The sequence below is a fragment of the Lagenorhynchus albirostris genome, chromosome 5 (assembly GCF_949774975.1).
Source record: "Lagenorhynchus albirostris chromosome 5, mLagAlb1.1, whole genome shotgun sequence".
Classification (NCBI taxonomy): Eukaryota; Metazoa; Chordata; class Mammalia; order Artiodactyla; family Delphinidae; genus Lagenorhynchus; species Lagenorhynchus albirostris.
This window is the reverse complement of record NC_083099.1, coordinates 44,498,406-45,075,121: the sequence shown is the minus strand read 5'-3', so window position 1 is coordinate 45,075,121 and position 576,716 is coordinate 44,498,406. Positions and strand designations below refer to the sequence as shown.

General features: G+C 34.9%; 1 pseudogene; it reads right to left on the bottom strand.

The window, feature by feature from the left end:
• Positions 1–573,715: 573,715 nt before the first annotated feature.
• On the bottom strand, positions 573,716–574,523 carry LOC132520464 (mitochondrial import inner membrane translocase subunit Tim17-B-like; annotated as a pseudogene).
• Between the last annotated feature and the right edge of the window lie 2,193 nt (positions 574,524–576,716).

Sequence of the window (576,716 nt, the reverse complement as noted above, 5' to 3'; positions counted from 1 at the left end):
TTGACCTTTTCAGTAGAGATAAACAGAACTGCAACTAGATGAAGTTTCAAACTTTATAAAATCTCTTACCATGCTGCAGATAAACTTGGTCAAAAGATATGTAAGAACAGCTTGGACATTTGAGTAGGTGGAGGAGAACATGGAGACTGCTTAGAACCAGAGAAAGTGAAATAACAGGGTTACATTATAGATTATAATTCATGGTTTCCTCAAAATGTTTTCACTGCAGTTAATATTGGTAAGGTTTTATACACACATACGGATTTTCAAAAACTTTTAAAAATCCTCTTTTGGCTAAACTAAACCTTAAATATTTCTAAAAATTCTATTCTTGGCTACATCTGTGATGATTGCAAATGAAATAAAATATTTACTATTACATTGAAAACACTATCAGTTTAAACCCTCAATTATTTGGAATGTTTTCCTTGGTTATAGTGTGTAATAAGTGTTTATCATGTTGATAAGTGTTTAAATATTTAAAGTATCTTCTAAGTTAAACAGACAATGTCTACAGAAATGGTTTGGAAATTTGGGGGTAAGGAGTTGACTTAAAAAATTTTTTCAACCATAATTCTACAGCAGTGGCAACAAACTAGTGATGGATATTATTTGCATATTTTCGCTTTTTGATCATTCTAATCTAAAAGTAGAAATGTTTCTTATAATATTGATGTTAGGAAGTCCAGGTTTTCATTAGAAAATGTTAGCATTTCAATTAAAAGGGCAAGACTCTGATATACAAGCATTAGGATGTACTCAAAGCATATTGGAGGCTTAATGTTTATTGGTTGAAAGTTGAAAGTCTATGCAAGCATTTCTGCATAGTAGTTAAAAGCATAAGTTCTGTAGATAAAATGCCAGTTCTTAAAAGCAGTTTTCACCAATTGTTAGCTCTATGAATTTAGTTCATTTAACCTCTGAGCTACACAGTTTTTTGTCCTAAAATCTGGGAAATAATAATCTCACAAGATTGATGTAAGAATTAAGTGGAATATTTCTAAAAGATGTAATAGTTAGCATATAGTATTTTCTTAAAAACTGTTGCTATTTTTGTAACTATTACATCTTCTATTCTCTGGCTGTTCTGCTCCATGTAAAAATGTCAATGTTTCTAACTCCAGTTACAAAAGCACTAATAAATATTCATTGGCTTAATTAAAATGAGAAAAAATAATTTCAGAATAAAAATATCTTAAAATAATAAAATCAATAAGAACGGAGAGTAAGAACTAGATAAATCAAGTGATTTTAATATTTTCTTGTACTGGATACATGACAAAGTAGAGAACACGAGGAATTGGTTACACAGGTTTTGAAAGGCTAAAAAAATTTTTTAAGTGGGGAAAAGAGTAACCCAAATGTAACTGAGCATGCAACTATAGACACTATGACTGGGGAGAGAAGGAAAGAGATGATGTGATCTGAATATAGTTGCTTAAATGAGGGCCCCCCACACTTCCCCAGGTGCTGGGAGTGCTGCTCTTTTGATGCCAAGCAGACATAGCACTGTGGTTCTGGAAGTGCCCATGGAAGCTAAGAGTTGAGCCTGTCTGTCCTCAGATGCTTTGGAACATCTATGCAGCTGGGGAAAAGAAACATGTACCTACTTGCCTCTTTTGTTTCAATCTCTCCCTAGTGCCTCACATTGGGAGAGCCTAATAAGAAACTAGGCAGTAATAGAGTTGGGAAAATGTAATTTCCCCATTCTCATCTCAAGCACAGAGCAGATTGGGAGAGTGATTTGGAGCAGAAATAAAGAACTGACACATAGTTTCCTAACTCCATTATTTAAGAAGAAGGCAAAAATAATATATAGCCTTCAGTTTAACTAAGAGGAGAAAGTGAGAAAAAAAGAAACTTTAAAAAGTTTTATGTTAACGATAATAAAAGCAATAGGAATAGAGAGTAAGAGCTACAGGAGTTGGAGTAAACATCATGTTCCTTAAGAAAACACTTTCACAGGCACATGAGGAAATTAGCTAATTATGTGGGAAATTTAAAAGGAAATCAAGGCATCAAATTGGCTTAGTTCAGAACTAAGGAACTTGAAAGACAAACAAGAATGATCCTTAGTCAGGAAATCAGGGCAAGTCACAAAGGTGGAACATAAAGAAATAAATAGTACACGTGTACAGAGAAAGCTGTTGGAGAGCACCGCATATAAAAACTGCAATGCAGCTTGAGAGGCCCATTATCAGCAACGAAAAGCATGGATCAGGCATGGTGTCAGGCACAGTGGTTGTCCAGGAAGTATGTTTCATCTCATGAAACAAATAGTAGTACAGACACATACATTTACTTAAAAATCATTGTCTTTTTTATGAAATGGTAGCTATGTTCTTTTAACTTTTGGTGGATTTCAATGAGGAGTGGAATTTCTATCTTGAAGAATGAGTTTGTAGAGTCAAGAAAACATATTAAAAAGCACAAGCCAAAACTTTTAGCAATGTTTATAATCAGTACTTCTTGGTGCCTTGCATCGCAGGAGTCATGTGTAATCAGCAGGTGTTATTGCAAAGTAATTAGCTATTAACTAGTTCCTTGGAGGGCAACAGAAGTTGCTTAAGATTATTCAAAATTAAAATGATAATTTTGGAAAATATAAAGTTTTCATTTTAATTTTGGGGAAGTATCCAGAAAAATGCAAGAAACCAAAGAATAGAGATATTACTGGTTAAATGAATAAACATTTGAGAGTAGAATTTTAATTTGATATATTTGTTTCTTAAATAAAGTGGTAAACCCAACAAATAAAAAATAGCTATAGTGTGGTAGTTATGAGCTCACACATTTAAGCCAGACTGCTAGGGTTCAAATTTTAGTACCTGCCCTAACTACTTCTGTGAACTTGATTACTTAACACCTCTGTCTCTCAGTTTATCCAATCTAATATGCCCACTTTTCTGAGCCTTGTAATCCATTCTGGAATCATTTACCTTTGTAATTCTGACATTTTATCCCTCTTAGAGTTGGCAATTGCTTTTTTTACACGCTTCTAGAAGACTTCTTAGAAGCATATTCACAATTTCTGAGTTTCGGCCAGGGCCTTAAATCTTGTATCCTGGAAGAGTTCTATAATAATAATATTATTATTAAGAGTTATAATAATAATATTATATAATAATATAATAATAATTATTATTATTATAAGTAATAATATTATTAATATATAGAAGAGTTCTATAATAATTATTATATTATTTCATAATTTATGTTCTGGCTTCCTTATTCCAGCACCCTCAGAACCAGGAATATGTGTACTCTCCATGGCCCAATAGTACATGATGGTGAGGTCTTGCAGTCTCTTTTCTCTCATCAGGCTCGGTTTGGGACTTCACCAGAGTTTATGCCATAATGTTCTTGAAGGAAGATAAAGGCAGATTATGAAGAGGAGCCTGTTGCATTCAAGGGAGAGTTCTCTTCGTTGTCCATTAACAGAGAGCAGGCTTAGATGATTAAGGGAATCCAAGGTTTCAAGTTTTGGAGGTATCTATCCAGATGTTCCCGTGCCATGATTCAAGATTCTTTTCTTCCCGACTAGGGCCCTGAATTTGGCAAAACAGACCTGCCTTGATTGGACATTTAACCATCTTTGGAACTTGGCTACTCTTAAAGTAAATTCCTAGCCCTGATCCTCTCTTTCCTCTGCTTGCTAGCTGAAGAAGAAAACTTCTTTATATGAGACTAAGGAGGCCCTCTGTCTTTCACAGTTCACTTTCAAAAAACATTTTACTGTTCACTCTCCATTTTTTGTTATCCTTTCCCCAAACCTCAGTTGAGCTTATCTATAGCCATACAACTCTATGGTCCTTACTAGGTTAGCTACATATCCTCCCTGCCCTGTAATTCCCCAAATCCTGACACACTGCATGAGCTAGTACAATCCTTTCCTCCAGGTGTGCCATCTCAGTTTACCAACAGTGAAAACTTTAACAACTGTCTTTTTTTGTGACAGAGGGCTATCTGTGCTCTAGTTATGTCATCCTCATGCCAGAGATATTCGGTGATCGGTGTCCAAATTTTGTCTGACCACTTCTAATACCAGGCTGAGTTTTATGGGAAGCAGATAGAGAGCTCTGAACTTTGTCCTGTAGAGTAATCCGAGATGGGGATGAAAGGATCCGGCCTTATAATACAATTTTTCATTTAGTCATTGGTCTAAGACGCCCTCAGAAGAGCAAGGCAGTGTTTTTCTGTTGAGGTACTTCCAAAAGAAATCTGACCACTGAGGGCAATCTTCCAGCTACAGTACAAGCAGCTGAAAAGTGACGTCAGGGCAGTGACTCATCGTGTACACTACAAATAGTAATTAAAAAGTTCTTTGGATTTAACCTTATATGATCAATCAACTGAGTCTTTATTAAGATTATAAAGCACTATACAAATATTTTAAACTTGTAAATGAAAAGATAAAAGTATCATCAAGAGGGATTGGGATATAGAAGAGGTGGCAAGCGTGGGAAAACCTGTGAGATCTCGTACTCCTAAGTTCCATGATGCAGAGTCATGATATGACCTTGTGAAGAGGTAGAATATGAAAGTTTGAAAATGAACATAATAAAATAGCAATAAAATTATAAAAATTAAAGAAAGGGAGAAAGTTGAATGGAAGTTGTGCAAGCAAGTGAAATTGTCACTTTTTGGAATGGGGTTTCAGTGTATATATTGTCTTAAATGATAAGGCAAAATAGAGTCATCAGCATATTATTTAGGGTTATGGAAACAACCAACACACATACTTAAAACAGAATTAGTTTTTGAGGGATGACTGAAAGTGGAGATTTGTAGGACAGGACATAAATTATGTTCATACTTTCCATTTTCATCTATCTTGTGTTTTTAAAACAGTGTCCATCAATGGATGAATGGATAAAGAAGATGTGGTATATATACACCATAACTTCATAATATTTACACACACACACACACACACACACACACACACACACACACACACACACAGGAATATTATTCACCCATGAGAAAGAAGGAAATTTTGACCTTTGAGACAACAGGGATGCACCTTGAGAGCATTATGCTAAGTGAAATATGGAAGATAGAGAAAGACAAATACTCTATATTATCACTTGTATGTGCAATATAAAAAAGCCAAACTCATAGCAACAGAGACTAGGATGGTAGTTACTAGGGGCTGGAGGAAATGGGTAGATATTGATCAAAAAGCACAATCTTCCAGTTATAAGATGAATAAGTTCTAGGGATCTAATGTACAGCATGGTAATTATAGCTAATAATAATATAGTGTTATGTACTTGAATGTTGCTAAAAGAGAAAATCTTAAATGCTCTCACCGCAAAAAAGAAATGATAATTATGTGATATGACAGAGGTTTTAGCTAACTCTATATTGGTAATTATTTTGCAATATAGAGGAGTATTTAATCAACACATTGCAAATCTTAAACTTACACGAAGTTATATGTCAATTATATCTCACACTGAAAAAATAAAACAAGGTATTAATATATATATATTAAAAATGAAGAAAAGCTATAAAAACATTGATGAAGGAAATTGAAGATGATACAAGGAAAAGGAAAGATATTTCACGTTTATGGATTGGAAGAATTAATATTGTTAGAATATCCGTACCACTCAAAGAAATCTACAGATTTAATGCAATCCATTTCAAAATGCCTATGACATCTTTCACAGAACTAGAACAAATAATCCAAAGTTTATATGGAACCACAAAAGATCCCAAACAGCCAAAGCAATCCTGAGAAAAAAGAATAAAGCTGGAAATATACTCCTTGACTTCAGACTATACTGCAAAGCTACAGTAATCAAAATAATATGATACTGGCACAAAAACAGACACATAGATCAATGGAACAAAAAGGAGAGCCCAGAAATAAACCCATGCACTTATGGTCAATTAAACTATGACAAAGGAGGCAAGACTATACAATGTTTTGCATCATTTACAATGTTGTCACAATCGTATTTTTAAACCAGTTTTACTCCATAAAATGTAAAGCTTCTCATAGTTATGCTTAAAATATTAACAAATTTTATTTATTTAATTGACATTATAGAAAACAATTAGCAACTATGCTTTTAGTGCAATATGTACTAAGCACTGTGACTGAACTCTTTTGTTTAAGAATAACATGGATCCCAAGAGATGTAAAGATTGGCCAAATGTCTGTGACAGAAATAACAGAGGCAAAAATACCTAAATTTAAAAAAATATATTAGTTTGGATGCTAATAATTTCATATTAGGCTATCTGAGGTTAATAACCAGATGTATGAAAACTAAAATAAATAGTCAATACGTACCTCTTACTTTCTCTGTTAATACTGATAAATTAACAGGAACGATTGTCACATGGTCTTTGGATCACCTTTTAGTTTACAATGACTTCCTGATCACTGCCCAGTCCTTAAAGATGCTGATCCCATCTATACTAGCTGATTAGAATACTTTCACATTTCAAATGTCTAACTAGGTTAATAACAAAGAGTGAATTAAAAAGAAAACTTTTTAAAACTTACATTTAGATTAGGAAAATGAACTATGTCTTTTTGCATGGAAACATTGTTCCCTGTATAATATTGAGTAAGTTACTAAACCCCAATGTACCTCAATATGCCCAAAAAACTATAGGAATTTTTAGAGGATAAATGAATTAATATTAAAAAAATCCTTCACTCATAATAATAAATGCTCATTAATTATTTATAATCGTCTAAAACATCACTGTTGTATGTGGCTATTTATTCATTTTATGTGTCATAAAGTCAAGTTATATAGATTTTACTCCTTATGAAAATATTTCCTCCATTTATATAATTCAAAATTATTTTTTCTTCTTGGCTGTACATTATTTCATTTTATAAGTGTATGATAACTCATTGGAATATTGATGGATTTAGGGGTATTCATGTTGTTTCCTATTTACTTCTTCTCTGAGCACTGATGCTATGCATAATTTTACACATATATTACCTTTATAGAATTTGCCCTATGAGACTGATTTTCAGAAATGGGAACGATGGCTCAGAGTCTATATATATTTTTATTTTTTAGTAGAAGTCACCACTTTGCTCTTAAAATTGCTATAACTATTTATATTACCATAAGTTATGTATGAGATAAATTATATCTGATTCTTCATCTATAATAGGTATCATCTCAATTTTTAAAATGAGCTGTCTTATGGGTATAAAAGGTTTGTTCAATGTTACTTTAATTTGCATTTTTGACTACTAATTAGTTTGAGTGTCTTTTCATATGCTTATTCACCATTTGGGTTTATTCCTCTGTGAATTGCCTCTTCATATTATTTCCACATTTTCATATTGAGTTTTTTGTTCCTAACTTACCAAATTATTTTTCTCCTCTGCTTTGGATTTAACCTTATATGATCAATCAACTGCTTTGAGATTTTCTTTCCATTTGATATTTTAAGCCAAAAATTCTGGTCTCAACAGTGATTACGTCTTCTTCAATTCATCTAGTAAATTGTTCATTTGGGAAATCGTATTTTTTATATTTTCTTCTTTTAAGTAAGTGTTTCCTATGTGCATATGTTGCATTCAAATCTAGTAATCTTCTTTTTGTCATTATTCAAGTTGCTGCCTGTCGACACCAAGAGCTCTGTTTTTCTTGCCTTGTACTAATTTTGCTTTAACTGCTACTCCTATCTTGTTATAAAGAATCCTTAACTTTGTTGTTATTATTATACTTTTTAATTGTTTTTTGGGGGGTTTCAGGTCTGGTTGATGCAACATCACCTAACTGTGGACAAATGGCATGAAATGTATTGTCCACCCATATAGGGGCAGGGGTGCAGAGTTAGGTAAGCTGCCTCTTACCTACTAAGGCACTAGGAGAAGTGTGCATCTGGCTGGGGAGGGTCCAGCATATTTATTCATGTTCCACTGTCCTCATTGTGTTGACATTTCATATACAAGTCAAAGGATCCCAGAGGCCCAAGATTTTTCTATACCCTAATATTCATCCAGAGCTTTAACTTATCCCATAATGTCATGGGACAGCCACAGAGCACTGGATGAGTAGAGAAATTGTGAAGTTCAGAGTGAAAGGGAGGAAGTCAAATTCAGCTCTCAATCTTTCTAGAATTTTTCATGCCTGTATTTCCTTTCCATGATTAAATATTGAATTATTTAGATTAGCTCATAGTTACTTGAATATATTGACACTTTTTAAATATTTCATTCAAAATTGCTTTCAGCACAGAAATGCAAAGTGAGAATAATCAACTTTAAAATAGATTACTAGTGTAGTCAAAAATTGGTAAGCGCTATTTTGTCTCAATGAAATGCAAATGAATTTTTAACCCTCTTCCTCTCTGTGTATCCCTGTTATTATATTCTAACTTGTCAATCATAAAGGCAAAATTTAAAGAGAAGAAAGAAGTGAGATGAAAATAAACCTTGATATTCATCTTTTTGTATAACTTTTAACAAGTGAAACCTAACAGCATTGAAGTTTTCCTTAAAATATAGCTTGTCTTGGGAATTCACACAGTAGAGAAAATTATGTGAGTGATGTATTATACAGAGTTTTATTCTGACAATAGACTGATGAATGGTATAAGTGATCCATTCTCTCCAAATCTCAACAAATACTTATCTTTACAATACATATTTTTCTTTTTTCAAGTTGGTATTCTACAAGTTTCTCAAAATTCAGAGCTGTCTAACATCTTATAAGCAAATCTAGACATCATCTAATTTTACTCTTCCAGAACTCTTTTCAAAAAGAATGATGAAATGTTTACTTTCCCCTTTAAAAGTTTTGGGGTAGAAGTGATAAATGTATAATTATAATTCACATTTCATCTATACCTACTTTTAGACTAGCAGTTTTCAAAGTATTAATCTATGTTTTAATATTGCATATTAATGGTATACTAGTAGATTGATGGGCAGTTTTCTTATTACAAATAATGCACTATATAATAGTTTCTTTTTATGCCTATGGATTGGTTGTCTTATGCTTTGTATAAATCATATATTATGGGTTCATTTTTTCTGAACACCAAAGGCTACTTATCTAAAACTTTAATGTAACTACATTAGTTTCAGGATAATTTCTACTATTAATAACACCATAAGAAAAATGTAGTGGCCACTTTAGAAAATCGGATGCCATATTAAAAACTATATTGAATTATGATATTGCACATTATAGCAGGACATAAAACTTGATACATCGTTCTTTCTGCCTAAAATAAATAAATGAGGTGACTGTGAAAAAGCCAGTTAAAGAATTCATAAAGATATGCAAGTAGGAAAATTAAATAATACCAACAACATTCAATAATGCAATAATAGCACTAATATTTCATCTTTGCAATATTCCTGACAAGTAGTGGATTTGTAATCCAAAGACTTGAGTTTAGCTTTGCCACTAGTCTATGAAAAATTGATTTAAAAACCTTTATAAAATTATTTTACAGATCTTGGAATCTCATTCTTCTCGTGTGTTACATAGGAAAATAGGATTATCATAAAATAAATGATATATACGAAAGGGATTTTAAAATTGTAAGAAGTGTAATGCAGATGTACTTTACAAATGTAAGGTACTGCTATAACCAAGTTTTATGCATTTTAGCACATAAACAACAAAACACATAGTAAGTGTAAAGTCTGTGTTTCTCATAAGTTCCACATTTTAGAGACAGTTAGTAAGCAGATTGTAAGACTGGGCCTATATTTCTTTTAAAAGTGAGAATAAGAAGAAGAAAAAAAGGAGAGGAAGATGAGATGGAAGAAGAGGAAGAAAAGGCAGAAGAAGAGGAGAAGGAAGAAGAAGGAAGGGAAGAAGGAAGACATGAAAAATAAAACAAATCAAAATTACAAAACCAAAAAACCTACCAGACTGGTACTTTACAGAACAGATTTATATACTGTTACATGAAAAATAAGTAATAAGAAAATGCTAAGTCATCACAGTGGAGACAAAATTCAAACAGTATTTTAGTTTAACGGTTTTTAGTACAAATATCCATTGTTTTAAGAGTTTCACATTTTAGCATTCATGTTATATCAAAATGGAATCTGAATCTGTCACTGTTTTGGCATCATGACCTGATTTGTGAGGAGAGTAGGGGGCTCATTCTCTAGCAAAACACTCAGGTGTTTTGTGTATTATCTCACTTAACACTTGTAATCCTTCTCTCAATTACATATGACTTCTATTTCACATAAGAAGAAACTGATGGGAATTCCCTAGCGGTCAGTGGTTAGGACTCTGCGCTTTCACTGCAGAAGGCGTGGGTTCAGTCCCTCGAAAGCGTGGGTTCAGTCCCTCGTCGGGGAACTAAGATCCCACAAGCTGTGAGGTGCGGTCCCCTACCCAAAAAAGAAACTGATAAGACACATTCAAAATTATACATTCAGGAAGAGGTGAACTGTGGGAAACAGTCAGCCTTGAGAGCAAGCTGCAGACATGCCAGGCATGCCGCCACTGCTCCAAGGGACTGTGCCTACTTGCTTCCCTCCTTGTTTCATTCCATGGGAGATAAATCACCAGGGCCCAGAGATCAGAAAGAATGTAAAATGAGACAAGCAAAGCTGTCTCCCCCGCTGCACGTACAGGTTATTTTGGATGATTCTGGGTTTATGGGTTTTCTCTCAGGGAAGTTAACCTTGAAGCCGAGACAGTCTGTAGATGATATAAACCACCATCTGGCAACCAACCTCCCTTTTTCTAGTCTATATAATCTGCAACTGTAGCACAATAAAATTTGCCTTGCAACAATCAGTTGTCTTGGTCCTTCTGACTCCATTCATCTGTGCTATTTCAGTTCCTTACCCCTTCCCTTCTGACCCTGGGCGGTGAGATCCTCTTTTTCTGGCTGGTCCACGGCAGTGAACTTGTATTTGAAACCCATCATTACTAAAGCCAAAGACATTTTAATTTCATTACACCATCTCCTTTCTGCATACACTTATATTTTCTTAATAAATAGGTGAGAAATTAAAGGGGAGTTAGGTTAATTTGAATAATATTAGACACATAATTTAACACGTATAAAATTAACATTGTTTAGGTAATGCTTACAAAACTAGTAAACTTAGAGAAAACAAAATCAGCAAGATCAGTAGTCTAATTTCAAAATAACCCTTCAGATAATTTTCTACGTTTGATCAAATGAAGCATGTTTACTCTTAATTTGAATGTGGATATCTTTTTACAAAAAAATAAAGATTTCTTTACTGATCATTTAATTCATAAGAGAATCACAGTGTAAAATGTTCTGCCATAGCAATTTTTTCCTTTGGAAATTGCAAATAATCTCATTGAGGTCATTACCTATAAAAAGTAAATTCGAAGTTTTAAATTGATTGATTGGGAGGATAACAGTTGCACAGAGCTCAATTTTTCAAACTTCTCAGTTTACAGCAAATTATCATCTGTGTAAGATCATATTCTTGTTTGGATTGATCTTATTTTAGTTTCCACCTTAATCCACATTCCCTAATCCACATTCCCCAGTCACATCTGATGCTCCATAAAGTCCACAATAGGCACCTAGTCTAATATGTTTGATGTGTGTCCTTAGATAATGATATGATTTGGTAAAATATGTAATGTTTTGAGGTTTGTCTCAAATTTAAAATTATAACAATAATAGTGTGCTATGTAGCTTGTCCTGTTTCCTACTTTTTATTAATAAAACTATATTTTAATATTTATTTATTATTTTAGGTACATCTTATTTGTGGTTTCTAAATACATGGCATTTAAGAGAAGTCTATCCACAATATTTAATTTATTAATTACCCTAGAGATGAAGGAATAGACTGTCTCCAACTCTCGACTACCACAAATATATTCAATAAATAAATGTTCCATGGTCCCTCATGGATCTATTAGACAGTTCAGAGAAATTTTCTGGTATATATAAACAAGGCATGGAATTGCTGGATTAAAGGGACTACACACATTCAATTTGCTAAATACCATCAGATTGTTTTTTAGCATGGTTAACATTTCACTTTCATCTCCAAGTAGTAGTTTTGCTGTATATAATATTTGCAGAGATAAGCAGTCTTAGTTACCTGGTATCTTGGAGGTTGCCTGGCCAGAAACTGGCTTGTGTCTAGGTTCTGCCCTCACCTCAGGGGCAGAGGATGTACCTAATCACAATTTCTCTAGAGACTCATAGCTCCCTCTCCACAGCAAGACAATCTGCCACTTTCCCTATGCCCTTGTGATCTCCAGAGGTTGAGCAGCTATTTTCCCAGTGATTGGTTTAAATTGCTGTTATCTAATGTCAAGCTGTGATCCCATAAAAAGAGGTAACAATAGGAGATGATATCCAGTCCATTCAGATCAGCTCTAGACCAAGTTATCTACAATTTATCAGGAAGTCAGAGAAATATTTACCTGCTACCCTTATACATCTGAGATTTAGCAAGCACCAAAAAATGTATCTGGTGTTTACCCTCAAGCCAGAACATACAAAATATTACTCCACTGCCTGCTTGAAAATTAGTGTCCTTAGAGATAATATGATTATAATCTGATTCTTGTACTTTTTTAGATGACCAGCGTTTTCTCTCTTTTTTATAATATTCTCTTTATTTTGTTTTTCTAAAATTTCATGACAACATAGAGATATTTAAAATATTCTTTTCACTCATAATTTTGTTAAATTTCACCACAAGATGTCAAGGTGTGACTTTTTCTTTATCCATCCTATTTGGTACTTTATGATACACTTCCAACAGATGTTTTTCATCTTTATTTTAGTAAATTGTTAGTTATTACATTTTCAAATATTTCCTCATTTCCAATTGTTTTTCCTTTCCTTTTGGTAATATTATAAAATGGCTTACCTTATCATATATTAATATAGCGTCCCCTGCATTTCATTGATTGTTTGTACAGTGTATCTTTTCCCATCCTTTTACTTTCAATTTACCTACGTCTTTAAGTTTGAAAAGAGGTTCTTTCTTCAAAGAAGACATACAGATGGCCAGGAAACACATGAAAAGCTGCTCAACATCACTAATTATTAGAGAAATGCAAATCAAAACTACAATGAGGTATCATCTCACACCAGTTAGAATGGACATCATCAGAAAATCTACAAACAACAAATGCTGGAGAGGGTGTGGAGAAAGGGAACCCTCTTGCACTGTTGGTGGGAATGTAAATTGGTACAGCCACTATGGAGAACAGTATGGAGGTTCCTTAAAGAACTAAAAATAGAATTACCACATGACCCAGCAATCCCACTCCTGGGCATATACCCAGGGAAAACTGTAATTCAAAAAGATACATGCGGGCTTCCCAGGTGGCGCAGTGGTTGAGAGTCTGCCTGCCAATGCAGGGGACACGGGTTCGTGCCCGAGTCTGGAAAGATCCCACATGCCGCGAAGCGGCTAGGCCCATGAGCCATGGCCGCTGAGCCTGAGCATCCAGAGCCTGTGCTCCACAATGGGAGAGGCCACAACAGTGAGAGGCCCGCGTACCGCAAAAAAAAAAAAAAAGATACATGCACCCCAATGCTCACTGCAGCACGATTTACAATAGCCAGGACATGGAAGCAACCTAAGTGTCCACTGACAGATGAATGGATAAAGAAGATGTGGCACATATATACGATGGAATATTACTCAGCCATAAAAAGAAACGAAATTGAGTTTTTGTAGTGAGGTGTATTGACCTAGAGTTTGTCACAGAGAATGAACTAAGTTAGAAAGAGAAAAACAAATACTGTATGCTAACATATGTATACAGAATGTAAAAAAATATGGTTCTGATGAACATGGGGCAGGACATAAATAAAGACGCAGACATAGAGAATGGACTTGAGAACACGGGAGGGGCAGAAGGGAAGTTGGGACGAAGTGAGAGAGTAGCACTGACATATACACGCTACCAAATGTAAAATAGATAGCTAGTGGGAAGCAGCTGCATAGCACAGGTAGATCAACTCCTGCTTTGTGACCACATAGAGGGGTAGGATAGGGAGGGTGGGAGGGATGCTCAAGAGGGAGGGGATATGGTGATATATGTATACAAATAGCTGATTCACTTTGTTATACAGCAGAAACTAACACAACATTGTAAAGCAATTATACTCCAATAAAAAATTATAATGGGTAAAAAATAACTGTAAATTAAACAAAAAGGGCTATGGGAAACCCAACATGACTGCTTGGCTCTTCCTTGATCTCTGGCAAGCCCCAATTTTCATCTGATGTGTTAATACTTTCTCTTGCTGAAAGGCTTATGCCCTCATGATGGCAAACTATTAGAAAATATGTTTCCCACTTGGAGTATACCTTCTGCAATCTCCAGTGATCAAGGCACCCACTTCATTGGGCAAACCATACAAGCCTTAGCAAAAGCCTTCCAAACTTCTTGGATTTATCACTGTCTCTATTACCCTCAATCATTAGACAAAGTTGACAGAAATAATGGAAAAACTAGACTCAAGCAGAACAAGAATTAATTACACTGGAGTGAATGAAGTGATAAATAAGATTATAATTTTTATGACTTTGTCCAAAATATTACTACTTTTTAATCTTTTGTTTTCCAGTTACAAGGAAATCTTTTTTAAGACTTACATCAACTTGGTAAATTATACCTTTGTAAACAGAATTGAAACTTTTATCATTTTCTTCCAACCTGATAACTGCAAATTTCAGAAATTCTTAAATTAAAACTGCCCTCTTCTTGAAGCCCTTCAGACTGAAACTAGACAACATGATATAAGCTTCTGAGAAATTGCCATAACAATGCTGGTGTCTGTTGCAGTATGAGCCATTCAGAAAATTTACCTGAACACCCGATGACATCATCAGAGATACTTCAAACTATAAAAGATCCTTCAACTCTGACATCTAAAAATCTTTTTAATCAATGGCCCCTGGACTCAGAAACTCAATTACAGTTTGCACCAATCATTAACCTTTGGGGATTATTTTGTTTCCATATAAAAGACTCTTACTAGATACCTGATTGCTTGCACCTTTGGGAGCCCACCTATATCACCACCTCCTAAAATGAGATACAACGGTTTAACTGAACTGACCTGTTCTCAGAACTGAAAACTGATTCAAAGAAATGGAAGACTCTAATAACCCATTCTCTATCCCCACAGCCACCAGCTCAGGTTTTTATATGTAAAAACTTCCAGAAACATATCAGAGGAGGGAACTGTTGGGGTCAGGGTTGGCCGCCCCAAAAATGTGCCTCAATGGTATATTGATTATTTAAATTTAAGTTACTTAAGAAACAGCTGATGCAGGAGGGACACTCTGACCCTCCTTTTTGTCTCCCTAAAAGCAGGAAATAAATCTCCCATATAAAAGGTATACTCCCTGCATCTGAAATGTCACCCTTATCACCAGAGATAGGAAATCCTGGCCAGAAACCTATATAAACAAACCTTATTATTTCTTTAACTTAGTACCCCAAGTCCAAATTCTGTTTAGGTTCTTCACTGATTGAGCAGCCAAAACCAAAGTTTCTTTGTCCTGCCAATTCCTCACAAATGTATTGTTTCTTTGTCTATAACTGCCCAACAAAGGGGAACTTGACCTCTCCTTGGAAAAGAATGTTGTTTTTATATAAGAAAATCAGGAAAAGTGGTCCAACAATCAGAAATATTAAAGGCTAATATTGCTATTTTTAAAAAACAGGCTGAGCAGTCTCTTGGGACCAAACTGACCTATTTAGTTGGTTACCTTCTGGAGTAACCTCCCTTTTAGGATCAGGACTACAGTTCTTATCAGTAATTGTCATTTTAGCCCTATTTGTTTGTTATTCAAACTAATCAATTGTGTTATTTCAAAAATGTTTAATGCAGGATCTATTAGGGTAATGGTGAATGAGAGGTTAAGTCTTTACCTCATCACCTGCCCATGCATTCTCAGAGAGGTCAACCAGCTTTGGGATCTTGATTGAGATATGATCTGCCCATTGTATAGTCAGGGGGAACACAATACAAGTGCTTCTTGTCTCCTGGGCTGCGGTCATAAGAAACCCCAAATAAGCCCCTTTTAATTTTAATCAGGTCTCCATTTCTGAAATTTTAGTTAACAAATGAATCCAATGTATAGGGTTGATGCTGTAGGCCATTTTCCTTGAAACTTTGACTACTGGCCTAGGGCTTTCTTATAATTATCTTAGAAGAATATTTTTCTGGTAGCAAGGGTACAAAGCTTAGGTGCATGGCATGGAGTTTTTGCCTCACACGTAAACAAAGCAGAGGAGACAGCGCTATCTGAAGACTCAGAGAAGTTTATCTTAAGGAGATGATTTCTGAGGTGGGTCTTGAAGTGTGATAATAAGTTTCTCTGGAAGGAAAAAAGGGGTAGTAAGAAGGCAGTGAGGAAATATCACCAGGAAAAGTAATAATGCATAAAAAATCATCACTGTGTTTGAAAGAAGTGCAGTTAGTATAGTTTTCACTGCATATTAAGTGAAAGGTGGAGAAAGTGTGGCCTGAAGTTGTAATATTTTGCATACCCTGTATGTGAGTTTAATTTTTGTTCTCTTCAGTTGTGGCCTATAGGCAAGTTACAGGAGAATTCCCTGGGGGAGATTTACTGTACTAGAGGGTACCGAGGCACACCTTTAGAGCATCTCATTCAGCGGCTCCAACTTCGGAACCTGGAAACAAGACAAAACAAACAAACAAAAAATTAAAGCAGAAACTCCTAAGATGACTTTTTTATGTAACTAGATTTGAAAACCATCTCCATGTGAAGCAGACTTATTTGAGGGATTTTAAGGACATGAGTGATTTAGTCAGGTTGCTATTTTAGATCAGACACTGATAGAAATATAATGAATTTAAGGTAAAGAAGGGACAGGTTTTCACCTTTGAAATTTTTGTATACCTTATTTATTTTGCTTATTTTATCTAATTCTATCGGAATATATGCTACACAAATTTAAGGACTCTTGCCTATTTTGTTCATTGATTTCTTTGTCCTTAGTATTTAGAACACTAAGTGACACATCAGAGATGTGCAGCAAATATTTGTGGAATTAAATGTGGCTAGTTCACACCAGACAGGTTTAAGAAAACACTATTTTTTAATCATAATTAGGAAAAGTTCAAATAACAACAAGTAAAATACTGAAAAATAGTTATTTTGTAGTTTAGTTTAAATCTGTCCATTACTCAAGAAGTTGCTCAATAAAATTTATCAAATGAAAATCTGAGCAAAGATATTCTCTTAGAAACAGAGAAACAAAGCTACCAACAAACAGTTGATCATAGAATATATATTTTTTCTTAAAATGAAAGGGGAATTTCTGACAGTTGACATACAGAAATAGATTAATTCTTTTCTAGGATATTCTCTGTAAGATTAATATTAAGAAAAACATCCCAAATGATTCAGTTGATGGTGTTTGTGTCTTTGAATCCAGCTCTCTCTGGTCATGAATATAACTGCATAAAGAATATTTGTAAGTGTATTTAAATTAACAGTGAATATAATTGTGTTTATATATAAATGGATCTTTTGAATGATGTGTCCACAAGGGACAGCCTTAAAGTTCACATTCTCTAACACATGTGATGTTTACAAAATACACCACAAAATACAAAATTGATTCTTTCTTAGATTTTTCAATGCCTTTTGTAAGAGTCATTGTTAAGCTTCAGTTATATTTCTACAATCTGGTGATGGTTATCTGCAATAAATTTCATACTGAAGAATTTGGTTAAAAATAAAGAGAAACTTTAAATCAAAAATATAATTGAATACATCTCTAAAATAAAGTGTCTGTTATATTTTATCAAAATTTTATCTTTTATGTGCTTCATGTACTTAAATAGAAATTTTTACTTTTTAAATTACTTTGCTCAGGTGTGATCTTCATGCAATAAAATGATGATTTTTGTGTACAGATTGAGGTGCTTTGACAAGTGCAAATGTCTGTATAACCACAGCTACAATCAAGATCAATACATTTTCATCATCCTTAAGTGTTCTGGTGTGTTTCTTTGCGGTCAAACTCACCTATTTCTAGTCCAACACAACCCAAATGTGTTTCACTGTAGATTAGTTTTGCCTGTTCTAGACTTTCCTCTAGGTGGAGTCATGCTCTCTTTTGCATCTGGCTTCTTTTGCTCATCATAAAGCTTTTGAGATCCACCTGTATTGTTGCATGCATCATAGTCTCTTATTTTTCTTGCCTAGAAGGTTTACATCTTATGAATATAGCACAGTATGTTTATCCATTCACCTACTGATAGGCATTTGGGTTGTTTCTAGTTTCAGGCCATTATGAATACAAATGTTATGGATACTTGTATACAAATTTTTCTGTAGAGTTGTAGATGTGTTATTACTTCTTTTAGGTAAGTGCTTAGGGGTTGAAAACCTGAGTGTGTGTTTAACTTTATAAGAAACCATCAAACCATTTTCCAAAGTGATTTTACAAATTTATCTCTACACCAACCATGTATGAGTTTTATTTGCTTAAAATTCTTGCCATTATTTTATATTATCGGTATTTAAAGCTTAGCCATTCCAGTGTATGTTTAGTGGCATCTCATTGTGCTTTTAACTTATATTTCTTGATGGCTAAGGATGTTGACCATCTTTTCATTGGCCTATTTGTTATTCCATGTCTTCTTTTGTGAATTATCTGTTCAAAACTTGCCCATTTTTTTCTGAAATTGTTTTAATATTTTACTCTTTTACCTTTCCAAAAAAATGTTTACAATTTCTCAAGTTCCATAAAACAACTTGAGATCCTGATTTGCATGTCATTCATGGAAAAGTTATTTGAAACTATTTACATGCTTTCTATAATCCAGGCACTGTTCAAGGACTGTGGATATGCCACTGAATAAAACTGATGCACTCCTTTATTTCGTGGATGTTATATTCTAGCAAGGGAAGAAATACATTAAGTAAAGATAGATAGATAGATACATACATACATATATAAATACATACATATACCAATAGTGATAATAATTCAGGGCAAGTAGTGTTGTCGTGGATTTTATTTAAATAGTGTCATATGGTTTTCATCTTTTAGAAGGTGAAATTTAAACATATACCAGAATGAAGTTGGGGGTTAAGATCTGTTGATAACTGGGGGAAAAAAGTACAGGCAAAGGAGACAGCAAGTGCCAAAGACTCTGAGATGGGTGCATTCTTGATGTGTTCAAGAAATACTAAAGAGACAAATGTAGATGAATAGAAATAAGCAAGTGGAAGAGGGTAAGGAATGACAGAGAAACCAATATGGATGGGTTAAAAGATTTTTAAAGAACCACACTGGGTCTCTGTGGAGCACAGCTTGATGGGGTCAAGGAAGACTAGATAAGAAGCTATTTCAATGATCCAGAGATCCATGATGAAGGTGATAAGAATCTTCAGGCTCTGATTATTTTGGAATATAGAAGCAGGAGAGATTTCTGATGGCCAGATGTAAGATAACAAGAAAAAGAAGCATTTGTCATGACCTATAGAATATGCAACACCAAGAGTGAACCCTAATGTAAACTACGGAATTTGAGTGATAATGACATGTCAATGTAGGTTCATCAGTTATAACAAATGTGCCACTCTGGTGCAGATTGTTGATAGGGGAGGAGGTTGTGCATGTGGGGGGGGAAAGGGTATATACGGAAAACTCTGTTCTTTCTACTCAATTTTGCTGTGAACCTAAAACTGCTCTAAACAATAGTCTATTAATTAAAAAGTAAATAATAGGTTAACATTTTTCTAAAGCAAAGGAGAATGGAGTTGTCATTTATGAAGATGGAGAAACTGGGAGGAAAATTTGTTACTATGTTGAGAATCATGAGTTTAATCCTGGATAAACTACATGTGATATGCCTGTTAGATTTACAAGTGAAAGTATTGAATAGGTACTTAGAAGTATGATTCAAAAGTTCAGGAGGGAGATCTAGGCTGGAAATAAAAATTTAGAAAATGTAACTCTATTGATTGTTTTAAAATTTATAGGGATGTGGATGTGATCACTTAAGGAGTGAGTGGAAATAGAAACTGCAATATTTCCAGTTCAGGAAGGTAAGGAGAAACCACTGAAAGGAGGTGGAAAAGGAGATCCCAGTGAGGAAGGAGGAGAACCAAAAATGGTAAGATACAACAACTGATCTTTGGATTTGGCCACTAGAAAGTCACTGATATCATAGACAGGTGAATTTTTTTTTTTTTTTTTTTTTTTTAAGTAGTGGGAATGAAAGTCTAATGGTTTGGATTTAAGGAAGAACAAGAGAAAGGCTCTCTGGATTTCTACAGGACAAACTGGCTAAATCAGTTTATTTTAGCATATCCTCCAAATGCATATATGTCAACAAGGAAAACTAATATAATCTACAATCAATATTACCATTCAGCATAAATTAAAGACATAGACTGCAACAAACTTTAACTTAATGTGAAAAATGGAGAAATAAACTACTGAAACTGATGCCGGAAGCTCGGCCTCTCTGCACTGGTGCCAAATCAAATCACAGAGACAGAGTTTTGGGTGAAGTAGAAAAGAATAGCTTTATTGCTTTGCCAGGCAAAGGGGGACACAGAGAACTCCTACCTTGGAAAACTATGTGTCCCAACCCGAGAGGATTTGATGAGGAGTTTTATGGCAATAGTTCAAGGGTGGGGTTGCTGACAAGATTAGGGTGTGTGCAGGGTCTCAGGTGGTCTGGTCTCTTAATCTTTTTTTTTTTTTTTTTTTTTTTTTTTTTTTGCTGTACGCAGGCCTCTCACTGTTGTGGCCTCTCCCGTTGCGGAGCACAGGCTCCGGACGCGCAGGCTCAGCGGCCATGGCTCACGGGCCCAGCCGCTCCGCGGCATGTGGGATCCTCCTGGACAGGGGCACGAACCCGCTCCCCCTGAATCGGCAGGCGGACTCTCAACCACTGCGCCACCAGGGAAGCCCTCAGTCTCTTAATCTTGATAAGCTTCTCTGGTCTCTTTAATCTCCTTGGCTGCTCCTCCCTTGATTAGCAACTGTTTGAATTTGCCCTTTGGAACTCAGGGGAGGTAATGGAGGCTGGAGTCTTGAAGGCTTCCGTGCCCAGGAAATCCACAGGGTCCTTTTCGGTTTCAAAACCGGGAGAACCAGCTGCCACACAGAGCATAGAATTGGGAGAAAACCAGGCAGGAAACAGAAGACTCCTTTTCTAAGTAGAAAACATGTGAATATGATTTGTTTTTTCCTGTGGCTCCTTGGAGACCCTTTTCAGTACATAATAGCTGGATGTGCACTACCTAGTCAAGGTTGTTACATAAATGTATGTATGCTCTTGCTGAGACTTGCTGATGAAATGTTAGTCATTTCATATGGATGATATTAAATATTAGCCATTGAAAACTGATTTCTTTTCATATTGCCCCAAATTAATGGTTTATTTCTGCAAACACATTTTTAAAAAATGCATTTATTGAGTCTATCTTCTGGGAAACCAAATGGATGGTTTAGCCTACATAAAACTTCATTTATGTTAGTCTCACATTTCTATGTAAAAATTATAATTTCCAATTATATAATTCATAATGAAAATTTAATCCTTTGAAAAACATTTCGTAAGTATATATGTAATTTGAGAATTTGTTTCTAAATAAAATGTATATAATGTGGCAATTACTCCAGAGGAGATTAGCTTGTTGTTTCATTAACCTGCTTAGATATGAGATTTTATTAATGCATAGCTTATAGTCAAACTTCCATGATGATATTCAATTTAAGAAATAAGGAAGATTAATAATATTGTAAAAACTAAAACTATATATATACACGCTATAGGCAAAAAATTAGAATAGCTACTTCATCATATAGAAAAGGAAACCAGAGCTTTATAGCTCTTATTTAACTTACCTAGTCAAAATCATACACTAAAAATATTCTTCTTGAATATAAAACATTGGCAAAAACAATCCACACATTGCCAAAGAAATGAAATTTCAAAACCAGCAATTAGGAACCATGTGAGTTGGAGTGGGGCGGGGGGAACTCCTGAATCTGGAATTACAAATCTCTACTGCCTTAATAGCAAATCATTCATTTCCTTAGTAAACTTGCATAGGTGTTGTAATAGGTTAAAGAATGTGTGCTAGAGTGCTTTAAAAAGTATAAAGTCCTAATTATATATATCAGATACTATTAGTTTTTGCATAATAAATAATATACATGATTTTTATGCATCAACTACATCACAAGTCAGATATACAAGAAGATGCACATGACACAAAGTTGCAGATGTAACATTTGCACATCCAGGTCTTATTAAATAAAAATTTTGAATATAACTATATTTCTTTATATTGTATTATATATTACTATAATATTTGTATAGATATTAATGCAACTAACAATCTTATTGATTGATTTTTTTTTCTCACAAATAGAATTAGCACTGAGATCATGTAAAACACAAATAGACCTCAGCCAGGGAGGGCTGGCTCCCCCCAAAGAAACAATGCATTGTGGGGACTCCATCTTCAATTAGTTTTATTAATAAAGTTTATGCTATTTCAGTATTTCAGTGATATTCCCACCCCAAAACTAGGTATGATAATAGAAGAGGCTTAGAGATGTGTTCTAAAGGTGAAATTTAGGTAGGTTGTGAATTATAGTACTACAATATTGTTAAACTGGGGAAAAAAGGCAAATGTATTCCTAAAACTCTGCCCAAATCTATTGCTTTGGGGAGGGGAAGTTGACACAAACTTTACCTGTGGGATAAAATTTATATGAAAAAGAAGCAGATGACTTCAACACCAGTAGTTATTCCTTTTTAGCACATCACCATTTATATCACATGCGCTCTAATCCTTACCTACAGCTCCCTTCCCTTGCAAAATCAAATCCCCTACAGATTCTCTCAAAAACAGGTAGATTTCATTTGCCTGAGGATTAGTATTGATTTCATTTTGTAAGAACTCCTGCACTTCTGCCCTCCACGCAAAATGAATTATTTGTCTATCAATGTGTGGGGGACTGCAGTTCCTCTTCCTTGAGACAAAGCTATTTATTTATTTTATTCTTAGAGATAAAAGGCATAAATGTATATGTTAACTCACCGATGCTCATTTCTCTTAAAGAATAATTTTTAAAATGTCAAGTGTAAAAGACTGACAAGAGGATTTTTATTTTGTTTTGTTTCTATTTTAATAGGGAAATCCTTAAAGAAGGTAAACATCATTCTGGGTCTGAAGAGAGAAAGAGCTTGCTGCCTGAGGTAAGAACATGCAATGAAAAGCTTTCAGAAAAAGTAGCTTCAAAGTAAGTGATGTTCACAGATTTCAATAGTATTTAAGAGTTGGTTTTACATTCACCTGAGAAGGAGTAAATACAAGTTACACGGATAGGTACAAATCTGAAAGTTCATGATTTATGAGGTTATTTTTTTTCCATTTAATAGAGTTGAATTCTTTATAAAAGAATTTCATTCCTAGAAGAGTCATTAGTCTAGGTATCAAGGTATATGAAACAGTATTCAGACTCTAACATACATAAAAATAGCCCAGAAGTCTCATTTTAAAAAAATGAGTTTTTTATTCTGTTCTCAGAGATTCAGTAAATTAGAGATGGAGAAAAGTAGCCCAGGTGACTCTGATACAGGTAGTCCATAGACACCTAAATGTTGAAAAACACTGAGTATTGTTTAACAATGACCATATGGGAAAGCCACTCCTCTGGGATGGGCACTGAGAACATTCACTTGATAATTTTTTCTGCCACAAGCCTCATTAATAATAATATTTCCTAGATGTAAATAATATCTTGTTGAAGCCTCACAACAAACATGATAGAGACATTATCTTTATCACCATTTTCAAGTTGAGAGAATTGAAACATGGACAGTTTAAGTAATATATTCTTAATCCATTCAATAAATAATAATAAAGTGCCTATTATGTGCCAGGCATTTTTCTTAATGGTTAGCAAACTGTGGTGAACAAAACAAATCAAATCCTTGTTCCTATGATGGAACAGAGTTGTAGAGAGAGAAAATCAAATATGAACAAATAAATGCAAGAATTAGACGATTTCAGTGGTTTGCAGAAAATACCAAAGACATTATAATATAAATTAGATGTTCAGAGAAGGCCTAACGGAGAAGGTATTTTTGACTGATACCTGAATAACAAGAAGGACACCGGCTGTGAAAAGAAGCTAGCAGATAATTCCAGACAGAGGAAACAGCAAGTGTAAAAGGCTCAAGTCATTTATGTTAAAGTCTGCAGTTGTAACTCTTTGAGCTGGATTTTTTTTTTTTCTAATAGCTGACTATTTTATGTTTGTACTTTCCTCAAACAGGCATGTACACCTGGAGGTATATTACTTGAGTTTATAACAGACAAGGACTCTCATACTAATTGTCAAGTAACACAAAAATATTTTCCCCTGAGGAGCTGAACAGAGTGCACCTTAATGAGATGAGAGTGAGGCTGCATAAGTCACCACTGTGTGTGGCCTTAGCAGTTACTCACTTGTTTGTGCAATGCTGTAAGTCAAGGAAGCATGAACAAAAGGAAGAAAAGTGAATGCTCTGAACATGGAGAAGCTGAATAGTTTCAATAACTAGGAAGTTCTCAGTAAACATATTTGGCTACCAAAGATTAGGGGATAAAAGATAATAACTAGAATTTTGAACTCAGGTCCTTTGACCAAATGCTCATCTGAGTGGCCTGTGGTCAAAGAAAACCTTTATCTAAATATACATGGTTCCTGGAATCCATGGAACTCTTGATATATGAAGTATTATAATATCAAGTTATAAATTTTAGTTAAAATAAAGATGTTGGTTGCCTCATTGTGTGACAAAAAATGATTTGTTCAAAAGTTTTTCAAATGTAAACACTAGTGGTTAATAACTAGCTCCTAATTAAGAGTAAGTTGTGTCCCTTTCTAAGATCTTTTTGTCCCTTATTTTATGTACTGTCTAATACATAAAGCTAAAGCTAATTTCAAGGGAGGAAATATTTATTGTTACTTTGGAAAATTAAAAACAATGCAAAATTGATTTGGAGCATTATGGATTCTTAATGCTTCTACTTGAAGACTTAAGAAAATAAAAATGCTCTGTGACGTTAATAGCTTTTGATTTCTTCAGAAGTGGAATTCTTATAGCTGATCTAGAAGTTTTACCTGAACTAATAAATCATAGCTTAATCTTCTCATTAAAAATGAAAATATTACAAGCATCATATTTTCAAAATAAAAAGTGATCTGAGTCCTGGGAAAATCCCATGGTTTATCCTATTTAGAGATAGAAAAATAGGTGAGGTTGAGGAAAACATAGGAAGAACACTCTTTGACATAAATCACAGCAAGATCTTTTTTGATCCACCTCCTAGAGTGATGGAAATAAAAACAAAAATAAACAAATGGGACCTAATGAAACTTAAAAGCTTTTGCAAAGCAAAGGAAACTACAAACAAGCTGAAAAGACAACCCTCAGAATGGGAGAAAATATTTGCAAACGAATCAATGGACAAAGGATTAATCTCCAAAATATATAAAGAGCTCATGCAGATCAATATTTAAAAAACAAACAACCCAACCAAAAAATGGGCAGAAGACCTAAATAGACATTTCTCCAAAGAAGACATACAGATGGCCAAGAAGCACATGGAAAGCTGCTCAACATCACTAACTAGTAGAGAAATGCAAATCAAAACTACATCACCTCACACCAGTTAGAATGGACATCATCAGACAATCTACAAACAACAAATGCTGGAGAGGGTGTGGAGAAAAGGGAACCCTCTTGCACTGTTGGTGGGAGGGTAAATTGATACAGCCACTATGGAGAACAATGTGAAGGTTCCTTAAAAAACTAAAACTAGAATTACCATATGACCCAGCAATTCCACTACTGGGCACATACCCAGAGAAAACCATAATTCAAAAAGAACACATGCACCCAATGTTCATTGCAGCACTGTTTACAATAGCCAGGTCATGGAATCAACCGAAATGCCCATCGACAGACAAATGGATAAAGAAGATGTGGTACATATATACTATGGAATACTACTCAGCCATAAAAAGGAACGAAATTGAGTCATTTGTTGAGATGTGGATGGATCTAGAGGCTGTCATACAGAGTGAAAAGTAAGTCAGAAAGAGAAAAACCAATATCGTATATTAACGCATATATGTGGAACCTAGAAAAATGGTACAGATGAATCGATTTTGAGGGCAGAAATTGAGACACAGATGTAGAGAACAAATATATGGACACCAAGGGAGGAAAGTGGCTAGAGGGGGTGGGGATGGTGGTGTGCTGAATTGGGTGATTGGGATTGACATGTATACACTGATGTGTATAAAATGGATGACTAATGAGAACCTGCTGTATAAAAAAATAAATAAAATAAAATTCAAAAAAAGAGGAAAAATAGATGAGGTATAAGTCAAAATCTTCAAAGTGTTTCAGGGTTTCTTGCTCTACCCACTTTACTTCAGGACTTCCAATATCCTAAACTGATGTCATTTAATCTTCTCCTACAGGCTCAGGGTTCAATCAGATTACTAGCAAGGAATGCCAAAGATCAGAACAGTTCAAAGCTCAGCCTCAAATCTGCCCTACTGCTTTTTAGGACTTTTACTTTTCATTTTTTGCCTTATTCTTCATAACCACTTCACTGGCTTATATTTCTGTAAAGACCACTGAGAACCTTTGTTATACAATTAGCAATTTCTTTAATTTGACTTTGTTTTGTGGTCTGGGGTTCTGCCCCTGGAACCTGGTCCCCAAAGCAGCCTCTCCTACTTTTGCAACATCAATGCATCACCCTCTGCTGTCATCCAAGCTTCAGCATCCATTTGCCAATATGCTGGGATCCTGCCCACTTTCAGACTTCCTGATACAAAGGTTAGGTTTTATTCTAGGTGACTTTCGTCTGCTAAGAAAGTACTTCTTTGTATAGCACAGGGAACTCTACTTCACTTCGCTGTATAGTAGAAACTAACACAACATTGTAAAACAACTATACCCCAATTAAAAAAAAAAAGTACTTCTTAAACCTGACTAAATAGTGTGAGCTAGATAGGATTTAGAGTCCACCAATCAGATGCATTCATGTAAAACTTAAATTTAGAACTAAGTGGGGAGAGGGGCAAGGCATGTGAATTTTAGTCAAGATGAACGGGTTCTGAGGCCAACAGCTGTACTGACAATTTACCAAATTGGAAGGGAGCACTAAGTAGTTCCATTGGTGGCTTGGCCCATTTATGCAATGTGGCTTTGTGAGAATTCTTGGAGACTCAGCGTATTGCCCATTTCTCCGTCTTTCCCAATGATTTTGTGAGCTCTTTAATATCCTATAACTAAAGTTTCCAAAAATTCTTGGTTCAAAGTGCCCTTGGTGTCCCAGTAAGTTTTGTTTTTTCCCAAAGTGGTATTGGAATTTAAACTCTAAAATCCATGTTCATAAGTATAATCTTTAACATATTTATTATGTTCCATTTATTAAATAGGTCAAAACAGCTTAATAGTAGTAGTTTCCACAGTGCCCAATACATGTCAATGTGCTCAGCTCAAAAATTTAAACTATCACTTGGCATCTCTGTGAACTGGCTACCTTCACAGTAGCACCAGAGGGTGCCTTGGCCAGAGTTTGGGAACTGTGGCCCAATGGTAAATTACATTCTGTTCATACTAGCACAGAGTCTGTTTATTCAGCCTTTTCAATGTTTCTAAAAACTCTTTAGAATAAATTATTTGTTCAACCTAGTTAAAACAAATATCATATATTAATGCATATATGTGGAATCTAGAAAAATGGTACAGGTGAACTTATTTGCAGGGCAGGAATAGAGATGTAGACATAGAGAACAGACGTGTAGACATGGGGGAGAAGGGGAGGGTGGGACGAATTGGGAGATCAGGATTGACATATATATATACTACCATGTGTAAAATAGATAACTAGTGGGAACATGCTATAGAGCACAGGAAGCTCAGCTTGGTGCTCTGTGATAACCTAGATGGGTGCGATGGGGATGGGGGATAGGAGGGCGGTCTGAGAGGGGATATAGGTATACATATAGCTGATTCACTTCATTGTACAGCAGATACTAACACAACATTGTGAAGCATAAAAAAACAAACAAACAAAAAACAGATTTTATATTTGCAACTGAATCCAGACTGATACAGGGTAATCCTATCATCACATCTTTGAAATAGAAGAGAAAGGTGCATGTTGAGAAGACAGTAACTTTCCCAAACAGCTCCTAGGTGGCAGAACTGGGATTCTAAGGCAGGTAATTGTTCCTCCAGGACTAGATGCAGTAAACACAATTCTATTCTACCTCCAACTACATGGGAGGAAAATGAGGCTCAGTGAAGTTCATTTGCAAAGTTGAAATCACCTTCACAATAGTGGAGATGAGTCTTGAAGCCAGGTGTGTCTAATTATGAAATATATCTTCTTATAATATTCTATCCTTACTATTAACTATTTGGTAATATGGGGGCAATTTTTTTTCCATTCTGTAGCTATTAATGTGCAAACATCCTCCCATGCCTACTGCTTCAAGGATATTGTACTTAAATTACATGACATATAATAGTTTTCAAGCACTGTTTCTACTCCATTTAGAGAAGAAGGGGATGTTGCTGGGTTTTCCATAATTGACATCAAAGTGACCACTCAGTTTTTTATGAAAAAGGCATAGATTTCTGCCTTCACTTTACATATATAATACATGGACTAGAATAATTAGATTTCAGGTTTCTGCTAGGAATGTTCTTGGATATAAAACTCCATTTGTTTTGAACCAATAAATATATGCAGTCTAAAGCATGAAAATTTGCCCATGTTTTGGGATTCTCTAAATTTTATTTCCAGATTCACAATTCTTTATAATTTTAAATCTAATTTATATTTTACTTGCTCAAAATTACTCTTCTAGCAACTTCTTACAATGTGTTATTCCTAATGAATTCATTTGCATCTGTGCCACTAAAACTATGTTATAGGTTCCCAGTTTTCTTACTTGAGAGCACACTTTGATTCTAATAATTTTCTCTAAAATTCATGTTCAACGAAATTAAGAATTCTCTAGTTAAATATATAAATTACTAATAGAAATATTGAAGTATTAGATATACCTCAAATGTTGAATTGATCCTCTTTATTCATGGATTCTGCGTTTGTGAATTTGCTTATTTGCTAAAATTTATCCTTAACCCCAAAGTCAATACTTGCATCATTTTCACAGACATGCACAGAGTGGTGAAAAATTTGAGTCCCCTATACACATATATCTAGCTGAGGTCAAACAAGGCAATGCTCTGCCTTCTTGTTTCAGCTCTCACAGTATAAACAAGTGTCCTCTTTGAGGTCTGCTTAATGCCATGGTTTCACCTTGTTGTGCTTTCTGTTAGTGATTTTGCTATTTAAAACAGCCCCCAAGTGTAGTGCTGAAGTGCTACCTAGTGTTCCTAAGAGCAAGAAGGCAGTGACATGTCTTTACAGAGAAGCTTAGTTCAGGCAGAAGTTATAGTGGGGTTCATAATGAGTTCAATGTTAATGAATCAACAATATGTATCTAATAAGGTGGGTGACTTTAAAAAGAAACAAACATAAAACAAGGTTATGCATTGATTGATTGACAAAACGTGTAACCAGAGGCTCACAGGGACATAAACCTGTATTTCCCCTTGGAGCCGTGGTTAACTATTCACTAATCCATTGTTAACGAAGACTTTATAGAACATAATTACCACAAATAATAAGAATCAACTGTATTAGAAAATAATTTTTTCACTATAAAGCAGAAATGCTGCTGCTGAAAATTACTGCACCATTAATGAGATTTTTCTGTATCTGACCAAATTGCTCCCACTGGGCACTGAAATTGAGATGCTCTCAAATATCCATTTATTTTTTAAAATGAAAAAGATCATAGTAAAATATATACTAAAACTAAGCTGCATCACTAGTGATTTACAAAAATGAAGCGGTTACCTAATAATTATGTCTGTGACCTCTTCTATATACGATATAAAATTCAATCAGACATGGCAGAAAGGTTATATAAATTTGAATCTACTCAGATACTCTATGACAAACAGAAAATTAAGTTATTAAATTATTTGACAAGTAATTTGTCAAACAAATGTATAGATCATTCATTTTAGAGTCATTTAAATTCTAACATTGTAAGAATAATATAATGTAATTTTTAATACATACTTTGTTACCATTTATGTTCAGCTTAGCTTTGTGTTTGTTTTGTGAAGCAAAATCTTTATCATTGTAGTTGTTAGAGACACATTTAAGAGTATACTAGGGTTCTTCAGAGAGACGGTCCCAATAGGATACATAGGATTGGTTTCAGGACCCACCACAGGTACCAAAATCTGGGATACTCAAGTCCCTTAAGTAAAATGACATAGCACAGTAGGCCTTCTGATCTAGGGGTTCCATATCCACAAACGTGATATATCTACTGATCTGTGGTTGGTTGAATCTGTGGATTTGGAATCCCTGGATACAGATGGCCGACTGTAAATAAATAGGTAGATAGGTAGATAGATAGATAGATAGATAGATAAAGATAATATAAAGAATTTGCTCGTGCAGTTATGGAGACTGACAAGTCCCAAGATCTTCAGTTGGCAAGACGAAGACCCAGGAAAGCTGATGGTTTATATCTAGTCTGAAGGCTGGCAGGCTCAAAACCCAGGAAGAGCCACTGTTTCAAGTTCAAAGACAGGAAAAAAAGACATATTCCAGCACTAAAATAATCAGGCAGAAGGAGTTCCCTCTTATTCAGATGAGGGTCAGCCTTTTGTTCTATGCAGGCTTTCAACTGATTGGATGAGGCCCACCCACATTAGGGAGAGTCATTGGCTTTAGTCAGTTTTTTTTTATTTAAATGTTAAATTCATTCAAAAACACCTTCACAGAAACACCCAGAATAATGTTTGAACAAATATCTGGGCACCCTGTGGCCCAGTCAAACTGGCACATAAAATTAACCATCACAGTGATCAAGATACATTGAGTCACAAACTTAGAATAATTTATTTTATTTAATAGACATTTATATTGAAGAGGCATTATTCTAAGAAATTTATAAATGTTTTCTCAATTAAATTGCATAAACATCCCAAGTAGTAACTCTTAAAGATGAAAAAACTGAAGCACAGTGAAGTTAATTAATTTCCCTAAAGTAACACAGCTGGCAAGTTCTAGAGCCAGATATCAAACCCACGCCATAATCCAGAAGCACTAAATTATCTTGCCTTTGCATCTTTCTTTACAAATCCTCCCAAACTCCTAAACTCACTTTATCCTTACAATAAAACCCTGAGACAACTATTATTACCTCCATTTTTCAGATGGGAAAATTGAGTTTCAGAATAATTATTCAGGTTTAGAAAATTAGAAGTATAGTTAAGCCAGGACTAAATTGCATCCTTTTTCCCAATCCCTGAATGATTCTCAGTTGTAAAATGGAAGCACTGGATAAAAACATTTTTCTTTTGAGCTATTGTAGTATAGCCAACTTAAATGTTATATACAATGTACTTAAAAAAATCATGTAGAATCAGAATTTCTAAAATAATTTTCTTCTGCCTGCTACTGAGTTATTGAGTTAATATATCATCAGGACATGACTGCTCTAATTATGTAACAGTGCTATTCATCATCACAAATACGCTATCACAATGATAATGTATTACTCAGTAAAGTCACAACAGCTGGCAAGAACATCCATGGAAACAGGCGATGTGTGAGTTTATGTGTTTTATTATTTAATTTACTTAATTCAGAACAAAGCAAGACAACATATTTGTGAAACCTCCAGAGAAAGTTTAAAATTTTCTGAATTAGCTTTCCTACTGTTGTTTCCATAATGCAAACATTTATTTGCAAACATTGTATTTGCTTGCCAGCTTGATAGCAGTCATGAGAAAGTCTCCACACCATGACCTATTTGAATACCTCCGGTATATTTAAGTAGTGTCTAGTCCTCTTAGTATTCTAAATAAATTTGTTTCCATCCAGTAAATAGAAGTGTATTAAAAAAGAACTTTAGGACTTCCCTAGTGGCGCAGTGGATAAAGAATCTGCCTGCCAATGCAGGGGACACAGGTTGGATCCCTGGTCCGGGAAGATCCCACATGCTGTGGAGCAACTAAGGCAGTGCACCACAACTACTGAGCCTGCGCTCTAGAGCCCACGAGCCACAACTACTGAGCCCACGTGCCACAACTACTGAAGCCTGCGCACCTAGAGCCCATGCTCCGCAACAAGAGAAGCCACCGCAGTGAGAAGCTCGCGCACCACAACGAAGAGTAGCTCCCACTCACCGCAACTAGAGAAAGCCTGCACACAGCAATGAAGACCCAATACAGCCAAAAATAAATAAATTTTAAAAACTCATTTAGTAATGAATCTACAAACTGACCCCACTGAGGGGCATAAGCATATGAACTATTTACTCTTATTTGTGGTCTTTCTTACCCTCTCTGCCACACAGATGTGAAAACTGTCTTTGACTCTTCCCTCCCCTTTGCACCATCACCAGCTCAAATGACAATATAACCTATTGAGGATATCTTTAAAACCTTATCTTTGTCATATTTGTTGTGCATTTCTGGAGGACTGCAGCCGCTAGACAAGACTGGGCCACTGGAAACACCAACAGGCTTGGAGTTAAGGCAAGTCCCTGGTAGCCTAGACCTTCTACTCACAAACCCCTCCCCCACTCCCATCCAGGTGCTCACTGAATCTTGTTTTCTTCAAATGACATCCTGTCCACCATCAACTTCATAGGTTTTATGGCAATCAAATTGCAAAGATAAATAATATAACCACTTTTCTAAACTGTAACGTATTATACAATTCCAAGGAATTCTTTGGAAAGAATGTGAATGTACCGGACGTAGGTTTGACTTTGGCTCAAACAGAAATGGGTTAAATATTGAGTCTAAAATGAACGGGTACACTACTCTGCTGGGATTTCTATAAAAGCGAAGCCATGAATAGGCACCTTTTGCTTCTCCTAAATAACCCCTGAGTAGTCAATCTGTCCCCAGTTGAATCCATTCAACACACCCCTTCTAAGTGTGGGGCTGCCATAGGAAATGAGCCTTGCAGCCTTCCAACTACAAGGAGCATAATTAACCAAAGTCCCAACTTCTGCACTCTGAAATCCATCATAGCCAGGCTTCATGTAAGTTCTTTCCCAGTGACTGGACATGGCAGGGATACTTGTGGCAGACATGTTCCTGGAAAACAGAACTCCTCTGACTTTGACTCTGAGCCCGTGGGAGGACTTAGCTGAACATTCCTTAGACACTAACATAGTCTACCTCCTTGCCTTGGGATCATATTTGCATGATGGCTAACAACGTTTTCAGCATCCTAGATATTCTTACCATTTACTCTCCCACATGGTTCCCTTACTAAAATACTTGTATATTTAATCCTGTCTTGGAATCTGGAACACCCCCCCCCAAAATATCACCTCTGGTTACCCTAATGGAAAAATCAGCAGCAGCAGAAGCAAAATCATAGCCATTTCTATTTCCATGAGTAGCCTCATCATTATCAATAAAATAATGCAAAGTAGTCCCTGATGCATAATAAGCCCTCAAATATATGATGCTTACGTTATAGAACTATCGAATGTGATACAATTCTTATTTTGCATAAAAGGGCTCAGAGATATGAAGTAAATAGTCATAGGCAACAGAGCTAATAGACAGCAAATCAGAAATTTAACTCTGGTCTGCTTGATTCAAAAGTGAAGCTTCTGAGAACTATGAGAGGCTGCCTCCTGGATGTCACCTGCCAGTGTGTCATATAAACCAACTTAAAGCATATTTCCATCTTTATGCACTGTTTCCCCAGCCCTGTTACTCTTCTGTCTTATTCTGCTTAAGATGTTGATAACATTGCCACACAATTCACAAATGGCAAGAGTTCAATAAGGGGGTCAATAAATATGCATTAATTAATGAATCAGCATGTAGATAATAGGCTAGTTGGCTTTCTAAAACTTACACTTATAGATATTAAAATCCTATTTATAAATACTCAGCTCAAAATGTTTCTGACAAGTTTTTTTTTTCCTCAAAGTTTTTCAACATGCAGCATCATCAAAAGCTTGGTGAATACATGCACAGAATCCTTGGAAATAGTAGACAGAAAAGATGTAATTAATTTGGCCAAAGTTCACAGTTAGAAATGTCTACAACTCTTCTGTTACTGGATTTAAATATAGCTTAAATTTAAGCACAAGATTATATGCTCATACATGGCCATTCTTGTCATTTGGACTCTGCTATATTTCTAGTATATTTATTTCTGCCTGTGAGTACATTTTTAAATAGAATTTAAAAACTATTAGTTAAAGAAACATTTATGGAAACTTTCATTTACATCTTAATTAAGTAGGTCGAATTAGAATAAGGGCAAAATGTTGATAGCTTCCAACAGCATATTTATCCCTAATTATAACTAAACATTGGTGCATTTTTCTGTGTAATATTTGAAATTGAAATATTTCTCAATTTTAATGATATCAGGAGGAAATTTACTGTAAGTACCAAACCAATTCCTGGAGTGTATTTTTTACAGAGAAAACTAACTTTTGTGAATAAAAAAAATGTGTCATTTTCATCAATGTATGCCTTGTAGACTTCTGAATTCTCATTTTGTTTATTACTCTGGAAATTACTACTTGCCAAGTTATATTGCCATGGTGTGAGTGAATCAGAGAAGTACAAATGTATTCAAAGCTGTCATATTTAGCACAAGAAAACTTGGAGCTCATTCAAATGACACTCTAATCCTACTGTTTACAAAGCCAGAGATGTGCTATTGAGTTCCAGGTTCATGGAATGAGAAGAAAGGTTAATGCATTTTCTCAGTTTAAAGAAGGAATAACATGGTTCATTAAACATAATGTAGGTCTAAACTGAAACTCTAAGCTTAAATAGTTATCAATGAAATAACCTGAAATCATTGTATTACATTCATTTCATTCTTTCTACCAATTTTTATTGAACACTGATTGTGTGCAGGACACTTTTCTAGCTCTTTGGGACTCAGCTTGCAAGAGGCGTAGAATCTAGTGTGGGAGATAAGACATATATACAAATAGTCGTATATATAATTTAAAATTATAAACAGATCATTGGAAAAAGGTTCTGTTAAAATGGAAGCTTGAGTGGAAGGATCTAAATATATCTTTCCCAAAGTTAATGAGATACCATATTTGACCACAAAAAAGTTTCAAAATAAAATATGAGCTTAATTTAGCAATTGACAAGAATCTCCATCAATAGGTTACCATTAAGAAATGGAACTTACTGTTTACTTCCTAGACCAAATCTTTACTTTGTGGCACAATCATTTACCTCTGTTTTGTGCAAATGACTTTAGGATTCCAGAAAGAATGTTGAAGGATAGCTGGAGGGATGAATCACTTGAATGCTTATGTGAACACCATTGAGCCCATCTAGTTTATAATAATAAAATTATTTCAAGTATTATTTGCTAAATAACTTGTTTTTAATGAGTAGAATCTTCTTCATTTAAGCTGAGGTGTCACTTCTACAACAAATTTAAAATGCAGTTTTTCAGAAATTTTACTTTTAAAGTCCTAATCAATAAAATAAGAAATAGTAGATAAATAAACCTGAATATTGGGAGATATTTATACCTACCAGCCACAAATAAATAATTCAAAAATTATTATAATTAATAAACACTATAGTGTTGAATAAAGGCAGTTGCTTTCCTACCAGTAATAATTATTTAATACTGGAGAACATACTGAAAAAAACTGTTATTCATAAGTGCAATGGAAAGATAACATCTTACTTAAAAAATTGCAAGGAATGTGTATAGCCAATGAATAAAAAACCTCCTAATATGAACTGAAAGATAAAAAAAAACTTGCATAAATGAAAATAGATACTCACATAAGGAAAATACTATGAGGAAATAATATTATGAATTTGATAATATTTTAAAAATTAATATTTAGCTTCTTTGCTAAATATCAAGCACAAAGAAAGGATTCCAGAGTATCTCTGAAGCCTCTCATTGAAGATGGAAGACTGAGCACTCATACATACCAACCCTACATTTCAATTCTAATGAATTGTAACAAAAGCTAGTCACCCAGTTTTAGTCTTGGGGAAAAAAAGAGAAGGGTCAACATCTCTATCTACATAGTCCACTGGGAGGAGCCTCACTGCACAAGTTTGTTCTCTAAGCATATCCTTAACAAATTAACCTCATTTCTTCCAGAACCAACTTCTTCCCTCATAATTTGTTGACTCTGAATTACTGTTCACCAGGCCTCATGAAAGGATAGACTTTCTGACAGGCAGACTCTAAGATAGCCCCCAGTGATCTTCTTTTCCTGATACTCACACTATACCTTTGAGTGTGGGCTAACCTAGTGACTTGCTCCTAATGAATAGAACGCAGCAAAGGTGATGGGATGTTACTTCCATGTTTAGACAAATAAGATTGTGACTTTTATCTCACTAGTGGTCTCTCTCTCTTGCTGGATTTGGTGAGGCAAGCTACCACACTGGAGGGGCCCACATGGCAAGGAACTGAGGGTGGCCTTCAGCCAACATCTGTCAAAGAGCTGAAGCTCTCAGTCCAACAACAGACAAGGAACTGAATCCTGCCAACAACTACTTGAGATTAGAAGCAGATTCTTCCCCAGTTGAGCTTCCACGTGGGCCTGAGCCATGGCTGACACCTTGAATGAAGCCTTGTGAGATACTCTGAAGATCCAGCCCAGAAACCTAAGTCACAGAAACTTAGAGCTAATAAATGTTTTATTTTAAGCCTCTATGTCTATGATAATTTTTTTTGGAGTGCAATAGATAACTAATACATTCTCTTATGTCACTGTAACAAGACTTCTCCTGTAGTATAATTTAGTATCTCTGACAATCTGAAAATTAAAAATTTCTCTTCCACTCATGGCATTTTTTTCATCTCACCATGCAATTATAAATTATATATTATGATAAAAAGTAAATAAATAAACATATAAATAGAGGGATTGTCTCAAGAAGTCTCTTAGGGGAGTACTGTGTCCAAGGAGAGAAAGTGCATTTGACATGATTCCTGGATTCCAGAATAGGCTTGCAAGAAAAAAAAAAGGAAAAGAAAAGAAAAAGAAAGAAAAGGAGAGGAGAGAGTTATGAATGAAATGGTAATTTCCATACTAGATGTGTATATGTATGCTATGAACAAACACTGTATATATCAATATTGAAAATTGTTTTGTGCCAAATAAGTTTTTTGTTTTTGGTTATTAACTTATTTAATCTAGGTTAAATTGATTACACGGTATTTGCAGGAGATAATATATTTCTAAACTGTTTCTGTGATTTTTTTTTTCTTTCCCCGTACACGGGCCTCTCACTGTTGTGGCCTCTCCCGCTGCGGAGCACAGGCTCCGGACGCGCAGGCTCAGCGGCCATGGCTTACGGGCCCAGACGCTCCGCGGCACGTGGGATCTTCCCAGACCGGGGCACGAACCTGTGTCCCCTGCATTGGCAGGTGGACTCTCAACCACTGCACCACCAGGGAAGCCCTCTGTGATTATTTTAATGACAATTCTAGCAGTAAAACTTATTTCACTGAGATATGTTGACAGGCATGAAAAAGATTTAAAAACAATATCAGCAACTTCTAGATATTCATGTTTAACTTCTATATCAAAAGATGCAAATGATGCTATGTTCTCAAGCTCCATTTTCAATCTTTTTAAAGTGGTAAATTCTAAGAATTTACCTTCTTAATTTCTGTTTAAGTTGAAACCATCTCCTAATGAATGAGATGGATTCTAGATCCATGAATTTCATGAGTAGGTGATTCTTTGATAGGGAACCAAGCTCAGAATATTAATTCATGAGGTGATCTGCAGTAAGTTCTACAAATGTTCAATATCAATACTTACCCAGCTTATAGATAGTTGTTGAAAATCATGGAATTTGTCATAACAGTATGTAGAAAATCTGTTTTTCTAATATTATAAATTTTCTTTAGGTCTTCCCTCCATGCTTTGAAATATTAAGGTTATTAAAAAACAGTACAGATACCATGATGTTCATTTCACATCTTTAAAAATTTGAGCTCAAGCTGGTTTCCACTCTTGAAGAAACACAAAGAGTTCATTTTGTAGATCAAATATTCTTGTGAGAAACCTTTCCCGTAATAGTCATCTTACCACAACACACAATAACACTTGCAGTTTGCAATCTTTAATTACACACATTCCCATGCATCATAAAACTGAGCTTTTGGTTCAGCCAACGTTTTTTTCATAGCAAGATAGTTTCAATGGAGAAACTACTATGCTGACTTACAATCTGGCACAAGCTTCTTTATCTGGCTAGCTACTCCAGAATGTTTTTCAGTCATTACATCTGTGCCATCAGGACAAATTTGTAAAAACACTTAAAACTCCAAGCAACATTTGTTGTCTATGTAAGTTTTTATAATTGCATATGGATCAGTTAGTTCTATTTGTTGGCAATGAAACTGAAAAAAGAATACTTCCCTCATATCACTATCACATTTAATCTACTTCCACTAAGGGATTTGCCATGTTAGCAATATCTTTGCTTTGACAAGGTATGTATTTATCCTATGAGTTGGTCTTCCTTACCATTAGCCACTACCTGAATATAGTAGAGTCACCAAACATTTCCAAAACAAAATCACTGATGAAGTTTAAAGTTTTCACTGTCTTAGAAATTGTATGAGTGTGTGTATATATATATGTGTGTATATATATATATAGAGAGAGAGAGAGAGAGAGTGTGTGTCTTGGCAAAATGATGTACCACTTACTAGAAGCCAGCAAAACACTTAACATTTATATGTGAAATATTGAACATTTGCTTATTTGCTTCCATGTTCTTTTTTAAAATAAATTTATTTATTTATTTTTGGCTGTGTTGGGTCTTCGTTTCTGTGCGAGGGCTTTCTCTAGTTGCGGTGCGTGGGCCTCTCACTGTCGCGGCCTCTCTTGTTGCGGAGCACAGGTTCCAGACGCGCAGGCTCAGTAGTTGTGGTTCACGGGCCTAGTTGCTCCGCGCCATGTGGGATCTTCCCAGACCAGGGCTCGAACCCGTGTCCCCTGCATTGGCTGGCAGGCAGATTCTCAACCACTGTGCCACCAGGGAAGCCCCTTCCATGTTCTTTTTAAAAGTCAATATTCTTTCAATGAATTATTTTTGGTTTTGATTTCATTTATTTTTTTTATGTAAATGCCACTTGAGTTTTGATGAGTTTTTTGCTTCATTTGCCAGATCCCCAAAAGCACACTGTGGTTGCAACACTTCACTATCAATTATGTCTAGAAAATAGTACTTAGTAATGTGAGTTCATATTTCTGAATAAAACTAGTTAAAATATTTGGCCTTTAATTTTTTTGATGCATTTTATCCTTGACATTTGTTCTAATGATGCTACTACATTCAACAAAGATGTGTTTTTTTTCTTGACCAAAAAAAAGGTAAGTGAAACTTATTTAATAATATGTAAATTACAGTTAAAAAGAGAATGTAAAATTCACTTCCTCAGTTTAGCTAATAATGTTAAATTATAAAATAAAAATAAAATTTAAATCGATAACTTCTGCTCAAAAGACACCATTAAGGAAATGAAAAGGCAACGATTCAAATCTGACAAAGAACTTATTCACAGCTCAATAAGAATACAAATGATCATAATTTAAAAATGGATGAAAGATGCAGAGAGTAACTTTACAGAAGAAGAAATATTAATGAACATAATCACCTAAAAATATGCTTAGCATTTTTAGTGTTCAAGGAAATTCAGATTGTAACTATAATGAGATAGCAATACATATCTACTTGAAGGTTAAAATTAAAATGAGGGAATATATCAAGTGTTTAAGAGAATGTGGAGCAACAAGATCTCTCAAACGTTGCTGGTAGAAGTGTAAATGATTCAGCCATTTTAGAAAAGAGCTTTGCAATTTCCCCACATACCTTTCCATATAAGCAAGAATTTCATCTCTAGGTAATTACTCAAGAGAAGTGAAAACATGTGCACACAAGGACCTATATTAACCCAAAATGGAAATATCCCAGATGTCTATCAATGGAGTGAATAAAAATGTTATGGGATATTTATAAAATGGAATATTACTTAGCAATATAAGGGACTATTGATACACACACAAATGTGAGTAAATCTCAAAAATATGTTCAGTGAAAAAATCTAGTCACAAAAGAATATATACTGCATGGTTTGATTTACAAGACATTCTAAAACAGGCAAAAATAATACTTAATGAAATAAATCAAATAATGGCTGCCTGGGGCCAGGGATGATGGTGGAACTGATGGCAAAAGGATACAAGGGAACTTTGGGGGGTGACTGAAATTTCTCATGGCTTATTTGGATATTTGAAACTTCTCATAGTTCATTTGTTTATACACTTAACTGGATTTATTTTGTTGTAATTTATACTTATATAAAATTGATTTTAAAATAGTATGTGATTAATAAAAATTAAATTAATTAAATTACTAAAATTGATTAAAGTAATAAAAATTAATTTGATTTAAATGACTAAAAATGGAAAGTGTTAAAAGTAATTTTTTTTTAGATGTCAATACAGTTTTAAATTATAGTTAACTAACCTTATAACATAGCATGTTGTAATGTGCTCCTACTGCTTATGTGTGGTATGTATCTTGCATCATGTCCAACCCAGCACACGAATTCACTAGTGCATTAACACCCTCTCTGGTCTACAGCCTGCTCAGCAAGATGCATCCACTGATCACAAGCACAGATGTAACAACAATGCCAGATTGTTATAAAAGTTTGCGGTGCTTACCTTTAGGTGTTCTTGCACACTGATAACAGTATCCAAAATATACTTGAATATCACTAGCTGGGAAAACAACAGTTATATTAATGTACAGTTAAACTTGTGCAAAATAACTAATAATAAATTAGAGAAAATGATTTAAATTATGTATCAATTTATGGACCAAATTCTCAACTGGTTAATTTCATATATTAATTAATTGTAGAATTTTAAAATATATTTGATATTAAAATACTCAAAAACACAAAACCTCTAAACAAATATACACCTTTGAATCAAATTATTTTCCTCCAAAATTATATATTCTTTGTATAATAACCAAAGAAACCAAAACCAAAAAAAATTATGAAACAAAAACATAATGATTAAAATGTAATGAGGAATTTCACTATAGTGATTCCTCTGGCTTCAGCCAGTATGCCCAACTAGGCATGTTGGAATTCTGTTTATTAATATTAAAAATGTAGCAAGTCATTTTTCCAAGCTTCATTTTCATTTATAAATGAAGATGATATTGGCTTCAAAAGTTATTTAGCAATAAAATTGTATAATTTATGAAAAATTGTTTTTGAAATGCTCTTGAAAATATACAATAGTAAAAGTGATTAAGTTCTTAACCTGTAGTACCACACAAAGCACTTAGGGATATACATCAAACTTAGAATATAAAAGAAAAGAACATATTCCTGGTCTCTGCCCTGCTTACTCTGACCCTGGGTACCCTCTCCTCCAACCCCATCTTTTTTTTGGTTTATTCTTGCCTTGAGAACTGATTAAATATTTACAAAGAGATCCCATAGCCTCAGCCATTCTTTCTGATAGAAACTTAGATCAAGATCTTTAGATTCAGCATCCAGTGTCCTAAACATGCTTGTCTGAATTCTCCTTGACCCCAGAAATCTTGGGTAAACTCTGAGCCCCAATGTAATGCCCACATCACTTGTGCTTAACTCAGACCTTAGGACTGGAGCTGCGTCGTGTTCCTTATTTTCAGTGAATCTAATAGATATGTTAGCAGCCCCTTTAAAATTGAGACTCTGAATTCTAGCCTTTCTGGTTGTAGCAGGAATATTCGATGTAATTCTTGCTAATTTCTCTCCTAAGGCCTATGAAATACCCCACAGGTGTCTAACAAAAATACTGATATCTTTTCATTTACAGACATATATCCCTAACCAAGATATAGAACTTTTCTAACTAATCAGTCTCAGAACTCCTTATTTCCCTGTCCTTTCTACCTGATTGATTCATGACCTTGGGACTTCCTTAACAAGTTCTCTGTCATTGCATAACTGCAGTGAGTCATTGTTATTTATTGAACACTGCTCTAGGAACTGGGTAAGTCATTCCTTCCCAGCCACCCACAGTTGGCTGACTTGTACCACAGGCTTCTTGGCTTTCTCCTCCCACAGCCTGTGTTGGCAGTTGGTCTAAAGTCTAGACTGAACAGTGACCAAGGGTGAAAGAGCATATGTCTGCTTATGGGAGAATTAGACACCATGTTTCTATAACAGCTTTGCATTTCATAAATCTTTGGAGTTTGGCAGGGGTTCATTTTTTAAAATTTCTTTACTTATATGTCAAAATTATTCATGATGTGACTACTGGGTCAGTTTCAAGGGCCCCACAAAATGGGAATATTCTATAATGTTTTGATATCTTGTTTTATTTAATCTTCTATGTCTGAAAAATTGGATGAAAAATCAAAAACAGTTTAAAATATCAACCTAACATCTATTAATCTTCTTACATTTGCTAGTGAGACATTAAAATCATTTACTAGTAATGTTACACAAAATGTATATGTAATTTGTAGACGATGTCTCAGGAATAAAAACTTTTCTATATTCTACTTTTTTTATTTCAATATTTTTTATATTTATTTTTGGGGTAATTTTTAGGAAAAAATATATCCCTAGATCCTTTATCAGAAGTCAAAAGTTTAAATGCAATAGAAAATACAATATGCACACCTCATTTGAGCATTCTAAAATGTAAAGATATTTGCTGAAATTTGACTTTTAATGCCAAAATACTTTTTGTTTTAAACTGATTATAGGTAGGATTGCCCAAGCAACATTAATGGTGATCTGAATTTTCTTTTTCTATTTTCACGTAAATTCAAAATCAGTATGCCCGTTTGAAATAATAAGTTCTGTAGTATTAGCAAGAGTTTAATATACTTCCTGGCAAGGTATTGGAAGTCACTAAACCGTGTATGTTGTATGAATAATTTTTGTCTTAGTTATGTCTTTTCCAATTATTATGTCAACTCTCTTTATCAAAATTAATAATGAAAGTACTTTTTCAAGAAATTGTTAGTGAAAACCAGGAAGAGTAAGTCAGCCGCATGGTATTCATTTATTCTTCTTGCCTCATCTTAAGTCACCAGATCAATTTGAAACTACCAGAACTCAGCAGATCTAATTACACAGAGAGTCTTATCAGGCCAGCTGTAAAGAAAATGGGGGGAAGAGTGCTTAGCCAGAAAATGAAGAAGTGAAACCTGGAATGGTAACGCTATGTATTGGAATGAATTAATGAGTGGCAGTTGGGACTGAGCAATGGGACATGGAGTGAAGGTGAAAGTCTGTGTTATCAGTATTGTGGAAGGATAGTAGTCCAAATTGACAGGCAAAATTTCAATCTCTGGGTAGCGTTTCTAGGTTAGATACATGCAAGATGTCAGAAGTTCACATAGACTGCTGTGGAAATAAAGATAGAGACACTTACATAGAGTAGAAGCCATTTTTAGGTATTTTACTAGAAACTGGGAAATAAGGGGAGAGATTACAAATGGGAAATTCTAAAAGATGGTGACGGGGAGATACAGGCAAACATATACTCAAAATAGCTTACCATAATTATTGCATAAATAAATGTTCAAGGAATTTGTGTAATGGGGTAGCAGAAGAAAGAGTATAATAGATAATGTGAATCCTGGCCAAAAAAGCTAGTGAAAATGAATTAAATATAAATTAAAATTTATTTAGTTATATATACACCAAATATTTACAAAAATATTTTTTAACCTACAGATCTCATCCAGAAGCATAAAAATGGTACAAGTGTAATTTTTGCTAGAATAAATAGACTGTTTTTATAGAGTTTGGTAGAGTTTCCTTTTTTAAAATCAAATATTTAAACTAAGCCTATATAACCTATCTTTGTTATTGAAAGTTCTAAATGGACTGCTAGACAGTGTAGGTTAGTGGCCAGAAATATTAATATGGGTATTTACTAGCACTCGATGTTTTCTCCATCAATGATATCTTGATGTCCGTGTTGCTATAAGTTTCAAAGCCAAGTTCATATGCACTACAACCAAGCTGCTCACTAAGTATTCCCTTCTTTAAGTTGTCTCTCAGTGAGGGTTCATTCAGTTGCAAGTAACACAATACACGGTTATGGTGAAAGACCTGAAATTAACGTTCCATATTACGTGCTGCTTTAATGGCCTAGCCACCACAAGTTCTCCTCCATATTTTGCTCCTGCAGAGAAAGCCCCCTAGCCAATCATCCTTACCAAATGGGTAAAATGCAGGTCCTGCTCACCCCTGAGTAGCATTTAAGTACTCTGCTAATACTCAGAATATTCAAAATAGCCAATCACATATTCCTTGTAAACCAGGGGGCATCACACCCTCTTGATAATACAAAGTCTGCCTGCCTCTCTCAGCACGGTTTCCTAGTGTAACCCCCTCGTAACCCTGCATGACATGCAGTATCCATCTACTCAGGCATGTAAGTGACTAATAAATTGTTGTTGATCACGTATGGCCAGAGTGGGTTGTCAATATGTTCGGCCATCCCCATAACCCTAGGGTAGGAATCTCTCCCACACCAATGTGATTAAGAGGAGGTGATAAAACAGTGACTAATACTGGCTCAAACAATAAAAATTTAAAGATAGCCATTTCACTTAACAAGACAGAAGTAGTCTTTTCATGGCTGTTTCAATGTCTCAACACAATGATTAACTACCTAAGCTCTTTCAAGCATTTTCAAGCATTAAGTTGACTATGGACCTGCTGAAGACCCCATTTTACTTTTCTTTTTTTGGTCTTTGCTGTCTTTAATACAAGAAATTTTGTATTCAGGCTTATTTCATCATTGTTGCTCCTGGCATCACCATGTTCTCACATAACTAACTATATTCATAGTAAAATGTAAATGGGCTAGACAGGGAAGGATGATGTTCTTCTTGCATCTTTCTGTAACTCAGAAAGGAAAATTTGTCTTAGAATCCATTACAGTCTCCATCTTAAGGAGTGACAGTAAGTGTCATTTTAGGACTATTAAGTAGGCAACAAATAGGACCAACTATAATTTAATTGCCTCAAAACTCATGTCTTTGTATAAATAGTATGAATTTCGCTAACCATGCAGAAAAAGTATCTAAGTTTACTTTTCTGTTAAAAGATTTCCATGGAAAGACTTCCATGTTTCCAGAGTTAACTTGTGTTTCTTACATTAATTTTAATGAATTTATGTAGACTTGTTTTCTGAAAGTACAAAGATTATTTCAATTTTTGTTTTTATGGTTTTCAAAATAGATAAGGGTAAAAATATCCATTCATTGTGTTTAGTATCATGATATTTTTCTATTCTGTATTAAAATTCAAATTGTTTTATAATCCACATTTCTTGTTCACTAGTAAAATATTAATTTTTGTTTAATGTTACATAGTTTATATTTTTGCTTGATGTATTATGTTTTTAATTACTTGGTTATATACTAGATTGGTGACCTGGAGAATATTAACTACAGGTGAGTACACATCTCCAAGCAATAGATGCATTTTAATATGTAGATGTATACACTGATTTCATTTATTCTCAGAAATTCATTATTCTTTTAAACAGAATTATGTTAAAAACAGATTAAATCACCACAGGTGTTACCAAATCAGCAACACTAAAGGTAATGGTTGCAGGGAGTGTGATCAGTTCATGGGCTTTCCTATGATTGGTTGGTGGTGAGGTAAAAGGGTGTTGTTTAGGGAATCTTAATCATCAACCTTCTGGTCCCAACTAGCCTGGGGTCTACATGCTTGTCAGCATATAGTCACTGTCCTCCAACTGAGTAGGGGGTCTTAGTTCCTGCAGAACAACTCAAAGATATGCATCAGATTGTTGTGTATATCCCTTGAGGAGGAACTAGGACTTTTTTTTGCTGAAATTTTGTTTAAGCTATCATTACTTTTCTTGCTTGACTGCTTTTCCTTTGTTTCTGCATTCCCTCACTTCCCTAATTAGTAACTGCTTGTGCCTGCTTTTTGGAACTTTGAGGAAGGCGGAGGAGACGAAAGCCTTTTTTTCTACAAACAAGAAATGAGGGACACAGCAGGGGTCTGTCACTGGGGAGGTCCCACAGGGTCCTGCTCAGTTTCACAGCTAAATCATAATTGACTATAGCTTTCATTTATGTGAAAGATATTATATGCTAGACCAGTAACTATGTTGTATTACTTAATAGAGTAAATAGGTCCATACACGCAAAGCCAAGAGAACTGAGCACTTAGTAAATGCTAGCTAGCATGGAAATAGAGCATTTCATTTCATCAACACATAAATCCTATGAGTTAGGTTTAATTTTCCTCATTTTATAAACTAGGAAGCATAAACACAGAGAAGGTAAGTAACATTTTCTATATTCAGACACTGGCAAATTAAAGTCAACATTCAACCTCAGGCCATGGTATTCTAAATGGTTTGATCTTTCCATTCAATTTAGGGAGGACCAATAGAATTCCTGATATTATGCAGAACCTCATCTGTTGGGAGATCAAATGGGCCTTGATCCGGCTTGTAAAATATATTAATTGAAAATTCTGGAGAAAAAAATAATTTTCAGCCTTAGCAGGAATAAAAATCCTCTTTGACTTTACTTTCTTCACATGGAAACCGATGAAAGAGTCCTAACAAATATTTCTTCTCCAACCACTTTCTTCCCTCCTAATAAATATTTCTCCTCCAACCACTTTCTCCCCACTCCTATACCTCCTTCTCAAGGACCCCTAACTGACTTTTTTAAAGGAGGCTCTTTCCCAAGCCATATGGCCCTGCCCCAGAACCGTGGGTAATTGGACCATGATGAATAGCCTGATCAGCCATGCCAGTTGGAGTCACTCCCTGGAATTTGAAGCTGGATTGAATGTTTCTAGTGAATCTCTATTAAGGCTGTGAACTATGAACTAAAGTCATGTAGAAGGAAGGCTGGGCCAGGTCCATAGAAAGCCAGTCAGCTGAAACAGAACAGAGCAGATAAAGAAGAGAAACAGAAGAAAGAAACAGAGAACAATATCTTATAACCCTAGGTGAAGAAGAATGCTGAGAGGCAGAAAGAGACAGTAGGGACAGCAAGAACAAAACTAAGAGTGAGCAGAGAGCAATACCTTTGATTCCTCAGGACCTGCTAGTTCCTGGAGTCAGCCTTTCCAAAAGCCTCACTGTGATTTACAGCATTGCGTCTCATATTATTCATTCCAAGAATCTCCTTTTTGACTTTAACCTAATTTGCTTTGTCCTCTTTCTTGGAGCTGAAGAAGCCCTGCATGAGGAAACAGAAATACAAATACAAACTGAATTCAGTTCTGAAAAAGTCAAAAGATTAATGAGTTTTATATTTTTGGAAATACTAATTTCATTTGTACTTACAAAAATGTGTACTGCATTTTACCACAGATTACACTGGATATATTCTGCCCAATATGCTCATTTATATTTCCCAATTGACATGAGAAAACATCTATGTAGATTCAGCTTACTCACATGTAATCTGGTAATTATAACACCTTGATACAAAATCTGAAATAAATTACAAAAAGCAATTTCCACAATAATTGGCAAAAATGGTCATGCATATTTATTACTATGAGTTCTTCAAAGACTACTCTTTTCACATTTCCCCTCTCCTTGGAAACTATGAAATCGGAAGGATAAAAACAAAAACTGCAAGCATGCAAATGTGTAGCTGTGATATAAATACTCTCTTCTTTCATCCTAACATTTCATTTTCAATCTTTTTCCAGAGAAGCAATCAACTGACACATGTAATATTCCAATACATTTTACACACTGAAAAGTTGGCATATTTGGCACTCAACTCTGGCAGATTTTCACAAGCATCCAGATTTTTAAACCCATCACTGACGAATAATTTTCAGGAAACAGTCCACTCACATAAATTGTGTTAGTTTAATAGTATAAAGTAGGTAGGGTGAGCAGACTTGGGTTTTGGAGATATTCTGGGGTTCATTTTAAGAAATCAACAGTTATTTGATTCTTTAATTCTGGACATATGTAGTGAAAAGAGTCAAAATGCAACCAAAAAAAATGAAGACATCAGATAAGGTAATCATATTATAAATAAACTCCTTACTTTCTCTGCTGGAGATATTAGACCTCAAGAAATATAATAAAAATCAGTTATGTTTTGAGTGGAAATAAATCATGAATCAGTTTTATATGATAATATGATACTAAATAGAGCATTTATTCCAACTGGATGATGGAGAACATCTCCACTGATCAAAACTGCCTGTCTCTCTAGCATCAGTGTCTGCTGCTCTCAGTCTTAAACTTGACATTCTTGCTGCACAGAACAGCTCAGGGTTCTCTACACACACAGCATGCTGTCTGGGGACTCGACCTGTGCTCATATTGCCATCTTTCTCAGGACATTCCTTTCCTCTACTCTCCCATAATATTCCTTACCTAGTTTTGCTACATCAGGTAATATAATAAACCTTTTATTTCCCTATTTTGCCTGAATGCCTTGTAGATCTTTAAAGATACGAGTTATTTTCTGCCAAGTCTTGTAATTCCCTACAAATCCCTGGGTTTCTATCGATGCTTGTCGTGGTAGCACAGAAAGATTGCATTCCCACTTCTTTCCTGCATTGCTGGTATAGGGAACACCCTCCAGTATGCTCCCAACTGGAGGAGATGGAAGAATGGCTTCTGCCTTGCAACCATCACCTAAGAGTAATCCCACCACACTAGACATCATCTCCCTTCTTGAGCTTTCTTTCCTTGTCATAAGTTTTCTAGGCTCAGCTAACAGGTACACACTGATTCTGGACTCTGACCTCTAAAATGCTACCCAGTGGCCTTCCCCCAGGGAAGCAACCACCACAGTTGTTTCCCTCGTGGTTAAATTTACTGGTGACTCCATGAGTATCTGAGGTTTTTAGTCATAAATTTCAATGTTCCTTTCAACGTTAAGCTGTCATTTTGTCAGCAAAACTCATTCTTCGGTTTTTATACTCTCACATTGGCAGGAAAAACAAAAAGGTGAGAGGTTCTACTACATTCTTAGCCCGTACTGTAAGACAATGGAAGCCTTCCAGAATTATGGGAAAACATCTCTGGGGTCCTTCTTAAAAAAAAAAAAAAAAAAAGATGTCAGCACCATCACCATTGGCTATGTTGTCATCCATATATCACTGTGGAGTAATAGCTTCTCACTCAGAAACTTCAACCTAAGTGCCTATTCAAAAAGACTCAGGGTCCCAACTCTATAGCATTTTCCCAGTTGACAGGTACTACAATGTATATAAGAAACCAGATATATCTTGAGAACGCATTGCCAAGTAGTACCAGATAGAGAAGAAAGAATGGAGTAAGCAAAATTGTTCTTTTGGCCATTTGCCTGAAGAATGCACTGCTGGAATTACCAGTTTAACCAAATTAAGGGATCTGATGATTGTTTTGAATACTGGAGGATTGAAATGAGATGGTCTAATATGGATATTTTGCCAGATTTTGCTTCCAGAAATAGTGCCATGAAGGTTTGTGTTAGATATTTTAACATATCACTTGGGTTGGTGAGTAAGACCTCAACTGATTTGTGAAATATGTGAGTCTAATGAGCTCTGACACATTCAACTTGATAAATGGATTATGATGTTTCAATTCAGAGGAAAATTACTTGAGACAAGAACAAATAGATTGACCTTCAGAAATAGTCTACCATTTAATACTCACCAAAATACTGGTGAACCGTATAATAGAATGTCTTTCAATTTGGGTTCATAAGACATTTTCTTATTAGATTGGGATTATAAACTTTTGCGAAGAATGCCTTTTTCATATATTAGGAAGTACCTGATATCAATACAACATCACTGATGAAAATTTTGATCTTTTGGTTATGGGGCTATCAGGTTTCTCCAATGTAAAATTAAAAATTTTTCCCTGCCATACTCCATTCTTTAGAAGCAAGTCACTAAGCCAGCTTATATTCAAGGGAAGGGAAATTAAACTCTACCTCCTAGGAGGGGTATCAACAAATTTGTAGATATATATTAAAATTATTAAAACAATTAATATGTATTTGGAGGGAGGTACTTTGAAGTTCTGCAAATATCTTGTTTCTCCTTAAATTTTCATATGCTAATTTTAGCATTTAATGATGTATTTTACTGGCAGGAATTGTTACTATGTTGAATAACAGTTGTTTTTCATTTACCTTATTCCATCTACATTTGTTGATTAAAATTATTCTGTAGGGAAGATTTGTTCCTTCACTCATTTGTTTATTTAGTCAATCATTTATTTACATCATATGGACTCATTGACATTTATTTTATTCTTTGTTCTATAAGCCAATACTATCATTATTTACTTATTTATTTATTTACTCAAATTATTCCTGCTTAAGCCAATGGCAGCTCTTTCATGTTGACTCCTATGTCCTTTTGACATGACACCATTTGTTTGTTTGTTTGTTTTGCCCTTACATATTCTGGTAGTACAAAATGCTCCAGGCTCACTTTATATTTCCCTACCCCTGTCCTAGAATCAAGACTGGTTTCCTTTTTTGAAAGATAATATTAGAAACCTAGATCTGGATACTAGATGTGATCATAGCCACCAGGGTGTCTAATTTCATGTCCTTTTCAACAGTTAAAACTAGGAAGCATATATATTATATATATTTACTTATGTGAATTTATATGTTTTATATATTTTATAGTTTTACTATACACAATAAATAAACACCTGCTATATATATATGTATATATACATATAAAACCCATGTATACATATATATCTATATTTTATACATATATATCTATATTTTATACATATATATCTATATATCTAGTCTATCATCTAATATCTCAGACTTTACAAATATAAGGTTCATCTATCTTTCCTGCATTGATTATTGTAACTTTTTCTTTACAGTGAGAAATCTGGCCTTCGTTATCTACAGTATGTGCATGTATTTACTCAACCCTAGTTTACATATGAAATAGTTTCAATTGCTAACCTGTACCACTATGAGAACCACATTTTCCGACTATAGTATCATATTTACATACAGTTTTTGTCTATTTTTGCCTTACAGTATCTAGCTCAAACACTGTTTTCCTAAGTAACTTTTATCACCTTCCTTCTCCCCACTTTCTTTGATGAGCTTATGGAACACATTTTGTAAACACATTTGTAATATGGTTAGTTTCATTTGTTACAGTCTGTGTTCCATACAGTTTTCTCCCACATCCTGGTTAATTTTTCAATATTTGCTTACATATGGTTTACTCTTTGTGACATATACTTCTGCAGGTTTTGACAGACCTAAAGAGATATGTATCTACTGCAACTACCTTACAGAACAGTTTCATCAAAATAAAAATTCGCTTGTGCAGCTCCCTGATAGTCAAACCGTCCCCCTTCCCCAACCTCTTAACAACCACTGGTGTGTTTTCTTTCCCAAGAGTTTTGACTTTTCCAGAAAGTCATATAAATAGAATCACACAGTATGTAGATTTATGGGTCTGGCTGTTTATACTTATCAAAATGCATTTAAGAATCATGTATATTGTTGATGAATTAATAATTAGCTGCTATTTCTTGCTAAATTATATTCCATTAAAGTTTGTTTTTATTCCTAGTTTAGAGAGTGGATATCAAGTGTTCTTTCTGCATCTACTGAGTTTCATAAATATGATGAATTATATTAGTTGTTTTTTGATTGTTAACCAGCTTTGAATTCTTAGGGTAAACCTCACTTGGTCATGATGTATAATTATAATATATCACAAATTATATATATGTATCACTATATGCTCCTAAGCTCACTTAGGTTGTTGGTAGAATTTATTGCCTACTGGTTGCAGGACCCCAGCTTCTTGCTGGTTGTCAGCTGAGGCAGCACTCAGCTTCTAGAGACCACCCCCACTTCTCTGAGACTGTCTGCAGTTTCTTTCCACGTGGGCTTCCTCAACAAGTCTGTTTATTTCATCAAGCCAGCAAGGAGAGTTTCTGCTAGTAAGACAGAGACGTATGTAATGTAATACAATCATGGGACTGACATCCCATCACTTTCTCCATCTTCTGTTAGAAGCAAATTTAGGCCCCACACATACGCAAAGGGAGAGAACACAGGAGGCAGTAATCATGGGGACCACTCAAGAGTCTTTCTACTACAGTCAGTATGATGAGAGGCCTATCAATTTATTGATATTCTCAAGGTACCAGTTTTTGGTTTCATTATTTTTTTCTATTATTTTTGTTTTCAATTTGATGTATTTCTGTTCTAACCTTTATTATTACCTTCTTTATATTTTCTTTGTATTTTCTTTGGTCTTCTTTCTTTAGTTTCTTAAGACTGAAGCTTAGGATACTTATCTTAGGTTTTTCTTCTTTTCTATTGGAAGCATTTACTACTACACTTTCCCTCTAAGTTCTACTTTAGTTACATCTCACAAATATTTTTATGTTGCATTTTCAGTTTTTATTCAGTTCAATTAAAAAAATTTCTTTTGAAATGTATTCTTTGACTCATATGTGGAAATATGCATCTCAATGTCCAGATATCTGTTTGGTATTGATTTTTGTTTGACTCTATTATTGACTGAGAATGTACTTTGTATTATTTATACTCTTTTACATTTGTAAAGGTTTGTATTATTGCCCAGAATATGGTCTGCATTGGTGAATATTTTATATGCTATTGAGAAGAACACATATCATGCTGTTATTGGTCGGAGTGTTTTATAAATGGAAATTAAGTGAAGTTGATAATATTTCTTCTCTATTTGTTCTGTCAATTACTGGGAAAGAAATATCAAAGCCTCGAAATATAACTGTGAATTTGTTCAGTTCTTCTATTAGTCTATTAGTTACTGCCTCATGTATTTTGAAGCTCTGGATATATATGCCTTTTTGAAGTCTACCATAAAAAAAGTTTATAAATTTTCTGGATAGCAATAATTATTTGAAAATATGATATCTCCCAGAAATAAAAAACAGTGTGAACCTCATTCTATTGCTAGTAGAATTAAAATTCAGTTACTTCTTTAAGCTTCAGCCTCCTAACTTAAAACAATTAGGATACTAATTGCACACTGAGAATAAGAAAAGCGATCTGATAGCCCAGAGCTTGTGTGGCAGTAACTGCTAGGTCTTGGTGTACATCTGATGAGCTTAATCACTCTCACAGATCACTAACTATATAAGGCCACTTTGTGACATTGACAAAGGGAGTCCAGTGCTAGACCGCTCCTTACATGCCTGAAAACAGATTTAAAATAAAGTTACTATGCAAACTATAAAAATTATCAAACATACCTTCCCCCAATAACTTGAGTCACTTTTGCTTCCTAACCAATTGGAACTTTAGCCTCCTTCTATTATTCTAGCCTCCTCAACAAGGTTTTTAAGATACCCGATCATAGACTTATCTCTCCTCCTTGACAATTACCAATCTAGAGTAATCCTCAATCCATTGATCCTTTCCTAAAATTACCTTTCACAGGACCAAATCCTAAAATAAGCTCCTTTAAACACCTTCTTACTGAGACACTTCCTGGTTTCCCAAAGGAACTCAGCTCCTTGTTATTGCAAACATCAAGAAACCTAATTTTATTTATCGCTTTCTTTCTCATGTAATTCAATAGTTGGGCATCACAACACAGAGATATGGTAATTAAGGTAATACAAAAAATATGGTAATTAATTAAGGTATACAAAAAATAGCACTGGTGGTACCATATGATAAATACTCATACTTTAATAAAACTGAATTTCCAGTTGAAACAGTTTATTTGAAGGAAGCAGCTATGTTCTACTCACCTTTGTGTTTCTGCTGTAAAACAGTGTACTTGAAAAATAATAGATGTTCAATGAATGTGTTGAAAAAACAGATCAAACACTAATATTTTAAATAATAATTTAAAGATTTAGAAATTATAAAAGAACATAATGAAGACCTATATATGATATAGAAAAAAGTAAGATGGCAAAAAAAAGTAAAATCATGAAAAAAAGTAGAATCACAGAATAAGATAGAATTTAATCTTTAAAATGACTATGAAGAAAGAGTATCTAGATGCTCTCACTAATATTATTCCAATATCTAATATCACTGAACTTTTGTTTTTCATATCTTATTAGGTGATATATTGAAAGAATATTGGCTCTAGCATTAGACTGTAGGATCCCTAAAAAATTGTTTTTCAACTCATCCTCCCACATTACATTCTTATTTCATATTAGCTTACTAGTCTCTTCCAAGACCCATGACCTATAAGCAGTGATTGGTTTCCTTTGAGGCCCTGCACGGCTTTATTCACAGTGCAAGTTATAAAACAGATTTTGTGTTACTCACTTCTGAATCCAGCATCATTTCCTCAAAATGCCAGACCTATCATTAAATTTGTTAGTTTAAACAATGTTTGGCCTCTGGGGGAGCATTTAGTATACTAGAGAAGACTTTCTCTATTAAACTGATGGTGCACTAAATGGCACACTGATGACCTGAAAAAATAAATGTGTCTCCTTAAGAACAGGACTCCTAACCAGGGAGAAACTTGGACATTAGGCAAAAAGATGGTTCATTAATTCTTAACCATCAGCTACATAATCAATAATCTAAGAATCCAGAAGGTCTCTTTATGGAGTGAAGTATTAATATATTATTAATATTCTTTTTAAACATTGATAAGGCACATCTTGTCAGCTAATTAAAACACTTTCTCTATAAATACAAAAGAAAGAGTAACTTTCCAATGTACTGCTGTCAATTGATTAGCTTATATACTGATTTACTAGCATTATGTTTAATTAAATCCCTATTCGGTATAAGTGGAAAGAAGTTCTGTTTGTAAACATTAATTTGTTTTTACAGTCATCCTTTCACCTCAAAATCTCTCTGTATAAAAAGAAGTTCAGTTTTTCTGGCTTTGAAAAGTTACACACACACCACCCACATATATTTAAAATTTGTAGTTAAATTGCATGAAACTGTAAATAAATAAGTATTCTTTATTGAAGTTAGAGGGTTTTTTTTTAATTGTCAGTTAAGAAGGTAGACAGATTAACGGCGTTTTAATAATACCAATTATTGAGTATGTGAATAAGCTATTTAAATTTTCATTGTTAAATCATTGTAGATTCACAGGTATTTGCAAAATTAGTACAAAGATATTTTTGTATCTTTCACCTAGATTCCCCCAATGGAGACATATAGCTGTAGTACAATAGCAAAACCAAGAAATTGACATTGGTATATTGGTATACCTTTAACTACACTACAGACATTATTATTAATCAGTTTTATCATTTCTATTTATTTATTTATTTTTGGTTGCGTTGGGTCTTTGTTGTTTCACTTGGGCTTTCTCTAGCTGCAGCGAGCGGGGGCTGCTCTTTGTTGTGGTGTGCGGTCTTCTCATTGCAGTGGCTTCTCTTGTTTCAGAGCACAGGTTCTAGGCACGCGGGCTTCAGTAGTTGTGGCACACGGGCTCAGTAGTTGTAGCTCATGGGCTCTAGAGTGCAGGTGCAGTAGTTGTGGCGCATGGGCTTAGTTACTCCGCGTCATGGGATCTTCCCGGACCAGGGCTTGAACCCGTGTCCCTTGCATTGGCAGGCGGATTCTTAACCACTGCACCACCAGGGAAGTCCCAAGTTTTATCATTTTTTAAAGCTTGCATTATTTGTGTGTGTATGTGTGTGTGCGTGTAGGTATAAATAATCCTATTCACTCTATTTCATGTGAAGTTTTGTGTAACCACATCCACAATCAATCTCTTTTGAGAAGAGAAATGTAGAGAGATTGAATTTGGTATTAAAACTAAGAAGTGGGGCTTCCCTGGTGGTGCAGTGGTTGAGAGTCCGCCTGCCGATGCAGGGGACATGGGTTCGTGCCCCAGTCCGGGAAGATCCCACATGCCGCGGAGCGGCTGGGCCCGTGAGCCATGGCCGCTGAGCCTGCGCGTCCGGAGCCTGTACTCCGCAACGGGAGAGGCCACAACAGTGAGAGGCCCGCATTCCGCAAAAAAAACCCTAAGAAGTGTCATGCAAAAACTGTATCTGAAAGACATTAAGATAGGAAAAAAATAAAGCAATGAGTACTGTGGAAAATCAGTAAAAAGTGATCTTATTACATAGCATTTAGATAAGAACTAGGTTATATGGCAACTTTCTCTAAAAATCAGAGGAAGAATATGATTGACAAAAATGGTTAGACCTCTTCACTTATTAAAAAAAATAAAAATTAATGGCAAAATAAGGTTTGCTGTAAATATCAGAAAAGATTTTGGTAATGATATATCATGTTTGTTTAAAGTACAAAGTTGTTAGTGACAAATAATTTTATAATTTTTAATAGAATTTGTCTTTTAGAGCAGTTTTAGATTCATAGCAAAATTGAGCAGAAGGTAAGAGATTTCCCTATACCCCCTGCCCCATGCACGCATAGCCTCTTCATTAGAAACATCCTCCACCACAGTGTACATTGGTTACAATTGTACCTACACTGACACATCATTAACACCCAGAGTCCATAGCTTAAATAGGATTTTACTGTTGTTATCATACATTCTATTGGTTTGGACAAATGTAAAAGGACATTGAAATACCATATATACATGTATAACATCATTCAGAATTGTTCTATTGTATTAAAGATCCTCTGTTCTCAGCCTATTCATCCATCCCTTTCCTCTAATATTATTGTCTTCACAGTTTTGCCTTTTCCAGAAAATCTAGATAACCTAGTGTTTGGCAATCACTTTTTAGATGCAACACAAAGTCACAATCCATGAAAGAAATAATTCATAAACAAGACTTCCTTGAAATTAAAAATTTCTAATTTGCAAAAGATACTGTCAAGAGAATAAGACAAGCCACGGACTGGAAGAAAATATTTGCAAAAGACACATCTGATAAAGGGCTGTTATACAAAATATTCAAAGAACACTTAAAACTCAACAATAAGAACACAAACAACCCAATTAAAAAATAGGTCAATGACCTTAACAGACACCTCACCAAGGAATATATACAGATGGCAAATAAACATATGAAAAGATACTCCACACCATATGTCATCAGGGAAATGCAAGTTAAAACAACAATGAGATACCAGTACACACAATAGAATGGCCAAAATTAGGAGCACTGACAACACCAAATGCTGCACAGGATGTAGAGCAACACGACCTCTTATTCATTTCTGGTGAGAATGCAAAATGGTACAGCTACATTGGGAGATAGTTTGGTAATTTCTTACAAAACTGTATATACTCTTACCACACAATATAGCAATTGCATTTCTTGGCATTTACCCAAAGAAGGTGAAAACTTATATTCACACAAAAACCTGCACATGGATGTTTACAGAAGCTTTATTTGTAATTGCCAAAAGGTAGAAGAATCCAGATTCCTTGGTAAATAGATAAGTAAACTGTGAATGGATAAATAACCTATGGTATATCCAGACAGTGAAATATTATTTAGCACTAAAAAAAAAATGAGCTATCAAGCTATAAAGAGTAATAAAGGAACATTTAATGCATATTACTAAGTGAAAGAAAGCAATCTGAAAAGTCTATATACTATGTGATTTCAAATATCTAACAAAATGGAAAAGGCAAAATAATTTTACAATATAGTAATTAATATTTAACTTTTATTTAGAAGAAATTAGTGTGTTTATTTTGCATGTAAATGACCAAAAGGAACATTTAGTTTCTCTAAACACCACTTTTTGAGATAAAATCCATACAGTATACCAAAAGCAAGGTGAAAAAGAACAACCAAAGTAATAATGAAAGATACAGATTTGGTTTATTGACTGAGAATAGACAGAACATTTGAATGTTAATAAAAAAGAAGACAAGAAAATGAAATCTGGAACCCAAAGCCAAAAAGAAAATATTTTCATGAAAGAAAATAAGAATAAGATTAATGGAGATTAAAATAATTTGTAGTATCATCCACCTGAAGAATAATGGAAATGAGAACATGGGAAACATCTATCATTTATGTCTGTAGAATTTTACTTACCATGGAAGTTTTTCTGAGAAAGGGATAATCAGGTTTGAGAATAAACAACTCATATAGGAGACTACAAAGTAAATCATATTTTTCAGAATTTTTTTAGAAGTTATGAATAAAAGTGAATATTGACTTTAAAGTAATGGAAAGAAAAGTTTCTGTCTCCTCCCTCCCCAGTTGTTCATACCTGAGGCCAACAAGATGTTCTTGGCTGGAACTAATTAAAATTACATGTTTCAAATGACTAAAAATAGAAGAATATTTCTTTAGAAGGGTAATTAAAATGAGAATATCTTACAAAGGAAAGTCACAAAAGCATGCATCATAAGTCAGCTGAACAATAGGTTAGACAAATCATTGGAGTAAAAAGAGAGCAGGATTCCTAGAAAGACTTTATTTGAATGATCTTTTTATTTTTTCCTAGCTTTCTTGCCTCCACCATACATAAAATTGGATTATTTCTGTTATAGTTGGATATCCTTTTACCTTTTATGAGGAATCAAAAAATAGATTTGATATTTAGTTGGGAACTGAAGTGTGGGGATAAAGAGTATTAAACAGTAAAAGTAAAGATTTTCTCTAACTCTAGTAGGATGATGCTTATTGTCTTTAGAGAAAAAAAAAAGGTTTGTTTATATTGTGACAATATAATTAATGAAATGTACATAAGACCACACCCAATTTGGCAGGATGGTTCAGGTCAGGCTATGCTAAATGTAGCAAAAATGTGTTTTCCAGAAAAAAACTGTAATCTATCTAAACTTCCATGAAACATACTAACTATTCAAGTATATAGTTTATGAATTATGTCTTAGTAAAGCAATCAAAAATTAACTTTGCACTTGGTAAGACTGATCGATATTATAATAAAAGGTCTGCTTCTTTCCAATACCCCACTGGGCCTCTCCACATCATTTATGCATGCTCTCCTCGCCCCCGCTGTGGCTCTGGCTAACCATAAATCTTGTGTGTACACTCTCTATTCCTGTATATCAATAGATAAGACTGCTAAGTCAGTTTCTCAAGCTCTGTCTACATATAATTATTCATCTCCCCTGTCTTGATGGCTCCTCTGGGTTCTGTCATGATAAATTAAATGTAAGGACATTGGTATTTGAGCTATATAATTTCTTTATTCTGAGACTATGAGTTGGTGCCAGTATCTGCAACATAACAACCCAACAGTCATTCAAGTTTTCTCCATTTTCTTATCTATAAACCCCCTTGTCCCCTCAGCTCATTACATATTTGATTTCTTACAAGAAATTGCTGAAATATGTACATATTTTGAGGAAACTGGGAGCCAAGCTTGTTACTGCCAGAGAAGGGAGAGACAAATACGAAAACGGAAAAAACTAGAATGAATATTGAGGTGTTATATTGCTTGACACCAGTACTCACACCAGGGCTCTGCCACACCCTGTATACATGTTATTCTCATCCCATTGAGACTCTTTGCGTCACCCTGCTTTGGGTCACCGTAAATACCGCCACCCCTCATGTGTGCCTTCCTCACCCTGCCTAGGCTTCAACACCTTGTACTAAGTTGTCCCCTCACAGAACTGCCCTCCTCACCCTACAAGGGCTGTGCTGGGCTGAGCACCCCTGTTGCCTATACTCCCTTCATTCCACACGGGCTCCACCACAGAAGGCACTGCTTTTCCCCCAACCCCACTGCCATGTGTTCCAGGGTAGGTTTTGGAGGGGGGGGGATTGTTTGGTTTTTGGTTTTGTTGTTTTTTGGTTTTTTTCTGGCTACGTCTTGCAGTTTGTAGGTCCCCCACCAGGGACTGAACCCGGGCCCTCAGCAGCGAGACTGTGGAATCCTAACCACTGGACCGCCGGGGAATTCCCCAGGGTGGCTTTAAAAGTGGAGTCTTGTTTGTGGAAGTCTTTGCATAAATGAACTGAAAGAATCAGAAATTGTGGTTGGAGAGGGGGGATTTAATTCATGACTTTGGAAGACATACAACTGCCGCTGGTAATGACGAAATCCGGAATATGAGCAAGAGTGTTGTCACCATAATGGAGAGCAGATGTTATTGCCAATAAAACTGCTAGAACAACAGGTACATAAATTACCAAAGGCACTGTCAGAGGAAAGTATCAAAAGTTGTCAAAAATATCAATTCAATAAATCTGTAAAGATTTATTTCTGTTGTCTTTGACCTCTGAATTCAAGTTACTAAAGCCAGAGAAAGATATTAAAAAATTATTTGAGGTATTGTCTCAATTTCTGAAACACTTATCTGTACCAAAGAAACTACAAAACATGCCTTGTATGTTAATTTATCATATAGTCACAAAACACAATTAGACTATGCACCAAGGACTTAAAATAGACTACTATAATTAACATGCATTTTATAATGGTTGGTTGATTACTCTTTTGAATGTAGTTTAAATATAATAAAAATGAGAAACATAAAAGCTAATTGCATTAGAATATGAGTTGAAACTGTAGTTTTTAATGGTTGAGTCCACACTGATAGTAAATTATATCATGCTGTTTAATTACTTGGAGAAACTCTAGCTATTTAAAATAGATATTTCATGACACTAATAATTACAACAGAACAAATATATTTGTGGATTATTTAGTTTAGTCATTTATTTAGCAAATAAAAATAGATCATATATACACATACAGCAGATTGAGAAAGAGAGAGATAGACATATAGACAGAGATAGGTTTAGATACAGTAGACTTTAGAAGTAGATTTATTCTCGACTTGCTTAGCAAAGATCTAAATCATTCTTTGACAGGATTTATTTTATTTCACAATATTTTAATATTGTGAAAATATGTTGACAAAGTTCCTAAACGTTAGCATTTCAATGAGAGGAAACCATACACAGAGATTAATTTTGCCTGTTTTGAAAAACACATAAATGGAATAATTCAATATAGAGGTGTTACAAATATTTTCTTACCTTTAATCCTAAGTATTTAATATTTTTGTGCTTCTGTAAACAGTCTTTTTCTTTCTTTTTTTAAAATATTTTCCATTTTTTCACAGATAGTACTATACATACAATGTATTTTTGTATATTGACTTTTTAACTGTGATATTGCAAAATTCACTTGATTCATTTTTTGTAGATTACTCAAGCTATTTTTAATACACAAAAAATGTTTTCTATGAATAAATACACTTTTACTTTTTCCTTTCCAATCATTACATCTTTTATTTCTTTTCCTTTTCTTCTTTTAGTGCCTGGGAAGTCAATAAAATGCTTAATAGAATGATGAAAGCAGAAATCCTTGGCTTCTTCCAGATTCTAAAGAAAAGAATTCATATTTTAACTACTGTGTATGATGTTAGCCCAATTTTTTCCATAGGTGTCCTTTATTAAATGGCAGAATTTTTCCCTCTTCCTTTCTATGAAAGTTTTTTTTTTTTTTTTTTTTTTTTGTCTGTGTTGGGTCTTTGTTTCTGCGCACGGGCTTCCTCTAGTTGCGGTGACTGGGGACTAGTCTTGGTTGCGGTGCACAGGCTTCTCATTGTGGTGGCTTCTCTTGTTGCAGATCATGGGCTCTAGGTGCGCGGTCTTCAGTAGTTGTGGCACACAGGATCAGTAGTTGTGGCTCATGGGCTCTAGAGCACAGGTTCAGCAGTTGTGGTGCACGGGATTAGTTGCTCTGTGGCATGTGGGATCTTCCCCGACCAGGGATTGAGCCCATGTGCCCAGCATTGGCAGGAGGATTCTTAACCACTGTGCCACCAGGGAAGTCCCTCTATGAAAGTTTTATTATAATGCAGTGTTGAATTATGCCAAAAGCCTTTTTTGTAACTATTGACATGATTACAGGATTTTTCTCCTTTCAGGTGAATTATACTGTTGATTTTTAATAGTAAAAAAAAAAAAACTGTATATTTTGAAGGTATACCTACTTTGTTCTACATGTATTATTGTTTTTTAAATTATTGCTGGATTTGTTTTGTGAACTCATCTTACTGAACATATGTCTTTTAGTCTCTTTGGGCTGCTATCATAAAATACCATAGACCATGTAGCTTATGAACAACAGAAATTTATTTCTTACAGCTCTGGAGCTAGAAGACTGACATCATCATGACAGCTGTTGGGGTAAGGCCACTTTTATAAGAGCAATAATCCCATTCGTGAAGGCTACACCCTCATGACCTAATCACCCCTCAAAATCCCTACCTCTAACGCCATCACCTTGGAGGTTACATTAAAACATAAATTCTGGCAGTACACAAACATTCAGACCATAGCAACACATAAAAGCACTTTTAAAAAATAAAGAAAACATTGAAAAGAGAAGAGGGCTTCCCTGGTGGTGCAGTGGTTAAGAATCCGCCTGCCAATGCAGGAGACACAGGTTCTAGCCCTGGTTAGGGAAGATCCCACATGCTGCGGAGCAACTAAGCCCCTGTGCCACAACTACTGAGCCTGCTCTCTAGAGCCCGTGAGCCACAACTACTGAGCCCACATGCCACAAGTACTGAAGCCTGAGTGCCTAGAGCCCGTGCTCAACAAGAGAAGCCACTGCAATGAGAAGCCTGCGCACCACAAAGAAGAGTAGCCCCCACTCGCTGCAACCTCAGAAAGCCAGTGTACAGCAATGAAGACCCAACATAGCCAAAAATAAATAAATAAATAAATAAAATTTTTTAAAAAAAGAGAGAAGAATGCATGTCTTATACAAGAAGTGTCATAAATACAAAAGAGGGTGATCCATTTACCCTGAGACTCAGATAAAATGTTACAAAGCAAGCAGTATATAAAAAGGTTTTGAAACAATTTTAGCATAGTATATTTGGAGAAGCTGGTGAATAGAAGAGCATGAGCAGGTTCATAGCCAAAACACAAAGAAAAAAAAGTAATGAGGATAAACAGGTTTACCTGAAGCAGAAAATTTCTATTCTGGAATAATGGATTTGGTGGGAAAGTTAAATAATGGCTAGGTTTTAAAGGTCGTTGAATCACTTACTACAAAGTTTGAGTGCATCTTCTAGATAGCTGGTAAAAATTTTTCAGCATTATAGTTAAATGATCAGATAAAAGTTTTAAGAATATTAATTGGCAGTGGTAAAAGGAAACATTAGAGGAGAATAAGACTACAAAAGGAAGATACAGTTTGAAGACTATTACAGTAATTCTCAGGAAATCATGGAAAGAAAGCAATATTTGCAAGACATATTGTGGTATATTCAACAAGATGAGGTAACTGAATTCAACAAGATGAGGTAACTGAGGAAGGAGAGACAGGTAGTAAGATTTCTTTAAAATTTCGAAATTGGTTGATAAGGGAAATGCTGAAACCTATTTCAGACAAAAAGTAAGATGGCAGAGAAATGGCTTGTTATTTAGGGGAAATAAAGAGTTTAATTAAAGTGTTAGGTGAAACCTAAGGTGATGATGAGACATCAGAAATAATTACCCACCAACCAATGGAAAGGATGTTGGGAAAGGGGCCATGCCTAGAGATTAATTATCCTCAGAAAGTAAAATTGAAGAATTTCCAGAGATACTGGATATGGTAACAGTGATCAAATTGCGAATTTTGGGCTTCCTGGTGGTACAGTGGTTGAGAGTCCGCCTGCCGATGCAGGGGACACGGGTTCGTACCGTGGTCCGGGAAGATCCCACATGCTATGGAGCGGCTGGGCCCGTGAGCCATGGCCGCTGAGCCTGCGCATCCGGAGCCTGTGCTCCGCAATGGGAGAGGCCACAACAGTGAGAGGCCCGCGTACCACAAAAAAAAAAAAAAAAAAAAAAATTGCGAATTTTACAATCAAATTGACTACCTGAAAATTAGCTTTGTAAAATTCATTTAGAAAAATATTGTTTATGAGGGTAGACTCTGAGGCTGTTTAAAGCTCTGTTTATAAGGTCTTTTGAGTGATATAGGAAAATTCAAATAACAATTAAAAAATGTATAACAGAAACTGAAAATCCACTTTCCTACGACCACTTCCTCTACCATACCATCTAAATCATCACCAGGCCCAGAAATTTCATAAGTATAGGCCTTTAGCCATGTATTATTCATATTTATTTCTCCCTCATACCACTTAGCACTGTGTATTGCATAGAGTAGGTACTCAAATATTCTTACGTGTTTTTTTTTTTTTGCGGTACGCGGGCCTCTCACTGTTGTGACCTCTCCCGTTGCGGAGCACAGGCTCCAGACGCGCAGGCTCAGTGGCCATGGCTCACGGGCCCAGCCGCTCCGTGGCATGTGGGATCTTCCCAGACCGGGGCATGAACCTGTGTCCACTGCATTGGCAGGTGGACTCTCAACCACTGCGCCACCAGGGAAGCTCTCTTATGTGGTATTTTTTATGCAGAATAAAACAGAGAAAGAAAAAAGAAAGGTTGTAACATAATAGATAGGTTATAATGGAATTGGGACAATTACATAACAAATACGGGAAAAAAATTCTCAGCTAACATTATACATGCTAAAATACTTAAACAATATTAAAAATAAAAGATGTAATATTAGTCTACAATTATGAGAATTACAATGATATTGGTGTAATGAAAGATTTTTAAATGTGACACAAAGCAAAAACATCCAGAAAAAAATTATAAATTTTGTTACATTGAAATATAAAAACTTCTTCAGTGCAAAAGATATGTTAACTTTAAAACATGCTACAAGCTGAGAAGAGATATTTTCAGTTCAAAAACCAAAGAAATATTGTTATCTATAATATGTAATAATGCTACTGTTTTAATTCTTAAAATAACAACCAACAAAGATAAATCAAATAATTCAAAAGAGAAAAATGGGAAAGCCTATCAACATGAAATTGACAGAAAAATAAAAACAAGCGCTCATAAAGCTGTGCAAAAATGTGCCATTACATTAGTAGTAATCAGAGAACTGCAAACTAAACATCATTTTTCATTTCGGCATTTCTAAACCATCATATTGGCAAACATTAGCATCTGATAACACCAAATTTTTCTAAGGGTGTGGGGCAAACAGGACAGCTTACGTATTCCTGATAGAAGTATAAATTGTTAAAACCACATTTGAAATCAATTTCCTGTTTAAGGGCTTCCCTGGTGGCGCAGTGGTTAAGAATCCACCTGCCAGTGCAGGGGACACAGGTTTCAGCCCTGATCCAGGAAGATCTCACATGCCGCGTAGCAACTAAGCCCGTGTGCCACAACTACTGAGCCTGCGTACCTAGAGCTTGTGCTCCGCAACAAGAGAAGCCACAGCAATGAGAATCCTGCGCACTGCAGCAAAGAGTAGCCCCCGCTCGCTGCAACTAGAGGAAGCCCACGTGCAGCAACGAAGACCCAACGCAACCAAAAATTAAAAAAAAAAAAAAATTCTTGTTTAAGTTTCTATCTTAGAGATACTCCAGGACATGGGTAAAAGGTTACATGGCCAAGATAGGTCATTGTTTCATATTTATAGTAGTGAAAAAGTAGAAACAAATTCATTAAGGTAATTGATATATTTTATTAAAATAATGGAATTTTTCAGTACATAACATGTATGGTATGCAACAATTCAAATAAAATGCAAAACGATATATTATCATATGATGTATAATTATGAGCCAAATATTTTTTTTTAAAGATGGAATAATACACACAAAGATCAAACTTCAGGAACGTGATTATTTCTGGGAGGGAGGTAAAAGATATAGGGATGAAACTTTGTTAATATTTTCAATTATTTATTTCTGAAAAAGAAAAACATCATGAACAAAGCAGAGAGCAAAGTCTTTGTTTAGTTTTCTTATTCTCAACAGTGAATACTTAAGTACCTATTTTGTTCAAATAAATATAATATTTCAAAATTAAAATTAATCATTTCAAAATGAATACTAAAGGTGAATAGTATCTTCATCCTAGCAATTAAGTGAGCTGGATTTAAACATCTGTTCCCTGAAAGTGTTCTCTCCATAGGGAATCTTCTGAAAGCCCAAATTCTTTGCAGATCCAAAGCATGACTAGAGTTTTCAGTATGCAAAATGAGAGAAACTTCCCTGATTAAATCTAATAAAGTCGCTGAAGAGCGGCTACATATAAAATTTCTTTCTGATTTGTCTTTGGCCCAATTAGAATGGGCTGTATTAAAATTTAAGTATGGATCCTAAGCCATACACATACCATTAAATTTGCAGGAATAATGAAGCCAACCAATTTTATTCCTCTTTAATAATGCATTCCTATATTTGCTCTTAAGGTAAGGTTAGCATTTATTTATTGATCATGATGCATTATCTACACAGTGGAAACTACTAAGCAGTTTTCATCTCCTGTGATATTTCTAAATAATTCAGAAATTAATTTCTGTTTTCTTTTTCTCATTGAAGTTTGTCTCTTTTAAATGTAGAAAATTTAAGTGACCTATGGCTTAGTTTGTTTCTATATTGCCCAGATGGCACAAGCACATAAAGTAGCCAGATAGAATTTACAGACATACTTATCCCCTATAGCTTCATCTTCTGCATTAACGCCTTTCCTCTCCAAGTATTTAGGAACAAAACAACACAAAGTAATAAAAGAATATACTCTTTCAACCCTGTCTCTCCATCTAAATGCTACACTCTCCCGCATGCTATTCATAGCCAGATATTTTTAAATGTCTAAATTTTCTTGCTTCCCATTAACTCTTAAATATTAAAACATTCCATCCTAAATCCATTAAAATTTATCGTGCTAATAATTACAGTTGTCTTTTGGTATTTATCATATTTGACCTCTACCTGGAGAGTGATAAGATGGACCATTCTCATTTCTCCATGGAAATAATACTTGAGAATGAGTTGTGCTTTCAAAAGACAGAGGTCAAATACATCTTAAGGTGGAAAAATAATATAGATTTCATGAACAGTTGAAAGAACATTGAGTTTTCTGCCCTGTTAATTCCATACTTCACAACTCATACCTATAATTACATTCACTGTTGAGTTTTGGTTACCTTGAAGTCACTTCTTAAATACAGTTGACCTTTGAATAACACCATTTGAACTGGGTGGATCCACTTATGCATGCATTTTTTTCACTAAATACTCACTACCATACTATATGATCAGCATTTGGTTAAATCTGCAGATGCAGAATCTGGGTATGGAGGGCTGCCTATAAAGTTATAAACACATTTTTGACTGCAAGGTTGGTGCCCCTAACCCCCTCATTGTTCCAGGGTTAACTGTATACTCTCCTTCCATTTCAACCCACATCTCAGCTTGTTTATTGTTATTGTTATTTGTTTAGCAGAGCTTATATAATTGGATGTGCCATTGACTAAGCAATGTGACTTTTGTAAAGTAACAACATCTCGATGCCCCACTTTCTTCAACTATAATATGAGGTTACTAATGATACCTATTTATTGTGTTGTTGCAAGAATTAAGCTACTTAATATCTGCAAAATAGTTTTAAAAATGCTTAGAAAAACTGACCGATAGAATATAATAGAGTCCAGCATCAAATTCATACATGTATTGTCAACTGACTTATTGCAAATACAGGAGTGAAGTCATAAGCAGAAATCTTGATCTTTTCAACAAATGACCGGCTAGTTGGATTACTGTCTGGGTAGAATATAGCTTGATCCATACACATTTAACACCATAAACACAAAGCAATTTCACAAATATCAATGTAACTGTTAAAGGAAAAGCAATAAGCTTTTAAAAGAACACATAAGAGGACATCTTTATGACTTTAGAGTAGGCAACACACACACACACACACAGTGCAACCAAAAAACAAAAAGAAAAAGTTAAATCAGGTATTCTAAGATTCATAAATTAAGTTCACCAAAAGTAACCAGTAAGAGGATAAAAAGGCAGCCCACAGAGTGGGAAAAGATGCCCACAATACATATATCAAACAAACAAACAAAAAGCTTATATCCAGTATATATAAAGGATTCATACACATCCATAAATCAGATAATCCAATAGGAAAAATATGGCAAAAAATTGACATATATTTTATAAATATGGTAGCCAAGCAAAAACAAGTGAAGCCCATTTACACTGTTGAATAGCAATAGTTTATCTTTGTGAGGGTAGAGGTGGAGTTAGGTGGCAACAGAAAGGGAGGACAAGGGACACTTGTCCAGTATGTTTGCACCCTAACTACTTGAGTGTTTTCAGTTTGCAAAAAATAATCAAGCTTTAGACTAATGATAGGTTCATATACATATACATATATATGTATATACACATACAATATTTTAGATAAAGTGCCTGGCCTGACACATAGTAAATACTATGCAAATGTCAGCATTATTATTACTATGATTATTATTACTATTATTATTTAAGCAGTGGCCACATTTTCTTATATCTTACTATGAACACGACAAACCACTTTTCTGTTTGCTTTAGCAAGTAATTTTTAGAAGTAAGCTTTTCTTTCAACTCTTTTTCAGGGTAATACTCTCCTGTTCCTTATGGTGCAGAACTTTTATAGACCTCATATTGATTTTTTTCCTGTTTGCTCATCCTTGAACAAAGGAACATCTGCTGTGCTTGGCTCTAGCCAACAGCAGGGTGTACGGACTGCACTTGACCCCCACTTACTGTCCACATGAACGCTTATAGACTCTCCCACATGGATGTAAAACAAAGAACAGGTTGACACAGCTTCTAGTTTAATTTTCAGAGTCTAGTGGAGATTCATATAGTGCCTTTCTATCAAACTGAGGGCCTCCTTTCCTACCCTAGTTTCTGAAAAATAAGGGAAAAGATATATGTTCCAAATCAAAAGCTTTCTAAAGTGTGCTCCTCTGAGGAAGACTGAAGTATGAATACAAAAGAGGCCCTTAAAATTTTTATTGTATAGATGGGAAATTTTGCATATGATTTGATTTGAAATAGAACTAAAGACTACAGTAATTTCTAAAAATGGCTTCAAAAGAAATATTTTATACATAATATAAATTCCCTTTGATCAGTTCTAGTGAATGTAACCCTGCAACACCTCCCCACCGCCCCATCCCCCTTTCAAACACACACATGCATGCACTGCTCAAAGCACATTCCAGTCATTTAGAAACTACCATTTTGGTGAAAAATCATGTTTCCAAAGTTATACATCTTTATCTCCAGATATCCAGTAAGCTATGGCCGTGAAACAGTTATATCACGGGAAGTCATGATACAGTTGATGTGGAAGCAATTGCCTGGTGATCTCAAGATAATCTCATAGCATTAGGCTGGTAGCCACCCTGCTTTCTGGTTGGTGTAGACCCCAGGATTCTGAATTATGGAGAAGAGGTAGGAAAAAAGATGAAGGAGGAGGAGGAGATGAAAAAGAAGACAGAGGGGAGAGGAATTATAGTTGTATTTGTGATTTAATTATACAGTGGGACTAATATGTATTAACTAGTTGTTATGTGCCTGGAAGTAGGTTGAGCACCTTATATACATTATCTCAGTCATTTTTACACACTCCTATAAGTATGCTAATCTCCATTTTACGTAAATGGGAACTGAGAAGTAGAATTGATAAGTAATTTGTTCAAGACCACACACCAAGAAAGTAGAAAATCCAGGCAGTTTTCATTCAAATGCTTATCTTTCTTGTGTCTGGTTGTGATCCTTTTAACAGAAAGTTTTAAAAGTACATAATAGATGTGTTGGCCTCATGGTATTCTGATCAAATAAAACAATATTAGAATTAATACTGCCATAGTTTGAAGATAGTCACTGAACACTGAGTCAATGTTGTTATACATTAATTTAATGGGTGTATGCTATAAATGACATATAGTCAGTTGTATTGCTAAAAGTAAGAAAAATATTCTATTTGTATCACTCTCATTTGGAGGAATATGAAAACAAAAATTAAAAACTAAACATTCAACCTCTATTGACACTGCAAATATAATACATAGGAAAATAATTTTTTAAATGTAAGAAAAAACAAATGTGATATGTGAAGGACCTTTTCTTATTCATTTCTTTATTTTTAACACCCAACAAGACTTGACCCATAATATTATTTAATAGTTACTTGCTGAACAAATGTATTATTTTTATAATTTAAAGTTTATGAAGTACTCATACATATTGTATCAAATGATCCTCTACACAAACCCTATGAGGCATATTCTGAAATGTTCTCCCCAGTTGAGTTCCTTTTGCTTGCAAATCTTCTATACACAAATTTACTTTTCTCAATCTATTGGTAAACCATTTGAATACTGCTGTCCACAGGGGGGAGCTTCAAGATGGCAGAGGAGTAAGACGTGGAGATCAACTTCCTCCCCACAAATACATCAGAAATACATCTACATGTGGAACAACTCCTACAGAACACCTACTGAATGCTGGCAGAAGACCTCAGATTTCCCAAAAGGCAAGAAACTCCCCACGTACCTGGCTGTGTGGCTAACAGGGTCATGGTGCTCTGGCCGGGTGTCAGGCCTGTGCCTCTGGGGTGGGAGAGCCGAGTTCAGGACATTGGTAAACCAGAGACCTCCCGGCTCCACGTAACATCAAACAGTGAAAGCTCTCCCAGAGATCTCCATCTCAACACTAAGACCCAGCACCACTCAACAACCAGCAAGCTACAGTGCTGGACATCCTATGCCAAACAACTAGCAAGACAGGAACGCAACCCCACCAATTAGCAGAGAGGCTGCCTAAAATCATACTAAGTTCACAGATACCCCAAAACACACCACCGAATGCAGTCCTGCCCACCAGAAAGAAATGATCCAGCCACATCCACCAGAACACAGGCACTGGTCCCCTCCACCAGGAAGTCTAGACAACCCACTGAACCAACCTTAGCCACTAGGGGAAAACACCACAAACAACAGGAACTACAAACCTGCAGCCTGCAAAAAGGAGACCCCAAACACAGTAAGTGAAGTAAAATGAAAAGACAGAGAAAAATAGATGAAGAAGCAAGATAAAAACCCACCAGACCAAACAAATGAAGAAAAAATAGGCAGTCTACCTGAAAAAGAATTCAGAGTAAAGATGATCCAAAATCTTGGAAATAGAATGGAAATAGAAATGTTTAACAAGGACCTAGAAGAACTAAAGAGCAAACAAACAATGAGGAACAGCACAATAAATTCAATTTAAAATTCTCTAGAAGGAATCAATAGCAGAATAACTGAGGCAGAAGAACGGATAAGTGACCTGGAAAATAAAATAGTGGAAATAACTACTACAGAGCAGAATAAAGAATGAAAAGAATTGAGGACAGTCTCAGAGACCTCTGGGACAACATTAAATACACCAACATTCGAATTCTATGGGTCCCAGAAGAAGAGAAAAAGAAAGGGACTGAGAAAATGTTTGATGAGATTATAGTTGAAAACTTCCCTAATATGGGAAAGGAAATAGTCAATCAAGTCCAGGAAGCACACAGAGTCCCATAAAGGATAAACCCAAGGAGAAACACGCGAAGACATATAGTAATCAAACTATCAAAAATTAAATACAAACAAAAAATATTAAAAGCAGCAAGGGAAAAACAACAAATAACATACAAGGGAATCTCCATAAGGTTAACAGCTGATCTTTCAGCAGAAACTCTGTAAGCCAGAAGGGAGTGGCAAGACATATTTAAAGTGATGAAAGGGAAAAACCTACAACCAAGATTACTCTACTCAGAAAGGATCTCATTCAGATTCAATGGAAAAATTAAAATCTTTACAGACAAGCAAAAGCTAAGAGAATTCAGCACCACCAAACCAGCTTTACAACAAATGCTAAAGGAACTTCTCTAGGCAGAAAACACAAGAGAAGGAAAAGACCTACAAAAACAACCCCAAAACAATTAAGAAAATGATAATAGGCACTTATATATCAATAACTACCTTAAATGTAAATGGATTAAATACTCCAACCAGAAGACATAGACTGGCTGAATGGATACAAAAGCAAGACCTGTACATATGCTGTCTACAAGGGACCCACTTCAGACCTAGGGACACATACAGACTGAAAGTGAGGGGATGTAAAAAGATATTCCATGCAAATGGCAATCAAAAGAAAGCGGGAGTAGCACTTCTCATATCAGACAAAATAGACTTTAAAATAAAGACTATTACAAGAGACAAAGAAGGATACTACATAATGATCATGGGATCAATCCAAGAAGGTGATATAACAATTATAAATATTTACGCACTTAACACAGGAGTACCTCAAAACATAAGGCAAATGCTAATAGCCATAAAATGGGAAATCGAAAGTAACACAATTGTAGTAAGGGACTTTAACACCCTACTTTCACCAATGGACAGATCATCCAAAATGAAAATAAATAAGGAAACACAAGTTCTAAATGACACATTAAACAAGAAGGACTTAATTGATATTTAGAGGACATTCAATCCAAAAACAACAGAATACACTTTCTTCAAAAGTGCCCATGGAACATTCTCCAGGATAGATCATATCCTGGATCACAGATCAAGCCTTGGTAAATTTAAGAAAATTGAAATCATGTCAAGTATCTTTTCCGACTACAACACTATGAGAGTAGGTATCAATTACAGGAAAAAAACTGTAAAAAAAACAAACACATGGAGGATAAACAATACGCTGCTAAATAACCAAGAGATCACTGAAGAAATCAAACAGGAAATTAAAAAAATACCTTGAAACAAAGGACCATGAAAACATGAAGACCCAAAATCTATGGGATGCAACAAAAGCAGTTCTAAGTGGGAAGTTTACAGCAATACAATCCTACCTTAAGAAACAAGAAACATCTCAAATAAACAACCTAAACTTACACCTAGAGCAATTAAAGAAAGAACAAAAAAAAAAACAAATTTAGCAGAAGGAAAAGAATCATAAAGATCAGAGCAGAAATAATTGAAAAAGAAATGAAGGAAACGATAGGAAAGATCAATAAAACTAATAGCTGGTTCTTTGAGAAGATAAACAAAATTGATAAACCATTAGCCAGACTCATCAAGAAAAAAAGGGAGAAGACTCAAATCAATAGAATTAGAAATGAAAAAGGAGAAATAACACTGACACTGCAGAAATACAAAGGATCATGAGAGATTACTACAAGCAACAATATGCCAGTAAAATGGACAACCTGGAAGAAATGGACAAATTCTTAGAAAAGCACAACCTTCTGAGCCTGAACCAGGAAGAAGAGAAAATATAAACAGACCAATCACAAGCACTGCAATTGAGACTGTGATTAAAAATCTTCCAACAAAACAAAAGCCCAGGACCAGATGGCTTCACAGGCGAATACTATCTAACATTTAGAGAATAGCTAACACCTATCCTTCTCAAACTCTTCCAAAGTATAGCAGAGGGAGGAACACTCCTAAACTCATTCTACAAGGCCACCATCACTCTGATACCAAAACCAGACAAATATGTCAAAAGGAAAAATACTACAGATGAATATCACTGATGAACATAGATGCAAAAATCCTCAACAAAATGCTAGCAAACAGAATCCAACAGCACATTAAAAGGATCATACACCATGATCAAGTGGGGTTTATCCCAGGAATGCAAGAATTCTTCAATATAGGCAAATCAATCAATGTGATAAACCATGTCAACAAACTGAAGGAGAAAAACCATATGATCATCTCAATAGATGCAGAAAAAGCTGTTGACAAAATTCAACACGTATTTATGAAAAAAACCCTGCAGAAAGTAGGCATAGAGGGAACTTACCTCAACGTAATAAAGGCCATATATGACAAACCCACAGCCAACATCATTCTCAATGGTGAAAAACTGAAACCATTTCCTCTAAGATAAGGAAAAAGACACGGTTGTACACTCTCACCACTAGAGTGTACAACTAGATATGTTAGTCGTATCTAGTCGTATCAACATAGTTTTGGAAGTTTTAGCCACAGCAATCAGAGAAGAAAAAGAAATAAAAGGAATACAAACTGGAAAAGAAGTAAAGCTGTCACTGTTTGCAGAGGACCTGATACTATACATAGAGAATCCTAAAGTTGCTACCAGAAATCTACTAGAGCTAATCAACGAATGTGGTAAAGTAGCAGGATATAAAATTAATGCACAGAAATCTCTTGCATTCCTATACACTAATGATGAAAACTCTGAAAGAGAAATTAAGGAAACACTCTCATTTACCATTGCAACCAAAAGAATAAAATACCTAGGAGTAAACCTACCTAAGGTGACATAAGACCTGTATGCAGAAAACTATAAGACACTGATGAAAGAAATTAAAGATGATACCAACAGATGGAAAGATATACCATGTTCTTGGATTGGAAGAATCAACATTGTGAAAATGACTCTTCTACCCAAAGCAATCTACAGATTCAATGCAATCTCCAGCAAACTACCAATGGCATTTTTCACAGCACTAGAACAAAAAATTTCACAATTTGCATGGAAACCCAAAAGACCCCAAATAGCCAAAGCAGTCTTGAGAAAGAAAAATGGAGCTGGAGGAATCGGGCTCCTGGACTTCAGACTATACTACAAAGCTACAGCAATTGAGACTCTATGGTACTGGCACAAAAACAGAAATATAGATCAATGGAACAGGATAGAAAGTCCAGAGATAAACCCACTCACATACAGTCAACTTATCTTTGATAAAGGAGGCAAGAATATAAAATGGAAAAAAGACAGCCTCTTCAATAAGTGGTGCTGGGAAAACTGGACAGCTACATGTAAAAGAATGAAATTAGAACACTCCCTAACACCATAAACAAAAGTAAACTCAAAATGGATTAAAGACCTAAATGTAAAGCCAGACACTATAAAACTCTTAGAGGAAAACATAGGCAGAACACTCTGGGACACAAATCACAGCAAGATCCTTTTAGACCCACCTCCTACAGAAATGGAAATAAATATAAACAAGTTGGACCTAATGAAACTTCAAAGCTTTTGCACAGCAAAGGAAATCATAAACAAGACCAAAAGACAACCCTCAGAATGGGAGAAAATATTTGCAAATGAAGCTACTGACAAAGGATTAATCTACAAAATTTACAAGCAGCTCATGCAGCTCAGTATCAAAAAACAAACAACCCAATCAAAAAATGGACAGAAGACCTAAATAGACATTTCTCCAAAGAAGATATACAGATTGCCAACAAACACATGAAAGGATGCTCAACATCACTAATCATTAGAGAACTGCAAATCAAAACTTCAATGAGGTATCACCTCACACCAGTCAGAATTGCCATCATCAAAAAGTCTACAAACAATAAATGCTGGTGAGGGTGTGGAGAAAAGGGAACCCTCTTGCACTGTTGGTGGGAGTGTAAATTGATACAGCCACTATGGAGAACTGTATGGAGGTTCCTTCAAAAACTAAAAATAGAACTATCATATGACCCAGCATTCCCACTACTGGGCATATACCCTGAGAAAACCATAATTCAAAAAGAGTCATGTACCACAATGTTCATTGCAGCTCTATTTACAATAGCCAGGACATGGAAGCAACCTAAGTTTCCATCGACAGATGAATGGATAAAGAAGTTGTGGACCATATATACAATGGAATATTACTCAGCCATAGAAAGAAACGAAATTATTTGTAGTGAGGTGGATGGACCTAGAGACTGTCATACAGAGTGAAGTAAGTCAGAAAGAGAAAAATAAATATTGTATGCTGACACATATATATGGAATCTAAAAAAAAAAAAGCGCTGAAAAACCTTGGGGCAGGACAGGAATAAAGATGCAGGTGTAGAGAATGGACTTGAGGATACGGGGAGAGGGAAGGATAAGCTGGGATGACGTGAGAGAGTGGCATGGACTTATGTGTACTACCAAATGTCCACAGAGCAACTCATTCCCTTAATAGGTAATTAAAAATATGAGCATGTTGTCATGCACTTTGTAAAGCATTTTAGATAATTCCACCTATGAAGAACTCAACCAAGTGTAAATGTAATATGTAAATATAATATGATCCTATACTGTGGTTATCACCTTCCTTTTCAAATCTGTTCCTCCTTCCATGTTATTTAATTGTGCAGTAGGAATGGTGCTCTATGGGAAACTGCCATGTTAGTCGTATCTAGACATGTATCGTGAAGTCGTCTCTATATACTACTTTTTTCACTTATGATTTGATTGACTAGTCATGTCAGTTTTAGAGCTGAAACAGCTCTACTATCTATCAACATCAATCCATTGTCAGACTCATTCATTTAGATCAGGCTTTTGTTAGCCCATGCCTGAATTACACCTTCCTAGCTTACCACAGAAAAATTTTCCCTCTCTTCAACTCTATTGCCACACAAGAGAGTAATTGCATCACTCGTAAATCTTCAATGCCATAATGGCCAGAGAAGACAACCTAGATTTCTTTCCTTGACTCTGAAGGCCCTTCACAGTCTAATCCCACCAGCTTAAATCTCATTTCTGCTCACCATTCACTTTCTCCTCTGGTCAGATTTAACTAATTTCATTCACCATATGCCATACTATTTCCCAGCTGTGAGATTTTGGATATATCTCATCTTTCTACCTGGAGAATTTTTCCAGATATTCACATTTTCATAAGCTCATTATATTTTAGGGATTAGTCCAACTGTCATCTATTCCAATGTCATGTTTCCCTCCTCTGAATGTCCAGAGCTTTTTATTTGACCTTTTTTTAAATGTAAGTAACACTTAAACACAGCACAAATGTTGTTTAGATATGTCTTGCTACAGAATCAGCATCTAACACAACTGTGTATGGTCTCCTCCTCTTCTTAAACCACTATAGGTGCTCAGTGTCTTATAATGTTAGGTGCTTGAATAATTACAACAAAGTCTGACATGCAACTATAACCCTAAATTTAAATTCTCCATATAGATTGTAGGATGCTTAAATATAATAGATCAAAATTTGTTCCCTTCCTTTTTTTTTTACATTTTGCCTAAATAACACTCTTACTGTTTAGTAATTTACCTTTAAATTTTTTCTTACATTCTAACATTTGCCTCTATCAATCTCAGAAAAAGAATATTTAGTCTGAAATTTTCCTCTTTGGCCAATCTGATAGAAAAGCAATAATAATTCCAGCAAATTTGGGTCTGTAATATTTTTCTTCAATGTTTTCATTCCACAAAACATCAAGTACAGCTTTTAGAAAAGAAAAACCTCAAAAATTTCTAAGAGAACAAGAGCATAAATATGGCCTGCTGAAAAGTTTCATGTGTATCTACAAACCTTTGTTCATGTCTCTAGGAAGTTTACAACAAGGGTTTCTCTACTAAGAAAATTGTGTTCCAAAGTGATTATACTCATAAAATATCTGTAAATTCCCTATAAACAGCATTATAAAACATGAAATAACTTTGTTGAACTATTAGAATTACAAATCAATAGTGAGAGGGAATCATTCTGTGATGTGCAGTTTGTGAATTCACAATTCTGGGCGCCAAATGAATCTGATAATGTTAAGACTCTGTTCTTTCTCATCAGTCCTCATGTTCCCCTCCCCACCCTGTACAGGTTGAAAGCTCTGACAAGCCCGCAGTTCTCAAGAATGAACCCTGGAAATGCTATAGCTGCATCATCTCAGTTTTGGTTTGGCAACCATCAGAGTTCAGCATCTTCTGTAGTTCCAAGGCCAGCAGTTCTGGACCCTCTATAGAATGTGGATTGCTGGTTGTTCTTTCACATTTTAGTGGTCGTTGTGGCCATGTATTATATGAAGAAGCATTTCACAACCAAGCATTATGTCAAAGATATATCCATAGGAACTACAAGCCTTCAAAATATGGCTTTGTTAACCCTTCAAGGGCATCTACAGCCAGCAAATAAGCCCCCTTTCTAAGTTTGTAAACAGAGGTTAGAAAAAGATCCATAACAGTTTTAACGGAAAATGGTAATCTGACAGAAACCTGTTTAGTATGGGGGCAAAACCTGTCTTAAACAACAGGTTTTTAAGCCTTCCCTCCAGGTTTGCCCAGATGACTTACTACTTTGCTCCATACATGTGCATTTTTCCAATATGACTTTTTTACTGTTTATTTTTAAATACTGTAAGTTAATCAAACCTATAAGTATTGTGTCTTAAAGTTAATTAATTGAAAATTGTTTCTAGAATATAAGCCTTTATTATTCTCTGCATTCAGTTGGCCGGCAAGTGTGATTCAGGACCTTTTCATATATTACCTACATTAATGTAGCTACCTTCTAATTGGTCTCCCTGTCTCTAGTCTTAGATGCCCCAAACTTCTTTAGCAGTGGTATGTCTAAAAGGCAAAACTGATGAGGAATTCCTTACTTTAAATAATTTAATGGCTACTTACTCTTTTCAAGATAAATCTAAGATTTTCACCAGGTTGTGCTAGACTCCTTATGACCTGACACCTATTCATTTTCATTTCTAATTTCAACATGCTCTCCAAATGCATACCTACTCTAACAAAGCACTCTCAGTTTGTAGGAGGCTCCATCCCACCTCTTGCCCTGATTCTATGATAGGATTTCACTCTGCTTACCATATTCTTGCCCCATTTTCTTTTTTACCTGGATACCTTCTTACTCAGTTGTCATGCTTCTTCTCATGTGTTACCTCCAAGAAGTATTCCATGACCCACTGAGGCATTCAATATACAGGTAAGTCAGATTCATGCTTTTATTTACCTAATGCAACGTTGCTTAAGGATTTTAGCTGTTTTTAATCATTTCAATCTAATTTCTTTTTACTACATCTTCAAATCCATTGAAATCACTAGGAGGAAACTTTGCTTTTTGCTATTTCTTTCGAGGCTTGTCTGAATATCAGTTGTGAAAATACTTTGAAGATCTACTGATTCTATCCAAACATAGGTCAGCAGGTATCAACATCATCATTGTCATTACCAACATCATCATCATCACCACCACCACTGCCATCTCAACTATCAGCATGTAGTCTTAAAGAGATCAGCAGACCTAGATTGGCCTTTGTTGCTTGATGAATTAAATGGAGGTGGTACTAACTGGATTAGGAAGATTTTAATACACCCTGGCACTGGTCTAATCAGTAACAAACATGAACTAATTCTCACACTAATGCTATTAGGTTGGTAATATTTTCTCCACTTTATAGATGAAATATAGAAAGGTTAAGTAACTTGCCAAACGTCACAAAATGAGTAAACGTGAGCCAAGATACAGAAGCAGGCAGTCTCTTTAACAATATACCATCCTGACTTTTGAAATTACTTCTTTCTATAAGAAGCACATGTTGAGAATGTATCCTGAAATTGTAAAGCACACACAAAACAAATAATATTAGTAAGAAATATATTATTAAAAGGAACAAAACTATATTCTTTTCCAAAATTATCTTGAAAGTGGATAAGCTGAAGAGGTGTTTGTTAATTCTTACAAGTTAAAAGTGGAAATAACCTACACTATTAGCCTTTGTTACACCTAAAATATTTAGAAACATCTTATTGATTATACACCATTATTTAGATGTGAGAATTTTGTTAATAAACTATTTTTGTTTTCTTCTGTCAAAATAGAATTTTGGCCATCTAAGTTCAGTGGAGATATCCAAACAGAGTTGTAGCTATTACTATTCAATGATTTTTATAGGGGTTCATGTCTTGAGTGCAGAATTGGACTAAAATATTTCTACACTCTCTTCTGAATATAATATGATATGATTCTGCCATGCTTCACTGCTTGCTTAAAGGACCTTCCTAAAGAACAAGCCCTGGGCTTATATGAGCACGTGCTGTCAATAAATTGCCCGTGATAGCACCCCAAAACAAGCTCCCAACCTCCAACTCTACATTAACATAGATTCAGTTGCTAAGACTGTCAGCGTCCAGTTCCAAAACCCACCAACTAGACATTTATACTGATGAAAAATGTATTCGCCGAAAAGCCCTTTGAGACTGGCAGATCTCATCGGTAAATCATCTGATGTTACACAAGGCAAAGTTTGCCAGGAAAGGAGAGGACATAAAATTAATAAGAGATTACACCTACGTATGGAGCACAGTTTTCTTCCCAGCACTAATTATACACTTAAAAGAGAAAAACGGAGGGAGAAAAAGAGGGAGAGAGAGCTTAACTTTAAAGCTCTGATTAACTTTAAAACCTTAATGTAGCAAACTGGCCAATCTGGAAATTTTGCATTCTCTTTGCAATTCGATCACTTTAGAAGTGCTGAGAGCTAGACTTCTTAAAACTATTTTAGACATATCTGTCTGACTCTTAAACTTAGCGGGTATTTGACATTCATCAATCATGTACAGTAAAACTTCGTGTTACTTTTTAATTTCTGGAAGGCTTTCATACTTAGTGCCAAATCAGCAAAATTGTTCTCTCAGGCTCCTAGGCAAGCAGATTACTCAGAAATGCAGATGTAGTAATTGAACATGCCCTAATGTAACCTTGATAGTTTGGCTACTCCTGACTATCCTGTGCATAAGAGTGTCACAGGAGGCTCCTGATGCTTAGCAACAATGCAAAGGCAGTGCAATGATGGCAGTCGTGTGCAGAGGTAGCCTGGAGAAGTAGAATACCAATACCAAAGGATGCATTTTTCTGGTTTCACTAAAATATTGTGATGCCTGCTTCTTGGATTCAAAGTTTGAGCCTGTAGGCTTCTGTTCATTGACATGACTGCCTCACAGTCTCAGAAAGCTTTTTAATATTCATTTTGTTATTTGCCAGTTTATTTTGTTACTAATAGAGGTGTACATCACCTGCAATTTGTGCTTACATAATTCTCCTCCTTTTCATTCCCTCAATATTTTCAGCCTCAAGAAACAAACAGATGATAGGAAAGGTATTCTATCAGCACTTGAATCGTGGCTTATTGCCACCATGGATAGTTGCCCTTGATTAATTTTCAAAAGGAGAGCAACTTAGTTTCACGGTAATTAATGGCAATACTCATTGAATCAATTACTTGTCACTTTTCTCTTTGACAATGTCTCTATGTCAAAAAAATATTGCAGGGAGATACTATATTAAGATAGACATAACATGCATTTATGAAACAGAAAAAAGAAAGCATAATTTAGAAGTGTTAAAAAGCAATGTTCACATATGAATACTTTACTACTTTATTTTCAGATTCTAGAGTTAAAAGCCTAAACATAAAATAGAATGTCACATTTCAAGATGCTTCTTCATTTGTACTATTTGTGCCCTGTGTGTTTGTTTATTGAAAACATAGCATATTTGAAATAAAAGCATAAAAGGGCAGTGCGGTGCTAGTGAAATATCAGCCATCTCAGGGGCTACACCAGTTGGGCTAATTATTCAATCATGTTAAGAAAATTAACATAGGAAGCACTCCCCTTGAGCTCTATTGTCTGGATCAGTTAACTTCTTCCAGTATTTTCTGAAACCAGAACATACCCAAGCTCCTTAGAGCTGATCATAAGGGATGTGATACCTGCCAAACAGGTATCCACTGAGTACTTTATTGAACCAACAATATCAGTCTGGACTTTCTGTTGCTCCTGGAATAAATTTTGTGCTGCCTGGAGTCCTGATGCCTAAAATTCCCAATGTAGCTCCACATTTTGAAACACATCCTTGCTAAATATCTTTTAGAACGCCTCTGCCCCACCCCAGTGAATCTGCCCTTCCTCCCACCCTCAGCATCTGCTGAGTACCCATTTCTGTACAAACTCTCTGCTTTCTCAGCCCAGTTCCTAATACCAAAATTGGGCACCTAATCCAGGGCAGCACGTCCACAAAAGGCCAAAATTCTATGTCATGTAGGACCTGAGATAATCAATGTCTCGTCTGGAAAGGTGGAATTGGAAAACTGAGGGACCATTGCTAGAAAAGCTATAAGCCGCTGAGCTGAAACATCATGTAGAGTCCAGAGCTAAGGAAACCACCTCGAGCTGTCAGCAAAGGAAGCTGCTTGCAGGAAGGAAAATGGAACAGGTTTAACATGTTTCTGGCTACATGTCTGGCATTCACTGAATATATATAGATCAGTGTTCATTAATAATAGGTAAATAGTCAAATTCCATTGAATCCCTCCATTACCACTACTATTTTAAGCCAGAAAGAGGGGTGGGCATTGAGATACAACTTCCCTGATTACCACAAGAAATCACAGCTAGAATATGACCCCTCTTTCCAAACATCATCCCTAAGAAAGATGACTCTGGAAACAAAGCAGAAGATAGGGTATTTAAGACAGAGAGAGATGAAGTAAGTTTCTTGCATCACTATTTCGACAATAGAAAGACCAGCAAGCCTGTGGCTCAGTGACTGAGGAGTTATCCAGCCCTAGACTTGCAGGAAGGTGGATGCACAGGAAAGGCTTATATATGCTTTCTGCTTTGATCACCACATCCATATAAATAGGCTTTTTTTTTAAAAGTATGGATATCAATCATGTTTGCTTGAATTCACCCCATACAAGTTAGGAAGAAATTTAGAAACCTTAATGAGTGTGGACCTTCTAGCCTGTGTCATCAATGTCACAGGAGAAAAAAATGACAAAGGAGTAACTCCATATAACAGCTCACCAGTTACATCCTCCCTCCTCTGGGGACGTATGCTGGACATAAAAAATAAATGCTATATGTTAGTAATGAATTCAGCTGAGAGTAAGCCAATGCGATATACAATCAATCTGAAGTCAGAGGTCTAGATTACCATTCCACGTGGCCATTGAGAAGGTTGAGAAAGCGTTTATTTAGGAAAGTTGATTACCCTCAGAATCTCAGTTTTCTCTTTCTTAAAGAGATAATACATAGTTTTGGCTTGGTTGCTGCAAGAATTAAGACAGAAAATGTTTCTGGACTGTAGTAAGTATCCAAAAAGGATAGTTATTAATATTATCATCACTTCTAGTACCTATTCCTCTGCCTGACTCCAAGGTCCCTGAAGATAGGGCACATGCCTTGCTTCTCTTTGTATTTGCAGCATCTCACCAAGACCTGGAACCAAGTAGATACTGCCTAATTATTTGCTGTTCTTAATAGAACTGCCCCAGACAAAACTAGGACTTAATGTCAGTGAAGTGAGAGTGATAGGCCAGATGGGGAATGTCTGTAAAATTGGGGGTGTTAGGGGAATACCAGTCATACACAAAGCAGCAGGCAAGTACAGGAAATTCACATACACATGTAGGGCATGCTATCTAGAGGGAGCCATTTACAGAAAATGGAAGTAATAATCATATATGGATTAGTGAGGACCAGAAAGGGAACCCTAGGTAAATGCATTACAACAGGCTAGAAGAGCCTGAGCTCTGATAGCTGTCAACATGGGACACATAAGCAAGTAGCGCCAGCAGCAGGGAAAGCTTTAAGAAGTTACCAGTTAGAGTTCCCAGATAAAATACAGGATACCCAGTTAAATTTGAATTTCAGATAAATGACAAATAATTATTTTAGTATAAGAATGTTCCATGCAATACATTATCTCTGTATACCTGCAACAATCTTGCCAAGCATGCATAATTACAATCCTTTTATTTATTTATTTATTTCCTTTGGCCTAGCCTCGCAGCTTGCAGGATCTCAGTTCCCTGACCAGGGATTGAACACAGGCCACGGCAGTGAAAGCCTGGAATCCTAACCACTAGGCCACCAGGGAACGCCCCATCTACAATCTTTTTAAAGAAGAGGCAGTTGAGATTCTGAGGATACTCCTATGTGATACTGGGGACATACTTACACTAGGGAAAAAAAAAACTATTTGTTGCTTATCTGAAATTCAAATTTAACTAGTATCCTGTAATTTATTTGCTCATCTGGTAACCTCGAATTAGTGTGTAAAGGTTAGGATGCCAGGATAAGGCAGGACCCACATATAGCAGAAAACTGGATTGCTAGACAACAAAAGTAAGAAAAGCAAATGACCAAGATAGAGGCCCAGATGCTGGAGTTCAAGCCTAGTCCAAAAAACCCCAAATAAACCAAAACAAAACAAAAAAACTGGCTGACTCTCCAGGAAATAAAGGTAAGACTCTCTTCTCAGAGTTTCCAGTAACTTAATAAGTCTGCATCTGATAGCTGAGCACATCTTTCCTTCAAGAATACAGGATTTCTTTCTTTCCCTCTGAGTAGGAACCGGATTGGCACTAATGCCTAGGTTAAAGACAAACTTGCAACTGCAAAAATGGGAGGGAACAGGGCCAGGAATCCAAGCAGGTTTTCATTTTTTATATTTTCATGTTTTGCATTATATTTAATTATGTAAGCTGCCTCAAGTCCCTTTAGGACATAAGCTCAGGTAAATCCTAAAAGAATAAATAAATAAATAAGTAAAACCCTGCCCAGCACAAGGCAATTATAGGAAAACCAAGATAAGGAGCCCAGCCACAATCTAAGAAGCAGCTTGCTTTTCTTTTCTTGCTTTTCTTTGTACCTCAGTTACAGTACATCTGTTTCTTTGTACCTCAGTTACGGTACATCTCAGTTAGTAGCCTGTAGTCCCTCTGCCCCGTTAGATTAACTCCTTAGTTTTCTTGGCAAATTAAATTTTCAGTTCCTTTTTGGAGCTTTTGATTAGACTCTGGGAGATAAGCATTCCAATGATTAGCTGGAATTACTGTAAATAAATCAAATTTTGGCAAAGATAATAATTGAAGCCAGATTTTTTTGAAGCTATTTTCAAGTCTGTCCGTTTTTGTTACTTAAACTTTATTCTGCTTAGCTTTTTACTGTCATAAATGCTTGTCCATGCAAGATAATTTGATTGAATTCCTCAACATTTCCTGGGAGTGGGGTAGGGGAAACACTTTAATGGAATATTTTAAAAGAGTATCATTATTTTGTAAGGTCCAGGACGTTAAGGTGGTAGAAGAAAATGCTATTATCCAGTCCCTAGGTTTAGTGCTATACAGTGTAGGCTTGTAACAAATGCTACTATGCTTACTTAAGTGACATGTAGTGAAAAGCTTGACTGAATTGTCTGTTATTACTCCCACCAGCTACACTTTGGATCTGTTGCCTCTAAAGCAAAATCCTTTATTTATAATACATTTTTATGATTTCCATTATGAAATAAAACATTTATACATTGTTTTATGTTGTAATAGGTTGCTATATGTGTTATCTGACCCCTATGCTAGAGGTCCATATAGAGATTGGCCTTGGGAAATCTGAGGAGCATCTTCTCGACAGAGATTGGAAAGGAGTATAAAAGCAGGAATGTGTTAGCATAGCATTCTCTTTAGGTCCTTACAAGGAATGACAGCAGCCGTAGAGATAAAAAAAGTATGGCTATGAAAACTCTGGATCTTTTTACTACCCAAAGATGTAAGTATTAAGCTGATTACCACTAAAAGAATGAAAGAAATGGCTGTTACCCTCATCACTCCCTGCTCTGTCTCCTTTCTGTCCAAGATTCATTCATTCATCCCTTTTGGTTTTCTATTTGAAATACACCTGAACTTTAGATAAAGCTCAGACACTGTGATCCTTTTCAATGAGAGGAAGTCACCCAAATGGTTTGCCTGCTCTGAAAAATTATGGAATAGAAATCCCTGATTCTCCCTTCACTGTTAGAAAATAACAGATTCATTTGTAATGTGGCATAAATAAGGAAGAAGGGAAGAGGAGGTTATCTGTTTGCTTTCCCATGAACAACTTCTTATATTATTATTAATCAATTGCTCAATTAGTGATTAACTGTATATCTAGAAGGACTTGAGTACAGTGGAGGTAGAGATAATTCTTAACTACCCAAGACCACAAATCGCTAAATACCAAATTAGAGACCTCTCTCATGCATCTCTTCCTTCTGGCATCCCCCCAGTGGGGTTGACTATAAAAGAGTTCTTGTTCACGTCAGACTCAGAAGTTTCCCCTTTTCAAAAATAGAAAAATATAAAATATATAAAATAAAAAAGTGTTTTCTTATTTGATGTCTCCACTGAATTGATCAGTGTTCAACTGCAAAAAATGCAATTCACTCTGGCTAGTTCAAGCACAAGGGCTCTATTCCAGATATTAAATTGCTTATAGAGTGAATGTGGAGATTGAAGGAAGACTGCAGGCTAAACTTTTAGTGATGATCTCAAAAGCACTATAGAACTTGGTTACCAAGGGAACTACAAGTTTCTTCCACAATCATGAAGTAGTCAGATCAGCAAATATGCGAAATCAAAAAATTCATCCCAGAAATGCAAACACTTCTAAGACTGAGTTTACCGACAGAAGCTACAGAAGTATCAGAAAATATGGCTTTCACATACAATATCTCTCACAACTACATCTAGTTAATGAAAATAAAGTACATTCATCTAGGTGTAAGCATATCTAGGAAATACAGTTTTTAGCTTTTCATATTTTGCAGTATGTGCAGTTCACTAGTAGGAATCAATGCGAATGCTATACACCACTCTGCCTGTCTGACCACTACATATTCCCATCACCTTCTAACCATGTTTAAACTTCCAAACAACAACAATAGCAACAGGAATACATTACCATTCAACATAATCCAGCAATGCCCCATAAAAATTAAGAAGAACCCTCTATCCCAAAAGAGATGACCAAATATTCCAGCAGTCACTGAACCCATTTCTGGATGATGTTCATTCTCTTATAATTAAGTCAATATTCCCACCTTTACATCCTGTAACCTATGAACTAAATTAAAAAATTATTCATCACCAAAACTACATATTGTATAAAGTCTTAAAAAGAGAAGGAAATAAGAACTTGTATAGATAGATATAGGTAGATGATAGAAGATAGATAGATAGATAAAGGAAAGATAGATGATAGATGACAGATGGAAGAATATAATATGAATAGATAGTAAAATCCTTGTTTCTGCAACATGCCATGAGGTTGTAGTTGGCATTTATGATTTCTTTCTTTTATTGCACAGTTCATGTGTCCTCTGCCTTCAGTAAAACCTCAGTTGGTTGAGATTCCTCAAATGAGATAAACCAGTGATTTATTCCTGAATAATTAAAACACCTGGAAGTCCTATTATTGAATTATAATAATCTAACATTAATTTTCCCCAAGGAACTTGGTAGTTGGAACCACTTTGGAGGATCCCAGATATAATCATCCATGCCACCATTGTATAAAGGCCTCTTGAGAATCTGGATCAATCCTCTCAGCATCACAGTAAAGCCCTATTGGTTCTGGAGGAGCCCCAAATGGTCAAGTATAGTCTTAATTTTAAGTGCCACAGAATCATCATTGTGTCTTCTAATAAATACATTCTCCCCTTGCACACCAAGACCTCTAAGCTATTAGAGGTTAAAAGCTGGAAGGCAGGAAGCAAACATTTCCCTAATAAGTCATTTAATATAATTGTGAGAGTTGCCATTCCTGGCTCCACTCCTTGCTTTAGGTTCTGTGTTTTCTACAAAAGAAATGACAAACTTACAATCTCCTCCTGCACTCCCCCTCCACAGAAAATTTTCTTACCCACAGATACACACATAACTGACTCACATCTTACCACTGAATGTAGTTTCCTTCAGACAAACTTCACTGACCTCCTACATATGGGAGAGGTGATGTCCCATTGAGTCCCATAGCATCCTGTCCTTCCATATCATATTTCCACACTGTAACAACCTCAACTCAAAATATATGTCTCACTCTACTTTTTGTCATAAGGCCAATGGGACAGGCATTAGCCTGTCCCATCATGTTCATAATCAGAAAATGGAACTTAATGCAACAGTATAATACCAAATTTTTTTAATCAAAAGAACTTAAAATTAGCATTCATGTGCATGAAGTATGAACACATGACTATGATGTATGACAATGATTGTCTTCAAGTCAAAAATCTCAAAGGTAATATTTCATTAAAAATAACGCTTTCATGCTGTGATTTTAATGGGGTATTTCAGGTAAACTGATTGATTGACAGCTCAGGCAATCTGTGACTGGGATAGTTATCTGTTTGAATAATAGTGCTTTAAGGCAGAAGAGAAATACCCACATTGCAGCAGAGTACTCAGTATGAAAATAGATGTCTCTTCCCTTTTCTGACAAAGTAACTTCCAGCAAATATCAAAATAAAGCAAAACCCAAGAATCCTCGGTCTTATCAAGATTCATATCAAAACTTTGACTCATTGAGAAAATTTTTATTTTAATTTATTATTTTCCTTACATCAAGTGGTTTGGATTATGAAAAAAGTTTGGGATTAAACAATGTTAAACATATAGAAAGCTCAAGTTGTCCAAGTTACATTGAAATTATAAGGTAAATGGGAATAATTCTCATTGGGTTTTGTTCTGATAACCTTCATAAGAGTTTTAGATAGCTTGATGTCGTTTGAGGAAAAATAACAAATTGAAAATATTAGTGGGATCTGATATAATTTTCTAACCATTTCTTAGAATTAAAACAGTGCTTAAATTCTATTTTCTTTATCTGTCAACTAGAACAAGTAAATTTTATCTAAGTGCCTGCATTAAAAAAAAAGTATACTAGTGAAGCATTAAAATAAAAATCAATGTATGTAAAACATGAAAAGATTATTCAATAAAACCAAATAGATATTTCTACAAGATTTACTTTATAATTATATATGCTATTATTTTATAACTATAAATTAATTTATAAGTGTACTTTAAAATTTTGTAATAAAAGGACTTACTAATTATAGTGGTAGAGATTGAGTACTATTTTATCAAATTTTTTCCACACTAGAATTTATCTTATACCTGAAAGCAATTTTCCAAAGACTGGCCCATATTTGATATCATGGACATCTACATTAAATTAGCATCAAAACTAATATGCTTTGTGCAAGCATTCAAATATATTATCAAATAGGTATTAACTTTTGCTTTTCCATGGCTGGAGTTTTGGATGAAAAGTCAAGTCTTGTGCACAAGACTATGATAGTTAATATGCCATTTTGGGCATTAAACAGTTTATTGCTAAGAAGCTGTTCACATTAAATATAAATCATAATATTATTCTTGAACCAAAAAAAGAAAAAGAAAGCAAGGCATAGTTTTTTAGCATGTACTCGAGGTTATGGCTAAAGTATATGTTGAACTAATTTTGGAAGTGATACAAACGCTAGAGTAAAACTCCTCAATATGTGTTCTATTTAATTCAGAGATCAGATGAAAATCAGTTGAATTCAGTTGAAAACCATCACTAGTATGTTACATAAACTTCTATAATAAAATACTGAAAAGTGAATCTTAAAAGTACAAAAACCAAAACCAAACCAACTAACAAGAAACAAAATCAGAGAAACGATAACTTGGGAAAAATGAAGACAAATGCAGTAAAAGAAAAAAATGGGGACTTTAATAAAATAAATATAAATTGATAATACATTCTCCCCACCCCGCCATCAGTGCTGAATACAAAGAATAGGTAGTTCTCTAAGTAGTATGATTTACAGGGTTTTAAAAAGATCGCCTATGCCCCAAACATCTCCTTCTTATATTCAAACCACATCAATAAAGACCTTAATTTTTTGAAGAGAAGTTCTCCATATTAAGCATGCAAATAGATTCATTTGGAAGTGGCATTAAATAAGCCTTACAAGAATTTAAAATAACACCTGTGGTGGACTGCTCATACAAGTAGAGGTAGAAGATAAAAAGGTTAAATGTAAGAAGGGAACCCTAATTGAGTGGTACAGCTGGAGGGCTCAGCAGGAGGCTTTGATTGGTGCTGGCCAAAGACCAACAAATTATCACAGCTTTAGAGAATGTCTCCCCAAAAAGCGTAAAATCCAATTTTTCTCATTTCAGTGTGTACTTGGCTTGGCCTTTTCTCCCTGACCTCCAGTACATAAAAGCCCCAGATATGTTGTCTTATCACCAAGGCAATTAGAGTTGTGTCCATATACTATCTTTGTTATAGCTCTCCATTAGGTGAAAATCATGAACACTGACTCTGTTTGCATTATAATATGCTCTTTAAAATGTTGTATTTCTAAAAAATCACAATGAAAGTTTTATGAACTGACTGATAAATGAAGAGTCAGATAGATATTGGACAAATTCTGATTCTGACTGTTAGTAATTAACCTTGTAAAAGTTAAAATTTTTGAAGCTCAGTTTCCTTATTTGTTGGATGGAGAATGTGACACTTTCCTTGGAGATTTTCTTTGATGAGGATTGAATAATAGTAAGATAATTTATTTAAATTGATTTACACATAATTCCTCATTCTCAGGAATGAAAGATATTATTAATATTAGGTCATTCAAAATTAAAGATAGAAGTTTGATTAAAGCTCAATGAACACAGTTTTATCTCCTTGAGATTCACACCTCTATGTTCCAAACCAGACCCTAAGCATTCTAAGACTTACAATATTAATATTCACTTCTGGCTTTAATTTTCTCACTAAATCAGACATTTATTGAAGGTAAAGAACATCTTACTCATTTGTATATTTTACCACCAAGTCTGCTTCCTGTTGTGACAGGAAATTTGTTTATTGAATGGCAGTTAATTCTTATCATGTGTAAAACTCAAATACGAGCAAAATAGTTCTTAGTGTTTTGTGTGCAAACCTTAGTATCTGGTGCACAAAACAGAGATACAGAAACAACTACACAATAGGACAAATTGGTTTTTAATACCAGGAAAAAACAGTTGGAAGAAAAGCGAGGAAAGCAGTGTATTTCTGATAGGGAAAATTTAATAGAATGTGATTTTAGAGCATGTGGAGTACTCACCAAATTTAGGAAGATTGACAATTCTGGTGGCAAAGTGTAATTAAAGTACAGGAAAGAGCATAAGTCCAGACACATACCAGGCTATTTTGAGAACAATGATACATTTGGTCTGAAAGGTACAAAGGTAAGGGTAAAAAGTTAAGACTGTAAAGGAAGTTCAAGTGAAATCCTGGTTGTGCTGTCCGGAATTTTAGGTTAGTTAGCTTTTCAGCAAAACTCTTTTCTCTATTTCCTGAATACATTGCTGGACCGCATCATTCTGCCCACCCCCACCTTTTTTTTTTTTTTTTTTTTTTTGCAGCTGGGCATGGGCTTGTGATTGCAGCCTAGCCAATAGCATGAGGATGGGACTTGTATATTTCACATTAATGCTTTGGCTTTGTAAACATCAGGTACAGTACTGTCTACTCCTCCCCACTGGGTGAATGATGGTGCCTAGGGAGACCTTGGAAACCAAGCTTTGAAGTTAGAGAACTTCTGTCATCTTGGGTCCCTGAATTTACTTTAGCAAGCCTCGCCACTGCTAAATGAGTAAAATAGCTTCATGTATTTAAATTAGGAAGAATCTGAGTTTAGCCGGTAAGAAGTACTGTTATCTGAAATCTGTAAAACACCTTATTTATTTATTTTCAAAAAGGTTTGGGTTTTTTTGGTTTGTTTTTCTTTTTTGTTGTTGTTTGTTTGTTTTTGGCCACACCACACAGCTTGCAATATCTTAGTTCCCTGACCAGGAATTGAACCCAGGCCACTGCAGTGAAAGGGCCAAGTCCTAACCACTGGACCTCCAGGGAATTCCCTAAAATGGTTTTCAAATAAGCAAGATTTGGAAGGGAAGTTAATAGGAAAGTATAGAGTTAACACTATAAAGAAAGACAGAAAGGAAGTGAAGGAGGGAGGGACAGAAAGAAGAAAGAAAGAAAGGAAGAAAGGAAGAAAGAAAGGAAGAAAGAAAGAAAGAAAGAAAGAAAGAAAGAAAGAAAGAAAGAAAGAAAGAAAGAAAGAAAGAAAGGAAGAAAGAAAGAAAGAAAGAAAGAAAGAAAGAAAGAAAGAAAGAAAGAAAGAAAGAGAAAGAAAGAAAAAGAAAGGAAGAAGGAAGAAAGAAAAAGAAAGGAAGAAGGAAGAAAGGGGAAGAGAAAGAAAGATATACTGTTTTGAGTAAGATTCTTTACTTATTAAGTGAAAACCACCTTTAAATAGCACTTCATATCCACAATATTTATTTTTGATAACTTGATATTGGATAGACATTTTAAAGTCAGCCAACTGTCTCTTTTCCTTTCACTAGCATCCACAGTTTACCAAAACTTGCACCAGATTTTCTTAAATGCTCAGTGCCCATGATAACCAAATGATGTAACTATGGTACAGAAGGAGAAGAAAACCAAATGGAGTCTGGAGCTGAAGAGAAAGGAGGTTGGTCAAGAAGTGGAAAATGGGAATATTCAATATTCTTTCAATTTCAGTTTAAATTGAAATAGTTTTTCTAAAATGAAGTGATTCATATAGCTGCTATTGAGGCTTATCTGGGATTCAGCGCTCACACATCCATCCTGCTTGCCACACAAAAGGAAGCAAAGATGCCCTTTCACATATCAATGCCCCGACCTGATCAAATCACTACCTTATTTTCTCACTCTCAAATCCCACCCCTTGTACTTTTTAAAGTAAATTTGTTAAATTGAAACATCAATATGCATACAGAGAAGCATACATATAAAACCAGCATAACTTCCCTGGTGTCGTTTTGCTAAAAAAAAAAATAAAATATCTGAGAGTTCAAGAAATATGTGCAGTAGTAGATAGTGGAAGAGGGAAATTTTTAACAATGAAAATAATTGCAGGTAAATTAAAAATAAAAGCAGCTCACCACAGATATAACCATTATGCTTATTTTCTCTTTCCTTTTTTTTTTTTAAATGAGTTAAATATTTGTCCTTTTTCAGATAAGGTATAAAAAGAAATAAAAGTGTACCCGAGTGAAAGATTATAAATCTTTAAAATTGATAATACTACTATTTGGAGAGTTAAGATTTAGAAAATCTGAGTGTTATTTTTGCAATATTTAAGTTCCTGAAGGTGTAAATCATACCCATACTAACATGATAACATAAAAAAGCCAAACATTTGCTTTCTGTCACTAGGTAACAGTGTTGGCAAATCTTCAAAAGCAGGTACTTTTGTTAAAAATTAGTACTTGCCATTAATTGCTAATTTACTAGTATGTGAACACGATTTTTAGCAATCACGGTTAAAATTAGTTTCCCAAATTATTCAATTGCTTAGTTAATATATTTCATTAACTGGAATACTACACCCTCTAATAATATAATAGAATTTTCTATTTATATAGTATACATCTTAATTCTTAGCTTGAAAAATGTGCCACTGTTAGGCATTTCTTGGCAGTTAATACCTAACTGGACTAAGAACTCTTATTTTGAACATCAGGGGATATTTGCTGCCAGAAGTTGTCCTTGGCTTGTCCCTATCTCAACAATTATTGTTTAAATATCATCTGCTTGTGAGGATTTTTTTAAAGTATAAATCTACTAAAAGAACTATGAATAATTATCTCTGTATATAATCATTAAAGCTTTCACACTTATACATATTTCAACATGATGTATATTATGTAAATATCCAAAGAATAAATTTATTATCTGGTGTATTGTGCAAAAAAAAATTGATCTAATCTCTGATATGATCTTGGAGAGTTTTTTTCCCCTCAAACTGCTTTATAGCCCAATCAAATTCTAAATTACGTATTTATTTGGACTTTTTTAGAAATATTTTATTTATTAGCATTCTCATATAAAATTAATTGAAAAGCTAATATTATTTTGACCTTATTAATAGCTTAAAGTACATAATAAGACATTGGTCTTTGTTAAACTATTTTATTGAATATTGACTATGAATATTTTATTTCCCTTGTAATTTTATTATTAAATGCCGAGATATGGACCAAATTCTCCAAGTTGTTTATTACACACACACACACACACACACAATAATGCATTGTGTACATATAGTAGGCAAGAAAATGTAAAGCGTGTTCACAGATCTCTACAAGACAAAGTAGAAAGTGTCAGCAAGAGGACACACATTGCAATATAGTAATCCAGATGAAGAGAAAAAAAAATTTCTTTTTGGAAGAAACTAGTTATCCAAATGTTCTTGCAGCTTTCGAGAAGCAATTACACACTTTTGAGAAGGTAGAAAAATATTTTCCTCTAAGGTCCCAATTCTTCAAATATTCTCTGTACTTTATTACAGCCTCAGGTTTATACATGCCTCAAGAGCCAGTGATTGACTATTAGAGGCAAGAGCATTACCAGATCCCTTTAGAACTTTCTCCCTTACTTTTGTTAAAGAAAAAAAGAGTTTTAGTCTCTTAAGCCTTTAGCAAAAGTAATAGAACTCACAGTTTTTAACTGTGGGGAGGGAAAATAGTGAAAGCATTCCAAAACTGGACAGAAGATTTTCTTTTCATTTTTACTGAAACCATGGCATAATCTTTCCATTTTGATTTTGATAAAATAACCAAAGTTCTAATTAATTTCTAAAAGCACATTCATGTGATTTTTCTCTAAAAGTAATGGAATTAAGGTAAGAAGTAAACAATAGAGCATTTTTATAAACCTCTTCTTAATAATTCTTTCTACGAAGAAAGTTAAATTTGTCCAGTGACAGTTTTCTGTTTCAGAACTATATTCTTACAGGATAAACTTTTGTCAGCTAATTTGTACTTACAATAAAGTTCAAAAACCCTTGCAAGGGACCTTCTGATCAACCTTATGAAAATATAAGTGGGCAACTTTTTTCAGTTCTGGAATCACAATGGCCCACCTGGATCATTTTCTTCTCCATTACCATATCAATCAGGAGCATATAGATATTTTAATTTTTGCACACAGGATTTTTCCCATTAAAATAATATAAAATTGGGGTATTACTCATCTGATTCATCTAAGGCAATGCTACTGTATTCTTAAAAAGTTAGAGATATACATTTTTTTAATTTAGCAAAAAAATTAAAACACTTTAAATATTTCTGGAATTTGTCTAGTTTTACAAAGTTTATATTTCATTCAGAAACAGTGCATCAGATAGTCCTTTTTTAATTTTTATATAGCAGATTTACTGAGATAATATACATATAATAAAATGTGCCCACCTAAAGTATAATATTCAGTGACTTTTAGTATATTTACAGAGTTGTGCAACCATCATCATAATCTAATTTTAGATCATTTTCATCAATTTAAAAAGAAACCTCATACCAATGAGCAGTTTTAGGCAACGTCTAAGCTACTTTCTGTCTATAGATTTTCTTATACTGGACATTTCATGTAAATGGAGTCATATAATATGTGCTCTTTTGCCACTTGCTTTTTTCACTTAATATTGTGACTTGTTTTTGTTTTTTTTGTAACAGCTTCTTTGACATTTAAGCTATATTGCATACAATTCATTCTTTTAAAATGTACCACTCAGTGATTTTTACTATATTCATAGAGTGTGCAACCATCACCACTAATTAATTTTAGAAAATTTTCAGCACCCTGAGAAGAAATTCCACACCCGTTAACAGTCATTCTCCATTCAACCCTTCCTCAGGCCCTGACAACCACTAATCTACTTTTTTGTCTCTACAGATTTTTCTGTTCTGGATATTTCATATTATTTGAAATGACACATGGTCTTTTGTGATTGGTTTATTGAATATTTTCAAGATTCATCCACGTTGTAGCATGTATCAGCACTTCATTATTTTTATTTGCATAATACAGTTTAAGTGTGTGAATATATCATGATTTATTTATCAATTCATCAGTTAATGGACATTTGAGTTATTTGCAATTTTGGTCTGTTATGAATATTGCTGCTATGAACTTTCATGTATAAGTTGTTGTGTGGACACATGTTTGCATGTCTCTTCTGTACATACCTAAATGTGGAATTTCTGAGTCAGGTGTTTATTATTACTAAGAATTCGAGGAACAGGAATCTTCAATCACTATGGACTATTAGCTGGTAAGTTCCCTCTCTGGTTAGTCTTGAAAGTGTGCATGTCTAGGGCATAGGCGTAGTTTTCCACACCACTAGGGATGACTATGATTTTAACAGGGTCCTCTTCGATGGTCTGTTTCCCTGATTTCCTAGCTGAACTTCTTGCTGGTCTGCGTCTATTGGTATCATACCAAGCTGTTACCCCCCAACTGATTGCTAGCTGATTGCTCTACTGGTTTCATCAACACACCTTGGTGCATAATTTGCTCCAAATAGAGCTGCTTCCCTCAGGTAGAGCATGGTGTTATCAGTCTTTGAGGCTTGCTCCCCTAACCTGTGCCTCACCTCTTCCCTTACAGGACAGAACCGCTAGTCTATGAAGCACGTTTTGAAGGTGGAATTTACCTTTTCCTGTGTGTTCCAACAAGATCCTATCTAGGGATTAGGATCTGTGTATGTGAGGAAAGACTGGTGCTACCACCCAGCTATCCATCTCCCACCAGGAAAGATTGTCCCCAACACAGAGCTGTAGGGAATTGGGGGACTACACTCTTTATCAGCTGCCTTGCCAGACTTTCCTTAGAGAATGGCAATTGGGGGTGGGAAATGAGAGCATTGCCTGCCTGCCATCATCCACCTAATATAGGTCTTTTGCAGGGTAGAGCTGTGGAAGATAGGATCTATCACTGGTTTCTATGCTGGGATAGCTTTTCCACACCACAAATTGGGTGCAGCACCCAACTTGAAAGCTAATGCCTTTCACTCTTATTACTAAATTTCCAGAGGCCTTGAATAAATCCTTTTCAGTCTGTTGCAAGTCAAATCTCCAGAGATGATGAATGATCAACTTTGCTAATTTTGACCAGTTTATAGATATCTCTCTGGGTGAGAACTTCTGCCAAACTGCTCATGCTGCCATTCCATTAAGCCACACCTGGGTATTTCTTTCTAGTTCCAAATGCCAAGTTAGATCAAATTATAATGTTTAAAATAACTATGATCTGTCATAAGTGAGAAGAAGAATCTCTAAATAACCTTTAAATAACTGGAAGAGGTGGGCAGGCAGGAGGTTGTAAATAAAGTATATATTTTTTATGATTACTAGTCTTCTTCCACAAAAAATCATAATTATTCATGAGCTCTTTTTTTATTTTGAAGGAGCAGGGTGTTAATTTCTCAAATTTCTTGCAGCAAAAATAAGATCTTCTATATTTCCAACCTACTTGATTTTAAATTACTCCCTTTTCTTGTCCCTTAAATATAAAATGAATAAAGTAAAACTTTATTATATTATAATGTATATTTATAGCACTTGTCCATAAAATATGTCCTTACTAGGATGATCCAGGGTTTTCATTAGAAATTCAGTTGTTTTTTAACTTATGAATACTCTTTTTATTCAGTGAAACTTAGTAAAAAAAAGAATTAAACTAGACTATTTTATATCTGAATTCATATTTGAACTTTAAAATAAGGAGGTCTTACTTTCATTGATCATATGGCATTATCTTCACGGTTGAGAGTTTAAGCTCTTTTCATTGTTTTTCATTGGTTCTAAATAATTCCACTTTTACTATTCCATCAGTACTCTAATTATAGCAATTTAATTTAAAAAATTCTCACTGAATGCCTACTATATGTGAGGTTCTAAGCTAATTAAAAAGGAACAAAGTATAGCTCCGACCCAGTAATTTGTACTACCTAAAAGGAAGTATGTAAATTAGTTTAAAATAAATTAATATGATAGTGCTAATGGAAACTGAACATAAAGCACTGTGACAGTTCACAATAGGGAAAGATCACATCAGACTGCGAAGCTCAAGAAAAAAACTCAGTGTATTTGATATGTATTATTCATCCATCTTTCAGCTCCTGCTGAGCAAAGGGGTACAAAATAGAGAGAGATCACAGAGATAGAGACAGAGATGAGAAAGAGAGAGATAACAAACGAGATCATACTTGGTACTTCAGAGTAAGAACGTCTGGGCATATTTTTGTTAGGTTAAGTTGGAAAAGAAGAGCTCTGCAGGGAGGAAATTCTAACAGCATACATGTTAAGGCACAAGGATGGAGTCACAAACCATTGTGCCTTTGGAATCCAATGGGTTAATGTAATTAAATGGAGTGGGCCACTTATAACACAATAGGGAGGGGTGGGCATGTGCCTGAAAAGGATGTAGATTTTACTCTTAACCAGACAACTATTTTCATGCAGTAAATATATATGTTTCTAAGACACATCATATTCAGATCCTAGTCAGTGACCTCACATTGATCTTCAAGAGTCAAGAGAGCTTTCATGAAGACCTGTTCAGTTGTTCCTATCCATTGGCCCATTTAGTTTTCTATACAAAAATTTATGGTTTAACATTACAGTAAGTGTTTGGTAAATATTTGAGAAAAATCTGTATGCTCTTTATTGTGGTAAAGGAATTTCTTGACAAAAGTCAGTTCAAACATTTGGGAATTTAAGAAAGAAAATTTTGTTCTTACAGATCACTCACAATGTAAAAAGTAAATCTAGTAGTGAACAAAATGCTGATGTGAATGTGTCTGTGTTATAATAGTTTATAAAATAGTTTATAAAACACAGGTGTACCTTGAGTCATTACATCTCAATACTATAGATATCCTATCTTGATTCTCAGGTTTTTCAAGACAAATTTCTATCTATAGTTCTTATTCTTCTACTCCCAACAAAATAAAACAAAACAAAAACCCTCTGGGTCAAAAAAGATCCTCTGACCATATGTGAGATTAAATTCTAAAATAAATTCATATCTTTGATACTTTCCCATTACACAAAACATTTACTCAATAAAAAACTTATGCTTCATAACTCTTTTTACATTAAAAATTTCAGTGATGAAAATTATCTGAATCTTTGTGGTATTAAATATCTGAAGGCCTTCAATTTGTTGACAATTATCAAGATTTGTATAATTAAATAAAAATTAAATTTATACTCTATTTTTTATATTATATTCAGTATATTCATGATAAATGCTCAATTACTATTATATGTCAATTAATTAATAAGTAAAGAATATATTCGATATTTTATTATCTTAAGGGTATATATATATTTTTTTTTTTTTGTGGTACACGGGCCTCTCATTTTTGTGGCCTCTCCCGTTGCGGAGCACAGGCTCCAGACGCGCAGGCTCAGCGGCCATGGCTCACGGGCCCAGCCGCTCCGCGGCATGTGGGATCCTCCCGGACCGGGGCACGAACCCGTGTCCCCTGCATCGGCAGGCGGACTCTCAACCACTTCGCCACCAGGGAAGCCCCAAGGGTATATATTTTTAAGTATCACACATAATTCATATTTGCATAAGGCAAAGATCCATACAGTATTTAAATCTGGAAAGACCAAATTTTAGAGAAACCCTAAACAACCCTTTTTTTTTCAATATTTTTCCAATATCTAATTATAAGATATTGTTAGATATGGGATATCTCAGAAAATGGCTATTAATTACCAAAAAAGTAATTTATTAAAGCTTTATCAAGTACATAATGAAGAGAGTCAGTTTTGTAGTGGCATGTATACATAATCACAGATTTGTTACCATCAAAACCAAACAGGTTTTAAATATTTGACGTTTCAATTGTAGAAATGGGATGCAAAGTTAAGTACTTCATTTTTAAAATCCCAGACTGAAGTGCTCAAAGAAATGGATGTATTTTAAAAATATATGTCATCATCTTGAACAATGTATCTAATCCTCTCTATGTCTAAAAAGAGTGACTTGAAACTGAAAAAAACTCTAAGAATGGAACACTAACTAATACATTTATAGGAGGACTACTGATGAATGGTGACATTTCTGCTTCGTGTTTCTTCTGGTGGGAACAATGGATTCCTATGCTTCCTAATTAATGTCATGACCACAGAATTGTTTTGCCATGATGCTTGAAAAATCACTGACTCATAGTAAACCTTCACTAAACCTACAGTTGCAGTTGCATTCCCATATCACTATTCTGGAAAGTACCTTCAGTTGTTTGTTTTGGGTTTTTTTTTTCTTTTCTTTTTTTCTAACTTACAAAGGTAGTTTCATAGTTGCTATTTTTGAAGAAATATAATTAAAAACAAAATCTCCTCCCAACCTAGAAAATCCTCACGGCAAACGTAGTAGAGAAAGAAAACAATTTTACTATTGAACAAGCTTTTAAACCAGAATGTGCTGTGCATCCCAGGCAATCTGCTAATAGATTGCAAGGATAAAAGAAATGCTACCCTTTATAGAGCCAAGCAGAAATTACCCATTACATGCATGTTCTCAAGATAAACAATTACTAACTCTCAAGTAGGAGAACTTGACAGCAGAATTGGTCATACATAGTTCATTCTAACTTTACCTGATAAGTGAATTGACCCCCTGTGTTACCTAATTGGCTTTATTCCTAGGGAAAACAAACCTCTCATATCTTTATGAAAGAGATAGTTTTGTAACTTGGAACAAGGTGCCCACTTCTAATCTTCCACAGAAACTGGGAGATAAGGGTAGTATTTCCCTTGATGTTTCCAGGTCTTTGAGAAAGGTATTCTTTGGTCATAAAGCTGACAAAAGGTCTCATTTTCAAAAGGGTGTACTTATATTTCTAAAAGAGGAGGAAAAACTTACAATTTTAAGTTTTCTAAAGTAAATGCTCTGATAAAAAGGAGGGAAGTGTATCTCTTCCCTTACTTTCAAGAGAGAGAATTAAGCCTCTTATTTTTAATTTGTATTTGCCCTTACACTATATTACAAAATAAATTTATGAAAATTAAAATGTGCACTTAAGCAAAAATCATACATCCTATTTTTACTGCGCAATGAAATTGAAGTTATTTCTCTTAAAAACACAATAATAAATATTTTCAATAAAATATTTTTCTTTTCTCCAAGGACTGATCAACATTCACCGATTACCAAAACTCTTTAAAGTCTTTATGCAATGTGTGTTAATTTTAAAACTCCATTTTTATGAAATCACTAACTATTCTGACAATCCTCAGAACAGGAAAGCCCTAGAAATCTAAAAAGTTGTTTAAAAATTTGGCATTTATAAAACAAATTATTTATCACTGATATTGAAATTGAAATAATGTAGTTTTTTTCTTTTTCTTTAATTCTGGCCAAATTAGCAGTCAAAATATAAGGATAGATGAGCTGTATTATGTGTTGAATAGGTTTCCCCTTGAGAGAAACATTGTAATATAGTTTCCAAGAAGAAATATGATTCTGGGTACATGGCAGGAACAGCACACAGATGGAAACAGACTGGCATCTCATTTTTTCATGTGCCAGCTCCTCTTTAGTAACAAAAAAAACTATATTATCTTAGGGGTCAATCTTTTCAGATAGTCTAGCAGAGAGTCTGCATTGTGACAGATCTATTTGCCTGTTTGTTTTATGCTATTCGTATTCTACAGTGGTATCATGGTATAAAATATTAAATTTAATGTGTCATGTGAGCTTAACTAAATATTCAGAGTAAGTCAAATATTTGGTTTAACTTAATGTCTTATTTAACAATTTTTATTATGTGAAAATGAAGTAATTGTCAATTTTAGAAAACATCTTTAACTGTTATAGTATTTAGTTTGGATTTGTTGAGGCAACTAAATTGGTCAAATAAAATGGAAGTTAACAAAGTCTTACTAATTCTTAGGCTTTATAGATTATTGAAGGAGAAATTAATTTTAATCAAGGAAAATGGCCAATTCACTGATATCTAGTCATACCATTCCTAACATAACAAATTAATTCATACATCCAAAGGCTTACTATGATTTTTTATTCCATCCTATTTATTGGTCCTATTATAAACTAGAGAATTTGTCAAAGTGGAAAGATTTAGAAGTATATTCCATGGAACTTATTATTTTCTTGACTGTATACTCTTACATTTGCAAAGTGTATTTCAACAAATAGTCACAGTAGTTTCTAAACAAAAAAACCCCATAATACCATGTTTGTCAATGGTGGATTAGCCACCCCATTCACATTTACTGTACTAGGAATATTCCACTAGGGGAATAGGCTAAAAAGAACAGAAACATAAAACTCCATTAAAAAATAAATATGTGTTGAATAAATAGACAATAATTACAAAAGAAAATTTTGTAACCTATGTTTTCTTGGTTATGGACTTTTTATTATGATGTTTAACATCACATTCTATAACTTACACTTTAGATTCAATAACAATCCTAATTTCCATAAAATACCTTTATCCAAGATATACTACAAGTCATAATTGCCTATGTTCTCTGAAAGAATTCAAAATGTAGTGAAGTAAGGTTAATTTCTTATTGAGTAGGGTTTGAAGATTCTAATTAAAGTTCAGGGACAGCAGCCAAAATTTCTGGCATGTGATCTACAGAAATACATGCACATTATAGTTAAGTCAAGTGGTATTAATTTTTTGTTTATAATGAAGATGAGACGGAATTGAAGATAAAGCCAGTCATGTAGGGGGATAATCTTACCAAATATTTCTCAAAAATTTCTATTTCATTATTGCCAACATTTTCCTATTTCTCCTACTCCAAGAGAAAATTAAGTTCTTATTCATCTGCATTAATAATAGCAATAGCTAAATTTAAGACCTAATGGTTAAGATGCTTAACCTTGAGCTTTGTATGATAGATTTTTTGTTTCAGTCTATATGTGAAAACATTAATGTGCTATTAATATTAGGCTCATGAATTGACAGATTTCAAATATTATGCTAATTTGACATCAATATCTTATCTGAATTTATTTTATTTTGTTATAATAATAAAATTGAGTGTAAAAATCCATCATTTTAAGAAAAGTTAAAAATTTCAAACACAGGCAATCAATTTTTACCTAAATTTTAAAATATGAAAAATATGTCAAAATAGGTTTGAAAACTTCTACTGTGGTTAATAGACAATTCATGATTTCAGAAGCTTGTGTGTCCATGCATTGTTAGTTTCAAATTTATGACCTAGCTGCACTTACTTTTATGTAAGGAAGACTGAATTAATTATAAAACACACAAGTTAGATATTTCAGATTTTAAAAATAATGGCAAATGGAAACTAGTCATGTTATTTTAATAAAGAATGACAAGTAAAACTCCAAAGTAGTAATTCTGCACTTTTCCCCCCCCAATATCTCTGTAGTGTATCCTTCTCTGGCTTCAATCGTTTCTCCTCTTCATTTGAATTCCTGAGGCCCTAGACTCCCATCTCTCTACACTCACTCTTTCTGAGATCACACATTCATAGCTTTAACTATTACATCCACTGTGAATGACCTCCAAGAAACCCAACTGCTCTAAGTTCCCACTTATCTTTTTCACAATTTCTAGAAGATTGTAAAAATCATCCTGTATATGTCCTTCTACTTCAAAGACAACACAAGAAAAATTTAGGAATAGTTCTCAGCAAACTACCTTCCACACAACAATTCTATGATTCTGTAAATGGCATCACTTTATGTTTGTTCTTCCTTACTTTTAATATGTCACCAAATATTGCTACTTCTTTCTAATGAATTCATCCTTTCATTTCTCTTTTTACTGTTGTCACCAATTGCCTAGGTCCACTGCATCCTATACTTTACAAATTGATTTTCACAATACTACCTTTTTCACTCTCTTAACTATTCTGCAGGCATCATTAAAAAAAAAAGCACTTTATAAAAGACTATTTTACTGGCTTGTTCATTTATTCAAAAAATCTTAATCACATATAAAAATAAAATATACCATTTACTGAATCATTATATTCCATACACTGTGGTGGACATTTAGAGTACATTATCATATTTAATGGAATAATGGAAAGACAAAAGACCCTGAATAGGCAAAACAATCTTGAGAAAGAAGAACAGAGCTGGAGGAATCATGCTTCCGGATATCAGACTCTACTTCAAAGCTACAGTAATCAAAACAGTATGGTACTAAAACAACAACAAAACAGTATGGTACTGCCACAAAAACAGATGCATATATCAGTGGAACAGAATAGAGAGCCCAGAAATAAACCCATGTGCTTATGGTCAGTTAATCTATGACAAACAAGGCAAGAATATATAATGGAGAAAAGATAATCTCTTCAATAAATGGTGCTGGGAAAACTGTACATCTACATGTTAAAGAATGAAATTAGAACATTTGCTAACAGCATATACACAAATAAAATCAAAATGGGTTAAAGACCTACATGTAAGCCTGGAAACCATAAAACTCCTAGGAGAAAACATAGGTGGGACACTTTTTGCCATAAATCATAGCAATATTCTTTTTGGATGTCTCCTAAAGCAAAGGAAATGAAAGCAAAAATAAATAAATGGGACCTAACTGAACTTAAAAGCTTTTGCACAACAAAGAAAACCATCAACAAAATGAAAAAATAACCTACCAAATGGGAGAAAAGATTTGCAAATAATATGATCGATATGGGGTTAATATCCAAATTGTATAAACAGCTCATATAACTCATCATCAAGAAAGCAAACAACCCAATTAAAAAATGGGCAGAAGTCCTGAATAGACATTTTTTCCAAAGAAGACACACAGATGGCCAACAGGCACATGAAAATATGCACAACATCCCTAATCATCAGAGAAATGCAAATTAAAACCATAATGAGATATCACCTCACACCTGTCAGAATGGCTGATATCAAAAAGAACACAAGGGAATTACCTAGTAGTCCAATGGTTAGAACTCTGTGTTTTCACTGTCGAGGGCCTGGGTCAGGGAACTAAGATCCCATAAGCTGTATGGTGTGGTCAAAAAAAAAAAAAAAAGAAGAAGAAAAAGAAAAAAAGTACCCAAATAACAAACATTGGCAAGGATGTGGAGAAAAGGGAACCCTCATACACTGTTGGTGGGAATATACATTGGCACTGCCACTGTGGAAAACAGCTTGGAGGTTTCTCAAAAAACTAAAAGTAGAACTACCATAAGACTCAGCAATTCCACTCCTAGGTATATAACCAAAAAAAAGGAAAAAAAAAAACCCCAAAAAACAAAGCAGTAATTTGAAAAGATACATGCACCTCAATGTTCATAGCAGCATTATTTACCATTGCCAAGATATGGAAGCAAACTATGTGTTTATCAACAGATGAGTGCATAAGGAAGGTATAGGGAATATAGCTAACATTTTATAATAGCTATAAATGGAGTGCAACTTTTAAAAATTGTGAATCACTATGTTGTACACCTGTAATTTACATAATATTGTACATCAACCATAACTCAATATAAAAAATGTAAAAACAAAGCTACTTTATCATATTTAAGTCCAACCTTTTGAACTAAGTATCATTATTGCAACTTACAGAGAAATTTTTAGCAGCTCAGTGAAGTTAAGCAACCTAGAAGGTTAAGTAGCATATACCAGGACCCAGTTAGTAATGCAGGTCTGTTAAATACTCTCCCATATTGTACAAAGGGCTTTTTATTCCCGACTTCAACAAATTTGGCTTTCTCTTTTTTGTAAAGTGTGGTTATCAAAGGTAATCTTACAACTTTTAAGCAAATGTAAAAATTTTTTAAACTCATTAATTAATGAGGAAATTAGTAAGATGTCATGACTGGTTCAAAGAGCATCTGAGAAGCTAGGTTATACAGACAACAAAGAAATGTTGTTGTCTGTGTAATTTCTGAGTTATATATGAAATAATTTAATGTCTACAAGGCCATATCTTATCTCTTTAAGGTTATCTGTTCCACTGAACTGAAATTATTTACATCTCTGTTAGAGAAATATGTACAAGTTAGCAAGTAACTTCAAAAAGCCTAGAATCTTTAATCAATAATAACTAATGGGGGCTTCCCTGGTGGCGCAGTGGTTGAGAGTCCGCCTGCCGATGCAGGGGACACGGGTTCGTACCCCGGTCCGGGAAGATCCCACATGCCGTGGAGCGGCTGGGCCCGTGAGCCATGGCCGCTGAGCCTGCGCCTACGGAGCCTGTGCTCTGCAACGCGAGAGGCCACACAATGAGAGGCCTGCGTACCGCAAAAAAACAAAAAAACAAAAAAACAACTAATGACATAAACAAAGTATATTCCCCTAGACTGGCACAGTGCAATAGAAATATTTCAGGCTACACATAATTTTTATTTTTAATAGACTTATTAAAAATAAAGAGATAAAATTAATTTTAGTAGCACATTTTATTTAACCCAATATTGTCATTTCAAACATCTAATCACTGTAAAAAAATAAGAAGATATTTTGAATTTTTTTCATACTAAGTCTTGGGAACCAGGTTTGTTTTTTAACTAACAGCTCATCTTATCTCAGACAAGTCATAATTCAAGTGCACAATAGCCACATGTAGCTCCTCCTATCTTATTAGACAGCATGGCCCTAGATAATCTTTGTGCGACCTCTTGCCCTATGTAATATGTCACCCACATTTTATGGCCTTATTTACAAGTTTCAGACAGTTTTTTCAAACAGGATAAACTTTTAACACCCTCCATGAAGTAAAAAATCCTAACTCTCCAGGAAATTACTTACCACCCTTAAAACTCAGGTCTACTCAACTCTGACTCATCATACAAGGCTGGCCTTTTCTCACTGAACCTTCATCACTTGTATGCTTATTCCATTACAAAAGGTGAATTTTTGTTGAGTGCTAATTGCTCTTTATGCATCATCTCACAAGCTAGGTACAATATTATTCTTATTTTATAAATGAGAAACCCAAGTCATGGAAAGTTAAAAAACCTGGCCAAGGTCACAAAGATAGCACATGGTAGAGCTGGGATGCCAACCCAGGCACTGTGTCTGCAAGGCTTTTCTCTGAATGTTTCTTCCCTGCTATAATACTTTAGTATACCAGTCCAGCCAATATTAAGAGATAGTTTCCTGGCCTGCATGCATGTTTATAATGAGTGCCACATAATTTAGCACTTACTTTTAAATAATTGCTAGAGCCGAGTCTTTTGTTTTCCTATTTTATTATAAACCCTACAAGGACTAGGGCCATGATGTGTTTTCACCAATAGCATGCATTGCACAGAAAATATGCTAGACGTGTAATTTGATGACTATTGTCATTACAGTTGCTTACTGTCTCCTTTAGAACTGATGCTTATGTTGCCTGCATTAAAATGCCAAATGGTATAACTTCATACCAGACTGAACTACGTATGATCAGGGAAAATACACCCTGCAAGCAAAATATGATGCAGTAAGTCAATCAATGGTCATGAAACTGCTTCAAAAGTTTCTCAGTAAAAAGGAATCAAGAATATTGAGAAAACCAGAACTTGGTGGGAGCATTTTTCTTCCTGCTCTTGGGTCTGTACTTGAATTCTGATTGGGTAATGATGGAAAATGGTTGTCAAGTGTGGCATACTAGGCAAGGGTGTTAAAGGAAATCAATGACTATGTAAGTAAAGTGATTAAACTTAAACACATTTTATCATTTAGCCATTAACTTTAAGAATCCACACTGCTTCCTTAAGGTTCCACAATTTACTTAGCATCTAGGGAACACTGATTACATTTTATGGTACCAATGGATTACCAACAAAAGCAACTCTTTACTTGCCAAAATCTTCTATTGACTTCAAGTAAATTGGTAATAAAAGGTAAATTATAATATAAAAACTTTGGCAAATATATTTTAACCACTTGCTCTATGTAAACACAGAAGATATTTTTTAGTAATACATCTAGAAAAAATAGAGCAATATACAAATGATTTAAATTTTGTTATTGCTAATATATGGTGGTCCAATGCCCAAGGTCAGTGTTTCTGAAAATATTTATTCTTTTAGAACTCAGTAAGTATGTTCTCAGAAATTTTAAATTTAAATCATAGGCTTATATAGGTGTACTTGCCCAGATTAGTCAAAAATTCACTAGATCATAGATGTTTTAAAAATAAATGATTGAAGTACACATATTTGTGTAAATGTTTTTACTGAAAAGTGAGTTTGTTAGGGTTCAAGAGTAACATCTTGTGAAAATGAAACTTTAAATTCTTTTTAAATAATCTTTCCAATGGCAATTAGACACATCAGTATGCCAGGATAAGAGCAGCTTGTTTTTCACACTACTAATTTCCTTAGTTTATGACTCTTTAGCTGACTTCCAAGGCTATTATATTAATTTTATATTTCTAAATTTTTAATTTACTATACAGTGTGTGTCATATTAAATTAATGAACTAGTCACTAAAAAACTGAATATAATACATATTATTTAACAATGGCTTAAAAATGGTAGTTTTCATGCAGAAACATTCCCTTAGCCAAAAGTTTTCTTTCTTTTCTTCAGCTAACAACTTTTGTTCTAGATTCTGTAACTGAGATGATGATGCCACTATATTAATTGTTGATCTTCCTATTATCTTACAAATCTTGGATCACAAATATTCTTACTTTTACAGTTCTGAATACTCATTTTATCATGGCTTATACAGTATCATTTGAAGTGTTTAAGACCCAGATAAAGCAAAGGAATATAGGAAAACAAAAAATGAATTATACATAGAAACTTGCTTATTGACTTGAGATTTTCGTGAAGGTTTCCAACGTGACCTTCTCTGTAAATGTAAAATGTAATTCGTACAAGTTTGAAATAGTTTTTAACTCAAGGGAGATATGTGTCAAAGAATACCATGTGCAAAATTTAGCATAATTTTTGAAAATCTTAATAAGTTTCAAAGTTACAAATTTCAAGGAATAATCCATTTTTGATCTGGTTTCTTCAGTTTGATGTATTCTGTTTTTCAAAACTGTACATATATGTCACATATCAGATTTTAACTTGTGATTAAGGGAAAATTCTTGATCATTTTGTTTTAACTGTGAAGAATATTTTAATTGTGAAAATTTTATAAAAAATAGGTGATTCTTATAATATTTGCTTCTTTTTAAAAAGGAAAATAACTTTATTATTTATGATTTTTGATACACACCTTTCCTACTCCCCTAATTTCCTTTTTCCAAAGACATTGAGAATACAAGAAACTAAAGGCCCAGAGAAAATGTGTTAATCTATAATTCAACATTTTTTAAAAAATTAATAATTTAATTTGATTGAATTTTATCATGAAGTTTGACCTTTGAAAACAATGTTTTTAAAATTATAGAAATAATCATAATTCCATGTGTTTTTTAAAGTGGAATTCTTTTGTCTGGCAATGGCTTATGTTTTTATTTTTTATTTTTATTTTTTTTTTAGCAGAGGACCAGTGGGCACAGCACACCCTTTAGTTTTTTTGTTTTGTTTTTTTTAAATTTATTTTACTTTTGGCTGCATTGGGTCTTCGTTGCTGCGAGCAGGCTTTCTCTAGTTGTGGCGAGCAGGGGCTACGACTCTTTGTGGTGCGGGGGCTTCTCACTGCAGTGGCTTCCCTTGTTGTAGAGCACAGGCACTAGGCGCACAGTCTTCAGTAGTTGCAGCACGCAGGCTTCAGTAGTTGTGGCTTGTGGGCTCTAGAGCACAGGCTCAGTAGTTGTGGCGCACAGGCTTAGTTGCTCTGTGGCATGTGGGATCTTCCCGCACCAGGGCTCAAACCCGTGTCCCCTGCATTGGCAGGCAGATTCTTAACCACTGTGCCATCAGGGAAGCCCCTGGCGTATGTTTTTAAATTCTTTGACATTGCAAACACATTCATAGGAGTTATGAATATTAAAGTGAGGAATGTTTTAACAGATGGTTGGTACAACACCTAATCCTTATTTAGAGTAACCTCTTTCACTATAATTTCGCTCTGCATCTGTTGAGAATGTGATCATTCAAGTCCTTGTTTTGTTTATAAGACAAAGGGTTGGGCATTGAAGTGAGATGCATTGAGATTTCAAAATTTAAAACTCTTTTAAATTAAACAAATAAATATATTCAGGATGACTCATGCCTTTTCTGACCAAGTTTATGTGTTAGAGGAGAACAAGGGTAATATTCCTGCGAAAGACCAAAGACATTCTAAAATGAGTAAAAATGTGGGAAGAAGTTTATACTCACTTAAGTGTGATATAGATATGTATATGTGTGTGTACATATATATATATATGTACACACACACATATATGTTATGCCTAGGGATGAATATATATATATTCAACAGCTAGTTTCATTTACATCACTTAAAAATAAACAAACAAAAACAAAATAGCAGAAAATAATATTTTGCATTCATCTCATTGGTTAAAACCCAAGAGTGTAATTTAGTTCAAGATATAAGTTGTAACACTGAAATATTTAGAGAAACAACATAAAACAAATTCTGACTTGAGAAAACAATGCTAATACCATCACTCTTGATACAGTGGGCTAATTATTATCAATAAGTTATATTAGGCTATTGCAAAATTTGTAAAGATTGAATAAACATGCTGTTTTGGATTAAAAGATAAAAACAGAAAAGTCAATCTTGGCTCAAACATTTACAGTTACCCTTAAACATAGGTTTGAACTGTGCGGGTTCACTTACTTGCAGATTTTTTCAATACATACTACAGTAGTACTTACACAATCCATAGTTGGTTGAATCCACTTATACGGAGGGCTGACTATAAAGTTATAGAGGGATTTTCCACTATACAGGCAGTCAGCACCCCTAGCCCCAAAGTTGCCAAGGGTCCACTGTAATTGCTTTGTGATTTGGCTAAGTCACAGAACACTTCCAGTCTCACTTTTCTCACAAGAGAAATGACAGTAATATTTACACTTACTTGTGATGGGTATATATGTACCTATCAAGCCACGGCCTTCTGGGGAGGCATAAAAGCCCTGTAGGTGTCCATTGTTTCCAATAATGATTATAAGCACCATTATGGAATGCCTTTCTGTACACTATGTATTGTATATAACTAAGTCTAATCTTATGATGTAGGTATTATTAGTATCATTATAATATTACACTATGAGTAAACCAGGGTATCTCAATAGTGGCATAATTGACATTTTAGACAGAATAAGTCTCTGTTGTGCAGGGCCATTCTCTGCACCATAGAATGTTTAGTAGGATCCTTGGCCTCTGCTCACTAGGGACCAGTAGCACACATCCCACTGCCCCCCACTGCCCTAGTTATAACAAACAAAACTGTCTCTAGCACTAGTGCCTGCAGGCTGTCGGGTGGAGCCAGGTCTTGGCACAATGTTCATGCCTCTGAATGTTCCCAAGTATGTCTGCCACCAGTGTGTATGTCCCCAGGGTGAGCTGCAGCCCCCCACAACTCCCACTGGCCTCTCCAGGAGACTCTCCAAGACCAGCACATAGATCTGGTCCAGGCTCCCATCAAATTACTACCTCTGGTAGTAATTACTACCTGGTAGTAATACCTCTGGTAGTAATTACTACCTTGGTCCCGGCATGCGTGGGATTTTGTGCCTTTTGAGAGTGAAGTCTCTATTTCCCGCAGTCCTGTGGGGCTCCTGCAGTTAAGCCCCACTGGCCTTCAAAACCAAATGCTCGGGGCCTCGTCTTCCTGGTGCCAGACCCTGGGCTGGGGAGCCTGATGTAGGGCTCAGAGCTCTCACTCCTGTGGGAGAATCTCTGCAATATAATTATTCTCCGGTTTGTGGGTGGCCCACCCGGGGTTATGGAATTTGATTATATCATGAGTCTTTTTCTCTTACCTGTCTCGTTGTGGTTCCTTCTTTATGTCTTTAGTCATAGAAGATCTTTTCTGGTAGGTTCCAGTCTTTTTCATCTATGGCTGTGTTACCAGAAGGGGGACACCTTCCAGGGCCCAAGAGTGGGCTCTTGTCTAACACTCGGAAATGAATTGCATCTGTTGACAAAGCAAAAGGTTTTACTGGGAAGGGGTGCCAGGGTGGAGAGCAGCAGGGTAAGGGAACCTAGGAGAACTGCTCTGCCACGGCTCCCAGTCTCAGGTTTTATGGTAGTGGGGTTAGCTTTCTGGGTTGTCCCTGGCCAATCGTCTTGCTTGTGCACACATCTGGCCTGACTCAGGGTGCTTCCTGGTGGTTGCGTGCATCCTTTAGCCAAGATGGATTCTAGGGTGAGCGTTTCTGGGAGGTTGGCCCATATTAGGCACTGGCATCTTCTCCCTCCTTTTGGCCCCTCCCGAATTCTCAGGGTTAGTTTTCAGCATCGAGCTCCTTATCGGGCGAGACCTCCTGTTGTGAGTCATCTCAGGCAAGCGGTTATTATCGAGCCTGGCAAAAAACTGCCTTGGTAAGCAGTTTCGGTCAACAGTTCCCTAACAGTTGTTCTGCAGATAGTTGTAATTTGGGTGTGCTTATGAGAGGGGGTGAGCTGAGGGTCTTTCTGCTCCACCATCTTGTCTGCTCTCTATACTGCAGTTTTAAAGTGTGCCAGAGATCTGTTGGATTTCAATGGTATAACGTATTAAGATTCAAATTTTTTTTTTTAATTTCAATAGGACACAAGAAGAACAAGTTCAACAATGTCTTTCTTTAAACAAGATCAAAATTAACTTGAATAATAACTGGTTATCAGGAAACAAAATCGAAACACATTTTAAAAGAGGGAAAAGAAAAACTGGATTTTTAAAAGTGAACCAGACTAAATTTACATTTGTTCAAATGATCAGGTAAGTTATCCCCATCAACATCTACCTCAAAAATACTAAACTGGCCCTACAAGGCAACATGTGATGAAATAGACCTGAAGCTCAGGGCAAAAATAAGTCACTTTAGAGGCTTGAGAAATTTTCTAAGACTGGGGCCCCAAAACTTTCTTGGGCCTAAGAATTGCCTACAAACCGTTTTATGTACGTAAATCCCCAGGTGCCAATGCCAGAGATTCAGATTCAATAGATCAGAGGTGGGACTCAGAAATTTGTGTTTTACTGGTACCTTAGAAAATTTTGATGCAACTGATTTACCAGACTTTGAGAAACTCTGGAATTTCATCTGAAAATAGTCCCAAGCCTAGAATTTCTTGGTAACATCACGTTAATACCGCCTTAAAGCTAAAGCTTAACATCTATTCCCTGATATCAAAATGGAGCATGGTTAGGGTTTTGGTTACTAAAAACTCTTAGTGAAAAAGGACTTGTGAATCTATATATGTGCTTATATTTTTGTGAGTGTTATGAATCTATATATGTGCTTATATTTTGTAAGTGTTGTGATTTTTCGACCAAATTAATTTTGTTGAAAAAAATTGCTTTTCAATGGAAAATTATACATTTTCTATAGCATACAGTGTGGATTAATCAGATTATAGCTCTGTTCATTATCTTTGCAACTCTGTCCTGTGTGATACTAACTGAACTGTGTCTACCTCCCTCCCCCATCCAGCTCCCCGGTGGAAAATCAGTTTTGTCTCCATTTGCAATTCACGCAAAATTCCTTTGTTTTATTGGGTGGCCAAAAAGTTCGTTTGGTTTTAAGTAAAAATGAGACATTTTTCATTTTCACCAAGAATTTTATTGAACAATGTATTCACTAACCGAAAGAACTTTTTGGCCAACCCAATATATAAATATGTGCTGTTTTGGCTTTTCTTTTGAATTGGTTCAAACATCTGCCTGTGGACATATATACACTACCAAATATAAAATAGATAGCTAGTGGGAAGCAGTCACATAGCACAGGGAGATCAGCTCCGTGCTTTGTGTCCACCTAGAGGGGTGGGATAGGGAGGGTGGGAGGGAGACGCAAGAGGGAGGAGATATGGGGATATATGTACACATATAGCTGATTCACTTTAGCAGAAACTAACACTCCATTGTAAAGCAATTATACTCCAATAAAGATGTTAAAAAAAAAATCTGCCTGGTCTCTTGATATCATATGAGTAAAATAAATTCCTCATTTTTATATCTGTATTAGAATCATAGTTTTACTTTTTCTGAAAATTACCCTTTAACATTTTTGAAAATTTTGCTTCATCACTTTGTAGTACCATGAATTGAAGTTATTTTATTATTTGGAATTTCTTTAGCTGCAAAAGTTGGTTCACAAAGAAGCATAGATCTAGATGGAAGAATCATAGTGTTGTCTGTGGTTTTGTTTTGTTTTGTTTTGTTTTGTGGTACGCGGGCCTCTCACTGTTGTGGCCTCTCCTGTTGAGGAGCACAGGCTCCGGACGTGCAGGCTCAGCGGCCATGGCTCACAGGCCTAGCCGCTCCGCGGCATGTGGGATCGTCCCGGACCGGGGCACGAACCCATGTCCCCTGCATTGGCAGGCAGACTCTCAACCACTGCGCCACCAGGGAAGCCCTGTCTGTGGTTTTTTAAATCATAATACTTAATGTTCAATCTGATCCATAAATTATTTAACAGTTTTATTGAATTTAAGCAAATAAACATCCATGGCTTTAAATCAGTTGGTCTCACAAACAAAATAGATAATTAGCATTTCCATAATTTTGAGAAAATCAAAATCAACTGAAATTTTTCTTTTGAAAGAAGTTTATACAGATTAGAGACTTCCATTTAATTTTTTTTTAACTTTAGGTTATTAGAGTTTTACGGGTGACTTTTTTTTTGTTAGAAAGTCATACTTATGGAAACATTTCCAATTTTTTTTCATAAGGTTTCTCAATACAATGATCAAATGCAATTACTATTTCCATTTTAGGTAATGGCAGAAAACTAGTCCTTTCACTGAGGACAACCAGCAATGGTGGAATAAAGTTCTGCATGAAGATTTCAGAAAGTTAAAACAAAGATGCACTTTGCAGACTATAAGGAAACGTAAGCACTGACAGAATGTTTAACTATCAAGCTAATAGTGGGCAAAAAAAAAAAAAAAAAAAGTAAATACTAATACACTATGACGATCCAAAATCTAAAATAAGGAAAATGAAGTAAGGCTTCAGTAGCAGTACCACAGGTACCGAGTCTTAGAAATGAGGGTACAAGTGAAAAGGATAGAATTGATGGGATCAGATAGAGAACAGATTCATAATTACTTAAGAATTTGATTAGTGTAATAAATGTTTGTAAAGTTGAATGGGGAGCTCCAGGAAGATGGCGCAAGAGTAAGACGCGGAGATCACCTTCCTCCCCACAGATACATCAAAAATACATCTACACGTGGAACAACTCCTACAGAACACCTACTGAACGCTGGCAGAAGACCTCAGACCTCCCAAAAGGCAAGAAACCCCCCCACGTAACTGGGTAGGGCAAAAGAAAAAAGAAAAAACAGAGACAAAAGAATAGGGACGGGACCTGCACCAGTGGGAGGAAGCTGTGAAGGACGAAAGGTTTCCACACACTAGAAGCCCCTTCGTGGGCGGAGACTGCGGGTGGCGGAGAGGGGAAGCTTCGGGGCCGAGGAGGAGAGCACAGCAACAGGGGTGCGGAGGGCAAAGCGGAGAGATTCCTGCACAGAGGACCAGTGCCGACCAGCACTCACCGGACCGAGGGGCTTGTCTACTCACCCACCGGGGCGGGCGGGGCTGGGAGCTGAGGCTCGGGCTTCGGTTGGAGCGCAGGGAGAGGACTGGGGTTGGCGACGTGAACACAGCCTGAAGGGGCTAGTGCGCCACGGCTAGCCGGGAGAGAGTCCAGGAAGTCTGGAGCTGCTGAAGAGAAAAGAGACTTTTTCTTCCCTCTTTGTTTCCTGGTGCGCGAGGAGAGGGGATTAAGCGCTCTGTTTAAAGGAGCTCCAGAGACTGGCGCGCGAGCCGCGGCTATCAATGCGGACCCCAGAGAGGGGCATGGGACGCTAAGGCTGCAGCTGCCGCCACCAAGAAGCCTGTGAGCGAGCACAGGTCACTCTCCACACCCGCCTTCCGGGAGCCTGTGCAGCCCGCCACTGCCAGGGTCCTGTGATCCAGGGACAACTTCCCAGGGAGAACGCACGGCGCGCCTCAGGCTGTTGTAACGTCACACGGGCCTCTGCCGCCGCAGGCCCGCCCCGCACTACGCACTACGTGCCCCCCCCCCCCCCCCCCCCCCCCCCCCGCCTGAGTGAGCCAGAGCCGCCGAATCAGCGGCTCCTTTAACCCTGTACTGTCTGAGCGAAGAACAGACGCCCTCAGGCGACCTACACGCAGAGGCAGGGCCAAATACAAAGCTGAACCCCGGGAGCTGTGCGAACAAAGAAGAGAAAGGGAAATTTCTCCCACCAGCCTCAGAAGCAGCGGATTAAATCTCCACAATCAACTTGATTACCCTGCATCTGTGGAATACCTGAAAAGACAACGAATCATCCTGAATTGAGGACATGGACTTTGGGAACAACGATATATATAAATTTTTCCCTTTTTCTCTTTCTGTGAGTGTGTATGTGTACGTTTCTGTGAGTGATTTTGTCTGTATAGCTTTGCTTTCACCATTTGTCCTAGGATTCTGTCTGTCCATTCTTTTTTTTTTCCTTTTTAAAATTTTTTTTCATAATAATTATTTTTTTATTTTAATAACTATTTTATTTTATTTTATTTTATCCCCTTTCTTTCTTTCTTTCTTCTTTTTTCTCCCTTTTATTCTGAGCCGTGTGGATGAAAGGCTTTTGGTGCTCCAGCCAGGAGTCAGTGTTGTGCCTCTGAGGTGGGAGAGCCAACTTCAGGACACTGGTCCACAAGAGACCTTCCAGCTCCATGTAATATCAAACAGCGAAAATCTCCCAGAGATCTCCATCTCAACACCAAGACCCAGCTTCATTCAATGACCAGCAAGCTACAGTGCTGGACACCCTATGCCAAACAACTACCAAGACAGGAACACAGCCCCATCCATTAGCAGAGAGGGTGCCTAAAATCATAATAAGGCCACAGACCCCACAAAGCACACCACCAGACGTGGACCTGCCCACCAGAAAGACAAGATCCAACCTCATCCACCAGAGCACAGGCACTAGGCCCCTCCATCAGGAAGCCTACACAGCCCACTGAACCAACCTTAGCCACTGGGGAAAGACACCAAAAACAACAGAAACTACGAACCTGCAGCCTGCAAAAAGGAGACCCCAAACACAGTAAGATAAGCAAAATGAGAAGACAGAAAAACACACAGCAGATGAAGGAGCAAGGTAAAAATCCACCAAACCTAACAAATGAGGACAAAATAGGCAGTCTACCTGAAAAAGAATTCAGAATAATTATAGTAAAGATGATCCAAAATCTTAGAATAGAGAAAATGCAAGAAACAGTTAACAAGAACCTAGAAGAACTAAAGAGGAAACAAGCAATGATGAACAACATAATAAATGAAATTAAAAATACTCTAGAAGGGATCAATAGCAGAATAACTGAGGCAGAAGAACGGATAAGTGACCTGGAAGATAAAATAGTGAAAATGACTACTGCAGAGCAGAATAAAGAAAAAAGAATGAAAAGAACTGAGGACAGTCTCAGAGACTTCTGGGACAACATTAAATGCACCAACATTCGAATTTTAGGGGTCCCAGAAGAAGAAGAGAAAAAGAAAGGGACTGAGAAAATATTAGAAGAGATTATAGTTGAAAATTTCCCTAATATGGTAAAGGAAATAGTTAACCAAGCAGAGAGAAGTAGAGAGAGTCCTATACAGGATAAATCCAAGGAGAAACACGCCAAGACACATATTAATCAAACTATCAAAAATTAAATACAAAGAAAACATATTAAAAGCAGCAAGGGAAAAACAACAAATAACACACAAGGTAATCCCCATCAGGTTAACAGCTGATCTTTCAGCAGAAAGTCTGCAAGCCAGAAGGGAGTGACAGGACATTTTTAAAGTGATGAAGGAGATTGCAACCAAGATTACTCTACCCAGAAAGGATCTCATTCAGATTTGATGGAGAAATTAAAACCTTTACAGACAAGCAAAAGCTGAGAGAGTTCAGCACCACCAAACCAGCTTTACAACAAATGCTAAAGGACCTTCTCTAGGCAAGAAACACAAGAGAAGAAAAAGACCTACAAAAACAACTGCAAAACAATTAAGAATATGGGAATAGGAACATACATATCGATAATTACCTTAAATGTAAATGGATTAAATGCTCCCACCAAAAGACATAAACTGGCTGAATGGATACAAAAACAAGACCCGTATATATGTTGTCTACAAGAGACCCACTTCACACCTAGGGACACATACAGACTGAAAGTGAGGGGCTGGAAAAAGATATTCCATGCAAATGGAAATCAAAAGAAAGCTGGAGTAGCAATTCTCATATCAGACAAAATAGACTTTAAAATAAAGACCATTACAAAAGACAAAGAAGGACACTACATAATGATCAAGGGATCGATCCAAGAAGAGATATAACAATTGTAAATATTTATGCACCCAATATAGGAGCACCTCAATACATAAGGCAAATGCTACAGCCATAAAAGGGGAAATAGACAGTAACACAATCATAGTAGGGGACTTTAACACTCCACTTTCATCAATGGACAGATCATCCAAAATGAAAATAAATAAGGAAACACAAGCTTTAAATGACACATTAAACAAGATGGACTTAATTGATATTTATAGGATATTCCATCCAAAAACAACAAAATACACATTTTTCCCAAGTGCTCATGGAACATTCTCCAGGATAGATCATATCTTGGGTCACAAATCAAGCCTTGGTAAATTTAAGAAAATTGAAATCATATCAAGTATCTTTTCCAACAACAACACTATGAGACTAGATATCAATTACAGGAAAAGATCTGTAAAACATACAAACACATGGAGACTAAGCAATACACTACTTAATAACCAAGAGATCACTGAAGAAATCAAAGCAGAAATCAAAAAATACCTAGAAACAAATGACAATGGAAACATGATGACCCAAAACCTATGGGATGCAGCAAAAGCAGTTCTAAGAAGGAAGTTTATAGCAATACAATCCTACCTTAAGAAACAGGAAACATCTCGAATAAACAACCTAACCTTGCACCTAAAGCAATTAGACAAGGAAGAACAAAAAAACACCAAAGTTAACAGAAGGAAGGAAATCATAAAGATCAGATCAGAAATAAATGAAAAAGAATGAAGGAAACAATAACAAGGATCAATGAAACTAAAAGCTGGTTCTTTGAGAAGATAAACAAAATTGATAAACCATTAGCCAGACTCATCAAGAAAAAAAGGGAGAAGACTCAAATCAATAGAATTAGAAATGAAAAAGGAGAAGTTACAACTGACACTGCAGAAATACAAAGGATCATGAGAGATTACTACAAGCAACTCTATGCCAATAAAATGGACAACCTGAAAGAAATGGACAAATTCTTAGAAAAGCACAACCTGCCGAGACTGAACCAGGAAGAAATAGAAAATATGAACAGACCAATCACAAGCACTGAAATTGAAACTGTGATTAAAAATCTTCCAACAAACAAAATCCCAGGACCAGATGGCTTCACAGGCAAATTCTATCAAACATTTAGAGAAGAGCTAACACCTATCCTTCTCAAACTCTTCCAAAATATAGCAGAGGGAGGAACACTCCCAAACTCATTCTACAAGGCCACCATCATCCTGATACCAAACCAGACCAGGATGTCATGAAGAAAGAAAACTACAGGCCAATATCACTGATGAACATAGATGCAAAAATCCTCAAGAAAATGCTAGCAAACAGTATCCAACAGCACATTAAAAGGATCGTACACCATGATCAAGTGAGGTTTATTCCAGGAATGCAAGGATTCTTCAATATACGCAAATCAACCAAAGTGATACATCATATTAACAAATTGAAGGAGAAAAACTGTATGATCATCTCGATAGATGCAGAGAAAACTTTCGACAAAATTCAACACACATTTATGATAAAAATCCTGCAGAAAGTAGGCAGAGAGGGAGCTTTCCTCAACATAATAAAGGCCATATGTGACAAACCCACAGCCAACATCATTCTCAATGGTGAAAAACTGAAACCATTTCCACTAAGATCTGGAGCAAGACAAGGTTGCCCACTCTCACCACTGTTATTCTACATAGTTTTGGAAGTTTTAGCCACAGCAATCAGAGAAGAAATAGAAATAAAAGGAATCCAAATTGGAAAAGAAGAAGTCACTGTTTGCAGATGACATGATACTATACATAGAGAATCCTAAAGATGCTACCAGAAAACCGCTAGAGTTAATCAATGCATTTGGTAAGTAGCAGGATACAAAATTAATGCACAGAAATCTCTGGCATTCCTATACACTAATGATGAAAAATCTGAAAATGAAATTAGGAAAACACCCCCATTTACCATTGCAACAAAAATAATAAAATATCTAGGAATAAACCCACCTAAGGAGACAAAAGACCTGTATGCAGAAAGTTATAAGACACTGATGAAAGAAATTAAAATATTTGCAAACCATCAGTTTAAATTGGCAAAAATTGTACCCCCATGCTCAGAGAAAACATGTTTCCTTTTGAACATAGCACTTAAAGCTTTGGAAGTATCTGATTCTGTACACAATTACCTGCACAACTGAAAAAAGAAAAAGGACTTAGTCTTATCTAAAATTACTGCTCAGATTAGATAGAAATTTTCTGGCAAAAAAAACAGTTTATAAAACAGCAAAGCTAAAACTTCATTTTAGCATAGTTTTTGCAGTACTCTATTAATGTATTTAAACATAAATATTTAACAATTATGCATGCATAAAACTAATAATAAAAGATGAAATGTTTGTAATTTATAAGAAACCAAAGTTATAGAAGTCTTTTATCATCATCATTATTACTGTTGTTGTTATTATTTTCCATTAATATTTATCAGTTCTAAATACTATGCTAAATACTATTATTAAAGGAACAACAGCATGAAGACATTGCCTATTTTTATATTCCCATAAAAAGACAATCTCTGTATGTCTAAACCAAGTAACCAATTAAATTATATGTTCACTAATTTTGACTTAAATATATTTAAATAATAAAATATTATTTGTCAGTGTAAAAATAGCAAAGGGATTGGGAGTCTGATAGCCTAGCTTTTGTGACGAGCTTAGATCACACACTTATGCCATCATAGGCAACATTTAGTAGTCTTTCACAGATAATAATTGTAGATAATAATACTGTAGATAATAATAAAGTTCTTGTCTACTTACAAGTTTGCATAAAGTCTTAGTCATTGAACTATACTTAAAAACAAAAGTATTTTACAAATAGAATAGGTAAAGAAATTACATTTTATTATTTTTTTAGTTAATTCTAAATTTCTGCTAACTGAAAACAAAGAAATGTATCTTATTGCTAAAGGTCTTTTGTTTTTGCGGTACGCGGGCCTCTCACTGTTGTGGCCTCTCCTGTTGCGGAGCACAGGCTCCAGACGCGCAGGCTCAGTGGCTATGGCTCACGGGCCCAGCCGCTCCGTGGTATGTAGGATCTTCCTGGACCGGGGCCCGAACCCGTGTCTCCTGCATCGGCAGGCGGACTCTCAGCCACTGCGCCACCAGGGAAGCCCTAAAGGTCTTTTTGAAGTATCAGTTAGGTCCAAAGCTGGGAGATTTTTTTTTTTTTTTAACCTGAATGTTAGTAACCAGCATTAGGTCTCATTAGTGGTTTGACCATAAGGTCTTTCAGTTACCTACTTCATATTATTATCATTACCCCAATGAAACATAATATTAAAAATAATGTAATATTTTAATATAAAACTTTTATATTAATACATTTATTACATGATTGCATTTTTATATTGCAAAAAATAACATGCTAATGTGCTTTCCTTTGAAGATTGTTAAGAGAGGCACTAAAATATTTGGGGGGGGGATTAATAATATGATTAGAAGTAAAAAAAAAAAAAAGACCAGGAGGCAGTATTTTGGACAATTTACAAGGGAACTATCCTGGATTGTAGGTCTACATAAGAAAGGTTGTAATAATCTGTTATCAAAGGTTGAACTAGATAAGCAGAGATTTTTAGAGTGATAAGGATTGGAGTACTTAGAATATAAAGATATACCTAAAGAATAACCATTAGGACAAACTTGGCAATATGAATACTAGACTCTGTATTTCATTCAAAGATTATTAATACTTGACCTATAAGTACATTCAAGGATTATAAGCATTCAAAAAAACCCAATAGGAATTATACATATATATGTACTTATATATACATTTTAAGAAAAAAGAAAAATGAAATTTCACAAAAAGGAACTTTAAAAAACTCAGGAATTCCTCTATTTTGTAAGATCAGCATCTTATAATTCATTAAGGAAAACTCTCATAAGTAACCTTTAATATATTTTCGTCACTGAATTCTTATATCCTCTAGCCTTCCCTAGCCCCTTAGGTAAAGATTTCGTATCTGGAGCAAATGAAATCTGAAAATCAAATTATGGATTTGACTTCTGATTGAAAAAACTAAATATAGGTGATTCATAGAATTTTATGTTCCACGAAAAATTAAATAGTCTTAGGGTGCAGGCATAATTTGTCACGAGAAGTTGAAAAACTGCTCAATTTTTATATTCATGCATAAAAGTTAATTATCATTCAATCTAAAGGATCACAGAGTGTAATATAATTATAGAAGAAATTATACATTATGTGCTTATACCATGCTATCTGCATTCAAATGTATATCTCCATATCTATATCCATATCTATATTTCTGCATTAGACTGTTAATTTTCAATTAATCACTATGAGGCAAATGTTATAGATGAGGAAAGTGATGCTTAATAAGCTAAGAACTTTTTCCAAACTCACAAGGTATATTAAGAACAGAAACATAATTTGAATCCTAGATATGTTTGCTTTGGAAAGACTTCATTCATTCAACACGTATCTATTACATGTCCTCCATGTCCCAAGTGCTTTTTATTCTAGAGGTAAACTGGTGAAGAGGAGAAATTTGTCCCACCCAGCCTTCATGCTCCTTCCCTACCTAGTATCCTGAAGGCTGGTTAAAATGTGTTATCCAATCTACTTCCTCATTTGTTCCAGTGAGGGCACGCACACTCAGCTCTTGTGATAAGGATATTCAGCTACTGCAGCTTGTGCCTGAGGCCATTCCTCTGATTCCCAGTTTATAAGCCTCTTTTACCACACCACAAACTGACAATACAGGTCTTAGTGTGTTTTTAACATTCTGTTAATTCACTCAGTATATAATGTAGGCTTCCAAACAGGTATACTTACTTTTCCAAGACACCCCTGTGCTGCCTCTGTAATGTGAGGAAAAATAAAGTTTCTACCTCATCACAGCTGTCTTCACAAAGGATACGAATCACTGCTGTCAAATTGTCCTTGTGGCAGCACTCATCGATTTTTAAGACAGTCAAAATAAAGAGATCACCCATGCTGTGCTCAGTTAATTTTGCATGTATAGACAAGATGCCTTATAGAACCCAGTGATTAGTTTACAGCTGGTTTAATTAAAGGACAACATGTAGAAGCAGCATTCCTATTTGATTCACATTAAAAAAGAAGACATACAGCTAGTTAAAACATCACAGTATTGCCTAAAATCTCAGTATTATCTCTTGCAAAAGAGACAGAGCGAGGAAAAACACCAAGTAAAACATTGTGTATAAAGGATGTACTGGCATTGGAAAAGCTAGAAACAAGAAACATTTCACAGTTATGCTTACTTGATTCTAACAACCAGCCTGAAATTCTTTGATAAAGAATATTAGTTATTAGAATATTTTAAGAAAAAGTGAATGTTGAAAACACACAGCTGGAACGTGATTCCATTTGTTTCTATGTTGAATCCCCTCCCTCACCCTTAGATCTTTGCAATTGTAACATTCACAGGGAACAAAAGTGGCCATGAAGTTAAAATGAGATAGTGCATATAAAAGGCACATGGCTCCTATGGAACAGATGCAAACTTTATGTTAGAACTTTTACATTTTCTGTTATCATTAAGAGTTAGTGATTTTTATAGCTAACAAGAACTAATTTGATTCATCATGCTATAAAATTTCAAAGTAAGTGGAGTAGAGCCACTTGAGTAAAGAGAAACCACTAATTTTCATGGTTTAGGTCAAATTCTAACCTAAAGCAAGATATTTGTGTCTGTTATACTCTGTGCAGAAAATATGACTACTTCTCACTAAGAAATAAGGGATGCATGCATAGCAATGTAAATGTTTTGCTAGCAATTAAAAAAAATGGAAAACAGAAAATGTGACAGTTTCTATTACAATATATTGAAGTGCACATACAAAAATAAAGTTGAAATATGCATATATAATGTAACAAAAAGGTAATGACCTTCTCCACAAAGAGTATTTCAATTTTATGACACCCCAGTTTACTTCAATTAAACATAGGTAAAAGATAAAGGAACCCTTTAAAAATACACCAGTACTGGGACTGGGTAATATTGATTCTCATAGTGAATCCTGAGCTACAAGTAGATAGAAATATTATATTCATTTTAGCATATTTATATAATTATAATATTTGCACCTATTTTTCTGGCGTGAGTTACAGATTAATTGTATTTCCTAAAGAGGTGAGCAATATTTCATATTTATTCTTTCAGAGTTTTGTGGATTTTTGGTAGGTATATTAGATTATTAGGGTTGCCATAACAAAATACCACAGACATTTCTGTAAGTTTTAGGGGCTAGAAGTTCAAGGTCAAGGTACTAGCAGGGATAATTTTTCCTTAGCTTGAAGATGACCAACCACCTTCTCATTATATCCTCACATGGCCTTTTCTCAACTTTCTGTCATCTCTGGTGTCTCCTTATCCTCTTATAAGGGCACCAGTCATATGGGATCAGGGTCGCACCTTTACAACTTCATTTACCCTTGATTATCTCTTTAAAAGCCCTGTCTCCAAATACAGTCACATTTTGGGTTAGGGCTTCAACATACTAATTTCGAAGGGGATACAATTCAGCTCCCTAGGACTCCCTTTCACTAGGAAAGGGAGAAGCAATTACATTTTAAAATGTTAGTGGGTGGATGTGCAGTAAAAGTTTATCCTTGCTCAAAGAAAGGTTTGACTCTTGACCAGGTCCTGGGAGGTAACTTCTAAGCCCTTTTAATGTCCTGCCTACATAGAGTGTCTTTGTTTACCAGGAGACCTTAGAGTGTGCTAGATAGTCCAAGCTGGCAATGGGATTTATGGTAGAGGCCTAGGGCCATGTGATATCAGCTTGACCTCTGGAGGGGCTGGAGAACTACAATACAAATGATTTTAGTCAAACTTGAAGTTAAAGGCACAGTTTTCCAGCCTGCCAAGCCTGCCCAAGCCTTCTGACCCAAATTGTAAGTTTGGGGCTTTTTCAAAACCATCTTCAGATTCAATAATTTGGAAGAGACCTAAATGGAAAAGTCCTGGAGAGTTACAAATGCAGAGTTTCTACCTTTCTCTGGGTAAGTGTGGCAATACACATGGATTATTGACAACTCAGAAAGCTTACCCAAGCTTCAGTATCAAGAATTTTTTCCTGAGACTTTACTGCCTAGACATAATTGTCTGATTTGCCTCAGTGACTGAACTTAATCTAAAGTCCACTCCAACACCTCCCCCAGGTCAGATAGACATCACATGGCCCAAAGCCCTAGCCCTTTAATCACATGATTGGTCTTTCTTGCCTGTCCAGATCCCACTCTGACACATCTTGTCCCCATAAACTGTCAGTTGTGATCCAAGTGGCCCACTATCAATAACAATGGCACTCTTGGCACTCAGGAAATTCCAAGAGTTTTAGAGGTTATCTCCCAGAAGCCCAAACAAAGGCAAAACCTCTCTTTAGAGGACGGATTCCTTGCTATCCATAGACTGGCCACATGTGCTGTCAGCCACATCTCAGTGACCAACTCCTAATAAAAAGCCTGGATGTGCGTTTCCCTGGTGAGCAATGCCAAATGTCGAGGCCAAGGGGAGTAAGCACTCTGGGCGCACTCTGCTGGGAAGGACAACAAATAACTCCACTACTGGTCTTGCTAGACACTGCCTTATGTATTGCTTCCCTTTGATGATTTTAATCTGTATTCTTTCTGTTTAATAAAATGTAACTTTGAATGTAATGGCTTTTCCGAGTTCCCTGAATTCCTTTAATGAGTCACTGAACCTGAGGGTGGTCTTGAGGACCTCCCCAAAAGAACAGTGAACATATGTGATCTGAAGTATGTCTTTCCCATGGCACTATTTTGAGGATGAGAAAGAAATTGAGAACTCTCCCTGTACAATGACTCTTTTGGTTTACCCAGGAGTTACAGAAACTATAATTCCACTAATTATTTTATCACATCATGATAACACAGAAGATCCTGAATCACAATGCTAACTCTCATATTTCCCTTTTAGAAGCAATATATGAGAAGCAAATCACTCTGATAAACCTCCAAAGTTTCCGGCTTGGCAAACCACAGATAATACTTGGTTTGCTCACTGTCCAGTTAAATTTAATGACAACACCCATTTTTTACCATTCCTTAGCAACAACAAGAACTTCCAAGTCAGAGATAGCAGGACTTTTCTTAATAGATATATCAAAGAATGTTTCCTAAACCATAAACACTGAAAGAGAGAGCAAATTTAAGCTTAACCTAAAATATATGGTAGATATGAAAATGCAGAAGATGCTAATTTAACTTCAACATGTTCTAAGTCCATATATTTGTTGTCTATAAATATACAAATAGATTCACATAAAATAGTGCTTGTGTATAAAAATATATATAAGTAAGCACTTATACCTATATACATGCCTTTTCAACACTTTACATATATTAACTCACTTAATCTCCACAATAATGCTGTGCCTTAAGCTCAGCATTATTGTACCTGTTTTATAGATAAGATAATTTAAGCATAGAGGTTAAGTAATTTAGCTCACTATCTCATGATAGATAGATTGCAGTTCTTTTCAAATCTTGCCAGCTTGGCCCCAGAGTATAAAATCACCATGCTGTGGTGAAATAAAAACCACATATATTTATATATACAGAAAATTTTGTCCAGAATCAGTATATATCAGTTCAGTGTTTAAAACCAGTAGCATGAGAATTAAAAAATGGGCTCCCACATTTTGTTCCTGTGTGTTTTGGTGCATGATAATAACCTCACTGTGTCTCAGTTTCCTCATTAATAAATCGGTGAAGTCATTGTAATCACTACAGGGTATAACATAATGGTTAAATGAGCAAATGCATGTCAAGCACTTAGAAATTTTCCTGGATCATAGTAATCACTCAATAGATATTACATTTACAATCTTATAGCTCAAATTCACAAATAAATTGTAGATAATTCTTAGACAAGGATCTAGTATTGAAATAGCCTCATATAAATTTATTCACATCTTATACAATAGGAAGATTTAAAAGCAGAGTATTTGTGAGGGCCCTGTCTTGTAACGTTTTATTTAACTTGAATTTTAAATATGAGTATGCAAACTAGGAAAGGGTCCCAACACATATTATTTCTATATCGTACAAATTCTAAGTATATTTCAGAATCACCTAGCTCCAACTACAAACAAGCATTTCTCTGAATTCAGATATAAGTAGCATGTGGTTCAGCTTTACATTAAATATTGCAAGCTCTTACAAAATTTGGCATTCATACATTTGCAAAATTTGATCAAAAATATACAACAAAAAAATCTTATTTACACAAACAAAAGTGGCCTCTGAAAGTACATGACCTTAGCTTAAACATATGCTCATCTCTGCGGAGAGTTTACTTTTGTTGATGAGATAACAGATTTGACTGAGCAGTTGGGAATCTCCATGGTGCTGATTTGTCCCTCGGGATGGAATCTTATCTAAAGATACAAAGAAGCCAGAATTAGACTTTTTCCATTGATAAAGCTTTAATTGTTGGATGAAAGAATTTCTAAATTCATTGCTTACATAATGCCCATTTCTTTAAAAAATCTAAAGAAGTGATTTGCACTTAGTAGAACTTGAGATATCTGTAGACCTTAAAAAAATGTGATTGGAATAGTAAAAGAGTAAACTAAGATAAGTTAGGACCTGTCAGATCAAGACTAATGGGTGAGGAGACATTGTCAGAGTAGATTCATTCTGGAATATGCTTTACTGCCCAAGAAAGTCAGCGATTTTACAAGCTAAAAGAGCACACTTTCAAGGGACACAGCAGTTCAGAGAGAAAAACAGAAACACAATGCAGTGACAATAGATTAGGCATTAGCATCAACATTTTTCAAAGGATAATGGACCATAAAAATCATCATGGAGGATAAAAAATAAAGCATCTGTTTGCAAAACATAAGCTATGAAGATCTAAGGCGTGAAAGTACATTCTTTCTATTTGAAATTAAAAATGCTAATTAATGGAGGACAGCATTCCAAGGGGAGCCAGTATATGACCCAAGAAATATAAGGGAAAAATGAATGGACAGGATAAAAATCTTTCCTGTGACCACTCATGATTGAGGAAATGTCGAATTGTTTATAGGTGAAATCCTGAAGTTAGAATTAGCTCTATCTAAAACATTAACTTTAGTCAACTGTGTATAAATTTATTGTCACTCTATAATCGGGTGTACACTGCTCTGTGTGTAATGATATGATTTTAATGTCCATGTTCATGTTGAGGCTGTGAGTCATGTTAAAGTGGCTGAAAACTTCAATATTGAACCATTCTACTTTTCAAAAAGGCTTGGTTTCCCCTTAATAAATAATAGAGTTATAATCAAGTATAGTCTTTTATACTTCACAGAGAAATTGAATGACACTTTTGCTCAAAATGATCCATTTTATATATTTCCAGACTTCAAGGATTCTATGGCTATTATTTCCTAATGTGAAGCAGCTTTGCTCCATTGCTCCTATTTTGTCCTTCACTGTGTCCTTATAGGGCTCTTGATTCTGTCTTCCCTGCCTTTGCACACCCAACGAGAGATTGTCTACGAATGCTGCTGTCACCTGTCATTGAGGTGAATTCAACCCCAAAGAGACAGTTACTAGAAGTGCAACTCCACTGCCAAGAACATGGCTATATTCTCAGAGGTGGCATAATGTAGTGGAAGTCGTACAGGACTTGAAGCTCGATCTCTACCTCTGTTAAGGTTAAGACTCTTAACCGGGCATGTTAATTTCATCATTTCAACTTCTGTGAGCCTTCCTTCTTGCAATGTCAGGAGCACCAATTTAAAAACTGCTTTGATTGACTGAACATGGAATTTGCGGTAAAGACATGTTTTCTGGCTTTGTCCATAAAGAAGTCTCTGAAGAAGAGTACATATGATACTATTATATCTCTGTTTTACTTGAAGCAGCTTCATTTTTGATGTCAAAGTTTATCTATAAAGGGTGTGCATTACACTAAAATTCATTGATTGATAGCCTTCTGTAAAGATATATACCAAGTAATTGCTATATATAAATAGCAGTAGCAATACTATAATAATCCTGTTAGGTAAGGGCATGAATGATGAACTACTATTGACTTTAATGATATGGCTGGCAGAAACTGTCAACATTTTATTCAGATCTATGAGTGAGTTGTGTGTGCATACCTAATTGTTAACCATTTATGAGGTGATAAGGCTTCTCTAGACTGCACTAAATCAAAGTTTATACCACAAGTAACTACAAAGTATTAAATAAATGAGCATGTCAAAGCTCCAAAGTGCTCTAATTTTCACTGGTAGATTTAAGCATGCTGCTGAGTTTTGCACCCATGCAAAAGAGAACTTAATAGTATTCACATGGGAGATTTTACTCTCTGTGTAGATAGTGCAAAAAGCTCTAGTGGGTATTTTATTGGTACTTTCACAGGCAGGTCAAAAGGGTGAAATGCAAAATTATTCCAAAGCAAATATACAAATGGAGGCAATACTTCATGCTGCAATCTCTAGCTCAGGATTGGGAAGGTCATTTTTTCCCCTGATTTAAGAATGTCATACTTAACTTACAGTCAATTGTTCTTTTGCATGGGATCCACTTAATATGCCAACCCTTCTATAATTTTGGATTTCTTTGGTTACTTTTGAAATAATTGTGCATTAATATAATACTCTAAACTGCTATTTTCCATTGTTTATAATTCTATTCCTTTAGGGAAAAATGTATCCTTATATCAAGAAACATTTAATCTTCAATTACTGTCCCATGAATACCTCAACAGAGAGGATGAAACAGTATATAGATTGAGGCATATATTAATAGTTCATAGATATATTTAAGGCATATACTATTCCTAAAAATTTCAGTTTTCCAACTGATCTTTAATAAAAATATACAGAGTAGCTGAAGAACTCTGAGATTATGATTTTGGAGTCCATACACTAAAAAAATAAATATATGTCAAAACTAAAAGAGGAAAAGTCAATGAAATATTTCTATTCAGTTCAGTAAAAATAATGCTCCAATGTCCTCTTAGAAAAATAAAGAGCAGTTTCTATATAATAACATTCCTTGGGAAACTCTCACAATTTGAAAAGGAATTTTATTTTTTGTAGCTTGGCATCTATTTTCAAGATATATAGAAAGGCAAACGTATATCTTATTGCTACTTTTGCATTGATTTCACTGTGTACATCTTATATAAAGCATTTTCCCATGCTCCTTTGTGATGTTCTTCTCAGACTGTCATCCATAAATAGAAGTGTCACTAAGAGTAACATGTGTTAAGAATTTCTGAAGGAGAAGCAAATAGGATTTCCAATATATGGAAATTGGAAAGCACATATTGAAAAATGAGAAAACTTGTAATTTAAGTAACCTGAAGGTTCCGCATCTTTCTATCCAATATTTTCTTTTCTAGGAGAGGCATTTTTGCTAGGAGCAGCAGAGAAACTCATTTTTAAAAATAAGCTGTTAGTGAGGGCTAGCATATTACCATTTACTTAGATAGAAGAGTTTGACTTCTAGTGTGGTTGGATAATCCAGAAGATGGAATATATATATACGTGTGTGTGTGTGTGTGTGTGTGTGTGTGTGTGTGTGTGTATAAAATGAGATATATAGGATCTATCTATCTAAGTTAGATATATCCTAACTCAAAGATGTTTCATGGTTGCTATTGGAGATTTTATATGTGTGTGTGAGTGTGCATGTGTGCAATGAAGAAGAAAGGAAAAGAATAAGAAGTATTTCTTTTTTTCTTAAATGGGAGAATAGGAATTTAATAAGACTACTACCAATCATCTGTTATTAACAGCAGGGTTCACTGGCACTACATTATTTTCAGTAATTGATTAACTTTCTTTGTACACTTGGTATTTTACAGAATCAGTTAAATGCCTCTGCCTATCTGGGTGGAACGTAAAACCTCGAATATTTTGCCATAGCACCATTAAACTTCTCTCATTTCTAACTATCTTGGATGGAGTCCATCCTGCTTGATACAATTCATGTCTTAATCACCAAGAAACATGACTCAAGAGCTCATTTCTTCAGTGACAAATAAAAAATGCCTTATGAGTTTGCAAAGTATAAGTAAAATGGCTTACCAAAGCATGAATATCACATTAAAGCAATGCAATGCTATTAACATGCCACACCTTCACCTTTTTGAGATGAGATCAAGCACAGCTACAAGAAATAGAGCAGAAATCATTTGAATTGAACACATAAAATCTTTCTTCACAGAAATGAGTTAAATAATACAAATAGGGAGTTATCAAGTTTTTTTTTAATAATAAGTAAATGGCAATAGTCAATACAATGGAACTCATTGAAAAAATTTGCATATTAATCTTGGAAATGAATTTTTTATTTTTATAATTAGTTCTTCATTGCTGCTCTCTCTATACTGAACAGCAAGTTTAAATTTATTGCAGATACAGGGATTACTATTAATATTAAAAACAATTGCTTCAATATACTAAATAATTTTAATCAGCAACAAATTATTTGTGAAAGAGGGGAGGGAAAGATGGTATTCTTGAAATAAAACAAAATAAAAGCCACTCAATAATGTTTTATTGGCAATATTCTACGCATATTGGGCAAATTTTTCCATATTTTACATAATAAATATGTAATGTTAGTTACCTCTCTGCTCATGCACTGATCAGGAGGCTTATTCCTTTTAATTGACAACTAAAGCAATGAATTCTTTGCAGACATACTAGTAAAGCAGGTCATTAGGTTACATATTTTTATCAATGGAAACACATAGCAATAAACCATAAAAGATTCCAGCTTCTTACTTAATATAGTGAAAAAGAATGACTTAAATTCTTACAGGCCAGAAGCCGAAAACACAATCCATATATTAGTATTTACCAATATAAATGTATTGCTAATAGTTGAAGTTACCACGAAAACAGACAGCAGCTGAATTTGTCCTCACATCTGTTCAATTCATTTTACATACTAATGTACACATTTACACACACACTATCTAAGCCTGTGCTAACTACTTGAGTATTACACAAAAATTATAAGACACTGGTACTACTCTTAAATTGGTTTATAATGTCAAGAGAAATCATCATAAAGGGAATATATAATTAAATTAAAGTGTATTTACTATGCACTATATTGTGTCTGTTTCAAAAAGGGATTGAAAAGGTGAACTAGATACTTGAATACTTTGAAGTATTCAAAGAAGTTAAAACTATTAGAAATTTGAAACCACCAAAGATTTCCCAGCAGAGAACCCCTCTATATGTATGACCTTACTACATAGTATTTTAGTGACATATATGTTAAGTTCCTTAAAATCTGGAAGTGGAATTTAATCTATCATAATATCAATACTATCTAAGTCAAAAGACAGATAGTAGATATTGATCCAAACCAATACTGATAATTCCTCTTTAGGAAACTGTCCCCTGATCCACAGGGGTGGCTCATTAGCCACATTGATAATGTATAACCCACTCCTTACCCACAACAGTGAGCATGACTATTGGATTTGGTATTACACTCCTTACTTAAGCTAGGCCAGTCAGAATTATTCTCTCTGAATTATTTAATTAGAATTTTTCCATTGAGTTTGTGGCAAATGGAGGTATTGGAATATAAAATTTTAAAAATGGAGGAGCTATGGGATAGTCATATTCCTCCATTAATTCAGGAGATAGAGAATGCCAAAAATCTGAGAAAGTTTCAGTTCCCAATTCCAGTGTCTTCTGGGAATCTGGCTGCACTGGAGAGTTTGAGGTCTGAGGAGAACTCATGCATTTTTATATTCAGTTCCCTCTTTGTCTCTACTACTTGACTGATTTACATTGTTTGAAAAAAATAAAAATAAAAAAATATAAGATTATTCAACTGAGTAATGAACATTATGACTTCGGTACAAAAATTTAGTGGCATTTAGAGGGAAGAAATTTAGAGGGAAGAAAAACAGAGTAAGTGCAATTAAAATTAGGTAAGGAACTAATAAGTCTCTATTATGAAATGCCTAGTCACTCTCTTTTTGTAGGTTCCCACCCCAAGTAGGAGTCTATGACTGTATTCAATTTGAGTATGGCAGGTATTTATATTTCCTTAAACTATTTTTAATAGTAAATAATAATGAAGCATCTTTATGTCAAACAAAGCAAATAAGACCAGGTCCAATTTCTTTCTCTTTCTATTACATGAAAGCTGTACAAGCTTAGGAAGCTATTTAAATAGTCTAGATGTCCTATCCCGTAACTCTAAAATGAAATATTTGTTTATAATGATATGAGTGGTTTAGAAGAGGCAGGGTTAACATTTGCAAATTAGAATAAAGCCAAAGCTAATTAGTGTGATTATTTGGGAAAATCGTTTCTCAATGCTTTTTAAATTAGTTAAACTTTTAAGAGGAATTTTTGGTTTACAGAAAAATTGAGCAGAAATTACAGAGAGTTCCATACACCCAGTCTCCTTTCTGCACACAGTTTCCTATTATTTATATCCTGCATTATTGTATTACACGTTACAGTTAATGAACAAATAATGATACATTATTGTTAACTAAAACTCAAAATTTATATTAGGACTCATGTTTTATGTTGTACACTTCTATGTTTTTTAAAACTTTCAAATGACAACTTTGGCTCAAGGTAAATTCTTAATACATCAGTCTTATTTTTAAAAATTAACATCCGTTGAGTATTTCAGTTCCCCTTGTCTTTTACTATAGGCTTTTACTACACTTAGCTTTGTCTCACATAATATCTGTAAATATGATTTCTTCTTCATATTTATTCTTGAACCAACAGAGATATTTTTTAAAGTGATGTTTTTTAAATTCCAATGAGTAAGAAAATAATATATTGAGCTCTTGAAAATGAAAAACGACAATGGATAGCAAAATCTTGTTGGATTCTCCCAGTGTCCCATTTATTTTCAGCCCAGATAATGTAACTGTTCAGAACAAAAACAAAACATAGCAAGAAAATCTTTGGTATTTTTGAATTCAGTTGTTTTCTGTCACCCTGGGACTTTCTAATGACCCTTCACATTACAGCTTAAATTCTAAATATCATTATTATTGAATCTTTTGTGAACTACTTAATCTGTTTGAAAGCTGAGACAAATGAGGCCCTCAATACTTAAATGATTTCTATTCCACATGGTGATTTCAAAATGAATGCGAGCTTACATTTGAGAATATGAACCAAGAAACATTTACCATCACAGACTCAGCACATCAACAGGGGAGAATGTATTGTTGTATTTGAGATGTATTTGATATGAGGAACATATGATAGTGACTCTGGCAAAGAAAGGGGAAACAGATTTTAAAGAGTAATAATTGTTTTAGGTTATTTTTGTTAACACAGAAGCAGAAAATACCTTGGAGATTCAGTTTATGGCAATTAACGGACAATACTTTCAAGATGTGCTTTTATAGCGCTGAGCTGTATCTGAAGACTTTTTGCCCTGGAATAAAGGAATATATATCCTTCTTTATGTGCTTCTCAATATTTGACATTGAAAATAGTTTTTGTTCTTCAATTAGAAATTATTAACCATACACTTATATTTCATGGTATTTCAAGAAACCCCTATGTTGAATGATGTTATTAGAATCCACATACTTCCAACTTTTTCTACTCCTACCTTTGCTTAATATATGTGGTCTACCTTCTGTAAGCTACATTATTGCTTTTATTATACCAAGTTATTAATGCTATGTTCTCTCCTACGACCAAGTCTTCTGCATTTTTCCCCTGGGTTGATTCTAAATGTTGAAAGAGAAATAAATAACATTTATCTTATGTGTTTATGTAATTATTTTTTTTATTATTGGATCAAATAGAGTTTTGGGGTTTAACATTTTCTCTATGGATAATATGTCTAGATTTCTGGGGCACTTGAAGGAGAATTTTTCTGGAATCAAGACCAAACTAATTCTTTTTCTCTCTCATTTTTTACATTTTTCATTAAAAAAAAATTTACAGTCAGGCCACATTATAATTACCTTGATATTTGAATTATGAATTTCTTGTAAAATATTTGTTTCTCCTGAATTTTACATTTTTGTTAAATATTACTTTTGTATTATTATTTTTTTAAATGTGTCCATCTTTTAAATCAGGACTCTCCTAGGAATTCCATCCTCACAGAAACTTTACATTCCAGAAACTTTATGTTCTCCTAGATAAGGATACTGTTTTCTGGATCTCATACCTTCCAATTTTTTTGTTTACTCCCTCATTTTGCTGGAGATAACCTTTAGTAACTGCCTCAGAAAGGATATAAAAGAGAAAAATATTTTGAGAATTTTTTGTTTGATAATGTTTTTAATCTTTTATATAAAATATTTATATAAAATATCTAATATTTTATATTTTCTCAAGGCTTTACCCTGGATATACACTTCTAAGTTGTAAATATCTTCCCAAAACTTTAAAGATGTTGCTTCCTTGCCTCATTTTTAATTTCCAAGAGCCCTATAGAGTTTTCTGCTCACTTTTCATAGTACAAAATTGTCATTTTAAGAATATCATAACTTCTCAATGTTTTGAGTATATTTATTAAAGTTTTTAAAGTTCTTTGCTAAATTTTATAACTTTTTCATATATTGTATTTTTTCTGATCATTTACCTTTGCCTTTTTCTTACATATTGTTCTGTTCATATGTTTGTTTTTTTTTCTTTATCGGAATATAATTGCTTTACAATGGTGTGTTAGTTTCTGCTTTATAACAAAGTGAATCAGCCATACAAATACATATGTCCCCATATCTCCTCCCTCTTGCATCTCCCTCCCACCCTCCCTATCCCACCCCTCTAGGTGGTCACAAAGCACTGAGCTGATCTCCCTGTGCTATGCAGCTGCTTCCCACTAGCTATCTATTTTACATTTGGTAGTGTATATATGTCCATGCCACTCTCTCTCTTCATCCCAGCTTACCCTTCCCCCTCCCCGTGTCCTCAAGTCCATTCTCTATGTCCCCTAGCTCTTCAGAACTTTTTTTTTTTTTTTTTAGATTCCATATATAAGTGTTAGCATACGGTATTTGTTTTTCTCTTTCTGACTTACTTCATTCTGCATGACAGACTCTATGTCCATCTACCTCACTACAAATAACTCAATTTCATTTGTTTTCATAGCTGAGTAATATTCCATTGTATATATGTGCCACATCTTCTTTATCCATTCATCTGTCGATGGACACTTAGGTTGGTTCCATGTCCTGGCTATTGTAAATAGAGCTGCAATGAACATTGTGGTACATGATTCTTTTTGAATTATGTTCAGATGTTTTTGATCGTTGTTCTTTCATAGTTAAGAAATAAGAACAAAGGAGCTAGTACCTGTCCTGTGGCATATTGTATGTACGACTTTTACACTGAGTTTTGTGGAGGTGGAAAAATCTTTCCTTCTTTCCTCCTAGGTTCTTTGGCTGGTCTAATAATTAAACTGACATTGACATTAACAGGAGTAAAACTAATTTAGCTTCATATGTACAGGAGCCTATAAAAATATGAGACTAAAGGGCAGTCAAGAAATCGAGACTTATCCTCTATCTTGAACAGAAGAAAAGAGATGGAGTCTGGGGCTTCAAAGGGGAGGATAGCAATTCACAGGAAGAGCAGATGTTTGGTAATCAGATATTTGCCCTGCCATGCAGATAAGTCATTCAGATAAAAAGTTCTCTCTAGTAATAATTTTTTTCTGATATAGGTACCCTATCCAAATTCTTTTAGGCAGTTAAGGGAGTGGAAAAAAGCTTTTTCTGGGTTGCTGGGTCTTGATTGCCTTCAGTTCAAAATAATCCATTTGCCAATGTGGCATAATTTGCTGTGGCATATTCCGCTCTCCTTCAATACCTTGTAGTGGCAGTTGTTACTGTGAGAAGTATGTATTTTGTCAGGACAAATTTTACATTAAGAAGAGCTGGCAGGCTGTAGATTGCCAGGATAAGATTCCTTCAACACCTGAATAAGTGGTTTTTATTTGGTGGTGTTAACACTTACACTGAAAGATTTACCTTTACTCAGAATTTTTTTTTTTTGGCATAAGGTGTGCCCTGTATTTTGCTTAGAGTTTATAAATAGGCTGTCTCTATTTTCAGTTGAATCCCTCTATGTTCAGTACACGTTCACTAAACCTATATAAAATTTTGTACTATGCAATCATCAGTAAATAATCCTCTTCCCCTTTGTTTTTGAAAAATTAGTTGCAATATCTTAACCACTAAAGATGCCTTCATTCCCTTAATTAACTTTGGATTTATGAGATTCACCTTTTTTTCCTTTATTTTAATATTTTAAACAGGGTTTCAGTGAGGCATGGAGTAGAACTGAGTGTGCACTTCTTTGGAATCACTTATTGATTAAAAAATAATACTACTTAATGGAAAACTTTATTCTGAGATTTGACATATTTTGGATCATTCAACACACCACGTAAAAGTTTATTTATAGAAAGTTCTGTTATTTGTTCTATATTCTTGTTTTCTGCTTTTATTATATTTAAGTATCCTTCCAGAAATTCTTATTTTAATGTGTGTATAACTAAAATTTTCCTACTGATTATGAGATTCTTAAGCATAGCAATCAGGTTTTACATTAGTTTTTATTTTTTCCTGAGTCATACACAATACCTCAGGTGCTACATTAAACACTGACTTAATGAATGAATTGAATTACAGTAGCAAGAGTTTACTGCTAGCTTTAAAGCTATTATTAAGTGGTTCGATAATGAACATTTCATATTTTGCCCTAAGTGTAGGGGAGGAAATATAATTTCTCTCTAGTCCTCTAGGTTCTTGGCTGAGAACTCCCTGTAATAAAAGATTAACAGGAGAAAAGAAACAATTATAATTATGAACATACAGGAGCCCCACAAAGGTATGAGACTCAAAAGGCAGCCAGAGGATGGAGGCTTATATACATACCATTCTGAGGTAAGGAAAGGGATGGATAAGGGACTAGGGATTGAAAGGAGGGAAAGCAATTCACAGGATGGTGAGAAGAGGAAATGTTTGTAAATATGCAGATAATTCTCTCAGGTGAAAAAGTCATCTAAAACTAAAAACACAACTACCATATGACCCAGCAATTCCACTTCTGGGTGTATATCCAAAAATAAAAACCAAAAATCATAATTCGAAAATATACATGCATCCCAATGTTTATAGCCACATTATTTACAATTTCCAATTTATGGAAACAACCTAAGTGTCCATCAACAAATGAATGGATGAAGAAGATGTGGTCTATATATACAATGGAATACTACTCAGCCATTAAAAAGAACCAAATTTTGCCATTTGCAGCAACATGGATGGATGTGGAAGGCATTATGCTAAATGAAATAAGTCAGAGAAAGACAAATCCTGTATGAGATGACTTATATGTGGAGTCTAAAAATATACATCAAACAGTGAATATAATAAAAAAAAAAAGGAGATTCACAGATATAGAGAACAAGCTAGTAGTTACCAGTGGGGAGAGAGGGGAAATATAGGGGTTGGGAAGTGAGAGGTGCAAACTATTGGGTTTAAGATAGGCTCAAGTATGTATTGTATAACACTGGGAATATAACCAATATTTTGTAATAATTATATAGGAAAGTAACCCTTCAAAATTGTATAAAAATGTTATTAAAAAAAAACTAAAAAAAGAGAGTTCTCTTTGGTAACAGCTCTTTTCTCGGTACCACAGCTTACCTTCTACTCTGTTTTTAAGCTTCCTCTGTGTCTGCAATTTCTCAAAATAATCATCTCAAAATAATGCTCATGGGCTTCCCTGGTGGCGCAGTGGTTAAGAGTCCGCTCGCCTGCCGATGCAGGGGACACGGGCTCGTGCCCCGGTCCGGGAAGATCCCACATGCCGTGGAGCGGCTGGGCGCGTGAGCCATGCGCGTCCGGAGCCTGTGCTCCGCAACGGGAGAGGCCACGACAGTGAGAGGCCTGCGTACCGCAAAAATAAAATAAAATAAAAATAATGCTCATGCCAGAGACATATTTTAGGGTGGAATTCTGCTAACTTATGTAAGAATGCAAATAAGTAATATATAATTAAATGTATGAATATATATAATAGATTATAGCTAGAGATTATCTATTTAGAATTATACATAGCATGGGAGAGAAACAAAACTTTTCATGTACCCTTTCTAGATTCTTTTGGCAGTCTAAGAATTAAATTGACATTAGACTGGCTAACAGGAGACAAACCAAATTTTATTACGTACATAACAGTTTCTCCATAAGAATATGAGGCCCAAGGACAGGTTAGGCAATTGAAGCTTGTATAGTAACAGAGACAAGGAGATTGGGTAGGGGTTTGGGACTTCAAAGGAGAGGAAGGCAATTCACATGGAGATGGAAAAGCAAACGTTTGGCAAAAATGTTTGCCATGCTATGCAGAGACAAAGGGACACAGAGTAGACATTGGTCAAGGTGGGCCTTATGAAATTTCCCCAGTCTGCTACAGCTAGTTCATAGTATACTTTAGTTATCTATGGTGATAGTTCTTCTTGGAACAGGCCCTTTGTGTAAATTATTTTAGGCAGTTAAGGGGAGGAGGTAAAAGCTCTTCCTGAGCTTTTTTCTTTCTTTTTTTTTTTTCCTGGTACGCGGGCCTCTCGCTGTTGTGGCCTCTCCCGTTGCGGAGCACAGGCTCCGGACGCGCAGGCTCAGCGGCCATGGCTCACGGGCCCAGCCGCTCCGCGGCATGTGGGATCTTCCCGGACCGGGGCACGAACCCGTGTCCCCTGCATGGGCAGGCGGACTCTCAACCACTGCGCCACCAGGGAAGCCCTTCCTGAGCTTTTTTTTCTTAAAAACAATTAGCCCCAAATAATCCTCAAGCCAAAGAGGCACATTTTGGTATGGCAAGTTTTGTTCCCCTAAAGCAGCTATATCTGTATCTACTCCTATTTGTAGCTGTTATTTCTATGTCTGATTCTGCTTGTTTGTTTTTTTGCGGTACGCGGGCCTCTCACTGTTGTGGCCTCTCCCGTTGTGCAGCACAGGCTCGGGATGCGCAGGCTCAGTGGCCATGATTCATGGGCCTAGCCGCTCCGCGGCATGTGGGATCTTCCCGGACCGGGGCATGAACCCGTGTTCCCTGCATCGGCAGGCGGATTCTCAACCACTGAGCCACCAGGGAAGCCCTCTGCTTGTTTCTTATATGCAAGGAAGGATGTGCAGTGTTTGTTATGTTATGTTGATTTAGAAGTCAGGACATCCATGACTATTTTTATTTCAACAGCAATCACATCTTATAGTTTATAAGTTCTAGTCCTTTTCTATCCACAACATATGGGTAAGAGACAAGATTTTATCTCTTGTAAGGTGTAAGGTGTAAAAGTAAAATCACTCTGGGCCTGATATAAATATAATTTAACTTTATGCTTGTTGAATTCTAAAATATTGTAAATATTAGCTTCCTCTTTAGGTTCGTTATTAAAACACATACTATATATTTTTAAACTATGGTGTCTTTTATAAATCTTAATAATTGTACACTTAATCATTATAACCATGGTATTTGAATATACATCTAGCCTGATATTAAAATGTTGTCTTCAAATCAATGATGTTTAGAGTAATTGGTGACACAGATATGCCTGAGACATTTTTTTCTTGTCACACAAATTTTTTTTAAAAATTGTTACAGCCAACACTTAAAGCAAATCCATAGATCTTTATATATTCTAGAAGAGATTTGTAAAAGGTTTGTAATTCAGATTGGATGGGAAATGATACTCTGGGAATGATCTTTGGGTTATATTTTAGGTTTTCTGCATAGCATCCCATCTACAACCTAAAATAATAAAAATTTCAGAAAGCAAATTGAGAATTTACAAAAACTTTTCTCCATAAAGTAAAATGGTGACTGAAAATTTAAGAGAATGTAAAAGGACAGGTTATCATTTAAGCTTGAAAGTAATACATTGCTGCCTAATTACTTTTGTTTCATTGTATCACTGGAATTAGGTATAACAGTAAATATAGTTATAAGGGCTTATAAATTCTTTAAAAAGATTTTAATGAACATAATATTTATTTAAATAATAGCAAAAATACTCTGCAATACTTTAATGTTTTGATGTCTTTCTACAAGATCATGCAGATTTAGCGCCCATTATCTATTGTCAAGTCATCATTTAAACCTAAAATGACACATACAGATTAATTTATTTTTATCATTAAAGGTAAACATTTGTGGTGAGGTGCCGAGATTATATTTCTTAAGTTCTTAATTGTGATATCATGTGTTTATACACTTTGAAGAGCTAACATCTAAAGTAGTACAAAGGAAGACAAAACAACCAGTTTTGAGTCCGTTAAGAATGTGGATTCAAGGTCAAGCAAAGCTTTGGATACTTAAGAATAAACCAAAGTTGGAGACTCAAGCTTTTAAGAGTCATTAAGTATTTAACAGTTATTAGCCAAAAGGCTCTGGCAATTTTGTTTACCACAAAGAACTTTGCTTCAGTGACTCCATATAAAAACATTTTAAGAGTTTTGATTGATTTATTTAGGGTGACTTTGGTTTATTTAGGAAAAATGGTAACATAATATCTGTGTCTGGGTTATTGTTTGACTTTTTCTGATGATACAATGATTTTATGGCTTTAAGCAGTCCAAAATGTACAAATAAACACAGTCAAAGGACACAATCTAGGGTAGAAATTATCCCTATTATACAAGCATCAGAGATATTGCTGGTTTGGTTGCAGACCACAGCAATAAAGCAAATATCACAATAAAGCAAGTTACGTGATTTTTTTGGTTTCTCAGTGCATACAAAAGTTATGTTTATACTATATTGTAATCTTTTAAGTGTGAAATAGCATTATTTCTAAAAAACAGTGTACATACCTTAATTTAAAAATATTTTCTTGCTAAAAAATGTGAATCATCATCTGACCCTTCAGTGATTTGAATCTTTTTGCTGGTGGAGGATCTTGCCCGGATGTTGAGGGCTGCTGACTGATCACAGTGGTGGCTGCTGAAGGGTGGGGTGGCTGTGGCAGTTTCTTAAAATAAGACAACAATGAAGTTTGCCACCTGTGTTGATTCTTTCACAAACAAATTCTCTATAGCATGGCAATGCTATTTGATAGCATTTTACCCACAGTAGAACTTCTTTCAAAATTGGAGTCAATTCTCTCAAAACTTGCCACTGCTTTATCAACTAAGTTTATGTAATAGTCTACATTTTTTGTCATTTCAACAGGCTTCACAACATCTTCACTAGGAGGAGATTCCATCTCAAGAAACCACTTTCTTTACTCCTTCATAAGAAGCAGCTCCTCATTTGTTAAAAGTTTCATCATGGGATTGTAGTAATTCAGTCACATCTCAGACTCCAATTGTAACTCTAGTTTTCTTGGTATTCTAATCTCATTGTACATCTCCATCAGAGCTCTTGGATGACCAGGTGCATTGTCAATGAGCAGTCATATTTTTAAAAAAAATTTAATTAAAATATAGTTGATTTACAATGTTGTGTTAGTTTCTGCTGTACAGCAAAGTGATTCAGTTATACATATACATAAATTTTTTAACATTCTTTTCCATTATGGTTTACCCCAGAATATTGAATATTCTGTGCTATACTGTAGGACCTGTGCTATACTGTAGGACCTTGCTGTTTATACATTCCATATATAGTAATTTGCATCTGCTAACCCCAAACTCCCATTCCATCCCTCTCCTCTCCCCCTTCCCCCTTGGCAACCACAAGTTTGTTCTCTATGTCTGTGAGTCTGTTTCTGTTTCTGTTTCATAAAAGTTTATTTGTGAATGAGTAGTCATATTTTGAAAGGAATCTTTTTTTTTAGCAGTGGGTCCTACCAGTAGGCTTAACAATATTCAGCAAACCATGTTATAAACAGATGTGCTGACATCCAGGCTTTGCTGTTCATTTACAGAGCATAGGCAGAGTAGATTGAGCATAATTCTTAAGCAGAATTTTCAGGATAGTGAATGAGCATTGGCTTCAACTTAAAATCACCAGCTGCATTAGCCCCTAACAAGAGAGTCAGCCTGTCCTTTGAAGCTTGGAAGCCAGGCACAGACTTTTCCTCTCTAGCTATGAAAGTCCTCGCTGGCATCTCCTCCCAATAAAAAGGGTATTTCATCTATGTTGAAAATCTGTTGTTTAGTGTAGAAACCTTCATTAATAATCTTAGCTAGATCTTCTGGATAATTTGCTGCAGCTTCTACATCAGCTCTTGATGCTTCACCTATCACTTTTACGTTATGGAGATCACCTCTTTCCTTCAACCTCATGAACCAACCTCTGCTAGCTTTGGACTTTTCTCATGCAGCTTCAAAGCTGAAAACCCTCTCCACTTTCAAAGAATTGGAGAGAGTTAGGGCCTTGCTCTGGATTAGGTTTTGGCTTAAGGGAATGTTGTGGCTGGTTTGATCTTCTAACCAGACCACTGAAACTTTCTATGTATCAGCAATAAGGCTGTTTTGCTTTCATACCATTTGTGTGTTGCCTTCAGTAGCACTTTTAATTTCATCCAAGAACTTTTCCTTTGCATTCACAGCTTGGCTAACTGTTCGGCACAAGAAGCCTAGCTTTCAGCCTATCTCAGATTTTAACATGCCTTCTTCACTAAAGGCATAATTTCTAGCTTCTGATTTAAAGTGAGAGACGTGGGACTCTTCCTTTCACTTGAATAATTAGAGGACATTATAGGATTATTAATTAGCTTTATTTTAATATTATTATGTTTCAGGTAATAGGGAGGGCCTAGGAGAGAAAGAAAGACAGGGAAACAGCCTATAGTTGGAGCAATCAGAACATACACAATATTTATCAATTAAGTTCGCTGTCCTATATGGGCATGGTTCATGGTGCCCCAAACAATTATAATATTAACATCAAAGATCACTGAGCACAGATCACCATATCAAATATAATAATAATGAAAAAATTTGAAATAGTGAAATAATTACCAAAATGTGACAGAAACACAAACTTAGCAAATGCTTTTGGAAAAATGGTGTTGATAGACTTGCTCAATGCAGGGTTGCCACAAACCTTCAATTTGTAAAAAACACAGTAACTGCTAAGCGCAATAAAAGAAAGCACCATAAAAGAGGTATTTCTGTATTATTTTACCATATGTCTCACCACTACATTATGTTTTTGATATTAAAATGAATTAAAATTACATATTTTAAATTTATCTTTGAAGCAAAGTTGGCCTGTGAGGTATAGCATCAAATATGAACAAGGATCAGGATAATCATTTGTTTGATAATCATACCTGTGGTATGATTATCCGCCACCATGCTAAAGTGGTACCTGTGAAATGAATTCTGACCCAACCAAAGAGCCCCACCTACTTGGAAATCTCTTCCACACCAGAAGATGTCAACAGAAACAGAACAATTTACATTTTTTCAAAACTGGTTGTATTCTAGGGAAAGTTTGCTAACCATTATTTAGGAAAGCACTAGAGAATTTGTGAATTCTGCAGAATAACAATTGAATTATCCTCTGGGGATGATGACCTAAATATGGACATAAATAGTATACGCGTACAATAAAAATCCAGGTGTGTCTTAGATTATGCATATAAATCACTATATTTAAATAATATCTATCAATTGACTTCAGGTTAAGGTTTTATTCTTACAAAATCACCTACATAATTAATGTTCTTTGGCATTTTACATTTCCAGTGATTAAGCAGATATACTCTAATTATATATTATATAAATATGTAATATAAGTATATAATAAGAATGTGATACAGTATATAATATATGGTAATATATGATATATAATATATATTATAAATTTACACAGCATTATATAATTAAAATATATCTTAATTTTATTCTTGTTAAAATAAAAGAAAGCATCACTTCATAACCAGTTAAAAGACAATAAATATCTATCAATGATTGTTCTTTTTATCCCTTTCTTTTCATTGAACCCCACTATTTAAAAAAGATTATCTGCAAAATTTTTAATTTTGCTTTAAATTATAATATTTTAATAAAATATGCTATTTCTTCACTAAAAAGTATTAACACAAAATAGTATGAACTAAGTAAGTCATAACCATATATTTGCAAATAGATTGAGTTATAAGAATAAGTATTTCAGGTGACTCAAAATAAATATTGTTAAAAATTAAAAAAAATAAGTATTGTTAATGATTAGATTATTTCATTTCTTAGAGAAAATGACTATTGCCACAAACTTACCTTTCTTTTATCTCTTTAATACTTAACATCACCTATGAGGCTATGAGCCTATAATAATAAATCAGTTCTAAATTGTAGTTAAAATAGCACTTTATTAATGGAAATTTATTATGTATTGTACATCATATTCACATTAAAGGAAGACAGATAATGAGGCATTTTCCAAAATAGAAGCTTTTTTCTCATTACTGAGATTTATTCTATTCAGAACTTAGTGTGAATGTGTCCTGTGATCCTTGGTATCTCTCTTTTTTTTTTTTTAGATGTTGGGGGTAGGAGTTTATTAATTTATTTATTTTTGCTGTGTTGCATCTTCATTTCTGTGCGAGGGCTTTCTCTAGTTTTGGCAAGTGGGGGCCACTCTTCATCGTGGTGTGTGGGCCTCTGACTATCGCGTCCTCTCTTGTTGCGGAGCACAGGCTCCAGACGCGCAGGCTCAGTAGTTGTGGCTCACGGGCCTAGTTGCTCCGTGGCATGTGGGATCCTCCTAGACCAGGGCTCAAACCCGTGTCCCCTGCATTAGCAGGCAGATTCTCAACCACTGCACCACCAGGGAAGCCCCTGTAGCTCTCTTTTTAACATTAAAAATAGTTGCATAAGAAATTACTCGACCCTTCTGGCTGGAGTGCGGTCCATTCTTTTTCCTTTAGGAGATGGCCACCTAAATGCTTGACATATGGCATGAATTTAACAAATAATTTAAGAAGCTTAGGATAAATGCATATATTTAGGTATCTGATACACAATGCATCTCAAACTGAACTAATACATCCTCCAAATCCTACTGTGTCTTGAATCTTAGCTCAAATGCTCTGGAATCTCCAGTTAACAGGATTTTCTGATTTCTTCCAACAGATATAACTTCCCTGTGGACCTGTCAAAGAAATTCAGAGCTGGACAGTAGTTAAAGTGGTAAAAACAAATTTTACTCAGGAAGTATTGAAATAGGGGAAAAAGACTTCAGTATAGAGCTGGACTCAATTCTGAATACAAGACAAAGTGGGGATTTATGGCCAAAGAGTAATTTGGGTGATCAGTGGAGGGAAAATTTCTGCCTAAAATGATGTAACAGGATTCTTGCTGAAGGCAGGCCAGAGTGATTAGCTGTCACCTGGGAGATGGTGGAAGATGAAAAATTTGATTAAATATTGATCAGATATCCAGGTAGGAGATTTTGGCTAAACAGACTAGCAGGACTTTGGCTAAAATCAGGCAATGTAAAGACAAACACAAAGGCTGAAGATTGACACCTAGTTGGGAAGAGGATTCAGAGGAGCCTCACTAGGGTTTGCTCAAGGAGAGAATTTTTGTCAGAGCCATGGCACTTTATTAATTTGCTCTCAATGATTTTATTATACACCATATTCCCCATAATCATGAGAGGTTACTGTATGTCAGTGGTTCTCAATAGGGGACAATTTTGTGCCCAGTGGACATTTGGCAATATCTGGATTATTTTTTGTTATCACAACTGGGAGAGTGCTACTGGCACCTAGTGGGTAGAGGCCAAGGATGCCGTTAAACATCCTACAATACACAGGACAGCCCATCACAACAAAGAATTCTCTACTTCAAAATGTCAATAGTGCTGAAGTTGAAAAATTTCACAGTAGATTGAGAATTGTGTCCCATTGTCATATTCTTAAAACTTCTGTGTGTATGTTTTGTATGAACCCCTTGCAAATTTTAAATATCAGCGCTTGAGGAAACTATAAGCTCAACAGCCTTCTAGGGGTAGCTCATGGCTTCCACATACTATAATGCATTTTATACAATAAGATTAGTTATTTACCCTGTTGACTTACTTGGTTCTTTTATTACAAAATTTTCTTCATAAAAATGTACATATTTATTAATTATGTCACATGCTATATACTATAATGGAGAGGCTCAAAATATGGAGGCTTTAACGAGATAAACATTTATTTTTCTCTTTAACAGTCCAGAAGTAAGCAACCAGTAAGTAGGATGGTCCACATTGTTAGTACAACGTTTCCTAAATCTAAGGTAGCTGCTCTGGATCTTTTCACTCCCAGCCAGTTGAAAGGGAAAAAAGCTTGGTGAACACACATGCGTTTCCAATTAGAAACATGGGCTAACAATCTCTTAGATAAATTTAGGTCCAGTTGATCACATTAAAGCTTAGAAATGTTTGTCTCTTGCTGGAAGACAAGGTGCAGAGCTAAAATTCATACAGAAGTGATAAAGAAAGGTAGGATGGATACAGGTTATAACAGGCAATTGACAAGTGAATTAAGATAAAGTTTGAAAAATATGGAAAAAATATAAAATGACTACTCTTTATTTTCAGAGTATTGACTTCTAGTCTTTTTTCTCCTATTTTAACAAAATACATCAGTATTATACCTAGATATTGTTTACTATTTTATCACGAACAACGCTTTATGTAATGAATGCTCGTCAAAACAAAATTAAAGGCTCTAATGATTACAAAGTGTTTCATTATAAACTTATGGTATTATTGTCTTAACTATTAGTTCTTTATAGATATATCAGTAGTTTCTTATGATTCACTGCTACATAAATCACTAATGAACATCCTCTTACACAGATATGCGTCCACCTCTATGATTATTCCCTAAATTACGATTCTTAGAAGTGGAATTTGTGGATCAAATATTATGGGTGTTTTATAAAAATCTGAAGGCACATTGCCAAAGTGCCTTTCAGAATGACTATACAAATTTACACTCCACCAACAACATGGGCGTCTGTACACTTGACTAAATCTTTGCCAACAGTTGTATTACTGCTAAAATAAAACAGCTGTCAATTTGATAGGAGAAAATAATTGCCTTTTTTTAAATTACCCTTTTAAGTAGTATAGTTAATATTTTCAAGTATTTATTCATCTTAACTGCTGTGCTTTTAAATAATTATTCTTATCTTTCCAGATAATATTTTTCTCCGTTTAAGTAAAAATATTACCTTTGCTTAAAAAAGATTACAGTTTTCTTTAACTTGTCAATCAGTAGACCTTAAGACCAAGAATATATCTCAACTAATTGCCACTTCTATACATTTCTTTAATCTTTTCCTTTTTTCCCCCTAATTCCCAAACATTTCCAGTAAATGAAGGAATATAAGTTGACAGTAGTTGGTCCAATTTTATTACTCTCTCATTAAGGTTTCTCACAGCAGTCTGCCTCCCCATTTCCCACAAAGGATTACCTAAACTGACCTAAAATAGGGAAAGTCTCTGGAGAAGCCAAGAGTTGAGACAGAGAAACTAAATTAATTCAATGCAAGAATGGATAATGATTGAATGATGCGACTAAAATTGTGGAACCAAATCAAAGTAATATCAAAGCAGCATGAGTTTGGGAACAAATCACTAGAAACCCTCATGGATATGATCAGTTTGCATTCATGAGGTGTTAGGTGGATGGGGTTTGAATGAAACAAGCTGGCTTCAAAATTTTCAGAATAGAAAGAGAAACTGATCAGTCATAACTATCAGAAGATCAATGTTATATGTTAAATTAGAATTATTTATGCTTACTGTTTGTGCCGAATTGTTTCTCATTGCTGATATATAAGATGAACTGATTTAATGTTTGAGTTGGCGTATGCCTGCTACATGTGACAACTTATTCACACGCTCATAATAAGAACAATTCCACAGCTGGCTATGGATGTTATATACCACTCCATAGTTATTTCATTTGTGCTTATTCATCATTTTTGGCTTTTTAAGAAGTAATGTTTGCTGGAACTCATGTCAATCTCCTGACAAAGTGACATTTATGGAAACTTTAATTCATACAAAGTCTAATTCAGTGCAAGCACATTCAGAATTTAAATAGTCACATTTAGGTACATTACTTACCAAAAGTTAGGAAAATAATATTTGAAAGGAAGTTAGCATCTCTTACAGTAAAAGAAATCATTTTTATTTAGCATATTATGAAAATAATAGCACTCATTAAAATTTACACATACTTCAGGTTGCTTTCTCTCTTGAGAGAGAGAAACTGACTTTCCAGTGTCCTTTTATTTGCATTGGTACTTCTGTAGAAAATCAATATGTCTATGTTGCTTGTTGTCTAGATTCTCTGTTCTCTTCCTTTGATTTATTTGTCTATCCTTTGCCAGTGTCGCAACCAGTGTAGCATACTAGCAAGTTCTGAGGTCACATCATGTACTTATTTCAATTTTGTTAGCCTTTTTCAAAGAAGTTTTGGAGACTATTCTAGGTCCTTTACATTCCCATATAAATATTAAATTAGCTTGTCAAATTCTACCAAAAAAAAAGCCTGACAATTTTGACTGGGGTTGAGTTACTTCTAGATTACTTTGAAGTGAACTGACATCTTAAGATACTGAGTCTTCCACATTTTATAGGAGACTTAGCAGAACTTTTATTAAATGTATTTCTAAGTGTTTTACAGTTCTTGGTATTATTATACTTTTTAAATTTCATTTTTTTGCTTTTATTAAAAATATAGTTGATTTAAATTTACATTTTGTTATAATTTCAAATTTACAGAAAAGTTGCTAGGATCATACAAATAATTCTTTATCCAGATTCACCAATTCTTTACATTTCCTCATATATGTTTTATGATTATTTTTTCTAAATCATTTGAGAACAAATTGGAGATAACTTTGTCACTTTACCCTGAAATAATTCAGTGTGTACTTCCTTAGAACAAGGACATTCTTTTACATGACCACGGAACAATTATCAAAATTAGAAAATATATCATAGATACAATGCTATATCTAAATTCAGTCCATTCTCATATTTTGTCAGTTGTACCATTAATGTTCTTAATGGCTATGTGTTTTCCTAGTCCAGGATCATGCATTACATTTAGTTGCCATTTATTTTTAGTCTCATTTAACCTGGAATATTATCTGTCTGTCTTGACCTTGACATTTTAACAATACAGACTTTTTTTTTATTTTTAGAATGTCTTTCAGTTTGTTTTTTTCTGAAAATTCCTTATGATTGAATTCAGACTATGCATTTTTGGCAGAAATACTACGTAAATGATTTTATGTTCTTCTCTGAGTATCATATCAAGAAACACATGATGTTGGCTTGTCCCTATATTGGTACATGTAAAATTAGATCACTTGTTTAAGATGGTGTCTGTCAAGTCTCTTCACTGCTAATATTATTTTTCTTGGAAATTGATATATTTTCTTGAGAGATACTTCAAGACTACATAAATATGAGATATTTTGAGAGCATGTAAATACCCTGTTCTTCGTCAAATAGTCACTAACTAGTTTTAGGATCCACTAATACTTCCTAATTCCATTATTTTTTCCACCGTTATCAGTTGACATTCTACTTTAAGAAATAGTTTTTTCTTTTTTCCCTATTTATGTATTTATTTATTTATATCCAAATGGACTTATGGAAATGATTTATCTAATGGATTATAATTCATTATGATCCCTCTTTATTTTGATATCCAAATGCCCCAGATATGACTAGCAGGAATCCTTTAAGCTGGTTCTCATATCATTTTGATATGACCCTTCATTCTTTGAGAACTCTTTTACTTTTTGCTATAGTGAGATTTGCCAAGCTCATATCATACGTTCCCTGACCCAGCTCTGGAATCAAACTTTTCTCCAAAGAGTCCTGGTTTCTCTTAGTAAAAATCAAAATCTGGGTTCTCTGTGTGCTCATTGCTAATGGTGTATTCTTGCTTCTAGTTCTGTGCTGCAACTATAATAGCCATTATCAACACATAGCTATTTTAACATAAATATTAATTATAATTACATATAACTAAAAGTAAGTTTCTCAATCATACTAGTCACATTTCAAGTATTTAATAACCAAATGTGGCTAGTGACATAATGGATAGCACAGACATAAAACATTTCCATCATCACATGAAATTCTATTAGATAATGAATGCTGTTCTAAAACCACTCAGTGGAAAAAGCTTGAAGATAAGTACACTCACATATATAATACACATACTATTATATACGTATAAACATAATTTCAGAATTCCTACTAATATTCTAATTTGTCCCTTTCAAAAGTTTAAATTCCTATCTTTAATAGTGAAAATCACATCTCCTTATGATCCTTGATTCCTTACATTGATATCTGCACATTTGAGTAATGGGACTCCTTTTCCAGACATTGCAGGTTTGCTTTGGCAGAGACAGTTCTTCACAAGTCAGCTCAGTTTGGGTTTCTGGGTATGTCTGCTGGTAATGTGCTTGGGCAGGTTGGGCCTGTCATTATGGTCTGTTTGGGCACAAGGCAACTGTAGTAGCTCTGAGGATGGAGATTAGGGGGCGTGCTAGAGGCTGAAAAAAGTCGGACAGGAGTGCTGACTTGGTTCCCTACCCAAATGGGGCTGTAGGATGAGCTTCATGATTGCTTGAATTCTCTGGGCAAGCTTAACTAGATGGTTGAGTCTAGGTTCTATATACAGTTGAAAATGGGGCTATGGGGCTTCCCTGGTGGCACAATGGTTAAGAATCCGCCTGCCAAGGCAGGGGACACGGTTCAAGCCCTGGTCCGGGAAGATCCCACATGCCGCGGAGCAGCTAAGCCCGTGCACCACAACTACTGAGCCTGCACTCTAGAGCCCGCGAGCCACAACTACTGAAGCCCACGCGCCTAGAGCCCCTGCTTCGTAACCAGAGAAACCACGGCAATGAGAAGCCCATGCACCACAACGAAGAGGAGCCCCCACTCGCCGCAACTAGAGAAAGCCTGTGCCCAACAACGAAGACCCAACGCAGTCAAAAATAAAATAAATAAAAAATTAATTAATTAATTAAAAAATACACACACATACAAAAAAAAAGAAAATGGGGCTATGAATAAGGTTCCCTTCCCTGGCAGGGCAGCAGGTCAGTGCCCACGTGCTGTACAGCTCATTATTTGGAGGCCCAAATCAGGCCTGAGTGTGTACTGAATTCCCTGGTCAGGTGAGGCCACCAGTTTTGCTCTGCTCCATGGGTTGTGCAATCTGTTCAAGTGTCACTTTACATAGCACCATTGAATGGGTTACCCAGCTTCCCACACGCTATAGTTAGGTTCCCTGGTTGGACAGGCTGAAGGCTGTATTCAGAGATGAGCAGAGATACACATTAGATGACTTGCTTGGACATAGCTGAGGAAGCACCTCTAAAACTGGCAAAGCTCTTAGTTTTCTGTCTTAACTTGATCCACACTCCAAGTTCCCTGGTTAAACAGAGTCACTGGCTTTGCTATGCAAACTGTCAGTTCAGTCTGCCCTTCTCTCAGTTTGTACATTGCTGAGCCAGTGCAGCTTCCAGGAGTTGTCACCAGCCCTTCTGGTCAGATGAGGCCAGAAGTCACTCTCCACAGTGGGTGAAGCTATGACTCAACACCTTACCTGAGTGTGGGCAAACCAGGCTCTAGGGTCAGAAAAACTAGTTTGAGGATCCAAATCAGGCAGATCTGGACCCTCCAAGTTTCCTAATCAGAGTGCACCCTTGACTTGATTCTGCAGATAAGCAAAGCTGCTGGTTCTACTTGGGCACTGCAGGTAGGAACTATATGCTGGTTGTTGCAAGCTCCTCCCACTTTCTTCATCATAGTAGGATTTCCAGTGACTGGGACCCACAGATTTTGTTGCAATCCCTGTGGTGTAAGAACAGAGTAGAGGCTCCCATAAAGCAACCCACAATGCTGGGAGAGGCTGGTTGTCTTTCCTGGGTATTCTTTTCCCATTGGAGGAACCAGCGGCTCAGGGAACACCTCTCTGTGTGATGCTGCTGAGGAGGTGGGAGGGGCAATGTTGTCAAATGTAGTCACTTCTCTTACCCCTCTAATGCAGTCTGTCTAGGTCTCTGTGATGCAGGGGAGTGCTTCAACTTTACCCCCCATGTTCTGGGATTCCCTCATTGGTTGAATACATGTTAGCTGTTCTTGTGAAGGGGAGCAAGAACGACATATGTCACCGTTTGGTGATGACACTCTTTACTCATGATTTTTTTTCTTATATTCCAGATATAGTGTAGAAAAGAAAAGTAAAATTCTGTTTGTTTTTTCCACATAGTATAAATTCTTTCATTTTCGGGATAGTTGGCAGAAGCAAGAGCCCAGTTGAGTTGGAGGCTAGCCTGCATCTTTGATTATAGTGAATTCACCTTTGGTTAAACTAACTCTCCGATATTTCCTTTGATCTTGACAGTGTTTAGGTTGGAAGGTAGTTAGGCAGTAGTTCTCCATGCTTTTGCTTTACATTTAGCTTTGTTGGAAAAAAATGTTTCATCCTACTCTTCTAGTTTCTTTGGATGGTCTAATAAATAAATTGACATAAAACAGATTAATAGGAGAAAAATAAATTTAATTTTATATGTGTGAGATCCCTTTAAAATATGAAACCCAAAGGCAAGTCAGGCAGTTGAGGCTTAAAGGCCCCCTGAGCTAAGGAAAGGGATAGGGGCCTGGGATTAGAAAGGGGAGGAGGGTAATTTACAGGACAATGAGAAGAGCAGATGTTTGGTAATTAGATGTTTGTCCTGCAAATTAGATAGGTCTTTCAGATGAAAGTTATCTTTGGTAATAGTTCTCTCTCTGAGCCAGGCCACCTATCTAAATTCTCAAGGGAGCTGTAAACATTTTTCTTTGAATCTGCTGGGTGTTGATTGCCTTCAGCTTAAAATAACCCACAAGTTGAAGTGGCAGAGTTTGGAGTCATGTAGTCTGATCCCCTTTGGCTGCACCTCTGGAGGGGTCCAAGAAATCAAGAACCATAATCATGTGATAATGTGAAGATTGAATAAATTCTTCTATTTTTATCTCTTCCTTGAATTCCAATTATTTTGTAAATTCCTGAGTTGTAAAGGACAAAAAGAAATTTGGAATTTTAATGACATTTTCTTATGTCCAAGGCACTATTAGATTTCAATTTTCCCTAATTGTCCACAGTTATTATAGTCTCTTGATTTCTCTTTATGCAAGTCCCCTTTCCAATTGCAGACACACTTCTCAACCTATCTACATCCTAAGTATGTATTTCCTCAGCTTTTGCTACTATAACTCTCCACTTAATTAGGAAAGTCTAGCATTAAGTTTCCCTTCTGTCCACCAATCTTCAGTAGTACTGTAGAGAGTATGGTTGGATGGTTGTTTGTTTGTTTGTTTATTCCAGAGAGGAAAAGGTCTATAACATCCTTCTGCATACTAAACATCATTTGAAGTTTAAAGTTACTTTTACAATGAAAACAGACACCTCATTATTAAACATTACACTAATACTTAACCACAAAAATCTTACTTTTTTATTTTCTAAATATCATCAAGTCATACGGCCTTTAAGTAAAAGGATTGTGATGTGCATATATTGAACAGTTTAAATATTAGAAACAAAGGTAACTCAGGTTTATATAAAACTTTTTGTTTATTTTCATAGCACAACTGAATCAAAGTTTTTTAAAAAGCTAGACATTTCATTAACATCTAAAAAGGTGTAAGTATTGTCCTTAATAACTATATTTTCCAAGACTATAACTCAACCTTACCAATATTGTTTGGTCTCAGTTCAAAAACACTCCAACAAAATAGCTTTAAAAGATTTGATTTTTAAAAAATGCTTGCTTTTGATGGACACAGATGAAAAATATATAAGAAGTAAAAAATCATGTTTTGAACATCTCATTCAGGAGCATTGCCATAAACTCAATGGAATTAAGAGATCAGTTTATGTAATGAGACTTACTGTCATATCTGAAGTCAGGAAGATTCAAATATTGAAATCAACTTCATTTACAAAACTTAGAGATGCTCTCTTGGTTAGTTTATTGCACTATATTATCCATTAATTCAATTTTAAACTGACCATTTCTACTCAAAGGATCATTTTAAACAGAGAACTGGAAACTTCATCTATGTCTTAATTTTTAGCTTTACAATTTAAAAATTCGTATTTGTCATGGTACTTTCAATAAACAACAAATTATAATTTACAGTAAAAGTTATAAAACATAATTAGCTGGTGATATATTGAATTGAGTGTCATTAAGACTCCAGGACATTTCCTAAACTCAATTAAATTGGATTTAGTGAATGAACACTTACCTCTCTCTCATATAGTTTTATTTGTAAGTTCTCAATATTTTTACTTAATATGATATTCAAAATAATCCTTAAGAGCTGATGAGTTATTCATATAATAATAGTTCCAAATATTCACATTTTAGCAAGTATAAACATATGAATATGTATAATAAGAAAGCTAGTAATTTCTGGGTTGCTCTTCTGTCTTTGCCTTCTCCTGCAGCCTTACATCAAATATAAAATTTTGACAATCTGGTATATATAATTCTGTGAATTCACACAGCCTCATCTATTTATCCTAGCTCAAATACAATATTTAAGGTTTTTTGTGTGTAGCTGGTTACATGATTTATTATTGCTTAAATAAAATCTCACGAATCTGCAACTTTGTATACTTTTAGTTAAAAATATACATTGAACATTACTAAATAATGTATACATGGATCTACTCATTTCTTTTTTGTCTCTAATTGGTATGCAAATGTGTTACACATAAATGATACTTATTAACCTATTCACTTAATCATAACCACAAAATAATTGCATAGAAATTTGTGTGTATGCACAAAAATATACAAAATTTGGCTTGGTACACAAAAATTCTCTTGGTCTTTCCTTTATATTTTTTATATTATAGTTTTAAGATGGTAGCTGAAGCTTCAGACATAATACTAAAATTCTAAAACAAAGAATAGGAAGGCAAGGTGCCAGCATATCTGTTCCTTTAATTAGGGTGGCTAAAAAAGGATAAATGCTACATAATTCTAATTTCCTCCATTCTGAACTGATGGTTTACACATGTAAAGGAGGCAGGGAAAGTGAATTTTCCATCCTCCAGTCTCTGTTGTAAAGATAGGAAGGGAGAAGGATGGTGAGCTTATGTTTGTTCAGCCAAAGAAAATCATACTCTTCATCATCTTCCTATGCGGAAAATTTGAATAACTCTTGCTTATTAGTATTTTCTAGCATCTATCTCAATTTTTGATGTTGACAATGGTGATGTTGACAGTGGTGATGATGATTATGCTGAGTGTTTCTTTTAAGGCACCATGTGCTAAGAACAATTTATATGTCATCTAAACTACACTTGTTCTTATTAATTAGTATTGGCATCCCAGTTTTGGAGATGAGCTATATAAGGCCCAGACACATTAAATTCCTCACCTAAAACCCAGAATTAATAAATGAAAATAACTGTGATTTAATTACCAGTCATGCTTAAGTTTTCAAAGACTGGAGTATAGAGTACTGCTTTTGTGGTTACAATTTAATAAAGTGTTTTTCAAAAACATAGTATTTGAAGCCCAGACATGTTAAATACCTCACCCAATTCACAGATTCAGTAAGTGGGAATCAAATGTGATTCATTTACCAGTTGACCTAGTTCCAAAGACTAGTTATATGGAATCCATAGAATTGAACACTTTACAGTTCCTCATTGACTTAGCACATAAAATTTGATCATTGATATGATCTTCATCAACAGAATTGTCAGATACTGATATGTATTGGTTGTAATAAATTTAACTGAATATGTGAATGGTGATGAAAAAAAGTTGTTGAGCCATTGTTCTTAAATGTTAAAGGAAAAACGAAGTCTAATGTTGGATTGATTTTGATTTCAAAATATAAATTTATCTTAGTGATATCAGACACCCACCAATGACAACAACTTGCACCTCAGACCTGATATCAACATAGAATATCAATTAGAATTTGGTTAAACAAGATCTTCAAATGCTTCCACCACTTCCATTTGTGATATTAGTAACAGTGATGACATTACTGCTAATAATATTGTTTCTTTGTTTGCTTTGATAATGACTCTAGTTTAAAATATATACAACATAGAGTTCCAACTTTTGCTTTTAGCACTTTCAAGAGTCATCATCTCTTCTCCATCATCGGAAGGATTCTGAATTTCAGACCCATTTTTATATGTATTTGCATGGATTATCCTCTCTGGAGGCTCTCTAATGCACAGCATAAGTGAATTTATTTTACTCACACTGTGGAATCAAAACCCTATGGTGAAGATGGCTTCAAAGGTGAATTCTATCAAACATTTAGAGAAGAGCTAACATCTATCCTTCTCAAACTCTTCCAAAATAGCACAAAGGGAGGAACACTCCCAAACACATTCTACAGAGCCAACATCACCCTGATACCAAAACCAGACAAAGATGTCACAAGGAAAGAAAACTACAGGCCAATATCACTGAAGAACATAGATGCAAAAATACTCAACAAAATACTAGCAAACAGAATCCAACAGCACATTAAAAGGATCATAGAACATGATCAAGTGGGGTTTATCCCAGGAATGCAAGGATTATTCAATATACATAAATCAATCAATGTGATAAACCATATTAACAAATTGAAGGAGAAAAACCATATGATCATCTCAATAGATGCAGAGAAAGATTTCGACAAAATTCAACACCAAACCCTCCAGAAAGCAGGCATAGAGGGAACTTACCTCAACATAATAAAGGCCATATACGATAAACCCACAGCCAACATCATTCTCAATGGTGAAAAATTGAAACCATTTCCTCTAATATCAGGAACAAGACAAGGTTGTCCACTCTCACCACTATTGTTCAACATAGTTTTAGAATTTTTAGCCACAGCAATCAGAGAATAAAAAGAAATAAAAGGAATCCAAATTGGAAAGGAAGAAGTAAAGTTGTCACTGTTTGCAGATGACATGATACTATACATAGAGAATGCGATACATGCTACCAGAAAACTACTAGAGCTAATCAATGAATTTGGTAAAGTAGCAGGATACAAAATTAATGCACAGAAATCTCTGGCATTTCTATACACTAATGATGAAAAATCTGAAAATGAAATTAGGAAAACACCGCCATTTACCATTGTAATATAGAGAATACAATACTAGGAATAAAACTACCTAAGGAGACAAAAGACCTGTATGCAGAAAACTATAAGACACTGATGAAAGAAATAAAAGTTGAAACAAACAGATGGAGAGATATACCATGTTCTTGGATTGGAAGAATCAACATTGTGAAAATGACTATACTACCCAAAGCAATCTACAAATTCAATGCAATCCCTATCAAACTTCCAATGGCATTTTTTACAGAACTAGAACAGAAAATTTCACAATTTATAAGGAAACACAAAAGACCCTGAGTAGCCAAATCAATCTTGAGAAAGAAAAATGGAGCTGGAGGAATCAGGCTCCCAGACTTCGGACTATACTACAAAGTTACAGTAATCAAGACAGTATGGTACTGGTACTGGCACAAAAACAGGAATATAGATCAATGGAACAGGATAGAAAGCCCAGAGATAAACCCATGCACATATGGTCACCTTATCTTTGAAAAAGGAGGCAAGAATATACAGTGGAGAAAAGAAGTAGTGTTGGGGAAACTGGACAGCTACATGTAAAAGAATGAAATTAGAACACTCCCTAACACCGTACAAAAAAAAAACTCAAAATGGATTAAAGACCTAAATGTAAGTCCAGACACTGTAAAATTCTTAGAGGAAAACATTGACAGAATACTCTATGACATAAATCACAGCAAGATCCTTTTTGACCCACCTCCTAGAGAAATGGAAATAAAAACAAAAATAAACAAATGGGACCTAATGAAACTTAAAAGCTTTTGCACAACAAAGGAAACCATAAACAAAAGATGAAAAGACAACCCTCCAAATGGGAGAAAATATTTGCAAATGAAGCAACTGACAAAGGATTAATCTCCAAAATATACAAGCAGCCCATACAGCTCAATATCAAAAAAACAAACAACCCATTCCAAAAATGGGCAGAAGACCTAAATAGACATTTCTCCAAAGAAGATATATAGACTGCCAACAAACACATGAAAGAATGCTCAACATCGTTAATCATTAGAGAAATGCAAATCAAAACTACAATGAGATATCATCTCACACCAGTCAGAATGGCCATCATCAAAAAATCTAGAAACAATAAATGCTGGAGAGGATGTGGAGAAAAGGGAACACTCTTGCACTGCTGGTGGGAATGTGAATTGGTTCAGCCACTATGGAGAACAGTATGGAGGTTCCTTAAAAAACTACAAATAGAACTACCATATGACCCAACAATCCCACTACTGGGCATATACCCTGAGAAAACCAAAATTCAAAAAGAGTCATGTACCAAAATGTTCATTGCAGCTCTATTTACAATAGCCCGGAGATGGAAACAACCTAAGTGCCCATCATCGGATGAATGGATAAAGAAGATGTGGCACATATATACAATAGAATATTACTCAGCCATAAAAAGAAATGAAATTGAGCTATTTGTAATGAGGTGGATAGACCTAGAGTCTGTCATACAGAGTGAAGTAAGTCAGAAAGAAAAAGACAAATACCGTATGCTAACACATATATATGGAATTTAAGAAAAAAAATGTCATGAAGAACCTAGGGGTAAGGCAGGAATAAAGACGCAGACCTCCTAGAGAACGGATTTGAGGTTATGGGGAGGGGGAAGGGTGAGCTGTGACAGGGTGAGAGAGAGTCATGGGCATATACACACTAACAAACGTAGTAAGGTAGATAGCTAGTGGGAAGCAGCTGCATGGCACAGGGATATTGGCTCAGTGCTTTGTGACAGCCTGGAGGGGTGGGATAGGGAGGGTGGGAGGGAGGGAGACGCAAGAAGGAAGACATATGGGAACATATGTTTATGTATGACTGATTCACTTTGTTGTAAAGCAGAAACTAACACACCATTGTAAAGCAATTATACCCCAATAAAGATGTTAAAAAAATAATAAATAAAAATAAATAAATAAATAAATAAATGAGAAATGCAAATCAAAACTACAATGATGTATCACATCACACCAGTAAGAATGGGCACCATCAAAAAGTCTAAAAACAATAAATGCTGGAGAGGGTGTGGAGAAAAGGGAACCCTCTTGCACTGTTGGTAGGAATGTAAATTGATACAGCTACTATGGAGAACAGTACGGAGGTCTTTAAAAAACTACAAATAGAGCTACCATATGACCCAGTAATCCCACTACTGGGTATATACCCTGAGAAAACCATAATTCAAAAAGAGTCACGTACCACAATGTTCATTGCAGCTCTATTTACAATAGCCAGGACATGAAGCAACCTAAGTGCCCATCGACAGATGACTGGGTAAAGATGTGGCACATATATACAATGGAATATTACTCAGCCATAAAAAGTAATGAAATTGAGTTATTTGTAGTGAGGTGGATGGCCTTAGAATCTGTCATGCAGAGTAAAGTAAGTCAGAAAGAGAAAAACAAATACCATATGCTAACACTTATATATGGAATCTACAGAAACAACAACAACAAATGGTTCTGAAGAACCTAGGGGCAGGACAAGAATAAAGTTGCAGATGTAGAGAATGGACTTGAGTACACGGGGAGGGGGAAGGGTAAGCTGAGATGAAGTGAGAGAGTGGCATGGACTTATATATACTACCAAATGTAAAATAGATAGCTATTGGGAAGTAGCCGCATAGCACAGGGAGATCAGCTAGGTGCTTTGTGACCATGTAGAGGGGTGGGATAGGGAGGGTGGGTGGGAGACGTAAGAGGGAGGAGATGTGGAGATATATGTATATGTATAGCTGATTCACTTTGTTATAAAGCAGAAACTAACACAGCACTGTAAAGCAATTATACTCCAATAAAGATGTTAAAACACACACACACACACACACACACACACACACACACACATGCACAATGTGGGAAAAAACCCCACAAACCTATGGTGATATGGGCTTTTATTGTTACACTGTTATGGAAGTATACATGAACATTTCTCAAGGAAAATATTTATTCCTTCTCATGTTTTTCTTTCAGATGATTCTAAGATCAGTAAAATATTTTTGTTGGAGTTACTACATTCTCATAAAAGGTGTTTTGTTTGCTGCACTATAGGAACAATAAGTGGGAAAAAGGTGTTAAAATTAATTTTCTTAAAACAATTAACTTTCAAAGGTAATTCTCCAAGATTAAAAAATTATTTTAAGAAAGTAATGATCATGTGCTTCCACACTGACATTGTTGTGAGCCTTAATGGGTAGATAAACAGAGAAAATGAACAACCTAGAGATCTACCCTTTTCAAGTAACTATGGCAGAATTGGCAAACTTTCTCTGTAACTGGCCAGATAGTACATATTTTCATCTATGTTGGCCCTGTGGTCTCTGCTGTAATTAGTCAACTCTGCTTTTGTGATGCAAAAGCAGCCATTGACAGTGGGTGTAATTGTGTTCTAATAAAACTTATTAAAAAAACAGATGGTGGACTGGCTTTGGCCCATTGTCCATAGTGTGCCAAGCCCTGATGTAGATGACCTTCTTCACTTTCCATCCATAGGAAGGTACTGGTGTTGGTTACACAGCAACTTGGACCAGAACACTGGGTCACTATGTACCCTGGAGTGAATCAATGTTTGTTAATTGATTTAAAGCACATGAGCTCTCTCTTAAACGCCTCAACTTATCTGTATGTCTGTTTTTCTTTACTATTATTTTTCAAATTGTCTTTTCAGAGGGAAATTTTCATTGAAGGAGAAGAAGAAGGTACAATGGAAGTTGAAAAGAATTTCTTCCTCCAGGTTATTAATTATATCAGTCTGGGCCCAGAAGCAAGCATATCCCTTTCTTGTTCCACACTGTTCTGAACATATCTAAAAGGGCCTTTATATTGACAAATTCTCAGTTGTCCTTGAGCGAAATGGTGAGATTGATATGCACTTTGAGGTGTTTTTATGAAGATTCAATGAGATAACATGTAAAAGTTCCAAGCACAGTGTTTAGCACAGAGTCTACCCTTTTTTATACACAAATTTCTATTTTCTATCTCATTCCTGCTTTCTCCATCTTAAATACTTTTTTCTCCCCACAACTTAAAATCTCTTTTAAACTTGATCTACCTAAATGTGTTCACATTTCCTCTTTCTTTATTTTTTTCTTGATTATGCATTCATTTAACAAATATATTGTTTACTGTGCTCAAATATATAACAATATTTTACACTCATCTCCAATTATGTGTCAAATCTGATTTTCCACATTATTATGCTATTTAGGTATTTACTTAAAATTAATACCTTTTTTTTTTCCAACTCATCCCATCCTTTGACATGGATTTGGAAATATATTCTCCATTGGATTTTTAGTTATTAGTTGTATCAAAAGTAACATGTATGAATACCTATAATTTAAAATCAAGGGTTGCAAACAGTAAAGAATTTTTGAAATTCATTTTTTCCATATTCTTAATTTTTTTAAGAAAGAACAAAACTTGGGACTTCCCTGGCAGTCCAGTGGTTAAGACTTTGCCTTCCAATGCAGAGGGTGCAGGTTCGATCTCTGGTCAGGGAGCTAAGATCCCACATCTCTCAAGGCCAAAAATCCAAAACATAAAACAGAAGCAATACTGTAACAAATTCAATAAAGACTTTAAAAATGGTCCACATCAAAAAAAATCTTTAAGAAGAAAAAAGGAAAGAATAAAACTCAATGGATTATTTCCATCAAGGCAGCAAATAGAGTTAAAAATTATAGCCCAACATTTTGTCTGTAAGGCAGTGATATTTCCAGATTGGCTAATTTAGTGATTATTTTTGCTGTTTTTAAAAATATGATTCCTCTCACATAAACATCTAAAACGACATGCATTAATACAGAAAAGAAAATGTGTGTTAAAATGCAGTTCAGTTTCAATTTATATTAACAAAGGATATTATCTTTCTTATCCAATATTCATGTAATTTGCTAAATTTTATCTGATTGTTCTCAAGACTAATATGGTTTGTGAGTTGTTGGTGATAATAGAGGTTAACTATGCATGACCTTTTGTTTCTAAACCTTAATTTCTCATTTCAAAATCACTTCCTCTGAGGTTTCCATTTTAAAAGAGTGAAGAAATTTATTATCACAGAACAGACATTTTCAATGTCCTTAATCCTCAGTATGACACATAACTTTGTTGACCCTGTAGGATTTTTTCTGAGAAATTACTTTTTTTTTTTAATGAGGAGTCAGACACAGTTAAAATTTCAGTGTGTTGGAAGTCCTCCTCGAGGCTTGAAGGATACATGCAATTATGCTAATGGAACATCAAGTCCCTGTTCCTAAGAAAAAGCCGAGAAATATCTCAAGCCGGAATAGGTTGACCTCTCCAGAATAAAAAATGAGGATCTTTTTTCTCATATTTTCCAAAGTAATTAGCAAGGTTGGCAAATCTCATGAATTTGATTTAAACCAAATGATGCAGTGAATTCTACTCCAATAAATCTTCATATATTCTTTAACAGAATGGATATATTGTTTGTATGCCCTAGCATGCAATATAAAGGAGAGCAGCATATGGTGCCTCGCTAGAAATATTCCCTAGTGAGCTCCAATAATATTCAACAGAGTGGGCAGAGGTTATTTATTGCAATAGCAAACATTTAGGGACTTTCCCTTCTAGCTGGAGGGTAGCATATAGAGGATTTGAAATCTGTCTACTGCCTCATTTTATTGTCTTCCTTATAAAACATGATCAGTTTAGTAGGCTGACAGTAGTCAGGGTTTTTTGTTTGTTTTGTTTTGTTTCCAAATAAGAAGAGTTAAAAATAAAGTCATTCTGTAAATCACTGGTTAACGGTGGAAAATGTGCAAAATAAAAGCTTATTTTTTCATTCTCACTTCACCTCAGTGTCCTTACAAACATAAAAACATATAATCAGAGAAAGGAGTTGGGGTGGGTTGAGAAAGATTATCTATGATTCAATTTCAAGTCAATAATTCAATTCTATGATTATGATTCAATTTCAAATCGATTCTATCAATAGGTATCCTATTAACAAATTATTTCTATCAATTATATTGTCCACATTCTATGTGTAAGAAAAACTGGAAGTTACCAGAGTAGGCAATGGGTGTGGTGGGGACATACATATACATGTACATATATATATCTCCATGCAAATTCCCTTTCAGACACTCACCTTGTAATCTTTCCCTTATCTTCTTCTATTGTCTTCCCTAATTAACCATTACAAATAAATTCAATATATCCAGTAATATCCAACTTTATAAATATTCACTAAAGGGCTTTGGTAGTTTGATTTGTTAATGAATTACATTAGTACAATCACTGTTGCACTTAACATTAACTTATTAAACATATTATCACCCACTGTCAACAACTGGTTGAAGGTGGAATGTAGAAGAAAGTGAAGGAGGAAAGGAGGAATAGGAGCAATGCAGATGTGAAAAGACGAGATAATTTCTTTATACCTAAAAATGTGAACTCACTTCGAATTGCTATTATTTTAGATATCATCTATAAGTAAAATAAAGGAAGCATGCGATAATGTATGCGAGAAACTGGGAAGTTGTGTTCTGCTTTTAAACAGGTAATATTACTGATTTATATAAAGTGGTTTTAACATGCTTAAATGAGGAAGTGTGTAATACATGCCTGACATGTTAACACCTTCTCTAATCAACTGATCTCTAGCATTCCAAAAAGAGTTGTGAGCTGTTTAAAGAGACAAAAGAACAAGAAGACACTAACAAAAGGAAGAATTCACATTTTAGGAGCTGAAAATATACCTGAGAGTTAATTGCCTTCAGAGATTTCTCAATAAGCTATTACTTTAACATTTTTATTGTAGAAATCATTATAGTAACAACTTTAACAATCTTAGTTTTCTTGACTGTAAAATGAAAATAATAATATTGTGTCACAAAGTTTTTAAAATAGTACATCAGCACATATTAAGCACTCAACAAATATTATTATTTTTTTTGAGTTACAGAGATCAAAGTGCTGATAGGGTCCCAATTAGTTTACAAAACTATAAGCATTATAAAAAAGGAGTAGGGAGAAATTTTCAGAAATAAATTATGCTCGGAAAAGTATAATAATATAGGTGACTATGGCTATTTTAATAGGTGGTTATGCTAGAATAGTATTTTTAAAACTCCTCACAATATGCAAATTAAATGACATTTCAGAATCTCATTTTAAATGTGTGTCAGTCACCTGTACAATAAAAAATTGATAACTATGGAACTTAATACTCAAATATGATACCTATGCATAATTGAACACATACTTTAAACTCTCCATAGTATATGAGGAACAATAATTGTGTCAGCTACTGTTCTTCAGTCAGGGCACAGTTCTTCCCCACTCTTCAGGGATCTGTTTTGAGGGCAATCCATTTCCTCCATGGTATGACTGTTGAAATTCCCAGACAAGAGGAAGAAGCAGAGTAGGTAGTGGCAGGTTTAATACTATGCAGCCAAATGTTCTTTCTTGCTATTTCTTTTAACTAATTCTGAATCTTGGGAGAGGTGACTTGAGAAGAGGTGCCGTTTCTAACCCCAGAACTGTTTGGGGGCCACCGGTCACTTCTCTAATAGCAGTAATAATAATGATAATAATTTTAATAGAACAGCTACCATTTATTACTGTTTGCAGGGCTAATCTCTTCTACATACCATTTTTCCTTTAATCCTCACAGTATGTTGAGTTAGATATGACAATCACTATTTTATTAATGAGGACCCTCAGGCTTATAAAAATTAAGTATCTCACCCAACATCCCATAGCAAGTAATTTGTAGAGTTAGAATTAAAATTCAAGTTTGTCTGTCAATAAAGCCTGTGCTCTTTCCAATGTGTTATGCTACAGAGGCTGAAAAATGCATTGAGTCATGGGGAATATGAGATGATGTCACTTATTTTCATCTCTAATAGTAAGAAGAAAACCAAAAACGTTTATTAAAACATGAACAAGCTAGTGTAGGAAGTTCCTTGTTATTCTCCTCTATTTCATTTCACTGGAAACTTTCAGATTTGTTTTAAGAAATAAAATGGTCAATATTTTTCATCCTCATGGCTTGTATTCATGTGATTAAAATATAAACAATTTATTAGATTGATTAAAATATAAATAATTTATTAGAGTATAAAAAATAAGCATCAAACTTGTAACACATCATAAAAAGACAAAATTAATAGAAAGAGAGAACATATTCCAAATCTAACTAATATTTAAAAGTATTTATTAAAACAAAGACACAAGCAAACAAAAAAATTAAACTATGGATACATATTATGCTTTGCTCATCCAAAAAATAATTGTGATTACTTGTAAAATCTCTCACAAACTAGTTATTCTTATACTATTGAAAATGAAGCAGTAAGGACTGAAATTATAGAAATAAGTTATTAAGTTAACTTTTGTAATGTCATAAATTAATGATAATAAGTATTGTATAATCAATTTTTATCTCCTATAATTTTCTTATAAAATATTTTTACTATCTACCTAGCCAATGTATTTTATTTTAGTTATTTATTTTTTTAATTAATTAATTTATTTAATTTATTTATTTTTGGCTGCATTGGGTCTTCGTTGCTGCATGCAGGCTTTCTCTAGTTGTGGTGAGCGGAGGCTACTCTTCTTTGCGGTGGCTTCTCTTGTTGCAGAGCATGGGCTCTAGGCACACAGGCTTCAGTAGTTGTGGCACGTAGGCCCAGTAGTTGTGGCTCATGGGCTCTAGAGCACAGGCTCGGTAGTTGTGGCACACAGGCTTAGTTGCTCCGCAGCATGTGGGATCTTCCCAGACCAGGGGTCAAATCCATGTCCCCTGCATTGGCAGGCAGATTCTTAACCACTGTGCCACCAGGGAAGCCCTAGCCAATATATATTAAACCAAAAATAATCAACATATTTACAAACTTTTGGTGGTGGTGCTTATAATAATATATGACAAAATATTTTTTCTTTATTTCTAATCATATGTTCAAAATATTTTTATTTTTATATTTCAGATATTTTAAAAATCCTTTTTACTTGGACCTATCCAGAACAGAGAAATATAAGGGTTTAAATATCTTTTTTGTCCCCCCAGTGGAGAGGCAGTGGTGAGAAAGTAATCTTTATTTAGTCTACTTAGTTAGTTTTAAATCCATTTACCCACTAAAAAACAATATATGGCTAAAAGATTACTCTCAGTAACTTCAGGATCAAGCACATGCCATCAACTTATTATATATAAATAAATAGTCAAGTTCTATAGTCACTTTTTCTTAGTCTCCTCTGTATTTTAAAGTTTTTATTGTAAAACAAAACAAAAATTGTTCTATTTATATATTTTAACCCAATTTACTTTCATTTTACTTATTTCTGAATTCCATTTTTGGTGTAATTAACCTCGACAGAAATGTAATATAATTTATTTGAACCAAAATGTCAGAGTTTGGTTATACATATCACAATTGTGTATACGTTTGTGTGCATTAGAATTCTCATATAATTTTATGCAAAGAAGAAAAATTAGGGTAATATAACTTATGAAATATTTTATACTTGGGGTTGGACATTCCATGTTAGACATCATAGAGATAAATTATACTATGATCAGGGTCCTAATTTTAACCTAACTTGTGAATCCCCTTGGAATTCTTATATGCCTGGTGAGTCAGGTTGAAGGCAATTTTTATGAAGTATCAGTCACTCTTTTTAAAATGTATTATTTGAAAAAATAACTATTATTAATGGGGAGCAAAAAGGGTAATTATTTCATAATTTTCTCTGTAAACACTTCTGTATATGTTCATATGACTAAAAATGTAACATTAAATTTGTATATTAAATTTTTAATTCATCAACATTTAGGAAATAATTAGTAATTATATGCTATGAAAGATGACAGATTTACGGGACTTCCCTGCTGGTCCAGTGGTTAGGACTTGACACTTTCACTGCCAGGGCAGTGTTCAATCCCTGGTTGGGAACTAAGATCCCGGATTTAGATTACGTATATATCTGGTCACTTCCAATGGTTTGGGGAAAATTCTGAGCACAGAATGATGTTTTACCATCTGGGTATGGGTTATAATTCCTCTGGAGAGGGAGTAGAAGTATTTAATAAGGAAAGTGTCTATAAAAATAGATGGAACCGAATGTCTGAAAGTGAATACCTGTGGAAAAAGGCATATGTGATATTGTGATTTATAATAAGAAATATGTATATTTGGCCTTCAGTCTCATTTCTGGTACAGATCTGAAACCCTTTGAATTTCCTAAGTGATTATGGCAATAAAAGTGTCTCTTATGTTAATGCAGAGACTTTTAGACCCCACCTAATGTTAGAGGCTGGCCGCCAGGAGAATCAACCATGTGATTAGGAACTTATAGTCCCATTCCCCCTACCTCAGAGGACAGGAGAGGAGCTGGAGTGTGAATTAATGGTTAATAGCCAATGATTTAATCAATCATATCTATGTAATGAAGCTTCCATAAAATCCCAAAAGGACTGCAGTCAGAGGGAGAACTTCCAGGATGGTGAACACAGGGAGATTTGGGGAGATGGTCTGCTCTGAGAGAGTATGGAATTCCCATGCCCTTTCTCCATATCCTGCCCTACTCGTCTCTTCCATCTGGATGTTCATCTGTAAACTTTATCATGTCCTTTTACAATAAACTGTTTATCTAATAAGTAAGATGTTCCCTGAGTTCTGTGAGCCACTCTACCAATTAATTGAACCAATGAGAGGATGTTGTGAACCTCTGATTTATAGGCAGTAGTTCAGAAGTACAGGTAGATAACAACCTAGGCTTGCAACTGGCATCTGAAGTGGTGGTGGAAGGGTAGTCTTATGGAACTGAACCATTAACTTGTGGAATCTGATGCTATCTCCAAGCAGATAGTGTCAGAATTGAGTTGAATTATAGGACACACAGATGATGTCTTAGAATTGCTTGTTGGTGGTGTGGGGGAACCACTCTTCCCCCACTCTCCCTGCCCTGCACAGTGTCACTACATGACTCCAATTCTGCAAAGCAATTCATAGAGTTTTCGTATACTGAGATATTCACAGATCATTTCGCCTATGAAATAGAGTTTGTGCTATAGAACGTACAGTTGAGATTCTGGTATTGAATAACTTGATGAAACTTATTACAAATGATGATGATGCCAATCTGATGTTACTTGCCCAGTGGAATTGGAAGTTGTGCACAGTTTGCTTTTATTAGGGAATGAGAAAATCTTGTTGAAATAATGCCGTTACCTAACGGAATATGGCAGTAGATGATAGGAGTCTGTGGTGCCTGAAAGATGCAGTGCTACCTACTAGAAGAGGAAATATTTCCCAAGAGTGCAAAATGGGAGCAGAAACATCCAGTGGAAATAGCAACAGTGCTTGTGGGCATTAGTAATATTTACCTTTTACTGAGTTATGCTGTAGTATGTATCACTCCTAAAATCCCAGTGGGTTTACAACAGTAAACACTTATTTCTTGTTCACATATAGGCTATAGGTTGACTGTGGCTCTTCTCCAGACTGTATCTTCTCATTCTGAAGCCCAGATTGAAAAAAGACTGCCTTTGAGATATGTTATTCCAGTGACAGGTGGCAGAAGCATAAGAGATTGTGCTGACCCACACAATCATAAAGCTTCTTCTCAGATCTGGCAAAAATCACATCCAAGAAAAGTTAAGTGAAAGGTCAAGACTGCTAAGGGTGTGGGGAAGTATAGAAAGATATATGGCAAGAAAAGACGAGTATAACCCTTTTACAGAAGAGGAGACAATCATGAACAAGAATACAATTTACCATAAGAGTCTTCCTCTTTTTTCTCTTCTCTTACATTTCTCCTGAATTTTGTAAATATATATCCTAAAATTTATCTCCAAATTTGTAGTTTGACATTAAAAATTTTATTGTAAAAGCTTAAATAATTACTCAAATAAATTATAAAATTTATTTCAGAATGAGTCAGGATTTAAACTAAGCTGACTCTATAATCTTCATACACAGGACTATAGATTTTTTTATTTTTTAGAAGATGTTGGGAGTAGGAGTTTATTAGTTTATTTATTTATTTTTGCTGTGTTGGGTCTTCGTTTCTGTGCGAGGGCTTTCTCTAGTTGTGGCAAGTGGGAACCACTCTTCATCGCAGAGCGTGGGCCTCTCACTATCGCGGCCTCTCTTGTTGTGGAGCACAGGCTCCAGACGCGCAGGCTCAGTAGTTGTGGCTTACGGGCCTAGTTGCTCCGCAGCATGTGGGATCCTCCCAGACCAGGGCCCGAACCCGTGTCCCCTGCATTAGCAGGCAGATTCTCAACCACTACGCCACCAGGGAAGCCCCCAGGACTATAGATCTTTAATTTAGAACAGACAGAGGTTAAAATCTAACTCTGGACTCTGGATTTCAGAAATAATAAAACCTTTCATAAGCAGTGAAATACAATTATATAGGTAACCAAAACATCAATGATGGTATGTCTCTGAAAAAAATACACAAAAGAGGAAAGCCCTCTAAAACAAAAGTTTGTGAATATTTTTCAATCATGTACTCAAGTATCATTGAATCACAAAGTACAATGCTGCTGAAAATACTAACAGAGCCTATGCTGGTATTTCTAAGCTCCTTAATGAAAAAGAGAAGCAAATTTGAGTGAGTGCTTTTCCACTGTATAATGATAATTTGTGCAAGAAATAATATTCACACACCTGGAACAACATGAAATGACTATAACTTATACTTTATTATATTTGATATCAATATTGTAAAGATATTTTAATATATATCATTTTTACTTTATGAAAGAAAGTTTTTCCCTGAAAGAATATATCTAAACAAATGTCTATTTAAATGTTAAAATATAAAATATATAAAATATACTAGATATATTTTATATACTAAATATATTTTATGTATAAAAAGAAATGAAATCCTAAATTTCTCACTACATGGTATGAACACTTCATCCATAATCTGTAAAAATTTCCATTTGTTTATTTATTTATTTTGCTTAAGCATATATAGTAGTGTATTTATTTGCTAATGTTTTTCTATAGGTCAAAGTGACAAAGACATTTAATTATATCAGGGTTCACTGACTGATCTTTCTGGAGTTAAACCACCATATTTTTTTCCATAGCTACAATAATGAATTTCTTATAGTATTTTGGAAATTTATAAACTTGAAGAGTAATATGAGTGATGAAGCATTCTAGAGCTGAATGATTTTTTCCTAATCTATTTTCCAAATGTATTACACAAAATGTCAAAATTAGAAATTTTTAAAGAATAATGTGCACCCCTATACATTTACACATAACCTGTAGATTTAGAAATTGTTCATATTTTGCTACATTTGCTCTAGGTTATTCAATCTACTTCTAGTCATATCTTTAGTTATTACTAATAGTGTTCCAATGAATAAACTTGGGTAAGTTTTGGTTTCCCAAAGAAAAATGTGAGTATATATTTTAATGAAAACTTTCAAGTATCAGTTTTTCTAAATCTGTAAGTAAGAGATTACAGGGAAGTTTATTAAAGAAGTATTTGCCAAAAATACATCAATGGGAACATAATTCTAAGAATTGGCATGGTAGGCTTCTTCATTAGCATTCATTATAAAATAAAAGTAACTTATTTTATGGTGTGTAGAGACCTGCTGTGTTTATCAACAATTCAATTCAATATACTGCTAAATATTTTCTATATTTATAATAAGTTCATAGTACTATGAGTAAATATTACTTACTGCAGTCACTAAAAGTCAAAGAAAATAGCACAAAGTGAAACTCCTAGAGATTTATCTTTTATAGGAGTCAACATTTGTAACCAGTAACCTGTGATTTACAAATTAATGACAGATTGGTGCAGCCTGACAAATAACAGAGAAAGTAATAGCAAATAAAGTCCAAACACAATATTAAATCAAACCTTTACAATTCTACAACCAAATACCTTCCAGGCTTCACTTATTAATTTTTGGACATTTGTCAAACATTTATGTTTTACTTGTTCAGTAAGGAAAAACTGATAAAATACTGTGCTTTTACCTAAATATAATTTATGAATTTATTTTGTGCTATCTGTTTTCATCATTTTTGTATCTAGTATGTAATATTTTCCTTTTTCTTTTCATAGAATTTGTTGGCAATTATGTTGGCTATAAAAATTAATTCATACTGAAGTTCATAATCCAATTAATTCACAAATGTGTGAGGGCTTCACGTACTCAATGAGATAGCATTTTTATCTAAAATAAAGCAAAACATGTACTTTAAGCATGAGTCATATATATGCTTAGGGCATGGTTCAATGGTAAAACACCTATTTTTCCAGAATTACCTTATATATTAATCAAGTATGGCTACAATTTTGAAAAATATTCAACTTAATTTGTACATGCCTCACTTGTATTTACTTCTCAGATAGTGAGTTTATTTCAGTGTGATACTCTTTTTGAAGCTCAAAAGGTCGTTCAAGTAAATACTAAACTATCTTTAAGTGATAATTCCTAGGAATAAACCACTGACAATATAATAAGATTTACATTTCATGCAGAAATTCATTAACTTGAGAATCATCTCATTTTGCCCCATGAAAATTGCCAATTATTAGTGGGGGCAGTTTTAGCACTTTAGCAACTCATCCATTTAATTGAATACAATGACTCCTGTAACTAAATAATATATATTTCATTCAATATTTGATAGCATTTCTATATATCCAAAAAGTAATATGACATGTAAATGTTTCTATGCTTTCGTAGATTTTAAATATATGAAACATTTTCTTGAAAGCAGTAGTGAAAACTGCTTTTGGGAACTGTTATCTGCACTCTCATAATCAAGATGACCTTCAAGGGGATAACAGAACAGCATGAATTCAAAGCAAAAATTCAAGAATGGAAATGTCCTTACTGTGGGAGGAAAGAGTGAAGTCCTAGTCCCAGGAAGAACACAGTTACACATTGAAATTTCCTTTTTAAATTTTCCTCTCTGAAGAGGTAAGTGTCTCTTTGATAGTCTTCTCCCTGGGAATAAAGCTTAAAGTTTCTAAAAAAGCCAAATATGGCTAAGAAAAGATTATCTACTCTTATCATATCTGCAGTTTATATAAATAAACTCCCTGTGTGTGGTGGCTCTATTTCTCTTTGATTATTTTTTTATGCTGTTCTTGGCTTTCACATTATTTTGATGAAGTACCATACATATTTTAGAGCCATCACAAAATATTTTTCAATTATATGCTGAAGAAAATGATAGTTATTCAATGTTTTATAAATCTCAAGATACAGACAGTATGTTAGATCAATAGAGTAGAAGCTTGTACATAATGATTATTTACTTATATTTGATCAATATTTTTGAAAAATAACATCAATAGAAAGGTTCTATTACACACATTTACATACTATAATTGCATTCATCATTCATTATCAGACTAAATTGTTTGATATATAAAGAAAATAGGTCGAATATATGATCTATAGAGAATAGTTTTCAGGAGATTCAATTGTCACTTAGTTCTTCAAAAATTCACAATATTCTTGAATGCTATTTAACTGAAAACTGAGACACAAAATTTCTAAAAAACGGTTGGAAAAGAGATTGGGGGGTAAAGATTCCAAAGACAATTTTTGTAGAAAGAAAGAGATTTAGAAGCCTAACAATAATAGCTATTGAACTCTTAATATATGCCGGACACTTTTCAGCGAGCTTTACATGTATTTCTCAGTTTTAAAATTTATAAAATGTTTCATCCAATCCCCTGGGGGGGGGGAATCTATGAGATAGTAATATTATCTCCATTTTTCAGATGAACAAAACTAAAAAGTTATTCATCTTGCCTAAGGTTCCATAGCAGCAACTGTGAAAAGCAGAATTCATCCAAGTCTGTCTGACAGCAGAACCTATGCTTTTATTCACCATTTGTACATTACTGAATGTTTAACTACTTATTAATCATGGTTATCCAAAGAAACAGAACTAAAAGAAAATATATAAACAGAGGTAGAGATGAGATAGAGATAGAGAAAGAGATAGGTACAGAGATGGGAGAGAGAAAGATTTATTATAAGGAATTGACTCACTTTGATTGTGGAGGCTAAGAATTCCTCCACCAGCCATCTGTAAGCTGGAGACAAAAGAGAGCTGGTGGTTCAGTTCCAGTCTTGGTCCAAAGGCCTGAGAACCAGGAGAGCTGATAGCTTAGGTCTGTCTGAGGGCTGGAGAAGATTGATGTTCCAGTTCATCAGTCAGGGAAAGAGAGTAAATTCTCTCTTCTTCAGCCTTCTTGTTCTATTCAGGTCCTCAACAGATTGGATTATGTTCACTCATATGGAGGAAGGCAATCTGCTTTACTCAGCCTACTGATTCAGTCTACTAATCTAATCCAGGAACAAGCTCACATTACACCAGAAAATACTGTTTAACTGAGTATCTGGGTACCTTGTGGCCCAGTCACATTGACACACAAAATTAACCATCACAATGGCCAACTGTTATACCATGAAGAAATAAAGTTATTTTTTTATTCCTTAAGGAGTATAAAAGTTGTGGGTGTCAGACAAAAATATAAAGAAAAATACCATTGACCAGAAAAATACTACATCAGTATGCTCTCAACTATAAATTGTGATTTACTCCCTACAACTACAAACACTAGCCTAAGCATTAGTAACAGAGGAGTCTAGAAAACTAAGCTCTCCATGCATTTATAGTCTCATTGTAAAAGAAGGAGGCTAGAAAAACAACAATATACAACTTGTGAATTTTGCATATTATCTTCCTATGAACTTAAAAAATCTAACCTCTTAATTCATGTGATTAAACTTAATGACACAAGGATATCCAATTAATTTTTTAAGCTGTGTAGCGTTTTCAGCTAAAAGAATTCCATTAAGACTTTCTGATTATATAGAGACATGAGATGTATAACTAAGGAAAAGCCATGATATTATAAATAGAAAATTCATAAATGAGAATTGACAGATTCCTATATCTAAATTTCAGGGTTTTTTTTTTTTTTTTTTTTCAGTATGCGGGCCGCTCACTGTTGTGGCCTCTTCCGTTGCGGAGCACAGGCTCCAGACGTGCAGGCTCAGCGGCCATGGCTTACGGGCCTAGCTGCTCCGCGACATGTGGAACCTTCCCGGACCAGGGCACGAACCCGTGTCCCCTGCATCAGCAGGTGGACTCTCAACCACTGTGCCACCAGGGAAGCCCTGAATTTCAGTTTTTTAAAGGTACAAGTACTGGATCAATAGTGACAGCTTGTTATCTTCTGTCTTTCTTACAAGAACCATTCTAAAAGGTGTAGGTGATATCACATTGTGGTTTTGATTTGCATTTTCCTGATGATTGGTGAAGTTGACCACTTTTTCATATGCCTGTTGGTCATTTATATGCCTTTTTTAGGAAATGCCTATTCAGGTACTTTGCTCATTTTAAAATCAGGTTATTTGGTACAGCCATATGGAAAAGAGTATGAAGGCTCTTCACAAAATTAAAAATAAAACTATTTTTATGATCCAGTAATCACTCCTCTGGTGTATATACAAAGGAAATGAAATCAGGATCTTGAAGAGATCTCTGCACTCCCATGTTTATTTCAGCATTATTCACAATAGTCAATATATGGAAACAAACTAAATGTCCATTGATGGACAAATGGATAAAGATAATGTGATATATATATGCAATGGAATATTATTCAGCCTTAAAAATGACAGAAATACTGCCAATTGCAAGCACATGGATAAACCTGGAGAACATTAGGCTAAGTAAATAAGCCAAAGGTAGAAAGACAAATAGTGCATGATCACTGGTATATGTGGAATCTGAAAGAGTCAAATCATAGAAGCAGAAAGTTGAATGGTGGTTATCAGGGACTTGGGAGAGGAGAAAATAGGGAGATGTTGATTAAAGGGGACAAAGTTTGTTATACAAGATATGTAAGTTCTGGAACTCTAACGTAAAACAATATGAGTATAGTTAACGATTCTGTATTGTATACTTGAAATTTGCTAAGAGAGTAAATCTTGAGTGTCCTCACCACACACACAAACACACACACACACACAAAGAGAAAAGAAGAAGAGAAAAGAAAATGGTAACTATATGAGGTGATCGGTATGTTAAGTAGCTTGAGTATGTTGATTATTTTAGTGTATACATATATCAAATCATCAGATTGTACACCTTAAATATATATAATTTAAGATTTTTATACATCTCAATAAAGCTAGAAAATGAAATAAACTATTAATAATGCAAACCCAGTTTCCAAAATCTAAATATCTCATTTAAAAATATGATATGGGTTACATCAATATAAACAGTTTTCAGATATTATGGTGGTTTGAAATAATTACCTGTGGTTTGTCAATTTTATAAATTTACTCAAAAAACATTTCTAATTAACTCAGACATTAACCAGACATATTGTTTTTATTTTCTCTATCTCTTCAATTTTTAATTTTATCTTTATCATTTATTCCTTGTGATTTTCTTAGCTTACTCCTTGTCTTGCTGGGTATTAAATTTTTTTAATTGACACAAATTGAGCTGGTTAATTTTTTGTGTCAATTAGACTATGCAAAGGTTTCTAGATATTTGCTCAAATATTATTCTAGGTGTTTCTGTGGAGGAGTTTTTTTCGTTGAGATTAACATTTAACTCAGTAGATTTTGAGTAAAGCAGATAACCCTCTGTAATGTGATTAGCTCTCATCCTGTCAACTGAAGGCTTGAATAGAACAAAATAAATAGAAAACAAGCAAACAAAAAAAACTGATCTCTCTAGAGGAAGAGGAAATTCTGCCAGCTGACTCCCTTGGGATTCAAGCTGCTTTATCACCTCTTCTCTGGATCTCCAGTCTGCTGGTCTACCTTCTCTGGTCTACCAGTCTGCTGGTCTACCTGCTGGTCTACCTTGCAGATTTTAGATTTGCTAGCCCCTACAATCTCATAAGCCCATTCTTTACAATAGATACCTCCCCCCACCCATTCATCTCATATGGGTTCTGTTTCTTTGTACAGTTGTTCCCCTGCTCACTATTTAAATGCATGCCATAGAAGCAGGAATGTAGTATTTGCATTATATATTTTTTAAGAAATTCTGCAGTGTACATTTGTATTTCCCCATTTACTCAATACTTTCTTTTAATTTTTAAACTTTATTTAATTTATTTTTTTTATACAGCAGGTTCTTATTAGTCATCAATTTTATACACATCAGTGTATACATGTCAATCCCAATCTCCCAGTTCATCCCACCACCACCCCTACTACCTTGCTGCTTTCCCCGCTTGGTGTCCATACGTTTGTCCTCTACATCTGTGTCTGACTTTCTGCCCTGCAAACCGGTTCATCTGTACCATTTTTCTAAGTTCCACATAAATGCGTTAATATACGATATATGTTTCTCTCTTTCAAACTTACTTCACTCTGTACGACAGGCTCTACATCCATTCACGTCTCAACAAATGACCCAATTTCATTCCTTTTTATGGCTAATATTCCATTGTATATATGTACCACAGCTTCTTTATCCACTTGTCTGTCGATGGGCATTTAGGTTGCTTCCATGCCCTGGCTATTGTAAATAGTGCTGCAATGCACATTGGGGTGCATGTGTCTTTTTGAATATGGTTTTCTCTGGGTATATGCCCAATAGTGGGATTGCTGGATCATATGGTAATTCTATTTTTAGTTTTTTAAGGAACCTCCATACTGTTCTCCATAGTGGCTCTATCAATTTACATTCCCACCAACAGTGCAGGAGGGTTCCCCTTTCTCCACACTCTCTCCAGCATTTGTTGTTTGTAGATTTTCTGATGATGCCCATTCTAACTGGTGTGAGGTGATACCTCATTGTAGTTTTGATTTGCATTGCTCTAATAATTAGTGATGTTAAGCAGCTTTTCATGTGCTTCTTGGCCATCTGTATGTCTTCTTTGGAGAAATGTCTATTTAGGTCTTCTGCCCATTTTTCGACTGTGTTGTTTGTTTTTTTAATATTGAGCTGCATGAGCTGTTTATATATTTTGGAGAGTAATCCTTTGTCCGTTGATTCGTTTGCAAATTTTCTCCCATTCTGAAGGTGGTCTCTTCATCTTGTTTATGGTTTCCTTTGCTGTGCAAAAGCTTTTAAGTTTCATTAGGTCCCATTTGTTTATTTTTGTTTTTATTTCCATTACTCTAGGAGGTGGATCAAAAAAGATCTTGCTGTGATTTATGTCAAAGAGTGTTCTTCCTATGTTTTCCTCTAAGTGTTTTATAGTGTTCAGTCTTACATTTAGGTCTCTAATACATTTTGAGTTTATTTTTGTGTATGGTGTTAGGGAGTGTTCTCATTTCATTCTTTTACATGTAGCTGTCCAGTATTCCCAGCACCACTTATTGAAGAGGCTGTCTTTTCTCCATTTTATATCCTTGCCTCCTTTGTCATAGATTACTTGACCATATATGCATGGGTTTATCTCTGGGCTTTCTATCTTGTTCCATTGATCTATGTTTCTGTTTTTGTGCCAGTACCATATTGTCTTGATTACTGTAGCTTTGTAGTATAGTCTGAAGTCAGGGAGTCTGATTCCTCCAGCTCTGTTTTTTTTCCCTCAAGACTGCATGGCTATTCGGGGCCTTTTTTTTCTCCATACAAAATTTTAAGATTTTTTGTTCTAGTTCCATAAAAAATTCCATTGGTAATTTGATAGGGATTGCATTGACTCTGTAGATTGCTTTGGGGAGTATATTCATTTTCATAATATTGATTCTTCCAACCCAAGAACATGGTATATCTCTCCATCTGTTGGTATCATCTTTAATTTGTTTCACCAGTGTCTTATACTTTTCAGCATACATGTCTTTTGTCTCCCAAGTAGGTTTATTCCTAGGTATTTTATTCTTTTTGTTGCAGTGGTAAATGGGAGTGTTTCCTTAATTTGTCTTTCAGATTTTTCATCATTAGTGTATAGGAATGCAAGAGATTTCTGTGCATTAATTCTGTATCCTGCAACTTTACCAAATTCATTGATTAGTTCTAGTAGTTTTCTGGTGGCATCTTTAGGATTCTCTATGAATAGTATCATGCCATCTGCAAACAGGGACAGTTTTACTTCTTTTCCAATTTGTATTCCTTTTATTTCTTTTTCTTCTCTGATTGCCATGGCTAGGACTTCCAAAACTATGTTAAATAATAGTGGAGAGAGTGGACATCCTTGTCTTGTTGCTGATCTCAGAGGAAATGCTTTCAGTTTTTCACCATTGAGAATGATGTTTGCTGTCAGTTTGTCGTATATGGCCTTCATTATGTTGAGGTAGGTTCCCTCTATGCCCACTTTCTGGAGAGTTTTTGTCATAAATGGGTGTTGAATTTTGTCAAAAAATTTTCTGCATCTATTGATGCAGTTTGTTAATATGGTGTATCACAATGATTGATTTGCATATATTGAAGAATCCTTACATCTCTGGGATAAATCCCACTTGATCATGGTGTATCATTTTTTTAATGTGTTGCTGGATTCTGTTTGTGAGTATTTTGTTGAGGATTGTTGCATCTATATTCAGCAGTGATATTGGTGTAATATTCTTTTTTTGTAGTATCTTTGTCCGGTTTTGGTATCAGGGTGATGGTGCCCTCATAGAATGAGTTTGGGAGTGTTCCTTCTTCTGCAGTTTTTTGGAAGAGTTTGAGAAGGATGGGTGTTAGCTCTTTTCTAAATGTTTGATAGAATTCACCTGTGAAGGCATCTGGTCCTGGACTTTTGTTTGTTGGAAGATTTTTAATCACAGTTTCAATTTCATTACTTGTGATTGTTCTGTTCATATTTTCTATTTCTTCCTGGTTCAGTTTTGGAAGGTTATACCTTTCTAAGAATTTGTCCATTTCTTCCAGGTTGTCCATTTTATTGGCATAGAGTTGCTTGTAGTAGTCTCTTAGGATGTTTTGTATTTCTGCGGTGTGTGCTGTAACTTCTCCTTTTTCATTTCTAATTTTATTGATTTGAGTCCTCTCCATCTTTTTCTTGACGAGTCTGGCTAATGGTTTATCAATTTTGTTTATCTTCTCAAAGAACCAGCTTTTAGTTTTGTTGATATTTGTTATTGTTTTCTTTGTTTCTATTTCATTTATTTCTGATCTGATCTTTGTGATTTGTTTTCTTCTGCTAACCTTGGGTTTTGTTTGTTCTTCTTTCTCTAGGTCCTTCAGGTGTAAGGTTAAATTGTTTATTTGAGATTTTTCTTGTTTCTTGAGGTAGGCTTGTATAGCTGTAACCTTCCCACTTAGAACTGCTTTAGCTGCATCCCATAGGTTTTGGATGATCTTGTTTTCATTGTCATTTGTTTCTACGTATTTTTTGATTTCCTCTTTGATTTCTTCCGTGATCTCTTGGTTATTTAGTAACATGTTGTTTAGCCTCCATGTGTTTGTGTTTTGTACATTTTTTTTCTCTGTAATTGATTTCTATTTTCATAGCATTGTGGTCAGAAAAGATGCTTGTTATGATATCAATTTTCTTAAATTTACTGAGGCTTGATTTGTGACCCAAGATATGATCTATCCTGGAGAATGTTCCATGCGCACTTGAGAAGAAAGTGTAATCTGCTGCTTTGGGTTGGAATGTCCTATAAATATCAATTAAATCTATCTGGTCTATTGTGTCATTTAAAGCTTCTGTTTCCTTATTTATTTTCGTTTTGGATGATCTGTCCATTGGTATAAGTGAGGTGTTAAAGTTCTCCACTAGTATTGTGTTACTGACGATTTCCTCTTTTAGAGCTGTTAGCAGTTGCCTTACGTATTGAGGTGATCCTCTGTTGGATGCATATATATTTATAATTGTTATATCTTCTTCTTGGATTGGTTCCCTGATCATTATGTAGTGTCCTTCCTTGTCTCTTGTAACATTCTTATTTTAAAGTCTATTTTATCTGATATGAGTATTGCTACTCCAGCTTTCTTTTGATTTCCATTTGCATGGAATATCTTTTTCCATCCCCTCACTTTCAGTCGGAATGTGTCCCTTGGTCTGAAGTGTGTCTCTTGTAGACAGCATATATATGGGTCTTGTTTTTGTATCCATTCAGTGAACTTGTGTCTTTTGGTTGTAGAGTTTAATCCATTCACGTTTAAGGTAATTATTGATATGTATGTGCCTATGACCATTTTCTTAATTGTTTTGAGTTTGACTTTGTAGGTCCTTTTCTTCTCTTGTGTTTCCCACTTAGAGGAGTTCCTTTAGCATTTGTTGTAGAGCTGGTTTGGTGTTGCTGAATTCTCTCAGCTTTTTCTTCTCTGTAAAGCTTTTGATTTCTCCATCGAATCTGAATGAGGTCCTTGCCATGTAGAGTAATCTTGGTTGTAGTTTCTTCCCTTTCATCCCTTTCAGTATATCATGCCACTTCCTTCTAGCTTGTAGAGTTTCTGCTGAGAAATCTGCTGTTAACCTTATGAGAGTTCCCTTGTATGTTATTTGTCGTTTTTCCCTTGCTGCTTTCAATCATTTTTCTTTGTGTTTAATTTTTGCCAATTTGATTACTATGTGGCTTGGGTGTTTCTCCTTGGGTTTATCCTGTATGGGACTCTCTGTGCTTCCTGGACTTGGGTAGCTATTTTCTTTTCCATGCTAGGGAAGTTTTTGACTATAATCTCTTCAAATATTTTCTCAGGTCCTTTCTCTCTCTCTTCTCCTCCTGGGACCCCTATAATGCATTTAATATTGTCCCAGAGGTCTCTTAGGCTGTCTTCATTTCTTTTCATTCTTTTTCCTTTATTCTGTTCCACAGCAGTGAATTCCACCATTCTGTCTTCCAGGTCACTTATCCATTCTTCTGCCTCACCTATTCTGCTATTGATTCCTTCTAATGTAGTTTTCATTTCAGTTATTGTATTGTTCATCTCTGTTTGTTTGTTCTTTAATTCTTCTACATCTTTGTTAAACATTTCTTGCATCTTCTCAATCTTTGCTTCCATTCTTTTTCTGAGGTCCTAGAATATCTTCAGTCCATTATTCTGAATTCTTTTTCTGGAAGGTTACCTATCTCCACTTCATTTTGTTGTTTTTCTGGGGTTTTATCTTGCTCCTTCATCTGTTACATAGCCCTCTGCCTTTTCATCTTGTCTTTCTATGAAGGTGGTTTTCTTTCCACAGGCTGCAGGATTGTAGTTCTTCTTGCTTCTGCTGTCTGCCCTCTGGTGGATGAGGGTATCTAAGAGGCTTATGCAAGTATCTACTCAACACCTTTTTTAATTAGAAGTATTGTTTTTACATTTTCATGTGAAAGAAATATCATCAAATATATTGAGCTACAAAAATACATGTAAATTATATGCACTTGTAGTTAGTGCCTAACCAGAAGGTGGAAAACACTGTACTTCCACTGGGAACATCACTACTGCCTCAAGAAGCAATACACAAAGGCCACATACTGTTTATTGCAAAATTACAGTGACAGAAAGCAGATCAGTGGTTAGCAGGACCGGTGGCGAGGGAATGGAATTGATTGCAAAATAGCATGAGGGAACTCTTTGGAGTCATGAAAATATCATGATTATGACAGTGGTTATAATACATTTGTTAAAATTAATTTAATTATACGCTTAAAATTTGTGAATTTTATTCAATTATTTTCTCCATCTTGATTTAAAATAAAAATAGAAGAATTGCTTGCAGGATATTTTAATACTATGGCAGTGCCCTCTTCTCATTTTCCTTCATTCAGGAAACCAACTGAATGCTAGGTCTATTCATGATTTTGCTGGGCCCCAGAGTATATATTTGAATAAAATAAAGTACATCCTAATAAGGACTTAAAAATCCTCTTCTTTACTATCAAACTTCAATGGCTGTAGGGAATGAGGCTCTGGTTCCAGAAACCAATTTCTTTCATCAGCAAAGTATTTTCCTTTCACTTCTGTACACTACATGTTAATCAAAGAAGAATAAAGTTGTGGAGGAAAGGGATTTGTGAATAAAAAACAGAAAATAAAATACAGAAACAAAGAAAAAGGAGAACAAAAGAAAGAGTATTTGTGTGTGTGACAGAGATTGAGAGAGAGATAGAGAAAGAGAGAGAGAGTCTGATGACATAAGGGAGGAATTTGAGATGATTGAGCAAAAAGAAAAAAAACCTGATTGTTAACAGAGTGCTAGCTTCATATTGAGATTAGAATGTAGGGTGATATATGCCTCTAGTGATTTAAAAAGCAAGTTAACTTATTAGTTAAATTTGTAATATAGAAGAATGGAACATAATAAATAAATAATACCTTCTATGGAAAAGAAGATATGGATGTCCTAAAATGTATATGAAGAGTATGATGTATAACTGAGTCTTGATTAGACTATTTTGAAAAGTACTAGAAACTTTTGTTTGGTAAGGAAAGACAATCATCTTACCAGACTGAACAGGTATCTATTTTTCTCTTGTTATTGCAACATCATCTACCTTTTGGCTTCTTTTCCTCTTTATTTTGACCTGCAGGTTTCCTTTCATCATGACCCACAGTGGCAACACTGCAGTATTTTCCTCACCAGGATTCATCAGTGTTAGTCATTAAATCCAAATCTGGTCACCTTACAGGAAATTCCTCCTGAGACTAATTGCTGGGAAGATATATCTCCTCATCTCCTTTTTTTTTTTTTCGGTACGCGGGCCTCTCACTGTTGTGGCCTCTCCCGTTGCAGAGCACAGGCTCCGGATGCGCAGGCTCAGCGGCCATGGTTCACGGGCACAGCCACTCCGAGGCATGTGGGATCTTCCCGGACCGGGGCACGAACCCATGTCCCCTGCATCGGCAGGCAGACTCTCAACCACTGCGCCACCAGGGAAGCCCTCCTCACCTTCCATATAGAGGTAATAAAATTCTCTTTTCACAGTACTGCATTACCTAACTAGATATGTATTGTTTAAAATCCAACTAAGCTCTGATAAGGCAGAAAGTCTGATGACTTACTTTCTATACAAACAATCTGGATGCCTTATTCTGGATTACTCTCTGAGAATGAAAATATTCCCTAGAATCCAACAGAGGAACTCAGAATTAACATGTGAAAGTCAACAGAGGTGCTCAGAGTCAACATGGGAAATACTTAACCCAGGACTCAGATGAACTTGAGATTGAGTTCAAATTTTCTATATCCTTTCTCCCCTCTTTATTGCTTCAGTACCCTCGGGAGCCGGGGTGGGGGGTGGTTGGGGGGTTGGGAGGAGGCTTTCTTCAGTTCTCAATGTCTTCCCTGAGGCACAGAACAACACTGAATAATTTCCCTCAGTAGCACTGACTTCAGTTCCAATGCACAATAAGATTATTTGGGGTTCACTGAAAATTTGCTGACTCTTAAAACCGTTTTCTGGTAAGACCGGGGTCTGTGTTTATAAAAACTTAGGTCATTGGGAATTTATGCCCTTGGCGAGGAATTGTCAGTTTAGAACTTCTTCCTGCTTACTTCTAAATTAAAATGTACTCATTTACTGTCTTATAACAGCTGGATCCTGCTATTTGTGACAGCCCAGTTGCAATAAAGGTAAATCTGTACCAATGTGCTTCCCCTCTAAGGTAATGAATTAAAAGTCCATTTTCTTGGCAACATCCTTAAGGAGTGACATTAATTGACAAAAATTTAGGCACTGTGGAAATATAGTGAGGCAGATTATTTAGGCTGGGTGATTCTTTTAAGATTCCTAAAAATATAGAACATGGACAGCTATTATTCTGATTTATACAGGCTCTAAACATCACCCTTGTGGAATGAATTAAATAGTTTCTCTCTGTCAGTGGCATTCAGAAGAAACTCTTGTGTTAAAAAAAATTGTTACAACAATATATAAATAACTTCCACCATTACCTTTCAATTTAAAATGCCAGTCAGAGTAAAGGTAGATGAGTGTGCATCTTTACAAGCAAAATCATGATTTTCCTACATGATATTCACTCACAAAAGTATTAATGAGATGAATATATGCATGATAGAAAGTTCCCGATAGAAAGATCATGGCTTGCACAGCTTAATAAATTTAAAAATATGTATTTATTAGACAAAATTAGATAATCTGAGAGAGTTTTAAAATGAGAAACTCTGAGTGAAATAAAAATCTAAAGTCATATTGAAATTTATAATACATTCACATCAAATATTTATAAAAATTATATTTGTAGCCAAAATTTATTGCTCCACAATCCCTCTCTAAATTATGAATAGAAAAATCTTCACACAATTTGTTTTCTTATGTTACACATTTATACCCTCATGTCCAGAGTAAACTAAAGAGTAAATAACTTTCTTCAAGTTTAAGAATTTGTTAATTCTGAACAGAAACAAAATTTTAGAAATGCAGAAGACTCATGTATATACATATTATTAATCATATTATAAACTTTCAACCATGAGTAAGAGTTAAGGTTTTATTTAGGGGAGACAAAGTATACACAAAATTATGATGAATATGATAAATATTGTCATAATTACCATAACAACAATACAAATAACATGTTTTGAAATTTCCAGGTGTGAATCTGCAAAGGAATCTTGGAGGAGGAGGAAATTTGCATCTGAGCATCAAATTAGGAATAGTGTATATATTGGTAAAAATTTGACGTTTGGAGATGGAGGGAAAATATGCAGAGATACATAAGTGAAATATCGTGTTACTACTTCAGAGATGTATGAATTGGCTTTCGTATTGGTTAAATAAAAGTGAAAAGAGACGTATGGGTGACAAGAAGAAATGTTTAATTTGATTAGGACATTGGTTCGTGATGCCAAACCATTCATGGAGCATTTAAAATTCTACTCTGTCTGGATCATGCAGATTCACCACATAGTAGTTAAATCGTACATTTGGAAAATTACCTGGGTTCCTTAGGGTTGACTCTTACTTCTGCTACTTACTGTATGTGTAAGGTAATCATGTATCTTGGTTTACCTGGGACAATTCTGGTGTACATCCATAAAGCCACATAGATAATTATTAATAGCTTTTCTTTCCCTCTCAAATACGTACTGGTTTGTATCATATGCTCACCACAGGATTTGTCTAATTTCTTAAAGTTTAGCATAAATATAGATAATTCTCATAACTATAACATGACATCGTCATGAGCAGTAAATGATAAAGCGCCTTCAGGGCACTTAATTCATTATCTTGCACAGAGCAATCAATTGATAACTGCTAGTTATTATAATTGAATCATTACTAAAAAATTATCAAATATTCAGTTGATTCAAAAACCAGCTGGAGTGCCAATTATTTGGATGATTTGTAAACTTCTAATTGTTGAGAATATTGACTTATATATATAAACCAGTAGTTGTGAAATTTTCTTTTTCTCTCTTTTCTCTCTCATTCACATGCACACACACACACACACACACACACACAATCTAAGAGAAATTATCTTCTAGTGAAATTATGCATTGAATATTATTCTAATAAATAGAAACATTTATTCTTACCTCACAACTGATTACTTAAATATATGTAGCTCCATGAAAGAATATAATTCAAGAACTATAAACAGGTGATCAAAATGACAGTGATGCAGCATTTCTAATCTGTTTTCTAAGATACAAATTAAAATCTTTGATAAAAGCAATGTATAGCCTGGAGTGATTTTTAAATGAACCTTTTTTGTCTTTTCATAAATGATATCATGCAAAGATTTCCTAAGCGCAAACTCATAAAAATGTTAGCTTTAACATGATATTTTATATGTTTCAGTACAAAGATAACTTTTGGATTTGTGAAGACATTAACATATATCCCACTCAGGAATATCAGCTAATAAAAACATTAATATAGAGTAATAAAAATTTTGAAATGTCTTTATAGAAAAATGTTTAAGCATTATATTAATGTTCTAATTCTATTTGTTTTGAGCTGTTGTTCTAATTAAATTTAACATTTTCTCATAAAGCATCAGAATATTCAAGAACATTCTGAACTCTGCAGGAACTAGAATCCATGCCAGTCACAATACTGCTTCTTCACAGGTTCAGTAAAATTTTAATGTTTCTGAAGAAGATTCAGATAATATTCTCAACAGATAGATGTTGGACAAAATTTTTTGTTATAAAATTCATTCCATTGACATATGTGATGCTGGGAAAATAGGACAGCTGCATGTAAAAGAATGAACTTAGAAAATAAACTCAAAATGGATTAAATACCTAAATGTAAGACTGGATATTATAGAACTCTTAGAGGAAAACATAGGAAAAGCACTCTTTGACATAAATCACAGCAAGATCTTTCATGACCCACCTTCTACAGTAATGTAAATAAAAACAAAAATAAACAAATGGGATCTAATGAAACTTAAAAGTTTTTGCACAGCAAAGGAAACCATAAACAAGACAAAAAGACAACCTTCAGAATGGGAGAAAATATGTGCAAATGAAGCAGTAGACAAGAGATTAATTTTAAAAATATACAAAAAGCTCATGCAGCTCAATGCTAAAAAAAGAAACAACCCAATCAAAAAAGGGCAGAAGACCTAAACAGACATTTCTCCAGAGAAGACATAGAGATGGCCAAGAGGCACATGAAAAGATCCTCAGCATCACTAATTACTAGAGAAATGAAAATCAAAACCACAATGAGGTATCACCACACACTGGTCAAAATGGCCATCAGCAAAAAATCTACAACAATAAATGCTGGAGAGGGTATGGAGAAAAGGGAACCCTCTTGTGCTATTGGTGGGAATGTATACCAGTACAGCCACTATGGAGAACAGTATGGAGGTTCCTTAAAAAACTAAAAATAGACTTACCATATGACCTGGCAATCCCACTACTGGGTGTATACCTAGAGAAAACCATATTCTAAAAGACACATGTACCCCAATGTTCATTGAAGCAGTATTTACAATAGCCAGGTCATAGAAGCAACCTAAGTGTCCATCAACAGATGAATGGATTAAGAATATGTGGTACATATATACAATGGAATATTACTCAGCCATAAAAAGGAATGAAATTGGTTCATCTGTAGAGACGTGGATGGACCTAGAGATTGTCATATGAAGTGAAATAAGTAAGAAAGAAAGAGAAAACCAAATATCGTATATTAACACATATTTGTGGAATCTAGAAATATGGTACAGATGAACTGCTTTGCAAGGCAGAAATAGAGACACAGATGTAGAAAACAAACATATGGACACCAAGGGGGGAAAGGCAGGGGGAGGGATCAATTGGGAGATTGGGATTGACAAATATACACTAATATGTATAAAATAAACAACTAATGAGAACCTGCTGTATAGCACAGGGCACTCCACTCAAACAAAAAAAAAAAAAAGAAAAAACACAACATATTTAAAGGAAAAGAGTTAGGTTTGACTAATAAAAAGCTTAAAATACATTTTGCATATCAAAAAGCATTGACAGTTTTAATCTATAATGATAGAAAAAGTAGATCATTGGTTGCCTGGGGCCAGGATGGAAATGGAAATTGGCTGGAAAGGAGCATGAAAGAATATTTAGGGGTGATGAAAAAGTTCTAAATTTTGGTTGTGGTTGCAGTTACACAGGTGTATACATTTGTCAAAACTCATCAGGGCTTCCCTGGTGGCACAGTGGTTGAGAGTCCGCCTGCTGATGCAGGGGACACGGGTTTGTGCCCCGGTCCGGGAAGGTCCCACATGCTGCAGAGTGGCTGGGCCTGTGAGCCATGGCCGCTGAGCCTGTGCATCCGGAGCCTGTGCTCCATAATGGGAGAGGCCACAGCAGTGGGAGTCCTGCGTACCGCAAAAAAAAAACAGACTTTACACTTTAAATAACTTCATTTTATTAATGTAAATTGTATCTCAAACAAGTTGACTTTTTAAAAGCCTTGTAAAAATAAATAAAAGGCAAACTATAAACTAGGAAAATATTTGCAACCTCTGTGACAAAAGGTTTGAAGATTAATAAGAATAAGAGGAACATCCAGTGTAAAGTGAACGAAGGGCATGAACAGGGAAAAGAAAAATGGAGTAACTCTGTGAAAAGAAATTCAACTCTACCAGTAACCAGAGGGTGCAAAATCAAAGCAAGCAGATATCAGTCTCACTTATCATACTGGCCAAGAAGAAAAAGAATAATACGTGTTGTTGGTGAGTATGTGGTGAAATATGCACTCTCTGGTAGATGACATTTTGGTGCAGCATAATACACCAGTAAATATTCAGATTTTGAAAATTACCAAGTAAATGCACACAGACATCCTCACTTATTCTTGAGCTTCCCATCTCCATCCTAAACTCTCATCCCATCTATGATTCTATCCCATTCCTGAGCCCCTTCTCCTTACTCCATCTCTAAACTCCATCCCATTACTAAGGATCCCATTACTAAGCCTCGCTCCATCTCTCACTCTATGTGGGAACTTCTACTCTTAAACTTGTATGTGCAAGATTATTCTTTGCAACATGTATTAGACAGCCTTGCTGTGTAATAAACCACCCCAAATCTTACAGCAAAAAAAAAAAAAAAAAAAGGACCCTTGCAAATACATTATTCCAACCTGGATAATCCAGGATACTCTCCTTATTGTAATACCTGATTAGAAAATTTAATTCCATTGTCAACCTTAATTCTCCCTTGCCATGTAACATAACATACACAAAGGGTTCTGGGATAAGGACATGGACACGTTTAGGGATCCATTATTTTGCCTACCATAGTTGTAAATTAAACAATCTTTCAGGAAAAGTTTTGATTTGTTTTGTTTATTCTGCTTTCATTAATAATGTGATCAAGTTGATAACTAGTTGACTGCTTTAGCTGTTCCTGCTGAGCACTGTACATGTTTGGAAGAAACTAACCTGATTCTCTTCCTTGGCAGGCCTTTGACCCAGGTATACTTCTTATGAAAACACTTCCAGAGCCTGATGAGATTTGGGATATAATAACAATCATTCATTTTATAATATTGCTTTGATACATCTTAGCACACACAGATAGGCATTTCCAGGTTAGGAATAGGAATGTTTTGTAGAGGAGCAAGAGTCAAAAATAGAGTCACATACTAAGGGTAGGCATGAGCCAGTAAATTATAGGAAGGTCTGGTAGGAAAATATGATATTCACCATATAACAAGACATTGCTGGCATGTCTGTTTCAGAAGGCAATGTCAGGAGGTACTACTGAGAGAAACTGTGTGTCTTTACAAAAATCATAGTGTGGAATTCAGAAGTCAAGACCAAAAACATTAAGAGATTCAAACAGAACAGACAAGCAGTTGCATCAGAGATGTTTATGTGCTATTAGTAGGGTCTATGGATCACAGTGCGGTACATGATTAAGGAAATTGTTTAGAGGAAGTTGAAATTTCCAGAGGAAATGTGTTACTGTCAGCCAATCAAAATAATGACTGTAGTAGAGGAACTTCTATTTTCTAAAAGTAAGAGTAAAATTGGGAAAGTGGAAACCCAAATGTTAAAAGTGAGACCCTAAGTCAGAATAATTCTAGCTGCGTACACTGACCGCTGCATCCTGAGGGCTAGGTAAAAGTTAATTAACTTCCTCCTGCTTAAGTCAAATACATTTGAGAGACGGAAGTTAAAACTGCAGTTGACGCTAGGAGTCTGAGTGGTAGACTGAGAATATTTAAAAGAGGAGGGCTTCTGGGAATAAAAGACAGTAACTAGTATCTTAAACAATACTTTCACATTAGGCATAGTATATTATATTATTGTTACATTGGTTACTTATTTTGTTTACAAATTATAACTTTCAGAGCAGTAACTAAACCTTTTTCATCTTAATTTTCTCTTACAATGACCAGGACAATGTTTATTCATATGAAATAGATATTGTAATCTTTCAGGTTGTCCACTTTGGATATTTTACCTCTCCTAATCACTTTTTTGTTTGTTTTTTTCTGTATCAGGTGGTTTATAAATACATATTGGCCTCACTTTTAACCACTAGTGATCTCTAAATATAAGAATTCCAGGACAGAAAGGAGAGGCTATGGCAAACTTGTAAAGACATTACAGTATTTGAAGATAAAAAGAACCTTCAGCATTTGCTTATTCATGATTATTAGGTCACCTCTTATTTCAGCTTTTCCTGATCTTTATTCTCTGTTAACTAAATTTTTCAAATTTGAAAAATCATGTATTTACTATCAGCTATTTTCTAGTCCTCTGATAGTTGCTCTAACTTGGGAGCAGTTTATTCTTATGCAATTTTGTATATTTCCTTGTCAGTTCAACTTTTTTCTTTCTTAAACAAATAAAATTTTACTTGCTCTACAGGACTTTTTCTGTCATGGTACAGTTCGATACATATTAAATGTTTAATTTTTATTCAGATATAATTGACACATAACATTATATCAGTTTTTGGTGTACAAGATAAAGATTTGATGTATGTATTGATATACATATTGTGAAATGATTACCACAATAAGTTTAGTTAACATCCATTACCACCCATAGTTACAGATTTTTTTCTTATGATGAGAACTTTTAAGATCTACTCTCTTAGTATATTAAATATTTTAACCTGTATCAACGTAAGTTCAATTATTTAATTATTTTCCTTTGCACTGGTCTCTAAAATGTCTTGAGCCTTTTATCCATTCTGGTTCCAAGATAGTTGATAGATAGATAGGTAGGTAGATAGCTAACTAGATGGATATAGATTCATTTACTGTATAAATGTACCAAAAATCTCCAAAATGTAAAACATTTGTGCCTCAATCCCTGCTCTCCAGGGATTTATAATCGAAACAATATTGGAAAGCACATAAAGAACAATTACATAAAAAAGGAAAGTACATGATGAAACAAAATTACATTTTAAAATATAAAAGCTTTTCTTTTTTGGTTTACCACATACTTCCTTTTGCTTTAAGATATTTGATCCTCATCATCTCCTAATGTACATCAGCTCGTAAATGGCAGAGATAAAATTCAGACTGTCATCTAACTACAATGTGTGTGCTCTTTCCTAAATATCACTTAATTCATTGTGTAGAAATAAAAAAATAGTATAGGAGGCTCAGAAGAAAGTAAGGTTATTTACTTACTGATATGGCAGAAAAGACTTCAACAAATACATGCAACTTGACTTAAGCTTTAAAAAGTGGATATAATCTAGATACTGGGAATTAGAAAGATAGACATTCTAGGTACAGAACAGTATAAGCAAAGGCATGGAGGTAAAAGTTAGCTCAGTATGTTACTGAAACAGTAAAAAACAAGTGCAAAATTCTGATTGAATCATTCTACCCCATGTTTGCTCATCTCAAATTCAATGCTAAACCTTTATCCAAACGTCCTATCAGGTCTGGAATTACTTTCAGAGCAGACACATTACTTTTACCCAGCATATAGTTGCAGAACCTAATGCCAGAGTGGTTTGTTTTCCTTCATTTGTAAACAGTACTGTGTCCTGAGGAAGGAATATTGGATCCACACTTACATGAGATTTTTAAATTACATGGAGTTGTGTATGTCACAATCCAGCAGGCTCATTCCTGAAAGGATAAGGTTAGTCATGGAGAGAACACTTGCACTAGAAACACAAACGCCTGACGAATATACAAGGGTAAATAAGTAAAATATGTCTTGCTGAAATGAAGACCGAATTCAAATTAGACAGCCTACCAAGGAAATAGAAAAGGCTTCTTAAAATGCATTATTTAATATGGAACTGTACAAATGGTCATCTTTTATTGTATAGTCTAGCTTTTCATTTCATTTGCCACAAGGGTGGCCATCAGGCAAAATGTCTGTTTTGACATACACCACCCAAGTGTGAAAGTAATCTTTTGCTTTAATCCTTTATTCAAGAACTAGCCTGGTGTTTTGTTTTTTTTTTGCGGTACGCGGGCCTCTCACTGTCGTGGCCTCTCCCGTTGCGGAGCACAGCCTCCGGACGCGCCGGCTCAGCGGCCAAGGCTCACGGGCCCGGCCGCTCCACGGCATGTGGGATCTTCCCGGACAGGGGCACGAACCCGTGTCCCCTGCATCGGTAGGTGGACTCTCAACCACTGCACCACCAGGGAAGCCCAAACCTGGTGTTTTTAATTGGCTAATGCTGCCTTAAAATCTGCAGTCTCCGAAAGAATATACTTCTAAAAAATGGGTCTGTTTAAATTTCTTCCATTATAATGTAGCTTAATATGAAATCTGTTTTGCATCCCAGTTGTAATTAGTGAGTATAATCAGCGTAAAATTTGAATGGTGGTTACAGCTGCAGTATGCTAGCTCTGTGAACATATCCAATATTATAAAATTATTATTCCCAAATCAAAAAGGAGAGATGTGAGAGCCAAAATCAGTTGATATGGAGAAGCTGATTTTTGAAAATATTTCTGGTAACTGTAGTTGTTCTAATGTTTATTTAGCTAAATTTTATTTTCCTCCATTTTGTAATTTCTTCATTCAATTTCTAACAATATAATCAGGTACAGGCAAGATTATTTTTTCTATTCAGCACTTTAAATAAAAACAATCATGGTACTGATAAAAGAACAAATAATTTAGACATGTGGGCAGTTGCCAGTCTAATCATCTGTGTTTAAAATTAGAAATATGGACTAAAAATTATTTTTAAATTGCAATTAAGTTTAAAGATGCATTTCAGTTGAACACTGAGAAAAATGAAGAGAATAGTAACAGATGTCCTCAGTAACTGATTCTGTGAGTTAAAATTCAGTTTCTGATAAAATATATTTATCATACCAAGCTGTTGTAGATATCTGAGGAGACTATGTATTGTTTTTACTTATTTTGAAATATTAATAAGTTATATTTTAGAATCACTCTTTCTACATAAGAAAGAGTTTTCCATATTTTTAAATTAACTTAAAATGATTGGTTATTCTGTATGCAAGTATGAACATTGTATAGGTACCAAATGCACTTATTTATAAAATTTGGACATTGCACGTTGTAAAATATTGACAATCTTCAAGTTCCCCAGCCATTCAAAACTTTTAATTATCCTTGTGTTTTGTAAGAGTACACCAGCTTCCTCCAGTGGCTACATGAATTACTTAAGATTACACTTATCATTTTTTCTTAAGTTCAACTCTTGTATTTTGGGATAGGTTGACAACTGTGAAAATGCTTAAGCATAGGGCTATCACTTCCCACAGAACTGCACATCCGCATCTTTACCTTGGGCTCCCACCAAAAGATTTCATTCCCAGTAAAAGGTCTTCTTATACGTCTTAGATATTTAGACATTTCCTCTCTGAGATTATCCTTTGAACTCATGTTCATGGCAAAAAGGACTAGATTCCAAACCAAGGCTACAATACACAACATGGTTCGAATCATCTGTAACAGATGTATTTGTCATTGTTAAATATATTGGGATTTTGGGTGAGATTGGGAAAAGCGTTAATTGTGTCATCTTTATTTTTAAGTTATTAGGAATCAAATAATGAATTCTCAAATGTTCATGTCTCTCTACATCAAGTATTAGTTTATGAGAGTTATTTAATTTGAATTTGTAGGAGCCTGATTGTTAAAACAACATGTTATTTATTACTAAGGCACCTCTTTCACATTTAAAAACATCATTATGTAATTATTGAATAAATCCATATTTATAAAAACAATATCTTGAAAAATTTTAATCATGTGTAACATTAAAAGTTTTTTGGAATGTTTTTGTTGTTTTGATTGTTATTTTGCATATTATTATGGACTGAAAATTTGTGTCTCCCCCAAATTCATATGTTGAAATTCTAATTCCCAATGTGATGGTACTGGGAGGTAGGGCCATTGAGAGCTAATTAGGTCATGAGGGTGAAGTTCTCATGAATGGGATTAGTGCCCTTATAAAAAGTACCCCAGAAAGATCTGTTTCCACTCTGCCATGTGAAGATAAATTGAGAAGGCAGCCATATGCAAACCAGAAAGAGGGCCTTAACCAAACACCAAGTTTGCTGGCACCTTGCTCTTGGACTTCCTGGCCTTCAGATCTGGTGAGAAATAAATGTTTGTTGTTTAAACCACCCAGTCTATGGTAATTTGTTACAGCAGCCTGAACAACTAATTAGGACACATCTTCTTTGGAAATGTTTATGAAGTTTAATGTAAAGATACACTATCAACATTTTATTTAGGTTATAAATAAAACATTTGGAAAGTAGAAAAATATATGAAAACCACATCAAATTAGCAAGGACATTGTGGCATTTGTTGAATATATTTAAAGAGTTTAAATTTTATTTTTAAAAGTTGCATTAGCATATTTGTAAAATTTTATGCAGTTCTTTTTATCCTACTTATTAGACTCTGAGTATTTTTAAAGAGATAAATATTTTTTGAAAAGATAATTTTTGTGCGAACATTCTAGTAATGAAAACAAAAATACTATATGATCATTTAAAAACTTAGAGAAATATAAAGATGAAAACAAAATTACTAAAAATGTCTAAACTTAGGTAACTATTAAATTTGGTATATGAATGAAAACAATATAATTTAATAAACATCAAATAATATGATTTTGTAATCTGCCTTATTGTTGGTTCAATTCTATATCATAAGCTTATAATCATGATGTTTAATTATCTTTTAAAGCCATATTTTAATGATCAGATCATTTTTATTTATTAAGATGCAATATTTTAAATGTATACATTGTTGAAAATTTAATGTTTTTCTGATTATTTATCATGAATAATTCTGAGATTAACATTTGCACATATAAACTATTGCCTACCATTACAATTATTTCACTGCAATAAATTTAAGAAAGGGAAATAATGGGTCAAAATATATAAATTAAGATTCTAGACATATGATATTAATTTGTCTTTCAGAAGAATTTCACCAAATTACATCTTTGCCAGTGTACTAGGACACTAAGCAAACACTGGAATGTTTCTAATTCATTTTTCCAATATTTTAGGGGATGAATGCCTTTTTGTTGTGTTAATTTGATTTTTTATTCTGAGATACGTTGAAAATTGTTTATCAGCTAGTTTACTTCTATATTCAGATATGTCTGGTCATAGGATCTGTAGTATTTTCATATCATCACTCATAAATTTTATATAAAATAAAAATATCAACTTATTTGTTGTCACATTCCTTGTTATTTCTCTCCAAAATTATTTGGCACTTTTATTTTATCATTTTTAATATACAGTAAATTTAAATTTTTATGTAGCAAAATTTTATATGTTTTTACTATATTTGAATTGCTTCAATATTTAAATTTCATCTTTGTCTCTTATTCTAAAGCATTTTATTTTTATTACATTGTAATATGGTGCATATGGCATGAAGTAAGGATATTTATTAATTAATGTTTTTAAAATTAATAATCAGTACTCCTAAAGTCTGTTTTTAAAAGTACTTCTTCATGAGTTCAAGAAAGAAATTACACATATAAATTCTTATATATATAATATATACATTATATATTATATAATAGTGACTATGTATGGTGATTTTTCCATTTCTCTTATCTATTTTTGTTAGTATTATGTCATTTTGTTTATTCTTTTTTATAATAACATGTTCTAATATCTGTAGGAATAATATCTATTTATTCTTTATTAATGTTTTTGGGATTACTCTCAATTTTTTTTCTATATAAAGTTTCTACTGTTTGTCAAGTTAAAAGAACATCCCAAAACTATTTTATTAAAATTGATTGGAACTGGAATTAATTTTGAAGATATTGATTTATGTATAATGTTTTTCATATGCATATATGTGCCCCATACATTTGTAATTTTTGTTCCTATTTTCTATGTTTTATACTTATATATGATATAGCTATAGAGTATCAGAAACTTCACCAGGTGTTAGATATATAGATATACAGATATAGATATATTCACAAATCACTTACAATCTATATTGTCAGGGAATATTCATTCCTGGATGAATAACAGAGGAATGATACACATGTAAACAAATAAATACATTATGTGGTATATGTAATTATAAATGCACATGGAAAGTGCACAAAAGGTATTGTAGATCAAGGCAGTATGACAGACTGTGAAATAAGAAAAAGAATGAATTTCATGCTGTTTTTACTACATCCTAACTTTGTAATATTAGGTAAGTTACTTAATCTTTTAACCCTCAGTTTTTTCAACTCAAATAACATTAGCATAGTAATATAATGCGTATGGAGTGTTTAACATGCAGTTATGAATGCATGCTTTAATGGCAGCAATGATGATGATGATGGTGGTGGTGGTGGTGATGATGATGATTAAGATATTTAAAAAGTGAGTTAGAATTTCACATAGATTATAATAAAGAATAAGGATTGATTCTGAAAAGTAAGAATATTCCAGTAAGATGAAGAAAGTTGCACCTAGCAGACAGAATAAAGGCAAGTCAACGAATCTATGTTAATGTAGACTACATGAGGAGATTATGGGTGGACATGAGATGGCAATTTGTACAGTGATCGAGTGATGGAGTACAAGCAAAGACCAAGTGGGAAAGCCTAATTTTAAGGGTAAGGTGTTTCAGTTCTGCAGACAGCTCTGCCTCTCACTGAGACCCCACTGTCCTTACTAGAAGGTCCTTGATGGTAAATTACATACTTTGGCTCAAAGGTAGTTCTTAGGCTTTACTTGGGGTGGTGGGGGTGAGGGAGCAAGAGAGTCATGGCCACAAGTCAATCATGTATCCAAGCGGTGTCAATCTCAACGCTCTAGCTGACAAGGGTCTTATTTTTTAATTAATTAATTTTAATTTTTGTATCATATTTGCCACTACAATTTAAAGGATTTGGAGTCTCTTCCGCTTTCTCATGAAAGGAAATAAAATTTCCTATATTTTATCTACAGTTGACATTTTACCCTTCAATCACATCAACCTTCTATCCTCTACAAACACATTAAAATTATTATATCACTGATGGACGCTCCGACTTCCTTAAACATTTCATCTTTTAAAAAATATTTTGGTCACTTTTATGAGAACTTGGAATTGAGAACAAGTGTACATATAAATTTATTTATCCAGAAGGCAAATTTTGGAATTAGAGTTTCTAGGTTCAGATCCTAGTTAAGCTACTCACTGGCAGTGTGACACCAGGTAAATTCCTTAACCTCTCTGTGCCTCAGTTTCTTCATACATTGACTGTAGATATGACAATATCTATTGATAAAACACAGAGGAGAGAAAAACAGGTCTCGCGCTGAGACCACGTTTTCTGGACACACCCTCCCAGCTGCCCGCATTTGAAAGCTGCTGTGCGCCTGCGCAGTGCCATCTTTCGCGCCTCGGTTAACGCTTCCGCTTCGGCAGCAAGATTTCTCCCCTTGCCCGTCTCTGCTCCTAAGGCTCGGAGCCACTGTGTAGTCTTCCAGCTGACTTTGCATTTTCGAAGTTGAGAGAGAAGGCGTGTGAATCTACAAAATGGCATTAGGTGGGTGCACTGTAACTTTCTATCTCCTGTACTCTTGGCGTCTCCAGAGGAAACGGCGCGGGGGTCGGGGGGAGCGGGACTGTGTGAGTCAGGCTGCCTTCCATAGGCGCCGGGCCCATGCTTCTCTCTCCTCAGGGTCGCCCAGGCCTTGGCGGACGGCGGCGCCCGCAGCCGCCGCGCCGGGACAGTGAAGTAGAAGAAGGGGAGGTGGGGAAGGCGAGCCCAGTTTCGGGGGACGGCAGCGCACCCCATTCCCCCTGCGGGCCCAGCCCTGGCCACCTCTGTGAAACAAGGGGGCCCGTCTTGGACTACCAAGCGGGAGTGATGCTCTCTGCCACCAGCGTCGGAACACCACGTCTTGGCCATCTCGGCGGAGGTGGGCCTGGCCATCACGCTCTGGTGGCTGCGCGCCTGCTGGGAGTACCACGCCCTTTGCTGACTCCTGTGCTACAGTTGGCAAGGTTGTACGGGGTGTGTGCAAGGCCCCTTCAGAGGAGTGGGTCTCCAGGTCCTGGTGGCCGCTTTCTGTAGCCTTGCAGGGCTCCTACAGCTGGAATGGGCCCCCAGGGATTGTGTCATGGCTTATTGTAAAGGGGGAACTGGCACTCATTGGCCGTGCAGGCTGTGGCTGTCTGGGAGGTCCTTTTCAGGGTCAACATAGGCCACCCTGGGGGTGCCAGCCACCACCACCATTAGGTACCCCGCCACCCGGGACATCAGGGTTGGCTCGGTGGGTGGCCCAGGCTGGAGGCATGTTGTTCCCAGAAGCGTAGGTATGGAGGTCAGAGTACCTACTGCTCCCATGGTTGATGAAAACCTTTTGCAGGTGAGACAGGAGCATCCCAGATGTGGTGAGGGTTTAATCCGGGCTGTTTGCTAGCCCTGGTCGCAGTGGGTAGGGCAGGGCATTCTTGTTGTTAAGAGCCACAGGGGTAGCCTTTGGAAGGGAAATGACACAGCTGTGACCTTCCCACCCACGCTCATTGCTGTTGCTGCCTGCTTCACGTGTAACTGTATATGAGGGTCGGGAGGAGGGCTGCCGGATGAGTGGTTCTACTGGATTGGAGGAGAGAGGGAACTGGAGCAGCCAGGGGCCCCAGGAGAAGAGGAGGAAGGGAGGCGAGGCGAGGCAGATTTGACACCACCTGTGCCAGGCTTTGCGAATGGACCCGTGAGGGCATTGGGTCACACAGTGATATTTACATCCCCACTCAGCAGATGTTTCTGACTCCCTGAGACTCAACCATGGAAGGCACAGAAAGGCATGTAACAAGAAATGCCAGTTCCCAATAACAGAGATTCCGGTTTACAACTTCTGGATTGTACTTGAGGAATCTGCATTTTAACACTAAAACAGATAATTAGTTCTCAAAATTGAACATAATTGTAATATCCAAATCCATTTTTGTTATTAATGGCAGTTACGAAGTTTTGTCTCTCTGTGTTAACTTTCAAAAGTCATTACTACATCTTTCGGATATACTAAGAATCAGTATATATATATATAAGAATATGTGTCAGCCTATATAGCAAATATATATATCGACATATGTGTGTATACATCAGAATATATAAATATATATACACCAGAATATTATGATATATATCCATATATATGTGTATATTATATGTATTCAGTGCGGGGTCGCCTCTTTGTGGAGAGAGATGGGGCAAATATGTAGGGGAACACAGAGAACACCTCATTCTCTGTTTTTGTTTTTCTTCATTTATAAGCTGGGTGATGGTACATGGGTTTGATTTGCTACCTTAAAAAAGTATACTCATATTTTATATGCTTTTGTATATAGTTGTAATAAATAGAAAGTTAAAGGGAAAATCAAATTGAATATATACAATGTTGTATGTCTTCTCAAGATATAGGTAGTTACAAGATATACATATTAAAATACCCAGAGAGCAAGAGCAAAAAGTAGCTCTTTATCAGTGTTTTACTTGAAATCAACAGAATCCCATTCTGGCTGAATAAAATAGGACAAAAATTTATTAAAGGACCCTGGGCAATTCTCATAATTGCTGGATGGGCCGCAGCATCAAGTTGTAGATCCAGGAACAACCTCCCAAATCACACTGTAGAGCAGATTTGGTGAAGGAAACCTTGCAGCTTCCAAGCACCAAGAGCAGCTTGAATTGCCAACATAATCAGCTCTTATCACTGCTGCTCCATCACTCCAGTAAGCTGGCTTTCCTGTAGCTGTTGTCAGAGGTAGATTTTGGCCATCCCCATTTGCTTGCATCACCAAGTCCTAATTCAAGATCTGGGTGGATTATTTTACTGTTGAGCCAATGCCACATGACTGTGTACTAGTTGCAAGGAAAATGTAATTGGTGACATTTTTAAGCTCCTATGATTGGAGGCTTTCTCAGCTTTTCACTGAGAATCATAATGTGGGATTCTTCCCAAACAGAAAAGGTTTTCAGATACTGGGTAACCAAAGTAAAAGAGAGGGAGAGGGAGAGAAAGAAAGAGATTTACTATAAGCTTTATTCATAGTGTGGGCAGTAGATTTTCAAGAAGAAAGAAATTAACTGCCGTAGGATATATTGTTTTCTGTGTTTGTGTCTATAAAGCAAAGTTTCCCAATCTCAGCACTATTGACATTTTGGGTCAGCTGATTCTTTTTTTTTATACATGTTTATTGCAGTATAATTACCTTATAACATTGTGTTAGTTTCTGCTTTACAACAAAGTGAATCAGCTATATGTATACATATATTCCCCATATCCCCACCTCTTGAGCCTTCATCCCACCCTCCCTATCCTACCCCTCTAGGGGGACACAAAGCACCGAGCTGATCTCCTTGTGCTATGTGGCAGCTTACCAGGTAGTGTCAGTGCTACTCTCTCACTACATCCGTCTCCCCTTCCCCTGCTGTGTTGTTAAGTCCGTTCTCTACATCTGTGTCTTTATTCCTGCCCTGTCAGTAGGTTCGTCAGTACCATTTTTCTAGATTCCGTATGTATGTGTTAGCAGATGGTATTTGTTTTTCTCTTTCTGACTTACTTCATTCTGTATGACAGACTCTAGGTCCATCCACCTCACTACAAATAACTCAGTTTTGTTTCTTTTTATGGCTGAGTAATATTCCAATGTATATATGTGCCACATGTTTTTCTTTTTTAAATTATACATATGTATTTTATTTACACTTTGTATTTGATATATTTCATGATAAACAATTTTTTTCCCATCTTAACCATTTTTTAAGTGTACAGTTCAGCGCTATCAAATACGTTCAAAACGTTGTGCAAAAATCTCCTCTGTCCATCCCCATAACTGTTTTCATCTTGTGAAACTGAAGCTCTATACTCATTAAACAATAACTCCCCATTATTCCATGCCCCCAGCCCCTGGTAATCACCAGTCTACTTTCTGTCTTTATGATTTTGACTCTTCTAAGTACCTCATATAAGTGGGATCATACAGTATGTATCTTTTTCTGACTGGCTAATTTCATTTAGCATAATGTCCCCAAGGTATCCATGTTGTAAACATACTGCATAATTTCCTTCCTTTTTAAGACTAAACAATATTCCATTGTATGTATATCCACATTTTACTTATCCGTTCATCCACTGATGGACACTTGAGTTGCTTCCATGGTTTAGTTATTACGAATAATGCTGCTCTGAACATGGGTGTACAAATATCTCTTTGAGATCCTACTTTCAGTTCTTTGGGGTATATGTGCAGAAGTGGAATTGCTGGATCATATAGTAATTCTATCTTTAATTACTTGAGGAAACACCATACTGTTTTCCATAGTGACTGTACCGATTTCCACCAGTAGTACACCAGGGTCCCAGATTCTCCATGTCCTTGCAAACACTCATATTCTATTTTTTTGATAGTAGCCATCCTAATGGGTGTAAGGTGGTGTCTTGTTGCAATTTGGATTTGCATTTCCCTAATGATTGGGGATGTTGAGCATCTTTTCATGTGCTTATTGGCCATTTGTATCTCTTCTTTGGAGAAATATCTACTCAAGTCTTTTGCTCAGTTTGAATCAGGTTGTTGGTTTTTTGTTGTTAAGTGTTTTTCTTTTTTTTTTTGAATTTTATTTTATTTATATTTTTATACAGCAGGTTCTTATTAGTCATCCATTTTATACACATGAGTGTATACATGTCAATCCCAATCTCCCAGTTCATCACACCACTACCACCACCACCCCCACCGCTTTCCCCCGTTGGTGTCCATACGTTTGTTCTCTACATCTGTGTCTCAATTTCTGCCCTGCAAGCCCGTTCATCTGTACCATTTTTCTAGGTTCCACATATATACGTTAATATACGATATTTGTTTTTCTCTTTCTGACTTATTTCACTCTGTATGACAGGCTCTAGATCCATCCACGTCTCAACAAATGACCCAGTTTCGTTCCTTTTTTCGTTTTGTTCATTTCGTTCCTTTTTTATGCTTCCAACCTGGCTATTGTAAATAGTGCTGCAGTGAATATTAGGGTGCATGTGTCTTTTGGAATTATGATTTTCTCTGGGTATATGCCCAGTAGTAGGATTGCTGGGTCATATGGTAATTCTATTTTTAGTTTTTTAAGGAACCTCCATACTGTTCTCCATAGTGGCTGTATCAATTTACATTCCCACCAACAGTGCAAGAGGGATCCCTTTTCTCCACACCTTCTCCAGCATTTGCTGTTTGTAGATTTTCTGATGATGCCCATTCTAACTGGTGTGAGGTGATACCTCATTGTAGTTTTGATTTGCATTGCTCTAATAATTAGTGATGTTGAGCAGCTTTTCATGTGCTTCTTGGCCATCTGTATGTCTTCTTTGGAGAAATGTCTATTTAGGTCATCTGCCCATTTTTGGAATGGGTTTTTTTTTTTTTTTATATTGACCTGCATGAGCTGCTTATATATTTTGGAGATTAATCCTTTGTTCGTTGATTCGTTTACAAATATTTTCTCCCATTTTGAGGGTTGTCTTTTCGTCTTGTTTATGGTTTCCTTTGCTGTGCAAAAGCTTTTAAGTTTCGTTAGGTCCCATTTGTTTATTTTTGTTTTTATTTCCATTACTATAGGAGGTGGATCAAAAAGATCTTGCTGTGGTTTATGTCATAGAGTGTTCTTCCTATGTTTTCCTCTAAGAGTTTTATAGTGTTCAGTCTTAACATTTAGGTCTCTAATACATTTTGAGTTTATTTTTGTGTATGGTGTTAGGGAGTGTTCTAATTTCATTCTTTTACATGTAACTGTCCAGTTTTCCCAGAACCACTTATTGAAGAGGCTGTCTTTTCTCCATTTTATATCCTTGCCTCCGTTGTCATAGATTAGTTGACCATAGGTGCGTGGCTTTATCTCTGGACTTTCTATTTTTTCCATTGATCTATATTTCTGTTTTTGTGCCAGTACCATATTGTCTTCATTACTGTAGCTTTGTAGTATAGTCTGAAGTCAGGGAGTGTGATTCCTCCAGTTCCGCTTTTTTCCCTCAAGACTGCTTTGGCTATTCAGGGTCTTTTGTGTCTCCATACAAATTTTAAGATTTTTTGTTCTAGTTCCATAAAAAAAAGCCATTGGTAATTTGATAGGGATTGCATTGAATCTGTAGATTGCTTTGGGGAGTATAATCATTTTCACAAAATTGATTCTTCTAATCCAGGAAATTAGTATATCTCTCCATCTGTTTGTATCATCTTTAATTTCTTTCAGCAGTGTCTTACAGTTTTTGGCATACAGGTCTTTTGTCTCCCTAGGTAGGTTTATTCCTAGGTATTATATTCTTTTTGTTGCAGTGGTAACTGGGAGTGTTTCTTTAATTTCACTTTCAGATTTTTCATCATTAGTGTTTAGGAATGCAAGAGATTTCTGTGCATTAATTTTGTATCCTGCAATTTTACCCAATTCAGTGATTAGCTCTTGTAGTTTTCTGGTGGCATCTTTAGGATTCTCTCTATATAGTATCATGTCATCTGTAAACAGTGACAGTTTTACTTCTTCTTTTCTAATTTGTATTCCTTTTATTTCTTTTTCTTCTCTGATTGCCGTGGCTAGGACTTCTGAAACTATGTTGAATAATAGTGGTGAGTGGACATCCTTGTCTTGTTCCTGATCTTAGAGGAAATGGTTTCAGTTTTTCACCATTGAGAATGATGTTTGCTGTGGGTTTGTCATATATGACCTTTATTATGTTGAGGTAGGTTCCCTCTATGCCCAGTTTCCGGAGAGTTTTTATCATAAATGGGTGTTGAATTTTGTCGAAAGCTTTTTCTGCATCTGTTGAGATGATCATACGTTTTTTATCCTTCAGTTTGTTAATATGGTGTATCACATTGATTGATTTGCATATATTGAAGAATCCTGCATCCCTGGGATAAATCCCACTTGATCGTGGTGTATGAACCCTTTAATGTGTTGCTGGATTCTGTTTGCGAGTATTTTGTTGAGGATTTTTGCATTTATATTCATCAGTGATATTGGTCTGTAATTTTCTTTTTTTTGTAGTATCTTTGTCTGGTTTTGGTATCAGGGTGATGGTGCCCTCATAAAATGAGTTTGGGAGTGTTCCTTCTTCTGCAGTTTTTGGAAGAGTTTGAGAAGGATGGGTGTTAGCTCTTCTCTAAATGTTTGATAGAATTCACCTGTGAAGCCATCTGGTCCTGGACTTTTGTTGGAAGATTTTTAATCACAGTTTCAATTTCATTACTTGTGATTGTTCTGTTCATATTTTCTATTTCTTCCTGGTACAGTCTTGGAAGGTTATACCTTTCTAAGAATTTGTCCATTTCTTCCAGGTTGTCCATTTTATTGGCATAGAGTTGCTTGTGTAGTCTCTTAGGATGCTTTGTATTTCTGCAGTGTCTGTTGTGTCATTTCTAATTTTATTGATTTGAGTCCTCTCCCTCTTTTTCTTGACGAGTCTGGCTAATGGTTTATCAATTTTGTTTATCTTCTCAAAGAACCAGCTTTTCGTTTTATTGATCTTTGCTATTGTTTCCTTTGTTTCTATTTCATTTATTTCTGCTCTGGTCTTTATGATTTCTCTCCTTTTGCCAATTCTGGGTACTGTTTGTTCTTCTTTCTCTAGTTCCTTTAGGTGTAACGTTAGATTGTTTATTTGAGATTTTTCTTGTTTCTTGAGGTAGGCTTGTATAGCTATAAACTTCGCTTTTTAAACTGCTTTTGCTGCATCCCATAGGTTTTGGATCATTGTGTTTTCATTGTCATTTGTCTCTAAGTATTTTTTGATTTCCTCTTTGATTTCTTCTGTGATCTCTTGGTTATTTAGTAACGTGTGGTTTAGCCTCCATGTGTTTGTGTTTTTTATGTCTTTTCCCCTGTAATTGATTTCTAATCTCATAACATTGTGGTCAGAACAATGCTTGTTATGATTTCAATTTTCTTAAATTTACTAAGGCTTGATTTGTGACCCAAGGTGTGATTTATCCTGGAGAATGTTCCATGCACACTTGAGAAGAAAGTGTAATCTGCTGTTTTTGGATGAAATGCCATATAAATATCAATTAAATGTATCTGGTCTACTGTGTCATTTAATGCTTGTGTTTCCTTATTAATTTTCTGTCTGGATTATCTGTCCATTGGTGTATGTGAGGTATTAAAGTCCCCTTCATTATTGTGTTACTGTCGATTTCCCCTCTTATGGCTGTTAGCATTTGCATTATGTATTGAGGTGCTCCTATGTTAGGTGCATATATATTTATAATTGTTATATCTTTGTCTTGGATTGATCCCGTGATCATTGTGTAGTGTCCTTCCTTGTCTCTTGTAACATTCCTTATTTTAAAGTCTATTTTTTCTGATATGAGTATTGCTACTCCAGCTTTCTTTGATTTCCATTTGCATGGAATATCTTTTTCCATCCCCTCACTTTCAGTCTGAATGTGTCCCTTGGTCTGAAGTGTGTCTCTTGTAGACAGCATATATATGGGTCTTGTTTTTATATCCATTCAGCGAACCTGTGTCTTTTGGTTGGAGCACTTAATGCATTCACGTTTAAGGTAATTATTCATATGTATGTTCCTATTACAATTTTCTTAATTGTTTTGGGTTTGTTTTTGTAGGTCCTTTTCTTCTCTTGTGTTTCCCACTTAAAGGAGTTCCTTTAGCATTTGTTGTAGAGTTGGTTTGGTGGTGCTGAATTCTCTTAGCTTTTGCTTGTGTGTAAAGCTTTTGATTTCTCCATCGAATCTGAATGAGATTCTTGCTGGGTAGAGTAATCTTGGTTGTAGTTTATTCCCTTTCATCCCTTTAATTATATCACACCCCTCCCTTCTGGCTTGTAGAGTTTCTGTTGAGAAATCATCTGTTAACATTATGGGAATTCCCTGGTATGTTATTTGTCATTTTTCCCTTGCTGCTTTCAGTAATTTTTCTTTGTCTTTAAGTTTTGCCAGTTTGATTACTATGTGTCTCGGCGTGTTTCTCCTTGGGTTTATCCAGTATGGGACTCTCTGCGCTTTCTGGACTTGGTTGGCTATTTCCTTTCCCATTTTAGGGAAGTTTTTGACTATAATCTCTTCAAATATTTTCTCGGGTCCTTTCTCTCTTCTCCTTCTGGGACCCCTATCATGCGAATGTTGTCGCGTTTAATGTTGTCCCAGAGGTCTCTTAGGCTGTCTTCATTTTTTTCCATTCATTTTTTAAAATTATGTTCTGCAGCAGTGAATTCTACTGTTCTGTCTTCCAGGTCACTTATCTGTTCTTCTGCCTCAGTTATTCTACTATTGATTCCTTCTAGTGTATTTTTCATTTCAGCCATTGCATCATTCATCTCTGTTTGTTCTTTAATTCTTCTAGATCTTTGTTAAACACTTCTTGCATCTTCTCGATCTTTGCCTCCATTCTTTTTCTGAGGTCCTGGATCATTTTCACTATCATTATTCTGAATTCTTTTTCTGGAAGGTTGTCTATCTCCACTTCATTTAGTTGTTTTTCTGGAGTTTTGTCTTGTTCCTTCATCTGGTACATAGCCCTCTGTCTTCATCTTGTCTGTATTTCTGTGAATGTGGTTTTTGTCAACAGGCTGCAGGATTGTAGTTCTTCTTGCTTCTGCTGTCTGCCCTCTGGTGGCTGAGGCTATCTAAGAGGCTTGTGCAAGTTTCCTAGTGGGAGGGACTGGTGGTGGGTAGAGCTGGCTGTTGCTCTGGGGGGCAGAGCTCAGTAAAACTTTAATCCACTTGTCTGCTGATGGGTGGGGCTGTGTCCTCTCCCTTTTGGTTGTTTGGCCTGAGGCGACCCAACACTGGAGCCTACCTCGGCTCTTTGGTGGGGCTAATGGCGGACTCTGGGAGGGCTCATGCCAAGGAGAACTTCCCAGAACTTCTGCTGCCAGTGTCCTTGTCCTCATGGTGAGACAGAGCCACCCCCCGCCTCTGCTGGAGACCCTCCAACACTAGCAGGTAGGTCTGGTTCAGTCTCTATGGGGTCACTGCTCCTTTGCCTGGGTCCTGATGTGCACACTACTTTGTGTGTGCCCTCCAAGAGTGGAGTCTCTGTTTCCCCCAGTCCTGTCGAAGTCCTATAGTCAAATCCCACTAGCCTTTAAAGTTTGATTCTCTAGGAATTCCTCCTCTTGTTGCTGGACCCCGAGGTTCGGAAGCCTGATGTGGGGCTCAGAACCTTCACTCCAGTGGGTGGACTTCTGTGGTATAAATTTTCTCCAGTTTTTGAGTCACCCACCCATCAGTTATGGGATTTGATTCTATTGTGATTGCGCCCCTCCTACCATTTCATTGTGGCTTCTCCTTTGTCTTTGGATGTTGGATATCTTTTTTGGTGAGTTCCAGTGTCTTCCTGTCGATGATTGTTCCTGATTCTTTAACTATATCGAACATCCAATAGATATGAGTTATTATTGAATGAAAGATTAAATTTGAGGAGACAATGTTTTGGAATTGATTTCATAATCCTCATTATCTCTCTGACCATAACCTACTCCTTTTCCTTAGTCTTGCCTAATATTTTTCAACATACCTGCCTTCTTTCTGTTTTGGAATTAGCTCTCCTGCACTGTGCAGCTCCAGGGGGCATCAGCCACTCGCCATAGAATATGCCTTCAGGCCTTTTTTTCCAGCTGCTCTTCCATCTTCCTGAAAGAGGCTTTCCTTGACTGGCTTCTGTCAATCTGATCTCAGCTTAAATGCTACCTCTCAGAAAGACTTTCCATGATGATCTTCCAAATATAAATAACTACTCAGTGACTATCATATAGTTGTATTTTAATTTTACACATACTATATATTCTATGTTTTTATGTGAGCTATGCCTCTATAAATTAATCAATTTAATTGCTTATTGGTTTTGTCCCTGGAGTAGAATTTAAGCTCCGTTAGAGAAGGAAACTTGTCTGGCATTTTCACATATATCCTAGGTGATTAGTATACTGTCAGGCATATGGTAATGTTTAGTAATGTTTTTTGAGGGAATGAATGAAAGAATGGAGATTAAAAAATCTCCTGAAGAATTGAGAAGGTTTTTCAGAGTTACAAAATTCTTTGATATCCACTTATCAAAAAGAATTTTATCTAGAGAGTAACTAAGTGACAGGAGATCCCTTTGGTTTTTTTTTTTTATAGACCCCGGTGGGGGGGGAAATCAGTAACTAAAGTATAATTTCTGATATTTAATTTACAGAATTAAGACCTGGAAACAAGCAAAACAAATAATTCAAATTATCATTTATTACCACCAAAAGTGTAGGAAGGACATAATCTTTAAACACAGGACAGTCTTAATTTTAATAAATGTTGCCGTATAAAGAACTAATTACATTAATGCTCATTTTTCACAGTTTTTTCTCTTGCAAATTAGTGAAAGCTTATTTACAGACCAGTAGAAGAAGTTTGTGAAGGCTTGGTTGAAAGCAGAGAATAGAATTCTTTAGTCCAAAATGAGAATTTGTCAATTTTGTGTACTTTTCACAGAGCTGGCCAGAGAAGTAAAGTTTCCCTTTGTCTGACTCAGGGGATCAGAGACTTTGTGTAGTCTTTATTATACTTTCTGCCTTTGAACTTTGCCTTTCTTATTTTGAATACCTTGGTTTTGGGAGTGTTCCATGTCTGGCCTGACCTGAATTATACCCTATGCAATTTGTCTTCCCCATTGTGTGTTTAGCATAACTTCAACAACTACTAATACTAGTTGCTAATATCAGTTTGACCCTCGTCTTGGTCTAGAACATGAACACAGAGATGCTTTTTGAAAAGGGTGACCATGAACCTACCTCTTGAAGGTAATTGGGAAATAATCAGATTTGGAGGAAAAGTAGATAGATATTCAATAGGTAGAAAGAAAGTAAAGACATGTACAAGACAGAGGTGGAACTTAATAATGAGTGATATATAGAAAATGACATAGAGATTTACTTGCTAGGAGGAAACGAGACTTCAGATTACATTTCTATTTTTTTCTTTTCTGACTTATATTCTCTGTGTAGATGAATATGTGTGTGTGTGTGTGTGTGTGTGTGTGTGTGTGTGTGTGTGTGTATGGCCCCTTGGTTCTGATTTGTTTTGTGATACAGTATTCCAAAATTATTTTCTACACACAGATGTGTAGACCTTCCTTCATGACCTCACAAAAGAAACCACTTTACACAATCTACATTTTAAACATTACTTGAGTGAGAGATGGTCATTTTTTTTCTGAGCTAGTTACAGCAGGTTTCTCCATTCTTATTACAGTAAAGAGGATTTGAATGATTCACCTCTCATCATTTAGATTGCATACACGCACATGAGTTGTCACTTGGCTCCCACTCTCCAGACTGAATATGAAATAGGTATATTTGGTTTGTGATGGATATCACTTACAAATGTTAACTATTGCTGCTGTAGGTGTCACTGTTTTCTTAGCTGCTTATAAACTCAGGGATATTTTTTCCTGAGTTGTATACCTGAATAAAATTTTCACAAGAGCAGGTAAGCAAAAAATAGCAAATCTTTACATCTTTTATTTTGGGGAATACTCTTTTAGGAAATTATTTTTACAAAAGTGCAAAGATTTTATTTGAACTTTGAACAGAGATAAGATCACTTTACAATAATTTATCTTCCCCTGATATGCATTATGGGTTAGGACTGATTTAAATATTGTCAGGATTGCCCTATATATCCTTCTTTGCTTTTCTGTGCCATTTTCAAAGTCCAAGTTTCTTGAATAAAGCAGCATTTAACTAAAATGGACAACTCTTCTGACTTCTTTAGTAAAAATATAAGCACAGGAAGGAACATCCTTGTCAGTATCAGTATCCATTTACTTCCCCCAGGTAAAATGAAAGAGTCTTATTCTTTTCTTCATGGTTGTACTGAACTCTTTGTTTCAGAAAAGCAATTTGCTATATTTATATAAGTTAAAATATACTCTTTAGGTTAATATCATATTGCTATTATAGCTAACCCTATTTTCCAAATGAATTACTACCCTGTGCTCTTGTGATTTACTTTCATGGCTGGCACATTTTCTTACTTTATACTAATATCAAAACAAAAGTGTCAGAATATACATGATTTTATAACTAAAACAAAACATAAATAAGGTTAAGTGGAATTAACATGGTAAAAGTGATGTCTGATGTCAACTTCTGACCTAGGATAATTCATGTATTCTCCCATCTTCAACATTCTCATCTGTATTAAAAGTTTTACACCCTCTAAACCTTCTCAATGTCATTCTACCTAGAGATCTTCCCAGTTACTATCCACTTGATTGACTTCAATATCCACTTTGCTTAATTTTATATATCCTAGCCTCTTAGTTGTTTTACCTTTGTAAACACTAATGACCTTTATTTCAGCATAACTACAACCAAATGCCTACATAGACTATGTTTTAAATTTCAGCCTCATTAAAAATTTACTTCATCAATATCAAATTCCAATCTATCTCCCTCAGATGACAAGCTTGCTGCTCTCTTCCCTTACTCCCTATATTATCTTTCTTCTCTCTTAAACCCCCAGATCAAATCAAACGAAAAGCCCTGACTCATCAGTCTTCTAAAATTTCTCAAAATAGCCACTGTTCACAATGCTGTCTGGAATTTTGATTACTCATTTCCATCCTGGAATAGTCACCTCTTGATTATAGGCTTTTTCTCTCCAGATCTTTCAGCACATTGAATTCAGAGTAAAGCTTATAAAATGCTAAACAGGTCATATCAGCTCCCTGATGAAAATCCTTGAATAGCTATTTATCTTTATCCTTTATGTTGTTTTCAGACATCTTAAAGGACTGTCATGTTTTTCTCTGTAATTCCCTTTGCCTAAAATATAAGATTTCCCTATATTTTCATGGCTGACATCAACTCACCTTTCCTGTGTGAGCTTAGATGGAAAATTCTATAGGCACATACTCTGGCCCACCAAAGCCAGATTAAATGACACTCAAGTGTTCACATAACATCATGTGTCCTATTTTATTATAGGATTATGGGTTTTTATTTTACTAAGGTACCCTCATTTTTGGCAAATATACTTCCATTTATCTGCATTTATTTAGTACTGCACTTATCTACATGTTAAATCCTACCTTTGTGTTACTTAGTATATTCTTCAGCTATGAATTTAAAAGCCACTTCTTATAGAAGACTTATCTAAACTCCTCAGACTAGATCAGGTCCACTTTATAAATATTTTTATAGCTCAACAGAATTTTTCATCTAAATACTTTTTTAGATTATGTATTTGTGTGAATTTGTGGGCAAAGATGCCTCCCTGATTAAAGATTTCAGCTCATCTAGGTAGGAACTGAGTCTGTTTTACCAGTTATTGTATGTTCAGCGTGTAACACTAAGTCTGAGAATAATAAAAGGCATGTATTAGCTCTTTGTTGTATAAATAAATTAATCATTTTATTGGATTTAAAACATAAAGATTGTTTTGCAGGCTGCAAATGCTCTATATATTGTAAAAAGTTTTTATATAAAAATTCTGCTTATGAATAAAACATGATAGGTCAAGGCTGGCTAAGTCTCTTGGGGCAATTTGTTTCTGACCTAAAAAATACTGGAAATTTCATATGGCTCAAACAAAAACTTGCCTAAATTACAAGATAATATTGTAATGGTATCAGAGATTTGGTGCCATGAGGATTAGACAAGCAAATATTCCACAAAGAAAAGAACTTTTCTAACAGAAGCTAATGCTCTCCTCTGGGATTCATTAATTCTTGGAATGGGCTAAATATTGGGATTTTTCTAGACCAAAAAACATCTGTTAGGAGAAAGAGAAATTAACCTAAAATGTAGTGGTCATGTGAGGCTGATGGGAACAATTGGAAACTAGAGAGAAAGAAACTCATAGTTTGTGTCATTGGACATTTGTTGAGTTCTGATGCTGTTTAGGAGACTGGGGAACTAGGTTGAAAGTTTATAAAAGGCAGACCAATCTCCCACATCTTATAGTGCTTAGGAAAAAAAAAAAAAAGACCTATTGGAAGGATATTTACCTCAGGCACAATTATTTTATTCCCCTTAAGATACTGCTCAATTTTGAACTACTTGGAACTGAAAAAGAAAAAGCTTGATTTGGAATATCTGAAGGACAGAGTTTGATCTCCCACAGTACATCAAGGCAAAGGAGAGAGCCCCATTATACTGGAAGGGTCGTGCCTTAAAAACAAGTGAAATTAAGACGGACTGATTTTTACTAAAACTGCAATCTAGCCTGACGCAGCTCAACTCCTGATTATATTACTTAATAAGGTAAAGAGAGACCCATGACTGGTGAAAGATGAGATCATCTGGATCCTTTTTTTTTTTTTTGGTACACAATTTTCAGCATATAATAACAAAGATGATGAAGCATGTGAGAGACAAAAGCAATGGCTGATAATCAAGGGAAATATCAGACAATATATGTGGACTACACAGTTACTGGAATTAGCAGACACAGTTACTGGAATTAGCAAACACAGTCTTTGAAATAACTATGATAAATTTATTAAACAAAATTTTTAAAATGAGAAAAAAGCAGAATAAGGATTTTCAAAAAATAATTATAATCAAATTTTAAAAGGAATAAAATGAACATTCTAGAGTTGAAAGATAAAATTAATCACTGGATGGCTTTAACAGAAAATACAGGATCAATGAACTCAAAGACAGGTCAATAAAAAATACTCTAATAAAATACAGAAAGTATTTTAATAAAAAGAAGACGTGGGTTATATGCAAAAGGTCTAATTTGTGTGCTAGTGGAATCTCAAAAGGAAACAAAAGAGATAATATGGTAGAAATAATATTTGAAGTGATAATGGCTGAGAATTTTCTGAACTGTTGCGATATATCAACCCTCAGATTCAGGAATTTAGCAAACCTCTAAACCAAAGAAAACCACACCCATGCATGTAAGGTAAACCTGTTGGTAATCTTAGAAAAAAGGTTTAAAAAAAGTCAGATAAAAAGACACATTACTTTCAAAGGGCCAACAATATGATAGATAGGTGACTGACTACTCAACAGAAACATTGAAAGCCAGAAAGCAATGAAAGACATATATAAAGTGATAAAAGGAAGTAAACGTGTCTAGAAATATTTGCCCAGTGAAAACATCCTTCAAAAGAGAAAACGAAATAAAGACTTTTCTAAGCAAATAGTGACCAAGGAAGTTTGTCACCAGCAGGCCTGCACTTAAAAAATTAAACACAGTTCTTCTGGTAGAAAAGGAAAAATTCCCAGACAGAAACATGGCTATTCAGGGGAAATGAAGACCATCACAGAAGGTAAATATGTAGGTCAATAAAATAAATACCAACTGAAGCACACAATAATTATAATGTCTTATACTGTTCAGATTATATTAGGAAAAGCAATGCATGCCAAAATGGAAAAATCTGATTGAGGGGAAAACAAATTTTAAAGAATCTGAAGTTCTACAACTCTCTCAGAATTGGTAAAACTAAGAATTTTTATTAGGTGGTAATGTTAAAGATGAATACAGGAAACACTAAAAGAATAGTAAAAAGTATATAACTAACAAATTAATAGAAGGAAAACATAAAATATAAATTATAGATATAAAAGAGATGGGATAAATAACAACAAAAAAGCATCTTTTAGAAACATATAAAGAAAATATTTTGGATGAAATAATACAATTCCTGGGATTGCTTCAAAGTAATCCAAAGATGAGAACTGTAGACAAGACAGTATAAATAAAGCAAGATTGGTCATGGGTTGATAATAGTAGAAGATGGGTTATGGATTATACTATTCCCTCCACTTGAATTTTGTTACAATAGAATATATATATATACACATATATAATATATATAATGTGTATATACATATATATGCACACACATGTGTGTGTGTGTGTGTGTGTATATATATATATATATATATATATATATACACACATGCAGGATATTATGCCACTTCAAAAAATGTCATAGCTAAATTGCCTATAAATTTGCTTTCCAGTATTACTCCAAAGTTTTAAAACCAGATGTGTAGGATGATAGGGATCTAGATTATGATGCCTAAGATGGGAATGGGAGGATACAAAAGTATGAGGTATTTTAAAGATATGATAATTTATGAACCTATCTAACATCTTAGTGTAACACATCTGTTTTGGGCACTTTTGATGAAATTAAGCTTTATGAAGCCTGTACTTTTATGATTGTGGAAACAGGTCATTTTAATTTCAAAAATGTCCATAAAAGTTTATCTGGATCTATGATTCACAACTTATTTTAGAATTGCTGATTACCTTGCAGATTTCATATGCCAGCAAAATACACAGAACATATCACAGCATGTTCTGAGTCCCTGCAGTTCATCTTAGATCAAAGATCCCTCTGAATTAAACCAGCTGTATTCCATTTAATAATCACTCGAATTTGGACTTAATGGTTTTCTTTCGTTTACTTAGACCTTCTTGGATTTAATGTCCCCTGCTATATTAAATTAGTATCTAACGCAGATCATTCTTTAACTCATCTTTTGCTGTTCTGACTACATTTTGGTGTTATCCATGCTTTCTGCTTCTCAATTATCACCTCCTTTTAGAAATGATCAATTCCCTTTTGGCCCCCAGATTTTATAAGGCTCTTATTCCACTATAATTGGAACATTGGCTGACTTAATGGTTCATAAAATGAACCTAATGGTTCATTGATGATAACAGCAATCTATATCAGAAAACATTGAGCATATTTAGATTTTATTAACAATGAAAATTTTTGCATTAAGAATAAATTTTGGAAGTTTTAACAATATTTTTTCTACTTGAAAACAAGATTTATATTACCTAGAGTACACCTTTATGTTGAATTATTTATCCTTCAATCTTTAGATAAAATGTATTTGACAAAAAATTATGGACCAGTGTATTATAGGCAAATCATGTGCTAAGTATGAAATACACAACTAACAGGCCAGATAAAGCTTCTCTATTCATAAACCTAATGTAGTTGAGTTTGAACGACTGCTTTCTTAACCTAGCTACTAAGATTCTTATTGACTGCTTCATGTATACTTAAGTATCTTTATTTCAGATAAACTGGTCTACCTTATTTCAGAATAAATTAGTCCCCTTTAAAGCCTTTAATTTTATGTCATAGTTTTATTTTTTCCCCTTTGTTAGGATTTTGTATGTTGATCTTTGCTGATACAGCTATTAATTTGATTTCCAGTTACAGTGACCTTTCAGTGTTTTAGGACTGGGGGTGAAATTTTGGAATGCAAAGGAATTGGGGTAGAGTCCAGATTGGACTCTCTATATATGAGACAGTTGAGAAGTCATACAGGTAATGTATTAATTTCCTGATGTTGCTATAACACATCACCACAAATTTAATGACTCAAAGCCAGAGTCACCTGAAAGCTTGACTGGGACCAGAGGATTTTTACCAAGGTGGCTCACTCACATGGTTGACAAGTTGGTGCTGGTTGTTGGTGGGAGGCTTCATTTCCTTGCAACATGGGTCTCTCCATAGACTGCTTGATTATCCTCATGGCATGGCAACCCTCCATCAGAGAACTAGAACCAAGTGAAAACTACACCTATTATAAACTAATCTTAAAAGTCACATAGTTTTACTTCTGCCATATTCTGTTCATTAGCTGCTAGTCACTAAACCTGACCCACCTTCAAAAGGAGAGGAATTAGGCTTCACCTTTTGAAGGGAGGAATGTCAGAGAATTTCTGAACATGCTGTAAAGCCATCACATTTTGTAAGGCAGTGTAGATGCCCTCATGTAATGCCACTGTCTGTATCTCAGATTTTAGTATTATAAAGTGTTATAATTTAAGGAAGTGATAACTTTTATCTTAGAATTTATTTTAAATATCCCAGTTAAGTAGTTTCCATGTTCTTTATGATTTGTATGGTCTTGGACCATATTGACTTTTTCCCTTTACATTCAAATCTTTGAACATATAAGTTAATGAAAATAAATTTGCCAGTATAAACTCATTTTATTTAAAACATTGCTAAAAACATTTCTGTATGTTATTAACTTTCTGACTATGAAATGTAATTTAGTCTTTTTTTAAATAAAGTAATGAATTGCCTCAAGAAGACCACCTTGAATATTAATCATGATTATACACCTGTAGGTATAAAACATTGAAATGATTATAATTACCAACAGTATATTCTGAAAGTCACTTCCTTTCACTACATCATTTTAATATACTTTTTAATCCTTAAAGTATAGGAGAAAATTTAATAAATTGAGGCTTTCCTGTTAGTATTAATTATCATTATTTTCCTACATCTTTTGTGGGTTCCTACCCCCAGTAATTTTCAAATTTTCCCATCTACAATGTAATGTGATTAAATATTGGAATAATTTCTTCTATATGTTTTTTCTTCTTTCATTCTAATAAATGATTCATGGGTATTTACAATACATTTTGTTCATATTAATATACCTCATTAAAAATACTTTTACCAATTGTTTAAATTCTTGTAAATTTTTTCCTTCTGGATGATTAATGATACATTTATAACAAAAAATATGAACATTTATAAATATAAGTCCACTTACACTCCCCTACAGGATTTTCGTGTCTTTGAAAAATAACTTTTAGTGCAATTAAGTTTTTTTTTTTTTTTAACATCTTTATTGGGGTATAATTGCTTTACAATGGTGTGTTAGTTTCTGCTTTATAACAAAGTGAATCAGTCATACATAAACATATGTTCCCATATGTCTTCCCTCTTGCGTCTCCCTCCCTCCCACCCTCCCTATCCCACCCCTCCAGGCTGTCACAAAGCACCGAGCCAATATCCCTGTGCCATGCGGCTGCTTCCCACTAGCTATCTACCTTACTACGTTTGTTAGTGTGTATATGCCCATGACTCTCTCTCGCCCTGTCACAGCTCACCCTTCCCCCTCCCCATAACCTCAAGTCCGTTCTCTAGGAGGTCTGTGTCTTTATTCCTGCTTTACCCCTAGGTTCTTCATGACATTTTTTTTCTTAAATTCCATATATATGTGTTAGCATACGGTATTTGTCTTTTTCTTTCTGACTTACTTCACTCTGTATGACAGACTCTAGGTCTATCCACCTCATTACAAATAGCTCAGTTTCGTTTCTTTTTATGGCTGAGTAATATTCCATTGTATATATGTGCCACATCTTCTTTATCCATTCATCCGATGATAGGCACTTAGGTTGTTTCCATCTCCGGGCTATTGTAAATAGAGCTGCAATGAACATTTTGGCACATGACTCTTTTTGAATTTTGGTTTTCTCAGGGTATATGCCCAGTAGTGGGATTGCTGGGTCATATGGTAGTTCTATTTGTAGTTTTTTAAGGAACCTCCATACTGTTCTCCATAGTGGCTGAACCAATTCACATTCCCACCAGCAGTGCAAGAGTGTTCCCTTTTCTCCACTCCCTCTCCAGCATTTATTGTTTCTATATTTTTTGATGATGGCCATTCTGACTGGTGTGAGATGATATCTCATTGTAGTTTTGATTTGCATTTCTCTAATGATTAATGATGTTGAGCATTCTTTCATGTGTTTGTTGGCAGTCTGTATATCTTCTTTGGAGAAATGTCTATTTAGGTCTTCTGCCCATTTTTGGATTGGGTTGTTTGTTTTCTTGTTATTGAGCTGCATGAGCTGCTTGTAAATTTTGGAGATTAATCCTTTGTCGGTTGCTTCATTTGCAAATATTTCCTCCCATTCTGAGGGTTGTCTTTTGGTCTTGTTTATGGTTTCCTTTGCTGTGAAAAAGCTTTGAAGTTTCATTAGGTCCCATTTGTTTATTTTTGTTTTTATTTCCATTACTCTAGGAGGTGGGTCAGAAAGGATCTTGCTGTGATTTATATCATAGAGTGTTCTGCCTATGTTTTCCTCTAAGAGTTTGATAGTTTGTGGCCTTACATTTAGGTCTTTAATCCATTTTGAGCTTATTTTTGTGTATGGTGTTAGGGAGTGATCTAATCTCATACTTTTACATGTACCTGCCCAGTTTTCCCAGCACCACTTATTGAAGAGGCTGTCCTTTCTCCACTGTACATTACTGCCACCTTTATCAAAGATAAGGTGTCCATATGTGCATGGGTTTATCTCTGGGCTTTCTATCCTGTTCCATTGATCTATCTTTCTGTTTTTGTGCCAGTACCATACCGTCTTGATAACTGTAGCTTTGTAGTATAGTCTGAAGTCAGGGAGCCTGATTCCTCCAGTTCCTTTTTTCGTTCTCAAGATTGCTTTGGCTATTCGGGGTCTTTTGTGTTTCCATACAAATTGCAAAATTTTTTGTTCTAGTTCTGTGAAAAATGCAAGTGGTAGTTTGATAGGGATTGCATTGAATCTATAGATTGCTTTGGGTAGTAGAGTCATTTTCACAATGTTGATTCTTCCAATCCAAGAACATGGTATATCTCTCCATCTATTTGTATCATCTTTAATTTCTTTCATCAGTGTCTTATAATTTTCTGCATACAGATCTTTTGTCTCCTTAGGTAGGTTTATTCCTAGATATTTTATTCTTTTTGTTGCAATGGTAAATGGGAGTGTTTTCTTGATTTCACTTTCAGATTTTTCATCATTAGTATATAGGAATGCCAGAGATTTCTGTGCATTAATTTTGTATCCTGCCACTTTACCAAATTCATTGATTAGCTCTAGTAGTTTTCTGGTAGCATCTTTAGGGTTCTCTATGTATAGGATCATGTCATCTGCAAACAGTGACAGCTTTACTTCTTCTTTTCCGATTTGGATTCCTTTTATTTCCTTTTCTTCTCTGATTGCTGTGGCTAAAACTTCCAAAACTATGTTGAATAAGAGTGGTGAGAGTGGGCAACCTTGTCTTGTTCCTGATCTTAGTGGAAATGCTTTCAGTTTTTCTCCATTGAGGATGATGTTTGCTGTGGGCTTGTCATATATGGCCTTTATTATGTTGAGGAAAGTTCCCTCTATGTCTACTTTCTGCAGGGTTTTTATCATAAATGGGTGTTGAACTTTGTCAAAAGCTTTCTCTGCATCTATTGAGATGATCATATGGTTTTTCTCCTTCAATTTGTTAATATGGTTTATCACATTGATAGATTTGCGTATATTGAAGAATCCTTGCATTCCTGGAATAAACCCCACTTGATCATGGTGTATGATCCTTTTAATGTGCTGTTGGATTCTGTTTGCTAGTATTTCGTTGAGGATTTTTGCATCTATGTTCATCAGTGATATTGGCCTGTAGTTTTCTTTCTTTGTGACATCCTTGTCTGGTTTTGGTATCAAGGTGATGGTGGCCTCGTAGAATGAGTTTGGGAGTGTTCCTCTGTTATTTTTGGAAGAGTTTGAGAAGGATAGGTGTTAGCTCTTCTCTAAATGTTTGATAGAATTCGCCTGTGAAGCCATCTGGTCCTGGGCTTTTCTCTGTTGGAAGATTTTTAATCACAGTTTCAATTTCAGTGCTTGTGATTGGTCTGTTCATATTTTCTATTTCTTCCTGATTCAGTCTTGGCAGGTTGTGCATTTCTAAGAATTTGTCCATTTCTTCCAGATTGTCCATTTTATTGGCATAGAGTTGCTTGTAGTAATCTCCCATGATCTCTTTTATTTCTGCAGTGTCAGTTGTTACCTCTCCTTTTTCATTTCTAATTCTATTGGTTTGAGTCTTCTCCCTTTTTTTCTTGATGAGTCTGGCTAGTGGTTTATCTATTTTGTTTATCTTCTCAAAGAACCAGCTTTTAGTTTTATTGATCTTTGCTATTGTTTCCTTCATTTCTTTTTCATTTATTTCTGATCTGATTTTTATGATTTCTTTCCTTCTGCTAGCTTTGGGGTTTTTTTGTTCTTCTTTCTCTAATTGCTTGAGGTGCAAGGTTAGGTTGTTTATTCGAGATGTTTCCTGCTTCTTAAGGTGGGCTTGTATTGCTATAAACTTCCCCCTTAGAACTGCTTTTGCTGCATCCCACAGGTTTTGGGTCGTTGTGTCTCCATTGTCATTTGTTTCTAGGTATTTTTTTATTTCCTCTTTGATTTCTTCAGTGATCACTTCATTATTAAGTAGTGTATTGTTTAGCCTCCATGTGTTTGTATTTTTTACAGATCTTTTCCTGTAATTGATATCTAGTCTCATGGCGTTGTGGTCAGAAAAGATACTTGATACAATTTCAATTTTCTTAAATTTACCAAGGCTTGATTTGTGACCTAAGATATGATCTATCCTGGAGAATGTTCCATGAGCACTTGAGAAAAATGTGTATTCTGTTGTTTTTGGATGGAGTGTCCTATAAATATCAATTAAGTCCATCTTGTTTAATGTATCATTTAAAGCTTGTGTTTCCTTATTTATTTTCATTTTGGATGATCTGTCCATGGGTGAAAGTGGGGTGTTTAAGTTCCCTACTATGAATGTGTTACTGTTGATTTCCCCTTTTATGGCTGTTAGTATTTGCCTTATGTATTGAGGTGCTCCTATGTTGGGTGCATAAATATTTACAATTGTTATATCTTCTTCTTGGATCGATCCCTTGATCATTATGTAGCTTTGTCTCTTTTAATAGTCCTTATTTTAAAGTCTATTTTGTCTGATATGAGAATTGCTACTCCAGCTTTCTTTTGGTTTCCATTTGCATGGAATATCTTTTTCCATCCCCTTACTTTCAGTCTGTATGTGTCTCTAGGTCTGAAGTGGGTCTCTTGTAGACAGCATATATAAGGGTCTTGTTTTTGTATCCATTCAGCTAATCTGTGTCTTTTGGTGGGAGCATTTAGTCCATTTACATTTAAGGTAATTATCGATATGTATGTTCCTATTCCCATTTTCTAAATTGTTTTGGGTTCGTTATTATAGGTGTTTTCCTTCTCTTGTGTTTCTTGCCTAGAGAAGATCCTTTAGCATTTGTTGTAAAGCTGGTTTGGTGGTGCTGAACTCTCTCAGCTTTTGCTTGTCTGTAAAGGTTTTAATTTCTCCATCAAATCTGAATGAGATCCTTGCTGGGTAGAGTAGTCTTGGTTGCAGGTTTTTCTCCTTCATCACTTTCAGTATGTCCTGCCACTCCCTTCTGGCTTGTAGGGTTTCTGCTGAGAGATCAGCTGTTAACCTTATGGGGATTCCCTTATGTGTTATTTGTTGTTTTTCCCTTGCTGCTTTTAATATGCTTTCTTTGTATTTAATTTTTGACAGTTTGATTAATATGTGTCTTGGCGTATTTCTCCTTGGATTTATCCTGTATGGGACTCTCTGTGCTTCCTGGACTTGATTAACTATTTCCTTTCCCATATTAGGGAAGTTTTCAACTATAATCTCTTCAAATATTTTCTCAGTCCCTTTCTTTTTCTCTTCTTCTTCTGGAACCCCTATAATTCAAATGTTGGTGCGTTTAATGTTGTCCCAGAGGTCTCTGAGACTGTCCTCAGTTCTTTTCATTCTTTTTTCTTTATTCTGCTCTGCAGTAGTTATTTCCACTATTTTATCTTCCAGGTCACTTATCCGTTCTTCTGCCTCAGTTATTCTGCTATTGATCCCATCTAGAGTACTTTTAATTTCATTTATTGTGTTGTTCATCATTGCTTGTTTCATCTTTAGTTCTTCTAGGTCCTTGTTAACTGATTCTTGCATTTTGTCCATTCTATTGTCCATTCTATCTCCAAGATTTTGGATCAACCTTACTATCATTATTCTGAATTCTTTTTCAGGTAGACTGCCTATTTCCTCTTCATTTGTTAGGTCTGGTGCATTTTTATCTTGCTCCTTTATCTGCTGTGTTTCTGTCTTCTCATTTTGCTTATCTTACTGTGTTTGGGGTCTCCTTTTTGCAGGCTGCAGGTTCGTAGTTCCTCCTGTTTTTGATGTCTGTCCCCAGTGGCTAAGGTTGGTTCAGTGGGTTGTGTAGGCTTCCTGGTGGAGGGGGCTAGTGCCTGTGTTGTGGTGGATGAGGCTGGATCTTGTCTCTCTAGTGGGCAGGTTCACGTCTGGTGGTGTGTTTTGGGGTGTCTGTGGCCTTATTATGATTTTAGGCAGCCTCTCTGCTAATGGGTGGGGTTGTGTTCCTGTTTTGCTAGTTGTTTGGCATAGGTTTTCCAGCACTGTGGCTTGCTGGTCGTTGAGTGAAGCTGGGTGCTGGTGTTAAGATGGAGGTCTCTGGGAGATTTTCGCCGTTTGATATTATGTGGAGCTGGGAGGTCTCTTGTTGACCAGTGTCCTGAAGTTGGCTCTCCTACCTCAGAGGCAGAGCCCTGCCTCCTGGCTGGAGTACCAAGAGCTTTTCATCCACACGGCTCAGGATAAAAGGGAGAAAAAGTAGAGGGAATTAGTAGAAGTATGAGGAAAGAAAGAAGGAAAGGAGGGTAGGAAGGAAGGAAGAAAGAAAGAAAGAAGGAAAGAAGGCAAGAAGGAAAGAAAGGAGGGAGGGAGGGAGGGAGGAAGGAAGGAAGGAGGGAAAGAAGGAAAAAAGACAGAAAGAAAGAAGATACAGTAAAAATAAAATAAAGTATAATAAAGTTATTGAATTAAAAAATTCTTATTTAGAAAAAAAAAAAGGGGACGGATAGAACCTTAGAACAAATGTTGGAAGCAAAGCTATACGGACAAAATCTTACACAGAAGCATACACATACACCCTCACTAAAAGAGGTAAATGGGGAAAAATCATAAATCTTGCTGTCAGAGACCACCTCCTCAATTTGGGATGATTCGTTGTCTAAAGGAGGGAAGGAAGGAAGGAAAGAAAGAAAGAAAGAAAGAAAGAAAGAACGAAGGTAAAGTATAATAACGTTATTAAAATTAATTATTAAGAAAAAAAATTAAAAAAACATGGACGGATAGAACCCTAGGACAAATGGTGGAAGCAAGACTATACAGACAAGATCTCACACAGAAGCATACACATACACATTCACAAAAAGAGGAAAAGGGAAAAAATCATAGATCTTGCTCCTAAAGTCCACTTTCTTAATTTGGGATGATTGGTTGTCTATTCAGGTATTCCACAGATGCAGGGTATATCAAGTTGATTGTGGAGCTTTAATCCGCTGCTTCTGAGGCTGCTGGGAGAGATTTCCCTTTCTCTTCTTTGTTCTCACAGCTCCCAGGGCTCAGCTTTGGATTTGGCCCTGCCACTGCATGTAGGTCGCTGGAGGGCGTCTGTTTTTTGCTCAGACAGGATGGGGTTAAAAGAGCCGCTGATTCGGGGGCTCTGGCTCACTCAGGCCGGCGGGGAGGGAGGGGCACGGAGTGCGGGGCGGGCCTGCGGTGGCAAAGGCCGGCTTGACTTTGCACCAGCCTGAGGCGCGCTGTGCGTTCTCCCGGGGAAGTTGTCCCTGGATCCCGGGAACCTGGCAGTGGCGGGCTGCACAGGCTCCACGGAAGAGGGGTGTGGAGAGTGACCTGTGCTCGCACACAGGCCCCTTGGTGGCGGCAGCAGCAGCCTTAACGTCTCCCGCCCGCCTCTGGGGTCCGCGCTTTTAGCCGCGGTTTGCGCCCGTCTCTGGATTCCGCGCTTTCAGCCGCGGCTCGCGCCCGTCTCTGAAGTTCCTTTAAGCAGCGTTCTTAAACCCCTCTCCTCACGCCCCAGGAAACAAAGAGGGAAGGAAAAGTCTCCTGCCTCTTCGGCAGGTGCAGACTTTTCCCCGGACTCCCTCCCGGCTAGCTGTGGTGCACTAACCCCTTCAGGCTATGTTCAAGCCGCCAACCCCAGTCCTCTCCCTGCGCTCCGTCCGAAACCGAAACCCGAGCCTCAGAGCCTCAGCTCGCAGCCCCGCCCGCCCCGGCGGGTGAGCAGACAAGCCTCTCGGGCTGGTGAGTGCCGGTCGGCACCGATCCTCTGTGCGGGAATCTCCCCGCTTTGCCTTCCGCACCCGTTGCTGAGCTCTCCGTTGCTGAGCTCTCCTCCCCGGCTTCGAAGCTCCCCCCTCCGCCTCCCGCAGTCTCCGCCCGCGAAGGGGCTTCCTAGTGTGTGGAAACTTTTCCTCCTTCACAGCTCCCTCCCACTGGTGCAGGTGCCGTCCCTATTCTTTTGTCTCTGTTTTTTCTTTTTTTCTTTTGCCCTACCCAGGTATGTGGGGAGTTTCTTGCCTTTTGGGAGGTCTGAGGTCTTCTGCCAGCCTTCAGTAGGTGTTCTGTAGGAGTTGTTCCACGTGTAGATGTATTTCTGGTGTATCTGTGGGGAGGAAGGTGATCTCCGCGTCTTACTCTTCCGCCATCTTCCGCCTTCCTCGCAATTAAGTTCTGATTAACTCTGTAAGGGCTCCTTTTGCCTGCTTGGTTACATTGTGTGTATTTTGCAAACAATTTTATATTGTATTTTAATATACATGTAAAAATCACATTCTCTATGTATTTCTTTTGGTGTTGGGTTATTCACACTCCCTACACACAGAAATGATGGCCCTTATCATATATGGCTATGACTACATGCCAGTGTTATTTTAAAGAACATGACGTTTTAGGACTACACTCTTAAAACTACTTTCATTTTTATTATTTTTATTCATATTTATAATGTGAATATATTATTGGCCTAGCATTGTGCTTAGTATAAAGGAATATCAGGTATGACCTGATCCTAAATCATTTAATTTAGATAGTATGCAACATAAGAAATATTGGACACTGTACACACAAATACTATTCCAAAAAAGGTCCCATAGTGATGATGAAGCCTGGAAAATTGCAAAGGAAAACAATGTGGGATCACATGTCAGAGGGGAAAGTAAAATCAAAATTTAGAAGAGCTGGTAACTCAGACTTCTCATTAAAATAAAACAGAAAAAAAAAACCTAAAACAAAACACAACACACTTTTTGCTTAATCCATCTATTATGCTCTCTTTGCAAATGAATGGCATTCTAGAATTAGAAATAAGTTACGTATTTAAAGCGTTTATCATCTTTCCAAATGCAAGTATCCCTTAGGATAATTATGTTAGCCATAGGAAAGTACATAATATTATGAGTAACTGAGTTATTGCAATGGATTAGTTTGCTAAATCAGACTCACACATATTAGAAATATCAAGGATCTAGGAAATCAAGAGATTCAGACAGAGCAGAGAAAGGTCCACAACATAGGCACACACACACGCATTGCAGCCAGCCCTCCTTGTCCTCCTTTCTCCTGTCAGACAGACACTCTCTAGCCCAAAGTACACAAACCCATTTTATGCCCCAAGAGTTGTATAGCTTATGTGACATTCTTCAAAGAGCCATGCATCAAAAATCCATTGATTCTAGATTTCCTTATCATAAGTGATCCTTTACCAGGAGCAACTTTTGAGGACATTCCATAGCAATAGATTCTTCCTGTAAAGAATGTTAATGTTATTTGTTTACCCAGAAGACCATGTTGACAAAGACATTAGCTTGGGTCACCTACTTTCTTTTCTTCCCTTGGCAATGTTCCCTCAGTAATCAGGTGAGATAGAAATTACTGGAAAACTGCTTTTATTCTTCCCAATTATTAAGGTTGGAATTTAGGGGAGATAATACTGAAAAGGGCTTGTGCAGGAAGGAAAAGAAGATAAATGGAAAAGTTAAACCACCATGGGCAAATTTAGTGTACACAATTTTCCCCAAGGTCTACCTGCAAAAGATATTTTAAAATCATTTGGCCATTTTCTTAGAAAACAAAGAGTATATTCTTCCAGTGCTCTGGAATTCTTCTTAGTTTTACATGTTTTCATTATTGTATCCTAAAATGCAATTGAAAAGAAAAGGTTTATTTCACACATGAAAGAAAATGAAATTCTCTATAAAAATGAGACAACTTATAGGTCTTAAAGAAAAATTCAGTTTAGTTCATGTCAGTTCGGTTTTTCATTAAATTTCTATAAACAGCAACAATTTCAGTGTGCCATTATTCAAAGAATACATTTCTAAAGTTGATACAAAGACTTATTGAAAAAAAAACACAGTCACTTAGGATATTTTCTTACTATTCCAGTATGTAGGATAGAGGTATTTTGCAAGTGGAGGAAGACAACTCTATTCTTACCTCTGAGGGCTCCTGAAAATCTGTCTTTGACTCTTGGTCAAGATGAGGGAGGAAGACTTTCTAATTAGGTAAATAACAAAATCCCCCTCTGCAGCATCCAGGATCACTTTGTTTGTTGATGGCGTTCACCTGGCATTTTTTCTTTTAAAATGTTATACAGTAATTGTTAAAAATTATGAAAAATTACCAAGAATTATTACTAAGAATTATTAAAAACCCAGAAACCATCTACATTTTTAACAGTGTTTTAAATGAAGGTAGATCCATATGATGAAATGTTATATCACTATTTTTAAAAATCATGTTTTTGAAAAACATATAATGACATGGGAAATTTCATGATGTGAAAAATTAGGCAGCTTGACTGCTTGGCTGCATGACTGGATGGGAATAGAAGACAACACTGGACACTTTTGCCTAAGCTTTCCAGAAACAGCCCAGACACTAAGGGTGACCTTAGGTGAATTAAAAGGATGGTGCAGATCTTGGACTTGGTTGTCTTTCAGACGCCACCCCTGCAACCTCAGCGCTTGCTTGCATTCTCTGTCTCCCGCTGTGTTGTTTTATTTACATTTTGTTAAAAGCCTCTTGTGAGTGTGGCTTGTAAACATTTTCAGTTATTCGAACCTGTGTAATCTTTGCATTCAGTTACTGGGTAAAATTTTTCTTGTTCCTTTAAAAACTTTCACACACCAAACTTCTTGCACAGTCCGACTAAAAATTAGGCATGGGATAATATAACGTTATTATATTATTATAAATATTATATTTAAGAAACTGGAAGTTTCTTAAAGGCTTTATTCCAACTGATCACCTTTTTCCGTTTTTCAGCTAATACAGTGGAATTTAAACAGAATCTAAGACTGTTTATCCATCATACCACGTACGTAAGTATTTCAGCTTTGTACATGTGTGATTTAGTATGTTGTCAAATATTTTTACTGTGTGTAAGTTTTTGTTATAAGTTTATTATGTGTAGTTTTTATTGTGTGTAGGTACTCAGAGAGGATATATTTCACACTCATATGGTAAATAGTTGATTATTATTTTCTTTTAGACCCTGGGAATTGAATTTCTGATATTATTTTTTCAAATGATGGACATTAGTGAATTGTTTAACTGGAGACTAAGAATGCACATGAACTCTAGGAAAAATAAGTACTTTTGAATTTTTTACTATTGAATGCTTTCATTTTTCCCTGAATATTTTATTTTCTATTTTGTTTTATATTTTCTTATTTTAATTTACTTGTCTTAGGATAAGTACCCAAATTCATGCAAGATAAATCTACAAATTGATTTCACTTTCTAAATCAGCTTGCCTTCTAAACTCTTCCATTTTCTTGTGGCAGTGCAATTTATCCTTCCAGTTTCCCAGCCAAGTTATTGTATTCATTTAGAAGTCTTAAAAGCTTCATAGACTCCTGGCATTTTGAAACTTTTTTCAGATTGCCTTTTTTCTATTACCATCACTACTACTATTGTCTATGTAGTTAAGGCAACTTTAGCTCTACCCATCTTAGCTTTTCAGCTGGCTCTTTAACAAAAAGAAGAGAGAGGAAAAAAAAAAAACCTTTTTAACTAACGTATATAATGTATATGACATAGGAGAAACCTAACAGAAAAGTAACTCAAAGTGGTGGTTTAGGATTGCAGCTTATGTAGCATCTTCAACACAGAACAATAAATGTACAGAGAAATGATAGGACAAAGGAAAGTAGTTTTAGGCTTCGAAGCAATACTGTGGAAAGAAAAATACATGGAAAGAAACAAATGGAATGTTTTGTTTGCAGATCCCCCTGGTATGGTCTTTAGGCTAAGAATCTGTCCAGTATAAGGAGAATTTATATCCTGCCTTTAGGCATTTTTAAAAGAGGAAGCTTTTTCTGGGCTTGCTCCTTCTTAATTGCCTTCAGCTCAAGATAATTTTTAAGTCAAAGAGGTATAGTTTGAGGTGATATCCTGGCTTCCTTCATCTGTAACATACGAATCACAAAACATATCCTAGCAGCACTCTCTAGTTCCAGCCTCTTCAGACTCAATGAAACTGTTCATGTTTGCCAAAGAAAGCTGTGCCTCCAATCCATATTCATTATGATCTTCTAATATTGAAATGAGTATTATATCAAGTATACACAAACCATCTATCTGGTTTTCCAGATCCGTTATCATTTAGTGCCAGCCTACTTCCTCTGATAACTTTCCTCTAATGTTTCTAATTTTCAGTTTCTCTTCTAAATCTAGTCACTATTACATTTACCCACAGTTGCCATTCCTGCCTTGTTGACTTGGCTCATACTGCTACTCTATTTGAGTTGTCTTTTCTTTTTAATATTTTTCTGGTATCTTTATGTTTCAAGGATCAGAACACATTCTACAAGAAATCAATAAGAAAATGTCAAAGGAAAATATTAAAATAACAATTCAAAATAATAGAAAATGTATCAACAGAAGCACACAAGTAATTGCCAATTAAATACTTTATAAAAGATTCAGGAGGGAAAGAGATTGCTTTAAGAAAAGGTGGTATTTGTTATAATCACAAGTGTTACAGTTGTTGAATTTGGTAATCCTCTGCCCATTCGGCATTTCTTTTGCCAATTAATCATGAGAAGAAAGGAACATGTGTCACTGAGTGAAAACTTTAAGACTTTGCTCTGTTTATGTATTGCTGTATAATAAACCACTCCAAAATGTAGCACCTTCACACATTTTATTATAACTCCCAATTTCTAGGTTAGGAATTCAAACAGGGATGAGTTGGTAGATTCTTCTGCTCCATGTGGAGTTGACTGAGATCATTAATTTTCAGTTGGTGGTGCTAGGTTTGGTCTAGCAAAATGGCTTCATTTACATGTCTGGCTCCTTGGTAGGGATGGCTGAAAGGGTGATACCTCAGAGCTCCCTAAAACATAAAGCTTCAGGGCATCTTTTAACTTAGACTTGGAACTCACACATTGTCACTTTTACCATGTTCTATGTATCAGACAAGTCACTAAAGCAAGGCCAGATTTATAGGACAGGGATTAAACTCCATGACTTAATAAAAACGTAGGAATAAAAATTCAATTATTTTTAATCTACCACAGAGTTATTGCATGATTCATCACACTCTAATTATCCCACCCCTGTGATAATGGAAATACATTATAACAGGTGTAGAGGAAGCTTCCATTTGACTGTATTTCTGAGTGTCTCCAATGAATGAGCAGATTGTCTAGAAACTGACATTGGAAATGAACCACAAGTGACCAACTTTTGTATTGTTATGTCATGGGTTTGGGGTGGGTAGTTGGTAACTGCAGCATGATTAGGTCTTCAGGACTTATAGAATTTTTGCTGGGTCTGGAAGTTCAGACAGACAGTGTTGAAGGGTCAGTCCTTGAAGTCAGGCAGAACTGGACTCAGTTGCTTCCTTGCTGATGAGTAAGCATGGGAAGAGAAAAATAAAGGATGCCTTTAGGAGGGCATTGCTAGAACAGGGGAGTGTCTAGGGGACATTAATTAAACGATTTGATAGGAATAGAAACTTCTGGAATTAGGTAATAGTGATAAAGACCTGAAAAGTATGTTGAGGTGAAATTTTGTTCAACTTGAAAACAGATTGAACTTGAGCTCCAGCCAATAAAAAATCTTGAGTCTGTTTATTATGAGGATGTAACACAATGCTAGGCACATATAGGCAACCTAGAAAAAACAATTTTGATAGAATAAATTATAGAAAACTATATCTATTGTTATCAGATTCTTTTAGCCAGAATCACTTCTCTGGGAAACTGTAAATAACCTATTGTTCTGTTTTAAGAACAGAAAATTCGTGAGATATTAGAACATGAGATCTTAGGCTAAGGTAGATATAAAGAAATTTATACTTTTTAAGAAGAAAATAGAATATTTTGGTTTTATTCAAATGGAACGTACACAGAAAACTTAAGAATTGAGGCAGTTTTGTGGTTTGAGGCTTGAATTATCTGGATAATTGCTTTAATTTTGCACCTCACTACATATGGGAACACATATACATTCTTACATATTTGGAAAAGTCAGTTTTTCTCTTTTATTCATGGGGGAAATATAACCCAAGGGGTTAAATCTTAATATTATTAATATTATGAACAAACTTTGCCTGCCTGTTTCATTATTGGTTTTAGGTAGATGTTTTAAAACTTCTATTCAAACTCAGAATTATAAATTCAAGGCAATATTTGCCTTAAAAAAGCAAATGGGTTTAAACCATGCAATCTTCATTCCTGAATTGAAATGGAAATGGAGCACTGCAATCTGCAGGGAGCTGAAGGAATGCTCATAGTTCATTAAATAATGTGAGTAGTAATGAGGTTTACACAAATCAAACAGTATGTTAGGTAATTGTAATGTTGCTTTGTGGTGAACCACCTGTCAGAAAGCACTTCCAGCCGAAGGCTCAATCTGTTCTCATGCCTCCAGACGGTTTCTAATTAGTGTAAACTTCATTTGTGGCAGGCTACCAGAAAATAAAGAAAAAGTTATTTGTAGGCTTCTTTCTTTTCTCTATGATGAAGGAAAATAACTACTTTAGTTCGAGTACTTTAATTTTTCAAGAAGGCATTTGATATGCAGGCTCTCAAAAGAAAATATATGGATATACTCACACATCAGAGATACACAGACACACACTTAGAAAAGAATGCTTTATAATAAATCAGCACCACTGAATCCTTCCCTCACCTTGATCCAGAGGAAAAAGAAGATAGAGACAAGGAAACAGGGCAAGGAGAAAGAGAGAGAGGGTGAGGAAAGGAGAAAGCAAGGAAAGGAAAAAAGTAAAGAGAGATCAGTAACAATAATAAGAATGGGCATGAGATCCCAATCTACATACTTGTATTATTTCTAATATTTTGAAAATCATTGATATCAAATGTATATGATTATATTTTGTACTTGTCAAATAGAAAAGAAAATGTTAAGCTTCTGTAAATGACATAGACATGTGTGCAGAAAGAAGTATAAGGGTAGGACTATATTCACAAAAAGAAAACAATAAGCAAAAACATACAGGAAGAATTTGCAAAGTTTACATCACCATAAATTGATCACCAAATTCTATATTGTATTTCTAAACTAGATATGCTTATCTATGTTCAACCAAAAACCTTTAGTGCAATAGCATCAGACACTTAGCCTGATCATTCTATGCTTACTACTACAGCCACACAGATTTCATGACTTGAACCTTAAAGAAAATGCAACTTAGTGATTAAAAGCCTGTCCAATTCTAAAATTCATATGTAATTACAAAAGACCACAGGTAGCCAAAACAATCTTGAGAAGGAAGAACAAAGCTGAAGGCATCACACTTCGTGATTTCAAAATATATTATTACAAACCTGCAGTAATAAAAATGGAATAGTATTGACATAAAGACAGACATAGAGACCAATGGAACAGACTAAAGAGCCCAGAAATAAATCTATACATATGCAGTCAACTGATTTTCCATAAGGATACCAAGAATACACAATGAAGATAGTGTCTTCAACAAACGGTGAAGATAAAATTGGGTATCTATGTGCAAAAGGATGAAATTAGTCCCTTATCTTGCACCATATACAAAAGTCAATTCAAAAGTGAATTAAAGACTTAAAAAAAAGATTCCAACCTGTAAAACTCCTGAAGGAAAACAGGGGAAAATCCTTCATGACATTGGTCTTGGCAATTATTTCATAGATGCAGCACCAAAAGCACAAGCCACAAAATCAAAAATAAACAAGTGAGACTGTATCAAACTAATAAAAGCTGCACAACAAAGAACAAGAATCAACAGAGTGAAAAGGCAACCTACAGAATGGGAGAAGATATTTGCAAACCTTGTATCAGATAAGGGGTTACTTTCCAAAATATTGGGTGGTCCAGAAGGTTCATTTCATTTTTTCCATAAGATGGTTCTAGTAGCACTTAATTGTCTTTAACTTCATTTGAAAGTTTTGTTAGATTGTATGTGACAGCTGTCATATCAGTGTGCATTTTAAGAGAGACATCAAAATCGGTGAATTTTTGTGTAGCCATTTTAATATTGAAGATGGAAGAAAACAACGTTTTCCGCATTTTCTGCTTTATTATTTCAAGAAAGGTAAAAACTCAACTGAAATGCACAAAAAGATTTGTGTGGTTTATGGAGAAGGTGCTGTGACTGATCGAACATGTCAAAAGTGGTTTGCGAAGTTTCGTGCTGGAGATTTCTCACTGGATGATGCTCCATGGTCGGGTAGACCAGTTGAAGTTGATAGCGATCAAATCAAAATAATAATTGAGAACAATCAATGTTATACCAAGTGGAAGATAGCCGACATACTCAAAATATCCAAGTCAAGCATTGAAAATCATTTGCACCTGCTTGGTTATGTGAATTGCTTTGATGTTTGGGTTCCACATAAGTTAAGCAATAAAAGCCTTCTTGACCATATTTCCGCATGCAATTCTCTACTGAAACGTAATGAAAACATTCCGTTTTTAAAACAAATTGTGATGGGTGATGAAAAGTGGATATTGTATAACAATGTGGAATGGAAGAGACCATGGGGCAAGCGAAATAAACCACCACCAACCACACCAAAGGCCAGTCTTCATCCAAAGAAGGTGATGTTGTGTATATAGTGGGATTGGAAGGGAGTCCTCTATTATGAGGTTGTTGCAGAAAACCAAACGATTAATTCCAACAAGTACTGCTACCAGTTAGACCAGCTGAAAGCAGCACTCACTGAAAAGCATCCAGAATTAGTCAACAGAAAAAACATAATCTTCCATCAGGATAACACAAGACTGCATGTTTCTTTGATGGCCAGACAAAACTCTTAGAGCTTGTCTGGGAAGTTCTGATTCATTCACTATATTCACCAGACATTACACCTTTGGATTTCCAATTATTTCGGTCTTTACAAAATTCTCTTAATGGAAAAACTTTCAATTCCCTGGAAGACTGTAAAAGGCACCTAGAACAGTTCTTTGCTCAAAAAGATAAAAGTTTTGGGAAGATAGAATTATGAAGTTGCCTGAAAAATGGCAGAAGGGTGTGGAACAAAAGGGTGAATACATTGTTCAATAAAGTTCTTGGTGAAAATGAAAAATGTGTCTTTTATTTTTACTTAAAAAACTGAAGGCACTTTTTGGCCCACCCAGTATATAAGAAACTCCTACAATTAAATAGCAAAAAAAAAAAATTGTGTTCTTACTATATTAAAAAAATTATACATACATAAAAAGCTTGACCTTTGCTGTTAAAAAGTCTTGATTTAAAATCTGGGCTCTAATATTTATAAGCAATTCTTACGTGAGGTTATGGAACTTTCTAAAAGTCAGTTTTCTAATTTGAAGGATGATAATGATAATAATCACTAATGTATAGGCTGTTTGTATGGATAAATGAGATTGGATAAGAGGGAGTATCCTTTTTATCTGTTCCCCAAATGATTTTTCTAATTATTTTACTCAGGTTTTCTATCTCCTTATCTTCAGGATTATGTGTTTTATTTCGCACCATAAATATTCAAATATTAGAATTTGGGGACTTGGTTTTTCCAACCAGTTCAACTTGTTCCCCTAACCCTGCAGATGTGAGACCTTGGTCCTTGGCTCTTTGAATGTGCTTTCTGGCCACTTTCTAAAACTGGAAGTAGCAGCCACACTACCCCTGGACACCCTCTTTTATATTTTCTTTCTCGTTTGTTAATATTAATGGCCCAACCTACAAGATTTGCCTTCTTAGTTCTCAGCACAAGAAGGATTGTCATTTGGACCTTAGTAAGATTGGAAAGGAAGACTTTAGGAAGTCTAGTTTAAGGATGAAGCATCCAAATAATAATCTGATGATTTTGCACTGATATTAACCTCCTAATAAAATTTTTTCTGTAACTTATGCTAATAGAGTGCTGCATCCATTGAGTTGTGTTGGAAAATATCACTTCTATTTTCTTGATATGGGTAGTTACCAGGATCCAGGAGAAGTGGGTATATATATAAATCAAAAACTAAGTGCATAGCTCATATATATTCAAAATAATAAAGAAGATGATGAGGACGAGCTAGAAGAGGAGAAGGAAGGTAACTTGGTTTCTCTGCAAGACACTGAAAACCCTTCCTCTTCTCAGATATAGACAGGAAATTCAGTAATGAGGACATAGTTTTGAAGAACTCCATTTTTTCCTTACTGTTGAAGGTAATGACCACACCACTTGCATCCTAAAAGAGGAAGATGTGCAAAATATTAATATTTCTTGAACCTTCTCTCTGAGTCGTGTGGCTGACAGGGTCTTGGTGCTCTGGCCGAGTGTCAGGCCTGAGCCTCTGAGGTAGGAGAGCCAAGTTCAGGACATTGGTCCACCAGAGACCTCCCAGCCCCACAAAATATCAAATGGGGAAAGCACCCCTAGAGATCTTCATTTCAACACTAAGACCCAGCTCAACTCAGTGACCAGCAAGCTACGGTGCTGGACATCCTATGCCAAACAACTAGCAAGACAGGAACACAGACACACACATTGTAAGAGAGGCTGCTTAGAATTATAATACGTTCATAGAAACCCAAAAACACACCACCGGATGTGGTCCTGCCCACCAGAAAGACAATATCCAGCTTCATCCACCAGAACACAGACACTAGACCCCTTGCCCAGGAAGCATACACAACCCACTGAACCAGCCTTACCCACTGGAAGCAGACACCAAAAACCATGGGAACTATGAACCTGCAGCCTGTGAAAAGGAGACCCCAAATGCAGTAAGTTAAGCAAAATGAGAAGATGGAGAAACACACAGCAGATGAAGGAGCAAGGGAAAAACCCACCAGACCAACAAATGAAGAGGAAATAGGCAGTCTACCTGAAAAAGAATTCAGAGTAATGATAGCAAAGATGATCCAAAATCTTGGAAACAGAAGGGAGAAAATACAAGAAACATTTAACAAGGACCTAGAAGAACTAAAGAGAAAACAAACAGTGATGAACGACACAATAAATGAAATTAAAAATTCTCTAGAAGGAATCAATAGCAGAATAACTGACACAGAAGAACAGCTAAATGACCTGGAAGATAAAATAGTGGAAATAACTACCGCAGAGCAGAATAAAGAAAAAATAATGAAAAGAATTGAGGACAATCTCAGAGACCTCTGGGACAACATTAAACACACCAACATTCAACTTATAGGGGTCCCGGAAGAAGAAGAGGAAAAAAAAGGGACTGAGAAAATATTTGAAGAGATTACAGTTGAAAACCTCCCTAATATGGGTAAGGAGATAATCAGTAAGGTCCAGGAATTGCAGAGAGTCCCATACAGGATAAATCCAAGGAGAAACACGCCAAGACACTTATCAAACTATCAAAAATTAAATACAAAGACAAAATATTAAAAGAAGCAAGGGAAAACCAACAATTAACATACAAGGGAATACCCATAAGGTTAACAGCTACTCTTTCAGCAGAAACTCTTTAAGCCAGAAGGGAGTGGCAGGACATATTTAAAGTGATGAAAAGGGAAAACCTACAACCAATATTACCCACGAGGATCTCATTCAGATTCAATGGAGAAATTAAAACCTTTACAAATAAGCAAAAGCTAAGAGAATTCAGCACCACCAAACTAGCTATACAACAAATGCTAAAGGAATTTCTCTAGGCAGGAAACACAAGAGAAGGAAAAGAGTTACAATAACAAACCCAAAACAGTTAAGAAAATGGTAATAGGAACATACATACCGATAACCACCTTAAATGTAAATGGATTAAATACTCCAACCAGAAGACATAGACTGGCTGAATGGATACAAAAACAAGACCTGTACATATGCTGTCTACAAGGAGCCCACTTCAGACCTAGGGACACATACAGACTGAAAGTGAGGGGATGGAAAAAGATATTCCATGCAAATGGAAATCAAAAGAAAGCTGGAGTAGCAATTCTCATATCAGACAAAATAGACTTTAAAGACTATAACAGGAGACAACACTACATAATGATCAAGGGATCAATCCAAGAAGAAGATATAAAAATTGTAAATATTTATGCACCCAGTATAGGAGCACCACAATACATAAGGCAATTGCTAACAGCCATAAAAGGGAAATCAACAGTAACACAATCATAGTGGGGGACTTTATCACCCCACTTTCACCAGTGGACAGGTCATCCAAAATGAAAATAAATAAGGAAACCCCAGCTTTAAATGACACATTAAACAAGATGGACTTAATTGATATTTATAGGACATTCCATCCAAAAACAACAGAATACACATTTTTCTCAAGTCCTCATGGAACATTCTCCAGGATAGATCATGTCTTGGGTCACAAATCAAGACTGGTAAATTTAAGAAAATTGAAATCGTACCAAGTATCCTTTCTGACCACAATGCTATGAGACTAGATATCAATTATAGGAATAAATCTGTAAAAAATACAAACACATGGAGGTGAAACAATACACTACTTAATAACCAAGATATCGCTGAAGAAAGCAAAGAGGAAGCCAAAAAATCCCTACAAACAAATGACAATGAAAACATGATGACCCAAAACCTATGGGATGCAGCGAAAACAGTTCTAAGAGGAAAGTTTATAGCAATACAACCTACCTTAAGATACAAGAAACATCTCAAATAAGCAACCTAACCTTACATCTAAAACAGTCAGAGAAAGAAGAACAAAAAACCCCCAAAGTTAGCAGAAGGAAAGAAATCATGAAGATCACATCAGAAATAATTGAAAAAGAAATGAAGGAAACAGTAGCAAAGAACAATAAAGCTAAAAACTGGTTCTTTGAGAAGATAAGGAAAATTGATAAACCATTAGCCACACTCATCAAAAAAAAAAACAAAAAACGGGAGAAGACTGAAATCAATAGAACTAGAAAAAGGAGAAGTTACAACTGACACTGCAGAAATACAAAGGATCATGAGAGATTACTACAAGCAACTCTGTGCCAATAAAATGGACAACCTGGAAGAAATGGATAGATTCTTAGTAAAGCACAACTTTCTGAGACTGAACCAAGAAAAAATAGAAAATATATACAGACTAATCACAAGCACTGAAATTAAGACTGTGATTAAAAATCTTCCAACAAACAAAAGCGCAGGACCAGATGGCTTCACAGGTGACTTCTATCAAACATTTAGAGAAGAGGTAACACCTACCCTCAAACTCTTCCAAAATATAGCAGAGATGGGAACACTCCCAGGCTCACTGATACCCTGATACCAAATCCAAGAAAATACAAGAAACATTTAACAAGGACCTAGAAGAACTAAAGAGAAAACAAACAGTGATGAACGACACAATAAATGAAATTAAAAATTCTCTAGAAGGAATCAATAGCAGAATAACTGACACAGAAGAACAGCTAAATGACCTGGATACCATCATCACCCTGATACCAAAACCAGACAAAGATGTCACAAAAAAAGAAAACTACAGGCCAATATCACTGATGAACATAGATGCAACAATCCTCAACAAAATAATAGCAAACAGAATCCAACAGCACATTAAAAGGATCATACAGTATGATCAAGTGGGGTTTATCCCAGCAATGCAAGGATTCTACAATATACGCAAATCAATTAATGTGATACACCATATTAACAATCTGAAGGAGAAAAACCATATGATCCTCTCAATAGATGCAGAAATATCTTTCGACAAAAGTCAGCACCCATTTATGATAAAAACCCTCCAAAAAATAGTCATAGAGGGAACTTACCTCAACATAATAAAGGCCATATATGACAAACCCACAGCCAACAACATTCTCAATGGTTAAAAACTGAAACCATTTCCTGTAAGATCAGGAACAAGACAAGGTTGCCCACTGTCACCACTATTAGTCAACATAGTTTTGGAATTTTTTAGCCACAGCAATCAGAGAAGAAAAAAAAATAAAAGGAATACAAATCAGAAAAGAAGAAGTAAAACTGTCAGTGTTTGCAGATGACATGTTACTATACGTAGAAAATCCTAAAGATGCTACCAGAAAACTGCTAGAGCTAATCAATGAATTTGGTAAAGTAGCAGGATACAAAATTAATGCACAGAAATCTCTTGCATTCCTATACACTCATGATGAAAAATCTGAAAGAGAAATTAAGGAAACATTCCCATTTACCATTGTAACATAGAGAATACAATACTAGGAATAAAACTACCTAAGGAGACAAAAGACCTGTGTGCAGAAAACTATAGGACACTGATGAAAGAAATTAAAGATGATCCAAACAGATGGAGAGATATACCACGTTCTTGGATTGGAAGAATCAACATTGTGAAAATGACTATACTACCCAAAGCAATCTACATATTCAATGCAAGTCCTATCAAACTACCAAGGGCATTTTTCACAGAACTAGAACAAAAAATTTCATAATTTGTATGGAAACTCAAAGTCCCAAATTAGCCAAAGCAATCTTGAGAAAGAAAAACAGAGCTGGAGGAATCAGGCTCCCTGACTTCAGACTATACTACAAAGCTACAGTAATCAAGACAGTATGGTACTGGAACAAAAACAGAAATAGAGATCAATGGAACAGGGTAGAAAGCCCAGAGATAAACCCACACACATACATCACCTTATCTTTGATAAAGGAGGCAAGACTATACAATGGAGAACAGACACCCTCTTCAGTAAGTGGTGCTGGGACAACTGGACAGCTACATGTAAAAGAATGAAATTAGGGCCTTTCCTAACATCATACACAAAAATAAACTCAAAATGGATTAAAGGCCTAAATGTAACGCGAGGCACTACAAAACTCTTAGAGGAAAACATAGAATGCTCTATGACATAAATCACAGCAAGATCCTCTTTGACCCACCTCCTAAGGAAATGGAAATAAAAACAAAAAAAACCAAATGGGACCCAATGAAACTTAAAAGCTTTTGAACCACAAAGGAAACTATAAAGAAGATGAAAAGAGAACCCTCAGAATGGGAGAAGTTATTTGCAATTAATGCCACTGAGAAGGGATTAATCTATTTAATAAAGAAGCAGCTTATGCAACTCAATATCAAGAAAACAAACAACCCAATCCAAAAATGGACAGAAGACCTAAATAGACATTTCTCCAAAGAAGATATACAGATCGCCAACAAACACATGCAAGGATGTCAACATCAATAATCATTAGAGAAATGCAAATCAAAACTACAATGAGGTGTCACCTCACACCAGTCAGAATGGCCATAATCAAAAACCTACAAACAATAGATGCTGTATATGGTATGGTGAAAAGGGACCCTTTTGCACTGTTGGTGAGAATGTAAATTGATACAGCCACTATGACAATCCATACAGAGGTCCTTCCAAAAACTAAAAATAGGACTACCGTACAACCCAGCAATCCCACTGCTGGGCATACACCCTGAGAAAACCATAATTCAAAAAGAGTCAGGTACCACAGTGTTCACTGTAGCTCTATTTACAATAGCCAGGACATTGAAGCAACCTAAGTGTCCATGGACAGATGAATCGATAAGGAAAATGTGATACATATATACAATGGAATATTACTGAACCATAAAAAGAAACAAAATTGAGTTATTTGTAGCAATGTGGCTGGACCACCTAGGGACAGGACAGGAATAAAGACACAGACATAGAGAATGGACTTGAGGACACAGTTTGGGGATTGGTAAGCTTGGACAAAGTGAGAGAGTGGCATGGACATATATACACTACCAAATGTAAAATAGATAGGTAGTGGGAAACGGCCGCATAGCACAGAGAGATCAGCTCGGTGCTAAAGGGGTGGGATAGGGAGAGTGGGAGGGAGACACAAGAGGGAGGAGATATGGGGATTTATGTATATGTATAGCTGATTCACTTTGTTATACACCAGAAACTGACACAGCATTTTAAAGCAACTATATTCCAATAAAGTTGTTAAAAAAATTAAATTATTTATTGAGTTAACTTTAGTTTATAGCATTATATGTTTCACGTGTACAATATTATATTTGGACTTCTGTATACACTACAGCTTGCTCACCACCAACAGTTTATTTTCCATCGTCAACATACAATTGACCTCCTTTCCCCATTTCACCCTCTCCCAAATCCCCTTCCCCTCTGGTAATCATACTGTTTTCTCTATCTATGTGTTTGTTTTGGTTTGGTTTGGTTTCTTCATTTATTGAAATATTTTTAAAATTTTTCATATTCCATATGAGTGAAATCATACAGTATTTGTCTTTCTCCTTCTGACATATCAGTTAGCATAATACTCTCAAGGTCCATTCATGTTGTTGCAGATGGTGAGCTTTCATGTTTTGTTATTCTGAGTAGTGTTCTGTGAGTGTGTTTATGTGTGTGTGTGTGTGTGTGTGTGTGTGTGTGTGTGTCCCACCTCTTCTTTGTCCATTGTTAGGCACTTAAGTTGTTTCCATATATAGGTGATTGTAAATAGTGTTTCAAGGAACATAGGGATATATATCTTTTAGTTTCTTATTTGGTAAATACCCAGAAGTAGACTACTTGTATCATATGGTAGTTCTGTTTTTAATTTTTTGAGGAATCTCTATACTGTTTTCCAGAGTTGGCTACATCAATTTACATTTCTACCAACAGTGTATGAGGGTTCCCTTTTCTCCATATCCTCTCCAATACTTGTTACTTGTTGCCTTTTTGATAATGTCCATTCTAACAGGTGTGAGGTAAGAGCTCATTGTGGTTTTGATTTACATTTCCCTAATAATTAGTAATGTTGAACAACGTTTTATATGCCTGTTGTGCATCTGTCTTCTTTGGAAAAATGTCTATTCAGATCCTCTGCTCATTTTTCAGTTGGGTTTTTTGTTGCTTAGTTGTATGAGTTTTTATATATTTTGGATATTAACCTCTTACTGGATACATGGTTTGCAAATGTTTTCTCCCATTCTGTGTATTGTCTTTTTGTTTTGTTGGTGATTTCCTTTGTTGTGCAGAAGCTTTTTAGTTTGATGTAGTCCCATTTTGTTTATTTTTGCTTTTGTTTTCCTTGCCTGAGGATACATATCCAGAAATATATTGCTAAGAACAATGTCAAAGGGCATAGTGCCTATGTTTTTTTCTATGGGTTTTATGGTTTCAGGTATTTCATTCAATTCCTTAATGTATTTTGCATTGATTTTTGTGTATGGTGTGAGATAGTGGTCTAATTTCATTCTTTTGCATGTGGTTGTGTGGTTTTCCTAACACCATTTGTTTAAGAAACTATTGTTTCTTCATTGTATGTTCTTTGTTCCTGAGCTGTAAATTAATTTTCCACATATGTCTCTTTATTTCTGGGCTCTCAATTCTGTTCCATTGATCTATGTGTCTTTTTTTTTTTTCTGCCAGTATCATGCTATTTTTATTACTATAGCTTTGTAATATAATTTGAAATCTGATAGTGTGATACCTCCAGATTTGTTCTTTTTTCTCAGGATTGCTTTGGTTATTCAGGGTCTTTTGTGGTTTCCTATAAATTTTAGCATTGTTCTATTTATGTGAAAAATGTCATTGGAATTTTGATAGAGATTGCATTAAATCTGTAGATTGATTTAGGTAATATGGACATTTTAGCAATGTTAATTCTTTCAATCCATGAGCATGAAGAAGTATAAAATAATATGAATAGTTATACACCAACAAATTGGACCAGCTAGAAGAAAATGTATATATAGATTTAAAGTAAACAGTGTGATAATTTGATAGGTATACATTGTGAAATTATTTGTCACCAATGCAGTTTTTATGTAGGTCACATTTCAACTGGCAGAGAAATGCTGTGTGGAGAGGTTTATGGCAGAATGTTTGGGGAAGGGAGAGAGATTTTTACAAAGCAAAATTCATAAGACAGTGACTCCAATTTATTCTCCCTTGCCACTCTCAAACCTGTGAGAGCCACTGTTAAGAATTTACTCCTTAAACCCTCAGAAAGACCTGTCAGTTCCTTTCCGTTATTCATTTGTATAAGGAAATAGTCTCTAACCCCTTGCCCCATACTCCTGGAAGCACATGGAAAATGATTTAATACTGCTTTTGATATACTACAATGAAATACAAAACACAGATTTTAACTATGTATTATATTTATAACATAATACTGGTCAGCTGTACAGGGTTATGTGAAGTATGCTACTTTACTAAAACACTTTTTTCATTTTTGAAAATACAAGTTTTGAATGTGAATTCATATAACAAGTGAACTGGGAATATATTTGAAATGCACAATAGAATAGTATTATGTCTTATTTTTTTAACCAGTGATGAATTTGAAGGATGGGACCCTTCTGTAGAAGCTATTGGAAAAATACAGATAACAGAATAATTGAATATGACTGAATAAGTTAAAAAATGTAGAGTGAGGTGGGATTGCATTTGTGATCCATTTCATAAATGTAAAGCTGACAAGTTGAATCAAAGGAATAGTTGTGCACGATATCTTCTGTTTAAGTTAAAACAGTAGTGGAAGAGAGACCAAAGTCAAATCTAAGTATATAATTTAATACAAGTTGATGAGCCCATTCAAAGATATGTTTAAATATAGTTAGTGATTTAGAAAGAGCCTTATTGTGCTGAGAACATTTTTTATACAAAGTAATTGAATTGCTTTTGATTTAGAAGAGAAAACGTAGAGGTAGCCATCAACTTCTACTGCTCTATCCCAAATAGGTTTTTCTGCATTACTCCTAAAGCTTCATATACTCAGATCATTTTACTGATATAAGTCATCAGTAGGATATTTTCTCATCATGGCACTCAGTGAATAACTATGAAGATCATAAAATATACAGTGAAAATATTTTTCATTGTAGAAATAAAAATGTACTTTTTTTCAGAAACATTAAAATAACAACATAGTGTTTTAATTTAATTTATAATTAGTATAAAAAGAGCACTTTTTCTTTCCCTATTAATAGTAACTACTTTTCTTACCAATTCCAGGTTGAACAAATTTTGTATTTCCCATGTTCTTTGAGTGTAGTACATTCCCATAGACACAACTCTGTTTCAAATCCTTTTTAACTCTCACCTGCACCATTATAGTAACCCTGTACCACACCTTTCTACCTTTTGTATTTCTTTCTTCCCATCAGCCTTCAACAATGTTAGCAGATTAATTTTTTGGGAACAGCTCTGATTATGTTGATCAGTTAAGAATAAATTCCTCATTCTGTTAAAACTTTTCTTCAGCGTAGCCCCAATTTTTGAACTTCATCTGTATAGACACTATGTTCCACTTAATATAGACTACACACTATTTTCTAAATATTCTAAACATTTATTGTTCATTTTGTACAGTAAAAATAAACTTCATTTCCCTATCTCCAACTTTAAACTTCTTTGATTATTCTAGATCTTTTTCAATAAAATATTTTCTACTTTCTCCTTTCTTTAAACCCACATAACACAAAGCCCTATAGTGTTACATATTTATTGATTATTCCACTAGTTTCTAATATTTCCTTATATATTAGTATATCTACTATCATATAAAAATGCATCAAGGATATATATTCCTCCACAGAATCCCATCTTTTTCATGTCTGATAAACATAAACTAACTAACTAACTAAATATATATATATGTATGTATATATATATAGAGAGAGATAGATAGATAGTATGAGACAAGCTGGTAATACAAACTTTTAATATTTTTTACTTTTTGTAAAATACTTTTCCAAAAGTGAATTCTTTAAACTGATATTATTCTCATAAGATTCTTGATTTTAAAAGAAATAAATTCAAACACCTCCTGAAAATGAATTATTTTATGTAGGGTTTTGCACAAATGAATACTTTTTTTTGGTTTGTTTTTAATTGATTCTTTTATGGTTATTTTAAATACACAGTGTCAATATAAGTACAATTTAAAATTGTTAGTAATATAAATAATGAATGTTTCTTTTTTCAATTTTTTATTGAAGTATAGTTGATTTAAAATGTGTTTCAGATGTACAGCAAAGTGATTCAGTTTATATATATATATTCTTTTTCAGATCCTTTTCCATTGTAGGTTATAACAAGATACTGAATATAGTTCCCTGTGCTATACAGTAGGTCCTTGTTGTTTATTGGTTTTATATATACTAGTGTGTATCTGTTAATCCCAAACTCCTAATTTATTCCTCACTGCCCCCCTTTCCGCTTTAGTAACCACAAGATTGTTTTCTATGTCTATGAAATGAATGTTTCTTTGATTTATTTTAAGTTTTATTCTTTGCAAAACTGCTTTGAAGTTTTAAAATATGTATGCTTGAGTAGTCAAAGCCAGTCTCAAGGCCAGGCCAGATTCACAAGTATGGACAAATAAACACCATGTCTAAATGGGGTAAGTGACAAAGAAAATGTGGCCATTTTTCATTCATACACAATCTAACCACTGATCACAAATTATTTACATTCTTTTCGTATGCAAAATATATTCAACTTCCCCAAGATTCCCAAAGCACTCAGGACATTATGACATCAGGCTCAGGCTTAAATTCCTGGGTCTTATCATCTAAATTATGACCATGTACAGATGAGGTTCCTTAGTTACAGCTTCTCTTGATTTGAAGATGTGTTAATTAAGAGACAGATTTTCTGGTCCATATTCTTCCATATCCAGCATACAGTTTTTAGGCAAGGACTTAAAATGATGTCCATTCAAAAATGGTAAAAATTGACGGATATATTGATCACTGGTCCATTGAAGTTCTTGACTACAGCCTGGCACACGTCTCCATTTTTTGGATTAAGGCTTTACCGACTCCCTGAGAGTGAGTCTATGTGGCTTTTGTATTCATTCTTCTGTCATTGTGGCTTCAGACTGTGAGTTATCATTTCTTTTTCATTAGAAATGGTCTATGTTTATATCTGAGAATCTTGTACACTTAAACTAGTCTCTGACTTCATTTCCCATTTTGCAATATGATTATTTCTTAGTTATAACTTTTTATTTTAGTGATTGCATGATTTGAATAACTTAATGAGTTTTGTTTTTATTTACCAACTTTAAAAATGTTATTCTTTATCATCTACCATGAAATATTAAAAAAATTAGGGCAGATGGCATTCACACTACAAAGTTGTAATGAAAAGTATATTTTATTAGTCCTCTAAGTTTTGTCTGTATGAATATTTTTAAAGAACTGGGTTTTAACATTTGTGCTTATGTAAATATTAAATTCTCTGGTACATAATGTTACTAGAATCATATTTTAAAAATCAACCTTTAGACAATTCAGGTTTACCATTAAATTATGAATCTCCAGATATTTAGTCTACAAACCCTCTTTTCATTTCTTTCTGGCTTCATTTTCCTTATGTGAATTGTACTCCATGCCTTCAAATTTATTTAACTCAATCTTCATACTCTATCTTGGATTAATTCTTCCCATCTTAAGAACCATACCTATGTGAGTAAACCTCATTCATCCTTGAAATTTTGTTGGAATAGAATTCTAAGGTGAATGTGACTTATTTTTCCTGTAGAACTTGCAATATATTGCTTCTAGCATTTAAGGATAATTAAATGACTGAAGTCTCATTTTGTTCTTTTTTATGTACCATTTTTCCCTGTAAAATCTTTTATTTTCTCTGTGGTTTATGAATAGTATAAGTGTGTGACAAGAATTTTCAAACCTAATGTTTTTTTAATTCTTGAAATCTTTAAAACCACTACAAGAAATGAAAACTCTGACTCGCTCCCCTTAAAGCCATCTGTTCCTGTCATGACTAAGTCCTATATACAGGAGAATAAGTGGTGTCTCATCGGCCTAGAAACATATTATGGTTTACATAAGACTGCATCTGGAAAGACTTCTTGAATGCAAACATATTCCAAGGATCCTGTGAAAAGTGTTAGTGTGTTTTGATGGGTAGCATTTCCTACATAGTTAGTAGCTTAATGAGGATGAGATTAGATCAGTATAGAAATGAATACATTTACTAAATCAGTGATCACATGCCATATACATGAGTCCTTATTGAACCTTCTAGTAACATTATAATCAAAACATCACAGTTTTGATCAGGGCTACTACTTTGATGAACTAGCAATTTCTAGTCATTCTCTAGGACCCATCCAGGTTTTGCATGTGCCAGACCATTGAAGCAGAAATATGATAGGCAATACCACTTTTAGATTCTTGAGAGTGGTACTAATTGTTATATTTCCCCTGAGATAAAATATTGTTTTTGATTTACATTCTTGGTCAGGGAGGGAAAACTTTCAAGGATTTCACTTGGCCTTCCCCCTTATGCCACTCCTTACTCAGAGGCCAAGGGCCTGATGTGCATGTTATTCCAACTTCCAGTTATGCCAGTCCCAACTACACACTTGGTAACAAGAAAAAAGACAGATATATGAGTCCGCAGATTCAGTGGACTTACTATAAGCTGAAATTTAACCAGCATTCCATTTATCACCAAGCCATGTATATACTCACACAAACAGAGGGGTCGTAGTCCTATTTTATGCCTATATTTACCAGTGTCAACTCAGACACTGTGTCCCAATAGTCCTCAAAATATTCATATATTCTTTTTCTCCTAGTTTATAGCAAGACGGTCCTTTGGGAGGGAGCTGCAGAATTATAGTATATACTTAATGTGGTGTCACAGAGTCTTTTATCCTGGGAACCCAGCCACTTCTTGAATCAGTGGCATCTGGAACTGAGTATTGGCTCATATTTGGAAATGGAGGAAGGAATCATGTCTTTTCATTGAACCCATCCCCTCATTCTCTTGCTTCTCCATTAATGCCTTCTTTTATTGTAGGTATTATGTTGTACCCTCATTGAGTGTATCTCTTTTGGTCCTCAGGGTCACTATGTTCTATTAGGCATCTTCATAAATCTCTGAAAGCCAATATTTTTTGGACTATCCCGTTAGCATTGTCAGCCGTTATGGTCATTATGGCCCATGGCTTGTGGCGGCTGTGACTCTTCACCTGACCTGGATTCTTTTGAGGTTCCATCATCCCTACCATTATTAATAATTTAAGCTTTGTGATTGTCTCTTCGACTTTGAGATCTGATCTGCAGTGAAGATCCAAGACTGAACTTTTTATAGAAATGTGGAAAATCTATTGCATAAGAAGAAAATGTGACTTTATATAGCTATTTTTCTTCATTAGGTAAAAATGTGCTGTGAAGAAACATCTGAGGATGTTTATCTATGATCATTGATTTTGGTGTCCTATCATATTATCAACACATATTTGTTAAATTATTTAATGTTTAATATGTAGTAAATAACTACACATTTTAATATCTGTAGTACATGAAATAAATTTAGTTAAAAGACAAAGATCAATGCTAGTTTGACACATACTAAATGAGAACATAATTAGGGAGCTTGTCAAATTTTGCTGATCTGCATTCATATAATACCTTTGATTCTAATGAAAAGAATTACTTAGGAATTATATAAAAGTTGCACTTAATGATTTTTAGGTTAAAAACAGTTTCTTAAATTAAAAAAATATTAACTGATTTGAAGTTTATACATTTTAATGAATTAACTACATGTATATTCTGTTAGCCTTTCCCATTTCTACACGTTGTATATACGTTTCATCTCTTAGTCTGTCTTGATATTTCAATTTCTTTTCTTCCCCACACCTTTAAAAAACTATCAGTTACTTTGGGACAATTGAACTTCAGAACCACATCTTCTCAAATGAATCACTGTATAGAATTTTAGATTTCCCTTTTTGCGAAAGAATAACATTGTTACAATAAGTTTACCTTTTTCTTATGAAACCTGAGCATCTTATAAAACACTTACTATTAAATGAATTGAGTTCATTAACATTATATTTTAAATGTTTCCTTTGGAAAGCTCCTTAAAAACAAATGCTTTTGTTGTGGTTCAAAAGGAAAACTGAGCAGCAAAGTTTGAAAAAACTTCTGGTTGAGATTCTTAGTATTGTTTAAATTACTGAAGCATGGAAACTATATTTTATAATAAAATATTATTTTTATGTATCATACCTAAATCTAGGTGGAGGTCTTAGTGAAGTAATCATATCTCTCATTTATTTGCATGTAAATAATATTTTAGAATCTTTAAAATTGTATTTCCCTAGTGGGCATTTAATACATCTTTATATCCTTTGTTGACGTATTTGGCAAACTGTTCCTAGAAAGTGAAGACCCAAATGTGACCAACTAAGGTTATATTATGAAATATACCAAGACAATCTTCTGCCAGAAATAACTCAATTTCTTTTTAAATTTTCATTAATGAATACAGGAAGATTTTGTCACAAAAACATACCAGAACGATACTGCAATCCTTGTGATTTTTTTTTTCCAATACGTATAACAGAGTCCCTAATATCTGGAAGTCTTAACTGGTTAGTTACCTATTTGTAATCCCTCAACTGAGAGCTATGAGCACAAATGTAAAAAGTTGGTTTTAAAAGTAGTAATTTTCATGAACCTCTTTCCAAATATATATATACTCTTTCTAAATATAGTCCTTGCAGATAAGAAAACTGTTATACCAGTAATCTCCACAGGTAAAGCTTAGACTATTCCAACCACATAAAATAAAGTGCATCAAACAAATACCTTTTGCTTTATAACCATAGCCTTAGAACTAGATAAAGCTGACATTGAAATCCAGAATAACTCATTCCATTTCTGGGACCTCGGGTATAATTAGCATTTGTCATATCACTGGTCATCTACAGAGTTAGAATAATTGCACCACTTTTCATGGCTCTTGTGTGATGGAGATAATAAATGCAAAGGCTCTTCACTGTAGGCCCTCAAATGGTTTGCTTTTGATTCAAGTACTTTTGTCTATATCATTAAAATAAAATACTTACATCATATAAGTAATTACCTGGATGCATGGCCCAAGAAATGATGAATTTGTGTTTCAAAATGTTAAAGGATATCAGTGTTTGAAATATAAACATTCAAAAATTATATTAGTGTAAACTTGTTAGAAAAGATGTTATTTTCTGATTCTGTGTTATACCTAAGGAAGCCCAAAATGAGGAGCTTAAAAGACTGAGGGCAGTCAAGTTATATTTAGCTCTCATAGCTGATTTCAAATGCACACTGATTGCAGGAACAACAAAAATAATTCCTGCAGTTAAATGGGTATCCTAACTTGATAAGTACCTGTATACATTTAGCTGGATTCAAGGTTCTAGAATAGATTATAGAAACTTAACTGTAAATGAGTGGCTAAAAATTGTGTATTTACAATCAACATCTCTTCTAAATGATGGAGAGGAAAGAAAATATATTATTTACCTTTTTCTAAATTTCTTTTTTTCCAATGTGCTTTGCATACTGTTTATATGAGTCCACAGCACTGTGCAACTGAAATTATATTTTCTATCATTGTTTTGAAAAAATAAAGAACTCTCTAAATAAATTTTGTGATTAATATTTACATCAGCAAGAGTCTGAGTGAATCAAACATCTTTATTTTGTAGTCATCAAAGATATACATACATATAATAAACATATATACATATATATGAAAGAGAAAGGGGGGAGATTAAAGCTAACAGGCTAATTGGGCATTTCTTTGTAGTATGTAGCTTCCTGAAAAAAAAATGCATGCAAATCATCATACACATTTGTTAGTTGTATTCTTTCATGAAGAAAATAAATTTGGGAGCTGAATGGTTGAATGGTGCTTTTAAAGTGCACCAAGGAAAAGACATGGCACAGAAGTGCCTCTCTCAAAGTAACTTTAAATGAAAAAATATTCAGTGAATTTAGGCTTATTACTATGTTTCTGAATCTATATTATTATTTGATAGCGATCTTTGGTTTCTGGTTTCTCCCTGGATTTTGACTTTTATTACCTTCTTGCTAGCTTCTTTGTCTACCTCTGTCCCTCGCTCCAGAAACTATAGTCTATTTATGGGTGCTTAGTATTGAATTTATTTATCTTTCTCTTGTATATCTGTTCCATTTTTTCCACAAGGAATAAATCCATATCTTCAGGGACAATATAACAGAAAACATCAAGTGTTTTTGTCTCTCTTTTGGCACAGCATCTTTCCTGCTTCACCAAGAATCATACCGTTCAAATTAGGATTCAGAATATGAAAGAAAATATGTCCCTAAGGTATACAGTTACAACATTCCTAAATGTTAGGAAATTTTTACACATTTCTTTAATAGTATAGTTCAATGGGAAGTCTAAGATAGATCCAAGGTACCATTTTCAGTTAGTGGCCTAAGTGGTACGTAATGCAACCTCAGTAACTCATAGATGAGGATTGGTCAAATTCATATTTTGACCGTTCACCCAGAAAGATGTGTGGCCATGTGTATGTATGACCATGAGGAAATATAAATACTTTTAATAGAGACGCCTTGGAAGTAGCTGTATGACCCAGAGAAGTGATGCAAAATTGATGGACAGATAAATTGATGAAAACTAGAAGATTGGTAGATGGACATAGATAAAGGAGAAAGAAAGAAGGCAAAAAAGGGTGTGGTGGGGAGGAACAAAGGAGAAGGTTGTGGAGGTGGGTTTTAAAGAACTTCCATCAAACTACATTCTTTCCTTTTGCCCCTTGTTGGAATCACTTATTTGTAATGATTTTTCTCCTATTGTGGTTAACTGGCTTTGGCTTTCATTTCCTAGGCCAAGAATTGAATATATCACAATTTCCTTAAAGTCCCAAGATCCCAATTTCATCTTTACTCACTTGCAAATATGATGATTCAAGCCAGTAACACCCTCTACAATTTTTCTAGAATTTTAAAATAGTGACTTTGTTTAAAGAGGATATAGTAAAAATAGTGATACCTAGTACATTTTTGTTAACATACATAGAATGTGAGGAGGTAATTAAGATGCTGATTTAGTCTACTCTGATATCTTTAGCTCATTTTGCCTTTAGTTTCAATTTGACTGTTATGTTCTCAGAATTAGATTCATGGAGCAATGGAACAAAATAGATAAAATAAATAATAAAATCATGTGTGTCTCAGGATTTATATTATGATAAATGATATACTTCAGTTTAGTGATAAACTTCAGTTTAGTGAAAAAAAGCTCTTTCATAAATTGCCTTTTTTCAGTTGGCTTTAAGTGAAGCAAAATTTATTAGCAGAGGAGTTGTTATTGGAACTCAGGCAAGTCTGATTCTAAACTTTTTCCTCTTTAAAATTCTGCCTCTTTCCAAAATAAATTCAGTGAATGTTTTTGCTCTTTATTTTTAAGACAATTTTGGAGAAAATTTATTAGATTACAAAAATTAAAATAAACCACAAATAGTTGATGTGAACATGTATTTTCTTTCCAGTTCCTTGTCTTTACATATCCAGATATTTTTATTTTATGAAATTGAGCCCATAGATACATAATTGTTTTTATATTTTAACTCAGCATCCTACTTTGAATGCTTTTTCCTTAAAGTGACAATTTTTTGAGTTCTTATTTAATTTATATCATTTCTCTTCAAAATTTGATACAATTTATCACTCTCAGTATGAGCTATATTATAAAACAATTCTGTCTTGGTTTTCCATCTACCATTTTGAATGTTTATTTTCATTCACTTTTGCGTTCTCCTCCATCCATTTAAGTATTGTAGTTCTTCAGGGGTTCATGTTTATTTCTCTGCTCCTTTTACTCTAGAATCTCACCTCAAGGACTTCATCAAGCATTATGTCTTTAATTACCTCTTACATGTTAAATAAATGCTCAAACTACCTACTGAGTAGCTCCATATAGAGCTTCTGTATACTTGTCCAAAACTTCTCAGGTTTCCAAAAACAATTATCATTCTCCTTACATTTTCTCATTGCCTTCTGTATTTCCTGCCTTCCCAAATTTCCATTCTTGCCATCTCTATTCTTCTTTGTTCCAGTCTTATTACTATTTCTATTCAAGTTCCCTGTATTTTTATACCTCTATGTATTTGAAACCAAAATGTTCCACTCCCACCAACTTTTTACCTAATTAGCTCATTATTACTCTTACAACAAGTGCTTAAGGCAAATTTCTCTAATCAGTAGACCCTGAACTGAATATGATCATACTCCAAGGTTTGAGTTAAAAGTTGATCTTTTCTGCTCAGATAACAGGCTGCCCTTACATTTATCTTAGGGATTACACTACTTAGCAAATATCATGGATTTATAATATATTATCTAAGGTGGTACCTTCATCATCTAAAAATGTACTTGGCAGAGAGTATAAATACATAATCTTTTTATCTTTAAGGAGATCAATGAATACTGTCTTATTTTCACTAATCAGAAATGTCTTATTCAGAAATTAGTATAATTTTTAAACTACTGGTAGAAAGAAATGTTGAACAATGACTGTTTTGATTTTAAACTTGTCAATTGCTCTTCAAAATTCTGTTGGATTGTAGCTATTAACCCATTAGAGCAGACTCCTTGTAAATAAATTCATGTGTGTATTATTTGCACCAAAATATTTGGAGAAGGTCATTGGGAAGTTTCTGCAGTCAAAATCAGACATTTCATGAGCTCATTATTCAGATATTTTAGTTGTCATGGTGCTAACCATTACTCTTTGCTTGACCATGTTTCAGCAATAGAAAACGAGTATCTTAATCACACGTCTTTGTATGCCAAGGCATGCTCAGAAATGCTTCCTAAGAAAAATCTCGACTTTGTTTACAATAATATTTATGTTTTATTTACTATTCCAACAGTTTGGTGGAAATATTGAGAGGTTTTAGAGCAGGTAGCCTAGTGTGGATATTAGAAATTAGTGCTTAGCCAAAGAGGTACTCTTCTACTTCCAGTCTGTGGTGGAGAAACATTCTTGGGACAGGCTCTAACAAAAGAAATTAATCAAAGTCGTCACTTAAACAAATCAATATCAGGAAGAAGATGGTAAGCAACTGTGTTCCATTTTCCACTGAGTGCTAGAAAAGATTAATTTATAGCACAAAGCATTTGAGGTCATCATAAGGAAGCAGTTGTTTATCAATCTGTATAATAATTATAACAAGAAAGATTATGGTACAGATAGAAGTATTGGTGTTTTTAAAAATGGAGCTATCTTAACAGTAGGCTTTCAGTTTAGTTTCAAAGGAAATGAATAGATAAAATAATCACTTTAATTTTTTAAATGAATGATTCAACATTCATAGAATTCTACATTTAGGCTTGCAATTAAATATTGCATATGGAGTGGCATAAAACTTTTAAGTCATTAAAAGTTATTTATTTCTATTAAATTAATAATTCAATTGTATTCACATCCATTCAGCATAAACCTTTTGTTGTATTTGCTTAGAACAGCATTGTATTGGGCAGTATCTACTCACCTTTAATATACAACACCTAAATTTTAGTAACATTTTTGTCACAGCACCTTTACGTTTTTCTGACTCTTTGTCGGCATCTATAATAACATAAAAGTGGACTATATAATTATTAAATTCTTTTTTTAGCACTAGGATTCTAATTTATGTAAATAAATTTTCCCACATGCCAGTACAATTTTTAAGAAACCTCTCATTAACTTACATTTCAAAGTGTTTAAGAGTAAGAAATGTATATCTCATTTATTCCTGATGACAAATCAGTAAGGCACAGGCATTATTATCTCACTTGGCAGGTGAATAAAAAATGCTCAGTAGGGTTAAAAAAAACTTGCTCTAAGTCAAGCAAGTAGTAAGAAAAAGAATCAGAATCTGGAGTCAAGAAATTTGAAACACATTCATTTTTCAGTTTATAAAACAAAACTCAATGCTTTTTAAAAATTCTGTGATTTTATTTTACTCTAACATTTTTCATTTTAATTCTATTTTATTTATTTCTTATATGAGCATCTCCTAAACAATTTGTTATTATTATTAATTTTCTAAATTAGTAATTTCATGTGGTAGAACTTTCTGTAGTTTATAAGTATTGTAAAGTGTCTGGAAGCTGCAAGATTTCTAATTATCTTATAAATTGCTCATCATGCTCATTAATAATCCCTCATATATTATTCATAAGGATATATCTTAAGAAGTCCAAGGAAACCTTGGTATAGCCCCCGGCTTTTCACTTTTTAACTCCCAACACTGGGTTTCTTGTATATAGAAAGTTTTTCTTGCATGTGCAGAACAAACCAGCATTTTCAGTACACACAATTCCCCCAGTCTCTGCATAAATGCTTATAGAAAAATAGTTGCTAAATTCAATGTCCTTTGCAGTTAAAAAGTGTTACTTTTTATTGTTGTTCATCCAGAGTACTTGAATTAAAAAAATGAATTTCAGTGTTTTCCTGAAGGGATGAGAAATTTTCATCCATGTCAGTGTATAAACTTGTACAAGTCGTCAAAGCAAGTGAGAAATTTCTTAACGTAATTATGGAAAATAGCCTGTTGCCTAAGAATCAATACAAATTACTGTTTGACACATTCTCTCAATCACAGATATCCTTGATTGCTACAAATGAGAAAAGTTCATTGTTAAATGTCAGCGAATCAATGTTAAAGGTTTGTTTTTTTAAAATGGAAATTCTAAATACTTATGAAAATTCAAGAAAAGAAAAAATATATCAACTTTGAGACTAAACTGAGTTAATTTATGAATATATGTATTTTAACGATATGTAAAAATGTCAGTTAAAAATTGATTCATAAGAAAAATATACTATTATATTAAATGTATTTTAAATATAATACTATTATATTAAATGTATTTTCAAACTCTGTACATTTAAATTAGACTAATATGTGTATCTAAATACCATTTTGCCTTGGTTAGGTAAAACTTTGACCCTGCGAATCAGCATGAGTTTTTCAACTAAAAGGTAAAAATGATATGGGCTCTTTTTTTTTTAATATTCTATCTGTCCCCAAAATTAGTCTTTAAGGTGTTTTTTTGGGGAAGAGAGCACAAATAATATTTGTAAAATCAAATAACTTGTAAAAAATAATGTATTAGTAGTACATAAATTAGTACAGTAAAACATACAATTATGATTGATTTACATAATTAGCCAGATGGGAATTAATATGTTGATATTCATGTTGCATGGTGTATTTAATAGCAATATGTATATTATAGAAAGATAAAAAAATAAATTTTAAAAGGAATGTATTGAGATATTTTGAATTATACTATATTTTCACAAAGACATTTATCTTAATTGCTAGATCCCATATTTTATGTTATGAGTCTACAGTAAATAAATCCATAAAACAGCAATGTGATTTCTTGAACTATTTTTTAGTTTTATTAGCCACAGTTGACTATGATAATGAATGTTTTAATAATCTAATATGTATCTTGTATATGTAAAATCATATTAATGCCTGAGAAGGCATTTCAAATTAAACCACAAATTATTGTACTTACAAGAAAGCATGCCTAGATTATCACTCATAATTAAACCAAGTGAATATGTATCATGTATGCATTTTGTGCAGTTGTTTGCAGATCTTTAAAATAAATATTTTTAATCTAGCTTAATAGTATTTCAAGCAGTCTACCTCAAATCTTGAATAATAAATAATTTGTGGTTTTCCCATATACCACATTTTTATTTTAGAACACAAGCAATCTTGCTGAGGTGCTTAAAGTCATATGGAATGTAAAGCCACAAAATATGTCAATTTTTAATTAAATATACAAAATGACCACTGATATTTCAGAAAAAGTGAGGGTATGAATTTCAAACTAGGTCAAATTTCAGAATGTTGTCTCACTGTGTACTGAAAACAACACATATATATCGTTCTATTATAAGATGCATTTTTGAACACTTCAGTGACCACCAATTCTTTAGAAATTATACAAGATATGTATAATTAAAATTATGAAAAATACCCTTTAAAATTGAGAATTTTCTTTGGGTTGCAAATTACTTTGTAAGGATGTATTTTCCTGACAACTCTTAGTAAAGTTAGTTTTTTCTTTTGTTTTTGTTTTTCCTAATCTGAGATTTGCTAGAATAATTTAAGGGATCTTACAGTTTAAAAACATTAAAATTCTCTTTTGGAAGGAGCATACTAACATTAATTAAATTCTAGAACTCAACTTGGGAAATAAAGTATGCTCTTTAATAAACAAAAATAATGCTGCCTATAAATGCATGTATTTGGTGGTTATTTCAGTTCATTACACAGCAAATTGGGCTCCTTATTTTCAGCAGTATTTCCATCAGACAGCACTAGCTCCAGGTTGTACTGATATGTGAGCTTTTGTATTGTGAGTCTTAATGAGCATTATTCACTTTGCCAACAGAATATCTTACAAGCTCATAAAATATGCATTTTTCAAAAGTGAATAGATTGCACTATCTCTGTGGTTTCTTTTTCAAATTGTGGATAGCCGGAGGCTCAGGAAATACAGGGATGACATTGGTCTGCTATATTTTAGACAGCGTGAGATATTTTCAAAAATGAGCAAATGTCAATGGATCGAATTAAGGTGAAAAGAAAAAGGAAAACAATATTACCAAATACAGTATAATTCATTTTTGTAATATACGTTTGCGTCGAAGATGTTTGTTGCATGAAATACTATAGAAGAATAAAAATTCTTCTGCCTACAAAATTTTTACAATATGCCTCCCAAGAGATCCCCACATCTAGTTCTTTTGCATGATGAAAGGGAAACAACTCTTTGTGCCTATACTAAAAAAACATGATGAAGATAGTTAGCTACTCATATATCCTGAAAAGTGAATGAACAGTGGAGCTCTAAGCCTGATATTATAGGAGCAAAGTGGCATCGCGTTGGGGGGCTTCCAATTTGTGGCTATACATTAGCACACATTAGCATTTATGAGCCACTGTGGTAACATTTCCTGTGTCAGAAGAGTTCATTTACTAAATAGACTGAACTGAAAGAGCAAATGCATATCCCAATGTAAACTGGTATTCCCTTCTCACAATTAGGACCAAGCTCAGTTTAAACACATTTCAACTACTTGTAATCTACTTTTAATGTTGCGTGGCTTTCTTCTTTTAAGAACATTCATCTTCATCACCTCAATGTAACATTTTTATTTCAGCAAAATAGTTTTTAAAAATCACATTTTGAGCATAATCAAGAATGTTCAGGTGTTTTCAAATAGTGCAGATTTCTGAAAGTAATATTCCAGTAGCAATTAATAGAGCATGAAATGTTACAAATTGGAAAAGTTTTGTAGACGCTTACAAATTTCAGGATAAATTCTCTTTGAATAATGACAAAATGTGTTTAATGATACTTTCAGTTTTTCATCTCCACTATATAAAAGAGAAAATTGAATCTCAACACTCTCCAGTAATCTTGAGACATAATATTTTATCATCATTTACTAAACAGGAACATAGCTCCTGGTTTTGCCCTAATTTTTAATAGACTAAATCCAAACAAGGTACACTTTTAGCCCAAGTATATAAATCTGTTTCTTGTTAAATGCTTACCTCTGTAATAACAAGAGAAAGTAGAAACTATCTTAAGTGCATTCCTTGGCAACCAATTATCTAAAAATATAGAAAAACATTTTTTTCAGTAGTTTCATCTATTACTTTGAATTGCTGTCTGCCTTAATATTTTATTTCAATGTGAACAAATTTTGAGCACATCAAAATGCTAATCAATTGTCAGAATAATACAGTATTCCATGAAGAATTTTCCTCTTCGGGGACAAACAGTAGGATCACCTTACATAACCTAGAATAATATTCCTCTTAATTGGCAGAGTGTGTCAGTCATTTCCTGGTGTTTTCTTGCTGGTAATAACTAACTTTCGTGGATATTTCATTTGTCACTGAGCTTTTCATGTGTATGTTTTTATATTTAAATGATATAGCTATAATTGTTTTTCAAAATGGATGTGGCTCTATTAACCCATTTGGAAAGAATTGTAAGGTTGATTGATGATTTGAGTGGTCTTATAATTCCTCCCTCCTAAACATGTATAATCAACTAGATGCTAAAAACATGAACACTAGTGGCTCTGAGTGGTTTGATTTTATATTTGGAATATTTCTCTGAGTGGCAAGCATAGAACTTGTTCGATGAATTAGTATTTAAAATGTGAAGATGTTTCATAATTTATGCCATTTAACTTTTGCTGCTGTTAATAATTATATTCTCCTTATATTAATTAGGTGATGTGCTTATTGTTTTTCTGAACGTTAAACATGCTTAATGAAGAAAAACATGAAAAAATAAAATCAAAAATTAAGATTTATAATCCTCTTACTACTTCAGTATTCTTTTTTGCATATGTATTTTTAATTTCCATGTATTTCATATGTGCAATTTTTACATAACAAGAGAATTTTTGAAGACATTAAATATTTTCATATAACATATTATATTGATAATATTAATATAATAGTAATTACAGTATTATAGTACTTTATCACATACATATAATTTGTTAGCAATTCTGCTATTATTGAATATATAAGTGGTTTGTAATTATTTTATTATAAATAAGCCTATGATGATCATATTTGTCCCTGTATCTTGGTATGCATGCTTGCCTTTAAAAATAAATTCATTATCATATGGTTTTTATTCCTTGATTGTTAATATGGTGTATCACATTGATTGATTTGCATATATTGAAGAATGCTTGCATTCCTGGCATAATCTCACTTGATCATGGTATGATCCTTTTAATATGTTGTTGGATTCTGTTTGCTAGTATTTTGTTCAGGATTTTTGCACCTATGTTCATCAGTGATATTGATCTGTAATTTTCTTTTTTTGTAATATCTTTTTCTGGTTTTGGTATCAGGTTGATGGTGGCTTCGTAGAACGAATTTGGGAGTGTTCCTCCCTCGGCAATTTTTTGGAAGAGTTCGAGAAGGATCAGTGTTAGCTCTTCTCTAAATGTTTGCTAGAGTTCACCTGTGAAGCCATCTGGTCATGGACTTTTGTTTGTTGGAAGATTTTTATTTACAGTTTCAATTTCATTACTTGTGATAGGTCTGTTTATATTTTCTAATTCTTTCTGGTTCAGTCTTAGAAAATTGTACCTTGCCAAGAATTTGTCCATTTCTTTATGGTTGTTCATTTTACTGGCATATACTTGTTTGTAGTAGTCTCTTATAATTCTTTGTATTTCTGCGGTGTCAGTTATCATCTCAATAGATGCAGAAAAATCTTTTGACAAAATTCAACACCCATTTATGATTAAAACTCTCCGGAAAATGGGCATAGAGGGAACCTACCTCAACATAATAAAGGCATTATATGACAAACCCATAGCAAGCATCATACTCAATGGTGAAAAACTGAAAGCATTTCCACTAAGATCAGGAACAAGACAAGGATGTCCACTCTCACCACTCTTATTCAACATAGTTTTGGAAGTCCTAGCCATGGCAATCAGAGAAGAAAAAGAAACAAAGGAATACAAATGGGAAAAGAATGATGTCACTGTTTGCAGATGACATGACAGTATACATAGAAAATCCTAACAATGCCACCAGAAAACTACTAGAACTAATCAATGAATTTGGTAAGATTGCAGGTTACAAAATCAGTGCACAGAAATCTCTGACATTCCTATACACTAACAACAAAAAATCAGAAATAGACATTAAGGAAACAATCCCATTTACCATCACAACAAAAAGAATAAGATACCTAGGAATAAAAAAAAAAAAAAAGATACCTAGGAATAAATCTACCTAAGGAGGCGAGAAAGACCAGAAAACTATAAAAAACTGATAAAGGAAGTCAAAGATGACATAAACAGATGGAGAAATATACCATGTTCTTGGATTGGAAGAATCAATATTGTAAAAATGACTGTACTACCCAAAGCAATCTAGAGATTCAATGCAATCCCTGTCAAACTACCAATGGCATTCTTCACAGAATTAGAACAAAAAATTTTACAATTTGCATGGAAACACAAAATACCCCAAATAGCCAAAGCAATCTTGAGAAAGAAAAACAGAGCTGGAGGAATCAGGCTCCCCGACTTCAAACTATACTACAAAGTGACAGTAATCAAGACAGTATGGTACTGGCACAAAACAGAAATATAGATCAATGGAACAGGATAGAAAGCCCAGAGATAAACCCACGCACATATAGTCACCTTGTCTTTGATAAAGGAGGCAAGAATATACAATGGAGAAAAGACAGCCTCTTCAGTAAGTGGTGCTGGGAAAACTGGACAGCTACATGTGAAAGAATGAAATTAGATCACTACGTAACACCATGCACAAAAATAAACTCCAAATGGATTAAAGACCTCAATGTAAGGCCAGAAACTGTCAAACTCTTAGAGGAAAACATAGGAAAAACACTCTGATATAAACCACAACAAGATTTTTTTAGACCCACCTCCTAGAGAAATGGAAATAAAAACAAAATTAAACAAATGGGACCTAATGAAACTTAAAAGTTTTGCACACCAAAGGAAACCATAAAAAAGACAAAAAGACAACCCTCAGAATGGGAGAAATATTTGCAAATGAAACAATGGACAAATGATTAATCTCCAAAATACACAGCTCATGGAGCTCAATATCGAAAAAACAAACTACCCAATTAAAAAATGGGTGGAAGGCTTAAACAGACATTTCACCAAAGTAGACATACAGATGACCAAGAGGCACATGAAAAGATGCTCATCACTAATTATTAAAGAAATGCAAATCAAAACTGCAATGAGGTACCACCTCACACCAGTCAGAATGGCCATTATCAAAAAATCTAGAAGTAATAAATGCTGGAGAGGGTATGGAGAAAAGGGAACCCTCCTACACGGTTGGTGGGAATGTAAATTGATACAGCCATTATGGAGAACAGTATGGGGTTTCCTTAAAAAACTAAAAATAGAACTAATATATGGCCCAGTAATCCCACTACTGGGCATATACTCTAAGAAAACTGTAATTCCAGAAGTGACATGTACCACAATGTTCATTGCAGCACTTTTTACAACAGCCAGGTCATGAAAGCAACCTAAATTCCATCAATGGATGAAGGGATAAAGAAGATGTAGCACATATATACAATGGAATATTACTCAGCCATAAAAAGAAACAAAATTGAGTTATTTGTAGTGAAGTAGATGGACCTAGAGTCTGTCGTACAGAGTGAAGTACATCAGAAAGAGAAATATACCATATCCTAACACATATATATGAAATCTAAAAAAAATGGTACTGATGAACATAGTGGCAGGGCGGGACTGAAGAGGCAGACATAGAGAATGGACTTGAGGACACGGAAGCAGGGGCTGGAAGGGAAGCTGGAGCAAAGTGAGAGTAGCATTGACATATAGACACTACCAAATGTAAAATAGATAGCTAGTGGGAAGCAGCAGCATAGCACAGGGAGATCAGCTCGGTGCTTTGTGTTGACCTAGAGGGGTGGGATAGGGAGGGTGGGAGGGAGTCTCAAGAGGGAGGGGATATGGGGATATATATATGCATATGGCTGATTCACTTTGTACAACAGTAACTAACACAGCATTGTGAAGCAATTATACTCCAATAAAGATGTATAAAAATAATAAATAAAAACTAAATACCATCTTTTAAAAAATTTATTAAAGATGCATTGAAAACAAAAAGAACTATTCATTACGAAGTTAAAACTGCTGGCTCAAAATTGTGGGAGTTTTATGCTCTGCATGCATAATCATACTATTTTTACCAAGCCCATTCCTATTTACAGCCCCTCTGTAAGTTCATGGAAAGAACTGCTTGCTATTGTGCAACATTATAACAAATAAAATTTGTTTTAATACTTGCTATGTTGATAAAAATTATGTCTTTTGATTTTTAATGAAACTGAATATTATACATACTGTTTACTAACCATTTTACTTTCCTAACTGTGATTGTCTTCATATAATTTGCTATTCTTTTTATGTTAGACTTTCAATTTGTATATCTTTCTAATAACAACATTTTTAATTTGCCCATTTGTGAAAATACTTTTGTATTTTCTCTTTAATTTTTAATATTTTCATAGATGTTTCCGATGTGCATTTGCTTAATGAGGCATTAGTTTAATTGAGCATTTTCCAATTTCTTTTATAATTTTCTTCCTAGCATTATCAACTTATTTAAATTTTCTCCTTATGCTTTTATTTGTTTATTCAGCTAATATTGAGGTCTATTATGTTAGGCAATGTGCTAGACACTGGAGATAGAACATAGCCTTAAGGATCTTATGATTAATGGAAAAAAGGAAAACAGAGAAAATAGAGAATAGTAGTAAAACGTAAAGTAGTAGTAGAAATAGTAATGTGAAAATTATGATGACATATATGAACAGAGTGGAAATGGGAACACACAGGACATTTACTTGAAATTGGAGAGAGTAAGAACACTTCTTAGAGGAAATGATCCTTGCAAATGCTGAATTCTGAGTAGAAATTAGCCTGGAGATAAGAGAAAAGACAGGCTTTCAAGGCAGATAGAATAGAACTATGTGTAAGTGTATCCAAAGCTGCACAGTCTGTCGAAATCTGATTTTGGGATTCCTGTGGGAGGGAGAGGTATAGAAGACAGTGAGAATGAAGAAGGCCAGGTTCTAAAGGGCATAGCATGCCAACAGTGGAGCTTGCACTTTATCTTGAAGACAATGAGACCATCACTCAGGCTTCAGTATGGAAACAACATCAGGGAGCAATGACTAGTAGCAGGGTGACCAGTTAGAAGTGTGTCAAAGCTCAGACTTTAGCATTATAAATGTCTTTTTACACAAATTAACCCATCAGAGTCTCAGTTTCCTTATCTAAAATGGAGATAATAATACCTACTATGAAATTTTATTATTAAATATTTTAAAAGAATTCAAATTAGGTGTAAAATAGACACCAAATAAATGGAATAAATTAATATGGATTAAGGGATTAAATATACATTAAAATTTCAATGTTTGAGAAAAATATTAAAATTTCTACTGTATATACATTGTTTGATAATTTTATGGTATCCTAAGTACTATTTATAATCTGACATCTGGAAATACCAGCCTAGAAGCCTCACAAAGTCAACATGGGCCACCTTACATCATTTTATGTAATCTTATACAGAGATTTCCCCCCCACCGCTGCCCCCATTATACTTCCATCTCATCACAGAAGAACCAGAGAGCCATCCTGGAAAATGAATTCACTCATTTTCACATTCTCATAAGCAAATAAGCATTGTCTTGTCTATTGTAATTCTAACCTATTTTTTTTTAAATGTATTTGTTTTCTGTTCATTGGAAACTGTTTTTTTCTCTATCTGGATGCTTGTAGTTTATCTAAGTTTTGGAAAGTGAAAACTTTAACAAAATCATGTTTCTGATTTTAATTAATATCAGTGGTACTGCTGCATCCCTTCATTGTAAAGTCTCATGCTTATTCTGCATAGGAATCTCCTGTTTCTATTGCTTTGATTTTTGCTGCTCTGGCTGTTCTCTTCTCACTCAGAATTGCTGTTTCGTGAATATTGGATTGTATAATTCCATATCTGCTTTATCTTTGTTAAGTATATTAATATTTTTCTGGTTTTCCATCCTCAGAATTCTAAAATAATTTTTTAACACTGACTTGTCTGTCAAATATTAGCCAGCGTGTCACTTAACTGTCTATTGCATTGTACACTATGTCTTTCACCAGAAACTGCACATTTCTGATTCAAGATCACTTGGGAAAATATATCACAAAACTTGTAATTAATATTATCTTTTTCTTTACATTTTCCTTCTGTTTCAAGAAGGAATTTGTTGCTTTGCTTTCTTAGCATAGTACACTTCCTTTGAACTTTTATTTTTTTCACGTCTACTGATGTTTAGAGAAAGTGGTCTATGTTTGTACGTTATTAAGATTGTAATTAATTCTATGTGAATTTATTCAAAATACTTATTCTCCAAAAGTGGCAACCACAGTTTATCTAATTTTACTTTGTTCCATCAAGATTTTCTTGCCCATGGGACATAAAGCATGAAAAACTAGGAAGCCAGTTCTGCAAACGCCATTTATTTCGCTGGCTTCTTGGGTGTTTTCTTTTAGATATTTTACGTAAAGTAACTTAAGAGCCATTCCCAAATAATTCTTGGGAGTGATTTGTTCCTCCAGATTGTCCCATGTGCTACCTTTACCAACAGTTTTAGGTCCCTCAGGCCAAAATAACAATTTGTGGCAGAAGGTAGAGAAGTAGATACAGAGAAAATAATTTCATGGTTGGTGAAACCTCTTTTATGCTAAGACATTTGGTGGCTTGCTTGTTTGGAGCAGCATAAAAGTAGCTGTGGAATGTTCTTCTTTTCTTCATTATTATTATTGTTGTTGTTACATTTTTCAGTGTCTTGTTTCATTTAAATTGTGTTCACAAAACTAATGAGCATGGTGGCTTTTTGTTTAACAGCTTTATTGGATTATAATATTTAACACAATATTCTCTGCACATACTTTAGTTGTAAAATTTGATGTTTTGAAATATGTATACACCGTGAAATCATCAATACAAATCAAGATAGTGAACACATCCATTACTCCCAAAAGTTTCCTCATATCCCTTTGTTTTCCCTCGCACCCTTCCTGCTATCCTCCCTCCTTTTCAGCCCTAAGTGACCACCCATCTGCTTTCTGTCACTGTACATTAGTGTGCATTTTCTAGAGTTTAATATACTTGGAATCACATAGTATATACCTTCTTTTTTCTTTTTTGGCCTGGCTTCTTTGACTCAGCATAATTATTTTGAGATTTATCCATGTTTCATATATCAATAGTTCATTCATATTTTTTGCTATATTTTGTTGCGATATCTATATATATATATATAGATAGATAGATCACAATTAGATTATCCAATCACACATAGATTGACATTTTGGTTGTTTCCAGTTAGGGGCTATTGCAAATAACATTGCAGTGAACAATCATGTACAAGTCTTTGTATAGACATATGCTTTAATTTGTCTTGGAGAACTACCTATATATGGTATCACATGGATTACATGATAGACATATGTTTAAAATTTAAGAAACTGCCAGATTTTTCCACTGTGGTAATATCATTTTTATATTTCCACTCCAATGTATGAGAATTGCTGTTGCTCCTCAGCCTTGCCAACCCTTGCAATAGTCAGTCTTTTAAAAGATGATCTAGTAGATATTTACTATTAACCATTGTGGTTTTAATTTATATTTTCCTAATGACTAACAATATTGAGTATATTTTGAGCTTTATTTACCATCTGTAAATGCTCTTTCATAAATTGTTCAAATATTTTGACCACTTTTACTTGAGTTTTCTTCTTTTTGAGTTTTGGGAGTACCCTGTATATTTTTGATACAAGTTCTGATAAGATAAATAATCTATTTGATAAGATAATTAATTATAAATGATAATTTCCCAATCTTTATTTTGAAGAGCAGTATTTTTAATTTTCATGAAGTCAAATTATCAAATTTTCTCATAGGGATCACGTTTTTGATTACATAGCTAAGAATTCTTTGGCCAAGACAAGGCCAAAAGGTTCTCTTCTAGAAGTTTTATACCATTAGATTTTACATATGGATCTATGATCCGCTTAAAATTAGTATTTGTATATAGTGCAAGGTATGTATCAAATTTTATTTATGCATGGATGTCCAATTATTCCAGCACTAATTGTTGGAAAGACTATCCTTTCTCCACTGAATTGCCTTAACACTTTTTTCAAAATCATTTGTTCTTATATGTATATGTCTATTTCTGGACTCTAATTGTTCTATTGATATATTCATCTCTATAGATTAGTCCTGTCTATGTTATCTTTAAAATTAAATTATTCTCTTTTAAATATGTAATTAAAGTCATTGTACAGTTTCTACCAATTCACCAATAAGTGCAACCGTTACCATTATTATAACATAAAATTGAAATTTTAATATTAGAAATAATAGTGTTTGCGGCAATGCTCAGTAACAACAACTTTGAAGCATTGAAACAACTATGTTTGTTATAAATCTGGATACTCAAGTTGTTTTCCTCCTTATGATTTTCCACGTAATTTCTAGTTCATACAAAATTCAGAAGCTCTCATTCTTCCGAGCAGTTTTATTTGTGTTTTACTGAACATGGACTCTAAAAGATTTTCCATTGATTTCTAAATGATTTTACTCTCATAGAAGATACTTAATGACTATGGCCTTGTGCTTTCTTGGGAGACCTTTCCTCACCTTATGTACCTTGTTGTTCACTTAGATCTGAATCTGCTGGTTTTTAAATGTGTTCTAATCATAGCCTTCAGACAATGTGAGCAAAAATGTCTGGTAATTAAGCTCCTCAATGGGAAGTAAGTTCCATGCTGAACTTCCAAATGACTACCCTGTTATAGTTTTGTAAAGCTTGCTTGAAATAATACCTCAGTAAGCACTTCTTTGAACTATTTTTATTTACAAAGATTTAAATTTACTTTAAAAATACTAAGTATATTTTGAATCTCACCATGTTAAAACATTCAGTTTGGATAGTTGGGGGCTAAAGTTAATAGTTTTTATTGTGATATTTTACACATATGGTAAATGGCTGCATGACAGTATAAAAACAGTAATATATTTCCCATAAGAAAAGACAAGAAATAATCATTACCTTTGATTTCTTCCATATGCTGGTTAACACATATTACTCATAGTCCAAACAAGCTATAAGAATATAGACATATTGATGCCATCACTAATTTTGTAAGCTTCTTATGAAATACTCCTTTATTTTTTAAATAACAGAATGAACAGCTAGATAGAAACAAGATTTCATAGGATTTGCTTTCGTTATAGTTTAAGAATCTTTTGATTCATTTTAATAACAATGTATATGAATTTGATGACAATGTACATGTATACTTTAAGAGGATCTTTATCTTCCTGCAGTTATATTTTTATTTAAATATGCATAAATATATATGTATCCTTTTGATATATGTAACTAAAGGCTTCTCATCTTTTCTAAAAGCTTTTATTTGATAGTTGGAAATATTCCTAATTATCATTCAGAAAATAATTTGCAAGTTAAATATCTACACTTAGAAAGTGTGTAGTTTAACATTTTGTACATTTGTCAAACAAATACTATATAATATCACTACAACCCAAAACATCCATTGTTAATTGCTAAATTAAAAATTATGATTTTGAAAAAGCAGTAGAAAACTGAATTCAGCAGTTTAAGTTTGATTCAACCATCTACAAGCTTTCTGAGCTAAGGCAGATCACTTTACCTCTCCATGTTTTGTTTCAGTAAAGCTGCTGATATGTAAGGCAGGCTCAAATATGAATTCCTCAGGATTTGTAAGTCATTAACTGAAATTTTATTTATTGCTGTTTCTTCCATTGCTGTTAATAATATATTGAGGACATAAAGTATTATCCATGTGGAAGTTTCTAAAATTAAAAGTAGAAAGAAAGCCTCTAAAAATCTTGAAGTTATGGATGTAAATGAAACTGAGCCAAAAGTTTTATAGTGGTAAGACATTTTTGACTGATCTTTATTTCCAATTTGTTAAGATTTCTCCTTCAAAAGATATGTAAAAGTGCTTCTTAAAACTTATTGATGTAAAATATCTGAAACCTGAAGATATATCATCCGATATATCTAAATATCTAAATAAAGATTAATAATCGGTTGATTTTAATGCATTTGGATTATTCTAAGTTTCCTTACAATTTTGGCTCTAGAAGTCTCAGGCTACACCAGTCTATCAAAAAAAAGTAAGCAAAAGCAAGCAAGCCAGATCACTCAGATCATATTTCACCCATGGGAAAAAATCTAATGGATTAGCAGACAAAATTTGAATGGTACTAGTTTTCAGGCCTATAATGAAAAAGATCATTTTTCTTAATACTTCTTACATTATTTTGGGTGCACACTATACTACATTAAGAAGTTAATAAATAGGTTGGAAGCAGGTAGAAAAGGTCTATAGATATAAGTATACTTTGTCTTTTACAGTAATTTAAGAATGATTCCAACTTATAGCATGCAATTTTATTTTATAGAAGATGTTTTTCTATTCATTTTGTTTTGTTTTGCTTTGTTTTCGTAGAACAGGTTCAAAACAAATTGATTTTGATTAAAATAACTTGAAACCCTTCATGGAAGAATTAGAACAATGATTGAAGTATATTGTTATACAATGGCATATTAACTGTTTAGCTGAGAAAAAATAAAGATGAGCCTCTTGACTTTATGCAATTTAGCAGTGAGTAAAATATCTCTCGATATCACTTCAAATAAGAAAGTAGTAAGATATGAATTATTGTTATCATAATTCAAATTCAAATTTATTTCTAACATGTTTCAGTACTTTTCTTTTTACCTTTGCAAGTTGTTCCAAAAGGATAAAAAAAGACATACAAGATAAAAAATATAGCTCTTCATCAAAGTTCTCTTTTATTACAAGTTTACAACATAAACTTACTCCTAATGCTGCATTTTATGTTTATTAATAGATATGCTTATTTCAAACCATGGCAAAAATGCTAGCTTTAAAAAATTTTTATTTTAGTGTGTTTCACCAAAATAATTTTTATTCTAGTATAGTAAGAATTATCTGGAGAAGACTTAGCTTCAAATTGTATGAATTATATAACATTTATTTTTGCCACATTGAATTGAATGCTTGTTTAATTTTAGAAATTAAGAAATACTCACTTGGCCCAGAATTCAGTCACTTTCTTACTCTGTGTATGAATCTGCTGACTACATAAATGGGTCATCTGTGCTTTCCTTTGGGCTTGTTAGCCTTGCTTGTCTACTTAATTTCAAGGCAATAACCTAGGGCTTTGTGTGTTACTTTAAAAAGTACAATACCATTCCTTGTCTATTTCCATAAAATTATGCTTAAATACTCTCCAGCTCTGTTCATTTTGAAATTTTTTATTGAAATCTCAGCCAAGATAATTTTTTTTTTTTTTAGGGAGAAGTAGGAATTGGTCAGATACACAGAGGCAAAGGGAGAAGACAGTCCAGGGAGAAGCATGAACAGGCAACAGCATGGGCAAGCACAGGTAAGTTTATTTATTTATTTATTTTTATTTACTTATTTATATTGGCTGTGCCGGGTCTCAGTTGCGGCGTGTGGACTCTTAGTTGTGGCATGCATGTGGGATCTAGCTCCCCGACCAGGGATCGAACCTGGGCCCCCTGCATTGGGAGCATGGAGTCCCACCCACTGGACCACCAGGGAAGTCCCAAGATAATTTTTAAATTTGATTCCAAACCTTAAAAATAACAGTGACAATACAATATATTGGGGAAAAAGTTAATTTGTCTAAAAATGCATCTTTTGCCACTTATACAGAAATTATTTTTTGTTGAGTTTATACCCAGTAGCATATTTTTATGTTGTTTACTTTATGTAATAAAGGACATTCACCATAAAAGATTTCTGTAGCAAACCATATAATAAAAGGTACGACATAAAAGGTACAATGTAAATACTGTAGGAGAATTCTAAGTGTGTACTAAAAAAAATTACATATGCTGTGCGTTAAAGGCATGATAACTTTGTAAACTGATAAACAATGGTACCATGCTCATAGCTAGGTGTAGCTAATTATATGTCACTGTCAGGTATATATGGAAAAATGTTAACGAAAATAAACACAACTCACATAACCTCCTGAATTATTCAGAATTAACTGAGAAGATGCAAACTGCCAAGTGCTTTCCAGGGTGTGGATAATGCCTCGTGATCAATAAGCAAGTGCTGTCCTTAACTTAAGACCAAGTTTAATTATTAAAGAGGTATAAAATTGGTTGGCTCCATTATATGTACAAATCTGCATGTTTGATAAGATTTGCATTGCGATAGAAAATGCAGCTTCTTAATTCCACAATTTGAAGCACTACAGTGCTTGAAACATTGCATGTGGAGGACGTGTGCCATAAGAAAGAAAGGTAAATAACTCCTTAACTGTGTGGAGGGCCTGTGCCGTAAGAAAGAAAGGTAAATAATTCCTTAGCTATTTGACAGAAGGATCACAGATCTGGCAGTTCATTATCTGATCTGGCTTCTTATCTTTAAGACCGTTCAGAAAAGAAGTAAACAAACAAAGAATGAGCATTTCTTTCTATACCAAATATCCATAATGGAAAATCTACCACCTACCTGACAATTTATGCAGATTTCTGGAATTAAATTCAACCTAATTAATCTTGCTCCTTAAACTTTCTTGATCAGTCTCCATATTTCTTGGTTTAGAACTTTTAAGAGGAACTTGTATTTGGTATCCCATTTTTTAAAAGTCTGGAAAATGCTGAACTAATAAATTATGTAATTAATAATTTCCATCATCTTATTATAAAAATTGGATTAGAATGTATTTATAAAAATAGGTTTAATTTTTAAATTCTTTAAATTTTTTTGATTTATGAATGTTAGTAGTTTCAAATATCTTGTCATGGTTTAGTAACATTAATGAAATAATTTACCAAGAAAATGAATTTATTTTCAATAAAAATAAAATTAATAATATGCCAATGAAAAACATAGAAATATATAAGCTTTCCAAAATAGAAATATAAGAAAGGCAAAAAAAAAAGTATTTGATTTAAATGTGGACAATAGAAAGTTACATTTGTGTGCAGACGGTCATTTCCCTCATTCCCTATTTTGGCTCCTGGCTTACTGTTCCTCTCTCTAGCCCTACTTCTGTTATAATTATTGCAATTTAAATTTCCATGCAAGTTCTTTCTGATAACCTTAAGCTTCTCTCCTCCAATGAACTTGTCCTCCATTTTGACTGGGTCACAAAATCCCATGGACATTCTACTGATCCTGTCATTACAACCCACAACTCCTTCACAATCTTAACTCTGAACCCAGTTCTGTATGCCGTCTCTTACTTTTGCATCTCACTGCCTATACTAACCCTAGTATAGGGTTATTTGACGTCTATTAAATGAGCAAATCCTGTGAGTGATCTACCTAAATCTAAATATCTAAAACCTAAATTACGTATCTAGTGTATAGAAGTAAAATCAATGAATCTAAATTTCTGAAATCTAAAATCCAACCACTTTTACTACCTCTGTTTAGTTATCATCCTATACCAAGTTATCATCATCTCTGATATGGATTATTATTTCCACTATTGCCTTTCTACAGTCTATTCACAACACGTATCAATCCTTTGCTTTAAACTACATAAAATCTCCCCATTCCCCTCAGAGTAAAAAAAAATAATCCTTACAAAGACCTACAAGGTCTTATAATATTTTGCACTCTACTAACATTCTGAAATTATTGTTGACTATATTCCTTCCACATTGACCTTCTTCCTGACCTTTTAGCACATCAGGCTTTTCATTTCATACCACCTATTTCAAGTGGTTTTTCCTCAGATCTAGAATACCCTTCTGGGTTAATGCTTGACTCATTCCTTAATCTTCAGGAGAGCTTTATACAAATGGCTTATATTAGGAAAGACTTTCCAGAATGTGCCATACAAAATTAAATATGTTTCAACTGGTGTGTCAATTTTGGTGAGTAATATGGCTTCAATGACTCATTATTCATTCTCTCTCTCTCTCTCTCTCTCTGTGTGTTCACATGTATATGACAAAGTGTGTGTTTCTCTTTAAAATAGTTAAATGGAAACCAACTAACTAAAATTCAATATTTTTATAGTGGTTTTAGTTTAAATATACATGCAAGTGCAGTGTAAAAATCTTATGTGCAGTTTGAGTTTTGTAAAATGAGGATGCTTGTGTAACCAGACCTTAGCAAGACATAGAATATAACCATAGTCTCAGAAAGTTCCCTGTTCTCTTTCCAGTCAACACTCCTCTGCCCAGAGCAACCACTTAGCTTTTTTTTTTTTTTTAACTATATATTAGTTTTACCTATCTATATCTGTTCTAAAACTTCATGCAAATGGCATTGTGTAGTAGTAATTTTCTGTGCCTGGATTCTTTCTTTCAGCAGAGTGTCTGCTAGATTCATGCATGTTGTTGCATGCTTCAGTAGTTTGTTCCTTTTTATGAGTAAGTATAAATATACTGATCTGTTTATCAGTTCTGTTATTGATATGTATTTGGGTTATTTCTACTGTTTAGCTATTGCAAATAGAATGGCTGTGAACATTCTTACAGACATTTTTTTGTAAGCATATATTTTCATTTCTCTTGGATAAATACCTAGAAGTGGAATCTCTGTGTCCTAGGACAGCTGTATGTTTATCTTTATAATACATTGCCAAAGCATTTTCCATTGTGCAGTTCTACACACCCACCACAAATGTGTAAGTGTTCCAGTTACTCTCTCTAGTTAACAACATTCAGTGCTCTCAAACTTTTAAATTTCAGCCAAACTTAGTTTTGTAGTGTTATTTCATTGTGATTTTAACTTGAATTTCCTTGATGACAAATAATGTTCACTTTCTTAGCACTTTTGTACCCATTTTTATATCTCCCTTTGTGACATGTCTGTTCAAGTCTTTTGTCCATTTTTATTTATTGGCTTGTCACTTTATTGTCACATGGAGATTTTTATATATTTGATTTTGTTTTTTGTAAGATAAATGTTTTACAAACAATTTCTTCCAGGTTGTGATTTGTTTATTGATTTTTTTTAACAGTGTTCTTTGATAAGCAGCATTTTAAAATTTAACAATGTTTAGTTTTTAATTTACTCCTTTAAATTTTTAAGGCATTTTTTTTGTATCTTGTGTAAGAAATATTTGCCTTTTCTCAAGTCATGAAGATATTCTCCCAAGTTTTATAAGATTTATAGTTTTGCTTTTTATATTTAGATATGCATCTATCCCAAATAAAATTTTGTACATGGTGTAAGGTAGAGGTAGATATTCTTTTTTTCACATATGGATATATATTTGAAATATATATGGATATATTTTAAATATAATTAGATAAAAAGCCTTACTTGTTTGAATTGCCTTGGCAACTTTGTCAAAAATAATTGACGAAATATGTGTGGGTCTATTTCTGGACTGTGTATTCTTGGCCTTTGATATTTTTTCTATCATCATGCCAGTATGACTATATATCATTATTATTATTATTTTATAATAGTTTTCTTTTTTAGGTTTTCATATTTCCATATAAATTGTATATTCAACATGTCAACTTTTATAAGAAATTCTGCTGCGATTTTGATTGTGATTACTTTGAATCTAATTTTGGAGAATTAACATTTTCACAATATTGATTCTTCAAATCAATAGTCATGGTATATCACTCCAATGATTTAGATCTTTATTTTTTTTCTCAGAAATATTTTAGAGTTTTGCATGTACAGGTCTTTGACTTATTTTGTTCAATATGTTCTTAAGTATTTTAGTACTTAATTTTATTAAAATTAATTTTTTAATCTTTTTATTTTGAAATAATTATAGACTCAGGTAATTTTGGAAATAGTGTCAAGTGTCAAGCTTCCTCTAATGATGACATATTATAGCTTCAGTACAATATCAAAACCAAGAAAATGGTGTCCATCATTTTCATCACTGCTAACTAGACTATAGACCTTATTCAATTTTCATTGTTTTCATTGTTTTTAACCTGCATTTGTGTGTGTGTATGTATATAATTCTAAGCAGTTTTATTCCATGTAATAAGTTATACAACCCCTCAAAAATCAACTGTTCTAAACTGTTCTATGACCACAAAAGAACTCCTTCATGCCAACCCTTTCCCATAGCAACCACTAATCCTTTTTCCATCTGTATAGGTTTGTCCTTTAGAGAATGTTATATAAATGGAATCATACTTAATACCATGTTTTTAAATTACGTCACAGAAATTTGGGAGTTGGTGGAAGTGAGTGGTGATATAGATGAAAATTTTAATCATGACTTGGTAATCATCAAAACTGGATGAAGGACCCATAAGAACTCATTGTACTATATTCTCTACTTTGAAATACTTTTGATATTTTTCTTAATAATAATACAAAATTAAAAGTTATCAAAGAGTAGTTTAAAGTGTCTAAAGTAGAGGATGTTCAGAACAGAAGAATATGAAAAGAATGCTGTTCAAATCCAGGAAAAACATTAGAGAGAAAAATAATTTAGGGTGTCAAGGTCAGATAGGAAATAATCAGATAAAATTAAATAAGTATGAGTGTAGTAACAGTAAAGGACATTATGATTAACTTTAATTATTTTTAAAATGAGATCAAAATCAATGATCGAGGACGATTAAAACAAATAATATTAGATGATGATGTAGGAAATATATAAGGAAAGATTAGCCAGTATTGAGGAGTCTTGAAAATGAAGCAAGGTGATTTTAATATAAGCACTTTCTTTAAGGGTAGCTTCAGGGCAACTGGGCAGGAATTTTCAGCTTAAGGATGGCAGCTACTATTTGGATTTGTGACCCACTGAGACCAAACAGTATGGAAAATTTTCCTTTAGTGTCTTTACTCCAGAGCAGTTCATTCCAATAGAACTTTCTGCAATGTTAGAAATTTTCTACATGTGGGCTGCCCAATATGTTAGCCACTAGTCACATGTGGTTATTGCGTGCTTGAAATGTTGGCTATGTGACTGAGGAGCTGAAATTTTAATTTAGTGTAACTTTAACCAATTTGAATTTAAATAGCCACGTGTAGCTAGCAACTAGAGCATTGGACAACATGGATCTAGAGGTATCAGTAAGTTCCCTCTTCTCAGTCAACGCATTTTAACCACCCATATTTTTAAATTAGTCAATGGATCTAACTTAATTTTCTGCTCCAAACTTCCTTAGGAAGCTATATATTAACTGAAAGGGATTATTATATAAGTTTCTTTCTTATTCCCTCCCACCCCACCCCACCTAGGCCCAAATACAATTCTCTAATATTTTTCATATTTATATTACCCAGTCATTGCCTTTAGACATTGCCTTTAGATGGGCCCTTTAAGGCCTATCTTTGGCAAAATCCATGTAGCTGTGCCCCTATGTCACGTACAATCATAAGAAGAAAAAAATTAACAAACAAAACTGTACTTGAGTCTTTTCTTAAAGAAGAATGTCCATTTCACTCTGAACCGGAACAATTAAGTAAAAAAAGAAAAGAAAAACATGTATATATGTTTGGCTTTGAACAATGACTGTTCGACTCAAGTATAGCTCCTGACGTCTAAGCAGATAAATTGGCTTATATCCTTTAGTGATATATTAGGGCATTTTAAACCAACCTGATCCAATTTGGATGAAGGAAGACACTCAACCCGTGGGGATTATGAAATAGCTTAAACAAGCAAAACTTACATTCTGCTGTTATCTGCATTTTAAAATGTGCTCATTAGCTTCTGAGCAGATATAAGAGGCTAATCACAATACTTAAAGGAGTGTATAGTTAAGTTTCAACTTTTCAGTCTACCTGCATTATCAGGCAGAAATCTCATTAAACAGATGGGCCTCACCCCATGACCCTAAAATCAGTACAGAGATTTTGAAGAAACTAGAAGAGAAAGTGCCAAAAGGTATTCTTTCTTCATGGAAAATACCCTAAGGCACCTAAATATGCTAATGCTGAATCAGCATTACACTTTTAACTCGGCAAAGTCCAAGGAACAACACTGCAAAGAAGCTTTATTATGGTTCTTCAAATCATGAGATATAAGCATTATCAAGATTTATTTTAATACACTAATTAATTACATGGATTTAGGAATAAACAGACCTATGTGTCCCTAAAAGGATATTTCATTATTGAGTTGTATTACAAACTAAGATGAGACATAGATGTGAGCCACACTGAAAGTAACAATTTTAAAACTTGCAGACACCCTATCACTGAAAGCAAATAGCAAAAATACCACATGAGAGCCTGGGTTTCAGTTTATACATGGCTTAAAGTTAGCATTAATAGTAGCTTAATTTCATATGGATAAACATTTCACAAGCTAGGAGTAGACTTGATTATCATCAGTTCTCAGAACCAAACTTGAAATTATACCTTCTCAGAGAGTTTAAAGAACTCAAAAAAATTATCTTAAGCCTAGTTAAGTAAGCCATTCAGAATTAATGTTTAGCAAATTCTTAATTTTTGTTTAAGAAATCCCAGATTAGAGCCACAATAACCTTGTAACATTCTTATGTAGATATCAACCTCCAAATTTGTATATCTACATATATGCATAAATAAATAAATGTGTGTGTATATGTATGTGTATACTTAGGTTGTTTTGAGTGATGAGATTAGATGGGGTAATATCAACCATAACTCTGAAGGCTGTTACATATTTTTCTCTCATTTAGTTATTCATTCATCCTTACTTTCATTTATCCATTCATTCATTCATTTACTCAATATTATACATGATCATTAAATGTTTTCTGTGTCAGATATAGGGTAGGCCCTAGGAATAGAAAAAAATAAATGTTACACTCTGTACTGAAGAGGCAGTCAGCTTACTATAAACAGAATGTTTTAGGTACCCTGGAGGGTAATAAGAGAAATATAGTATGCATTTTCTTCTTAAAAGAAAATTATATGCTAATTAAATTACTTATATTAACTTTGCATTGCTCTTTTTTTTTTTTTTTTTTGTGGTACGTGGGCCTCTCACTGTTGTGGCCTCTCTGGTTGCAGAGCACAGGCTCCGGACACGCAGGCTCAGCGGCCATGGCTCACGGGCCTAGCCGCTCCGTGGCATGTGGGATCTTCCCGGACCAGGGCACGAACCCGTGTCCCCTGCATCTGCAGGCAGACTCTCAACCACTGCGCCACCAGGGAAGCCCTGCATTGCTCTTTTTTAATAGGACTTTGATGAATTTTCAACTTACATTTGAGTCTCGTTAGATGTCATTGCAATACAAAATGTGATATCTTAAAACAAGAATACTATACAGAGAGTATAAGGAACATAATGAAGATACAAAAATCACTTAATTTAATAATCCTACTTTGTTTCTTTGAGAAAAATTCCACACTCTGAATAGCCCCTCATTACAATATCTATTTGTTAAACTTATGTTCACAAGCACAAGCTAATACAGTTCTTTGAGTGTTTTAGTTGTTTATCTTAAGTAGAATATAATTCCTTAAACTTTTGTCCCCTCTTTCTATTTTTTTTTCAGTAAATATAGAAAAGTGCTTGATATGCAACAGATACTAAAAGAACTATTTGATGCAGAAATGGGTCAATTAATCATTCTTCATCTTCTATCCTGTACTGGCCAGTTGACGGAGTTGTCAGATGTCGAATATTCAATATTACGATCAAGTCCTATATCTGATGGAGGGAGACAGAAAGATATGACTAATCCAGCACCCTTGAATTGTTACAGACTGCTTACTATCACTTAGTGCTTCATCTATGATAGAAGCCCAGTGGACTGGAGAGAACTATCCATACGTTGTTAGTCACAGCTTTTGGCCTTAACCCTCGTGTATTCTCTTAGTTATCTGAGCTGGAGAATATTTGAAATATAAGGTATAGGGGAGGTAAAAATCTATCTCTACCCTCTTAGGTTTTTGGCTGAGTTTCAGAATTAAACTGACGTGAAACATATTAACAGGAGAAAAGCATAGAAATTTATATATGCTTTACATGACATGGGAGCTCTCATAAGGAAATGAAGACCCAAACAAATGGAAAAACCTACTTGTTCTTATATTAGGTTGACTAAAGAGAGGCAGTTGTAACTATGAGTAAACTATGTGAGGTGGCTAAAGGAAGATAAGAATTATTTGAGCAAGGTCTGTTTGTACAGAATTCTCTTGGTTTTGACACCATCGATTGTTTTTTTCTCCTGGTACAGGAAGGGCATCTTTCACATGGGAGTTTTTAATCTCCTGTTTTCAGAGAAAAAAAAGGAGATTAGAATGTCCCTCTTATATCTGCCAACTCCCAGCACTTTGAACCCATGAAACATACCATTTCTCATCCAGAAATGAAATAGAGGAAGGGAGACACAAGGATGAGAATCTGCAGTTCTTTCTAGAGGCCAATATTCAGTAAATGCAAATTGTGTTTTTCTAGCAATTGTAAACATTAAAAAAATAGTATTAAATATATAAATTACTTCAAACAAAGTAATTCAAAAGATATACTGGTGATTGTTGGTACTCTAAATTCAACCTAGCAGATAACAATCTATCAATACTTTGCCAAGAAAAGAGACAAAAATTAAAAGAAAATTAATTTAGTCCTTATTAGTCCTTATTTCTCTCCCTTGCACTGAGCACTTGGGATGACTTATCTGCAGGTAATAATCTATAATATCACATATTAATATAAAATATTTTTCTATCATAAATTCTGAAAAATATATCTAAATCTATTTTTCTTCCTATTAGTAATGCAAAATCACTCCTTTTTAAAGCATCACTATATGGTAAATTCAACAAAGAATGTTAAATATTGGTATATTTTAATTGTTATGTGTTTCAGCAAAACCATTTTTTCTTAACTGCCTTTGTTGGCTAGGTCATCTTTCTCTAGACCCAGATGTTCGTAATGTAACTCTTTTTATTCTAAACATATCAAGAATGTTCTCTTATTCTTGTTTGTTTTATCTCCTTATCAATTATCAGAAATTTCCATGCTTTAAACAGGAACAATACAGTTTGCAGAAATAGGACCAGCATTTTCAGCAGAATAGTATTGAATCTCAGATTTTCACCATCGTCCTGCTGCTATTCCTGCTTATAGTACTAAATGCCCTATTGGCATACTACTGGAATTCATTCTTTTTTTCTTAATGTTCTGTTTGAATTTACTAAGTTACCTGCTGCCAGACTGTGTTTGGTAATATCTCCTACCCACTTCCTTATCTTGTCTTTGGGCCAACTTCTGTAACCTCCTTATGTAACTTCTTTTTACCCAGGTAATCACATTCCTATATTCTATTTCTTTATGAACTATGATATTAGTTGGCTAGAATTTGGACTCCCTAAGAGTAGAGACTGCGTTTTGTACTTCTCCTCCTTGTTTAGGACTTCCCATTGCCTTAAAACTCTCCTGAAATTTTGACTGAACAATAGTTAATTAATCAAAGAAAGGTTAATAAAGTACATTTTTATACGGATAGATTTAAGATAGCTCATGTTCACTTTAAGAGTGCTTTTTACATGCTAATATTCACCACATTTTTAATTACTTTTCTCAAATAATTTTACTAAGTGAAAAAGGAATAGTAACAACAATACAGTAGTCTCTAATACAGTACAAAGAAGTTCAATAGTATGAACATTTTATGAAAGAACTATCAAATTATTAAAAACACAAGTATGTTACGTATTAAAATTTATAATATAGTTTAGTTCTACAAATAAAAATGTCTTTCCTGATGTTAACCACTCCATCAGGGATGGAAGTGGCAGGTGTTATTGATGTCATTAAGAAACACAATACTTCAGTGAATTTCTTAGAAAGGAAAAAGATAAACCAGAAGCCAAAAGATTTCCCTTGAATTCTAAACTAGTTTCCAATTCAGTGTATCCTCCTTATTCAAAGTTCTGACTCTTAGATATTAGTCTTTTGAATGGCATAAGAACTGAATATCTGAAGGACTGATTTAAATCTCCTTTCTCACATAATCTCCACTGGATTGACACAAAACATCAACTGTTCCTGGGCTTGGTGAGCAAGAGTTCAAGAAAGAACTGTTTTTTTGAAGAGTAAAATTCCCATTTGCACTCTCCTCCCGCATACATACATTAAGAGGAAAGTATCGGGCACATGACTTGATGAGATCGGTCAATGTAGTCTTTGCTGAACTTCTCAGGATTCTCAAGGGAAATAAATGCAACGTATCATTAATTCCACCTCCTGCCAAAATGTAAAAGGTAGTAGATAAATATATATAGAAATATATAAAAAGCTATAATTCCTACTAATTAAGAAAGCTATTGATTTGTTATTTGTCAATTAATGCAACTAAGCCCCTATAGCCTTTTCATGTTCTCTTAGCACTGAAAACCTCACAGTTTGGGCACTTTTTTTTTTTTCTCATTAAAAATAGTTCTGTGTTGATTTCTAAGTCTCAGTTCTGTTTAGTACATTCTCTTTTCTGGATTCAATTTTCAGTTCCTTAAGGGCAGGACAACACCTTTTCATATTTGCCAATGTACATTTTAAGCGAATCCAAGCCTTTTCCTCCTACTGTCAGAGGTGATTCATCCCCATTACCTATGTGCTTGACCCTCACATGCTCCCCCAAGGACAGGCACGTTCTACCCCACAACTCAGTTCTGTTCCTTTACAGCCTTTATTTTTATTTCAGTGTTCCTTAATAAATGCTTCAAATTTCAGTCAAGGTGGGAAATATATTAAAGATGTATTTCTATATCTATTAGTTCTTATAGAGTTTGTGTAGAGAGAAAAAGTTAATAACTAAAATTTTAGAGATTATTGGAAGACTTGTTTACTTCATTCTCTATGTTCACATAAACAGATCATTCAAAGAGGAAACAAGACAGAAAACTCTCAGTCTTCCCACATCATATGCAAGGCCCATGATGTCCATCAGAGATCTATTAAGGCATTTTACAACTGTGTGCTGATTTCTGCCAAACCACCTAGAGTAAGATAGTATGGAGAGCAATATGACCTTGGTGTTATTAATAATATCTTCTCAGGTACATACATGCTGTTTGGGAAAAATCTGTTTTGGTTTGTGTTCAGAAAGTGTCAGATAAGAAGCTCCAGAGTTCCCGAGGTATGAGAGATCTGGAAATATTTGAATGAGAGGAAGAAAAACACCAGAATAAGATAACAAGACAAAGAAAAGAAGATTAGCATGGGCTACAAAAATTTTTAGACTTTGAAAAATATCAAGAAAGAGAACTGGAGAGAAAAGGGGAGAGGGGCTGAAATTGGGACAGCAGGGACTAAAGGACCAGGGAAACAGTCTTATATTATTGGTACATAGCCACACACTTTAACACTTATTAGAGAAACTCACTTATTTTAAAACCCAATATGTGTGGAGAACCAACTCTGCCAGGCACTAAGCTACTGTTTCTCATCCCCAAAGCATTCACAGCCTGCCTTGTAGTATTGAGGCCAGAACTCTACAAACAACATTTCTCCCTTTGCCAATAGGGAGTAATCGAAAAGGAGTAAACACACTTTTACTTGAAATGGCTGGATAGTAAATAGTTTAGGGTTTGAGGGCCATTTGCCTTCTGTTGCATCTATTTAACTCCATTTCTGTAGCAAGAATGTAACTATAGAAAATAAGTAAACAAATGAGCATGGATTGTTACAGTGAAACTATGGACACTGAAATGTGAATTATATATAATTTTTACCTGTCATGAAATTTTTTTAATTTAAAAAAAATCTTAACTCACAGACTACAAAAACATGAGGCAGGTGGGATTTGACTCATGAGCTGTAGTTTGCCACTCCCTGCACTGGGGGATAGTGGAGGGCAGGAAAAAGCAACTTGCTGCTGCTTCTGTTTGCTTGCCATCCAGTCTAGGTGACTCCAACAATCGTGCTTCATCCTTGCAGTGGCAGTTGGTTCCAGTCTCCAGTTGGGTGCTTGCTCTTGCTCTCTGAGCAGCAGCTTCATTATGCATCCTTGGATGTACCTGAACCAGTCCAGCAGTGTTCAGGCCTTAACTCCATGACGTCCCTCTGTTCTGGAGCACCAGCTGAGTGCTGCATCCTTCTCAGAGTTCTGGAACACAGCTCTGTGGGTCCCTTCTCCAGGCTCCTAGGGAACCAGCACTTCCTTGTCGGCAAACCCTCCTCTGAGGTCTAAGTTCCAATTCTTCAGAGTCTCTTCTCAAAGAGTCTAGATTCTAATACCCTTAACTACTCTCCTTTTTTCCCTAAGCCCTTGGGGTTGTAGCTACCTCCTGCAGTCACTATCTCTGTGTTACCTCCTTGTTCCCTTTCTGCTGTTTTAGTTCTTTACCACCTGTTTAACCAATGCTTTTATTAAATTCTCTCTGTTGAAGTACCAAATATAGTTTCTATTTTCCTGACTGAATGCTGACTGATTTACTGATATACTTCTTCATATATACCCTGTATTACTCAGATTACCTGATCAATCACAATGGCATTCATAATCCAAGGCCCCAGCAATTATTGATTACTAGTTTGGGGTTGGACATTAGCTTCCGGCTCTGATTATTTGCATTTCTTTCAGAAGTTTCCATCCCAGAAAATCAAAACAGGCTTAAATATGACCTCTGAGGTCTTTTATCAGTTCCTAAGAGATGCTGTAAATTCAGTATGTCTGTTACACTGAGGCAAGTTAACTATAATTTTTTCCAGTTACACAATTTTCAATGATTTCTTTTAAAATCCCCAGGCATAATATCTAATTATACAAAGCAAAAGATGTTAAGCTTAACTGGCATCATATAATATTATATACATGTGTATTATATATATAATAACAACTGATATCATTGACATTATTTGATAAGCATGTTGCTAAGTGGAGAACATTTACAAAATTTAATTCTTATAGTAACCAGTGAGATAGATAATATTAATTTCCTTTATATAGATTCTTCAGCATATAGTTAACAATTTGTTCAAGATCACATACATAATAAATATCAGAATAATCACTTAAACCCAAATTTTTTTGTTTTGTTTGTTTTGTTTTTGTTTTTGCGGTACGCGGGCCTCTCACTGTTGTGGCCTCTCCTGTTGCGGAGCACAGGCTCCAGATACGCAGGCTTAGCGGCCATGGCTCACGGACCCAGCCACTCCGCGGCATGTGGGATCTTCCCAGACCGGGGCACGAACCCGTGTCCCCTGCATCGGCAGGCAGACTCTCAACCACTGCGCCACCAGGGAAGCCCAAACCCAAATATTGTGACTTCAGATCTTTGCTTTTTAATTACTATGATGTATTATCTCCCAATGAACTGATGTTATACACCAGCCACGTTTCCCTTTTGGAATATAGGATTTATTCCCCTAGTTATGGGAAGTTTTGCCAGCCTATTGCCCTTTCTGAAAGGGCCATAAGCAGTTCTTTTAAGCTTTGGGCTTGAAAGAACTGCTTCACTCAAGGTCACACTACCTTCCCAGATGCAACTGGTATCCAGTGTTGTGCTCAGCCTGTCACTATAATGGGGGACAACTATGAAGGGCTATATCAGTTTTGAGCTCTGCATGAGATCAACTGAGGCACTGAAGCCAAATTTATGCCTCTATCCAATCCCGTTTCCTTCCCTTTCCATACCTGTTGATCTGAAGAAATTCCTAATAAATTTACAGCATATTCTTCTCTGTCTCAAAGTTGGCTTTCTGGGGAACAGAACTTGCAAAACCCAGATAATTTAAATAAAAGCAAATTTATTTAACATAATTTCATACAGAAAGATGGTTCAAGGCCTGTGGAATGAAAATTTTACTATTAACACAAATTAATACTATTTTAAGTGCTAACTCTAAGTCAGTTATTAAGTTTGGCACTAGCCATATATTCTCTAATATGGCCACAGAATAGAGCATCTTCAAGTTTCTGAATAGGGTAATTAACTTGCATAAGATTACAGACAGTTGTTGTGCTGGATTTGAACCAAATTCTCTTAAATCCAAAGTGTAATATTATATTGCCAGTTGCATCCTGTGACTGCAAACTAGCTTGGTAAAGAAAAATGACTATCTGTTTGTGAAAGTTAAGTTAAACATACTCAAAATTTAAACTGAAATAGTTACTTGAATACAGGTGGGTTTCATTGGGCAGCAATGTAAACAATTATATAACCACTAGTAAAAAAAGAAAATGGGAATATAGGACTTATTTTGTTAATTTGTTTTTCAGAAAGGGGGCAAATGAGTTAAAAAATCCAATCGTTAACTTCTAATTTGGCAATAGATTCTGTGATGGGTATATTGCTGTATAAATGAGCTGCAGGTGTGAGGGATTTCAGTAACAAATATAACAATGTAATTCCACATTTTTTTCTAAATTAAGTTCATAGTTTTTTTCCTTCTTCTGGATTTCAGTCACCACTCCTGAATTTAATCTGTATTAGCCTTGCCTTCGTTAGTAAATAGTGTTCTAGATTGGAATTCTGAATGCAGGAACCCCAAATGATAGATGTCCTGCTAAATGAAACTCAAGTCATTGGCTACTACCAAACCCTATAGCCCAAACATTTGACAGGACTTCCAATAGGAACGTTAATGGTAGTTGGCATAAGTGTTCCCTGCCATGCTCTGCTGTGCAAAATCTCCACCATCCTCACATCCTATTGTGCTTAATTGTGCTTAATTGTCTAAGGATCTCTGGAATATTTAATGTTTAATGTTAGCTAGTATTATCATTGTCTCCTACTTTGTTTGCATCATGTATTGAATTAATATGTAATTAGGGATATCCTCAACCTTACTCCATAAAAGTCAGGTTAACTGCAAAAACATTCATTTCTCTAGACTAGGAATAATCAGGTCTCTATTGGGTCAATGGCTAGATAGAAAAGGACTTTTTAAAAGGGTGTTTCATTTTGTATTAAAGCTGACTTCTTGAATATTTTACTTGTTCTGTGTAAAAATGCAAATAAAATTTGTATTCAGTTACCTTATGTCAAAGGAATTGTCCTCTTGAAAAGTAGATACTAAAAAGATGTAAGCAGGAAAGTACATCTGAAAGAGCCCCACACAAGTATCTATATAAGTCTAGCTGAATTGCCTTGACCTCTCCTAGACAGATAATATGTTTCTCAAAGGCAACTCATTACTACCATTATTTGTTATAAAATTAAGGTAGTTGTTAGGTCCATGCTGATTTATTTACATTTCTATTCAGAATTCTAGCAAAGGATTTGACAGCAGAGAAAGCCATTTATTCATTCCACAAGTACTCACTGAGCAATTGCAGAAGGTACAGAATGGAGTCTGGGGCAAATATAAAGATGAAACAGATATAGGCACTTTGCTTATTGAATTTAGGAGAAATAATAAACCTACACACAAATGTATATAATAAGAGATGCAGCATATTGAGTGTCATGGGAAATGTTGATGTCATTTGCCAGTGGAATGACTAGGAACTTGATCATTAATCCAACCTTGTTTTACAGATTAGGAAAAAGAGGATTGGAGAAGATATGTGGAGTTCCCTAAAGCACCTGGTTAGTTGAAGAAGTTTCCAAATTATTTAAATAAGACTAAAATTTAGGAGTTAATTTTTCATTCTATCTAGTAATACGTGTATATTATGAATAACTAAAATTCTTTGCACAGCATGTGATTATGGAGAAGCTTCTGTCTTCATATGAATGGAGACTGGGCTTAAGCTTCACCAACATGGTCCTTCAACCATCTGATCTTACCTGAAGGTAACAGCTTTTTATTGTTTTCCAAAGCCTCAGAGTTTAATAGAAAGCAGTTATGTCTTTAGTCTTCTTTTGGGTCAAAAAAAGCAAGAAATATACACCCATCTACATGCTGGGATAAACACCATCATGGAGAAAAGCACAAGTCAATAATAACGTTTGTGTTGGAATTGTTACTTTTTAAAAGTTATGATAAATAGAATGCTGCGTAGTGGGAAAATATAGATTATTTTCTGAGATTCTGAGTTCAACCATGTACTATTGTATTATTTTATATATTATTACACTTAGGATCTATTATATATGAGCTAAACAGCTTTTACAAACAGCCACCAAATATTACAGCTCTACACAATAGTCGCATATTTTCTGCTAATAACAATCTAAGTAGATTCCAAATCTAGGAGGTTGAGGACTACTTAGGATGTGTGTGCTCTGTTCCATGAAGGTGTTGAAGGATTCAGTCTATTCTGTAGTCTTAAATGTGCGGGCTTCCAAGATAACCCTAAGCATTGTCATTCCAGTCACAGCCTAAAAGTTGCACAGTCACTTTGTTCATATTCCATTGGCTAAACCTCAGACACATGGCAACACCTAAATGCAAGAGAATGCAGAAAAGGTAGTAAACTATTTGTCAAGGTGATAAGGCAGAATGAATTTAAAGGCCAGCTAGCACTCTATCACAATCTGAATTTTTTCCACCAGATATCCATGTCACCCTTTTCCTCACATTGAGAACCCACTCAGTCCCTCCCAAGGTATGATAAACCAAACCCTCATCCAGTTACTGCATCAAAATCAAAGTTCATGATCTGTGGTCTAGATGCATCTTCCTAAAATTTATACATTAATAAATGAATAAATAAATATCTCTTGTTCCTCCAAGCACGAACACACACACTATAATTGTGTAGGAGAGAACAGATACCCGCATTATGAACCTCCCATTCCAAAGAAGAGAAAAGCAGTCTGGTTACTGTTTGATGGGGTCCTCTTGAGTTAGCACAATGAAGACTTCTCTATCGGCAATGAGTCTATTCTCAGGGGTGAACTTTCCATTCATTTTGGCTCCTGGCTCCAACCTGTGGAAAGTCCTTTCTTACCTATTATCCCCCATGGCCACAAGGTTATGGCAAATATGTCCTCCATGTGTGTTGTACTGTACAGTTTTAATAGCCCTATTTTCTGCTGCTATAAGTTTGTGGCCCAAGGGTTATTGCTTGGCTCATGGAATCAAATGCTTTCTGAGGCCAAGCTCATGATTTCTTTGGTAATACACTTCTCAGTAAATTTTTTACACTTCTGCACTACCACATTTCCTCAAATATATCTTTTATTACATCATTATGTACTATAGTTTACTTATTGCTCTAAATGCTTACTTGACATGCATTGACATGCTTTGAAATAGACCTTTTGGTATTAGACATAGATTTTTTTAAATTGAAGTATAGTTCATTTACAGTGTTGTGTTAATTTCTGCTGTACAGCAAAGTGATTTAGTTATACATATATATACATTCTTTTTTATATTCTTTTCTGTTATGATTTATCATAGGATACTGACTGTACTTCTCTGTACTATACAGTAGGACCTTGTGGTTTATCCATTCCATATATAATAGCTTACATCTGCTAAACTCAACCTCCCACTCCATCCCCCCACCAACCCCCTCCCCCTTGGCAACCACAAGTCTGTTCTCTATGTCTGTGAGTCTGTTTCTCTCTCATAGATAGGTTCTTTTATGTCATATTTTAGATTCCACATATAATGATATCATATGGTACAATATTTGTCCTTCTCTTTCTGACTTATTTCACTTATTATGATAATCTCTAGTGGCATCCATGTTGTTGCAAATGGCATTATTTAGTTCTTTTTTATGACTGAGTAGTATTCCATTGTATATATGTACCACATCTTCTTTATCCATTCCTGTCCAACCTAGATGGACATTTAGGTTGTTTCCATGTCTTGGCTATTGTGAATAGTGCTGTTATGAACATAGGGGTGCATGTATCTTTTTGGATTAGAGTTTTGCCCAGGAGTGGGATTGCTGACTCGTATGATAATTCTATTTTTAGTTTTCTGAGGAAACTCCATACTGTTTTCCATAGTGGCTGTACCAACTTACATTCCCACCAACAGTATAGTAGGGTTCCCTTTTCTCCATATCCTCTTCAGCATTTGTTACTTGTAGATTTTTTTAGTAATGGCCATTCTGCCCAGTGTGAGGTGGTACCTCATCGTAGTTTTGATTTGCATTTCTCTAATAATTAGCAAAGTTGAGCATCTTTTCATGTGCCTATTGGCCTTTTGTATTTCTTCTTTGGGGAAATGTCTATTTAGGTCTTCTGCCCATTTTTCAGTTGGGTTGTTTGGTTTTTTTGCTTTTGAGTTGTATGAGCTGTTTGTATATTTTGGAAATTAAGCCCTTGTCGGTTGCATGGTTTGTATATATTTTCTCCCATTCTGTAGATTCTCTTTTCATTTTGTTTATGTTTTCCTTTGCTGTGCAAAAGCTTGTTAAGTTTGATTAGGTCCCATCTGTTTATCTATTTTTTTTTTATTTCTATTGCCTTGGGAGACTGACTTAAAACATTGGTACGATTTATGTCAGAGAATGTTTTGCCTATGATCTCTTCTACGAGTTTTATGGTGTCATGTCTTATGTTTAAGTCTTTAAACCATTTTGAGTTTATTTTTGTGTATAGTGAGAGTGTGTGTTCTAACTTCATTGACTTACATGTGGCTGTCCAACTTTCCCAACACCACTTGCTGAAATATTTAATCCTAAAATTTCTATGAAACCATGAAAGACCCAGAATTGCCAAATAAATCTTGAAGAAAAAGAACAAAGCAGGAGGCATAACCCTCCCAGACTTATACAATACTACAAAGCTACAGTAATCAAAACAGTGTGGTATTGGAACAAAAATAGACGTATGAATCAAGAACAAAATAGAGAGCCCAGAAATAAACCCACACACCTATGGTCAATTTTCAATAAAGGAGAAAAGAATATACAATGGGAAAAAGTCACAGATATTTAATCCTAGGTCACAGCTTCTCAGACTTTATCCTATATCAGAAATCAGAATCACCTGGATGCCTTGTTAGACCATAAACTGCTGGATTCCACCCACAGTTTCTGATTCAGTAGGTCTAGGTGGGACCTGAATTTCTAATAAGCCTCAGATGATATTGATATATATATAGAGAGCTATATATATATACAGCTGTGTATATATATATATACAGGTGTGTGTATTATATATATATATATATATATATATACTGCTAATGCAGGAATGCAGCTAATATATGTATATATATATATATATATATATATATACAGCTAATTCAGGAATCACACTTGGAGAACCATTGTCATTGTCATTTCTGTACATATATAGAAAAAGATATATATATATATATATATAAGCAAACAAATAGGTGGGAGTATTCCTTTATTTGCTTCACATGCAGAGCTCAAATTTTATAACTACTTCTCAATTCAGAGTCATTGATAGTAAAGTTTTTCAACACAACACTTATATGTACATATCATCTGCTCCTCCCACTTCAGGAGTGTTTATTTACAGCCTCTCTCTCCTGCTACAAAAAAAATTTTAAAGCCTCAGACTGTTCCTAGAGTTTAAAAAAGCATTGCACTGTTTACTTTCATGTTATGTTAGTAATTGTAAAACTCCATCAATTTTATGATAACTCCCTATTTCAGGTATGTAAAAATATGAAGAAAGGACATCTTAGAATCATGAAATATGATATTTGGTTTCAGGACATTTCCTGTGTCAATAACCACAACCCAAATATTTTACTACATAATTCTTAAATCTGCTTTATTTCCCACCCACCCAATTTAATGTTGGCTATGCTCAAGCCATCTGAAACAATAGATATGTTAGGTGGCAACACCCTTAATCTGTTTTTTTTTCAAAAAAGGCTGAGTCTTTGTTAACTGAGAGCTCTTGATCCTTTGTCTTTCTAAGCACATTTTAATCATACTCCCTACTATTTATGGTCTAGGAGCAATTGGCTTCTCTAATACTGTTGTGTTCCTTATTCTCTGCTTAGAAATAAGCCATTTTTTCTGAGCTCATTTATTTTTCTGTAATAATTTGCTAACAGCAACAAGGAACTAGATACAAATGGAGATTCTAGTATTTACCAACTACTTAGCCTAGAGATACAAGAATGGCTCATGATCTGTTTTCCAAGTTATAACAGGTGACAATTTTACCAAATGTTTTGCCACAGTACAATGTAGCTCTCAATTTTTCAAATTGGCAATATCCTTCCTTGATTCCAACTGCCAAATTGCTAATTCAATGCCATATATTTTAGTTTTTGGTTAGAGATTTACTCCACTATAGGATACTGATAGGTGTATTAGAGCATGCTGAATTGTTCTTAATAATTAGCTCAAATGATGGCTTGATATAATAAATGTTTATCTTTTGCTCACAGAAGAGTCCAAGGTAGTTTCAGATTGGCTGGGCTGGGTTCAAGGTGGAGGCTAGAATAGTAAGCTCTGCTCCACAGTGATTCAGTGACCCAGGTTGATGGAGACTCTATTATTATTTCCAATATGTAGGTAGAGAGACACCCTGGGCATTGCCATTCAAGCCTGCTGGTTAAGGATAAGAATATGGAGAATCAGGCATGAGAAGTTTTATGGAATTTGCACACATCATTTCCACTCATATTCCATTGCTTAGAATTCAGTCAAATTAGATTATAAGGAAGCCTGTGATATGAGGTTTAACTGTGTTCCCAAGAAGAAAGGGATAATAAAATTCAATGGACACCCATCAGCCTTTGCGAAGCAATATGATTTTGATATCTGTTACTTGAGTCTCAAATTTTAAGACAATGGGGTTAATTATTCCAGGGTAACTTTTACAGTTGTGAGGATTAAAAATGATAATAATATGTTTTAGAGTACTTTGTAAACTGTGAAGCACCAAGAACTGTTAGGTATTATTATATAATGACTGTATCAGGTATGGTATAATTTTTATGATGCTATAATGTAATCTCTACCATATTATATTCTGTTGTACACATTGCATCACTTCTCATAATATTTTGATTATGTGATTTCTAAAGAAGAATTACTTCTGAAGTTTTCTATAAGTTACCCAGCCTTCTCATGCTAAATAATTAAAATTATTTTATAAGACATACAGTGATTTTGTCAAAGATGCTTTCATAAACAGTTGAAACTTATGATCTTCATTTCCAGAGAAAATGTGTCTAATTGAATACACATCAATATTTGCAAGATTTCTGTATTATTCCATTTGAAATTGATTTTCTTCACAAAGACCAAAAAATTTTAACCAAGTTCATTCACTCACTTTTTTCTTGTAAAAATTAATAGATTATTTTTAAATAATTAAAAAGAAATAAAAATCAAACCATATTTCTCTATAAAATTATTAAAATGTAAGATATACAAATTGCCAACAAACACATGAAAGAATGCTCAACATCATTAATCATTAGAGAAATGCAAGTCAAAACTACAATGAGATATCATCTCACACTGGTCAGAATGGCCATCATCAAAAAATCTAGAAACAATAAATGCTGGAGAGGGTGTGGAGAAAAGGGAACACTCTTGCACTGTTGGTGGGAATGTAAATTGATACAGCCACTATGGAGAACAGTATGGAGGTTCCTTAAAAAACTACAAAAAAAACAAAAAAATGTGCCACAGCTGTTTAAATATAGTCTTTAACATGGAAAGCATGTTATCTTTGATGTATGATTAATTTTAAACTCTTAAATGTTTTTCAAGTGGTTGTAGAAATGGAGACTCACACAGTTACACAATTGCAAAGAAGTTATAACTCCATTAGTTTGCTTTAGTAGATTAGTGTGGTCTCTTGTCAGGAAACACCAAAATTCTCTGAGAATCTTAAATAGAGCCCTCAATTTTATTATTTATTTACCTTTTCAAATCAACTACTTATTCTGCTTCTATTGCTTAACAAAACCTCTTAAAACAGCATGGTTCAAAAGTCTTAGCTAAGATGAAACTGATAATAATCTTTTCAGTATTTTTGAAAGAGTCTTTGACAACCAGTGAATTCCCATATAGAAAACAATGAGCCACAGGCATGTATAAAGATTCTTTCTGATCCAAACAGCAAAATTCAGGTATTCTAAGCAATAGAGATGCTCAGCCTTTGCAGAGAATATCAAGATTTACTTTCCTATTGAAATTTTTCCAGACAAAGACATATTTCACTATTTTGAAGACTCAGATGTCTTTTGATATTTGTATGAATAGCTGTTAACAGTAGGATTTCCTACCTCAAGTGATTCAGTGGACCAAGAACTCGCCAAAAACCAAGTTTTATCTGCAGTGTCAGACATCAGCGGCTTCATCTAGTGGTGCATTAAAGATAAATCTAGTAGCTGCCAATAACTACTTCAAAATGTTAAAAGAAATGTTATCTGCTTTGAAGTGAAAAATGTCATTGGTAGAATCACTGAAGCCAATGCCTCTCACTTTTCTAAGATACAAAACAAATCCATGATATTCAAAATTTCTTTTCTCCAAGTTAGGTCAATTAATGTTTTCTTCTACTTTGAAATATAAAAAGCAATTTTACACTTCTGTTCAAGGCTTTTATGTTGGTGACAAAATCAGGATTATTTTTTAAGTTCTAACATTTGAAAAGCAAGTCATGTGTTTATGATGCACTTTTACCATTGATGCAGTTTTGATGTAGACATTGGGTGATTTTTTTTTTCTGTTTATATTAGTAAGAATTTTTCCACATTAGAATGATTGACCCTTATGTGTCTCATTAATGTCTGTGCTGAAAATAAAATGAAAGTGTAAGGAACTTTATCATGTTTTCCATTTTTGACATTTCCTTCTTATATCAGGAAATGATATAGAAACAGCAGATGCACATAATGGCAATGAAGCACTACGTTTTCTTTAATTTCTATCAATAAGAAACTCTTTGAGCATAATGTATATTATATGCCACCTTAAAATAGCTTAACATAAAATGACTATAATCTGACATAATATTTATATTAATGTAGAAAATTATCAAAGAAAGAGAAAAGTTTTTTGTGACTGTTTCAAGGAGAAACCAAACTGATAGAAATTTCATAATTTCAGATAAATATCAAAATAATAAACTTTGAGGACTTGTACTTTCTTAGAGAAATTAAGATTTTTATTTAAAATAGCTAAAATATAGCAGTAGAAATCTTACACATTATAAAAATTCTTTCTTTTATCTTGATGAATAAGTAATCTTCCTATATTTATAATTATTAAAAGTTCAGACATTAAAAAAACATTTGAGAACTTTATTAGGCCATTTGAGATTTCTCAGAATGACAATGATTATACAGCTTTTAAAAAGTGCTTGCATCTAATAGTTTGTTGTTGCTTTATCAGCTTTTACTTTTACACATGGCACTTCTTCAATTGCTAATGTGCTTTTGGCAAATATTTACAAATGATTTTCTGTAATGGTATGAGTATTGGGATTTTAATATTCCAAAATTAGCTTAAGCAGACAATTATTGCAGTTTTATTTAGAGGAAATTTTTTCTCTAGTATTTATAAATGTAGCTTATCTTGATGAATACTTTACATATTATAGAAAAAAAATGGACATAGGCATGCTAGTAATTAAATCCATATCCTTTAGTTTTAGTTTATTTGATGAATTACTTCTTTCATAAACTCATGGGTCTTTTTTCTTCCATCTCTAGTAGTACAGTGTTGGGACCAACATTTTCACAGAAGATGTATTAAGTGAGTATATTTATTTGATACTTATTTTAATTACATTTTTGTCATTTGTCATACTTGGGTCCTGAATCCTTTAGGACTATTACATCTTCTAAAACGGTAATAATTTTTCAACTATTTAATTTTCAAATTAATATACAAGGTAAATATGTAGTATTTTTATATACGAGTCATTACTGTTACTTATTTAAATTACAGGCATACTCTCATTTTATTGTGCTTCACTTTGTTGTGATTCGCAGATACTGCATTTTTTTTACAAATTAAAGGCTTGTGAAAATTCTATGTTAAGCAAATCTAAGGCATCATTGTTCCAATAGTATTTGTTCACTTCATGTCTCTCTGTCACATTTTGGTAATTTTCCAGTATCACAAACTCTCCATCAGCAAAAAGATTAGAACTTGCTGAAGGCTCAGGTGATGGTTAGCCTTTTTTAACAATGAAGTATTTTTTAATTAAAGTATATACATTTTTAGAAGTATTATGAACTCATAATGGACACATTATAGTGTAAATATAGCTCTTATGTGCACTTAGAAACCCAAAAAATTTGTGACTCACTTTATTGTGATACTCGCTTTATTAAGGTGGTCTGGAACTGAACCCACAATATCTCGGAGGTGAGCCCGTATAGACTTGGTGTAAAAGGCAGCTGCATTATAATGGAATGACTACATGGTTTGGAGTTTCAGAACTTGGGCCTCAATCCTATCCATTCTCTTACTAATTCTTGTGACTCTGAGAAATTTATATATACATCAGAAAATATATATGAGGAAAATTAATGAACTATGATGTCAAGTAGACTTATGTCCAAATTCCATTTTTTCCAACTTATAAGTAATAATGATTTGGGGAATTTTTATAGGCTACTCAGAGGTTCACTTTTTCTGTCTCCAAATGGGGAATAATATCCATATTATAGTGGAAATGAATTTAGACAGATATCAGTGAAAGCAGAAACCCAGTGAACTCACAACAGGTGCTTCTTCCATCAGTCAACTTTGTGCCTTGAACCTCTGTAAAGTATAGATTATGAAACCTTTTAATTTAGAGGATTAAGTTAATTTCTGCAAAATTTCTAGAATGGTAATATATTTTTTATATTTTTATAGGAGCTGAATATTTTCTATTTTGTTTTAAAGGATATTTTCACAGCAAAAATTAGACGGATGCCTAATCTGATTGAAAAATAATTCTTGCATAGATTTAATAGGTATTTATTTGGAACCTATCATATGCCAGGCACCATATTAAGTACAGAGAAAATAGTGATAAACAAGTGAGATGCCTCCCTCTGTGCTTTGTGAATCTTTAAATGGGACAGACATATTAAAGGCAAGAAAAAATGAAAATGAATAAATTCAGGTTGTGATGGGCTATAAAATGAAACAGAGAGAGAGAGAGAGAGAGAGAGAGAGAGAAAACTGGGAACAAAAGAATGTGCCATATTATGGTTAGATAGGCTTCATAGATATCATGCTTGAAATGGAGGGAAGCTAATGATGCAAAGAATGGCAGAAAGAGCATTCCGGGCAAAAGGAACATCACATGAAGAAGCTGTGAAGCGAGAGAGAGTTTAGAATTTGACATGTTTAAGGAACTGAAAGAGAATCAGTGTGCCTGTGGTTTAATATGCCAAAAAAGATAGAAGACATAAAACTGAAGGACTAGGAAGAACATATTATTCTGGGACTTGTATGCTATAGAAAGATTTCTGGGTTTTACTTTAAATGCAGTGAGATGCTAATGAAGGATTTCAAGTGAGCAAATGACAATCTTATTTATATTTGAAGGTTTCGTTGCCAGTAAATACAGAATGGACTGAAGGAAGGCAAAAGAGAGAAGAAAGAAGAAAATTAGAATTCTTGTTTCACTAGTCCAACAGAAGATGATAGTGACCTAGACCAATATGGCAGCAGTGAAGATACAATAAACAGGATTTGTTTATGGATTAGCAAAGAAGAATAGGGGAAAGGGAGAAAGAAGATGATTCCTAGATTTGCACCATGGACCATCTGGACGGATGGTAATATCATTCAGTTCATTCACTGAGGTGGGAAAAACCTGAGGATAGAGTGAAGGGTATATTTGGATCAGAAAACCTGGATATATTAAATCTAATACAGAGATTTCAAATAGGTAGTTAAATACTTTCTCTTGAACATAAAGTTTATAGTGACTTCCATATCTATGGATTATTCCTAATTTACTAACTAGTGAATCCCTCACATTTCTTATTAAATCTCAAAAAAAATGTATGAAAAGGGTGGGATCTCTTAAGAAAATATCTATAATATTCTGTGATATAAATATTACTTATTTTAAATTTTTATATTAAGTTCTATACAGTATAATGGGATTCATGAAACTTCTGTTTTATACCCATATCTGCCTGTAAATTTGTGACTTTAACCTTACTTTATCTATATCATCTTTTAAATCCCTGAATCAAGACTCAATTGAATTCAGTTCCCTTCCCTTCCTGCTCTTATATCTTAAGAGTATATGATTTTGTCTTCCCTCCTTCTTTCCTTCCTTCCTTCCTCTCTCTCCCTTTCTCTTTCTCTTTCTTTCTTTATTTCTTTTTCTTTCTTTTTCTTTCTTTCTTTTTCTTTCTTTCTCTCTTTCTTTCTTTCTTTCTTTCTCTCTCTCTTTCTTTCTCTTTCTTTCTTTCTTTCTCTTCCTTCCTTCCTTTCTTTCTTTCTTTCTTTCTTTCTTTCTTTCTTTCTTTCTTTCTTTCTTTCTTCACACACACACTCTTACAGTGTACTACATGATTATAGTATATATAATCACATGAACTTTGTGATTAGTACTTTGGTAGTGAAGTAAGTATTCATAGTATGAAATTTGGTATAAAATAAATATATCTGAGAACTTAATAAAGAGGTATAAGAACAACAAATACAAAGTTTCTCAATATCAGTTAATTCCAATTGGGAAGATCAGAGAAGTTGTTCAACATTATGCAAATTGTAGAGTCAGGATTGTCTCTCTGATCAATTTAATTCTAAAATCTGTGCCATTAACTATTATATACTACAGATACTAAATTTACAGTAGTCAGATACAGCTAGATCTGCAGTGAGTTCTAATTTTCTACTATTCTTATATGTGTTTGTGTGTCTATCATATGGACTAAAAAGTTTTATTTGGCAAATATTGAATCCACTGTATACTCTCACCGTAGAGTATAATCACTGAAAAATCAAAATTCTGTTAAAAGTCAACACAGCTTTAAGTTTTGATTTCCGTATCTACAAAAGTTATGTTTACTTTATTCCATATTTGTAAGAAAAATATATACATAAATGTACATAATTTGAGTAGAATCTAAGGCATGTTGTAAATACATAGACATACACATATATGTGTATACACATATACATTTTTTCCAAACATATTCAGATGTGATAGACTATATAGAATGCACCCACATGGGTGTGACACTTGAATTACTGGTTATTGCAAACTGACTGTTTAATTTATACCTCCTGGATTAAAATAGTTTCTTCAAGGGAGAGCGAAGTATTTGAACTCTCCATAGGACCCAGTACATAAGCTTTCTTCATTATGAATTATCAAACAGGTCATTAATTAACTTCTTTTCAGGTTATCTTTTTCAGCATTATAAGAAAAACAATTAGCTAAGTATAAACTGTGTATGCCAGTAGAGAAGGTTTAACTTGTGATAGCAAGAAAACCAGTAGAATAGGGAGAAGCACATTTTAAATAGATGGTACTGTGTGATCCAGAAAGTCATATTAATGTGCTGACAAAATCTATTTACACTAAAGTTTTATAAATGCAGAAATTGGAATGAATATATTTTGTACATTTAAAAATGTTACTTTGCATGAAATAAAATTTATCCTGGAAAGTGTAGACCATATCTTCACCATGTCTATAGCCTATCACTGATATTTTGTCTACCAAAAGCCTTTTGCTTCCTCTTTTCCCTCCCTCAGAGATATTATAGTTATGTTTACTTTATTCATGATTATGTTTATTTAACATTCTTTAGACTTCTTTCAGATCTATTTATTAAACATAATGCTTTTTCAGTGTCATTAGTCTATAGTCCATTTTTAAATATATAACACAAAGTTTCTAATCTTAGACCACAATTAATGTGGAAGTCATTTATATTAAACTGGTTAAGTAATGAGAATGACAGAGAATAGTCTCTAAAGTGCCTAAGAAAAAAGTCCCTACAATTTATTGACATAGATAAGGTTTAAGGGCTTACCTTTACCTTTTTTTTAAAGGTACATATTAAAGAATGACCATCTTCTTAAGAGATAAAACTAAGGTTGATTATCATCCCTTGTTAATTGAAACCATTGCTCTTTTCTATAGAGTTTCATTTATAGCTAACTCCATGCATTTGTCTCCTAATTTAGAGTTGTCAAAACACAGGAAAGATTTATTATTTTCTGTTTGGCCAGAAAACAAAAAGTAACTTTTATATATTTTCTTAAGTTTTAAATGGTATTAATACAAAAAGGAAGGGAAGAATTACCAACATTAATTGAGAGCCTAATTTGTGTGAGACGTTGTGCTAGGAACTTTCACAACCCTTTTAGTTGCCTAGTGAATTGGGCTTTTAAATTCAAATTTTACAGTAAGAAAATCTAGAATGAGAATGGGAAAATTTCCTAAGGTCATACAGGTAACGTCAAAACATGGTTTCCTGATATCAAAGCCATTTTTCCCCATAGTATTTCACTACTTCTTCATATTTTTATGGCAATTTGTTCAAATAATTATTTCAGACAATTAACTTAATAATAAATTATTCATGTTAAAATGTAGCTTGTATTAATTTACTCCATTATAGCCCTGTAACTCTCTTCTGTATCCCATGGTCTACCAGTCTTTCAGTACAAAACTTTCGGCTTCCTGAATTTAGAGTGTAGAATCCTGAGTACTCAAGAGGGGGCTCACCCCATAGTGATGCTCATCTTTTTCAGTGAAGTATTATCATTTTTTGAAAGTGGGTAATGGTGAGAACTAGATATTATCTTTAATTAAGATTAATTAATTTAAAAAACTGCATCCTCAACATTTATAACTAGCATCTGCTTTCATTCTCAGAAGTGTCATAGTTTAGAAAATAACTTGTATGTTTACCTTGGTCATAATAGAAGTATGCTCTGGGTACTAGAGTACAGTACAGAAAAACAGCAAAAACAGACTGTGAGTCAAGAAAAGCTTTCTGAAAGGCACTGCCATCTTTAACTAACAGATAAAGGAATCAAGCTCAATAAAAGTTATGTGATTTGCCCAATATGACAAAGCTGTTGCCAAGTGGAATCTTCATTTGTGCTTAAGCCTTTAAATTTTATAAACATTGTTCTATAGCAGTGTTTAAAAATGAAGATTTTTAGTATAGGACATAGTTTAAGGCCTAAGTGTATAGCTATTTCCTATACCAAAAGAGAGTGTTCGTTCAAAGAGAATATGCTAGAATGAACTAAAGTATTAAAACCTTATTAATTAGCCCCACTGATGCGATTTCTATCAGAGTTCATATTTACATCTGCAATTTTGTCTTTACATAGTTTATAAAACCATTTTATCTGTATACTGCTTTGCACGATGTCTTGAATAATGTTCTGTAGGAATCAGTTGGGTCCTGTGTTCCCAAATCATATGAAGTTTCCCTGGACACTGTCAACTCTGTCAGTAGTGGTCAATGTAGAGTCTTGAGCAACTCTCAAGTAATTTTGCCAATTCTCCAACAAGGGTCAAAATCAAATCCCCTGTCCTGGATCAAACACTATAGTTACCTAGTACTTCTACTCAATATTGATGACACATTAGGCAAAGGGACTCATGTACCCAGAGCAACACTCACCTTCTCCAAAGTCAGTGTCTTAGCTTCAATTGCCAGGGATCATGAGAAACTCCAGATACCCATTTCTCTTATTTCCTAATACTCGAAATATCATTAGCACTGTCTTCCTTGAGTTGTCTAATACGAATCACATTATGTTCTTTATACAGATAAAATCTGTTTACAACATGAAGTCTCCAAGACTCCAAAGTCATGTCTTCATGTCTTGAAGTCTAATTTCAAAAGTCTCTCTATGTACCTTATTTTGTTCCTATCTCTCATGTCACTGTACTTTTAAAAAATATTCTCACTGTCATTTTTGCAATTGACAAACCATCAAATGCTTTACATATATAGTACTTTATCTGAATGCTTCCTTCCTGAATGTTCCTGCTTTAATGAAAATCTGTCTCCTGACAACACCAGTTCCTTGTACCCCTTTCAAGTACTGGTTGATCTTATCCCAGAGAAGCAGCACCATTCATTTCTTTGTTCATAACCCTAAATTTAGCATTACTAATAAGTGCAGTCTGTGACACACATCTCACTGTCTTCAACACCTTCTATTTTCTTTGTTCATTTATTACTTTGTTGACTCCTAAACTCCTTTCCCCAATGGTGATGCCAGTCTTTAGTTCTGCCACCTTTTCATTTATACAGCTATTTCAATTATGTCACCATTAATGTAATTTCTTCCCACTGTACTTAAACTCCATAGTCAATCATTATAATCGTCCCACTGCATATACCCTAAACTCTCAAAACTCTTTCATTGTATTTTGTTACCTCAGGGAAAGCACAACACTGGCTAAATCTAATTTTTCAGTTATAATGTACTTGTTCTATGCACGAAATCACACTGTCTGTTAACAAAGCAGCATGTAAAACAACATAGTAAGCTGAATTGGGCACTCATTAGCTTAAAACCGTCAAATAGTTTTCACTTAAATGCAAATGGGGCAGGAGTAACATAAGCAAGAAGGAAGATGGTAGAAGATGAGGTCAGAGATACAGTAGGATGCTCATTGGTCAGAGCAATGTAGAGTACAAGAAGAACATCACTCAACCACAATGGCCTCCTTGCTGATTTTAAAATACAGAACCTGTTGTTCCATCTCAGAGCCTTTGGACAGATTGTTTTACTTCTTACACTGCTCTTTCCATTACCTCCTCAATTCTTTCAAAGGACACCTCCTCAATGAGGGCTAACCTAATTTAAATTTGCCAGTGAACTTCCTAAGGAATTACAAAATAAGGAATGTGCTTTAAGAGCCCACAGGGTTATGTTTCATTCACATCTCTGCCACTTCAAAGCCATGTGACAATTAACAGGATAAATTTTTTAACTGCACTGGGTGGTATTTTCTTTTTTTTTTTGAAAACAATTTTTTTTTTATACAGCAGGTTCTTATTAGTCATCAGTTTTATACACATCAGTGTATACATGTCAATGCCAATCACCCAATTCAGCACACCACCACCACCACCATCCCGTGGCTTTCCCTCTTTGGTGTCCATACGTTTTGTTCTCTACATCTGTATGTCAATTTCTGCCCTGCAAACCGGTTCATCTGTACCATTTTTCTAGGTTCCACATATATGTGTTAATATATGATACTTGTTTTTCTCTTTCTGACTTCACTCTGTATGACAGTCTCTAGATCCATCCACGTCTCAACAAATGACCCAGTTTTGTTCCTTTTTATGGCTGAGTAGTATTCCATTGTATATATGTACCACAGCTTCTTTATCCATTCCTCTGTTGATAGGCATTTAGGTTGCCTCCATGACCTGCCTATTGTAAATAGTGCTGCAGTGAATATTGGGGTGCATATGTCTTTTGGAATTATGGTTTTCTCTGGGTATATGCCCACTAGTAGGATTGCTAGGTCATATGGTAATTCTGTTTATAGTTGTGTAAGGAACATCCATACTGTTCTCCATAGTGGCTGTATCAATTTACATTCCCACCAACAGTGCAAGAGGGTTCCCCTTTCTCCACACCCTCTCCAGCATTTGTTGTTTGTAGATTTTCTGGTGATGCCCATTCTAACTGGTGTGAGGTGATACCTCATTGTAGTTTTGATTTGCATTTCTCTAATAATTAGTGATGTTGAGCAGCTTTTCATGTGCTTCTTGGCCATCTGTATGTCTTCTTTGGAGAAATGTGTATTTAGGTCTTCTGCCCGTTTTTGGAATGGGTTGTTTTTTTTTTAATATTGAGCTGCATGAGCTATTTATATATTTTGGAGATTAATCCTTTGTCCGTTGATTCATTTACAAATATTTTCTCCCATTCTGAGGGTTGTCTTTTCATCTTCTTTAGGGTTTCCTTTGTTGTGCAAAAGCTTTTAAGTTTCATTAGGTCCCATTTGTTTATTATTGTTTTTATTTCCATTACTCTAGGAGGAGGTGGATCAAAAAAGATCTTGCTGTGATTTATGTCAAAGAGTGTTCTTCCTATGTTTTCCTCTAAGAGTTTTATAGTGTGCGGTCTTACGTTTAGGTCTCTAATACATTTTGAGTTTATTTTTGTGTATGGTGTTAAGGAATGTTCTAATTTAATTCTTTTACATGTAGCTATCCAGTTTTCCAGCACCACTTATTGAAGAGGCTGTCTTTTCTCCATTGTATATCCTTGCCTACTTTGTCATAGATTAGTTGACCATAGGTGCGTGGGTTTATCTCTGGGCTTTCTATCTTGTTCCATTGATCTATGTTTCTCTTTTTGTGCCAGTACCATACTGTCTTGATTACTGTAGCTTTGTAGTATAGTCTGAAGTCAGAGAGCCTGCTTCCTCCAGCTCCGTTGTTTTCCCTCAAGACTACTTTGGCCATTCACAGTCTTTTGTGTCTCCATACAAATTTTAAGGTTTTTTTGTTCTAGTTCGGTAAAAATTGCCATTGGTAATTTGATAGGGATTGCATTGAATCTGTATATTGCCTTGGGTAGTATAGTCATTTTCACAATATTGATTCTTCCAATCCAAGAACATGATATATCTCTCCATCTGTTGGTATCATCTTTAATTACTTTTATCAGTGTCTTATACTTTTTGGCATACAGGTCTTTTGTCTCCCTAGGTAGGTTTATTCCTAGGTATTATATTCTTTTTGTTGCAGTGGTAAATGGGAGTGTTTCCTTAATTTCTCTTTCAGATTTTTCATCATGAGTGTATAGGAATGCAAGAGATTTCTGTGCATTAATTCCGTATCCTGCAACTTTACTGAATTCATTGATTAGCTCTAGGAGTTTTCTGGTGGCATCTTTAGGATTCTCTATGTATAGTATCATGTCATCTGCAAACAGTGACAGTTTTACTTCTTCCTTTCCAATTTGTATTCCTTTTATTTCTTTTTCCTCTCTGATTGCCATGGCTAGGACTTCCAAAACGATGTTGAATAACAGTGGTGAGAGTGGACATCCTTGTCTTGTTCCTGATCTTAGAGGAAATGCTTTCAGTTTTTCACCATTGAGAATGATGTCTGCTGTGGGTTTGTCATATATGGCCTTTAATATGTTGAGGTAGGTTACCTCTATGCCCACTTTCTGGAGGGTTTTTATCATAAATCGGTGTTGAATTTTGTCAAAAGTTTTTTTGCATCTATTGAGATGATCACATGGTTTTTATTCTTCAGTTTGTTAATATGGTGTATCACATTGATTGATTTGCATATATTGAAGAATCCTTGCATCCTTGGGATAAACCCCACTTGATCATGGTGTATGATCCTTTTAATGTGTTGTTGAATTCTGTTTGCTAGTATTTTTGTTTTGTTTTGTTTTGCAGTGATATTATATTAGTTTTTTTTTTAACATCTTTATTGGAGTATAATTGCTTTACAATGGTATGTTAGTTTCAGTTTCACAACAAAATGAATCAGTTATATATATACATATATTCCCATATCTCTTCCCGCTTGCGTCTCCCTCCCTCCCACCCTCCCTATCCCACCCCTCCAGGCGGTCACAAAGCACCGAGCTGATCTCCCTGTGCTATGCGGCTGCTTCCCACTAGCTATCTACCTTACGTTTGGTAGTGTATATATGTCCATGCCTCTTTATCGCTTTGTCACCGTTTACCCTTCCCCCTCCCCATAGCCTCAAGTCCATTCTCTAATAAGTCTGTGTCTTTATTCCTGTTTCACCCCTAGGTTTTTCATGACATTTTTTTTTTCTTAAATTCCATATATATGTGTTAGCATACGGTATTTGTCTCTCTCTTTCTGACTTAGTTCACTCTGTATGACAGACTCTAGGTCTATCCACCTCATTACAAATAGCTCAATTTCGTCTCTTTTTATGGCTGAGTAATATTCCATTGTATATATGTGCCACATCTTCTTTATCCATTCATCCGATGATGGACACTTGGGTTGTTTCCATCTCTGGGCTATTGTAAATAGAGCTGCAATGAACATTTTGGTACATGACTCTTTTTGAATTATGGTTTTCTCAGGGTATATGCCCAGTAGTGGGATTGCTGGGTCATATGGTAGTTCTATTTGTAGCTTTTTAAGGAACCTCCATACTGTTCTCCACAGTGGCTGTATCAATTTACATTCCCACCAACAGTGTAAGAGGGTTCCCTTTTCTCCACACCCTCTCCAGCATTTATTGTTTCTAGATTTTTTGATGATGGCCATTCTGACTGGTGTGAGATGATATCTCATTGTAGTTTTGATTTGCATTTCTCTAATGATTACTGATGTTGAGCATTCTTTCATGTGTTTGTTGGCACTCTGTATATCTTCTTTGGAGAAATGTCTATTTAGGTCTTCTGCCCATTTTTGGATTGGGTTGTTTGTTTTTTTGTTATTAAGCTGCATGAGCTGCTTATAAATTTTGGAGATTAATCCTTTGTCAGTTGCTTCATTTGCAAATATTTTCTCCCATTCTGAGGGTTGTCTTTTGGTCTTCTTTATGGTTTCCTTTGCTGCACAAAAGCTTTTAAGTTTCATTAGGTCCCATTTGTTTACTTTTGTTTTTATTTCCATTTCTCTAGGAGGTGGGTCAAAAAGGACCTTGCTGTGATTTATGTCATAAAGTGTTCTGCCTATGTTTTCCTCTAAGAGTTTGATAGTTTGTGGCCTTACATTTAGGTCTTTAATCCATTTTGAGCTTATTTTTGTGTATGGTGTTAGGGAGTGATCTAATCTCATACTTTTACATGTACCTGTCCAGTTTTCCCAGCACCACTTATTGAATAGGCTGTCCTTTCTCCACTGTACATTTCTGCCTCCTTTGTCAAAGATAAGGTGACCATATGTGCGTGGGTTTATCTCTGGGCTTTCTATCCTCTTCCATTGATCTATCTTTCTGTTTTTGTGCCAGTACCATACCGTCTTGATAACTGTAGCTTTGTAGTATAGTCTGAAGTCAGGGAGCCTGATTCCTCCAGTTCCTTCTTTCGTTCTCAAGATTGCTTTGGCTATTCGGGGTCTTTTGTGTTTCCATACAAATTGCAAAATTTTTTGTTCTAGTTCTGTGAAAAATGCCAGTGGTAGTTTGATAGGGATTGCATTGAATCTATAGATTGCTTTGGGTAGTAGAGTCATTTTCACAATGTTGATTCTTCCAATCCAAGAACATGGTATCTTTCTCCATCTATTTGTATCATCTTTAATTTCTTTCATCAGTGTCTTATAATTTTCTGCATACAGATCTTTTGTCTCCTTAGGTAGGTTTATTCCTAGATATTTTATTCTTTTTGTTGCAATGGTAAATGGGAGTGTTTTCTTGATTTCACTTTCAGATTTTTCATCATTAGTATATAGAAATGCCAGAGATTTCTGTGCATTAATTTTGTATCCTGCCACTTTACCAAATTCATTGATTAGCTCTAGTAGTTTTCTGGTAGCATCTTTAGGGTTCTCTATGTATAGGATCATGTCATCTGCAAACAGTGACAGCTTTACTTCTTCTTTTCCGATTTGGATTCCTTTTATTTCCTTTTCTTCTCTGATTGCTGTGGCTAAAACTTCCAAAACTATGTTGAATAAGAGTGGTGAGAGTGGGCAACCTTGTCTTGTTCCTGATCTTAGTGGAAATGCTTTCAGTTTTTCTCCATTGAGGATGATGTTTGCTGTGGGCTTGTCATATATGGCCTTTATTATGTTGAGGAAAGTTCCCTCTATGTCTACTTTCTGCAGGGTTTTTATCATAAATGGGTGTTGAACTTTGTCAAAAGCTTTCTCTGCATCTATTGAGATGATCATATGGTTTTTCTCCTTCAATTTGTTAATATGGTTTATCACATTGATAGATTTGCGTATATTGAAGAATCCTTGCATTCCTGGAATAAACCCCACTTGATCATGGTGTATGATCCTTTTAATGTGCTGTTGGATTCTGTTTGCTAGTATTTCGTTGAGGATTTTTGCATCTATGTTCATCAGTGATATTGGCCTGTAGTTTTCTTTCTTTGTGACATCCTTGTCTGGTTTTGGTATTAAGGTGATGGTGGCCTTGTAGAAGGAGTTTGGGAGTGTTCCTCCCTCTGCTATATTTTGGAAGAGTTTGAGAAGGATAGGTGTTAGCTCTTCTCTAAATGTTTGATAGAATTCGCCTGTGAAGCCATCTGGTCCTGGGCTTTTCTCTGTTGGAAGATTTTTAATCACAGTTTCAATTTCAGTGCTTGTGATTGGTCTGTTCATATTTTCTATTTCTTCCTGATTCAGTCTTGGCAGGTTGTGCATTTCTAAGAATTTGTCCATTTCTTCCAGATTGTCCATTTTATTGGCATAGAGTTGCTTGTAGTAATCTCTCATGATCTCTTTTATTTCTGCAGTGTCAGTTGTTACCTCTCCTTTTTCATTTCTAATTCTATTGGTTTGAGTCTTCTCCCTTTTTTTCTTGATGAGTCTGGCTAGTGGCTTATCTATTTTGTTTATCTTCTCAAAGAACCAGCTTTTAGTTTTATTGATCTTTGCTATTGTTTCCTTCATTTCTTTTTCATTTATTTCTGATCTGATTTTTATGATTTCTTTCCTTCTGCTAGCTTTGGGGTTTTTTTGTTCTTCTTTCTCTAATTGCTTGAGGTGCAAGGTTAGGTTGTTTATTTGAGATGTTTCCTGCTTCTTAAGGTGGGCTTGTATTGCTATAAACTTCCCCCTTAGAACTGCTTTTGCTGCATCCCACAGGTTTTGGGTCGTTGTGTCTCCATTGTCATTTGTTTCTAGGTATTTTTTGATTTCCTCTTTGATTTCTTCAGTGATCACTTCATTATTAAGTAGTGTATTGTTTAGCCTCCATGTGTTTGTATTTTTTACAGATCTTTTCCTGTAATTGACATCTAGTCTCATGGCGTTGTGGTCAGAAAAGATACTTGATACAATTTCAATTTTCTTAAATTTACCAAGGTTTGATTTGTGACCCAAGATATGATCAATCCTGGAGAATGTTCCATGAGCACTTGAGAAAAATGTGTATTCTGTTGTTTTTGGATGGAATGTCCTATAAATATCAATTAACTCCATCTCGTTTAATGTATCATTTAAAGCTTGTGTTTCCTTATTTATTTTCATTTTGGATGATCTTTCCATTGGTGAAAGTGGGGTGTTAAAGTCCCCTACTATGAATGTGTTACTGTCGATTTCCCCTTTTATGGTTGTCAGTATTTGCCTTATGTATTGAGGTGCACCTATGTTGGGTGCATAAATATTTACAATTGTTATATCTTCCTCTTGGATCGATCCCTTGATCATTATGTAGTGTCCTTCTTTGTCTCTTCTAATAGTCTTTGTTTTAAAGTCTATTTTGTCTGATATGAGAATTGCTACTCCAGCTTTCTTTTGGTTTCCATTTGCATGAAATACCTTTTTCCATCCCCTTACTTTCAGTCTGTATGTGTCTAGGTCTGAAGTGGGTCTCTTGTAGACAGCAAATATATGGGTCTTGTTTTTGTATCCATTCAGCCAATCTGTGTCTTTTGGTGGGAGCATTTAGTCCATTTACATTTAAGGTAATTATCGATATGTGTGTTCCTATTCCCATTTTCTTAATTGTTTTGGGTTCGTTATTGTAGATCGTTTCCTTCTTTTGTGTTTCTTGCCTAGAGAAGTTCCTTTAGCAGTTGTTGTAGAGCTGGTTTGGTGGTGCTGAACTCTCTCAGCTTTTGCTTGTCTGTAAAGGTTTTAATTTCTCCATCAAATCTGAATGAGATCCTTGGTTGCAGGTTTTTCTCCTTCATCACGTTAAATATGTCCTGCCACTCCCTTCTGGCTTGCAGAATTTCTGCTGAAAGATCAGCTGTTAACCTTATGGGGATTCCCTTGTGTGTTATTTGTTGTTTTTCCCTTGCTGCTTTTAATATGTTTTCTTTGTATTTAATTTTTGACAGTTTGATTAATATGTGTCTTGGCGTATTTCTCCTTGGATTTATCCTGTATGGGACTCTCTGTGCTTCCTGGACTTGATTAACTATTTCCTTTCCCATATTAGGGAAGTTTTCAACTATAATCTCTTCAAATATTTTCTCAGTCCCTTTCTTTTTCTCTTCTTCTTCTGGAACCCCTATAATTCGAATGTTGGTGCGTTTAATGTTGTCCCAGAGGTGTCTGAGACTGTCCTCAGTTCTTTTCATTCTTTTTTCTTTATTCTGCTCTGCAGTAGTTATTTCCACTATTTTATCTTCCAGGTCACTTATCCGTTCTTCTGCCTCAGTTATTCTGCTATTGATCCCATCTAGAGTATTTTTAATTTCATTTATTGTGTTGTTCATCGTTGCTTGTTTCATCTTTAGTTCTTCTAGGTCCTTGTTAACTGATTCTTGCATTTTGTCCATTCTATTGTCCATTCTATCTCCAAGATTTCGGATCAACCTTACTATCATTATTCTGAATTCTTTTTCAGGTAGACTGCCTATTTCCTCTTCATTTGTTAGGTCTGGTGGGTTTTTATCTTGCTCCTTCATCTGCTGTGTGTTTTTCTGTCTTTTCATTTTGCTTATCTTACTGTGTTTGGGGTCTCCTTTTTTGCAGGCTGAAGATTCGTAGTTCCTGTTGTTTTTTGTGTCTGTCCCCAGTGGCTAAGGTTGGTTCAGTGGGTTGTGTAGGCTTCCTGGTGGAGGGTACTAGTGCCTGTGTTCTGGTGGATGAGGCTGGATCTTGTCTTTCTGGTGGGCAGGTCCACGTCTGGTGGTGTGTTTTGGGGTGTCTGTAGACTTATTATGATTTTGGGCAGCCTCTCTGCTAATGGGTGGGGTTGTGTTCCTGTCTTGCTAGTTGTTTGGCATAGGATGTCCAGCACTGTAGCTTGCTGGTCGTTGAGTGAAGCTGGGTGCTGGCGTTGAAATGGAGATCTCTCGGAGATTTTTGCTGTTTGATATTATGTGCAGCTGGGAGGCCTCTTGTGGACCAGTGTCCTGAAGTTGGCTCTCCCACCTCAGAGGCATAGCACTGACTCCTGGCTGCAGCACCAAGAGCCTTTCATCCACAGGGCTCCTTAATTTGGGATGATTCGTTGTCTATTCAGGTATTCCACAGATGCAGGGTATATCAAGTTGATTGTGGAGCTTTAATCCGCTGCTTCTGAGGCTGCTGGGAGAGATTTCCCTTTCTCTTCTTTGTTCTCACAGTTCCCAGGGGCTCAGCTTTGGATTTGGCCCCGCCTGTGCGTGTAGGTCGCCGGAGGGCGTCTGTTCTTTGCTCAGACAGGACGGGGTTAAAGGAGCCGCTGATTCGGAGGCTCTGGCTCACTCAGGCCAGGGGATAGGGAGGGTCACGGAGTGTGGGGCGGGCCTGCAGCGGCAGAGGCCGGCGTGACGTTGCAGCCTGAGGCGCGCCGTGCGTTCTCCCGGGGGTGTTGTCCCTGGATCCCGGGACCCTGGCAGTGGCAGGCTGCACAGGCTCCCCGGAAGGGCGTGTGGCTAGTGACCTGTGTTCGCACACAGGCCTCCTGGTGGCGACAGCAGCGGCCTTAGCGTCCCATGTCTGTCTCTGGGCTCCGCACTCTTACCCGCGGCTCGTGCCCGTCCCTGGAGCTCTCTCAAGCAGCGTTCTTAATCCCCTCTCCTCGTGCACCAGGAAACAAAGAGGGACGTAAAAGTCTCTTGCCTCTTCGGCAGGTCCAGACCCCTCCCCGGACTCTCTCCTGGTCAGCCGCGGTGCACCAACGCCCTGCAGGCTGTGTTCACGCCGCCAACCTCAGTCCTCTCCCGGCGTTCCGACAAAAGCCGGAGCCTCAGCTCCCAGTCCCGCCCGCCCCGGCGGGCGAGCAGACAAGCCTCTCGGCTGGTGAGTGCCGGTCGGCCCAATCCTCTGCACTGGAATCTCTCCGCTTTGTCCTCCGCACCCCTGTTGCTGTGCTCTCCTCCGCGGCTCCCAAGCTCCCCCACTCCGCCTCCCGAAGTCTCCACCCGCGAAGGGGCTTCCTAGTGTGTGGACACTTTTCCTCCTTCACAGCTCTCTCCCGCTGGTGCAGGACCCGTCCCTATCCTTTTGTCTCTGTTTAGTTTTTTCTTTTGCCCTAACCAGGTACATGGGGGGTTCCTTGCCTTTTGGGAGGTCTGAGGTCTTCTGCCAGCGTTCAGTAGGTGCTCCGTAGGAGTTGTTCCACGCGTAGATGTATTTCTGGTGTATCTGTGGAGAGGAAGGTGATCTCCGCGTCTTACTCTTCCGCCATCTTCCCGGAAGTCCTATATTAGTTTTTTCGGGGGCGTCTCGACCTCGGGCTGCGTTTCCGGCTCGCCGGCAGCTCCGGGCCGTTTGCTAGTATTTTGTTGAGGATTTTTGCATCTATATTGATCAGTGATATTAGACTGTAAGTTTTTTTTTTTTTTTGGTAGTATCTTAGTCTGGTTTTGATATCAGGGTGATGGTGGCCTCATCGAATGAATTGGGGAGTGTTCATTCCTCTGAAATTTTTTGGAAGAGTTTGAGAAGGATGGGTGTTAGCTCTTCTCTAAATGTTTGATAGAATTCGCCTGTGAAGCCATCTGGTCCTGGACTTTTATTTATTGGAAGATTTTTAATCACAGTTTCAATTTCATTACTTGTGATTGTTCTGTTCATATTTTCTATTTCTTCCTGGTTCAGTCTTGGAAGGCTATACCTTTCTAAGAATTTATCCATTCCTTCCAGATTGTCCATTTTAGCATAGAGTTGCTTGTAATAGTCTCTTAGGATGATTTGTATTTCTGTGGTGTGTGTTGTAACTCCTCCTTTTTTATTTCTAATTTTATTGATTTGAGTCCTCTCCCTCTTTTTCTTAATGAGTCTGGCTAATGGTTTATCAATTTTGTTTATCTTCTCAAAGAACCAGCTTTTAGTTTTATTGATCTTTGCTATTGTTTTCTTTGTTTCTATTTCATGTATTTCTGTTCTGATCTTTATGATTTCTTTCCTTCTGCTAACTTTGGGTTTTGTTTGTTCTTCTTTCTCTAGTTCCTTTAGGTGTAAGGTTAGATTATTTATTTGAGATTTTTCTTGTTTTTTGAGGTAGGCTTGTATAGCTATAAACTTCACTCTTAGAACTGCTTTTGCTGCATCCCATAGGTTTTGGATCATCGTGTTTTCATTGTCATTTGTCTCTAGGTATTTTTTAATTTCCTCTTTGATTTCTTCAGTGATCTCTTAGTTATTTAGTAATGTATTGTTTAACCTCCATGTGTTTCTGTTTTTTATGTTGTTTTCCCCCTGTAATTCATTTCTAATGCTCATAGCATTTTGTGTGGTCAGAAAAATGCTTGATATGATCTCAATTTTCTTAAATTTACTGAGGCTTGATTTGTGACCCAAGATGTGATCTATCCTGCAGAATGTTCCATGTGCACTTGAGAAGAAAGTGTAATCTGCTGGTTTTGGATGGAATGTCCTATAAATATCAATTAAATCTATCTGGTCTATTGTGTCATTTAAAGCTTCTGTTTCCTTATCTATTTTCATTTTGGATGATCTGTCCATTGGTGTAAATGAGGTGTTACAGTCCCCCACTAGTATTGTGTTACTGTTGATTTCCTGGTTTGTTTTTTTTTTGTTGTTGTTGTTGTTTTCCGGTCCGCGGGCCTCTCACTGTTGTGGCCTCTCCCGTTGTGGAACAAGGCTCCGGACGTGCAGTCTCAGCGGCCATGGCTCACGGGCCCAGCCGCTCTGCGGTATGTGGGATCTTCCCAGACCAGGGCACGAACCCATGTCCCCTGCATTGGCAGGCGGGCTCTCAACCACTGCGCCACCAGCGGAGCCCTTGATTTCCTCTTTTATAGCTGTTAGCAGTTGCCTTATGTATTGAGGTGCTCCTATGTTGGGTGCATATATATTTATAATTGTTATATCTTCTTCTTGGATTGATCCCTTGATCATTATGTAGTGTCCTTCCTTGTCTCTTATAACATTATTTTCAAGTCTATTTTTTCTGATATGAGTATTGCTAATCCAGCTTTCTTTTGATTTCCATTTGCATGGAATATCTTTTTCCATCCCCTCACTTTCAATCTGAACGTGTCCCTAGGTTTGAAATGGATCTCTTGTAGACAGCATATAATATGGGTCTTGTTTTTGTATCCATTCAGCAAGCCTGTGTCTTTTGGTTGGAGCATTTAATCCATTCACATTTAAAGTAATTATCGATAAGCATGTTTTTATGACCATTTTCTTAATTGTTTTGGGTTTGTTTTTGTACATCCTTTTGTAGGTCCTTCTCTCATGTTTCCCACTTAGAGAAGTTCCTTTAGCATTTGTTGTACAGCAGGTTTGGTGGTGCTGAATTCTCTCAGCTTTTGCTTCTCTGTAAAGCTTTTGATTTCTCCATCAAATCTGAATGAGATCCTTGGTGGGTAGAGTAATCTTGGTTGTAGTTTTTTCCCTTTTCATCACTTTAAGTATATCATGCCTCTCTCTTCTTGCTTGTAGTGTTTCTGCTGAGAAATCAGCTGTTAACCTTATGGGAGTTCCCTTGTATGTTATTTGTCATTTTTCCCTTGCTGCTTTCAGTAATTTTTCTTTGTTTTTAACTTTTGCCAATTTGATTACTATGTGTCTCGGCGTGTTTCTCCTTGGGTTTATCCTGTATGGGACTCGCTGCACTTCCTGGACTTGGGTGGCTATTTCCTTTCCCATGCTAGGTAAGTTTTCAACTATAATCTCTTCAAATATTTTCTCTGGTCCTTTCTCTCTCTCTCTTCCTTCTGAGACCCCTATAATGCGAATGTTGTTGCATTTATTGTTGTCCCAGAGGTCTCTTAGTCTGTCTTCATTTCTTTTCATTCTTTTTTCTTTATTCTGTTGTGCAGCAGTGAATTCCACCGTTCTGTCTTCCAGGTAACTTATCCCTTCTTCTGCCTCAGTTATTCTGCTATTGATTCCTTCTAGTGTATTTTTCATTTCAGTTATTGTGTTCTTCATCTCTGTTTGTTTGTTCTTTAATTCTTCTGGGTCTTTGTTAAACATTTATTGCATCTTCTCAGTCTTTGCCTCCATTCTTTTTCTGAGGTCCTGGATCATCTTCACTATCATTATTCTGAATTCTTTTTCTGGAAGGTTGCCTATCTCCACTTCATTTAGTTGTTTTTCTGGGGTTTTATCTTGTTCCTTCATCTGGTACTTAGCCCTCTGCCTTTTCATCTTGTCTGTCTTTCTGTGAATGTCCTTTTTGTTCCACAGGCTGCACGATCGTAGTTCTTCTTGCTTCTGGGTGGTATTTTCTTGATGTGTATTTTATTGTAATTCTTTTATGCTTCCAGTTTTGATAGTTCATATTTGTGCAAGGGAATACAGTAGTCATCTATAAAAATGGTAGCAAAATGTCAAGGCACTAACAATTGTTAACTTTAGATTATTATTTTATTTTACATTTTTCAATGTTATTTAAATTTCAAAATCTTATATAACTGTAAAATGCTCAAATATATTTTGTAAATTCCAAGTCCCAGGATCTTCTCCTAATTCTATGACATTATATATGACTAATTTTAAGCAGTCATTTCAACTTTCCTGAGAAACCTATCCTCACCCATAAAATGAAGTGGTTTTATTGGTGCACTCTTGGGTTTCCTCGAGCTCTAAGCTCTAAGCTTAGGATCTCACTGAAAATACTGCACATAAGTGAAAATTTAAATAAAGAATAATTTTAAAGTATCGAACATACTCGTTAGTAATTGAGATTGACCTCTTCAGATAATTGGTCTAACTTACTGGGGATTTACTCAATAAGCATTCTTGACCACTTGTAAGGAATTATTGGAAAGTAACATAGTTACAACTTCAAGTGTTATGACTCTAACGGGATGGATGGCTAAGGAAAGAAAGTAATGCATTTTTATCATTAATTTTACAAAACCAACCCAAAAGCGGAAGACAATTCTATACCAAGATTATGCTTATAACACTAAAAACTTTACCAAATACCTGCTAGGAGAGGTATAACGTTTCCTCATCCCTTCTTATCACTTGCTCCTCTAGTGAACTATTGGGCAAAAAATGAGAGAAGATGCAAAAAACCCACTTTGAAATAAACCAAAAAATATGACTCCCTCACACTCAGGTGAATTTTTTGCTTGCTTATTTCTTCTGTTTTGTTGTTGTTGTTTGTTATTTTTTCCAATAAGCAATTTTCCAAAGAGACAAGAGCTCTGAGACTGCATTCCTGTATACATTTTCTATTGCTAGATAACAAATTGTCCCAAATTCAGTGGCTTAAAACAACACATGTAATCTCACTGTTTCGTGTGTCAGGATTCTGGGCATGATTTAGTAGGGTTTTCTACTCAGGGTCTCATAAGACTGTAATTAATATGTCAACAGGGCTACATTCTCATCTGGAAGCTTGGTTAGTGAAGAATACCCTTCTAAGCTCATTGAGATTGTTGACAGAATGCATTTTCTTGTGACTGAGGGCCCAGCTTCTCACTAGCTTTTGGTATGAAGACTGTCCTCAAGTCCTAGAGACTGTCTTCCATTTCCTGGCATGTGGCCCTATCCATAGAAAGTTCACATGACTGTTTGCTTCTTCAAGGCCAACAAGAATATCTCATACTCCAGTCTCCTAAGATGGAGTCTTATACAATGTGATATAATCATAGAAGTGATATCCTATCACCTTTGCCATTTTCTATTGGTTAAAAACTGGTCATAGATTCCACATGCACTCAGAGAGAGAAATTACATAAGAATCTGACTCATTGGAGGGTCACCATAGCATGTGTTCACTACAGTCCTCCAAGATGCCACAGATCATAGTTTTGGTTTGGAGAATATTAGAGCATTACAGAGAAAAGGAACTTAATGTGACATTGGGTCTAAATGCTAATATTTCAGAAATTGGAAAACGAGCAAAAGGAAATATGCTATAGCATGAAATCTCATGTTTTAGGTGGCAGAGCTGATTTTAAATCACAGTTGTCCTGAGACCCCCCACCCCCATCTACCCCTTAGATGAAGAGTAATTAAATTATGTCATTGAATTAATGTATTTTCTATGGTAATGTATCACTAGTTTTTCAATATACAGTCATCCCTCAGTATCCAAGGGGGATTGGTTCCAGGACCCCTGCAGATGCTTGAGTCCCTTATATAAAATGGTGTAGTATTTGTGTATAACAAAGCACATTGTCGTATATACTTTAAATTATCTCTAGATTACTTATAATACTTAATACAATGTAAATGCTATGTAATAGTTGTAAATACAGTGTAAATTCTATGTAAACATTGCCAGTGTGCAGCAAATTCAAGTTTTTCTTTTTGAAACCTGAAATTTTTTCTCCAAAGGTTTTCAATTCACATTTGATTGAATCCAAAGATGAGGTACCTGTGCCTGTGGAGGGCCAATTGTATATTAATGGAAAATCGGGTTTCTAAATATAGCATTTTACTTCTAAACAAATTTTGGAGTACAGAAAATCAGTTAGTCAGCACTCATTTGTATTGCTGAAGGATTTTATTCTTGCCTGAACCTGAGCAATGAACATTTTAGCTATGTATTTATCCTACTATTATTGAAGACAAAGCTTAAGCACTAAAGTAACCATAGTTTAATTCTCCTTCATTTGACCTGTAGATAAACAGATGTTCATTATTTAAATATAATGCTGTAATAAGAAAATAAATTTATTCCATAGTAAGTATATTGTTAAAGGAATTGGTGTTTTGATTTATATATTTAAAATTTGATTTTTATGCCTTTTGAAACAGAAGTCACTTATAATTTTTAGTAAGCAGTGAGGATGGCGACTTTAACATTATTACCAGCTAAGCTAAAAATGTTATAGTTTAATTTTTCCAGTGTTCTTATTTTCCCTCAAAAGCTTTTGTTTTTGAGTAGTTATCAACTATTGTGCAACAGGATAAGACCAGCCCACACTGGTTATTTGTCTGTAAGAAACAGCTTTATTCTGTAGTATGTGGAAGGACCATCTTTCATAACAGAAAAGTAGCACATGGAAATGAACAAGCAATACACAGTCTTAAACACAGTCAAATTTAGGTTTCCCTGTATCAGTAAGTCATATGACTTGCTTAAATTTAGGATAGCTATAACCTATACTGTTGTCTCTGACTGAAGAAAACAGGGTCTTGTCTAGCTTACTGATCTAGAGAAGTTCTGTCTTCACCCAAGGTTCTGGTAACAATTTTGTCAAATAGTGAAAATGCACATTTTAGCTTTTTTTCTGTATGCTGAAACTCTCCATTCAAGGAATAAAGAAATAATATCTTGTATTTTTGTTTTATCTTCTAATCACAGGCGTTCTTTTAAGTACCAGTAGTGGTCCCACAATTCTTTCTTTCAGAGTTAAGCAAATTCTTCTTTCCCTTTTTCATAGTTTCTACTGTAGTATGATGGGGAAAAAAGAAAAACATGGATAAACATTTCTCAATATGGTCAGTATTCAACATGTCTACACATTTTGATGCCTTTATTTAAAAAAAATGTGTCTGTGAAAATCAATAGTGAGTTGTGTTTAATATACTCAGGTTACTCTCTTTACTAGATGCTATTCACAGTGATTTAACTGTCATGTTCCTGGCTTTCAGTCATATTTTGGAAGAACTATCAAAATCCATGCAGCAGATTCAAACAATTCTTACAATAAAATAAAGGAAATTAGCTTGAAAAATGTTAGAGAGATGTCACAAATAACAGCCATACACTCTGATTTAGGATTTAATGGTAAATTTAGCATGTAAATTTTTACATTTTAGCAGGTAAATTTTAGCAGGTAAATTTTTATGATTCATTTCACTGGGATTGATTTGAATATTTGAGCACCTTTTTCTCCTTCAATGGAAATTATTTGTTCCTGAGAACCTTCACAAAAAACAATTAGCTAGTGTGATTGGGAAGCATATGTTTACTGGCAGATGTTGAGACTTTAATCCATTGGTTGATGTAAATAAGGAAAATTATAATTTTATTATAATTCTAAATATGAAAACATTAAATTCTGTGGCTCATTAATTGTGTAATTTAAATTTTCATATCAAGAACTATAAGTAAAAGCAGGCTATTAGTGGGCTAAAATTAAGGTTTTATATAACATTTCATATCATTAGAATAAAAATCATTATTTTACTAAAATACCCAAAATTGTCAAATATTTAATTATTTATGAATTTTTAACAGTACATGTGCATCATAAAAAGTTGGTTTTCAACATAATACTGTAAAATATACAGGTTCTAGGAAGTGAACTAAAGCATAACAAAGATATATAAAAAAAAGTTATTCATTGCCTTCCTACACCTCACCATCTTCATCTCCAGCCCCTGATTAAACCAGCTTTACACTATCTAGTACATTTTCTAAGTTTGTTTTTAGATGTGTGTGTGTACACATACACAAACACACACAACCTAGAATTTATCTAATAATTAGTGGATAATTGCCATGGACTTTTATATTCCCATTCATGAATAGACTTTTATCTCTATAATAAGTGTTATGTTTTTAAGGTAATAAAAATATACACAATAAAAATATGAATAAAAGAAGATTAAATTTTATGAAAATAATGCTAATGTAACACTAGATTTTTTTCATAGTTAACAATGCCTCAGTGTTTAATCTGTTCAAGACATATCAAATTTCATTAGTGAGGAAATTTTTGTGTCATCTTTCCTCTGCCTGATCTGTTCTTAAGATCCTGTAAAAAAAAAAAGTGACGAGTGAACATACACATAGGTCATAGATATAATTATATTTTATAGATAGATATGGATTTAAATATTTCTAAGAAATTAAACTGAAAAGAACTGGTACTTCAAATTAAGTCATAATTTTACAATACTTTTCACTAAAAATACATTACTTGCATTTTATAAAAATATAACTTGTTAAATGGGTACTAATTTCAAAGTTCAACTGACTTCGATCAGAATGATTTCAGTCAACAATCATGATATAAAACTACAAGAAAAACATACAAACAAAATAATTTCTGAAGCCTATTTTAGACGTAAAGACTGCTATAAATAAATGGGATTAGTTCTATAAGTAATGAAAACAGCTCGAACTCTAGTTTCTTCTTCAAAAGGCAAACTTTAGGAAAAGCAATAGCCAATATTTCTAAATTTCATTTACAAGTGAACTTAAACAATGGGAAACCATAAACAAAGAATGAATGTTTTGCTGCCTCAAAAGAGCAAGATGTGGGTAGGGTTGTTGAGGTTTGTTCCCCAAAATGTTAGGATTTACTTCTAAGTGGCAGGACCGGACAGCACAATCATAGTGAATATAGAAAAAGACCTTAAAAAGAGGGGAAACAGCTGGCAGCAATAAAGAAAATGACAGGATTAAAAGAACCTGTGTCATATTCAAAGCAAGAAAGAGATCCTAGTTTACTGACCAAGTCATAAAAAAGACCACATCACAAATATTTTATAAACAGTGTTTTACAGATAGAACGAAGGAGCTGAGTAAATCCTGAGGAGGTGAGATAGATGACTATCACCCAGACAGCTTTATTTTGAATGGCTATTATCTAGCAGTATTGTAATACGGAAGAACCTTTGTATTCTATTACAAGTTAGTTGATAAGGGGATGTTGCCTATAAGCTTAAATTATACATAATGACCCATCTCTGGGAACCTTGCCTCCCAGGTAATGAGCATTAAGCTAAAATACCTTTGTTTAGCTCACAGGTGACCCTGACCAGGCCTACCTGTGAATGGCTGCTGGAAGGAAGAAATTAACACATCCCCTCTGGGAGTCTGGCCAGAACTAGGACTTTACCCTCTCCCCTTTTAGTATAAAAGAAGCCTGAATTCTAACTCTGGGAAGATAGTTTTTTAGGGCATTATCCTGCAATCTTCTCAGTCTGCTGGCTTTCAGAAAGAAGTCGCTATTCCTTGCACCAGCACCTCATCTATAGATTGATTGGCTTGGGCAGCAAGCAGTAGGAGCTTGGACTTGGTAACAGTATTGCTGGCAGTTTCATTCCCTGAGACAGTGCAGCAAAGAGATTTCTAATTTTCAGAACAGCCTGAAGATTGTGAGCTACTGATTCCAAACAAATTGGCTCATACTGGAATTGAGATAAAACCTTGTACAGGAGGCAAGAGGAAGGAAGTTGAAGAAATGAAGACAATGCCTTGATATATGTAAGTTGAATGATTTTATCAGAATGAATTCTTTCATGTTATATATTGCATCTCCTCCTCCAGTTCTTGATGAAGTGGCCGTACATTCACTTGGGCATTATTATGCTGAAGTACCTGGTGGAATTTATAATGACCAGTCCAGAATACTGTTAGTTTATTTTTCTAGTAAATCCCCTGCATAATTTCAAGTAAATAATATTTTTAAATACTGTTCAAGGATGAGGTCAGTTAAAACTTTGGGATCTGGGGCTTCCCTGGTGGTGCAGTGGTTGGGGGTCCGCCTGCCAATGCGGGGGACACGGATTCGTGCCCCGGTCTGGGAGGATACGGCGTGCCGCGGAGCGGCTGGGCCTGTAAGCCATGGCCGCTAAGCCTGCGCGTCCGGAGCCTGTGCTCTGCAAAGTGAGAGGCCACAACAGTGAGAGGCCCACGTACCACAAAGGAAAAACAAACAAAAAAAAACTTTGGGATCAGTTAAAAAACAATTTATGTTAAAATACATTGATAAGGGTCATTAATACAAAAAAGTTAACAAAGTCCTACTTAATATATTATCATATTTTTAAGGAAATTATTTGTTAAAGTATGCAAACATCAATTGGAAACCTATGATATTGACAATTGACTTTTAAACCAAACAGGACATAGATAATAATATTAGTGTTATTTTCCAAAAAAACACCATTATTGAGCTAGTCTAGACCATAAAATGTCAGAGAGAGACTGATGATTCATACTCATTTAAATTGTGAAAAGGATGCACAAATAGTCTTCACCTCTGTTTGTTCTTAAACCAACAAACGACTTGTGCAAAAGCTATTCAAGCATAACCAGGAACACGGAAGCAGAACTGAAGATTAAAAATGAGAAGCAACTCTATTTTTCCTTTCACAGCCCCTTCACAATTTACCCAGTGAATGATATATTTCTTGACTCCAAATAAACACTTCAGGGGGCTTTGTCATTACAGCAGGTTATTTTAATAATCAAAAGTCCTATCATCATGTTAAGTGATAGACTCAAATTCAGCTACTCCTCATTACAGCAGCAGCAACTTTCCTTCAGTATTCTTCTTAGGAAGAAGTTTAGCCCCTTTCCACTAATTTCAGGGGATACAGACCAAAGTTTCTGAATGGCCACGCTGAAGCTCATTTCTCTTGATTTAATTGAAGGAACCCCAGTGCTCCTTTTTGAGCGCGGTGGTGTTGACTATGCGTCTTTCTCCAAATAAGTTCTCAAAAAAATCCTTCCTAAAATCCCTAATAACCTACCTTCTTATAGTCAGTAAAGAGAGGAGTTGAAGACATATTTTTAGAATCTCCTTTTCTGAAAGGTCTGCAGATTAGATTGTCAGACACCTCACTTTGCACCTTGGTACTTCTACAAACCTTCCTAAGTATTGCATATCAGTGAGTTGATGCAGCTGCCTTATTTCCCCCGTATCTCTTTGGGTCTTCACAGGCTTCCACCTGCTGCATGATCAAGCCAGAAGCCATGATGAGTAAGCTGAAAATGAAAGGCAAAGAGAAAGAAGCTGATCACATCGCTTCCCCACCTACAAGCAATTCCCCCTGTATCAGACCTGAGGAACATAGGAGGTAATGAGAATTTAAAGTTGGAAGCTGTGCCTAATATTTTTGTTTTGAATTTTATTTTATTTTATTATACATCAGGTTCTTATGAGTTATCTATTTTATACATGTTAGTGTATACCTGTCAATCCCAATCTCCCAATTCATCCCACCACCACCCCGCCCCCCTTTCCCCCCTTGGTGTCCATATGTTTGTTCTCTACATCTGTGTCTCTATTTCTGCCTTGCAAACTGGTTCATCTATACCACTTTTCTAGATTCCACATATATGAGTTAATATACAATATTTGTTTTTCTCTTTCTGACTTCACCCTGTATGACAGTCTCTAGGTCCATCCACATCTCTACAAATGACCCAATTTCTAGACCTGACAAACTAATTTTAAGGTGGAGACTATATTTTTTGGCTGAAATAACCACACAGTGTTTATAAATGTCACAAACAAGATTTTCCGTTGTCATTGTCTTTGAAAAAGTCATATTATAAGCAAATAAATATACATAGTAGCCTTATAATAATTCTACTTTTTTTCTTAGTATATATTCTGTCTTTTAATTGTGTATGTAATATATCTTCATTTTAGGAGAAAATAACAAGAAATACAAGCAAGGTAAAATGATGAATAACATAAAATAATAAAATTCCATGTAATCCCAGCATCCATTTACCACTTAATATTTGATCATATACCTCTTACTGAGTCATGTGCAGGGAAATTAATGCATCTAGAAAGGTGATATATTGCCTCTCTGCCTTATTACCTTCCTCCTAATTTGCATAAGGATTTTACTTTTATGTAGGATATCAAATTCTCTGTTATTTTCATGTGACCTATTTAATATATAGTTATCTATTATATTTAATTTAATCTTTTGAATCAATTCTTATTTTTTAGTGTCTTTGTGGCATGTATCTTGATTTAGTTCATTACTTATATAATTAAAAGCATGTTTTCTACCTTTCAACTCTGGATTAGAACAAACAAACAACTCTGGATTAGAACAAACAGTTACTCAAATACATCATTTATTTGTGTGAATACATTTATGAACATAAGAATGAAGGTGTTCTTTTTTTATTTTTTGGCTGTGCTGCACGGCTTGTGGGATCTCAGTTCCCAGATTAGGGATTGAACCCAAGCCACAGCAATGAAAGCCCAGAATCCTAACCACTAGGCCACCAGGGAACTCCCTGAAGGTGTTCTTAATTTAGATAATTTATGAATGAAATGTATGTTCTGTTCATCCTTGTCTTTTCTGAAGCTTTTTTTTTTCCTGTTAGTGTCCCTCTGAATGGGTTTCAAGAGGTATATACCTCTTTGATGGAGTGGTTATTATATTATATTGAATGTGTTTATGGATAAAATGAACTTTTTTTCCTCAATAGATTGTAGTACCATTTTTGAAGACTTATCACCTATCAGTCTATTAAATTTATAATAGTTTTTAAGAGAGTATTTGTTAACTGAATTAATCTGGGTTTAACCATAAAAATATTTTTTCAAAACCTTAAGGTTTTAAAAAATTTATAATATAGATTTTTGTTACCTTTATTTGGAATTTTTAATTAAAATTATTTTCTCTCTATGAATGGATTACATATGAAAGATATTATGAGCTATGTTTTTAATTAAGCTTTCTTGGAAGTAAATTTGAAAAGTTAGTGATTTCTTCATTATTCACTTGGAAAAATATATCTTTACTAAAGGAAAGAGGTTATTTAGTTATTTAACTGGCAGCTCTCAGGGTATATGTGTAGAGATATATGGTAAGTGTATCCATCTCAACTTCAAAGGAAAAAAATTAATGTCAGGTCTGAAATAAAGACTTAAGTTGTAGAAAGAGAAATTGTAACCAAACGCAGGTTTGACTGCTCACTGCTCAACAGCCAATAAGTTGAGGGGCAAGCTTCAGTAGAGAAGAAAGATACTTTATTTAGACAAGCCAGCAATATGGGGAGATTGTAGACTTATGTCCAGAGACCAACTCTGAAGATTCTGCTCAGCCATGACAATTTTTAAAGGGAAAAAGGGGAAACAATCTCAGTTAATCATTAAGGCAGGAGGTCAGATTCTTCATCATTTTTCCATTGCGTGCAGGCCTGCTGACTTTTCCCGATCTTTCCTGGGATGTTTGTCTTGCCACGTGGTCTGCCTGCAAATTTACTAAGGGGAATCTAGGAGTAGAGAGTCAGTCATTGCTTAACTACTTAATTCTTCATCTTTATCCCTTCTAATCCAGGAAAGGAATCAACATGTTAGGTAAGGTGTTGTGTGTATTTAGAAAAGCAAAAATCAGGAGCTAAGTTAAATGTTGCCTAATGATCTCATACTTATGATTAAGGTCTAAGGAAAACAGGGATGAGCAAACAAAAAGGGGCAAAGGACCTGCTTACAGAATGTTCAGCCTCCTGGTGGTGATATTGTTAAGACAGAAAACAGGGCAAATGGACAACAGGTTTTCTGCCTAAAGAAGAATATTTAAATTTAACTTATGTAGAACTTGTGCCAAAATCACAGTGAATGAACAAAAGAGATAAAAATAACATTCGTAACCCAGAAGGTTGAAATTTTGTCTCCAAATCCACTTGATTATGTGTACTTAGCATAATAAATAAAATACATTCATTAAAGATTGACAGTGGTAAGCTTTTAATATATCACTATCAAGCTGTAACCACTAATTTCAAAGCAATTCTAATTCTAGTTTGAATTAATTTTAATCATATTTTAATTCAACTTACTAAGAGAGTCATTGCCTTTGGTAGGTTGAATTACTACTTTAAGCTAAATTCTGGACTATGGAGACTATCTAGAAATGTTAAAAGAGTAGATGTTTCTCTGTCATGACTGGGATGCTCACTCAATATTTTGAATATAGCATATGTAGGTTTCCAAAATGAACTGTGTTTCTGGAGTTAACTGAATTATTTTTGATCTTATAAAAATTATATTGATTAGGTAATAATTACATAGGACATACATTAAATGTAAGACCAGAAATAGATTTGACAAGAAATAATAACCCCTTGATACTTAGTATTAATTAAAAATTTGTTAATATTAATCATATTTCAAAGAGCATACATATATTTGCAGATTTTATCCAAATTACTCTGAATTGTCATTGTACTATATCATAAATTACACAAAACACAGAATTTAAAGGTGGTAAAAAGGTCCTAAATATATAATACTAATTAGCAAATTATGGTTTTATTTTCCTTTTGCCTGATAATAATCCTCAGTTTAGAAGTTCACCAGAAAACTATACCCTCACACTTTTTTGTTTATCCCTACAGCATACTTTTAGTGACCCTATTATCTGCATATTAGCTTGTTTAATAAATTATTTTATATGCTGTTGATGGTCAATCCATTTCATTCTAATGGCTTCCCATTGCTGCCTCATTAAAATATAGCATTACAGATCCATTATATTCCAATCGCCAGTCATTGATTTCCTTCTTTTATTAAAACCACTCAGCCTCAACAAGAAACCTAATCAGGATGAATCATCTTATCCTCTACAAAATGGGATGGAATATTCCTAAATTTATTTTTGTACTTTGAGAACACACTGTACCTTTTAATGGACATAAAATGAAAAATGTTTTCTTTTTAAAAATATATACCTCTTAGTATGAACACAGTTTTCCATAATGATGGTTCCCATTTGTCCCTTGTGAAATTGATATGCCTATGCCAGTGAAAAGAGAGAATGCAGCTTTTACTACTGTGTATAGAATCTGATTCCTATTTCTGCAGAATTTATTTCATGGTTTATGTAATAAAAACTAATACTTTTTTCTTAATTCAGAATCTACTCTTCTACTAAATATTATATACGTATGTGTGTATATTTATACATGCACACACAGAACTGCATTACTCTAAAAAATAACTTCTTAATTATCATACAGAGTTCATTCATTCATGAGTACTAACAGGAATTTAAAACTCTAGTTTATAAAAGATCAGCTGTGAATTTTTCAGTCTAATTTTGGAAACTTTTGATAGTGGTACTTCATGTAATCTTTACTATTCCTTCATAAATTTTGATCTATAGCATAAGAAGGTAAAATATATATGTATTTTTGCTTTAAGAGAAATAGATGACCAGATTATATACTCTTAACTGCACCAGTGAGTTTTACCTGATTTATTACTATAAATGCAAGTTATGAATAATCAAGTATATATTGAAATGTGTGTAGCTATCATAAAATAACAATAATAAAATTCTTAGTAGTAATAGGAAGGTTTTCTCCTCATTTTTTTCCTTTAGCTATTATAAACTAATCCTAATTGTATCTTCAAATTACAATTTAAATTCTTTTCCAAATAGCCCTGAATCTTATCATGGCTGGGCTGGTACAAGTCTATGCATCTCAGGCCATCTTGGGACCACATGTCTTTACAGGGCTTTTTAATATCTGCTCAGTTTTTCTGTTCAATACCTTAATTTTAGTCATTTCCAGGAGTGAATTCTTATAAATCAGTGATCATAAAATTCTGTGAAAAATAAGTAAAGCCTGGCCCAATTCTGACGCCGATTCTGACGCCAATACCAATGTTTGTGTTTTTCCACATCATCAAGAGATGAACTCAATTCTAACACTGTCTACCTGGAGATAGCATCAGATCCCAGAGGCTAAGCGTTCAGTCCCACAAGGCTGAGTCTACAAGAGATATGTTTCTTAAAGAGCAGAGTTGGTAAATTGTGAAAATAAAGACTGTGGACATACCATATAATTTGACAATGTACAGTTAGTTTATACATGTACCACAACAGAAATACATTTCAGAATAGAGCCTGGAAGTGAGTAGCCCCTGGGTTTCTTTGTCAATGCTCTGAAGTCATCTTCAATCTGTTTGAGAGAGACTCAAAATTGTTCCTGTGCCTCCAGTGTTTTAAAGGCTGTTCTTGAGTCCATGTCCCATATGGTAGTCGTAAATTTAGTCATGTTACTCTCCTGCTTAAAATGTTTGCTTGTTTTTTCAGCTGTTTATGAACAAAGCCAGATTCTTTTCTAATTCCCCCAACTCCCGTATGTTTATCTTTTACTCTTGCTTTGCCAAACTAATTTTGAATTCCATAGTAGTAGCTAGCTCACAAACACATCTTGGCTGCTCTTCCTTTCCTGTCTGCCTTCCTCACTTCCCTGCCAGTGTCTCCTGCACTTGCCACATAAGCTACCTGCACTGGGATACTTGACTCAGAGCTTGCTTCTGGTTGCACTTTCCCCTTCAGACCAATGTCTGCCTCAAGACTGACCTTGCCAGGCTGAGTTAAGATTTCTTTCCCCTCTGCCCTTCAGCCCTCTGCCCTTCAGTACCAACCCTAGTTATTTGTTTTTGTGTGTGTTTGTTTAGCTTCTTTTCCACATTTTGTGGTTTGAATTTAAAAGGGTTTTAAATAGCTTAGATCTGATCTTTTCTCTCCCAATTTAAATAATATTATAGCATGGAGAGCTCAGTAGTCACATGTATATATGTAAAATTAATATATGATAAATGTAACAAAAAGAAAGAGATTATACATTATTGAGAAAAGTAGTTCACTATATATAAAATAAAATAAAACTGGATGATTAAACAAATCCAAAAACAAAACCAAGAGCAAAAGTTCCTGACATCCAAGAACTAGGCTTTGGTGTTGCTATGAGCTGGCCAGAGCTTGGTGTTGATGTTCTGTTGAAAATAAACAATTTAAGAAAACACCAATATCAGAAAAAGACAAAAGGAAGATCATGCCATAACCATGTCTGTACAAGACAACTCGATGGACATGGTTGAAACCATAAAAATTATCAACCTTCTTCCTTTCTTAGTTAAAATGAGTGACCACTATGTTTTATTTTGTTTTCCAATTACAGTTTTAGCCTCACTTCATTCTTCATAACTTATAGATAAGATTTGGTATAATACCCAATCATAGTATTACCCCAGCTTCCTAAAAGTACATAATCAAGAGCAAAGACCCAATCCATTTGCACTTTCTCCAAAATCATCTAACATATGCTCAAATCTTGTAAGTCCTAATTCCCTTTTACTGAAATGCCCCACATTTTTCATAGTGAGCTATCACTCATTTCAGCAACCTAATACCTTATAAAAAAGAGGAAATCATTTCTCTTTCACTGTTTTTTATTTCTATATTTTCTTCTGTTTCTTTCTTAGAATGTCCGTTGTTCCATATACATTACTCATCTGTCTTTTTATGTTGCCTACTTTCTTTCACTAGTCTTTAACATATTTACCATAGTTATTTTAAATTCCCTTTTTGATAATATCAACATTTCATGTCTGATTCTGATTCTTGCTTTGCATCTTCAGGATGTGTCTTTAACTGCTTTGTCATGCCTTGCAAATTTTTGTTGAAAGCTCCACGTGATGTATTGGGTAACAGGAATCGAGGTAGATAAGTCTTTTGTGTTATTGATTTGAAATAAATAGGGAGTCAGATATTTCTCCAGCAAAGATGAGTTTATTTGGGGTTAACTGAAAGTTACAGCTCGGGATTTGGAACCATAATGAGCTACATGCAGGTCCCCACACTGCAAAGGAAGGAGAACTCTTTCAAAGAGAGGAAAAGGAAATTGGGAGGGCTATAGTAAACAGAGTCCATGGTTTTTCCTTGCCAGGAAAGAAGAGAAATCTCTCTTCTTTCTGTTGGGCTCTGCTATCATAATAGGGCATGAGAACTCCCCCTTCTGATCTCCCAACTCTATTTAAATGAGGTTTCTGTTTATATATATATATATATATATATATATATATATATATATATATATATATATATATATATATTAACATTTCCCCACTTTGATCTAGATCTTTGAAAGGCTCACTGATCAAGGGTCAGGTTTTTTTACTTTCAGTATCTTTTTGTCCGTCAATCCCAGGAAGGACTTTCCTGGGTATAGTGTCACACTGGAGGGATAATACGCAGGTTGGAAATTTATTGAGGTCACATTCAAGTAACAAGGAGGGGTAGGAGGGAGGATTCTTAGGCACCTTTTGTCTAAAGTCAATATGTTATCAAGATCAAAGACATTAGAGATCATCATTATGTCATCATCAAAGGTTTGGTGCCAAACTTCCAACAGGCCTGCTCTAGATATCTTGGGAAATCTGTCTCATCAAATGTTGACTGCTTCAATTCTGGGAAATCCTTAATTTTATGTCACATGTCCAGTCAGAATTTGCTGCTTTGTTTAGGTGCATCATGTGAATCCAAGAGTCTGTTCCTTGGAATTTGGCAATATGAGGGTTGGTTAGCAGTACCTGATAGGGTCTCTCTAGGTAGGTTGAAGAAAGTTCTTCTGTAGGCATCTTTTCTAATAGACAAAATCTTCAGGTTGCAAGTTGTGTTGCTTTAGATAGTTGTCTCCTGAGAATGTAGCAAGAAAAGATTACTCTACCGAAGCATGGTTATTTTTAAAAGAAGTAATTAGGCCTTTGCACATTGGAGTATCTCTCCTTTTATCAGTTGTAGGTCAAAAGAAGGAGAAGCCAAGTGCATTGGGAGTCCTGTGACTATTTCAAAGGGTGAGAATTTATGAGTTCCAAAAGGAATGGATCTGAGATTTAAAAGGATCAATGGAAATGCGTGTGGACAAGATATTTGCAGACTCTAACTTTTTCAAATTGAGTTTTAATAATGCCATCAATGCATTTGACTAAACCAGAAATTGACAGTGGTAAGCACAGTGAAAGTGTTGTAAAACTGATCAAACAGTGCAGACTTGTCAAACTACCTCACCAGTAAAATGGATTCCTTGATTACTATGAAGTTTGAAAGGAGTTTCCCAGATAGGGATGATCTTTCCCAAAAGGAATTTAGCCACAGAAGAGATTGTAGCTTGTCTTCAAGGGAAGGCTTCAAGTCTAATGTGAAAACATACAGACCATGATTAAAATATATGTACATCCATGAGACAGAGGAGGTTGTTGAAACCCATTTGCCAGGCCTCTAATGGTCCATTGGGCAGTTTCAATGTTTATGAGCAGCACAAACAGGCTTCACTGGGTTGTACTTCAGACAAGTGGGAAAAGTGAAGTAGTCACTTTTTAAGGCTTTGTTAATGTTTCCCCACCAATATTGAATCATGAATGCAATGATTTTGGCATCAGACCAATGGTTTAATGCATGTACATAGTGAGGAGAGGGAATTTTAGAGTCTCTGATAGGACTGGGTTGTTACTTGGTCCAAAGCAGAGCTTTCTCTTTTTAACAAACCAACAATTGTTGAATTTCTAATCTTGTTTTTCTTTATCTGAGGCCAATTGTTGGACTTTTCTAGCCATTTTCTCTAAGTTATCATTTGGGAAAATATCCCTTTGGAATATGATAGCGGTTTGGCTGCTGTTGGTCCCTTTAAGGGCAGAATTCCTTGCAGAATGTCATCAAGGTGATTGCCCTTTGTTTCCAGAGAGTCAAGTTTAGAATTCCTGGAAATTTAATAGTAGCTAGAGCAACAGGTAAATTTATTGCATTCAATAGTTCCTGAACAGAGGAGCCATTTTAAATTTTATTTCCACTGGAAATAAGGAAGCCATGTTGCTTCTACAACATTCCAAAATCATGAGCTATTCCAAAAACATATCTACTATCAGCATAAATATTGAGTTTTGTCCTTGTCTAAAGTACAAGCCCATATAAGAGCATATAATTCAGCCTGTTGGGCCAAAGTAGCCATAGATTAGAGATACTGCCTCAACAACATCAAAAGAAGTAGGAAGAGAAAACCCAGCACAGTATTTGCCATTGTCCGTTTTCAATAAAAACCATCAGTGAACCATGAGAAATCAACATTACCCAAAGGAATTTCCAGTAGATGATTAAGAGGAGTCCAGAGGTAGTTCATCAGCATTAAACAGTCATGAGGGACTTTGTCAGTGACCCAGGGGAGAAGATAGTTGGGTTAAGGTTACTGCAACATAAAAGAGTTCTGTGAGGTCCAGTTAACAAAAGGACTTCACAGGAGGTGAGGCAGCTGACTGAGAAATGTTGCATGTCATGAGAATTCAGAAGAGCATCTACTGCATGAGGTACAAAAATTATTAATGATTTTTCCAGTGGCCTCAACCAAAATGACAGTGTCTGTAATGGCTTTTAGCCAGCAGGGCCCAGTTCCTGACTATAAATATTCTATGGATTAATGGTGGTCTTCATGTTTTTGTGTAAGTACTCCAAGGGCATACCTTTCTCATAAACAAAAAGAAAAAAGGGGTGCCCAAGAGCAGGTGGGTTCATCAAACCCTCCCTTAAGACCTTGAAAGCTGTGTTTCCAGTTCTTCCCATAAAATTGGATAGGGGTTGTTATTGTCTAGTATAACATACAGAGGTTTGGCCATAAGAGAAATATGGAATCCGATTTTGGCGATAACCAACTAACCCAAGAAAACCACATAGTTGACACTTTGTTTGGGGCACTGGGAAACTTAGGATACCAGGAACTTTATCTGGATCTAGGTTTAGCCCTTGTTATACTATTACATGCCCTAAATATAGAACCTGGGTTTGGACAAACTGCAATTTTTCTTTGGCAAATTTGTGTCCCTTTAAAGCTAAAAGCTTAAGCAAGTATATGCTGACTTTCTGTGAGGAGGCTTGAGAAGGAGAGCAAAGTAAACCATCCACATCATTGCAGCAAGTTAAAACCTCTAGGGAACATAGATCAGACTCCAGGATTTGTTAAAAATAAGGACTCTCAGAAAAACACTGAGACATTACCGTCCAAGTGAACTGTTTTTCTCCAAGTGAAGGCAAAAAGGTACTGGCTAGCTTCATCAACTGTAACACCGAAAAATGCACTGCATATCAACTAGTAAAGAATTTGCTTCCAGTGGAAATAGATGTTAATAACCTTTGAAGTTTAGGAACAACATGGTGTTGAAAGGTAACAATGTTGTTTATTTAATATTATTTTTAAAATCTTTCTCTTTTTTTTAACTGAAGTATAGTTGATTTAAGATATTATTTTAGTTTCAGATATACAACATAGTGATTCAATATATTTATAGATTATATTCTATTTAAAGTTATTAAAAATAATGGCTATATTTCCCTAGCTATACAATATATCCTTGTTGCTTATTTATTTTATACATAGTAGTTGGTATCTCTTAATCCCCTACCCCTATCTTGACCTTCCTTCCTTCGCTCTCCCCACTGGTAACCATTAATTTGTTCTCTATACCCGTGAGTCTGTTTGTTTTGTTACAGGCAGCTTTATTTTTCAGATTACATGTATAAGGTATAACACATAGTATTTGTCTTTCTCTGACTTAAGTCAATAAGCATACTACACTGTAGGTCCTTCTACATTGTTGCACATGACAGAATTGCATTCTCCTCTACGGCTAAGTAATATTCCATTGTGTATATATACCATGTCTTTATTATTTCATCTGTTAATGGACACTTAGTTTGCTTCCATATCTTGCCTATTGTAAATAATACTGCTATGAACATTGTGATGCATGCACCTTTTTAAATTATTTTTTTTCCCATTCTTCAGGTATACAACCAGGAGTTGGAATGCTGGATCTTATGCTAGTTCTATTTTTAGTTTTTTGAGGAAGCTCCATACTGTTTCCATAGTGGCTGCACAAATTTACATTCCCACCAATAGAGCACTAGGTTTCCCTTTTCTCCACATCCTTGCCAACATTTGTTATTTGTAGACTTTTTGATGATAGGCATTTTGACAGGTTTGAGGTGATAATCTCTCACTGTAGTTTTGACTTGCATTTCTCTGATGATTAGCATTTTTAAGCATCTTTTCATGTGCCTGTTGATATCTGTGTGTCTTCTTTGCAAAAAAAAAATGTCTATTAATATCTTCTGCCCATTTTTTAATTGGTTATTTTTGGGGGTTTTTTTAATCTAGAGTTGTATGAGCTGTTTATGTATTTTGGATATTAACCCCTTATTGGTCATATAATTTACAAATATTTAATCCCATTCAGTAGGTTGTCTTTTCATTTTGTGGCTGTTTCCTTTGCTGTGCAAAAGCTTTTAAGTTCAATTAGGACTCATTTGTGTGTTTTTGCTTTTGTTTCTTTTCCCTTAAGAGACAGATCAAAAATATATACATATAGCTACGATTTATGTCAAAGAGTGTTCTGCATATGTTCTGTTCTCAGGGTTTTATGGTTTCAGGTCTTACGTTTAGGTCTCTAATCCATTTTGAGTTTCTTTTTGTGTGTAGTGTGAGAAAATGTTCTAATTTTATTCCTTTAAATGTAGTTGTCCAGTTTTCCCAGCACCAGTTATTGAAGTGACTGTCTTTTCTCTATCATATATTCCTGGCTCCTTTATGGTCAATTAATTGCCTATAAGTGCATGGGTTTATTTCTAGGTTGTCTATTCTATACCACTGAGCTATGTGTCTGTTTTTGTGCCAGTGCCATGCTGTTTTGATCACTACAGCTTTGAAGTATAGTCTGAAGTTAGGGAGCATGATACCTCCAGCTTTGCTCTTTTTTCTTAAGATTGCTTTGGCACTTTGGGGTCCTTTGTGTTTCCATATAAATTTTAGGACTATTTGGTATAAGTCTGTAAAATATGTTGTGGGTATTTTGACAGGGATTCTATTAAATCTGTAGATTGCTTGGGGTAGTATGAACATTTTGACAATATTAATTCTTCCAAACCATGAATATGAGATATCTTTGCATTATTCTGTATCATGTTCAATTTCCAGTTTTCAGAGTATAGGTTTTTCTCCTCCTTGGTTAAGTTTATTCCTAGGTATTTTATTCATGTTAGTGTGATTTTAAACAAGATTGTTTTCTGACTTACTCTCTCTGATAGTTCATTATGAGTCTATCGAAAAGCAACATATTTCTGTATATTAATATTGTATCCTACAATTTTACTGAATTTATTATTTATAATAGTGTTTTGGTAGAGACTTTAAGGTTTTCTATATATAGTATCATGACATCTGAAAAGAGTGACACTTTTATTTCCTCCTTTGAAATTTGGATGTCTTTTCTTTCTTTTTCCTCTGAATACCATGGCTAAAACTTTCAATATTATATGAAAAAGAAGTGAGAGTGGGCATCCTTGTTCTGTTCCTGATTTTAGGTGAAAGGCTTTCAGCTTTTCACCACTGAGTATGATTTTAACTGTGGGTTTGTAATAAATGACCTTTATTATGTTGAGATAGGCTCTATACCAACTTTGATGAGAGGTTTTTTTTTCCTCATAAATAGTTGTTATCCTTTTGTTAATGTGGTGTATCACATTGATTAATTAATGGATATTGAAACATCCTTGCATTCTGGAAAAATCGCACTTGATCACAGTGTATGATTCTTTTTATATATTGTTGAATTTGGTTTGGTAATATTTTGTTGAGGATTTCTGCATCCATATTCATCAGAGATTACTGCCTGTAATTTAATTTTTTTGTAGTGACTTTGGTTTTGGTATCAGGGTAATGGTGGCCTTGTAGAATGAATTTGAGATTGTACCCTCCTCTTCAATTTTTCAGAGTGGTTTTAGAAGGATAGTTATTAGCTCTTCTTTAAATGTTTGGTAGAATTCCCCTGTGAAGCTCTCTGGTCCTGGAGTTTCGTTTGCTGGGAGATTTTTTTTTATTATTATTATTACAAACTTAATTTCACTACTAGTGTTTGGTCTGTTCACATTGCCTGTTTCTACATGATTCAGGCTTTGAAGGTTGTATGTTTCTAGAAATATGCCAATTTCTTCTAGGTTTTCCAATTCGTTGGCATAGGAATGTAGTATTTTCCTAAAATGTTTTTGTGTTTCTGTGATATCAGTTATTTCTCCTCTTTCATTTCATGTTTTGTTTATTGTCCTCTCTCATTTCTCTTGATATGCCTAGCTGAAGATTTATCAATATAGTTAAGCTTTTCAAAAACACAGCTCTTGGGTTCATTGGTTTTTAAAATTTTTTATCTCTATTTTATTTATTTCCTCTCTGATCTGTATTAATTTCTTCCTTCTGATGACTTTGGGCTTTGTTTGTTCTTTTTCTAATTCCTTTAGATAGTAATTAAATTGTTTATTTGAGATTTTTCTTGTTTCTTGAGGTAAATCTGCATTGCTATAAACTTCCCTTTTGCAACACAGATTTTGGAAAGTTGTGCTTTTATTTGTATTCTAATTTCCTCTTTGATTTCTTCACTGACTCTTGTTTTTTAGTAGCATGTTGTTTATTCTCAAGGTGTTTTCATTTTTCCCAATTTTCATCCTGTAATTGATTTCTAGTTTCATACCATTGTGGTTCAGAAAAAAAACCCTTGATGTAATTTCTGCTCTCTTAAATTTGTTGAAACTTGTTTTGTGGCCTAGCATGTGATCTGTCCTACAGAACATTCCATGTGCACTTGAAAAGAATGTGTATTCTGCTGATGGAATGTCCTGTAGTTGCCTATTAATTTCAACTGGTCTAATGTTATTTAAGCCCACAGTTTCCTTACTGTTATTCTGTCTGGATAACCTGTTCATTGGTGTAAGTGGGGTGTTGAAGTCCTCTACTATTATTGTTCTACTACTACAGTTTCTTCCTCTATGTCTTTTAATATTTGCTTTGTATATGTAGGTGCTCATGTGTTAGGTGAATATATGTTAATGAATATAGTATCCTCTTCTTGTATTCATCCCTTTGTCTTTATATAATGCCTTTCTTTGTCTTTTGTTATAGACTTTGTTTTAAAGTCTATTTTGTCTGATAGGAGTATTGGTACCCTCCACTTTCTTGTTGTTTCTGTTTGCATGAAATACATTTTTCTGTCCCTACACTTTCAATATGTATGTGTCTTTAGCTATGAAGTGTCTCTTCAGAGCAGCATATTGATGGTTTCTGTTATTTTATTCAATCAGCCACCCTATGCCTGTTGATTGGAGGATTTATTCCATTGCCGTTTAATGCGATCATTGATAGGTATATACTTATTGTCATTTCGTTACTAGTTTTCTGGTTATTTTTGTACTTCTCTCTTCTTTTCTTCTTTTCCTTGTGGCTTGACGATTTTCTGTAGTGGTTTGTTTATGTTCCTTCCTCTCTAGTTTTTCTGTATATGTTGCAGGTGTTTGATTTGAGGTTACCACGTGGCATTCATATATGCTCACCTATAACTATATATACTCGATTTTAAACTGGTAATCATTTGAGTTCAGACTAGTTCTAAAAGATCTACATTTTTTTACTCCCCTCCCCCACATTTTGTGTCTTTAATGCAATTATTTTGTATCTTGATGATTTTTATCCCTTTACTGATCATTGTAGTTAGAGTTGATTTTATAATTTTTTACCTTTTAATTGTCATACTAGCATTTCAAGTAGTTGATCCTCAGCCTATATGATATATTTGCCTTACTGGTGGGATTTTTCCTTTCCTATAGATGCTTACTTCTTGTTATACCCTTTGCTTTTTTTTTAATTGCCTGGAATCTTGAGTACCAGATTTTTTAATTAAATTTTGTATTGAAGTATAGTTGATTCACAATGTTGTTAGTTTCAACTGTACAGCAAATTGATTAAGATATATATATATATATATTATTTTTCAGATTATTTTTCCCTTATAAGTTATTACAAAATATTGAATATAGTTCTCTATGCTATAAAGTAGGTCCTTGTTGATTATCTACTTTATATATAGTAGTATGTATATGTTAATCCCAAACTCCTAATTTATCCCTCCCCCATTTCCCCTTTGGTGACCATAAGTTTGTTTCCTATGTCTGTGGATCTATTTCTGTTTTGTATATAAGTTCATTTGTATCATTTTCTTTTAGATTCTACATATAAGTGATATCATATGAGATTTTAATTTTTTAAGGGACCTCCAATTCTCCAAAGTGGCTGTACCAATTTACATGCCCAACAACACTGAAGGAGGGTTCCTTTTTCACCACACCCTTTTCAGCATTTATTATTCACAGACCGATGATGTTCATTCTTTTTTTTTTTAACATCTTTATTGGAGTATAATTGTTTTATAGTGGTGTGTTAGTTTCTGCTTTATAACAAAGTGAATCAGTTATACATATATCCCCATATCTCTTCCCTCTTGCATCTCCCTCCCTCCCACCCCGCCATCCCACCCCTCTAGGTGGTCACAAAGCACCAAGCTGATCTCCCTGTGCTATGCGGCTGCTTCCCACTAGCTATCTATTTTACATTTGTAAAATATACATAGTGTATATATGTCCATGCCACTCTCTCACTTTGTCGCAGCTTACCCTTCCCCCTCCCCATATCCTCAAGTCCATTCTCTAGTAGGTCTGCATCTTTATTTCCATCTTGCCTCTAGGTGTCCATTCTGACTGGTGTGAGCTGATACCTCATTGTAGTTTTGATTTGCATTTCTCTAATAATGAGGGATGTTGAGCATCTATTCACATGCCTTTTGACCATCTGTATGCCTTCTTTGGAGAAATATCTATTTAGATTTTCTGCCAATTTTTTGATTGGGTTATTTGTTTTTTGGATATTGAGCTGTATGAGCTGTTCATATATTTTAGATATTAATCCCTTGTCCATGGCATCATTTGCAGATATTTTCTCCCATTCTGTAGGTTGTCTTTTCGTTTTGTTTGTGGTTTCCTTTCCCGTGCATAAGCTTTTAAGTTTAATTAGGTCCCATTTTTTAATTTTTGTTTTTATTTCCATTACCCTAGGAGATGAATCCAAAAAGATACTGCTGCGATTTATGTCAAACAGAATTCTGCATATGTTTTCCTCTTGGAGTTTTATAGTGTCTGGTTTTACATTCAGGTCTTTAATCCATTTGGGGTTTATTTTTATGTGTGGTGTTAGAGAATGTTCTGGTTTCATTCTTTGACATGTAGCTATCCAGTTTTCCCAGCACCACTCATTGAAAAGACTGTCTTTTCTCCAATGTTCTTGCATCCTTTGTTGTAGATTAATTGACCATATTTGTGTGGGTTTATTTCTGGGCTTTCTATCCTGTTGCACTTATCTATATGTTTGTTTTTGTGTTAGTACCAACTGTTTTGATGACTGTAGCTTTGTAGTATAGTCTGAAGTCAGGGAGCATGATTCCTCCAACTCCGTATTTCTTTCTCAAGATTGCTTTGGCAATTTGGGGTCTTTTTTGTTTCCATACAAATTGTAAAATTTTTTGTTCTAGTTCTGTGAAAAATGCCATTGGTAATTTGATAGGGATTGCACTGAATCTGTAGATTGCCTTGGGTAGTATAGTCATTTTGACAATGTTGATTCTTCTAATCCTAGAACACAGTATATCTTTCCATCTCTTTGTGTCATCAGCATCTAATAGTTTTCAGAATAAAGGTCTTTTGCCTCCTTAGGTAGGTTTATTCCTAGGTATTTTATTCTTTTTGATATGATGGTAAATGGGATTGTTTCCTTAATTTCTCTTTATGATCTTTCATTATTAGTGTATAGTAATGCAAGAGATTTCTGTGTATTAATTTTGTATCCTGCAACTTTACCTAATTCATTGATGAGCTCTAGTAGTTTTCTGGTAGCGTCTTTAGGATTTTCTATGTATAGTATCATGTCATCTGCAAACTGATAGTTTCTTCTTTTCCAATTTGGATTCCTTTTATTTCCTTTTTCTTCTCTGATTGCCATGGCTAGAACTTCCAAAACTATGTTGAATAAGAGTGGTGAGAGTGGACATCCTTGTCTTTTTCATGATCTTAGAGGAAATGCTTTCAGTTTTTCATCATTGAGAATGGAATTAGCTGTGGGTTTGTCATACATGACCTTTATTATGTTGAGGTGGTTTCTGAGTTTTTATCATAAATAAGTGTTGAATTTTATCCAAAGCTTTTTCTGCATTTATTGAGATGATCATATGGTTTTTATTCTTCAGTTTGTTAATGTGGTGTATCACATTGATTGATTTGTGTATATTGAAGAATCCTTGCATCCCTGGGATAAATCTCATTTGACCATGGTGTATGATCCTTTTAATGTGTTGCTGGATTCAATTTGCTAGTATTTTGTTGAGTATCTTTGCATCTATGTTCATCAGTGATATTGGCCTGTAATTTTCCTTTTTTTGTGCTATCTGTATCTGGTTTTTGTATCAGGGTGATGGTGGCCTCATAGAATGAGTTCAGAAGTGTTCCTTTCTCTGCAGTTTTTTGGAATAGTTTCAGAAGGATAGGTGATAACTTTTCTCTAAATGTTTGACAGAATTCACCTGTGAAGCCCTCTGGTCCTGGACTTTTGTTTGTTGGGAGTTTTTAAATCACAGATTCAACTTCAGTACTTGTAATTGGCCTGTTCATATTTTCTTTTTCTTCCTGGTTCAGTCTTGGGATATTGTACCTTTCTAAGCATTTGTACATTTCTTCGAGGTTGTCCATTTTTTTGGCATATAGTTGCTTGTAGTAGTCTCTTATAGTTCTTTGTATTTCTGTGTTGTCAGTTTTTTTTTTTTTTTTTTTTTTTTGGTGGTATGCGGGCCTCTCACTGTCGTGGCCTCTCCCGTTGCAGAGCACAGGCTCCGGACGCGCAGGCTCAGCGGCCATGGCTCACGGGCCCAGCCGCTCCGCGGCACGCGGGATCCCCCCGGACCGGGGCACGAACCCGCGTCCCCTGCATCGGCAGGCGGACTCTCAACCACTGCGCCACCAGGGAAGCCCCGTGTTGTCAGTTTTAACTTCTCCTTTTTCATTTGTAATTTTATTGATTTGGGCCCAAAGATGTTATAACATTTCTTTTAGGATAAGTTTAATATGAATGAACTCCTTTTAGTTTTTGGTTGTCTGAGGCTTTCTTTATTTCTCCCTCAATTCCAATCTTGCTGGGTTGCAGGTTTTTCCTTTTTAGCATTTTGAATATATCACGCCACTCCCTTCTGGCCTGCAAAGTTTCTGCAGAAAACTTAGTTGATAGCCTTATGGGAGTTCCCTTGTATATGACACTTTGTTTTCTCTTGATGCCTTTAGAATTCTCTATTTATCTTTAAGTTTGCCATTTTAATTATGATATGTCTTGGTGTGGGTCTGTTTGGGATCATTTTGTTTGGGACTCTCTGTGCTTTCTGTACCTGGATTTCTGTTTCCTTCTTCAGGTTCAGGAATTATTCAGCCATAATTTCATCAAACACGCTTTCAATCCTTTTATCTCTCTCTTCTCCTTCTCCCCTATAATGCAAATATTGGTGTGCTTGATATTGTCCCAGAGGTCCCTTAAATTGTTCTCATTTTTTCTGATGTTTTTCTTTTTGTTGATCTGATTGGGAGATTTTCATTTTTCTATCTTCAATATCACTTATGCATTCTTCTATATCACCTAGTCTGATGTTAATTTCTTTTAGTATGTTTTTCATTTCAGTTATTGTATTCTTCAGTTATGAAGGGTTGTTTTTTATATTCTCTAGTTCCTTGTTAAAATTCTTACCATGTTCATCTATTCTTTCCCCTAATTCAGTTAGCATTCTTATTACTAATACTTTGAATATCTAGTAAATTATTTCAGATTTATTCATTTCTTTTCAGGGATTTTCTCTTGTTATTTCCATTGAAACAAATTCCTGTCTTCTTATTTTACTTAACTTTATTTGTTTCTATGAAATTAAGTGAAACAGTTAATTATTATGGTCTTGAAGGGGTGTCCTTTTGTGGGAGCATCCCTATATAGTTTGTCCCCAGTGATATTGTTGGGAGAGCTGGATCTGATGTGAGCATGAGTTACATCTTTCCACAGGGTACGCTCACAGTTATCACCTTAGTAGGAGCTGAAGCTGGAGCTGACGAGGCTAGGGCCAGAGTGAGGTGTGCCAGGGTGTCTCCTTTGCTCAGTGGCCAGGACCACCTTATAGGGGAGGGGTTGCGTCCCAAGTTGCTGGAGCAGAAGTGCTTAGGGTTGGGTCTGAGCTGGCTTTGTTCCCTTTAAGTGTGTGCTCTCCCCCCATTCCAGCATCAGCACCCTCATCCCTGAGGGGAGTAGTGCTGGAGCAAGAAGAGCTGGTTTGGGCACTTGGCATGGGTCTGGATGCTATGGATGTGGGCTGTGGCAGCCCCAGCTGAGTCAGAGTACTGAAGTGCTTCTGCTACACTGCTTCTGTATACACCAGTAATGGCTGCTGCTGCCCCACTAAGATGCCACTCTGAGTCTGAGCCAGCTTTTCCCCTTACAGCTGTTTTCTCTTCAGCCACAGCAGCCCTTGCCCCAGTGTGGAGCTGTGTCGTGAAGCAAGTTGTTCTTGGCTCAGGCTGGGGTGCACATTGAAGCAGCCACAGGAAACAGGCCAATGTCCCGTGCAGTTTCCATCTGCCCTCTCCACACACAAGCATATGTGCACTCCTCAAGGGTGGAGTCCAGTCTTCCCATTGGCCCTCCAACCAACCAGCCAAGGGGTCTCGTCTTCCCAGTGTTGGATGCCAGGGCTGGAGCACCCAATATGTGGCTCACACCACTCACTCCCCAGAGAGGCTCTCCACCTACCCTGTAATCCCTCTCCTCTTCTGAGGCTCCTCCCAAGGGTACATCGTGGGAGGATTGCCATCCTGATTGCTTCTCTTCCCTTCCTACCCTATTCCATGTGGATCTTTCTTACAGCCTTGGTTAAACAGGAGACCTTCTACAAGTTAGTTAGTTTTCCGTGAGAATTGCTCCACATGTAGATGTATTTTTGATGTGTTCATGGGGGGAGGTGAATTCCACATCTTTTCCATCTTGATCTTGTACATCAACAGTGTTGTTTATTGCTCAGAGGTCCTGGGAAAACCTTCACTCTTGGCCCTTAGGTTTTCTCACCCATAAAATGGGAGAGTTACAGGAGCTAGTACAAGGGATCATGAGGCCTAGAGCCCTATAATCTTCTATTATGGAATTTATGTCTTTAATGGCTTCTTTTCTTAGATGGCATTGATTAATTCTAGGAAGATATTTTGAGGGAACTATTTGACTCTTGATAGGAGGCGCACTGTGGATTTTACCATATATCAGTTGGAAATTTTGCCCATCAAGAAGGTGGTAGCTGCTTCATTAGGGACAAATAATCAGTGTTTCCAGAATCAGCTCTAGTACCATCAGAGATGGAACAATAGGAGATTCACCTGGTTGGTTACTTTGATGACTACTATCAAATTCTGTAATTTTTTCTCCCTTTTGGGAGAAAGAAATTTTGGCATGATAATTCTCAAGTATCCACCTATAAATGGGTAGGGGCAGAGGAACTAAGGAGAAAAAGCTGTGTATTTCTAAAAGGGCCTAAACAAATGGGAAGAGGTTTATTAGAGTTCTCCAGTCTTTCAAATATTTTAGTACTCAGAGGCAGGGGCTATTTTATGGTAGTGGGGTTGAGTGTGGAGACTGTCACTCCAGCGTCAGGACTAGAAGAAATTCATTTCCAATCTGGAGGAGTGTTTCTCCAAGATGATTAAGAGGGAGGACTGGGAAAAGCCCCCATAGTTCCTCAAGGCACCATCATCGAGAATTTGAAGCACACTTAAAAGGCTGATTAAAAGGCTGTAGGTGCCTAACATGCTTACATTTGTAATAAGTGCTTTTCAATGTCTTGATTTTTTGCAATAATACAGAAAGTAGGAGTTCTGATTTCATTTAGGGGCCTTCATTTGCTGGATTTGAAGATTGTGAATTGTGGCAGTCATCCTTGGAGGTGACTCATCTAGAGTGAGAGAGAGCTGGTGTAACAGATTAACTAAATCTGAAGTGGACACAGTTTCCCATTCCATCCTGGGGTCCTTTTTACTAGAAGGGAAAGGTCCTGGTTCATATCATTAATAAACAGAATTAAAAGCTACCCAGCTGGTATCAAGGTCTGAAGGAAGCCCAGAATTTTCTTTAAAAATAATCAGAAGTCAATTGTAATAATCATGAATGGGTTCATCAGATTTTTGTGTGCAAGCTTGAATTTTGTTCCAAGCAACAGGCTTTGGAACCCTAGGAATTGCTTGATGAAGTTACTTGCCTATTGCCCAAGCCTGATCATATGATAAATTAGCAGACTGGTCTCCCCTTTACAATGCTAGAGATCTTTCAGTATTTTCCCAATTTGTGTTTTTCACCCAATGCTGGGCCTGGCCTTCCATGACAGGCATATGAACTAGCTGATAGAAGTCAGAGAAACCAGGTTGATAAGTTTGAATTCCTCAGCAAATTTGTGAGAAACTCTAGTTACTCTGAAAAAATCTTTAACAATGGCTCACTGTTCACCTTTAGTCCAGGGAATTAAAAGTTTTAGCCTCTGGACCCCCAGAAGGCTCAATTTTAAAGGGAAATCTTTTGACAAGTTCAGAGGAAAAGAGTGGGGAGAGTTTTAGAGAAAAGGGAAAGTTTGGCGGGAAAGTTAATATGGGAGAATTGAGGGTATAGAAGAGGCATAGGAAGTGTAGAAGCGAATAAGGATGATGGTGGTGGAGGTGGAGTCTGGACATGAGGAGCCAAAGAGACAGACAAGATGGTGCCAAAGGGGAACCTGGGACAAAAAAGCCAAGAAGAGCCTAAGGCTTTAGGAGCCATTTTATCTTTCTTTAATAATTTGTTTGCCCTATTAATCTTAAAATCTTATTTTTCAGTGAGGCAATTTTAGACTCCTAATAACATAGGAAAGCCTCAAACTATCAATTAAAATAAGTATTGAACTCAGTTCTGAAAGTTTTTGAGTTATTGTAGCCCAATTCATTGATAAGGAAATTAAGTTTGGGGATTTCAAATGTTCCCCATAATGGCCATTGATATTCTAAATTATCTTTGATCTGGTCAGTCCACATAGTTAGAAATGCACATGTTAAGACTGCCTTTCTGTTTTTTGGTGATGATTTTCTTTCTTTTTTTTTTTTTAAATTAAAGTATAGTTGATTTACAATATTGCCTTAGTTTCAGGTGTACAGCAACATGGTTCAGTTATACATATATATATTTTTCAGATTCTTTTCCATTATAGGTTATTAACAGTTCTCTGTGCTATACAGTAAACCCTTGTTATTTATCTATTTTACTTATTGTCATGTGCATCTGTTAATCCTATAATCCTAGTTTCTATTTCCCCTTTGGTGAACATAAATTTGTTTACTATGTCTGTGAGTCTGTTTCCATTTTGTAAATAAATTCATTTGTACTATTGTTATATTCCACATATATGTTATATCTTATATGTCTTTATCTGACTTCATCAGTCTGATAATCTCTAGGTCCATCCATGTTGCTGTAAATGGCAATAATTCTTATTTTTATAGCTGAGTAATATTTCATCATATATATACACACATATACATATAATGTACCCCATCTTCTTTATCCATTCATCTGTGGGTGGACACTTAGGTTGCTTCCATGTCTTGGCTATTGTAAATAATGCTGCTATGAACATTGTGACACATGTATATTTTTGAAGTAATTTTTTCCTGTTTTTCAGATATACACCCAAGAGTGGGATTGCTGGATCATGTGCTAGTTCTATTTTTAGTTTTTTGAGGAACCTCCATAGTTTGGCCATTTTAACAACATTAATTCTTCCAATCCAAGAGTATGGTATCTTTACATTTTTTGAGTCATCTTCACTTTTTTTCAATGTTTTATAATTCTCAGCATATAGATCTTTCATTTTTTTATTTTTTAAATATTCACCAGTTTATTATTTTATTTTTATTTTTGAATTTTATATTTTTATAAAGCAGGTTATTATTAGTTATCTATTTTATACATATTAGTGTATATATAACAATCCTAATCTCCCAATTCATCCCACCACCACCACCCCTGTCCCCCGCATTCCCCCCTTGGTGTCCATACATTTGTTCTCTACATCTGTGTCTCTATTTCTGCCTTGCAAACTGGTTCATCTGTACCATTTTTCTAGATTCCACATATATGCACTAATATATGATATTTGTTTTTCTCTTTCTATCATACTTCACTTTGGATGACAGTCTCTAGGTCCATCCACATCTCTACAAAGGATCCAATTTCATTCCTTTTTATGGCTGACTAATATTCCATTGTATGTATGTACCACATCTTATTTATCTATTCATCAGTTGATGGGCATTTAGGTTGCTTCCATGACCTGGCTACTGTTAATAGTGCTGCAGTGAACATTGGGGTGCATGTGTCTTTTGGAATTATGGTTTTCTCTGGGTATATGCCCAGTAGTGGGATTGCTAGCTTATATGGTAATTCAATTTTGTTTTTTAAGGAACCTCCATACTGTTCTGCATAGTGGCTGTATCAAGTTACATTCCCACCAACAGTGAAAGAGGGTTCCCTTTTCTCCACACCCTCTCCAGCATTTGTTGTTTGTAGATTTTCAGATGATGCCCATTCTAACTGGAGTGAAGTGATACCTCATTGTATCATTAATTTCTCTAGTAATTAGTGATGGTGAGCAGCTTTTCATGTGCCTCTTGGCCATCTGTATGTCTTCTTTGGAGAAATATCTATTTAGGTCTTCAGCCCATTTTTGGATTGAGTTCTTTGTTTTTTTCTAATATTGAGCTGCATGAGCTGTTTGTATTTTGAAGACTAATCCTTTGTCCACTGATTCCTTTGCAAATATTTTCTCCCATTCTGAGGGTTGTCTTTTGGTCCTGTTTGTAGTTTCCTTTGCTTTGCAAGAGCATTTAAGTTTCATGAGGTCCCATTTGTTTATTTTTGTTTTTGTTTCTATTACTCTAGTAGGTGGATCAAAAATGATCTTGCTGTGATTTATGTCAAAGTGTGTTCTTCCTATGTTTTCCTCTAAGAATCTTGTAGTGTCCAGTCTTACATTTAGGTCTCTAATCCATTTTGAGTTTATTTTTGTGTATGGTGTTAGGGAGTGTTCTAATTTCATTCTTTTACATGTAGCTGTCCAGTTTTCCCAGCACCACTTATTGAAGAGACTGTCTTTTCTCCACTGTATATCCTTGCCTCCTTTGTCATAGTTTAGTTGACCATAGGTGCATGGGTTTATCTCTGTGCTTTCTATCCTGTTCCATTGATCTATCTTTCTGTTTTTGTGCCAGTACCATATTGTCTTGATTACTATAGCTATGTAGTATAGTCTGAAGTCAGGGAGTCTGATTCCTCCAACTCCGTTTTTTTTCCTCAAGATTGCTTTGGCTATTTGGGGTCTTTTGTGTCTCCATACAAATTTTAAGATTTTTTGTTCTAGTTCTGTAAAAGTGCCATTGGTAATTTGATAGGAATTGCATTGAATCTGTATATTGCTTTGGGTAGTATAGTCTTTTCACAATGTTGATTCTTCCAATCCGAGAACACGGTATATCTCTCCATCTGTTCGTATCATCTTTGATTTCTTTCATCAGTGGCTTATAGTTTTCTGAGTTCTGGTCTTTTACCTCCTTAGGTAGTTTTATTCCTAGGTATTTTATTCTTTTTTTTGCAATGGTGAATGGAATTGTTTCCTTAATTTCTCTTTCTGATCTTTCATCATTAGTATATAGGAATGCCAGAGATTTCTGTGCATTAATTTTGTATCCTGCAACTTTACCAAATTCATTGTTTAGCTCTAGCAGTTTTCTGGTGGCATCTTTAGGATACTCTATGTATAGTATCATGTCATCTGCAAACGGTGACTGTTTTACTTCTTCTTTTCCAATTTGCATTCCTTTTATTTCTTTTTCTTCTCTGATTGCCATGGGTGGGACTTCCAAAAGTGTGTTGAATAAAAGTGGCAAAAGTGGACACGCTTGTCTTCTACCTGATCTTAGAGAAAATGCTTTCAACTTTTCACTGTTGAGTTGGCTGTGGGTTTGTCATATATGGCCGTTATTTTGTTGCTCTACGTTCCCTCTATACCCACTTTTGGGAGAGTTCTTATCATAAATGGGTGTTGAATTTTATCCAAAACTTTTTCTGCATCAATTGAGATAATCATATGATTTTTACTCTTCAATTTATTAATGTGATGTATCACACTGATTGAGTTGTTGATATGAAAAATCCTTGTATCTTTGGGATAAATCCCATCTGAGAATGGTGTATGGTCCTTTTTAATGTATTAGGTTTGGTTTGCTAGTATTTTTTTTACACATTTTTGTGTCTCTGTTTACCAGTGATATTGGCCTGTAATTTTCTTTGTCTTTTGTATCTTTGGTTTTAGTATCAGGGTAATGGTGACCTCACAGATTGAATTAGGAAGTATTCCTTCCTCTGCAATTTTTTGGAATACTTTCAGAAGGATAGGTTTAACTGTTCTTTAAATGTTTGATAGAATTTGCCTGTGAAGCCATCTGGTCCTGGATTTTTGTTTGTTGGGAGTTTTAAAATCACAGATTCAATTTCAGTACGTGTAATTGTTGTGTTCATATTTTCTATTTCTTCCTGGTTCACTCTTGGGAGACCGTACCTTTCTAAGAATTAGTCTATTTCTTTTAGGTTGTACATTTTTTTGGCACATAGTTGCTTGCAGCTTATGGTCCTTTGTATTTCTGTGGTGTCCATTATATCTTCTTTTTCTTTTTTTTTTTATATCTTTATTGGAGTATAATTGCTTTACAATGGTGTGTTAGTTTCTGCTTTATAACAAAGTGAATCATTTATACATATACATATGTTCCCATATCTCTTCCCTCTTGTGTCTCCCTCCCTCCCCCCCTCCCTATCCCCCCCATCCAGGTGGTCACAAAGCACCGAGCTGATCTCCCTGTGCTATGCAGCTGCTTCCCACTAGCTATCTACCTTAGGTTTGGTAGTGTATATATGTCTATGCCTCTCTCTCGCTTTGTCACAGCTTACCCTTCCCCCTCCCCATATCCTCAAGTCCATTCTCTAGTAGGACTGTGTCTTTATTCCTGTCTTACCCCTAGGTTCTTCATGACATTTTTTTTCCTTAAATTCCCTATATATGTGTTAGCATACAGTATTTGTCTTTTTCTTTCTGACTTACTTCACTCTGTATGACAGACTCTAGGTCTATCCACCTCATTACAAATAGCTCAATTTTGTTTCTTTTTACGGCTGAGTAATATTCCATTGTATATATGTGCCACATCTACTTTATCCATTCATCCAATGATGGACACTTAGGTTGTTTCCATCTCTGGGCTATTGTAAATAGACCTGCAATGAACATTTTGGTACATGACTCTTTTTGAATTATGGTTTTCTCAAGGTATATGCCCAGTAGTGGGATTGCTGGGTCATATGGTAGTTCTATTTGTCATTTTTTAACCAACCTCCATACCGTTCTCCACAGTGGCTGTATCAATTTACATTCCCACCAACAGTGCAAGAGTGTTCCCTTTTCTCCACACCCTCTCCAGCATCTATTGTTTCTAGATTTTTTGATGATGGCCATTCTGACTGGTGTGAGATGATATCTCATTGTAGTTTTGATTTGCATTTCTCTAATGATTAATGAAGTTGAGCATTCTTTCATAAGTTTGTTGGCAGTCTGTATATCTTCTTTGGAGAAATGTCTATTTAGGTCTTCTGCCCATTTTTGGATTGGGTTGTTTGTTCTTTTGTTATTGAGCTGCATGAGCTGCTTATAAATTTTGTAGATTAATCCTTTGTCAGTTGCTTCATTTGCAAATATTCTCTCCCATTCTGAGGGTTGTCTTTTGGTCTTGTTTATGGTTTCCTTTGCTGCGCAAAAGCTTTGAAGTTTCATTAGGCCCCATTTGTTTATTTTTGTTTTTATTTCCATTTCCCTAGGAGGTGGGTCAAAAAGGATCTTGCTATGATTTATGTCATAGAGTGTCTGCCAATGTTTTCCTCTAAGAGTTTGATAGTTTCTGGCCTTACATTTAGGTCTTTAATCCATTTTGAGCTTATTTTTGTGTATGGTGTTAGGGAGTGTTCTAATTTCATTCTTTTACCTGTACCTGTCCAATTTTCCCAGCACCACTTATTGAAGAGGCTGTCCTTTCTCCACTGTACATTCCTGCCTCCGTTATCAAAGATAAGGTGACCATATGTGCGTGGGTTTATCTCTGGGCTTTCTGTCCTGTTCCATTGATCTATATTTCTGTTTTTGTGTCAGTACCATACTGTCTTGATTACTGTATCTTTGTAGTACAGGGAGTCAGGGAGGCTGATTCCTCCAGCTCCATTTTTCGTTCTCAAGATTGCTTTGGCTATTTGGGGTCTTTTGTGTTTCCATACAAATTGTGAAATTTTTTGTTCTAGTTCTGTGAAAAATACCAGTGGTAGTTTGATAGGGATTGCATTAAATCTGTAGATTGCTTTGGGTAGTAGAGTCATTTTCACAATGTTGATTCTTCCAATCCAAGAACATGGTATATCTCTCCATCTATTTGTATCTTCTTTAATTTCTTTCATCAGTGTCTTATAATTTTCTGCATACAGGTCTTTTGTCTCCTTAGGTAGGTTTATTCCTAGATATTTTATTCTTTTTGTTGCAATGGTAAATGGGAGTGTTTTCTTGATTTCACTTTCAGATTTTTCATCATTAGTTTATAGGAATGCCAGAGATTTCTGTGCATTAATTTTGTATCCTACTTTACCAAATTCATTGACTAGCTCTAGTAGTTTTCTGGTAGCATCTTTAGGGTTCTCTATGTATAGGATCATGTCATCTGCAAACAGTGACAGATTTATGTCTTCTTTTCCGATTTGGTTTCCTTTTATTTCTTTTTATTCTCTGATTGTTGTGGCTAAAACTTCCAAAACTATGTTGAATAAGAGTGGTGAGAGTGGGCAACCTTGTCTTGTTCCTGATCTTAGTGGAAATGCTTTCAGTTTTTCACCATTGAGGACGATGTTGGGTGTGGGTTTGTCATATATGGCCTTTATTATGTTGAGGAAAGTTCCCTCTATGCCTACTTTCTGCAGGGTTTTTATCATAAATGGGTGTTGAATTTTGTCACAAGCTTTCTCTGCATCTATTGAGATGATCATATGATTAAAAATCTTTCAACGAACAAAAGCCCAGGACCAGATGGCTTCACAGGTGAAGTCTGTCAAACATTTAGAGAAGAGCTAACACCTATCCATCTCAAACTCTTCCAAAATATGGCAGAGGGAGGAACACTCCCAAACTCATTCTACAAGGCCACCATCACCCTGATACCAAAACCAGACAAGGATATCACAAAGAAAGAAAACTACAGGTCAATATCACTGATGAACATAGATGCAAAAATCCTCAACAAAATACTAGCAAACAGAATCCAACAGCACATTAAAAGGATCATACACCATGAGCAAGTGGGGTTTATTCCAGGAATGCAAGGATTCTTCAATATACGCAAAACAATCAATGTGATATACCATATTAACAAATTGAAGGAGAAAAACCATATGATCATCTCAATAGATGCAGAGAAGACTTCTTTTTCATTTCTAATTTTATTGACTTGGGCCCTTTTCTTCTTGAGGAGTCTAGCTGAAGATTTATCAGTTTATCTTTCACAGAACCAGCTTTTAGTTTCATTGATCTTTTCTATTGTTTTCTTCTTCTCTATTTCATTTATTTCAGCTCTGATCTTTATTATTTCTTTCCTTCTACTAACCTTGGGTTTGTTTTTTCTCTAGTTGCTTTAGGTGTCAGGGTAGATTGTTTATTTGAGATTTTTCTTGTTTCTTGACATAAGCTTGTATCACTATAAACTTCCCTCTTAGAACTGCTTTTGCTGTGCCCCATATGTTTTGAATCATCATATGTTCATTTTCATTTGTCGCTAGGTATTTTTTTATTTTCCCTTTGATTTATTCAGTAATCCATTGGATGTTTAGTATATATTTTTAACCCTCCACATGTTTGTGTTTTCTGCAGTTTTATCCATTTTTTTTTGTAGTTGATTTCCAATCTCATAGTGTTGTGGCAGGAAAAGATGCTTGATATGATTTCAGTTGTCTTAAATTTACTGAGGCTCGCTTTGTGGCTGAGCATGTGATCAGTCCTGGAGAATTTTCCATGTGCACTTGAAAATAATGTGTATTATGCTTTTGGATGGAAAGCTCTATATGTATCAATTAAGTCTATCTGGTTTACTGTGTCATTTAAGGCCAATGTTTCCTTACTGATTTTCTGTCTGGGTGATCTGTCCATTGACGAAAGTGGGTGTTGACAACTTGTGACTTCTGCTGGGAGGGGGTAGGTAGTATAGCTCAAGGGAGTAAGATCTTCTCGCTTTGAGACTCCTCAGCAATCATTCAGTCCTTGATTTTGACGTTGCACAGGAGCCAGAAGGAGGAGAACGGAGAATTAAGATGACCATTTTCTTTTCATATTACAGGCTCACCAGTAGTATTATATTAGTGTCACTGTGAATGAATTGCTATTTTTATAAACTTTAAACATGGTATTAGTTTCCCTAGAAAGATTTGCTCTTTAGAAATATTTAAACATCATTTCATATTTTAGGATGAATTGCTACATAAGTAAAGAGTTCCATTAATTGCTAAAGATTAATGATATCAATTTTTATTTGACATTATGTACTTGGAGGTAATTTTTACCCTAAAACTAAAAGCCAATCCCTTGATTTATAATGGCCTGTACTTGAAATAGTTAATCCTTCCTCCTAAAGGAAGGTAGACATACTGCCTCTGGGCCAGAGCAGCTTAGCCATGTTACTTCCTGATCAACTTGGTCCCTAAGTGGCACAGCTGTCTGAGGTGGGGGTCTTTTCTTTCCTCCTTTCAGCCAAAAAGAGGAGTTTCCAGACTTCCCACTGTGTGAGAACTAAAAGCACAAGGGATTCCCATAGGGTACTCACCAGATTGCTGGGTAGCTGGTATTCTGGGGTGATACCTGGAGGAGAGCCCATGGAACCTCAGTTGTTAAAGGATCACCCAAGGTTTGCCCCATAGGCACAGGGGGGAGTAGAGGTCAGGCAGTAGGTATTTCCTGTTCTTTCCAGCAGGTAACAGGGGCTTCTGTTAATGGGGCTCCTAGTCTTGCGAATGGTTCACAGGGCTCCCCAGCCCACTTCGGTGAAACTAGCACTGATCGGAAGAGGTCAAGTCACTGGTCACATTACCTACCTTGGGATCCTTTCACACTCAGGCATTCCTGGTACCATTTTCTGAACTCAGGACAAGCATCCTTGTTCTGTTTGGACAGGTGGTCCTTATTACCTGGGGCTTTTTCTGATCTCGCCTCTTGGCTCACTGGGCTGGGCACTTTCCTGTATCAAACTGAAAATAATGATTGGAGAATGCTACTCTTGACCCCTGGAGGTGGACAAAGAGGGAAAAAAGCCCTGGTGTAGCCACTATTGCCCTTGTACAGGGGTCAAGAAGACAGCACTACTGGCGAGACAGTGGGCAAGACTACTATGGGTTCTCTCATCCATAGGTCCCCATCGTTCCTGGGCATCTGGCACCGTGGGAAGGAGAGCCAGAGGCAGTGGGCAGATATGTGCAAGTTTTTGATCCCCAATAGTGTGACCTCCTCAAGGCAGTGCACTCCAGATAACTCTGGGGGCTACAGTGTGTCTGCACCTCAACCAGGTATCAACTCTGCTGGGCAGAGTTGCTCTGAATTTGGCTGAAGGCTTTTGCCATTCTACCACATCAGAGTGAACTCATAGACCAGAGTCATTCATCCTCACTTGAACTTCCCAAAGCCTCTGCTGTCCTTCCACTGGAGCCGGGGTGAGGCTGGAACCTAGTGGATAGGTGCAGGCAAAAAGGCCACTGTCTGTCCCATCTGGGGTGCCAAACTATTGTTACTGACTCTCCTGAGTTGGTCCCCAGTAAGGACCCTCCTGCCCAGGGTCGTTTGAGCCAGTAGAACAAGACCGAGTTTTGTTCAAAAGCAAAGTAAAGCTTGTTATGAGCTTGTGCTCTAGATTACACACTATCCTCCAGAGGTCCCCAGTGGAGCAGCTTTACAGAGGTCTTGTCAACAGAGAGGGAGGCAGAGTTCTTGCTGGTCAGGTGCAGCTGTGCTGCTCACAGCTCCAGATCACAGTGCCTGGTGCAGCATCTCTGCACATGGCCTGCCACCACATCTTGAATTGTGGTGTTGTGCATGGTACTTCTGCACATGGCCTGCTGAGCTGAGGTATCAAGTACATCAGTTTTGCACTGGGAACTCTGGTCTGAGGTGCTGGGTGCACAGTACCCTATGAGCAAGTGAAACTAGACGAAGCACAAAGGAAAAGGAAAAAAAAAGTTTAGATTTTATTTTATTACCAGATTCTATTTTTATTTTCTAGGAATTGTTAATGGGTTTTGCCAGTGACAACAGGAGTGCTGCTGGGAAGAGACATATCTATAGATCAGTGGTTCCAAAATGAGATCCAAGACTAGATTTGTGTATCACGTATCTAAATATATGCATCCTTGTTTCCTACAGGTTCTGAATTTTGTGGTAGTTATTTTGAGACAGAAGTCTGAAATTTACAATTTAAAAAATGGCTCATGGTTATGATCCTTTATATTATGGTGATCTACTGACAGATAAGGAAACCACTGCCTCAAATATTGTCAAATAAGGAACACTAACACAAACAGACTGTAGATTACATTAAGCATAATATTTGTATTTTTCTTTAAATGTATAGAAAAATACCAGCTTTCACCTCTGTTCATGACTATAGCAATCAAGTCTCTAAATGTTATTTTCAATTTTATAGATTAACCTTAGTATAAAATCAGATTACATTATGAATTGAGATCTGTATATAACACTATAACTTCATTTGAGTCATTATATACATTGAACCATTATAAGTATTTTTATAATGTTCTCTTGAAATATTTACCTTCAGTTTTCTTATTCTACATAATATTTAAGATATTTTTTAATAATCAACTTCCAAAATTCTCCTTTTATGTTTCTCAAACTTAAAACTAATTACAGTTGAAAGTAAAATTAACTTTTACATTAACTATGCTTTTTCTCCAATTTTAAACCAAATAAAAAATTAGACAAGCTAACATAGCAATTCAAACTTTTTCATCTACTCCATTTTAGTTTTCAATATCACTTATTAAAAATAATACAGAAGGTCAGGCTCTATGCAAGGTAGTAAAGAGAATCTTAGAAAAACAACATTTGAACGTGGGTTCTTTACCTGAGAGGTCCATAGTTTAATAGGAATGAGAGGCATGGGAACAAACACTTGCAGTGATGGGGTATGTTCCTAGCCAAAGCTTGGATAAGGCTGTGGTGTGGCACATCTAACTGCCTAATGATAGCACAAGTCACTTCCTGAAGGAGCTAGTGTTTAATTTGCAACATTAAGGCTGAGGAGAAGTTTACTTCCTATGTATATATATATAGATAAGTTACACTAGAAGGAGCAAAGCTGATTATCACATACAAGGGTAAAAAAAGTAATAAAGCATGGCTCTTTTTTGGAAATCACAACAGTTTGGGTATGGTGTAAAACAAAGGGCTTCATGAAGGAATAGTGGGATAAAACACTATAAAGTAAATAATTTTGTAGCATGAAGGGTCATGGGAAGAAACTTAAATTTTTCCTTAAGTTTATAAGGAAATATTAATGTGTTTAGTCAAGACAGACATAAGACTTGATGTTCTTCATGTGGGGTAAGTAACATTTCTGTAAACATAATCAACAACGTTATGTTCCATATTGTCAAGCCTTATTTTTTCATAGACAGGAAGAGTAATCTAGTCAGAGCCATTGTGCTAGTCTTTAAGGAAAAACAGCCTATGGTTTCATGGGTAATAAAATTATGATAATTTTTGTAATTGTTTATATGGCTTATTTTCTCTATGACAAATTTCTTGCCAGGATTTTTCAAGTTTCACACAAATTGCATCAGATTGGCATAGCCTATATGTAGGGCATTAGAAAATTGATAGGATTAGGATAGAATTCAATAATAAAAATATCTAGTTTTTCAAATCTTCCTAAATTTTTGGAAAGTGTTTATGTTTATTACATCACATATATATGTATATTCATACATATGCAATATTAATAAACCTCTAAATTGTTAGCATGTTAGCTATTCATTGGCTTTTAGTTTTAGGGTAAAAATTACTTCCAATTACATAATGTCAAATAAAAATTGATATCATTAATCTTTAGCAATTAATGGAACTCTTTACTTACGTAGCAATTCATCCTAAAATATGAAATGATGTTTAAATATTTCTAAGGAGCAAATCTTTCTAGGGAAACTAATACCATGTTTAAAGTTTATAAAAATAGCAATTCATTCACAGTGACACTAATATAATACTACTGGTGAGCCTGTAATATGAAAAGAAAATTAATTTAGGGAAAATGTACTGACTGGCAATCAATAAATTGACCCAAAACAAATGAAACATCTTTAGATAATAATTATTCAATGAAAGGGAACATGTAAAACAATTTAATCTGGCTTTCTAACTGTAATACATTCTCCCAGTCCATGGGTTTGTGTGCATGCTTATATGTGAATATGCTTTCAGGTTGTAAGTGTGGACAGACTGTGGCCTGCCATATCAGTAAACAAAGGATATTGTAGTCATCAAGCCATCAGCCACTGCAGCCTCTCCTGACTGTGCACACTGAGAGGATTCAGGATGGAGAAAAACAGGATACTGGCCCTAGATAGTTAGGGTGCATAAGAAAGGAGTGATTTCAATGAGCCCAGACTCTTGCACCTTCTCATACATAGAAAAGCACTAAATTCATTAACTTTAGATATCTGTTTTTCTTTAACATTAATCTTTTGATGTTCCACAACCTGATTTTTGTTGCAAAACTCCTATATAACCTGGCTCCTCCCTTACCTCTATGGAGCAGTCCCTTAGAGTTATCTGAGAGGCTGTCTTCCGGGCTTAAGTCCTCAGCAACTCTGCTGAATAAAACATAATTCTCAACTTTTAGGTTATGCTTTTTTCTTTTTTTTAAGTTTGACAGTTTTGGCAGCCACGAAGAGATCCAGAGCTGACTTCTCTCCTTAAACTGAACTCTATGAGGATTTGGAGGCTGGTACCAGCAGAGGCTTCTTGTGTCCATCCACCTCCTTGGAGAGTCCAGATGAATTTGGGTGAGGCTCTCCTAGTTCTCAGATCTCCAAATTACTGGTTGATGATCCTGAGTTTTATTTGGAAGTGTATAACAGGTACCTGGCCCAGTTGAAAGATACTGGGGAGTGACTGCTCAGTTGAAAGATACTGAGTGGTCTGGACTGAGTGGTTAGGTAGGAAGCTGACCTGACATCTTTCCTCTTGTAAAGGCTATCTTAACAAGAATTTGTTGGGGTAAAAGTGAAAATATTATCTGAGATGGAGATTGGCCAAGATGGCAGAGTAGAAAACCCTGTGCTTACCTCCTTTCATGAGCACACCAAAATCACAACTATCTGTCGGACAACCATCGATGAAAAAGACTGGAACCTACCAGAAGAGATCTTCTACAACTAAAGACATAAATAAGGAATCACAATGAGACAGGTAGGAGGGGCAGATTCATCATATAACCAAGTCCCACATCCCCATGTGGATGACCTACAACATGGAGAATGATTATATTGCAGAGGTTCTCTCACAGGAGTGAGAGTTCTAAGCCCTACATCAGGCTCCCCAGCCTAGGGGTCCTGCACCAGGAAGATGAGCCCCCAGAGTATTTGGCTTTGAAGGCCAGCAGAGCTTAATGTCAGAAGCCTCACAGGACTGGAAGGAAATAGAGACTTCACTCTCAAAGGGTACACATAAAATTTCACATGACCTACCTGCTGGTCTTGGAGAGTCTACTAGAGAGGCAGGGGCCAGCTGTGGCTCACCCTGGGGACATAGATATTGGTGGCAGCCATATTTGTGAACATTCTACTGTATGAACATTGCTGCTGACAGCTGCCAAAGTGGGTCTTCCCTCTAGGTCATTAGCACCAAGACCTGTTCCCCTGCCCCAACAGCCTGTAGATACCAATGCTGGGACACCTCAGGCCAAGCAACTAACTGGGTGGGGAGACAGCCCCACCCATCAGATAGGTTGCCTAAAGACTTCCTGATCCCACAGCCACCTGTAGACATGGCCCTGCTCACCAGAAGGCCTAGACTGAGCTCTACCCACCAGTGGGAAGGCACCAGCCCTGCCCTCCAGGAAACCTGAATTAGCCACAAGAACAGCCTCACCTACCAGGGGGAAGACACCAGATGCAAGAAAACCATGATCCTGAAGCCTGCAAACCCAGCCCACTCACAGCAGGCCAGATCCTTCCCTGGTACCACCTGGGCCCTGCACTTGTCCAAGAGCAGGCTAATGCAGCTTCGGGACACCCTGGACCCCATAGCCAAATGTGTCATGAACCAACCCTCCCCCGCAACCATCACCACTACAAATAATCTGAAAAAAGCTCTGGAATCTGTGGGTCCTACAGCCAGACTGCAGGAACTGGCTCTGCCTGAAAGTAGTCCAGCACTAACCCCAAAACCTGACTCCATCCACCAGTGAGCCAGCACTAGTCCCAGGGCCCCCTAAGGGTTTATAGCCAGCCACCTTGTGACCAGGCCCCACTAAACAGCAGCCAGCAGCATCCACACAAGGCAGGGCCTGGCAAGCAACCATGTTAGGGGCTGACCAAGCCTACCAGACCAGCCAGGTAGTCACCCTAGCACAACAGAGGACCCATGCAGCCCACTTAGGGGGAACCCCTAGAGCAAATGGTTTGGGTGACAAGAGGGGAGTGTGCTGCTGGGATGCATAGGACGTTGCCTACAGAAGGCCATTTCTCCAAGGTCGATAAATGTAACTAACCTACCATATACATAAAAATACAAATAGCAACTTAGACAAAATGAGGCAGCCGAGGAACATTTCCTTCCAGACAAATGAACAAGATAAAACTCCAGAAGAAGAACAAAGTGAAGTAGAGATAGGCAATCTACCTAAGAAAGAGTTCAGAGTAATGATTGTAAAGATGATCCAAGAACTTGGGAGGGGAATAGATGCCAAGAGCAAGAAGTTCAAAGTTTTTAACAGAGTTAGAAAATATAAAAAAACAACTAAGCAAAGATAAAGAATACAGTAGCTGAAATAAAAAATACACTAGAAGGAACCAATAGTAGACTAAATGATACAGAAGAATTAATCAGTTATCTGAAAGACAGAATAGTGGAAATCACTATTGCTAAACAGAAAAAAAAAAGAAACAAGGACAGTTTAAGATACACCTCTGGGACAATATCAAGTGCACTAATATTTGCATTATAGGGGGTCTCAGAAGGAGAAGAGAGAGAGATAGGGCCTAGGAAAATATTTGAAGACATAATAGCTGAAAAATCCCCTAATCTGGGAAAGGTGACAGTCTTCCAAGTCCAGGAAGTACAGAGCATCCCTTATGGGATTAACCCAAATAGGAATACACCAAGACACATTGTAATTAAAATGACAAAAATTAAAGATAGAGAATATTAAAAGCAGCAAGGAAAAGCAAAAAGTTACAAACAAGGTAACTCCCATATAATTATCAGCTGATTTATCAGCAGAAACTGCATGCCAGAAGGGAATGGCATGATATATTAAAAGCAATGAAAGGGACAAACCTACAACCAAGAATACTCTACCCAGCAAGGGTCTCATTCAGGTTTGACAGTGGAATCAAAAGCTTTACAGATAAGCAAAAGCTAAAAGACTTTGGCACCATCAAACCAGCTTTACAACAAATATTAAAGGAACTTCTCTAGACAAAAAAGGAAAGGCCACAATTAGAAACAAACAAGAAAAAAAGATGAAATGGGACTTCCTTGGTGACACAGTGATTAAGAATCCACCTGCCAATGCAGGGGACACGGATTCAATCCCTGGTCTGGGAAGATCCCACATGACAAGCAGCAACTAAGTCTGTGTACCACAACTACTGATCCTGTGCTCTAGAGCGCACAAGCCACAACTACTGAGCACACGTGCTGCAGCTACTGAAGCCCATGTGCTCTAGGGCCTGTCAAATTACCAATGGCATTTTTCACAGCTCTAGGGCCTGCATGCCACAACTACTGAAGCCTGTGTGCCTAGAGCCCATGCTCTGCAAGAAGCCACCACAATGAGAAGCCCACACACTACAAAGAAGGGTAGCTCCCACCCACTGCAACTAGAGAGAAAGCCTGCACACAGCAATGAAGACTCAATGCAGCCATAAATAAATAAATAAATAAATAAATAAATAAAAATTTTAAGACAAAATGAAAAAACTCACTGGTAAAGGCAAACATACAATAAAGGTAGGAAATCATGCACACACATAGCTAGTAGGAAGGTTAAAGACAAAGGAAGTAAAATAATCTTTATCTGATTTTTTTTCTAGAGACAAGATGGTGGAATAGAGAGATGTGAGCTCAACTCCTCTCATGAAAACACCAAAATCACAACTAATTGCTGAACAACCATTGACAAAATACCACTGGAACTTACCAAACAGATATCCTACATACAGAGACAAAGAAGCCACAAGAGATGGTAGGTGGGACACAATCACAATAAAATCAAATCCGATACCCTCTGGATGGGCAACCCACAAACTGGAAAATAATTATATCACAGAGGTTCTCCCATAGGAGTGAAAGTTCTGATCCCCATGACAGCCTTCCCAGCCTAGGAGTCTGGAAACAGGAGGAGGGGTCCCCAGAGAATCTGGCTTTGAAGGCCAGTGGGGTTTGATTGCAGGAATTCTACTGGACTGGTAGAAATATAAACTCCACTCTTGGAGGGTACACATAAGGTCTTGTGTGCACCAGAAACCAGGGGAAAAAGCAGTAACCTCATAAGAGCCTGAGCCAGATCTACCTACTGTTATTGGAGGGACTCCTGCAGAGGCAGTGGACAGCTGTGGCTCACTACAGGGACAAAGACACTGGTGGCGGTAGTTCTGGGGAGTACTCATTGGTGTGAGCCCTCTTGGAGGTCACCATTTTCTCACCAAGATCTGGTCCCACCCAACAGCCTGTAGGCCCCAGTGCTGGGATACCTCAGGCCAAATAACCAATAGGGCAGGCACACAGCCCCACCCATCAGCTGACAGGCTGCGTAAAGTCTCCCTTTGCCCACAGCTTCCTGCTAAACACACCACTTGACACATTCCTGCCCACCAGAGAGACAAGACCCAGCTCCACACACCAGTGGGCAGGAGCCAGTCCCTCCCACAAGGAAGCCTGCACAAGCCTCTTAGACCAGCCTCATCCACCAGAGGGCAGACAGCAGAAGCAAGAACTGCAGCCTGGCATCCTGTGGAACAGAAAGCACAATAACAGAAAGTTAGACAAAATGAGACAGCAGAGGGATATGTCCCAGATGAAAGAACAAGAAAAACCCCAGAAGAACAACTAAGTGAAGTGGAGATAGAAAAATCTACCCAAACAAGAATTCAGAGTAATGATAGTAAAGATGATTCAAGATCTCAGAAAAAGAATGGAGACACAGACTGAGAAGTTCAATGAAATGTTTAACAAAGAACTAGAAGATCTGAAGTACAAACAGAGATGAGTGATACAAAAACTGAAATGAAAAATACACTAGAAGTAATCAATAAATTAGGCATAAATTAGGCAGAAGAACGAATAAGTGAGCTGAGAGACAGAACTGCCACAGAATAGAATAAAAAAAAGTGAGAAGAAGTGAGGAGAGTTTAAGAGACTTCTGGGACAATATTAAATTCACTAATATTTGCTTTATAGGGGTGCCATGAGGAGGAGGGGAGAGAGAAAGGACATGAGAAAATGTTTGAAGATATAATATCTGAAAACTTCCTTTACATGGGAAAGTAAACATGTACCCAAGTCCATGAAGTGCAGAGAGTCACAGGATAAGCCCAAGGAGGAAATTGCTGAGACATATAGTAATCAAGTTGACAAAAATTAAAGACAAAGAGAAAATATTAAAAAGCAATAAGAGAAAAGCAACAAATAACATACAAGGGAATTCCCATGAGGTTATCCTCTGATTTCTCAGCAGAATCTCTGCAGGCCAGAAGGGAGTGGCACGATATATTTTAAATGACGAAAGAGAAGAACCTACAACCAAGAATACTCTACCCAGCAAGGCTCTCATTCAGATTCAATGGAGAAATCAAAAGCTTTACAGACAAGCAAAAGCTATGAGAATTCAGCCCAGACCAGCTTTACAACAAATGCTAAAGGAACTACTCTAGGTGGAAAAGAAAGAGCACAACTAGAAACAAGAAAATTACAAATGGAAAAGCTCATTTGCCTTGATAAAGGCAAACATATAGTAAAGGTAGGAAATATCCATACACAAATATGATAAAAAATCAGCAATCTTGAGAAGAGGAGAGCATAAATGCAGGATTTGGAAATGCATTTGAAATGAAAAAACTAACAACTTAAAACAATCTTGTTTATATATAGACTGCTATATCAAAACCTCATGGTAACCACAAACAGAAGATCAATAATGAAACACAGTCTTTAAATGACACATTAGACCGTATAGACTTAATTGATATATAGAGAGCTTTCCATCCAAAAACAGCAGAATACACATTCTTTTCAAGTGCACATGGAACATTCTCCAGTATTGATCACATGCTGGGCCACAAAGTGAGCCTCAGTAAATTTAAGAAAACTGAAATACCAAGCATCTTTTCTGACCACAACACTATGAGATTGGAAAACAACTACAAAAAAAAATGGAAAAAACTGCATAAATCAATAAAATTAGAATTGAAAAGGTAAAAGTTATAACAGACACCACAGAAATACAAAGCCCCATGAGAAAGTAGTATGAGCAACTATATGCCAATAAAATGGACAACTTAGAAGAAAAGGACAAATTCTTAGAAAGGCACAATCTCACAAGACTGAACCTAGAAGAAATAGAAAATATGAAAAGACCAATCACAAATACCGAAATTGAAACTGTGATTTTAAAACTCCCAACAAACAAGTCCAGGACCAGATGGCTTCACAGGGGAATTCTATCAAACATTTAAAGAAGAATTAACACCTATCCTTCTGAATCTTTTCCCAAAAATTGCAGAGGAAGGAACACTCCCAAACACATTCTATGAGGCCACCATCACTCTGATACCAAAACTAGACAAAAATACCACAAAAAAGAAAATTGCAGGCCAATATGATTGATGAACATAGTTGCAAAAATCCTCAACAAAATATTGGCAAACAGAATCCAACAATACATTAAAAGGATCATCCACCATGATGAAGTGGGATTTATCCCAGGGATGCAAGGATTTTTCAGTATCTGAAAATCAATCAGTGTGATACACCACAGTAACAAATTGAAGAACAAAATCCATATAATCGTCTCAATAGAGGCAGAAAACACTTTTGACAAAATTCAACATCCATTTATGATAAAAACTCTCCAGAAAGTGGGCATAGAGGGAACATACCTCAACATAATAAAGGCCATATAAGACAACCCCACAGCTAACATCATACTCAATGGTTGAAAGCTGAAAGTACTTTCTCTAAGATCAGGAACTAAACAAGGATGTCCACTCTTGCCAATTTTATACAACATAGTTTTGAAAATCCTAGCCACAGCAGTCAGAAAAGAAAAAAGAAATAAAAGGAATCCAATTTGGAAAACAAGAAGTAAGATAACAATAATATGACAGATGACAGTTTCATCTATCACTGTTGGCAGATGATGTGATACTATACATAAAAAGTCCTAAAGACGCTACCAGAAAACTGTTGGACTTCATCAATATATTTGGTAAATTTGCAGAAAACAAAATTAGTAAACAAATCTGGTGAATTTCTATACAATAATAATGAAAGATCAGAATAGAAATTAAAGAAACAATCCCATTTACCATCACATCAAAAAGAAAGAGATACCTAGGAATAAACCTACCGATGGAGACAAAAAACCTGTACTCTGAAAATTAAGGTGCTGATGAAAGAAATCGAAGATGACACAAAAAGATATACCATGTTCTTGGATTGGAAAAATCAAATGATTATACTACCCAAGGTAAACTACAGATTCAATGCAATCCCTGTCAAATTACCAATGGCATTTTTCACAGAACTAGAGCAAAAAATTTTTTAATTCGTTTAGTGACCCAAATGACCCTGAATAGCCAAAACCATCTTAAGAAAGAAACACCGAGCTGGAGGAATCATGCTCCCTGACTTCAGACTATACTACAAAGCTACAGTCATCAAAACAGTATGGTACTGGCACAAAAACAAACATAGATCAATGGTAGAGGATAGAAAGCTCAGAGATAAATGCACGTACCTATGGTCACCTAATCTATGACAAAGGAGGCAAGAATATACAATGGTGAAATGACAGTCTCTTCAATGAGTGGTCTTGGGAATACTGTACAGCTACATGTAAACGAATGAAATTAGAACACTCCCTAACACTACACACAAAAATAAAGTCAAGATGAATTAAAGCTCTAAATGTAAGGCTGAATACTATAAAACTCTTAGAGGAAAACATAGGCAGAACACTCTTTGACATAAATCACAGCAATATCTTTTTCAATTCATATACTAGAGTAATGGAAATAAAAACAAAAATAAACAAGTGGGACTGAATTAAACTCAAAAGCTTTTACACAGCAAAGGAAACCATTAAAAAATGAAAAGGAAACCCACAGAATGGGAGAAAATATTTGCAAACAATGTGACCGACAGGGATTAATCTCCAAAATTTGCCAACAGCTCATGCATCCCAGTAACAAAAAACAATCCAATGAAAAAATGAGCAGAAGATCTAAATAGACATTTCTCCAAAGAAGACATACAGATGGCCAAGAGACACATGAAAATCTGCTCAACATCGCTAATTATTAAAGAAATGCAAATCAAAGCTGCAAAGAGATATCACCTCACACCACCCAGAATGGCCATCATCAAAATCTGCAAACAATAAATGCTGGAGAGGGTGTGGGGAAAAGGGAACCCTTCTACACTGCTGGTGGGAATGTAAATTGGTATAGCCACTTTGGAGAACAGTATGGAGGTTCCTTAAAAAATTAAAATTAGAGGTACCATGTGATTCAGCAACCCCATTTCTGAGCATATATCTGGAGAAAAACATGGTTCGAAAGGATACCTGCACCCCATGTTCATTGCAGCGCTGTTTACAATAGCCAAGACATGAAAGCAAACTAAATGTCCATTGACAGATGAATGTATATATGTATCACATCCTCTTTATCCAATGAAATATTACTCAGCCATGAAAGAATGAAATAATGCCATTTGCAGCAACATGGATGGACCTGGAGATTATCATACTAAGTGAAGTAAGTCAGCCAGAGAAAGACAAATATGATACCACTTACATGTGGAATCTAAAAAAAAAAATGATACAAATGAACTTATTTACAAAACAGAAACAGACTCACAGACTTAGAAAACAAACTTATGTTTACCAAAGGGGAAAGGTGATGCGGGATGGATAAATTGGGAGTTTGGGACTGACATATACACACTACTATATTTAAAATAGATAATCAACAGGACCTACTGTATAGCATAGGGAACTCAGCTCAATATTCTGTAATAACCTAAATGGGAAAAGAATTTGAAAAAGAATAGATATATGCATATGTATAACTGAATCACTTTACTCTACACTTGAAACTAACACAACACTGTAACTCAACTGTACTCCAATATAAAGTAAAAAATTACAAAAATAAAGTAAAAGGCTTTTCTAAATTAAAAAAATAATCATCTGTATCCACAGTAAGCTTTTAAGGGAGACACAAAACAATTAGATGTAAAATATGATATCAGAAACAGTAATCATGAGGGGAGGAGAGTACAAGTGCAGGTTTTTTAAAATACATTTAAAATTAAGAGATCAGCAACTTATACAAATCACTATATATATATAGACTGCTATATAAAAAACCTCATGGTGACTACAAACCAAAAATCTATAGTAGATGTACACACACAAAAAGAAAAAGGAATCCAAACACAACACTAAAGATAGTCATTAAATCACAAGAGAAGAGAACAAAAGAAGAGAATAAGGACCTACAAAAACAAATCCAAAACGATTAACAAAATGGAAGTAAGAACATACATATAGATAATTACCTTAAATGTAAATAGACTAAATGCTCCAAACAAAAGAAAGAGTGACTGAATAGATACAAAAACAAGACCGGTATATATGCTGCCTACAAGAGACTCACTTCAGATCTAGAGACACATACAGACTGAAAGTGAGTGGATGGAAAAAGTTATTCCATGCAAACGGAAATGAAAAGAAAGCTGGAGCAGCAATACTTATATCAGACAAAATAGACTTTTTAATAAATAGCATTACAAGAAAGAAAGAAGCACACTACATAATGACCAAGAGATCAATCCAAGAAGAAAATATAATAATTATAAATATATATGCACCCAACATAGGAGCACCTAAATATATAAGGCAAATACTAAAAGACAAAAGAAATCTACAGTAACACAATAATAATAGGGGCTTTGATACCGTATGTACCTCAATAGACAGATCATCCAGACAGAAAATCAGTAAGAAAACAGACCTTAAATGACACATTAGATCAGATGGACTTAATTGATCTATATGAGCATTCCATCCAAAAGCAGCAGAATACACATTCTTTTCAAGTGCACATGGAACATTTTCCAAGTATTTCATTCACACCTTAATTAATTAGTTTTAAAGAAATTGGACAATGCATTTGCATACATGAACATATATATATATATATATATATACACCTAAAAGACTAAAATTTCCAACAAATGAATTACTCTGATTTTTCATTTGAATTCTATAAATTGACACCTACTCCATAATGTTAAAAAAAATGAAAATAAGTGAAAAATTTGCACTATGCAAACATTTACTTTAAATGCAAGAATTGGGTCATGTTTAGGTCTGTTTCTATTGGTCAGTTGTTTTCTTTTTCTTGTCTATTTGTATAATGTCTACTGCCAGACATTTTGTACCTCCAGAGATAATTTTATTTTCTGATTAGTGGTCTAAGTGAGGTGGGGTCGGGTAATATCACCTTAATATAATCAGGGACAACCTGACTTGAGGTTAGGTTGTCAGTTTTGCAAGCCTCAGTTAGTTTCTGTTTTATTCCATGGTGTTTCTGCATGTCTTATGTCAGCTTTTTTCCCATACTATTCTCTCAAGGATGTTTGTATAATAAACAGCCTTGGAAGATTAAGATATTATTTTTCTCCAGGGTAAAAAACAGAGGTTTTTCTTGCTGTTCATGGTAATATTGATAATGTTTCCCTCCAGGGCAAAAGTTAGGCAGGTTTGCTAACGGGCCCCTTATGAAACTGGAACAGTTCTAAGCTCAAGGTTTCTCCCTTGTGACACAGACTCAACATATGTGCAGTATCCTCCCAGACCTAATTTTACATTGCCCCATGGGACTTGAAGGACAGTAAGAACTGGTGCAGATGTGTTGCCTGCTGTGTTGCAAATAATAAAATTCTTTGCCCCTGACCCAAGAGTCTCATGTGTTTTGCCAGCATCTGTGAAACTGAAGCAGGCTAACTTGTGATGTAAAATTTCAGATCCTTCATGTTTCTTGACATGCCTGAAATTAAGTCTTCATTGGTCCCAAGTGAGAATTTGGCATGTTTAATAGAGTCCCTCTTCCTGAACTCCAGTGTTTATCTTCTTAGCAACGTGAAACTGCAGAAGATTTTGTTCTGCTTTTCATTCATTTTTTGTTTAGCCTCTTAACCTCTCACCCTGAGCATCTTAAGAAATCAGCTAACACTTTGAGGGGAAAAACCTGCCGAGGAAGGGTTCTTCTCTTCTCTCTAGGTTTTGTCACCTCAAGTCCTGTTACCTGAAAATCTGTATAATCCAAGTTTTTATTCTGTCACAGTGAATGTTCTCAAAATTCTCTTGGCTTTTCTATCTTTAAAGTGTAACCTTCTGTCTGAGTTTTCTGACTTGACCCTTATCGCAAAATTCAGGATAAATGATACTCACAGAATATTGGCTCACATATCTGTGTTTCCTTCTCTCCAGGCTCTAGGATCTTCAAGTCCTGGTTGCCCTATCAGCTATGAGGTACCTTCAAAATAAGGTTTATTACTTTTATTCTTTTCTTTACTTTTTTCTTCTTTCTTCACTTCTCCTATTTCTCTCTCCTTCTTGCCCTACATCCCTCCCTTCTTCTTTCTTCCTTATTGCTTTGCTTTTAGTCACCACTAGGAGTGTTGTTCTGCCACAAGCTACTGTACTCCATCAACTGACCAGCTGTATAATACTGATGTATCTTATAGACATTTTAATCAAAAGATCATTAAATGAGCATTGAAGTACTTTAGTCAGTGCACCTCTGAAGAGCTAATTTCCTATGTCAATAACATAGGCAGAATTTAATATCAACACACTGTTTCCACTACATAAATACTTCTTTGTTAAACATGTGAGCAGATTTGATATTTTATAGACTATAATAGTGCATATTGCACTATACAATATGAAATTTTATAAACTACTCAGCTTATCAGCCCCATTTCTGATGATTACAAAAATTTGATATTGCCAATTCAAGGCAATCAATCATTTCAAGTATAAGACTTGGATTTAGGAATGGCTAAAGGCTTAATTAAATTCAGGTTTCTTTCATTTAGTATTTTCCTTGTGTTGTCTCAGCATTCATATGTACTATGGATACCACCTAGCATGGTGTCCACCACATGGACATGATGTGCTAGTGATGACAACATCTCTTTTTTTCTTTAGCACAGGTAATACATGGTGATAAATCTGGGGAGTTGAGAGTTCCTCCCCTGCTGACTGAGCCTCCAACCTCGTCTCATGTTGTCACTGCTGATCTTTGAGTCACAGACTTATCATTGATCAGTTCCTACTTTGCTCATCTGTTTTACATTCTCAGATCTAGGGTTCCCTTGCCTTTTCCTGCTACAGCTCCCTGGTAAGCATCCAGCTCTCAATTCTGAGCAGTCTTTTATTCCCTGTTTAGGCATGTATGGTTATTCCATGTCTCCTCCCTACCCTGTAGGGGATGCATGAATATTTGAAGGCATATGGTGAGGTTGGCTATATGATTCCCGCCCTCTACCTATGACAATAGTATGATGACCCTATTTGAAATAGGTAATCTGAAATTGCCTCCTGCCAGAAACTCAAATCGGTAATGGGAATAAATTTTTCTGCCCTCATAATTTCAGAATTATCTAGAGGTTTGTGTTAATTCTCTTTGGTTGGTTTTCTAAAAAGAGGCCAGACAGCAGGGACCTATCTCTGTTCTTTTCCAATCATATTAAATCTCAGAATAGCTCTGCAATTAACTGTACAGCAGAAAAACTGTTTATGTCACTATATTTTTTATTTTGGTCTATGTTGTATTATATTTGTGCTGCAATGCCCTCAAGGTTTGATTTGGATATGCAAGGACAAGTTTTTGATTGCCAGGTCCCTTTTTCTCTCTCATGGTGTTGTGTTCTAAAAATAAAAGTGCTTTTGATTTTAATCTACAATCTCAGTTATGAGTTTAAAAAATAATCTCAGTATTTAATTAACTGCTTTCTTTTGGACTATATCTGCCCTCTTCCAAAGCAATAAATGCTATTCTGACTTGGTAGTGAGCTGTGGTGCACCAAAATTTATGTGCCACTGGAGGGCCAAGAGAAGACACCATTAACAAAATCTGCCAGACTGCTGGTGAGATGAGTGGTAGCATTATTGGGAAGATTGATGGTTTCTTTCTGCTGGTCATGGCTCATGGTAAGTAAGGCCATAAATATCAATGGGGTTGGAGAGGCTCCATGTTAATGGGAGCCAAGTGACAATGTTTAACCATCAGAATTCAGGAGATCATAATTACTATAACCAAATGAACAGCCAAGAGTTCTTGATCCACAGTAAGTTGTGGAGATGGTTAATAGGACATGGTGTCTTAGAGGCAAAAGAGTAGAGCAGGCTGTGATGATGGTGGGGTAGGAAGTACCAGGAATTTGTTTCTCTATCTACATGACAGTTGCTCTGGCAGAATCTGTCTGATGTAACTATTTTGGAACTCTGAGGTTTAATGAAGGCTTGTGACTCCCAGGGAAAGGCTTGGACAGTAAATGTGGTTAATTTCAGTCAATTCGGCCCTTAGCTCCATGGAAGCTACCCATCTCCCAATACCCTGTTCCCAATACTGTTCCTAGCAGGCAGCCTTTCATACTTTCTTGGAGTAGCTTGCACTCTGCTTACAGGAGCTAGGGTGGGCAATAAGAATCCTATCCTCCAAATATCAGGAATTTGTGCTGCAAAGATGCAGACACAGAAGCAGACAACCAGAGTCCTGGATCTAGTAAGTCCACTGTGAACTGGCCAAAGTCTTGGATAAAGTTCAGTCACAGTAGGCTTACTGGATGCATAGACCCCACGCAGTTGTCATTTCCCTAATCAGTGATGTATATATGGAATTTATATACTTGAAAGTTGGAGTAACATTCACATTAAGCCCCTAATCTATTCTGGGGTAGATATATAGTGGGAAGGACCAAGCGGAATTCTCTAAAAAGCACCCCTTCTCGCACATGCACTCACACACAGAACCAAGACATAAACCAGAAACAATATTATTTTCTAGGGGAGATTAGGCTTAAATAACAATAATAATAATAGTGATAATAATAAAGGCTCAAATAATGAAGAAGCCTTACTGTGGAGAGTGGTGATCCCTATCACATCTGCATTTAATTTACCAGAATATCCCCTGCAGAAACAGAATGCATCCTGTAGAATAACTGTAGATGCTGGATACCTACATGTGTAAGACACATCTGCTCCAGAACATGGAAGATAAACCTGACAAAGATTCAGGGACCTGACACCATAGTGAAATTTTTAGGGGTCCAATCTCTGGAGGCAGGAAAGGATATTTCCTCCAAAATAAAAGACAAATTTCTGTACTTTGAAATACCTATGACAAAATATGAAGCATAGTAATTGGGAAGCCTCTTTGTGTTATGGAGGCATCACATTCAACACCTAGTAACACTAATCTGGCCCATAAACCAGGTGGCACAGAAGGCTGCTAGCCTGAAGTAGGGACAGAGAGGAAGGGGTTCTGCATCAAGTCCTGGCAATTTTCTAACAACTCTCTCTCCTTTCAGGTGCCCTCTTCCCTCTTTCACATATGTTGCTCCAAAATACACATGTGATCACTTGCTTTATATAGTATTCAAAATAAATGTAAACCTTTCAGGTCCCTTCAAGACCTGACTCACATCTCTCTATACAGTATTCTCTCCTACTACTCTCACTTCCTGTCCTGCACTTGTGAACATACCACACTCACACACTACCCATGACAAGCTACTCTTATATTTCTCAATATGACATACTCTTTGCAAGTGCTAGTTCTTCTATTTGCAACTAATTTTAACTGACATCATTTTCATTCCCAGCTTATCTGAAAAATTAACTATCTTGTATTCCCAGGTCAAATTTAGGTCACTTCCTTCTGGGTAAATTTTTCTAACCTCTCTTCTAATACTTCCCATCTTCCTTAACTAACAGCTCAATTCAGTTAGCATATGTCAGCTCTAGTTAAATATGCCTGACACATTTATCATACAGTATGTTAATTGATTCTTTATATCTTTGTCTCCTCTAGATTATTAGATCCCTTGGAGGTAGAGACAATAATTTACTCACCTTATACTACCAGCACTTTTCATGGTGCTTGCTACCTGGGGAAAACACTGTTATTTATTGAATGAATGAATGATTTAATGAATCATAAGTGATACCCTAGGTTTTCCAAATATTTTGTTGAAATTCTCCCTTTTAGCAGCAAATTCCCTTCACCTTAACCTTTTTTCAAAACCTTCTACCTTTCCATTTTAACTGAAATTGCACTCTATGTCAAGAACACCACTCCCTTTATAGCCCTCTCTGTGAATGATACATTTTTAACCACAAACCCTCCACATGCCACAGGGCACTGACACATTCTAAACATTGTTATTTTTTCCACTTTTTAGATGAGAATTATTCTACCTGTTGGCACACCCCTTCACTTTTGAATCTTATAGAATACTGCTAAATAACTTCTACTTCTTTGTCATAGATTTTTACTGATTTCTAAGTTACAACCTCACATTCAGCAAAGGTGAATTTTCCCATAATTGCAAATATAATGGCAATTCTAATGCCCATATGAATGACAAGTTAAAGAGCCCAACCTCATTTTTCATGGACTCAATTCAAATGTCTCTTATTTGCCTTCCATTTTAGCTATGTCCTCTGACATCCATTTCACATAACCCAGATGTGTTCCATGTCATAAATATTAATTTAAAGATGAGGGTCTCTGAATTTAATCCCCTGTTCTTCCAATTCTTTCATACTCCTATTTCCAGTAACCATACTCCTTGATCTCATTATGTTCTTGACTTCTTTTTCCTTTCCATTTGAACCTGGTTGATCAAAGTCCCTCTTAGATTCATTTCGTTTGATAACAAGTCTGAATTCAAAATGAATAACCACATTAGTCAGGAGTTCTCATTTGAAATATTAGGTACTGACAACAGATGATTTAAATCAAAACAGGAATTCATTGAATTTTCTGTAGGTAGCTCATGAAATCAGAACTAGAGATGGAGAAGCAGATTCCATAGACTGTGCACCCATGTCCACAGCCAACATTATCCCACCAATATGCTCTACTGAAGACTCCTTTTGAGGCACTAATAACTACTAGATGAATTGGCTTGCACGAAAAACAGAGCTTCACTGTACACCAGATATCACTAATATCATCATGTGCTATAATTAGATTCTTTTGCAATACTTTTTCTACCACAAAAGTTTTTCTTTTGTTTCTTAGTAAATTTTGTTACTAAAACCAAAATCAAAATCCAGGACAGGTACATCCGATTGGATGAGGATCACTGGACTTGTTCATGCCCTATCAAAAAGGGATTCTGGGATATTGAGTAATAACTGTTTTCAGCTTGCATAGTTGGAGCTGGTTTTCATCTCTCATCAAGACTCATAAATTGCTCATTCAGTAGAGTATATCCAAAAAGGCTAAGTGCCGGTTTCAACTTATAATTCAAAGGAATATCTTTTATATTATCTGATGAAACCATTTTTGCCCTTGGGCTTAAAGCTTCTAAAGCAGCTAAGATCTCAAATATAGAGACAAGAAGAAATATTTTTGTAAATTGAAAAGTTTGATGAAATCATAATATATATCCTTTTATCTTCTCCATTTTAATTTTTTAGCAGTGAATTCAGTCCACATTTCTAAACCCAAATTTAAATTTCTTTGTAACTAATTCTCTAATCTTATTCCTTCCTAGTATTTGAATACCTTGTTAAACCATTTGATAGCACCAGTGACTTATCATTGACTATCAGTATTAGTCAGGATAGGCTAGAATTTGCTAAGGACAAAACAATCTTACTGTCTCAATTACTGAACAGAGCAAATGTTTCCTCTCATTCCTATTATAGGTACAAAGCTTGATAAGGTAGAGATAAGAGGCTCCACTATACAAATCACTTAGAACCACACATGATAGAAACTTCACTGTCTTGTAGTTGTGCCACTGGAACATGAATCTTGCTCAGTTGCTACAGCAGGGGAAGATAAACCTGAAGGGCAGTGCTGACATTCATTAGTTTCTCTCATTACCCTTTGGCCAGATGTCATCATATCACATTATCTTAACTGCCTAACTACAAGAGGGTAAGAAAATGTAGGACAATAGAATGTTTAGAATGCACCAATCTGTTACAAGATTTATTCTCCTAGACAAAGAAAAGTACCTCTCAAAATTCAACTGCTGACAAGATTTCCCATTTCTATGATGCTTCAGGGAAAATCCACTCAAGGGTGAATGCTATAGCAGTTCAGTTTCTATTGGTGCAAGCATACCTTGCAGAGCCACTTTTTAAGGGTTAATTATTTTCTCCTGAGACAACTGCTCATAGGAAATGTCTTACAAGTGACAATACTGACACAATAGGCACACACAGAATGTGAAACACTTGGTGGTGGGTTTATTTTTGCTATTGTGACCCCTAGAAGGGATTCCTTAACATTCCAAAGAACACTGAGGCCCCCAGTGACTTCACTAAACTGGCTGCTCTCTGAACTATGTTGGAACCAAGCTCCCACCCTCTGGCGTATGGGAAATTTGCAAAAGAATCTATCTGATTTTTCAGTTCTCCAGGTACTAATAGCCTCTGGGCCCCTGGGATTCTGTCATGTTCACTGAAATCAGGGAGACTTTTTGGATTATAGTATATTCTCCTAGCACTCATTCTATAGAAAACAAGCCAAGAAAGCATTGTTTTAAGATACTAGCACTTTATTAATCAAAATATTTCATAATGCCTTAGTGAGTGAAGTATTTTTAGGACATCCTTACATGTCCTGGTTCCTGGAAGTAATTAAGGAATGGGTGTTTGGATTTCACATGATATGCTCGCTCCAATATGCCTATCTACCTCACTTATTGAATTTCTTCCTCATTATTTCAGTAAATTTCTGGCATCATAGAGAACAACATGGATTCCTGGATAAGAGCAAGGAATCTTCAGCCTAGTTGTAAGCCCCAGTTCTGCTGCTTACTGTGTCAATTTCCCTGCTCTCCTTTTCCCCACCTGTGCAATCAAGTATAATAATCCCATTTACCTGTTATATATGTTGTAATAAATAAATGAATTAATCCATGTATAACACTTAAACAGAGCTTAGAATATACAAAGGAATCAATAAAAATAAATAATAAATGTTACCTAAAATTTATTATAAGCCACTATTGAGTCCATGATTTATGCAAAAAACTGAGCAAAAAATTAGAAAGACTTCAAGTTGCCTAAATTAATTGTTTCATTAATGCCTAAGATACAAGATGAATCCCCTATACACACCTAGAATTTGGTTTGAATGTCAAGACTAATGATGATACAAAAGCACCAAGAGATTACTTACAAAGTGAGGCTTCAAGAGAGCAGACAGGCCCCCAAGCAGGTCCAAAAATGGCTTGAGAGAGCAGAGAGTGGCAATTGGTTTGGGGTTTTATGGTGATTAGGTGATGTGGTTATAATGATTGTTCCCTAACATGACTAGGGCTTGTACGTTTTGAATATCTTACCAGTACCAAAGGAGGGAACACCTGGGCTTACTTATCAGTATTCCCAGATGTACAGCAAAAGTGAAATTGGGAAGGGTGGGGCTTGAAAGCTGTCAGTAGTCAAATATCATAAAGTCAGACTCTTCATGACATTAGTACAATGAATTCAGGACTTTGTATAAGTATACCAGCATTGATAAATTTTCACCAATATAAATATATGTTCTCTGCAATTTATAACTATAAATATAATAATAATAAATATACCACTTATTAAGTACCTATTTTGTCTCAGGCACTGTGCTCTTAAAGAAATTACACAGAGTGGTCCATATAACAGGCATAGAAACCAAAGTTTAGAGAAATTAAACCATTTGCCTGAACTAATAATACCTTTAAAAAGTCAATGAAAGAAGAAGAATGCAGAACAAAGTGGTCTGTCAGATTCCAAAGCCTCTAACTTTGTTATTGTGACATAATGCTGTTCTGGTAAACATGCTACATTCCATTTAATTCTGAAATTATAATCCAGAAAAAAAAAATCTGGGCTAAGACAGTCAAAAATTACTGAAATTAGTAATGAGAAACAAAAGGTAACACTTTCATTTGCATGTAAGTTTGAATGAAATTTGCTAAACTTCCTTCAGATATGGCTTAATATCACTTCAGGAAGATGTCTACTTCCTAATTCCTGGAACCTATGAATATGTTGTATCACACAGCAAAGGTGAATTAAGGTTTCATATGAAATTAAGATTGCTAATCAGGTGACAAAATAGTGAGATTATCCTAGATTATCTGGGTAGGCCTGATGTAATAAGAAGAGTCCTTACAAGTAGGATCAGGAGGCAGAATTAGAGTCAGAGCGAGACTTGGCCAGCGATTGCTGGCTCTGAACATGGAAGGGGGCTGTGGACAAAGGAATGCAGATGGCCTCTAGAACTGTAAAAGTCAAAGAATGGATTCACCCTGAGAGCTACCGGGAGGAACAAAGCCCCACTGATTCCTTGATTTTTGCCCAGTAAGATGGATTTCAGATTCCTGACCTCCAGGACTGTAAGATAATAAACTATTTTTTTTTCTTTTTCTTTTTTTTTCCCAAAGAGTTTTTGGCAATTTGTTAAAATAGCCATAGAAAAATTATACATATTTTGTTACCAGACATGGGATGCTGCTATAATAGATACATAAAATGTACAAATGGCTTTGGAATTAGGCTGTGGGAAGATACCAGACAAATTTCAAAGAGTATGAAAGAAAAGGCCTAGTGTGTCCTTAAACAGACTATAAAGATATAGAGGTCAAGGACTTTTCTAGTGATGACACAGTGTAATAGGAAAGAACCTTTGTATTCTAGTACAAGTTAATCACTAAAGGGATATTGCCTATAAGTTTAAATTATACACAATGACCCATATCTGGGAACCTTGCCTCCCAGGTAATGAGCATTAAGCTATAATACCTTTGTTTAACTCACAGGAAACATCCTGATCAGGCCCATCTGTGAATGGCTGCAGGAAGGAAGAAATTAACACATCCCCTCTGAAGTATGGCCAGAACCAGGACTTTACCTCCACTCTTTTAGTATAAAAGAAGTCTACATTCTAACTCGGGAAAGATGGTTCTTTGGGACACTAGTTCACAACCTTCTCAATCTGCTGGCTTTCCAAATAAAGTCACTGTTCCTTGCCCCAGCATCTTGACTCTCAATTGATTGGCCTGTTGTGTGGTGAGCAGTACAAGCTTACACTCGGTAACAAATTTTGGCAAGCCAGACAGTAGCGTTGCTGCTCTTGGGTAGCTGGCCCTTGTTGGGGAATTTGGGGGTAAGGCCCTAGCACCTGCTGGTCCTTACCACTTGTCCTAAGGATATTCCCTTCAAAATTCCCCTGAGCAACACTGGCTGCCCCAGTGCTTGGCAGTTGGAGCAAAGAATCAACATCTGGGAGCTGACAGGCTCAATACAGTACAGTAAGTGGTTCTGGTGTATACTCTCTTTCCTCCATTTGGGACTTTTTTCTCTGAAATAAGCCAATTTGTTTTGTCTTTGAGTGTGGTGCCCTGTTGAAGAGAGGAATAGTTGCTAGGCTTTAACTTAATTTGTGTTTGCCTCTGTTCTGTGTTTATTCATGTTGGAATTTGTGCTTTTGGTGCTTTGCCATTCTTGAACTTATAAATATGGGAAATACTCCATCTGTCCCTAAGGAAAGCCCTTTGGGGTATATCTTAAATAAATGGGCAAAATATAGCTGCAAGCCTATGACTTAAGAAGGAGATGATATTCTATTGTAGCAATGTGTGGCCCTGATATATGTTATCAGAAGAGCTATGGCCCCTTAATGGCTTACTCAATTACTATACAATCTTGCTATTGAAATTGCTTTGTGAAAGAGCAGGGGAAAATGATGAGATTCCATACACAAAAGCATTTATGCTATTACATCAGGAGGAAAAGAAGTCAGATGGCTGCAGCCTTATGGTGCAGCAGTATGGAAGGAAACCCAAGGGAAAATCTGTTCTACAAGAGGGAAAGGGAGAAAATGAGAGTGAAGACATGTTACTTCAAAACTTAAACTCCCCTCCAGCTGATGCTGCTGTACAAGCAGCAGTTCTGACTACCCCTGTGCCACCAATATATTCACTCCTTCTGCCACCTCCTGTTTCCCCTACTTATGGGGATCAATTAGAAGTTTCTATGTTAAACCCCAGGGCATAGGGACTTAGTTTGGTATCACCATCTAAAACATGACAGTTTTAGTTTTAGCTTTAGTCTCAATTTAGACTGGAAGCCACTTCCAGAGCAGGATAATTTCCCTTGTGTTGATATCCTGTAGGAAGCCTTAATGCAAATGGCCAACCAGATGGGTTTCTATGGATGCACAATCCATTCTCAACTTCAGATTTGTTTAACTGGAAAAAAAAATATAAACCTCCTTACAGAGAAGACCCCATCTGCATGACTGAACTTTTTACTTCTATCTTTGTCACTCACCATCCCTCCTGGGCAGACATTCATACTCTTATGAATATGATGTTTACTGGAGATGAAAAGATGGTCATTAATAAGGCCAGGGAAGAAGTATACCAACTCCACCTAACATACCCAAATGGTACACCTGAAGCCCACTTGGCAGTACCCACACCTGAACCAAACTGGGACCCCAATGAGGGAGGAATGTTCTTATTAGAGCACTACCATAAATGCCTCTTGGCAGGGCTTTGAATAGGGGAACAAAGCAAAAGAGTTTGAACAAAATTCAATAAATTTAGCAAAAAACAAATAAAGACTCCCCTGAATTTTTGGAAAGGATTTATCAGACCTACAGACATTATACTGATGCAGATCCCAAGGCCCCTGAAAACACTAGAAGGGTAAACTTGAACTTTTGGGGGCAAAGTGCCTCAGATATCAGGAGAAAGTTGTAAAAGTTAGATGGTGTATTTGGAATAAACCCTTCTCAATTGGTAGATATTGCTTTTAAAGTGTTTAACAACAGGAAACAACAAAAGAAGAAAGAAGATGCAAAATGAAACACCACTTTCCTGACAGTGGCATTGGAATCCCAGAAGGTGAGTAACCTAAAGAGAGGTAAGCCACCATTGGGGAAGGAACCATGTGCTTACTGTAAGGAGGAAGGACATTGGGAAAAATAATTCCCCTAGGCTAAAACATAAGAAGAAAACAATAAAAGAAAGACGAGAGCTTCTCATGGTAGAGAGGAACACTCTGATGATGAATGAAGAGGCCTAAGGGCTCCCTTGGACTTGAGGCATCCAATTCCAATTTCCCCACAGGAGCTCCAGGTAAAATTGACAGTGGGGAATGAGTTGATTAACTTTGATAGAAACAGGTTCAACATACTCTGTGGTAAACATCAAGGTGACACAGGAAACATCTCAATCCATCCTCGTCATGGGAGTCTCTGGAGGAGTGCAAAATCATTCATTCTCACAACCTCTAAAATGCCAACTAGGGGACCTCACCCTGAAACATAGTTTCTTATATACATCAGAGTGTCCAATCCCTGTTTTGAGCTGAGGTCTCCTTTGTAGAAAAGGACAGAGGGCCAAAGAGTGGGGTTTCACCATTGATCACACTTCGCCTGGCTGCAAATGTAGTGTACAATTGTTTTGATTCCTGAGGCACTCTTTGACTGTGCTGCAGCACATAATAATAGTACTCATTACAGGAGAGAGCCACCTTACAATGGATTCAAAAGTATATAATGAGGCCTAACATGTAAAAGACCATCTGGTGAGCCACTCAGAATTGCATGATTTGTACCAAAAATAACCAAAGACTTCTGTCAGACCTCCCCAGCTGGGGACTCAACACAGAGGAACTTGCCCCTCCAAGGACGAGCAAATAAACTTTACTCAAATGCCTTGATTTGCAGGAGATTATAGATACCTGCTAGTCTTTGTGGACACTTTTTCAGGATGGGTGGAGCCACATCCCACCCAGACAGAAAAAGCCTCTGAAGTGGTTAAGCCCTCCTTAAGGAAATTATTCCCCCATTTGGACTGCCTAACACACTTCAAAGTGACAGTGAGCCTGCTTTTATCGCCACTGTAATGAAAAAGGTACAAATTAATTGGAAACTGTCAATACATTCATCCTGGAGACCACGATCAACAGGAAAAACTGAGAAAATGGATCATACATTAAAAAGGAGCATTGCTAAAATATGTTGAGACTAATTAACTTGGGATAAGTCCTTGCCAGTTGCCCCACTAGGGATCAGAGTGGCTCCCAGAAGCAGGTTTAAATTAAGTCCCTTTGAAACATTGTACGGTAGGCCATTCCAGGTGTCTGCCCAGGTAGGAGAATGTATAAATGCTCTAAAAGACCTTAGCAGTTGCCTATTATGTTAAAACTTTGGGCACTACACTAACCTCTGTTCATGAGTTTGCCTCCAACAGGTCTACCTATCCAACTAAAGTAGCCTTACATGATTTCCAACCTGGAGACTGAGTCCTCCTTAAAACATGGAGAAAACAAGGGCCTGAACTTCAGCTGATTGTAACATGAACAGGACCACTTTTGGTATTACTTACCATGCACTCATCTGTCAAGTTAGCTTGGGTAAAGCCATAGCTTCATTACAGTCAGATTAAAAAAAGCACCACTGTCATCAGAAAATTAGCCAATTCCTGAGAGGTCTGGAGAGCAATGGGTTTGTGAACCCTTAGAAGACTTAAGGTTGCTGTTTATAAGTGATAAGTATTGAGATTGTAATTTCATTGTAGCTGGAGAAGGGTCAAACTACTTGTTTAATCTTGTTCAAGTGAATAGCACAGGAATCTAGTGTAATTATGGCATAGTCAGAAAGTTAAAATTAATACAGATGTATTGGGAACTGGAACCAAAACCCCAAGTTCAATCACAAATTAGACAACAAAGTACTAAACGGTTTCATCAGGTTCAAATAGTTATAGATAAGAAAGGAAAGAGGATTGTACTACTGACTAAAGATTCTAAGAAATATTCTCTGTCCAAAGCTGATCAATTCCATTCCATAATTACCTCTTTGTCACCCCCCATTCAGCAGGAAATAGCCAGGACAAACTTCATCCCTTTTCCCACATGATTGTGGATGGACCATTGACAGTGGGGAACTGTAATAAGGAAGGACCTTTGTATTCTAATACAAGTTAATCACTAAAGGGATGTTGTCTATATTTAAATTACACATAATGGCCCATCTCTGGGAACCTGCCTTCCAGGTAATGAGACTTAAGCTAAAATACGTTTGTTTAGCTTGTAGGAGACATCCTGACCAAGCCCACCTGCAAATGGCTGCAGGAAGGAAGAAATTAGCATGTCCCCTCTGGAGTCTAGCTGATACCAGGACTTTACCCCCTCCCCTTTTAGTATAAAAGAAATCTGAGTTCTAACTCAGGGAAGGTAGTTCTTTGGGATACTAGCCAACCATCTTCTTGGTCTGCTGGCTTTCCGAATAAAGTCACTATTTCTTGCCCCAACACCTTGTCTCTCAATTGATTGTCCTGTGGTAAGCAGTATGAGCTTGGACTCAGTAACAACAGAAGGAAGAGGGAAATATGGTAAAGAAAACACATATTGCCTTAGAAAATACTTAAATCATCATGAACATACTGTTGGTAGAAATATGGACACTAAAGAGGCTGCTGCTGAGAGGTCAGGAGGAACTGAGGAACATGGCATTACAAATTGGAGGAAAGGAGATCCTTGTCATATATGGCAGAATACATAGCAGGATTGTGTCCTGCAGTTATGTGGAAGAAGAACTTATGAATGATGAAAGTGGACATTTAGCTGAGACTTCCAAGCATAGTATTGAAGGTATGGCCTAGATTCTTCTTTCTGCTCATGGTAAAATCCCAGTGGAAAAAGATAAATTGAGGAAAGAACAATTAAACAAAGAGAAAATAGAGCTTGATGATTTGGAAACTTCTCATCTAGATTTCAAAAGGATTAAAATTAAGATATTCACTGCTTGGAGAGTATATTCTTTAGAAAAGACCACGTATGTTATTGGAAAATCTTTTGCTAATACCTTAGAAAGACAACAGATAAGAATATTCAGTCAAAGAAAAAGCTCCTTGAAAAGATTAAGAATATGACTCAGAGATCTTCTCAACCATCTCAGCAGAAGCCAAAATATAGATGGCATTATCTAGGAGCATCATGTCTAATGGAGTGAATTCCTGTGACAACATAGAAGACCTGTGAAGTTCTTGAGAATGCAATTTTAACTGAAAAGTACAGAGACAACACCATAAAAGAAAGCTGTCAGACATTAAAGATTCTACATTCGAGAGCATGCTGATAAAACTACTCAGTGGTAAATACATGCTACCCTTCATGAAAAAGATAGGATGATTTAGAGGATAGAGCCTGTAGCCCAGAGGGTGGAGACACAAGATATCAAGTTTCATTATCTGGCTTTAAAACTAAATGGAGGGCTGAGCCTGCGCATCCGGAGCCTGTGCTCCGCAACGGGAGAGGCCACAACAGTGAGAGGCCCGTGTACTGCAAAAAAAAAAAAAAAAAAAAACCCAAAAAAACAAAAAACAAATAAAACTAAATGGAGTTTCCCTAGATGGATTTTAAAATTGCTTGGGACAGTTGACTCATTTTGCCTTCCATTTTCTCATTTTTTGAATGGGAATGTTTATAATTGGTTCCTATTCTTGTTCCACCATTGTATTTTAGAAGTAGGTAGCTTGTTTCTTGAATTTCACAATTCACAGATGGAGAGAAATTTTGCCTCCAAATGAAGCATATCCCTAGCCTTGCCCAGATCTGATTTAGTTGATGAGATTTAGGACTTTTTAACTGATAAATTTAGACCATATTTTGGACTTTGAGTTGAGGCTGTAATGGTGGGAGACCTATGGGGGTGTTGAAATGGGTTAAATATATTTTGCAAGTAGGAAAAATGTGAATCTTTGGACACTGGAGGGCATACTGTGGAACACAGAACAGTTGTCTCACAAAAATGTCCACACCTTATTCCTCAATATCTGTGAAATATGTTATTTCACATGTCAAAGGGAAACTAAGGTTGCATATAGAATTAAGGTTGCTGATCAGCTGACTTTAAGGTAGAAAAATTATTCTGAGTCATGGAATGCTGTCACCCTCTAGAAGCTGGAAAAGGTAAGGAAATACATTCTCCCCTAGACTTTCCAGAAAGGAACGCAACCCAACTGACATCTTTATTTTAGCCAAATGAGATATATTTCTTATTTTTGATCTCCAGATTTGTATGGTTTTAAGCTAATAAGTGTGTGATAATTTGTTACAGCAGCCATAGAATACTAGTACTACATTTTACCCCAAACAAAATTCCTTCAGGAAGTCAAAAACAACAGTTCTTTACTTTCTTCAAAGAAATTATTTAAAGCTGAATTTTTATTATCTATCTTTAATTGAGAAATCTAATTCATTAATTCACCATTATATATTTCTCTACCTTCTTAGGTTTTCACATGTCAACTTCAAATGAACGTATCTTTTTTCTGTAGTTGCTTTAGACATAAATCATAGAAACTGCTTACTATATAATAATCTTAAATTTGAGTTATTATGATCCAGATTGGTTAAAAGGTTTATCTGTGATATGAATTTCTATAGAGAAAAAGTAAAAGACTGATACTAGAATTGAATTAAGCTTACTATTATTTTATGTTTAAGGAGATATCAAATAGGTAAGATTAATAAAGTAAAGAAAGAAGCAGAACATTTTTATAAGCCTCCTGATTTTTACAAATAGCACTAGGTTCTTTGTGTACTATAAGTAAACATGGTACATTCCTACTGAAAGGTGCTTGCAGCTTAAAAAAATAACAAATAACCAACTATATATAATTCAAGAAGACTGTAGTAACTGATATAATGAAAATTTCAACAAAGTGTTTTGGAGACACAAAGAAATGAGGAATAGATGCTTAGAATTTATAGATTTAGCAATTTATTCTAAGTTAACAAAGGTCATCTAATGCTTTAATTTCATATGGTTATACAGGAAAGAATTTTATTTTTTTTAAATAAATTAAAATATTACTTTAAAAGTATCAGGAGGTATGGCCAAGATGGAGGAGTAGGGAAACCCTGAGCTCACATCTTCCCATGGGCACACCAAAATTACAACTATTTACAGAGCAACTATCTATGAGAATGACTTAAAGACTGACAGAAAAGATTTTCCACAACTAAAGATATGAAGAAGCAACCACAATGAAATGAGTGGTAGGGGCAGAAATGCAGTAGAGTCAAGACCCACACCCCCAGGTGGAAACCCACAAATGAGAGGATAATCACAATTGCAGAGGTTCTCCCCAAGGAGCATGGGTTGTGAGCCCCACATCGGGCCCTCAGCCCAGGGGTGATGCACCTAGGAAACAAGCCCCAAGAACATCTGGCTTTGAAGGCTAGTGGGACTTGTGTACAGGAGAGCTGGAGGGCTGTAGAAAATAGAGGCTCTAAAGGGTCTCTGTTTAAATGGTGTGTGAGTCCCAGTGCAGAAGCAGTAATTTGAAAGGAGCCTGGATTAGGCCCACTTGCTGAAATTGGGGAGTCTTCTGGAGAGGCAGAAGGCAACTGGGACTCCCCCAGGGGACAAAGACACTGGCAGCAGCTATTTTAGGGAGTTTGTTCTACCCAGAAGGCACTGGTGCTGGCAAGTGCAATTTTGGAGTCTTCTCTCTAGTCTATTAGTGCCAGGGATTTACCCACCTTCTAGTGGGCTGGCACCAGCCCTGGGTACCCCTGGGACCTGGGCCGAACCACCAGTGGGCCAGGAGCCACCATGCAAGACAGGGCCTGGCAGTCAACTGGGCCATGGTCCAGCCCCTGCTAACCAGCTTGCCCACAACAGTCAGCCCCTCCATAACAGAAGGGTCCATGCAGCCCACATAGGAGGCACCCCTAGAGCATATAGCACTGGTGATCAGAGGGGAGTGTGCTACTGAGCCAATAGGACATCTCCTGCATAAGGCCACTTCTCAAAAATTGGGGAACATAGTCCATCTACCTAATAATAGAAATAAACATGGAGAACTAGGCAAAATGAGGAGACAGAAGAATATATTCCAAATGAAAGACTAAGAAAAACTAAGCAAAGTGGAAAAAGCAATCTACCTGATAAAAGAATTCAAGGTAGGGCTTCCCTGGTGATGCAGTGGTTGAGAGTCTGCATGCTGATGCAGGGGACACGGGTTTGTGCCCTGGTCCAGGAAGATCCCACATGCCGTGGAGCGGCTGGGCCCGTGAGCCATGGCTGCTGAGCCTGCGTGTCCGGAGCCTGTGCTCTGCAACGGGAGAGGCCACAACAGTGAGAGGCCCACATACCGCAAAAAAAAAAATCAAGGTAATGATCATAAAGATGTTCAATGAACTCAAGAGAAGAATGGATGAATGCAATGAAGAGTTAGGCAATATAAATAAGAACCAAAAATAGCTAAAGGATATGATTGAAATTAAAAAATACACTAGAAGGAATCCACAGTCGATTAAATGATGCAGAGGAGTAAACCAGAGAACTGGAAGACAGCTTAGTGTAAATCACCCAAGATAAACAGAAAAAAAGGGAAAAAATGATTTAAAAATATCTATTGGCTTTGGAAGAACTAATAACTCCTTACATTTTAAAATAATTTAGATAGTTAGATCACCCTCCTCTGCATACCCTTCCTCGACTCTTTTGCATTAACTGCTAAATACCTTTCAAGATCCTATCAATTAAGGTTTCATTTCTGCCAGGAAGCTTCCCTATAACTCTTTGTTGATAACATTGGAATATACAGACATGATCCAATCAACCAATGAAATGCCCTTCATGGCCTAGGAACCCTGTCCTGGACTACCTAGCATGGGATTCATGGCCATTACTTTACCATTAATTTTTTTTTTTTTTTTTTTTTTTTTTTGCGGTACGCGGGCCTCTCACTGCTGTGGCTTCTCCCGTTGCGGAGCACAGGCTCCAGACGTGCAGGCTCAGCGGCCATGGCTCACGGGCCCAGCTGCTCCGCAGCATGTGGGATCTTCCCGGACCGGGGCACGAACCCGTGTCCCCTGCATCGGCAGGCGGACTCTCAACCACTGCGCCACCAGGGAAGCCCAACCATTAATTTTTTTTAAATATAAATTTATCTATTTTATTTTTGGCTGCATTGGGTCTTCGTTGTTGCCCCTGGGCTTTCTCTAGTTGCTGTGAGTGGGGGGCTACTCTTCACTGCTGTGTTCAGGCTTCTCATTGCAGTGGCTTCTCTTGTTGTGGAGCATGGGCTCTAGGCACACAGGCTTCAGTAGTTGTGGCACATGAGCTCAGTAGTTGTGGCCACACAGGCTCAGTAGTTGTGGCTTGTGGGCTCAGTTGCTCTGCGGCCTGTGGGATCTTCTCAGACCAGGGCTCAAACCCATGTCCCCTGCACTGGCAGGCGGATTCTTATTTTGACTTAAAGAGCAAAATATTGCTAGAACAGCTCATTCAGGAATAGATGACAACAGTCCAATACTTTGATCTTCATTTGGGGACACTCTGGAATACTTTATTAATGTTATAAGTGTCATTAATATCACCATATAGTGAAAGACTCATTTTGCTTTTAGCTGTCTATAGGGACCCAGGAATCAGGAGGTGGGAAAGATATCAGAAGTTACACAACCACATTACAGAAACCAATATTCATACATCTCTTTCTCTCTTTCCTTTTTTACTCTTTCACACACTAACATCCTCAGCCATCTGGGAAGTCTAGACTGCACCTCTTGCCAAAGTACATGGGAATCTGAATTGACACCAGCCTCCCAGTTGATTGTCAGTGGCTTATCATACTGAGGCCATGTCCATTATCTTTTACATGCCTTATTAAATTTCATTTGAATAAAATTCACATCCAATGAAATACACAGATCTCAAGTGTAATTTATATACATTTGACAAATATACATATCACTATATCAAATACCATAATCAACCCCAGAAAGCATTTTCTGTGTTTTCTTCTAGAATTTTTATGTTCTATTTTTTTTAGTCCTAGTATGGTAAATTATATTGATTAATTTTAGAAATTTAAATCAATTTTACATTGTTGAGATAAATGTCACTTGCCATGACATTATCCTTTTAAAAAATGCTGGATTTGGTTTACTAATGTTTTATTTATGAAGGATTTTAATTCTCTTGTAATCCCCTTATCATGAATTATTATTAGAACTTTGTTCTCCTTATAAAACAAGTTGGGAAGTGTTTCCTACATTATATTCTGAAAAAAGTTTGGGTAAAATTGGTACTAGAACATCTTCAAAGATTTCTTAAATTATTTCTGTCTTTGATTTCTGATTTAATTCTAATGTGGCCAGCAAACGTACTCTACAATATTTCAATAACTTAAATACAGAAATCTATTCTTTGAGACTTGCTTTGTGTATTTTGAGATTTTTATTTTTTTTAGATTTTAGTGTTTTTTTGAAGGATGGTGATATCTTTCTGATTAATTGTTTTTTCATTTTAAAATGCCCTTCATTTCTACTAATATTCTTTGTCTTAAAGTCTACTTTGAAATTAATAAAGACAGACCACTTTATTATGCTAACAGTTAGCATAGTATATCTCTTTCCATCTTCTCACTTTCCAGGTTACCCATGTCTTTATATTTATGATGCATGTTCTGTTGACAAAGTATCCTTTGTTCTTGATTTTATATCTGGTTTCAAAATCTCTGCCTTTTAATTTGAGTGTGTTTTTCATTTATATTTAATATAATTGTTGATATGACTAGGTTTAAGTCTATCATCATTCTATTTGTTTTTTATTCATTCTATTTATGTTTGTTCCTCTTTTCCTGCCTTCTTTTGCAGGAAAGGCAAAATGTATATTTTATAAGTGTATATTTTAATGTACATTTTATACATGTATATTTTAATGTATATTTTTAAGCTTTACATTTACTTTTCACTATTCACATTTTGGCCACATTTCTTTGTGTAAATATTTTAAATGTTGCTATAAGGATTAAAATATACATGCTTGAGACCGGCAAGATGGTGGAAGAGTAAGATGTGGAGATCACCTTCCTGCCCACAAATACATCAGAAATACATCTACATGTGGAACAACTCCTACAGAATACCTACTGAATGCTGGCAGAAGACCTCAGACTTCCCAAAAGGCAAGAAACTCCCTACATACCTGGGTAGGGCAAAAGAAAAAACAAGAGACAAAAGAATAGGGATGGGACCTGCACCACTGGGAGGGAGCTGTGAAGGAGGAAAAGTCTCCACATGCTAGGAAGTCCCTTCACTGGCAGACATGGGGGGTGGCGGGGGGAGCTTTGGAGCCATAGAGGAGAGCACAGCAACAGGGGTGTAGAGGGCAAAGCGGAGAGATTCCTGCACAGAAGATCGGTGCCAAGCAGCACTCACCAGCCTGAGAGGCTTGTCTGCTCACCTGCCTGGATGAGTAGGGGCTGGGAGTTGAGGCTCAGGCTTCAGAGTTCAGATCCCAGGGAGAGGACTGGGATTGGCTGCATGAACACAGTCTGAAGGGTTCTAGTGCATCAAAGCTAGCCAGGAAGGAGTCCGGGAAAAAGTCTGGACTGGCCTAAGAGGAAAGAGACCATTGTTTCGGGGTGTGTGAGGAGAGGGGATTCAGAGCACTGCCTAAAGAAGCTCCAGAGATGGGCATGAGCCACGGCTATCAGTGCGGACACCAGAGACGGGCATGAAAAGCTAAGGCTGCTGCTGCAGCCACCAAGAATCCTGTGTGCAAGCACAGGTCACTATCCACACCTCCCCTCCCAGGAGCCTGTGCAGCCCGCCACTGCCAGGGTCCTGTGATCCAGGGACAAATTCCCTGGGAGAACACATTACACACCTCAGGGTTGCAGCATCACACTGGCCTCTGCCACCGAAAGCTCGCCCCACATTCCATACCCCTCCCTCCCCCTGGCCTGAGTGAGCCAGAGCCCCTAGTCAGCTGCTACTTTAACATCATCCTGTCTGGGCGAAGAACAGCTGCCCTCAAGCGAGCTACATGCAGAGGTGGGTTCAAATCCAAAGCTGTGCGAACAAAGAAGAGAAAGGGAAATCTCTCCCAGCAGCCTCAGGAGCAGCAGATTAAATCTCCACAGTCAGCTTCATGGACCCTGCATCTGTGGAATATGTGAATAGACAATGAATCATCCCAAAATTGAGGCAGTGGACTTTGAGAGCAACGATATATATATTTTTTCCTTTTTCTCTTTTTGTGAGTGTGTACGTGTATGCTTCTTTGTGTGATTTTGTCTGTATAGCTTTGCTTTTACCATTTGTCCTAGCATTCTGTCTGTCCATTTTTGGGGGTTTTTTTAGTATAATTTTTAGCACTTGTTATCATTGGTGGATTTGTTTTTTGGCTTGGTTGCTCTCTTCTTTCTTTCTTTCTTTTTTTTTTTACTTTTTTGTTCTTTATTTTTAATAATTATTTTTATTATGTATTTTAATAACTTTCTTTTCTTTTTTTCTTTCTTTCTTTCTTTTTTTCTCCCTTTTCTTCTGAGTTTTGTGACTGACAGGGTCTTGGTGCTCTGGCCAGGTGTCAGGCCTGTGCTCTGAGGTGGGAGAGCCGAGTTCAGGACATTGATCTACCAGAGACCTCCCGGCTCCACATAATATCAAACAGTGAAAGCTCTCCCATAGATCTCCATCTCAATGCTAAGACCCAGCTCCACTCAATGACCAGCAAGCTACAGTGCTGGAAACCCTATGCCAAACAACTAGCAAGATAGGAACACAACCCCACCCATTAGCAGAGAGGCTGCTTAAAATCATAATAAGTTCACAGACACCCCAAAACACACCACCGGTTGCAGGCCTGCCCACCAGAAAGACAAGATTCAGCCTCATCCACCAGAAAACAGGCACCAGTCCTCTCCACCAGGAAGCCTACACAAGCCAATGAACCAACCTCACCCAGTGGAGGCAGACACCAAAGACAATGGGAACTACGAATCTGCAGCCTGCGAAAAGGAGACCCCAAACACAGTAAGTTAAGCAAAATGAGAAGACAGAGAAACACACAGCAGATGAAGGAGCAAGGTAAAAACCCACCAGACCAAACAAATGAAGAGGAAATAGGCAGTCTACCTGAAAAAGAATTCAGAGTAATGATAGTAAATGTGATCCAAAACCTTGGAAATAGAATGGAGAAAATACAAGAAAGGTTTAACAAGAACCTAGAAGAACTAAAGAGCAAACAAACAATGATGAACAACACAATAAATGAAATTAAAAATTCTCTAGAAGGAATCAATAGCAGAATAACTGAAGCAGAAGAATGGAGAAGTGACCTGGAAGATAAAATGGATGACTAATAAGAACCTGATGTGTAAAAAATAAATAAAATTTTTTTAAAATTAAAGAAATATACATGCTTAATTTATACAGTTGACTTTGTATTGATATTGTCCACTTCATGTGAAATTATGAAATTCTGACAGTATAATTCCACTACAATTTCAATCATTCCCTTTTCATGGGCTCTAATTGTCATATATGCATATAAAACATAATTATTTTATATTTTTATAACCTATTCATATTGTATATATTTATATATAAATATATAATTTCATATACAAATAAAATGATTATATGATCTTATTAATATTACATTATATATTTACTTAATATATTATAATATATAGGTTGATATACATATAATTATGTTTGTATTATACATAATGTACATATTATATGTACATAATTCTGCAAGTTTTTTAACTTTTCAAGCAGTAACTGTTGACACATTTTTTTTCTGCTCCATTTTTTTCCTCTTTGCTTCTTCAATCACATGTGTATTATACCACTTGATATATTCCCACAAATCACTGCTCAACGCTAGCAGTATATTTACCTAATAAGTTCTACAGCTCCAATCTGCAAATTGGGACCTATTCTTTTGGTTATATCTCAGCTCCCTCTGCCCAGAGTTTAGTGACATCAAGAGAACTTTGTCCTCCTTTTTCTTATTAACTTTTGCCTTCCAATGTATCCCATGGCACTGTCACTGCCTAAATTTACAACTCTTCCTGATTCAAATGACATGGGTTGTTGACAAATATTGCATAAAGGTCATATCTGGGATGAGAGGATTTGACTGAGAAGTAAATTTTACTTCCCTAGAGAGAGTTGATCTCCTATAGAGCTCCAGGGGAACCTCCTACAGCCTGATGCTTAGGCAGTTAAGACTGATAGAATGCTGTGGTGGTGAACTGGTCCCATCCTCTACCACATTATATGCTGCAACAGTAAAGCTTCAACCCAAGTTTTTGAGTTGCAACAAGGGAAGGACTGGTGTACCCCAATCATGAATGCTGAGTTAGAATGAAAGCATAGCTGGAGGCCAAAGACCTACCCATTAACTGCTGTAAATAACACCAGTAGGGGGCGAATTCTTCTCCCACTATGTAATTTAAAAGCCCTGAAACTGAAGGGCCAGGATGCCTTTCCTGGACCCTGCCAGGTTGTTGTACATTGTCTAAGATGTTGAAACACTGCACTAACATCTGCCACTGTCTGTGCTTTTCCCCTGATTAACTTGTCCAGCCAACTCTCTGTGTGCGCTGTTTGGTCACTCATTGTCATTTCCTTGATAAGGATTTTGGTTCTTATACTAGAAAGTTCCTTTGTAAGAGCAGGCAAATAACTAGATTTGATCAGAGAAAGGGGGACACAGGCCAGGTGTCAGGAAATCATACAGCTTGTGAACAATGGGAATCCTTGGGCAGATGAAGAAAAACAGGAACCTCTGGGCTGACAGGAAGCCACATATCTTGATGTGATAGGGTTCCTAGAGGCAGACAAAGAAAGGTGGAAAAAGGCAGGAATCTCTAGTGTCTGAATGTAGCCTTCTGCTCATTATGCCCTTATTACAGTAAAATTAGCCTTGCATATGAGAAGTACCCATCATGCACTAATGCCATGATACTTCTGATCAAGACTAAATAAGGACAAAAATCCTGCCTCCCTTTAGGAAGGTGGAGCTGGGATAAAAATCAGGAAAAACAAACTCAAAACCCTCCCTCCTCAATGAACATTCTGTCCATTTATTTTCACACCCCATATAACCAGCTTGCCAAAGAAACTCAGGGCAGCCAGTCACCTGAGTCTGCCCACTCTCCCCTTGAGAGTGTAATATCACTTAATAAATCCTCGCTTTGCTTTATTGACCTATGTGTCTTGTCTCTGAATCCTTTCTGCAACAAGACAAGAACCTACTCTCTGGTAACACTTTTATATTATTCTCAGATATCTCAGATATTTAAAGAGAAATTACCTATTTTTAGTTGTGTTTCATTTCCCCTTCCCTCAATCTTATATAATATTGATTAAAATAAATAGAATCATGGCACAGAAGAATAGAATGTAATGCAATATTTTAAGTAGTCAAGTAACAAACTCATCTTTAGGCAAAAAACATCCAATAACATTTACAGGGCACCTACTCTATAAATCAAGTGAATCCCCAAGGGAGTCATGGCCCTTGTTTAAGAGAAAGTGTTTTAAACATAATTGATTTTTTTATGAAAGAATCATTTATGATACCTGGTGGTCTATGGTAAACATTGTTTTATACTGTTGAGTATGATTTTATCACATTTTGAAAGAATATTTGTCCCAAACATAGAAACCAATTGTTTCTTCTAATGACCATTTTTGCTTGGAAAGTTAGTCATCATATTTCTTTAAGGAGAATTGTTGTTTTGTATTCCTTTTCCACACCGTAATGGTTGATAGAAACCGAAATGTCAAGAATAGTACAAAATTACCTCATACTTTGTTTAGCTCTACAGTTAGCTATTCATATAATTTTATCATAAAATTCTCCATGTTTCTTATATAAATTCTTAAGTGTGTAGTAAACTCTTAAAAGGTAGGCAGCTTTTCTCTTACAGTGTAGGTTTATTCTGTGTCTGTGAAAAAAACATGGAGCCTAAGTACACCAAGAATTGTGATTTAATCAGCCTAATAGCATAGGTAGAGGCTCATTCTACTTTTACTATGCAATGCCTGTGTATCAAAAGACAAAGTTGTAATAATAACTGAGTTAGTTTTGTTTTCTTATTTAAACATGTTTCTTCTCATTAGAAGATGTCAACAATTAGTGGAGATGGACAATAGAAAGCAAAGAATGAGCATGTAGAACAACTCTGAGTAATGAACACAGTGCAAGTAAATGTGCTAGTTAAAAATGAAACATCATTGAATACTTATTAATAGATTCTATATGAAATGTATAAAAATTTAGACAGTAAAATTTAACATTTAAAGAAAAATATTAAGTAGTTGCTATCTTCACATAAAATAGTGACAAAATGTATACATTTTTATGAATTTGGAAAGGAATTTTTAATCACGTACATTTAAGAATTTTGTTCAGTGAAACACCTAATTTATTCATACAAAATTCTATGACAGTTGTCTTGAAAAGAGGATGTATATCTATTTATACTAGGATTATATATCAATGACTATCTTTCTAAATTTTCTAAGTGTATGCATTTTTAAGTATATTCATGTATTCTTTGTATATTATTAGAAAATCAAGGCATCAAGACAAGAAACCATTGCTTTCTTTTCCAGAATCCAAGTTAAAATTATATGGTTTCACAGTTTTATGTTTAGCTAGTTCCATGATTTTAAAAATATATTTAATGAATAAATTATTGGCATCTAACATATACTAAGAACTTATATATTATTCACTGTTTAAGGCCTATAGATTTGCATACCTAATTTATATGTCATAACCATCCTTAAAGTTATGCATCATTATCCAGATTTACTGATGTAGAAACTGGCACTCAGACTGATCAAGTTAGTAGCATACAGCAAGTAGACAATCTAGTTCTAATCAAGGTCTCTGAACCTCAGGCCATCTGATGCAGGGGAAGAGAAGAAGAGCAGAAGAGCTGTCCTATAGATATCCATAAACAGGTGGTCCCCATCTAAATCATCTTATGTCTAGGACAATAGAATTACTTGATCTAAGTTTAATTATTGGCTCTTTGTATATAATTAAATCCCATCAGTTCTCATTTTTCTTCTAACTTGCTTCCCAGGGTCTAAGAGGAACCATTGAAGAACACAAGCAAATAAAACAAATTATATGACACTTTCGTCTGAAGACTAACACTCAGCAACTCAATGTTCTGTGACAAAAAAGTTCTGGCATTTTATCTGGGCAAGCTCTGAGCCCACTGCTTTTATACCCCACCATTAGAAACTAATCCAGCTGTTTGAGTTAATTTCCTTTCTGCTGATATTTTCAGTGGATTGAGAAATTTGTCATCTAGACTTCTAACAGAGCTGAGGGCCATCTGTCTACTTCTCTAGAGTCCTATATTGGTTTGCTTTTCTCATCCACCACTCTACTCCATATTACCCTATGTTCCTTTTGTAGTCCCCAGGAATCCCCAGTTCTGCAGGTTAGGCTGCAATTACTCCTGCTTCCACACAGTACTGATTTTTTTTCTTTTTAATCTCCTCTTTAAAACCATTTGAAGACACAATACTTATTTAAAGCAGGAGGAAGAACTGACCTAAAAAGTGTTTCAGATCATAATAAATGACCTAATTGAAGATGGCACTATTTCAACATCTCATTCTTGGGCATAAATGTGAACTCTTACCAAATTTACAGCCTATCATTTTTTCTACAGACTTCAGTGAGTTTAGCTAGCTTAGGATGTGTATATATATATATGCAGATATATGTATTTACCATAGTAATTAGACATCACAAACCACTTAGACTCATAAAGTCAAGTATTTGGCACTCACTAAACTGGGAAGCCCTTTGCCCTTATCTGCCTCCCCCTAGCCCCAGGACACTGATTTTAAATTAATGAAGAATTATAATTTACTGCTCAGATTTTATAATTCCCAAACTCTAAAGCACATATACATATGACCCAAGGCTTTTTGATCTTTCTGGAAGCAAAGCTGGTATTTAATTATAGAGTGGGTCTAAAAGTCTATAGGTTAACTCGTACTATTTCCTTTTGTACTGGTTTATAGATGATCTGATTTACTGGATGCATTTACTTAAAGGTTGTTTAGATTTCTTTTATTAATTAAATTATATTCAAATTTTTCTTAAATTACTGAAGAACCCAATGATGAGATAGTAAATAAAATAAATAATCTAATCCAAAGTATCTTCTGATTAGTTATAAGTTTAAGTTCACAGTCGGCTTTTTTTTTAAATTGAAAGATAGTTGTAAAATCATATTACGTTTTGCTTAATGGTGAACTGTTGTTTTGATATATAAAATTTATAGATAATATATAGTATTTTGAAATATTGCACAAACATCAAATTATATAAACCAAGACTCTTGATCTAAAAAATCTCTTCCCTCTTCCATTGTTCACATTTCTGCCAGATTTGTCTTTTGTGAAATTCCAAATTGGATATTTTTATGGCTTTAAATCCAATTTTGCCATTGGTATAATATAAAGATATCTTAGCATGACATGTAATGACTTAATTTACTGGCATTACTTAATTTTCTTACATAATTTTTCATCCTTTTGTACAAACAATCCATACTCTATTTTCTTTCTTCATAGGTCTCCTTACTATTCCCCAAACCAAAAATACTTTCTCATTCTTCTGGTTTTTTTCTGTTTCTTTTTTATTTCCTGCTATTTTCCCTTCATGGAATAGACTCTCCTCTTTTCCAGTAGTCAGAATTTTACCTTATTAAAGATGGAGTTAAAAAGTCACTTTTTCTTGGAAGCGTTCTCTGTTTCTTATCTCTAATATTATTCACTCTCTCTTCTACTCTCTTTGAGTAGACAGCATTTATCACATTATAATTTCCTATACATACATTTATCTATTTTACAACATTTTCTGGAAAATGTGACACTATACCACTACCATCTGAATCATTTGATTATGTAACAAATACAGATTTAGAAGCCCCACTCCAGAACTACCTAATCAAAAGGTGGTAGTGGGTAGTAGGTACTAATTGAATTGTAAATAATTACTCCAGGTGATTCTTACATGCATTCAAAACAGAACCACTGCCCTAGATGGTGAGTTGCTTAAGAACAGAGTAGTTGCTTGGTTCTTTGTTTACCTCTAGTAATTTACCTCTATAGAGGTAATAGGCTAGAGAAATAGTAATTAGGTTGTATAGGAAAAACCTCACTCTTCCTCCTGTATGTCTCCTTTACTCTCACCCTACACCTATACTCACAACACTTCTGGTACAGGTGTGTGTGAGGTTTCCCACACTAAGCAATTCTGTGACACCAGCTGGATGTTTACAATTTAATTCAGTTATGACATTATCTACCTGGAGATAATTTCAGATCCCACAGATTAAGGGCTCAGTCCCACAAGATTGCTCCACCTCCCACTCAGATGCCAATCACAAGCTCAGATTGTCAATTGTGATTCTCACTGCTAGGCTATAGATAGAACTTCCCATGACCGCCACCTCGGGTTCAATTAATTTGCAAGAGGGAGGGCCTTCAAGATGGTGGAGGAGTGAGATGTGGAGATCACCTTCCTCCCCACAAGTACATCAGAAATATATCTACATGTGGAACAACCCCTACAGAACACCTACTGAAAGCTGGCAGAAGACCTCAGACTTCCCAAAAGGCAAGAAACTCCCCATGTACCTGGGTAGGGAAAAAGGAAAAACAGAGACAAAAGAATAGGGACGGGACCTGTGCCACTGGGAGGGAGCTGTGAAGGACGAAAAGTTCCCACACACTAGGAAGTCCCTGCACTGGCGAACATGGGCAGTCGTGGGGGCAGGGAAGCTTCAGAGACATGGAGAAGAGCACAGCAATAGGGGTGCAGAGGGAAAAGTAGAGAGATTCCTGCACAGAGCATTGGTGCCAACCAGCACTCACCAGCCTGAGAGGCTTGTCTGCTCACCCATCGGGACGAGTGGGGGCTGGGAGCTGAGGCTCGGGCTCCAGAGGTCAGACCCCAGGGAGAGGACTGGGGTTTGCTGTGTGAACACAGCCTGAAGGGGATTAGTGCCACAGCTAGCCGGGAGGGAGTCTGGGAAAATGTCTGGACCTGTCTAACAGGCAAGACACCATTGTTTTGGGGTGCGCGAGGAAAAGGGATTCAGAGCATCGCCCAAACCAGCTCCAGAGATGGGCGTGAGCCGCGGCTATCAGCGCAGACACCAAAGATGGGCATGAGATGCTAAGGCTGCTGCTGTAGCCAACAAGAATCCTGTGTGCAAGCACAGGTCACTATCCAAACCTCCCACCCCCGCCAACCCCGGGAGCCTGTGCAGTCTGCCACTGCCAGGGTCCCGTGATCCAGAGACAACTACCCTGGGAGAACACACTTCATGCCTCAGGCTCTTGCAACGTCATGCCAGCCTCTGCCACCACAGGCTTGTCCGCATTCTGTACCCCACCCTCTCCCTGGCCTGAATGAGCCAGAGCCCCCTAATCAGCTGCTCCTTTAACCCTGTCCTGTCTGAGGGAAGAACAGACAGCCTCAGGCAACCTATACGCAGAGGCAGGGCTGAATAGAAAGCTGAACTCTAGGAGCTGTGCGAACAAAGAAGAGAAAGGGAAATCTCTCCCAGCAGCCTCAGGAGCAGCGGATTAAATTTCAACAATCAACTTGATGTACCCTACATCTGTGGAATACATGAATAGACAATGAATCATGCTAAAATTCAGATGGTGGACTTGGGGAGCAATGATATATATATTTTTTCCCTTTTTTCATTTTGTGAGTGTGTGTGTGTATATTTCTTTGTATGATTTTGTCTGTATGACTTTGCTTTTACCATTTGTCCTACAGTTCTGTTGGTCCGTTTTGTGTGTGTGTGTGTGTGTGTGTGTGTTTATGGTGTTTCTTAGTATAGTTTTTAGTACTTCTTATCATTGATGGATTTGTTTTTTGGTTTGCTTGCTCTCTCCTTTTGTTTTCTTTTTTATTACTTTTTAATTTTTTATTTTCAATAATTATTTTTTATCATTTATTTTAATAACTTTATTTTATTCTTAATTTTTCTGTCTTTATTTTTTCTCCCTTTTCTTCTGAGTCATGTGGCTGACAGGGTCATGGTGCTCCAGCCTGGTGTCAGGCCTGTGCTTCTAAAGAGGGAGAGCAGAGTTCAGGATATTTATCCACCAGAGGCCTCCCAGCTCCACATAATATCAAACAGCAAAAGCTCTCCCAGAGATCTCTAACATCTCACCTGTAAGACCCAACTCCACTCAACAATCAGCAAGCTACAGTGCTGGAAACCCTAAGCCAAACAACTAGCAAGACAGGAACACAACCCCACCCATTAACAGAGAGGTTGTGTAAAATCATACTAAGGTCACAAATACCCCCCAAAAAAACCACCGGATGCAGTCCTGCCCACGAGAAAGACAAGATCCAACCTCATCCACCAGAACACAGGCACCAGCCCCCTCCACGAGGAAGCCTACACAACACACTGAACCAAACTTAGCCACTGGGGACAGACACCAAAAACAACAGGAAATACGAACCAGCAGCCTGTGAAAAGGAGACCCCAAACACAGTAAGTTAAGCACAATAAGACAGTGAAACACACAGCAGATGAAGGAGCAAGGTAAAAACCCACCAGACCTAACAAATGAAGATGAAATAGACAGTCTACCTGAAAAAGAATTCAGAGTAATGACAGTAAAGATGATCCAAAATCTTGGAAACAGAATGGAGGAAATACAAGAAAGGTTTAACAAGAACCTAGAAGAACTAAAGAGCAAACAAACAATGATGAACAACACAATAAATGACATTAAAAATTCTCTAGAAGGGATCAATAGCAGAATAACAGAGGCAGAAGAACAGAGAAGTGACCTGGAAGATAAAATAGTAGAAATAACTACTGCAGAGCAGAATAAAGAAAAAAGAATGAAAAGAATTGAGGACAGTCTCAGAGACCTCTGGGACAACGTTAACTGCACCAACATTTGAATTATACAGGTCCCAGAAGAAGAAGAGAAAAAGAAAGGTACTGAGAAAATATTTGAAGACATTATAGTTGAAAACTTCCCTAATATGGGAAAGGAAATAGTCAATCAAGTCCAGGAAGTGCAGAGAGTCCTATACAGGCTAAATCCAAGGAGAAACATGCCAAGACACATATTAATCAAACTGTCAAAAAGTAAATACAAAAAAATACATATTAAAAGCAGTAAGGGATAAAGAACAAATAACATGCAAGGGATTCCCCATAAGGTTAACAGCTGATCTTCCAGCAGAAACTCTGCAAGCCAGAAGGGAGAGACAGGACATATTTAAAGTGATGAAAGGGAAAAACCTACAACCAAGATTATTCTACCTAGCAAAGATCTCATTCAGATTAGACAGAAAAATTAAAACCTTTACAGACAAGCAAAAGCTAAGAGAATTCAGCACCACCAAACCAGCTTTACAACAAATGCTAAAGGAACAACTCTAGGCAGGAGACACAAGAGAAGGAAAAGACCTACAATAACAAACCCCAAACAATTAAGAAAATGGTAAGAGAAATATACATATTGATAATTACCTTAAATGGAAATGGATTAAATGCTCCAACCAAAAGACACTGACTGGCTGAATGGATACAAAAAAAAAAAAAACAAACAAAAAAACCCGCAGATATATGCTGTCTACAAGAGACCCACTTCAGACCTAGGGACACATACAGACTGAAAGTGAGGGGATGGAAAAAGATACTCCATGCAAATGGAAATCAAAAAAAGCTGGAGTAACAATTCTCATATCAGATAAAATAGTCTTTAAAATAAAGACTATTGTAAGAGACAAAGAAAGACACTACATAATTGATCAAGGGATCAATCCAAGAAGATATAACAACTGTAAATATTTTTGCACCCAACATAGGAGCACCTCAATACATAAGGCTAATACTAACAGCTATAAAAGGGGAAATCGACAGTAACACAATCGTAGGGGAATTTATTACCCCACTTTCACCAATGGAAAGATCATCCAAAATGAAAATAAATAAGGAAACACAAGCTTTAAATGACATGTTAAACAAGACGGACTTAATTGATATTTATAGGACACTCCATCTAAAAACAACAGAATAAACTTTCCTCTCAAGTGCCTGTAGAACATTCTCCAGGATAGATTATATCCTGGGTCACAAATCCAGCCTTGGTAAATTTAAGAAAATTGAAATCATATCAAGTATCTTTTCTGAACACAATGCTATGAGCATTGCTAGATATCAATTACAGGAAAAAATCTATAAAAAATACAAATACATGGAGGCTAAACAATATACTACTTAATAACCATGAGATCACTGAAGAAATCAAAGAGGAAATCAAAAAATACTTAGAAACAAATGACAATTAAAACATGACTATCCAAAACCTATGGGATGCAGCAAAAGCAGTTCTAAGAGGGAAGTTTATAGCAATACAATCCTACCTCAAGAAACAAGAAAAACTCAAATAAACAACCTAACCTTACACTTAAAGCAATTAGAGAAAGAACAAAAAAACTCCAAAGTTAGCAGAAGGAAAGAAATCATAAAGATCAGATCAGAAATAAATGAAAAAGAAATGAAGGAAACAATAATAAGGATTAATAAAACTAAAAGCTGGCTCTTAGAGAAGATAAGCAAAATTGATAAACCATTAGCCAGACTCATCAAGAAAAAAAGGGAGAAGACTGAAAGCAATAGAATTAGAAATGAAGAAGGAGAAGTAACAACTGCCACTGCCGAAATACAAAGGATCATGAGAGATTACTACAAGGAACTCTATGTCAATAAAATGGACAACCTGGAAGAAAGGGACACATTCTTAGAAAAGTACAACCTTCCAAGATTGAACCAGGAAGAAACAAAATATAAACAGACCAATCACAAGCACTGAAATTGAAATTGTGTTGAAAAATCTTCCAACAAACAAAAGCCCAGGACAAGATGGCTTCATAGGCAAATTCTATCAAACATTTGAGAAGACCTAACACCTATCCTTCTCAAATTCTTCCAAAATATAGCAGAGGGAGGAACATTCCCAAACTCATTCTATGAGGCCACCATCACCCTGATACCAAAACCAGACAAAGATGTCACAAAGAAAGAAAACTATAGGCTAATATCACTGATGAACGTGGATGCAAAAATCCTAAACAAAATGCTAGCAAACAGAATCCAACACACAGTAAAAGGATTATACACCATGATCTAGTGGAGTTTATCCCAGCAATGCAAGGGTTCTTCAATATATTCAAATCAGTCAATGTGATATACCATATTAACATATTGAAGGATAAAAATCATGTGATCATCTCAGGAGATGCAGAAAAGTTTTTGACAAAATTCAACACCCATTTATGATAAAAATGCTCCAGAAGGTAGACATAGAGGGAACTTACCTCAAAATAAAGGCCATATATGACAAACCCACAGTCAACATCGTCCTCAATGGTGAACAACTGAAACCATTTCCACTAAGATCAGGAACAAGACAAGGTTGCCCACTCTCACCACTCTTATTCAACATAGTTTTGGAAGTTTTAGACACAGCAATCAGAAAAGAAAAAGAAATAAAAGGAATCCAAATCAGAAAAGAAAAAGTAAAGCTGTCACTGTTTCAAGATGACATGATACACAGAGAATCCTAAAGATGTTACCAGAAAACTACTAGAGCTAATCAATGAATTTGGTAAAGTAGCAGGATATAAAATTAATGCACAGAAATCCCTTGCATTCCTATACAGTAATGATGAAAAATCTGAAAGTGAAATCAATAAAACACTCCCATTTACCATTGCAACAAAAAGACTAAAATATCTAGGAATAAACCTACCTAAGGAGACAAAAGACCTGTATGCAGAAAATTATAAGACACTGATGAAAGAAATTAAACATGATACAAATAGATGGAGAGATGTACCATGTTCTTGGATTGGAAGAATCAACATTGTGAAAATGTTACTACTACCCAAAGCAATATACAGATTCATTGAAATCCCTATCAAATTACCACTGGCATGTTTCACAGAACTAGAACAAAAAATTTCACAATCTGTATGGAAACACAAAAGACCCCAAATAGCCAAAGCAATCTTGAGAATGAAAAACGGAGCTAGAGGAATCAGGCTCCCTGACTTCAGACTATACTTTCAGACAAAGCTACAGTAATCAAGACAGTATGGTCCTGGCAGAAAAACAGAAATATAGATCAGTGGAACAGGATAGAAAGCCCAGAGATAAACCCATGCACATATGGTCACCTTATCTTTGATAAAGGAGGCAGGAATATACAGTTGAGAAAGGACAGCCTCTTCAATAAGTGGTGTTGGAAAAACTGGACAGGTACATGTAAAAGTATGAGATTAGATCACTCCCTAACACCATACACAAAATAAGCTCAAAATGGATTAAAGACTTAAATGTAAGGCCAGAAACTATCAAACTCTTAGAGGAAAACATAGGCAGAACACTCTATGACATAAATCACAGCAAGATCCTTTTTGACCCACCTCCTAGAGTAATGGAAATAAAAACAAAAATAAACAAATGGGACCTAATGAAACTTCAAAGCTTTTGCACAGCAAAGGAAACCATAAACAAGACCAAAAGACAACCCTCAGAATGGGAGAGAATATTTGCAAATGAAGCAACTGACAAAGGATTAATCTACAAAATTTACAAGCAGCTCATGTAGCTCAACAACAAAAAAACAAACAACCCAATCCAAAAATGGGCAGAAGACCTAAATAGACATTTCTCTAAAGAAAATATACAGACTGTCAACAAACATATGAAAGAATGCTCAACAACATTAATCATTAGAGAAATGCAAATCAAAACTACAATGAGATATCATCTCACACCAGTCAGAATGGCCATCATCAAAAAATCTAGAAACAATAAATGCTGGAGAGGGTGTGGAGAAAAGGGAACACTCTTGCACTGCTGGTGGGAATGTGAATTGGTACAGCCACTATGGAGAACAGTATGGAGGTTCCTTAAAAAACTACAAATAGAACTACCATATGACCCAGCAATCCCACTACTGGGCATACCCTGAGAAAACCAAAATTCAAAAAGAGTCATGTACCAAAATGCTCATTGCAGCTCTATTTACAATAGCCCGGAGATGGAAACCACCTAAGTGCCCATCATCGGATGAATGGATAAAGAAGATGTGGCACATATATACAATGGAATATTACTCAGTCATAAAAAGAAATGAAATTAAGCTATTTGTAATGAGGTAGATAGACCTAGAGTCTGTCATACAGAGTGAAGTCAGAAAGAGAAAGACAAATACCGTATGCTAACACATATATGGAATTTAAGAAAAAAAAATGTCATGAAGAATCTAGGGGTAAGACAGGAATAAAGACACAGACCTACTAGAGAATGGACTTGAGGATATGGGGAGGGGGAAGGGTAAGCTGTGACAAAGTGAGAGAGTGGCATGGACATATATACACTACCAAACGTAAAATAGACAGCTAGTGGGAAGCAGCCGTATAGCACAGGGAGATCAGCTCGGTGCTTTGTGACCACCTAGAGGGGTGGGATAGGGAGGGTGGGAGGGAGGGAGATGCAAGAGGGAAGAGATATGGGAACATATGTATATGAATAACTGATTCACTTTGTTATAAAGCAGAAACTAAGACACCATTGTAAAGCAATTATATTCCAATAAAGATGTAAAAAAAAAAAAAGAATTTGTGGCAGGATACCCAGTGTTTAAAGAATCAAAGTTTGTGATTTACTTCCTAATACCGATATAAGACAACAATCCAGAATTATATCATTTACTTTTAAAAATGCAAATTTTAAAACCATTTATGAGAGCAGCAAAATTTTTTAAAAGTCAAATGACTAGACATACTGTATTTGACTCTATTTATATCAAAATTAAAAATGTTAAAGACATACCTGTATAATTTTGCTAACTTGTGATGACATTTATATGATCTATTCTTTAAAATATATGTGTGCTCATAACACACACGTATAAACCAAGATACACACACGTATATATGTATAGATAGGATCGGCAACATTTAATAGTATATTTCATTAACTTTTTGTCATGTAAATTCCCTAACTCTTCATAAAAATTATCTATTTTGCTTCAGTTGCAAAACTGTTGGGACTTTTATTGAGTTACAAATACATGTTGGCGATATCCAAACTTATGCTTCATTATTTTAGAATAAAGAATGCTAACTCCTATCTCTTTGATAATTTTCTTTGCCTTTCTCTGCACTATTTCAAGACATAACTCATATTCATTTCAGTATTATGCCTTTCTCTCCTGATAAAATCCAAATTTTACCTAAGTTGAATTTCCTGAGATAGATAATTCTTTTGTCTAGTACTTGAGTCAGTCTCAGCTTTTTGTTTTTTGCTTTGGCTGCGTGTACATAGCTTGCAAGATCTTAGTTCCCCAACCAGGGATCTAACCTGCAACTCCTGCAGTGGAAGTGTGAAGTCTTAACCACTGGACAGCCAGGGAATTCCCCAGTCTCAGTTTTAACATGGCAGATATAGTGGTACTACCCACTGGCAAATGCTACAGAATGAAAGAATAATATTTTAGAAAGAAAAGTAGAAATAACAGGGAAAATATCTGTCTTTGAGCAGGAGCATGCCCAGCGTAGTGATAGCTGTCACTGAAAAAACGGAATAATTATTTTGATTTGATTCACAGATAAAGGGAAGCCAGAGGAGAGTAACATAATCACAATATTTGGCAAGAAATAACTTGGGAATTCCTCTTTAGCAGACTAATTTAGAGAGGGACCAGGGAAGGGAATTTGCATGCTTGAGGAAAAATTGATCAAGGCCTGGATTATTTTGTATAATGGAAGAAAAATACCAATCAGCTAAGCTTTAATTAGGGAAGGGAGTACACAGTATGAGGGGCAGGTACCTAAGCTTCATAATATATCTTCCTTGCCTTGGTCCTATGTCAGTCACCCTATGATTCTGAATCCATGCTGAATTGGAGGATGAGAGAACTCTTGATGTAGATCTTTGAACGTAACTAAGGAATATGACAAATATGAATGTGCTTGGAAAGGAGGATAAAATTGTAGGAGAACATGCTTGTGAAGTTATACTGAAGGAATTTTGGATATTAATATAGATATAAAACTGTTAAACTACCCAAGGCAATTTTTAGGCTCTGTTTATTTTCTACATCCACAGTAGAGAGCAAAATGCATTGCTACTTTAGCAGACTTTTCCCAATTTCTGCTTCTCCATGTTACCTTTGTCATTTTTTCCCCTTATCTATTCCCTTTATGGAGATATTTTATTTACCAATATAACAAGCATATAAAAAACTGCCTGAAATATGGTAGTCGCTTTATAAATATTGTTTACTACATGAACAGTTTTTAGCTATAACTTTTACATTAGAATTATATCTACCAAAATATACAGTATTTCTTGTGTCTTGTCACCAAAGAAAATCCTTGCTGACACTTGAACCCATTATAAAAGTTATTCTAAAGTACATCATAGTGAAGCAAAGAAGCAAAGGTGTCAGTGAAAAGCAATTCAATTGTCTCGTAAATTTATGTATTTTATATTAATAATGTATGTTCTTTTATTTCACCAGTAGTTTATATTAAAGCAAGGGACCCTCAGTCTACTAGCTGCTTTACCTCCTAGATACATGCACATTCTACTTTTTTAAGTGAGTCATCCACATGTCTGGATCCTCCAGGTAGTTGCCTCCCTCAGGGAAGAAGATGACTGAGAAAGATTCCAATGTCCACAATAACAAAAGAAACCATCAAGAGCAAGTAGGGAAAATTAGTGCACTTTGTGTCCATAAAATAGTAAGACACCCTCAAATATCATGAGATGTACTAGAAAACAAAATGAAATAAATTGACACCAGAGGAAAAAAGATGATTCAGGAAAAAAAGACTATAATTTAAAAAAAAAAAAAAACTTTGTGTGAAACTTTAATTTCCAGAGTACGTAACAAGATAGATAATAGAGTACTTTAATTTGACCATCCCTTTAGCACTATATTTTCTGGTTCTTCTAATAGTTCTCTGACTTCCTGTGCTGGTTGGATCCTCTAGGTCTCATTTTTTTCTATAATTGTGCTTTTTTTTTTTATAATTTTGCTTTAACTTATAGATGTTTTTTAGGTTGTACCTTGCAGTTCTCAATAGTTTGCATTCTTGTGTATTTAAGCAATTTTTTAACTTCTAAGAACTCTTTTTGTTCTCTGGTTGCTCACATTTTTCATATACTTTTGTTCTTGGTTTATGCATGAGATATTCATGTTGTTTCTACTGTGAAAATTGCTTGGATTAATAAAATTTGTTTTCTCTTCTTCTCAATTTAAAAAGGCAAGATACCTAAAAGGAGATTCTCCTAATTATGTAATTTATCTTTGATCCATTCTATTAAAGAAAATACGAAATTTTAAGATGTTTATTAGTTATAAAATACAAATTTTGATTGTACAGCAAAATTATCTTATTTGCTACTTTATTCTTAGCATATATCATAGCACCTGACATGAAATAAAAGTTTAAAAGTGTTTAAGGGATAAACAAAGTTACAGAAACATATCAATATTTTAAAATTATTCTGTAATCCTTCACAGCAAACGTAAAAAGAATCAAAACAAAACTTTTCATGTGCTTAAGCTAGGAATGGACTCACCAAATCCCACAGCATCAGAAGATAAGCGTTAAGTGCCATGTAGTTTGGAACATATCAAGAGAAGGGAGTTCTGGGCACTCACACTAGGCTTATCTGCTGTGTTGGTAGTAAGGTAAGGTAAAGAATGAAGGGAGGTAATTTCAAAAGATCAAAACTTTCATTCATTTTGGAGGAGGAGTGCAGGAGGTGCAGTCAGAATGCAAACAGAAGGCAGAAAAAAACTATAAACCCATCTTATCTACCAACAATCCCAAGTTTTAGAAGTAACAGTGGTTCATGTGGAGTGAAAAAAAAAAAGGAAAATAAAAAATAATGCATATATATTTATATATAAATACAAATATAAACATATTAAAAGTTTAGAGTGTTTATATACAATATATATTTTATGTATAAATTTTATGTATTTATACATAAATATAGATATAATATATACATAAATATGTATATATTAGTACTATATTAGTACACATATATGTGTGTAATTACATTATACATGCAGACACACACACACACACACACACACACACACACATACACTTTGTGTTTTCCAACTTGGCATCTTAATCAGAAAAACAGACCTCTGAAGCTTATTAAGCTCAGAAATGAAAAAAATAAAAAATACACATTGAACCATAAACGAATAGCCCAGATATCAGTCTAACCATCAACACTGGGATAAGTTTATCAAGAAAGATTGTACAGTCTCAAAAACAAGGTCTTTTTCCAATAGAGAAGGCCATATCTTTACAATCTAGTGAACTATTAGTAGGCAGGTATTCAAACAAAGTTTGGAAAACACTTCCAAAATTAGATGTCCACTGTTGTTAATCTATATCTATTTTTCTCTGAGAACAAAGGAGACTAACAGAAAATGTTCTTCTATAATTTTCTAAAGAGACTTGCTGAGAAAACAGGGAAATAATTCCACTTACAGTTTTTTCTTTTTTAATCTGATAGACACAAATTGGCCACATAAAGTAAATAGTAATTGCCTCAGACACAGGAAAAAATTCAAATGACCAGTACTTACACACTCCTACTTAAGAAGAAAAGATGTAAGGACATAAAAAAAAAAAGGGACATACATTTAAAGATATAAATTCACATAAAATCAGGAAAGAGTAAAACTCAGTATTATTATCATGCAAGAAAATTAAACAAAACAATGAAATATAAGGATTAGAATTTAAAAATTAGCTAAATTGAAGCAAGAAGAGTTAAAAAATAAACTTAAGAAAAAACAATGTTATTGCAGAACTTAAAACTAAATAAGTGACAGAAAATGTCAGATTTGTACTTTTTTCATTTCAAATAATTACCATGGAAGAAGGTTCAAAAAATTATGGTGCATTAAAAAATACAGCTAGCTAGCACTAAGCATGCTACAAAAATTTCTTTGTAGGACATTTGGTTCTGTTCAAAATGTCCACAAGATATGTGGTCCCATGCCTAAAGGACCTTGCAATTTGGTCTTATCCAAAACATCCTTGAGCATATTTGATCCATGACAAGTGGTTCTAGACAAGACCTTTTGGCATGAACCAAATGTCTTCCTGGATGTTTTGGGTAATAAAAAATATGACCAAATATCAAGGACCTTTTGGTGTGGACCAAATATCTGTGCACATTTTGAACAGGACCAAATATCAAGTCCTACTGGGTGTGGACCAAATGTCTTACAGATGTTTGCACAGGACCAAACCTCCGCTAACCCAAAAAGTTCAGTCTGCCCATGACAAAGGATATTTATTATATGGGATGAACCTATTCTATTGAAAACAACTATGAAATCTGTGTAAATATATAGGAATGCCTGTTTAAAGGAATTTCAGAGACATCAACAGAGGAAACACTTGAGAGATTGCTATTGCAGAGAGAATGAAATCAGCAGTAAGTGAATATTGCCTTATCATAGCATATCTCCTGAGGTCATTTATCAACTCCTACTGTGGTAAAATAGGACTTGGCAGAATACTGCAGTCACACTGGGCTGAGAAAACAGAAGTTGAAGATTGGATTACTCAAAGTGTCTGGAAATGGGACGAAAAGTCTGAAGAAAAGAGAAAGTCATAGGAGTGACCACAGACATCTACAGGGAATCTCCCTTTGAAGAAATTATCTGCTACTAATTTCATCATATACAGGATAAGACTAATAAATCTAGCATAAAGCTGAAGCAGAGAGGCTAAAGAGCTGAGTTCAGATTTTAGCAGATATTCATTGTTGATGAGATAAGTTAGAGTTTAATACCAGTGTAAAGTGGTTTTGGTAAACACCCTAGGCTTTTAGTTGAGACTCCAGAGGTCATGCAACTAGGTGTAAAGAAACACTGAAACATTAACCCTGAAAAAGCATAAAAATCAACCTTTTACAGAATTGAGATAATCTACTTATATCTTATATTCCTGACATAAGAAAACTTAACCCTCACAGGAGGAAGAAAACATAGTCTAAAGTTTCTACAAATTTTAATGTGTGATGTCTAATATCCAATTAAAAAAAATTGGATAAGGCATCTATAAAGGTATCTATAAAGCAAAACCAATTGATTAAAACCAATATATAAAACATACTATGGAAAAGGAGAGATAGAAATGACTTGAATTTTGGCAAATCAGATTGAATTTTTGGAATGAAATATTTTAAATAGCTATGTTAATTATGCTCAAGCAAATTAAGCAAATTTTGAAAAAAATAAGAAAAAAATGAATCTTTCAAGAGGAATCTAATGAAAATACTAAAAGAAGTGCTATAATTGAAATTAATAATTTAAGAGATGGATTTAATAAATGATTAGACACAAAAGAACTATTAATGAAATATAGAGCAAGTTAGTAGAAAATATTCAGATTGAAGCCAAAACATAGAAGAAAAAAATACCAAAATACAGAAATAACCATCAAGGACATGTGAATGTGGTACCAAAGTCTAATATAATTGTAATTCAAGTTCATGAGGAAAGGAAAGAAAGGATAAGTTAGAAAAAATACTAAAAGAAATCTTGGCTGAAATTTTCCAAATTGACAAAAGATATTGAACTCTATGAATATTTTTATTATATTAAAATCTCAGCAAAACCCACATAAAAATTGTACAGAAGCCCATATCTAGGTATAACTATGTAAAAAAAAAAATCAAAGACAAAGGGGGCAGAAAAAACCATTAAGGGCAACCAGAGAAGGAAAATGCATTACCTTCAGAGAAGCAATAAAAAGTTCAAGAATTTTTCAAGAGAAATCATGGTAGCCAAAGACAAATAAAATAAAATCTTTAAAATGCTGAAATAAGAGTGCCAACCCAGAATGCTACAGATAAAATATTTTTCAGAATAATAGTGAAGAAAAGATATTTTAGACAAACAAAAGCTGAGAGAGTTCAGAACCAGCAGATCTGCACTAAAAGAAGAAAAATATTACCAGGTGTGACTGGAAATAAAGAATGAAGAGTAGCAGACAAAGTAAATCATCAAATCATATATAAATATTCATCATTTAATTATTATAATGATAATATAAAAATATTGGGTTCAAGGCACATGTAGAGATTACATATATGAAAATAATAGCACAAAAGATGGGAGCAGAGAATGGCCTTAAATATATGTAAGGTTTTCACATAGTTATAGAAGTGGTAAAAGTACTAACTTGAAGAAAATCATAAAATATTTGGTTATTAAACATACACTTTTAAATAACTCAAGGTTAAATATAAAAAAGTCATGGTGGAAATCAGAAAAATTTTGACCTGAAAGTTAATAAAAATATGACTTTTAAAACTTGTTCATTGCAACTAAAGCTGAAAGTAGAGGAAAATTTACATGTTTAAATGCATGTATTAAAGAAATCAATGATCTGAGCTTCCATGTTGTATGACTAGAAATAAAAACAACAAAGTAAAGCCAAAGACTAAAAAAAGAAAATAATAAAACTGAGTGAGATAGTCAGCCACAACTCTTGGTTAAAGTCAGTAATTTCCCCCAAATAGCTTACAATCAATTAGAAACCATAAAGCCTTATCTACTCAGAATTAACTTTATAATAAAAATAAATTGAGGAAAATAAGATTTTAAATGGAAAATGTATTAAACTTGGAAGACATTGTTCTATTTGGTAATTACATCAACAATTTCAAATTTAAGACAAAAATCGGGTCATGGGCTTTTGGGGCAATAGTATGCTCATCCTGCTCTACTTGGGGGTTGGGAGAACTGGTCCTTTTGACCATGCCTACCTCCCACCATAAGGCTAGTGGTGAGGGATGAGAAATACCACCAGCAGCCTGCCCCTGCGCCTCCTCCAGGAGCAAACTTAGCTGCAGACTGGGACCTGGGAAGAGAAAGCCGGCACCTGCCTAAAGCAGAGATTTTTAACAAGAAGCTGGTGGGGTGAGTTGGGTATGGTATCAAGTGGTGTCTCAAATACCATAGACTTTTGCTGTTGTTACCAACGTTAATTAGTTTTCCTTAAATGAAACATTCTCCATTTGCTGTATGCCCTTAAAACTATTTCCAGAGAATTTAAATAGCTAAAAAATAATAATTTTCACCAGTTAAATTGGCTTTTTTTTTTGCTCAGGAGAGGATCCACTGAACTCCTCACCGACCTAGAATCCACCTCTTAAAATCTTTTATAAAACTCATGACACTTGAATACTTCCATATAAATACTTTAAATAGAAAGACCAATGAACAAAATAGAAGAGTCAAATTAGATTCAATAATATGTTAGAATTTTGTATATGATAATGACATTTCAAGTAAGTGAAAATTTAATTATTAAAAATCGATTTTGGTAACTAAAAAAAATAAAAACAACTCTAAGGTTTTCTTTATCTTATTTAATAACATAAATTCCAGATTAGAATCTTGGCCCCTGTGAATTAAGGCATTGTCAATACTGAATTAAAAAGAAAACAAACAAAAATACTATATTGCTTTACCTTCATCTGTTGAATCAATGGAGTACTTTGAGCTTCTAGGCCAAGGCAGAACATTTGATAGGAGGAGCCTGGGTTTCTGGATGTCTACATGGAGCAGAGTCCTCTAAACACTGCACAAATCACTGTAATGTAAGTGACAAATAAACTGCTGTTGTATTGAGCAAGTAACACAGAGAAACACAATTTATAATTCACTTCGAAAACAGTGATATCCAGTATCCATAGGCAGAAACTACAGTACCTATGGTCAAGTAATCTCTGAGGTACAGTGTCAGCTGTGATTCTGACTTCCTGGCATTCCCTTTGTCCTGATTTTTTTCTGTGAGATTTTTGAGACACATAACATTCTGTAAGTAAATCTTATTCTAAGTTACACAGAGACGGTTGCTATGATTTGTATTTAAGAACCTTAACAGTTACATTTTTTTAATTTAAAAGTGTTCTTACAAATTAATGAGGAAGAATAAATGATTTGATAAAATTATAGAGTATATGTATTAAGTTCCTTTGATGTTCAAATCCTTTCAAAGAAAAGGAGAAAGAAGAAGAAATGTAAAAAATACTAGAATAAAACTTAAAAGAAAATTTTATGTCAAAGTTCTCCTCTTCTTGAAGTGAATTTCAAGAATAAAGTGCTGCTCAAACATGATAAAGTGGCAAATACAACAAAGGTAAAAATTTTTTAAATATTATTTGGATTTTGGCAAGAAAGTGTCATTAGTAAACATATTGAGATTATTTTATATGAAGAAGACACAGTATCCAGTAAAGAACTAGCCATATATTTGGCTATAACTTAAAAAATGAATAATCAGTAAATACTAGATGACAGAAAAATACATCAAACACAAATCTACTGGAATAGAGATGATTGAAATTTAATACCCATTTCCTATGCTTATATAAGATCTGATGGCAGATGGACAGGCTCAATATGTTTTTGAAGTGTTGAGCATATATATGCTGGGATGGAGTTTTAAAATTTTTTTATTATGTAAAGTACCTAAGTTTGAGTACTTATTCCCTAGATGTTCTATGAAAGCAAATAGTTGGGGCACAACTCAGGACCATAATAATTATGAAGTTGTCCCTTGGTAGAAAAATGCTTCCTTCTAGGCAGAATGGATATTAGGATTAAAAGTCAAAGTTTAAACCATTCCTGTGGCTGAATGAAGAACACTAAAGACCGGGGATTTTGCTCTGTGAGGTGATGCCTTCATTTATTCAAGAAATAGTCTCACTGCTTGGTTGGTCTTTCTGTATTCAGAACCAGCTGAACTCTGGCAGTGAGAGATTCAGAGAAAACTAATCTATGTCTGACAATTTAATGTTAGAGCTGTAAACACTTCTGGAAAATTTGATGTCACTGGGAGACTAGAAGAAAAGCAGGCTAGCCTCTTATAAACACATTTAAAAATTTTTTGAGTTTTACCTGGATGAAGAGTTCACTGATTAGGAAAAGACAACAGATAGGGTCAATAATGAGCACCATAATTCAAGGAACACCTGGCTGCTCACAGAAAAATGTTCCTTTATTTAATAATCATCATAGACACTAGTTTTGTACAATTCTGTGATTCACAGAGAGGATACTCAGGTTCAAGGAGGGAAAATGATACATGAAAAACTCACACCATGTCAGGCAGTGGATTTAGGTTCAAAAAAAAGCTATATTTTTATTATCTAGAGATTCAATTTAGATGATAATACTATTAAAGAAAATTAGTAAATATTATCTTAAAATTCAGGCTAGCAATTATCTTTGAGAGTAGGAGGAGGTTTTGTTTGGTCAAAAACAAACAAAAAAATATCCAGGAGCTTCTGAGGTATGGTGATTTCCTGAGGCTGACCTGGAGAGTAATTAGGTGGTTGCTCACTTTGTAATTATTTATTATATTACATATTTATGGTTTGTGTCCTTTTTTCTCTGTGTATTCTATTTTACAACATAAAGTAAAAAAATTATTTGGGGGACATTATTATGATGTTATTGGGTGGTCATTAAAGTGTTTTATGCAGAGAATGATGTAATATTTGCTTTGTGAAAGATTACTCTGGCTGTTACATGAGGAATGAATAGAAGGGGGCCAAACAGAAAGAAAAGTAGACACTACAACAATGACAGTGGAGATCCAAGTTACAGGAATATTTGAAAGATATTTTAGAAATGGAAACTAGGCTTAACGTAGGCTTAAACTAGCCTCCTAGCTATTCTCAGAACAAATGGAAGCATTGTGGCAGGGGAAGGGGATGATGAGTTCATTGTGAGATGCACTTTATTTCAAGTGTCTGTGATATTTCCTGGATGCTCAGTGTAGGGTGTGATGAACAGAATAAAAATGTCAGCTAAGAGCTATATTTGGGCAGTGCACAATATGGCAATTGAAGTCAAAGAATAGATGAGATCACCTAGGAAGATAACATAAAATGAGAATATAAGATAGAAGGCTATAATATAAATCACTTTATATATGGACATTCACAAATCTAGATGAAAATGAGACCACAAAGTTAATTGGTTGAAAACGGAATAATAAGCGAAATATCAGAAAAGAGCAATGACATCCAGGATCACTTTGTGGCATTGCCTAACTAAGATACAGGCATATAAAGACAGATGGAAGTGTGGATAGATGATAGATAGATCAATCGATCGATAGATAGACAGACAGACAGACATACCTTTAGGTGCATAGTTATAAAAAGAGGTATGCAGAAATTGAAGAAAGTCCTTGATCTTCCAGCTTTCCTAGCTTCATTGTCTGCTACTCTATTACATCTGTATTTTAAGCTAGGGCTAACGAATTATTTACAGATTTTAAATATCAATCAGTTTCTGTGCTTTGTGCTATATCTTTTGTCTAAAATAATCTTCATTTATTTCGTACCATTAAATTTTAATTGTATTGTAAAATTTGGCTTCATGGTAAATACTTCTGGAAATATTTTCTGATCCTGCAAAGAGATTCATTCTGTATTACATTTCTTGGGATTTATCCATATTTGTTCTTATCTCACTATACTATATACAACAATAGCCCTATAAATCTCCTTCAACAAGGAAGTTTTCAGGTAAAAGTCGAGTTCTTCCTTCTCTTACTTGCTTTTACATCACTGAGACACACTAGGCATTCAATAAATACTTGCAGATTGCTAATTTTTAACATTTTAAAAGAAAGATTATATCCCATATTATTCCTGGAATTTAGAAATAATATACTTGTAGAAAAAGGAAATTACATAGTTTGGGATTTATAATGTTGAATTGATAATACAGAATCAAGATGTATATATTCAAATTTATTTAAAACAATGTCTTTCCTTGGACTAAAAATATAAATATCACCAAAACTTTACTACAGATAAAGTTCATAGAAGTTTCCTAGAATACTTTTACTCCAAATTAATTCTAGAGTTTATCTTAATTACGTGAATGAATTTCAAAGGTTAACAGATTGTATCTATATTGAAGAAAAAGTAATAGACAGTCATTAAAATATGCATATTTATTAGAGAAAATGTAATCTTAAAACATTTAAGAATTTATTGCAAGACTAATATATACCATTTATTCCCCTAGTATAATAAGGCTAAAGTCAACATTTGTCCCAATTTGTCTTCAAAAAGGTTTTTCTTTCTGCCTATGCAAAATTACAATAATGTACTAATATTTGTGAGCTATGTACAAATGATAATATATTGTGATTATTTGGCTATTTGTTCCTGTGGCTGCACATGAAACTAGACAAGAATGAGCCCCCTCTTTCCTGTTATCTGCTTTTTGCAATTGCCACAGGTAAACGTCATCAATTTCAAGACAATGAGAGATTCCACTGAGCTATAAAGTGATTTGAAATTCATGAATGTGCAAGTTTTATGTACCGTAAGTCACTGTTTCACTCATCAAATGAATAGGACCAGCAATTTCAACCTACCTGTTCTTAAGAATTAAAGATTCCAAAGTCTATACTTTGCCATTTAAAATTAATGTTGGCCCTACTCTGGTGAGGACAGGATTATTTTCTAAGTTTTTTTCTTAAATTTCAGTATTGCTTTCATAGAAAATAAAAGCTTTTATTTTGTTTTACTTGATGTATAACATAGAATTCTAATTTATTGTAATTAGTATGATAACTGGCAAAAAGTGAACAAAATAAATATATTTACTAACCATTCTCAACAACTGAAAGAAAATATACAGAAAGCTATTTGGTGAATATGAAATCAGAAAAAGAAAACTAGTCTGGTTATATTAATTTTCTAACTGTTATGTCTTGATGAGAAGGCTAAACAGGAGTCTGAGTCTGGAATGATCTCTTACCTACTTTCCAAGATTTGGGGTAGGAAACTGAACAAAATGATCTAAGTTATGACTGAGCAGTGATGGCACACCAAAGTGAGCATGCTGGCTTAAGTAAGAACCATAGCTGATACATAAAACAAAATGTAAAATTATGAGAAAAGAAGAGCAGATATACACAGATGAAAATGATGTTTATGAGAGAGTATAATATTTAATGTTTATTATTTTAAATAGCAAAAAACTTCCAAATCTTTGGTATGCATTTTAGTACAAATAGCACTAAAATGTGGAAAGCGGTGCCGAATAGTTGCAAACAGATGAAAATGAAACATATTTGGAAAATATAAATTCAGATTCTATAATAAATTAATTTAATCCTAGCTCCACTCCTTACTTGCTTTGTGACTTTGGGCAAATTATTTAATCTCTGTGGCTCAGGGTCTTTATCTGTAAAACAGGGATAATTACAGTACCTATCTTATGAATTTGTCTTAAGGAAAATATGAATTAATGCTTGTAAAGAGCTCAGAACTATCTTAGCATACAATAAGACATTGTTAGCCATTTCTTATATATTTCCACATAGCACAATGGTCAACCTATGCAATTACTTACATTAAAAATATGATTATGATATATACCTAAGTTGCCATTATAAACATGTCTTATTGTATAAGCATTTGCAGAAATTGCATCCATTTTATTTAGATAACTATGTGTCAGCTTCAAATTTGTTTAAATGTAATGGGACTAATCTTATACTTTGTAAATTTCATAAGGAAAAGACTGTCACTTCACAAAATTTTATAAATGACACATTTCAGATCCTAATGTTACCAACTTTATCAGTAAGACTCCAAGATCAATATATTTTTAAACATTTGAAATCCACACTGTATAAATCAACTCAGGACAGGCAAAGTGACAGTGCCTGTGGAATTCACTGTTTGTCTTCCCTTGGTAATGAGACTGACTGATAATTCTTCTATGCTCTAAGTAAGTAAACTTCACTAATGTGAACCCAAGTCTGTAAATTATATTTTATATGTGGCTGACCGGTAAGCAAATTTGATTTCATGCAAATATTTTGAAGTGGATTAGTTGATAGAGAAACCACATCTGAATTCTAATAACATGCCTCTATATATACACAGGATGAAAACTCCTTCAATCCACAGGAAAGTGTCAGCATTAATAAAGCAATGTCATGCTATACCTCCCCCATAGCTGGCCTATATTGACATGAAAAATTATAATAGTAGAAATACAGAACTTTTCAGATATAAATAATCTTACTGTGTTATGAAATTTTTATCAGGAAGGGATAACTTAAGAGAAGGAAGAAATCAACTGCAAAGAATATCATTGCCATCTATTGACAATGGGTTTTGTGATAAAATGTAAAAATCTATTTTCATCTATTGACAATGGGTTTTGTGATAAAATGTAAAAATCTATTTTCATTGTATAATTGTGGATGTCCTATTTATTAAATAATAACCTATCAGTGTGTAGAAAAATAATTTTGATTTAGAGGATATAGATTTAGGGATAATAAATGGATATTTATACCACCTCAAACATTTTAAAAGCTCTAGAATATATTTACATAGTGATTCATATCATAATATGAACATTTTGCAGCATAAATGGTGAAGGCTTTTAGAAAGGGGCTGACTTTTCTTGTTGAGTGTTAATGTTCACATCTCTAAACACTGACTATCATAATTCCTTTTTTAGAGTAGTTACTAGGTAGGTAGTGGTAGCTTAATATTTATTGAATTTGCAAGATTCCTCTGTTTTATAAACTAAGTAATTTTATTTTAATTAAATGCTATAAATATAAAGTATATGTGTATGACTCTGTGTACAGGTGAAGTACTACAAAAAGGATAACAAACAGCGAACCTAATAAGGGGTCTTTCAGGGAAAGCAGACTATTAAAATCCCATGTATCAATCTACTTAAGCTTGCTAAAAATAATCTGCTTTATCTATGAGAAATGTTTTAAATATGTGCTAAGTCACCTATCTTTGCTTTGGCATGGCCTTGGTTTACCACTGCTATCAGGTCCAGTGCCCAGTCTTCCATTCAACTGATGTGTTTTTATACCTATAACAATAATTTAAATATACTCATAAGATACATACACTAAGATACATACACTCCCATAAACAAAATGATAAAAGGGAACAAAAGACAGAGGTAGTATTATAAATTAGCTTTATACATAAAATAAGATTTTCACTTGGTCTGCCTAAGTACTTTAAAACACTGGGCATGTAGCTTGGGCCATATTTTTGTACCTGCCGTAAAGAACTAAGAACACATTGCTCTAGGATCATTGCTTCTTCCAAATATGTATATGTATGGCTAAGGAACTAGCTTTACCCACTTTTTCAAGCTCATTACAAGTTTCTAGAACAAGAGAAAACAATTACGTACATTGAATTATTTTAACATAGAGTGACTGCTACCAAGAACACTGAACACTTTCACAATATATGTGAAATTGCCTTCCTCTACTTCAATTTCAGAGATAGTGCTAGTTTCCTGTACATTGTGATGTGTTCCATTATTCCATTAAGAGAGCTGTAATTGTTAGCTTAGGTACAGAGATAAGTAATCGTGGAAACAGATGATGATTGTAAGCCATTCTAACCCTATTACAACAAAGCCATTTGAAGTAAACTCTAACAAGGAGATTAGATTCCTCTCAGACCTAGGTTAAGACCAAAGGCAAAGAAAAGCAACTGAAATTGTACCTGTCTTTTAACTGGATGTGTACAAACTATAAATTGCAAAGAGAATTTTTATCATAGTAGAAGAGATTTTTGTTCTTTTTCTGACACATATTGTAAAATTATTCAATCACTATTTTTGTTAATTTGAAATTCTGGAAATTTTTATATGATTTTGTTAAAGCTTTAATTAAATAAGATTCAATAAAAACAAAAAATTCATTTTATGGTGGTAGCTGACTTGATCTACATAAGAAGAAAACACAGTTATATATATGTGTGTGTGTGTGAGTGTGTGTGTGTGTGTGTCTGTGTCTGTGTGTGTGCGTGCTTATTCTGGTATCAGTTTTCTTCCTAGCAAGTTTTTTTGTTTGTTTTGTTTTGTTTTTTTGCGGTACGCGGGCCTCTCACTGTTGTGGCCTCTCCCGTTGTGGAGCACAGGCTCTGGACATGCAGGCTTAGCGGTCATGGCTCACGGGCCCAGCCGCTCCGCGGCATGTGGGATCTTCCCAGACCGGGGCACGAACCCGTGTCCCCTGCATTGGCAGGCGGACTCTCAACCACTGTGCCACCAGGGAAGCCCAAGAGCAAGTTTTTATGAGGTCCTTATCAGAAGAAAAACAAATATGTTGTCTTATTTGTCCCATTAATTGTGCTCTATTCATAGAGTCAATAGATACATACCCAACCTCTGAGATTTCATCTATGCCCTTGAAAGGGCCCAGTTGACCTCCAAACATCCTCCCTTTTGTCTGCCAATATATATGAAAAATATATATTCTAAAGGTGAATATATTATTTCAAACATCAGCAAAGTATATTACACTGTTTTTTCTTTATGAGGCTTTAAAATTTGGCAATGACAAGAATACAAAATAGAATAACAAGTTATTTCTTTGCCTTAATGGAGCTTAAAATTTAGTATGGGCAATTCTAGAAGTCTACATATGAATGTACAGTGTACAACTTTTAAAGATAGCGGGTTTTTTGTGTCAGCAATGTGCCAGGCACTGAGTTAAGCATGAAAAGATAAAGATGCTTGATAAAAATTTTACAGAGAAAGAAAATAAAGCTCAGAAATACTGAGGAACTTGATCAAAAACAAACAGCTATAAAAGAGAAGTCCATACTCAACCCAAGTCAGTTAATTACAAATTTCTATGTTCTTAACTACTAGGCTACTCTGCCTATGAGACATTTCAAATAAGAAGCACAACTCAGGGTTATCAAGCCTTGAAACAACATGTCATTTATAACAAGTAGGAGTCAGGGCAGATTCTTGGAGGAAGTGATATTTAATCTTTACACTGAGGCCAAGAAAAGCTGCAGACAGTGAAGGAACTTAGTGAATGGTGGTACAGATTTCACACAAGGCATGCTATGTTCAGAAAACTCAATGTCCAATTTTAGGCAAGTTGAGTGAATAAATGACAGTAGTTACAGACACATTTATACAAATGGCTTGGCCAAACTGTGGAAATTTTGAATAATTTGACTAGAAAATTGAACATTATTCTGTAGACAAAAAAAAGTATATGGGATATGTTTAAATTTCAGTTAAAATTGCTTTTGGGAAGATTGATTTCTCAGCAATATGTAAGATGGTACTTGAGAAGGACTACATAAAAGACAACTCTACTTAAAATCTCTCTACATAAGCATGACTCATTAGCACCATTCAAAGCATTAAACAGATCAGTGCACCCATCCTTCTTAAGTTATTACAATGTAAAGAGGAGAAAAAGGGTTGGAAGTACTAAGAATTGGGATCTGGAGAGATTTTTAGTTAAGAGACTTGAAAAGCTTGGGCCCAGTGATTTTTATCATGATTTTCCCCAAACTCAGCAAACCATCACAATCCTTTGAGTTTCATTCTTTTCCCTGAGATAATACCCTTATCACATCAAGAAATATCGTGATACATGGAATCCTAATCATCCATGGCTGTAGTCAAGGATTTGACTGGCATTCTTTTGGGAGAGAAAGAATGGTTTTAGTCAGAAGAGCAAAGAGTAAAGAATATTTGTGGCTGTTGAACTGAGGTCTCTAGAGTTAAAACAACAACAACAACAACAATTTTAGCTCCTACTCCTCTCTAGCTGCTCATCATCAGGTTCTTTATTCTTCCTCAAGGACTAGCATTTATTGTTCCCTCTGCATGCAATACCCTTATCCCAGATGGCTCTCCTTCACTTTATCAGAGAGAATAACCAACAGTTTGTCACTCCCTATTTCCTGGTATATTATGTTTTTATTTGTCTATAGACTGTCTTCCCTAAAAATACCCAAAAATTAGATAACACATAGATGGGGGTTACTATGTGCCAGGTATTGTTTTGAGCACTTTAGAGTAACTCATTCAACCATATGAGAGATTTACAATTATCCTCATATTACAAGTGAAGTAACTAAGCTTCAAGTAGATTACCAAACCTGCTGAAAGCTACACAGCTAAATATTATAGGAGAGTTAGGATTAGAACTCAGGAAAGTGACTCCAAAATCTAACATATAAACTATCACATTCTGCTGTCTTATATAAGTGCTATGAATATAGAAATTTGATCTATTTTAGTCACTACTGGATTTCCACTAACTAGCACAGAGCCTGGCACATAAATGATAGCTATTTTCAGAATATGTGACTAAACCAGAATGTTAGCATATACTAGGAAAATGTAGAAGTAGATTCCTTGTTTAGAAGGTTTGTGTTACATTGGGACATCAACAGTAAATGAATGAAATACTTAGGAATAAACCTACCTAAGGAGGTAAAAAACCTGTACTCCAAAAACTATGACACTGATGAAAGAAATTGAAGATGGCACAGATGGAAAGATATACCATGTTATTTGACTGGAAGAATTCATATTGTTAAAATGACCATACTACCCAAAGCAAGCTAGAGATTCAATGCTATCCCTCTCAAAACACCAATGACATTTTTCACAGAACTAGAACAAGGAATTAAAAAATTTGTATGGAAACAAAAAAGACCTTGAATAGCCAAAACAATCCTGAGAAAGAAGAATGAAGCTGGAGGAATCACACTCCCTGACTTTATACTATGCTACAAAGCTACAGTAATCAAAACAGTATAATACTGGCACAAAAACAGACACATAGATCAATGGAACAAAATGGAGAGCCCAGAAATACACCCATGCATTTATGGTCAATTAATCTATGACAAAGGAGGCAAGAATATACAGTGGAGAAAAGACTCTCTTCAATAAGTGGTTTTAGGAAAACTGGACAGATACATGCAAAAGAATGAAATGAGAACATTCTCTAACACTATAAACAAAAATGAACTCAAAATGGACTAAAGACCTAATGTAAAACTGGAAACTATAAAACTCCTAGAGGAAAATATAGAACACTCTTTGACATAAATCATAGCAATATTTTTTTGAAACTGTCTCCTAAAGTAAAGGAAATAAAAGCAAAAATAAACAAATTGGACCTAATTAAATTTAAAAGCTTTTGCACAGCAAAGGAAACCACTGACAAAATGAAAAGACAACCTACCAAATGGGAGAAAATATTTGCAAATTATATGACCCATAAGAGATTAATAGACAAAATATATAAACAGCTCATATAACTCAACATCAAAAAACAAACAACCCAATTAAAAATGAACAGAAGATCTGAATAGACATTTTTCCAAAGAGGAAATGGAGATGGCCAACAGGCATATGAGAAGATGCTCAACACTGCTAATCATCAGGGAAATTCAAATCAAAACCACAATGAGATATCACCTCACACATGTCAGAATTGCTATCATCAAAAAGAACACAAATAACAAATGTTGGGGAAGATGTGGAGAAAAGGGAACCCTCATACCCTGTTGGTGGGAATGCAAATTGGTGTAGCCAGTGTGGAAAACAGTATGGAAGTTTCCCAAAAAACTAAAAATAAAACTACCATATGATCAAGCAATTCCACTCCTAGGTATGTATCTACAAAAAACCAAAACACTAATTCAAAAATATACATGTACCCCAATGTTCATAGAAGCACTATTTCTAATTGCCAAGATATGGAAGCAACCTAAGTGTCTATCAACAGACGAGTTGATAAAGAAGATGATTGATATATATTATATACATATTATATATATATACACACATATATATACACACACACACACACACACACACACACACATAATGGAATACTACTCAGCCATGAAAAAGAATGAAATTTTGCCATTTGAAACAACATAGATGGACTTGAGGGTATTATGCTAAGTGAAATAAATCAGACAGAGAAAAACAAACACTGTATGATATCACTTATATGTGGCATCTAAAAAATACAACAAACCAGTGAATATTTTTTAAAAAAAGGGCAGACTCACAGATATAGAGAACAAACTAGTAGTTACCAGTGAGGAGAGGGAAGTGGGGAGGGCAAGATAGTAGTAAGGGATTAACAGGTACAAATTATTATGTATAAAATAGGCTTCAAGAAAATATTGTACAACACAGGGAATATTGCCAATATTTTGTGGTAACTATTGAGTGTAACCTTTAAAAACTGTGAATCAGTATATTGTATACCTGTAACATTAATATTGTATACTAACTATATCTCAATTTAAAAAATGTTAATGAATATAAACCAAGGCTAAGACACCAATATCTTCACAGGGGGCAAAGGGCTTCATTAATCTCACTGTGAAAAGAAAATGTAAGTTAATACCAGCATTTTGCAATGCATACATCTATATTTATAATGTCTTATATATACATACTTGAATATAATTAATTTTTAGATATGGGTATATCTATTGTAATCGTTCATTTTAAATATTCTTTTTATTTATTTTTTTAATCTCAGAAATAAATACTCAGCCCCAAAAATTTGATCAGGAATTTTTTTCATTCCTAATAAGCCCTTTTTTTGTTTTTTTTTTTAATGTTGTAGCATTGTTGATTAACAATGTTGTGTTAGTTTCAGGTGTATAGCAAAGTGATGCCATCATATAGGTATCTATTTTTTTTCACATTCTTTTCCCATATAGGTTATTACAGAATATTGAGTGGAGTTCCCTGTGCTTTACAGTAGGTCCTTGTTGATTATCTATTTTATATATAGTTGTGTGTCCATGTGTGTCTATATTAATCCCAAACTCCTAATTTATCCCTCCCCACCCTCACCTTTCCCCTTTGGTAACAATAAGATTGTTTTCTAAGTTTGTGATCAGAAATTTTAAGGAGAGGTATCTTAGCAAGGAGAAACGAAAAATATATAAGGTTATTTTTATGTTTCTCATAAGATACCTTTTATCTGCACAGCTTACAAAATGGTATCTGTTTTTGATCAACCTTACAGCTTTTAGCCTAAAGATAGATACTGCATTTTTCAGTTTATTTTAGGAAAAACACAGTATTTTCACCCAATTGTCTTTAAATACTTTCAAATGAAATTACATTAAATTTTATTATATATAGCCAAATTATATGAATTATTTTCTGCATTTAAAGGACTCATATTTGGGAAAAAATAAAACAGGCAGATCAAATACATGAAATATTTTTTGTTAAAATCATGTGAATCCTTAGTTAAAACAATTATATTTTTAAGGGACAAATGTCATGTAGTAGTCGATTTATTGTGCCTTATTTCAGTTAAGTAAAGTGCCATTAACTGGGTCCTACTGAGTTCCTTGAGAATGAAAATTTATTTTTAAATACTTACAGAGTTTGTGTTCCTAAACCTGGAACATATATCCAAAGCTGAAAGTTACCAAACTTTTATAACAAAGATTTAAGGCATTCTGACGAATAACAGTGCCTAGAAAATATGGTTACACATTTTATTTTTGAACGACACAAAACTTTCAGATCACTGCACAATTATCAGTTACTCCCTTCACAAGGAATGGTTTTTGCAGGAAGCTCTCCCCTGTAATAGAATTTATGAAAACCCTGATTTGAAATATAGAAGAGACCTTAAAGATAAAGCTTGGCTTTTTCAATACGGAGAGGAAATTTTACTGTTTAAGTGCTAGGTTTAAGAGGAAAGTATATAATTTAGGGATCCTGGTGATAGAAACATATGAATGGAGTCACCAAGATCAATATAAGGTAGTAAGTGAAATAATGCCACAAAAACTAAGGTAGAGACACTGTTTCTGAAAAGATATAATCAGCTACAGACATAATATATTAAAGTCATGTGACTATATTGCTGGCTTTTGGGAATTGGGGTGAAGATAATAAACTGTAGTTAGAGGATGCACTTTGTTTTATGAATAACATTTTCTAAACTGCTTATTTTAGTATATGTCTTCCCTTCCTCCTTGCGGGGAACAAAAGCTCTTTGAAAATTCAGATTGTTTACCATGCTTGTAGTGAAATACCTAATTTACTAGAACAAAGGCAAAATACGTTTTTAAACAGAGATAAAGCATTTCTTTTTTGAGCTTTTTTTCTTTAACTGGGTGCTCCTATCATTAAAAATTATGACAGTTTCTGATATTACTATGAAATTTTACAAGTGAGGTTTAAGATTATGCTGAAATAATTCAGTAAAGATTTTGCTGTTTTTTGTGTCTCCTGAAAAATTAAAACATGATTAAAAAAAAGACCTATGCGATCAAAATTACACAGAAGGGTTAGGAGACATAGGTTTTTAGGTTCTTCCCTTGGATCTAAACTAATTTACTATTTGACCTTCTGCAAATAACTGCATTTTTGGAACAAAGTGTTTTTCATCTTTTAAATGGGTATACTTTAAAAAAAAACTATTTCAAGGGGCTGTTGTTGTAGAAATTAAATTAAATTAAAAATTAAGGTGATTAAAATTTTTATTTTATTGCATATTTTTACATATTCCAAATATTACCTGTAATCAATCTGTACCTTTAAAAATAATATCTCTGGAATATCTTTTCTATTATTCCATCAGACCAACACTTCCATCAAACCTTTGGCAATTCTGCTCCCCAAAAATCTCTGCTGAGCACATTTCCCCATTTTGGTTTTTTTCCACATAACTTACAAATTAATCTAAAATAACCATTTTATCATATCAAACCTTTGTTTAAAAAACGTTTCCATGATTCCTTCTTTCACAAAATAAATTGTGAACCATTTACCTTATCAGTCAGATCATCCAACATTTAATTTCAGCTTCTACTTCAGTTACTGCATCTCGTTTTTTGTCAACGCTGGGGTGTGTAAAGAAACTAGTAGTGAGGACACTCACGTTGGGGTAAGAAAGGAGGCTACCTGTGGATAAGGAGGTGCTAACCAATAGAACATTGAGGCTTCCTTGAACCCTAATGGTATCAACATCTCTGCCTGCTTGAAATGCAGGGAAAACCTCCTCCTATAGTCCAATGGGACTATCTATCAATCCTTTTGGGCTTTATAATTTCCTGCTGTTCTTCCATCCAAGTTGTTCTCTACTAGGAATGTCCTTTGAATTCTCTCAGTATCAAGAAGGATGAGGGAAGGGAAGATGAAAAGTTACTTCTCCATGAATCATTTACAAAACCTCTCATTTGGAATTAATCTTTCATATATTTTCTTACCACTTTGTATTATAGAACTTATTACAGTATTGTCTTACATTCTGAATATCCAGTGACTTTTATGTTTGTCTCTCTCTCTCATCATATTAAGAGAAATCTAAAGCAGGGCTCATGATCTATTCATCCTTTAATTTCACACAGTGCCTGGAACTGTGTCACTTTATGACGTAAACAGTATACATCTTGTTCAGTTACTTGGAAGGCAGAATAAACAAGCTTCTACACAGAATCGCTGTGGAGAATTCTGAGGCCAATCTAAGTTTTATACCTTTGTAGGAAACTGTACTTTCTGACTTGGCTCTTATACTATTATTTATTTTCCATTTATGTTTAGAAGTTTCACAATAATGAGAATCTTTGTATTTTTTATGAATTTTTACTGGAAGCTAGAGAGAATTATTGATTTATACATATAAGTGATTTTTAGCTTATGAACATTTTCTTCTAGTAAACTTTGAATTTATTTCTCCCACATATACTCTGAACTTCTTGAATGCTAATTATTTATTGTTTAAGTAAATAATTAGTTTATTTTGTTTCTTAACTTAGTTTATTCTTGTTTCTTAAATCCATATCCTTCATGTCCAAATTTTCAAATGTCACTGCTTATCAGAATTTTTGGCACCTGGTCAATGTTATCAAATAGTGGAATAAATGAATGACTTGTATACAATTAAGACATTTTGAAATTTTTAAAGAAAGGGAATAGAGATTGAAGGATATAAAAGTTATCCCTAAAAATATTTAAACCTGTTTATAAATGCCCCATTGATTCAGTTTTCTCAGAAAAAAAGCAGGAAATATTAATTTTAAATGATTCACCTTTCAAATTATTTAAAACAATGAAATATGCATATTTCTAAAAAACTTAGCATTAGTCAAGTGAAAACACTTAATGTTTCTAAAATTGTTCAGTCTACACTACCACAATTTGGCATGGGCATTTATTGGAAAGTAGAACAATTTATGGCTCTTAGTACTACTAATAAGTTTCACTATAGGATATTCATTCCAATCTAAATTATTAAGGTATTTATAACTCTTACCACCTATCAGCTATTGTAGCAGCTAACTTGAAATGAATTGGCTTGTCTCTATTTTGTTACTAGAAGCTAGAAAAGCACAGCATCATAAATATTACCATTATTAAAACTCTTACTGGCAGTACCAACAGGGAGAGTCTGAAGAGGCCAGAGGACTCTAAAATAACTCACTCCAAGAGAAAGTGCTGCTTAGATCATGTAGGCATGTAGACAGATACTAAGTCAGGGTGCTGCTATGGTTCATAGCAAAATCTAGTATACTTATAATTATTTGTCAGTTTGACATGATGCATTGACAATGCATTCTTAAAGATAATTGAAAACAATATAGGATATATCAGTTATCTATTGCTGCATAACAAACCATCCCAAAGCTTAGTGGATTAAAATAACATTAATTTGCTGTGATTTTGTAGGTCAGAAACTTGGATTGGACTCAGCTGAGCAAGTCTTCTGCTGGTAGCATCTGTCTGGGGTTACTCACAAGACAGTTAGTTAGTCTATTAGTCGGGAGATCAGTGGTCTCAGGGATCTTAGCAGGACTGCTTCTCTATGCTTTGTGAGTCCCACCTTCCACTAGGCAGTTGAGGTTTCCTCAAATGGAGTTGAGGGAACAACAAAGGGCTACTTCTGATGCATAAATGTTACTGTCTCATTGGCCAAACTAGTTACATGTTTAAGCCAGAGTCAATATTGGAAGGGGTTATATAGTTGCATGGACATAGGGCGATGTGATCCTTTAGCCATTACTATAACAATCTACCACCTGTGGTAAGTCATAAGTGAACTTTGGGCATACCCTAGATAGCATGTTTTAAAAAAATTATTTACACTAACATTGCAGATTATTTGTCAGAAGTGCAAAGTTTAAAAAAAATATTTATGTGCATTTTTGTAAAATTGTATTCTGCAGCTTTCTTTAGCAAAATCTTCTTTAAGTAGATAAGACAGAGTTATTGAATCACATTATCACAATTTAATCATAATCTATTGACATTTATTGCAGAAGACAGTAAAGATCAGATTCACATATTTACAACTGCCTCAAAAATTAATGCATCAACTTTAGTTAACTTTTGTCAAACTTCAAAAAAATATTATTTAAGAAGTAATTTCAACAATAAGTTTCAATTAATTTTTCTTTGGGGCTAAAACAAGTTATCAGAATGTTAGGTTAAAAATTACTAAATACTTGAAATTTGATTAAAAACTGCCGTTTTCTGCAGTTTCAAAGAAGTATGCCTCAGGTAGGCTTGGCAGATAAAATACAGGATGTACAATTAAATTTGAATTTCAGATAAATAATGAATTTTTTATATTTTTCCCAATGTTATATTAACTAGGCATCGTGTATTTTGCTAAGTCTGGTAAACCTTACCCTCAAGGCATTAGTTTTAAAAGGTTTCATTCAACTTGCTCTAAAGAGATGATGTAATGAAAAGTTATTATTTAGGTACTCTTGATAAAAGAGAACTGGCCATGAGAAAATCAAATAGATCTGCCTTGTGTTCCAGAATTCCATTAATACTACTTGACAGGGTATGAGACCACATGGAAGATGTGTATGTAAATGAGATTCTTGTTGGATAATACATTTTTCTAGGCAGGGCTGGTATGCTCATATCGCAAATGATTTTCTCCACAACTGGAGGTAAATCTTCTAAATGCCTCACATCTACTGATAATGTTTTACATATCCATGTTTATGAAAATCATCCAGAAAATTTGTAGTGTTGTCTCATATTAAAATGTATATTTACTTGAGATATTGAAGTCCTTACTAATCAACTCATATATCTAAGAAATAGTGTTTAAAGTTAAAATGGTATCATAAGATATGACTTTTTTAGGAATACAGAAACTTCCTCTAGTAGATGAATGACCAAAGGAGAGAAGAAAGGAAATAAAGGATTAAGTCTATCTTATCAATCAGATTGTAACTAGAAAGCAATGTGTTTAAAACACTAATCCCAAAATATCTCTCCCTCTCTCTTTCTCCTTCCACCACACATGCATATACTATAGAATATACAGTATATTAAACATATATCACCTGTATATTATTAAAAATAATAGGTTTGTGTAATGCAGAGTATGTAATTCCTTAAGATGAATAGCAACAAGGAAAATTTTATGTAGGTATATTGATGATTATTTCCTATAATACAGGGAAGAGTTACATTTAGATAGTAGGCTTATATTAATTTATATAATTGACCTGAAGTATCCTCACATAATAAAGCAAGATAACTTGCAGTGCATTTTTCCACAGGCCTAGCTCACATATTCAGAGAAGTTCTTCTTGATGAATTTGAAATATATTATAGACTCCTTGACTAAAATAAATTTTTTTGAAAAGTACAGTAGTCAGCTAAGGGCTACCATGACAAAATCATAGACAGTGAGGTTTAAACAATAGAAATTTATTTTCTTATAATATTTTTGGCTGAAAATCTAAGATCAGGGTGCCAACATGATCAGATTTTGGTACCAGCTCTCTTCCTAGTTTGCAGACAGCCAACTTCTTGTTGTGCCCTCATATGACAGAGAGAGAATAAGCTCTCACAATTGTCTCTACGCTGGTGTCTCTACTTATAAAGACATTGATCCCATCAGACCACGGTCTCCCACCCTCATGGCTTCATCTCACCCTAATTACCTCCCCAAAGCCCCATCTCTAAATACCATCATGTTTGGGATTAGGGCTTCAACCTATGAATTTTGGAGAGACATACACATTCAATCCAAAATAAAATGCTACTTCTTCTAGAATCCCATTTTACTTTTAAAGAAAGCATATATCTTCATTTATTTCATTCATACCTTTATAATCTCTTAAGCATTCTATGTACATAATACATTGCACAATAAATGCTGGATTTACTTTGTTAAATTACGTTTTTGACTTTGAATTTTATCCTTAAAGGAGAAAAGAATAAATGGTGGTAGAATTTATGATGGCTAAAGTTGTAGGCTTGTTTCTGAAATGGACAACCTCAGTGCAGAAAAAGCCATTCTTTCCACATAACCTCAAGAAAAACAGTTGAGATACTGTTCAATGCAGGCCATGTGTCGAAATTTGAACTAATCTTGTGCAGTGATTATTGAGGACTAAGTCATATATCTATTCTTAGCACAAAAAGACAAAGACCTAATTTCCACCTAAAACAAATGGGAGACCAAAAGAAAGCAATAGTTTGAGTGGTTAGAACAGAGACCTCCCATATATGGGTGGATACCATGTGTTTATTTAATCATCTCAAATTTCCCAAAACTTATAAAATTATTTAATTCTTTAATGATTTCTTTTTCTTTCAATAAAAAGAAAAATTAGCTCATTATATAATATTTCATGTTGAATTTTTTACCTTTTATGTCTAGTAATTCCTTCCCTTTAAATATATTTATGTGACAAATAGGAAACTCAGTCGACAAAATAAAAATGTGAAGTATTAAAAATTGTCAGAAAACAGGAGAAAAAAAGAATCCTTTCTATGTCATTTGATTCACAGCATCATAGTAACATGTCAAAAAGCAAAATAAAGCTACCCATATAGGTACTTTTTGTCAAGAATATAAAGAGGGTATTTATTTACCTGGGTGCTTTAAGACTCGGCAGAAAATATTTAGTATCTTGCGAAGTCCATATTATGGTTATTGCTAGCATTTGGAACTGGAAATATAAGTTTTAAAGTCTTGTTTCTACCAGCAAATGATATCAATTTAATAAAGATATGCATCCTTTTATGTATCAAATTCTTACCTGGAAATGAAAGAATATTAATTTAGTAATCTGAGCTCTCTTTTCCAGGGCTAACATTGTATAATTTCAATTCTGGTTCTATTTACTAATCCCAGTGGTGGGAATAGAAATTCTTTACAAACCTGACACTAGCAAGAATTGAAGTAGTAAAGGATTAAGCAACTGTAGCTGGATGTTCATTTCATATACAATTGTTATTATAGGAGTGACGGTTATAAAGTTTTGTTCATTTCTTCCTATGCTTCTCCCCAAGAAAATGAGTACAAGTCATGGTTTTCAGTGCTAAATAGGTAAATGGACATCTGCCAAGTTAATTTTGAAATATTTATATATGAGGAGAAAAGAGGATGGCCAAATCCTTTGAAAATCTACACAGAGGCTCAGCATTATAGTCTTTACCTCACTTGCAAATCTGCTGATATAAACATCTACATGATGACAATCATCATCCACTCCATGTACCTATTGTCAATATATGACTTTAAGATTGCAGCTAACAACAAAACTAAAGATAATAGAAATCAGATTGCTTACCTATTTAGCTAAATAATAAGGAAACATAAAACATATTTTTATCTATAATGCATGTGAGCCACATAGGTTACAGATAGAAGTTCTTAATTGTTAGTCTATATATTCTGTCACTTAAATGATTTAGAAGATACTTTAGAGTCTATTTAGAGTCAAATCTTGACTCTTCTGCTTTCTAATTATAAGATAAGAAATTTATTTGACTTCTTGCTTCACTTTACTCATCTATGAAAATAGAAATGATAATAATAGCTCCAACCTAATATGGCTAATGTGAGAATGAAATGAAATAGCATAAGTAATTCTTTCAAAATCAATGCCTCTAACATAGAAAGCATTATATGTGTTACCATTATTTTTATCAGTGGTGGTGATACCATCATCATCATCATTATGATCATCATCATCATCATTTTCCATTTTAACCACAAGGGATGAAATATGATGTTGTAATGTTTGAGAGTATGTGTTCTTGAATCAGAATAACCTGTTACCATTCCTGATATCCCTATTTAGCATCTATGTGATCTTGGTAAAATTACCAAATCTCTCTAAGCCTCAGCTTTCTTCTGAGGAAAATAGTTTTAATAATTAGCATATATTTCACTCAGGATCAGGGACATAATTTGCAAGACTCATAGCAAAATGAAAATTCAGAGTGCCTTGCTCAAAAACAGGGGAAAAATATTGTTATAGGTACTAAAAATGAGGTGTTTTCCTTTCTTTTGCATGGTATATTTTTTATTTGATATTTAATGTTTTTCAAAGTAAAGAAAAATTCAAAACTTAAGTTATTAGCATGAACTTTATATTATGTGATGCCGGTTTTAAATGCAAATTTCAGAGCGTTTAACATTTATGTGGAATCATCACAATTACACAATCCGTATTTCATTGTTCATATCCAAAGTGAGGCTTGAGCTGACCAGAAGAGACCAACACAAGCTAGATTCAGGAAGTTTGAAATGAGAGATAGAGTGTCCCCCAGTCACTAAGAGGGCCTGAGGAAAAACTCTCTTGAACACAGGATACTCATGAAAATTCTCTGCCTTGGGAGTGGGCGTGTGGTGGCCAAGGGCATACACACGTTTTGGCTTGAGGGTTGCTAAGTTCATTTCCTTCCAGTCACTAAGCAGATAAGCCTTGCCTCTGTTAAGGTATGAAAGCAAGCCAGCCACCTCTTCTTCCTAAAGGCCAGATGTGGGAACACACAATAGGTGAGTGACTCCCAAGGATATTACAACCTCTGTGCTGGAACATGCTATGTACCTAGGAACCTGAGCCAGACACTGCCAGCCTGAGACAGAACCGCTACCACCATGCCCCTCTTCCAGACTCTGTTAGGTGTGTGATCCCAACCCCTACCCTCCCAGAGCTGGAACCCAGGCTGACAGCCAAAAGAGTCAGTCTCTGGGTGGAGCTTTAGGACTCGGAAGCTGGGTGGTCCTGTGACACAAGTAACTGAGGGAATGGGCATCTGAGAACCCCTTCTACTGAGATCAGGAGGCTGGGGAAAAGGGTCTACACATTAGCCTAAGCTCTAAGACCCCATCCGATGCACTATTGCTTCATCCATCAGAACTTACTTACAGTATACAAAATCAAAAGTAAAATCAACATACACGAAACAATGTGATACACTACATTAACAAAATGAAGAACAAAAGTCACATGATCATCTCAATAAAGGCAGAAAAAGCATTTTACAAAATTCAACATTTTTTCATAATAAAATACTCTCAAAAAACTGGGCATAGAAGGAATTTGTATCAATATAATAAAGTCCATATATGAAAAGCCTACAGATAACATCATACTCAATGGTATTAAGCTGAAAGCTTTTTCTCTAAGATCAACACAAGGCCAATACACCCACTCTCACCACTCCTATTCAATATAATCCTGAGAAGTCCTAGCCAAAGCAATTAGGCAAGAAAAAGAAATAAAAGGCATGGAAAGGAAGAAGTACAATTATCTCTGCTTGCAAATGATGTGATTTTATATGTAGAAAACCCTAAAGACTCCATGAGAAAACTGTTAGGGTAAACAAATTGAATAAATTTTCAGGATACAACATTAACATACAAAAATCAGTTCTGTTTCTGTACACTAAGAATGAACTATCTGAAAGTATAGCTCTTTCTTAATTAAAAAAAAATTCCATTCACATAGATACAAAAAGAATAAAATATTTAAGAATAAATTTAGCCATCTAGTTGAAAGACGTGTGTACTGAAGACTACAAAACACTGATGCAAAGACATCCCATGTTCATGGATTGAAAGAGTTAATATTATTAAAGTATGCATACCACCCAAAGCAATCTACAGATTCAGTGTACTCTATCAAATTCCCAATGGCATTTTCTACAGCAATAGAATGAACAATCCTAAAATTCATATGGAACAAGAGACTTGGAGTAGCCAAAATAATCTTAAGGAAAGAAAAACAAAGATGGAGGTATCACACTTTCTAATTTTGAAATATAAATAAAGATACAGTAATCAAAACAGTATGATGCTGGCATAAAAACAGACATATAGACCAATGGAATGGAAAAGAGAGCCCAGAACTAAATCCACACATCTATGGTGGATGTGCCAAAAATTCACAATGGGGAAAGTATAGTCTCTTTAAAAAGTGGTGATGGGAAAACTTGATATCTACATGCAAAAGAAGGAAACTGTACCCTTATCTTATACCATAAACAGAATCAACTTAAAGTGGGATTAGAGGTTTAAACATAAGACCAACAACTGTAAAAATCCTAGAAGAAAACTTAGGGGAAAACCTTCATGACATTGGTCTGGGCAATGATTTCTTAGATAGGACATGAAAAGCACAAGTCACAAAAGCAAAATTAGACAAATGGTACTGCTTCAAACTAAAAAGCTTCTGTAGAATGGGAAGAAAACCATCAGCAGAGTGCAAAGTCAACCTATGGAATGGGAGAAAATATTTGCAAGCCATATACCTCATAAGGGATTAATATTCAAAATATATAAGAAACTCCTATAACTCAATAACAATAAATAAATAAATAAACAACCCAATTAAAAACTGGGCAAAGGACCTGAATAGATATTTCTCTAAAGAAGACATACAAATGGCCAATAGGTATATGAAAAGATGTTCAACATCACTAATTAGGGAAATAAAAATCAAACCACAATGAGATATCACCTTGCACTTGTTAGAATAGCTATTACCAAAAAAAAGATAACAAGTGTTGATGAGGATGTAGAGAAACTGGAATCCTTGTACATTGTTGTAGGAAATGTAAAATGATTCAGGCCACTATGGAAAACAGTATGGAAGCTACTCAAAAAATTAAAAATAAAATTACCACATGATCCAGAAATCCCACTTCTGGGTATATATCTAAAATAATTGAAATTAGTATCTTGAAGAGATATCTGTATTCCCATGTTAATTGCAGCATTATTTATTGATACAATAGCCAAGATATGGAATTACAACCTAAATGTCTACTGACAGATGAATGGATGAAGAAAATGTGGTATTTACATACAATAAAATACTGTTCTGCCTTAAAAAAGAAGGAAATCCTATTATATACTACAACATGAATGGACTTTGAGGACATGCTAAGTGAAATAAGCCAATCACAGAAGGACAAATACTGCATAATTACACTTAAAAGAGGTGCCTAAAATAGTCAAACTCAGAAACAGAGAGTAGAATGGTCATTGCCAGGGGTTAGGGGAAGGAGAAAAGAGAAAGTTGCTGTTCAACAGGTATGACGTTTCAGTTATGCAAAATGATTAAGTTCTAGAGATCTGCTGTACAGTGTTGTGTTGTACAATATTGTGTACTGTGAACTTAAAAACTTGAGTGTCTAGCTTATGTTAAATGTTCTTATCACAATTTTTTGAAAAGGTTATAGATGTGACAAAGTGAAGTCCGATGGCTATAAATTTTTGTTTGGTTTTGGTTTTGTATTTTTAAATTGGAAGGCAGGGAAACACATCATGAAGTGAGATTAGAAGTTTTTGTAAGGATCAGACCATGATGGCATTATATGAACTGCTAAAGAATTTAGTATTCCTGTATGAAATGAGGTGACAATAAAGGTTTTACTCATAGGAGTAATTTTGAATATTAAGAAATAAATCACTTGACAGTTGTATTGAGAATGTGTTGGAGAGTTGGAAAGTATATGAGCAGAAAGAACAGTTTGAAGATAGCTGCAGTAATCCAAGTGCAGAATCTCAGGGACATAATTTTAAGCAGTATGACAAGAAATGGAGCTAAGGGAGGCAGACTTGATAGTTAATTAAGGTGTTGATGTGCCTTGATGATTGATTAGCAAAGAAAGAAGTCATGATATTTTATAAGGATCCTGTTTGAGTAACTCTACAAAATGCTGGTGCCATTTACTGCAGCAGGCAATTAAAGAAAATGTTTATGTCTGGAAGAGAGAATGATGAAACTGCTTTCGTTTTGTTTTGTTTGGCATGTTAATTGTGAGATGTCCATGAACATCCCGTTGGAGTTGGTAAATTTTAATTGGTTATTTGAATCTGGAACCCAGGTATGAGATTTACACAAATATTATAGATTTGTGTGTCATCAGCGTATAGGTTATAGTCAGCTGATTGCATAGAATGAGAAGGGAAGACCAACATGGTCAGACTTTGAGGAATGCCAGTATTTATGGAATGGAATAGTAAAGAAAAAAACTAAGAATATTGAGAAAAAGTACCCAGAGGAAGACTTTTCATAGGAATCAGGGAGGAAAGAGCTTCACAGTAAAGGAAATCTTTACTAAATAAACTATTCCTACTGTAAAGGAATCAATCAAAATGCTTACAATTATCTGTTTTAGGAAAAAAGTTACTTGTCGCTTTTGTAGGGTGGGCATTTTCAACATAGGTGGGATGATTTGATCAAACTGATCAAAATTAGATTGTAGGGAGAGAGCATAACACAACTTTTTGCAAAAGTTTGTAAGGTTAGTGAATGACATAGGGCAATAACGAAAAGGTAATGAAGGACGGAAGAAAAATGTTTTGACGATGAAAGGAAGGTGCATGGTTAGAAGAGTTGAGAAAGGGGTAATTAATGTACTGAATTCCTTGGGGAAAAGAAAGATTAGATACAAAGCTCAGGTTACTGAACATATTGGGTATTTTTGTTCGTTTATTTTTTTAAAGGGATACCACATTTTTTAACTTAGGAGCAAAGGTGAAAAGTGGGTGAAAATACCAATAAATATGTATGCATAAGGATTGCAAGTCAGAAAATTTAAGCATGATATAAAAGTTGATTAAATAGTTTGGCTTAGGTTCAAATCTAAAGGAAACAGACATTGAAATGGATTTTGGATGCACACGTTTGTAACAAAGTTTTCAACAACACCTGTGGCAGAGTGAGGGAAGCAGGCTTGTGCAGAGGGAGAGATTGAACTGCAACCAAGTTACAGTGAATCAAGGCAGAGGCTGCATTATGGCACAAGGCATTAGACAAGGGCCACCCCAGGGAGAGAGAATAACCTTGGGTAAGGCAGCTTCCTTATAGAAGAAAATGCCTGGAGGGACACTCAGCTGTGAGCCATCAGCAAGCAACACTTCCGGAAGCTGAGGGAATGTGTCTTGTACTGGAATGGAGTTCTATGTATCACATTAACTCACTACAGGGATTTAAAATGATTCTGAAATTTCTGGGTCAAGATAGCCATTGACTACCTGAGTTTCTTTCTTTCTAAGGCTGATTAAAATGAAGAAAAAAAAAGAATATATTATGAAGAACTGAAACCCATCACCACGACTATCAAGAAAGAAATAGAAATATTATATTTGGGGACTTAGACATAAATATTTGAGAATTCTGGATGGCTCAAGAGGTAATGTGCGGGCCTTTAAAAACTGAATATCATCACGAAGTACAAGTCAGCTTTGAACATAATCTTGCCAGAGTTTCAATTTGTATTTTGAAGAATAAATACAAAGTTACAATGTGTCTCTAAGAATGTCTTACACAGACCACATTGTGCAATTTTAAGAAAAACAAATATTCCTTTTGACAAATTATATTTGTCCCCTAGCAACTTAGGAGAAATAAACTCACTCTTCACAAGAAGAAGACATGAGCTATACTTGAAGCATCATGATGTTTATACACACCTGGGGGATCTGAGCTCATGCCACTTAAAGCCATTGGAAACCTAAAATGAATATGGTTCCACTGACAGGCAGCTACACCCTGAAACAGATACATTTTCAAGACACAAGAAGAGAAAATAATATAGAGTGTCTCAATAGGCAAGAAAGAAAACTGGAATGGAGCATTTTTAATGAGCATCCCATGAGACCTAAATGAGAATTAAGTCAAGAGACTGAGTAAAATAAATCAAAGAGGTGCAATGAAGCTATTCCTCTAAAGGCCAGAAAGGTGAAAATTTGAATGCATTTGTTCAAAAAGTTTGAAAAATACAAAATAATTTTTGAAGCAGCATTCAAGAAACAGAAAAACTCAAAGTAAATACTTTATGCTAAAGAAAGAACTAATAAAGATAAAACTTGAAATTAATAAAATAGAATAAAAATAAAAGTCACTTGACAAACTGTCTTGTGCAAGATATTTAACAACAAAAATACAGACACACTTCTGGGTAAGGAGATTACATAAGAAAAATGTTAAGGAAGAAAACGATGAAATCTAACTGCAGTTTCAAAGATGATAAAGTGTTTTTAAGAAATCTTTATGGGGAAATGGTTTTAGCCATGATGGAATAACTGAGACTGGATTTGCTTCCCACTTTAAACAAACAAAATATATCCAAAGTATATGAAACACATTTTTCCCCATTGGACAACAGGTATCTCAATATAGTAATCCTTGAAAGAAGGGAAATGAATATGATGATCCCTAAGGTTGTCCCAGCTAAATTTTTGGAGAAAGTTTCTAGAAAGAAATTCAGGGACAGAATATGTAAACAGAGCTTGCTGATCTCCCTGAACTGAGGAGACACAGTACAGAAGTCTAGCCAAAGTGGCTAGAATTTGTGAGGCAGAATTCCAGAGAGGAGAGAGTTATACAGAGGAGGAGTTACCAAGACCTTCAGAGAATTTTCCTCATATCTTCATCTGAATCAATACTCAGACACCTACTCATGAGGAAGTATCTCATGACCAGAAAAAGACTCCTGGAAAGAAACAGGCAGAACAACCACTGATAATCACATAGAGCTGAAAATAGTTCACGTTCTGAACAACCAGAGTGGGAAGTTCTTCAATTACATGGGACATCAAGTAGAGTCCTCAGTAGTGGGGCCAAATTAACCATAGATTAAAGGCTGTTCTGGGCTTGTCCAACAAAGCTTAAAGAAGCATCAAAAACATTAAATTGTTTCCAAGTAGCTTAACTAAATCCTAGAACAAAATCCAAAAATATTTAAAAGAACACAAAAATTCTTAGACCCATTATCTAAAATTTGCAATGCCTGCTATTCAATAAAAAATTACTTGGCATGTAAAGAAGTATGGAAATATGAACCTTAATGAGAAAAATCAATAGAAACAGAGCCATAAATGACATGGAGAATAGAATTAGTAATAGTAGCAGTAATAAAATAAGAATAATGATGATAATGAATTGTCTTTGAGTGTTAAACGTGTGTCAGCATTGAGCTAAGTGCTTACCATCCATTACTCAGTGTGGTCATTTTTCCAAACACTTTGTAAAACACAATTATTTCCCTATTTTAAATGGTGTAGAAAACCTGGCCAACAACACACGAGTACAACATGGCTGAAATAGGATTGACTTTCAAGTTCAGCTGACTGAAAAGTAATGTCTAGCAAATGCTCTTACCTATATTACTTTATTGTCATTTAAAGTTACAGAGATATTCATTAATACTGAGTACTTCCTAAAGTAATTTAAATGAGTAGAAGTAATAATGCTATTTCATAAGGTCTGTCATAATTCTGATAATATTTAAAGACTGAACTAATTTTAAACTTCATCTTTCACTAAATTCAAAATAAATACCTCAAATATGCAATTATTACTCTATAAGGCAAATTAATGACCATCATTTTAATTTAAGTATTTCTTAAAATATTCTAAAGAATACAATTAACCATATATAATTGGCAGATGCAGTTTCACAGCAGATATCATATGTGAATAGGAAGCTAGGCTACCAGCCCTCTAAGGGAAGCCCCTGTTTTTCAATCTCAACTTCACCTCTCCAAAATATGTCTTGTTTCTTGTGCTAGATTTTATATCTTCCAATGGTTTTTCTGGGAACAACATCTCGAATTAGCCTCCCCAATTACCACCCCAAAGCTAGACTATCAAAATGTCAAGATTATCAAGATTAAATTTGGAATTTGGGCATTACTAACGATTTGGCCAAAGGCCAGAATTTATGAATAGTAAGTTTATAAACTTTATGATTCATTAGAAAAGTGTTATGAATAGTAAGATACAATATTGAAAAGGTAAAAGTCAAACAATTCTTGTACTAAAATAATTTAGACTGGGGACAAAAAAATCCACAAGAATATAAGCATGCTAGTTATTATACCAGTAGTTTCTGAGCCATCTATGTGGTCAAAAAAGGTACACACACAAACACATACCATATCATGTATTCATAGAGATGAAAAGATGGAATGAAACAGATTAGATGGTAAAACTTAATTGATGTTACAATTTATTCCGCTGTTTTAATATTTGAATTTTGTATTACATTATGTACATACGCATTATATAATAAAAGCTTTAGAAGATTATTTCCACTTAATTTTATTTAAGGTATCAGAAGAAGTACTAGATATATCTAGTTGAAAGAAAATAGTGTCTGACTTAACACCCTAACACGTCACTTGGTTCACTTCAAAATTCTCCACTCACCTCATTTGCATAATTTAAATAGTCCTATTGAAAAATGAATACACATAATATGTGAGTTTCAATTGATATACAACCTAAAATATAACAAAATAGAATTGTAGGCTAAGGGGAGATCATTATGATTAAAAGATAACATCACCATACAATTTAGTCCAGCCATATATTTTCATTTTTTTAGAAGATGCCTATGTATTTACTTTCAAGTTTTGTCAAGAGTAAATTTTTTCCTAATGAAAACAAGTGAAATTACTTTCCTTGTAGAAATCACCTATAAAATCTTTAAAATAATGAAGACAACTTTCTAAGAGAAAGAATCACATGATCTCGATGCTGTGTAATTTTTTTCAAAGAAATAAGACTGCATTTACATTATTGTACAGACTATTCTGTATTTGGAGATAGTTGCTATAAATTAGAAAAATTATTTTTATTGCATTTAATGTTTGTTAAGCAATTTTTAGTACTGAAACAATGCTGAATCACCTTTTTTCTTCCAATGCAGCTATACCTTTCTTGAGGTCTAAAACCAGCATATGGGGCATTGGCAGGTTCTCCTTCCTGAGCCTTACTGACTGTAGGTAACTGACTCCCTACTGTGTGATATTAAAAACGAAAAAGAAAGACAAAGACTTTCAGGGATAAGATGTTAAAATTTAGTAGCAAAGAGAGTGGATGTGTCTCCACCCTCCCCTCCACACACAAAAACCCCACATCAACCACCACCACCAAATATCTTTCTTAACCTTTATTTTCTGTTTTCTTAAAGTAAAATTTCTCAACATACAGACACTAGACACTAGTATATCTGTATGTGATAACACACAGAGAGGCCACATTTATAATAAACTTTGTAAGTCTGTTTCCACACAAATCTAACTAGTAACCCAGATATTGCCAAGTGTAATTTCTATTACTTGATCAAAGGATAAAAGCTGAGTATGCATGATTAAACACACCTCAATACTGAGCTGAACTGACATTTACCTTTTAGACTAAGTATTAGCATCATATATACCTCACCAGACTATTTTGCAGGGGTATTTTTTGTGTGTGGTACAGGGGACTCTCACTGTTGTGGCCTCTCCCGTTGTGGAGCACAGGCTCTGGACGCGCAGGCTCAGTGGCCATGGCTCACGGGCCCAGCCGCTCCACGGCACGTGGGATCCTCCCGGACCAGGACACGAACCCGTGTCCCCTGCATCGACAGGTGGACTCTCAACCACTGCGCCACCAGGGAAGTCCTATTCTGCAGCTTTTAACAGTCACTAGGGACTATTAACTTCCTGGAAGTTCACCAGGATCTGATGCAAGACAAGACCAACAATAATTAAATGCTGCAGCCTTCTTGAATTACAGTTTGGATTACTATTTATTCCTGTTACTTAAAGGTATTTTATTGAGGTCATTTCTGAAATAGGCTTTGGACAGTTGAGGGAATTGCTTTGAAGAAGGGGAAGAGAAAAAAATTATTTCAGTTAGGGGCATGGTACGTATAAAATTCATGATGAAGTATAGGGCATGCACAAGATCATAGAATAAACCAGACTAGTGCAAAAACAGCTCTGCTGAGGAGAAATAGGAGATAAGTTTGGTTGGCTACCAAACTGTTACTCTTCCTTCCTCATGCAAAAGTCCTTGTTCACCTCCTCTTCAAAACATCAACTTATTCTCTTCCATTCTCTCTTTCATCCTTTATTCTAAAGAATTCCAGGGGGCTTCCCTGGTGGCGCAGTGGTTGAGAGTTCGCCTGCCGATTCAGGGGACACGGGTTCGTGCCCTGGTCCGGGAGGACCCCACATGCCGCGGAGCCATGGCTGCTGAGCCTGCGCGTCCGGGCTGCTGAGCCTGCGCGTCTCCTGTGCTTCGCAACGGGAGAGGCCACAACAGTGAGATGTCCATGTACCGCAAAAAAAAAAAAAAAAAAGAATTCCAGTCCATTCCACCTAATCTTTGCAGAGTTTATCTACTGGGTCAAAGTTAAGATGATCATATAAGTTATATTCAAATTAGTAAAATTTGAGAGTGAAAGAGAATGTTATTGATAATTATGTCATGACATCAGGTATAAACCAGGTTGTTCCAGGTAAATGCATACATGTGGATACCCTATTCATCTTGGGTGTCATCAAAACCAGCCCAATAACTTGGCTTTAACTATATCATCTCCATATTCAAAGATACATGACATTAGATATACCCTGGGTCTTGCCATCATTCAAAACAGTCTCACACCCAAAACTTTCATCTCCAGTAACTGACTACCACCTTCTATTTATCTGTTCGATCACTCCCAGGCCACTTGTTGTATAAACACATTAAACCTAGCAATCACTATACCTACTTTCCCTTACTTTAATTCCTTCCTCAAAGAGTCATATGGTTCCCTGTTCAGCAATAGCAGGTCATCCAGACCTTCAGAAACTTTCTTGCCTAACCTCATTTTCCACTTAGATTTCCACCTTTAAAACGCAAACCCTCTATTTTGGCTCATCCCTACCCCTTGTCCTCACTGCTGTAACGTTTCCAAACATGTTGGATACACTTTCTTATGATGAGCCCTGGATGAATTGACTCCTTTTTCTCTCTTTATATCATTTTCATTTACATGCACCCTGTTTCACCCATTAGATTCTGAGTTCCAAAGCAAGGATATATACATATGGCGTATGTGTGTGGGTCTGTGTGTACACTTATTATGTATATAAACTATGAACGTTTATGAACATGTGACTATATATGCATATACATATATGTTTTTATAAACTTTCACTTTAGTCCAATGCACAGCAAGCATTTAAAAAATAGATTTACAGGATATTTTAAGCTCTAAAGCAACCACTGGATATAATGAATAAAAATCAATCGGTAAAATAAATATACTTACACTCATGTTAGAAAGTAATAAATATTTTTAAAGAATTACATTTGATGTCTGTGTGCGTATGCATTTAAAAATTTTGTTTGTAGGGCTTCCCTGGTGGCGCAGTGGTTGAGAGTCCGCCTGCCGATGCAGGGGACACGGGTTTGTGCCCCAGTCCGGGAGGATCCCACATGCCGCGGAGCGGCTGGGCCCGTGAGCCGTGGCCACTGAGCCTGCGCATCCGGAGCCTGTGCTCCGCAACGGGAGAGGCCACAACAGGGAGAGGCCCGCAAAAAAAAAAAAAATTTGTTTGTAGGTGATTATTTTGTTGATTTAATCACCACTTGAAATGGATGCCTTAATTTAATCCTAATCCTAGGAAACAAGTCATTTCATGTTCAAATTAACCCAAATTTCACTCATTATGTTGATTATATTAGTGTTATTAGAGAATTCAATTGTGTATTATAAAAAGAGGTCTATTTAATTACAGAGGTTAATGTAGTGAGTGTAAGCATCCTAGATAAAAACCTTCAATTGTTCAGTTCAATGTATAATCGTCTGTATTGCTTTTGTGTGCATCCATCTATGTGATTCCTATTGGATCTTTACAGAGAAAATCAGATGGTTCCGGATGTGATCAAGAGAATAACTTCTTAAAGGTGTTCGATTTAACAATACAATTCCTTCCAATTCGATGAGCATTAATTAAAAACCTACTCTAAAACAAGCATATCATCAGATTCTGTGTCCTTTGGTGATATAAGAGTTATAAGATAATCTAAAGAAAAAACAAATAAATAAAAAACAATCTGGTTAGGAAAAAGTCATGAATATACCTAACTATCCATCCATCCATCTACATACATATACATACATTTTTTTCTCTTCTTCAATCCATTCCCTATACATTAACAAATTCATAACTTGAATCCATCACATTATTCCCACACTGAAAATTCTACAATGTTTTATTACCAATAAGGTAAAAGTCTATATACAATCAGCCCGTTCAAATTTTAAATCTTATCTCCAATTGCTCTCAGAGGCAAAACTTTTATTTCTTCTAAACTAGTCTTCTTGTTGACTATCAAACACTGTTTTATTTTTCCTCTTTACATTGCACAAAAAAAATCTTGACTACATACTTAAATAAGTGTATTAGACAATAATTTTAGAGAATTTCACTGGGAGGACATCCACTTGAACCCAAATAGTTATAAAGGAATTCATGAACAGTTCAAACAGCAGTTGGACTATAAAGGATGGATTGAAGAACATTAGTAATTGACATGTTGCAAACCAACATTTTCAGTAGCAAATTCTACCTCCTTAGTTTTCCCTTTTAATATTTTAATGAGGATTTCAAAAACAAAAACATTTTATTGGTTAAATAATGTGTTTCTTTTCAAAAATTTTGTGGGCTCAAAAGGTAAAAATAAAACATTTAGAATTTGGGGCTTGGCCTGAAGAAAGAAAAACTGAATTTCTTTTGTTTATTAGACTATTCTAGATGAATACTATTTCTTTTGCATTATTAATAATGACTTGTCTTTAAACAAATTCAATTTTTTAAATGTTAAATTAATTTTGATATTAAAAGGAGAACCAATGAAACCTTTTTTTAAGGCATAGAGTCAATTATTATTATAAACCTTCCTGACTGGTACAGAGCCAGATTCAGGTGGCTTGGCAGCATGCCCTCATATAGATGTGTCTCTTTTCATTTTTATTATTTATAGAAATGAGTGTTACTTTAACTATGTGAAGCTGGATGAATGAGAGAAATTGTATGGAAAATATGATGAAAATGCAGATGCCATTATGGAAAGTCCTTGAATCCCTTATTCCCCATATCCCGCTTGCCCTCATACCTCAACCTTAGCCTTATTTTGAACAGATTGTCAGATGGTTAAGAATTTATATGATAAAAGTGAGCTTCTACCCTGTCTTTTTTTGTTGTTCAAACATTATATAGCATACTAAAAATGATGCCATAAAATATGTAAAGAATACATCCATTTTTTTGGTGAATGATCTTGATTTTTAAAAATAAAATATTTATGAAATAAGTGCTATATACATTTTAACTAGGAGCTGGATTTTCAACCACTGAGGTAATGGAGCAGGTATACAGGTAAAATAAAATAAAAATAACCTTAAGCACATGTGCACTTGATGACTTTAGGTGTACATCATTTTTCAACTATGTTATTTCTCAGACTTAGTTGTACCATTCATTTATTATTCTTGCAATTTAATTTCCTGCCACCAGGTGGAGAGAGAGTGCCAAAGCTAAACCAGGGGTTAGCAAACAATGACCCCTCGGGCCAGCAGCCTGTTTTTGTAAAGTATTAATTGTAACACATCCACTCCCTTTTGTTTATATATTGTCTGTGGCTAATTTTGCACTACATGACAGAGTTGAGTAGTTGTGATATAGACTGTATGTCTTGCATATTATAAATATTTACTGTCTGGCCCTTTGAGAATGTTTGCCAATCCAAGGTCTAGGCAGTAAATTTTGATTTAAATTGCAAAATAGCTCTCTGTTTACTTTTACCACATTTAATCATTAATCATTACCCCTTTATCCTACTTTATTTTAAAAGAATTCCAGGATATTAGTAAGGATAATACTAGTCATTGTAACAACAATAAAAGTCTTTTATTTTAGATGTTCAACAAATAGAATTTTATTTCTTGCCTACATAACAACCTATTGAGAGTGTTCCTGACTGGCAGTAGACTTCTTCCCTGTGGTAGTGCAAGGATTCTTTCCACCCTGTGCTACCTAGCCTGTAATTCTTGAGTCCTCTGCATCCAAATGTAAAAGGGGGAAAAAAAAGACTGGAGAAGGCACACCTACTTCTACAAAAACAAAAACATTGAACACACACAACAAAGCCCAGGAATGACAGAGACGCATATTACTTCAGCTCACATTCCACTGACAAGAAATAATCTGGTAGCCTCACCCCTCACCAAAATGCAAGAGTGCTACGAAATGCAGTCCCTGAATTGACAGCCACTTCACAGAAATTACTCTATTCTATGAAAAGGACAGCATGGATCCTTGGTAGGCAGCTAGCAATCTGTGTCACTCCTTAATGTCATTTTTGGTCAACTTGATGTCAACTTATGGATATTGTAGTTTGACTAAATATTTCTATATTACCTTTTTCTACATTCTGCTTTTTTAATAGTTATTTTTTAAGTCCGACTAATCTTTGTGTCATTATTTTGGAGGTAGGGAAGTACAAAGAGAAAGAAAAGCAGTTGTGTTACATCTTAACCTCTGTACCTGACTATGAACAATTATTGAAATAGCATCTACCTTAATACTTGTCTGCTTTTCTTGCTTTTTAGACAATTAAAACTCCTTGGTTCTATCCAAAATATTTTCTCCTAGTTGCCATGAAGACTGAAAAATATATATAACAGGTAGGGTCTACTTCCTTTCAACCTGCTCCTTTTCTCCCAAAATTCATAATTATTATAGTGTCACCTATATTTCATCTTGATCTGTCTTAGAATAAAAGAAGAAATTCTGGGGGCTTCCCTGGTGGCGCAGTGGTTGAGAGTCCGCCTGCCGATGCAGGGGACACGGGTTCGTGCCCTGGTCCAGGAAGATCCCACATGCTGCGGAGCAGCTGGGCCCGTGAGCCATGGCCGCTGAGCCTGCGCGTCCGGAGCCTGTGCGCCGCAACGGGAGAGGCCAGAACAGTGAGAGGCCCACATACCGCAAAAAAAAAAAAAAAAAAAAAAAAGAAGAAACTCTGACTTCCTCCAGTGACAAATGTTATTGTCTGTTACACTTTAAAGTGGATGTTCCAGTGCTCTGCATGAGGGGTCTATTCTCCTTGTGTGATTACTACTTTTACACAAGGTAAAAACTGTGTAGAATATTGGCTGTGTGTTGTGTAGGCCAGAGGAAAAAAGTCACTATTCTGACTGCAGCCATATCCTAACCCTTCCTAAGTGTCTACAACTTCTTTCCTCTGGTAAAAGCAAATAACAAAAGCCACAGTTAAGTACACTTACATAGTTTACAAAGTGGTTTATATATATATTATATCATGTGCCATTCGAAGTGTTCTAAATTCAGAAAAATGGAGCAAGTACTCTGCATGTTCAAACTATGTATTATATATATAGCTTCTCACACAAAAAAATGAAAACACTCTATGCGTGACAACTTGTCCATATTTACCCATCAGATACTGGATGAGGTTTTCATGAAGGGAAGCAAAACCACCACATCACTGGGAAAGTAAAATCATGGCCATTCCTAAAGCTCAGAGCCGATCAGAAGGAATTCCCATAAGTTCATTAGATGGACCTCATTTTTACCAGTCTCTATACCCTTCTAATCTAGCTCTGCCAGCAGGTCCCAGGTGTCGCCCTCATTCACAATACTTGTATCCTAGTTGAGCCTGGCTTTTCTCCTTAAATGTAATTTTACACCTTTGGTTATTTTTAATATTTTATTGTAATACCTCTGGTGCTTCCAATCGTCTTCCTGATTTCATTTTAATTAAGTTTTAGGACAGATCTGGTAGAAATGAGTCTGATATTTGTAAAGGTTCAAATCTGAGCTCTAACTGCTGCTGATACTCTCAACCTAGGATTCTTCATTATGAGCTCTCTCTGTGGGCCAAAAAGCATACTTAATAATGACATATGTGTATCTGTGGGCATATTTAAGTCTCTGTTCCTATTATTTCTTTAACTGGAATGCGTTTTATACACATCTTTTCTGAAGGCATTATTTTTTAAAATTTCCACGTAGTTAATAACCCCCTCAGCACATGCTATACCTCTTTGTACACTCATTATGCATTTGTTTTATTCTATTTTGCATAATTGTGAGTTTACATATGCATTTCCCCTGCTAGGTCTTGAATTCTAGGAAATGTGTTAATCTGTGAAAATTGCATTGGGCCTACATACTGCCATTGACATAATATGCTTAATAGGTTTATTAAAAAAATATTATCATAAAAGTTAGACCTACCTATTTTTGTCTTTTGCTTTATAATGTTTTTATAAGGAACATCAAATAATTATATTATCTATCTATATTGCTCTCTCTCTATGTGTGTGTGTATATATATATATATATTTTGGCCTTGCAGCATGTGGGATACTAGTTCCCCTACCAGGGATCAAACCTGCACCCCGGCACTGGAAGTGCTGAGTCTTAACCACTGGACTGCCAGGGAAGTTCCTCAACTTATATTTTTAGTTGGAAGACTAAGGTGTTTTTTTTTAAATGGTTGTTAAAAACAATTTAAATTTTGTGACAAGCACAGAAAGGAAAGCAAATAAGTGTACTCTCTTGCAAAATAGGTTCCCAAAGAGCTTTAGAGATTCTTAATAAGAATTATTTTAAATGTAATAGGGTAATTTCATTTCTGTGATGTTTTTCTTATAGAAAGAACTATGTAAGTTTGTAATGTCCCTGGGTCCTTTTGATCCTAAAAATACCAGAATTTCATGTATCCTGTGATGTTAGCAGATACTAATTGAGTTAATAAATTAAGTAGAGAGATGTCCATTATTCTTGGAAAACTAATTTGATTCTCTGTAATGTTTTACAATATGAAACTTGGGCAGAAAGTGTTTTGGGGAAAATTAATGTTCCTTCTTTACTGGGTTAGAGACTCCTAATTCAAAATTTCAAATGAAAACTGCAAATATTTACACAAATCAATCATTTTCTCCTAAGGTAAAATAATAATCTTCCGAAGCAAATCGGTTTATATTCATTCATTGGGGATATCCAAGGATGTGTGGTTGGGAGAGGATGTTGAAGGCTTTCCTTGAACACCCCTTCATAATATAGTAAATTATTTTCTGAAACCTCTACAAAAAGTTGAATTAATTACCACTGTGATACGCATTAGTGTATCGTGAATTGCCATCCTGCTTTGTGTTTTAAATGACTTTAAAGCACAGAATGTATTTTTGTCAGGTTTCATACAAAGAAATCCATGTATTTTTCAAGAGCAATCTGAAAATAATTTCATATTCAAGTCTGTTACATTTTTCATCTATTACAAAGCATGTTCAAATTTATTTTAATCTAGAGTAAATATAAATCACATTAATAAGGAGAAAGTTTGTATACAATTTACCTATGTTAATATATTGGCACTAAATTATTTCTACCCCAAGATTTTTATATACATAATGATTAAGAGTGTAGGAAAATACTTATAGAAAAATTTTAGTGGCAGAATTAGAATACTGGAAAATATGACACCATTCTACATATGTGACTGATGTCAAGATAAGAGAGATTTTGCAGTAATAGGCAAAAGAGAAGGACAGCAATTGTTACTCATTATTTAGTTTTAGGTAAAACAGGCACTATTATATAGCATAGACCTGTATTTTGAAGATTTTTCTAATCCATTTGTCAGTCATCTTCTCTCTACCCATATTATTTCAGATTGCAGGTCTGATTGTAGTTTGCCAAATGCATTACAAATTTGTCATGTTTTTATGATCTTTGATTTGGGCATCAGCAGACAAGAGAGAACATTTAAAAACCACAATAAATCAATTAATATACTCAAAGAAAAGTAAAAAATCATAAGAAAAAGCGTTTTAGAGTTAAAATATCATTGTCAAAGTAGACATAAAACTGGAAGGTATATTTCAAAATACAGGATTAGAAACTGGAGAAGGAGGATATGAAAAAATTAGTCATAGAGAGTAAATACAGTATGTTCCACATCTAATTAATGAGTATCTGAAAAAAGTCATTTACATGAAGATTCCTAATGAAATAATAAACGTTTTGAGAACATATAGAGGAAAATTACTATGGGTATAATAAAAGAAAAGAAAATCCAGCACATTTCAAGAGTGGTAAGAAGACCCAAATCTTCACATTGAAACAGCTCTCTAAGGGCTAATGTAATAAATGTAAAAACACCCCATATGTCTGGAAACAAAATTGTGGATTTTCCTACCACTAAGAATAAAGAGATGACCCTAGAATTCTTCAAGAGAAGAAAGAAAAATCTACAAAAACTGGTTAACTAATATCTTTTAAAAAATCATCTATCTACTCAAGCATAAAGAAAAATAAAGGAACGGAGAGATTGTATCCAAGAAGTACTGTTCTAATTCTCAGGCAGGAAATTACTTGGCAGAATAGAAAGTAAACTGAGCAAATTGCACATGAAGTCAGAGCCTTATGTGGGATGGGGGAGTGGGCCGTGGGTCGTATTCTGAGGAAATTGAATTGTCCTATGTGAAAAGAATACAAAAACAATAGTAAAAATCAGCAAAATGTGATGTTGAGCTTTCATATCATTAATTATGACTTGAAAGCCTATTTTAATGATAGATATGGGGATTGGAAGAGGATTTTTGGTGAACTCAACCATCCAAAAAAAGTTAATAGATAATTTTAAGCAAATTAATTCAGAAATAGAAGTAATAGAAAACTTATTTGCAGTTGCTGAGATAAACAGAATAAGAAGTAATTAGAGAAGTTATTAAGGTGCTTACCGCTAGGAACAGTACAGAGTAAGGAATGGGCAAAAGGGGGGTCTCTTTTATTTTTGTTTGTACTCTCCTAAACTGTGATTTTTTTTTTACCATGTACACACATTGCTTATATAATTTATTTATTCAAAGATATTTAATACTTACTGTTTGCAGAACAGCAATATGCATAGACAATATAATAGCAAAACTAAAAGACAGTATTCTTGTGTGTGTGCATGTGTTTTTGTGCTTAAAATATCATGTTAAGAAATGTGTATAAAATTAAAAAAAAAACTCAGAATTTTCTGACTTCAAAATTAGTATTTATTCTATTAAATAAAACAAAAAATGGACCCAAGGCAACAGAGCCTCTTGCCTTGTACAATTCCACTAGTCTCCACTGATATTATATGCTATGTGAATGGGGGTCCTTTGATCATAGGACACAAACTCACATGAGGAAAGAAAGATGTTCCTTTATGTAAAACAGCTTCACGAACTGCAAAGTTATGTACAAAGTTGACTCATGTCATTGCTCTTTCTTTAGAGCCTGATAATTTTTTTTTTTTTTTTTTTTTTTTTTTGGTTAAGAAGCCACCAGCCAATGCAGGGGACATGGGTTCAAGCCCTGGTCCAGGAAGATCCCACATGACGCAGAGCAACAAAGCCTGTGCACCACAACTACTGAGCTTGCACTCTAGAGCCAGTGAGCCACAACTACTGGGCCCACGTGTCCCAACTACTGAAGCCCAAGCCTGATACATTTTTGATCAGGGCTATAAGAATCAGTAGGCACACCCATATGCTGTTCATGTGTGCCTGGGAAGGGATATATTCATTCTTTTTTCTGGTCGGCACTTCTCAGGTAAAAGTGCTCTTAACCAAAATAATGAAATTATATAGAGTAATATTCTTCACTTTATGGAGAGAATAAAGTGAAATGGATTACTCCAGATTCTGTAGAAAATGTTTCAATTAACTTTCTTCTCCATTGATATTAGGGGAATTGAACCTCTCTATATTTAACTTAAATTTTATAATAACAGTTTATTTTGTTTGATAACATCAAGATCTAGAAACCATGCCCAGTCTGCTACATCTCTGTCACATGTTGAAGGGAGACTGAGGGAGGTTATTTCCTCTGAGAAAGTCAGGTGTGCCACTAATCTTAATGTGGTAAATTTTACGTGGGTATATAGCATTTTCAGATTTCTATAAAAGTAAAGATCAGCACATGTTTTCTTAATTAGAGTTTGACTAAATAGCAGAGTAAATGAAAACTGTGTCATTATATGCAATAACTCACATCACATTGAGTTTTCTAATTAGTGAAAGATGAAGACATCCAGTTAGGTTTCTTTAAAAGCAGGTCTGAAAATAACTTTTGAAATTCATTGTGAATCTTAGCATTATATGTAAAAAGGTTTAAATATTGTTAGTAGGAAAGACTTCATTGTTCTCATCGGTGTGTAGAAGGAGGTGGCAGAGATTGTTCTCTGTGGTAGATCATAAGTCTTGAATCTTTACCTATACTCTGTAACTGATTTATTATAAGAGTGTGGTTTTGATCATTTAGGAGGTATTATTGTTTGTCATTTACAAAGCTAATGAGTTGGATGTGGTGATATTTGAGGTCCCATGAGGCTCTACCAATCTATAATTTAAATTTTTTGGGGGAAGCCATTATCTGACCTACTCTAAGACCTCTATTATGTACTGATTGCTTAAGTCAAGCCCCACAACAACATTAATCTTTGAACACAGAGATATCCATTCTTCATTGAGTAGCTCAACTCATCTAGTGAGATTTCAATACACTGTATTTCCAGTGTTTCAGAGAAAGTGTAGTTTCCCTCTACACATAAATGGAGCTTGAAAATATATCATATTAAAATATTTTGGTTTCTTCCCTATTTTCAGTTTTTTTACATATATTCTATGTCACCTATTCAACAAACAATTATGGAGACTCATAGAAGTAGAATATAATCATAACTTTCAAGGAAGCTTATAATTTAGAAAGTTGAGTTAAATACAGATATAATTGATGTAATATTAGTTTTACATTGCTAGTATAACAAATTACCACAAACTTATCAGATTAAAACAACAAAAATTTATTATCTCATTGGTCAGGAGTCTGGGTATGAGTTAGCTGGGTCCTCTGCTCAGGGTTTCACCAGGCTAAAAGAAAGGTGTCAGCTAGGGCTGCAATCCCACTGGAGGGTCAGTGTCCTATTCCAAGCTTATTGGTTATTAGGATGATTCAGCTCCTTATGATTACTATGGCTTTCTTGCTAGTTGGCATCCAGGAGCCATTCTCGCCTACTAAAGGCTATCCACCCTTTCTTGCATGTCCCCCTCCAAGACTGCAATCCTGATAGGAGAATTTCCCTTGATTTAAATCTCCTCCTTAAGAAAGGCTCCCATCTCTTTTAAGGGATCATCTTATCAGGTCAAGTCCACCTAGAAGAATCTTTTGTTTAATACAAAGTCAGCTGATTACATCTAGAAAATCCCTTTGCCATATAAGGGAGTATAATCATATTATACCCCATCATATTCACTAGTTTAGTGAAGAGATACCCCATCATATTCACTAGTTTAGTTTACAGTTAAGAGGAAGGGGATCATACAGACCATGTACATTGTGGGGGAAGGGAGGTAGGCTCTTGAGGTCATCTTAGAGTTCTGCCTAAGTGCAAGTTGGAATAAAATAAGTGTCTAAATAAGATAGAAGTTAGATTTATGGAAACTGAAATTATGCATACTATATATACATAGAGGAAGAAATGTGAACGAGAAATGGTGAAACAAGTCTCAAAGCATATATGTTTTTCCAAGTGGCAGATAATGCCCAAGGAAGAAAAACAGTATTTCAATAGACAGCAAGGCATATATTATAGTGAAATATGAAAATACAGGGAGTATTCCTATAGCCCAATTTGGCCAATAAAGCTAATGGGGAAGATTTAAGCCATTCAATGAAAATCTTTAAACATTGCGCTTGTTTCAGTAGGTAGTGAGAAGCTATTGAATATTCAAGACAGTTGAACTGTCTTCAGCTTGTCCTTTCAGATATATTCTCTGCTCTTCACCCTGGAAGGCCCACCCATCTGAACCACATTCTTGATTCCTTGCTTTTGGGCTTCCAGTGGGGATTGCCCAATCAGAAGCAGTGTCAGGACATCTGTGGATGAAAGGGGAGTTAAGTGGTTTATATTCCTAAATTTTCTTCCTGAGAAGCTGGCTACCTCCTTTACAACAGGTGGCCTCTCTACATGGCCCATTTTTATCTCTGGGTTCCAAAAATCACTTCCTTCTCTCTCCCCTTAAGGTACAATAATGGGAAAAACATTGTTATGTAAGTCCCTGGGTATGGTATTATCCCTTGTGTTCTTTCTTCACTCATCTAAAACCTTTTAAAAATCTCTTTATTAAACTCTCTTCAAATTACCAAATTTGAATGTGCCGTCTGTTTGCTGCTTGACTTGACTGAAACTGGAATTGATATAACCAAAATTTTTGTGGGAAGATTAATATGACAGTGATGAATAGACGGTGAAGAGAGGGAAGAGACTGAATATGTTAACACAGATAAGAATAGTAATGAAGGCACAAACTAGGTCGTGAGCATAAAAATATAGGACAGATGATACAAGAAATACTGTAGAGGTAGAGTACATAGTACTTAGCACCTGACTAAATGTAGGGGATGAAGAAAAATGGTATTAAAGATAGTTCAAGGATGAGACTTGGTAACTAAGTGAATTGTTTTTCCATTGATGGAAATATCAATGTCAGAAAGATAAATTAATTTCATGGCTGTTAGGAAAAACAAGTTTGTTTCTGAATTAGTGTAAATAAACATGGTGGACATTCAAGTAGAGAAAACAAGTAGGTGGTTGGAAAGGTGGGTTTGGCATTTCAGAGGATAGTTGAAGCTATAATTATGGACTGAAGAACTATACAAAAAATGTTATAACTGAATTCATAAGAATTATTATGTCGAGAAAAATCAAAGGGCAAAAAATTCATATACAAGGACAAACAATGCACATATTCATAGAAAAATAAGTAGGACAATTTTCAGAGAAAGACAGGGAAGTGTCTCTTTTCTTTCTCTTCAGAGACAGAGATAGAAATGTGTCAGAGATGTAAAACAAAAAGTTGCAAGTTAAAAAAAAATACAGAAGATCTTTTTAAGAAGCAGGAAGTGGTTGGATTAGTGCCAATCTCAGACCTGGCAACAGCCCAAACTAATCAACATAGTCTCATCTATGACCATCAGTTCATAGATATTTACTCATCTATTTTACTAAGTGACCATGTCATCCACCTGAGCCAAGCTGTTTTGGCCAGGGGTAGACATCTCATCTAAAGGTAACAAATTCAGAGTGTGGTTGGTGGTCCATGAGCATACTTGCATGATACATTTGGGCAAAGAAAGTCTTGTTTTTAATAACTCATATTGAGAAAACCATGCAGACTGAGTTAGCAAGTAGAACTTGTAGCTAACAGTGTCTGAGGTATAGTAATATTCCAATGACCATAATGGATCATATGTAAGACAAAATTAAGCAGCAGAAGCAGCAGCAAATAATAATAAAAACAATAAAAGTCAGCCAACTGGCAGAGGAACAGACATAGGCAAAAATAGGAATCACATCAACACTGTTGGTTGTAAATCAATGATTCTCTGTTGAGGCCAAGAGAACTGCATTGACACAAGAACTACCTTTTACCATTCTCTTTGAGGCTTGGCCCTGTTAAAATTTCTGTTCTAGATTTCACTTAGTTCTCTACACATACCCAATAAAAAATAGTATTCTGCTAGCCTGAGGGTCTAACTGTCTGTTTCTAGCAACTAAATAGGCCTAAAAAAGAGGGAATCCTTAAACTCTTTCTCTCTCTGATATAGATAGATGACAGTTATAGAGAGGTATATAATTATAATATGTATGACAATTATATATGTATATAAATAAAGAAACAAATAATAAATAAACCAACATATATATATATATATATATATATATATATATGAGTCAAAGTATCTGATCCAATCAATGAGTAGATATAGAGTTTAAATGACATGAAGCATAATTGGAACCAGAGAGGTCATGATGGGTCTTTTTTACTATAAATTATAAGATGAAGTTTGTCAGTGGCAGAAAAGCACAACAGCAGAACAAGATAGAAATAGTAGTAGGATAGTAGTAATAGTAGTCATATTACACTGTAGTTGTCATATTAGCAATGTAATGTTAAAGATATAAAAAATCCTTCCTCTTGTTGAGGTCCTTAAGGCTACTTTGAAAACAGTATAATCTTTAGGCTGTAGGTTCAATGAACTTTATCATCGTTGTAATGCCTCTTTTGGGATTTGTTGACAAAATATCAGACATCTAACCATATTCTTCCCTTGTAACGAGATGAGACCAAAAAAAAAAAAGGTTTTTCCAGTGCAAAACAGTAAAAGAATTTGAGGAAGATAAGGAGATTGAAATATGTTGTATTTGGGAAGAAGGAACTCATTAATGACCTTTGAGAGAGCAATTTCAGTAGAGAGGTAGGGAAAAAGAAGCAACTGTAAGCAATGAAGACTGAAGACATAAATGGATAATAAGAGATGAAAGAAGATGGCTTTCAAGCAATATAAATGAAGATAACTTTTGAAGAGAAGGAAAAATTTAGGTTGAAGAATAATAGGGCACAGTTGGGTCACAAAGAAGGTCCTTTGTTGTATTGCTTTGTCTTGAACTACTACAGAAACTAGAGAATATTTTTAAGCAGCAGAGTAAGGTCTGCAGAGGAGATTACTAAATTGTAAACTCTGGATAAGCGAGATCTTTTTATTGCTCAAATATTTTCTAACAGTTATAAAATTAAATGATATATTTGCATTATCTGTCCCCCAATTGTTTTTAAAAATTTTATTAAAGGCTCTCCAAAAAGGATAAATGCTGGATAATCACCTGGGTCAATTTCTCATTTGGATTAATAAAATCATTCAGTGACCCACTGCCTAAATCAAATGACTGAATTGTACATGGTTTGGAGTCCTGACGATTCAACTAATATTTTGGTATTTTTGCTTTCCCATTACTTCTGTCCCAAATGATTAAATAATAAATCTTTATATAATTTCTAACATTACCTCAAACATAAATGTGAGGATATATAGCAATATAAGAGAAAAGTGTAAAAGATAGTTGTTAATTTCTGAGAGTGCTATACATGCTTTGTCTATACTAGATAGTAGAGATTTTACACTGAGATTACTTGTTCGACTGTATTCAAGCCTGGAAATGGTGATCATCAGTGGTGAAAGTCTTAAAAAATGACATGAAAATTTCTATATTACAAATAAATTGATAAAAATGTGAAACAGGGGAAAATCAGGCTCTGTATGTAACATGTTAAGTTTCTATTAACTGCTAATATTCAATTCTGAGATTGAAATGTATTAATCAGGCTATCACAAAGACAGATTGAATGCCATATACATATAACATGTTGAATGTGGTAGCAAGTAATAAAATTTTCAAGTGAGTGTCTAGATGCAACTGAAATATGAAGACATATTTGGTCAAAAATAATTTTGAAATGAGCATATTAATATATATTTATTACCTCAAAACTCAATCATTTTCCCTATGGTAATTGTAAATCAGGTATTTTGCAAAGCACTGGAAATTAAAAAATGAACATGGATCTCTGTTTTCAAAATGTTCCTAGACAACTGAAATTATAAAAATCACATCCCACCACATTATCAGAAACTAACTGGAAATTTAAATTTTAAAGTTCACCAAAGCATCTTTACTTGTAAGTATTAAATACATTTACATAACAATGTATGTAAGGACATAGCCAACACATAGAAATAATGTGGCATTCACTTCTAAAATGGTTTAAGTACCCATTTAGTCTACCAATAAAAATTATGTCTGAGTGATTTTTCATGTTAAATTATATTTTTTTATTTGTTCAGCTTTATTGAGATATAATCAGCATATAACTTTGTGTAAGTTTAAGATGTACAAAATGTTGACATGATACACTCCTATCTTGCAATATGATTACAACCTTTATGACTAAAGGGTAGCTAACACTTCCATGACATCTCATTTGGCTTTACCCTTATGCTCTTATCTCTCATTGCTATTTTACAACAATAAACACAACCTTGAATAATTTTCCAAATTCTATTTTAAAGAGTTTAAATGCATGTATAATCTTTGCTGATCTCTGAAGTGTGGAGGGCTTACAAGTTACACACAGGTTGATAAATGGAGATAGATAGAATATCAAATATAGTAGATTTATGAAATTCTACCTTAACATTTTACATACGATTTCTTATGGGTTAATAATTTGGATGAAAAAAGTGACCAGTCCATCAAAAATTCTGATTTTTTAATTTTATGCAATTCAGATTGTAGGGAAGAATAAAAACAAATAATCTATACCACTTTAATTCATCTATATTGAGTTTGTACAGCTTGACACATCTATTTGTGCATTTGTGTGTGTGATGTATGTTAAACAATAAAACTGTAAAAGTGCTTATTTTTAAAAAATGCACATGTTCAAACTGATTGAATCTTAATATCTTAGAGCAAAGCAGAATCATAAAGAAGGTCATATTGGCTGATTTTGGCATAGTCCTTCTCCTTCCTCTCTTGTTCTACCATTTAAATACTTCCTTTGCCTGCATTATACTTCCTAATGTATAATTTGTTACATCACAGAGGAAAGCCATCTGAGGGACACTTTCATAATAACATAATAAGAGTTATTATATTATTCATTACAGGAATATTTGCATTGTAATGAGCAGAGAGTATTATCATGCTCTTTAAACATTTGCTTCTAGATTCAGAAAGAAATAGATTCAAATCCCAGCTCCATTAGGAGCTATGAGCAATTCAGGTAAACCTATAAGACTGTTTCCTGTTAAATGGAAATAATAATATTCACTGTGTATAACCGATGTAATGATAAAATGAGAGAATATATGTAAAGTACTTAGCACAGTCTCTGGCAAAAACAATATGTGTTTCATAAATTCGAGTTAAGGATATAGCTAAAATTGAACACATTCTCTACAAAACGTATATAATAAGCTACATAGAATAAATTGAGATATTTCCATAGTTTCATCAGCACTTAATACATGCCAGGCATTGTGTTCAAGAGTAGAAATAAAGTATTATATAGGCTGATTTTACCTTTATCTATGTGTGGGTGACATTCCCTCTCTGAAAGATAAGGACACAATGTCCCCTTTGCTCAGCCCAGCTACTAGGCTTGCAGTCACTTGAGTGGTCCCTTTTGGTTGTGCAAGCGAGCAAATAGTAGTTTGTAACAACTGAGGTAATGGAAAGAAAAGGAGGCAAAGGGTTCCAATTAGACTTATTTTGGAAGTCAAAAAGACTGAAAGTTGAATATTTTGATCTTGTGCATTCTTAAAAATCTTAGCATTTTTACGGCAACACGGATGGTTCTGCCTGAGTAGAAGTATGTATTTTCTCTGTTTAAAGGCCGGAGGAGTGTGTGGGAAGAACTGACTTTGGCACCCTGCAGGGTAGCCCAGAGGCTGTGCATGAATACGGGAGGGACAGCCATCATCTCAGCAGTAGGAAAGCTGCCATGCGACTGAGGATGGAGTTGTCACCACTGACACCAAGTGGCTGGGGTCAAAGTTTAATACTGTGGATGAATTACACTTTGCATCTCTCTCTCTGCGTGTCTAGCATTTGGAAGCAGGTCTGATACCTTCTGCACCGAATAAGCCTCAAATATTCTTGGTCAAATGTGAAAAAGGAAAGACTTTGAGAAAAGGAGCCAGATTTGTTAATATAGACAGTGATAACTCCAGAAACTGGTTGTAACAATTAAAGATGCATAATTGTTTTATTGTAAGCTATTGAACTGGATTAAAAAGCTACTGAACTGGATCCACACAAATGGATATACATATGTTATTTAAAGAGAGATAGGGTGGACAAATAGTAACTTTACAGAATTTATGAAACACACAATAAGTAAATGGTCAAACAGTGGCTCTACAATCCATTTGTTCTCTTTCCAAGCCTATCAGTGTGCAAATGCTAGACCTCCTGCTTAACAAACTAAATGGTCCTTATGTATGAAATGCCTTGAGCAGGGTGTATATGAAAAATACTATATAAGGGATGTACCTATCCAATTATAAAGTTGAAGTGTTTCTTGACTTAAATGGTTCTTCCTGTGTGAATGAGGTGATTACATACCCCACTTAGAAGCCTCACATATTACCTGAACCAAAGCATGTTCAATGCAAGAAGAAAGAATCTAGGGTGTGGGGCTGGAGGTCTCAAACTTGCCCTGTGCCTTGAAATTATTTGTATCTTTGAAGTTATTAATAAAATTAAATACTAGTTACTATATGACTTATAATGCATACAAAAATAAGACATATACAATAATTTTATAGCTCTCAGGATCAAAAGTGACCCTTTTTCTAGAGTAACTCAAAGTTCAAAAAAATAACACTAATCACCACCATTTATGGAGTCTCAAATATGTGCTGGACATTTTCCATATGTTATTTAATCTTCAGAAAAAATACAAGGGATACTATTTTCATTTTAATTAAGAAAACAGGTCATTAAAATTTAAAAACACAAAGTAAAATTTTAAAGAAATTGGAAAAAGTCATCCCCAAAGTCTCAATACTAATTAAAAAACCAAGCTGGTATCTGAACTTCTCAGGAGCTGATTCAAAATAGTATCTCTGGACTAGAGAGGGAGGCTATCAAAGAAAAACTATAGAAGGAAACAATACACCCTATAACAGAGGGATGTGAGAGCATAGGCAAAAGAAGTTTAAGCCTAGGAATTGTCACAAAGGAGATCTGCACTGGCTTTTAAGAGAAATAGGAGTTTACTAGGGCAGAAAATGGAAAAGAATGGCCCGCCAGGTTGAAAGAATTTGCAAAAATCTATACATTAAGTAATATATCAATGGGAAATGATCAATAATTAATGTGGGGAAGGAGCTTTTTCCAAATATCCTTCAAATTATACTGTGAGCTTCTGCCTATAAGCAAGATTGGAGCTGAGCGTGAGTCTGTTTGGAGAAATTGAGACGTTTCTGTGAGTATGCTGGAGGCCCAGCCTATTGCTTTGGACCTAAGAGGGAAAAGTGTGCTGTAATAAACAATACTGCAAAGAAAGAGGTTTCTGTGAACTCTATTGGAATTGTAACTCCAGAAGGTTTTTAATTTTTTTTGAAGTTCTTATATTGTGAAATAACTTTTCTTGACACTTATTGTCTATTTTCTGTTTTCAGTCTCCTGTTTTCCTTCTGATGTAGTTTGGACTCTGCCCAGGGCACTATTTGTGTGCGTGTCTGTCTCTTTGTGTGTCTATATGAGTGTGCCTGAGACTTTTACAGAAAAATATAAATCTTCTTATGGCAATCATGATTGCCTTCAGAAAGCTACAGATTCATTAAAGGGCTCAGTTAAAGAAAGTAAGTGTGAAATATATAATTGAGAACCAGTTTCTTTTTAAAAACTTGAATCCTTAAAACACCTGCTCTGCTCCTCAGGTTTGCTGAATTTCTGGATAATGTTGCAGTTTGCACGGACTGACCTGTCATTCTGATAAAACCTGATCACTTTTTCAGGACTCTTAAAGTTAATATATTTGTTTACCATGCTTGAAACCATAGCTAGAAAAATATACAACTGATAATTTTTCTTAATTAGGAAATATGCCAAAGGATGCTGATATTTTTCGTTGGGTTCTCTATATTTAGGTGAATAATGCCTTGTGTACAGTGATTACTAAAGGTTCAGGGGAGATGCAGGTAGCTATGGAACCTGTCTAAGATTAAAAAGGTTTTCCCTAGGGTAACCTTTCCAAATATGTGGGACAAGTGCTAATATTGATATAGAGGTGATTTTAGGTATTTAAATTACTTTGGATTAGATAGGGTAGAAAATGATCCCCTTTTCAAGTTGGTTTCAATCCTTCTGATTGCATCATGAGGAATGTCTCATTTTGGCATGAAGATATATTTAACAACCCCTGACTTTTGCTAATCTCCCTTTTTATAAAAGAGAAGTAGGCCTTAGTCTCAGAGCCTTTACCAAACATTGTACTTGGCTGGAAGTTAACAATATTATGGCAGTTTCACTGTATTTATTTTAAACAACTTCTTGCTGTCAGATGGTTCTTCTTTTCCATTTACCATAGTGATAAAAAGTTTAACTTCATTTAATACATTTTGAGTAAATCTACTTGCTAAAAAATATAAAGGAAAATAAATTTGCAACTATTTTTCTATGATATTAAAATCTTTCCCTCAGGCTGTGACTCTCAAAAAAACAAAGCCAAACCAAAAAAACAGTCTTCAAAATTAAAATGCAGCAGGAGGTTCTAGGCTAGGACTACTTCTGACTAACAGACTAAAGAATGAACATGGTTCATGCAGGATGCTCAACAAATGTGGGTCAAAACCCCCTATGTTTCTTATGAGGTAGCCCAACAATGAGCATTGGTTGTGACCAATTTGAGGCCAAAATATTGGGAACAAAATTATGTGGCTTTTTATTTAAAAAAAAAAAAATGCTTCCTGGTTTTTTTATTGAATTGGTAAAAATTTTCCCTGAAAGGCTATGGAATTGTTCCCAGTGATAATGTGTTATAGTTTCTTCTATAAAGCAATACATGGCCCTGTTTTCCTCTGACAACTGAACTGCCAGGCACACATACAGTGTTATTATTTGTAATATATACCTTAATAAAATACAAGATGAGCAAACCCTTGCTTACCTCCCTCATCAGTTTCCTCTTTGTAAATGAGAGTGAGCAAATGTCCAAAGTCACTCCAGAGGACGCTAATCATCTCTAGAGATAATATGCTTATAGGATTATCAAATGAAAAGAAGAGTAAAAGCATTTGTTTGAAAGGATTATAGGGAAGGAGAATAAAGGAAAGGAAGTCGACAAAAACAAAGATATGTAATCTTCAAAGTTTTGAAAAAGGTTATAGATATAGATTACGCTTTTTATGGTATTAATATTACCCTAAGGAATTATACACTATTTCTCAGTGTTTGGCTGAGAAAGCAATTTGCAGAGGAATTTTGATACTGAGTGGAACAAGGTAGACTTTGAAATGTATGTGAAACCAAAAAAAAAGTATATATATATACACATTCTTTTAATTAGAGAGGAAATATTAAAATCTATATACTTTGAATGTGAGAGATACCTTACATATATTGTTTTACTTAAATCTGGTAACAACTCTGAAAATTGGTATTATTATCTCTGCAGTTGAGGGAAATAGTACCCATAAGGATTACATAACTGTCCACATCATATCTATTTCCCTCCCTGTTAAAGGGTTACAAATAGCTTTATTGTTATGTAAGTTCAAGCCTATGATGATAAGAGACAGAAAACACTCATTCAGTGGTTTCTCAACTATACTCCAGAAGTGTGGTTGGATTTTTACTTCCAGCTATGAAAGAGTAACTGGTACCAATCTTACCCTTCCATCAAAAACAATTATTTATAAAACTGGACACAGTATATTAGGCAACAGTTTTCAGGCACTGACCAATAGGCAGCTCATGACTGTGATCTTTGAAAGAAGGAAAATGCATGAGGAAAATGTCATGATCCCCTTAGGTTTCTGCCTTGGGACACTTTTCTGAATGAAGATGAAATCCAAGCAAGGGCTGCAGTGTCACTGAGCAGAGAAAATAAATATTGAAGTTGCAAGCTGCTAATGTAGAAGGAATTTTCAAGATAGGTTTTTGAAAAGAAAGAATCGCATGGGAAAAGGTAGTCTGTGTCAGAATTCACCATAAATGCTTAACCAAGGTCTGGGCTACTCATGCTCAAAGCTCAACTCTAAGAGGTATTACAAAGATCACCTGATACAGGGCTGAAAGATGAATGGGGATAGTAAAGGCTGTGTAGTGTGGTGGACGTTAGATTTATGACCCAGCAAGAGTAGTGAAACCTCAGTGAGTCCCTTGGTGAGATTCAAGAAAAGACAATACTTTGGTGTAAATACCACCCTATAGAATAATTGCCACAAGCTCACACTAATAGATAAACCAAGTAAGCTGGCCTGCTCTAACAAAGACAGAACCAGGAAGATGAAATGGTAATTTCTTATCAGTATACATAAAATATTCACCAAGTTAGGCTATATGCTTGATGATAGTCTATAAGCCTCAAGAACTATGAAATTACTGATATCTTACAGAATATGTTCCCTGGCTAAAACTGAATTAAATTAGCATCAATAGGGAAAGATATAGAAATTCTTCAAATATTTGGAAATTAAAATAACATACCAATTAACCCATTATTTGAGTAAAAAATTACAAGGGAAATTAGAAAATATTTCAAACCAAACGAGATTGAAAATAAAAGTGCAAATCTGTGGAGCCCAACTAAAGCACTAATATGATAGAAGTTTACAGCTTTCATCAGAAAAGTACAAAAGTTTAAAATAAGTCATTTGTTTCCACCATAAGAAAATAGAAAAAAGGGAAAATTAGAAACAAAAAAGGTAGAAAAAATAAACATAAGAGCTGAACTCAGTGAAATAGAGAAGCATTAACAGAGAAAATTAGGAAATTAAATAGCCTAAGTCAGTTCTTTGAAAAGATTAATAAAATCACTGAAAAATTAGCAATTTAGCAAAAGTTAAGTAAAAATTACTAAAAAGACTGATCAAGCAAGCAAGAAAAAATTTTCCAATTATAGAAATTAATGAAAGGATATTGCCACAAACCCCAGATATATTAAAAGATGTAGGAATATTTAAGCAACTTTATGCCAATAAATTCAACTCAACTGACACAAGAAGTAAAAATCTTAGTTATTTCATATCTATATTGTACATATCTATATTCTCATGCCTTTACTGTAGTTAAGACAAAAATTACTAAAATTTAAATGACCTACCCTCTATATGTGACCTTTTTCTTTCATATTAGGGAGAACCTTTTAATTAAAGAAAAAAGAAATACATGAATAAAACTTGAAATCACCTTGAAATTAATAAAGTATAGGTATTGCTAAAATTAATGAGGTTAGTTTCTGCCAAAAACTATGAAACATGAGAAGGTGCTATAAGAAGATGACACAATTTAAATAATTCTTGAGATATAAAAAGTATACGAGGGGCTTCCCTGGTGGTGCAGTGGTTGAGAGTCCGCCTGCCGATGCAGGGGACACGGGTTCGTGCCCTGGCCCGGGGAAGATCCCACGTGCCGCGGAGCGGCTGGGCGCGTGAGCCATGGCCGCTGGGCCTGCGCGTCCCGACCCTGTGCTCCGCAACGGGAGAGTCCACAACAGTGAGAGGCCCGTGTACCGCAAAAAAAAAAAAAAAAAAAAAAAAGTATACGAATAGGACTGATGGCAAAACTAGAGTAGAGGAAGAAATGAATAATTTACATACAATGTATATGGGTAAAGTTCATATATACTTCATACAGGTAATTTATTACGTACACATAAACTATATTTTATAAAATACATATATATACAAATAACCCATTAAAATAAAAATTAAATACATAACCAAAATGCTAGTACTAGTTAAATCTGGGTTATGGGTTTTAAAGTTATTTTTAATTTTTGTATTTTTTTTTTACAATGAACATGAATCATTCACCTTGAGCGTGTTGGTGAACTATAATTAAAAACAAAATTTTAGGACCCTAATCTTGTCATGAGGGCACAGGAGAGTTCTGCGCATCCCGCACCCTAAGTGTCTTTCAACCCAGAAAACCTCTTCACAAAGGTCATAAAGAGAGAAAGCATTACTGAATAAGCATTAAATGACAATATGATGCCCATCCTGGCAATACACTAAGAGACTGCCCAAATGGAAATAATTCTCAACTATTTTACGCAGCCAAGCATACAGAACCCATTACATACATGTTCTCAAGACAAACAATAAATAGTCTTCAAGTAAGAGAACTTGGCAGCACCGTTTGTCACACATAGTTCATACTAGATTTGCCTGGTAATTTGAGTGACCATCTGTGTCAGCTAACCGGCTTTAACCAGAGGAAAACAAACTTCTCCTACCTTTAGGACTAGAGCTAAGTTTGTAACTCGGAGCAAGGTGCCCACTGAAGTTAGGTTCCTGTACTTCCACAGAAACTGGGAGGAATGGATGTTACTTTCCTTGATGTTTACATATTAAAGAGAGAGTTTCTGAGTCCTCCAGGAAGGGATCCCTGGGTCATAAAGCTGATAAAAAGATTTATACCCATTTCAAAGAGAGGAGAAAGTATTTTGAAGTTTTCTGCAGTAAACACTCTAAGGAAAAGGGAAGGAGAAAAGTCTTTTCCCTTATTTTCAACAGGGAGAATTAAACCTCTTATTTTAAAATTTTTATTTGTCCTTCCAACAGGCAAGACAGAACCACTTTTAAGTTTTAATAAAATGTCATTTGTTAAATACCAACCATATGCAAACTTAAAAAAACGCAACAGGCCCCAAAGGGAGCAGCTTATGCTAAGCCTCACATCACCAACCAAGACTTAATTTAATTACAGTTTTGACTCTCCTGAAAATGAAATCTTAAACCAGTCAGTCAGGAATTGCCTGATCATCACTAGTTAGGTAATCTGCCTGACAACCCCTGCCATCCCCTAAAGGAAAGTAACCTTGCAATAACTGAAACAGGAAGGAAGGGGGCAGGGCACAACTTTTAAAAGAATGACATAGCCATTGTACATGACAAAAACTAGTGAGAACCAACTAGGCCCAAGATGGTAGAAGATTCGCCTTCCAGTGGACTTTGAGCCTCATTATATGCTCATTGTAACACATTAGCATATGCTAAATGACACACCCACCAGCGCCATGACAGTTCTGAGGCTAACACTAAAAGTCCAAAAAGTGGGTGGTGGCCCAATTCCTGGAAATCCCTGCCCCTCCCCCCAAATAATTGGAATAATCCTCCCACTCATTAGCCTATGAAATTACCCAGCCCATAAAAACTAAACACACCATATTTCAAAGCCTCTTGCCTTCCTAGATGGCCTACACTCTGTCTGTGGCGTGTGTTTCTCTCTAAATAAATGCACTTCTTACCTATCACTTAGTCTCCGAATTCCTTCGCAACGAAACAAGAACCTTAAATTCACCAGGAACATAGCCCATCCCTCAACCTTGAACTCTGGATCCCATATCCTACCTTTCTTAGGTACTTCATCCAGAGATTATCCTTTATTCTTTATCTTCAACACTCCCTCTTCTCGTTTCTGCTCGCTAGCATTTCAAGATGCCTACATTTTTTTCATCTTTAAAAACAAGAAAGTAAACAAAGGCATAAAACAAAAAAAACCCTCTATTTCAACTCCTGATCTACTCTACCAATTCCTCCTGCCTTTTCTCCCCTTCAACACCAAATCTGACCAAACTCACCTGCATTTATCATGTTCTTGATAGATAGTTGATAGAACTCACCTGTATTCCTTACCATGCTTGTAATCAGACTGCTATTCTACCACACCACTGAAGCTGATCTCACTAATGCTAAATCCAAGAACATTTTTCATCCTTCACTGTTCTCGATGTCTCACTAGTAATGGGCCTCTTGACTTCACCCACTTATTGGCCTCGTTTAACATCCCTTTTCCTGCTCCCTTCTGCCTATAAAAGCCTTTTATTTTGTACAGCTCCTCAGAACTCCTTTCTATCTGCTACATTGGATGCTGCCCAATTCTAATCAATTTTTGCTCAAATAAACTCCTAAAAAATTTTAATGTCTCAGTTTGTCTTTTAACATAGTTTAAAAAGGAGCTTACAGTCTCACAGTGGTGAGAGGAATATAAAACTAATAATGCATCTCCAAATGCACTACTTGTATGAATGTGATTCAGTCAGTGTATAAAAGATAGATTCTCTCTGTTTAATGAGATTTGGGGAGGCAAACTTAAGGAAGGATTATGAAGCCTTTTCAGGAGAGATATTTAAATTGAACTTTAAAGTGTCTAGGAATTTATTATTTGGACATGGAAGAGAAATTTTTTTTCAGGTAAATAAAAGAGCAATTGCAAAGTCACAAAAGCAAGGCTTGATAAGGTATGGTTTTAACAATGCCAACATGTAAGAGATAGAACAGAAAATAGGTTGGTAAAAGCCAAATCAGGAAGTACTTTACATAACATGCTAAGGTTTGGGGACCGTTATTTACAAAAATGGTGATCTATTGAATGTATTAAATGATAGCAACATGATTAGATTTGGGTTTCTGGATAACTAGGGATTGTGAGGGATCTCTTGTCAGAAGTGGCTCCCAGGGTTTGCATTTTTTCTTAAATCCTTATGCAAAGCAACCAGCTGCAGCACCTACAGACCCTCCACTTGCTTTTAAAAAGCACAAATTCACATATTTAAATAAGTTGACTGGCAATTCTAAACATTTTCCTTTTTGACTCATAGTAGAGAGGGCATATAATTTGCACTATAATTTGAAAATGAAATATTTTAATTAGAACTTTATTTTTGGGAAATGAGTAAAACAAGTCATTCCATTCTGACTATAACTTTCTACATTTCTAGCTTCCTTAGTCCTTCCAAATGTATTCTTTGACTTCTCAAGGCCTTCTATATGATTCCTTTATTTTTTTCTTATCTATTAATACCTTATCTCAACTACCTTTCTAATTTAGATGAAGTTCCAAGGTCCATTTTGTTCACCATTATTAAGTCAGGAGCCTCTTCTTTATTTCATTCTCTTCCCATCTGAACTTCCTTGTAGAAAACCTCAACCCTGGATTAAGCTAATTGTACTCTGGTCTGGCTATAAATTAATAGCTAGTAACAAAACCTGGATCGTTGATGTTGAGCAGCAGTCTATTTTTATAACTAGAAATTTATCACATTTTCCACAGAAAGCAATTCAAAAATACTACCCTTTTCTGAAACTGTGGACTTTGTAACCACTCTCTTCCTTTTCAATAGATGAATAGCTCCCAATTCACAAAGACAAGAGTAACTATAAAATCTGAGCTAACTGGGATTCCCTGGTGGTGCAGCAGTTGAGAGTCCGCCTGCCGATGCAGGGGACACAGGTTCGTGCCCCGGTCCGGGAAGATCCCACATGCCACGAGCGGCTTGGCCCGTGAGCCATGGCCGCTGAGCCTGTGCGTCCGGAGCCTGTGCTCCGCAACGGGAGAGGCCACAACAGTGAGAGGCCAGCGTACCGCAAAAAAAAAAAAAAAAAAACTGAACTAACTTAATTTCTCTCAACTAGACTTATTTAGCAATTGGCTTTCTTTCTTCACCCTTACACACACACACACACACACACACACACACAGAGTCCTATTTCCTGCAAAAGCCCATCCCTCAACCTTGAATCCTGGATCCCATATCCTACCTTTCTTAGGTACTTCATCCAGAGATTATCCTTTATTCTTTATCTTCAACACTCCCTCTTCTCGTTTCTGCTCGCTAGCATTTCAAGATGCCTACATTTTTTTCATCTTTAAAAACAAGAAAGTAAACAAAGGCATAAAACAAAAAAAACCCTCTATTTCAACTCCTGATCTACTCTACCAATTCCTCCTGCCTTTTCTCCCCTTCAACACCAAATCTGACCAAACTCACCTGCATTTATCATGTTCTTGATAGATAGTTGATAGAACTCACCTGTATTCCTTACCATGCTTGTAATCAGACTGCTATTCTACCACACCACTGAAGCTGATCTCACTAATGCTAAATCCAAGAACATTTTTCATCCTTCACTGTTCTCGATGTCTCACTAGTAATGGGCCTCTTGACTTCACACACGTCTTTGGGACACATTTTCCAATTGATGTTTACAACAATATGCTCCAATATTTTTAGTCTCCATTTTCCATTCTTAATTGTGGACTTTTTCTTTGACTTTTCATAAAATGACTTTTCATAAATTTTCTTATACCTTCTATCTGGATAATTTTCTGTATTTCAGCATCCAAAAATACCATCTGTATACTGCTGATTCCCAAACTGCTATCCCGAGATGCTTTTAACTGTTTTCTTAAACATCCAAAGCTGTAGTCATCAGCACCTCTCTCAAATAACTCTCTACTCTTATATTTCTTATCTCAATGAATTGTAAAACCGTGTAGCCTAGAGATCAAGCCAGAAACCTGAAAATGTTCCTCTGTGTCTTTTCCTCACTTCCCCCACACAGCCAGTTCCTATGTAATGTAATTCTGAGAAAGCGTGAACAGATGTTTCCTCTTCTTTATCCCTTCTCTCACCACCTAACTTCAATAGGTCATCATCTTTGCTTTACTGTATTAAAATAGTCTCAAAAATTATCTTCCTACCCACCAGGCCTCCTGTACATATACTCATTTGCCAAACAAACTGAAATTATGTTTCTAAATAAAAATTAATGTTTCTTCAACCTTGATTTCTAAGTGTGATTTTAAGACATTCCCAATTTTTTTCAGTTCTTTTTTTTTTATGGAAATAAAAAATTTAAGGATGCTTCCTGTTGGACATATGAGTTCCTTCCTTTTTCATTCTCTTTTATTTTTTTTAAACATATTTGTTGGAGTATAATTGCTTTACAATGGGGTGTTAATTTCTGCTTTATAACAAAGTGAATCAGTTATACATATATCCCCATATCTCTTCCCTCTTGCGTCTCCCTCCCTCCCACCCTCCCTATCCCACCCCTCTAGGTGGTCACAAAGCACCGAGCCGATCTCCCTGTGCTATGCGGCTGCGTCCCACTAGCTATCTATTTTACATTTGGTAGTGTATATGTCCATGCCACTCTCTCACATTATCCCAGCTTCCCCCTCCCCCTCCCCAAATCCTCAAGTCCATTCTCTAGTAGGTCTGTGTCTTTATTCCCGTCTTGCCCCTAGGTACTTCATGACCATATATATATATATTTTTCAGATTCTGTATATATGTGTTAGCATACGGTATTTGTTTTTCTCTTTCTGACTTACTTCATTCTGTATGACAGACTATAGGTCCATCCACATTAAGTAGTGTATTGTTTAGCCTCCATGTGTTTGTATTTCTTAAATTTACAATGGCTTGATATGTGACCCAAGATATGATGTATCCTGGAGAATGTTCTATGAGCACTTGAGAAGAAAGTGTATTCTGTTGTTTTTGGATGCAATGTCCTATAAATATCAATTAAGTCCATCTTGTTTAATGTATCATTTAAAGCTTGTGTTTCCTTATTTATTTTCATTTGGATGATGTGTCCATTGGTGAAACTGGGGTATTAAAGTGCCCTACTATGGTTGTGTTACTGTCCATTTCCCCTTTTATGCCTGTTAGTATTTGCCTTATGTATTGAGGTGCTCCTATCTTGCGTACATAAATATGTACATTTGTTATATCTTCTTCTTGTATTGATCCCTTGATCATTATGTAATGTCCTCCTTCGTCCCTTGTAATAGTCTTTGTTTTAAAGTCTATTTTGTCTGATATGAGAATTGCCACTCCAGCTTTCTTTTCATTTCCATTTGCATGGAATATCTTTTTCCATCCCCTCACTTTCAGTCTGTATGTGTCCCGAGGTCTGAAGTGGGTCTCTTGTAGACAGCATATATACGGGTCTTGTGTTTGTATCCATTCAGCCAGTCTATGTCTTTTGGTTGGAGCATTTAATCCATTTCCATTTAAGGTAATTATCAATATGTATGTTCCTATTCTCATTTTCTTAATTGCTTTGGGTTTGTTATTGTAGTTCTTTTCCTTCTCTTGTGTTTCCTGCCTAGAAAAGTTCCTTTAGCATTTGTTGTAAAGCTCATTTGGTGGTGCTGAATTCTCTTAGCTTTTGCATGTCTGTAAAAGTTTTAATTTCTCCATCAAATCTGAGTGAGATCCTTGCTCGGTAGAGTATTCTTTGCTGTAGGTTTCTGCCTTTCATCACGTTAAATATGTCCTGCCACTCCCTTCTGGCTTGCAGTTTCAGCTGAAAGATCAGCTGTTAACCTTATGGGGATTCCCTTGTGTGCTATTTGTTGTTTTTCCCTTGTTGCTTTTAATATTTTTTCTTTGTATTTAATTTTTGATACTTTGATTAATATGTGTCTTGTCGTGTTTCTCCTTGGATTTATCCTGTATGGGACTCTCTGTGCTTCCTGGACTTGATTAACTATTTCCTTTACCATATTAGGGAAGTTTTCAACTATAATCTCTTCAAATATTTTCTCAGGCCCTTTGTTTTTCTCTTCTTCTTCTGGGACCCCTATAATTCAAATGTTGGTGCGTTTAATGTTGTCCCAGAAGTCACTGAGACTGTCCTCAATTCTTTTCATTCTTTTTTCTTTATTTTGTTCTGCAGTAGGTATTTACACTATTTTATCTTCCAGGTCACTTATCCATTCTTCTGCCTCAGTTATTCTGCTATTGCTTCCTTCTAGAGTGTTTTTAATTCCATTTATTGTGTTGTTCATTACTGTTTGTTTGCTCTTTAGTTCTTCTAGGTCCTTGTTAAATGTTTCTTGTATTTTCTCCATTCTATTAACAAGATTTTGGATCATCTTTACTATCAATATTCTGAATTGTTTTTCAGGGAGACTGCCTATTTCCTCTTCATTTGTTAGGTGTGGTGGGTTTTTACCTTGTTCTTCCATCTGCTGTGTGTTTCTCTGTCTTCACATTTTGCTTAACTTTCTGTGTTTGGGGTCTCCTTTTTGCAGGCTGCATAGTTCCCGTTGTTTTTGGTGTCTGCCCCCAGTGGCTAAGTTTGGTTCAGTGGGTCATGTAGGCTTCCTAGTGGAGGGGACTAGCGCCTGTGGTCTGGTGGATGAGGCTGGATCTTGTCTTTCTGGTGGGCAGGTCCACGTCTGGTGGTGTGTGTTGGGGTGTCTGTGGTCTTATTATGATTTTAGGCAGCCTCTCTGTTAATGGGTGCAGTTATGTTCCTGTCTTGCTAGTTGTTTGGCATAGGGTGTCCAGCACCATAGTTTGCTGGTCATTGAGTGGAGCTGGGTCTTGGCATTGAGATGGAGATCTCTGGGAGATTTTCGCCATTTGATATTATGTGGAGCTGGGAGGTCTCTTGTGGACCACTGTCCTGAACTTGGGTCTCCCATCTCCCAGCACAGCCCTGACGCCTGGCTGTAGCACCAAGAGCCTGTCATCCACACAGCTCAGAATAAAAGAGAGAATATAAAAGAGAGAATGAAGAAAGATAAAATAAAATAAAGTTATTAAAATAAAACATAAAAATAATTATTTAAAAAAATTTAAAAAAGAAAGAAGGAAAGAAAGAGAGCAACCAAACTAAAAAACAAATCCATCAATGATATCAAGTGCTAAAAACTCTACTAAAAATATAAAAACCCAACAGACAGAACCCTAAAAGACAAATGGTAAAAGTAAAGCTATACAGACAAAATCACACACAGAAGCATACACATACACACTCACAAAAAGAGAAAAAGGGGGAAAAAAAAATATATCATTGCTCCCAAAATCCACCTCCTCAATTTGGGATGATTCGTTGTCTGTTCAGGTATTCCACAGATGCAGGGTACATCAAGTTGATTGTGGAGATTTAATCCACTTCTCCTGAGGCTGCTCAGAGAGATTTCCCTTTCTCTTCTTTGTTCACTCAGTTCGTGGGGTTCAGCTTTGAATTTGGCCCCGCCTCTGCGTGTAGGTCGCCTGATGGCGTCTGTTCTTTGCTCAGACAGGACGGGGTTAAAGGAGCAGCTGATTCGGGGGCTCTGGCTCACTCAGGCCGAGGGGAGGGAGGGGTACGGATGCAGGGCGAGGCTGCGGCAGCAGAGGCTGGCGTGACGTTGCACCAGCCTGAGGGGCGCTGTGTGTTCTCCTGGGAAGTTGTCCCTGGATCACGGGACCCTGGCAGTGGCGGGCTGCACAGGCTCCCCGGAAGGGGGGTGTGGATAGTGACCTGTGCTCGCACACAGGCTTCTTGTTGGCTGCAGTAGCAGCCTTAGCACCTCATGCCTGTCTCTGGGGTCAGCGCTGATAGCCGCAGCTCACGCCAGTCTCTGGAGCTCCTTTAAGCGGCGCTCTTATTCCCCTCTCCTCGCGCACCAGGAAACAAAGAGGGAAGAAAAAGTCTGTTGTCTCTTCCGCAGGTCCAGACTTTTCCCCGGACTCCCTCCCGGCTAGCCGTTGTACACTAACCCCCTGCAGGCTGTGGTCACGCCGCCAACCCCAGTCCTCTCCTGAGCTCCGACCAAAGCCCGAGCCTCAGCTCCCAGCCCCGCCCACCGCGGCGGGTGAGCAGACAAGCCCCTCGGGCCGGTGAGTGCTGGTCGGCACCGATCCTCTGTGCGGGAATCTCTCCGCTTTGCCCCCCGCACCCCTGTTGCTGCGCTCTCCTCCACAGCTCCGAAGCTTTCCCCCTCCGCCACCTGCAGTCTCTGCCCGCGAAGGGGCTTCATAGTGTGTGGAAACCTTTCCTCCTTCACAGCTCCCTCCCACTGGTGCGGGTCCCGTCTGTATTTTTTTTGTCTCTGTTTATTCTTTTTTCTTTTGCCCTACCCAGGTACGTGGGGGAGTTTCTTGCCTTTTGGGAGGTCTGAGGTCTTCTGCCAGCGGTCAGTGGGTGTTCTATAGGAGCAGCTCCACGTGTAGTTGTATTTCTGATGTATTTGTGGGGAGGAGGGTGATCTCCAGCTCTTGCTCTTCAGCCATCTTGAAGCTCCTCCTCAGTTCTTATATTGTTTCCTCTACATGCTTTTTCTCCTCTCTTCCACAAACTTTCTATTATTTTTATTGGGTTATTCTGAGTAGTTTTTTATTCTGAGAATAGACAGGGCTTTCCTGCCCAGTGCCTGTCTAATCTTCCAGGACTTTCCATGGACTACTGCAACACTCTGCCTTCACTATCATTACACTTACACTGCCTTGTAATTTACTGAACTTTGTGTTATTCACTAAAAGCACAAGTGCAGGAATCCATTTATCCTTTATATTCTCAGCCACACATACTATATCCTAGTGACGATTAGTGTCTGCCTGGAAGAACATCATAAATACTTGTTAATTTATAATGAATATTTAAGACAGTAAATGGTTAAAATAGTGTAATTAGGTTCTGGTTCTTAGTTATATTTCTGTAAAAAAACCTGAGCTTTGGTACATGATAGTTCACTAACCCATCACTGGGAGGTTAACAAGGGAAAAAAATGACTTTGAAGCATTTGCTCAGAAGAACAGTCTTTTATGGATAGGAAAAAGGTAGCCAAAGGAAAAATAAAACCATTTAAAGAGAAGTGAGTTAGCTATATGTTCAAGATCAAGACTTTAAATGAATTCTTTTGGAAGTTAATATCCTTTCTAGGGACCCATTTTTTTTACCCCTACTTAGCATTTTATTCTCACATGTTGCATACTGCTTATCTTGAAATCTCTCAGATTAATAGAATATCTCCTGAGATACAGCATGATGGACAAAACTGGTTAAAACATTTGTGTACTAAACTATTTTATTATAAATCTCTATTTTGTGGATGAGAAAAGTGAGCTTCAAAGAGGTTGAAATACAGGCCCAAGTTCACATATTTAGTAGCAACAAAACTTCTGATTAAAACCAAGTGTGCATTTTATTGTCACCACCCTTGAATATCTACTTTTCAAAAACAAGCATTATAGTATTGCCTTTTATACTCTATGATTAAAATTTCCTGAAGCAGAGACTTTTAAAACCATGTGAACCCATCATATATTCATTTATTCTTAGTTACTCCATTTAAAATATCCATTTCGTTTAGTTAGAATTAAAGTGAAAGTTTTATTATTTTTTCTTTCTAAGCTGCCTTAATTCCTAATTATGAAGGCCATTATTAGAATATTTTATGTGAGTATCTCAAAATATATTCATGAAGAACTAACAATATATTAAAATGTAAAATTTAAAATCTATTTCTAATCTGGATTAAAAAAAGTGGAGGTTTTAAAAGCCTAATATATTTAATAAATATGGCATTGCATACCAGAAGAAAAATATCTCTGCCTTATATCAAAAGTCCAGTTAAATCAAACATTTAAAATTGAAAAATTAAAAGTCTTAAAAGTATAAGAGAAAATATGAGCTTATATAAATACACATGTGTGTATGTTTTGTATGAGTGGTTATATGTATTTCTCAGTATAAATAATTCTTTCTGCCCCTCTGCCCAGAAACCGTACAAAGAATCATAAAACCCAATAAATTCCTCCAAGTCAAAAATTATTCCCTATAAATAAAGCTGAAATAAAAGTGAAAACGCTGAGGGGTGGGGAGAAGTTTATAAAACTTACCAGAGATAATGATAAATGGCTGTGATATTATAAAAAGAACAACCCACTTAAAAATATGGAAAGAATATAAACCTACAGCTCAGAGAAAAGTACATTTAAATAGATCTTAAACAGATAGGAAGATACAGAACATAACATAATTAGATAAATTTAAATTAAATTTACAAGACATTTTTCATTTGTCAGAATGAAGATCAAGATTGATAATGTATATAATGTGATAGTGTATAAAAGCAGATATTCTCCAATTTTTTTAAAGTGAGAATATAAATTGTTTGGACTCTCACAAAAGTTATTTAGGCATTATCTATCAAATTTAAAATGAGCATAATTTTGTAGCACTATATTCCTTCACAGTAGTTTATCCTATAGTTACTGTAAACTTCCACAAAATATTGTATATTAAAAGACATTCAACATGGCACTCTTTGTAATGATAAATGATTGGCTTTAATATCAACATAAATGTATTATTAAATAATGAAGCATTAAATAAATTATAAGACTTAATATGATGGTAACTAAAAGAATGAGACCTCTTTTTCTTTTTTTCCTTCCACTTTTATATGGAAAGCATATCAAAGACATATGATTAAGTGAAAAAAAGGCAAGCACAATACAGTCTGCACTTATAGAATAGCTATATAAATACATTAATATATACTGTCATATGCCTCTGAAAGGAGACTGAACATTGGACAGGGGCATTACTGTCCTAGACCTGAGAAATCCGGGCCTGTCTCAGCCCCGTTCTAGTGCTCAGGACCAGCTGCTATGGTGACACAAGAAGAGACTGAAACTGTTGGCCCCAGACCCCCAAGGGTGAGCTGGCAAGCAGAATTGCTTTGAGGTCCATGAGGCATTTCTTTCCTCGGATCACATGAGACTGGGAGACCAAGATGATGCTGATATGCTAGTTCTGGTGGGATATAACACAAGTTCTGGATTATGGGCTATCCACACCTGCCGACTTTCAGACTTGAGCACTGAGAGGGCCTCTGCACAGTTTCACTTATGAATTACTTCCAGGAGCTACATCCAGCTCTCAGCTTTCCAGGAAGCAGGGGTAGCTTCATATGAGGTGGCAGGTGTCCATTACCTTCTGTATCTCTCCCAGTAGCACATAAGGCAGTCACCTCCTCTCCCACAAGCTCCACCTTTAGGGTGTCCACCTATAGGCTCTGAGGCTTTTCAGGTTATTGCTCTGGAAAGCTAATAGGCTCTTACAGTTCCCGGCCTCTCCTGCACTCCAGCATACAATTGATATGGTGATATGTCACTCTCCCGGGTTGGTCTCACCTGTATCTGAGGAGGGACCAACACTCATTGTGTTTGAAGAGGTCATTCTACCTGCCCCATTCATGGGCCCCTCGACCATCCTCCCACTGTGCTCTGCTGGAGATGGGGTAGAGTCAACAGGAAAGTGCTCACCCACAGCCTCCCCAAAAGGTAAAAACTTGGTAGGAAAATATGTTGTTTTACATTTAGGTTCCAAACTTCTGAATGGTAAATTTAGTCTAGCTCACAATGAATAAATATTCCTTCACATTTTCCTGGATACTCTGGGTAAGACTTGCATCTGTGGTCATCATCTAGGGAGCACAGTAACCACGTTTGAGAGAGTAAATGGAAGCCAGTATTCACTGGTGGCATGATGCATAATGCAGAGTCCTGAGTAATGATGTAACCAGAGTTAAATAAATGATGAGAGAACTGCAGATGCAAGAAGTTCTATACAGAAACTGGTTCCAAAGAGCCATGCATTGTGAGTAATAGTACTGCTACATTTTTCTCTAGGTGGGATTTATGAAATTAGCCAAGAATGACTATTTGTCAATAAAGAACACCAAGAGATAGTTCCTGGACCTGAATAGGAAGAGATGGTACCTAGAAAGAATCTTCATATGCATTGATTGAACAATAGGCAAATACCTACGTTCTTTATTTACTCATTATTTTAAATTTTCATCAATAAATCACTCTTACCTGACATGTATCTATGAATTTTGAAATGTTTAAAAAACATATTTAATAAAATATGTTCCCCTAGGGCCCCACAAATCATAGAGGTGGTCCTAAGCAGGAGAATAGGACAGATGTGTAGAGTAAAAATGGCAAATGTACTTTTAACTCTACATCTTTTGTATATTTTGGGTTTTTCTCTCATATATGTGTATTTCTTATTCAAAAATAAAATAAACATATATCTATATGAGTAAATACATTGAAAATAGTTTAATTATGTAATTATATATGTATAAACAGTTTTAAATAACTGTTGACATTGATAATTTTCTGAAAAAGAATAAGGAAAAAGAAAATACTTTAATAGACCAGTAAACAAAAGAGATTGGAGCAGTGATAATAAGTCTCTTCATATCTTAATACCCCCCAAAAAAGTTGACTTGTTATTTGTACAATTAGTTTTATCAAAGTTTTGGTGAATCTATAACCACTTTTATATTAAATATATTCCAGAAAATACACAAAGTTATACTCCTCATATTTTAAAGCTAAGTATAATTTGACATAAAACAAACAAAAAAAACCCCAAAAAAACAAAAGGAAAGAAAATTATGTGTCAGCCTTTTGGTAAACATAGATTCACCTATCATAAATAAATAGTACATAGAAAGCAAGTAAATAAATAACAACAGCATTTAGTAACAGTAATAATATGCCATTCATATATAAAGTTTATTCCCAGAAGGTAAGAATGATCCATGTTAGAATATACTGAAGTGGGAGGGGTCATTTTAATTGATTCAAAAACAACTTAAAAAATGGACATTATTTAGTATAGAAAATACACTGTACAATAGATTTAGACATAATCAAAAATATGTGACAAAATTTTTCTATAATGTCAAACATTTAGAATTTGTCTATAAACATTTAAAAATAGTAAAATTATTTAATGGTAATATTTGCGTGTAACTTCGCGTTTAGTCATATGCATACATAAATATCACGAAATAAATACATATTATAAATATATGTAAAACAGGGATTAAAATGTTGGAAATGTATAAAAATTAAACCATTCTACCTATACAATTTTCAATTATTATTATTATTTTAGTATTAATCCGTCCTAGAGTCTTAACATAATTGTCCCAATCATGGCTAAAAAATCTAAAGCCCTATTGTACCACTTCTCCTACAGGACCTATGTACTCTAATGCAATGAACCCCATGTACACCAGCCTGATATTTCAGAGAAGGTATAGAACATTATTATCATCTCTCAAGAATATTACTGTAGGTTTGTTGATAACAATTTTCATGACATTACATATAAAGCATGTTTGTTAAGCATATGAACTTCCATTTCAGAGAGATATGGTTTCAAATACCACTGTAAGAACATTATTTATCCTCTCTAAACCTCATTTTTCTTTGATATAATATGAGACATAAATGTGATGGAAAGATTAGCAAGAATAATGCATCTAGATTGCTTATACATAACAAATATCTAATAAATGCATCATTTTAAATATTAGGAATAATTTTTTAGCAAAAATGCTGTAATTAGAAGTTGAGATTTTTAAGGCATCTGCAAAGTAGGCAAATTAAGGTGAGAGTTTTGCTATGGTTCATTTAAACTGTGTGATTCTCCCTTCAGAGAGACCAGACTTGGGCCAAATGGAATTCTAGTCATGTACCCTCTGTTAGTAGAACAGAGTTCCAAAATTTTTGAACTATTTTTTCTCTTGATTCCCCAAAAAGAGAAATGTGGGAAATACCAAAAGTTAAGCAGGAACTATGTCAAAAGGATCAATGAAGGTCACAACTGAGAGGGGTGAGGAGCAAAGAGAACTGGTATGAATGATGCAAGAAGAATCTGAATCACTGCCACAAATTGGTCTGTAAGACGTCCAGATCTTATTAAAAATCTCTGGTTTTTCCTGATTAAAAGGCTTATTGTTGGATCATATATTTATTTGAATTAATATAGTGTTTAAAGAAAAAAGTGTTAATAATAAAAGAGATTGTCATACTAAGTGAAGTCAAAGACAAATATCATATAATATCACTTATATGTGGAATCTTAAAAAAAAATGATGCAAATGAACTTATTTACAAAACAGAAGTAGACTCCCAGACATAGAAAGCAAACTTATCATTACCAAAGGGGAAAGTGGAGGGGAGGGATAATTTAGGAATTTGGGATTAACAGATACATAATACTATATATAAAAATAAACAAGAAGAACCTACTGTATAGCACAGGGAACTATATACAATATCTTGTAATAACCTATAATGGAAAAGAATCTGAAAAAGAATATATCTATATATACATATATATGAGTGTGTGTGTGTGTGTGTGTATAACTGAATCACTTTGCTGTACACCTGAAACACTGTAAATCAAATATACTTCAATAAAAAATAATAAAATAATAATAATAAAAACATTTATGTTAAACTTAGAACATGATCAAAAAAAGAAAACTCAAAAAGTGTAAATGTTGGGCTTCCCTGGTGGCGCAGTGGTTGAGAGTCTGCCTGCCGATGCAGGGGACACGGGTTCGTGCCCCGGTCCGGGAAGATCCCACATGCCGCGGAGCGGCTGGGCCCGTGAGTCATGGCCGCTGAGCCTGTGAGTCCAGAGCCTGTGCTCCATAACGGTAGAGGCCACAACAGTGAGAGGCCCGCGTAACGCAAAAAAAAGAAAAAAAGTGTAAATGTTATGTAATTTTTTGGCCCTTCTTCATTCAGGCTTCTTCAGGTTTTTTTACCAAATGATGTGACTACTCCATGTAATTCTCAACAGATTAGCCATAACAATTCCAATATCCTGTACCTACTCATAGATGAGAGTACTATTTGTAAACAACTTTTATTAATTTCTTATTTTACAAGACTTTTAAAGAAAAGAACATTAGTTGTTTTTTTCCTTAGATCTTTAAGATTTCTAAATCAAATTATCATCTGAAAAAAATTGCTTTCTCTGTTTCTTCTTTAGCACATCTTTTCTAATTTTTAATTTTTCTCTTTAAATTTAGGTATATTTCTCAACAATTCTTAATTGAGCGAGTAATTGTACCTCCTTGTGGTTAATTTGGCATGACTTGGCAAGCTAATTTTGTTGTTTTTTTAAGAAGCAAAGATATATTTATTTTAAATAATGCTGTCCCATCATATGTTATAAGTAGAGCAGTAGGTAGATTTATTCACAGTAATAATCTATATTTCAAGTAATTTTTTTTAACCTGACAAAGTAGAATATAGTAATTGAACCTGTTTCTACTATGATATAATTTATTAGTAAAAGGAACCATAAAGATCAACTAAGTGAATATAAATTGTTCAAATAATGTTTGTCAGTTTAAAAATAGATCATAATTAGTATTAAATTATCCTTAGCTCTTTTCATTAATTTCTAAGATTCCATAATAATTTTTTTCTGAAGAAAGGGATGATTTTTAATTTTGGAGAGATGATTCATTCAGCACATTTTTCAGTAACCACAGAGCAGAAGTCAATACGGCAGCTAGTTAATTGTACAAAACAATTCCTTGATGGAAATTTCTTTCTGTCCCAACTAGGGAGAAGTTGTGCTGTATTTTCTGAGTATTCATAGTTTGATTGGTGCTATAATTCACCAATATTTTAATATTCTTTGATGAGGTCTAGGGAAGGTAAAGCCTGCAGTCTTGTTAACTGAGATCAATGTTCTGAAAAAAGTGAGAACTAATTGTCACATTTCAGTATTGCTCTTTATATCCTAAAATATCAAGACTAAAAACATGTCAAAATACAATATCAAACTATTAACTCATAGAGAAAAACACATGAAAAAGCAAATAAGAATCCTGAAGAAATATCAAAACTAGAATTTGTAGAAAGTATCCATAGGTTTTTTTTTTTTGCGGTACGCGGGCCTCTCACCGCCGGGGCCCCTCCCGTCGCGGAGCACAGGCTTCGGACCCGCAGGCCCAGCGGCCACGGCCCACGGGCCCAGCCGCTCCGCGGCACGTGAGATCCTCCCGGACCGGGGCACGAACCCGCGTCCCCTGCATCGGCAGGCGGCCTCTCAACCACTGCGCCACCAGGGAAGCCCCATAGGTTTTTTTTTGAAATAAGATAAGCATAATTCTTAACACATTTACCAGCTCAAATGTAATAATAATCAAATGTGTTTTGACCATCTATAATGGTGTAGGGAAAGCACTGATGAAGATTAAAATCTCTACTTTCATGTAGTTTCAGCCTTTGTAATGCTGAGAACACGCTCAGCAATCCCCTGACTCTAAATTTTGGACTTTAATACAACAGATCCATTACAATAGATGGCAGCTGTCTAATAAAATTTCTATGCTTTCACTAACTTGAAAATTACCTTGCTCACCAGCTCCACTGAAATTCAGTTATTACTTCTCCCCACTCCCACACCCCATTCTCAATCCCCTACCTACACTGCAATAGGCACCAAACCCCTCCTCTCAAATCCTTTCACTTTTTCCTTTCTCCATAGCTAAAACTCAGAATCAGGCCACCATAACCTCTCAGACTTTCAAACGAATTTCTGAATTAAATGTTTAATCCATGTCCTGTAGTCCAATCCAGTCCAAAAACATCCAATCCATTCTCCACACTGAAGTTAGGATACTCTTCCTAAATGTCATGACTGCATAAAAGCCTTTAGTAGCCACTTCAGTACCATTGCTTCTGGGGTAAATTCTAATGCATCTTAAAATGGCCCAAGAATTTTCTAACAATCTGATCCCAACTAGTGTGTATAGAGCTGCTTCCCCTCCCACATATACTTTTATGCTCCAGTCATACCTAAATGCTCTTAATTTTTCACATGTACACAGTTTGTACACTCTTTCTGTCTCCAATCCATTACACTTACTTCTTCCTCTGGCATCTCATATGCTCCTCTTTCCCACTCTTTATTTAGCATGTCATGACTCATTCAGTTCTCACTTTTTCTAGCCAGCCTGTCCTGACCCCTGAGCACTTTAGAACCCTTCTCTTTTATGCCCCTGTCTGATCTCAGTTTTACTCCTTCCCAGAACTTATTCTGAAGAATTGTATATTAAGATTTGATTAGGGACCCTGTTTGTTTTCTTGTTTGTTTGTTTTGTTTTTATTTGGTTATTAGTATTTGATGTATTCACTGGACCAAACTCAGAACTTTGAATTTAGTCAGAACTCAATAACTATTTAATGAATTAATTCTGAGCAACCTTAACCATAAGACATGTACAAGGAAAGAGGGTGACAAAACTTTCACTTCACACTGCATTGTTGTCTGAGTGAATCCACACATTTTTCTCTTCAAAACTCCTAAAAGACATTTTTCTCCTAAATGCATGAAGGATGTATCAAAATAAACAATTCTGCCCCTCAGTGATTTTTTTTGCAGATGTGGTAAGGAGAGGCTAGGGTCAGCAGGGGATAAACTGACCCCATTTCTATTTTGTCTAGTTCAGATCGTACTGATGGTATTTCAGAAGGAATTATTTTCTGCATTCAAGAGCACTCTAATTTTTGTAAAACTTTTCAACGAAAAAGTGATTTCAAAAAGGCAATTTCAGTAAACATTCTTTCATCAAATATTCTTTTTAAAGAAAATATTTTAACTTTTTATTTTGCTTCATTTTAAGTAGCTCTTCTGTGGCTAAATGGGTTGACAGTCAATACATACATAATGAGATTTTAATTTTCTTCACAGCAAAAAATATTTTAAAAGTTTCTGGTCTACAACCTTACTTTGATTTTTAAGGCTACATAACAGTTTATTTATTATTCTTGGTAAACTCCTCAGTCATATTTCCAAAAATGAATTACTCTAGTCAACCCTCATTCTCAGTGCAAAGAAAAAAAATGCCTTCTACTTCAGGTAAAAACTAAGCCTATCAAGTGTGAATGATTCAGCATCCTAATTACCTCCTCTCAAACACAAATTTGTATAAATCAGTCTTTGTCTTAATCTTTTAGTCCCAGGGAGGGAGAGGTTACTTGTCCTAATCAAGTGCAATCCCTCTACATGGACCTCAATCCCTCCCTCACTGCATTTCCTCCAGGACCTTGCCCTGTCAATCATCATGTATCTTGTCTATATTGTCAGTTTCCCTTCTCTACTGGTCTTTTGTCTACACTTATAACAGACTTTTATCTTGCTCTTTGTGTTCTCATCTGGAGATTGGGGTCCTCTTCCAAGCTCATGCAGGCTGTTAACAGAATTCAGTTCCTTACTGCCTGTTGGTCAGGCCACTCTCAGCAACCAGAGGCTGCCCACATGTCTTGTCATTAAGTCCCTCCACTTTCAAAGCCAGAAATGAAGAATTCTCTTATGTTGAGATACCTATTACACTTTGATTGCCTCTTTAGAAAGACCATAGCTTCTTTAAGGCCTCATCTATTTAGGTTAGTTCCACTGAGAATACTCTCCCTATCTTAAAGTTAACTGAGTTGGGACTTTAATACCTTAATTACATCTGCAAAATCCCTTCACAACAGCACATTAGTATTGGATTAACTGGGAGAAGGTGTGTATGTATTAAGGATGGGGAATCTTGTGGGATATCTTAAGATTCTCCCTACCATATACATTTTGCTTTACACTTCCTCCATTTTGTTCTTACTTAACCTATTTGTTTTACATATTTTGTTATATACTCTACAGATTATTGTTTATTCTTGAGTTTGTCCCTTTGCCTTCCTTCAGCAATAGGAATGTTATATTTCCTTTTAAACAAAAATGAGGAAAAGCTGCAAAGTGTTTAGCTAGATCTGTCTCCATTGGTGCTTATTTTTTGTTTAAATTTTGTCAGGTTTGTTTACATAGGCTGATAAAAACAAGAGGTTTACATGTTTTACCTTTTATTCAGTCTCCAAAATATTGTATTTTAGAATACAATATAATTTATTAGTTGTTCTTTTAAAATACGATTTAAAACAATTGTTCATATTTAAAATACCATTTTATCATTTAATAGTTTTATGAAATGGTATGAGAATATTGGTAATTGAACACTCTAAAAGAGGTATAAGTGAATTTTACAGTTTTAGGAATTGGGTTTATCATGCTTAAGCTGGTATGAGTATTAACTGAGAACATTTTGAACTATGGATAAATAATTATTTTTACTAAGGAGTTAAGACTTGCATACCATTGTAGACATTTCATCACTGACTCTCTAATGCTACAATTAACTGCTCTCAGTCTTAAAGTTACTATGATGTTAGAGGAACATTACAAACCAAATAAATGGAAAAACACCTCTTAATGGTCCTTGTCTCTAGTTAGGCCTATTTTCTTGATGTAAGATTGGCCTTATCCTGCTGTGAGAGACACAGATCTTTCTTCAGGTTCAGTGGTGGTTCAGTGCCCTGCTGCGATTTCCCCCAAGTCAATAGTTGTCAGCCAATCTGTTGACTATCATTTGAGATAATAAATCTTGATCTTCTACCATAGTAGAAGTCAATATCCACTTAAGAAAATCACAGTGTTTTCTCTTATTGTAAAACAGGAATTGCCTAGACCTGGCTCGACCTAATCGATTAATCTATTTCTATGGTGAAACTCATTCTGACATGTCTTGATTGGGTGAAAAGAATACTATGGACAGTCACTAAAATGTCAAGATACTGTGATTTACCTCTCAAGAAACTGTTTCCAATTTAGATGTGCAGATTTTTACAATGAAAGTTATAAACTCAGATTTATTGGCTTTACTATTATCTATCACTTGTGTGAAACAATGTATTTATTTTCTAGTATTTTAATTTATCTTTAAAAATATAATTATACTTAAACATAATTTTGAATAATTGCTTTACCATTTATTAGCTATTTTGCCATGAGCATGATATTTAAAGTCTAATCTTTCTGAGCAACAATTTCCTCATTTGCAAATTAGTGGTAATAATCATAATGTTACTGTGAAAATTAAATATTTTGGTATGTCTAAATAATTTTTGGCATAGAATTCTATAGGACGTATATCATAAAAATAGATATTTGGTTTCTTTTTAATGTAGCTTAAATTTTTCATTCACTTACAGATGCACAGATAGAGTTGAGACAGGTGGTATCATTTACCTGACATTCCAGATAGACTAATAACAAGGATTGATCATTTTTTTTCTTTTATTTAAATTATCTCATTATAGACATCTTCATATTTTCTGGGCACAGTTATTTTGCTTCTCTAATTGTTGTAATATATTCAAAATTTTACTATGCTCTAAGGATTCCCTCTTTCCCCATCTTCTATTTCATATGTCAAAGTTCAGCCAGAGCAATATTTTAAAAACAAAAATCTAGGTTTTCATAGAATAATGGTGACTGCTGAGATCCATATCTCCACACTCTCAATAGACACACATATCAAGCAAAGATGATAAACTACTCATAGACTTATTGATAGTAGGAAAATATCCAAAAATAGCAAAGCACACTCCAGAGACCGTTCCAGAGATGAGCTTGGTGGAAATTGCATGGAAAATAGGATTGATTGAGCATCATATTATAAATGTTGGGCTTCATATTGAACTATCTGCAGAAAAAGAGACCCACATAGTTGTAGAAAAATGTTTGGAACAGGGGTAATATCTAGAGGCTTAGATATTGGCAACTGGGGAATCAAAAGAAAGGGCTTGAGTTTGAAGTATAGGAAAGACACTGATTCCAGGGAATTGGGTTTACTTGAATAGAGAAAGGGATCTCTTGGAGGTTTGATGTAAAGGAAAAGAAGGAAGCAAAGGTGGAAATGAATCAGGCAGAAATAAAATAGGATTACAAAAATCAGAAGACAAGCAAATTCAACTCCTTAAAATGGCACAATTTATTAAAGAAACTGCACTTTGACAACAAAAGAAAGCACTCGAACTAAGAAATATAGTTAGAAATATAACTAATAATTCTGTTAGTGTTAGTTTAGAAAGTACTGCCTGTCTCCATCATTTTTTGATCCTTCTTTACTTTTTGCTGGAACAAGACGTTTCAGGCTAATCTTGTATTTTTTCTTCCCAAGTCCAGGAGTTAGCCATTTTCCCAGATGAAAATCATCTCTAAAGAGTAACCAAGAGCATAGAAAAACTAAAACAGTATACTGCAACCTAAATTATACATCTTTAAACACTATTTATACATATGCAAAAATACCTCAAATCAGAAATTCAAAAACTCAGAAAAGACATGTACAAAAAGAAAACATCTTAATGTAGAACGAGTTAAATAAATTTGGAAAACAGAAATATTAAAAAGGACAAAGTCAAACCAGAAATAAATACTAAATTACAAATTTCTCAAGAGATAATATATCAGACAAGAACTATAAAAAGAAAAATTTCCAAAATTAATAGAAATGAAATAAAAAAATAAAAGGTGTCAGATAGAAATTGATAGATAAGGTAGGTAAAAATATCTAATAAGTATCTAGATCTAGTTGGAGTAACTGATAGAAAATATTTTTAAAAATTACTTCCTACCCCAAAAGTGGCCCAGAATGGTCAACTCTCAGACACATACTAGCTAAATTATTACACGTTAATAACAAAAATAAAATCCTTTGGTTTTGGGCTCCATGTAAAGTAGATTAAGTCTAATAAGAAAGAGAATATCAGTTTATCTCAGCCTTCTTTTCAGCAAGCAAGGCATGAGGGAATGAATTTTTATGAAACTCAAGGAAAGAGCATGTAAATGAAGAATTTTATACTCACTAAGCTGTTCTTCAGGACTACAGAAAATCAAACGAACATTTTTAAGCATGTAAGAGTTCAGGAAAAACCATATTCATGAATCCTTCCTTGAAGACAACCAGAAGAAATACTTCACTATCTAGATATGGGGAAAAAAAAATCACAAAAGCACTGAAGATGATGACTAATTATGTTTAACTCTAACACTAAAGCAACATGGGAAAAAAATGTAAGAATATTATGAAAATTTCATATGCTATGACATAATTAGAATATAAAATTCTACTAAAAATTGAGAAGAGAAGAGAGAAAACAAGGGGAAAATAGAAGTTAGAATGATGCACAGGTTTTATTAAATGAAATTCAAAAGATACCATTTAAAACTGACAAAACATTTGAAGTTTAAGAAAAGCAAAGGAAAACTAGAGCTTTGTGGAAGGTTTATTATAAATATAGCTAGTAGATAAAATAAACCCTCCTTAAATACCAAAACAAAATTTAAAATATTAATTAAAAATATATAGAAAGAAAATGAGTAAATATAAGCATAGCAAGTGAAGCATAAACCATATAAAAATATAGTATGACAGTATAGGAACCAACAGTTCTAGTGTTATTTATAAAGTTAAAAGGTCAACATGGTACAGTTGAAGCAGAGGTAATTTTTATAAGCTGTATAATATGGAACTCTTAAGTAATGCAAAGAAAACATGTTAGAAGATTTTCATATTTCTCTTCACCACAATTTTTTTTTTGGTCAGGTGGATGTGAACTCTAGCTAGACACAGGAAAAAAACAAGAAAAAGAAAAACTCTCATCAACATTAAAAAAATATTTATACATTATGGGGATACTTTATCAAATGACATGATCGTCAATATTCCATTTGGTGGGCACTTTTATAACATGTAATTACAGAATAAAATGGAATATAAATTTTTAACTTAATTTATCTACTGAATATTGCATGCCAATATATATTACTATACCAGTTGTAAAAATATGTAAAAATACATATTTTTGAGATATAATTGACATATTGTGTCTTAATATTATATAACCACATATAATCATGTTATATAACCATAGCATAGCCAGCACATTATAATGCTTCTAAAAAACGTTGCATTTTTTGTTTCGGATTTCATTATTTTAAATAGGACTAGAATTATGTGGATGTACAGAATTCTTGGCCAGAAAATTCAAGAGACCTGTGAAAATCCATTCTGCTTCTGATTTTAAGGAGGTCGAATTTTTCCAACTCTCTGGTTATGTACTCAGATGAGAAAATATATATTTAAAATAGCATTAGAAAATTATTTGATTATTATTTCTTTATAAGTAAATTGACATTTTTTAAATCTGCTACTCTTTTCATAGATAAATGATAAATAATATTCCAGGTTGTAGATATTCTCTTTCACCAAAAATACTTGCAAAAGATACATAATGTTAACACAAATTTATTTCACAGCCCTTAATTATTCTCTACACAATAACTCTCATGTAACTCTCAAAAGGATGTAACTCTCAAATATAAGTAATTCTATATTGTGTTACAATTTACCATGTGAGAAAAGAGTTGCTTATACAGATGATTTATGTAACTAGGACCAAGAGAGAAAATAATGCAAAATTCTGTGGCATAGAGGCGTACATTGATCTGAAAAAAACGTATACACCTTTGCATTAAATCCTGCAACCATAAGATGTAATTTAATATTTTCTTTATTTTTTAAGAAAAGAAAAGGCCTAGATTAATCGTACAATTCTTGTGGTTATGCTGAATTATTAATTTACAGAAAGATGCCAGTTTCTAATTTCTTGGATAAACTTATTTCTCAATCTAACAAGCAATTCTCATTTCCTTGCTGTTCTTAGAGGTGCTCTATGATAAAGAGGTAAGCAAAAGACAGTCTCCAAACAAACCAGAAAAACAAAATTGGTTCATGGATGGTGATGGTGAGGAGGAATTATATTAGGTATGATTTGAATGAAAAGATGGCAATCAGTTTCATATCCTGTGTCAAATCCTGTGCATAAAAATACTCCAAAGTCCTTATGTTGGCTGTGTCTTTTGGAAGCAGACACTGAGAGTTAGAACTGCAACTGATTTATTGATGGCTAAAGTCTGTGAAAGACGGAGGAGGAAGCAGCGTTAGGCAGGGGAGGCCTTCGCACCTAGAGGCAGATCTGACACCTGTGCAAATGGAACGGGCAGGCCAGGAATTGGCAGGCAGCGTCTCACACATTACTTCTATCATCTGTAACATAATAGTAAACTTAACCATTTCCAAGATATTTGCTATTACTAAATCTTTGTTCTTGTCTCTGTAAAGACTGTGTGTGTGGGGGTGGGTGTTACACTTAGTATTTTTTTAAATAAGACTCCTAAATTTATTCATTTAATTAGAGTTTTAAAATTTATTACCCTTTTCAATTTCTCAATTCCATCTGGATATCAAAAGCTATATCACTTTCATTGGCTTCAGCAATCTAACATTTTTTATTGGAGAATCTCTTGGAGTCTCATCAACCCTGGCAGGGGAACATACGGGTGTTTTCTTTGAGGATAGACAAGGGGACATCGGAGTTAGTGTCCAAGGATTTGCACAAAACCTTTGAGGGCAATCTGTTTTTACAGTATCCAGTTGATTGCAAATAAGACACCAATTTCTGGGCCAGGATTTTGATGATGGACCACGAGGTGGGTGCAAAGGGTGAGGAGGTGCAAAGGTTGTTGTTTTAGGTTCTGGCCTTGGAGCTGTTGCAGTTGTAAGGCCACTAACTTGGCAGACTTTCGTTAATGGTTTTGTAGCCTCTTCAGAGTGGAAAGACAATTCAGGGAGAGAATTAGTAGACTGAGTACTCAGGTAAAAGAAGAAAGAGTAGAGTATTAGGAGTCATATATTATATCACATCCATCTTATAATCTTTTATTTTAGGTATTTCTGTGTCTTTAATTTTACATTAGCCTTTTACAACAACTCTTCAAGAGTGAAGCTAATTTGGAATTTTCAAGATTTTTGGAGGCTTCTGCATGCCAATTAAAATAGGTATCCCATTTTCTTTGCTGTTTGGAAACCCTTGCTTTCAAGTGCACTTCTTAGATGAATGAGCTTGTCTAACTGAAATGTTCCCCATAATGTTCATTATAATTCTAGGTTGTCTTAGTAAGATTTTGCCATTTTTTATAGGTGTCTACAGCTTCCAGAACCACGGTTCTTAGATATAAAACACGCAGGTGCACCTGAAGGTAGAGCACTCAATTCTTTGAAACTTGAGGACTACATTTATTTAGCTAAGTCTTGGGTCTCTCTAAGCCAAATTAATACCTAAGAGGGATGTGCTGTTGGGTTGGGAATTTTGTGGTGTTTTACAGTGTACCTCACAGCATGAAAATTTTCTTGAGATTGGGAGGCGATTTAAAATCTAACCCTTTCCATGACCAACTTATCTAGCATGGGAGTCTTAGAGTTAGGTGGAAAGTACTTTAGCAGTTTTTAAGTGCTCAACTCATGCCCTCCCATTTGTATCTTTGGCTTCTGAATTTCCCATCTATTGTTCCTTTCAGGAAAAGATTTCTTTACAGTGGTAGATACCCTTCATGGCCTGTATAAAACTATACAGTTGACCCTTGAACAAAATGGGTTTAAACTGCACAGGTCCACTTATATGTGAATATTTTTTAATAATTAATACCACAGTACTACATGGTCTGTAGTTGGTTGAATCTCCAGCTTCAGAGGAACCCATGGATAGGGAGGGGTGACTATAAATTATATGCAGATTAACCCTGAAGTTGTTCAAGGTTTAACTATATATATAGTTAACTCATCTAACCCTAAAATTAACTTGAGGGCTATCAAAACTAGTAGTATTTGTGAACAAAATGTTCAAAAAAATCTGAAAATAGTAAGCCTAATTTATCAAATGAATAAAAAGAAAAGATGAAGGGGTATTTATCAATTAATATCTCTCTATTATGTAACCCCTTTGACAAATTTCCTGAAACTTTATCAGGCTCAGAATTTGGGGGTTTTTAATTCCTTCAATATGGGATATTAAGATGTAGTAGGCTTTCAATATTTCCAGAACCAGGATTAGACAAACCCCTAAAGCTACCTGTTTTCCTAAATAACTTATAACCTGTTTCTTACTCTGTTTTTTACAAGATTGCAAGAAAATAGCAGGCAAGATGTAAAATTTCCCTCATGGATTTTGTTTCCAATTAGGGCAATTTCATAATTCTTTTGACAAACCTTTAGTGAGCACCTCCTATATACCAATCTCACTGTTCTAGGTGCTAAGCACAAAGAGGTAAACAGAAGTGCTCATAGCACTAAAATTAGAGCCAATATTTTTGGTGTGTTAATTTAAGCAAAAATCCAGTGTAAGCAAAGAGCAGAAGATTACTTAGTCTCCATTTCTACTAGGTGTATTAGTATCTCACAGGCAGAAAATGTGGGCAGAAATTATACCTATAATCAATCTGTTCTCATGATTAATATATTATAGATGTATTTCCCTTCTTTTATCTTGAGGAATTCCTAGTTTGGCATGAACTGCAGTGGGGTTATTTGAATGCACACCTAGATTAGGTATATGGAAATTTCAATGAGTGAATATAAGAAAATGTCCCTTATATGTACAAGAGACTTCTGAGTGCATTGCACTAACTTTGAATCAGACTGGCCAAGCTTATACCAGGGTCTTTAGACCTTTGTTGAAGACCCCTTCTTTGAGGTCTCCTATACTGAGATTCCTAATATGAAAGAGTACTATTTTTATTATCTTATTTTGTTTTTTTCTGAACATGATTAAATGGTGGTACTTACAGGCGATAGGACATGACTGCAAGGAAGATAGTTAATGCCTTTTCATAGGAAGTAATTCTTTCCCAAATTTTTGTGTACTGAGGGATTAATTTTCATCTAATTCTTCAAGCCAAAATTGAATCTTTCTAAAAATAGACAGTTGCCTCATCTCAGAAAAATTTTGTACCTCCAGAAAGAATATAGTTTCCAAGAATGCAAATACAACTATGAAGGTAAAAAGAGAGAGAAACACAAAAACACAAAACAATAAGCAATATTCTGGGGGTTCTTGGGAGGAATTAAATTTCTTTGCAAAAAATAATTAAAATACATTGGTGCATAAATTATGTCTCTTAGGATGCTATGTAAAACTAATATTTTAAAATAAAGGGTTTGATGAAGTAGCTGAGTATTCCAGAGTGGAAAAGAATTCAACCTGGAACATAACATTGCAGGAATCATAAGGATAAGCTCTTTAGTGAAGAGGAACTGGAGACTGCTATATTGCTTTACAGTTCATTTTACATAAGTATGCATAGTAAACCCAACATGGTTAAGAGTCTTATCTGAAAAACAGAATTTTAACTTGTTCTCTCTTTTGGGTTCATTTCAGTTCTGTTGGTCTCTTCACTCCATAGGCAATCTAATATATCAATTTATACTTTGGTTACTACCAATCAAATAGCAACAGATGCAACACTTTATTTCCATCATTTCTCAGCCTTTGGATTCTTCCGATTTACATTTATCCCTATGTATCACTGTAAATATTTACCAGTTTACACGGAATTGCTTTTTTCCATTTCTGGCCTCTGCTTTATACCTTATCCATGCTTAGGTAATTGATGGAAGATGGGAAAAGAAAAAGAGGGAATAAGGAAACAGGAGAGAGACAAAATCCTCTCATGACTAATAATTCTAATTGAAATTTGGAAGTACGTTTAAGGTGAAGTTGAGTTTTCTCCAAAAAAATGTGACTAATGTTACTGTTGAGATTTTCTACAGAATTATTAATTACCCTAACTAGCAAACTGGCCTCAGAATAGGAACTATCTCTCATCCCTCAATATTTCAGGTGTTTAAAATCAATCTTTTCTGTGCTCCTGTGTTATTTGGGCTTAGAGAATGCAGACTCATGCACACTAAATTTGTAACATATTGAAATATACGAACAAATTACTCTTACATTAATTTATAAGAAAAATGAAACTATAAATTTGATAAATCTTTTAAAATATTTTATTGTTATAATTGATACACTAAAGGCTGCACATATTTGGCAGAAACAACTTGATATTCTGATATGCATACACTCATGAAACCATCACCATAATCAATGCCATAAGCATATTCATCACCTTCAAATTTTCCTCCTACCCTCTTTGCTTTTTTGTGGCAAGAACACTTAATATAAGATCTATCAACTCAGCAAAAATTTAAGTATACAGTAGTATTTTAACTATAGGTACTATGCTATACAATAGATCTCTAGCACTTGTCTTACATAACTGACACTCCGTACACTTTGAGCAACAACTTCATATTTCCTCCTTCCCCAACCCTTGGTAACCACCAGTTTACTCTCACACCTGTCAGAACAGCTATCAACAAAAAAGCCTACAAATAACAAATGGTGGCAAGAATGTGGAGAAAAGGGAACCCTAGTAATACACTGTCGTGGTAATGTAAATTGGTGCAGCCACTATGGAAAACAGTATGGAGTTTCCTCAAAAAACTAAAAATATAACTACCGTATGACCCAGCAATTTCATTTCTAGGTGTATATCTGAAGAAAATGAAACACTAATTCAAACAGATACATGAACCCCAATGTTAATAGCAGCACTTTCCACAATAACCAAGATATGGAAGTAACCTAAGTGACCATCAACAGATGAAAGGATAAAGAAGATCTAGTATATATATACAATGGAGTATTACTCATCCACACAAAAGGATGAAAATCTGCCATTTGTAACAACATGGATGAACCTAGAGGGCATTATGCTTAGTGAAATAAGTCAGACAAAGAAAGACAAATACTCTATACTATCACTTATATGTGGAATCTAAAAATTAAACAAACGAATATAACAAAGCAGAAAGAGACTCACAGATATAGAGAACAAACTAGTGGTAACCAGTGGGGAAAGGGAAGGGGGGAGGGGAAATATAAGAGTAGGGAATTGAGATGCAAACTAATGGGCTTCCCTGGTGGCGCAGTGGTTGAGAATCCGCCTGCCGACCCAGGGGACACGGGTTCGTGCCCTGGTCTGGGAAGATCCCACATGCCGCGGAGCTCCTGGGCCCGTGAGCCATGGCCGCTGAGCCTGCGCATTCGGAGCCTGTGCTCCGCAACGGGAGAGGCCACAACAGTGAGAGGCCCGCGTACCGCAAAACAAAACAAAAAAAAGAGATGCAAAAAAAAAAGAGATGCAAACTACTATGTATAATATAAATAAGCAACAAAAATATATTGTACAGAACATGGAAATATAGCCATTATTTGGTAATAACTTTAAATGGTGTATAATCTATAAAAAATATTGAATCACTAAGTTGTATACCTGAAACTAATATAATATTGTAAATCAACTATACTTCAATTAAAAGAAAAGAGAATTTTAGATAAGGCCTGTAAAGGAGCTTGCATTGTACCTCTTAATAAGTTATATACCTTTATCATTATTTATCAAGTACAGATTCTTTTCTATTGGAAAATGGATTTCTAATTTTAAAAGGTGGTTAAAATGAACCTTTTTGATATTATTAATTTATGGATAGAGAAATACTTCATGGTTACCACATTTACCTTTTTTTTTAAAATAAGAAACTAACTATATATCCTAACAAATTTGTCATGTAAAAGCTGAGAAGGATAAATTAATAGCACTTGGTATTAACCTATTTTGTTGTTGCTACATTTTACTCAAGGAACAGAATATCTGCATTCATTTCTGCCTTAGAAAACTCTGTGAGAAATACTCTGTAAATCTGTGCTTTACCATGTCCAAACCTACTTATGTTCATTGTGACAATTCCTTCAGCACTATTATAAATACCCTAGGTATTATTTTTTATTAATGCACATCTTGAAAAGAAGCATACATTACTCTAAGGTTTATGCCTTTTCAGAAATGTATATTTTATTGTTAAGCATACATTCTGCACAGCTATAATAAAACCCAGCATCATTCTTTACAATTTGACAACCGGGAGCAAAGACTGCTCACTAAAATTGGAAATTATATATAGAGACTCTTAGGAATTAACATATTATATTATGTTTTGGGTAAAAGAGAGGTAAATCAGTCTTAGATAGGGAGGATTATGTTGCACTAATGTGATTATCTATTGAATGTTTGTTTCATTTTAGATACTTCCACATTTTAGATTGAGGCAAGAGAGGTAAAATTTGGAAAGTAAAGCGTTTTATTTCCAAAAACAATAAAAATTTCTCAAAGAACAGCTTTTATGATGCATCACACTACGTAAAAAGGGGACTGATCGCATTTTTAAATAACTTAATTCTCTCCATATATATATATATATATATATATATATACACATACATATAATATTTGCAAAAAAAGACATAGAATGGGAAATCTTCTAAGTTCTATGCCTGTGAAAGTTTGGTTATAAAAGATAGTTTCCATAATGATAAAACCTTAATGATAAGCTCCTTTTTAAAAATAAAACTTAATAGGTAATTTAAATTTCTGACTTTCTGGTCCATTGTGGTGTTTAACACCTAAAAATTTACCTAACATTTGACTTCAGCTACAGAGAAAAACAACTGATTTATTACACACAACTGGTATAAAGGTAAGCTGGGTCCATTTCAAAGGAAAACTGCTCATCTTCTTCCTGCTGAAATTCTCCATGAATTTCCCTTCTTACGGTTGTTCAACAAAAAATAACAAATAGTAGAGTTAATAATAAGGCAAATATTATAAAAGTTTTAAAGTCTGATCAGATAAGCAAAAGATTCCTACAAATGATTAATTTACTTGCAGGAGACAAAATATTCTCATTTGGTTTTATCAATGAAATAATGAGGAAAAATATAAATCAGAAATGTGTGTATCTCACTCCTAATTAGAGACATCACTGAGAGACAGGCTGGACTGACTACAGAATTGTGGAGCTCATGAAAAATAAAAACACAGTGCCCCTTTTTCAGATATTGGTGAGAAATTTAATAATAATAGAGCCTTAGAGCAAGCACAGAGCCCTTCTAAGCTCATGGCCCTGTATGACTGCATAAATCACATCTCTGTGAAGACTTCTGTCCTGGTAGGGATCTCAAGGGCCCTCAGAGGAGAACACTGTTTCAGATATGAGGATCTTGGACCATGACAGTGTAGAGGTCTCAATTAGAACTTGGTGGACCTCCAAGATTGTTGAATACTAGCTCTCTCAAAATATCATTAAAATAAACTGCTGATGAGAAAAAGCTGAGATTATTCTTACTGTAGCAGGGGAGAGTACTACCTTGAGAGAATCTTGGTAGAATCTTGAAGGGGGAAGAGAATGAAGTTGGAATGTTTATGTGTTTTAGGTCTGATTTAAGATGGTCTTTTAATCTGTGATCTTTATTGGGATTGGATAGTGATTATGCCATAATAATATTTGAAATTATAACGAGTGAGGATTTTGAGATGAGGGTTCTGAAGTGTCTTGGGGAATCCATAGTCATTTAATACCATCAATTGAAGAGATGGACATTTTATTCTTCATTTAAATGAATTTTTCAGGAAATTCCAGGAGTGAACAATGAAATTATAGTAACTTTTCTTTTACTGGACAAGAGTTTCCTTTAATATTAAAATCACATTGATGAGGACAAAAATACAGTGGAATAGTAGAGTTATGTTAGTATTTAGTAAGTTATATCTGTATTGATATATACACATAAAAAATATATAAAGAGGCTATATTCATCATTATTAAATATGTATATTACAAGACACCTTAAAATATATCAAGTGATAAATGATGGAAAGGTGGAGAGAGATGATGACTCAGATATTATAATCGGTAATATCACTGCATTATCCTCAGAAACTGATTGAGTAGATAAAACACGCTGATAAAAGTCCTAAACAATACTATTCATGACTGATTTTTTAGATATACTTAGATTTCAATACTGACAAACTGTGAATACACATTTTATTCCAAACACACATGAAATCTTACAAAAAGAGACTGTATTAGGCCAAAAATTAAGCCTCAGTAAACTTCAAAGGATTACTGTCATACATATTAGTTTTAGGTCAATAATGCAATAAAATTAAAATAGCAAAAGAATAGCTTACAATTAAATGAATATTAAAAAGAAATATCTGCATATTAAAAGGAAATATCTTTTAAATAAAAAAATAATAATTTAGGGCTTCCCTGGTGGCACAGTGGTTGAGAGTCCGCCTGCTGATGCAGGGGATGTAGGTTCGTGCCCCGGTGCGGGAAGATCCCACATGCCGTGGAGCGGCTGGGCCCGTGAGCCATGGCCGCCAAGCCTGCACGTCGGGAGCCTGTGTTCCGCAACAGAAGAGGCCACAACGGTGAGAGGCCCGCATACCGCAAAATAATAATAATAATAATTTACCATCTTAAACTTGGAAAAAATCTGGGAAATTATCAGAAAATAGAGTGTGAAGGTAGTGATGAGGGATTTGAAAACCACCCATAATTATAAATTTTTCCTAGTAGAAGACATTTTTATATTTGAAAACTTGAAAAATATAGGTTTAAGATTTTTCTTTTTTAAACTTTTTTTTCTTTTCTTTTGAAGAACTAAGGTAAAAACCTGAAATCAATCTCTGTGTGTATTCTTGGAGAATAAGAGGAAGTTTAAAAATTAAAAGATTTCTCAGCATATGTTAGTTGATTCCTGCATACTTCTTCAAGCTAGTCCAAAAATAGAATTATTCTGATTATCCTACTGTGCTGATGACAATATAGAATTCAGAAAGTCAGAGGTTGAGCCAGGAGTAAGTGTTCTAAGTGTAAATAGCTTTAACTGAAATATATGCCATAGCACAGAGAGCAAGGTCCAAGGGTTGTCAGTATGATATGGTCCTTTTAGTTATCAGTTCCAGGTAGGTGATAGATAGAAACATTAGAGAACTCTAGGACACATGAGCTGAAGGAAGAGTTGAACAGCTGGGAATGCAGAAGTTCACAGGATAGGATGAGGGGTGGGCAAAGTGGTAGATGCCCAAACTGGCCGATTTCTCACCCTAATTGTTAGATGGACTGCTTTTCTCTGTTCTTTCAGAGGCTGTCAACATTTCATTTTTGTTGTAGTGTTTTAAATTGTGTTTTTTCTACTGTTACTGCTGATCTGATTGAAAATGTTTCTCTCCTTAATTGAGCCCTTTCCTTGTTGACCCAAACTTTAAAGAGAAAGAACTTTGAAATGTGAAGTGAAATGCCATAACTCTTTGATGCTTTACTCTTTGCACCTGAAGGTCCCACTGATTTTCTTCAAATAACTTTCTCTAAAGAGATTTTATTTGTTTTGCCATTCTTCAATTTGTCTGAGTATATTGGAGCCTCTCCATGTCCTGGAGGCTAGTATAGTTTTAAAAGTTCAAAAAATAGACATCTAGTAACTAAACCTAAATTTTGTATATCTTTCAAAGTAACAGAAAGAAAAATGAAAGAAATGGACCATACAGGTCAAGCCTTAAAGGAAACAGTGTATCTCACTTTGCCAGCATAAAAATTGGTAGAAAATATCCCAAACTGATATAACATTTATTTTAACAAATAAATATTTCAGATGTTTATTAATATGATGCCATGCAGAATACAGATGATTATACTTCTGGAATTATACCTGTGGTACAGAATATCTTTACCCAAAGCTGATGATGTATGCATAATCAGAAATTCAGAGGGCAGAGAGAGAGCTATAAATTTTAGCAGAAATATGGTCCCTAATGTTGGCAATGAAGACATTCAGCTGAGGCCTGGATTAATTTATTTATTAGTTAAGTGCTTTATGCTATGTTAAGTGATTGACAGTTTAGAAAGTCATGCCACTGATAAGCCCACCCAGCACACAGGAGATGATTTCAGGAGATGATCTAGAATGATCACAAAACACTAACTTGAAAAGAAATTAGATGATTTTTTTAGCTGCATGAAATAGACTCAATTTTTTTTTACATAGAGAAATTTATAGAGAAGTGATGCATTCAAATATCAACAACGTTTAATCTACAATGACTAAATAGTCCACAATGACTATAAATATATGAATATAAGTCAATGGGATGGGCACACATAATTTATGAATATTTAGTGATATGTGACTAAGCATAACGACTGATTTTTGTTAAACACACCCAAATTCATAGATCCAAAAGGATGTTTTCCTTTGCCTGCAAACACTCACTCTAGGGGGGGAGTATAAACTTAATTAATTTACGTTCCCTTTAAAAGAAAAAAAGTGGGATTGAATATATACATACCAATGTTTCTCCGTGCTTCATTTAACAAGCTGTTATTGCTCAACTGGATGTTAATAGGAGTGTTCTACATAATGCACTGCTTTAGACACTAAGATGAGGTGAGATAGACCTCGCACTCAAAATTTGGTTCAGAAGTGATGCTGAGGATTTCACACATGCACTAAGAAAGTAGGAAAAGTTTGCCTACATACATAATGAAGCTTTCTATGGAGAGCAGGGCAGGTTCCCAAGCTGATCCAAAAATGGTATGAAAGAATAGGGAAAGGAGACTAGTTTAGGGTATTATGGTAGTTTTGGGGTGGAAGCATGGTGAGGATTTCTGTGCAGGAGAGCCAGGCCTTTCATAACTTGAACCTCTTATCAGTGCCAAAGGAGGGTGCATCCAGGCATTCTCAGATGTGGGGCAGAAGAGAAAGAGGAAATTATGAGGCTTCAAATCTAACAGGCATCAAACTCAAATATGAAATCAAACTTTTGATTACATGCCTTCTGTTTAATTACAAAAATTCTGACATAAGCAATGTCAAATAGTTCTATTGAATTTGTTGTATGCAATATCGTTTTAAAATGACAATGATGGGAGACAGTTGCAGCTTTTCCCAAAAACAAAGCCCAAGTGTGTTTTCTTCATATATTTAAAGTTCTATTGCAGTGTAGATGCAAAAAGATTAAGTGCAGTTTTCTCCTGATGTAGGGGAACATAAAACCCATGGGGAATAGGGTGATAAATGATTTGTTAGTATTGAGGATAGTGCTAAGTCATAGAACTATGTGACTTTTGACAAGCCTTGTAAGCTAAGCCTCAGTTTTCCATCTCTAATATGGAAATAATCTCTTGCCAGGACTTACTTCACTATATTATTTTGAGCTTCAAATATACATGTGAAGCTATTTCAAAAGCATAATATGTTGAATATATAAAAATAATGTTACCTTTATACAATGTAAAAATATCTACAAAATTTTAAGTGTTCATAAATTAATTTAGTCTTCAAAATATTTGGTAGGACTAAGAACAAAGCCTAAAAAGAATATGTTCATTTTGCAGTTACTCTACTTTTATTTTGTTTACCTTAAAGGTAGCCAGCTATGAACACATCTAAAAATATAATAATCAGAAATGTATACCTAGACATTCAGTCTACTGCAACAAGAAGAATGATGGAAGCCTACAGTCTTCACACAAGTTCTCTTTAGGTGTTCAGTTCCAGTGTTCCAAGAAAATAAGCAGGTCTCCAAAGCTAGGCTGCCCTTATAGGTGAATCACCACTTATGACTACCAATAATTGTGTGGCATTATGGGCAATTCTTGATTAGTTATACTTAAAAGAATAGGAAAATTGTGTTTACTAACCCCCAGTTGAATAATTGCGATTTTAATATGCTTTAAAATATGTAGCTGAATATTGTGCAAAAGAGACCCATAATTGCTGGAAAGAGACTATCCAAAATGTTCTACTTATTATCCAGATGGTGCTTTGTATGAATTAATTTACATACTAGGAAAAGTAACCTTTCACAGAACTGCAGCGTTCATGTTCTAATGAGGCTGCTTTCATTTGTCCACCTTTGTCCATATGCTTAAGGAAAAAAAATGTATTTTTCTGAATTAGTGTTATATCTGTGAAACTATAAAATATACACTACAATAACACCTAACTGTTGTTAAAATGATATATTGTTTCAATGCTAATAGGACAAAGTGCTTACTTTCAAGTGTTATGCTTAAAAAGAATGATTTTAGATATTTTGAAGAGTATGTAGCTCGAGGATCTATTATAACATACCGTCTTGTGAAATCATTTATTTTCATAACACATTTGTACTTAAACAAAAATTTTGAATGATTATTATGTGAAAAGCTTACATTATTATTATTTGAATTTTACTTGCAGTACATGGTTATGATACACAATGAATGCTATTGCAAATGTGCTATGCACTTAAACATTCAGTGAAAATACTCAACTGTTTAAATAACAAGAATAAATGGTATTCAAATATCTATATATTTATACACTGTATAGTCACTACATAAGCTTAAAGCAACTGAATTGCTGTTGCTAAGCATTTTTTCCCATTTTTTTTTGAAATTGATTTTCTTTGTAAAGGAGAAACGTGAAGCTCACTCAGAGAAAATCTATGCCTTTGGGGCATTTTATAATGAATGACTTGGCTTTTTTTTGTGAAAGTGCTTGTACTATTTTGAGAAATGGATATAAAGTAGGATGGTTACCAGCAGTTTGCTTTGTTGTAATTTCTGAAAAGCAGCTTCCTGTGTTTCAGAGAATAATTGATTTTTTAAAAAGTAGTACTTTCTTAACTATAGGACTTACTTTATATCATTTTTTGTATTGCTTTTTAAAAACAGATGTTTAATTACCTATTGCTGCAGTATGCACAATTATATTACACTGTTGTATTTTTCACTTTAGTTTAATGTTTTTAAAAAACTAAGAGAAAATAAAGTATTAATGAGGAATATCTTTAGCATAGATTAAGAAAATATCAATCCAAGTATTCTCAATTACAATGTTCTATAAAAAAGGTAAATAAGTATACACAAAGCTGTGTCATAATTTCATAAGTCTGGCATCATCACGACATAAAAGCATTTGGAATTTAGTAAATTTAAACACTGAGGAATACTATATTGTGTTGTGGAAAATATTTTAAAGGAAAAATGTTAAATAAGAATAATTAAAACCATTTGAACTAAAAGTTTAAATTATTTTTGCATTTGTTTAATATTAAAAATGTCTTATGTATAGATAATAACATCTTTTCTGGCATTTCCAAGAGAGAAATTATGTTGTCAGGATGAAAATCCAGATGGATTGCATATTAAACAAAAATATCGTTGAGAATTTTAAGGCACACTGATTATGATCTACAGAGCTATAGATATCATGTTGCTATTCCTTAGTTATATCATTCTAAAATATGTATGAATATTTCCTCGACTACCTACATTAGTTACTGCAAAACAAAGATTTGACTGATAATTCTTCTTGCCATTGCTACCTCCTTTTATCCTTTTTTTGTCCTACCATTCTTATGTATTTGTTTTTATTTATTTCCCTTTCCCATTTATTTTTCATTCTTTCACTATTTGTTCAACAGGTAAATCTTCACTTTCATTGTTTTCGTCAAGCCATACACCAAAAACATAGGGATTAGATCTAAAAATTATTTACAAAAGAAACATAAGTTTAATTAGTGAAATGCATGTCCATAAAAATCACCAACTCACAGAATTAAAGCAACTCCCTCATTGTCACTTCTCTCTTCCTGAGGACTCCCATCTCCTTTACTTACAGTTAGTAATCTCATTTAACTAACTTTCTATGCTAAGCGTCATCTATAATAGGGTCCTAGGAGAAATTCATATTATTTATTTTGCCTTTCCTTAGGAATACCTTTCCCCTATTTCATGCTTTCTATAGGATTACAGAAGTTTCTATTTTTGTTCAAGTTACCCTACCATGAATTGAAATATTCTCATTATAACGTTCTCTATAATTTATAATAAATAAAAGCACTTTTTAGTAGCACATCTACTAGCCCTTATATTACTTCAGTGTCTACTCTAAAGTTAGCCCTAATTTGATGGCATATAATTCTATAGTAAGTAGTTTTGTGAAACAACTGACAGAAAGGAAAACACTATAAAAAGTTATAATATCATAATATTACAATTCTCATCTTTATATTTATGGTCCTCAAAATATATTGTGATATTTTACATATATTAAATAAATGTTTTATCCAACTTGCCACATTCAACTCTTATGTACAGTCAACTATGTCATCTGTTTGATATAGTTTATTCAATATGTCATTATATTATTAATCTCAGATTGTGATATTACAAGAATCAAAAGCTTTCACTACATTAACTAACATCCATAAGGTTTTAGAAATCACATAGAGGAGGTCATTGTAGTCCAACTAAGTCTTTGTGCACATAAGGAGAATGAAGGGTAAGACATGTTAAATGCCATGATGTTTTAAAATCAACATTAACTTCTGTCTTTACAGATAACTTTTTTTTTTTTCTGCGGTACGCGGGCCTCTCACTGTTGTGGCCTCTCCCGTGCGGAGCACAGGCTCCGGACACACAAGACTCAGCGGCCATGGCTCATGGGCTCAGCCGCTCCGCGGCATGTGGGATCTTCCCAGACCGGGGCACGAACCCATGTCCCCTGCATCAGCAGGAAGACTCTCAACCACTGCGCCACCAGGGAAGCCCTTTACAGATAGCTTTTAAAAAACAAATGGCTAAGTGTACTTTTCATTTAGCTTCATGAATAGTTATAAAAATAAATGAATAATTAGGATACATTTTCATTTAAATTGGGCCTCTGAGAGGAATTTAAATGAAAAATTATTAATATCCTACAAAATTTGTAATTTTAAACATTGTTCCAATTTTCTGGAAAGTGGTAAATTGTTTTTTATTCTTTGTTTTCTTGTATATACAATTTTTACTGGTTAATAAAGAAAATTATAAAAACATTTTATATTTGTCTAAGAATTTATAGTTTTTAAAGCATGTTAATTATATAGTATGACATTATTCTTCTCACTTTACAAATGAAGAATATAAGCTGCAAAATACTTTTAAAATGTATCTTAAAAGCAGGAAATAATAATTGATGTCCCTCTTATAATCCACCATACTTTCTACAATTCATTGTGCATATAAGTATTCAGAAAATATAAGCTATTCTATTTGTGATATTTTAAAATTTTAGATATCTTATTTTTATAAATATTACCTGGAAATAAAATCTCCAAACTTTCCTTGATAAGTTTCAATGACCCTTATTTACTGCTTGTAAATTTTCCACACTAAAAAGATTTATGAATAAATTAAAAGCCTGCAAGAACAAAATTCAACCCTCTTTAAACTAATAGACAACATGGGGGGCACTTGGGAAAGATGGTGGAGTAGAAAGTGACAGGAATCTGTTTTCTCACCTAGACAAAAATTGCAATAGCATAATCTGTTTGATGTAATTATTTTGGAACTCTGGAGTCTTTTGAAGACTTGCAACTTCCAGAGAAAAGACTTGGATGGTAAATTGCAGTTAATTTCAGTCAATTTCAGCTCTTAGCACAGTAGGGCTACCTATTCCCCACCCCCAGCTCAGTGGCAGACAGTTGTTCTTGTATTCCTGGAGTAGCCAGCACACAGCTTAAGGGAGCCAGAGTAAGCAAAAAGGACCCTGTCTTCCAAATACCAGGGGATATTTGCTCTGATCACAAAGGTGCAGCCAAACAGGCTGGTGCCCATTGTTATCACACTTCCCCCCTCCGATATTTTAAGCCCCTCCTCTTCTGGCTAAAATCATTTCCAGGGGACTCATAGGGCCAGCACCCTCTCCTCCGTCTTTGTCTTTCTCCTTTTCTCTTTTAGGGAGCCAGACATTAAAGACTGGACATTAACAAAACAACCACATACATGGGGTAAGTTAGAAAGTGACAATGATGCCCAAGAAAAGCTCAGAAAGATCTGAGAAGACCTTAAGTTTACACCTCAGGCTGATCCTTGGCACAGAGATAGCTTACAAGAATCAAAACAAACAAAAATAACAAAAAGAGAAAATACTGGGGACTCTAAATTACAGAGTTACCACATTGTTAGATTCAAATGTCTATTTTTCAACAATAAAAAAATCACAAAGAAATAGGAAAAAAATAGAAAAACAGAAAGGAACAGGAAGGTACGGCTTATTCAAAGGAAAAAAAAAAAAAAAAAAACACCAGAAACTTTCCCTGAAAAAGATCTGATGGCGGATTTACTAGTCAAACACTTTAAAACCACTGTCTTAAAATGCTCAAAGAACTAAAGGAAGATGTGTAGAAAGTCAAGAAAGTGATGTATGAACAAAATGGGAATACCAAAAAAGAGATACAGAACCTAAAAAGAAGACAAAAAATAAATTCTGGAGCTGAAATGTATAATAAATGAAATGAAAAATTCACTAGAAGGATTCAAAGGTAGATTTGATCAGGCAGAAGAAAGAATCAGCGAACTTGAATAGAGGACAATGGAGATTATTGAGTCTATTGATTATTGAGAAGGACGGAAAGGAAAAAAGACTGAAGAAAAGAGAACAGAGCCTAAGGGACCTGTGAAACTCTAGGCACTCAACTCTTGAATACTCAAAAAGAAGAGCTGTCTCTCTCACTCTCTCTTTGTCTGTCTCCAGCCTCAGGCTCACTGTGTTGCCCTTGAGCACTTCATGTACCCTGTAAGTTCTGTGAGCAATAAACCTGTGAGTAATAAACCAAAGTTCCCTAATGGTTGTTGCTGAGGTGTGTTTTGCAATCATAGTAATTACAACAAGGGCTGGTTCATCCACAAAATCTGCTCTAGTCAGAGAAATGTCTGTGCAGGCTCACCAAAAGTAGTTTGGGCCCTAGTGAGCGCCTCAGTCATTCCTAGTGTATCAGCATTACTATGAATAGGTTGAGACCAACACAAAACCTGGGGTTTGTCAAGCACAGATATGCCTGTTTCCCCAGACCCCAGTGTAGGATAAAGTTTGGGAAGTGTAAATTAAATGTTGTAATGTAAATTGATGTTACAAATTACATATGAACTGATATAATATAAATTTAACATGGACTGTGATAAGTTAAGGCAGCATATTATAAACACCAGAGTGACTACTAATGAAAAATAAAACAACTCTAATTAGTAAGTCAATTGAGGAGACAAAATGGAAAATCAAAAACTACTCAAATAATCCAAAATATGGAATGAAGAAATAAGGGATACAGTAAAGATTGGATAAATAGAAAAATTAAAAGTTGATCTATTTAAACTCAACCATATTGAGTATTACTTTATTGATCATTGCATTAAATGTAAATAAAATGAAAGATTTTCATAGTGGATACAAAAGGCAGCTATATTTTGTATACAAGTTGGTTGATAATGTTTGTTTTCTATATCATTGTTTTTTTGACTGTTTTTCAACTAATTTCTGAGAAAGGCTAATGAAATCACCAGTTACAGTTTAGATTTGTCTTATTTTCCTTTTGTGTCAGTTTTGCTCCATTTATTTTAAATATATGTTCATAAGTGTGAATATATATATATATATGCACACACATAAATATAATTGTTTCTTCTTGATGAATGCACTTTTTAAAATATGTAATGTCTCTCTTTGTTATTGTAATATCTTTTCCCAAATATTACTTTGTGTCATATTAATAGAGCGACTTCAGTTTTCTTATCATTACAGTTTAGGATTTGCATTTTTTTCCATCTTTTTATTTACCTGCTTCTTTGTAAGTTTGTTAAAATTTGCTTTATTGATCAACTCTCCTGTTGTTTACAGTTTTATTTCATTAGATTCTCTAATTTTTTTTTAAATTTTCAGGCTTTTTTTCCCCCATTAAATAATTAGTGGAATTTATTCTGTTATTTAAATTTATAGCCCAAGACAAGCCTAATGGCTTCAACATAAAGGACTTTTACAATATTGAAAGTATATATGAACTGATATTCCATAGAGAATGCATGGATTTCTTTAAAAAGAAATATATATAAACAATAAATTATAGGAAAGGAATAATAACCTTATTAAAGTATTAAAATACACAATAATGAGATGATACTTTCTCTTATTTGACTTTAAAGAATAAACATCTAATGAGGATAGTACTTCTGGAAAATGAACTGTTGTTTACCCATTTGGCTATATTGATCCCACAATTCTAGAGCACTAATTGGCAATATATACCAAAAGATATAAAAGGGAACATGTACTTTGTAACATCCATTTCATGAATCTAAAAAAAAAAAAAAGAAGGCTGTGAGCAAAGATTGAACCAAAATAAATTCATTATGGATTGTTTATTAATATAATTTGGACACAAACTAAATTATCAACATCAAGAAAACATTTGACCAGCTTAGGGTAGATTATAAAATGGTATGTATCTAATCTCCAAAATATTGTTGTGTTAGTATAATTCTGCAATAAAATAATTTAAAGTCACTGTTATAAAAGTGGGATATTAATGTTCTATAACAGCCTATCCAGGTGGTTCTAATTTTAGAAAAATCTTTACTTGATGAAAAATAAAATGGAGATCAAAACAAAAATATTAACAGAGGATTTTGTTGTTGGGGTGAAAAACTATTTTAATTTTCATGTATTTGCTCATTATTGTTTTTCCACTTCTTTCTACGTAAACAATAACTATTTACATTTGTTTAGCAAATGAAATCACTCAAAATTGTTTTAAAGTAATTAACAAAAGATAATATTTGCAATTCAAAATACAACTCATACAGTAATAAACAGCTCCATTGTTTCATTTAAATCAGCTTAGAATACACAAAAGGCAGAAATTTAAATCTATAGAGAGACCTTAAAAATATTTCAGATGAACTACAAGTACATTTCCAATCCTTCCATATATTGCAGACAGGTTCTTGTTAATATGTTAACAATATTCTTCTGTTTATTTTTACAAGTCACTGACCTAATTATGTTTGTATCATTTTTGAGCTTCTAAAACTGATAATTTATGAAACCACTATATGGTTTCATATCCTTCTTTATATGAGTTCTTACACATTGTAGCTTAGTTCAGTTTTTATTATTTTTTGTACAGTGAATCTTTCTACAGGTCTATATGGAAGTACCTAAGGAATACAAGCAAACAGTATAGAAATAGAAAACAGTGTTTCTTTATCTTTAAATTATTGTAAGGATTATGAGTACCATGGTTGTGAACATTGAATTTAACTTGGAGAGACAAAGCTCACAGAAAGTTACTTACATGATATTGATCATGATAGTATTGCAAGTCAAATTCTGAGGAGATATTTATAGGTGGATTGTATATGACCAGTACTCCTTAGATCACTGAATCTTGCATGTTAAGGTATCATATATTTCTGACATAAATGTTTTAAAAGATATATATATATAATGTATAGAAAAATTCATGTTAAAAATCAAAGGATTTAAAGACAAATAAACAATAATTCTCACATAGTATTTTAATTATTAATATTTCTTCCATTTATCTATAAATTCCCCTAAAGACACAAAAATTAAGCATCATTTTATACACTGATGAATGTATAAACATTGATGAATCTCAATCCATGTGTGTTGTCTGAGAAAAAGATAATAATATATCTTAATTCAGCTAATGAAATGCAGGTAACATGTAATTTACTCTGAGAATTATAAACACAAATTATGCATAAAAATGTGGTTGAGAGTCCGCCTGCATAAAAATGTGGTTGAGAGTCCGCCTGCCGATGCAGCGGACGCATGGGTTCGTGCCCCGGTCCGGGAAGATCCCACATGCCGCGGAGCGGCTGGGCCCGTGAGCAATGGCCGCTGAGCCTGCGTGTCCGGAGCCTGTGCTCCGCAACGGGAAAGGCCACACAGTGAGAGGCCCGTGTACTGCAAAAAAAAAATATATATATATATATATATATTAATCACAGTGTCCTTATATAAACTATACAAGTAAAAGAAACATTTAAAGCCCTAAAATATAAGTTTGATATAAGCATATTATAAACATACCCATTTGATTTAATTAAACCACAAACCAATGGCTTGTTCCTATACTTTTAGCTCTGAGAAAGCATTAATGACAACCTATAAGTTAGGTATAGTTTTATTAGGTTTAGATTTGGTGTGATGAATTGAAAGGGACTACTCTCAAACGAGGAAGGTGTAGTTTTAGTAGTTTTAGCCCCTATGTCCAACTATGTATGTTCTTTTTGCAAGTAATTTAAACTTTGGTTGCTTCAATTTCTTATTTCTTTAAGTGAATGGGATAAGACAGATGCTGGCTAAAAACCTTTCAGCTATAAAGCTTTGTTAGTCTAAGGGTAGCTTTGAAACATTGCACAACAGTATATATCTTTGGCAGTTAGGATTCAATTATTAAAGAAGATGCACAGAAGCTAAAATGACAGACCATACAAATCTACAGAGTATTGCAGGAAAAGGATATAATATAGCAGAAGCATTTAAAGCAAGAATATGCTTAAGTCCAAGTCTGACACACAGAGGCCACCAGCTTGAATTGTCATTCCTCTGAGAGTTTACAAGGCCCAGCTTTTTTCTCTCAAACCAGGAACCATCAACCTATACACTGAACAAGTTGGAACCAGGGAATCCAGAATGAAGACTTGGCCAGGGTTTCTTAAACCCCACTGATCATGTGGGCATATATTTGGAATATAACCAACCTTGCCAGAGGTCTCACCAAAGACATGTGTGAATGATCAACCTCACTGTTATTCATAACAAACAGCCCTAAAATTCCTTGGACACATTAAGTTTCATGCCTTGACCAGTGGTTAGTCCTCAAAGGGTGCATTTCTTATTTCAGTAAAACAGTTTAGACCAACTCCAAACCTGATGCAATGAACTCTCGTAAGACATAAAATCATTGTACACAACGACACCAAAAATAAAAGAGTGGAACATCAAAAACATTAATCAAAATAGTCACAATTGTGTATACAGCAAAGACAACAGGAGGAAAATAAAGTTATACTTCACTAGCATAAAGTTATGCTAATACTACACAGAATTTAAAATTTATTATAATAGTTTACTAAATATTAAAAAAAATTTTAACTATTCGGCAGAAAATTAAAAGAGCTTTTTTGAATCCATATTATCTATACATATTACTGTAACCAATTTATTAAGACTGTGAGTAACAGAGAAAAATGTCTTTTTTGATTAATGTTGTCATGACAAAACATCAACAACAAAACTAGTACTTGAACCCTGAAAAACAATAAAAACTAATATTTACTTTGACCCCAAACTTGGGGCTACAAATGTTATGTCCTTTCTCTACCAGGATACTGTATCTATCTATGGAGATACATGAATTAAAAATGATTAAGAATCAAGATAGTATTTTACAGTGATTTGAATTAATTCAAAAAGATATTATATATATATACCATATGTCAGCTTACAAAACATATTAAATAGCATCCAGACAGATTATATTGAACATAGCTTTAATGAAATCTTTTAGCAACACTGGTTTTCATGAAGCTTGATTTAGTTCTCCTTTCCAATAAGTTCTGTATATGTTCAGAAGACATATCAAATACATTGCAACACTTTCCATTTTCCTATATAAAATTTCAGATTAAGTGTACTGCAAATTATTTTCTAACTAGGTAAACAGAGCCTCATGATAACAAAACACCACTAGCCAGTTAAGTTCCTCAATAGAGAGTGCCAGTTAGAACTTCTATTACTATCAAATTCTGAGAATATAGAATCTTAGTTTTAGAAAAGGATGCCAGAAACTTAAAACTTTGACACATAGGAACAGAAAAGCCATTGTCCTTTTCAAATAAAATTAGTTAGGAAATTAAGGCATACTTTATACAAAAAAACAGGGATACCAACTAGATTTTTTTTTTTTTTGCGGTACGCTGGCCTCTCACTGTTGCGGCCTCTCCCGTTGCGGAGCACAGGCTCCGGACGCGCAGGCTCAGCGGCCATGGCTCACAGGCCCAGCCGCTCCGCGGCATATGGGATCCTCCCGGACCGGGTCACGAACCTGTGTCCTCTGCATCGGCAGGCAGACTCTCAACCACTGCGCCCCTAGGGAAGCCCCCAACTAGATTTTTTTAAAGGAAGAAATAAAATATTTTGATAAAAGAGACTCACGTAAGCTTTGTAAAAAAAATAATAGAAAAGGGCTTCCCTGGTGGCGCAGTGGTTGAGAGTCCGCCTGCCGATGCAGGGGACACGGGTTCGTGCCCCGGTCTGGGAAGATCCCACATGCCGAGGAGTGGCTGGGCCTGTGAGCCATGGCCGCTGAGCCTGCGCATCCGGAGCCTGTGCTCCGCAAAGGGAGAGGCCACAACAGTTAGAGGCCCGCGTACCACACACACACACACACACACACACACACACACACACACAAAATAATAATAATAATAATAATAATAGAAAATGTGATCATGGTAGAGAACTCAACTACCCAAAAACATGGAATAACAGGAATAATGGCGATGAAATTTGGTATATGTTTCCTCATTAAATTAATTTGACATTCTTTAAATCTTTTGTCTGAATCCTTTAACCCCCCCCAAATCAAACTTAATGCAGCCTCATATATTAGTGTATTTTGTCATTGTCCATTGATATAGTTCCTGAATATAGTAATTTAGGATTTTTGAAAAAATACCATAATTTAAGTGGACTTACTTTAAAAAAAATTCCTATCATATTTAGCATCTCGAGTAACATTTGGGCACGTATTGACAGAGATCCATGAATCAATTCCCTAATCAATATGATTGTAACCTGGAGAATGGTTTACAATTTGCCTTAATTTCAAACTTGAGATCCAAATTGTTTAGCCATTTACTTATCACTTACTATTTACCTTGGTGTTCTGACAATAATGAAAAATTGACTATATGTGTGTGTGTGTGTGTTTAAATATATAGCCTAATTTCTGTACTCATCACTGATTTCCTGGATAGTTACACTAAAACTCCTTTTTTTGTCCATTCACCCAATCACTGCTGCCATTGTAGGACTTGGATAAAGTCAGTAAAAAATGTGGACATTTGAAATAGGCTTCTCCCATACCCTCACTTCTGGTTTCTGCTCCAACATATAAAGAACTTGGAAGTTGTCACTCCCAAACTTATAATTTAAAAAAGCTGAAAAAGCTAAAAGTCAACTCTTCTGACATCCATCAGAGAACTGAGGTTATAGGGCAAACTGATGCCCTGAAAACTGGAGAAACCCAAATAACAGAGAATCTCAGTACACTGGGAGTAGAATCCACTGGAGTCAGTAAGTGGTAAGAACGATTAAACAGTAATTAAGTGATTTCTGGAGGCTGAGCAGGGACTAACTTGAGAGCTAAAAACTCCTGGGAGAACAGTCCACAGTTGCTCCCACACTTTCATGAGTTTTACATCCAAAAGCCCATCAGTTTCTCACAGTGATGATTGGAGAAAAGTTCCCTCCTGCTTTTAGTAAGGAGAGGGGAAAAGTAACCATTTTGACATATGCCCAGAACAGTCTGTTCTCAGTAGCAAAATCCTGCCTTGAGGGGAAACTGCTTTATCAGAATATAATATGCTGTAGGGGAAGGGCAATTATACAACTTGAGTCTTTCTACCCTCTCTGTCACACAAACGGGGATGAAAATAATGCTAAGAAACTATTCTGAAGGTCACGGCCCAGGGACTCTTGACTATTAAACCACTAAGATTTAATCACATGATTATATAATACTTCCCCTTCCCAATACTTTACCACCTTATCAATAGGACTTCAGTGTAACCATGGCTTACAACTGAGAGAGCTGTTAGAAACAGACTCTATTTAAGATGCTTCTAGAGAAACACAAAGGCAACTAGAGACATAAAGACACTGAAGTAAGTTGAAGCCTCTGACACCTATAGATATAGCTAACATTAAACACAGCCTAACTCCTACAAGATAAATATAAAACCTCACACTGAAGGCCCATTTATCTATTTTTCTATTAATCATTACATCATGTCTAACTTTCACTAAAAAATTACAACTTATGCTAAAATTCAAGAAAAATACAGTCTGAAGAAACAAAGCGAGCATTAGAACCACTAACATATGGCAGAGATTTTGAAATTACCAGTCCTAAAATTTAAAATAACTATGATAATACATGGTACTGTTAGAGAAAGTGGATGTCATTCAAGAACAGTTGGGCAGAATGGCTATTGTCAAAAAAGACAACAAATAATAAATGTTGGCTTGGGTGTGGAGAAAAGGCAACCCTGGTTCACTGTTGGTAGGTATATAAATTGGTACAGCCACTATAGAAAACAGTATGGAGGTTCCTCCAAAAATTAAAAATAGAACTGCCACATAATCAAGAAATCCCACTGGGTATATATCTGAAGAAAACAAAAAACACTAATTCTAAAAAGATATATGCCCCCAATGTTTACGGTAGCATCATTCACAATGGCTAAAATATGGAAGCAACCTAAGTGCCCACCCATAGATGAATGGATAAAGAAGATGTAGTATATATAAACAATAGAATATTACTCAGCCATAAAAAGAATGAAGTTTTGCCATTTGCAACAACAGGGATGGACGTGGAGGATATTACTCTTAATAAAGTAAGTCAGACAAAGAAAAACAAATACTGTATGTTTCCACTTACATGTAGAATCTTAAAAATAATACAAATGCATGAATATAACAAAGCAGAAATAGACTCATTGATACAGAGAACAAACTAGTGATTACCAGTGGGGCGAGGACTGGAGGGAGGGGAAAGATAGAGGAAGGGGATTAAGAGATACAAACTAGTAGGTATAAAATAAATAAAATGCAAGAATGTAATGTACAGCACAGGGGATACAACCAATATTTTATAATAACTGTAAATGGAGTATAATCTATAAAAATATTGAATCTCTGTGCTGTACACCTGAAATTACATAACACTGTAAATCAACTATACTTCAATTAAAAAAATAATAATACTGCATATCTTTTTTAAATGCTGCGTATCTTTTTTCCTTAGCTCTTGCCAAAGTTAAACTGCTATTTGTGTAATTAATAATATCTGCCTCACGCAATAGACTTTAGAATCCCTGAGAGCAGAAATAAGTAATGCCATTTAAAAAAAAAAATTTATATTCACGGCCTAGCAGTGTCTCTCATACAGTAAAACCAAAGAAACATTCACACAATAAGTGAATGAGTGGATGAATAAATGTATGAAGTGGTGGCTTTACTTAATCTTCAACTCTGTGAGTTTAGAATAATTATTGAAGAACTGCATATGATAGGGCTGAGATTAAGAACAATTGAGCAACTCGTTCAAATCTTTTGTATGACAGGACCAACAAGAAAACTTGGCTCTTCTAAATATAAATACAATTCACTGTTCTCATACCACACAGACTGTGTTAAAAAATACCAAAATTTAAATGAAATTGTACCAAACTATGTGATATATTATAGTCAAAGCAGTAGAAACATCATGAACTGCATTACAATTTCCTGCCCTTACAGGAGCATACTATGAGCATCCTCCCTAAAGACTCCCTATCACAGTATTTCTTAAAGTGCAATGTGTTGATTGTCAGACTATATTAAACACATCGTCAATAAGTTTGGAAATATTTGCCTGGAAAAGGACAAGTTAGTTCCAGAAAACAATAGAGAAAGACTGTATAAATGCTAAAATAACTTTAAATTTCAAGTTTCATGTAAGATGTGTGGTAATGATATTCTCTCCATTTTTCTCTTAGCGTGTTGTCTGGTCGGTTTTTTCTCTGGTCTTTGTCTGTCTTTAGGTTATATCTTCCTGCATATGAAGAACGAAAACAGCTGAATATGTTTATTATTTCCCTTGATTGAAAACATGACAATTAATTTCAATAATTTTGGGTCCTGTGGATATTAGATTCATTGGTTAGTCCAACGTTTATCAAGACACATTCTTTATCTAAGAGGTATAGAAAACATAGAGTCAATATTAATATTAATATGAAGACAAACTCATTTTGAATTACATGAGGAATATGGGCACTAGAAAAATATTTTTGTTAATTATATTCATTAACATATTTACAGAGTATAAAATGATAGAAATGTAGATATATCCTCTGAAAAATTTGCAAAGCAGAAACTACCTTTTTATCTGTCTCATTCCTATTGGAGTGTAAAATACAGGAGAACAATAATATTTTCTGTTTATTCTTCCAGCATTGAGAACAATGCCAAGCATGTAGGAGGTGCTAAATTTTTTGTTAGTATGAAAGAACATTAGATGACTTCCTATAGTTTAGTAACACCAGGAGTAATTTGTATAACCATTGTTTTAGCCAAAACAAACAAATTAATAATAGAATACATTTCTTCAGAATTCATGATATTATAGAATTAAGAAGTGGAATTTTGTAAAACCACAATTTAATTCATCAAAATTGAATGAAACTGTATTGGCAAGCTGAAATACAAGTATTTAAACTCACCTGCTATCTGATGAGGTGTGCTGCAAAGAAAACAGCAGGTTGTAGGATGTTTTTAACCAGGGAACTAATAAAAAAGAAGAACTTTTATTTTTTAACTAGATTGAGTTAAAAGTATAAAGTGAGAGTAATTTAGAATATGCCCTATTCTTTGTCATGGTTAACACATTTTCCTTGTGTTTGCTGACAATTCAATTTAAAGAGCTAAAAGCTCTGGTTGTCAATTTTATAACTGAGCTTGTTTTTACCCATCTGAAAAGTAACCTTTTTGATTGTTTGAACATTATGCCTTGAGAAACATCATTTATATAACTGTGAAAAACATTAAATATGGCCAGTGTAGAAAGAAGGAATTCTTATTAATTGTACCTAGTAGAGGAATTACTGTGAAGTTTGAAGTTCAGGGCTCTTCACTTGCTGGAGCCCCATATAAAATAAAGAGTTTTTTATTTTATAAATTTCAGGCTCCACAAATTTTGCATTTGTCCTTCATTGTTTGTATTGTTCATCACTTCAGACTTAAAATGGTATTTACATACATTTTCTGAGGTTTATACTTTTAAATTATTTTCCCACATAGAGACAAGTTCTTTGTTTCACACATCATGAAAACCCCAGGCCCACTAATATTGTTTGAGATTTTTGTGTACAATCACTATCTTCTGGTTACAAATGTTTACAGCAATTTTGAATTAAATGTAAGTGCTTCACAATTTCTTGGGCTAAACACAAAATAAATTCCATATTATACAATTTTCAAATTTAAAAAATGCCTGTATGACATATTTACAGTCTCCTTTTTCTTTGTTTCTCTCATATATATGTATATATAAACAATTACATTTTGATGATTCTTGTTTATTCTGTAGATATTAGACTTTCATCTTTCTTAGGTGAATACAATTGATTTTAGTGCTGATAGTATTGTTAAAATTTCTAAAACCAGTTGTTGGTAATATGAGATTTTTGGCTAAATTAGTTATCCTCCCATTTTTGAAAAACAAATATTATTGGCAGGGCACATTAGTTACTATCTCATCTGCCCCAGCATCTGGCATATACCATGACAGTCAGCGTATTTGTAAGTACATTTCTTTTCAAGGAAAAATGTAACTCCTTTAACTTGTAGATTTAACATTTTGCAGTAATAATCTGATAATTTCTATATGGTAAAAATATTTCCAAGATTACTTTCTATAACATTACAATTAGCATGAAGATTCCACTATTTATAAAATACATATGTCAACTACACTAGTATAATAATATAAAAAAAGAAAAAGAGTACTCAACAGTTGACTCTCCTACTATATTGTGGAACTCTTGCTTATTCCATGAGTTTGCATGACAGATCATCATATAATATAAATAGAATCATATATGTGTGTGTTTATCTATCTATCTATCTAAAGTTGTCTTCTAATATCTTTTTGTAGATCTTGCTTATGTCATTTTTGGAAGTGGACACCATAGTTTGGAGACTCCTGCCATTTTGCATTTGCTCCTCAGGCTTAAATAAGATTCATATACTTTTCAAATTTGAAAATATCTGCGCAAGTGTAATTGTATAGGTTTGAGGTTTCAATTTTTCACAGAAATTTTTTTTTTTTTTGTCTATCTGGAATCCTTGACAGAGATGAGCTTTTTTCCCTTGTGCTATTATTGAAGATTTTTTTTTCCAAATCACTCTCTTTTGCTGAGAGAGAGCCCCTCAGAATAATTGCTTGAGAGAGATCCTCACTTCCATGTCTCTTCTTCACATGAGATAAGGTCAGGTTTCTTTAGCTTGCATGAGAGTGACAATCCCAGTATCTCTCTGTTAGGCTCTATTTTAGTTGAATTTGCTTTCAGATAACTGATAAAATTCAAATGAGTCAACAGAACATAAATGCAAACTTAAAACCACTTTTATTTGGCAAAAAAATCTGACCAAATACGTATATGTGAGACTGTGTATGTGTGTGTGTGCTATATGTATGTAAAATATTATTACCTTTCATTTTAGATTATATTTTATAGATTAGAGTGATAATAGCTCAATTTTTGAAATATGTTCTGGTATTTTAAATCAAGAGGACTGATTTTTAGATGAAAGAGACATTTTTGCGTGTGTTTCATACATAGTTTTTCAATGTAGTATTTTCAAACATGATCAAAGTTTTTAGAGTTTTGAAAATAAAGAGTTGACTTTAGGTTGTTTTGGATCAAAGATTTGATTTGTATTTAATTGTAAGCTATTTTTCTATCCTTTATACAAACATAGATTAGACTTTCAAATGAAAGTAGAGAAAAAAAGGGAACAAAAAAGCCTAACATCTCTCTCAGTTTAGGAGAAATACTAGAAAGAAATATCCATTTACTATTGGTATTACAAGTAAAAACATCCCTGATGAGATATATTACTGTGGTTGATTGACCCTAACAGTATGAAGAGCAGAAGTATTTATAGAATGAAAATAAAGTTTAACTATGGGTTTCTTAGCTCCAGAAATGCTACCTTCATGTAATAATATTTACCTTTAAAAATTAGTTTACTTTCTCATGAAAACAACAATTAATATCCATCCTTAATGTAGCAGTTTTGGGAACTATTTTATGTTAAAATTTATGAAGCTTCCTTAAACAATGGCTTCCCATGAAAAAGCTATTAGAGCACTGAAAACACAGCAGAGAATCAGAGAATATTTGGAGAAGAATTCTGAGTGTGATAAGTAATTTGTCAAATAGAAATCTTCCTTGGCAAAGTAATGATGAGTAGATCTAGTCTGCCATTCCTTCCTTATTTATATCTTTTCTTACTGTCTTCCTTGTTGATCAGTGCTCAGGCTGCCTTTGCACCTTGAGCTGCACTGTTAGATTGCCTTCATGCCCAGTCATGTATTTCTCTTATTAGCATCCACCATAATTTGTCTGGTGCCACATTCCTTCAGGCTTTGTTGAATAGCAGACTCCTTAATCTACTAAACCTGACCTAATTATAGAGTTATACTTAAAAAACATGGTATCCAATATTATTTAAATGATAAACTTCAGGTTTTCATAAATTGGATGATTTGGGATTTATAAGAAAGGAGTAATAGAGTGAAAGAATTTAGAGATGTCAAATTCTGCACATTACATTATATTAGCTTTATAGAAAACATTTTGTTCTTCCTTAATTTGTCAATTCACAATTCTAGTTTATTACATCAGAATTTTTTACCTACAACTAACAGAAAACCTCAACTCAGTTCTCTTGAATATTAGTAAATATTTTTCCATATTAAAAATGATCAGATATTGAAGAGTTGGCTAGTATTTTGACACCCACACATTTCTAAATTGATCAATGGCAAGATGAATGAGATTGTTATAGGTACCTGTCCAGTCATGATTCACTTTTTACAACTGTGTTTGAGATCCACCTCATCTGAAGTCTGTGACAGATATTTGAACAAAATTGTGATTAATTCACTTGAAAGGAAGAGAATAGATCCATTGTTGGTGAAACAAGCATAATTTTTTTTCTTTGTACTAGAGGAACCTCTGGTTTTCTTTATCCTTCCCCCCTTTTAATACTAAAAATACAAGCAAGTAAGCCAACAAAACAATTACGTTCATATAATTTTTCTAGCTGTTCTTCACTTTTAGATACTCCACTGCACACTTAAATAGTAGAAAATTATGAAACAAGATACTTCTGTTTATCTGAGCAGGCATGTTGGAAAAATGTATAAATTCAATCAAATGTTATAGTGATGTGATTATAGAAAGATAATTTCATTGATTGTAATTCAATGTTTATTATAGCCTGAACCAAATGTTTCATACATGTTAAATAGGGACCTCAATCCGGATAAAATTGTAACAAATGCCCTACATGTTAACTATATATTCCTTTCCCTATTCTCTCTCTCTCATCTTAATTATCAAGCAAAATTTTAGTGAATACATTGTTAATAAAATCTACATTCAGTCTGTATATTAAGTAATATTTTAATTAATAAGGGCTCTATAGAATCAAAATGTGCTAGTCTTTTTTTTTTTTTTCTTTGCAGTACGCAGGCCTCCCACTGTTGTGGCCCCTCCCATCACAGAGCACAGGCTCCAGATGAGCAGGCTCAGTGGCCATGGCTCATGGGCCCAGCCGCTCCGCGGCATGTGGGATCTTCCCGGATCGGGGCACGAACCCGTGTCCCCTGCATCGGCAGGCGAACTCTCAACCACTGCGCCACCAGGAAGCCCAAAATGTGCTACTCCTCACAATTGATTTTAACTAAATAAAAACGAATTCACATGTGCTATGTGCAAGTTTCCATGCTAAGTAAATGCCATGGGAAATAGAGATTAAATGAGAAACAATTGGTATTTTTCAGTGTATATTTGTTATAGGATATACTATATTGAAGAGGAGACATGTACACATACTAATAAATATAAATTTATGTACCCCTTTTTGATGTGTGCTCTAATAAAAGTTGAGATATGTGCAAAGGAGAAGCCTTGTCAGTTTTAACTAAGAGAATTTAAGAATGCCTAGAGGAAGATATGTAAATTTGATTACAACTTTAAAGTTAAGACACTAATAGAGAAATAAAGTGAGAATTTTCGTACGTTTTAACATAATACAAGCACATTGATTTTGCATTGTGCTTATGCAACTACTATGTGTGATAGTGCCAAGAAGACCTTGTTCCCTGACAACATATTTTCCTTGTCTAATTTTCTCACTATAATATATACAAAAGTTACTCTGAAATGATTAAAATAAAGTTCATAAATTTTGATTATTTTTCATTAATTCAGTTAGTACGCTTTCTTAGTTTAATAAATATTCTGCCCTTTTGTAAGCTTGGTGGATGCAAAGAGAGTAGTGGTTGAGGATCTCAGTAGTCTAGGCATGGGCTTAAGTGAAAAATAAAGATGGAGATTAGAAGCGTCTCTAATATATGTGTAGGTGAAAATGGTAAGACACTCTGATGTATCAGAATTTAAGGTTACAAAAGGAAAAACAATAATTAGGTCCAGAGCTCTGGATTCAGGAAGTGAGTGTATAGTTGTGCCATTTAACTGAGCCTTGGAAGGCCTGAAATTAAGAACTAAATATGGAGTTTTATTTACTGAATATGATGAATAGAGAGTTCAGTAAAATACCTGGTGCTTAGAGAAGGGTTTTGGAATACAAATTAATTAGCCTTCTTTTCCTACATGATATGTAATGCCACGTGACCAAATCAGAAATTTAGAGGAAAAATGTCAAAAAATAAAATTAGGAAGTCAAGAAACAAACCCTATGGAGAACCAGTATATAGAAGTTGGATGGAGGATCTGGAGAATGAGCAGCAGATTAAACCTTAGAAGCCAAGAGGAGAGAGTGTTTTAAGGAGTAGAGAGTGGTCAACTCTGTAAAACGTTGCTTTGCAAGTGAATAAAATGAGGGCATAACAACATAGTTAAGTTTTTAATAAGACAGGAAAAAAAAGAGGAAAGAAGGAGAGAAGGCACTAATGAATAAAATACAAAGTTCTAAACAGAATAAAACAAAAATGATTAAAAGTGATAAATAATATATGGAGAAATTATAAGGTAATGCATTTGAAAAATTAGATGAAATGCATATAATTCTGGAAAACTATATAATAAGCACAGGTGGTGCAAGAGAAAATAGAAAACTTAAATAGACCTATAACTACTCATGAAAATGAAAAATCTAGTCAAAGATCTGCATCTCAAATACACTCTAGGTAAGTTCTGCTAGACTTTCTATAAACTGAAAATCCCTATCTTATATGAGTTGTATGTAAAGACAGAAAAACAAGAAAAGCTGTCCAATTCATTTTAGGAGTTAAGATAGCCATGATTCTAAAATCAATCAAGAGTGTTACAAACCAAGATGATTTAGGCTCAATTAAAGTATGAGTAGAAATTTAAAAAGCTTAAGAATAGCACTTATCCAAATTTAATAGTCTGAAAAAATATCTGTATAATGATTAAGTTAGTTTACAGTAAGATGATATGGAAAATTTAACATTACAAAATCAATTATTATGGATTATTCCTCATATTAATAGACTAAAAGAGAAAACTCAAATAATTTTCAATAGGTATTTGAAAAGCATTTTATAATGTTAAATACCAATTTATAATGAAGAATTTTAAATAATTTTATAAGGACTATAAAGCAAAAAGTTATAGTAAACTCTTTGGAGATACTTATGAGTCTTGTGTCCTTATGCATCTTTCTGTGTATATAAGGAATTCAAGGTTTCTTTTCATCTGGACAATTCTGGGGGCTTTGATTGCAGCAAGAAATCCTGAGGGTTGGAATAACATCTCCCTCTCTTGCTTAGTTCGTCTAAAATGGTGGGATCTGCAAGCTCAGCATTCCTCTACTCTAATGCAATCCACTGTTTATAGATGTCATCAGGCCTTCTTTGTTGCTCTGTGAAAGTTGGGCTCAGGAAACCATTGCAAATGTATTAATGCTCCTTGTACTGATACTGCTGTGAATTGCTCTGATCCATGAGTGTTGAGTCTTCTGTCAGCATCCATGGAACTGTGGCAAATTACCTTGTTAACTTGCAAGTAGGGTAACAGTCTCATACCCTTCCCAATTTTTGACATAAATATTATGTTCAGTATAGAAAATTAGAATCATTTACTTTGAGTCCTGGACAATGCAATAAAATATGAAGAAATAAGTGGTTTTAGTTTTAGAAAGGGAAAATCACAATATTATTTGGAGATACTATAATCACCTAGATAGAAAACCTAACAAATTAAAACAAACCATTTGATTTGAAAAAATTAAATATAAAATAAGCAATAAATAAGCTACAATGACCCTAGGAATCAACCTAACAAGACTATACAAATCCTTTATAGAGTAACTATAGCATTCCTACTTAAAAAAAAAAAAGGAGAAACTGAATATGTAGAGATATAATACCATGTTAATTGATTCTATAGCTTGCGATTGTAAATATATTAGTGCATCTTTTAAAAATATATACATTCAATACTGTTATAACTAAAAATATGAAGAGTTTGTTTAAAATAAAAAAGAATGAAATAATGCCATTTGCAGCAACATGGATGCACCTAGTGATTGTCACACTGACTGAAGTAAGTCAGACAAAGACAAATATCATGATATCACTTATATGTGGAATATTATTGAGCCATAATAAGAATGAAATCTTGCCATTTGTAGTAACATGCATAGACCTTGAGGGTATTGTGCAAAGTAAAATACGTCAGACAGAGAAAGGCACTGTATGATATCACTTATATGTGGAATCTAAAAAAAGGGTACAAATAAACTTATCTACAAAACAGAAACAGAGTTATAGATGTAGAAAACGAACTTATGGTTACCAGGGGGCAAGGGGTAGGGGAGAGATAAATTGGAAGATTGGGATGACATATACACACTACCATATGTAAAATAGATAACAAATAAGGACCTACTGTATAGCACACAGAACTCTACTCAGTACTCTGTAATGGCCTATATGGGAAAAGAATCTAAAAAAAAAAAAGAGTATATATGTATATGTATAACTGATTCACTTTGCTGTACACCTGAAACTAACACAACATTGTAAATCAACTATACTCCAATAAAAATTCAAAAAAAGAAAAGAATACGTCAAACGTTCTAAAATACATGTGGAATTTATAACTCATGAATGAAATATACATTTGAAAAAGAGCATTTTTTCTACCTGACATATTTAGTAAAATTTTGTAGTAATAATGAACAGTAGATCATAGTGCATAAATGCTTTATAAGTGATGAGTTATAGAGGAGGCTCCACAAATAAGGGAAAAATGGATTGTTTAGTAGATAGTGACTAAAAAATCATTTCACAGTATGGAGAAAACTAAAACATGACCTACTTTATGACATGTACAAAGATGATCTCAAATGAATTCTAAACCTAAATGTGGACAGTCAATACTTAATTCTAAAGAATAAATTTGTAGAGAACACACTATAATTTGGGAGTGATAAAGACTTTCTAGGCAATAAATTTTATTCTCCATATAAATTTTAAAATACATACATATATATAAAGTACCTATATAAGTGTCTAACACAAAGTAAGTGTTAAAATTAAAGTTATATCATTATTCTTAATACTTTTATTTAGAAAATCACCATAATAAAAATGATACATTTGATTATATTAGTATTAAAAACTGAGCATGATACACACATGTAATAGATAGGTAAGAGACTAATAGAAGACATTCTATTCTATAAAGTTGACAAAGCTTTATTAATTAAAATAAAAGGACCTCCTGCAACTCAACAAGAAAATAAAAATAAGCACAAAACTGGGCATGGGTAGGGTCACAGAAGGGTAGAACTGAATGGCTAAACAGTGAATAGTTGCTCAACTTTCATAGATTGGGGAATGTAAGAAAGAGAGAGAGAGAGACAGACTAATAGAGGAAGGGAAGGAGAGGAGGGAAGAAAAAGAGAGAAGGAGAAAGAGGAAGAAAAAGAGAATGATTTACCAACTGTCTAAGTAGCAAAAAATTAGAGGATCACATAAGGCAAAATTTTCATGAAGATAGCAAGAAGACCCTATATGAACTATGCACTTTTGGAGGAGGTATAACCATTGCGGGCAATTCTGACAAGTAAGTTGGCAGTTCACAGTAAAATTAATTATGAATATAATCAAGTCAGAAAAATATTACATGTTCCATTTCAGAGCAATTGTGATGCTTTTCCCAGTACTTTTGTGTGAGCATGGAAATGGAGGTAACCTTGGCGAACATCTAGAGAATTGGTTAAGAAAAGTGTGTGGAGGGAATTCCTTGGCTGTCCAGTGGTTAGGTCTCTGCACTTCCACTGCAGGAGGCATGGATTTGATCCCTGGTCGGGGAACTAAGATCCTGCATGCCACCTGGTATGGCCAAAATAAAAAAAAAAGAAGAAAAGTGTGAAGAATGTGGATGATACTACGGAGTACAATGAAGTTAGTAACAGCAAATCAAATGCACATGTAGCAACATGTTTAGAACTTTAAAAAATACAGGGTAGAGTAAAAAAAATTAAGAAATAGAGTGAAATCTGTAGTATGCTACTGTTATTCAATTAGAACCTGCTTACAACACAACTTTCACATCCTTGTAAAGACATTTAATTAGTAAATTGGGTGCATGAAGGTTAGCACGAGTGTAGGGGCTGAAAAGAAAAAGCAGTATAAGGAGCAGAAGAGTAAAATGGCTTAGCCCAATGCTAATTATATGCCATGTGGTGAGGAATAAGATGGATTATTTTTGATACAATCTAAAATGAAAAATAAAGGTAAAAGGGACAATATTGGCTTAGAAAATGTGGAGCTAATTGTTGAACTTGAAAGCAATATTTCTAATGAAATGCAGGTGAAACCAGGATAAATTGGGGTGGTGAGTAAATAGGTTGTATGGATGTGCAGAGATAATGTGCTGACATTTGACACTTTTTGCTCTGTGGGGACTGGGAAATAATAGAATGGATGGACATTTATATGGACACAGGGAGTGCTGCTGTAGTTGCTATTGTTTGGGGAACTTACAACATTGTTTAGGAAACAGGGCATTTTTTATTCATCTTGTTTGAAAGAGAGATAGTGATGATATAGAAGAGAGGGTGCCTGGAGAAAGAATGTGTTTGGAAGTTAATGAAAATAGAATCTAGAGACATGTATAGGGATTTCCATTTAACAATAGGAGAGAGATATCCCTGGTTATAAAAAGGACGGCTTTTAGAACAGCTTGAAGATTTGGTGGTACAAGCATAATGGTTCGATTTTCTTGTGCTTTATATTTATCAATGGAGTATTAGATCATGTTATTAGCTTGGGTGAGAGGAAAGAACTAAGAAAGTAAATTTGAGGGAGGAAAGAACTAAGGAAGGTAATTTGAGTAAGGAAAAGGTAAGGTACAGCAGTTTTAGAGTAGGAGAGTAAACCTACTACAGGAACATAGTAAACTTGCCAGGCAATATTCAGAAACTATTTTAACTCTAAGGTGAGGAAATCATGTAAATTTTGTGAGATTGAGTGTGATGGAAGGACTTATTTTTAAAAAATTGAGTGGAATAAATATTGTGACAGACCATGGAATCTAATGAACATAAGAAGGAAATGTAAAGTATAACATAGCTTAAAATAATGAAAAAAGGTGAGCTCTTCAAAGGATTGTTAGTCCCACTATGATGAGTGATATTAATTAGGAAAACTTGAGCAGAGAAGCTGAAAGTCTAAGGGGCCATTGACACAGCATGTGCATTATTTGCATTCAAGGCTTTTGAAGAGGAGCAGTTTGGGATGATAATGTGGTCCAGGGTGTGACAATTGGAAATGTGGTGTTGAGGTTGAATGAAAGGAAACATTTTCAAGTCACACAAGTTCTTGTGAATGTCATCAAGAATTCTGGATAAAATTATCATGTAAAAACAACAAAAAGGTCAGTAAAATACTTCATAAGAAAGAGTGATGAGGCTGTTGGCAGATCACAAGTATGAAGTAGAAAGAGTAAAAAATCTAGGTGATGTGAACCACAAGGGAGTAGGATAGATTTGTAAAAGACTGGGAGATTGTACCGACTACCCAGAAATTACAGCAAAGATTTTGGATTCTAACTTTACTCCTTTCCTGAAGCATATTTTTTCCTTTCTTCAAATCTTATTTCTATATCTTAAGTAGTTTTACTAAATTGCTATTTGTTTCAAGTTGCATTCAAAATGATCCGTTAATTAGAATGTTATTCAATATTCCAAAATAGTAGTGATGAATATCATATCTTTAAGAATAACTTTTCAAGAATGTCTTCCTATCTCCAAAATAACTGTTTTACTGGATTAAGAAACAAACAAAACCCTCCAAACTCTGATCTCCAAGGCTTTTAGAGGAAGAGATGTGAATACAAAGGCCACAAGAAAGTTACAATAAAATATATTGCTAGATTGTGGTTGGCAGTAAGAATTGGAAGGTGGAATTTAATACTTATTAAATGTTGAATAATTAACCAATATTTATGATAAAATTTATCATGGACCATGGTTAGAATATTCAGTGGTAGGTACTTTACTTCAGGAAGGAGTAGGGTTATTAGAGGAAGGTTAGGACCAAACATTAGGAAGAAAGGATTGCTGTGAATAACCTGAGAAGTCAGGAAGGACAGGACCTGGGCTTCTAATGCCAGAAGTCAGTGGTTGTTGCATGTAACTGATAGTATCAGGGTTCCACCGCATAGTCGAGTTATATAAATTACTAAAATCCATCTGTTCTTTCAGAGAAAAGAAACCTCATAAGGGCCAAGATGAGCACTAATCCCCTTGGAGGTCTAAAAAATTTAATTGAGATACAAATACATAGCTTTGAAATTATATCATTTGAAAGAAGACGTTGACTATTTATGACAAACCTGACACTCCAATTATAAGTTTCACTGACATCTAAATGATTTTATTTATGGTTTATAATTTATATTGCTTCATGCATGAACTTTTTCTGATATAAAATCATTTTCTGTTTTAACTTGTATTTCATCAATTTTTCTTAAATAATATTGAGACCTTGAAAAGGAACTTAGAAGAATTATGGGGAAAAACCTTGTTTTGAACTTTTTTTCTTCCTACAACCTAAATTGTTCTTCTCTGAGTAATGTGGAAAGGCTATAATAGTATATTATTTATCATGTTTTCTTCATAAAAATAAATGTATAAAATCACTTGAGATATTAGCATAGGAATACTCTTCAAGTTAATTAGGTAGGATTTCAATATTTTGAATTCCCTCTACCCCAAACGTTATGAATTTAAATGCTAACTTGAAAGTCTGGGATTTTATGATTTTAACATTTTGCTTTCTTTCATATAATTTTAGTGTAAAGTTATTAAGAGAGTTGACGTTTTAATTTATGCTGGAAAGAACTGTGGAATTAAGAAATGTGAAAGATATGTGCTCAAACTTAATTTTATGAATGTATCTGGGGGTTGTTGTTGGTGGTGGTGGTATTGTCCTTTAAAACTAAGCTCCATTTTGCATGACTATCTATCCTGAAGAGATGCTCTGTCCAAGCTGTTTGAAAAGTCCCAGCGTTCTGGTTTATAGTGGTCATGTCTGAGTATATTAAAAGGGATAATCATGAGAAAAAAAGTAAGCTTATGAATATACAATTACAAATCTTAAATTGAATCATTTCCTCACTGCCAAGGAGGTGGCCTTTAGTGTCTTAACTCAGATGAAATACTGGGTACAGGGATTGACAGCAAAGAGCATCATTTCACTTTGCAAGAATTAAGTTGAGGCAGATATTCTTTGTGATGCCTTTGGTCTCATCGTTTTGCCTTATTTAAAATATCCTGTCTGGCCAAACTTTCCTTCTATTGTCTTGATCACATTCTTTTGGGGAAATGCTCCTCACGTTTGGAAACATTTCTAAAAGGATCTTATCCACATTCAAACTTCTGTTGAAATTGACCATCTTCAGACTAAAACTCACTTTCCAACCCTGTATCTAAAAATGTCTTCAAAGAACACTTTCTCTTTGCACATTTTTGTACTCCTTAAAAAGCAATATGAGGGACAGTATTTGCTGTATATCTTCTTCCTAAATGTGTATTTTGGGCCATAATTCTAATACCATCACTTAGCCATTTACCAATTACAATCTGCTTATACCATTCTCTCCCAATTCCCCTAACATCCTTGAAAACAGTCTTGGTGATATCAGAAAATCATTTATATATTTCTCTTCTTCAAATTTCATGCTACTATTTTTTTGTGTGAATTTGACATTAAAATGAGTATTTTAATACAGTCCCTGGCATTTTGAATTCCACTAACATCTATTCTTCAATACTCTAATCTCCCTTAAATATTTTCAAATTTCCATGTATGTGCTGAAATCTCATCCTCTAACAGAATATTAACCCAAAGCCAAATTTTTTTAAATGATAAATCCTGAGCTATTCTGGGTCACTGAGTTAGGATCAGAGTACAATACAGTGCCTTCACTTGTCTGCTGCAGCTGGTCTTTTTACCTAGTGTCTTCTAACGTCATTAATCCGAACTTGAACACTGGTGCCTGGTTCTGCTTTTCAAAGATTTACCGTTTAATCCCTGTTCAAATGATGTCATTTTATCACATCTTTTGGTCAGAATAAAATATTTGCACTGATTTATTTTCATAGATTTTTAAAAATCTCTTTTGTAGACTTTGTATTTCTCTGTATACACAGTAATTAACCTTATGTGTTTCTTCTTCCTTTTGCTATATTTTTCAAAATATTTAGAAGAAGGATCATTTCTTAATTTTTATATCCCATCCAAAAATGTCCAACATTTTACCTAATGTATATTAACAATCCATAAGTCTGCTGAAATAATAGAAATTCTGATTTGGGAAGAATATCCACAATGAGAAAGGTGAAAAACAAACTGGCTATGAATCATTGGAAGAATGTTAACAGGGCTGGAATAGATTGATATGAGTGAGGCCCATGTTTTGAATTTGAATACTTAACCTAAATTGATAGGTTCCTAGAAAAAAAATTTAGCAATACTTGCTCAAGCAGAAATACAAAGTCTGATTATTCTTAGAACCATTAAGTAGAAAAATCAGCAGTTTAAAATCTTCCCAAAAAGAATACCCAGGCTAGTTTCTAAGGTAAATTCCTGTAAATTTTCAAAGAAGTCAAAACATTCCAGTAAAGACAGATTATTTGGCATGTTATTAGAAGAGCAATACTTCCTATATCTATTTCATGACGCAAAATAATCTTGATATCAGCACCACATGAGGATATGATGAGAAAGGAAAATTATAGGCCATAAAGATAGTTTAGGAACACAAATTAAGTGGCATGAAAACATCCATAGTCATGTTAAATTATACTTTACAAATGAAATGTGAAGAAAAATCCATAATTAAAAAATATCAAAATTTTAAATAGTTACGATTATTGATTTTTCCTTTTGCCTTAGCTCCAATATGATTTAGTATGACACTGGGAATAAGGAGACCATGAGGTAAATATTCAGCAATAATGATCAAACAGAAGAGGTACCACGATTGGTAAAAAGTTTAGAAACATAAGAACCATTAGTAGAAAATAACAGATATTTCACAACTTTTCCACTCAATTTTGCTAATTTTAGCAGCTCTCATTGTAAGCAGATATAGAATAAATATAACTTTAGTTTTTTTGTTGTTCTGCAAAAAACAGCAAAAGTGAGACTGTGATAGACCTAGAAAAAAATCAGTTTTATAGTAACACAGAGTTTGGAAAGTGTGGATATATGTATATGTATAACTGAGTCACTTTGCTGTACAGCAGAAACTAGCACAACATTGTAAATCAACTATATGCCAATAAAAATTCATTTAAAAAATATCTTACCTCTTACTGCTCTTTGCTTTCTTCAGCAATTTTTTTTAACATCTTTATTGGAGTACACTGGCTTTACAATGTTGTGTTAATTTCTGCTGTATAATAAAGTAAATCAGCTATATGTATACATATATGCCCATATGCCCTCCCTCTTGCCTCTCCCTCCCACCCCCACATCCCACCCTTCTAGGTGGTCACAAATCACCAAGCTGATCTCCCTGTGCTTTGCAGCTGCTTCCCACTACCTATCTATTTTACATTTGGTAGTGTATATATGTCAATGCTACTCCCTCACTTTGTCCCAACGTACCCATCCCCTTCCACTGTCTTCAAGTCCATTCTCTATGTCTGCGCCTTTATTCTTGTCCTGCCCCTAGGTTCATCAGAACCTTTTTTTTTTATTCCATATATAAGTGATAGCATACAGTATTTGTTTTGCTCTTTCTGACTTACTTCACTCTGTATGACAGACTCTAGGTCCATCCATCTCACTACAAATGACTCAATTTTGTTTCTTTTTATGGCTGAGTAATATTCCATCATATATATGTGCCACATCTTCTTTATCCATTCATCTGTCGATGGACACTTAGGTTGCTTCCATGTCCTGGCCATTGTAAATAGAGCTGCAATGAACATTGTGGTACATGACTCTTTTTGAATTATGGTTTTCTCAGGGTATATGCCCAGTAGTGGGATTGCTGGGTCATATGGTAGTTCTATTTGTAGTTTTTTAAGGATCCTCCACACTATTCTCTATAGTGGCTGTATCAATTTACATCCCCACCAATAGTGCAAGAGGGTTCCCTTTTCTCCACACCCCCTCCAGGATTTACTGTTTCTAGATCTTTTGATAATGGCCATTCTAACTGGTGTGAGGTGATACCTCAGTGTAGTTTTGATTTGCATGTCTAATGAGTAGTGATGTTGAGTAACCTTTCTTGTGTTTCTTGGCAATCTGTATAACTTCTTTGGAGAAATGTCTATTTAGGTCTTCTGCCCATTTTTGGATTGGGTTGTTTGTTTTTCTGACATTGAGCTGCATGATTTGGAGATTAGTCCTTTGTCAGTTGCTTCATTTGCAAATATTTTCTCCCATTCTGAGAGTTGTCTTTTCATCTTGTTTATGGTTGCCTTTGCTGTGCAAAACTTTTAAGTTTCGTTACGTCCCATTTGTTTATTTTGTTTTTATTCCCATTTCTCTAGGAGGTAGGTCAAAAAGGATCTTGCTGTGATTTATGTCATGGAGTGTTCTGCCTATGTTTTCCTCTAAGGGTTTTATAGTGTCTGGCCTCACATTTAGGTTTTTAATCCATTTGGAGTTTATTTTTGTATACAGTGTTAGGGAGTGTTCTAATTTCATTCTTTTACATGTAGTTGTACAGTTTTCCCAGCACCACTATTGAAGAAGCTGTCTTTTCTCCATTGTATATTCTTGCCTCCTTTATCAAAGATAAGGTGACCATATGTGTGTGGGTTTGTCTCTGGACTTTCTATCCTGTTCCATTGATCTATATTTCTATTTTTGTGCCAGTACCATCCTGTCTTGATTACTATAGCTTTGCAGTATAGTCTGAAGTCAGGGAGCCTGATTCTTCCAGCTCCATTTTTCTTTCTCAAGATTGCATTGGTTATTTGGGATCGTTTGTGTTTCCATACAAATTGTAAAAATTTTATTCTAGTTCTGTGAAAAATACCCTTGGTAGTTTGATAGGGATTTTATTGAATCTGTAGATTGCTATGGGTACTATAGCCATTTTCACAATGTTGATTCTTCCAATTCAAGAACATGGTATATCTCTCCATCTGTTTGTAACATCTTTAATTTCTCTCAACAGTGTCTTACATTTTTCTGCATACAGGTCTTTTTTCTCTTTAGGTAGGTTTATTCCTAGGTGTTTTATTCTTTTTGTTGCAATGGTAACTAGGGGTGTTTCTTTAATTTCTCTTTTAGTTTTTTTTTATCATTAGTGAATAGGAATGCAAGTGATTTCTGTACATTAATTTTGTATCCTGCTACTTTACCAAATTCATCGATTAGCTCTAGTAGTTTTCTGGTAGCATCTTTAGGATCCTCTATATATAGTATCATGTCATCTGCAAACAGTGACAGTTTTATTTCTTCTTTTCTGATTTGGATTCCTTTGATTTCTTTTTCTTCTCTGATTGCTGTGGCTAAACTTCCAAAACTATGTTGATTAATAGTGCTGAGAGTGGGCAATCTTGTCTTGTTCCTGATCTTAGAGGAAAGGGTTTCAGGTTTTCACCATTGAGAACGATGTTGGCTGTGGGTTTGTAATATATAGCCTTTATTATGTTGAGGTAGGTTCCCTCTATACCTACTGTCTGGAGACTTTTTATACTAAATGCTTGTTGAATTTTGTCAGAAGCTTTTTCTGCATCTATTGAGATGATCATATGGTTTATATCCTTCACTTTGTTAATATGGTGTATCACATTGATTGATTTGTGTATATTGAAGAATCCTTGCATTCCTGGGAAAACCCCCACTTAATCATGGTTTATGATCCTTTTAATTTGTTGTTGCATTCTGTTTGCTAGTATTTTGTTGAGGGATTTTGCAACTATGTTCATCAATGATATTGGTCTGTAGTTTTTTTGTGACATCTTTGTCAGGTTTTTGTATCAGTGTGATGGTGTCCTCGTAGAATGAGTTTGGGGGTGTTCCTCCCTCTGCTATATTTTGGAAGAGCTTGAGAAGGATAGGTGTTAGCTCTACTCCAAATGTTTGATAGAATTAGCCTGAGCAGCCATCTGGTCCTGGGGTTTTGTTTGTTGGAAGATTTTTCATCACAGTTTCAATTTCAGTACTCGTGATTGGTGTGTTTATATTTTCTATTTCTTCCTGGTTCAGTCTCGGAAGGTTGTGCTTCTCTAAGAATTTGTCCATTTCTTCCAGGTTGTCCATTTTATTGGCATATAGTTGCTTGTAGTAATCTCTCATGATCCTTTGTATTTCTGCAGTGTCAGTTGTTACTTGTCCTTTTTCAATTCTACTTCAGCTGATTTGAGTCTTTTCCCTTTTTTTCTTGATGAGTCTGGCTAATGGTTTATCAATTTTGTTTACCTTCTCAAAGAATCAGCTTCTACTTTTATTAATTTTTGCTATTGTTTCCTTCATTTCTCTTTCATTTATTTCTGATCTGATCTTTATCATTTCTTTCCTCTGCTAACTTCAGGGTTTTTTTTTTTGTTGTTGTTGTTGTTCTTCTTTCTCTAATTGCTTCACGTATGAGTTTAGGTTGTTTATTTGAGATTTTTCTTGTTTTTTGAGGTAGGATTGTATTGCTATAAACTTCCCTCTTAGAACTGCTTTTGCTGCTGCCCATAGGTTTTAGTTGGCATGTTTACATTGTCATTTGTTTCTATGTATTTTTAAAGATTTCTTCTTTGATTTCTTCAGTCATCTCTTGGTTATTTAGTAGCGTATTGTTTAGCCTCCATGTGTTGGTATTTTTTACAATTTTTTCCCTGTAATTGATATCTTGTCTCATAGTGCTGTGGTCAGAAAATGTACCTGATATGATTTCAATTTTCTTGAATGTACCAGGGCTTGATTTGTGACCCAAGATGTGATGTATCCTGGAGAATGTTTCATGAGCACATGAGAGGAAAGTGTAGTCTGTTGTTTTTGGATGGAATGTCCTATAAATATCAATTAAGGCCATCTTGTTTAATGTGTCATTAAAGCTTGTGTTTATTTATTTACATTTTGGATGATCTGTCCATTGGTGAAAGTGGGGTGTTAAAGTCCCCTGCTATGATTGTATTACTGTCAATTTCCCCTTTTATGGCTGTTAGCGTTTGTCTTATGTATTGAGATGCTCCTACATTGGGTGCATAAATATTTTCAATTGTTATACCTCTTCTTGGATTGATACATTGATCATTATGTTGCGTCTCTCTTTGTCTCTTGTAACAGTCTTTATTTTAATGATAAGAGCATTGCTACTCCAGCTTTCTTTTGGTTTCCATTAGCATGGAACATCTTTTTCCACCCCCTCACTTTCAGTCTGTGTGTGTCCCTAGGTCTGAAGTGCGTATCTTGTAGACCACATATATACAGCTCTTGTTTTTGTACCCAGCCAGTCTGTGTCTTTCGGTTGGAGCCTGTAATCCATTTCCATTTAAAGTAATTATCAATATGTATGTTCCTATTACCATTTTATTAATTGTTTTGGGGTTGTTTTTGTAGGTCTTTTCCTTCTCTTGTGTTTCCTGCCTAGAGAAGTTCCTTTAGCATTTATTGTAAAGCTGGTTTGGTGGTGCTGAATTCTCTTAACTTTTGCTTGTCTGTAAAAGGTTTAATTTCTCCATCGAATCTGAATGAGATCCTTGCTGGGTAGAGTAATCTTGGTTGTTGGTTACTCCCTTTCATCACTTTAAATATGTCCTGCCACTCCCTTCTGGCTTGCAGAGTTTCTGCTGAAAGATTAGCTGTTAACCTTAAGGGATTTCCTTGTATATTATTTGTTGCTTTTCCCTTGCTGCTTTTAATATTTTTTCCTTGTATTTAATTTTTGGTAGTTTGATTAATATGTGTCTTGGCGAGTTTCTCCTTTGATTTATCCTGTATGGGACTCTCTGTGCTTCCTGGACTTGACTATTTCCTTTCCCAAGTTAGGTAAGTTTTCAACTATATTCTCTTCAGATATTTTCCCAGACCCTTTCTTTTTCTCTTCTTTTTCTGGAACCCCTATAATTCAAATGTTAGTGCATTTAATGTTGTCCCAGAAGTCTCTGAGACTCTCCTCAATTATTTTCATTCTTTTTTCTTTATTCTGCTCTGTGGTAGTTATTTCCACTATTATGTTCCAGGTCACTTTTCCATTCTTCTGCCTCAGTTATTCTGCTATTGATTCCTTCTAGAGAATTTTTAATGTCATTTATTTTGTTGTTCATTATTGTTCATTTGCTCTTTAGCTCCTCTTGGTCCTTGTTAAACATTTCTTGTATTTTCTCCATTCTATTTCCAAGATTTGGATCATCTTTACTGTCATTACTCTGAGTTCTTTTTCAGGTAGACTGCCTTTTTCCTCTTCATTTGTTTGGTCTGGTGGGTTTTTACCTTGCTCCTTCATCTGCTGCATATTTCCTGCCTTCTCATCTTGTTTAACTTACTGTGTTTGGTGTCTCCTGTTTGAGTCTGCTAGTTCATAGTTCCCGTTCCTTTTGGTGTCTGCCCTCAGTGGGTGTGGTTGGTTCAATGGCTTGTGTAGGCTTCCTGATGGAGGGGACTGGTGCCTGTGTTCTGGTGTGTGGCTGGATCTTGTCTTTCTGGTGCCAGCGCCACCTCCGGTGGTGTGTTTTGTGGTTTATGAACGTGGTATGATTTTAGGTAGCCTCTCTGCTAATGGGTGGTGTTGTGTTCCTGTCTTGCTAATTGTTTGGCATGGGGCATCCAGCATGGAAGTTGCTGGACGTTTGGTGGAGCCGGGTCTTAGCACTGAGACGGAGGTCTCTGGCAGAGCTGTCGCCAATTGGTATTACATGGGGGTGGGTGGTCTCTGGTGGTCCAGTATCCTGAACTCGGCTCTCCCACCTAGGAGGCTCAGGCCTGACACCAGGCTGGAACACCAAGACTCTGTCAGCGACATGGCTCCAAAGAAAAGGGAGGAAAAAATAAATAAATAAAGAAAAAATAAATAAATAAAATTATTAAAGTAAAAGAATAATAATAAAAAAAAAGAAGAGAGCAACTAAACCAATAAGGAAATCCACCAATGATAACAAGCGCTAAAAACTATACTAAGATAAACATAAAAATCAGAAAAAAATCAGTGCAGACAGCAAACCTCAAGTCTACAGTTGCTCCCAAAGTCCACCTTCTCAATTCTGGGATGATTCATTGTCTATTCAGTTATTCCACAGATGCAGGGTACATCAAGCTGGTTGTGGGGATTTAATCATCTGCTCCTGAGGCTGCTGGGACAAATTTCCCTTTCTCTTCTTTGTTTGCACAGCTCCTGGGGTTCAGCTTTGGTTTTGGCCCCACTTCTGCTTGTGGTTGCCCTCAGGCATCTGTTCCCACCCATACAGGATGGGGTTAAAGCAGTGGCTGATTAGGGGGCTCTTGCTCATTCAGTCCAGGGGGAGGGAAAGGTACTATAATTATAATTGGAATGTGGGGCGAGCCTGTGACAGCAGAGTCCATGTGATGTTGCAGCACCGTGAGGCACGCAGTGTGTTCTCCCAGGGAAGTTGTCCCTGGATCACGGGACTCTGGCAGTGGCGGGCTGCACAGGCTCTGGGGAGGGGAGGTGTGGATAGTGACCTGTGCTTGCACACAGGATTCCTGATGTCTGCAGCAGCAGCGTTAGTGTTTCATGGCTGTCTCTGGGGTCCAAGCTGCTAGCCATAGCTCACGCCCATCTCTGGACTCGTTTAGGTGGTGCTCTGAATTCTGTGGGCAGACAGGGATGCAATCCCCTCTCCTTGTGTACCCCAAAACAATGGTCTTCTGCCTCTTAGGCAGGTCCAGATTTTTCCCCAGACTCCCTCCCGGCTAGCTGTGATGCTATAGCCCCCTTCAGACTGTGTTCACACAGCCAACCCCAGTCCTCTCCCTGGGATCTGACCTCCAAAGCCTGAGCCTCAGCTCCCAGCCCCCACTCATCCTGGCGGGTGAGCAGACAAGTCTCTCAGGCTGGTCAGCACTGATCCTCTGTGTGGGAATCTTTCCACTTTGCCCTCTGCACCCTTGTTGCTGCACTCTCCTCTGTGGCTCTGAAGCCTCCCCCCCCCGCTGCCCCCATCTCTGCCAGTGAAGGGGCTTCCTAGTGTGTGGAAACTTCTCCTCCTTCACAGCTCCCTCCCAGAGATGCAGGTCCCATCTCTATTCTTTTGTCTTTATTTTTTCTTTTTCCTTTTGCCCTACTCAGGTACGTGTGGAGTTTCTTGCCTTTTGGGAAGACTGAGGTCTTCTGCCAGTGTTCAGTAGGTGTTCTGTAGGTGTTGTTCCACATGTAGATGTATTTCTGATGTACTTGTGGGGAGAAAGTTGATTTCCACATCTTACTCTTCTGCCATCTTGAAGGTCCCCCCACCCCACAGAAGTTTTTGATTAATTATGTTTCTAGGAAGCCATGAAGCATATTAAAACAAAGTTCAGGTAGTTGGAATGGATGCTTCCTATCATCTTAAAATAGTAAAATTATTAGGGCAGTTTATTAATAGTATAGAGTAAGGTATTCTTTCTTCTCCTTTGACTCATGGATTCTCAACCCCCTCTCTCATTTTTGGAAAACCAAGCAGACATTTAGGCAGTTTGCCATCCATAAACTACTCAGTAATGTTTGTGAAAAACCAGAAGATATTCTAATTTTCCAACACTTCAACTCCTAGTGAATAGGAAGTTATTTCTTTCTCGTAGTAGGATGGAATTTCTGAAACAATCATAGAACCACGGTCCCTCATTTGAATTATTGCATTCTATTAGGGTTTATTGTGTTGTACCAGGGCAAAATACTAGTTTTAGAGTCTGGAGACATAAACTATAATTGGTTCTCTTTATATGTGTTTGTGAGTAAGTAATTTCATACTTCTAGGGTTCAGTTTTCTTACCTGTCAAGTGAGGGATTTACAATATGTTATATCAAATTTTCTAAGAGATACATAGCATTTTATAGCATCAGGAAGTGTGACTTTTCTCCAAAACCCCAGATGTATAAAGTCACTTATATATTTATAGTTTAAAAATAAATAAATAAACTGATAAATAAATAATCTTATATAATCTTTAGTTTCTTTAATTTTGTGTAGTTAGATCTATATCATGGCCACATAGCAACATGTAAAAGTAACTCAATAAATTACTTTCTTAAACAAGGCTCAGCTTTCTCTCCACAAGAGGCAGAAAAAACCAGTTTCAGGAGTTTTTTTAACCTGAAATATATTTGACATATAACATTGTTCAAGTTTAAGGTGTACAACTTGTTGATTTTATACATTTACATGTTGCAAAATAATCACCATCAGCATTATCTAATACCTCTATAACATCACATAATTATCACTTCTTTTTCCGTGGTGGGAACAATTAAGATGCAGTCTTTTAGCAACTTTGAAGTTTATAATACAGTATAATTGACTATTATCACTATGCTGTGCATTAGATCTCTATAGGATGTATTCATTTACTAGCTCCCAGTTTGCACCCTTAAACATCTTCCCATCTCCCATCCTAGCCCCTGGTAACCACTCTTCTACTCTCTGTTTTTCTGAGTTCAACTTTTTTAGATTCCACATAGAAGTGATATCATACAGTATCTGTCTTTCTCAAAATTATATCAGACATACACACACACACACACACACACACACACACACACACATATATATATATGATGGTGGAATATCTATACACATATATATTCCACAACATCTTTATCCATTCATCTGTTGATGGACACTTCAGTTGTTTCCATGTCTTAGCTCTTGTAAATAATGTTGCAATGAACATGGAGGTGAAGACATCTCTTCAAACTCCTATTTTCATTTCCTTTGGATATATATCCAGAAATAGAATCCTGGATCCTATGGTAGTTCTTTTTAAATTTTTTGAGCAACTTCCATAATGTTTTCCACAGTGGCTAAACCAGGCCTCTTTTATTTGATCTCTTTTTCTTAGTCTGCAAAAATACATAGTGCTGTACAGTCATCTCTTTTGTATATTATCTCTCTGTCCCTAAGTCTGTACTTCCTTAATTCTTGTAAATTATAGAAAGTCTATTTTTAACATTTTTGTAGGCTTACTACAATTAAGAATCTATGATAGCTCTTGGATGTAAAAAAAGATAATGATATATTCTCTTTTATCAAAGAACTTCTAATCTTGTAAAGCATCAATTTATCTTTTTATCATAACATTCTTCCCTGTAATGGTTACCAAAGTGCAATGAAATATGTATTTCTATTTGCAGATATAATATTATAAATATTTCAACTTTTTACATATAGTTTAGTCCCTTTTGGTTCATTCCCTAAATCAGCAAGTTCCATCTCTTTTTATTCAGAAAATTATATTGTTAACATATTAAGGTTTACAAATAATTGTTCATCAGTCTTTTTTTTAATGTGTCATCATTTAAACTTTATTTTTGACTGGAGCTGATACTTGAGAGGCCTGTTGCTATGCGGTAGGTTTTCCTCTTATGAAACTGGATGACACTTTAATATCCAATGAGTTCTTTGAGTTTTAACTCCCTGTTAATGAAATCTAGCCCCTCTTTTATGTCCTGTGTATCAGTGACCATAAAATGCAAAAGATTATTTTAATTTCTTTCAAAAATTTGTGAGTTTTCTATCCCTTTTGCCATCCTGCATTTCACAAGATAGGGCAGTTATTTATGTTCTCACAGATAACCTGTTTTTTGGACTGGGTTTGAATTTATACCTTACAAAACATGCTTAAGTTATGTAACTTGAGAAGAAAGAGGAAATTTATTGATTCTTTCCAAAAATATGTAAAAGTCTTTTCTGCTCATAGTAACTCTCAAATAATACACAAAAGTGTATTATTGCCATTATTTTTTATAGATTCTCTCTTAGTAATATGTTATCATGCTGTATTTCTGAACAGTTTCTGAAATGAGCCAGGTTAAAAAAACATGTTAACATTTTGTAAATTGTAATAGTTATAATTTAAAAGGTGATGTTCTGGATATGCAAAAATAAAAGTAAGAACTGCCACTCGACTTGTTGCACATGGAAGTGCATTTATCTAATGAAAAAAAATTCATTTTTCCTTTATGCACATGCATATCCCTGTATTGTGATGTGTAATTTTCACCAACTCTTGGGTTTCAAACAAGTCATCCTGATGTACATGTGTATCCAAATTCTGTTCAGAATGAGATCATGATTCACTGACCTCATTTTTATACATAGCTTATGGATTCCACAGCTCACAGTTTGACAGGTTCTTATGCTTAGGACAGTTTGCTTTTCTCTGGTGGCTTAGCAACTCACTGGTGCAGTTGTTGACTTGCCTTTTATCATCTGCTTAAATATGAAAATCTCAGTCTGTACGTAAAATCTCAGCATGCATGGGAGCTTTAAATGAAAGCATGAGAATGGAGTATTTACAAAACCTTCAATTTCTGGTAACCTAGTTTTTACATCTTTCTGTAAAACATCATTTTAAAATATAAAATTTATTCTGAACGGACAGATTAGTGTAGCAATGTCATCAGCACTTAATACTTTAAGCAAATGATCAGAAAAAGCAATATATGAATTATAATCACTAAGAAAAACATATGCATTCATGTACAAAGTTTTTCAGCTTATAGGATTTAAAAGCAATAAATTTAGGGAAAAGAGAAATTTCAAATTCAAATATTATAAATTTAGCTAGGATTTATAATATCCTAGCTATAAATGTTACCAAAACATGTTAGGGAATTATATCACCCCGATGGTCTTTTATTTTGATAGTGGATAAACCGTGAAAGATTATATAATCAAGGTATAAGATTATTCGGAAACTAGGCTACAACAAGGGATGTAATCAAACCCTCTACAGAGTTTGCTTGCTGATTTCTCATTTCACTGAAGCAATTCAGTTCATTGAGTGTCATTAAGTAAAATGGAACTCAAAAGTCAGAGCAATTACAAGAGAGAAATGTTAAGATTTAGACGTGTCCTAAAATGGAAGCCTGGTCCTGATGTTACACTCTATGTTAATTTAGTGTCTTCATTTTATCAGTTGCTCCTCAGCAAACACAAAACTTATAATCAACTGGTTTGCCCTTAGGTTTCAGCACACTCCTGACAATCATTTTACTTCGTCTGTGTAGAGCTGAAGGGACTTGCACAGTATACATCGAAGTCCAGAGCCACCTGGAGTTTAATCACATGGATTTTAACTGTTATGTAGGTTTAGCATCTAATCTTTTTAAATCAGTAATTTCCTCTTAAGACTTTACACCAAGCATCATGATTAACCCTGAAGTCTGGGTGTCTATTCCAATTCTCCACACGGGCTCCTATTAAACCAGTTTTTTGTATCTGTCTAAGAGTGTGTGTGTATATTATAAACAGTAAATTGTTCTCAGTAGTTGTGAACAGGTGGTAAGAAATTCAAAGGATAGGGCTACTGGGACATTAGCCTTTAATGGAACTTCAAAAACAATTTCTACTGAAAATTAACTAGAAAAACCAAAGAAAATGCTCATGTTCTTCACTCTTCTTAGCATTGATCAAGATAGTTAATGTCATTCAGAGGCACTCATTATCCTGCTATTTCTTTAATCTGATTTATAACTGCTGGTACTGTTGCTTAGATTTCTGGTTCTAAATCTGGCTGTTCATAAATTTCTTTTAGATTGCATTTTGAAGCACACTTATCTGACCCTTATTCCCAAAGGTTCTGCTTCAATATTAGGACACATCAGCATGGAATACCATTTAAATAAGGCACATGGTTTTTGTGCACTTTGAACTTTACAAACTGAAATTCTCAAATACTTATAAGTTTTGAACATGACTTACTCTCTTAGACATTCCCCATGTGTTAACCTTGAAAGTTTGTACTCATCCTTTAAGTACTAAGCCAAATACTATTTTTTTTTCTAAAAACCATTCTTAAAATTGCTAGAGCAGACTTAGATGTTTCTTTTATGTTTTCCTTTACTTGAAACACACTGGATTTATAATTTTTAAGTTTTAATATATTACAATTACATATGTGTCCATCTCAGAACAAGATCATATGGAAGAGATTATATCTGTGTATGTGTGTTCCACAATTCCAGAATCCAGTGTTCTGCTTTATTAATAAACTTTGACTGAATCAGTGAATGATGGCAGCAAAGCATGCATTCCAGAAATGTGTACCTCTATTCACTAAATGCCGATAATTTGACTATATATAGATAAATCATACCTATTCTATCATGAACTTTGAATACATATAAAATAAATTTATATTATATTATAAATATAATAATATTTATTAATATATATTGTGTATTGTGTGTGCACTATACACAATGTGAGTGAGTAGAGACTTAGGCAGATACAATGTGACAAATTATTACTTTTGTATATGATTGCTTGGAAGTCCGACAGACACCTATGAATATAGCAACCATCACGACCCATCCTTATGAGTTGAAGTCCCCCTGACTGCAATTACAGTCTGATTATTGTTACTATAATTACTTTCACATTGTTTCACATTGTTAAGTAATGCTGCTTGGCCATTATGAAATTCTAGGGACAGTTTTCAATGGCAGTATCTCCTGTTAACCTCCACCTACAGAAGACAGTCATGACAGATTTTCAAAGAGTCTGGAGTGTGACTGACCAGTTGGTTTTTACTGTTTTAAAAAGATGTGCTCTATGATCTCCTGGGGGATATGATCCAGTGTGGATTCTCTGGCCTCACAAGATAAAACCATTTAACTCTTCAGTCTTTCATCTCAAGCCTTCTGACCCCTCCCTACACATTCTTCAAAGGTAGTACCAGAATCTTTACCTCATCTAATATTGGCTTTCAAGGAACATTTTCAGCAACAGATTAGTATTGACTCCAAAAGATCATGCCAGGTTGTTGAAACTCTAGTCATGAGAGAGTGTTCTCATGTCAATAATTTATATCCTATTCAGCCTTCCATGAATGGTCAAAAAAACAAAAACCAAAAAAACCTCATGATCGATTCCAAGCATATCCACTATTTCCTACTGAATTATATTAGCCAAGCCTTCTAATCCTTTCAACATGTGCTCTCTTCCTCCCAGAGTACAAACTATACTGAGATCTGATCATTGGCCTGCAGACAATAAGGGAAAATGATGGTGAATTCTGAAGTAACAGATAAATCACTGCATAAAATAGAAACTTCACATGTGTATCACAATATAAATGAATATTTAGCATCTGATAAAAGTGACATCTCAAATCACTGGAGCAAAACTGGACTCCAAGAAATTGTTTTAGAAAAATTATATAGCCAATTAGGAAAAAATTAAATCTATATCTCACACTATGCACCAAAATAATCTAGATAGAAGAGGAAGCTAAATATAAAAATAAATCATATAATTACTAGAAAAAACTTTTGGGAAAGACTTTCTAAGTATGATTCAAATTTTTGATGCATTAAAGGAAAAGAATGATAATTATGACTAAAATAACATTTTTTCTGACAACATGAAGAATCAAAAGGCAGATGATAAATGGAATACACCATTTATAAAAGATCATAAAAGGTTAATATGCTTAAAGTATTTAAAATGTGGGAAAAAGAAAAAAACCTGGTCAAAAAATAATATTAAATGAGTCTAAGACATAAAAAAGATTAGACTCAACCATAAGCGAAATGCAAAATAAAGTGACACAGAAATTTTATTTCTCACCAATTAGGCAAAAATTCAAAAGTTGACAATATACACTTTTGCAAAACTGTAGATAAAAGAAATTCATATACATTAATGAAGAGAATAACAAAGATACACAATGCTTTTTTTAAAAAAATAAAAGTAAACCACAGTGTGATCTCCAGTATACATTGTTAAGGGGAAAGACTGTCTACAGTAAGCTCTCCTTTGTGTTAAAATAAATAAATAAGTAAACAAAAAAGGAGTGTGGTTGTTTTAAAAAATGCATGCATTTACTTATGTTTGCATAATAAGAATAACTGGAAATGAAGGAATATAATTACCCATGGGGTAGATGGGGCTAACTTGAAGGAGATAAGACAAGAGACACTGCTTGAAGTATACCTGTTAGTACAGTTTTGACTTTGGAATTATAATATGGTTTACATATATAAAAATATCAATCAACAAAGATGGGGGAAAAGAGAAACACAAAACTAAAAATATTTAAGTATAATTTCACATAAAATTTTAACATAACCACAGAGTTTTAAAAAAGAACCAGTTAAGGCAATTAAGTAACTTTCTAACATAATATTTTAACTATATATCCCTAGCAGGATAGAGTTGGAGGGGAAAAGAATAAGTACTGCAAAGATAATTTGCACTTTAGTCAGTAAGTTTGTTTTTAGTAGTTTTTGAATTTTGAAACTATATCCTGCTTATTATCAGATTGAACAAATGAGTAATATATTGCTGTCTGGTGGAATCAAGTGTTTCACTATGGGAGAAAAAAGAAAAAAATATGAAATGCAAAAAAAAGAAAAGAACTTATATTTTTGGATTGGAATAAGAAATATCATTATCAACACACAATGACATAATATGATATAATCTATATCCTAATAATGAAAAAACTAGCATCAATAGTGGTAGATTCTAGACTTATGCAGGGGAAATATACAGGGCACAATGGAGCATTTTATTGTACCAATAAGTAAGCAATTAAAAAGATGGAAAGAGTTCCACAATACACAAGAGCTAGCTTTAAATGTTCCCGTTGGCCAAAATTCCTAAATATTGGTGAAGCTTTTATGAAATGCTCATTTTATTTTTCATGAATATTTTCTGTGTGTCAGAAATTTTTCAAAATAAATATGTTGAAAACTATAAGAATCCTAAGTAAGTGAATTAAGACAATTCGCATTCACTGATGGAAGGAATGATGTGTCATCATTCTTGCATATTATATTATAATTAAAGTGTATATTATTCCATTTTTACTGTATTTCTATCTCTAATTACTTGTTTCTCCTTCACTACTTTAGAAATTCTGATGGAATTTTTGGTTCTAAAGTTTCAATTTTTTTAAATGAAAAAACCAATCCAAACAAAAACAAACATGTAGACAGAGAATAAAATAGTAATTAACAGAGAGGAAGGTGTTGGGTCAGGGCAAAATGGGTACAGGAGATCAATCGGTGACAAATGGAAAATAAAGTTTTGGTGGTGAAAAAATAAATAAATAAGAAATAAATTTTCAAAATTTGTTCTAGTGTTTATCTTTAATAGTTTCTATTATGCTTGCAGTATATTGTATCTTTAAACTTATCACTGATTTTTATGACATATTATAATTTCTCCATTAACTATGCAAAAATATTTGAGTTTATTCCACTTCCCCTATTATCTCTTCTTCATTCTCCTCTTTTTAGTTTCCTTATTTCTACCTTATAAAAACATACATTTCCACATTATTCAACTACACATTTATCCACTTTCATTTTTATCTTTAATTAAATCAAATATATTCATGCTCACCATCACATATTTTGCTTAAGTTTTTTCAGCCACTAATGCGTTGCTTGAAACATCTTCTAATATACTAATGGGAAAGGGCTCATAACTACAACTCTCCCTGAGTTATTTGTGTGTGTGTATGTGTGTGTGTGTGTGTGTGTGTGTAAAGACTTTCTTTAGGACAATTTAGATTGACAACAAAACTCAGAGGGAGATACAGAGATTTCCCATATATCCTCTGCCCTTGCACATGCATAGCCTCCCTCATTATCAACATCGTTCACCACCAGAATGGTATATTTGTTAGTCAAAATGAACCTACATTGACACATCATAATCACAAAAAATCCATAGTTTACCTTAGGCTTCAATCTTGGTGTTATACATTCTATGGGTTTGGACAAATGTATAATGACATGTATCCATCATAATAGTATCATACAGAGTATTTTCACTGCCCTTAAGATCCACTGTGCTTCCCCTATTCATCTCACCCCTTTTCTACCTTTGGCAACTACTGAACTTTTTACTGTCACCTTTGTTTTGCCTTTTTCAGAATGTCATATGGTCAGAATCATACAGTACATAGCCTTTTCAGATTGGCTCCTTTCACTTAGTGAAATGAATTTGTCTCCTCCATTCTTTTCATGGTTGATTCGTTAGCTCATTTCTTTTTAGTGTTGAATAATACTCCATTGTCTGGACATACCACTGTTTATTTATTTATTCACCTACTGAAGTACATATTGGTTGCTTCCACATTTTGACATTTATGAATGAAGTTGTTTTAATTTGCTTTTCCCTAATGACATAAGATGTGGAGAATCTTTGCATATGCTTATTTGCTTTTTTTGATGACAATTTTGATGAATTGTTTGCTTTTGATGAATTGTCTCTTAAGGTCTTTTGCCAATTTTAAAAACAGAGCTACCATATGATCCAGCAATCCCATTCCTAGACATATATATCTGGAAAAAATAAAAACTCTAATTCACAAAGATATATACACCCCAATGTTTATAGCAAATGAACCTACATACAAAACTGAAACAGACTCACAGAGATAGAAAACAAACATATGGTTATCAAAGGAGAGACAGAGGGGGGAGGGACAAATGGGGAGTGTGGGATTAACAAATACAAACTACTATACATAAAATTGTTAAGGAACAAGAATTTACTGTATAGCACAGAGAATTATATTCAATATCCTGTAATAACCTACAATGGAATATAATCAGAAAAAAACCCAACTGAATCACTGTGCTATACACCTGAAACTAACACAATACTTTAAATCAACTATACTTAAGAAAAAGATTACATAAAAAATGTGGTCTATCTTGTTGAAAGTTTCATGTGAGCTTGGGAGAATATGTATTCTGCTATTTGGGGTGAAGTAGTATATAGATGTCAATTATTTCCAGTTTATTTATGGTGTTATTGAATCCAACTAAGTCCTTACAGATGTTCTATCGGATCTGTTCATTTCTGATAGAGAGCTGTTGAAATCTCCAACTATATTAGTGGACTCATCCATTTCTCCCTGCTGTCCTATCAGTTTTTGCCTCATGTAGTTTGATGTTCTATTGTTAGTGCATACATGTTAAGAACTGTTATGTCTTCTTGGATAATTGACCTCTTTATCATTATGTAATGCCCTTCTTTATCCCTAACAACTTTCCTTTCTTTGAAATCTATTCATTCTGCAATTTATATAGCTAATCCTCCTTTCTTTTTATTAGTATTAGCATGACATATTTTTCTCTATCAGTTTACATTTAATCTGTATGTGTCTTCATATTTAAAATGGATTTCTTATAAACAACATAGAGTTGGGTTGTGTTTTTGATCCACTCTGACAACCTCTGTGTTCTAATTGGTACATTTAGACCAGTGATGTTGAAAATGATTATTGATAAAGTTGGATTAATATCTACCGCATTCTTTACTGTTTTCTATTTTATTGCTCTTTTTCTTTGTTTCTATTTTTTCTCCTACTTCTTTTCTGTTGCTTCAGTTTGTAACTGAGCATTTTATATGATTCTGTTTTCTCTCCTTTCTTAACACATCAATTACACTTTTTTTTCTTTTACTTTTTTCAGTGTTTTCCCTAGAGCTTGCAAAAGGCATTTACAACTAATCCAACTCCACTCTGAAATAACACTATGCAACTTCATGGGTAGTGTGAGTACTTTAAAATATATATATTTATACAGTTGAACACATTGTTGTTATTATTATTTTGAAACAAGCATTTCTTGCTAGTCAGGTCTATTGGCAACAAATTCCCTCAATTTTCTTTGTCTAAGGAAGTCTTTATTTCTCTTTTACTTTTGAAGGATAATGTTGTAGGGTACAGAATTCTAGGTTTGTAGATTGTTTTCTCTCAACAATTGAAGTATTTCATTTCACTCTCTTTTTGCTTGCATGGTTTCTGAGGAGAAGTCAGATATAATTCTTAGCTTTGTTTGGTTTGGTGTCTGACATTAAGTTGGGGAAATTCTCAGTCTTTACTGTTTCAAATATTTCTCCTGTTCCATTCTCTCTTTCCTCTCCTTCTGGTATTCCCACTATGTGTATGTTACACCTTCTGTAGTTGTTTCACTGTTCCTGGGTATTCTGTTTTGATTTTTTCAGTCTCTGTTCCCTTGCTTTGCTTTTCAATTTTTAAGGCTTCTATTGATACATCGTCTACCTCAGAAATTATTTCCTCAGCTGTATCCATTAAAGGCATTCTTCATTTCTGTTGCAGCATTTTTTAACTCTAGGATTTCTTTTTGATTGTTTCCTAGGATTTCCATCTCTTTGCTTACATTGTCCTACTGCTATTACATGATTTCTACTTTATCCACTAGAACTCTTATTATATTAACCATAATTATTTTAAATTCCTTGCCTGATCATTCCAACATCCTTGCCATGTCTTCATCAGACTGTTGTGAGGACTTAATAAATTAAATTAGAGTAAGTAATTAAGTCAATAAATGTAAAATACATGGTAGTTGAAATTTACCCTAGTGCACAAATTTAAACTAAGCCACATGTCTCTTCTAGTAGATGCTTCAAAATTAGTTATACATACAGCTACTCACATGACTTCAAGCTATTACTGAATAAAAACATGTAAAAAATGTTTCTGACTCTCCACTAGAATTATTAAGTGAATTTACTAAGATCACTAGATAGAATCAATATGAAAATAATATCTTATTTCTATATAACAACATCAAACATTTTGAATATGACATTAGAATGATTTAAATTATAAAAGCTCTAAAAGTAACTAAGCATTATATAACTATGCATAGCTATAACATATGTTTGTAACATATGTGCATAATAAAACTATATATACATAACTATAATTATGCATAAAAATAACCATGTAAAATATGCATAAAGTCTATACAGAAACACTCTAAATATTAGTGATACATGGTAGAAAAACCTGAATAAAGAGGGTTACCATTTTGGTGAATTGGAAGACTCAATTTTGGATTAAAAAGAAGTCAGTTTTCTGTAATTTATCCACAGTTTTTTCCCCTAGTTATTGATATTCTGATTCTAAAGTCTGTATAACAATCTAAAAGAGTAAGAGTAGTCAAAACAAATTTAAGGAAAATAAATAAAGCAGAAGGATTACACTATTGAATATGGAGACACTATGAAGTTATAGTAATTCAGGTAGTACAGCATTAGCACAAAAACAGAAAGGTAGGTCACAGTAATTACATTAAAAGTTCAGGAATCAACCCTAAATGTATGACACATGACTTATGCCAATGGGGTACAAACAGTAGACAGTAAAGGACTATATTTTCAATAGATGGTGCTCAGTCAATTGGATTCCCTACAGGGAAAAAAAAAAACATATAACTTAAAGCTGATTACATACACCATACATAAGCAAAATCAAATGAATTGTAAATTTATATATAGCATGTAAAATATTAAAGCCTCTGGAATATGACATTTGAGAATGTCTTCATGATATTGAAATAGGTTAATTTTTTTAACAGGACAAAAAATACTAATTATAAAGAAAAATGCTGGTAATTTATTTGAAAAATTATAGGCCTATCTTTTTTAAAACACACAAAAAAGAAAAAAAATGACACAAAGGAAGCAAAAATGCAAGCCACAATGTGGGTGAATGTATTTTTTATAAATACAATATAGAACTTATATCTGTAAATATAAAAATGTTGACCAATTAATAGGTAAAGACCTACTATCCAGTAGAAACGTTGGGGGTTGTGGCTTTAAATAGGCACTTCACAATATAAGAGACACAAGTGGCCAATAAGATAATAAAATTTTGTTCAACCTTGATAGCATCAGTAAAATGCAAATTAAAACCACAATGAGATGTTACCACTTCCCACCAGATTTCCTAAAGATAAAAGACAGACAATAAGTTTTAAAAGGTTGTTGGACAAATAACACTCTCATAGATTTCTAGTGGGAGTGCACAAAAATGCAAACATTTTGGAAAAACCCTTTGGCATGATTTACTATTTGTAGACGTAGCAGATCCTGTGACACAATTCCACTATAAGATACATGATCAACAGTAGCAGGGAACTGTAGAGATGTTTACTAAAACTATATATGTGTAACTATAATTATGCAGAAAAATAACCATGCAAAACACTCATATTTGATTTTATTCATATAAGTTTCAAAAACAGGCAAAGTAACTTTGGTATTATAAGTAATATAACCATTATTTTTGTGGAGAAAGGGAAATGAAATGACCGAGAATGAGGCATTAGAGGGGTTTCTGAGATGTTGGTAATGTTCTATTTCTAGATCTGTTTGATGGCTAAAATGGTATATTTACATTGTTATAATTCACAAGTTATGCACTTATGAATTATGCACTTTTCTGTATTTTCTTATATTTCAAAATAATATTTATTTAAAATATTATTTACTTAGCTACATTTTTTTTTTTTTTTTTTTGCGGTACACGGGCCTCTCACTGCTGTGGCCTCTCCCATTGTGGAGCACAGGCTCCGGACGCACAGTCTCAGCGGCCATGGCTCACGGGCCCAGCCGCTCCGCGGCATGTGGGATCTTCCTAGACCGGGGTACGAACCCGTGTCCCCTGCATTGGCAGGCGGACTCTGAACCACTGCGCCACCAGGGAAGCCCTAGCTACATTTAAATGAGAGTTACTGGATTAGAATACATCAGTCTTGAAATCTTTTTATTGTTTTTTTCAAAAAGATGTATAATAGAACCTTTATTCTTTTATTTAAAAATGCATTATACTTATTTAAATAAAATCATTAAAATAATGCTAAGAGATTGCATAATTTCAAAACCAGCAATGGAAAACAGCAAAAAATATTATCTAACACCCTTAGTTATGTTTAATGCTGCAGAGGAAAATAAAACAACAATGAGATACCACTACATGCCTCCTGAAATGGCCAAAATCCAGAACACTGACAAAACCAAATACAGGCAAGTGTGTGGAACCACACAAAACCTCATACACTGGTGGTGAAAAGGTAAAATGGTACAACCACTTTGGAAGACAGTTTGATGGCTTCTAACAAAACTAAACATACTCATACCATAAGATCTAGCAATCCCACTTCTTGGTATTTACCCAAATGATTTGAAAATGTATGTCCATACAAAAACTTGCACATGGATATGTATAGCACCTTCATTAATTATTGCCCAAACTTGTATACAATCAAGATGTTCTTCATCAGATGAATGGATCAATAAATGGTGGTACATCCAGGCAATAGAATATTATGCAACACTACAAACAACCCAATCCAAAAATGGGCAGACGATCTAAATAGACATTTCTCCAAAGAAGACATACAGATGGACAAAAAGCACATGAAAAGATGTTCAACATCATTAATTATTAGAGAAATGCAAATCAAAGCTACCATGATGTATCATCTCACACTGGTCAGAATGGCCATCATCAAAAAATCTACAAACAGGGCTTCCCTGGTGGCTCAGTGGTTGAGAGTCTGCCTGCCGATGCAGGGGATACGGGTTCGTGCTCCGGTCCAGGAAGACCCCACATGCCGTGGAGCAGCTAGGCCCGTGAGCCATGGCTGCTGAGCCTGCACGTCTGGAGCCTGTGCTCTGCAATGGGAGAGGCCACAACAGTGAGAGGCCCGCGTACAGGAAAAAAAAAAAAAATCTACAAACAATAAATGCTAGAGAGGGTGTGGAGAAAAGGGAATCCTCACTATGGAGAACAGTAAGGAAGTTCCTTAAAAAACTAAAAATAGAGCTACTGTATGATCCAGCAATCCCACTCCTGGGCATATATCCAGAGAAAACCATAATTCAGAAAGACACATGCACCCCAATGTTCACAGTAGCACTGTTTACAATAGCCAAGACATGGAAGCAACCTAAATGTCCATCAACAGAGGAATGGATAAAGAAGATGTGGTACATATATACATTGGAATATCACTCAGCCATAAAAAAGAATGAAATAATGCCATTTGCAGCAACATGGATGGACCCAGAGATTGTCATACTGAGTGAAGTAAATCAGACAGAAAGACAAATATATGATATTGCTTATGTGTGAAATCTAGAAAAATGGTACAATGGTATTTACAAAACAGAAATAGAGTCACAGATGTAGAAAACAAACTTATAGTTACCAGGGGGGATGGGAGGAGGGATAAACTGGAAGATTGGGATTGACATATACACACCACTATATATAAAATATACAACCAATAAGGACTTACTGTATAGCACAGGGAACTCTACTCAGTACTCTGTAATGACCTATATGGAAAAAGAATCTAAAAAAGAGTGGATATATGTACATGGATATATGTATATGTATAACTGATTTACTTTATTGTACACCTGAAACTAACACAACATTGTAAATCAACTATACTCCAATAATCTTTTTTTAAAATGAGCTATCAAGCCACAAAAAGACATAGAAGAACCTTAAATGCATATTGCTAACTGAAAGCAGCCTATCTGAAAATGCTGCATACTGTATGATTCCAACTATGACATTCTGGAAAAGGTAAAACTATAGAGGCAGTAAAAAATGAGTTGTTAGCAGGGGTGTAGAGAGAAGGAAGGATGAATAGGTGGGGCACAGGTGATTTTTAGGGGAGTAAAACTATTTTTTATGATATTGTAATGGTGGACACATTCCATTATATATTTTTCAAAACTCCTAGAATGTACAAACCAAATGTAAACTATAGGCTTTAGTTAAGAATAATGTATCAATATTGGCTTACCAGTTGTAACAAATGCACAGCTCTAATGCAAGATGTTAACAATAGGGAAAACTACACAGAGAGAAGGGGTGAAGGAGTGTTTGAAAACTCTGTACTTTGTACTTAATATTTTCTGAAAACCTAAAACTATTCTAAAACTAATAAAGTCCATAAGTTAGAAAAATAAACAAATATATACAAGACATATAGGATAGAAAACAAAGTCAGTGTAATTGCATAAATATCAAACAAAATGGGATTTTGAAACACGAAATATTATTAGAGGATAGAAAGATTCATTACATAGTAATAAAATTTTAATTTACCTTCTAAAATTATTTGTACCTAACAAAATTGCTTCGAAAACCATGGAATAAATACTGTCATATTACAAGATGACTTTATATATCCAGCATTTTAAAGGGAGATTTAAAAACATGTTTATTATTTCTTTAAACAATTAAAGACAAAAAATTGATAAATGAAGATATGAAATATAATTTTTAGAACATATAGGTTCTGGCACTTCAAAATTAAAGAAAATCTATGATTCAAAAGCCCATGTGGAACATTTTACCCAAAGACTTACAAGACTATACGACAAGGCTCTACAATTTTTTTTTTTTTTTCTGTACGCAGGCCTCTCACTGTTGTGGCCTCTCCCGTTGCAGAGCACAGGCTCCGGACGCCCAGGCTCAGCAGCCATGGCTCACGGGCCTAGCTGCTCCGCGGCATGTGGGATCTTCCCAGACCGGGGCACGAACCTGTGTCCCCGAATCGGCAGGCGAACTCTCAACCACTGCGCCACCAGGGAAGCCCAAGGCTCTACAATTTTTAAAGACTCAGTATTATACAGATGGTTTTCTATGATCAAATAACAATTCAATTAGAAATCAATTAGGAATCAATTATTCATTTGTCTAGAGACTAATAAAGGTTAACTTACGAGTATAAGAAAAATATCATAATTGAAATATAAAGTTCAATTATAAAAATACTAGGCTAAAATAAATAATACTAGAAAAGACATTGAAATTAAATTATAGCAGAGCTTAAAGCTATAGTAAAGAATGCTATAAATAATCTTATGCCTATATATTTGAATACTTAACCTAAATTGTTAGGTTCCTAGAAAAAATTAGCTATACTTACTCAAGCAGAAATACAAGTCTGATTATTCTTAGAACAATTAAATAGAAAAATCAGCAGTTTAAAATCTTCTCACAAAGAACACCCCAGGCTAAAATAGTTTCTAAGGTATATTCCTATGAATTTTCAAGGTCAAAACATTCCACTAAAGAAAGATTATTCAGCATGTTATTAGAAGAGGAATACTTCCTATATCTCTTTCATGTGGTAAAATAATCTTGATATCACCACCACATGAGGATATGATGAGAAAGGAAAATTATAGTCCATAAGGATAGTTTAAAAATACTAATGCAATAGTAACAAAACACATCTAGCTGTGGTTTACATATATATCTATATATCTATACCTATAGAGTGACATAATCAATTTGGGTTTATTCCAGGAATGGGGAAGTGGCTTAATATAAGAACATTTTATAAATTTCATTTGGTTCTTCAAGGGATAAATGAAAAGTAATGTAATAACTTCAAAATGATGGAGAAAAATTATTTGCTAAAATTCATCCCAGAAAACATTTGAGAAATGATAAATAAAATTTGTGAACACAATAAAGGGTACCTTTACAACAAATCCATAACAAATACCATCTTAAAAGTGGAATAGTAGAAATGTTCCCTTTGAAATTAGAAGCAAGATTTGTATTTGAGATTGTACTCTGGGAACTAGCCAACCCCTATACAAGAATAAAATCCATAAGGACTGGTAAGGAAGAACCAGAAAGGCCAGTATTCTCTGATTATATAATTGTACAAACAAGTTAAATAATCTAAAGATTAATAAACAAATTGTCTTTGTAATTACTACTCCAAACAATTAAAATTATAATTTAAAATGACAATATAATAATATCAAAAGTTAAGGTAAAACTTATATAAAAACTGTGTATATCCTTATTAGAAAAATTAAAGTATAATTAAAATCAGCAACAAAGGGCTAAATCACAAGTGACATACAATATTTATGAATTTTATTTCACATGATTTATTTATTCATTGTGATTTTTTTTAAAAAAACTCAAATTCAACAGATTTTTTAAAAAAGAATCTTAACAATGAATCTTAAAACGTTCATGAAAAAAGAGCCAAGAATAAATGAATAGTTCTGAGAAAAACAGTGTTTGGCTGGAGATGGACAGGGACCATTTCTATCTGTTATTAGGAATTATAGACTAAAAGTAATTAAGACCATTTAGTATTGACGCAAGGATAATTAACCAATGGAACTAATAACCCAGAAACAAACCCAGAATATTTGTTTATGATTAAGATGGTAATGCAGATCACTGGGAAAAGAGACTAATCAATATATTCTCTGAGACAACTGGATATCCATAGGGAAAAATGAAAGTGTAGATCTACCTCACACTGTACAGAAAAGTCCACTTTCAATGGATTAAGCAATTACAAATAAAAGGCAAATTAAAAACAAATATGTGGGCTTCCCTGGTGATGCAGTGGTTAAGAATCTGCCTGTCAATGCAGGGACACGGGTTCAAGCCCTGGTCCAGGAAGATCCCACTTGCCTCAGAGCAGCTAAGCCCATGTGCCAAAACTACTGAGCCTGTGCTCTAAAGCCCACGAGCCACAGCTACTGAGCCTGCATGCCACAATTACTGAAGCCTGTTTGCCTAGAGCCCCTGCTCCGCAGCAAGAGAAGCCACTGCAATGAGAAGCCCATGCACTGCAACGAAGAGTAGCCCCCGCTCACCGCAACTAGAGAAAGCCCATGCACAGCAACAAAGACCCAGCACAGCCAAAAATAAAATAAATTAAAAAAAAATATGTATAACACATCTTTAAAATAAGTGTATAGGGAAGTGTTTAAGACCGTCAAAGCCCTAATCATAAACACAAAGACAATTATTCAAACTAATTTAAATGAAAAACCAATTTTAATTAAAACACACATTAAAGAGAATGAAAACATAACCCACATGCTGACAGAAGTTATTTGCAGCATATATGACTCATTCGTCCAGTACACAGAGCTTATTATTAAATTATAATACATCAGTAAATAAATAAAAGACAGCCAAATAGAAAAACAGGTAAGTCATGTACCACAATGTTCATTGCAGCTCTATTTACAATAGCCAGGACATGGAAGCAACCTAAGTGTCCATCGACAGATGAATGGATAAAGAAGATGTGGCACATATATACAATGGAATATTACTCAGCCATAAAAAGAAATGAAACTGAGTTATTTGTAGCGAGGTGAATGGACCTAGAGTCTGTCATACAGAGTAAAGTTAAGTCAGAAAGAGGAAAACAAATACCGTATGCTAACACATATATATGGAATCTAAAAAAAAAAAAAAAAGGTCATGAAGAACCTAGGGGCAAGATGGGAATAAAGACACAGACCTACTAGAGAATGGACTTGAGGATATGGGGAGGGGAAAGGGTAAGCTGGGACAAAGTGAGAGAGTGGCATGGACATATGTACACTACCAAATGTAAAATAGATAGCTAGTGGGAAGCAGCCGCATAACACAGGGAGATCAGCTCGGTGCTTTGTGCCCACACAGAAGGGTGGGATAGGGAGGGTGGGAGGGAGGGAGATGCAAGAGGGAAGAGATATGGGGATATATGTATGTGTATAGCTGATTCACTTTGTTATAAAGCAGAAACTAACACACCATTGTAAAGCAATTATACTCCAATAAAGATGTTGGAAAAAAAAAAAAAGAAAAACAGGTAAGGAATATGAACAGACATCTTACAAAGAGGACTAGGGTAAGTATTCACATGAAAAACTGTTTAACTACACTGGTAATCATAGAAATGTAAATTTAAATCACAACTAGACAACATTATATATCTACCACATTGGTCAAAATTTGTCTGATAATAATACATATTGGAGAGGTTATGGGTCAACTTTTATACACCTGCTAGTGGGAATATTAAATTGACATAACAACTCTAAAAATTGTAGTTACTTAAAGCATTTCCCCAGCAATTCCATTTCTACTTAAATCATCTGGGGAAACCTATGCACATGCTTCAGGAGACATGCATAAAAATGCTTATAGCAGCAAATATGAAGAAAAACTTAATTTGTAGTGTTACCCCTTTTAATTTTACTACTTCTTTCATGTGTTCCATTTTCACTTCTTTTATCCTTCATGTTACACAACACAATTTACAAATGTTACCATTTTCTTTTGAATGTACTAATAGTATCAAATAAATTCATATGAAATTTTAAATTTCAGTATGTTTCATGTATTTAGAGGTCTTAAGGCATATTAGAAAGGGTCAGACAAATATGTAAAAGCCTACAGTGCATAGTAAAAAGTGATAAATACCATAAAAGAGTAGCAAAGATTTTCCTGTGAAATCTCAGGAAAGGGGAAGGTAGTATCAGTCAGAATTTCTTTGTGGAAGAGGTGGGGATATCACACAGGTCTTGAATAATACATGTGATTTTTAGAATATATTTGAAATGGGGGTGCTGAATGCATGTGTAGCAGTTGCAGGAGTGTCTTAAGGAGGGTTTTCAGCTCATCATAATACATCATTTATTGGACCATGTTGTATGTAGATTGTATTGTAAGTTTAAAAGGTACAGAACTTTAAAAGTTGGAAATTGATTGGATATTTTTATGGAACTTATTATCTTGAAACAAGTCTGTTTTAGTTCATCTTATAAAAATTATTTCCAGGGCTTCCCTGGTGGCGCAGTGGTTGAGAGTCTGCCTGCCGATGCAGGGGACCGCGTTCGTGCCCCGGTCCAGGAAGATCCCACATGCCCCGGAGCGGCTGGGCCCGTGAGCCATGGCCGCTGAGCCTGTGCGTCCGGAGCCTGTGTCCCGCAACGGGAGAGGCCACAACAGTGAGAGGCCCGCAAAAAACAAAAACAAAACCAAAACAAAACCAAAAAAATTATTTCCATAAAGATGTTGGGAAAAATCTATGCAGATGAATAAATTAGTGAAAATTAATTGAAATTTTCAAAAACTACTGTTGAATCAGACCTGCTTCATTCTTCCAAATGATTTTCCTCTTTCTGAAATGTATTTTTTCTTTTTTTTTTTTTTTTTTTTTTTTTTTTTTTTTTTTTTTTTTTTTTTTTTTTGCGGTACGCCGGCCTCTCACTGCTGTGGCCCTGCAATCCCGTTGCAGAGCACAGGCTCCGGACGCGCAGGCCCAGCGGCCATGGCTCACGGGCCCAGCCGCTCCGCGGCATGTGGGATCTTCCCGGGCCGGGGCACGAACCTGTGTCCCCTGCATCGGCAGGCGGACTCTCAACCACTGCGCCACCAGGGAAGCCCTGAAATGTATTTTTAAAGCACCAAATCCTATTTCTTCTTTATTGCTATTTAGTGGTCTCATATTTTTATGTCCTTTGAAACACTATCTTTAGCCTCTTTACCACTAGCTCAACAAATAGCAGGCATCTTTCCATCATTTACATGTACTTCCTTTTTTTCTCTTTTTTTTATACTTTTTTAATTGAAGTATAATTGATTTAGATATCATGTTAGTTTCAGCTGTACAGCACAGTGATTCAATTATACACATATATATATACATATATTTTTTTTCAGATTCTTTTCCCTTATAGGTTATTATAAAAGATTGAGTATACTTCTCTGTGCTATACAGTAGGTCTTTGTTGGTTATTTATTTTATGTATAGTAGTGTGTACATGTTAATAACAAACTCCTAATTTATCCTTCCTCCCCTTTCCCTTTTGGTAATCATAAGTTTTTTTTTTTCTGTGTCTGTGAGTCTCTTTCTGTTTTGCAAATAAGTTCAGTTGTATCTTTTTTTTTTTTAAGACTCTTCAGATAAGCAATATCACATGACATTTGTCTTTGTCTGGTTTACTTCACTTAGTATGATAATCTCTAGGACCATCCATGTTGCTGCAAATGGCATTATTTCATTCTTTTTAATGGTTGAGTAATACTCCATTGTATGTGTGTGTGTGTGTGTGTGTGTGTGTGTGTGTGTGTGTGTGTGTATATATATATATATCACATTTTCTTTATCCATTCATCTGTCGATGGACATCTAGGTTACGTCCATGTCTTGACTATTGTAAAAAATGCTGCAATGAACATGGAGGTGCATGTATGTTTTCAAATTATAGTTTTCTCTGAATATATGCCCAGGAGTGGGATTGCAGGATCATATGGTAACTCTATTTTTAGTTCTTTAAGGCTGGGGTCCCCAACCCCCAGGCCACGGACTGGTACCGGGCCGCACAGCAGGAGGTGAGCAGCAGGCGAGTGATTGAAGCTTCATCTGTATTTACAGCCACTCCCCATCGCTCACATTACTGCCTGAGCTCCACCTCCTGTCAGATCAGCAGTGGCATTAGATTCTCATAGGAGCGCAAACCCTATTGTGAACTGTGCATGCGAGGGATCTAGGTTGCACACTCCTTATGAGAATCTAATGCCTGATCTGAGGTGGAGTTGACATGGTGATGCTAGCGCTGGGGAGTAGCTGCAAATACAGATTATCATTAGCAGAGAGGTTTGACTGCACAGAGACCATAATAAATCAATTGCTTGCAATCTCATATCAAAACTCTATTAGTGAGTGGCAAGTGACAATTAAGCTGCACTAGTGGCAGGTTTATAGTGGCAAGTGAGTTGATGTACTTCAATTGTACAGCTGCATCTGGTGGCAGACTTTAAGTCAGAAACTTTAGTCCGTGTGTGGCCTGCCCATTATTTTATTTACCACTTCCATCCACGCCTCTTCCCTGCCCTACACACTTGTCTCAGTCATAGTTTTGGTAAGCACACAAGCTAACCCTAGCCAAGATGAGTAAAAAACAAATGCCGCTGGAGAGCTTCTTTGAAAAGGGGGAAAGACCCAATGATGAGATAGCAGAAGATTCTTAAGATTGCCAACAAAAAGAAAGCTGCATTTAAATGAAAATACCAAGAGTCCTACTTAAATTACAGGTTCATTGCAACAAGTGATTCACATTCTCCAAGCCTGCTTTGTATAATATGTGGCGACTGGCTATCCAACAAAGCCGTGAAACCTTCAAAAGTGCTTCGCCACATGGAGACCAAGCACCCTGCATTAAAAGACAAGGCTTTGGAGTTTTGCAAAAGAATAAAATGTGAGCACAAAAAACAGAAGCAATTATTGAAGGCCACCACTTCATCAAATGTGTCTGCACAGAGAGCATCATTCTTAGTGGCTAACCACATTGCTAAAGCTAAGAAGCCCTTTACTGTTGGTGAAGAGTTGATCCTGCCGTCTGCTAAGGATATTTGTTGTGAAATTTTAAGAGAGGCTGCAGTTCAAAAGGTGGCACATGTTCCTCTTTTGGCTAGCACCATAACTAGATGAATTGATGAAATAGCAGAGGATATTGAGGCACAATTGTTAGAGAGGATTAATGAGTCACCATGGTACACAATCCAGGTTGTCAAGTCTACCAATGTTGACAACAAGGCAACAATGCTTGTTTTTGTGCGATATATTTTTCAGGAGGGTGTGCATGAGGATATTTTATGTACAATTTTGTTGCCAACCAACACCACAGCTGCAGAACTATTCAAGTCTTTGAATGATTACATATCAGGAAAACTGAACTGGTCATTTTGTGTTGGCATATGCACGGACCGAGCAGCTGCCATGACTGAACGGCTTTTTGGTTTCACTACGTGGGTCATAGAGGTCACTTCTGAATGTGAGTCTACGCACTGTGTCATCCATAGAGAAATGCTGGTTAGCCGAAAAATGTCACCTGAATTTAACAATTTTGTAGGATGGGATTAAAAATATCAACCACATTAAAGTACATGCCCTTAACTCACGTCTGTTCGCGCAGCTCTGTGAGGAGATGGACACAGAACACACACGTCTTCTCTTATACATAGAAGTAAGATGGCTTTTAAAGGTAGATCACCGGCCTTTTTTTGAGTTACAGGAGCTGCTCCAGAGATTTCTTTTAGAAAAACAATCACTGGCAGCACATTTCAGTGACAGAGAATGGGTCACAAAACTTGCTTACTTGTGTGACATATTCACCTGCTCAGTGAACTCTATCTGTCACTTCAGGGGAGAACGACAACTGTGTTGAAGTTGGCAGATAAAGTGGCTGCATTCAAAGCCAAACTGGAATTGTGAGGGCGATGAGTGAACATTGGGATTTTTGACATGTTTCAAACATTAGCAGAGATTTTGAAAGAGACTGAGCCAGGGCCTTCTTTCTCCCAGCTGGTGCACGATCACCTATCTCAGCTTTCAAATGAGTTTCAGCATTACTTCCCAACCACAAAAGACCCCTGAACAGGGAAGGAATGGATCCACGACTCATTTGTGAATCGACTTTGTCTGTGCTAGAAGAGGATCAACTGCTTGAGATCGCAAATGATGGTACCCTTAAAAGTATGTTTGAGACAACTTCAAATCTCCATACGTTCTGGATTAAAGTCAAGGTGGAATATCCTGAGATTGCCACAGAAGCACTGAAAAGCCTGTTTCCATTTCTAACATCCTGTCTTTGTGAAGCAGGGTTTTCTGCAGTGACAGCAACCAAAACAAGATTACAGTCTAGACTGACATAAGCGTCTCACTTCGGGTGTCACTGTCTCCCATCACCCCCAGATGGGACCATCTAGTTGCAGGAAAACAAGCCCAGGGCTCCCACTGATTCTGCATTATGGTGAGTTCTATAATTATTTCATTATATATTATAATGTAATAATAATAGAAATAAAGTGCACAATAAATGTAATGTGTTTGAATCATCCTGAAACCATTCCCCCCACCTCCTGGTCTGTGGAAAAATTGTCTTCCACAAAATCGGTCCCTGGTGCCAAAAAGATTGGGGACCGCTGCTTTAAGGGACCTCTCTTACAATTCTCCACAGTGGCTGCACCAATTTACATTCCCACCAACAGTGAAGAGGTGTTCCTTTTTCTCCACACCCTCTCCAGCATGTATTATTTGTAGAATTTTGTTTTAAACATCTTTATTGGAGTATAATTGCTCTACAATGGTGTGTTAGTTTCTGCTGTATAACAAAGTGAACCAGCTATACGTATACAGATATCCCGATATCTCCTCCCTCTTGCATCTCCCTCCCACTCTCCCTATCCCACCCCTCTAGGTGGACACAAAGCACCGAGCTGATCTCCCTGTGCTATGTGGCTGCTTCCCACTAGCTATCTATTTTACATATGGTAGTGCGTATATGTCCATGCCACTCTCTCAGTTCATCCCAGCTTACCCTTCCCACTACCCGTGTCAAGTCCATTCTCTACGTCTGTGTCTTTATTCCTGTCTTACCCCTAGGTTCTTCAGAACCTTTCTTTCTTTCTTTTTTTTTCAGATTCCATATGTGTGTTAGCATACGGTATTTGTTTTTCTCTTTCTGACTTACTTCACTCTGTATGACAGTCTCTAGGTCCATTCACCTCGCTACAAATAACTCAGTTTCATTTCTTTTTATGGCTGAGTAATATTCCATTGTATATATGTGCCACATCTTCTTTATCCATTCATCTGTCGATGGACACTTAGGTTGCTTCCATGTCCTGGCTATTGTAAATAGAGCTGCAATGAACATTGTGGTACATGCCTCTTATTGAATTATAGTTTTCTCAGGGTATATGCCCAGTAGTGGGATTGCTGGGTCGTATGGTAGATCTATTTTTAGTTTTTGAAGGAACCTCCATACTGTTCTCCATATTGGCTGTATCAATTTACATTCCCACAAACAGTGCAAGAGGGTTCCTTTTTATCTACACCCTCTCCAGCATTTATTGTTTGTAGATTTTTTGATGATGGCCATCCAGACTGGAGTGAGGTGATACTTCATTGTAGTTTTGATTTGCATTTCTCTCATAATTAGTGTCATTGAGCATTTTTTCATGTGCCTGTTGGCCATCTGTTACATGTACCTCTTAAATGTCAAATTCACTCTCATTGGGTTAGTATAAAGTAGTTATAGTACACTGCTATAGGTTTTGCTGTTAGGTGTTTATGGAAAACTTTCTAGAAAACCTACACATTTTATTCATCAGAAACCGTTTACCAAAACAACTGTCTCACTGAGATTCAATTCAATTTATTCTCATCAATTGATTTTAAAAGATTTCACGATAATCACACTCTGCTTTAAAATAATTATTGTCTGTTATGTTTAAAAACAGATTGATGATACCATTATTCTCAAAGAATTTAAACTTCTCTAATGTTTTACATTTTGAATATTTATGTGATAAATCTATTCAGTTAGCAAAACAAATCTGGAAGGCAGGATTTTTTTAAAAAAAATGTTTTCTAACCACATGTTCTATTTCTTTTGTGTAAACAGCATAACTTTCCAGCAAATAAATAACTTTAATATCTTCATATAAGCCTATATTTCTATAATGAGAGAAATAGGTTATAACTTTAATTTTATGAAATCATACAAATAGTCGTTCTGTTTCTTTTATGCTTAAACTCATATGCACTTGATTTTCTGACATTTGCTAGAGAAGATTTTTGCAAATACAGCAAAATTTCATCATCAACTGTGAAAACTTCATAGGAGATAAGGTGTGTTTATAAACAACTTTCTTTGAAAAAGCCAAATGTGCTGTTTCAAATTCAAGATGAGCTTTTTCCTCTCATTGATTTTAAACCTTCGAATGCCATGTCTCATTTTCGGAATGTCAGTTACTTATCAGATATAGTATACCTCAGTAAACTGCCTATATTCATATCACTATATTGCCCTTTAAATAAATTTAACGAAAGGTAGAAATCTGTTTTTCAATATTCACTAAGAAGAATTCATATAAAGTATGATCTAGATTCTTTAATTGTGTGTGTGATGCTTCAATACTCTGATGATCCTTCAATATTTTCCTAAGTGTTCTTTGTAGGAGACACTACTATATACAACAATCTCCAGCTTTTTCTTTTAGTTACTTTTAGGACAAAATTTTATAAGCCTATTTTTGTTTTGTAATAAAATATATTTGAAAGAGTTATCGTGTGCTCTGGTGTTTGTGTTGTAGATCCACTTTAGAATCATTTGTTACCATATCATTGACAGGAGAGTGAATATCTACTTAACCTTAAACCACATTCTCTTCTCTTAAACCACATTGCTCTCTGTCAATTTTATTTCAGTTGTCACTTTAGTGTTTATTAGCGGGGAGTGAGGGGCTTCTGTTTTCCTTGCTCTGGTGCTGCTTATACATATTGAAAGTGAGACATTGCTATCACTGGAACTACTATAATCTAAGTGTCCTATTTCTGAGAGAAAAGTAACTGAAGATACCAATGGATTGACTCACATGATGCCTAATCCTTCTCTCATGTTCTACTTTTTTCTCCCAAAGTTTTTATCAGCTACACGTATACTATACACTTTGTTAACTTCTTACTTTTAGTGTTTATTTTCTGTCTCCTCTTGCCCTCTGACTGTCTATTCTCTCATCACAGAAGATGGAAGTGATCTTTATTTACTTCACTCATGGATGTATCTCAAGCATTTAGGTGGGTAGAGGCTAAATAAATGTGTGATGAATTAATGCAGGAATGCATGGTGCAAAGAACTCTAGTCTCAGCTAATATATTCAGACTTTCATTATCTTAAATGTCACCAAAACTTATTAGTATATTTGAATATAAATCATGCACATGCTTTGGAGGAGAGATGGGGGTAACAAAGAAAAAATTCTTGGCATCTTTTTCTTAACTAAACAAATATATTCTCATTAAAAAAGACATTGTGATTTCATTTTATCTTGCAAGTGGCATATCTGTGCTTCTTAATTGTTCTTTTCTTTTTCTTCTTTTTTTTTAAGTATATTAAAATGCTGAGATATGTATTTTTCACCAAACTCAGAGACACATTCAGGGTAATCTTAAACATTCTCTCCACACTGAATAGAATATTATACTCTCGATAGATTTTATAGTTTTCAGTTTTCCTTCACAAGTCCTAAGTAATCTCCATTTCTCAAAGCCTAATATATTTCAATGTATGCCATGTGTAACTCAATTTCTCCTTCTTCAAAATTGCTGAAGTCTACTTAAATCCCAATAACTTTGCAACTACTAGAAATTTTTCTTCAATCTTGCTATCATTTTAAGCTCACAATTTCAACCTAAAAGGATAATATGCTTTAGCCAAAATATGCTGTGACTTCTGCCACTGTTGTAATTTTGCTTTAGAGTCTGTTTGTTCCTCTTTTTATTTCTACTTTAATTTTATCAGCTATATAAAGCACATGAGAGGTCACAGAGAAACATTTTAAACTTCTAAGTATCTAACCACTCTCCACATACAGCCTTTGATAAGGCATATCCCTTAATTCTTATGTTTTGAGTCTAGTTAAGAAAATAAGCCTGATAAAGGAAGAATCCTGAGGGATAGGAACAGCTAGAAATTTCAGATTCTTACTGCCTCAGATACAAAAAAAAAAAAAAAAGACCTCATAATTTTTAACTCATATATTAAACAAAGTTATAATTTCAAATAGACCTTAGTATGTATTTTGAATATTGATTTAGCCTTAAATTAAATGTTTTTTTCACAAGTTAATTATTTAGGCATAAGAAGAAAAATATTTTTTCTTGTTTTGCTATTTGGTCCACTCTGCCAAACTACTTTGAAATACTCTTAATGAAAAGAATGAATACTTCAGAAAATATAAAGAATTAAGTAAAATAGTTATTTATAATATTAAATTATATAAACATATAAAAATAGTAAGTTATACAAAAACAGTGATTAACCCTCACTGTATTGATGCTAATTTTCAACAGAATTGAATGAAAGCCAGATTTTCCAAGATAAACAACAGAGTGAACTGAAATTCTCATTTGGTAATTCACAGTTTCGAAGAAAAGCACAGGGTACCTTTAATACACACTACTCCTTAAAAAGCAGAACACAAACCTCAAAACCGAGCACTAAGACATCTCAATGAGAATATCAGTGTTGATAATTGAAGGGAATTTGATATAAAAATTTCACAGGAAAACAATGTTCCTTAGAACTTCTCATTTTATTAAAGTCACTGCATCCTCTAAACTAATATCTATAAACTTGAACTCCTACAAGGATAAGGTAGTTGTAGTTACAAACTGTTATTTAAACACTATGTTTGGCTACAGCACAAGTAACATATTTAACTCCAAGGGCTTAAACAAATAGGGATTTATTCTTCTTACAGAACAATGTATCCAAGTAGGTTGTCCAGAGCTCCTGGGAGACTTCTCCAGGTTACAAGTATTGCAACCTCCCACCACCTCTTTGCTCCAACATTTTAACTGTGCCATCTGTTTCTATGGTATTGTAATCATTCCTGCAGTTTCAGGCTTCTCATTTCAAACAGGTAAAATGTAAGATGTTTAAAAAAGTCTTTTTCTCCACCCAGAAGAGTAAACGACAGAATTAAACAACAGCAATAACAACGATATCTTGGAAATCCTATGCAGAATCGCCTTATAACCTGTGGCCAGTATTGGGTCACACGGTTACCATCAGGTGCAAGAGATTTTGGGGAGATGAAGAATGACAGTGAGAATGGATGTGTGCTAGGCAACTAGCAGTGTTTGTCACAAAGGACACCTTACTTTTTTTTCTAAGATATATTCTCAAATATCAGGAGTAAAATTTGATACATACTTATTACATCTATTTTATTGCTTGTGTTTAGGTCTTTTACACCCTTGCTTACATTTGCTGTTGTTCACTTGATTTTTCTTGTACTGAATCTCCTCATATTAGTGTGTTTCTACATATATTAACTGAATCTTCTGTAACTTTTGCCTTCTAGCGATAATTTCTCAGTTATTTAGTCTATAAATACTGATGGACATTAACTTTTCCTTGTGAATTATGACTTTTGGCATTATTTATATTTTTCTATTCACATTTAATTATTTCCAACTTGAATTATAATTCTTAAAATATCAAGATCACTAGCCCTATTTTTTCCTTCTTTTCAATTTTTTTGGTATATCTTTGGCCACTCTAATTTTTGCATTTCTGATTCACTTTGATTTAGGTGTGCCTCTTTTACAGAGATGATAGTTGTATTTTGCTTTGTGAGTCTGATTGGAAATTTTCTTTTTGTCATGATTTATGGAAATTTATGTTTATTAATATGGCTGATAAATTTGGTCTCCACTCAATCATATTATTTTATAATTATATATAATACACCTTGTGCCTTTAAAATAAATTTTATTGGAGTATAGTTGATTTACAATGTTGTGTTAGTTTCAGGTGTACAGCAAAGTGAATCAGTTATACATATACATATATCTACTCTTTTTTAGATTATTTTCCCATATAGGCCATAACAGAGCATTTAGTAGAGTTCCGGTGCTATACAGTAGGTCATTATTAGTTATCTATTTTATATATAGTAGTGTGTATATGTCAATCTCAATCTTCTAATTTATCCCTTCTCCCCCTTGTCCCTGGTAACCTTAAGTATGTTTTCTACATCTGTAACTCTATTTATGTTTTGTAGATAAAATCATTTGTACCCTTTTTTTAGATTCCACATATGAGCAATATCATATGTTATTTGTCTTTCTCTGTCTGACTGCCTTGTTTCTTTTATTTACCAAATGTATATTATTTTCTCTTTTGTTAAAGTGATATTTAAGAAGTTTGTGTTTTTGTTCATTAGTTACCTTCATAATTATACCTTAGGACCCTAAGTTCTCTGTTTTGCTTTTAACTAGTTTGTCACTTTTAAATGGTCCACTTTAAATCTCACCTATTTCTTATATAAAAATCAATAAGATTATTCTACTTTTTTCTCCATTTAAAAAAAATTGTTTTGTTTTGTCATAACATATACATTTGTGCATTAGTTTTCTACTATCATAACCATATTTTATTTAGTTTGATATATATTAATATATAAATGTTAAATGCTCACAATAGTTCTTTTGCTAAAGTTTACCTAGTCCTGTCTTGGTTGCATAAAGAACATCCTCTAGTAGATTCCTCAAGAAAGACTTTTGGGTACAGAATTCCCTAAGTTACAGTATATTTAAGATGTTTCCATAGTCTTGATACTTGAAGTACAGCTTAGTTAGCTATAAAATATTTATTTATATTACAATTTCTTTTATTGGGTTCTTGAAAATGTTACACAATTGTTGAGTGTATTTGCTGATTGATTTATACGTTGCACTGGAAAAGTCTGATGCCATTTGAATTATTTTACCTTTGTACACTATTTGATTTTTACCTGAAGGTTGAGAATTTTTCTTTACTCTTGAAATCTAATATTTTCTTCTGGGATGTATATTGGAGATGATTGTTACAGGATATATCCCCAGGTGGCTCCTGGGTTCTTTCAATATCAAAATTTAATTCTTTTATTTCTGGAAATTTTTTTTGGATTATAGTTTCAGACATTGGTTGTGTTCCATTGTTTAATTTTGGCTCCCTCACCCTGCCCACCTATCCAGGGACATTGATTATACAAATGTTACTCCCTTTTTATCTGGCTTTTTTTTCTACCTAATTTTTAGAAACTTTTCATTCTTCTCATTTTATTCTCTCTGTTTCTTTCTCTTTTACCTTTATCCAACACCTTTCATTTTTTAATTTGCGTTGTCTTTTTCTTTCATTGTCTGAGTTCAGTAAACTTTCTTTTATTGTGTATGTTTTGTCCATTTCTGTTATGAGTTTTAAAATAATTACTATTCATTTCCTTTTCCTATAGTGCAATGTTTGGAGGAAATGTTAGGAAACTTAGTTGTTTTTCTTTTGTATAAATATAAAAATAAAATGTTTATATGTACTACCAATAGAGAAATGTACACGCTTTGAAAAAATACAGTTCACTGGGGTTGATGAATAATTTCTTTTTTTCAAAAAAAAGTTTTTAATATTGTTAATAGACTTCCAAACACAAATCTGGAGATGGAGCTCTACACACATCATAGGAATAATGACATCTTTATGAGGGTAAAACAATAATAAAAATATAATGCACTATCGTAACAGGTAGACTAATGTCTTGGTCATAAAATCTCTCAAAATAAAATGCTTGCTACTGCAAAGTTTCTGGATTTTCTGAGCTCTAAGAAATGCTTTGTAATTTAACATAGCATGACTTTTAGAAGTGTCCTATTATCTTGGTTTATATGTGAAAGCTACCTTATAAATTAATTAATTGCCATGTTTTAAAGAACCATCCTAATTTTTAATTCTCTAGGACTTCAGTTTGCCAAAACATTTTATCTAATATCTAAATTGGAGAGCATTTGTGGGGATAACTTGACATTTAGCAAGACTAATGCTCTTGCAACCAATACCCTTGTCATTTACTGTTTAGAGAACAAATAAGACAATGTTCTGTCTATTATAAACTAGTTTTAGTTAGAGCAATTATTATTCTTCAAAACCATAGGTCATAGTCCTTAAGAAAATATAAAGAAAGAAAGAATAATAAACTTCTGAAAAACTTTCTCCTTGTTGAATCCATATTTCATAATGTGACTAGTCTGTCTACTCACACCCCTATGGGGTTTTCTTTCATTTTCCTGCACTTAACTACTAGTGGATATTTAGCTCTTTACCATTTTCTTTTTCTTCTTTGTGATTTAATTATTATCTCAGGAGGAAGACAGTACTTTTAATAATATTTTATATAGCATTATCAGAGTGAACATAGTTATCTCAGATTTCTACACAAGAGAAGGAATACTGAATTTATTTTCTTTAAAAAAGCCATTATTTTGTGGGTTTTCAAAAAAAATAGTATTTAGCACATAATATTAATAAGAATCATATGTATTTTTATATGTAGCAAAATATAGTAGTGGTCTTCATTCCAAATATTTCTTATGAATTTGCACTGAGGTGTATTCAATTTATTGCTATCTAAATGATATTTCCTGTCACTTCGTTGAACTTGTATTCATGTAATTATATTGGAAAGAAACATTTCTTTACTAATATACGATATTCATTTGAATATAAAAATCTGTGTATATTGTATATTATACACAATGCACCATAGTTATTGAATTAATGTACGATATCTGTTTCTATGTTATCTGGTTGATGCCAAGTTAAATGTGTGTGTGTGTGTGTGTGTGTTTATTTTGCAGTTGGTTCTGTCATTCTAGATATTCACCATTGTACTCTATCAGCTATGATTTGGCTCACACCATGGAATCAATTGATGTTTTACAGTTCAATTCACAGATTTTAGAAAGTTCAGTGTACTGTAATATAAAATAAATCTCATAAATGTATTCTGTGAATTTAGATTTTATGGCATGTATATGAAGAGGAAGTTTATTTATAAGGAAAATAGGCATTACAATGCTGTTTTCAAGTGTGATGCTAAAGAGTTCCTCTGTGTTAACTTCAATGTGATGTTCTCAGAGGATCTTATTATGCTAAACACATGTATTAAATACTCAACAAAATTATAATTTGTTTCACTGCTTTTCTAGATATAATATTGTAACTTGTTAAAAAGTTTGTAGAGATCAGTAGGAGCCTATGTCATGGAACATAAAATCACAAGTGTAACTAGCTAAACAAACTTATTAGACAGAGTATACACATTTATTTAAGAAGCAGAGATTATGGGGTTATTTGTTTTATTATAAAAAAATAATAAATGTGAAAACTGTCATTGTGAAAACTGTCATTGTGAAGAATGAATTGCTGTATTCAGTTATTTTATCCTTTTCCAAAAGGAAAAGAAAGGCATGCTGAAAGCTTAAGAAACAAAATAAGACTGCAATTTCTGGCCTGTATAGGTTGAGGTGCAGCACTTAGAAACAATCCATTACTGTGTAAAATTAGACACTCTTCCAAGATACTATATTCTAGTGATTTCAATAAGCTTTCCTATTATGCCCCTAAGCTTATCTCAGCATTTTATTATTTTAAAATGTTAATATACCTTTCAACTTTCAAAAACTCAACTTCCAAAAGTTTTCTATAAAGTAATATTGAATATATATGTATAACCACACTCTCATAAATGAGCCATATGAAAATATACTATTGATGTAATATATTAAAATGTTAAACTATTATTTTATTTTTTGGATAGAGAAAAATGTAATAAACAGATATAAAATGTATGTATATACATATATGCAAAAATGCATCACATAAGATCAATCCATTATACCAAATGTTCATATATTCAAACTCCTTTAATCCTCTTAAAAACCTTTTAAGATGTTACTGTTGTAGGCTGAATAATGTCCCCCTTAAAGATAGCTACCTCCTAATTCCCAGAACCTGTCATTATATTACCTTACATGGCAAAAGTGACTTTGCAGATGTAATTAAGTTAAGGATCTTCTGATGGGAAGGTTATCCAGGTGGTACAATTGTAATCACAAGGTTATTTATGAGGGGGAGTATAAGAGAGTGAGAGTCAGACAAAGAGATGTGATGACAGGAGCAGAGAGAGAGGAAGAGGGAAAGGGAAAGAAGAGGGAGTGGAGAGGGAGAGAGAGAGAAAGAATAAAGAGAGAGACAGAGACAGAAAGAGACACAGAGAGAATTGAAGTTGCTCTCTTAGAAGAAGCTGTAAGCTAAGGAATGCAGGTCGTCTCTAGCAGTTAGAAAGTCAAGGAAATGAATTCTCCCCTAGAGGCTTTAGAAGGAACTCTGCTAACAATTTGATTTTGACTTCTGTTCTCCATAACTGTAAGATAATAAATTTGTGTCTTTATCTACTAAATTTGTGGTAATTGGTTACAGCAGCAATGGGAAATTAATAAAGTTATTGTCTATTTAAAACTATTTTTTACAAAAGAATAAGAACTAATGAAACTTGCCCAATGAATCACAATTAATAAATAGTAAATGTAGCATTAGATCCTGTGTCTGACATTCCCTGAAGCCAAACTCTTTTCACGGACTCATAATTTTTAAGTATAATATTTGTTTTGTAAGAACTGGGTCTTAGAACATACTGAAAAGAAAAGGTTCAATAGGAAAGACCATGCTTCATTAATTGTACCATTATTACATGACTAGGAGTCTATGATTTTTGAACATTTACTCTGTGTCATACACTGTGCTAGGTGCTTGGGATATAACAGAGACTAAATAGATGGACTTAACCTGACAAAAACCATATGCCTGTCCTGAATAGTTTATTTTTTCCCTTCAGGCAATATTACATAGAAGGAAAAGTTTTAATTTCACAAAACACTAATAAACACAACTACCTTAAAGACAAAGTTGTTTTTCAGGAGGCTTAGTTTACCCAAAAAGAAGGTTATGGTAAATATATAAGCATGATAAACTGGTTCATCTTTTTAGGTTTATTTATACACCCTTGAGCTGAGAAACCAAAAATAGTTGTTTTTCCTTCTGCACAAATATGAAACTAGAATATTTCTTTTTATTATAAATGTAGGAAACTACTTTCTTTGAAAAAGTACAATTCATTGGAATTATACTTCCAAATTATCTAGAAAGAGGGTAATTTCTTTAACAAAGTATGTCTAAGTCTATACATCATTTAGTCTTTTTATTTATTTTCATCTAGTTATCAAGTAAATGGAAAAATTAAAATGTATGAATTTCATTTCCATGATTTTATACATGCTGCAATCTCAAAATGTTTACCCATGGATGGAAAATGCTGCAGACATATGTTAAAGGAACCAATTAATTCACAGAAAAAAGGAGGGGGGGGGAAGTATTTCTTTTATTTAAAAATTAAAAAAAAATTCATGATGATGGATCTGTGTGGCAACAATGAAAATAGTTTCAATAGATTTTACTCAAAATACCACTTATGCAATTGTTCCCAATGTACGTCAGAGTGACTCACTTGAAACTTTGCTCTTTCCATCTCTCACCCTTTAAAAAATATTTCCATTAGTAAAGGTTAAGTATATCTAAGAGAATCAGATCAGTGCATGAGAAAATAAATCAATGGCATCAATGGGAAATTAAGTAAATATGTCATCAAATTTTTTAGAGTTGACTTTCTGATTATGCGGAATATTTTCAAGGTAATTCTCACATCAGGTCAGATCTCATGTAAACTAACTTATATATTTACATTTAAATAAAATATATGTAGAGAATTATAAAAGATTTTAACATGTATAAATATATTTATATCATTTAATATTTTTTTAACATCTTTATTGGGGTATAATTGCTTTGCAATGGTGTGTTAGTTTCTGCTTTATAACAAAGTGAATCAGTTATACATATACATATGTTCCCATATCTCTTCCCTCTTGCGTCTCCCTCCCTCCCACCCTCCCTATCCCACCCCTCCAGGCTGTCACAAAGCACCAAGCCAATATCCCTGTGCCATGCGGCTGCTTCCAACTAGCTATCTACCTTACTACGTTTGTTAGTGTGTATATGTCCATGACTCTCTCTCGCCCTGTCACAGCTCACCCTTCCCCCTCCCCATAACCTCAAGTCCGTTCTCTAGGAGGTCTGCATCTTTATTCCTGCCTTACCCCTAGGTTCTTCATGACATTTTTTTTTCTTAAATTCCATATATATGTGTTAGCATACGGTATTTGTCTTTTTCTTTCTGACTTACTTCACTTTGTATGACAGACTCTAGGTCTATCCACCTCATTACAAATAGCTCAATTTCGTTTCTTTTTATGGCTGAGTAATATTCCATTGTATATATGTGCCACATCTTCTTTATCCATTCATCTGATGATGGGCACTTAGGTTGTTTCCATCTCCGGGCTATTGTAAATAGAGCTGCAATGAACATTTTGGTACATGACTCTTTTTGAATTTCGGTTTTCTCAGGGTATATGCCCAGTAGTGGGATTGCTGGGTCATATGGTAGTTCTATTTGTAGCTTTTTAAGGAACCTCCATACTGTTCTCCATAGTGGCTGAACCAATTCACATTCCCACCAGCAGTGCAAGAGTGTTCCCTTTTCTCCACACCCTCTCCAGCATTTATTGTTTCTAGATTTTTTGATGATGGCCATTCTGACTGGTGTGAGATGATATCTCATTGTAGTTTTGATTTGCATTTCTCTAATGATTAATGATGTTGAGCATTCTTTCATGTGTTTGTTGGCAGTCTGTATATCTTCTTTGGAGAAATGTCTATTTAGGTCTTCTGCCCATTTTTGGATTGGGTTGTTTGTTTTTTTGTTATTGAGCTGCATGAGCTGCTTGTAAATTTTGGAGATTAATCCTTTGTCAGTTACTTCATTTGCAAATATTTTCTCCCATTCTGAGGGTTGTCTTTTGGTCTTGTTTATGGTTTCCTTTGCTGTGCAAAAGCTTTGAAGTTTCATTAGGTCCCATTTGTTTATTTTTGTTTTTATTTCCATTACTCTAGGAGGTGGGTCAAAAAGGATCTTGCTGTGATTTATGTCATAGAGTGTTCTGCCTATGTTTTCCTCTAAGAGTTTGATAGTTTCTGGCCTTACATTTAGGTCTTTAATCCATTTTGAGCTTATTTTTGTGTATGGTGTTAGGGAGTGATCTAATCTCATACTTTTACATGTACCTGTCCAGTTTTCCCAGCACCACTTATTGAAGAGGCTGTCCTTTCTCCACTGTACATTCCTGCCACCTTTATCAAAGATAAGGTGTCCATATGTGCATGGGTTTATCTCTGGGCTTTCTATCCTGTTCCATTGATCTATCTTTCTGTTTTTGTGCCAGTACCATACCATCTTGATTACTGTAGCTTTGTAGTATAGTCTGAAGTCAGGGAGCCTGATTCCTCCAGTTCCTTTTTTCGTTCTCAAGATTGCTTTGGCTATTCGGGGTCTTTTGTGTTTCCATACAAATTGCAAAATTTTTTGTTCTAGTTCTGTGAAAAATGCCAGTGGTAGTTTGATAGGGATTGCATTGAATCTATAGATTGCTTTGGGTAGTAGAGTCATTTTCACAATGTTGATTCTTCCAATCCAAGAACATGGTATATCTCTCCATCTATTTGTATCATCTTTAATTTCTTTCATCAGTGTCTTATAATTTTCTGCATACTATCATTTAATATTATTCAGAAAATGTTCACAACAAATATAATTAATTTTTTTTACTTAAAATCTATCTTTTTTTCTAAAATTGAGGCTTAAAATGCAATTTTGTCATTTGAAAAAGTTTTGTTACCATCTCCACTACCACCTGTGGAGAATGGATAGATTGTGAGAATTGAACAGATCACTTTGAATATATATTTCAATTCTACGAATTATAGGATGTATACTTTAAGCAATAATGAGGGATTAATCCTGTAAAAGTCAGTAAGGTCTCAAATCAGATCATCTCTTAAAAAATATATATATTTTCTAAGAGAAACAGTTTGTGGAAGTGAATAATATTCTGTTCTTAATTCTGCTATAGTATGTAACACCCTATTTGTGGGAGTAGGAACTATGCCTATAAATGAAATTCAGCCCATTGTCATATTTCTATTGCATTCTACATATTTTAAATATGAGAAAATTTATATTAAAGCATCCATATCTTTTCCTTACTATTTTTAATTAATAAACTTCATTTTTTGAAGAAGTTTTATTCACAACACAATTATGTGGTAAGTACAGAGTGTTCTCACACACACACAACCTCTCCTGCTCTCAACATCCTGAATAGACTGGTCCATTTGTTACAATGCATGAACAAACATTGATATATCCTTGTCACCCAAAGTCCATAGTTTACATTAGGGTTCACTCAGTGTTGTATATTCTGTGAGTTCTGACAAATGTATAACGGCATGTATCCACCATTTAAAGAATAGTTTCACCACCTTAAAAAGCCTCTGTGCTCTTCCAATTCATCCCTCTTTCCCAACTAACCACTTGCAACCACTGATTAGTGTCTCCATAATTTTGCCTTTTCCAGAATGTCACATAGTGAATCATACAGTATATAGCCTTTCAGATTGGATTCTTTCACTTAGTAACACACATTTATGTTCCTCCATGACTTTTCATGGCTTAATAGCTCATTTCCTTTTAGTGCTGAATAGTATTTCACTGTCTGAATGTATCACAATTTTTAATTGACTTATCTGCTGAAGGACACCGTGACTGTATACAAAGTTTTGGAAATTATTAATAAAGCTCCTATAAATATCTGGGTGCAACTTTTTGTGTGGACATGTTTTCAACTCCTTTGGTTTAATACAAAGGAGCATGATTGCTGGATTGTATTGTAAGAATATGTCAAGTTTTGTAAGAAGCTTGCACACCATTTTCCTAAATGAATGTACCACCAGGAAATGAAAGTTCCTGTTGCCCCACATACTTGTCAGCATTTGGCGTTGCCAACATTAGGACTGTAGCCATTCTAACAGGTATGTAGTGATAGCTCATTGTCTTAATTTGAAATTCCCTAATGATATGTGATATTGAACATCTTTTCATGTGCTTATTTGCCATCTATAGATTTTCATTGGTTAAAATCTTTAGCTCATTTTTAATGTAGTTGTTTGTTTTCTTACTGTTGAGTTTTAATAGTCTTTGTATATTTTGGATAAGAGATCTTTATCAGATTTGTGTTTTGCAAATACTTTCTCCCAGTCTTTGGCTTGTCTCCTGAGACAGTATTTGCAGAGCAAAAGTTTTTAATTTTCATGAAGTTCAGTTCATCAACTTTTCCTTCCCAAGTCATGCCTTTGATGTCATATCTAAAAAGGCGTCACCATACCCAAGCCCATCTATGTTTTCTCTTTTTTTTTTTTTTTTTTTTGGCATTTCAAAACTGGCTTTAAATACTGATCAGGGCACCATGCAAAGGGACTGGGGTGAGAGCTTGTTACATATGTGTGGGGGCTGGGGTGCCTGAGAGAGAAGGGACCCACCCATCAGGGCAGCTGGGGTGCCCCACCCCCAACCTGGGATAAGGGAACAGAGTAGAGGCCCTCTCTGGAGGGTCCCAGGGCCAACAGGGAGCCAGCCCTCCCTTCGAGGTAGATCATCGCGGAGGGAACCAAGGAGGAGCTCCCACGGTGGCGATGACAGGCGGTCACTTCCTCAGTGGTATTGCTGATAGCTGGGGTAGCCTGGGGCTGGGGTACCCTCCTTAGGGGGCAGCTGGCTGGGGTCCTCCAGGAATGGGGGTGCATTGCGGAACTGCTGGGCAGTGTAGCGAGTGAGGAGGATGCCAACACCCTCGATGAGGGCCAACAGAATGCCTCCCATCATTGCTGAGCCCACCATGGCCAATGGGCCACTGCGGGCAGCCAGCACAGCCCCGGTCAATGCTCCACTGGTGATGAAGTTCCAGGGATCTTCCTTGCCCCGCAGCCGCACCAGACCGCAGTCGATGGTGGAGAACAGGCCCCCCCACACTGCGAAGCTACCTCCAATCTGAGGGGCTCAGATCCTCACAGCGTTGACACTGCCTCTCATTCGGTGCCGAATTCCGACAGGGGCATTGCGGAAGCCCTTAATGGCCTGGAAGACTCCACCACCGATAACACCCATAGTGAAGGCGCCACCGCAACCATCCACAATTCGCCATGGGCAAGGCTCCCGAGCGTACTACTCCATGGCGCCGGCGTCCGGCTGCCTATGTTTTCTCTTTTGTTGTCTTCTAACGGTTCTACAGTTTTGCATTTTTCATTTAGTTCTGTGATACATTTATATAAAGTATATTTAAAGTACATTTATAGTAGATTTTATGTACTTTATTAAATATGCATTAAATATACATAAAGTATATTTAAAGTACATTTATATAAAAGGTGTTAGGTCGTGTCTAGATTCAATATTTTACATGTGCATGTCCACTGGTTGTAGCACCGTTTCTTGAAAAGACTACCTTTGTTCCATTGTATTGCCCCTACTCCTTTGTCAAAAATCAGTGGACTATATCAACATGGGTCTATTTTGGGGCATTCTTTTCTGTTCCATTGATATATTTGTCTATTCTTTTGACTACAGTGTCTTGATTATTGTAGCTTAATAGTTAACCCTTGAAGTCAAGTACTGTCTGTCCTCAACTTTGTTCTCCTCCTTCAATATTGAGTTAGTTAATCTGGGTTTTTGCCTCTCTATAAACATTAGAATCACTTTGTAAATATCCTCAAAATACTTGCCGGATTTTCATTGGGATTGCATTGACTCTATAAATCAAGTTGGGAAGAATTAACATCTTGGCAATATTGAGTCTTTCCATGCACAACATGGAATATCTCTCCATTTATTTAGTTCTCCCTTGATATATTTAATCAGATTGTTGTAGTTTTTCTCATATAGACCTTACATATTTTTTCTTAGAGTTCTACCAAAGATTTTAATTTTTTAAAATTAAAAACTTTGTAGTGCTAATATAAATGGTAATATGTTTTTAATTTCAAGTTATACTTGTTTATTGCAGTATATAAGAAAAGTTATTGATTTTTGTATTAACCTTTTATCCTACAACCTTGCTATATTGCTTATCAGTTCCAGGAAATTTTTTGTCAATACTTTTAAATATTCTATGTAGACAATAACGTCATCCAACAAAGTCTTATTTCTTCCTTTCTAGTCTGTATACTATTTTTCTTATTGTATGAGATAGAACTTCCAGGATGATGTTTAAAAACAGGGGACATCCTTGCCTTGTTATTAATCCTTTTGGGAAAGCTTTGAGTTTTTCAGTATGAAGTATGACATTAGTTGTAGGTTTTTTGCAAATTTTTAAAATAAGTTGATGAAGTTCTCCTCTATTCCTAGTTTTCTGAAAGTTTTTTATCATGAATGGGTGTTGAATTTTGTCAGATACTTTTTCTGCATGTTTTGATATGATCATGTAATTTTTCTTTTCAGCCTGTTGATGTGATGTATCACATTATTTGATTTTCAAAATCTGAACTAGATTTGTGTACCTGTGATAAATCTCACTTGATTGTGGGGAATAATTCTTTTTAAATTTTTTTGGATGTGATTTGCTAATATTTTGTTGAGGATTTTTGCATCTATGTTCCTCAGAGATATTGGTCTATAGTTTTCTTTTCTTATAATGTCTTTGTTGGTATTAATATTAGGGTTATGCTGGCCTCATAGAATGAGTTAGGAAGTATTTCCTCTGCTTCTTTCCTCTGAAAGTAGTTGTAGAGAATTGGAATAATTTATTCCTTAAATATTTGGTGTATTCACAGTGAACCCATCTGGGCTTCGTGCTTTCTGTCTTGAAAGGTTATTAATTATTGAGTCAATTATTTAATAGAATAGGTATATTCAGATTGTGTATTTCTTCTCGCGTGATTTTTCTGCAGACTGTATCTCTTAAGGAATTAGTCCATTTTATCTAGGTTGTGAAATACTGATACATGTTACAACATGGATGAAAAATTGAAAGACGTGTGAAAGAAGCTAGCCACAAAAAGTTACAAATTTTATTATTTCATTTACATGAAATGTCCAGTATAGACAAATCTAAGAGAAAGAAAGATAGTGACCTTCATAGGCTGGGTGTGGAGGGAATGGGGAGTGACTGCTAATCGGTACAGGATTTCTTTTTTGGGTGATGAAAATATTCTGAAATTATGTAATGGTTACATTTGCACAATTCTATGAATATACTAAAAGCAAATAAATTTTACACTTTAAAATGGTTAATCTTATGGCCTGTGAATTATATCTCAATAAAAAATAAGCTAAAAGTAGAAAATTAAAATTCATTAATTTTTAAAATTTTGAAATTTATGGCTCATTTTACATCTCTGCATTTTAAAAGTGAAAAGATTATGTGTAAAC